Source organism: Castor canadensis, chromosome 11 (assembly GCF_047511655.1).
Source record: "Castor canadensis chromosome 11, mCasCan1.hap1v2, whole genome shotgun sequence".
Classification (NCBI taxonomy): domain Eukaryota; kingdom Metazoa; phylum Chordata; class Mammalia; order Rodentia; family Castoridae; genus Castor; species Castor canadensis.
This window is the reverse complement of record NC_133396.1, coordinates 127,875,451-128,404,970: the sequence shown is the minus strand read 5'-3', so window position 1 is coordinate 128,404,970 and position 529,520 is coordinate 127,875,451. Positions and strand designations below refer to the sequence as shown.

The window sequence follows — 529,520 nt, the reverse complement described above, 5'->3', positions numbered from 1 at the left end:
ATAGATACACACACAACAGAGATAGTTTTGTAACTCATTTATCTCAAGATTATTATCTACAAAGTTCTGACCTTAATACTAACACATTCTCATTTTGACCAGTCTTCGGAACTACCATTAAGATTAATGTTGCAGAGTGCAGTGGCTCACCCTGTAGACCACCTACTCTAGAGGCAGAGAACAGAAGGGAAGTTGGAAATCTGAGGCCGACCCCAGGCTGAGGGCATGGCTCAAGTGGTAGAACACCTGCCTAGCAAGCTTGAGCCCTGAGTTCAAGCCCAGTACAAACAAGCAAGGTAGGATTAATGTTAATTTAACACAAAGCTTGATTTATATTGATCAAGGTTCTATGGTTCTTTTAAAATTGTGGCTGCTTTTGCCAGAATAATTCTGCAGTTCTTTTGAAGTGTTTGATTGAATGTGGCAGTTTAGCAACAGGAAATACATGATCTCTATGTAACTACTTAATAGGTGATACTTTTAAACTAATGTTTGCTGAGCATTTAATTCACAGATCTATTTTGGCACTAAATCCTACACTCCGTGGAAAGATCACTGCTTTATCACCACTGTAGTTTCAAGGTCTGTGTTCAGATTTAACTGTAAGAAAGTAAATATTCCTAAGTGCCATTGCCTTTAAGTAGTTGAGGTTTTTTTGTTTGTTTGTTGAGGGTTTTTTTTTTTTTTTTCTGAACTGGGGTTTGAACTTGTCTTCACACTTGCTAGGCCCTTGAGACACTCTGCAAGCCTTTTTTTGTTTTGTTTTGTTTTGGGGTATTTTTGAGCTAGGGTTTCACTTTTTGCCTAAGGCTGGCTCAAACTGTGATCCTCCTGATCTCTGCCTCTCCAGTAGTAGCTAGGATTACAGGCATGAGCCACTGGTGACCCAGGGTTAGCTGAGTTTTTAGAGGCTTTTTTTTCTCAATCTGGTTTTGGGAAGCTGCTCATGTCTTTGAAAAGTTCCTACAACCCAGACATCCAAATGCATTAATAACTCTCCAAACTGCAATTTATTTTTAATTTGCAAACTAATATTAATAGGCATGAGCGGAAAGGAGAAATGCTTGATGTCGATCATTTTCTTAAAATGGGCAAAAAATAAGTGATGACTCAAGAACAGCAATCTAGGATTTTTCATTTTGTAAAACTTTAGAATTCAGATTTACTGAATGGACCTAATAGCCATTTAGATGTGGTTGGATTTAACAGCTAAAATGTTGAACAGGGACGCTGTAGCAATATGCAAAGAGCAGTGAACTAAAACTGGATATTGTCCTGTCCCTGATCTTCTGATCTTGGACTCTGACTGATTTGTCTTCAAAAAGGAGCAAAGCAATGACCTTTTGATCTAACAGCACTAAGAGCATTGGTAAGCAGAACTAGGGTATGATTCAAGAGAATACATAATGCTCAAAAACCAAAAAGACTTCTGTGAGAGATAGGGAAGTGGATGGATTAAGAACATTCAAAAGGAACAACCACCAAAAAAAAAAACAAAACATTTTTTTTGAGAAGGAAGCAAGATGGAAAGAACTCTTACCTGATAATGTAGATGTGATTGACGAGGTCACTCTTGGATCAGTCACATTTAGGAACACTCCCAAGAGAAAGTGTTTAAATTTGTTGGCATTAGCTGCCAAAGAGCATTTTGGATTCCCACGCTTAAAAGCAGCCCGGATTACAAAACTGGCCGTTAGGGACAGATGGATATAAGCCAAATTCCTGCTCTTGTGAAGTACTTGATTCTAAAAGTAACAGGAGTGAAATAGGTCTTAAGTATTAAGTGAACAATACTATAGACAAAATGAGTTTGAGATTGGTGAGGGTAGAGCTGGTTGGAGTTTTTTCATTTTTTGTTTTTGTTTTTTGCTGTACTAGGCTTTGAACTCAGGGCCTCCACCTTGAGCCACCCCACCAGCCTTTTTTGTGATGGGTTTTTTGAGATAGGGTCTTGCAAGCTATTTGCCCAGGATGGCTTTGAACCATGATCCTCCTGATCTCTGCCTCCTGAGTAGCTAGGATTACAGGCGTGAGTCACTGGCACCTGACAAATGACCTTTTCTGTTTTATTTATTTTTTGGTGGTACTGGGGTTTGAACTTAGGGCCTCATGTTTTTACCACTTGAGCCACTCCTCCAGCCTCTGGATAGAGTTTTGAGGAGCTATGAAGAGATGATTTGAGCAATAACCAATTAAGTAGGTTATTTAAATACAAGTTTATTATTTAAATACAAGTTTTTCTGCTTCATAAAATCTTTTAATATCTTCTGTTTCCCTCCAAAATTACAATTAAATCCAAGTTCCTTGTTAGCATAGCATGTCAGTCCTTTTCCTCCCAGCTTCCTGTCCCGCCATTCACCATGTTCTCTACTGGCGGTCAGTTTTCCCCACAGTCCTGTCTTTCTCCTCCCTAAAACTCTTCCTCTTTTTTGAATAAGTTCTGCGTACCCTGTGACCTCCAGGCTGCCTCTTCCAACACCCTCCTCTTCCCAAACAGGTTCAAGTATGTGCCACCAGACATATACTCTGTTTACCCCTTGTTTAAAATTACCTATAGTGCTCGGCTCCTTTGCATAACCAACACCATTGTCTCCCCTTTTAATGGCATCCTAATACATCTTTGCTTTCTCCTAAAAAAAAAAAACAAAAACTTTACATCTTCTCTAGCAGAGTATACACTTTTACCTTTATATTCTCAGGATCTAACACAGACTCGACAGGCAGCATGGACTGCTATAACAAAATACCACAGACTGAGTGACTAATAACTTCTTAATGGTTGTGGAAGCTTTAAGCCCCAGCTCCAGGTGCTGGTAGTTGGGTTTCCAGTGAAGCCCTCTTCCTGCCTTTCTACCAGGCACAGTGGCTCATTCCCCTCATGTGACCTTAATTACCTCTTGAAAAGCTCTGTCTACAAATACTGTCAGTTCTGAAGTACTGAGGGGCCTAGAGGCTCGGCAGATGAATTTTGGGGAATACCATTCAGCCCATAACAGGAGGCATTTAATAAATATTTGCTGAATGAATGAAAAGTTTCTTGACCTGTTTCAAGAGAGGCTGATCTTTGCTAGGTTGCCCCTGACACACTCCTCCCGGCCCCGTTCTTGTCATGCTTACAGCCATCCAGCCAGCTGTGAGGCTTCTGGTTGAGATGGAAGGAACTTTGAGCTGAGCAGAGAAGGTTCTTAAATATTTGGGAAGTCTGAAGTGGACTCTTTCCTCAGGAATATTTCTCTTCTAGCCAGTGCTTCTCAAGTCTATTCCATACAGACTGTGGGAAGCATGAAAATCTCAAGTTTTATGTGAACACCATGATTAGGTGCAATAAAAACAAAGGAAGCAAATGTTTCATTGTAGTTTCCACTGTTGAACAAATTCATTGAATTGGTGATATATTCATTCATATATCAAGAAATACACTGTCACACTTCCAAACAGTATTATGTGTAAAACACATAACAAGCTCGTTGGGTATGGCACTGTACATCTGTAATCCCAGCACATGGGAGCCAGTAGGATCACAAACCACAAACTCGAGGGCAGCCTGGGCTACAAAGTGAGATCCTGTCTTTAAAAAAAAAAAAAAACCATATGGCCTATCCCTTCCTCTTGTTGTATTTACAAGAGGAGAATATTGTAATAAATCCCATGTAGTTACCCAGCTTCAACAATTAGAAATTCAAGACCAATCTTGTTTCCTCTGTATGCATCCAACTGTTTGCCCCTGGGTTGTGGCTGGGGGTGCTGTGTGTGTGTGTATGTGTGTGTGTGTGTGTGTGTGTGTTACTAGGATCGAATCCAGGGCTAGGCAAGCACTCTTACTACTGAGCTACATCCTCAGCCAACAGCATTCTTTTTAAGAAGTTCTTTACAAGCCGGTCCCTGTGGTTCAAGCCTATAATCCTAGCTACTTGGGAGGCAGAGATCAGCAAACTCGTTCAACTCCAGCCCAGACCCTAGGTTCAAGAGACCCTATCTTGAAAATACCCAACACAAAAAAAGGGCTGGTGGAATGGCTCAAGTGGTAGTGTGCCTGCCTAGCAAGTGAGAAGCCCTGAGTTCAAAGCAAAAAAAAGTTCTTTATATATTAGTAAATGAGTCATTTGTATGATATGGTACAATTTTTTTCAAATCTTGACTTTATTACAGTCTTTTTTTTTTTTTTTTTGGTAGGACTGAGGTTTGAACTCATGGCTTCATGCTTGCAAAGCAGGCGCTCTACTGCTTGAGCCACACCTCCAGTCATTTTGTTCTGATTATTTTGGAGATGGGGGGGTCTCACTTAGGGTCACTTTTTAGTCATGCAAAATTTTATCATTTTTATGTAGTTGAATTTATTATTCCTTTTCTTCTAAAAACCAGCAAGAACATAAAATTGAGGAAAAGACACAATTTTTAAGAACGACAGATTTCTAGGCTTAAACTTAAAATTTCTAGGGTTAAATTTTTTTTTTCAGTACTCAATTTTGAACTCAGGGCCTTCATCTTGAGCCACTCCACCAGCACTTTTTTGTGATGGGTATTTTTAAGATAGGGTCTTGTAAACTATTTTGGGCGGGCTTTGAACTTTAGTCCTCCTGATCTCTGCCTCCTGAGTAGCTAGGATTATAAGCTTGAGCCACCAGCACCCAGTTTAGGCTTAAATTTATATAGGGTGTGTATAAAGAAAAACACATTTCTGAGAGATTAAAAACATTTTTTCAGTGCTGGGGATCAAACCTAGGGTCACATGCATAGTAGATAAAAACTCTACTGCCACTGAGCTAAACTCCAAATCCACATAACTTGATTAAAAATTTATACAAGAGGCTATGGTGGTGCACACTTGTAATCTCAGATACACAGAATGCATAGGTAGGAAGATACCCATTTGAGGCTCCATCCAAAAAAAAAAAATAAAAAGCAAAAAATGCTGGGGACATGGCTCAAGTGGTAGAGCACCTGCCTAGCAAGCAGGAGGCCCAGAATTCAACCCCACTACCACCAAAAACCAAACAAACATATAATCACAGTAAAAATTCCAAAAGGATTTTTAAAAATTAGATCGTATTATTCTAAAGTTTGTATGAAAAATAAAAATAGGAAAATTCTACCTACCTCTACTCCTGTCAGATAAAAAATCATAAAGCTAGACTATAACCGTGATACAGATGTAGTAATTAAACAAGGAGTTAGTTATGAAACCTGATGGCTGAGAATGGTGGCTTGGATGTTGATTTAAAAAAAAGTCATGTCCTGGCCTGCTGATGTTAATAGAAGAACTTGTGACAAATAGTTCATTTATCTATTTCTCCAGGACTGACCACCCCCATGTCTGTGAACCCCAATAAAAGATTGAGGTCTTGGGACCTCCAGTGCAGTGCTCCTTTGTGTGTGTGTGTGTGTGTGTGTGTGTGTGTGTGGTTCTGGGGTTTGAACTTAGGGCTTCACATTTGCTAGGCAGGCGGTCTACCACTTGAGCCACTTCACCATTTACAAGGGTCTTGTGAACTATTTACCTGGGCTGGCTTCAAATTTCGATCCTTGTGATCTCTGCCTCCTGAGTAGCTAGGGATCACAGACATGCGTTACCAGCACTAGGCAGCAGGACTCCTTCTTAAGCCTGCCCACTCTCCCATCTGGAGAGTTCACTTTCATTTTTCTTGCACTTTGCTTTACATTAATAAACTTACTCCTTCTTAAATCTCTTCTGTGTCCATCCCTGAATCCTTTCAATGATGAGATCAAGGACCTATGGCCCCCAGACCAGGTGACCTGAATCTGGTGACCATGCCAGTCCATAAATAGACACAAAAGTCAACTGGACAAAATATAAATGATACATTCAGGTGCACACACATATACATGTACACTTGGTATATTATAGATGTGGCATTCCAGAGTAAACAGAGAGCAATGGAGTTTTGTTTTGTTAGGAGTTCTGATAATAAACTAGGTAGCCACCTGGAAATTATAAGGGCTGGAGGTAGCCACCTAGAAATAATCAAGTGTTAGAGTACCTACCTGCCTAGCAAGTGCAAGTCCCTGACTTAAGATCCCAGTATTGCAAAAAACAAAACAAAAAAACCCAATGATTACATAGATATTATAAAGATGTAATCAGCCCCAGTATACATGAGGATTAATGTTAAAAAGCAAAATTATTTTTTTTGGCAGTACTGGGTTTGAATTCAGGGCCTCATGCTTGCTAAGCAGGTGCTCTACCACTTGAGCCACTCTGAGCAAAGCAAAATAATTTTTTTTAAAAAAGAAGGAAACCACATAGCACTTCTGATGAGCGAAAGGATCAGTTACAGGAATCAACTCATAAGTTCAGAAATCATGACTAAACAACAGGAAAATGCAGAAGCAAACAGCTAAGCAGTTATGCATCTGAGATGAAATGGGCACACCAATGTGTCTATTCCTGCCATCTTCTGAGTTAGCAAATCCATCTCCGTGCACTGAAGCTATTGGATTTGGAGTGGGGAACATTTTCTTTTGGTGGGACTGGGGTTTGAACTCAGGGCTTCCCACTTGCAAAGAAGGTGCTCTACCACCTGAGCCACACTCTAGTCCATTTGCTCTGCTTATTTTGGAGACAGGGTCTCATGAACTATTTGCCCCAGCTGACCTCAAACCACGATCCTCCCGATCTCAGCCTCCCAACTAGCTAGGATTACAGGGCACCTGGCTCTGGGGAAAAAAAATTTAAAGAAATACTTATTTCACGCATTTTAAAAAGCTTTTTGTAGTTTAAAAATAACTTTCATCTCAATGCCTTTTGTTGTTGTTGTTGTACTTTGTTTTTTCTGGTACTAGGAATTCAACCCAGGGCCTCTCTCATGCTGTGAAAGTGCTTTACCACTGAGCTATGCCCCCAATCCTCAATACCTTTAAAAAGTTGGCATTGATGTTATTCCCGTTCAAAAGAAGACTTTAGTTAAACAAATTTTGATTCTACTATTTGCCCTAAGTGGTGTCAATCTTAGGTAAGACCCTTCAATTCTGGGCTTCAGTGTTCTCATCCATAAAGGCTCCTCGGCGCCTCCTCACACCTCCCTACAGGTGGCGCTGTAGGATCGACGCTGGTTCCCAAATTGCCTTGGTTTGGCCGCCCCCGGATGCTAAGAAGCACAGAGAAAAGCGACTCTGTTCGCTAGAGAGGCATTTCCTTAGGCACCACCTAGGTCGCCGCAAGAGCGCACACACTTCCGCTTCCGGTTCGTAATTCCGGAAGTTGCCTTCTGAGGTGGCGTGCAAGTCCGGCGTGGTCTTTGTGAGATTCCACTATGGCGTACCGAGGCCAGGGCCAAAAGGTGCAGAAAGTGATGGTGCAGCCCATCGTATCCTATGCGACATGTTGGGACTGGGAGGTTTGGACCAGAAAACAGGTGGAAACGCAGGCGGACAGCAGGCCAAAGGGAGCGGAGTGCGGGCCCACATCCCATGAGCCCTCGGGGCGGCAGAGCCCGGGGGAAAGCGCGGGTAGTTGAAGAACGGGTGATAACGCAGGGATGGCGGGGTGAGCGGAGGGAAGCCAACTTGAAGAAGCTAAGTGGACGCGGGAGTTAGTGGCCTAGGGGAGAAGGAGAAGCGGCAGCAGGGAGGTTCCGGGGGAGTAAGACAGCGGGAAGAGGGTGCGTCTGGGTCTCTAGGGCGCCCCCAGTGAGCGCCCACGGGAGCGTTTTCCTTGCATGCCCCGCAGATCTCGCCCTCGGAGATAAATAAAGTTTGGTGAGGGTTGGGTGGATCCTCAGGTTATCGAGCAGAGTCTGTGCTGTTTGTGTATTTTTTTCCCTTAACCACAATGGTGCAGAACCTCATCTTCAGATACTTGCAAAATGTGCGTAAGTTTGTTGTTAATCGTTTCCTTACTTCTACCTAAGCAAAATTTTTGTTTATTTGGCTCTTTGCCAACTTCCCTGGCGGTTGATGAGACTTAGGAGGTTGGAGGGGAAGGGTTGCAGGGAAAAGCTCACGTGACAATGGTGTGCACCTGTGCAGACTTCAAACGTGCAAAAAAAAATTGTGCCGTCATGATTACTTTGTGACGTCAGAGTTCCTAATTTCGCAGTGTGTGTGTTGGCAGACGTGACAGTGGTGTTTGGGCATTTGGTACTTTTGTTGTTGGACTTCCCAGTTCCATCCTCTAGAATGAAACACAGAGAGAAACCCTCAAACTAGGACATAAGGTACTGTGTTTAGTACCTTTAGAAAACTTAAATGAAGAAAAGACACTTACAAAAAAAAAAAAGTGAGCAGTAGATTCCCAGGAGTTAGTGGCCACTGCTCTTCTTTGGAGGGATTTTTAGCAACTTAAATTTTAGAGTGTGACAAACAATACAATTGAAAAGTAGATCAATTTTAAGCTATCAGCTTTTTAATTACCAGAGTTGAGCGTCCTTCCCCTGTTACATGGAAAACTGAGAACCTAAGAACACCTGTTTTGGACCTGGATTTTGCTACAGCAGATAAGAATGAAACCCCTGCTCAATAGAAATTACCGTTTTGTGCTATGCTGTTCCCAGTTTTCACTCTGATGTACTGAGAATAAATGAGAAATACGATTTAAGTCCCGAGATCTCAGAAAAAATAGTAGTTTGGATATTACAATATAACATTATCAAATGAAAATGTTTCTTAAAGTAACCAGCTTTGGTTACCAATTCTTAGATGTGGGTTAATTATATGTTTCTTGGCGTATAAATTCCTTAAGCTTTTAAAGTTTTTTCAAATTAGCACACATACCCGTCTAGGGGGTTTCATTGTGATATTTCCATAGATAGACGGTGTAGTTCGAACAAGCTTACCCCTGCATATTTCCTTAACCTCCCTCCCTTCTCCGTTTTTTAAACAGTGTTTGGTGTGTTGTCCTGTCTTTTCTATCTCTGCCTGTCTAACGAACTTTGATGACCCTCTCATTAAGTTTTTTTAAGGAGTCATTTCTCTATTGTTTGATCAAAGTAATTAGGGTTTGTTTACTTTTTGAAAACATTTCTATTTTTGTGATTATTTCAGAGATCTCGGATTCAGGTGTGGCTCTATGAGCAAGTGAATATGCGGATAGAAGGCTGTATTATTGTGAGTACCCAGGCTATCTTTCATAGAGCAGTTTGTTATTAGAAAAAGAGTTCACAGAAAATGATGAGCCAGAGTGATAATCAAGAAGCCAAAGACCTAACCAGTCCAAGGAAAGCTTTCTCAGAGTTCACTTTTTAGCCTTTTCTCCTTGTTCTGGTTGATATGGGTTAGATAATAATAGGGCTGGTGGAGTGGCTCAAGTGGTAGAATGCCTGCCTAGCAAGCACGAGGCCCCGAGTTCAAGCCCCAGTTCCACCAAAAATAAAAAAATAAATAAAAATAATTTAAACTGGCTGCCGGAATGACTCAAATGGTAGAGTGGGTGCCTGGCAAGCATGAGGCCCTGAGTTCAAACCCTAATACTGCCAAATAAAAAGTAATTTAAACAACCATATTAGTGTTTGAGCGAGGGAACAAAACCGGAATTGGGAGGATGAGGGGACTAGTGGAGTGTTTTCATTCTGGGTTAGTTGATACTTTAATAGAACTGGTGGGGTTAAATAAGACTTACAGGATAACAGGATACCTTAAGCAGTGTTTTTGTTTGTTTGTTTGTTGTTGGTTTTGGGGATCAAACCCAGGGCCTCTTACATGCTGAGCACTTGTTCTACTACTGAACTATATCCCCTAGCCCCACCCTAATAATTTTTGTTGTTGTTTAAAAAAATGATTTTTTGGTTTTGGTTCTTTTTTTTGGTGGAATTGAGGTTTGAACTCGGGGCTTTGCACTTGCAAACCAGGTGCTCTACCATTTGAGCCACACTCCAGTCCATTTTGCTCTGGTTATTTTTGGAGATGAGGTCTCAAGAACTATTTGGCAAGACTGGCCTTGAACTGAAATCCTCCCATTCTTAGCCTCCCAAGTAGGTGAGATTATAGGTGTGAGCCATTGGTGGCCAGCTTGTTTTTGGTTTTTGAGACAGGGTCTTGCTGTGTAGACCAGGCTGGCCTTGAAGTTGTAATTGATCTCCTTTCTAAGCCTCCTGAGTGCTAGGATAACAGGCATGCACCACCATGCCCTGCCCCAGTAATGTTTTGAAGAAAAATAAAATACAGCTAGAAGTATTAGGTTAGAACATTTTGGTATTCTGTGTAAGAATCAGAGATTCCATAATAATTCCCCCTTGTTTAGCAGTTGGAAAACAAGCATAGTAATTTGTGGTAATAGTGTTTATAGGAAACAAGGGTAGGGCAGTAGTAGTGGAAAGCAATTAATACGTTTGCACACATACTCTGTTTTGGACACTTTATAAATAGAATTTCATTAGATATGCCATTATCCCTAAGTCCAAAAGGTTGAAGTCATTTGGACCACATTCTGGCTTTCTTTGTTACTGAAAAAAGAGGCTTTAGGTGTTCAGCTGAAAACACCTAAATCAGTAGAAAGATGAATTTCTAAAGTTGGTTGGCATTTCTCTTACCTAGTTAGATAATCTTTTAGAATGGTTTGGATTTGGTTTTACTTGAAAATGACTGTAGCTAATTTACTTTTCTAGGGTTTTGATGAGTACATGAACCTTGTGTTAGATGATGCAGAAGAAATTCATTCAAAAACAAAGTCAAGAAAACAACTGGGTAAGAATGTAGTTGGCCTTACAGAATTCTAGAAGTGTTTATTTTACTGGAAGAACTCATTGACCTGCAGCTCAACTCATGTTTAAATTTAGTCTGCATTTGAGAAGTTAACTTTTGGAGGGTCCACTTGGTTTTGTTTGTTTGTTTGTTTGTTGTGACTAGGGTTTGAACTCAAGACTTCACACTTGCAAAGCAGACATTCTGCCGCTTGAGCCACACCTCCAGTTCATTTTGCTCTAGTTTTTTTGGAGATGTAGTCTCATGAACTATTTGCCCCAGCTGGCTTCAAACCTTGATTCTCCTGATCTCCACCTCCCAAGTAGCTAGGATTACAGGTGGAGCCAGTGGTGCCCAGCTGAGAATTACACTTTTGAAGTATTCTTTTCTGCTTAGTCCTTACCCATACTCCTTTTCTGCTTCTCACTTTCTACCCAGATAACTCTTCAAAATCACCAAAGACTTATGGTGTTAAGTCTAATGGTCAGTGTTCATTTTACTTAATTCAACAGAATTTGACACTATTTCCCATTTCCTCCTTAAAAGCTCTTGATCCGTTGGCTCTGTGACACCATTTGCAGATTTTTTTTTCACTTTTCATTCTTTTTCAGGCTTTTGTATGGTCATTCTTTGAGACCCAGCCATTAAATATTTTGAGTTGCTCAAGGCTTGGTTTCAGTCCTGCTTTCACTCAGTATTTGCCTAGGCATTCCACACCACACCTTCAGTTACAATCTATATACTGATTCCCTTATTTACTTCTGCAGCCCCGACCTCTCTGTTGGGCCTACTCAGCATTTCTCTGTGAAGACTTCATAAGGCTCATCCAAGTCAAACGTTAGAAGTCAATTTCACTTTCTACTTATAAACTGTTTAGAGCTATTTTTGTGTTCATTGCTTACAGAATGGCACCAGTAAACATTTGATGTACTTACTGATTTCTTTGTAGTTCCTTCATTCCCCTCCAGGTGCTCTCCAGGCTTCAGTCTTTTTAAAAATACCTGTCTGACCTGTCATCCCTTTGCTTGAAATTCTTACTGTCTGTCTGTTGTTCTTATGATAAAACAAAAAGCCTTCATGTATTCTGCAAGGTCCTTCGTGATCTGGCCTTTTCTCCCTCTGTTCATCTTGTCTCACACTGTATTATTTTCTGAACTTTAGCCACACCTGTCTTTTGATTCTTTGAACCCGCACATTTGCCCCACCATATTTTTGGAATTTTTAAGAAACCTGGAGTTTAATTTGGTTTTGCTTGAGGTGGAAGACAAGGTATGATGTGTTGAGTTTGTATTCATTACTGGGTTTATTTTATTAATGCTTTGCCACACAGGAGAAAAGCATTTTCAAAAGACAGTTATGTCTTAATAAATAGCTTTTTTTTGTTGTTGCAGGTCGGATCATGCTAAAAGGAGATAATATCACTCTGCTACAAAGTGTCTCCAACTAGAATTGATGAGTGAAGTGACAGTGACAACTTGTTAAGAATACTATACAGTTTTTTTTTAATGATTTTTGTTGGACATACAGCCCTAAAACATGTTCTTACTGTTTTTTGTTGAGACCTCACTGTGTATACAGTTTTCTTCACCCTTATGTTATTATCAAATGACAATAAATACATTGTTTCTTTGTATACAGTGGTAAAGATCTTTTACACAATGGCATTTGCAGCTGATGGTATTTATTTTAAAAGTTTCTGAAGGGTTGGCAGTTGCCCTGGCAGGGCATTTGCTTTTCTCAGAGCATGAACCTATATATTTTAAGGCAAAGAGTTAAGAATTCTACCTGACAGGTAAGCTTCCAGTATTGGTGGCAGAAAAAAATGCTCACAAAAATAAAGAAGGGTTTTACCCTAATGTTTTCGTCAGTTGTAATTCTTGGAACTGGGGGTGTCATTTATTGTAAGTACTTGCGTAGCACATACAAGATCCTGGGGAAGGTCCCCAACACATCAGGGGAAAAAAAAAATCTGGGTGCTAGAACCTCAGATTTTCTAACTAAAATAATAGATTGAGGTCATTTTATTTTAATAGTTTCATTATTTGCTTAGCACTCACTGCTACACCATGAGATCTTGAGAATTTTATCACTAAGATCAGAATGTGAGGTGCTGAGTGATTTAGCTCAGTTGTAGCACTTGCCTACGTCCAAGACATGGGGTTCAGTCCCCAGCACCTAAAAAAACAATGTGAAAAGTCAAACCTGGTATGACATACCTATAATGCCAGCACTTAAGCTGAGGCAGGAGGATCTCAAGTCCAGGGCCACTCTGGGACACATAGGCAAGAGTGCCTTGAAAGTACACTCAAGAGCTCTGTTAGAACAGGAAGGTGACTGAGGTCGGAGAAACACCGTCTCATTTCTAAGGGTTTGGTCTGTCACCATTGTCTTTTCCCATCCCCCCTTCTCTCGTCTGTGATTGTGTATTAACTTACAGGCACGGGCAGAGTTCTGTAAGTTTTTGACAATCTGCTGTGATAGGCACAAAGTAGAGTAAATACTGTGAATAAATGGATAGCTTTTGGATTTTTGGTTGGTTGGTTTTCTTTTTCTTTGAGACATGGTGTCACTGTAACCCAAGCTGTACTGGAACTTTCAGTTCTCAATCCTCCTGCCTCAACCTCCTGAGCACTGGGATTATAGGGATGCTCTACCATGCCCAACCTAACACTGGTTTGGTTTTTTCTTTGGTGGGTGGTACTGGGGGGGGGGTTGAACTGTTGAGCTCAGGGCATTGGGATTGCTAGACATCATGTGCTCTACACTTGAGCCATTCCACCGGCCCTTTTTGTGTTATCCTTTAGGGTCTTGCTTTATGCCCCATACTGGCCTGAGCTGTGATCCTCCTAATTTGTGCTTCCTCATGTGGCTGAGGATGACAGGCATATACTGTTGCACCAAGCCATTGGTTGAGATGGGGTCTCATAAACTTTTGTCCAAGCTAGCCTCCAACTGCAATCCTGATCACCTCCCAAGTAGCTACTAGTTCAGGCTTGTGCCACTGTGCCTAGCCTAACAGTTCTAATACTTGTAGTACTATTTTAATTGTATATTGAAAGATGAATAAGGCCTGTCTTGTTTTTCTGGAGATCAAACCCAGGTCCTTGAGCATGCTAAGCAAGTGTTCTACCACTGAGCTGCAGCCCCAGCCTCAAAGTCTATTGTAAATTCTGCTAAAGGCAGTGTCAAAGGGGCTGGGAAATGTAAAGCACTTTGCTCAAATGCTCGAGGCCCTGAGTTTTGCTTCACCACAAAACAAAAACAGTGGATGGGGACAACTGAGACGTCCAGCTCCTGCTTTTCTAAATGCCTGTAAGAGAGATAAGAAACCTTTCATTAACCTCAATGGAAGAAACCCTTTCTGAGATAGAGATTTGTAGGTGAATGTAGAAATCAATCCATCTTAGAACTCTGCATTCTTGGTACAGTCGTGCCTTCATTTTGTATTTAAAGGACTGCTTTAGCTCTTAACATATTTGAAATTTCCTAGACTGTCTACAGCTCGCAAAGAAAATACTGGGCAGTAGAGGGAGTTGCAGCCCTGAGACTGCTTCAGGCCTGTGGTGAAAAGACTGAAGTTTTTTCAGAGCAGAGCAAAGACCTCCCTGTAGCTTTCTTGGCACCAGAATAGCTTGGAAGAAGGATAAAAGCTGAAGCAGTATAATCCCTAAGAAAACCTGCTGGCTGCTTTTTCCATTTCCCTGTGTGGCCTTTCTGACCTGGTTGTCTGTGTAAGCAAAGCTGTGCCTGCTGTGGCTTATTCTGAATGGATCAAGACATGGAAGATTCTATTTTTGACAGCAAGCAATGATAGTGAGAAATAAGGTACAGTGAACTCTTAAAATTGAGCTCTGTATTTAGAAATCTCTGCTTGCTTTCCTGCTCTCCTGGAGCCTGTAGTGTTTGCTTTTTAAGTTGTACTTTTCCACAATCTGTAAATCCTTTCTTCCAACCAGAATTTGTATTGCAGAGGGCGTTGCTCTCTGCTTCATTAAGGTTACTAAAACATGCTACTGGGAAGCTGCTCTTGGCAGTCCTTGGTATGTGAGCAGTTATTTTTGTGTAATGGCCATTGGTTTCTGAGGGGGTCTTGCTAACCACCCACTAACTCATAACATTCTTGAAGAGTGGGCGGGAGGAGTTAGAGAATCACTGTGGAAGGAAAAGTGCTGATATGGGTCTTATATTCCATTAATAGTAGATAGGGAGAAGTTTGAAAAAAATCCTTGTTTGTGTGAGTTCTTGTCATCAGTTTTAGGATTAAGGAGAGGATTTCTGTCTAATTTGGACTAAGATATTATGGGCCAAGAAGTGTCAAGGGCAATTCCTGGGGCAACCCTGATGCATCTTGTGTTAACTAGATGACATAGGAGCTTTCTTTCACTAATCAGTACTTATATAACCATAGTCACCTACTCATGCATATTTTTGTAAGGAGAGGCTTGGTAAAACTTTTTTTCATACTTTGTGTGTGTGTGTGGTACTGGGGTTTGAACTCGGGGTCTCACACTTGCTAGGCAGGCACTCTACCAGTTGAGCCACTCCACCAGTCAGTCCTAGGTAAAGCATTTTAAGGCAGCATGAAAGCTGAAGTCTATTAGTACTTAGAATTTAATTTTAACTTGAAAAAGTTGAATCTGGTTGGCTGTTGTTGATATTTATGGCTATGTTCTTCAAGGATTTTGGTCTGTGACTTTCTTGTAATGTCCTTGTCTGAATCTGGTTATCAGTAATGCTAGCACTGTATGTATTCTCTTCGTCTTGATTTTTTGGAAGAGTTTGAGAACACTTGGTATTGGTTACTTAAATATTTGGTTCTTCAGCAGTGGAACCATTAGGTTCTGAACTTTTCCTTGATAGGAGACCTGTGTGTGTGTTTCTAGCACTGAATCCAGGGTCTCACACATGCTAAGCAAGCGCTCTACCACTGAGCTATAATCCCAATCTGATAGGAGACTTTATTCTTAATTGAATAAAGAATAATGAATATACTTACTCATTATTGGTCTGTTCATATTTTCTGTATCTTTTTGGCAGTGCTAGGGATCTATTGCAGGACCTTGAAAGCAAGGTGAGCACTCTACAGTGGAACCACACCCCAGCCCTGGATTTTTCTTTCATAATTCAGTCTTGCTGGGTTGTGCCTAAGAATAACTCATTTCACTCAGACTATCCAATTTGTGTATATTTGTTTATTGTAGTCTTTTTTTTTTTTTTCTTTCAAGACAGGGTCTTGGTGTATAGCCCAGACTGAGCTTGAATTCAGAATGCTCCTGCCTCAGCCTCCCAAATGCTGGGCTTGCAGGTGTGTATCATCATGCTTGGCTTTCAAAAAGTAACTCTTAATTTTGTTGATCTTTTGTATTTTTCTAATCTCTATTTCAGCTATTTTTGCTCTCATTTTATTATTTCCTTTTCCTAACTTTGGACATAGTCTCTTTCTAGTTCCTTGAAGAATAATGTGTAGTTGTTTGAGAACCATTGATTTTTTTTTTTTTTATGTAAGCATTTGTTGTTTTGAACTTCCCTAATAGAACTGCTCTTGCTGTATCCCATAAGTTTTGGTAAGATGTTCCCATTTTTGTCTGTCACAATATTCTTTAATTTCTTGTTTGACCCCTTAGTTGTTCAGGAGCACATTGTTTAATTTCCATGTTATTTTAAAACATTCCAAAATTCCTTCTGTAATGGCAGGGGGTGTAGCTCAGTGGTACATTGTGTGCTTAGTAGATGGTAATGTCCTTGATTCAATCCCCAGCACTGGAAAAAAAAAAAAAAGAGAGAGAAAAAAATCCTCCTGTTATTGATTTCTACTTTTATACCACTGTCATTGTAAAAAGATACTTGATATGATTTCAGTATTCTTAAATTTGCTAAGGCTTATTTTGTGCCCTAACATGTGGTCATCTTGGAGACTGTTCTGTGTATACTCAGACAATGTTTATTCTGTTGCTGTTGGATGGAATGTTCTGTATATGCCTGTTAGGTCCACTAGGTCTAAAGTGTTCAAGTCCAACATGTCCTTATTCATTTCCTGTCTGAATGATCTATCCATTGTTGACAGTTGGATATTGAAACCTCTCCTATTACTATAGTGAAGTCTGTCTCTTCAGATCCTTTAATACTTGCTTTACATGTTTAGGTGCTCTGAATTGAAGAATTGACCCTTTATATATAATCTTCCTTGTTTTTTTAATAGTCTTTAATTTACAAAATCTGTTTTGTTTGATTTAAATATAGCTAATCCTGCTCTGTTGATTTCCATTTGTATGGAATACCTTTATGTCCCTTCACTTTCAGTCTATAAGTGTCCTTAAAATAAGATGACTCTCTTATAGGAAACATATAGTTGTGTTTTCTTTGTTTAATCTAGTCACTTTTTTTTTCTTGGAGAATTTAACCCATTTATGTTCAAGATAATTATTGATAAGTGAGGACTTACTACTCCTTGTTTTATAGATACTTTGTTTCTTTCCTCTCCTCTTTGTGGTTTTATGGTTTTCTATGGTGGCATACCTTGAATCCTTTCTGTTTTGTTTTTTCCCACTGAATGGTGGTCACTATCAACATTGTGTCTTTTCTTTCTTTGTACCTGATTCTGGACAGTCTAATTGTGCCCTTACTCTTATTGTTCCATGTGAGATGAGACAGGATTGGGCTCACTCCTCGGAATGCTTGGGAAGCTCTATGACTGCTACCAGTTCTCTTTCTCCCATGTAAAAACCAGAGACCCACATAAATGCTCTCCATCTGGTAAGGGCTACCATGGTCAAAGTGAGACTGTTCGGCTCTGCAGATCACATATGTGTCTCAGATTGTTTCCAAGTAATAAATTGTCAAAAAGATGGCCTGGTCTGTGAATAGTGGCCAATTGAATTTTCTGTGAGTGGTAGTAGAGACTAAGACTTCCATTCTTCCCAGTATAACAATAATCAAAAGAAAAGAAGAAGAAAAAAAAAAGACTTCCATTCTGCCATCTTGCTGACATTACTCCACTCTACTTTTACATATTCTGTAGGTTGCATCTTACCAATAAACTTGGACACATTCCATCTAAACCTCTATTGTATGATCTCTCAATTTAAGTAATCACCCTCCCCTCATTGGTGAATTTGTTTTTAATTTGCTACTTTTAAAAACGAGTTTTGTAAATGGGCATGGTGGCATACATCTATAGCCCCAGCTACTCAGGAGACAGGCAGAAGGATGGTTTGAACCTAGGAGTTCAAGACCATCCTAGGCAACGTAGCAAAATTCCATCTCTGGAAAAAAAAAAAAGTATTGTAATGCAAATCTTTACATCTGTTTTTGTCTACTCACATGTTTCTGTGATACGATTTTTTTGTGATATGAATTCTTAAAAGTAGAATTGTTAGCTCAAAGACTATGCACATTTTTAAGAATTCTATAGGTAACTTCTAAATTGCCTTCTAAAAGATATATGAAAAATTATCTTTCTTGAATCAACCAATATCAGGCAGAAGTTTCAATGAAACAGGCTCATTGTGAAGCTAGTACGAAATAACAATTGCCACATCCTAAGGATACAGGGGAAGGGATGGAAACCACCTGCTCTTTAATGACTTTGTTGAGCCAATGAATTAATTAACTCTGCCCTACAACTGAACTTATTTAGGTGAGATAATACATTTCCATATTGCTTAAACCAGTTTTGGTTACATTTCTTGTCATTTAGACTTAAAGTTGTAACTCATGCAATGTCAGGTCAGAAGCCACTACCATCAACTTCTTAATCCTAGAAGGAGATCAGATGTTCAGTGACGAATTGTTAAGTATTAAATATTTGAAAAAGTTGACAATTGAAGTGATAATCTTGGGCTTTATTGGGGGATACAAATGAAGAAGTGCTGTGACTCATTTTACTCAGTAAAACAGGAACCATTGTTCCCTTCCCTAGTTAAGAAAGTAACTCCTGGAAAAGATGATGTTTGCTTTTCATTCCCTGTCCATAGACACTTCTGTCTCTGGAGTAGTGACAGATTTCTCTTGTCCCTAGGGCCATTCTGCAGCAGAGATGTTTTTCTGGGCAAGAGAAATTGTAGAGGGGAGCTGGGGAGAATAAACAAATGAATGCTCTTTCTTGATGGACAGTTGGAGTGGGACAGGAGAGGTAGTATTTTCTCCAGAAAAGCAGTCCTCTTTAGATCTTACCCTTGATAAGGTCCTCAGGTTGGGAAGCCCTTTCTGTTTTTCCCCAGTATTGATTTTTATGGGATATTGCTACATAGGCACAGTGAAGAATGTAATACTTAGTCTCTGCCTTTGGAGGTTCACGGATGCAGTACAGAGTAAGAGGAGAGACACCATACATGGGTTTAAATCTCCATTTATAATCACCCAAACCTCACCTTCCGTTCCACAGCACTTAACTAGGCCTCAGAAAGTCAAGAAGTTACAAAGGATAATTGTAGTGTTTTGAAGATTTGCTAGGTATGTGTATGGGGCAAAGGTAAACTAGCTTCTTTCCACATAGGGCAAGACAGATATAAGGATCAATTTTGGGTTTTTTTCAGTTATGTTTATTCACAGGTGGTAAAAACTCATGCTTTTTATATGTATGCTTTGATAATACTTTGCAAATGTATGCAGTCAAATAATGACCACCACAGTCAAAATATTTTTATGATCTAACACGTTGCTTGCAGACCCCTTTGTAGTCAGTCTACTTCATTTCTACCTTCGGTCAGGATTTCTGACCCTGTAGTTTTACACTTTCCACAACGTGATACAGCTGAAATCTATGTAGTCTTTTGTGTCTGACTTCTTCAGTATAATTTTAAGATTCATTCATGTTGCACTTAACCAATAGTTTGATCCGTTTTGTTGCAGAATACTATTTGATTTTATGAATATATCACCACTTGCTTATTAAATTAATTGACATTTGGGTTTTCAGTTTAAGACAATTATGCATAAACTGTAAAATTTATGTGCAGGCCTTCGTGTGGCCATCTTTCAAACTTCTTAAGTAAATATCTAGGAGTGCAAAGGGTAGCTTAAAGGACTAGAGTGTACTTTATAAAATGCTACCAGACAGTTTTAAAAGTGGCTGTGTAGGTGTGATTGTGCACACATGTAATCCCAGTGCTCAGGAGGCTGAGGAAAGAAGGATCATTTGTTAGAGGCCAGCCTGGGCTACATCGTAAGACCCTGTTTCAAAAGAAGAAAAGAAAAGAAAGTGGCCATATCATTTTACATTTCCATTAACAATATACAAGAGAATTCTCGCTGCCCTGTATCTCATTAGCATTTGGTATTGTCACATTTTTTTAGTTTTTGTTTTCTTCGTTCAGTAGCAGTATAACAATGTCATTCTTCTAATTTGCATTTTCCTGATGACAAATGATTTTTTGTATCTTTTCATATGCTTATTTGACATCTTTTTTTCCTTTTCCTTCACTGCCAGGGATTAAACCCAGGGATTAAATTGCATATATGCAAGGCAAGTGCTCTACCAGTGAGCTACGCCCCAGCCCTGCCCATTTTTAAATTGGCTTGTTTTCCTTTTTGTTTCGGGAGCAGTCTTTATATATTCTGAATGAAAAGATCCTTATCAGTAGATGTTTTACACATATTTTCTCCTGGTTTGTGGCTTGTCTTTTCATGTCACTAAAAAGTCTTTAAAGAACACAAGTTTTCATTTTTTGAATTTCAAGGTTTTATCAGGTTTTTGTGGACCTGGGTTTGAACTCAGGGCCTCACACTTGCTGAGCAGGCACTCTCCACTTGAGCCACTTCACCAACCCAGGTTTCTGTTTTTTAATGCTTTTTTTTTTTTTCTCTTTTTTTTAATGTGTTTGGTTGAAGTAGGCTGGTATCAGGGAAAGAAAAAAAAACTACCATGGGACTCAACTCTCCTCAGTAAAAGGTCACTCCATGCCAAATTCCTCCTTGTCCCCACTCAGTACCTGCCTAGGACATCCCTTCAGTTACAAATTCCTTTCCAATTGTAAATTCCTCTGCAGTTGTGAGTTCCCCAAAAGACAAGGGAGTCTCTTGACCAGGTCAGACAGAAAAATGGCACATGTCAGGTAAAGGGAAATCTCCTCAATCTGACCTCTCACGTAAAGGCCTCTACTTAAGACCTTATGAAACTGGTCACAACTATGTATATTTACAATTAAAGGCCTGAGAATCAGCAGAAGAGCATGTGCAGAACACATCATATTATAAATAAGACCTTGTCAATCGAACCTGTCCTTCACCCTAGCCCCCCTGCAAAGACCATCCAGATCCCCCTCTCCCCCCACCTCGCCCTTGGCCCTTTACAACCTATAAATTGCTCTTTGAACAAACACAGGGGCTTCTGTGCCATCTGGCCAGAGCCTACCATTCATTCTTTTGTGCAGTGTATACTTTCCCTTCCAATAAAACTTTACTGTTGCTTTCAAATTTGTTCCTTTGTCCAGTTCTTTGTTCTTGATAGGGTCTCACTTTTGTTGCCCGGCTGGCAACTGTGACCCTCTTGATCTCTGCCTCTGGAGTAGCTAGGATTACAAGCGTGAACCACCAGCGCCCAGCTCTCATGGCTTGTTTTTATGGTAGAACATTTAAACTACAAATTCAAGTACTTTAATAAGTCTAGGGACTATTCAGATTATATACTTCTATTTGAGTGAGCTTTAGGAGGTCTTAAAGTTATTGACGTAAAGTAGTTCATATCCCCTCACCTTTTTTGTTTATTTTATTTTATTTTATTTTGGAGACAGACCCCTATTAATTTGCCCAGGATGCCCCTTGAACTTGCTGTCTTCCTGCCTTACCTTCCCAAGCAGTTGGGATGGGGAATGGATCATTACTCCTGACTTCCCTTGTCTTTGTAATGCCAGTGATCTGCAGAGATAGCTTCTTTTTCATTCCTAATAGTTTAATTTGTATCTTTGCCTTTTTTTCTTGAGCAATCTCACCAGAATTTTATCACTTTTTATTGATCTTCTCAAAGAACCATCTTTACATTTTGTGTGATTTTTCTCTAATATTTTATAATTTTCAAACTTCATTTATTTCTGCTCTTTATTATTTCCTCTATCTCTTTGGGCTTACTTTTATCTTTTTCTAGTTTCTTAAAGTAGAAGTTTTGAATATTCAAAACATTTCCCTGCCCCCCTTCCTTCCATCTTCTTCCTTCCCTCCATCTCCTTTTCCCTCCCTCTCTCCCTTTTACTTCATAGTTCTTGGCTGTCCTATTTTTTGCTTTTGCTTTTTTTTTTTGCATTTTTTTTATTATATTATTGTACACTAGGGGTACACTGTGACATTTACAAAAGTTCTTGCAGTATGTCATAGTTGAATTCACCCCCTCCATCATTCTTCTTTATCCTCTTTCCCCCATTCCTGGAATAGTTTCAACAGGTCTCATTTTTCCATTTTCATACATGAGTACCTAGTATTTCTACCACATTCACCATCCTACACCCTTTCCTTAATCCTCCCCCGCCCCCTCCCACTGGTACCAACCTCCACACAGGACATGTTTTACCTATTTCCATTAAAAAAAAAAAAGACATTTTTGTTTAAGATAGCAATATAAGGTGTTCATTGTCTTTTCCTTTTTTTGAAACAGGGTCTCACGATGTAGGGCAAGCTAGTCTTGAACTTGTGGTCCTCTTGCCTTAGCTTCCAAGTACTGGAATTACAGGTGTGCACCACCTTATTTTTTTGTTATTTTTTAAATTTGTCCCATTTCTTCATTTTTTTCTGCCTTCTTTTGAATTATTATTATTATTATTTTGAGACAGGGTCTTGCTATGTAGCCCAGACTAGCCTCAAACTCAATCCTGTCTCCGCTGAGTGCTGGGATTACAAACATGAGTCACCATGCCTACCTGGATTATTTTTATGATCCCATTTTATTTCAACTATTGGCTTTTTTTAAAAAAAAGGAAGTGATTCCCTAGGGATTACAATATGCATCTTTATTGTAGTATAGTATTATGGTATCCCTCTAACTCTCCCTCCTGTCTTTCGTGCTTTTTTGTCATACCTTTAGCTAGCAAGTCCCACAGTGCCTCATTGCTCTTTGCTTTACACATTTATCAGGAGTCACATCGGCTTGGAAAGTGTCCCATTTAAGAATTTTTAAAAATTAACAAACTTTTGGATTAGGTATTTTTTAGGTCATTCTTTTTGAAGAGGTGTGAAGTTATTTTTTGCCAAATGGGTCTTTTCTTGGCTTCTAGTTGAGATCTTTCCATACATATTCTTCCCACCCTTTCTTAGCGGAAACCCAGGGCTGATTCCACTTATGTATAGGCTGCTTCTAAACTCTTGGCCAGAGTTCAGTGTCAAGGAATTAACAGCAGGAAAGGCTGGAGGGAAGGTCACGGAGGGCATTTCCTTTTCTCCTCTTATTGTTAATTTCCTTCAGGCAGCAAAAGAAAAGAAAAAGTACTTTGTGCTCCAGTTTTTATACCCTGTTTCCACTTGAGGGTGTTCCTTTTTTTCCAGATTCCATTGTTAAAACAGTTTATTATGACACAGAGATTTTTAAAATATCATCAATAATCACGCGTCCTATAACAACCACTTCCTGCTGTCCTCTAGGCTTTGTGCATAGCATTCCATCAAGTTGATAATTTATGAAACGTGTATTTCAGATTTTACCATTATAAATTATGCTACAGTGAACATCTTTGTGCATCTCTTTTGTACTTCATCAAGTGCACTTCTATGAGGAGTTTCTGTATTCTAAACTATCAATATTTTGTAGTTCTTATCTTCTGAGAAGGAAATTTGGAGCATGCATACCCGGGGAGAATAACTTTGCCCAAAGAAAATAAGGCAAGTTGAATTGATTACAGACCTGTTAGAGACAGGTTATTGCAATGAAAAACATCAAAATTTGGTTGTAGATCTGGTTTTTTTGTTGATGTTTTCCCAAAAATTAGTATTTGAGGTTTGAATATCTCGGGTTTTGTTTTGTTGTTTTTGTTTTGCAGTACGAGAGATGGAACCCAGGGCTTTGTCCAATCTCAGCAAGTGCTCTACCACTGAGCCCCATCCCAGCACTGTTTTATTTTATTTTTGAGACAGGGTCTCACTCACTTGCCCAGCTGGCCTTGAACTTTCAAAGCTGCTGCCTCAGCCTCCCAGAATAGGGGAGATTACAGATGTTTGTCACCATGCCCAGCTAACTACCTCTTCAGTGTTCTTTAAAAGCAAATATTGATTCTGTTCCTGTGCTGAGTTTTGAGACCTGCTCCTTGTTGTGAAGTCTGTTTTACCAAGGTTTGGCAACATTTTAATTTTTTTGTGTGTGTGTAGAGATAGAAAGCACAAACACTGTGGAAAGACAGTAATAAGCAGCTCTTCATAAATGGCCTACGCTTGTGCTGTCCAACACAGTTGCCATAGACAGTAGGTGGCTTGAAATATGGCTACTGTGACTCCAAAGCCTGCTTTTTTAGTTTATAAAGCTTTTTAAGTATGTTTGGAACAATTTGGGTGGCAAATCTACTTTTTTAGCTGTACATTTAATGAAAATTTATAATCCCAGTTGAATGTACTAAGGAGTGTAAAATACACAATTTCAAAGTACAAAAATAGGAACTAAAGTATTTCATTTTTTTGTATTTATAAATTTGAAATCAACCTTTGGTATAATAGGTTAAATGAAAATATTACTTTAAATGATTTTTACCTATTATTCCTTTTCATGGTTGCTAGGAAATTTAAAATTATATATGTGCCTTGCATTATATTTCTGTTAGACGACACTGTCCTAGATTGTATGAACTCCAAGATGTTGCAAACAGAAATAGCTCGCTGTCTAAAGTGAGGTTCCTGGAGGTAATGAGATTAGAGAATTCACAGTTGGGCTGTTGGACGGGAACTCAGGAAGGTCAGTGCAGGACAGTTAGTTGGTTGTAGGCAAAGAGCAGGCATTGGCAGGGTTTATTGCCTTCAGTTTATAACATCAGAGTACTGATATTTTTATCAGGTGTGGTGGTGCATCCCTAAAGTTGCAGCACTCATAAGGTGGCAGCAGGAGGGTTGCAAGTTCAAGGCCTACCTGAGGTGTCTCAAAAAAAAGATACTGATTTTTAAAGAGGTAGATATGATGGTTATGGTAGCAATAGATAAAATCAGCTGGGTGGTGATGACTCACGACTGTAATCCTAGCTACTCAGGAGGCTGAGATCAGGAAGACTGCAGTTCTAAGCCAGTCTGGGCAAATAGTTTGTGAAACCCTATCTCAAAAATACCCAACATAAAAAATGGCTGGTGGAGTGGCTCAAGAGGTAGAGTGCCTGCCTAGTAAGCATGAGGCCCTGAATTCAAATCACAGTACCACCACCAAAATAAATAAGTGAATAAATAAATTCAGGACTGGAGGCATAGTTGAAGTGGTAGAATGCCTATCTAGCAAGAGCAAGGCCCTGAGTTCAAACCACAGTACTACCAACAAAAAAAGATAAAATCAGTGAAATGATTAAATAAAAAAAATAAGAATAAAGAGAAGGAGAGAAAAGACAGAAAAGCAACTCACAAATATTGAAAAGGAAAAATACAGCCAGGTGCCAGTGGCTCATGCCTGTAATCCTACTTACTCAGGAGGCAGAGATCAGGAGGATCTTGGTTTGAAGCCAGCCCAGGCAAATAGTTCCTCGAGACCCTATCTCGAAAAACTCTTCACAAAAATAGGACTGGTAGAATGGCTCAAGGTGAAGGCCCTGAGTTCAAGCCCCAGTACTGCAAAGAAAACAAAAGTAAAGCAAAAATAAACCAAGAAGTCTGAATATGATAATGGGACCCTCCATAATAGATACAGGAGCTAGTAGTGAACCAATCTGAAATTAAAGATTTGAGCTGAGTATGGTGTTGCACAGCTGTAATCCTGGCACTCTGGAGGCAGAGGCAAGAGGATCGTTGAGTTTGAGGCCACAATCTGGCTAGGCTACCTAGCAAGACCTTGTTTCAAAAAATGGAAAGAAAGAAAAAAAAAAAAAGATTTGGAGGAGCATTTTATTTTGGTGGTACTGGAGCTTGAACTCAGGGCTTCATACTTGGAAAGAAGACATTGTACTGCTTGACCACTCCTCCAGCCCATTTTGCTCTGGTCATTTTGGAGATGGGAATCTCATGAGTTATTTGCCCAAGCTGGCCTCAAACTACAATCCTCCCAATCTCAGTCTCCCAAGTACCTAAGATTACAGGTGTGAGCCACCAGCACCTGACCAGAAGCATTCAGTTTTTTAAGATAATGAGTCAAAAGTTTTCATTAGATTCACAGAAGGTTTAGGCTTACTCTCGAGTGGCTCATAATCATAATATAAAAGTCAGTAGTCTTCTAGTGAAGACGGAATAAGAGGATCTAGATTTAGCCTCTTGCCAGAAATAAATTCTGGATGAGATACGAAACAGTAGATCTCAGACACAGGACAACAGACATTCAGGATAGTGATCTCCACGAGCCCAATCCTAAGAGGCAAGCTATACAATTGACTCAACTTACTGCCTGGAGAGATCTTTTTTTCTCATGCCTTAGTGCAGGGGGGAGGAGCCCAAGGGTGAGAATCCGTGAAGGCCAAGACAAAGTTTTTAGGGCAGAGCACTGAGGAGCGAGAGCTGGTGATAAGCACTTTTCCCACAAGTCTGAATACCAATCAGCACACCTATGCAAAGAAACACAGGCGGCGGAAATACACACCGCAATGAACACTCCTTCCGATTCCTCACCAAGTGCTGGGGCCACGTGTAGTCCCACAGCCACAGAGAAAGGCCCCACCCGTTACATTGCTTCACACATGATACTTGAAGACCACTGCATTAGGGCTGAACAAAATTAGCCCCAGATTAAGATTGGTTTGCTCTCGCCTAACAAAGCTAAGTGCAAGATTTAAAGGGAACGAGCTATTTGCAAATGACTTAACTGGGTCCCAGGACCAAAGCCCAAGAATATAAGAATGCAATTATATCTAATACTGGACAAAGTGACATTCAGTGACACATACAGTTCAAAATGATTAGACACACAAAGAACCAGAACGTGTAACCACAAATGAGAAAATAAGTAGAAATACACCTGGAAAAACACATGATACAATTTCTTTAATATCCTTGTCAATTAATTCTAAGTATATTCTATATATTCAAGGAAGTGAAGGAATATGAAGGATTGGAGGATCAAAACAAACACACACAAAAACAACTGGGACTCAGGGTATGGCTCGGTGGTAGAATGCTTGCTTGGTATGTAAGAGGTCTTGGGTTTGATCCTCACCAGTGGAATTTTTTTAATTAAAAAAAGTAAAGACAGAAGAGATTAATTTTCTAGGGCTACAAACTCCAGTGCCAGTGACAAACATGCTGGATAGAACTAAGAGCAGATTAGTCATTGTGGAAGAAAAGGTTAATCCATCTGGAGACATATCTGAAGCTATCCAAAACGAAACACAAAAAGAACAGAAAAATGAATGTAGCCTCAGTAAACTGTGGGACAGCTTCAGGTAGTCCCCAATATGTATGTAGGAAGTCCCCAAATGAGCATAGAGTATAGAAAAAGTATTTGAAGAAATAATGACTGAATTTTGTAAAGAAAAATCTTAATGGTTTCCGTTTCTACCTTAAGAACCAGAAAACGAATAAAATAAAATCCAAAATAAGCAGAAGAAAAGAAGTAAAGGATGAGAATGAAAATCAATGAGGTAGAAAACAGAAAAATAATAGAGAAATTCAATGGAGACAATACCTAGGATTCTGGTTTTTAGAAGATCAATGAAGTTGATAGGCTTCTAGCTAGACTGGTCAAGAAAAAGAACTGATATGAATTACCAAAACCAGGAATAGAGATGTGATAAAATGTTGCATATGTTACAAAGACATGTGAGTCCTTGAGTTTGAGCCTCAGAAAGGCAAAATAAAAAAGGACAAGGAAATATCAGAACAAGTTAATACCAATAACATAGATAATTTAAAAGAAATGGATGAATACTCTGAAATACAAAGAAAAACATGTGACCACTTACACAAAATCATTAAGAAAATCCAACACCCATTCCTAATAAACCCAGCATATTAGGAATAGTCATTTATGAAAAACCAACATCCACTATCATGTTCAATATGTAATGATTGAATATTGGATACCTGGACTGGCAGAATGGCGCAAGTGGTGGAGTGCCTGCTTTGCAAGTGCAAGGCCCTGAGTTCAAACCCCCAGTGCCACCAAAAAAATAAATAAAAATAAATGAGATTAGGCTTGTGATGGATCTTTGTAGTGTCTACATGAATATTAAATGCCTGTATAGTCAGGAAGAAAGCAATATTTGCTCTCATATCCTCTGTTAATGTTGTACTGAATCTAACCAATGAAATGAGGCAAGAAAAATAAATCAAGTTAAAGTGAGTAGTAGGAAATGGATTTACCCTCCTAACTGAAACAGCCTAACCATTAGGCGAAATATTCAAAGCAATTATTTTCAAAATATTCAACACCAGACCACTAAATGCACTGATTCCTGACCTATGGGTCCCTACAGAGCTCCTCAGTCCTGGATCAAGGGTAGAGCACCTGCCTAGCAAGCACAAAGTCATGAATTCAAACCACAGGACTGCAAAAAAACAAAATAAGCAAACAAATAAAAGCCTACATTTGGCACAGCTTACTGCCTAAAAACAGTTGCTAGGATGCTGGGAGGGGGAACCCGATACAATTCACACACGACACTACTAGGAGTAGCTAGAGTTCTCACGGCCAAGTACCAAATAGGAGAGATGCATAGACAGTACGCAAGATCTGCAGTCTTTAGAATTTTCAGATGTCACAGGCATCTAAAGAGCAAGAACAAAAGCTAATGCCTGTCATGCTAGCTATTTGGAAGGCTCAGATTGGGAGGATTGCAGTTTGAGCCTAGCCTGGGCAAATAGTTTGAGAGATCCCATCTCAAAATAACCAGAGCAAAATGGACTGGAGCTGTGCCTCGAGCAGTAGAGCACCTGCTTTGTAAGGATGAAGCCCTGAGTTCAAACCCCAAACCAAAAAAAAAAAAAAAACCTCCTACCAAAAAAAAAAAAAAAAAGAGAAAGAAAAAACTTAGAAATAAACAAAATAATTATAGCTTAGGTTTTCCATATCTTTTTTGTATGGTTTTGGGGTTTGAACTCAGGGCCAAGCAGGCGCTATCATCTGAGCCATACTCCCACTGTGTCTTCCTGGAGCGTTGTTTAGCAAGAGTTGTTGACCTCTGTAGAATATACCTATGTACAACTTCCCTAATTATCATCTGTAGAGCCCAAATTTGTGAACTTATAGACTAATTTGTAGATTTCTCAGCCTCCAACGTTCTGGGATTACAGGCATGTACCATCAGGACCAGCCTCAACATTCTTTAAAATAATATATCTGTAAAATACAGTTCCTCCAATACTGTATTGTCCATGATTCTGTCATAATAAGTTGACACATTTTTGATATAGGGTTGTTGTATTATTTGTATAAAAAAGAGTATTTCTGACTTTTTGAATAGCATACTTTATTATGGACTGATGCCCAAGTGGACCTTTCCACCAGAACCAGTTTGAGAGTATCGCCTTTGAAGCACTCCTGATGAAATATTTAAGTTTAAGCATACTTTATTTTTGGACCCTGGCGTGAGTCCCAAGTGGAAATATAACCTTAGTCTCCATCTCCCTTTTTATTTGTACCCTGTGTTTTTATTTTTAAGGTTTTTGGCCAAATTTGGCTCTGGTTTTGTTTGGCACAGTTGAGAAGCTATTCCCAACTGGTGGTAACAGTAACGAGGCACTTGATTTTATGGTCTGAGTATTTTCTGTTAACATCAGCATGCTGGATGTTTATGCTTTGTCAGCTAAGAGATGACAGAACATGGTCTGTTACTTTTCTTTTATTTGAAAGTTTGCCTATTTGTAATTTCAAATCAATTAAGAAAACTTTTTTTGCTCACTGTAAAGGAAAATATCCCTTTGAGATCAGAGCAAGTGAGATGTTGTATTCTGTGTGTTCTTTGACCCATGACTGAAGTAGAATTGAAGCTAAGTTCTCTGTGGGTCTGTGAAACTGGGAAAATTCTTTGCCTGTCATCGTGTGAGTTTGTAATATTGTCATAATTCTGAGTATATTAATTAATTACCTTCTTCTTTGATACAGTACATTCACCATACTTAATGATTCCTTTTATCTTGTCACCTCTTTGATCCCATACATGTATGGGATATATGTGATCATGTATGTATACATTTGTATTTGTGGATATATGTGTATTTTTAGTTGTTTTTTGGTGGATGGGGGTTAAAGTTGCCAGATAAAATACAGGACACCAATTAAATCTGAATATCAGATAACCAATGAATACTTTTTTAGTGTCAGCATGTCTGAAATTCAAATTTAACTAAACCATCCTGTATTTTTGTCCAATTTTTTATTGTAATAACATACATGAAACATAAAATTTGACATACTGACCATTTTTAAATGTAGAGTTCAGCAGCAATACTAAACATTCATAAAGTAAGTGCTCAGGTCAGAGGTCACTGCCGTGGGCTTTGAGTCAGAGCAGCCATGCACCCAGTGACTAGCATTGTAGCTTCTGAGCTCCAGGTGTTGGGACTTCTGGCTCTCAATAGCAACTAGTATTTCAGCTTTGTGACATGAGTGTCAGTGACCATTGCCTCTTAAGTCTGGCAGGCTCTCTGGAATTCTTCCAGTGACCAGGTGTCCACTCTTCCTCCTTCCACAGCCTCAGCTCTCCATCATCTCTGCAGTCCTTCATCATCTCATACTTCCTGAAGTTTCTGCCCCTGATTGTGCCTGGAACTCTTCTGCTGCCTTCCTGCTACTGCCACCACTGTTGCCACCCTCAGGGCTGGAGGCCCCAGGATCTGTCTCCTCTTCCTATTACCAACTCAGCTCCCTCTACCTATGATTTTATTTGGCTTGATGTTACAAATCTGAGAGAGGGGGAAGTACACAGGAGAAGCCTCCAAGACTAACTAACAAGACTGAGAAGTAGCAAGCTTCTCAGGGAGCATGGCACCCTTGCAATTCTACCATGCATGTGCACAGTTTCCAGTGCCACCAGTCATAGCCTTACACACCAGTCACTGGCCTTACACATGCACCAATCACAAACTTCAAGTGAGTATACCTCCTTTCTGTCAATCTATACTTACCTCCTGTCCTGAGAGAATAGCTGCAGGGCAGCGTCTAGACTTCACCCAGGCTTGTCTTGCCTGAAGTGAAGTCTTCCAAAGCTGGTGCAAGGTGCCTGGAGTGGTTGTGAATGGAGTCAGAGTCCTGGCTTAGGGTGATGGAGAAGTGTTCAAAACAGCCAGACTGCCCTGGGGTTGCCTAAGAAGGCACTGCTTGGCTGACAGCTCCCCACTCACAGCAGACAAGGATAAGGCATTTGTCCAGCTGTCATCCAAGTTGCCAAACATTCCACCTCAGACAGTTTTGCTCATTTGTAGGAAAAAAAAAACCTAAAGGGTCCTTATAACAAAGACCTAGGAAATAATATTCTTAACAGCTTTTAGCAATGCTGAGCCCCTAACCATCTGCCCTTGGCAAGGGCTGAGCCCCGGATCTGTCTCATTGGGAGTTTGTGGAGGCTGTTCCTTCACTGCAAGGGCTGGCAATATTTATGCACAGAAGTGACTGTAAACTTCATAAAATATCCCACCTTACCAAAACGAAATGTATCCCCAATTGAACTTCCCCTTAGCCAGATCCCAAAACTGCCTGAGGCCACTCTTAACACCACCTCACACAAAGGGAGGTGGGATGGAGGGAAGTCAAAGTGGAAAGAGACAGTTATGTGAACTTACTGCAGGTAAAATATCTTACTTTTGCAAATTAAAAAAAAAAAAAAGAACATATATGATGCTGTGACGACTGAGGTCCTTCATAAGGTCTGGGAAATAACTGAGAAGTCCCAAAGAATTAATTTTACATCCGTGTCTATGCTTCTCAAACTTCACCAAGAAAGCCTCCGGAGTGGAGAACTTGGGCATTCAACCTCAAAAGTTTGTTGGCATAATTCTGAACTATACACTCAAAGGGAGAGGGTTTTGTTTTCTGTAAGTTTTAGGTTTTATCTGAAAAAATTCATGTAAATTTTGCTTACATTTCACTTATTTTTTTCCCATTAATGTTTAACACACAAAGTATGTTAATAAACAAAAAAGTGACTCACCTTTCCTGCTTCCTCTTTGAAGGGAAAAAAAAAAAAACAGAGTAAAGCCAATACTTCAATTAATGCTAACGCTTCACCTTCTTTTTTGAGGGGGGGTGGGGGGAGGGGACAGTACTGGGGTTTGAACTCAGGGCCTCACAATTGCTATGCAGGAGCTCTACCACTGGCTCTTTTGATTTGGGTGTTTCCAAGATAGGGTCTCCACACTATTTCCAGGGTTAGTTTCCAACCAAGATCTTTTTTATCTCTGCTTCCTGAGTAGCTAGGATTATAGGCATGAGCCACCAGTGCCTGGCAAGCAGTCTTTAACAAATGTAAACTTAGTTCACATAGTAGGAAAGCTGAGATAGCGAGTCCCGCTATCTGCCACCTATTGTTCTATAGCCCATCCAGGGCTAGTATGATAGTCCACTGATATCACCAGCTACCCACACTTTCCATCTTTCCTTGCTGTTGCCTCTCAACACACAGGATATTATTCTTAGGCCTGTCCCCTCATGATGGGTGCTGCTCCTGGAGGACAAGGAATGAGCTAGAAGGAGCTTGCTGAGTCTGTCCTTTGTAAAAGCTTTCTCAAAGTTCCCACCCAAAGACTTCCAGTTCCCATATCACTGGCCATCATAACCAATCCTCTTTACTGTTCACCCAGCTACAAAACACTCTGAGAAAGTGAGTCTAGTAGTCTGCTCAGCCTACTGGACTGTGTGGTTCAAACAACAGAAATTTATCTCTCACGGCTCCCAGGCTACAGGTACTGGCAGATTCAATTTCTGATTCAGCTCTCTACCTGGTTTGCAGATTGCAAACCTCCTTAGAAGGACACCAGTTCTACTGCATTTGGATTTTTTTTACCCTTATGACATCATTCAACAATAATTACCTCCTTAAAAGCCCTATCTCCAAATATAATCACAGTGGAGATTAAGACCTCAACATATAAATTTAAGGGGAATGTGACTCAGTGATTCAGTCCGTATCAGAAAGCTTTTTCTTTTTTTTTTTTGAGACAGGGTCTCACTATGTAGCCCATGCTAGCCTTGAACTTGCAATCCTCCTGCCTCTGCCCCCTGAGTGTTGGGATTACAGGTGTACAATCCTACTCCCAATCCTAATAAGCATTTTAAATTCAACACATTTCCACAATAAACAAATCATGGTCTGTTTCTGTAGCCAACTGTGTCGCTGTCCAACCCAGAACCACTTGGTCCTTCCAAGAGCATTTGCAAGTCAGTTGCTATACACAACAGTTACTTCTTGTATCTCTACCTGAGGGCATTCTCTAGCACTGAAGTGTACTCCATACAAATATTTCCCAGGATTTCATGCTTTTGGAACCATCTTCACTTAGTAAGGGACTGGAGGAGGGGAAAAATTGATAGTTTAATTTTAAGACATATTTTATGCAGGCCCTCAGAGGCTCCCCAGCAGAATTGAGCCCCATTTGCTCCAAATGGTTGATCAGCTTATGAAAGCAAACTTTAGTAGCTTCTTTGCAGTCTGTTTACTTCCTCACTCTCTTATCATGCTGCAGGGATCATCTCCCAAATAAACTACCTGTATCTAAATTGTGACCTCAGAGTCAACTTTTAGAGGAACACAAACTATAGTAATAGGTAGAAAGAGAGATTGGGGTGTCTGTCACATTGAGAGAAATGTCTTTTGTGATGTTATGCTTACATGTAATTCTAAATTCTATCTTATGACAATACACAGTGCAATAGATGGGTGCTGGAGTCTGTCCTCTTCTACTTCTCACTTTGGTAATCTTGGGCAACTTAAATTTGTATCTTAGTTTCCTTATCTTTAATATGGTAGTATTGAATTCCTTCACAGGGTTGTTACGAGAATGAAAGGAGTTAATTAACATGAAGAATTTAGAGTCACGGACTGGTGGAGTGGCTCAAGTGGTAGGAGTGCTTGCCTAGCAAGTGTGAGGCCCTGAGTTCAAACCCCAGTACCCCCAAAACAAAGAACATAGAATAGCATCTGGCATGGAGTATTTCATGTTTCATTTACTACTGTTATCTTGCCTTTTTGCTTTGGCGGTACTGGGGTTTGAATTCAGGGCCTCATGCTTGCAAAGCAGATTCTCCACCACTGGAGCCACACCCTGCCCCACCTTTTCTTAAAGACAGAGTCTTGCCATGTAGCCCAGGCTGGCCTTAAACTCAGAATCTTCCTACCTCAGCCTCCCAAGTACTGGGATTATAAATGTATGCCACCATCCCTGGCTCTCATCTTCCTTTTGAATATGTATATGTGTTATTTTTACCAAGACTATATATGCTTAATAAGTTGAATTATGTAGCGTTCCATTTTTTTCATGATAAAATTATATAAAATGTGAAAATTAAATTTATTCAAAGTTTTAAACAATTTACCTCAGAATCCAATTAGCCTAAGTGATTTCTTTTTAATGAAATTTTAATTTTGGAATAATTTTAGACTTGCAGAAAAGTTGCAAAGATAATCTAGGAAGTTCTTATGCATGTACAGTCAGCCTCCCCTATGTCAACAAGATTCATAATTATGGTGTATTTATCAAAACTGGGACATTGACATCGGAACATTACTATTAACTAAACTGCAGAGTCTATTCATATTTGTGTTAGTCAGTTTTTCATTGCTGTGGCAAAATATCTGATGAAAACAAAGAGGAAAGTTTTATTTTGCCTCACAGTTTCAGTCCATAATCACTTGACTCCAGTGTTTTAAGCCTGAAATGAGGCCGAACATCATGGCTGCAACAAAGCTACCCTCTGAATGGTGGCCAGAAAGGAGAGAGAAAGAGAAGAGAGGTCTGAGGACATGATATAATTTCAAAGGCAACCCCGAGTGACATGCTCCCATCAACTAGGCCCCACCTCCTAATACTCCACTCAGCTACGACTTCATCAGTGGGTTAACTGATGAGGTTAACACCCCCATGGTCTAATCGCCCTCACGTAGTTCCACCAGCTGAGAACCAAGCCTTCTACAGATGAGCCTTTTTTGGGGGACAATGTCATATCCACCCAGAACAATTTTTCACCTGTTTTCCCACTACTGTCCTTTTCCTGTTCCAGGATCCAAAAGAGGAGATTGTATCACATGGGATTGGCTTGTCTCCCTATTCCTCTCTGGTCTGTAATAATTTCTTACTCTTTCCTTATTTTCTATGACCATCACAATTTTGAATAATGGCAGTTAAGTATTTTATAGTGTTTCTCAATTTTGATTTTCTCATGAGTAGGTGGAGTCTGTAGACGTTTTGCAGAGAATGCCACAGAAGTGAATCACCCTTCTCATTGCATCATATCAGAGGACATGTTATATTGACATGACTTGCTGCTGGTCAATTAACCTTGATCATCTGATAAGAAGAGTGTCTGTCAAATCCCTCAATTGCAAAGTTACTGTTTTTTTTCCTTTTATACTCTAATCTGTGGAACCAAGTTACTCAAAGTAAGATTTGGCTTCACTTCTTGGAGGAGGAAATACCTGTCTATCTTATTTGGAATTCTTCCATTTATTTATTCAATCATTTGATTCATTGATATATGATGATTTGGGTTATAATTCAATACTGCATTATTTACTTTATTGCTTAGATTGTTGCAGCTTCATCAGTTGGTTTTTGAGTCCCTTTGACATAGCCCCATAATTTTGTCTTCTGAGCATTCCCTGCTTTTTGACACTAAGTGATGTTCCAGGACCACTGGCATTTTCCCATTCTTACAGTCATTCATATTTTTTTACTTGAGTTTTGGTTCCTTTTATTGGGGTGTGGTATTTAGGGACCAAGATCTAATACAAGTGTGCTCTTTACTATTGGAATGGCACTGCTTCTAGACTTAACAGATAGAACTAGGAAACTGAAGCGTATCGAGAAGCCCATGTGTATACCTTTATCTATATCTGTATGTATGTGTTAGACTAAACAGGAGCTTATACTGATTTGTCTAACTTCAGTCCCAATACCATGGAGGTCATACTAGCCACCTCTCAATTCCTTGGTTTTAGCTTTGTTTCTAAGTGGAATAGCCATTTGCTACTTTGCTTTGTTGGTTTTCTTTCTCAGTTTTAAATTTTTAAGATTTGTGATTGGATCAACATAAGAAATTTACATTTTTTTGGTAATTATTATTTTCATTGTGGTAGACTGATTTTTAACCTAACACTTATTCTGTTTATAATCTCCATAGAGATTAGTAAAGCTATACATTCATTTTTCTCAATCTCCTTTGCAGGTGTATGTAGATAAATAACTCAGTTATAGAAAGTGAAAGAGAAATAGATATCTGTTGAGATTCTGCAAAAAGATTTCATTTTTTAAAAAATTTTATCTTTTTTTTGCATTCTTGATAATAAAAAAAGAGATTCCACTTTCATTGCCCTTTCCTCTGTGATGGTTATCTCTTTTTTAGCATTATTTTTATATTAATGCTTTTCTTTTTAAAAATATTTTTCCTATTTTTTATTAGGATATATTTGCTGTGGGGGGGGATTCATTGTGACAATTCTGAATAGCCTTACATTGTACATTGGTTAAATCGCCCCCCCTTAATGGCTATCTTGATTATAAACTTGATTGGATTTAGAAATGCCTAGGAGATTAGTAAAGCATACCTCTGGACTTGCTTGTGAGAGTGTTTCCAGAGTTGATTTACTAAGACTCTGTCTGAATGTGGGTAACTGTGGAGAGAAGATTATGAAAAGCCTATGAGAACTGGACCTAAGCAAGGCAAGATGCAGCTTAATTGCTTTTATCTATAGGCTGAGATTGGCACAGCCCTGGCCAAGAAACAGGGAAAAGCAGAACAGCTATGTCTCCTAAATTGTTTGTGTTCAGAGAAGCAGGAATGCAGGTTTCTCCTGCTACAATGTCATGCCCCTCCCCAAGAGCCTCTGCTCCACCCTGTTTACCACTGGGTATAAGAGGCCTGCTGAAGGAGGACATCAAGCCTTTGCTTGAAGCTTTTGCCTTTTGCTTTGGGCTTTTGGCTTTGGCGTTTTTGTGTGGGAGGCTTTTGGAAGGGAAAAGATTGCTGAAGGGAAAAGATTGCTGAAGGGAAAAGATTGCTGAAGGGAAAAGATTGCTGAAGGGAAAAGAATTGCTAAAGGGGAATGCTAAAGAGGGGTTGATAGAAAGTCTGCACCGAGAACTTTAACATAGGCCTTAGAAAAGCTAAGCTGAAGAAAAGCCAAAGGAACATGGGACAGTGCGAGTCTAAGGACTGAGACTCTAAGAGCTATGCTAATGCAGTTTTTAGATGAGGCTGCTGTTTGAAGTCTGAGCACTGAGACTTTAAGAAAGCTAAAGAGAGATGGGACAGTGCAAGCCTTGGGGCAAAGACTTTAAGAGAGATTAACAGCTAAGAGAAAACATGGGAAAGAGCAAGTCTAAGGAAAGAGGTTTTGAGCAAGGTTTTAAAGAAGACTTTAGAAGCAAGGTTTTAAAGAACTGCAGAGAGTAAGAATAAAGATAGAGAAAAGAAACAATGAGGGTTGGGTGTCTCCATCTGAGTGCCCAACACACCTGATCCCACTTTCTGTCTGTCTGTCTATCCTGTGCCTTTTCTGAATCTCCAGTCGCTCCCAGTTAAGCCCAGTTAGGTTCAGTAATAACCAGGAGCAAGAGAAAGCTCACTCCAACAAAGGAGCAAGAGACAATAGCTTGCTCAGGCAGCACCAATGCCATAGTCTGAGGGCCTGGATGGAATAAAGGAGGAAAAGGAGATGGCCTGCTAGCCCTGGCATACTCCTGTTTCCTAGATGCCATGATCTGAGTTGCTCTGCTCTGCCACACTCTCCTGCCACAATGGACTGAAGCCTCTAAAACTATGAGCCAAAATACATCTTTCTTCCCTTAAGTTATTTTGCTCAGGTATTTTGTCACAGCAATGACAAAGCTAACACAAAAAAAATTGGTACCAGAGATGTGAGTTATTGTCACTACCTAACAATGTGATTGGGAAGCCTTTGGAACTAGCTAATGGGAGGAATTTGGAAGCTTGGAATATGGGCTAGAGAAACCCAAGAATGAGATAAGCAAAGCTTACTGGGCTATTCTGGTGGGAGCTCAGATGACTGAAACGATGAAAGGAATGAGGACTGTAGAGGCTGTGCTCAGGAAGCTTCAGAGGCCATGCATGTCACACTGGGCAAGGAACTTGTTTACATTTTGTCTGTGCCCCGAGATTGTATATAAGGCTAAGCTTAAAGGTGACAGACTAGTTATTCTGGTGGGGAAATGTCAAGGCAGCCTGCATTCACACTGTGGCATGGTATATTGCTGACTGCTTTTAGCCAGGTTTACTGTGAGAATTTCGAGCAAAAGACAGAGCAGAAAGATTTGAAAGCTTATAGTTTGCAGGAATAAAGCCAATGGAGGTTGACTGCTAACGAGGATAGGGGCATTAAAAAGACGTCATTAGGACAAAAGAAGGCATCTCAGAAGTCATCCAGATCCCCTCTATTGTAGGAAAATCTTTACACATTTTTAACACATTTAAAAGACTTTTTTGTTGTTGTGGGACTGGGGTTTGAACTCAGGGCTTCACACTTGTAAAACAGATACTCTGCCAGTTGAGCCAAACCTCCAGCCCATTTTGTTTTGGTTGTTTTGGAGATGGGGGTTTCACAAACTACTTGCCTGGGCAGGCCTCAAATTGCTATCCTCCCAATCTCAGCCTCCCAAGTAGCTAGAATTCTAGGTGGGAGCCACTGGAATCCGGCTGGGAAGACTCTGCTTTGAGAAGAGCAGGGCATTCTGCTCACATAGAGTGGCCTGGAGTATTTCCCTGCACTTAACCATTTAGCACGCAGAGCCTCTGCAGCCACAATCCATGGGGCCTGGCCATTGCTGAAGCTGGCAACAGATTTTGGCATCATCCACACGATACTGATCGTGCAGGCATACAGAATGTAAGAGTTACACCTTATGGAGGCTTCCACCCAGACTTCAAAAGAAAGCATGAGAGGCCAGACAACATGCGGCACAGTTACGACCCCTACAAGTTGCCCCTGAGAGGGCAATGCATAAAACAGTAAGTGAAGTCAAAGTGGCAGTGGAGACCCCAGAAGTTAGAGATGCCAGGAACAGCTGAATATCTCCCAAGAAAAACTACAGGTAGTGACAGAAACAGCCTAAGAGAGAGCCCATGCAGGCTACAACTTGCAAGGCAGTAGTGTAGACCTTTCCAGGCCCTTTAGAAGTCACCTCATGTCAAAGCATGCCCAGATGTTCAACACGAAGCTACAGAATTTAACGTTTGCCCTGCTGGGTTTCAGTCTTGGTTTAGGCTGATCCTTCCATGGTATTCCCCCATTCTCTACCAAAATCAAAATGTTTACTCTGTGCCATTGCATCTTAGAAGTATAAAACTTATTTTTGATTTTTTACAGAGGTTCATAGATAGCAGTTTGTGTTGAATCTCAGAAGACACTTTGGACTTTTGAACAATGCTGAAACTGTTAAGACCATGGGGACTCTTAGAGATGGACTGAATATATTTTGCATTATGAATTAGAAAGGAGCCTTCTGGGGGCCAAGGATGAGAATGTGACGGCTTCAGGAGATGTGTTTAAATGTCAAATTGACAAGGGATGAGCTTATGATGGTTAATCTTGGTTGTCAACTTGATTTGATTGAGAAGCACCTCGGAGATCAGTAAAGTACAGCTCTGGCTGTGTTCCCGAGGGTGTTTACAGATGTAATTAACGAAGAGGCAAGACCCTCTCTGAATGTGGGTGGCACCGTCTCATAGCTGAGGGCCCTGGATGGACTAAAAGGGGGAAAGGAGAGAGCCTGTTAGTGCAGACACACTCCGTCTCTGCTTCCTGCTGCTGTGATATAATAAGTTCTACTCCTTCCCCACTATGATGGACTGAAACCTCTAAAGCCATGAGCCAAAATAACTTTCTTTCCTCAAGCTAGTTTGCTTGGGTATTTTGGCGCAGTGGTGAAAAGGTTAACATACGCCCTGTTCCTTCCTGTAACTGGAGTAAAACTACAAAAGCAGCAGCAGCCACCTTTGAGCCACGAGCCAACACACCACAACAGGGAGGGTAAGACAGAAAGGCCTAGATCCCTGATCAACTGATTCAGCAGCAAATAGCCACATACACATTTCCAGTGTAAATTAAAAAGAAGGTTTTTAAATTTAACTTGTCGATTATTCTTCTACTGATAGACAAATGCATTCTTTACTTCTATAAATTTGTGATGATACTCTCGTCATCTGAGCACTTTTTTATACTCTGTTCTGTAATTGTACTGAACACCAGATATTGTCCTGGGAGATGCTGTTCCAAAATTGAGAAAAGTAGAAATTTTATCCTTGAGGAACTCACAATGGAAATGTGGAGACAGACCTCTTTTTCCACAATATGCAACTTATTAATTTCTCCCCCGGTTATTTAAGTCAGACTGTCTTGGTAATACAGTGATGAATTAACTCATTGCTAAAGAAAATATGAGAAAACTTTTCAAACTGATTTTTTTATGTGTAAACACAACTCTGGCTCTGTCACTGTAACTTGAGCATGTTACTTAAATGCCCTGTGCCCTTGTTTTCTTATCAGCATGAGTTAAAAAAGATAAAACACTTAGAAGAGTATCTGACACATAGTCAGTAATACACCTAGTAGTCATCATCCTTAAAGAACAAGCAGGATTTCCTCAGCACAGTTAGAACTATGGGAAGGGGTAGACACACTAATGGCAAAAGCATGGAATGAGAGGGAGAAGGCTAAGGCTGAGGTTCTGTACGAATCAGGTGGAAGAACCTGCAAGAGAAACTGAAAAGGATGTAGAAGAACAAGTAGAGGTTTTGTCCACAGGAAACGAGCAAAGGTTAGTTGTGATGGTATAAATAATTAGTATGTTTAAATTATATATTTATATTTCTTCTGTGAAATGCCTGTTGGTGTTCTTTGCTATTCTATGGAACTCAATTTTCTCTCTGATTCATAGAAGTTTTATCCAAACTAAGTAATAAACTCTTTGGTTTAAAAGATGATTGGTCATCTTTTAATTTTATGAATGGTATCTTTTACTATACAGAATTCAAGATATTTTTTCTTTTTTCTTTTTTTTTTCATTTTTCTTTTATTTTTTATTTTTTATTTATTTTTTTCATTTTTCTTTTATTATTCATATGTGCATACAAGGCTTGGGTCATTTCTCCCCCCTGCCCCCACCCCCTCCCTTACCACCCACTCCGCCCCCTCCCTCTCCCCCCCTCAATACCCAGCAGAAACTATTTTGCCCTTATCTCTAATTTTGTTGTAGAGAGAGTATAAGCAATAATAGTAAGGAACAAGGGGTTTTGCTGGTTGAGATAAGGATAGCTATACAGGGCATTGACTCACATTGATTTCCTGTGCATGGGTGTTACCTTCTAGGTTAATTCTTTTTGATCTAACCTTTTCTCTAGTACCTGTTCCCCTTTTCCTATTGGCCTCAGTTGCTTTAAGGTATCTGCTTTAGTTTCTCTGCAAGATATTTTTTCTGACACAGTTAAATCTAACAATCTTTTTTCTTAGATTCTGGGTCATGCTTAAGGGTAAAAAAATATTTATTTTTATGTTTTTTCTTCTAGTACTCTTATGGTTTTGTTTTATAATTGCAATCTTTAATCTACCTGCTTTAATTTGAGATATTTCATCTCTGTTCATGAGATCAAATTATAATTTTCCTTTCTTGTACTTCTGCCATGTTCTAGTATAACACAGATGTCACTATGCATGAATAAGTATCAAAGTGCAACATCAAAAATTACAGAATGACTGTCAGAAAATTTTGAGGCTAATAGTGGAACATTCTTTTAATACCCAGGAATCAAATATTGGGTGAAAGGGGATGTCCTCACAGACTTACTCAGCCACTTTCCTAAATAACGAGTCAAAATAGATTAGTACTACATAATCACCAAGTCGGGCTCCAGGGCCCAGCATCAATGCTTTTTGTTCCTTTACAGATGGTTTAATGAACAGTTAATTCATCATTAATGTTTTCGATGGCACAAAGATTGTGTGGAGGAGTCAGATTCAATAGGAGAAAGTTCCAGACATATGTTCAATGTCTGCCTTTCACTAACTTTTACTTATGTGTATGTGTGCCCCAGAATGTGTGACAAAAGTAGATGACTGGTCTAAAAGATTTTCTTCAATAAAACAAAAGACAAGTTATGGGCTGGTGTAGCTCAGTAGTAGTGTGTTTGCCTAGCTTATATGAGGCCCTAGTTTCACTTTATTTTTATTTATTTATTGTTTATTTATTTTGGCAGTACTGGGTTTGAACTCAGGGCCTTGTATCATAGACTTTTATAGCCTACAAAGCACGCTGTTTTTATATTGTCTCTTTTTTTCTTTTCTTTCCCTCTCCCCTTTCTTTCTGTTCAAATTCCTATTTGTGAGGAACTTGTTTATTTTAGAGGCTATTGAGGAATAAGGAAATACGCCATCCATGCTTAATTGTGGACAGAACATATGGGCTGTGAAATGTTTTCCTTTATGACGTTTAATGACATTTTTCTGTATAACCTGGCTTTCTTAATTATCATATATGCGAACGTGTAGCCATTACTTGTAGAAAATAAAACCTGGAATAACATTCTGTGCTACAAATTATACTGTATCAATATTCCACACCGTTATATATTGTTGGCTTAATCTGTCATTGGTAATAAAAATTAAAATCTCAAATTATAGTTGTATTTTTATCATTTCTCATTATAAACCTATCAATCGATATTATATATTTGGCTAGTATGTTGGTTCATATCACTTCGTTATTATATTTTCACCATTTTATGATCTTTTCTTCATCGTATTCTTTCATCATATGCAATAAAAATAACTCCACCTGCAGAGTGCTTTTTTCTGCCTTAAGTTCTACCTTGCCTAGCATTAATATTGCTACCGCTGCTTTTCTTTGCAATAGGCTTAGTTTATCTTTGCCTACTCTCTTACTCTTAGCCTTTCTAGACCTTGTATTTTTATTTTGAGTCTTTTATTAAAACTTTATTGAGGTGTAACTGATACATAAATAATTTCATATGTGCAGTTTGTGCATTTTGATGAGTTCAGATGAAGCCATACACCTACGTGACGCCATCACCACAGTGAAGGTATTAAGAATATCTGTCACTTCCAATATTCCCTCGTGTTCTGTGTAATTCTTTGTTATTCGTTTGCTTGTGTATGAACACTTAGCATAAACTTTATTCTTTTACCATGGTTTGTAACGTATACTGTCATAATGTTAGTTATAGGAAAGTGTTATAGTAGCTTTAATATGGCTTGTTCCCCTCTGAAACTCACTGTGAAATTTAATCCCAGTTGTGAGGTGTTAGAAGGGTGGGACTTTGGTAGATAATGAGTAGTAGGTAAGGTCAGCAGGGCTGGGGGCTCCACGATTGAATACTGGTGACTTTATAAGAAGAGGGAGAGCGTTGAGGACCTACCCCTCACTACGTGACGCTCCGGGCTGTTTTTGGTAGACCTTTGATTTTTAAATATCTATATTAGCAGCATATTATGTAACTGATTAGAAATAATTTATGTTCTTTTGCCTTCTAGCGGCAATCAGTTTAATTTTTATACTCTGTTCATCAGTTTCTATTTTATGCTTCCTAATTTTTATCCTTATTTCTCTAATTCTGCCTTTTCTATGGGTTTTGCTTTGTTTCCTCTATCTTTTAAATCAATTTTGAAGGGACATGGTACTAGCTTAAATTACAGACATTTATTATCTCATTCAATTTCTGGCAGTCAGAAATCTCAATGGAAGTGGGTTAATGGCCAGGCGAGCCAGCAGCTCATCCCTGTAATCCCAGCTACTCAGGAGGCAGAGGATTGAGGTCTGAAGCCAGCCTGGGCAAAATAGTTTGAGAGACCCTATCTTGAAAAACTCAAAATAAAGGGTAGCAGAGTGGCTCAAGTGGTAGAGTGCCTGGTGCCCTAAGTTCGAATCCCAGTACTGCCAAAACAAAGAAATTAATTAAATTTAAAAGTAAAAAGTGTGTTAACGTGTTAGTTCTGGCAAGTTTCCAGTGAAGTTGCAGTCAAGATGTTGCTGGGTGCTTTAGTCTTCTGAAGATCTCACAGGGACTGAAAAGTTTGCTTCCAAGCTCACTCACATAGCTGTTGTCAAAAGGCCTCTGGTGGCCGATGGCCAGCTGCCCCATTACTTCACACACAGACTCTCCACGGGCAGCTACTGGCTTACCCCAGAGTGAATAATACAGGAGAGTGGGGGAGGGGAGCCGCAATACCAGTTTGTTTTTGTTTTTATTTGGTAGAACTGGGATTTGAACCTAGGGCTTCATGCTTATAAAACATGAAGCAGTTTTGCATACTTGAGGCATTTGTTTGTTTGTTTTGAAACGGGTTTTGCTATATTACCCAGGGTGGTCTTAAACTCATGGACTCAAATGATCCTCCTTGCCTCTTCCTCAGCTTCCTGAGTGCTGGGTCTACAAGTATGTATCACCGTACTTGGTCTATTTTGGTTTCTTTATCATATTTTGGCATTCATTTACTTAGAGGTTTTATAATTTCTAAAAAGTCAGTATTTCTTCTATATATTTTTTCTAATATCAATTTAGAAGACTAGCCAGTAACTACACCTAATATTACCACCTTGATCAGGATTCTAGCAGACGAAAAGAACCAGTAGGAAATGCATACTAAGATTTATTTTGAGGAAAAAAGCTATGTGATTATAAGGGCAGGCTAAAAGAAATCCAAAATCCTCAGGGCAGGCTCGAACTCCCTGGTGAGCTAGACTTCAGCCCACAGGTGGAGTTTCTCCTCAGTTCTGTTCTTAGGCTTTATAACTAATTAAAGCAAGCCACAGGGTTACCTAGGACAGTCTCCTTTCCTTAAAGCCAATGATTGTGACCTTATCACATCTTCAGAATAACCTTCATATCAGTGCTTAGAATAGAATTTGAATAAATGGGACTTACAGCTCAGCCAACAGGATACGTTAAACTAACCACCCTCACTTTTCCTCAGACAGCAATAGCTGCCATTGTCCCTGGCACCTGTGAACAAGACACAAAATACAGAATACATGCTTCTTCAAGATTTAGAGGTTGGACTCTTGGGGATATACCCAAAAGACTGTGACACAGGTTACTCCAGAGGCACCTGCACACCCATGTTTATTGCGGCACTATTCACAATAGCCAAGTTATGGAAACAGCCAAGATGCCCCACCACTGACGAATGGATTAAGAAAATGTGGTATCTATACACAATGGAATTTTATGCAGCCATGAAGAAGAACGAAATGTTATCATTCGCTGGTAAATGGATGGAATTGGAGAACATCATTCTGAGTGAGGTTAGGCTGGCCCAAAAGACCAAAAATCGTATGTTCTCGCTCATATGTGGACATTAGATCAAGGGCAAACACAACAAGGGGATTGGACTATGAGCACATGATAAAAGCGAGAGCACACAAGGGAGGGGTGAGGATAGGTAAGACACCTAAAAAACTAGCTAGCATTTGTTGCCCTTAACGCAGAGAAACTAAAGCAGATACCTTAAAAGCAACTGAGGCCAATAGGAGAAGGGGACCAGGAACTAGAGAAAAGGTGAGATCAAAAAGAATTAACCTAGAAGGTAACACACAGGCTCAGGAAATTAATGTGAGTGAACTCCCTGTATAGCTATCCTTATCTCAACCAGCAAAAACAGTTGTTCCTTCCTATTATTGCTTATACTCTCTCTTCAACAAAATTAGAAATAAGGGCAAAATAGTTTCTGCTGGGTATTGGGGGGGGGAAGAGGGAAGGGGCGGAGTGGGTGGTAAGGGAGGGGGTGGGAGCAGGGGGGAGAAATGACCCAAGCCTTGTATGCACAAATGAATAATAAAAGAAAAAGGAAAAAAAAAAGATTTAGAGGTTGGGTAAAGTGACTCACTCTTGTAATCCCAGCTACTTGGGAGGCAGAGATTGGGGAGGATTGCGATTCCAGGCCAGCCCTGGAGAAAGTTATCAAGAATCCATCTCAACCAATAAAGTTGTGCATAGTAGCGCTCAGCTGTTATCCCAGCAACAGAGGAGCATAAATAAGAGGATTGTGGTCCACACCACCCTAAAACTGGAAAAAAAAACCCTCAGATGTTATTAAAAACAATAACTAAACAACAGGGCTAGGAGCATGGCTGAAGTGGTTACAAGCACTTGCCTAGCAAAAGCAAAGACCTGAGTTCAAAATCCTGCCAAAAAGATTTTATTCACACTTAGCCAAACTAATATTGCTTTCGGGATCCATTTCTTTGCAAATGAAATGTATACTTGTAATAAATGTCTTTTTTCCCCTCCAACACTTTAGCTTTGTTTTAATAACAAGATATAGAGCTGCTGTAAATAACATATTCCCCGCTTTTTTTTTTTTTTTGCAGGTTGGAAGGCTTACAAAGATTTCATTTTTACTAGTCATTTCTTTTTCCAAAGTTTTGGAATTCTACAAGTTATTTTGATTCCATCCTTGTGTCTAATCTCAGTTGTTTCTTTTTTTCAGACAAAAAATACTTCTATATTTTTATTGATCACATCTGGGCCCATTTAAAAAACTGTCTGAGCCTTACGTTATTCAGAACTTGGTTGTCTTCCTCTTTCACATTATTCTAAAATCTAGGGGCTGAGCACGGCATGGTACATGTAATCCCAGCATTTAGGAGGCAGAGGCAGGAGGATTGTGAGTTCGAGGCCAGCCTGGGCTACATCGGAAGACTGTTTGAAAAAACAAAAGCAAAACCATCTTCCTGGCAAGTGTGAGGCCCTGAGTTTGATTCCCAACACAGGGGGAAAAAAAAGCGACATGTAATTTTTATTTCCTGTATTTATTTTTCTCAATTATTTTTCATCTCACTGATTCTATTTTTTCTTACCAGGTCTATTTTGCTTTTCATTGTTCTACACAATTATCTAACTTGGCAATATGAAGTCTTGGTTAGGCATTATTTCATATAAGAATTCTCTAAGGGTTCCCTAGCATCTTCAGGAATTAGATTTCAACAATTTTAACGTTTTGGGTTTCTGACTGTTAGGCCATTTGAATGGCTGGATCATCTGTGAGCTAATATTGTGTTAATTTTCTGGGCTGTGTGCTACTTTTTTATGTCCACTCACACTGCTTTACGTTCACTTCTTTGAGTCTTGGTGATAGTGAAATGGCAATTACTTGTTTTGGTGGACATTGGAGGGTGTGGAAAGTTTAGAATCTGGGACATGGTTTCTCCCTGCTGTCTGTCAAGAAGTCCCGAGGCAGATTCTTTCAGGTGATTTTTTAAGCCTGCTTGCTTTTGGTAATTTTTGTTTCTTGGTTTCTCTGAAGATATTAGCCAGAGTGTTTGGAATAGCAGGCCAAGAATCCGAACTAGCTACTCTCCTAAATACCACGTGTAAGTTAGATAGTTTCTTCATTTTTATGACCTTAAATTTCCCTATCTACAGAATTGAGGAGGGCGGATGTCCTTTGCCTTTTAAGAATGTCTGGGAATATAGAAATGTTTGTGAGAAAGCCAAGAAAATCAATCTTTCAGCAAAATGTAGACTTGAGAAGCAGGAGATTGGGAGTGGGAAAGGAGAGGCAGGAAGCTGGAAATGAGGGAAGGAAATGGCTTGCCTGTCCTGCATTTGTCACTTAATAGTGACTGTATGGCTGGCTCTGTGGAGTTACTTTAGACCAGCTGTCGTAGGTAAGTCTCACAACCTCTCTAGGAGCTGGGTTTCCTATTTTCCTGTTTTATAGAGAAGAAACCAACCCAATATGAATCAAATAATCCAGCTTTGTACCTTTTAAATTATGTCATTTGAGTCAGATCATTTGAATCAGATACTGGTTTTCCATTACTCAAAAGGGATGAAGTTAGGATCAGAAGTTGAATCTTTGGAAAACAGGATATGCTGTTTTTCTTTTGTAGCTTGTTGTTGCTTCTATTCTGAGTTGGGGTCTCTTTATGTTCCTCAGGATGCCAGCGGCTCACGCCTGTAATCCTAGCTACTCTTGGTTCAAAGGCAGCCTAGGCAAATAGTTCTGGAGACCCTATCTTGAAAAAACCCATCACAAAACAGGGCTGGTGGAGTGGCTCAAGTGGTAGAGCGCCTGTCTAGCAAGTGTGAAACTCTTGAGTTCAAACCCTAGTGTGGCCAAAAGAAAACAAAATGCTCACCTGCCTCAGTCTCCCAAGAAACTGGAACTACAGGTGTACACCGCCACACCTGGCTTAAAAGAGACATTTTCTCCTCCACTCTACCATGTTCCTGTACTGTGAAGAGGGGGCCAGCACGAAATCATAGCATTGAGCAGGAAATGAGTTGTAGAGTTTGAAATTTTTTTCTCTCTCTCTTTTCCTCCCTTTTCTTCCTTCCACTTACGAATGGTCTCAGGAAAACAAAGTATAGTGACTAATTTCAAAGCAATGTGTCTACCATCCAGTTTGTCAAGTCTCCAGCTGCTTTGTCTGTGTGTGTGTGTGTGTGTGTGTGTAAGAAATTTAACCTCACACGTATAGTTGAATCCCCTCTTGTGATAAAACCCCTTTCTCTTTCTCCCTAGCAGGGTCCGTTATCTTAGTCTGTCATGCTCTTGCATGTTTTGTGCATTTCACGTATTCTATAATGTGTGTTCATGTTCCACCTGTCTCTAAGCTTTAATAGTGTCATACTGTAAATATGATTCTGCAAATTGCTTTTTTCATTTCAAGATAAATTTTTATACTCACTCTGGTTAACTGTTGCATTTTTTTCATTGAATGGTTACACTTCAGATTGTACTTACCCACTCACCTACTGATGGGCACGCATATCAGTGCTGCAGTGAATATTCTTGTGCACTTCTCAACAGACACGCAAGAGTTCTGGAAGTGTCTGTACGTTACCTGCGTCCTCAGCTCTGTTAGTTGTTTTGTCAGTCACTGCCTCCCACAGTTATGCCGATCAGTTTACTTTCCACTAGCAAAATATAAATTCTCCATTCTTCCTATCCTTACTAGTAATTGGTTTTGTAGACTTTAAAATGATTTTGAGGACTGGAGGTGTGGCTCAAGTAGTAGAGTGCCGTGAGGCCCTGAGTTCAAATCCCAGTATCACCAAAAAAAAGATTTTTAAATCTGATGAATATTAATAGAATCTAATTATTGTTTTAATATCAATTTCTCTTGCTAGTAGTAGAGTTGACCCTCTTTTTTTGTGTTAATAAATACTTGAGTATTTTCTTTTGTGAATTGCTTGTTCCTCTTGGCCTCTTTTGCTATTGAGTAGTTTTTCATTTTCTTATTGATTTGTAAGGGTTCTTTATATATTATAAATATTAACTCCTAGGCTGGTGCTGTGGCTCATGCCTGCAATCCCAGCTACTCAGGAGGCAGAGATCAGGAGGATCGAAGTTCAAAGCCAGCCCAGGCAAATAGTTTGTGAGACCCTATGTTGAAAAAAATCCACAAAAAAGAGCTGGTGGAGTGGCTCAGGGTATAGGCCCTGAATTCAAACCCCAGTACTGCAAAATTAATAATAACAACTTCTTGTCAGTTATGTTTATTGCAGTTATAGTCTCTTAGCCTGTGGCTTGTTTTTCACTTTATGGTGTCTTATTTTTACAGAAGTTTTAAGTTTAAATAATGTCAAAATTATTGGTCCTTACAGGAAAGAGTAGGAAATACTCTGGAGTTAGTAGGTACAGGTAAGAACTTTCTCAATGAAACCCCAGCAGCACAGCAACTAAGAGATAGCATGGATAAATGGGACCTCATAAAACTAAAAAGCTTCTGTTCATTAAAAGAAATGGTCTCTAAACTGAAGAGAACACCCACAGAGTGGGAGAAAATATTTGCCAGCTACACATCAGACAAAGGACTGATAACCAGAATATATAGGGAACTTAAAAAACTAAATTCTACCAAAATTAATGAACCAATAAAGAAGTGGGCAAGTGAACTAAACAGAACTTTCTCAAAAGAAGAAATTCAAATGGCCAAAAAACACATGAAAAAATGCTCACCATCTCTAGCAATAAAGGAAATGCAAATTAAAACCACACTAAGATTCCACCTCACCCCTGTTAGAATAGCCATCATCAGCAACACCACCAACAACAGGTGTTGGCGAGGATGCGGGGAAAAAGGAACCCTCTTACACTGTTGGTGGGAATGTAAACTAGTACAACCACTCTGGAAAAAAATCTGGAGGCTACTTAAAGAGCTAAACATTGATCTACCATATGATCCAGCAATACCACTCTTGGGGATATACCCAAAAGACTGTGACACAGGTGACTCCAGAGGCGCCTGCACACCCATGTTTATTGCGGCACTATTCACAATAGCCAAGTTATGGAAACAGCCAAGATGCCCCCCAACTACGAATGGATCAAGAAAATGTGGTATCTATACACAATGGAATTTTATGCAGCCATGAAGAAGAATGAAATGTTATCATTCGCTGGTAAATGGATGGAATTGGAGAACATCATTCTGAGTGAGGTTAGCCTGGCCCAAAAGACCAAAAATCATATGTTCTCCCTCATATGTGGACATTAGATCAAGGGCAAACACAACAAGGGGATTGGACTTTGAGCACATGATAAAAGCGAGAGCACACAAGGGAGGGGTGAGGATAGGTAAGACACCTAAAAAATTAGCTAGCATTTGTTGCCCTCAACGCAGAGAAACTAAAGCAGATACCTTAAAAGCAACTGAGGCCAATAGGAGAAGGGGACCAGGAACTAGAGAAAAGGTGAGATCAAAAAGAATTAACCTAGAAGGTAACACACATGCACAGGAAATCAATGTGAGTCAACTCCCTGTATAGCTATCCTTATCTCAACCAGCAAAAACCCTTGTTCCTTCCTATTATTGCTTATACTCTCTCTTCAACAAAACTAGAGATAAGGGCAAAATAGTTTCTGCTGGGTATTGGGGGGGGGAGAGGGAAGGGGCGGAGTGGGTGGTAAGGGAGGGGGTGAGGGCAGGGGGGAGAAATGACCCAAGCCTTGTATGCACATATGAATAATAAAATTTTAAAAATTATTGGTCTCTTAAAATTTGGGCCAAATGTCATAAAAAATATTCTCCAATATTCTCTAATGGAAATGTTATCATTTTGGCGGCATGGTGTGCGCACCTGTAGTTCCAACTACTAGGTAGGCTAAAGCAACCCTCTTGCTTCAGCCTAGGAAATCGAGAACAGCCTGGGCAAAATAGTGAGATCTCAGTTTAAGAAAATTTTTTGTTTGCTTTTAATATTTAAGGTTTTTATCCATCTGGGTTATTTTTAGATGTGGTACAACACGGATCTATTCTGTTTTTTCAACTAGGGATTATTGATTATTCTAATATAATTTTAATAGTATCTTTTTTCACTACAAACTTTGTAGTGTTCCCTTGAACACATTTGTATGGGTCTGTGTCTAGCTCCCTATTCGCCTGCAGATTTGCAGTCCCTAGCTAGCACCATGATTTTAAATATTATGTCTTCCTGAGAGGTTCGATCTCGTGGAATAACTTACCCTACCTTGCTCTTTAAAACTATCCTGGCTATTCTGGCTCTTTAATCTTTCATGTGCAGTACAGGTTTTACAAAGTATGTCTATTGGGATATTGTCTGGAATTTTTTTTTTGAGGCAGGGAATCACCAGGTAGCCCAGGCTGGCCTTGAACTCACAATCCTCCTGTCTCAGCCTCCTGAGTGCTGGGATTGCAAGCATGTACCACCACGCCTGGCTTTCATTGGATTTTTTTTTAGTGATACTGGGATTTGAACTCAGGACCTCATGCTTGCTAAGCAGATACTACTACCACTTGAGCCACTCTGCCAGTCCTGGATTCTTTAATTTTCAATATTGAGTGTTCCCATCTATGAGCATAATATAGTTTCTCATTTATTTAGTCTTATTTTATGCCTTTTTTCCCCCATCATCTTTTTTTTTTTTTTTTAAGCAGTTCTGAGGTTTTAACTCAGGGCTCCATACTTGCTAGGCAGATGCTATGGTTATTTTGGAGATAGTCTTGCCTTTTGCCTGAGCCATCCTAAACCACAATTCTCTTATTTTATGCTCCCTGCCACAGCTGGGGTGACAGGTGTACACCAACACAGCCAGCTACTTTACATTGAGATGGGGCCTCAATGAACGTTTTCAGCCCAGCCTGGCCTGGAGCTGCTATCCTCCTGACCTTGGCCTGCTGCTAACCTGGGATGACAGGTGTGTCCCCCATGCCCAGAGATCAGTCTTGCTTGCTTTTTGCCTGAGCTACCCTCAAACCACAATCCTCCAGATCTCAGCCTCTCAAGTAGCTAGGACTTTTCTTTTTTCACTTTTTGAGACTGAATCTCACTATTAGCTCAGGCTGGTCTTGAACCCGTTATTCTCTTGCCTCAACCTCCAACTCTGGGGTTACAGGCAATGTTTTATGTGTAAAAGTGAGTTTCAAGACCTTCTCTAAAGAATGTTTGAGGATGTATGTTTCTATAACTCTCCCCTGGGCCAAGCTGATCTCGAACTTGAGGTTCCCCACATTCTGGAGTTACAAGTGTCAGTGCTGCGATTCTCATGATGGTTTTGTTCTGTGTCCACGAAAGCAAGCTGGAACTATGCATCCCATAATCTCCTTTCCTGTATGTTTCCTGGTGACAGTTGTCTAGAAATTTGCATGAAATTGTGAAAGCAGAGGTGAGGTAGCAGCCAGTCTTATGCTTTGATCAGTTACATAGTAGGCAGGTTGTCACTTAGCTACTGGCTCATTTTGTTGATTGGGGGCAGGACCATGTCCCATGGAATTCCTCCTCATCTTCTCCAAATCCTAGACCAAGTGCAGTGATGCTCTATGTTGAGGAATATGAACTTAATCCTAGAGATCAACCACATTGCATGGAGAAGGGAGAGATTGTTCCAGTGTGTCCTCATGGATCTCTCTCTCTCCCAATCTCTCTCTCTTTCTCCTCAGTGCTGGGGATCACAACCAGCACTAAGGAAGAACTTTGCCACTGAACGCCATCCCCAGCCCTGCCCACTTTGCCCTTTGTCCCTCAACATCACATCTGTCTTCATTTGTCAACAGCTGGCTTTGCTGACTTCAGAGCCGGCAGCAGCAGACACAGAAGCAGCAGATGGCTTAGTCGCCTCCCATGATTGCAGAAGACTCAGTCCCTGTGATAATACCCTTACTCTACATCAGTCACCGTGGTCAGCTTCCCTGACCACATCCTAACTGATAGAATTCCCATTTCTCTAACAGTCTCAGGTCATCTGAGTAACAGAATGAAAACCATGATTAGCTGCTCTGGCCTTTGAGAAAATGAATCTCAGAGAATTTAGGGATAAAATATAATTCTTTCAATAAAATGCACAAAGATTGATACTGTTCAGACTGCAAAGGCCAGTGTCAATGGAAAGAGACTGAGAGATACTTTCTGAATCTCAGAGATCCAAAATCAAAGATCAAGAAGCAAACTTTTGGATGCAAGATTTATTTGGGAATAACTGTTTCTTATTGTTGGCGATTTGTTTTAGAAGCCCCTTACTATAGTGTCTGAGCCAGTATGCACTCAACAAATGTTTGTGGAATGAGTTAGAGTGCTTGTCTTAAGAATATTATGAGACTCACCTTTGCTAAAATGCCATCAATTAGGCCCAAGAGATATTATTTCTGTCTTTGAAAAAGACAGCAGTTAAGGAGATAGTGCTATGTTGTCTTTTTTGATGGGGAAATAAGTACAGGATGATAAAATCTGAGTTTTGGAAGAGGAAAGAAAATTTTGTACAACCTTTCCGTTTTCTAAATGAGTTCAAGAGAAGCAAATTGATTTGTCCAAGGTCAGTGGCAAAGTGTAAGAACCATGTTCACAGGAACATGTTCTCAGTCCCCTTCTCTATTCACTAAGCCATAATCTCTTCCCTGAGAAACAGCTGGGTGAATTTATTGTTGATTGAAAAGTTAAACCCAAGTACTGATAAGATTGATCTTAAGTTGGGGAGAAAGTTCTCAAGGCCAGGCTTTGCCTCATTCAGCATTTTCTTTAGCCACTTGGAAAAAGACCTCAGAGAAATTCCTATGACATTTTCAGGTCACGTTCCTTGTAGTAACTATAACCTGTTACTGACCTAGAGTGTTCGGATTCCAAATTCTAAATAGGCTGTGATATAGGTGCTATGGTTTGGATATGGCTTGAGTGTGTCTCTCGAGGGTTTGTGTGTTGGAAACTTGTTGACTATTTTGGTAGTGTTGGGGAGGTGGACCCTTTAAGAGATGGAATCTAGAATAAGGTAATTAGGTCATTAGAGGTGCTGCCCTCAGAAAGAACTGGTACAGGTCTCATAGAGTAAGTTAGTTGTTCCCACGAGAGTAAGTTGTTACAAAAGAGCTAGCCTGACTCCTCCCTGCTCTCTGGCTTTCTATCTCACCATTTGATCTCTCTCTACCATACCAGTTCCCACTATTGTGATTCCATGCACTGTGAGATCCAGTAGAGTCTAAATCAATGGGGTCACCTGATCTTTCAGCCTCCAAAACTGTGAGCTAAATAATCCTCTGTCCTTTATACATTACCAGTCTCAGGCATTTTGTTATACAATGGAAAACAGACTAATATAGCAGGTTAAAAAAAAAAAGAAGAACAGCAGCATGAGGCCCTGAGTTTAATCCCTAGCACCAGGGAAGAAAAAAAAAAAAAAAGAAAAGAAAAAAGCATACCACAGAACCAGTCTGACGCCTGTCTTACTGTCAACACTGGATAGTGGATACCATCCTGTCACAAAAACCGAGTATTGCTTTTAGAATAAACATTCAGTTTCTCAGCTTCTTCCTTTGCAAGACAATTTCCTGAGGCAGCATCCCAGGGTGGACATGTGCAACTGACCAAACCCAGGTCACATGCCTGCCCCTTTGCTGCAAGGGCAGCTGGGGCAGTGAGTACCTGGTCCCTCTGCTTCTATAGGGGGACACAAGCCCTGCCTGAATTGTGAGGAATTCCCCAAGTGTAGGAAGGAGGTTCCAATGACCAACCAGCAGTCACAAAAACAAGGAATACATACCGCACCATGTCACAGCAGTCACCATGAGAAATGTATTAGACAGCTGATGCACAAAAAGACTCTTTCTAGCATTTTAATTTTATTACTGTTGTACTGGGGGCACATGGTGACATTTACCAAGGTTCTTACACTATATCATATTTGAGTTCACCCCCTTCATCATTCTCCTTTATCCCCCCTTCCCTCATTCCTAAAATAGTTTAACAGATCTCATTTTTTTCATTTCACACATGAGTACGTATTTCCACCATATTCACCCTCCTTTGCCCAATCCTTGTCCACTCCCCTTCCACTGGTGCCAACCCCCAGACAGGACAAAGGGACTCTTAATAGCCAGAAGTTTTAAATGTTTTAATAATCCAATCTGAGGGAATTTCACTCCTAACTGAAAGCATGTCAGACTCCTCAACAGGAAGATGGACGGTTGCATTATCACTCGACAGTGCTGAGTATCAGTAACAGACTTCCTTTTCCTTTGCCACGTCTCTCACCACAGAGTCTTATAAAAGTGGGGTTTTCTTTCAAGACACCAGGGCCCCCTCTCTGTATTATTTCTCCTCCTTGATCATTGCCGCTTCAGGGCAAACTGAGTCTAACAACCCCTGAGGATTGACGAAGGAGTGAAGTACACTTGAAATCAAAGAGCTGCCCCCCAGTCAGGCATTACCTTACTGCTCCAAGAACCTCCACAAAACTCCATGAGTGCCTTATGGATTTCTTTTTTTTTTTGGCCATACTAGGGTTTGAACTCATGCTTGCTAGGCAGGCTCTCTACTACTTTAGACACACCCTCAGCTATGGAATTGTTCAAGGACTTGAAAAAGAAATCTTGAAGTCAGGTGTGATGGTACACACCTATAATCCCAGCACTTGGGAGGCTGAGGCTGAAGGATCATGAATTTGAGGTCAGCCTGGGCTGCATAGTGAGACTCTGCATCAGAAAAGAAAAGAGTTTAAAAGCCACTGGGCAGTTCAAAGGACACCAGACAGGCATCTAGAGACCTGAGTTCTAAGTGCCACTGGGGGTTACATCACTGCATCTACAAATCCTTAGTTTCTTCTATAAAATGGAAAAATACTGCCACCTATCATAAAGATCAACTAAGAGGATTTGTGACATCTGGATGAATGTAAAGTTAGATGTGCCGTTTTGTCACAGGCACACAGGGCCAAGAATTTAAGCCTAGTGCATCTTAGGTTCTGCACGAGTATTGGCTGGGAAGGTTCTACCATCATAGAAGATACGTAAGCCAGAGATTCATTGTACCTTGGCTCAAGAATGTTACAACAGCAGTCAGGCCAGCACCAGCTTGCACCCTTCCCTGTCCCTATCACTTCAGACTTGTCATCCACCTTACGTCTTGATTTGTTATACTACCCCAAAGTTCGGTTTCTAATTTGCACATCCCACTGTTGAAGGAGTGCCTCTCTCAACTCAGCTCAGGAATGGCTTGCTTGTTTTCTTCGCATCTGAGTAACTCAAGTGCTGTGCCCATTTTCCCCTACTTGGTCACAAAGTCTCCGCAGAGATTTTTTAGCCCCAAAACCTTGGGGCTAGCTGATTGGCTAGGAAGTTCTCCCTTCTTGCTTTGGTCTTTCCTGGCATAGGAGCTTGACTGGGTTCTACTGGGAGACATTCCTCTGGGTGGCTGTCTTTCTTTAGGGTGCATGAACTGAGAGCCCTTGAAACGCCTCTGTAGGCTTCCCCTAACTTTTCCTGGGTTACATACAAAACTTCATAGTATGTCCTATTTTTGGGAAATAATCTCCCAGGTCTGCCCACATCTAGATGGATGAAACTGACAGGGCCTCTGAGCCTTAGTGGGATGACTGTGACAAGGGACAATAACCCATAGGCAGGAGGCCTTACGTATTGCCAGTTCAGGAGGAAACTAGGACAGAAGGAGTCTGGCTTGCAAGTGCAGGGGACGTGGATAGAGTTGCAGTGTCTGTATTTTGCATTGAATGTTAGAAATATTTTAATATCTATAATAGACACTTGTGAGGTAACTTCTTACTTATGAATTGTTTGTTCAGGACCCTGGGGGAAAAAAGGATAAAAGTGGGTCTTTTATTTTACTACATTTAAAAAGTGGCTACTTTGAATGTCCCCTTTCAAACTCATGCGGAAATTTCGTTGTCATCGTAAGAGTCTTAAGAGGTAGGACGTTTAAGAAGCCCTGTGAATGGACTGAGGTCATGGGTAGGTCAGTAGGACAGTGGAATTGTTATAAAAAGGGAGGCTGGGCCCATCCTTCCTCTGTGTATCTCAAGTTTGCTCACCTGTCCTTCCATCTTGTTACCATGCAGCAAGAGATTCTCACCAGAAGTGGCCTGCACTGTCTTGGACTTCCCAGCCTCCAGAACCATGGGCCAAATAAACTTCTATTATTTAGAATTTTCCCAGACTTTGGTGTTCTCGTACAGCAACAGAAAACAGATGAAGACAAAAACATATCTCCGAGAAACAGTTTAGAAGGGCATGGGGGAATATTCAGTTTTCCAACCTCTTGGTGGCTCTTAGAATCAGTCTTTTTCCTTATATGTAAGAAGGGACTTTGGGGGGGGGGGATATTTGTGACTGAATATTTTCCCTTTTATGCAATTTATTGTTTTTAAAACCATGTACTGCTAGGCTCCATCTATAAGATCAAGCAGTACTTGTTTTCTGTGACACTCAACTTTAGAACCGTATACTTGAGGATCTAACTTGCTACAACAGAACAGCAGCAGAGGGCCTAGATGTGCAGCTCAGTGGTAAGGTGTACTTAACATGTACAAGGCCCTGGGTTTGATCCCTAGCACCAAACAACAGAAATAGTGAAACAAGGGTAAGGTGTTTTGTGAAAAACAAATTTCAGACTTCATAATGAAGGAAAACTTGAAAAAAGAAATTTAGTTTAGCGCCCAGGGGAGTGGGAGTGTTCAGCTAGATTTCCTATGGGAAGGAACTTTTTTTTTTTTTTTTTTTTGCTTTTTGGAGACAGGGTCTCAGTTTGTGGCCCAGGTTGGCTGCAAACTTGAGATTCTCCTGCTTCAGCCCCCCACATGCTAGGATTACAGGCGTGTACTATCACGCCTTGTCAACAACTCTATATTTCTTTTTCTTTCTTTTTGTGTGCCTTTCTTTCTTTTCCCTTCTTTTTCAGGGCTCACACTAGGGTAGATAGATACTCTGCCACTGAGTTGCAACTCCCCAGCCCTTCCAAAGAGAGCCTTCTTTGGAGGTACTAGGGTTTGAACTAAGGACCTCATGCTTGCTAGGAAGACACACTGCCACTTGAGCCACACCCCTGGCTCTTTTTTGCTTTATTATTTTTTAGGTAGCATCTCATATTTTTGCCCAGGGCTGACCTGGATCTTGCTTGTCCTATTTATGCTTCCTACTTGGCTGGGATCACAGCAGCTCACCAACATGCCGGGTTTGATTGATATGAGGTCTCACTAACATTTTGCCTCTACTGGTCTCAAACCTTGATCCTTCCAATCTCTGCCTCAAGAGTAGCTAGGATTACAGGCATGAGCCACCACATCCAGCAAAAGAGAACTTTTGGAAAATTTTTTTGTCATTACTGTACTGGAGTTTAATCTCAGGGTCACACACTTGCAAGGCAGGAGCTCTACCACTTGAGCCATGCCCCCAGCCCAAAAGAGAACTTTTTTTTCAGTACTGGAGTTTGAACTCAGGGTGTACACCTGGAGCCACTCCACCGGCCCTTTTTTTGTGTTTTTTTTTTTTTTCCACCAGCCCTTTTTTGTGATGAGTACTGTGGAGATAGGGTCTCATGGAACTGTTTGCCCAGACTGGCTTTGAACTATGATCCTCCTGATCTCTGCCTCCTGAGTAGCTAGGATTATAGGCACGAGCCATCAGTGCCTGCCAAATAAGAACTTTTTGATGGGGAGAAGTCAAGGCATTTTAGGGCCCTGGAGGGGTGGATAAAGACGTCAATTAAACAGTTTTATTCTACTGAGGAAATCACAGCATCATCGGATTTGTGGGGTGCAGGTGGGCTAGCGAGATGCTGACTACCGGAGGTGGTTGCTGCTGTGTACCCCATACCTGGGACCAGGCACCTTTGAAGATTAATTGTCACATTAGCAATCTGCAGCTGTGAGGCCCTTGCAGATTTGGAAACAAGATACCACCAATGCTGGTTTCTGCAGAACACTTAAGCCCAGCAGTCAGGAAGGACAAGCAGACAAGCAGAAGGGGGGCTGTCACAGGAAGTGTGCCCACCGGGGACTTGTGGGAGCTGGTGTTCCTGTTCCCAGCAGAAGCTACATCTAATAGAACAGGGAGCACAAGATTGCTGAAATGCTGGCTCAAGACATTAAAAGGTAGCCAATCCCAGACAAGGCCAATGAAGTCAGGGCGTCATGCTTGCTAGGCAGGCGCTCTACCACTTGAGCCACTCCACCAGTCCTTTGAGTTTTGAGAGTTGTTGTTTACATATTCTGGATACAAGTCCTGTGTCTTTTTTTTTTTTTTTTTGGTTATTTTTTTTTTCAGCAAGCACACAAACAAATTTAAAAAAACCCTCCAACTGTCTTAAATGATAAAGACTGATTGGCCGAGTGAAGTGGCTCACACCTGCAATCCTTTCAATCCCCAATTACTCAGGAGGTAGAGATCAGGAGGATCATGGTTCCAGGCCAGCAGGGGCAAAATGTGAGATCCCATTTCAACAACAACAACAAAAACCGGGCATGTTGGTGCACACCTGTCATCCCAGCTGCGTCGGGAGGCTGTAGGTAGGAGGACTGCAGTCCAGGCAGCTTTGAGGTTTCAGGTCCCTTTCTTCTGAGATCACTTTAGCTGATTTACCAACTCTTTCTAATTGCATCCTCTCTGCCTGTAGAACTCTCCACAATTCACAGTAACTGCAACTCTCTTGGGCGCCCAGACACATGAGGGGCCTTAGAGCGTCTGCTTTTGTGATAAGGTGAAAAACTCTATTACCCCATAAGAAGGAGAGAGTAGGTATATTAAGAACAGTCTCTCCCACTATCTCATTATGCCCAAAGGCTATTATTAGGATTTGTAGGCAAGGATTTCAGAAGCAATATGTCTGCTTAGCATTGAGAGAAATTGTTAATGTGGTCAAAGATAAAATATACCACATTGAAATGTGTTGAATTCTTTGTCCTGGAGGTACCTGGACCGATAACCATTGGTGGGGCTGTCTGAAGGAGCATCTGAGCAACAGAAGGAGCTGAGCTCATATAGATTAGATAAATTTTGAGGTAGTGGAGTGGGATATAAAAGGCAGGGACCTCAGAGCAAAAAAGATCTGGGCTCGAGTCGCCTTCTGCAGCTAGCTGTCAGGACAGCTCTCAACTTTGACTCCTGGTCCATGAAAAGGGGATAACAAGACTTAATTTTGGTATCTCTAAGGATTAAATGTGAATGAATTTAAATATCCAGATAAGTAGGTAACAATAAACTGAACGCAAATTGTTTCTCTTTCCTGCTTCTTTCCAGTTCTGAGGTTCTATGTGGAACCTGAGCTTTATCTTAAAATAACTAGGATTTAGATGAACAGAGAGGGATGACATTAAACACAGGAAGTCGTCTGTCCAATGTCCTTTCTACTTTTTGAAGAACTCCTTTTCCAACCACAGAACAAGTAATTTGGAGACAATTTATAAATCACAAAACAATAAGCTTATTACCCAATTTCTCCATTCTTGTGGTCATAAGTATTCACATCTTGAATAGAAAATAAGTCTTCAAATAATTTAAGAATGGCAGGTAGGTATTCTGTTTACAGAGAGCCCTTGCATGTCTGAGAATACTTCTCTGATCTCCTCTCCAGGAGCGTTTATTTGGTAGAGTGTAAAGTACTGTTTTGCAGACACAGTTGATGTCTGGCTTCATGGAAGACAGCTGAATTCCAGTATCTGTGGTAGTGTGTGGTTGTGGCTGGGTTATATGAAGAAACTGACCTCACACTGATCAGAATTGAGAAAGGGAGAAACATTTTAATGATATTTTCAGGTAATTCTGGATTGCTTCTTTGATACCATGCCAAAATTCAACAAGTAGTCATTTGAAGTTTGGTTGTGAGTGGAATCTAGACCCACATTGACAAACCTTTCAGCTCTTCACATTAAGTTGGGATTCATTGGTCTGTCTTTCACATTGAGTGGATCTTTTACCCATGCACAATTTCATGACATAGTGCAATTGGTCATTTGGAAAATACTAGTTCCTTGAGTTATGCATATCTTGTAAATGTTGACACGTTTCATTAAGCAACATCAAAAGAGGTCATGTTCACTTACCATTAATCCCATCAGAAAAGCCTTTAACTTTTAGGGAGCTGAGCTCAGAGTGACAGACAAAACTTTCCTAATATGTTAACTTCCCTTGAAATCCCTCTTTCTTTCGTTGTTCTTGCAGTGCTGGGAATTGAAAACACTCTACCACTGAGTTACATCTCCAACCCTGGAATCTCAATTGTTTTTTCCATGGCAAAAACAGTCAATTGCTTTCTTTGAAATAATAGGATCACTTTGTTCATTTTCAAGTAAAAATTGTGCTACATGAAAACAGCTCGTAGGTTAGCTTGCAACTCAAACCACACAAATGAAATTTCCTTGAGTCAACCTGGTACTTCAGTAGACAGCAGGAAGTGTTTTATGTAAAATTCCTATTTGTTCCACAGAATGTTACAAAGGCGTTCATTTAAGATGCAAGATCTAACAAAGTAAATTTTTTTTATAGTTCCATCAAGGACAGTCTTTTTTTTTCTGATGAAGAATATAGTAACGACTAGTGAAGATGGTACCATGACATTCACTTATTCTAAGCTGCCAACAATTGTACCTACTACCGCTTTTGTATCAACAGTGCGAATACAACACAGTGGAAAAGACCAATAGCATCCTGGTATTATTATAAGAATAGCTTTGACCTTGCAGAACCCACGAAAAGATTTCAAGACTGTACTTTGAGAAATCTGTTTTAAGACATGTATTTTGCTGAATATGGGGGGGGGTCATGTAATTTTTTGCTAAAAAAAAAAATCTGTAGTGTTCCATTGCTTCTTCTATTTAGTATGACAAGAAAAATTAAAATCAAACTGAATTTTTTCTTTTATAACTACTCTGCATAGGTACTTACAGCACTTTGTTTTTATAATTTAAATTTTTTGCCAGAGTAGATCTACACAAGTCTATTTAACTTTTTTTCAGTATAATGATCCCGTTTGGTCTTGACACTTACCTTTCTTTCCCACCTCCAGAAACTTTCAGTGTGGCTTCTTTTCCACTCCTCCCTCTACTTAGGAACACCAGTAATTCTTGAGTTAAATCTGTCCTCTGTCCTCTATTGTTGTCGTCTTTTTCCCGTTACATCATTCTTCTTTTCCTCCACATTTTAGACTTCCCATATTGGCCCTGTACACCATTACATTTTCCATAAAGTCATTCCACGATTTATGGTCTTTGCATCTTTTTCTTATATATTGCTGTTTGAGTCCTTGCAGTACTCCCATATTTTACCTAAATCCTCCTCCTCTTCCTCTTCTCTTCCTTCTTCCCCTCCCATTTCTCCTCCCACTCTCCCTCACCTTTGCTCTCTCCCCCAGGCTGGCCTCAAACTCATGATCCTGAGTGCTGGGAACACAAGTGCACACCGTATCTCTCTTTCCATCTCGCTTATGCTCTTGGCATTTTATTCTGCTGTCCTTTCAGCTCCTTGTTTCCTCCTTATGACTTCTTGCTCCCTTTGGTAGAAGACATGACCTCTCTCAGCCGGATAAAGACTAGTTGTTATCAAGCAGTGGAGGAGGTATGGCTTTTGCTTGGCTACATTATTGTTAATTTTTGGACTAGCTGAGACCCCTCTCCGAGGTCTAGCTGCTTGACAGGTTGCACGCATATTTCCTAGCCCTGTTCCTTGGGCCTGTTACACATTGTCTTAGAGCAGTTTTGGTACAATAAGAGAACTTCCCCTAACCTCCAATGCCTGGTTTTAGGACACTTTGAACCAGTGGGCTTGGGAAGAGTACATCTGCCCCCACTCAACCCTGACCTCTACCTATGGCTCTGTCATCCCACTCCACACACCGGTGCACTTCACAGAAACTTCAGCAGACACTGGGGGATCTAGAGGATGTGGGAAGCAAGCATGGTCGAAGCAAGAATTGAATTTCAACTCAAGGGGAAAACAATTTCAGTTCTTTAGGAACTGGCAAGCAGAAACGTTTGCTGCTTTTAAAACCGAAGCCAGCTGAATCCACATGAACTACAAAGCACTTGTGAGATTAATTTTAAGTTCTTATTGTCACAAGCTGACATGACCTTGTGCCATCTCACCAGGAGATGCTTTCTTCCACACAAGGAGGCAGCTTAGGACCCTCACTAGATGCTGAGCACATGGACTTCCCAGCCTCCAGAACTGGGAGCTAAATCAACCTTTACTCCTTAGGAATTGCCCAGACTGTGGAAACTAAAGCAACAGAAAATGGATTCTGTTAATTAATTAATGTAGTTCATTAATACATTTTAAAAGATTTTTTAAAAAATTTACTTGGAATTTTGTCTCAATCAGTAGATTTTTTCAAATAAATTAAACACCATATAGACAAAAATAGAATTCAGTGCTGGGCACTGGTGGCTCACACCTGGTAATCCTAGCTACCCAGGAGGCAGAGATCAGGAGGCTTGTGACTCAAAGTCAGCCTGGGCAAATAGTTTGTGAGACCCTATCTCGAAAAAAAAAAAAAAAAAAAATCACAAAAAAGAGCTGGTAGAGTGGCTCAAGGTGCAGTCCCCAAGTTCAAGCCCCAGTACCACAAAAAAAAAAAAAATTTCAATTAAAATGTTTTCCTTGAATTTGCACCTCATTAGATTTCTAACTTTTCAAGGGCAATTCTTTTCACTAACTCCAACCTGTCTTCTGCCCTACTATAAACATTTGAGAATATTAACGTTCCTTTGGCTCTGTCTCAGTCCCTCATAAATTTTGAAATGTAAGAACTTTATTATCATTCAGTTCTAAATATATTCTGATTCCCCATTATGGTTCCTTCTTTGTCTCTTGAACTGTTGAATAGTATGTTTTATAAATAATTTTGAGCACTTAATTTTTGATTAAGTTCTTGCTATACACTTATAGCACGTAAGTGAAAAGTTTTGAAACCGGAGTTGGATCCAAGGCCCAAAATCCTAAGATTCCATATGCCAGGTCCGGCCACCCACCCCTAAACGCCAAAGAAAAGAGGCGTGATAAAAGCAGAGAAAGGAGGTTTATTATACACCCCAGGACATGCCATGGCAAAAGGCAGAGTGAGCACTCAGCTCATCTTCAGCCATCTTTGGGGTACAGACATGAGTTACAGGTTTAAATAGACAAAGAACTGGGGATAGGGGACAAAAGCTATGCATATCGTAACAGTTCAGACACAGGTGAGGTCTGGTTGGTTATTATCTCAGTCCTTGTTCTGGGAGTTGTTATCTGGATTCATTGTCAACTAGCATGGGGGTAGTTTCTGCCCCTTGCCAGGAAGATGTTTTCGATCATTCCCGTCCTTCCTTGATTCCAAGATAGTTGCAAGATGACTGCAGAGAGAATGGCTCAGAGCAAGGACAGATACAAAATGGAGGACAGGTGCCATGCTTTTCTCCTGCTTTTAGTTAATTTGTGGGCCCAAGGAGTCAGTACTTTTCAGCAAAAGCAGTTTAAGCACCTCTTACAGTTTCTCTGCTCTTATTAATCCCATCTATATTATGAGATGGGTTTCAATGTGTCCACTATTAATTTTGTGTTTATTTCCAAATAATTTTTGAATATGTATGGGAATAAATATATTTCCCCCTTGTACAATGATATCATAAACAACATTCAGTGCCTTATGCCCTATAACTGTGTATCTTGAAGTTTTTTTTCCATATAAGTCTATGGAGGGAGGTGTATTTTAAGCCTCGGGGTGTGGTTCAGTGGTAGAGAGATTGCCTAGAATGCATGAGACCCTGGGCTTGATCCCCACACCACAATAAAATAAAATAAAAACAAGAAGGAGAGAATTGCTAGAACATCCCCATTTAACTCATTTGTTAATTTATGAACGTTTAAGAATATTTGTGGGTTAGAAAATTAATTAGTGACTCCAGTTTTACTTATTCTTCCAGATGTGGCATATTTTCTGGGAAAAATGAAAATAGCTATTATGGACTGGCAGAGTGGATCAAGTGGTAGAGCATCTGTCTAGGAAGTATGAGGCTCTGAGTTCAGACCCCCATACCAGTACCACAAAAAAAAAAAAAAAAAGTTATGTACCTATTAGTATTTCAAAGGATTTTTTTTTCCTTTTTTCTGCTTTTATCTTATTTTTTATTTTATCTTTTTTATTATTGTTTTACCAGGGGTACATTGTGACATTTATCAGAATTCTTACAGTATATCATAGTTGATTTCACCTCCCCCCCAATCATTCTTTTATCCCCCCCTTCCAGGACTTTTTTCTGATCTGTATTATCGTAGAAGGATAAACTCATAGTTCTGGAGGTTGGAAGTCTAAAATCAAGTGCCAGCACGGTTTGCTTCTGGTGAGGTCTCTCCTTGCTGTGGTCTCACATGGTCATTGCACGGTAACTCACACACACACACGGGGGGTGGGGTGGGTATCTGTTCCTCTTAATATAAGACCACCAGTCCTATTGGATTAGAACCTTACCCTCATGACCTCATTTAACCTTATGACCTCTTTAAGGTCCTATCTCCAAATTCAATCTCATTAAGGGTTAGAGCTTGAACATATAAATTTTGAGGGCCACAATTCAGTCATGACAGGATTAAGAGTAGATACATAAAAATGATGGGATCCATATGTTAGCTTGCTCCTTCTTGCTTGTAGACAGTGCTAGGGAAGCATCACTAAAGTCTTTCTTCCCACTGCTGACATGTCTAAGTCAGAGTCTCCTAAACAGCCTAAACAGCTACTGAAGCATTTCATGAAAGGGTTGAGCTTTGAAACAACTGATAAAAGTCTGGACAGCCATTCTGAACAATGGGGACACTCACAATGAGAGATCCACACACCAAGAACTTCAGGGGTCTGGGATTTTTTCACGTATGTTACTGTGGAGGAGGTGCATGTAGCCATAGACACAGGACCACACAATGTGGACGGAAGAGGGCTGCCTCAGAGACCACTGAACTGTATGAAATCTCTTTGCTCGTGGTGTTTGGTGACATTAATAGTTACTGAAGAACACCACCTAAGAAGTTATTTTGAACACTATGGAAGACTTAACATGACTGAAATCACAATTGATTGAGGCAGTAGCAAGAAAAGGGGGTTTTGCTTTTGTAGCTGTTAATGACCATGAATTTGTGGGTAAGATTGTTATTCTGAAACACCATACTGTGAGTGGTCACAAGTTGAGCACGGTGGTGGCAGGGTCTAGCTGCCATGAAGATGACAGGTTCTAGACAATACCATGTGTATGACACAGAAGCCTGAGGACGGTACTTGTGGCTGTTTTATCACAGGGTCTTTTATTTCTGTTCCGTGGAAAGCAGCAGTACTCATTCAGTCGATTACAAGATGTAATCAACAGCTTCTGATCATGATGCTGAGTAAGTGTGTCTTTTAAAAAAATGACTCGAGGACATGAAGACATGAGAACAACATGAAATGAAACAGGGAGGGAAACAGAACACTGGAAAAGTAAATGGAAATGGGGGGCTTCCCAGAGCCTACAAGACATATTGGGGTACAAGAGTGAAGAAGAAATATTTGAAAGCCTAATGGATAAAAATTTTCCAAACTGATGAAAATGACAAATCCACAGATCCAAGAGGCTCAATGACACTCAAGCCCAAGAAACATGAACAAAAGCAGTATACCATGCTCAAATTGCTTAGGACTAATGATAGACCTTAAATTTAAGAAGCCAGAGAAAAACAGCCTGTGTTCAGAATATAAAGATAAGAATGGCAGTAGCAAACAACGCAAGTCAGAAGAGAGAGCGCAATATCTTGAAAGTAGTAAAAGAAAATTGTCAACCTGGATGTTTATACCTAACGACAAAATTCCAAAAACAAAAGCAAAAGTCTTTCAGCATACAAAGTTGAAAGAATTTATACTAGTACACTTGAACTATAAGAATATTAAAGGAAGCCTCCTGGTAGAAGGAATCTATTCTCAGATGGAAATACGAATCTACACCAAAAATGAAAGACACAGAAAATGGTTAACATGTGAATGAATGCAAATGCACTTTTACAATTTCTCCAAAATTGTTTGACTATTACAACAGAAATAATGAAATGTTATATGGCATTTATAACTTATAGAAAGAAATTACATCACAGCTATAGTATGAAGGCTAGGAGAAGAGAAATGGCAGTGTCACCAGAGAAAGGAAAGGGACAAGGAGGATTCCCCAATAAGAGAGAAGGGGAATTCTCTTCCTTCTTCCTCCTTCTCCTTCCTAGTGTGAACTCTGCTCCACCACATTCCCTTGTCATGGTAGACTAACGCCTCTGAGACCATGGGACAAAAGAAATCTTTCCTTTCTTGTCGGAAAAGAGAGAGAGAGAAGGGGAAAATCCTCAATTCAGCTTCTCAATTTCAGTGCAACTTACTGGAACCTGAAATTCATTTCAAGGGGTGCTGGACTGGGTGCCAATGGCTCATACCTATAATCCTAGCTACTCAGGAGGTAGAGATCAGAGGGATTGTGGTTTGAACCCAGCCCAGGCAAATAGTTCGTGAGACTATCATGAAAAATACTCAACCAAAAAAAGGGCTAGTGGAGTGGCTCAAGTGGTAGAGTACCCGCCTACCAAGTGTGAGGCCAAGTTCAAACCCCAGTACCGGGGGATGTAGCTCAGTTGTAGAGTGCTTGCCTAGCATGCACGAGGCCTGGGTTTGATCCTCAGTACCAAAAAAGACAAGCCAAAAAAAAAAAAAAAAGTATTTCAAAGGTTCAAAAAAGAAAAGGTTCAACAAGGATTTATCTATCAAAGGAGGACAAAGTAAGAAGAAATGGAAAAGGGAAAGAGGAGAGCCACCTGCATGACACACAGGAGATGGGAGCACAGAGACTCAAAATGGCAGCCCTTGTCCCTGTGTTTTTGTACCTTCTGAATGGAGGAGGAGGGAAATCCAGCCGGAATCATTACCTAGACACATGGTAATGATAAGCAACCCCCATTAATTTTGCTAAGCTCCCAAGTATGGAAACAATGGGTTAATGGTGAGTGTATTACTGAAAATCATAGAGATAACCAGCCTAGGATGGGTCTTATTATTACTCAAAACATGGAGACAGGGGCCTGGGAGTGAGCCTGTTATTAACCAAAACAGAGACAATAGGTCTCAATATTAAAGGCATTCCTTTCTGGTCCAAGAATTAATTCATTCACCCTCCCTGGTGAAGAGTGAGTCCCATCACCCGAGTGTCACAGTGGAAATAGAGCACTGAGCCTATAGCTGGAGAGGTACTCAGCTTCCAGGACCTACCTACTGTTTACATGTGTTTGCAGCCAAGCATGTTTGAGACCCCTGAGGCCATACCCTCTAAATTATGTGATTTCAGACCATCCTCCCCCTGCAAGGAGAGGAGCTGGGCATTGTCTGAAAGCACTGAGACTTATCTGTGGGAACTGCATCTGGGCAAGCGTTTACTGCCAGACAGTACTGAAAACTTGGAGCCCAGACCCTATGAACCCCATGATTCCAAAGGAAGGTGAACTTCAGGGCAAATTCTGAAAGCACTGAGACCAACAGGCAGAGTGCCTCAGGCCTATAGCACTCTCATTGCCAGAGTACAACTCAGTGCTCTGTTTGCCCACCCTCAACTCTCTGATGCATTGGGGAGACCCCAAGGCTAATTGCTTACTGCCTTTGGGGAAACCAACTGGGAGACTTGTGGAGCAAGTAGGAACCTGCCAGGCCCATAGGCCGTAAGGATCCCTATGCCCAAAAGCAGCTCCCTATACATGAAGAAGGGAAGTGTCTATAGTGAAGGCAGCACACAGACAGACAACTAATCTTTCCACAAGAGAATCAAGCTCAGTTTTCACAATCTGAGCAGCACTGGGATCAGGCCCAGTGCCATGAGCATGTGGGCAAATGGTTGGCTACTCAGCCATAGCTCCAGTCCAGTGGTGAGAAATATCACCTGCTATGAAACAGTCCTTCCTGAATATTGAGAATACTTCAATTGAATGACTATAGGTGATTAAAACTTCCAGAGACTTGGCCTCAAATGTACAAATCCCAATGCAGAAACACAAGAAATATGAAAAAACAAGGCAAACAAACTCTCGAAAGTCAACAACTCCCTGAGGACAATGAAGTTAATGAAGCCCCAAAGAACTCAAAAGAATGATTACAAGAATTATCAGATTGAGTGGAAAGCTCATCTGACTGCAGGTATGACTGAGACTGATCCAAATCAGAAGGCTTACCCCCTTGCAAATGCCCATTTCACCAAGACACTATTGGGCCTTGTTCAACAGTCATGTAACTATAAGCAGCTTCAGAAAGGAACCAATGAAGCCACCAAAAGCCCTCAACAGGGGCATCTCTGAATTCATCGTGATGGTGGCAGATGCTGAGCACCTGGAGATCATCCTGCACCTCCTGCTGCTATGTGAAGACAGCGGGAAACACATAGAAGATGTCCTATGTGTTTGTGCATTCTAAGAAGACCTGGAGAGGACCTGTGGGCTCTCCAGGCCTGTCATTGCCTGTTCTGTCACCATGAGAGAAAGCTCTCAGCTGAAACAGCAGATTCAGTCCATTCAGCAATCTGTTGAAAGGCTCTTAGGACTGCCAGAGTGGCCCAAGTGGTAGAGTGCCAGCCTAGCAAGCATGACGTCCTAAGTTCAAAACCCTAGTACAAAACAAATCAAAAAACCCAGAAAGGCTTTTAGTTTAAGCCTGTGGCCTTTGCCCTGTTCCTCCCACCAATGACTTCTGAGGTTGTGTATCATGTTGTCTGTGTTAACATGTAGTTTTTTTCAGGGGTTTTCTATATTGTACTAAATCTGGGAAAAAAATTTAAAAAAAAGTATTAGCAGGAGACACCTGCTTTGCAAGCACAAAGCTCTGAGTTCAAACCCCAATCCCACCAAAAAAACAAAAACAAAAAAGAATCAGCAAAATTAAAGACAAATAAATACCTGAATGAATTCCAAGAGAATAAACAGCTGCATGAAATAAGGAAGACAATGCATGAGATGAAAGAGCAAAACAATCAAATTGAAATCCCAGAAATGAGATAGTTCAATAATTTTAAAAAGTAACTTGAAAGTCTCTCCAGCAGACTATGTGAAGCTGAAGGCAGATTATCAGGGTTTATTAGAACATTCAAATGAAGATAAAGAAAAGAAAAGAAGAAGAATGGGACACGCAAGACCTCTGGGATACCATTAAGAGACCAAGTGTATGAACCACGGTAATAGAAGGAAAGAGGGGTAAGCTAACAGCATAGAAAACATATTCGATTTAGTAATAGCAGAGAAGTTTCCCAGTCTTCAGAAAGAGATGGTCATCCGGGTACATGAGGCTTTTAGACAACCAAACAGACAAGAGCAGAAAAGAAACTCACTACAACACTTACAGTTAAAAGATTAGGTGTCCAGAACAAGGGGAGAACACTGAAAGCTGTAATAGAGAAGTGCCAAGTCACATAAAAGGAAAAACCCGTGAGAACAACAGATTTCTCACCAGAAACTTTCAAAGCAAGGATGGCATGGAATGATGTATTGTATGCCCTAAAAGAAAATGACTGCCAACCAAAATTACTGAATCCAGCAAAGCTATCCTTCACAACAGAAGGAGAAATAGGAACGTTCATAATGAACAAAAACTAAAATAATTCATGATCAATAAACCAGCACTGCAGAAGATAATTACCCACAGGAGAGGAAGATAAACACAGCCATGAAAATATGGGAGAGAATAAATTTCACTGGAGAAGTAGATAGGCAAATGAGTAGGGAAGAATCGAACACTACTAAAACAAAAATATGGCTGTTACCTAAAAAGGCTTTCACGTAAAAGTAGAAAACTAATCCATACATTATGACAGATGTGCAAATCTCAACATACAAATATAAGAAATGTGAGCTGGGCACTGGTAGCTCACACCTGTAATCCTAGCTACTTGGGAGGCTGAGATCAGGAGGACTGTGGTTTGAGGCCAGTGTGGATAAATAGTTTGTGAGACCCTCATCTCCAAAATAACCAGAGAAAATGGGCTAGGAGTGTGGCTCAAGTAGCAGAGTACCTGCTTTGCCAGTGTGAAGCCCTGAGTTCAAACCCCAGTCCCACAAAAAAAAAAAAGTTCCTCCAAAAGTTCATAATTCTCAGGCCACTGACTCCAAAGATACTGAAGTAGATGAAATGCCAGATAAAGAATTCAAAAGAGCTGTGCACCGGTGGCTCACACCTATAATCCTAGCTACACAGTAGGTAGAGATCAAGTGGACTGCTGTTCAAAGCCAGCCCACGTAAATAGTTCCACGAAAAACCCATCACAAAAAAGAAAAAAAAACAAAAAAACACTACTAGACAGGCCCCACTACAGTAATAGTGGCGACTTTAATACCCCATGTATTTTTGTCATCTAGACACACACAAAATGACAAAGAAACTTCAGAGTTAAATATACTACACCTAGATCAAATGGAATTAACAGATATCGAAAGAATGCTCCATCCAACAACTGCAGATTGCACGTTCTTTACAGCAGCTCATGGAACTTTCTCTAAAATAGATATTTTAAGGTTATAAAACAAGCCTTAACACAAAAAAAACCTGAAATAATTTCTTGCATCGTCTCAGGTCATAATGGAATGAAACTAGAACAGCTAGAGAAACTTCAGAAACTCTACAAATAGAGGGAGATTGATGGATATGCTTTTGAGAGCTTGTTTGGGAGTTCTAGCAGGGAAGAGCAACTACCAAAGAGCAGTCCTCCTCTGTCAGGGAAGGTCATCCTCTTCAACTGAGTACACAGCTTTGGGAGGGACACACATGGAGTGGTGAGGGAGGACGGGGACACAGGCCAGATCGACTGGCTCAACCCTGACCATCAATGGGGTGACAGGTATTGCAGTCATATCAATCTCATATCCTGAACAACACTTTTGAACAATTGCAGGTCACTGAAAAAGTCAGGGGGGGCATGGCTTAAGTGGCAGGGGGCTTGTTTCAGCCCCCAATACCACATATGCATTAAAAAAATTTCTAGAATGAGATGAAAATGGAAGCAGAACATAGACTCTGTGAGACACAGCAAAGGCAATTCTAAGAGGGAAGTCTATAGCTGTGATTGCCTACACTAAAAATAAGAAAGATCTTAAATAAGATCCTAATGACACATCTCAAGGTCTTAGAAAAATAAGACTAAGCCGAACTCCGAACAAGCAGAAGGAAAGAAGTAAAAAGGTCAGAGCTGAAATTAATGGAAAAGTCTAAAAGAACAACATACAGGGCCAATGAAACAAAGAGGTGGTTCTTTGAAAAGATTAACAAGATGCACAAACCCTTACCCAAACTAACCAAAAGAAAGAAGTCTCAAATTAATAGAATTAGCTATCACAAAGAGGATATTACAACAGAAAAAAAGGGGGCGAGAGGGAGGGCAGGGGAGGGATAAGAGTAGGTACTGGGGATGGATATGGTCATTACATTCTATGCATGTATGACAATGTCACAATGAAACCCGTTATTTTGTACAATTGCTAATACAAATATTTTTTAAAACCAGCAAGATCTAGCGGCATCCTACCCACAAGAAACTCTCTTTAAAATAAAGACACAGGGCTGGTGGTGTAGTTTAGTGGTGCAACACTTTCCAGGCACACGTGAGGTCTTGGGCTTCATCCATAGCACTGGGAAAAAAAAAAAAAAAATGGACACAGTCAAGTGTGAAAGATCACTTGAGCCCAGGAGATCAAGGTCAGACTGGAAAACAGAGAGATTCTGTCTCTAAAATAATTTTTTTTAATATAATACTTTGGGCTGGTAGAGTGGCAGGTAGAGCATCTGCCTAGCAAGTATGAGGCCCCGAGTCCAAACCCTAGTGTGGCATATATATAATATTTTGATCCTTGGCACTGCTAAAAATATAAATACACAAATAGAATAAAAATCAAAATGATGTACCATTTTTAAAATTTAAAATACAGGGGGGATTTATTGTGACAGTTCCAGTTAGGCTTATATTTTACATTGGTTAGATCACCCCCCATCTCCCCCCCACCCCCTCCCTACCCCATTTAATGTAATTGCAAAAGGTTTCATTGTTCTATTTCATATATGTATATGAAATCTATTCCCTCACCTTCATCTCCTTCATTTACCCTCCCTCCCAAAGTACCCCCCTACACATACACTGTATTTTATGGTCCTGTTTTTCATTATTAATTCCTAAGTCAATGTTCAAGGGGGTTTCTTGATGTACCCCTGCCGTAAGTATACTTTGGTCAGTTTAACCCTTCTCTCCCTTACCCCTTCCCTCCAACCCACCATTATTCAACAGTTTTCAATATGTATTGTTGTATCCTCACCTGCGCAAATGTTATATATTTCAGTATTGTTGATGTTCTATCATTCTCTTTTCCTTTCCCTCTTCCCTCAAGTTCCATGGAATGATGTACCAGTCTTAACACAAAAGGCAACTGAAGATCTTTCCAACTTCAAGAATGGTGACAAAGGACCTCCAAACTTTTGCTTCTCCATAAGGGCAATCAGAACTCTGGCAATAAATAAGTACTATCAAAATTTAAAATTTCAGACTCTAGAAAATAAACACAGCAATCTGAACAGGGTTGAGTCAAAAAAAGTGACATGATCTCAGTAAGAGCTGTGTTTAAGAGCTGTTTTTAACTTTCCCTGATCCTATACCCTTCTTCCCAGCTTCAAAGCAGGTTTAAGGATCAATAACTTTCTAAACTATAATTGCTGTGAAAAGCAGCAGAGTAACATCAGGACGGTGAAGAATGAGTTTGAAGTTACCCAAAAGCTTCAATCTCAGGGAATTGTTACTGTTTGACTGGTTTGGAAGGTCAGTGAAAAATTCCATTCTCAGAGCTTGCCTTTATTTGACCTGTCTTAGAACTGAATCTCTATAACTAGCACTACAAAGGTGACATTTGTTGAAAACAATCAGTGGTTTGTTTAATATCAAAATTAAAAGTTAGGGCTAACAAGATGCTGATATAAAAGATTGGAATAAAGACAGTAAAGAATAAGATGGGCATAAGGAGATTTGAAAGCTCAGATACAGTCTTGGGAATCTATAAGGTCACAGGTATGCTCTGTGCCCAGGTGAGACCTGAGGAGTCCCTGGTGTCTTACCACTGGTGAAACCATACCCCACTCTACACACAGGGCCTTTCAACAAAAATTGTTTCAAGGTATTTGAGGAATTCTTTGCTCAATCATCAGCTCACCACTAAAGCTAACTGGACAGAGACTTTTTTTTTGCCTTGAACATGCTAGGCAAGCACTCCACCACTTAGGTTATGTCCCCAGCTCACTTGTTTGTTTGACCAAGGTCTTGGCTCTACCTACACTTAGGCTGGTCTTGAACTTATGATCCTCCTGCCTCTGCCTCCTGAGAACCTGGATTACTTACAGTGATGTACCACCATGCCCAGCTGGACAGAGAGTCTATGTTAAAGAACACACACTCTTCAGAATTAGTCCAGGCAAGTCAGTACACATACACACAAACAGCAGCAACAACAAAATCCGGAGATGAGAGGCTAATTACAGCACTAACATAGGTTATTTAAAATATCTAGTTTTCAATATAAAATTTTGAGACATGCAAAGAAACAAAGTATGTCCTATACATAGGAAAAAAAAGCAGTCAATAAAAACAGGGCTGGGGATATAGCTCAGAATTAGAGCACTTTCCTAGCATGTGCAAGACTTGGGTTCAATTCCCACATATTTAGAAAAAAAAAGAAAAGAGGAGGGAAGAGAAGAAAATGGAAGAAAAGGAAGGAAGAGAAAGAGAAAGAAAAGGAAAAAAGAAAGAAAGAAGAAGGAGGAAGAAAAAGAGAAAAGTATTCTGAAGAAGCTCAGGTGTCAGACATACTAGACAAAGACTTCAAATGAGCTATTATAAATATGTCAAAATACCAGTGCAGGGCTGGTGGAGTGGCTCAAGCAGTAGAATGCCTGCTTAGCAAGTGTCAAACCCCAATATCGAAAAAAAAAGAAAAAACCCACAAACTATGTCTAATGAGTTAAATGAAAGTATGAGAATGTATTGCCAGAGAGAGAACATCCGTAAACAGAAATTATATGAAAACGAAACAAACCAGGAATAGAGGAACATGACTGTAGTCCCAACTATTCAGGGGACTAAGGCAAGAGGATCATATAGGGCCATGAGTTTGAGACCAGTCTGGGAACACAGTTAAAACCCCTCTCAAAGTCGTGGATGTAGAGCTGAAGGATACAGCTCATTGGTAGAGCATTTATATAGCACGGATGAAGCTCAGCACACGAAGAAGTGGGGGATTGGGTCTGATCTGTAGCACAGTAAAAAAAAAAAAAAAAAAAAAAAAATTTGGGACCAAAAAAAGAAAGGAAAAAAACAGACTGGCGATTATCTAGAAACATAGGTTAAAGGACACAAATTTTTAGTTTGGTAGGACATGCTCAAGAAAGACATCTATTTTGCAACATTGTGACTGCAGTTAATAACAATGTACTGTATTTTTTGTGCTAGGTAAGAGATCTACTGGGCTGCAGGAGTGGCTCAAGCGGTAGAGCACCTGCCTAACAAGCATGAGGCTCTGAGTTCAAACCCCAGTACTGCCACAAAAAAAAAAAAAAAAAAGATCTACCACTGAGCTACATACCCTGCCTTTTATTGAACTTTTTGTTTCTTTTGTCTTATTTTAAAGCTCACTGTAGAGCCATGACTAGTCTTGAACTCACAATCATCCTAGCTCAGCTTCCCTAGTGCTGGAATGAGAGGCCTGTGTCACCATACTCAACTAACTCGTATTCTTGAAAAATTCTAAGAGAATATATTTTAAGCATTCTCACCACAAAAAATAAAAATGTGAAGTAATGCGTTTGTTAATGAGTTCAATTTAGTCATTCTGCTGGCCAAAAAACACATGAAAAAATGCTCACCATCTCTAGCAATAAAGGAAATGCAAATTAAAACCACACTAAGATTCCACCTCACCCCTGTTAGAATAGCCATCATTAGCAACACCACCACCAACAGGTGTTGGCAAGGATGTGGGGAAAAAGGAACCCTCTCACACTGTTGGTGGGAATGTAGACTAGTACAACCACTCTGGAAAAAAATTTGGAGGCTACTTAAAAAGCTAGACATCGATCTACCATTTGATCCAGCAATACCACTCTTGGGGATATACCCAAAAGACTGTGACACAGGTTACTCCAGAGGCACCTGCACACCCATGTTTATTGCGGCACTATTCACAACAGCCAAGTTATGGAAACAGCCAAGATGCCCCCCAACTGACGAATGGATCAAGAAAATGTGGTATCTATACACAATGGAATTTTATGCAGCCATGAAGAAGAATGAAATGTTATCATTCGCTGGTAAATGGATGGAATTGGAGAACATCATTCTGAGTGAGGTTAGCCTGGCCCAAAAGACCAAAAATCGTATGTTCTCCCTCATATGTGGACATTAGATCAAGGGCAAACACAACAAGGGGATTGGACTTTGAGCACATGATAAAAGCAAGAGCACACAAGGGAGGGGTGAGGATAGGTAAGACACCTAAAAAGTTAGCTAGCATTTGTTGCCCTTAACACAGAGAAACTAAAGCAGATACCTTAAAAGCAACTGAGGCCAATAGGAAAAGGGGAACAGGTACTAGAGAAAAGGTTAGATTAAAAAGAATTAACCTAGAAGGTAACACACACGCACAGGAAATCAATGTGAGTCAATGCCCTGTATAGCTATCCTTATCTCAACCAACAAAAACCCTTGTTCCTTCCTATTATTTCTTATACTCTCTCTTCAACAAAATTAGAAATAAGGGCAAAATAGTTTCTGCTGGGTATTGAGGGGGTGGGGGGAAGAGGGAGGGGGCAGAGTGGGTGGTAAGGGAGGGGGTGGGGGCAGGGGGGAGAAATGACCCAAGCCTTGTATGCACATATGAATAATAAAAAAAATTTAGTCATTCTGCAAGGTATTCGGATTTCAAAACATTACACATTGTATACAGTAAATAAATACATTGTCAAATTAAATTTTAAAAGAGACAAATATCCCAGCACTCAGAAGGATGAGGTAGGAGAATCATGAGTTTGAGGCCAGCCTGGGCTACATAACAATAAACAAACAAAAAATTCACCAGATGACCTCAACAAATTTTAGAAAGCATAAGAAATAATCTAACTTTTGTAAATGCGAAATATAGTCCTATTCAGTACAATAATAATAAAATAATCCAATAATGAAGACATCAATTGATCTATTTGGAGGAACAGAAATTTAAAAGAATAAAGAAAAATAGAGTCTTAGAAGACAAAAATAGAGCAAAAATAATTAATGAATAAAAGCCAAAAATTCCCCAAATTTAAACAAAACAAAGCAATGTACAAAAGTCTGCATCCAAGAAACTCTGTGAACTCCCAATAGGATAAATTCAAAGGGATCCACACCTGAACATAGAAAACCTTTCAAAAGACAAAAAGAGAATCTTGAAGACAGCAAGAGAAAAGCACCTCATCATATAAAAATTATCTTCAGATGAACAGCTGACTTATCAAAAAAATATAGAGGCCAGGAAACAGTAGGATGCCATGTTCAAAGTTCTAAAAGAAAAACCATCTTCCAGGAATTCTATATCTAGCACAATTGTCCTTCAACAGTTGAAGGAGAAGCTTGGGATGCAAGGACCTGAATTTGATCCCCAGCACTGAAAGAAAGAAGAAAATAAGACAGTCCCCTATAAACAAAAATAGGAAATCACTAGATACCTGCCCTGTAAGAAATACTACAAAGATTCCTTCTGGTAAAATGGCAGACATAACTCCTAACTCATCAGTAAATACACTGAATATAAATAGACAAGCTGGGCACCAGCAGCTCACACCTATAATCCTAGCTACTTGAGAATCTGAGATTGGGAGGATCATGGTTCAAGGCCAGCCCAGGAAAATAGTTCACAAGACCCCCATCTCCAAAATAACCAGAGTAAAATGGACTGGAGGTGTGGCTTAAGTGGTAGAGCACCTGCTTTGCAAGAATAAAGCCCTGAGTTCAAACCCCAGTCCACCAAAAAAAAAAAAGAAAATATTCAAACAAAAATGCAGATATTAGCCAGGTGCTAGTGACTCATGCCTGTAATCCTAGCTACTCAGGAGGCATAAATAAATCAGGAGGATAGCAATTTGAAGCCAGCCCTGGGCAAATGGCTCCCAAGACCCTATCTCAAAAAAACAAACAAACAAAAAAACAGGGCTGGTGGAGTGTCTCAAGCAGTAAGAGTGCCTGCCTAGTAAGCATGAAGCCCTGAGTTCAAACTCCAGTGCTGCCAAAGAAAAAGAGTAGAGGTGAGTGGGAGGTCTTCAGGTCACTGGGACCTGAAGGTAGACAGTTCAAGTTCATTCTTCTTCCTTTCTCTTTGGTTTCTTGGCCATGAGCTTTTTTTTTTTTTTTTTTTTTTTTTTGGTGCAGTACTGGGGCTTGAACTCCGACTCAGGGCCTTCACCCTGAGCCATTCCACCAGCCCTATTTTTGTGAAGGGCTTTTTGAGATAGGGGCTCTTAAAACCGTTTCCCCGGGCTGGCTTTGAACCATGATCCTCCTGATCTCTGCCTCCTGAGTAGGTGGCATGAGCCACCAGCACCCAGCTAGCTTAGCAGCTTTGTGTTACCATGTGTTCCATCGGTGATATGCTGCCTCACCACGATCCTCAAAGCAAAGGAACCAATTGATCATGGACTGAAACCTCCCAAACCATGAGTCAAGGTAAGCTTTTACTCTTTATGAAGTGGTTAGTTCAGGTATTTGTTACAGAAATGGAAAGGTGAGTGACACACATAGTAACAAAAAATAAGCAGACAAATAAATGGAAAGACTTTCCCTGTCAATACACTGGAAGATTTAATATTGTTAAAAAGGCAATATTGGCGTAGGCGTGGCTCAAGCAGTGCCTAGCAAGTGTGAAGCCCCGAGTTCAAACCCCCAGTGAAGCAAAAAAAAAAAAAAAAAAAAGACAAAACTAAAAAAACACAGTGGGTTTCCCTCCATACCTACTATGATACCTATGTTAAAAAGAAAGATAGTAACAAGTGGGGAAACTGGAATCTTCATACGTGGCTATTGGGGATGTTAAATGATGCAGTTGCTTTGGAAAACAGCTGGGCAGTTCTTCAGAAAGTTAAATAGAGCTACCCTAGGAGTTCCTCGTCCAGATAAATACCCTAGGCATGTACCAAGCAAACTGAAAGCATATTTCACACATATATATAAATGTTCATAGCCACCAAAATGTGGAAATAACCCAATGTCTGTCAACTGATAAAAGGTATCTCCAAATGTCAGGCTCGGTGGCTCATGCCTGTAATCCTAGCTGCTCAGGAGGCAGAGATTTGGAGGATTGTGGTTCAAAGCCAGTCCCTGACAAATAGTTCATGAGACCCTATCTGGAAAAAACCCATCACAAAAATAGGGCTGGCAAAGTGGTTCAAGTGGCAAGAGCATCTATCTGCTTTAGCAAGTGTGAGGCCCTGAGTTCAACCCCCAGTGAAGCCAAAGAAAAAAGGGCTGGGAGTGTAGCTCAGGGGCCATAGCTTAGTATAATTCTACCCCAGAGCCAAAAAAAGGAAAGCTGGACTTTCTATATTAACATGAAACAAAATATATTTCGACCCTTGGTATCCTTGGGTATCTGGCTTCAAACAGATGGCTATTGTGGAAAAGCCAGGCGTACTCAGGATGCACTTGAGCACTATGACATTACTCAGCTTGATGTCCACTGTATGGACAGTAGTTATGTGCATCTGTAACTTGGCACTGTTTGGAGTCGGTGGTTAGATTACTGTCACACATTACTACTGCAACTACATTTCCTGTAGACAAAAACGAGATCATATTTCATGCTCCTTATCTCAAATACCGTGGGTGCCGGTTTCATTTTCCCATAAGCCACTCAACTTCTGCTAAAGTTATGCTGCCTTTCAACAAATCTAAAATTTTTACTTTCTTATATTGCAAGCCCTTTTAGGCTTAGGAAGATTACCATACCTTCACCTTGCATTTTGGTTACCATTTGCTTTGGGGGAGGCAGATTTTCACAAAATTACAGGCAGGGAAACATCACAGATCACACAACGGTTTAAACCCAACTGATGACACGAGGGACTGACTGAGCTGCTCCAGTCCACTGCACTGCACAATGTGCGTGAGAATTTAAATTTTTGTTTTGGAAATCTCTTTTGATTTTTTTTCACCATGCTTGATCAAAACCGCATGTAACATTTACGAGACTTAGCCCCATGCTATTAACCAACTTGACCTAAGTGATGTTTTTAAGAACACTCTACACAATAAGAGAATTGTGTAGAAAAGAATTTGGCCTTGCTCAAACAGAGGTCTGGCCTTCGCACTCAGCTTCTGGGAGGTCATCTGTGTCACACCTGATAGGAATGTCTTTGTTTAGGGCAGAGACTGGCCACATCAGGCCTTAGAGTGGGGCTAGTCATACCTAATAATATTAGGGTGGGGATTTTAGGTTATTCAGTCAACCTGAAATGGAATTCATCGAAGTCTGTGCAATGGAGTCCCAACAAAAATCCTGACACACACACACCTCCCCCCATCCCACAAGTGAGCTTTTTGGATGGCATTAATTTCCGTGTATTGTCACATATCAACGTGAGAAAATAATGAGTGCTGACTCCACAGGAGGGGATAATGGGAGCTCGGTGTTGGGTTCTTCTCCTGGATCTGACAATATGCTCGGTACCTGACTTGATTTGTATTATTTCCCAATAATAAACCACAGCTGTGAGTGTAATGTTTTTAGTGAGTTCTGTTAGTAAATTATCAACACTGACAGTGGTTTTGGGAATATTGTGAACTTGCAATTGGTGTCAGAGGTATTCTCGGGAACTGTGACTAATAACCTTTATGGTTGATCCAAATTCTTATAAGAATATTCTCTTTTTCATGCACATGGAACTGTATTCTGTATGCCATGTTCTGGGCCATGAGCAAGACTCAATAAATTTAAAAGTAAAATTAAATAGGGGGATCTACCCCAGTGGTAAAGCCCTTGTCTAGCATGTGTGAGGCTCTGGGTTTGATCCCCAACACCATCAAAAAAAAAAAAAAAGGGGGGGGGAAGAACGAAAGAGAAAATCATATAAGCATGACCTCTTTTCTCAATGGAATGAAATCAGAAAGTAAGATCCAAGGGAGCAAAGAATTCTCCCACATTAGGGCACAGCAGTTAAGAGGTCCTCACTCCTCTGGGAGGGAAGAAAGGGCATGGGGTTTGGAGTACGTATATTTGGGGACAGGGTTTCCACAGGTCAGCAGAGAAGCAGAAAACATGTTGAATATTTTCAGTCCAGAGTGAGGTGTGAATAGCCCAAGGGACCATGACTTTAAGTGGAAATCTAAGACTAGATCATCGAAGGTTTCAGTTAACTTCACAGCTGCTTCCCTCCCGCCAACCAACAAGGGCAGGCTTTTGCAGGGTAAATAGAGGTCGAAATAAGCCATCAGACTAAGATGTCCAATGAGCTTTTGACTTAGAGCTCCCCCTCCAAGACTTAGGCTGATCTTTCACTTAGAGAAAACTTGCTGGACACTGGTGGCTCACACCTATAATCGTGGCTACTTGGGAGGCCGAGATCGAGAGGATCGAGGTTCTAGGCCAACCCAGGCAAATGGTTCAAGAGACTCCATCTCCAAAATATCCAGACCAAAATGGACTAGAGGTGTGGCTCAAGCCATAGAGCACCTGCTTTGCAAGCACAAAGCCTTGAGTTCAAACTCCAGTCCCACCAATAAAATGCAAGAAGACAAAATTTTATAGTAATTGGGGAGTTCAAGGATAGGGACTTTTAGCTAGGTGTGGTGGTACACAGCACACAGCACTGTGAGGAAGGAGGATTGGGAGTTCGCCACCAGCCTGGGCTACATATCAAGACTGTATAAAAGCAAAATAAAAGGATAGGAATGTTTTGAACAGAGTCTTTGAAGTTACAGAAAATAGCCTCCAGTGAGTTTGCCTAGGGCAAAAGGGCTTTGTTATTTCTCTACTCTTATCAGAACATATAAAGGAACAACTAATTCTGAAAATGAGGAATTGACTATCTATAGCTTTCTGCAAGACTGAGAAATCCTTCATGCCATCTTTTGGTGACTGGTACATGTCCCAAAGAGTTTCTGTCTATGAGGATAAAAAGGGACTGTCCATTTCGAGGGGTGCCATGGCCTACATAACAGACTTGGACCATCTAAAATGGGAATATGGCCCGAGAGACACTGTGTTCCTCGTACATTAACACTGCAAAGGAGGGAATCAATTTTACAAGGCACTCCGTCTGGAGAACATAACAGAAGGCCCTCAGATACGAGAACAGAGTTCCGGGGGAACCAGATGTCTCTGGAGCTGTGGTTGAACTTTTGGGGGAAATAGGGGGTGCATCTGCAAACCCTGTGGGTACAAGTTGTCCACGTGATGGCCTTTCCAAGTGAATCCCAATAAATACTGTGAAGATGATTACTAGAGTATTCTGGGGAAGGTGAGAAACAGACGTACCACTGCAAAGTAAGCGACCGTCCCAGGAATGAAGGAGAGGATGGAATTGGGATTGTGGATTACAAGGAATTGAGAAAACACAATCTCGTTCACTACTGGCCATTGCTGAGCACCCCCCACTTATTTTTTTTCTTTTTTGACAATACTGGGGTTAGAGCTCAGGACTTTTTGCTTGCTAGACAGGCACTCTACCACTTGAGCCACACCTCCAGCCCTCCACAGGTGTTTTTGATGGGCAGAATGGGGTTGGCACAAGGCCAGTGCAACCGTGTCTTTTCCCGCAGTGTACAGGTATGATGGGCTAGAGACCTTTAAGAACCTCCTTGTAGGTTTTGGTCCAATTTTGGAAGAGATCACTTGAGATCTTTAAGAGTTCAGCCTCCACATCTGGACTGTTTTGGGCCCAGAGGCTGTCAGGGCTGAGTTCAAGGTCTGAGGTGTTAACAGGGAGGCATCAGATAGTTGGTTATCTCTGTATTATCCTTTTTTTTTTTTGGTGGCACTAGGATTTGAACTCAGGGCCTCACACTTGCTAGGCAAACACTGTTACCGCTTGAGCCACTCCACTAAGTTATTTATCTCTGCCAAATTATGGGAGTCCATTTGTAACAAATTGACTGAAGTGAAATTACTACGCAGAAAAAATCTATTATTGACTAGGGAGAGGGCCCAAAGAGACAGAAGTGGCTGAGACAAAGGCAGAGTCTGAGGGATATTTGAAATTCCTACCACTGAAATCCTTTTGTTACTCTGAGGAAGAGAATGGTAGAAAGATGGTAGGGTGTCTGGTGCAAATAAAACGTTCTGTTTTTGCAATTGCTGGGAAACATCTCCTTTTTGTGCTAAGGGCAAATTGTAGGCAGATCAGAGAGGCTAGTTCTGCAGAACAGAGTCTTTGGGCAACCAGGCTTTGCCCTTTGTCTTTTTAAATTCTATCTTTGAACTAAAGTAGAATTGTTCTTCCAGCGTCCTCTTCCTTGCGGTATGAACAGGTATCTTTGTCTAGACAGATGTAGAAGTGGCCTTGTTCTAGTTAAATCTACCTACTGAAAGAGCTACTAATATGGCCTATTTTCTCCTGTGTCAAAAATATCGTTACAGTAGTTCACAAAAATCTTGTAATTTAGAAAAGGGGACATGATATCTTCTGTCCTCAAACTAAATCTGCCTCCTTAGTTGAACACCATCAACAAGAAACCACATATGACTGCGTGACCTTATCAAAACTAGAGTGTTGCTGGAGAATCGTATTAAGTGGTCTCTGAATTTAGGATGGGTTTATTCTCTCAGCGTATACAAATTTGATTTTTTTTCTTTTTTGCTGTGCTAGGAATCGGCCTTGTGTATACTAGGCAAGCTCTCTACCATGTACAAATTTGACTTTTTTTTTTTTTTTTTTTTTGGTGCTGGGGACCAAACTCAGGGCCTTGCACTTGCCAGGCAAGCGCTCTTCCACTGAGCTAAATCCCCAACCCCAATTTGACTTTTTGATGTTTTTGTTTTTAAGCAGGAAAGACTTCATTGAAAGCTGCTAAGAAGCTTCTGTTTGTTTTGTGGTGCTGGAGATTTAAGCCAGGAACTTGTGCATGGCAGGCACATGCTCTACCACTGAGCTACAGTCCCAGCCCAGATGTTCTCCTAGTTTATATTTTAAATATTTATCTTTTCTTTTTTTTAAGACAAGTTCTTGCTATATAGCTTAGGCTGGCTGGGAAGTAGTGATCCCCCTACCTCAACCTCAGCCGTTGGCTGGCATACATCACAACTCCCAGCTTGTGCTAGAATTTTGATGCCTTTTTATGTTTTTAAAAATAAGTTTATTTATTGTATTTTTGCAGTGCTAGAGATCAAACCCATGGCCTTGCACTCACTAGGCAGGTGCTCTACAACTGAACCACATCCTCAGCTCTCTAACAAATTTTATAGCTTGGGTCCCAAAAGATATGGATTAACCAGATAAACAATTTTTAAAACAATCCTAAGTTCTTTGGTGAGTTTCTCTCTCCTTTGGAAAGTTAAGAAAATCTTTAACTATTAAAAAGAAAAGCTTTAACTAGACTATACAAATTTGATTTTGGCCAAGTTTTAAAATTGTAAGTTCATCGGTGAGTGGGACAATCTTTATTCCAGTCCATTTTATGAGCCATTGTGAGGGAATATCGTCCTGGGAGAGAAGTGTGTTCGGGAAGGTACAATGAAGGAAAGTGAGGAGGGCTGGGTGGGTTCAGAAGGAGTGAAGGGAGTGCTGTTTCTTGCGCTCCCTCCCTTGCTGGCATGGTTTTCTCTCTCGCTCCTTGGTTATTACTGGACCTAACTGGGCTTAACTGGGGGTGACTAGAGATTTTAGAAAAGACGCAGGATAGACAGACAGGGGTCAGGTGTGTTGTACGCTCGGCTGGAGACGCACAACCCTCTTTGCTTCTTTTCTCTATCTTGATTCTTTAAAACCTCTTTCCTTAGGCTCTGTCTGTCCCATGTTTGCTCTCAGTTTATCTTTAGCTTAATCGCTCTTAAAGTCTTTTGCCCCCAGGCTTGCACTGTCCCATCTCTCTTTAGCTCTCTCAAAGCCTCAGTGCTCAAACTTGCAAACCAACAGTGGCCTAAGAACTGCATGTGCATATCTCCTAAGGTCTCCGTCCTTAGACTTGCATTGTGCACTGCCCCGTGTCCTCTTTGGCTCTTCTTTAGCTTTAGCTTTCCTAAGGCCTATATATGAAGTTCTTTCTCAGCTTTACTTTCTGAAGTTTATGTTAAAGTTCTAGGTGCAGACTTTCTATCAACCCCCCTTTTGCATTTTCCCTTCAGCAATTTTTCCCCTTCGGTAATTCTTTTCCCTTCCAAAAGCTTCCCACACCAAAAAAAGCCCAAGGTAAAGCCCCAAAAAGCAAAAGCCCTTCTTCCTCCTTCAGGGGTCTTTTATAGCAGCAAAGAGGGTGGCGCCCTGGGGAGGAGAGTGACATTGTAACAGGAGAAACCTGCGTTCCTGCTTCTCTGAACAAAATTTAGGAGACACAGATGTTCTGCCTTTCCCTGTTTGGTGGCCGAGGGCTGTGCCTATTTCGGCCTACAGGTAAAAGCAATTAACTGCATCTCGCCTTGTTTGTGTCCAGTTCTCACAGGCTTTAATTCACTCCCTGCAAAGGAGGAGCAGGAAAACAGAGGAAGGATGAGGAAGAGGTCAAGGTCTGGTGAGAAGAACAAAAGAGATACCCATGTGGAGCTTGGTCAGGAAAGGGAGAGAACATTCAAGTTTGGATTTTTAGAGTCTCCAGATTTTTATTTGCCTTCTGTGAAAGTCCTTAAGGAAATCAATTTTATAACTTTTTCTGCTTTTTGGAAATTTTTTTTCTTAATAAAAAATGTTGCCTATCAAATCATTTTGAGTCTTTGAATCCTTGGATTCAGTATACTAGGAATGGGAATAACTTTGTGTTCTTTGGAGTGGTCAGAAATTTTAAATTGTCCTTGACAATCTAAAATGTGCTATTGACACGGTAATATATGTACACGTGAATGTGCATTCTTCTGGGTCAATGATGCGAAAATTCATTGCCAGTCAGTACCATATTCCAATGACAGAACAAGCAAAAGACAGTAACGGGCTCAGAGACTCTCAGAACCAAACACCCTATCCACAGAGTCCTGAATGGTGTGAAACAATTCAAAGCAACAGGTTCACACTGAGGCAACGAATAGAAAGAAGAAAGGCTTGGGAGATGCTCCAGAGAAGGAGGAGTGGCACGTTTATCAAGAGCAGGACTTGCTCATCCGTGGAGTCACTGGGACTCCCAGGAGGGGCGTTAGCAGTTTCCTAAGTATTTAGCCAGATTGAGCAGCAGAGGAGCCAGGTTTTGGTCACCATTCCAGGAACTGATGGAGAAATTCCACCAGAGCACCTTGAAGTCTAAGCCTTGCTCAGAATGCTGTAGCATGAGAACCATGCTGATGAGGCGTTTTGCCTAGAGGAAAAAATGGCGAGGAGTTTATAGAGCTTTAGCTTAAGAGAGCAGCTTCAAGTTAAAACAGTTTTAAACACATTTGGTCAAAAATGGTTCTTAGAAGAACAAAGGGTTGCTCTTGCAGTTTTGCAGCTCTTAATTGGGCATTCCCAGTCAAAGGATACTAATCTTTACAGGTAGCAGAACAAAGGGAACGGAACAAGGTATATAGAGGGCAGAAGTTGTGCCAAGGGATCTTTGACAGAGAAACTCAAGTTCAATCTCTGTAGTCTATTTTTTTTTGGCGGAACTGGGGTTTGAACTTAGGGCCTCACACTTGCTAGGCAGGCACTCTACCACTGATACACTCTGTTAGCTCTTCAAATTCAATCTCTGATCAAAAAATAAATTCTTGACCTACATGAAATTGAAGATGTCCAAAGAAGCTACATTTGTATTAAAGATCTCAGCTGAGTAGAACATCATGGAAAGATGGAAGGTTGCATGCTTAAAGCCAAAATTATCTTGGTCTATCTTAGACCCTGTAGAAAAATAGCCATTTGCTTTCAATCTTTGTATCAGACCTAACTCATGACTCTTAGGTAAACCTCTCAGAATGTATTGTTAGCCTAGTTAATGTTTGCTATACAGTCTGATGAAAAGCAGACCACTAGCTTCCACCAACTCCAAAGCTGAGCTGCTATGAGATAACATCTGAAACCTATAGAAAAGATTTCCCACTTTGCTGTGCCTGCCTACCTAATGCCCCTCCAGTGTGCTTGTGAATGTGTTGGTTTATGAATTGCTTTGTTCTTTGACTATAAAAGTTCATGCAATAACCTCCACTGCAGAACCTGCCATTCGGGGTAATCTGAACCTGTGTTCCCTGGTCTTAGTCACTCATATTTAACTTAGAATAAACTATATCTTATTTCCTTTAAAGAGAGTTGTTAATTTGTGTTAACACCAAATACCACTGAGATTTGTAGGTGTTATCTTTTACTGCAGGATCCCTCTCCAGAGGGCCTGGCAAGCACTAACTGTCATCAGTGCCTCCATCTGTACTGGAAGCTTCCTTGATTCACTTTTCCTAAGTGAATACCTTTATTATAGCGTGGCTGGTTTTCTCCATGATTATAGAGTAGGGCTCTTGCAAGCAGCCAACCTGATCACTTTGTCCGTGTGAAACCAGATTGCCTGCTCTCTAGCTGTTTGACCCATTTCATGGTTCTGCTTGATCCATGGTTGAATGGAACCTCTGAGCTTCCTCTCCTGTGTGTAAGTTTAATGACTGTAACTCAGGGGGGCCTTTAGCTCTTGTGTAGTGCTTTCCTACCTCCAGATTCACAGATACCAAATTAGATCGTAAAGTCTCTTGGGAGAGTTCTATTTCGACTGACTTAGAGATAAATAAGCAGTATATAAGTTGAATATTTTGGAAAGTTGAAGCTTTCCAAAAATTAAGGAAGTTGATCCTCTAATGCTTTTTTAATGTGAAAAATGGATATTCCTATAGAAATGTAGAAACATTTTAAGGATTCAAGTTAACATAGTTGAAGACAATCTCTACCAAACTAAACTAGTTTAAAATTTTTGGTTTAGTAAAAATAACTACGATGGACTAGCTCATTGGTAAAGTTATGTTTTCTTCTGTGTTATAAATATTAAATTAAACTTACATTAAATTAAATATACATGTACTTAAATTAATGTACATTCAAGTACACATTTTTATTCTCCTTACTTTTTGTCCATTTGTTTTGTTTTTTAGTGCTGGAGTTTGAACCCAAAGTTTCACATGTTAGGCAAGCCCTCTATGTCTGGATTACATTCCTAGCCCACTCAGGCGTATTCTTTTTTTTTGGAGTGATATGGGATTTGAACTCAGGGCCTCACATTTGGTAGGCAAGAGCTTTACTGCTTGAACCATTCCACCAGCCCTTTCTTGTGTCAGGTATTTTCAAGATAGAGTCTCAAGAACTACTTGCCCAGGCTGGCTTCAAACTAGGATCCTCTTATTCTGTGCCTCCTCAGTAGCTAGTATTACAGACGTGAGTCACTGGCACCTGGTCTCTTCTGTTTTTAGTGGGTCTGGGGTTTGAACTCAGGGTCTTACCCTTGCGAGGCAGGTGCTCTACCACTTGAGCCACTCGACCAGCCCTTTTTGGTGCTGAGTATTTCTAAGATATGGTCTCACTTTTTGCCCAGGCTGGCCTCAAACCATGATCTGTGCCTCTTAAGTAGCTAGGATTACAGGCATGAGCTGCAGGTGCCAAGCAGGTGTATTCTTTAACTTATACTGATTGAAGAAGCTAGCAGTATTTCTACTTAATGGTTAAGGTTATAAAAGTAATCTGGGTGCCCGTGGCTCATGCCCATAATCCTAGCTACTCAGAAAGCAGCAATCAGGAGGATTATGGTTCGAAGCCAGTCGGGACAATTAGTTTGTGAGACCTTATCTCAAAAAACCCATCGTAAAAAAGGGCTGGTAGAGTGGCTCAAGTTGTAGGCCTTGAATTCGAACCCCAGTACCAAAAAAAAAAAATTGTTTTTAACCAAACAGAGCATTTAGTCTGACAAACTTCAGTGACAATCATCTTGTAGTTTCCAAGATCTTAAATAACAAAACTTTGGACTGGGCTGGCAGTGTAGTTCAAGTGGTAGAGTGCCTGCCTAGTAAGTATGAGGCCTGGAGTTCAAACCCCAGTGCTGCCAAAAACAAAAACAAAAACTTTGGACTAATAATAAATTCAGCTAATTAATGAGTGTTCTTTAGATATCTAGATCATTTCCAAGATAGAACAGTGAAACACTGATTACAAAGCATGATTTTAAGTCTACATGCTTCTTATTTTTATGTGCTCAAAAAGACTGTATCTTTGGGTCTCCAAGAAATGTGTATATAAATACTTATATACACTATTATAATGCTATTTTGTGACAGTGCGTGATTACCTACTGCAGGGGAAGAAAATTCTTAAAAATTTAATTTAATTTAAAAATAAACACTTTTCCTCTTCCTCCTACTTTCTATGGCTGTGTACCTGAAAATTAAACTCACAATAGGACAAACTAACAAGGAAAAATAAACAGTTTACTAACATATGCAACAAGCACACACATAGAGAAACTCAGTGATGAGTAACTGAAAGATGTGGTTAGAACTTGGGGTCTCTCTAGCCTATCAGCAAAGAACAGCAAATTTGTAGCGAAGGGACAAGATAGAGACTTTTAGGGGTTCGCAAATTATCTATGGGGGAAAACTAATGGACAATAAAGTTATGTTAGTGAGACTTGTATGCAGATTTCTCTACACCACTTCTATGCTAGTCTCGAGCTGTCTCTGGTGATTGAAGGTCTAATAGGTACAGTGGAGGGGTAGCTCACTGGTAGAGCACTCATGTAGCATGTGTGAAGCCCTGGGGTCCATCCCAGTACTGGGGAAAAAAAATCTAATAGGTGTTCACGTCTTCCTGGTACAGGAAGATGCCTTTACAAATGGAAATTCATATCCTGCTTTTAGACAAGTAACAGAGAAAGCAGAGAGCTTTTTTGGGTGTTTCCTGCTTCTCAATTGTCTTCAATTCAAAATAACCCTATGCTGGACTGGGGGGATAGCTCAAGTAGTAAAGCACTTACAACATGTGCCAAGGCCCTGGGTTCAATCCCAGGACTGCAAATTTATCATCATCATAATCACCGCCACTGCTGTCATCATTGTCATCATCACCATCATCACCATTATCATCACCATCATCATTGCCATCCTCATGCCCTCATGGCAAATATTAGGATGTCATATTCTGACCCCCTAAACCCTCTCTTGGTTTTCATTGTTAAATGATACTTTGGCTAAATGTCTGCTTCATTATTTTACTCTAAATTGTCTAAAGTGTCTTGAATCTATTCATGTCTTTTTAGTTCCAACATGACCACTGTCTGCCTTGCCTAATCTTTGATTATCTTTCACCTAGACTACTGAACTAGCTTTATAAGTTGTCCTTACACTTTAGACTAACGTTTATAAAGTTACAATCAGACTATGATAGTTGATTCTTTGCAACTGCCTGGCCTCACCCTGTCACTCCAGTGCCGTCTTCTGTCCCTTTTCTATTCCTCCTGCCTCTCTTCTCCCAAGCCATGTCAGCTACCTCTGGCCTCCACAAGCCTCCTTTCCAGCCCAGGGCTTTGGTGCTTGTCATTCTTTCTACCTGAACATTCTTTGCACGACTGGATCCTTTTCATCACCCAGTCTATGATACAATATGAAATAGCCCATGTTTGTTTCTGTCCCTGAGTTCCTGTCACAGAACTCCTAAAACCCTTGCAATTTCCTGAGTCTGGAGTGACTTGTTGTTTGTAATGAGCACCTTTGATCACATCTAGCTTTATCTAATGATGTGACTTAGGGTGGGGCCTCCAGATAGCTCAGGATGAGACCCAATCAACAGATAAAGTGATTAGAGAATGAGAGGATTGGAAGGAGGTAAAGACATTAAGTTCTATAAACACTTGAACAACACGATTTGATGAGCTTCCAGCTTTTTAAACAGGTGAAGTTGTCACAAACCAGCTGGCTGGGGTCCTACTGCTCCAGCACAGTAGAAATCATGACTAGGTGAGGAGACATTCCTCCAGTTATTCTGGGCCCTGTGTGGGTTTTTGTAATCTTAGCAAGCAGTGACAGCAGATGACAGCAGACAGCAACAGGTGGCACCCTCTAGAGTCCCAGCTCCCAAACCTCAGGGGTCAGGTCTAAGGCCTTTGACAGCTTTGGGCAGCTGCACAGTGTTGGGCTTTGCAACAGGAAGTGTTACAGCTCTTTTGCACTTTGGACCAGGACCCTCAATGGAGGTGTTTCTCTGTCGTTGACTCTGATTAGCTGATGTGAGTTTCACTCTCTACTACCCAGTAGCTGCTTTCACTTCTGCAACCATGGCTACAATCAGTCATGAGGCAAGTCCTGCTCCTGTCTCTGTGGGTGCTCCTGATCTGCCACTGAGTTGTCTCTGCCTCAGGAAGCCCTGTTCTGCTACTCTCGAGCCTAATGCCACTCCTGCTATCTCAGCCCTTATGTGACTCCTGCCTGTTGGCTCCCACAACTGCTGCAACCACTTGTCAACCTACTGATGCTCTTGCTGCCCCTCCCCAACACACACACACACTGCTGCCACCACTTCTCTTTTCTTCATTTTGCCAGCTCAGCCACTCTGAATGAGAAGCAAAAGTAGGCAAGGAGCCAGCCACGGGTGGCTCACCTCTGTAATCCTAGCTACTTGGGAGGCTGAGATCAGGAAGACTGAGGTTCGAGGAGCCAGCCACTGGTGGCTCACCTCTGTAATCCTAGCTACTTGGGAGGCTGAGATCAGGAAGACTGAGGTTCGAGGTCAGCCTGGGCAAATAGTTTGCAAGATCCTATCTCCAAAACAAACAGAGCAAAATGGACTGGATGTGTAGCTCAAGTGGTAGAATGCCTGCTTTGTAAGTGTTACGCCCTGAGTACAAACTCCACTCCCACCAACACAAAAAAGTGAGCAAGGAAGACCACTTAAGGGAAGTCTTCAATTGGCCCTGCTATTATGACACAAAGTGACACAGGCAGGTCTCTCTGACTGCTCACCAAATGAGCCAGCAGCCTGCTTATATAGCCAGAAAGGAGGTGCAACAAGAGTGTCTACACCAATCATGGCAGACTCCTTAAGCAAATGAAGAATGTTTACACCAATCTTGGCACAGTTCCTGTCTCCAATCATGGTAGCCCCTTATGCAAATAAAGGACTGTGTTTACACCAATCACAGATCTTCTGCTGGACCTACAGAGGCAAAAATCCAGTGAAAGCTGCTAGCTGGAGCAGTAGCTTTTGGAGCAGGGCTTCGGCTTCAAGCAGCTAGGGCTGGCTGGAAAACACCAGCAGGGTCTAATACCTGTCAATTAGGGAGTTAAATCCCTCCACCCTCAACATTTTAGCACATTTAAAGGAAAAAGAAACTCTCAAAAAGGTGCTTAAAACAACATTTAACAGTGCTCTAATCCTTCTTAACTACTGCCCCAGTGCCCCAGGGAGTGGTTGGTCCCTACCACCTATTTCAGAGGTGCCTGGAGGGTGGGCCTGGATGTTCTGCGGGCTTCCCCAGACCTTTTCTTATGCATCTCTTCACTTGCTCCCGCCCCATATCTTTTGTAATATCTTTTGAAATAAACTGATAAATATTAAGTTCTTAGCAAATTATTAAATCCAAGGAAGGGGGGATGTGGGAATCTTCATTTATAGCCAGTCAGAAACAGATTCCAACCTGTAATCCGTAATATGTCATTAGCACCTAGAGTGGGACTGAGTTCTAACCTGTGGGGCCCGACTGATAGTGTCAGAATGAACTCGAATATAAGACACCCAGCTGTTCCCTCAGAAAATTCCCTCAGAGAATTGCTAGTTGATTGGGAGAAACCCCTACACTTTCTGATGAGTACAGGTGAAGTATTGTGTACAAGTGTTAGCCAGTCAGCAAGCAGGCACTTTTAGAAGGAGGCAACTGTTCTTTGTGTGTTGGGGGGGTGCCTCTTTAAAAGACTGTTAATGTGCCTTTGAAGTTTTTTTTTTCTTTTGGATTCACCTAAAGATTTTTGAAGAAACCTACAAGGATAAATTCTGTGCTCAGGAATGCCATTCCTGTATCAATACATATACGTTTCCCCAAAAATACTCCTAGCCTTTTTGTTCAGAGGGAAAAGTTAGCTTCAGTGCTCTCTTGCTGCAAGTAATAAGCCTCTCTCCAGACTTGTGGCATGGTTCAAGTGGTAGAGCACCTGCCCTGAGTTCAAGTCCCAATAGCGCCAAAAATAAACCAAAACTCTGTCTCCACTCTCCTCTCCTGGTTGTGGGAACCAGCTTTATATTCATCAAAAGGGCAGCCCATTGCATTCTATCACACACAGCAAGCAAAATAGCGATGTGGCTTGGTTTTTTTTTTATCTGATAGACAGACCTCAGAGGCCTTCCCTAACCTCCTTCCCTATCACATTCCCATTCTAATTTTTTGGTTTGTTTCGGGTGGGACTGGGGCTTGAACTCAGGGCCTCATGCTTGCTAAGCAGGCATTCCTATGGCTTGAGCCACTCCACCAGTCCTTTCTTGTGTTGGGTACTTTCGAGATAGGGTCTCGGGAACTATTTGCCTAAGCAGGCTTTGAACCGTGATCTTTCTGATCTCTGCCTCCTGAGTACCTAGGATTAAAGGCATGAACCACCGGCGGCACCTGGCTTAATTTTCTGCTTCATGCCTACTAAGTACCATGACCTGAAATTGCCTTAGTCACACTTTGATTTTTTTTTTTTTTTTTTGCACAATTGTAGAACATAAACTCCATGAAAGCAGGGATTGTATATTAGTTATCTTTGTTTCCTCAAAGCTAGGAATGTGACTGACCATAATAGAAGTTCAATAAATACTTGGTTAATGGTGAAGAAATGCCAGCCACATGGCTGGGTCCTGCCCTGTGTGCTCCCTTCTTACTGAGCGAAAAGGCCAGACCCAGGCCAGGACTGCCAGTCTTCCTTTTCTCAGAGTCTCCAGTTGTTTACTACTTAATGGCCTTAGCCTCCAGCCACAGGCCCAGAACAAAGGGATAGAAAGCAGATGCACTGAACCTATCTGTTCTAATCTCCCTGGGAATGCTACTCCTACCCCAAGCTGCATTTCAGCCCCTGCCTTGGAAGGGGAGATTCCCTCTTCCTGCACAGGGAACAGGATCTGAGGCTGTTTAGAGATGCCAAAGTCGGGCACCTCTAAAACAAATTCTCAGTGCTTTCCCCATATTCCTAGTAAGATTTTCAGGATTCTAATCAGGTGTATCAACCATTCTCGCCTAAAGCAGAAGCAAATCAGCATTTCGAGTGTAGACTCCATTGGGGCTTGGCATTGATTTATTGATCCAGATTTCAGAATCTAGTTTGTGGTCTGCTTTCATTTTCTGCTTCCAGCTTGATAATCTTGCATTAGAAATGGTCTTATTGAAGAATAACCAAACGCCTCTGGTTAGCCTAATGCTAACCAGTAGATACAGCGGATGAGTGAACAGTGTCTCCTTCATGCCCGGATGCTGTCGTAAGTACTTGGAATGCAGCAGGAAGCAGAAGAGATGCAGGAGTTTTGCCCTGGGGGAGCATCTGTCCTAGTGGAATGGGGAGGTTTGGGATAGCAACACACACACAAGATTAGTGAACTGCATAGGATGTTGGAAGGTGATCAGTAAGTACTTTGGAGAAAAGGAAAATAGATGGAGATAAAGAGACAGGAGTTGGGGCAGAGGGTACAGTTTTAAACACAAGGATCCTAGTTGAGTGTGACATATGAACAAGACTTGAAGGAGGTAAGGTGAATCAGTGATGTGACTATGACAGCAGAGCATTCCTGGCAGAGGGAGTAACTGCATGCAGTCTCAAGGCAGGAGCATGCCTGGCAAGGAAGGAATAGCAGCTCTGGAATGCTGAGTGGTGGATGAGGCAGAGCAAAGGGGTCAGGTCACATGTGGCCCTGCAGCCATTGTAAGGCCCTGGGTATTTCTGAGGAACATTGGGAATCATGGCAGGATTTTGAACTGCCGTAGAGTGACAGGACTCTATTTTACCTTAAGTTTTTGGTGGGACTAGGGTTTGAACTCAGGGCTTCATGCTTGCAAAGCAGGCTCTCTATCACTTGAGCCACACCTCTGGTCCATTTTGCTCTAGTTATTTTGGAGGTGGGGTCTTGAGAACTATTTGCTCTGTCTGGCCACGAACCTCAAGCCTCTTGATCTCAGTCTCTCAAGTAGCTAGGATTACAGGCGTGAGCCATGGGCACCTGGTTATAGAAGACTCTTTTAAAAGGGTCACTCAGGCAGCTGTGCTGAGAACATGAGAAGAGACTTGGGGTAAAATGGTAGGAGCTGGGAGAACCAGTTCCGATTTCTGCTACTGTGCTGGAAATTCAGGTTAAAAAAAAATGGTGGTCACAGGAAATACCGAGAACAATGGTTAGGTTCTGGATGTACTTTAAAGAGAAGCCCACAATAGGTATGGCGCTCCAGCACAAGGTTTCAAAGATGGCTCCGAGGGTCTCTTCCAAACTGGACGGATGAAGTATCTGTTAACTGAGACAGGGAAGGGAGTCCTGCCTGAGACTTCCCAGTGGAGAAGCTGAACAGGCAGCTGATACCTAAGTCAGAGCTGAGGAAGGGTTAGAAGTACAGCCTGCCCTCTACAGCCACGCCTGGCTCTGCAGGCGTGGATTCAACCAACGGCAAATGCAAAGTATTCAGACAGCATGTCTGTCCAGTGTACTTACATGGCATTAGGGATCTCCTAAGGAGCCCAGAGATGATTAAGCTTATGAGGAAGCCTGTGCATGAGTTTTATACAAATAATATGTCATTTCACAACAGGAACTTGAGTATCTGTAGATTGTGCTATCTGTTGGTGTCCTGGAACAAATCCATCATGGATACAGAAGTGAGATAGTTGTAGGTCTGGGAGTTGTTAGTATACCTTAAGTACTGAAAGCCATAAAAGTGAATGAAAGCTGGGTGTGGCAGGGAACGCCTGTAGTCTCAGCTGCTCCCAGAGGCTGAGGTGGGAGGATCACTTGAGAACATGAGTGTGAGACCAGTTTAGGCAACACAGTGAGACTCTGTTTCAAAGAAATGAAAAGAAAGGAGAGGAAGAAGGAAGGAAAGAAGGAAGGAGGGAGGGAAGGAAGGAAGGAAGGAAGGAAGGAAGGAAGGAAGGAAGGAAGGAAGGAAATGAGGAATGGGAGGAGAGAACTAATAGAGGACCACAGACTGAGCTCTGGGGCACTTCAGCATTTAGAGCAGTACTAAACAATGAAAATATAAGTTTTCTAGCAGTCATCTTTTAAAAAGTAAAAAGAAGCCAGGATGTGGTATCAATGGCCTGTAATCCTAGCAGTAGGGAGGCTGAGGCAGGAGGATCCCAAGTTCCAGGTCAGTCTAGGCTACATAGTGAGACCCTGTCTCAAACAAAACTATAGTAAAAAGACACAGGTGAAATTAATTTAAACCACATTTTATTTCATCCAAGATATCTAGAATGTTACCATTTCATCTTGTGAGCAAGATAAAATTTTTTAATGCACTATTTTACTTTCTTTTTCTCCTAGGAATCCTTTGAAATCTGGTTTGCATGGAACCCTTCCAGCAGTCTCAGTTCAGGCCAGCCCATTTCTAGCATTCTGTAGGCTCGAGAAGCCAGAGACTAACATGTCAGGTAGCTTACAAGTAGGGATTTAGATGAGAAGGTAGTGAAGGAGCCGGAGAAGGCAGAATCTGAGGTAGAAAGATGGAGATGTGGTGTTCCACAAGCCAGCAGGTAGAGGGGATGCTAATCTGTAGTTCTTTTATGATAGTTCAAGTTTTCTCTGGGAAAAAGCAAGCAAGGCTTACTGTGCCCAGTGAGGATGTGGGAGGAGGTATTGGGGGTATGAGTAGGGGCGGGGTGTGAAATAGGAGAGTAAGGTGGTAGGTAGGTAGACTGGGAAGGGCAGGCTGCTCAACTTCAGTGCTCCTGAGAGTGATAACTGTAATATATATATACATATATACATATATATACATATATATATACATATATACATATATATACATATATATACATATATATATACATATATATACACATATATACATATATATACATATATACATATATATACATATATATACACATATATACATATATATATACATATATATAATTTTTTGTGTGTGTGGTGCTAGGATCGAACCCAGGCAAGCACTCTACAACTGAGCTATATAGCCCCACTCTAGTTCAATTATCATGAATTTAAAGTGACAACAAATCTGTCAGGTTGGTGTTTTTCTGCAGCTACACGGATCTATGGTGGATGAGACTTGGATTTCAACAGGGTGATGTTTTCCTGCCTCAGGGCCTGGCTCTTACTGGGCAGGAACTCTACCACTTAACCCATGCCCAAGTCCTTTCTTGCTTTAGTTATTTTTCAGATAGGACTGGAACCCCAAACCGTGATCCTCCAAACTTCATTCCCAAGTAGCTGGGATTCCAGGCTAGGAATCCCTAGGAGATAGGATTCATTTTCCTGTGTATAAAACAGAAAAATTTGCCTCTCAGTTATTTACACCTTGTGGAATTATAAAATTGCTTAAACAAAATAGAAGACAGAATCCCTCAGAATTGGACAACTAGCAACTGTTCTAGATAACGCAATGATATACCACTGACTATTTGCCCAAACTGGCCTTGAACCTCAGTCCTCCCAATCTCTGCCTCCCAAGTAGATGGGATTACAGGAGTGAGCCACTGGCACCCGGCGTCCAGATCATTCTTTGGTCCATTTCACAATCTTCCACAATTTTTCCTGACAACTGAAAATACTTGCATCATTGGTAAGCACCAGCTCCTCATGATTCTCTCACTGTACACTATTTTTATATGTTCGATATTATTTGACAGCTTTTCATTTGAAATACAAAGCTTTCTATTTATTTAAATGTGTATGGCACTCAGTCATCACACACACTAAGCCACTAGAGATCCAACTTCATTGATAAATGTGCACAGTGTTATTCCCTGTAGCCTGCCATCTTATATCATCTCTTCCATTTTGGTCTTCCTAATAAGATCTTTGCCTCTTGGTTTAAAAAAGTAAATTCTATGGCCGGGTACAGTGGCTTCTGCCTGTAATCCCAGCTACTTGGGAGAGTAGAGATTGGGAGGATTGTGGTTCAAGGCCAGCACATGGAAAGTTTATGAAACCCACCATCTCAACCAATAAAAAGCTAGGTGTGTTGGCATCACCTGTCATGCCAGCCATAAGGGAAGCATAAATAGGATTATAGTCTAGACCTGCCCAGACTCTATTCAAAAAATACCTAAAGCAAAAAGGAGTGGGAGTTTGGCTCAAGTGACAGAGTGCCTGCCTAGCAAATGTGAAGCCCTGAGATCAAGCCTCAGTATTGCTGAAAGAAAAAAAAAATGTTCACAAAGAAAAAAATACTCACAAAATTAATATTAAACTTTAAAACAGGCCAGGCGCCAGTGGCTCACACCTGTAATCCTAGCTACTCAGGAGGCAGAGATCAGGATTGAAGTTCAAAGCCAGCCTATGCAAATAGTTCTTGAGACCCTACCTTAAAACACCCATCAAAAAAAAAAAGCTGGTGTAAAATTGTTCTTTCTGTTGGATCTGTCTTTTTTCCTTTTGAGAATTTTGAAAATACAGAGCACAATTACATGTATTTGTCCTCCCCAGAATGAACAGCTGTCAAGTCATATTTTTCTCGTCTCTTTGCTTGTCATGGAAGATTGTATAACTGGTTCAAAATTATTCATGTCCCTTCCTGAGAGAATTACAAACCCTACTCCCCACTGCCATGTGACATTGGGGACACAGCCCCATTCATAGTGGGCTTGGGCACCTGACTTGTGAGGATAAAAGTCTGGGTGCTGCTTCCTGCTTGATTTTTCTGCTTTTCATGGAAAGAGCTACTTCTCAATAAAAATGGAATGAAGACGTGTAGAGCCAGCCTGGGCGACCTGCAGCTGGGCTGACAGGGCACCAACCGTGCTCTGTGACTGCAGACCTGTGGACTTGAAAATGCTGTTTGTTACTGTAGCACTTCCTTTTTATTTTGTATCATCTTAGTTTTCTTTCTTCTTCTTCTTTTTTTTTTTGATGGGACCAAGGTTTGCACTCAGGGCTTCACTCTTGCGAACCAGGAGCTCTATAGTTTGAGCCACACCTCCTGTCCATTGTGCTCTGGTTATTTTGGAGATGGGGGTCTCTAGAACTATTTGCCCTGGCTGACCTCGAACTATGATCCTCCCAATCTCAGCCTTCCAAGCAGCTAGGATTACAGGCCACCAACTTCCTTTTCTTCTTGTTCAAATAGTTCTGTCAGTGACAATGTGTGATTTATAAAACTTCTAGGATCTTGCAAGCCCAAAGAGGTCTTTATTTCTCACACACTCTAGAATAATGGCCTTACTGGGCACAGCTTTTTACATTTCACATTATTTTATTTCAACATTGAGAAGAGGTGATCCATTGTCTTTTGACCTCTGCATCTTACCTGAGAAGGCTGGCACCGATCTGACTCTTGTTTCTCCGGGGATAATCTGTTTCTATGGCTTTGAATACTCCTCTCTTGTTTTCAAGAGTGGCTGTGAGTTTTCAGATCTGTTTTCTGTTTTACTTTCTGTGTTTGGAGAGGGAGGAGGCTTCAGCAACAAGTCCACAAGTGGAGTGGACTTGTTTTGATGATAGTATTCACCATGTTGAATCATCCATTTTTGTGTAGTGTTGCAGGAGTATTTGGACTAAGTGTCATCAACCAGTTTTAGTGTTTGGGTCTTTTATTAGAGTCCCTCCCGCCCCTTCTCATCTACCAGCTACCCCTCTACATTGATCTGCCTGTCTCCAGGCCTCTTCCCTGCTCTGCATCTCCTCAGAGTGATGCCCACTGCTGCACAGCATGGAGTAATTCTGTCCTCTCCAGTACCTGCCTCCAAACTGTGCTTGTGACTTCACTCTCACAACCTGCAGTGTGCGCTAGTAACGGGCAGCTCTTGTCACTCCTTTTCTTTTTCCTGTGTGCTCAGTCATCAGAAAGAAATGGTGTTTGCCTGGCATGCATGAGGCTCTGGGTTTGATCCCCAGTACTGCAAAAAAAAAAAAACAAACCAAAAAGAATTGTGTCTGACTCCCAATGAAAGCCCAAATTAAAGGGTTTAATCTAATAGGGTTTTCTTACCTCACAGTAAAGAAAAAGAAACTGCAGAGGCAGAGACTAATATTGTGGTTTGTCAGTCACCAGGCACTCATACACTATTTTTCTCCTTTCCTTTTTTTTTTTCCCAGTGCTGGGGATTGAACCCAGGGCCTCGCCTGTGACTCTAGGCAAGCACTCTACCATTCAGTCACATTCCCAGTTGTGTGGCTTTCCTTAACACAAGCTCTGGTGGCTCACGCCTATAATCCTAGCTACTCAGGAGGCAGCGATCAGGAGGATCATGGTTCAAAGCCAGCCTGGGCAAATAGTTTGTGAGACCCTATCTCAACAAAACCCATCACAAAAAAGGTGGAGGGGGGAGGGGGAGGCAATGATGTGGCCCAAGGAGCAGGTCCTGGGTTCAAAACCTAGTACCACACACACAAAACCTTTAAAATTGCATGTCCCTTTGGAGTCACAAGATGGCTGCTGGAGCTTCAGCCATCACAGTCACTTGCTTCAAGGGACAAAGAGAAAAATGAGGACAAAAAAGGTATACTTCCCCTCTGAGTCTGCCCCCTTTGGGAAAAATTCCCAGATACCCCACCTCTTTGACTTATATCTCGTTGGCCATCCGTAGCTACAAGGGAAATATTTATTCTCTCAATATATTGAATATGTTGTCTTTAAAATACCACTTCTGGTTGCTGTGAAGCCTACACTGGTTTACTTCCCAGTTCTCAACATTATTCTAGTTAGATGGGATGTGACTCAATTTTTCAAATAAATGTAGAGGCTTTGATTTTCATAGCCTTCGGCTATTTTCAAAGATCAAACCAATACCTGTAAAATGGATAAAACATTAAACATCAGAATCGTTGACAGAACCACACTTGAAATGCCATCCAGAAAGCACTGTAGAATTGCCACAATTGACACCCACAATTGTCAGTTAAATTCAATTCCATGTGTCCTGGGAGGTGGCGGCCAGGCACTGGTCACCTGTGGTGAACCTGGAATGTCAGTGCCTCACAGGTGGCTAGGGAAGAGGGAAGGTGCTGATGGCTTCACACATAAGCAAGATGCTCTCACACCTGTACCTCTGAGGATAGCTGAGGCTGAAGGCACCAAGGCTGTCCACATCTATCTTGCTTTCCCCACTCTGTGGGCCCCAACATCCTCACCTTCAGTTTTCTCACCTCAAACTTTTAGTTGAATGTTGACCCTCCTTGAAGTCCTGGGCTGCTCAAAGTGACTTCCAGGCTAAGGGTGGGTCAGATGCAGTCCTAGACTTCAAGGCAGGCATGGATTAGCTTGCTTTTCTTTCTGCTGAAAGAATTAAGAAATTAGAGCCGATTTTGACTAGAGAAGGGCAGGACAAAACCAGAGCAAAAAATGGGCCATGGGGACCAAGCAGTGCAGTTATAGCCAGTGTTTGTCCTCTGGGCCTCCTAGTGGTTCCCCTAACTCCAGACTGTCCCTCCCCTTCCTCTTCCCCTTCCTCTTCCTCTTCCTCCTTCTCTCGGCTTTCTCCTCACTGCCAAGCTGGCTTCCATTCAAACTCACCGGAAATCCCCTACCCCATTTCCAGCTTTTGAAACAATGACTCTCTGGAGACTATTCCTATTGTCCTTGGAGTGGAACAGTAAGGGTGCGAGCCTCCTCTGGCTTCAGGCTCTGTCCCTGCTCCTGGCCTGCCCCCAGGGTAAGGGCTTTCCAGTCCTGGCTGCCATCACAGGAAGGTGGGAAGCTGGGGTTGTGGGGGGTGTAGGAGAAAAGGAACTTTCTAGAAGGCAGCCCCAGGCCCTTGGGTAACATCTGGGCCCTTTCTTTTCTTAACTATAACCAAGGAGTCTCTGCAAGACTGGCATTGGTCACCTGTCTGTGCCATGGAGGGCAAGCAGCCTGGGGTGGGATTTCTGGATTCTCTAAATCCCTTTTGGTGCCTCAGTGCATCAGTTTCCTCATGGTAGAGGTAGAATTCCAGGGGACATCCTGAAGGAATGGACAGTCTCCTTTTTGCACTGCCCACTTCTGTTGCACAGCAACTCTGACCCTAGGAGACCCCATCCTCTTCCCTGTGGGTTCAGCCCCCAGGGCTGCCAGCTGGGGAGGGTGCAGGCCTGCCTTTGCCCCACCCTGGCGCCTGATGGGATCCAGTTACTGGAGGCTGTCTGGATTTGAATGTGCAAATAAACAGAAGTTGCTTTGATCCAGGAGGCTGAAAAGGAGGGGGGGGGGGGTAGAAAACCGAGCGCCCTGGTCTGAGACTTGAAAAAGGGCAGGGGGACAGGCAGAGGCGAGTGTCCTTATTCCTTTGACTGCAGCAAAAACCTATTTTGTTTTTTAAAAAAGGAGGTGCAGAGAGAAGGCCCATCAGGCATAGCTGACTTTCTCTGGGAAAGCCACTACTCCACAGGCGGCTTTTCCTCTCCCCAGGAGAGGGTGGGTTGCTTGGACCCCACCCTCCCCCAAGGCCTCCCACCTTTGGGACTTCTTGAGAGCCACTGAGGCCGACTGGAACTCCAGGGTGTGTGCAGCCCAGGGTGGGGCTCAGGTTAGGAGGAGGCAGGGCCTGTTGTCCCCTGGGCACCAATCCACAGCCACAGGCAGGCTTAGTGAGGGCGAGACAAAGAAGGGGTGGGAGAAGCACAAAGGGGGCTTGGAATGAAACGGTAAGTAAAGGCAAACAAAAGTGAGCCGGGGGAGACAAAAGCTGGGAACAATATTCCCCAGGCAATAGGCCCGGGAACAATAGGGACACTGACAGCCCCACAAAGACACCAGTGTCTCCAAGTAGACGTTATCTCAGGCAGTGGTTGGCAGCCCCGCTCGGGCTGCAGCTATTTTCAGTGCTGCTTTTGTGCCAGGCTGAACAATATTCCTTGCATGGCTGCTGATAGAAAGATGAGAAGGTTTCTGTTTGAGTCTCCTCTTCCTTCCCTCCCCCTCCCCGCGTCCCAGCCCCCTTCAGCTCCAGGCATTCTGAGCCCTAGGCACTGGCCTGGTTAGGGGTGTGTGTGGGTGTGCGGTGTTGAGAGGAGACCAAGGGACCAGGGCTTCCACTTCCGCTCCACCTTAGGGCAGGGCCTCCATGAAAGACTGATCGCAAGAGTGAAGATTAGGGCGGAACAAGTAGGGACTGGAAACAGGTGTATGAAGACCTTTGTTGGGGAGGCAGATTTTGCTCTCACCCCAAATCACAAGGCCAGCCTGAGCAGTTGACTGAAAAGGCCGACTCAGCTAGTGTTTTGCTACCTCTTCCTTTGATGGTAAAGGCCATAAGAGGTCCTACCCTGCCATTCTGCCCCCTTCCTCCTTTCCTCCATGCCACCAGGTGTTCCCATCCTGCCCCCCAGAAGGACTGCTTCCTCCACTCCTTCCCACAGCTTTCCCAGTCTGGATGAGCCCCCAGCACCAAGCGCCTGACTTCACTTGCCATCTCTCAGTGCAAGCTGACACTAAGGGGTCAAGGAAAGCCAGCTGGGGGAAAGCCCTCTTGGCATGACTGGCCCTTGCGCTGCTCTCGCTAGGCCTGGTGGCTACACCCACACGGGTGCCCATGACCTCCAGCCACAATGTCAGAACTTCCCCACTCAGGGTCTCCCGTGTCTCTCACTAGAGGAAACCTGACCCTGGAATACTGGCCCAAGGTGTCCTTTTTAGGGCTACTTTGTGCATAAGGCTGGGGTACTTGGAGTTTCTCAGAACTGTAGCCCACAAGGGCTCCCATCATGGGCTTGGAGAGAACCCCACACTTTCATCTAAGTGATCTTACTATCATTTTTCTATCATTACTATTATTATTATTATTGTCACTTTATCTTCAGGTTCTTTTTCTAGGGAGCTAAACTACTTTCAGCTCTCTTGCTTCCTCAGAAACAGTAAGATCAAACTTGGAAGAAGACATTGATTTAAAAATCTCAGGGAGGGGCTGGTGGAGTGGCTCAAGCAGTAGAGTACCTGCCTAGCAAGCATGAAGCCCTGAGTTCAAATCCCATACTACTCCCCTCCCCGCCCCCCAAAAAAAACCTCAGGGAAGGGAGAGTGTCCTCCTAAGGGTCTAAATTCCCCAGCAGGTTGAATCTTATGTGATTTAAGGGAATGTGGCTATTTGTCCAACTTTCCATGGGTAAGTTAGCTCCTTGAAGGCAGGAAGCACAGTCTGTACCTCTTCCGGCCAACCCATGGTCCCATGGCACACAATAAATCCTCAATGAAGGCTTGCTGAATTGACCTGAATTTAGAGGATCAGAAGGGGCCCTAAAGCTCAGACAGTACCTTGCTGCTTCAATGTAGTCTGTGTACTGGTGGCATTAATATCTCCTGGGAACTCATCAGAAATACACAATTTCAGGCTTTCTCTGAGAGCTACTGAGCCTGACCTGATTTTAACAAGCTTCCCCACAATTCCCACACTCTTGGAGAAGCACCAGTCTAGTACAGAACCTCCCTCATTGCCTCCCCATAACTCCTGCCCCATTCCTGTCCACGTGACCATCCACCACCTAGTGTCCTAGACAGCATGGCCTAGACCATCCAGTCAGAGTCTCCAGGTAGACCTCCGCAGAGATGGACTCTCCATCTGCAGTCACAGCTTATTGCACAGTTGGCATCAGATCAGATTGAACAGAATTCAATTGGCATTCACGTAATCTTACCAGTGGGACTTTGCTCTTAGCGTGCCCTCGACCAAGGTTCCTTGGGGGAAAGGTTTAAATTATCTGTATGATCCCGTGATGACTAATTTCATGTGTCAACTTGACTGGAACATGGGGTGCCCAAACATTTGGTCAAACATTGTGCTGGGTGTGTCTGCAGAGGCACTTCTGGATGAGATTAACATTTGAATCAGAAGTCTGGGGGAAGAGGTAGGGATGTAGCTCAGTGATAGAGCACTTGCCCAGCATGCATAAGACCCTGGTCCCATCCCTAGCATCACAAAAACAGAAAGATTGAAGCAGTCTGCTCTCCCTCCCTGGTGTGAGCGGACCTCATTAGATCAGTTGAAGTCCTGAATAGAAAAAAAAAGATGAGGAAAAGAGAACTCTGCCTGCTTGACTGCTTCAGCAAGTCTTCCCCTGCCTTTGAACTCTAACTGAAACCTTGGCTTTCCATGGATCTCAAGCCTTCTGGCTTTTGGACTTGAATTTACACCACTGGCTCTCCCGTTCTCAGCCCTTGAGCAAGAGGCTAGCCTAGACCACTGCATTCCTGGGTCTCTAGATTGCTGACTACAGCTTGGAACTTCTCATGCTCTGATCACAATCCTTATACCAAGACCCCTCCTCTCCTCCCCTCTCTTCCCCCCTCCCCTCCCTTCTCTTTCCCTACCCTCCCCTCTTGTCTCCTCTCTTCTCTCTTTCTCTCCCCCCCACCCCCACACATCCTGTTGATTCTGGCTAGATAATACAATTTTTGGTACCACAATGTCGGGTGCTACTGTAGTTAAATTCCTAAATCATATATAAAAGCAGCTTTGGAAGTGAGTAATTGGAAAAAATTGGGGGTACATACTAGAAATATGAGTGCTTAGGATGATTCGGATGAAATCTCATACAGAAATGAACACATTGTTGGAAACTGGAGGAAAGGCTAGCTAAAGTCACAAAGAATTGGCTAAACTGTGCTCCTGTTTCATGGAAAGTAGAATTTGTAAACAATAAAATTGGATTTTTTGGACTGGGGTTTAAACTCAGGGCCTCATGGTTGCAAAGTAGCTGCTCTATCACTTGAGCACACCTCCAGTCTATTTTGCTCTGGTTATTTTGGAGATGGGGGTCTCATGAACTACTTGCTTGCTGGTCTTGAACCAAGATCCTCCCAATCTCAATCTCCCAAGTAGCTAGGATTACCAGCATGAGCCACAACGCTGCAGCTGTTTTTGTTTATTGTCTTTGTTTCTGTTTTGAGACAGCATCTTGCCATACAATGCAGGTTGGCCTGGAACTTGTGACTCTCCCACATTTACCTCCCAAGAGTTGAGATTAGGTGTGCCACACAATATCCAACTAAAATTGGATATTTAGCTGAGGAGATTTCCAAGTAAAGTATTGAAGGAGAAACTTAGGACATGGAAAAGAAGAATTGAAGGAAAAAAATGGACTTTGACTTCTGGCTCACAGGAAGCCAAGTTTCATGGTTGTCCCAAATCTAAATTCATTCAACAACAGAATTAAATTCATCTCTACTATGCCACTTAAATTCAGTCCCACAAGATCGAAGTCATGCACCTGAGGTACACCAATGGCAAGTCATGCATCTTGAGGTACACATTGGTGAGGTACACCAATGGCCATGTCTTCCCTGTCCCCCAAGGTCAGTCCCCTGGGTTTGTCTGCCAAAGAGGTTGGTGAAGACATGGCCCAAGGCAACCAGTGACTGGTAGGGCCTGAGGACTGCAGCGAAGCTGACCACTTAGAATGGACAGGACCAGATTGTGTGGCACCTCTGCACTGGCCCTGATCATCAAAGCCCTCAAGGAACTGCCAAGAGGCAGAAAGAAACAGAAAAACCCTAAACACAATGGAAATATCACTTCTGACCAAACTGTGAGTATTGCCTTACAGATGAGGCGTAAATCTGTAGCCAGTGAACTTTCTAGAACCATTAAAGACATCCTGAGGCTTGCACCGTCTGTGGCTGCGATGCTGATGGCCTCATGACATTCACAGTGAGGCAAGGAAATGTCCTGCTGGCTAAGAACAACAAAGGAAAAGATTTCAATAAAGGATCATGTGAGAGCCAAGAGTAATGCTACATTCCTATAATCCCAGTTCTCAGGATGCTGAGGCAGAAGGATCAAGAGTTTAAGGTGAGCTTGGGCTACATAGGGAGACCCTGTATCAGAACAATCAAAAGGAAGAAAAAGAAGGAGGAGGAAGAGGGGAAGACAAACTGTTAAACAAAAAGGAAACAGTCTTGAAGATCTGGAAAATTCTGAACTTACCCATATTGCAAAAAATGGAAAGCTTGTTCTGCTGAGAGCACCAAGGAACACCAAGAGTGTCACTGAATCATTAGATAAAGCAGTTACGGGGTGGCTCATGGGCTTAATCATCTCTGCAGAACAGGAATGGAGATGAGATTATACCAGCAAAGACAGTGCCAGTTTAAACTCAAGGAAGGGGCAAAGAAAACAGGGCAAAATGAAGAAAGGCTGTGAGACGTCTCAGATCCTGCAGAATCAGGCCTTAGAGCTAGTCAGCTGTGAACACCCACTGTACTTCAAGTAAAGGAAAAATTACCTTAGAGGTGCTTCAGAAAGCCAGGTGTGGCAGTGCACACCTGCAATCCCAGTTTGAGGCCAGCCTGAACAGAGAGTGAGACCCTGTCTCAAAATGTGTGTGTGTGGTGGTTGGGGGACGGGGTGGGGGGGATGACTGGCAGATTGTGCCCACCTTCTTTTTAAAGGATGGGGCTATTGCCTCAGGTTCAAGGGATCTGATGGCCTCTAACTGAAGGGCTTCCCAGCATGGCCTTGGGGCATGATCCCTGCCTGGCAGAGCTGTGAAAGGGAGGCTTCTGCTCCAGGGGTTCCTGAAGGTGGGACACTTTCCCACTGGGTCTGAAAGACAGAGCAGCAAGACAAAGAGGTTTTTTGTTTGTTCGTTTGAGGCAGGGTCTCACTATGTAGCACAGGCCGACTTCAAACTTACTGTGTAGCCCAGGCAGGCATTGAGTTTGTAATCCTCCTGCCTCAGCTTCCTAGGTGTTGGGATTACAGATATGTGATGCCATGCCTGGCAAGAGAATTCTTTTTTGGGGAGGGGAGGGGAGGGGAGGCAATACTGGTGTTTGAACTCAGGACCTGTGCTTTCCAGGCAGGAGCTCTACCACTTGAGCCATGCACCCCCCAGTCCAAGAAAATTATTCTTGAGCCTTAAAATCTAACAGAATTGCCTGATGTGATTTTGAACTTGCTTTAGGAAACATCTTTCCGTTTCTCTAGGAATGAAATGGAACATCTTTCCATTTCTCTGCAACTGTCCACTATTACATTTTGGAAGCAAATAACTTCCCTGGTTTAATACATTCACATCTGGACGCAATGTTGCCTCAGGATGTGTTCTAGTTTGGATCTGAAATTGGTCCCCAGCCCGTGGTGCTTTGGGAGGTGGTGGAACCTTGAGGAGGTGTAGCCTCATGGAAGACATTGCAAGTGTGGCCTTGAAGGGGATTATGGGATACTGCTCTCTCTCTCTCTCTCCCCCCGTCATTTTTATTGGCATATATTCATTTTACAGTGGGAATCATTGTGACAATTCCTAATAGCCTTACATTGCACATTGGTTAGATTGCCCCCTCCATTTTTCCCCCCTCAGATCCCCCTCGTCACTTAAGCAATTGCAAAAGGTTTCATCATTCTATTTCATATAAGTATATGATACCCTCAGCCGTATTCCCGTGGTCACCCTCATCTACTCTATGCACACTTCTACCCCCCACGTATCCTCCCCCACGGTACTTATTTTACAGTCCTGTCTTTCATTTTTAATTCAAAATCAATGTTTGAAGAGGTTTCTCAATGTATTCCCACCTGCAAATATACTGTTCAACCCCCTCTGTTATTTTCCTTTACCCCTTCCTTTCCATCCTTCATTATTCAGCAGCTTTCAGTACATTTCCTTATGTCGTCTAGCCGCACAGATGAATTTTGATAGCATTGACTATCATTCTCTTCTCTGTTTCCTGGCTGTCACACAGCAGGTTCCCTCAGTCTCATGTTCCCACCACGAGGCACAGCCTCTCCACAGGCCCAAAAAACCACCAACGGGTCAACGACCATGGGCTGAAGTCTCTGAAACTGAACTCAAATCAACCTTTCCTCTTAAAAGGTACTTGCTACAGTGCAGGCGAACTAAAACAGGATGAAAACACCTTGAGTCTCACCTGTGTCTGATTTAGATGAGCCTTTGGACTTTGGAGTTGGTGGAATGGGTTCTGACTTTGGGGGTTGTTGGATGGAGTAAGGAAGTACTTTAGATTAAATAAGGCCATGAGGGTGGAGCCCTGATAGGAAACGTGTCCTGATAAGAAGACATATCAGAGTTCTCTCTCTCTCTCTCTCTCTCTTTCTCTTTCTTTCTCTCCCTCCCCCACCTCTTGGGCACAGTGAGAAGGTGGCTGTCTATAAGCCAAGAGAGTAGTCCTTGCCAGAAACCAGTGCTACTAGACATTGGTCTGGGACTTTTAATCTCAAGAACTGTGAGAAAACAAATTTCTGTTTCTAAGCTCTCCAGTCTATGCTGTTTTGTTATGGCAGCCTTAGCAGATTAATATAATCCATAAAGATGGTGAGGAGGAGGGCCAGAATCAGGCCTGCACAGGGTGAGCTGAAGGGCTCTGAGGGACCTCACCACAAAGGACACATGGAATCTCATTATTCTTTCAAAGTAGAGATGATAACAAGTCTTCCTGTCCTCTGATGTCCTTGGCACAAACAGGACAAGTGCAGAATGAGCCTGTGGAGCTGCCCCACCCCCCGCAGTGGGGAGAGGTACCCAAGACCATTATGACCGTCCCAGTACAATCTCTTCCCGGCTAGGAGTTTGAGTGTACCGTTAGGCAACGGTGCTACTGTCTCAACTTGAAGTCGAGGAAGGTTGCTAATGAAGAGAACCAAAGTTTTCCAACTAAAAATTAGGCTTTTTTCTCCTATTGACTAGAAATAAACTAAACACCTTTGTTGGTATCTACTTATCAGGTATATCTACTTATTCATGTGGGCTGACTTTTGTTGTTGGGTTTTTTGTTTGTTTGCTTTTTTTGCTTTGTTTAGTTTTGTTTTGAAACAGGGTCCAGCTCTATAGCCCAAGCTGCAACTGAGTTCATGATCTCCTGCTTCAGTCTCCCAAGTGTTAAGATCACAGGGATACTTCACCATACAACTTAGGAACCATTGCAGAGTTTTTGGGGTTTTTGTTTTTGTTTTGTTTTTTGTTTTTTTTTACTGTCTTCCTCTACCAAACCAGTCACAGCAGGAGTTATTTCTGATTTGTGGACAGTCACATTTTGGAAGGAGGAGGAGTGGTCGGGACTGGCAAGCTCCTAGCCAAACTGGAAAATCAGCTTTTCAAAATTTCCTCCTGACTCTTCCCACCCTGGCTTCCCATTTAAAGGGAAGGCAGAGAAGGGAAAAGATATTTAGGTTGGGATGGACCACTGAACAATCTTATAATTAATCATGAAAAAAGAGGGGACAGCAGAGGACAGCAATATAGGCAATTATCTTTTTGTTTGTTTTTGATACTCAGTAAACAGCAGCTGTCACGGCAACAGTTGTGCTCTCAGCTTTCTAAACCATGGAGCACAGCCACTGGGCAGGACAGGAACAAGAGCCCGATGTGCACCATCACCAGTCAGCATGTCCACATGTGTTTTCTGACATGCCCTAAACATCTCAGGCCATGTGCCTCTGGCACCTGAGAAGAGCCAGGCAGGGTATGGGCACAGAGGTCAACCTCATCTTCAGAGCCTGAGAACAATCTTTTTTTCTTTTTGTGTAGTACTGGGTTTGAACTCAGTGTCTCATGCTTTCTAGGTAGGCACTCTACCACTTGAACCACTCCATTAGCCCTGCTTTGTGTTGTTTTTTTCCAAGATAGGGTCTCGTGAACTATTTGTCTGGACTGGCTTCAAACCACAATCCTCGTGATCTCTGCCTCCTGAGTAGCTAGGACTACAGGCAAGAGCCACCGGCTGCTTCTTTATTCCACTCACCAGGGCTCCACTCTCATGGCCTAATCACCTCCCAAAGGTCCCCCCCTCCTAATTCATCACCCACCTTGGGGATTAGGGTTCAATGCATGATTTTTTTAGGGGGAACAAACTTTCATATCGTAGAAGGAGATGAGGGGAGAGTGAGCCAAAAAGAAAGAGCCTTCTGACTTGTAGAAGATGAAGGGATTTCAGTGTCTGCTGATGAATGTGCAAAGCATACGTAAAATAACCATGAGTTTGAGCTCTTCTTTCCCACCTGTGGTGTTGGAGATAGAACCCAGGGCCTTGTGCATGCTAGGCAAGTGCCCTGCCACTGAACTACAGCCCCGGCTCTTATTTTAGAATTAGTAATGCAGTGTTTTTTCCTATCATGAGCCCCAGTTAGACCTCCAGAGACGGTGGTAGCATTTTGCACTAGCCTCTCCACACGTCTTTCTATCAGAGCACCTAGAAGAGGTGGTTTGTCAGTCTCTGCTTTCAAGATCCACTTCCAAGCTGGTGTACGGGTGTTCATCATCTGAAAGATGCCTTGCAATGAAGGGGTCTAGTCCATTTTTGTTTCTTAAAGCAATGCCCATCAGTGAGGCACCAGTCATCCCCACTCTTTCACCTTCCCCGGCCTTCACTGGCTAAGTGGTTCATCTTCTGAGCTGTGGCCTTGCCTGCTGTCTTTAGGAAGAAATGTCTCAACACACCATTGCTTTTCAGGAGGGATTAAATGGCCTAGCGTCCACTGCCAAGGGCTAGGTAAGAAGCTTTAAATTCTGAATTGAAACTGTTCTTCAAAATTATGTTTTAACTCAGGCATTTCTATCTGGGCATCGTAGTCTCACACCTGTAATCCTAGCTACCTGGGAGGCAGAGATCAGGAGGATTGTGGTTCGAAGCCAGCCCAGGCAAATAGTTCACAGACCCTATCTCGAAAAAAACCAGCACAAAAAAGTACTGGTGGAGTGGTTCAAGGTGAAGGCCCCGAGTTCAAGCCTCAGTATTCAGAAAAAAACAAAACAAAAAACTCAGGTATTTCTGAAGATTACATCCCTGACTGACCTGGCCAAGGCAAGATCAGTAATCACCGCCTCTCACCTGGGTCCCTTGTCTGCCTGGTGCCATGTCTGTCTTTACTATCAGGGTTTTGTTTTGCATGCTCATTCCTGGTCTGAGTTGTCTCCATTTATGATCCTGTTGCTCTCATTAGGCCTCACCCAGTCCCGCCTCGGGAGCAAAATCAAATTAGCAAATATCTTTCAACAGCTCTTGTATGCCAAATGCAGTCCTAAAATAAGCACTGGAAAATAAGCCAAGTGATACAATGAACTGGAGTCCACTCTGCTCTCAAGTCAGTGAGAACTATGGAGACATAGCCATCGTCATGTGTTAACTTAATTCATATTATGAGATTTCAATTCAGTCACTTAAGGTGACAATAAAATGTAAGTGACAATACTCCTATGCATCTATTAAATGAGTTACAATCCACAACGCTGACAGCATCAAATGATGGTGAGGAGCCACAAGAACTTCCACCCCACCCACCGCATTCATTGCAGCCACTTTGAAGACAGTAGGATGTTTCTTTCAAAACTAAACATACAGAGCCAGGCACCCACCGGTGGTTCACACCTATTACCCTACCTACTCAGGAGGAAGACGTCAGGAGCATGGTTTGAAACCAGCTCCAGCAGATAGTTTGTGAGACCCTATCTCAAAAAAACCCTTCACAAAAAAAAAAAAAGGGCTTGTGGAGTGGCTCAAGGTGTAGGCCCTGAATTCAAACCCCAGTACTGCAAAAAAAAAAAAAAACCCTAAAAAAAACATACCTTTACCCTATGATTCAGCCATTGTATTCCCTGTATTTTCTCAAGAGGTGACCCTAAAAAACCTGTATGGAGGGGGTGCTGTTTTCTCGCTCCCTCCCTTGTTAGAGCGAGTTTGTCTCACTCCTGGGTATTACTCAACCTAACTGGGCTTAACTGGGGGGCGACTGGAGATTCAGGAAAGACACAGGATAGACAGACAGACAGAAAGTGGGGTCAGGTGTGTTGGGCACTTGGGTGGAGATGCCCAACCTTCATTGCTTCTTTTCTCTATCTTTATTCTTTAAAGCCTTATTCCTTGCAGTTCTTTAAAACCTTGCTTAAAACCTCTTTCCTGAGACTTGCACTGTCCCATGTTTTCTCTTAGCTTATCTTTAGCTTAATCGCTTTTAAAGTCTTTTGCCCCCAGTCTTGAAGCTTTTCTTTAGCACTCTCTCTTCAGTTTTCTTAAAGCCTCGGTGCTCAGACTTGCAGTCTTGGTCCTCTGTCTTGCACTGTAAATTCTTTCTTTGGTCTTTCTTTAGCCTAGCTTTTCTAAGGCCTATGTTAAAATTCTTTCTTTGGCTTTCTTTTCCTCAGGCCTATGTTCAAGTTCTCAGTACAGACTATCAACCCCTCTTTAGCAATTCTTTTTCCTTCAGCAGTTTTCCTTTAGTAATTCTTTTTCCTTCCTAAAGCTTCCCACACCAGAAAGCCCAAAGCAAAAGCCAAAAGCCAAAGCCCAAAGTAAAAGCCTAAGGCAAAAAGTGCAAAAGACCCCCAGCCCTCCTTCAGGTGCCTTTTATAAACAGCAGCAAACAGGGTGGAGCAGCGGCTCTCAGGGAGGGGTGTGACATTGTAACAGTAGAAAGCTGCGTTTCTGCTTCTCTGAACGCAGCCTGTTTGTGGCTGGGGCTGTGCTATCTCGGCCTACAGATGAAAGCAATTTAGCCGCATCTCGCCCTGCTTACATCCAGTTCTCATAGGCTTTCCATAACCCACTCTGTACATGCTGGGTGCCAGTGGCTCACACCTGTAATCCTAGCTACTCAGGAAGCAGAGATCAGGAGGATCAAGATTCAAAGTCAGCCTGGGGAAACAGTTTGCAAGACCCTATCTCAAAAATACCCAGCACAAAAAAGGGTTGGTGGAGTAGCTCAAGAGGTAGAATGACTGCCTAGCAAGTGTAAGTCCTAAGTTCAAACCCAGTACCACCAGAACCCAAAAAAACCCTGCACATGGATGCTTATAGTGCTTACTCATAATTTACAAAACTTGGAAGCAACCAAGATGTGATTCAGTAGGTGAAGGATAAATAACTGGTACATCCAGACAATGGAATATTATTCAGTCCTAAAAAGGAATGAGCTATGAAGCCATGAAAAGATAGGAAGGAAACTTAGATGCTAACTGAAATAAGCTCATCTAAAAAGGCTACATACTGTATGACTCTGGCTATATGACATTCTGGAAAAGGCAAACACACGGAGACACATAGAGTGCTTGGGCAATATATTAAATATGAACCCCAATGTAGAATATGGTCTTTGGGTGACAACTAGGTGTTGATATAGGCTCACAATTGTAACAATGTGACACTCTGATGGGGGAGGTTGTAGAAAGGGAAGAAAGCATGCACAGGGATGGGGTACATGAGAACTCTCTATGCTTTCTACTCAGTTTTGCTGTATCTATTTTCTATAGATTTTATAGAAAATAAAATCTATCTTAAAAAAGTGAGTAGAAAGCAAAGAATGTTGAAAGAAGATAAAGTCTTTGTAGGTGATGAAGGAAAAGAGAGAAGACTCCGACTGCCTTGAGAGATGATATAGACAAAGACAGTTCTGCTGTAAGTCTTGCTTTGAATTCTTAGATTAGAGAGTAACTTGAGTGTAATACAAATTTTGCAATGGCTTGTGCTTGATTCTGTCCTGAGAAACACTAGTTGAAGGGAGAAAACTGTACCCAGTGGAACCAAGCAGAGTAGGATGGTACAAAATGTATACAGCACACCCTTCAAATGTCCACCACCTTACTAAGTTCACAGGGTGACCCAACCATAACTGTTATTTTAATGCTCTTTCCAGGTTCATAACCCTATGTTATGGTTTGGTTATGAATATTCCCCAAAAACTTATGTATTGAAGGGTTGGTCCCAACGATGCAATGTTCAGGGGTGGGGCTTTTGGGGAATAATTGGATCATGAGGTTCCTGACCATGAACTCGAAGTTCATGACTGTTTCAAGGTATTTGCCTTACTTACGCATTCATGCATTTCTTAATCATTTAACATGTGTGAACTAATCTGCCATCTTGTGTTCCCATTTCCCTTTTGTTGTTGTTACTGACAGTTTTTGAGTGTTGTGCCCTATAACTCCATTTTCCCTGCAAACCCTGTAGTTTTCTTGTTTTTTGTTTCTGTTTTTTTGTTTGTTTTGTTTTTTTTGGTGTTACTGGGGTTTGAACTCAGGGCCTCACGCTTGCTAGGCAGGTGCTCTACCACTTGAGCCACTCCACCAGCCCTTTTTGTGTTGGGTATATTCAAGATAGCGTCTTATGGACTATTTTGCCTGGGCTGGCTTTAAATGAGATCCTCCTGATCTCTGCCTCCTGAATAGCTAGGATTACAGGTATGACCCACCTGCGCCTGGCCAAAGTTGTAATTTTTATTGCATGCTTTGTTTTTCATAACAAGGTGATTTTTTAAGAGTACATGTATTATGTTATAGAAAAACTGACAGTACAGGTTTTTGAGTAAAACTCATACTTAGAGAACTGTGTGTACATAATTGGGATTATAATTGATCAAGACCACCACCAACAACAAATGTTGGTGAGGATGCGGGGGAAAGAGAAACCCTCATACACTGCTGGTAGGAATGTAAGCTGGTACAACCACTACAGAAAACAATATGGAGGCTTCTTTAAAAACTAAACATAGATCTGCCATTTGATCCAGCAATCCCACTCCTGGGGATATACCCAAAGGAATGCAACTCAGGTTACTCCAGAGGCACCTGCACACCCATGGTTATTGCAGTGCTATTCACAATAGCCAAGCTATGGAAATAGCCAAGATGCCCCACTACCAATGAATGGAGTAAGAAAATGTGGTATATATACACATGGAATTTTACTCAGCCCCAAAGAAGAATGAAATTTTGTCATTCACAAGTAAATGGATAGAACTGGAGAACATTATCTTAAGTGATATTAGCCAGACTCAGAAGGCCAAAAATCACAAGTTCTCCCTCATATGCTGACTTTAGACCTAAAACAAATGTAGTAATATTGTTGGACCTGGGTCACACACTAAGGGGAGACCACACGTGGGAGGAATAGGGAAAGGCAAGGAAACCTAAAACTTGAATGTGGTTGATGTGCTCACGGTGTAAAAGCAAATACAGTAACCTTAAACTGGCAGAGGCCACTATGGGAAGAGGACCAGTAAGTAGTGAAGAGGTCTGGTAGAAATGAACCAATGTGGGTTGTAATACACAAGTACATTGAAACAATGCTAGGAATCTCTCTGTATAGCTACCTTTACCTCAAACTAGTAAAAATGCTGCCTTTCTTATTATCTCTTATATTTTCTCTTCAACAAAATCAGCAGAACAGGTTCTGCCTAGAAGTGAAGGGGGGTGGGGGAGGTAGCCCACACAATGTATACACATGTAAGTAAATGTAAAAACAATAAAAAAAAAAAAATCCCTGCTCTCTAGAAGCTTGCATCCTAGTTGGGGATACAGACAAAACCAAGATAAATGATAAAATATTGTGTTAGATAGTAATCAATGGTAAGAAGAACAAAATAAAGCAGAAAAGCTGCTATGACATGTCAGAAGATAGGTTTGGATTTGGTGTGTCTATTAGTTACTGTGGCATAACCAGTAACAGCTGACATCAATAAGCATCTCCTATCCCACAGAGTTGCTGAGTGTTGGAAAGACAGGAGTGGCTGAACTGGAGTGGTGTGGCTCAGGATTATTCATAAGATCAGTCAAGTTGTTGGCTGTGAGCGTCCATGCTCACACAGCAGGCTGCTAGTGAGGGGCCTCAGTTTCAGGCCTTTCCATAGGATTGCTCATGGCCTGGCACTGTGCTCTCCCCGGAGAGAATGATTCAAGAGGGGATGATCCCCTGCCCAAGGTGCAAGTTTCAGTCTTTTATAACTTGAAATTAGGAGTAGCATATCATTTCTGCCATATTCCATAGGTTACAAGACCAACCCTGGCCCAATATGGGAAGGGAACAGAAGGACAATGCAAGGGTATGAATATCTGGAAGTGGAGACTTTGGGAGCCATTCTGGAAACTGACTACCACAGTGACCAAGGATGGCCTTATCTGGCAAATGAGGAACGTGAGAGAGCAAGACATGATGTTATGTGGGGTGTGCTGTGTTTGAAGAACAGCCAGCTGCAGTGTGTCTGGGGCAGAGTGAGTGAGAGGGAGAGGAAGAAAAGATGTCAAAAAGGTGATGGGGAGAGGGATGCTTTCATTTTTAACCCTCATGAAATACAAGTTAGGAGCAGAGGAGTAGTATGAACTAGAATAGGATTTAACAGAATTTATGTAATTATTATGTTGACAATAGGCAAAAAGGAAATAAGACCAGAAGCAGGAAGACAAGTTAGGAGGTGAGAGATGGTGGTGGTTAGAAGCAGTCTAATTCTGGAAAGTTTTGTTTTGTTGAGACAAGGTCTCACTATGCAGCCCAGGCTGGCCTCAAACTCATGATCTTCCTGCCTCAGCCTCCTGAGTGCTGGGATTACAAGCATGTACCACCACACCTGGCTCTGGAAACATTTTGAAGGTAGAAGAGACAGAATTTGCTGATAGATTGGGTAAGAAGTGTAAGAGAAAGAGGAATCAAAGATAACACCAAGATTTTTTGTCTACATAACTGGAAGAATAGCCATTATCTAGGTTTGGTAAGACTGGAGAAGGAATGATGTTAAAGTAAACAGCAGGTGCTTAATTGTGAATGTGTTAAGTTTGAAATGTCTATTAGATATTCAAATGGAAGTATTGAGTAAACAATTGTGTATGAGTGTGTGGGTACATGGGGATTGAACCCAGGCCTCATGCAGGCTAAGAAAGTGCCCTCCCATGGTGCTACACTCCCAGCCCTGAGTAACTAACTGGATAATCAAGACTGGGATCTGGGAAGAGGTTCAGGTTAGAGATACAAATTTGAGGCTCATCAGATGTAGGAGGTATTTAAAACTGAGATTGGTTGTATAATATCATCTAATGAGTGGGTAGAGATTTAAAAAGAAGTAAGATTCTAGAATGTCTGGAGGTGGGGCAAAATGATGGATTAGAAGCATCGCCATTTTGATGAGTGAGAAGAGTCAGGTAACACAAGAGAGGAAAAGTTCTGAAGAGAGAAAGAGATGAAGAGCATTGGGAATCACAATCACAAAAGAGGTTGCAGGACAGCAGAAAAGCACTGAGAAACCAAAGCAACAGAGAAAAGCAGAAAAAGTTCCATGTGGGTCCCCAGCTTCTTGGGAATGGGAGGGGAAACTGAAGATGCCATCACAAGGTAAGATACACAGCCCTGGTGACAGACTGGCAATTCTAGATGCAAGATAAGTCCACACTTCCTGCAAGCCTTAAACCCAGTGCAGGGGTTGGTGAGTCAGTGACTGGTCGGGTGTAGAAGACTAGCCTTTGTGAAGAAAGACATTCTGTTACTCCCCTTATCTCAGAGGGTGATAGCAAGGTACTATCTTGAGAGAGGGCCTATTGTTTGAGACTGAGATACTCTGGGGGCCTAAAAACAAGAAACACTCAAGGCTTAGGGAGTCTTGAAACACCCTGCCAGAGAGTCTGGGTGTGAGATGGCCACAAGGAGAAGATGGTTTAACATGGTCCTTTGGAGAAGTTCAAGCATCAGGGAGCTCTGGTGGTAGCAAAGGGTTCCAGGGTGGTTGGAGGCCCCACCCTTCCTGGCCAGGAATGAGTCCCATTGCCTGAGGCTCAGGTGGAAACAAAGCACTGAGTCTGTGTTTGGTTTAGTATTTGGGCTCCAGGGTCTCCCTCCTAGCTGTATGTGTTGACTTCTACCTGGGTCCAGAGCCTTGTGTCCAGAGTCTCCAAATCACTTGATACCCACAGCCTCCTCCTCCCCACCACAGGAAGGTAAATTCTTGGGCAGGGCCTGAAAACACTGAGTCCCCTGGGAACTGCATTCTGACATGTGTTTTCTGACAGTCAGGACCGAAGGCCCAGAGCCCAGACCCTCTGAATCATGAAACTTCTCAGCCTCCTCCTCACTACAGGAAGGTGAGCTGCTGGAAGAGTCTGTAAGCATTAAGACCAGTGAGCAGAACAACTAGAGCCCTCAGCTCTCCCCCAGCCAGTACAGAATTCAGTGCTCTGTTTGCTTCCCCCCCTTCCTGCATTTGGGGGTCACCCTGAAGCTTGGATTCTTGCTACCCCTGGGGACAAAAATCAGGGTTTGTGGGAACCTGCTTTGTCCACAGACTATAGAGCTCCCTGCCACCAACAGCATTCCCAGAACACAAAGAAGGGAAGCTTCTAATCTGATTTTTTTTTTTTTTGGTGGTACTGGGGCTTGAACTCAGGGCCTCATGCTTGCTAGGCAGTCACTCTACTACTTGAGAAAAGAAAGCTTCTATAGTGAAAGAGCCCAGAAGAGAGCAACCAACTCTTCTACAAGAGAGTGCAGCGAATCTACCCCAATCTGAGCAGTGCTGGGAATCAGGTCTGGTACCCTGAGCAAGTGGGTAAATTCTTGGCTACTGAGTCATACACCTCCAAATCCAGTAATGAGAAATGGCACATCAACCCAGCCACTAACTACACAGTCCTTCCATTGAGACTATTTCAACTGAAAGGCTATAGGCAACTAAAATTTCCAACCAATGATTTGGCCTCAGATGCATAAATCTCAACACAGAAACACAAGTAACATGAAAAAACAAGACAACATGGCTCTTCTGAAAGTCAACAATTCCAAAATAAAATACTTGAATGATAGTGAAGCAGATGAAATTTCAAACAATGAACTTAAAAGAAAAATGATAAGAATGATCAATGAAATTAAAGAGGACTTGTAGAAACACATGAATGAATTAAAATAGAATACAAACAGCCAAGTGAACTGAAAGACAATTCAAATAAAAAGATAACCAGATTAAGGAAGACAATGCAGGATATGAAAGAGGAATTCAGTAAGGATATAGAAATTCTGAAAAAAATCTAATTGAAATCCTGGAAATGAAAGCTTAATAACCAAAATTAAAACAAAAAAACACACCTCAATTAAGCTGGGCAAGGTGGCTCATGCTTGTAATCCTAGCTACTTGGAAGGCAGCAATCAGGAGGATTGTAGTTTGAGATGGGGGAGGGACAATCTAGTGAGGCTCCACCAAAAAGTTGGACACAGTGGTATCCACTGTCATCCCAGCTACATGGGAAATATAAATAAGAGGGTCATGATCCAGCCCAGCCCAGGCATAAACATGATTGAAAAGTAACTAAAGAAAAAAGGATGGGAGTGTGGCTCAAGTGGTACAATGATTTCCTAACAAGTGTAAAGCCCTGTAACAATGATTTCCTAACAAGTGTAAAACCTCAGTATTGCCAAACATACAAAAACAAAAAATTCAGTTAAAAGTCTTGCTAATAAAATGGAGCAAATTGAAAACAGAGTATCAGGGGTAAAGGTAAAGTAGAGGAATTAGATCAATCAAACAAAGACTAAGAAAATATGAACTGAGCATGCAAGACTTCCCCAATCTTGAGAAAGGGAGACTCAAGTAGGTACAGAGCTTCAGCACCAAACAGGCCAGAGCAGAAAAGAAACACCCTTTGGACACCAGGGGCTCACACCAGCAATCCTAGCTACTCAGAAGGCAGAGATCAGGAAGGTAGTGATTCGAAGCCAGATCAGGGAAATAGTTGCCAAGACCCTATTTCAAAAATAACAAACATGAAAAAGGGCTGATGGAGTGGCTTAAGGCTTAGAGTGCCTGCCTAGCAAGCGTGAGGCCTTGAGTTCAAACCTCAGTACCACCAAAAAAACAAAAAACAAAACCAGAAACACCCCTAGGCATGTTATTGCTAAAACACTAAATACACAGAACAAAGAAAGGATATTAAAAACTGTAAGAGAGAAGCAACAGTCACATACAAAGGCAAACCCATCATAATAACATCAGATTTTTCAACAGAAATTCTAAAAGCAAGGAGGGCATGGAATGATATATTCTAAATCCTGGAAGAAAATAACTGACAATCTAGATTAATGTATCCAGCAACGCTACCCTCATAATTGAAGGAGAAAAAAACATCCATGATAAACCAAAACTAAAGGAATTCATGGCCATAAACCAGCACTGCAGAAGATTTTTTAAAGGAATCCTACATACAGAAGAGGAAGATAAATGCAGCACAGAAAAGAACAAATCCCAGTAGAGTAACCCACTAGAGAGTAGATGGACAAATGCGGATTAGGAAAGAAGCAAACATCACACACACACAAAAAAAGACAGGAAATACTACATACCTTTCAATATTAACACTGGATGTTAATGGTCTTGATCCTCTGATCAAAATACATAGACTGACAGGTTGGTTTAAAAAAATAAGACCTGGGCCAGACGAGGTGGCTAATGCCTGTAATCCTAGGTACCTGGGAGGCAGAGATTGGGAGGATCTCGGTTCAAAGCCAGCCTGGGACAAAAAGTTTTCAAGACCCATTTCAACAATGACTGGGTGCAATGGCATATGCCTGTCATCCCAGCTATGCAAGGAAGCACAAATAGGAGGACTGTGACCCAGGCTGGCCAAGGCATAACCAGTACAAAAGAGCTAGCAGAGTGACTCAGTAATGGTACCACACCTGCCTAGCAAGTGTAAGGCCCTGAGTTCAATCCCCAGTATTACAAAAAAAAAAAAAACAAAAAAAAACACCCAATCATTTGTTGCCTACAAGAAGAACACGTCACTGACCAAAACAAACATCGGCTTGGGATAAAAGGATAGCAAAAGATTTTCTAAGCAAATGGACCCCAAAGCAGGCAGGAATCACTGTACTTGTATCTGATAAAGAACAGATTTTAAACCAAAATTAGAAGAGAAAAAGAAAATTACTTCATATTAATTTGTGGACTCTAAGCCTAAAATAATAATAATAGTAATAATAATGGAACATGAGTGTAAAAGGGGACTGCTCTCTGGGGGAGATTAACAGGAGGGGTAGGGGAAAGGGGAAAGAAGTGGGTGGGGTGAAGAGGATCAAAGTATATATATATATATATACATATATATATATATATATACATATATATATATATATTACTATAGATAGATAGCATGATAAAACTCACAAAATACTGTTTGAAAAAGGAGGGATGTAGGGAGAGGGATTAAGGGAATATAATAAGGGGAGTGAACTTGTTCAAAGCACAGTTCTATGCGTCTATCCAATTATCACAATGAAACCCCTTGTACAATTAAAGTATGCTAATTAAAGAGAAAAAAAGGTGAGATTCAAGGACTGAGCCCTGGGATGCTCCAACATGCCATAACTGAAGAGGAAAACGGAATCAAGAGAAGTGAGGGGTTTTGTTTTCTTGTTTTTGCTGTGTAGCCCATACTGACCTCCATCTCTCAACTACTAGGGATTACAGACCTGCACCACCATGCCTGGCCCAAGACAAGTTTGCTTGTTGGTTTATTTGTTTGTTTTTGCTTTTGTTTTTAAAGCTGAGAGAGACAATTGCACATTTGCATGCTTGGGAAATGATGAGAGGAAAAATTAATAAAGGAAGAGAGAGAGAAGAGAATTGCTGGGGAGAAAACTAGGTGGATGGGAGTGGGTAGGATCTGGTGTACAGGTGAAGGGTGCCCTCATCAAAGTAGTAGAGTGCATGGACAGCCAGGTGGGTAGACGTAGTCAAGTCTTCAATTCAGGGTGAGGAGAAAGGAGGGGTGTTGAAGTTTTGAGGAGAGGTAGGAGGAGTGGGGGGGTGGGAGAATGAATGCACATGAGAGAAACAGCCAGGCACAGAAAGCAGGGCAGTTTGTGTGGCTGTGTTTTTGGGCATGCTCAGAGGCGGGAGTCGGTGCAGGCAGGAGCAAAGCCCTGGTGTGGCCGGCTGAGTACAGCAGTGAGGTGGAGGAGTTAGGGCTCTGCTTCCGGATGTGCTCACAGCGGTGAGGACCACTGTGCTGGTCGGCCCAGGGTGTCGTAGTTTACATGTTTCCCACAGAGATTGTTAATGCCCCTTTCACTATCAAAACTATGACTAAGCGGTAGAGCACTTGCCTCGCAAGTGCAAGGCCCGAGTTCAAAGCCCAGTACCACCAAAAAATAAATAAAATTAAAAATTATTTTCATTTGGATAATACACGAAAAAATGAAATGAGTTGGGCATGTTGACTCACATCTGTAATCATAGCTACTAAGGAGGCAAAGATCAGGAGGATTATGGTTTGAGGTCAGCCCAGGCAAAAAGTTCAAGAGACCCCATCTCAACCACAGCCAGGTGTGGTTATGTGCCCCTGTTATTCCTGGCTATTGGAGGAAGCATAAATAGGGGGATGGCCATCCATACCAGCCAGGCATAAAACAAGACCAACAAAAAAAGAGCTGGTGGCATGGCTCAAATGATAGAATACTCCTAGCAAGCAGGACGCCCTGAGTTTAACATTCAGTACTGTCAAAAAAAAAAAAAAATCATTTGACTGAGAACCAGCATGGTGTCATTGAAGTTTTTATCATCAATATTTGACTCGGTTTTGGTTTTGGTTTTGGTGATGCTGGGGTTTGAACTCAGGGCCTCTCAGTTGCTAGGTAGGCCCTCTACCACTCAAGCCATGAGTGTTGTTTTTTAACACTAAGTAGATTATAAGCTCCTTGATCAGTGGTCGCAGTTCTTGCCTCTTTGCCTGCAGTGTCTAGCATTACCTTCACATGTGGTTTTGTCTCTCTGTTAACAAAAATGTAGGAGACTCGGGACCAGAAGAGCAGTTTAGTATTGTCCCAACCTTACCCAAAGTCTCCTTGCTCCCAAAATGGAAGAAGGGGATTGAGGTAATTTACACACTAGGGGGAGTAGCCAGGTGGTGGACCTGGTTGGTGCTGGCGATTACCTCAGGGCTGTGCCTGCTAAACATACACCCCACCACTGAGCTAGGGCCTAACGCCTTAACAGGATCTTCTGTATTTTTATTATTTATTATTATTATTTTTGGTACTGGGCTTAAACCAAGGTCTCTACCACTTGAGCCCCACCCCCAGCCCTTTTTGCTTTAGTTATTTTTCAGATAGGGTCTTGCACTTTTACCTGGGACCAGCCATGTAGGACCACAGTCTTCTTACCTCTGCCTCTTGCAGAGCTGGGATTACAGGCACCAGCCACCGAGCCCGGCTTAAGAGGGCCTTTGATAATCCCACTCAGAAGGTTTATGGGAGTAAAATCTTTTTATTTTTTCCCCTACAGAACTGTACCATGGGGCCTTCAGCCCCAAGCACTAAAGTCTTAAGTAGGTATTAAGGATGGAGACATACCTGGGGCAAGGCGGGCCTAGGGAAGGACTAAGGCTCAAACTTTGTGGTCATCTGTTGCCATGTAAAAAATCAACCTGAAATTTAATGACAGAACAACAGCCACCATTCCTCTCTCTCTCTATTCCTGTGGGGTCAGGAATTTGAGGAGGGATTGGCTGAGTTGTTCTGGCCTTCAGTATCTCATGTGGTTGTCATCTGCTGGCTGGAGCTAAATAAGGAGGGGCCTGAACAGTTTGGGACTGGCCAGGTGTCACACTCTCTTCATGTATGTCACATGGAGAGGTCACAGGGACTTCTCCATGTGGTCTCTGGGCTCCCAGCATAGTGGTCCCAGGGCAATCAGAATGCCCACATAGAGCTGAAAGCTTCAAGAGTGAGCGGGTGACATACCCTGGGAAGTCACATAGTGACTGCCTGGCTGAGGAGCATGTGGAAGTCATTTCTCAGAGGGAGGAGGGCCCAAACTACTTTATAAGAAGACCATACCAGATTGGTATTGTTTTGCTTGTCTTGGGAAAATGTAATCTTGATACCAAATTTGGATTCTCTACCTTCCTTTCTTCCAAAGAGTCTTACTGGAGACCACACGCTGTACCCTTGTTAACTTCACCTGTGTTTATGTGTGATCCTTTCCCAAAGGGAACTTCGTACCCAGCTCCTGTCCTGACATGGGGATGTGAATAGAGTTTGGCCACAGTTCAAGGGGGTTAGAGGATGGAGATTGCAGGCTACGTGTCCTCAGGGAGAAGATGCAGTATGATAAGAGCAAATAGCTCCATTTCAGCAGTTATCAGTATGGCATATCATATATCAGTTTTTTATTACTGAGTAACAAAATACTGCAAGCTTAGTGACTTAATGCAACACAGAGTTGTTATTTACAGTTTCTGTGGTCAGAGGTCTGGTCTGTTTGAGCTGGGTCCTCTGCTCCTGGTTCCACCAGACTGAAATCAAAGTGGGTTTGTCCAGCTGGGTTTGTCCTCCTTGGGAAGCCTAACTAGAGAAAAGTCCCTGGCGGGGGCCCTCAGGCTTTTGGTTGAGTTCATTTCCTTGCAGTTGTGGAACTAAGGTCACTATTTTCTTGCTCACTGTCAGTCAGGAACTGCTCTCAAGGTTTTTTGTTGTTGTTGTCATTTTGGCAGTACCAGAGTTTGAACTCAGGACCTCATGCTTGCTAGGCAGGCACTTTTGCCACTTGAGTTACTCCACCAGCCCTAGGAACTGCTCTCAACGACTAGAGGCTGGTCTCAGGTCCTTGCCTAGCATGTGTAAGGCCCTGGGTTCAATTCCCAGCACCACAAAAACAAATAAAATTGATGCTTTAAAATTTAAAAATAAATAAAATTGATGCTTTTCTACAAAAAGTTTAAGTGCTATAAAACGAAGAGTTATAAAATGGTAAGAAAAGACAGAGCACACTAAGAAACTCTGCCAAACCAGTTCAAGTTGATAAAAAGGGCCAAATGACTTTTACACTTGGTCTAGCCAAAAGACTGGCTTTTAAAAAGCTACAATAATGACAGTAAATAAAATGTAAGAAACTAGGGAATAAGGAATCCTAGTGAATGTTTAAATCTGGAGCCACACCGCATTCAAATGCGTGAAAATGCAAGCTAGCTAAGTCAACTAGAGTTAGTCAAGCTAAAGCAACCGTGAATTTCAGCAGAGCTACATGAGTGTCTTTTTTCAACCAGCGTTCTCTTGAACCATAGAATACAGAAAATTATTTGAGTGACTCCTTTCTCGATTCCCCAGAATGGTACATAACTAGGTACCATTTAAATGTAAAGGGAAGGAGTCAATTCATTGCACGAGTGGATGCCTCCAGCTTTAGGGCTTACTTCTCTCCACAAACTGGCTGACCTATGTTAAAAAGCACGCACCTGGAGGAGAATCGGTCTACCTGGCATGGGGTCTGTGATGTCTTTGACAGACAAGTTTTAGGAGAGGGACAGAAACAGAAGTCAGATCTGGACAGTCTTCCCCTCAAGAGCTGCTCTGTCAGCTGACTACAACGCAGGTCACTTTGGATCATTTACTGAAAATCCCAAAGCCACCAATGGACATCTTGACTTCACCCAGAGGAACTGAGAGAGGCAACAGGGAACACTCGTTTATTTGATCTATTCCCTACAGCCTCCTGGCTGAAAGCTCAGGGAACATTTGTAAGTTGGTGGTCTTTTTTTTTTTTTTTTTTTCTTTTTCAAACAATGTTCTTCCAAATTCCCACTCCAGTGGCCAAAGCTGTCCTATGAGTGAGGACTGACTGATGTTGGAACTGTCCCCAGACACTCCTTTTATTCCTTCCCCTCCAGCATTATGTAACTGAAAAGCAAATGACTACTAGTTTCAGACAACCACACTCAGTCTGGCTGAGGGACTCCTACAACGGTGGAACTAAACTTCCTCAACTCTAGAACAATCCAACATGACATGGGACCCCCTTGCCAAAACGTAACGATGGGTAAAACTGAATCCTGTGTGAACACAGCTCACCACTCTTCCCCTGAAAAATTTACTTCCTTATTGTATCTCTTACCATGTAACAAATTACTCCAAAATTTAGTGGCTTGAAACAACAGATATTCATGATCTCACAGATTTCTGTGGGTCAGGAATTCCAGAACGACTTACAGGGCGGTTCTGGTTTCAGAATCTCTCAAGTTGTGACAGTTAAGATGCTGCTGGGGACTGCATTCTGTGGAAGGCCTGGCGAGGGAGGACTGTCCTGACTGAGTGCTGGCTGAGTGCTGCAGTTCCTCTCTGGCAGACGTCTCCACAACTGCTTGTGGGTCCTCATGACATGGCAACAAGTTCCTCAGAAGGAAACAGGAGTAATTTGTAGTGCAATTGATGACCTCGTCTCCAAATTCACGGTGTCACTTCCACTTTATGCAGTTCCTTAGAAAGTGAGTCACTAAGTCTAGCCCACACTTCAGAAGAAAAGAATTAGACACCAGCTTTGAAAGGGAGGACTATCAAAGGATCTGTAGACATATTTGAAAACTGCCATACTTGTCTCCTGCTGCAAGACAGCTCTTCTGGTTGTCTTCTGCCTCTGGCTGCTTCTCTCAGCATCCTTTTATTAGCCCCGCTCCTTGAAAATTGGGTTTCTGGGGCTTCTCTTCTTTTCACTACACATGATTTCTCTGGGCTACCCTACACCCCTATATACCACTTACTTTTGTGTGTATGGGATATTGGGATTCAAACCCAGGACCTTAAGCATTCTAGGCATGTCCTTCATCACTGAGCTACATTCTCAGCCAAGGTAGAAACTCTTTCTGAAAGGTCCATGGCTTTGTGGGCCATACCATCTCTGTGGCAAATAACAAGGCTCTGCTGCTGTCCTGCAAAAGCTCCAAAGACAATACGGAAATGAATGGCTTGATTGTGGTCCAAAAATACTACTTTTGCAGAATGGCTGCCAGCCTTCTGGCCATAGTTGGCTGACCCCTGTGCTAACTTAAACCAGCCTTTCAGAGTCCTGTCCTGGACTCCAGACACACATCCAACTGCACTCTGGGCATTTCTCCTGGGATTCTCGTAAGTAGCTCAGACTCGTCTTCACCTGTATTCTACTGCCCACACTTGGCTTTTCTCTTGTGAATCTTGTAAGTGGTATCCCCATCTTGTCACTTTCTGGAGCCAGAAATCTAGATGTGATCCTGGTTCATCCCTCTTCCCACATTCAAGTAGTCACCAATTACTGTCACACCGTCTCATATCTCTCCCCTTGGCTCCATCTCCACCGCTACCACCCAGTTTAAGGTTCTGCTTCCTCCTGTCTGAAGTACCACAGTGGTCTCTGGCAGTAGACAAAACAATGGCTTGCCAAAGATTTCTGCAGATGATCACCAGAATCTGCGAATGTGTGGCCTTCCATGCCAAAGGGACTTTGCAGGTGTCTAGTTAAGGATCTAGAGATGGGCAGATTATCCTGGATTATCCACTTTAACCAATGTAATCTCAAAGCCTTAGGCAGAAGTCTCAGCTGTAGAGAGGGAATGTGACAGGGGCAGAGATCGGAGTGATGCCCTTTGAAGATGGAGGAAGGGGCCATGACCCAAGGAAAGCAGATGGCCTCTGGAAGCCAGACAGACAAGGAAACGGATTTCCACTTGAACTTCCACAAAGAACCAGCTTTGCCTACTTCTTAACTTTAGCTCAGTGAGTCTGACTTCCAACCTCCAGAACTGTAAGGTAATATATCTGTGTCATGTTAAGCCACTATACCTGTGGTAACTGGTTACAGCAGCAACAGGAAACAAACACATCCCCTAACCCTTCCTCTAGTCTTGCTCCACTCTAGCCTATTTAATCTCCACACCACCCTCTGTCAAGAACACTTCAGTGATTTCCATGTTTAGGAGAAAGTCCAAGCTCCTTACAAGACTGCATCATGCCCTGATTGTGATGAATTCTGTGTCCCCCCCCCTGTTAGACTGAAGGCTCCGTTTAAGATTGTTTTCCTCTCCTCCCTCAGACTGACTTCTCTAAGTCTCATTTAGTTCTCAGTTTAGGCATTACTCCCAGGGACTAGGGAACTGGTCCCTGACCTCCCACTCTGAGATCAGTACCTCTGTGGAAGATGTCACCATAATTCCCCAGTTACATTCCCTTCCCCATTTCACTGTCAGGATTCGTGAAGTCAGTGGCTACACACCTGTTTGGGTGACCACCGTGCACTCAGCTCTCAGTATTCTGGTTGGCACACTGGTACAGGAGGCATACCTAAGTGGTTGAGTGGAAGGTCCAGGGAGACTCAGTGGGGTGGCATGAGGGGGCTCCAGGACTGTCTTCTTGCCCCTGAGACAACTGCCCATGGGGAGAGAGATCTGGAGCAGACTCAGGGCGGAGGGAGCTGACTGCCCTCATTTCCCTTCTTGCTCAGCCCTGGTGGGGAAGACGCTGGGAAGGGGAGCTGGGCTTCACTGCCCCTCTGCTACAATTAGCTGAGCCTTTCATTCTCCCTCTACAAAGAAGAGAGAGCAAATCAAAGAGAGATAAAAGTGAGTGTCCCACAAAGGACATCGAGATGAGGGAGAAGGAAGGGAGGGTGGTGGGAGAGAGAGGCAGAGGCAGAGAGAAAGCCCTGCGGCCCAAACAAAAGCCTAAAACCAGCCAATCCCAAGGATCAGACAGTGGAGACACAAGAATAAGAAGAGACCAGGCCGCGTGGGGATTGGGCAGCCCATCAGCCAAGGAGGAGAGGGAATGAAGAAAGATGAAACGCCTGTGTGAATGGCCAGAGAAGAGAGTGGAGAAGGACCCCAAATGGAGTTGGGACAGAAGCATGAAAAGATAAGAGTGCCACCACCTCTGAGCCATTCCACCAGAGCAAACAAAGAGGAGCTGGAGACAAAGGCTGAGACAGGAGGGTGGAAAAGGAGCACAGTGGCCTTATATTGGTGACAGGGCTGTAGCATGGGGGCTGAGCGGCACTATCCAAAGGGATCAGTTGAGGCTCTGGCCGGAAGAGGTATCAGGGGACTGGCCCATGCTTAGTGAAAGAAATCCTCCTAGATGAGGTTTCCTTGTTTTGACTTTTAAATCTATAGAATTTAAGAAATAAATGCACAAAAACAAGGAGGTCTCAAGACTTTTGTGTCTGGCTTCTTTCGCTTAACAAGATATTGCTCAGTGTAGCAAAGTCGTTGTCATTGCTGTGTAGTATTCCATTGTGTAAATATGCCATGGTTTATCTGTCCATTCTTCTATCTAGTGTTTTTAATCCAGATCCACCATCTCTTATCTGAAATCTTGGGTCCAGATGTGTTTCAGAATTGTGTTTTTTGGTTTGACTTGGTTTGAATTGGTCTTTTCTTGGTATTGGAGATTGAACTCAGGATCTCGAGTTTGTTTAGTTTGAGTCACAGCCCAGTCCTGTTTCAGAGTTTTAGAAAGATAAGGTACACATGCCTTGTATCACACAACTTCCCATGCAGAGTCTATAGCGTACCTGTGACTGAGTGCATTAGTGTTTCTACAAGGAAAAGAATGGAAATTTGACCCACAAATAGCTTTACCTTAGTTCAGGTCAGGTTTTGCCTCCACATGAATTCAGGCTAGGATGAGCCACAGTTCAAATCAGAGATGACCATGTTTTTCATTTTCAGGGTCTTCTGCATTTCAGGATTGAGAATAAGGAGCTGCGGATTATACTTTAGTAGCTCTTAGTAACATTTGCTTTGGAAAACCCTGGCAGAAAGATGGAGTAGACACGACCTTATGGATATCAGCAAAAAGATCAGAATTCAGAAATCAAAGTCCAGAGGTGTTTAAACAGCTAGCTGCAGTTGAAAAAGGATTTGGAGCTGGCAGAGCCGGGGTTCTAACCCTGGCTCTGTGGGAGGCAGGGAAGACTCCCCAGAGCTAGCTCTCCCACTGTCTGTCTAGTTGAACATTGTAGGCCTTCTTTGTTTTTAATAACCTCAGCGCCTAACCTTATAAATGGGTGATTGTACTTTTCTACAGTTTTAAAATCTCATTTATTTCTTTTATCCTTTTCGTCTCTTAGCTCTCCAGCTCTGTTTAATTTAACTTAATCATTCCTTATCTCCATTTTGTCCTCTATAATTTTATATAACGTTCTTTGATTTCATCTTATCTTCTTGTTTATATTGTTATTGTGTTGTTTTTTTCCTGTCTGTGAAGAGACTCCTGGGGTTTGGAGGAGAAAGCAGTGGTAATTCATCCTCTGCCCCACCCTCAGAGAGTTTGCTCTATGCCTGGGAAAGTTTCCTTCCCTGGGGAGATTTCTGGGTGGTGGGGATCCCTCAAAACTTAAACTCAAGCCTTGACCATGAATTGGTTTGTGGAGCTTTTGAAGGCTTGGGAAACACTTGGGTTCAAAGCAAGAAGCTGTTATAAGTGGTAGGAATTTAACTGCTGGGCAAATATTTCTTTGTTCTAGGAGACTAGACCCTGGCCCTCGGCAACCCAGCACCAGAACCCTTCCCGTGTCCCACCTACTGTACTTACTGTCTTTTAACCATCTCAAGAGCTCCAAGGTGAAGATGTAGCAGTGTATACTTCATCTTTCCCCTAGATGTCTCATGTCAATAGGGGATGTAGAGACATTGTTCCCATAAATCACAGAGGGAGAATAGAGTGTGGCTATGTTCTAGACATTGCCAGTGGGGTACAGAGAAGAAACTGCTGGAAGCCTGGTAGACATGCCTTTCACAAGCCCCACTGTGATGACCTTAAACCCAGCTGGGAGGAATATTGACGTCTTCTCGTGGGGCTATGCCAGACTGAAGCACCCCAACCTTGAGAAATACACTGACGAGGGGTGAGGGGTAGCCTCTCCCTTTGTCCTCAAAGGAGTGAACTTGTCAGCTACCATCTTTCAGGGCAGATTCCAGGAGGGGAGCAAGACCTGGGAGAAGTGACCCAAGAGTGTCTGGGGACTCAGAAGATCCCCCCCTAAGGAAGCCTGGGACCTGTCTGTCTGTGAGGGGGAAGGAGGACTTGGAAAGCTAGGAAGAAGGCTGGGACAGGGCTGCCGTGACTCAGAACAGACTGTTGTAACTCCCTGTTCCAGTGTCCCTCTGAGGGCCCTGAGGTCTCATTCAGTTTCCACTGAACAATCCCACCAGATTCCTATGAGTAGAGCAGCTGTCCACCCCAGGGACTGAGAGGTAAAGGGCAGCTGTGCCTTTGTGACCCTTCTCCCCAGTCAGCAGGTGAGAGGAGGTGGGTTTCACGAGCCAATGGTTGTGCTCAGCCACTCTGAGAGCTGATCAGCCACTCGTGAGCTGGGGGCTGAGCCAGGGGTCATTTTTAGTTCATTCAATCATTAAGTCACATACTGTTTTTTATACTGTTTTAATAATCCTTTTTATTTCTTCTAATTTACTTCAACTTTTTTTATTGACTGCTCTATTTTTCCCCTCCTCTGCTTGTTTTCTATTTTTTCACCTTAATAAACTGGATGCTGGGAGCCCAGGCCTCAGGGGAGAGCCGGGAGTCAACCCTCGGCAGACAGCAACAGAGGCCTTTGGCTCTGCTCTCCCAAAACTGGCCCCCAGATCCCTTTATCAGGCACCTCATGTCCCCAGTGACCCCCTCCAGACTCTTAGAAAATGTCTGCCTGTGGAATTGGGAGCCTCCAGGCGAGACTTCTTTCTCCCTGAGGGTGCTAATAATGCATTTACCTAAACTAGTAAAGTGTCTGAAGTAAGGAAAGGGCAGTAACACTTTTGCTATTTTTACAATCAGAAAAATAACGCATACTCATCGTCAAAAAATGAAAACACTGGGCTGGGGAGGAAGCTCAGTGGCAGACCACCTTCCTAGAATGTGTGAGGCCCTGGGTTCAAATTTCAGCATCACACATTAAAAAAAAAAAATACAGTGCAAACACAAAAGTGTATGAAATAAAAAAAATTGTAAGTCCCTGGTTTTTCCCCAATCCTAGTCCCATTCTAGAGTAACCTTGCTGGCAGAACATATGTGTAGGAATAGATCTGTAGTGTGGATGAACATATGCCCCACTTAAAATAGCCCCAGTTCCCAGGCCAGTTGGATTCAAGAAATGGGGTCCAAGTTAGTGACCCTTATCCACTAATCACCAGGAGAGGTGATGTCCTGGGTGAGAGAGACTCTTGCTCTGGCTCCACACAGCAGGCTGCTGCTGAACTGGGTAGAGGATCTCTATGGGCTCCGTGCTGCCCTAAGGAAGCAGAAACTCACCTGTTCGAGCAGGAGTCCCCGGCTGTCCTTCACAATGGATGGTGACTGTCTCCATGTTCAAGTGTACAGTTATGCACCAAGTGTCAAGCATAACTCAGGCCTGAAAGTCTGCAGGGATTTTCCCCAAATCCTGATCCTCTCCTAGTGGTAGCCAGCAGAAGTCTTCCTCCCACCACATCTAGCTCTAGGGGATCTTCCAGTACAGTATGAACACCTGGCAGGGGGCTGTAATTAGGAAGGTGGGTCTCCCTGCCAGCCCTCTGCAGTGGGGTGGGGAGTATTGGGGTGGGGAGTATTTGGGTGGGACAGGAGGGAAGCGGTGTCAGTTGTTTAGTCTCAGACATTCTCCACCTGCAGGTGAGGGAGAATGGACAGGATGGCTGTTCAGTGGGACCAGGTGGGAGAGAAGGCAGAGATGAGGGCAGAGGGAAAACGGGGCTAGCTGGACCCAGGGCTTGGGTACTATCGCTGTCTCTCTAAGGCCAGGTCCTTGGTTGAAAGGTGAGATCCGTTTACCATCCTAGATAACTGGTTTGACTTTTCCTATGTGAGTTAACTGAATAGAAACCTTTGGCTTCAAAAAAAAAAAAAAAAAAAGCAGCTCTGAATGTTATTACCTGAAAGAGAAAACAGACTTCATCTTTTCATTTTCTTTTTTTCTAAAATGGCATGGCTCTGTTAGACAGAAATCTCCCAGAGAGAAGGGTTAGTGGGCCACAGCGCCTGGTACCAGGTACCTGGGGAGATCATCTGGGTCTGCCTGGGTGTGACAGGTGAGGGCTCTGACCTGGGGAAGGGACCCCTTATCCCATGGCAGCCAACCAGAGGAACAAAATTTCTCCTTTAAAAGAGTTAACATGCATCTCCTGTGAACTATTGCTGGCATACTCCACAGCCATTCTGAGCCTTCTTTCCCTTGCCAGTCTCCACTCTAGCAGCTGGAATAATAAAAACTTACTTCTTTTTTTTTTTTTTTAATCTTCTGAAGCTGGAGGGGACTCTTGACGGTGTCCTGGCCAATGAGACATAGGCATGAACTTATTTGGGGTTTGGGAAATGTTTGCTTTTCAGTAAATGGGACAGATGTACTTGGCACCATTTTTTTTCATTAATGGTGGTAATTTTTTTTCCTCACCTTGAATGGGGATATGATATCTGGAACTGTGTCATCTGTAGTGTGACTTTTGGAAAAAAGACCAAGAAAAATACAATATATTATTCCTAATACTGTCCTCAATCAATACCAGCTACTTCTTGCTTAAGAAAAATATATCCCAATTTATTTAAACCCCTGTTAGATGCATTTTTCTGTTTCTTATCATTGAAAAGAATCCCTAAGTGAGAAACTTGCTACGGCTGTTTCCATGGGAAAGGAGGCTTTAAGGAGATCCTCAGCCTTTACAGCTGAAGGGGAGATGAGTCACCAAGAGCCTCTGTCTTGGACAGGAAATGTCTGGAAAGAAACCTCCCAGGGGGAACACACTGGACCTCCTAGCTCTGCTCTGGTGTCCCGTGTGAGTCTTTCCCCAGATGAAGGGCTCCGTATTGTTCATTCTACAGGAGAAATCTAGGCTCTGGGCTGAGTGCCAAGGAAGTAAAAAAGACAGTTTCACCCTTATGGTCCCTCTGCCCCTTTATCCCTGAGGTCTAGAAGGTGCCCAGAGGCAGCTGTGAGCCGGGGTTGGGCCTTCCTCCCAGGATGATGATACACCTGCTGCAGAGGCGTGTGTGTGTCTGCCTCCCATTCCTGCTCCTGGGACCTGGGAATGCACAATGCCACTCCAGAGGCTTTCCAGACAAACTCTGGGGATCCAGGCAGCCTGGAAAATAAAGATCAGAGCCCAGGGAATAAGCCTGGAGCCTTTGCTGTGTTTTCACTGTGTCTCCCTTGGTAGGGGATGAAGTAGTTACTCCTCAACAATTGTTCTCTCTCCTTCCAGAGCTCCTCCGCATCCTCCATCTCCTCATTCTCATCCTTAAGACTCGTTTTCATGCTTTCCTTTTTTCCTGAAACTTTCATAGTGTCTGGGTCTCTTTCCTCAGCAAGACCTCCCTCTCCTGGACACTATAAACCTAGTAAGTCCCAAATCGTAAATCTTTCTTGTCCCCAGATTTGCTCCTCTCCCTGCATACCTTAAGGGCACTGTTACTCCTATATTAATTTCCTATTACCACGAGGACAAATTGCCACAAACATAGTGGTTTATCACTTTAATTGATTAATTAGAGACATGGTCTCCCTATGTGGCCCCGGCTGGCCTCAAATTCGTGATTCTCCTGCCTCAGACTCCCAAGTGCTGGGATTACAGGCCAGCACATCCAGCAAACTTAGTATTTTATAACATCACATATTTATTTATTTTTGCAGTACTGGGGTTTGAACTCAGGGCCTTGTACTTGCACAGGCACTCTACTGTTTGAGCCATCCCTCACAAATTTATTATCTTACAGTTCTGGAGGTTAGGAATCCAAAATGTGTTTCACTGGGTGAAAAATCAGGGTGCAGGCAGTGCTGTGCTCCTCCTGGAGGCTCTAGGACGAATCCATTCCCTGTCTTTTTCCAGCCTGCATTCTATGGCTGAGGACCTCCTCCCGTCCTCAGAGCCAGCAAGACTCTAACCTCAGCATCTGTCATCACATGGCCTCTGACTCTTAAGCCGCCCTCCTTCATTTTGGAGGACTCTTGTGGTTGCATTGGGCCCACCTGGATAATCTAATGAAATACCTCATTTCAGTATCCTAATTTAGTCACATCTGCAAAGTCCCTTTTGCTGTGTAGAAAACATACAGACTCCAAGGGATGGGAAATGAATATCCCATTATTCTGCGTACCACAATCCCCAGGGCTTTGCCCTGCAATAATTGCTACCATTACTAAATACTTTCTGTAGTTCAGGCTATGAGCTAAGGATGCATTCATTTCTTTTTAAAATTATCTTTATTTTTATTTATTTATTTTTCGAGGTGGTGGACATCTAACCCATGGCCTTGGGCATGGTAGACAGACCCTCTACCTGAGCTGCACTCCCAACCCCTTGAGTTTTTTTCATCCAGTATAGAGCAGTTAATACCAAATGAAAAGAAGTCTTTGAACTCTCCAAATTCTACTGGCAGGATGCTAACTGACACTTCTCAACTGCGAGCACACACTAGCTTGCATGAAGAAGGAAGGGTCAATTAGTGGCTAGAGAAAAAAAGTCAAGCGTCTTGGGGATTATTCCTGCTGCCAGGCTGGATTTCAAAATTGCTATGGACCCATGCCCCCCCACTCTTTGTATAGCTGCTCAAGAAAAGCCTTTCCTGGGACCTGCACTTAAGCAACCAACATTGGAGCCTCATCTGTACTTGAACTTGACTTAGAAGAAGCAGTACTGCTGATGCTATAATGGGGGGAGAGATGTTGGGGTCCAAACAGGGGGCGTGTATTTTGCAGGAGAGATGTGAATATTAAGGGAGTGTTTTTCATCACTGTGACAAAATACCTGAGCGTAACAACTTAAGGGAGGAAGAATTTATTTGGGCTCAGGTTTTCAGACATTTCAGTCTGTGGTTGGCTGACTCCATTTCTGTGGGCCTGAGACGAGGCTGACCTCAAGGAAGCATGAGGTGGAGCAAAGTAGCTTTCCTCACGGTGGACAGGAAGCACAGAGCAGCACGGCAGAAGAAAGGGACCCGGAGCAAGGTATGTCTTTCCTCAGTGACGTACTTCCAACTAGACCCCACCTCCCAAGTTTCCATCATCTCCCAAAACAGTGTCGCCAGCTAGGGACCAAGCCTTCACACATGAGCCTGTAGGGGACGCTTCCTATCTAAACCATAACCAGAAGGCAGAGGTAGCCAGTATCCAATGGCTACTGCCTCCTGAGAGTCGCACCCTGTGTATCTTCCCACAATATCGTACTGCAGAAGTGTGGGTGTGCTGCTTCTCAGATTAGAAGATGGGTGCACTTTCTCCCCTTCCACATCCTTCTTGCTCTCTTGGATTGCTCATTCTGAGGGGAGCGAGCTGCCATGTTGTAAGTAGTCCTATGGAGATGCTCACATACTGAGGAGACTCCCAGAGTCTGCTCCCAGAATCCTGATCTTCAGAAACTATATGAGACAATATTATTGTTTTACATTACTAGATTTTGGGATAATTTGTTTTGCAGCAAAAACTATTTCAAGGGGCTAGAGAGGTGTGAGGTGCTCAGTGAAAGCAAGCCCCCTATTAAAATGTCCTTAAACAGCTACATTAACAGGTGCCTCTTTCATGACTGTTTTCTCTGCCTGGGATGCCTGGTTTTCACAGGGCCAACCCTTTCTTCTTCAGCTGTCCCAGAAATGTTTATTTCTTTTCAGTGCTGGGGTTTGAACTCAGGGCCTACACCTTGAGCCACTCCACCAATCCTTTCTTGTGATGGGTTTTTTCGAGATAGGATCTCATAAACTTTTTTGTCCAAGCTAGCTTTGAACCATGATCCCCCTGATCTCTGCCTCCTGAGTAGCTAGGATTACAGGTGTGAGTCACTGGTGCCTGGCTAGAAAATTTTTCTAACTGCCAAACCCACAGTGGAGCCCCTGTCACTCACTAGCAGGCCTTTCTGCAATGATTCTCTGCATCACATGTGGTACTACAATTGGTTGTTGGTTTGGTTTTGACTGCCTCTTTCCACTGGAATGGAGGCTCCATGAGAGTAGGGGGTCTGTTCCCCTTGCTCAGCCTCATACTCTCCACACTCAGAGCCATGCATGGCATCAATAAATGAGTCCAGTGACTCTCATTTTCTGCCAGTGTGTCCCTGCTCCCACCTCCTGTCCTACTGAGTGGTTTGAAGTTATTTTCAGTCCTGTTGTACACATTGTTCCTTCTCCTAGGATGCCTTTCCCCTTCTTCCTCAGCCGACTGGGACCTATCCATTTTTGAAGTTTAGCCTCTTCTGAGGGCCACATGGCATCCCGAGCGTTCTCGCCCACCACAGCACTTCTCGTCCATTGGTGCAGTCCATTGTCTGTTGAAGGATCTGGGCCCTACCAGGTGTGCAATCTTGAGGGCCTGGGCTGCGTTTCCTTTGTCACTGCATCCAGGGAGCAGGCAGAGCACATTGCCATGGCAGCACTCAGTGAGTGTTTGCTGCACACAAGTAGGGAGAAAGGGGGACGCCCAGTGAGGGACCAGCCGTGGGTCCTCGCCTCTCCTTAATCTAAGTAAAACTCACTTCTGCTATGAAGTGATCTTTGAGGACTTATGGGTACTAGAACTACAATGGCCCCTGGTACCCTCAGGGGATTGGTTCCAGGGCCTGTGCTACCAAAATCCACTGATGCCCAAGTCTTTTCTATCAATGGTATAGGATTTGCATATAACCTATGCACTTCAGATCATCTGTGGATGCCTAATATAGGATAAATGCTATATAAATAGTTATTATACTGTATTGTTTAGGGAATGATGACAAGAGAAAAAAATCTGTACATGTTCAGTACAGATGCAAATTTTTTAAAAAAAAATTTCAATCTTTGGTTGGCTGAGTCCATGGGATGTAATCTGTGGCGTATAAAACTGAATACAACCTGTGGGGAGGGAGGGGATAGAGGTAAAAGGGTCACCTCAGCTGCTGGATGCTGGAATCCAGAGCAGCTACCTATTCATCAAAGTGGGGCGTTGCTGCTCTCCTACCCCTCAGGCTAAATCAGTGGTTCCACCGACCTCTTCTGTTCCTTCCTGCACCAATGTGCATTGTTGGAGTTGGAGCAGACAATGTTGTCTGTCCTGCTTTCCTACTACGGAATTAGGGAAGGTGAAGTGACAGATAGTGTCATGGGTGATCGGAGTGAGAGTATGAATTGGGGGCAGAAAGGTGGGGGAGAAGAAGAAAGAGAGAGAAGGGAGGAAAATGAGAAGAGAGAGGTGCAGGACTGGAGATTCTCCCACTTTGAAACTCTCAACTCAGCCCCATGGATTCAGAGCACCCCCCTCCCGATACAAAAAGCCCTTTCTAGAACAAAAGGCCTGTCACCAAAAGCACTTATTTAACAACAATAACAGCAAAACATACAAGGTACAAAAACATTTTTCTCAAAAAATTTTTCCAATTCAATTCAACAAATATTTATTTTCCTGCAAAAGCAGAGATATATAAAGAAATAGAAACGTAGATTTTTTTTTTCTTGTTTTTGATTGAAAAGCCTATCGGTACAACCAGGAGAACAGCATTGCCCCAGTGAGCCAAAGCACAATGGGAAAGCATTTTTAAAATAGAAAAGAACACTAATATATAAATATACCAAGGTAATTTTTAAAATACAGTGGAGCCTCAGTGCTTGAGTGGGGGATGGGTCTTACTCTCAAAGGTAACTTGTGTTCTGTCTTCCCTGTGGGCTGCTAGGGAATACAGCTTAATCCAGGGTGAGTGTCTGACATTATGTTTTAAAAAAAAAAATGTGATAAGGGGACAGATGTAAAACTACCATCAATAAAGACAAAAGGTGGCAAAAAACAGTGTGAAGTTTAGAAAGCAAATGGAGATCCAGAGAGCCAGCTTTGGGTAAGGGAAGAATTGCCTGAGAAGAGGACACTGTCAGCCTCCTCATCTGTAAAATGGATTTACTTACCTCTACTGTTCCTTCAGCCTCTTGTAAACAGTGATTCGAAGGGGTTGCTTAGGATTAGGAATCTAGAGTTGAACACAGTGAAAGAGGTATGGAAATCCCATTAGAGATTTTGGGTCCTTCCATTGGAAAAGGACCAGGGGACACACCCATGGCCAGATGCATTGCAGTCACCAAACTCTAAGGACACCAGTGAACTCAGCCTACCCCTGGCAAGCCGTGAAGTCTTTGTAGGTATCTATCACTGGGTGAAATTGATTTGGGCCACAGCTGAGGCCACACACATATTCAGTGGTGTCTGTTGTGGGGAATGTGGACCTGAACAAGCTGAGTGAGGTGGCCCACTGCCGGGCAGAGGCACCACTGAAAAAACCCTGCCAAGGAAGCTGTCAGAGAGGAACAGCCCCCATCATCAGTGACCCATCTGCTCGAGTGGGGACAGCTGCCAATGCTGCCATGGACTCTGTGTAGACTGTAGCAGCTGGGCAATAGTTCTGCTGACCTCACTGTTGTCTTGTGCTCTTTTCATCCCTTCAAGGGTACTGCCAACAATTGTGGCATTTGCAAATGTGCCATGAGCCCCATTGAGCTCTGGATGTCAAGGGATTGCAGTGGCTCCCTGCCATACTGGCCAGGGACTGTATTTTCTTCCTGGCCCCAAAGAACTTACCCGATGTCTCACTGCCTTGCCTTGTCTGCTCTTGTTCTCTGTCCCCTTGCCATACAAGATGCTCCAAGGGGAGATTTCCCATATGCGCCCCATCACGCCTATGACACTTCTGTCCTAAAGGCCATTCCCTGGCTTAATTATTTGCAGATCTTCTTTCTCTTTTGGGTCTCTCAAAGTCCAGAGACTCTTCAATAATTAAACCTGGAGGGAGAGGAACAGTCCTTTGGTTGGGCGATTAGGTCATAATTGATCTCTATTGTTGCACTGAAGACTATTTATCCCTCTCCCAGAAGAGAGTGTGTCACCCAGCTGCCCCACCCACACCCAGTTTTCTGGAGCTGCACTGTCTGCAGCCCAGAGTGCTGTGCCCCAGCCTGCATCCAAGTGGTACAGGGACAGTGCTGGGCTGTTTACTCATTTTCTGTTTCGAGGCCTCGGGAGGCCTCCCCCAGCTGACTCCACATGTATTTTCTCACTCTCCTGTCACTGCCACAGGCCCAGGGCCCTGCTCAGCCCTGTAGAAAGCTGGCCTGAGGACCAAAGCTGGAGGTCAGAGAGCGCCCCTAGGGCAGCCTCTATTCCTGAGTTCCTAGCGCTTTCCCAGGCCTGCTCTGGAAAGAAAACGGAGGGGGGTGGGGAGCAATGAGATTCCCTAAAAATACATCGCGATTTCCCAAGACTGATGGGTGGGAGGGTAGAAGACAGGACCGTGAGCTAACTGGACACTCAACTGCATTCTGTCCCAGAGGTGAAGAGAGCATGCTGGGGAAAGAAAAAAAAAAAAAAACCTCCTTGGAAAAGAATGGGAAGGAGAAGAAATTCTTCTACCCACAAAATTTGAATTTCTACCAGGGCTGCCTTGGGCCACAGAGATTAATTATATTATTATTTGTGATAATAATACATTTTGTTCTTATAGAGCCCCTTAAAATATTCTTACTGATTTTATTTTGCTCATGAACATGACCTCATTTGTCCTGGGATCTGAGGCAAGACAGCGATGAGTTCTACTTCATAGAGAGCTAGGAACTAGAGCAGCTAAGAGACGTGCCCAAGTTAAAGCCAGAGCCACAGGCCCCTGATTTTCTGCCTCAAAACAATTATGCAGACCCAAACATTGTATGCACATATAAATTAAAAAAAAATTATGCAGCTTCACTGGGAAATTTTGGGTCTCAGGAGGCGTTGAGACTTCCACTTGCTCTGTTGAACTCCTCTGCCGAGACAGCCTCGAGACGCAGAACCTCCCCTGACAAGGGGACCCAAGTTTCCCACCTCTCCTAGGCAACAGATCCTTCCTGTCAGCCATGCCAGCTTACTTGAGAGCAGAACAGTGCCCTCCTTGGGGTAAAGGACTGGCCACAGCCACCATCCCTGTTCAGGGTCTGTACCATGAGTTTACATGAATTATCTCACTTTTCCTGGGTAGTGGACACTCTGATTACTCTTATTTTTCAGTTGGGGCAGTAGAAGAAGGACAGGTACAAGCCCACAATCACAGGTGGTGAGAGCCAAGAGTCAACACTGGAGACTAGGATGCCTGAATCGGAGCAAATACCTTTAACTGCTGAAGATGTGCCTTGCTACAGGGCAGATATCCTCCTGAGAGGGGAGAACCCTGACTAAGTTTGGGCTTCAGTAACAGATCTTTGGACAGACAATTTTTTTCTTAGTTTTGCAGACTGAGAAGTCTAAGATCAAGGTGCTGGCTGACTTGGTTCCTGGTGAGGGTCTGCTTCCTGGCTTGATGATGGCTGTCTCCTTGCTGTTATCCTCACGTGGTGGGGGGAAGGGGAGAGAGAGACAGCTATCACTGGTCATTTCCTCTTCTTACAAGAACACTAATCCCATTGTAGGCTCTCCTTCTTGTGACCTCATCTAAACTTAATTATCTCTCAAAGGTCTCATCACATTTGGAGGTTAGGGTTTCAACTTATAAATTTTAGGGGGACACACTTCATAATCTCAAACTCTTATGTTCCATCATGTAAGAGTAGAGGCTTTGATGAGACAAACTAAAGATAGACCAGGTGTCAGAGACCACAGATGCTGCAGGGCCTTAGGGATCATCTAAGGAGATTGCAGAGTACAGCTGAGAAATGGAGGCTCCCCCAAGAGAGAGCCATTTGCCCTGGATCAAATCCCTAGCCAGAACTAGAGCCTGGGGATTTGGCTTCCAGGCCCAGAGCTGTTCCCTTGCCCCATCCAGGGTCATTGGCTGCTTTCTCTTTCATCCTCACCATTTACTCCCACTGCCTACCCTGTCACAGGCCTTTGGCAGAATCTAGGATCACCTATTTCTAGCCTGAAAAGAAAGTTCTTGGATTAAAAACAAACCCCCAAAACCCAAGCAAGTCCTTAAATACCTAATGAGACCTCTGAGTTATGCTTCTAGCCAGGTATGCTGATATACTTCTGTAATCCCAGCACTCAGGAAGCTCCAGCAGGATGATGAGTTCCAGGCCAGGAACATAGCAAGAATACGTCTAAAAAAAAAAGAAAGAAAGAAAAGAAGAAAAGAAAAAGAAAAAAGGAAGGAAAGGAGGAAGGAAGAAAAGGAAAAAAGTGAGCAGCACAGTTGCCTAATACGATCATCTCAGATGCCTCCCACCCCATTCCCTCCTCTCACTGTTGTGTTTGAACCAGGCAAAGAAACAGCCAGAGCCATAGGGGTCTCAGCACTGACTGTGGCTTTGCTTCAGCTTTTTGGTCTCCACTCAGCAAGAATGGAAGAGACCAATTCTCCTATCCAATCCTAGGTCTGGATTCCAGCCCCCTTCTTTTTGAGGCCACTCTTGTCTGACTCTGGCCTGGGCTGGGGCCATTTTCACTGCTCAGGCCTCCAGTCTCCTGGGGTCTGTGTCCAGAGGCAAGTGTGAGTCACCCTGGGGTTGGGACTGTTCAGTGAGACCCAGATGGGGAGTCACAGCAGCCCCAAATGAGTCTTCCACAAATCCTATCCTAGTGTTATGCTGGGAAAACACCTCAAAAAACAAACATTTGTAGAGTTTGCTGCTAACTATGGAATAAAAATGTCTACAATAGCCAACTACATGCACTTGGCTCTCGTGAGCAGGCAAGTGCTGGCTCCAGCAAACCAGTGCCCCTTGCCCTGTGCCCACCCATGGCTCCAAGGTATTCTTGATGGAGGGCTATTTTTAATTTTGTCTCAGTCCCTGGCAGGTGTCTGATGAACAGTTTAGGAAAACCAAGCCCTAGACAGTACACCTCTCCAAGCTCCCTGGTTTCAGCCACAGGGGAAAGAAGCAGTGTAAAGCCTTGGTGTTTTTTTCTTCCAAGGAGTTCAAAGCAGTTGCTGTGTCTGATCTTCTCTTAGTCTCCCGCCACCCTGGGGAAATGGGGAGACAGCAGAAATGATTTTGGTATACCCTCCTGAAAGATGGGGACAGTGAGGTCTCATCCATAGCTGGTTCAAGGCCACCAGCAGCTGGAAGAGAGGCTGGAATGGACAGCCCAACAGCCCTGCCTCCCATTCTCTACCTCATACCCTTCCCCCACTCCACCTGATTCTGACCCCACAGTGGGAGGCGGGCAGGGAAGGAGAAGCATGAGATCTCCCTGTGGTTTTCCCAGACAGAGCCCAGGTCTCCCAGCTCTCCCAGTCTCAGACCACACACCCTAGCACCTCCAGGGGAGCTGGCCCGACAGGCTTCCCTTGGGGCTGAGCCAGCTCTGTCTCCTGCTCATTAGCAGGTCTGTTTCCAGGTGGATCTACCATGGGTCATTAAAGCAATAAACAAACTCCTGATTGCTGGTGGGCCAGACCTGGCACCCAGTGCTCCCTGCACTGTGCTGAGTTCCAGCAGGGCCCACACAGGCCCTGAAACAATGCCTCGCTTCCTCCCAGGAAGCTGCAGACCCAAGCCAGCCTCCTGGGCTGGCCCACTGCTCTGGCCAAGCCATTGTCTCCAAGTCGTGTGGTCCTGCCATTCCCATGACCAGGGTAGTTGCATCCTCTCTGCCTTCCAAAAGGAGGAGGTCAAGAGGCCAGGGGCAAAGAGCCATAGCTCTCCTAAGAAGGCCATTGCCCAAATCCCCAACAACCACTGGCCAGGAGTCCTGTGGTTCTCTCTCTGGAAAGGGAATACAAAGAAGAATCTAGAAACAAATGCAAGAAAGGAGTCCTGACCAAGCCTTGTAGTCTTCCTAACAGTCCATTTTTAATCTGTGTCTGGCCAGGCTTGCTCCCAGGCTCCAGAACACTTGTGCATCTGTCCCCCCCGGAGGTGTGAGTGGTAGCAGGGAATGGGCTTGTCAGTAACATGAGCAACAAGGCTATCCAGGTGTGCACAGTCACAAACCCTGGCAAGTTAGAGGGTTTCAGTCTCAGGGAATTCTGAAGCACATTCAGCCAGGTCCCTCTCAAAGTTGGTGTGTGTGTTGGGGGGGTGCTATGCCGGAATCACCGCCAACCTGGAGTTCTTTCTTTCCAAAGTCTCTTTTTGGGATCCCTTAGACAGAATAATTCCTTAAGGGAGGAGAGGACTTGGGACAAGTGGGCTAGGTTTTGAAAAGGGATGAGAGTCAGGGTGGTGAAGAGATCAAGAAGCCCCAGCCAAGTCTGTAGAACCTCAGGAGAAGGCCAGGAAGGCTGGCTGTCAACAGATGAGAGGTGTTGAGGGCTAAGGCAAAGGTGCTGGAGACTGTGAAGTCTCACGCCCTTGCCAAGACCCGGCCAGAGCTGGGGACACTGGTGTGTTCAGTGGAGGGCTGGGTCTGCACCAGAGCAACACAATTTTCTGTGTGGTTATGCTTGGCTTTGGTCCTGAGCCAACTGTAGGGGCTCCTGGAGACTCTGCGTGTGGAGGTAGGTAAAGAAAGGTCCTGGCTGGGGATGGAGGAGGAGGACAAGCTACATAAAGAGAACTTCACAGAGCATGGCTTTGGGACAAAAGATGTTAGAAATGTGCTGAAGGGGATGAAAAGACAGAGACAAAGACAAGCCAGTGTAGGACACACTGAATTAACTTTATTGAGCCATAATTTACTTAAAATGCATCATGTTCAGTGTATAATTCAATGAGTTTTGATGAATGTGTAAATCCACGGAACAACCACCATAGTCAAGTTTTTTGGACATTTCCAACATACCCAACAATTGCCTCCTGACCCTTCCCAGACATTCTCTTCCCAGACACTGGCCCCAGGCAACCACTGGTCTGATATCTGTCACTATAGAATAGTTATCGAATTTCAGATTTTCATATTAACAGAGCCAGAGAGTACAGACCCTATTGTGTCTGGCTCCACCCAGCTGTTGCCTGAATGAGTAGTTTGTCTCTTTTTATTGCTGAGTGGCTGAACCATGATTTGTTTATTCATTTACCTGGGGATGGGCATTTGGATTGTTTTCTAGTTTGGGCTGTTGTGAACAAAAATATCCTTCAACATTTGTGTACAAGTTCTTTGTGACTATTTTCATTTTTCTTGGATACATATCTAGTAGAGTTGCTGGGACTTACAGTAAGTGTATATTCACTTTTTAAGGAATTTCTGAAGTGGTTGTAGCTTTTTACATACCTACCAGCAATGTAGTACAGTTCCATTTGTTCTGCTTCATTGTCCACACTTGGTGTCATTGGTCTTTTCTCTTTGAAACTTCTGTTAGGAGCGTAGTCAAAGCTGGTTCTTACTTTGCCTTTCCTTGCTAGCTATTGACGATGAATGTGCCTTTGGCGATTCAAATGTTTTCATATATTTTCTTTGGTGAAATGATTGTTCAGACCTTTTATATGTTAAAAAATGAGTCATTTGTCTTCTTATTGAATTGTAAGTGCTCTGTGTGTATTCTGAATTCAAGTCTTTTGTCAGATATATGAATTGTAAAGAGTTTCTCCCACGCTATGATCCCTGATTTCCCTTTTCATTTTCTAAAAATGTCCTTTGAAAAGTAGAAGTTTCCAAACTGTGCATGGTGAAGCATGCCTGTAATCCCAACACTTAGGAGGCTCAGGTAGGAGTGTTGCTGGTGGTAAGAGACCAGGGAGATCTTAGAGATAGAGAGAGAAGATAGAGACCTCTACTAGTGTTTCCAGGTTCATGTCATCTTCAGGGAAAGAATTCAGAGATTAGACAAAGTGAGGAATTAGAAGTTTTATTACAAAGAATGTAGTCAAATTTAATTTTTGTTTTTTTGTCTTTGGTGGCACTGGAGTTTGAACTCAGGGCCTCATGCTTGCTAAGCAGGTGCTCTTACTGCTTGAGCCACTCCACCAGTCCTTTTCTGTGATGAGATTTTTTTGAGATAGGGTCTCACAAGCTATTTGCCCGGCCTGGCTTCGAACCATGATCCTCCTGATCTCTGCCTCCTAAGTAGCTAGGATTACAGGCGTGAGTCACTGGTGCCCGGCTAGTTGTTTCTTTATGAAAGCTTTTGGTGTCCTAAGAAACCTTTGCCAACCCTAAGGTCAGAATGATTTTCTCCTCTTTTCTTTTAGAATTTTATCTTTTGTGTTTAGGCCTATCATTCATTTCTATTTATTTTTTGTATATATTATGAGGTCAGGGACAAGGTATATTTTATTCCCATACATTTATTCTAGCATCATTTGTTCAAAAGATCCTTTCTACTTTTAAACTACCCTGGCATCAGTGGAAAATCTGTGTGGGTCTATTTTTGGACTGTATTCTGTTTCATTGATCTGTAGGTCCATCCTCATACTGATCACACTGACTTGATTACTATAACTCTATAGCAGGTCTTGAAGTCAGGTGAGATGGATTCTACTTTGCTCTTTTTTTCTTTAAGGATAGCTTTGGATTTTCTATGTCCTTTGAATTTTCACATAAATTTTAGAATTTACTTGTTAATTTCTGATAAATATTGAATGATTATGATTTGGGTTGCATAGAATCTCTAGGTCAATTTTGGGAGAATTAACATTTTAACAATATCAAATCTCCTTGTCTATGAGCATGGCATATTTCTTCATTTATACCTTTCTTTTCTCTCAGAAATGTTTTTTAGTTTGCAGGATAAATGTCTTAAATTCTTTCATTAAATTTATCTCTAAATATTTTTTGTTTGTTGATACTACTGTAAATGGTACTTTGTTTTCTAATTGTCACTAGTATATGAAAACACAACCGATCTCCTCCTCCTCCTCCTCTTTCTCCTCCTCCTCCTCCTCTTTCTCCTCCTCCTTTTTCCTCTTCCCTCCTCCTGTCCTCCTCTCCTTCCTCCTCTTTCCTCCTCCTCCTTCTCTGATTAACCCTAGGCCTGTCTGCATGCTGGGCATGCTCTATCACTTGGTTACATTTCCAGCCTCTTCATGATTGGTTTTTGCACATTGACCTTGTATTCTGCAACTTCACTCAATTTACTTATTTATAGTTTTTGTTGTTGCTGGTGTTCTTGTTTTTCTTTATTTATTTTTATAAATTCTTAGGCTTTTCTATACCATATCACATTAGCTGTGAATAGAGTCAGTTTTATTTTTATTCCTGTTTTTGAGCTGGGCATATAGATCAGTGGTAGAATGCTTGTCCAGCATGTGAGAGGTCCTGGGTTCAAACCCCAGCACCAAAACAAACAAACAAGCAAAAAGCAAAACCCAACTACTTGTATGCCCTGCTCTCCTGGATGACTACGCATGGTCCTGATATCATTATTCTGTTTGTATTTTCCTGAGTTTGATTTGTGAAAATGTTAAGGCTTTGTGTCTATGTCCATGAGAGATGTTTGTCTATAACATATTTTCCTTATATTGTCATTGGTTGTGGCATCAGGGTATTGTTTCAGTTATAAAATGAGTTAGGAAATGTTTCTTCCTCCTGTTTTCTGAAATAGTTAGTGTATGATTGGGATTATTTCATCCTTAACTATTTGGTAGAATATAGCTGGATTTTTTTTTTTAATTTATAAGTCTTTATAGACAGAGGGCTATTCAGATTTTCTATTTCTTCTTGGGCCAGTTTCCTTTTTCTTTTTCTTTCTTTTTTTTTTTTTTTTGCGATATTGGGGCTTAAACTCAGGGCCCTCACCTTGAGCCACTCCACCAGCCCTATTTTTGTGAAGGGTTTTTCAAGATAGGGTCTCACAGAAGTATTTGCCCAGGCTGGCTCTGAACCTAGATCCTCCTGATCTCTGCCTCCTGAGTAGCTAGGATTATAGGCGTGAGCCACCTGCGCCCGGCTTTGGGCCAGTTTTGGTGAAACATGCCTTTCAAGTAATTTGTCCATTTCATCCAGGTTGCCAGATTTATTCCATAAAGTTGCTTGGTTCACCCTGCTCATGCCTGTAGGATCTGGAGTGATGCTGCCCCTCTTTTCACTCCTGACCCTGATAATCTGTGTCTTTCCTCTTTTGTTGTTGATCAATCTGGCTGGAGTGCTATCAATTTTATTGATCTTTTCAAGGAGCCAACCTTTGCTTTTATTGATTTCCTTTATTTTTGGTCTATTTCTCATTTCACTGATTGCCACTGTTATCTTTATGATTTTTTTTCCTAGCATTGCTTTTTGAAGGTCATGGAAGGGTATAGGTTTCCACTCCCTTTGCTGATCATAAACTACCCAAGGTCTGAGACATAAATTTGTCCAACTTCTGCATTTTATAGGTGAGCAAAATCCAGAGGGGGAAGCGGTTTGCTCTCTAGACCACTAAGCTTTCTTCCAAGGCTATCTCATTCACTTATTCCTTCCTCCTTTTGTTAATAGACTCTTACTCGAGAACATATAAAATATATTGACTGAGCCTACCCTATGAACCAGAGGCTGTGTTCTGTCATAAGAACAAAGATGAATAAATCACAGTCTTTGCTTTCAAGAATCTTCCAGCTTGATGAGGGAGACAGCAAGTTCTCAGCTAATCCAGGGACAAGTGCCAAAACAGAGGTCTTCTTACAGTATCACAAGAGTGCCAAGAAAAGCTCAGGAAATTTGATGGCTCGTGTGAAGGTGAGGATGGGGACATTTAAAGTAGAGTCACAATGCAACATGACTCTTCACACCAGAAAAGCTTTGTGAATCTAATAAAAGGTTGTTTAAACAAGGCAAATGGGAAGCAATGCCACTGATTAGTCAATTAGCTAACTTTGTGTTCTCCCTCGTGCTGTGAGGTTTGGGAGAGCACAAGGAATCACACTTCCCAGAAGTGGTCCTCTTGCAGGTGGTAGATCTCATCCATAGAAGCCAAATATGTTTAGGAACTGTTGAGTGGTCTTACTGCTTATCTATTACCTCCTTATCTCCTACTGCAAATCATTTCTTGTCCTGAGGGTCAGGGAGCCAGGGGTGGATTAGCTGAATGCTTCTGGCCCAGGGTCTCTCAGGAGGTCGCTCATGAAGGGACGAGTTGGAGCTGCAGTCTCTGAAGCCTCACCTGGGAGAGAGGACTGGTTCCAAGTTCACTTACATGGCTGTGGGTAGGTGGCTTCAGTTCCTTGTCATATGGGGGCTTTTCCACAGGGCCATCTGCTATGGCAGAGTGACCGGCCTAAATGACACCATACATTGTAACTTCCACCTTGCTCTATTCATTAGAAATGAGTCACTAAATCCAGTCCACACTCGGAGGGAAGGGATTACACAAGGGATTGCACGGGCATGAAAACCAAGATATCGCTGGGGGTCATCTTGGATACTTTACTACCACCATCCTCTCACAGACCGACTGCAATTTTAAGAATCTGGAAGTCTGGTGACATTGAGAAGAAAGTGCCACATCGTCTTTACCATACCATCTTTATTTTCCACATAATTGTGAGGAGAAGGGCCTAAATTCTTAGGAATTATTCTCCAGAATAAAAATTCTTTGTAGCTATCATACTCTTACATCTAAAATAAAAAGTAATGGAAATTTTTGCTGAAAACCCAATTCATCCCTTGTTGAGAGAAATACCTTAGATATTGGGATGCAACTTCCAGGAATCTTCTGGTAGGATGTACCCTTTGGTGGTTTGGAATCCTGTAGGATTATGACTCTTAGTGTACTTATTCAAGGGTCTGGGAATGCTGCAGTCGATAAGACAGAGGTGAGAGGACATAAGGAGTTAGTGTCATCTTGTTGAGAAGGAGGAAGACTGAATTCGCAATGGTAGGGTTCCACAGAGTTTTCCGCAGTGGAAGCCTCTGTCTGCAAAGGGACAGGGATGATGAACGTTCCCTCAACAACTGAAGAAGTCCTGAACGAGGAAATGAACATTTTACGGGCTACCTGGGATTTCTAAGCCAATAGTTGAAGATTTGGAGAAGAATATTGGTATTGGTGGTAGTGGTGGTGGTGTGGGAGGAGGTCAGCATGGTCTTTGGTGTGGGGAAGAGAGGTCAAAGTGGCTGTTGCAGATCGCCTCCCATGATGCACCTGGTGACAAGGAAGGGTTCTTCTTCTTGACTATAGGAGTAACTCAGTGGGAACATACCTAATTATTTTCTAAAATTTCTCAGGAAGATCTGATTCCAGGCTGGCTATGTAGTCCTTGGCTTTCAAAATAAGGGAAGATTTGGGGGGCAGAACTACATGCTAAAGAGGATTGATTCAACTGTTGTAACAAAGGCCAATGTCACAGCGGCTTGTACAAGACAGCAGTTTATTCGTCTCTCATGTAGTTGTCCAGGAACTATCACTGCAGGGCTCTATGAGGGTTCTTTGGTGTCTGGAACTCAGATGCCCCACTTATTTTCAATGCCCTTCTTTCTCTCGTGGCCTGGGAAAACTGCTACAGCTCCTGCCACCATGCCCACATTCCAGCCAGCAGCAAGATGAAGACAATGGAAGAATACACCCTTTCTTTTGTAGGATGGGAACAGGAAGTTGCATGTATCACTCTGGGTAGGTCCTACAGGACAGAACCAGGAAGTATGCATCACTCTGCTTTATGGGGCAGAACCAGGAAGTTGTACATATCACTGTGCTTAGGGCAGAACCTCTGCACATGGTCATGCTGAGCAGCAGGGGGGCTGGGAAGCACAATCTTTTGGTTGGTAGTCAATTTCTCAGCTAACTTGTATTGTTCTAGAAGGGAAAAACAGTATCTGGGAGACAACTAACAGTATTTGACATAAGAACCTCCTGCAATTTTGCCTAGAAGGAAGGCAAATCATTGGTAATAGGTAAATAACCTTTTATAATACTGTAATACTTGTTTTGTTTGTGGTGCTGGAGAATGGAACTGGTATGCTAGGTAGGTGTTCTACCACTGAGCTACACCCTCAGGCCCTCACCTGGAGCAATTTGATGGCCTGTCATATAAGATGGCTGGGCTGGTCCAGCAGTTCCAATGTGTCCTCACTATAAGCAAACCTAGTATCTTCCCGAGGGAATTTTATCCCAAAGTTTTCCTGTCATGCAGACTGATTCTTACAGGCAGGAATGATTCTTACAGTTTGGGAGAATGCATCATTCATTAAGGATTTCTGAAGAGCCAAATGGAGGAGGTGAGCATGCAGCCTCCTCAAGGTGGGCTCAGGCTAGGCTCAAAGTTCACCTCTGAAGGCTGCACTTCCACCTTCCACATTTAATAAGCCGAGAGAACTGAAAACAGTAAAAAGTGGAAGATAATACAGCAGCCAATAAAAAGATAAAGTAAACTAAGAAGAAATAAAGGGATGGTTAAAAACAGTAAAAAAAAAAAAATGGGGAGGATGCAGGCAATGAAGTAATAATATGAACTAAAAATAAACCAAATAAGCTAAAAAGAAATTAAAAGATAGAACAAAGACACGATGAGGCAAGGGTTAGAAATAAAAGACGGAGAATAAAGAGATAATAAAATAACAATAAATCTAGAAGATAAGATGAGATAAAAGGAAATAATATAAAATAGCTAGAAGAAAGACAAAACAGAGAATAAAAATGACTGAGATAAGTAAAATCATTAAAACCAGGAAAATAAAAGACTAAATGGATTAAAACACAATAAAATGTGTTAAACTGATAAAAAAAAAAAATCCCAAGACTGGGCTATGGGGGAGAACAGTGATAGATCAATTTTGTTTCAGGTTAAAATAGTGCAGCTGTGCAAGTGCAAAGCCTACCCTGATGCAGACCTCAAGGCTATGCAGACCCCAGCCTCGGAGCACTTATATGAATTTGCTAGGGCTCCCCAAACAATTCCATGGAATGGGTGGCTTAAGCAATAGCAGTTGTCACAACTCTGGGAACTAAAAGTCCGTGATCAAGGTGTTGGCAGGGTTGGTTCCTTCGGGAGAATCTATTCCAGGCCTCTCTCCATCACTTGCAGATGGCCCCATGATCCTGACCACCATCCTCCTCTGTATATTTCTGTGTCCAAATTCCCTGGTCTTATAAGGACACCAGTCATACTGGTGTAGGGTTTACTCTAATGACTGCATTTTAACTTAATTACCTCTGTAAAGATTCTATCTCCAAATATGGTCACATTCTGAGGTGCTGGGGGTTATGACATATGAACTTCAGGGAGCAGAGACAATTCAGCCCATAACAGCATTTCTCCAAGGAGTCCCTGGGAGGATGCCTTTCAGGCAGAGGTATGAGAACGGAGAGCAGGAATTTGACTTCGTGCCTGATCTGGAAAGAGGCACCCGACTTCTCCTCCTTGGTTCTAGTTTCTGATGAATATTCTTCATTTTACTTAAGCCCACCAGCAAGGAAGGCAGAGCGCTAAAAGGATGTCTCTGCAGTCTTTAGCCTATTTTCCTCATGATGTACCGGCAGTGGAGAGGAAGAAGGTCTCCTACGGCTAATGGAGAAACCCACCATGAGGCCAGGGCCGGGGCTCATGCCCACAAACTTCTGTTCTGGGTAGAAACACCTCAGGAGATCAAAGTTGCCCTATAAGTCCTCCAAAACAGGCAACAATTCTTCTGCAGAAGAATTTTGGAGCTCAGAGCTCTGTCTTTTGCCTTTTCTGAGCAGGAATCATGAGAGAACTCACCAGAACGCACCATTCTTGAGAATGAGTTTTCTCTCTTGCTCCAAAGTGGATGTCTTAGACCATTCAGGCCTCTATAACAAAATACCTTAGACTAGGTAACTTATAAACAACAGAAATGTAATGCTTATAGTTCTGGAGGCTAGGATGCCCAAGGTCAAGGCAGCAGCAGACTTGATGTCAGGTGAGGGCCTGTTCCACATAGATGGCACCTTCTGTGTGTCCTTAGTATTTCTGAAAGCAGGGAATCTACATTTTATTTTGCACTGGACCCCTGCAAGTTAGGAAGACAGTCCTGATGGGTGCTGGTGGCTCACACCTGTAACCCTAGCTACTCAGGAGGCAGAAATCAGGAGGATCGTAGTTTGAAGCCAGCCTGGGCAAATAGTTTGCGAGACCCCATCTTGAAAAAACCCATCACAAAAAGGGCTGAAGGAATGACTCAAGGTGTAGGCCCTGAGTTCAAGTCCCAGTACCTCAAAGAAAAAAAAAAAAAAGAAAAAGACAAGCCTACCTTCTGCCCCCTTTTCTCACCACATCTTTTGAGAAGGAAAGCCAGGGCCACCAAGCTCTCTTTGATAACAGTAAATGGAGCAAACTGGCTCCCACTAGTCCCATTCAAGGAGGTTCTACCCCCATGACCTAGTCAATCCACTCCCAAAGGCACCACCTCTAAATACAATGACCTTGTAAATTTCAACATGAACATTTGGGGTGCGCACAAACATTCAGATTAGAAGAATGTGAGGTGGAGAGGCCGGAAAATCCTCCTCTCACCCTGGAGAAGAGCAAGTAGAGCCATAGTGAGCCAAAGATCACTCAGTTCAACCTCCTTATAAATAGTTAAGGAAATAGAAGTACAGGGAGGAAGATTTGCTCTGAAGTAGTGTCTTGTCTCCCTGACCGTCTGTGTCACTCACACACACTCACACTGAGTAGGAGACAGAGCTCAGGTCCCAAGCTGCTTGCTGTCAGGGTTGGCCTTAGGGTCACACAACCTGAAGTGGACTCAGAAGAACCCTGAAACTTGATTTAAAGTTCAGCTGTCACCATCTTAAAACTCTTAATTCTGGAACTAGAGGCTCTATGTTTCCTTTTGCACTGGGTCTCCCAGTCCTGCCTGCTTCCCTTCTTCCTACCACATCCTGATGAAAAGGGAAGCCAAGGCCACCGAGCTCCTTTTGACCATGAGCTGTTCATCCAGGGCAGAGACTTGAGACTTGGGTACAGTTCTATGCACAAGGCCAGCCCTTCTAAGGAGGAGGAGGAAGGGATCAAATGCCTTTCTTTTAGTCCTCAGGTTTCCTCCTAGTCTTGATTGTTCAGTGGGCTCTTAGCAAGGGCACAAACCTTGGTGTCACCCACCTCAAATCCCTGGTCTTGAGACTTGGCCTGTTCCAGCTGCAGTCCCTTCAGGATCCCCCTGGGTCTCCCTGGCAGAAACCCAAAGGGGTGGGAGAGGGGAGGGATGAAAGCAAAGTGAAAGGATCAGCCTCTCTGGATGGCCCCTTCTCTTCCTCCTCCCCCCCCCCGTTGCCATGGAGACCAGAACAAAGCCTCTCTTTCCCCTCTTTTCTGGATTGTTAATTGTCTCTACTCCATGGTGCCTTTGTTAATTGTTGCCAACCCCTCCCAGAATGGGGATCTAGGTTTCCTCCAGACAAGAAAGAGAGGTTAAAAAAAACAAAAAAAAGTTAGGTGGTGGGGGTGGGGCACACTCTTAGCCAGGTTAGTGGGGGATGGGGGTGAAGAGAGCAGAGGAAGAGGACTGCCTTAGTCACCTGCTTTCCTGGCTTCTCAGTCAGCTGCCTTTTCAGGTGGGGCCCAATGGGCCCCCTCTGTGGGAAGAGATGGGGAGGATGAGAAGAGAAAAGGAAAACCCAGCATTGTGTGGATTCATGTGCTTATATGTGGGTGTGGGCGACCTTTCAGAGGGATTTGCCCTATCTTTGTGAAGCACCCATTCCAAGGGGCACTGATATGTAGCCTGATTTTTACCCCCAGCATGTAGGATACCAGATAATTAAATTTGCAGAGAGAGAGAGAGAGAGAGTGAGAGCCCAGGGAGTGAGAATGACTTTTCCAGTCCTTTTCCTATACTGAGTTCCCCATGGTAGTGGAACTTGTGAGTGACGGAGTGAAGGCCTTATGCAAGTGTGTGTGTGTGCACATGTGTAGGATACAACTCTCCAGCATTAGCAGAGTCCATAGCCCATGCACTGAGTGGGGTCTCCCTATGTGTGTGTAAAACTGTGTCAGGCAGGTGGTATGGACTAGGTCCTCTATTGGAGGAAGACCTCCAGTTAGGAAACAGGAGGCAGACTGGACTTTTTGCTTAGGAGGCAGAGAGCTCTTTGGTAGGGAGTAGACTATAGGGTATTGAGTAACAGTCAAGTCCTAGTTTATATGGTTCAGATCATAAGTGTTACCCAAAGAGGCTTCATTTTGCCTACCACACACTGTGCCAATCACTGAAGTGCTAAGTTTTGCAAAAGAGTTTATCCATGAGGCAGCCAAAAATGAGGTGGGAGCCCCCAACATCTCAAATCCGCCTCCCCAAGAATAGGGTTTAGGGTCACTTATGGGATAAAGAAGCGGGGTGGTCTGAGGCATGGGAAAAAATGATTGGAGGGGAAGTAAGTAGTCAGTAGTCTGCATGCTTAGTCTAAACTCATGGCTCTTAACAGGTTGCATGTCCAGAAAATGGCAGCCGTAGTGTGCTCTGAGGTTAGTGTTTTCAGCCTTCTGGGTCAAAAGGCCACCCATCAGACACCTGTGCAGGCCTAAGTGAAGGGTCAGAGGTTTCAACAGGTTGGAGTTAGACAAAAATTGTCGCCAGGTTCTTGAAAAACAATGTAAGCAACTGTTACCATCTGAGCTGTGCAGCAGCCCTTATCTATAGTGAACCAAATGGGGTGTTGTGCTGAGCTAAATGACCTCTAAAATTGGTGATAAAAGTGACTAAAAGCAAGTGAAGCTAGTGGATTTATTCAGGTTTTCCCTCAGTTTCATAAGGACTTTAAAACTCCACATGGAGCATGGGATACTGCAGGAAGCATGGATTGAAACCAGAAAACCTGGGTTAAATGTCAGCCTTTGCCCCTTCACTATATGGTCTCTGAAAATTTCCTTCACTTCTCTGTCATTTCCCTCATCTGTACAACATAACTGTCCCCATCTTTACAACGGAACTGTCCTCATCTTCACAGAGCTGTTGGCAACTTAAGGAGCTAGGAGACCATGTGTGTAGAGTGTCAGCCTTGGGCTGGAGATCCCTCCTTTCTGTGCCTCAGTCTCCTCTACTGCACAAAGAAGGAGTTGAACAGATGCTACTGGAAGGATGGTTCTTTTCAGATTTTACATTCTCAGATTCTGATTAACAAATGAAATATTCTCTGAATCTATCTGTTTCCTCCTCCTCCTTCTTTGTCTCAGTGCAGGGAACTGAACCCGTGGCCTTGTACATGCTAGACAAGTCCTCTACCACTGAGCAATCTCCCAGCTTCTTGATTAGCTCTCTACCTGAGTGTGACTCTCTGGAAGGACCTGAGTAGAACAGGGGAGAAGCTACCTAAGGTCAGCCTGAAGGCAATGCGGCTCTTGTGGGATAAGCCATGGTGCCTGCCTCAGGGTGTTGAGCATCTGTGACTCACATCTCTGGCTTATCTGTATGTAGAAAAGCATTTACTCAGCCAGCAGGATACAGGGCTGGTACCAGACAAGCCCCGCTAGGCTGGGCCCTATCCTGATGGAATATAACCAAGCCTCAGAGAGAGCATGATCTTTGAGGGCCTGCAGGTACTGGGATTGAAGGGGCAAACCAGGTAGACAGGAGGCAGAGCCTGGGAGTTCAGTGCTCCTCTCCTTTCCCAGTCTCCCCACTCCTAGGCTCACTTTCTGTCTGAAGCTTTCTCTCCTGGCCCTTAGGAAAGTAATTTTCACCATCCTCTGAAGCGAATCATTTTATGACCTCTCACAGGACATTTGCTTGCAACACCTCATCTCTAACCCTGGAAGTTAAAGGGAACATCAGGAACCCATCCCATCTGGGCACCTCTGCCCCATCAGCATCTCAGGAGTCAGCTTCATGGCCATATGTACAACACACTGGAAACCATACTCCCTGGAGCCATTCCTCCTCTCTGTGCCTCAGTCTCCTCTACTGCACAAAGAAGGAGTTGAAGAGATGCTCCTGGAAGGATGGTTCCTTTCAGATGTCATTCCTTTAGCAACTATTTTTTGAGCATCTACTATGGGCTCTGGAAATTAAATAGAGAACTGGGCAACCAAGTTTCCTCCCTCACAGAGTTAACAGTAAAAATCCCAGAAAAAGTACAAAAACAAACAGATAGAAAGCAGATAACATAAATACCAGTTGTAGTAAGAGTTACAAGGGAAGTAAAGAGGTGGCTGAGAAAGAAAGGTGAGGTGGCTGAGAAAGAAAGGTGGGGTGGGAGCAGAGGTTGATTTAAAGAAGATTAGATGAAATCAGGAACATTTTTGTTAAGACCAGAGGACAAAAAGGAAAAGCAGGGTTTGGAAAAATACTTTCCAAGTGTTTGACATCTGGCTTAAGGCAGACCTTTCCACATAGGGATCTGATTGGGATTATAACTTGTGATATAACTATTTAGGATTGGAAGACACAGCAAAGGGTGAGTCTTGAAAAATAAACAATTGTTTGATAATTTAGTGGTTCACCCAGTTTAAGCAAACTATTGTCCATAGAAGGCGGCTGTTTGAGCAATCTATTATTCAGATAAATTGATTTTCAGAAAAGTTCTTTAAGCAAATAACGAAGTAATTTACTGGTTTCCAGTGTTATCTTCCTGGGCAAGAACTTTCTGGAACAAGTATTAAAGTAATGGGGAGGAAAGTCCCTTAGTTAAGTGGTATGGTTGTGGTGGGCTGAGCTCTCAGAAGCAGTGAGGCTGTGAGAGTCTGTGAGAGACATGGTGGGAAGGGCGAAGACAGTGAAGTGGACAGACTAGGTTTTTGCAATGCCACTCACTAAATTGATTAGATGGGAAAGGTGGAATCAAGGATGACAGCTAGGTTTTTGCCTTGAGCTACTGAATAGGCAAAACTTATTGAGATGGGAAAGAAGATGGTAGAGGGGATAAATGGGTTCGGGGCTGCTGGTGGTGAAAGGTGCAATTTTAAACATGTGAACTTTAGGATGTCTGTCAGGTCCTTCAGTAGAAACACCAAGTGTCTGGTTGGATCCATGAGTCTTAAACACGGTGATTAGTCTTGCAGATTTAAGTAAGAAATTGAAAGAATCATCAGCACATGATATGGAAATAGCATTTCACTTCAAGAGAGAAGGTTAAGATAGGAGGAAAATTCGGTGCAGGAGAGGGTCCTCAGGAAATACTCACCTGTAGACAAGGATGGAGACAGCAACATAAACAAGGAAGCTGAGAAAGAGCAACCTGTGAGGCCAGAGGAAATGCAGGAGAGTATGAAGGCATCAAGTGAGTTTCAAGGACTGGGCTAAATGGGTGTCTTGGCAACTGGTATGGTAGTATACAAAGATCTAGAATCTTCAGCCAGGTTCTTCTTCCAGTTGCTATGATTTGAGCTTCATTTTTTCCTCACCTCTACAATGGGTAAATTGAGGTAAAGGGCAAATAGATACTGTATAAGAAGACAGTACTGAGTATAAGACATAGTAGGCAGACACTCAGTATCTTAATTTGATGACAGTGATTGGGGAGGGCTGATATCTCTGAAGTGGATTGGGGAAAAATAGAAAGAGGGGAGTCCACCTCCCACCTCTCTGTTCTTCCTACACCTTTATCTGCTGTGGTTGAGGACAGGTAGAGGGAGAGATCCACAATGGAGTTACCCCACTGAAGCTGATCAGAGGCCAAAGGAAAACAACCAGATGTGTAGAAAACATAGGTATGTTGTGTGGGAGGAGGAAAGGAACTTGGGTAACTCTTCTGAAAAGGCTTCATTCAATCATCCAAAATCCAGACCCTCAAGAGTTAATGTTGGTTTCTCTTACCTCCTTCCCATTCCAGACCTCCAGCTTAGCTCAGGCCTGCAGTGACACTGGTCACTGGCCTCCCTTACTATCTCCAGCTGGCCTAACTTAGAATCCCCATTTTCTTTAATCAGCCAACTGATCAACAAGAATTTATTACAGGTCTGCTCTTTGCCAAGCCCTGGCAAGGCACAAGGGATCTAGCAGTAAACCAGAGACTATCTCTGCCCAGGGGTGCTTACAATTGGGTGGGGGAGACAGACAAGTGAATGGTTACCATATTATCTACAATTGCAGGGGTTCCAGAGCCCATAGGTGTGATACCTGGCCCAGATTCGGCCATCAAGGAAGGCTCCTGAAAGAGTTGAGATCCAGGCTGAGACCCAAAAGATGAAACAGGAGTCAGCCAGGCAAGGAAGGTGGTGGGGAATGATGAAATCCGCAGTCTTTAGAAGGCTTTATGAGCCTGGCTGACCATCACCTGCTGACACAACGGCCACCCACACTGTGGGCATGGGTGAGTTTTAGTTCTACAATTGCCATTCCTTCATCCAGAATAGATGGCACGTCTCCAAGAAGACTGATTCCAGCCTAGTGCCTAGGAAGGTCCTGGTCACCTGTGCTTGGATTCTTCCATTCACTGGAATTGGAGCTCATCTGTTCCTTCACAAAATGGGAATCCAGGAAGGGCAGCCACTGTCTCATTCATCCTGGTGTCCCTAGCACCTGGTCGGGCCAGGCACACTGTAGACATTTAATAAATATGTTGAGAGAAAGGAATCCATTCTTCACCCTCCCCAACCCCACCCCCAAAATGGCAGGAGGAAATAAAAGACTTGTTTGGGAGATTGCAAAGGACAGGACTAGGGAGTGGTCAGAGACATTAGGAAGCTGTCTAGCTGCAGGTCGGATCGGGTTATTTGGGGAGGTTCTCAAATGGGATTTAAAAAAATAATAATAAGCACCCAATCCAGACTCTCTGCTAGGAAGAGAAGGGAGGCTAACGCTGGACAGAGAACTTCTTAGTTCTGGCTCAAAGGAGTGAACATTCTTTGTAGCGATCCCCATACCTGGGCAGAAGGAGTGGGCAGAATCCGCCTTCTTTTCTTCTATTTTCTCCACTCCGTCACTCCATCTCCGCCCGCCCCCGCAGCCCGGGAACCTTAGCTCGCCCCTTTCCAGCCCAGGTTTCCAGCTGTTGATGCCTGGATGGACCCGGCTGCTGGGAGGAGGAGGAAACTCTCTGTCCCTCCCTCCTACATCTCCCCACCCTCTCTCCCTCCTCCTCCCCCTGCCCACTCCCGGTCTCCCTCCCTCTTTCTCCTCGGAGGCTGTTGAGTCGCCTCGCAGCAGCGAGCAGCGAGCGCCCGGCTCCAGTCCCGGGCTTGGAACTGAACTGTGTGCGCGCGGGTCCTGGAACCCGGGCCCAGGAGCGTCCAGCCGGGGTCGGAGGCCCGGGGCGTAGCGTTCGGCCTCGGAGGCCCTAACTCCAGACCGATCCGAGGCGCGGGGCCGCCGAGCCGGCCAGGCGGGCGGGCGAGTCCGGGAGCAGGACCGCGGAAGGCAGGGAGACGGCCGCAAGCCCAGGGCAGAGGGCAGAGTGCAGAGCGGCCTGGCTCGGCGGAGGGCGCCGCCCGACCGGAACCCAGCTCATCGCCCGGGACGGCGGCCCCTCGCGGGGCGCGGACCCCGGGTGGCCGCGGGGCCGGAGCGCCTCCCGGCCGACGGCGGGGGGCGTGCCCCCTCCCAGCCCCGCCGCCCCAGCGCGGCCGGCCGGCCGCGTCGCCCGGGTATGTGAGCGGGAAGCCCGGGCTGCCGGCCGCAGGACCGCACGGAGGAGGAGCAGGAGCGCGGAGCCGCGAGCCCCGAGCCCAGCGCCTGGCTGAGTAGTAAGTGCGCCCTCGGCGCCCCTGTCCCCAACCCTGCGAAGTTTGACACTCGCGCCCCCACGTTTCTGGGGACCAGCCGGCTCTCTTCAATCCGACTTTCCATCTGATGCAAAGTTTCGCAAGGAGGAACCGACCCTCACCGACCCCTAGCAACGCCGGCCAGTGGCGTGGGGCTGACCCGGGTCCTTTAGGACAGGGTTGGCCGTGGGTGGCTGCGATGATGGGGTGCATGTGTGCGCGCCTTTCTAGCCGAGCTTCGGGTGTCTCCTTTCCCCCCACGCTCGCTTCTTACCCACCGGCCGGGCGCTGGGTCTTTCACCAGCCTGACCATGCGCCCAGTTTAAGGATTTCCCAGCGGGAAGCCTAGGCGACCTGTGTGCGCTCCACGCAGGGATCCGGTCCCGGCGACGGGACGCAGAGCCCCCCCGCCCTGGGTGTGTGGGGTGCCGGGGGGTCTGGTGGCCCTCCCCTTCCCACCGTTCCAGGTTGGTTCCCCACGGACTAGCCGGGCGCCGCCTCCTGTTTGTTTTCTGTTCGCGCTGCTCCTGTTCCCCCACCCCCACCGCAGCCTGCTTCTTACCACCCCCCCACCTCCCACCCTGGGATGTCAGAGGGGAACCTTTTCACCCCAATTTCACTGCAGAAGCAAAATGCGCCTAAGACTAGGGAGGTGCGGAGGGGGGTGGTCGCTCAGTCCCCAGCGGCTCGCCATTGTTTTCCCACCCCGCGCGTTCCGCACGTAAACACACACACACACACACACACACACACACAACACACACACACACACACACACACACAGATAGCACACGTGTGTGTGTGTGTGTGTGTGTGTGCGCGCGCGCGCGCGCGCCGATCGGGGCTGCTCTGGGTCCCCTTGCTGCAGGCTTGGATGTTCGGCTAGAGGTGCCCCATTACTTAACAAGGACTGGGGTAGGAGGAGAGTGAGGGTTTCCCGAGAGTCCCGGGCGGGTCGGCCTGGGCGGGAAGTAAATTTTGAACTTCAGCCCTGGACCTTTCCGGGAGGACCCCGAGCGCTGAAGCTGCGGCGCCCGCCCTGGAGGGCCTACAGCAGCTGCAAGGACTCCGCTGGCGCTCTTGGCAGCCGCCTCCGTGACAGGGGCTTGGAGGAAGCCGAGGAGTTTTCCTGGGAAGTTTTGCTTTAGCTCTGTGGGAATTTCCGGGCAGGGCGCCTTGGCGCTGGGGCTGGTGAAGGGTTTTGGCCAAAGACAGCCAGAGAAGATGCTGCTGCTGTTCTGGGCGGGGTTTCCACAGACCCTATTTCCTTAGGAAGTGCCTCGCTAGGTGCTGGGATTCAGTACGTTTGGGTCCTAGTTCTCCATCCAGGGAGACAGCGAGGGTTCCTTACGTTTTCTGGACTTTCTTCTGTGGAAATGGGGCAGAATTAGGAACCCATCTTTGAACCTAGTATAGAATGATGGTTTGAAGGATGCTGGCTTGGAAGGCATGAACTCCAGCACGGTTGGCGGTTGGGACCGCCTACTTGGACCACTGAGGGCCAAATATAGCCTATGGTTAAGAGTCAGGGAGCTGGAGTTAGATTCCCGATGCTGCCACTGGTGTTGTGACCTTGGACAGTTTAACCCAACCTCATGCCTCAGTTTCCTCATCTGTAAAATAGGTAATAGTAACAGTACCCACATCATGGGGGTGATCTTGAGGATGAAAAGGTTAATAAGGTGAAGCTGGGACAGTGCCTGGCACATAGTAAGTGCTGGGTAAACGTTAACTGCTAGAGGCCAGGTGTAGCTTAGTGGTAAAGTTTGCCTAGCATGCAAGAAGTCCTGTGTTCCATTCCCACCACCACCAAAAGAAAGTTAGCTCTTCCTACCATTGTTATTATTATTTACAGGGCTGGGGTGGAACCCAGGGCCCAGTACATGCTAGACAAGTGCCCTCTACCACTGAGCTATAGTACAACCTGTCCCATTATTATCATAATGATAATAATGACTTTGTGTAGGGCCCCAAAGAGCCCTTTAGGATTGAACCCACTTAATCAATTTTGACAATTGTTCAGTGCTGGGGAGGAGGACGCCTCCCACTCTTTTCCACCTTCTCTTGATTCTGACTTCTCAGATCAAACTTATTCTTCCTCCCCCATCTAGATCCATCTTCTTGAGTCTTTTTTCTTCTCCTCACATCTCTCCTTTGTTCCTTCACGATTTTTCTTCCAAGGCATTTCATCCCTTCTTTTCCCTATTCTTCAGAATTAATCTTGGCCCCATGCAGTGTTCACTCTGTGGAAATTGGGCCCCAGGAAGGAAGTGTCTCCAAAAGGGCATCCCCTGGGCATCCTTGGGCCTGGGCTGCCTGCTCAGGATTGGATGTGCACTTGTGTCTCTGGGGCTGGGTGAATTTCCAGAGAGAGGAGCCCAGGTGTCTGGGGCTCAGGGGGATGGGATGGGCTGCCCTATAGGAGCTCTGCTCCCTGGGGGAGGTGTCTATGTTTCCTGCTGCTGGGACTCACTTGGGAAACTGGACTAGCTCAATGCCAGAGTATACTGTATATGGGACTTAAATAAGTGAGGGGCAGAAGTGTCACCTTCAACTTCCCACTAGCAGTTGGAGGACTTTGCAGGACTTTGTGTTAGGCACAATTGTCTGCTTCTGCATATCTGCATAGCCTGAGTAAAAGGTGAGCGGAGCCATGGGGAAGAAGAGCAGATGGCTGCTGTCCAGCCCCCTGCCTTGGACCACTGACTCTTTTCTGACCCTCTAACACCCTCCAGGCAGGAGGATGGCCATAGTGTTGATGCTTGGTGCGGGGAGATCCCACAAGTGGGCAATTTTCAGCACTGAGAACCAGCTTCGAGGATTTAACTTCAGTCCTTTAACAGAAAATTGTTAAATTTAACAGAAATTTGTGCTAGACAGTGGGATGACAGGGGAGAACATGATAGGTAGCTTGCCTGCCTTCAGTGAGGCTTCTTTCTAATGGGGGGAAGAGGGAACTAGACAACACCAGATCCTAACATATGATGGGAAAGAAGTACATAGACAGTGGATGTGGGAAAGTGGAGGCCGCCTGGGGAGAGGAGAGCTTAGTCTAAGCCTGAAGACAGAAGGAGCCAGCTGTACACAGACACCTAGGGAAGAAGAGGATTCTAGGCTGAGGGACCAGTGAATGGAAACCCCCAGGCCAAATAGAGCAAACAGCTCTTTGGCTGGAGGAAAGAGATGCCTGGTAGGATTGGTTAGGAGCTTGGATTATATTGTCAGGTCCATGGGAAGCCAATGGAGAGTAGAGGAATGACATAGTCTGATTGGTGGTTTTAAAAGGTTATTTAGGGAAAAAAAAAAAAAAAGATTATTTGATAGTACAAGAAATGGTAATCATAGTTGGCCCAGGGGAGGGAAAGATTGTGTTTTCTCCATAGGCTCTTTTGTCCTTTCTGAATTTAGTGCTATGTGTATGGACCAAGTTAAACCTTAAAAACCTTAACAAAGAGCAGCTTATAACCTGGAAAATGTTTATAAAAAGAAATGAAAAAAGCAGATCATAAAAAGTATGTAGTACAAGCATCAATTTTGTAAAGATAGTTATATGAATACACGTGACTGTCACGTACACATACATAGAAAACAAGAGGATGCAGCAAAGTGTTTACACAGGTTCACCCAGGATACTGGACATATGGATGACTTTTCTTTACTTTAAAAAAATCTTCCGTTGGGTTTTCCAGTCTTCCACGATGGCTATGTATTACTTTTATTAATTAAAAAAAAAATGTTGTGATTCAAGTGGTAACATGCCTGCCAAGCAAGAGTAAAGCCCTGAGTTCAATCCTCAGATCTGCAAAAAATAAAATAAAAAAATAAAAAGTAAAAAGAGAGACAGCTTCAGTTGCTAGCTAAGTAGATACCAGCTTGAAGGTGTGGTGTAGTGGGTGGGGAGCACAAATGGAATTGCAGGGGCCAGGTAGGCTGAGAATTAAGAAAAGAGAGTGACTTGGACTAGGGTAGGCCAGTAGGAGACTGTTTTGGGGGTAGAATTCACAGATCTTCTTGATAGTGTGCCAACAGAGGGCTTGTCACCCACCTCAGACCTATGATCAGGAGTGTCTGAATCAGTAAGGTGAACTCTTTCCAGTCTCAGGTTTGTGAAGTGGAGCAATAGCAGCCAGAACACCTACCTTCTTCAGAGAGCTCAGGTCTGCAGCCTGGCTCTGGGTGGTGAGGGCTCTGAGGTATGCTGCTGCCAGAAGGCGTTGGCCTGAGCCAGTCCTATCCCTCCAGGGGAATCTGGGTGTTCTTGCCCTTGAGGGGCTGCCCTCACATGTACTAAGGTTTTCTCTTCTTTTGGGGGTGGTTTGAGATGGCCCTTATTGGGCTGCTCCCTGGGTAAGTCTCCAGGAAGCTGACAGCACCAGAAGAACTGGACTCAGATGTGGCTGTACTCTGCGCTTCCTCTCCCAGCACTTTCAGGGTGAAACTGAGTGTTTGGAAAGGACTCTGCTGGGAGGGCCAACCCAGCACACAGCAAATCATGCTTTGAATGGGAGCTATTTTTATGCTCAGTGTTTGCTTAAGAGGGCTTGCTCCTGCCTGAACTCGTTGTGCTCCTCGCCCTTTGCTAGTCCCCTTCCTGGAGCCCGGATATGTCAGCCAGGGTGGCTGTCACAATGCCTGTCACCAGACTGGGAACCAAAACCAAGTCAAGAAGGCACTGTCTGGATGTTGTTCCTTGCCTGGGGATTCCCTTTGTTGGCTGTCCCTTCCTTAATCGTTTGGGAAGACTTGGTTAGGAGATCTGTTACCAGCTGGGCCAGTGCAGTAAGGCCACCTTCACCTTCTGCATCTCTGATCTGGGTTTACCATGTTTCTATGGTTTTTGTTTTGTTTTTTTGGTGGCAGTGGGGTTTGAACTCAGTCTGAGCCAGACTGCCAGTGCTGTGCTTTTCTTTTCTGCATAGTGGTGATAAGATCATTCCTCCTAACTAAGAGTACCTGTTATTTGCCATGGACCTAGCCAAAGGAGACAGTGAGATCACCCCTGCTCCAAGGCCTCAATGCTGAGGCCTTTTCAGTCTAGAGAGAAAGGTCTCTGTCCTTTTGCCTCATCCCCAGATTAGAGCCTCACAGCCACCTCCCAGGATGGACAGAAGGCCCTCCTCCTTCAGGAAGAGCATCTCAGCTTTTATGCCCTGCCTCTTTGTGAGGTCTTCTCCTCACTCCTAGAAAGGGCAGACTGCAGTGCAATCAGGGAGGACTGCACATCTCAGAGGTGGGCCAGGGACAGTGACCCAATGGAGAGGCTGCAAGGGGAAGAAGGGTATGTTTCTTTGCCTCCTCCTGCCTATCACCAGGGCCCACAATGTGCTGTATGTGGCCTGTCATCTCCGAGCACCAAGAGTGTGCAAAGGGACAAGCTGGGAGAAAAGCTGAGGTTTGCCCCGGATGTTGAGGATTCCAGCCTGGGGTGTTTTAGCACAGGGATTTGGATGGGATGGTAGAGAAGAGGAAGAAGTGGTCAGTATCCCCAGTTGCTACCTTTTTCCCCGCCCCCCTAAATAGCATTCCCTAGCTCAGACCCTTTTGGTCTCTGGGTAGCCACAAAATCTGAAATTCAGTTCTCTTGATAGGAGCTGCATTCAGACTCCTCCCCCACTCCAAGCTTCCCTAGCAGTGGCCTTAGCATTTAAATGGCCTTGGCAGGAAGCCTCTTAAACTGTCCTTGGGATTGGGGCAGGGGTGGGGGTGGGGTATTAGTGTTACCCTCCACGTTGTCCCCCTGCGTCTTCTGGAGATGTGTCCGAGGTAGAGTTTCAGTGTTTTGGCTTGAGGGAGAGAGGGCAAGGGCCACCTCTGGACATCAGCTCTCCTGGCGCCCTTCCCTGGTTTTTTGGTCTGTAATCCCCGCCAGGCTGTAGCTCCCTGGGGGATCTGCCCAGAGAAGGCCAGACTCCCGCCCCCCACACTGTGCTTCCCTGCCCCCCTGCCCCCCTCCTTACCTCCCTCCCCCAGTCCCCGCCTCCTGGTTGATGCAGAAAGGAATGTGCAGCCTGTGGAACTGGAACGGGTGAGACCTGGTTCTAGTGGGCCCTGCCCCCAACCCCACCAAGGGTTAAGAAGACCCCCACACACACCCCACACCCCTACACTAGCCTGGGGCACAAGCAGGTGCCTTTGGACCTGGTGTGGCCATTGGAAGAAATAACCAGGGGCACGGCACCACAGCCACATTACCAGCTCCAGTGGCTGCAGAGGTCCCTGGTGGCCAAGGTTCTTTGCTAACTTTTTAAAAATTGTGGCTTATTTATTTTCCTATTTCCACCATTCCCAATACATTGGTGTGCATTACTTTTGTTATCAGAGGAAAAAGGACAGGGAAACGAAAAGGAATCTGTTTTCCATTGAAGACCAAGGGGGTTAGGACTTGACCTCTACTAGGATGGCAGAAGAGGGTCTTCGGCTTTGGGACTGTGGTAGTGCCAGAGGAGACCTAGAAGCTTCATGGAGGCCCCAGGAGGCCCTGTGGGTCCTGGCTGGAAGGGTAATCAGGGACTCCTAAGGCCTCTAGCTTCAGCCCTGCCACCTGAGAGGCTAAATAAAGAGGGAGGGCCAGACTTCACCGAGGACAGGAGGGTTTGCCAGCTGCCCTGCCTGCCCAGAATCCTCCTCACCTCCAGTCCTGTTTCAGAGTCTGGAGTCAATCAAGCATCTCTGGGTCGTGAGCTTGTGCTTTGAGGGGTAGGGCAGGTGGAGGGGGGACGGAGGAACAAGGGCTCTCTGCAAGTGAGACAAGGGTAGACCGTAAATTGGGAGTGTGGAAAGCAGAGTGAGGGGCCCCTGCAGAGGGTGTGTGCACATGGTCAGCCTCCTCCGGCCCCCAGGGAACCAGGCAGGGCCTCTGAGAGACCACAAGGATGTTAGAGCAACCTTAGGAAGGAAAGGGAAAAGTGGCCGATCTGAGGGCAGTAGAGGGGGGGGCTACCCACTATAAGCTTCAGGACCCCAGAGCTCCTGGTGGTCCAAGCAGATTGGGGTTTCATTTCCATCTATGGGGGGCAGTCACCCTCCTTACTCCCACCCCCCGACTCAGTTTCCACCATCATGGAACCTTTGCCTCCACCTCTCACCCAGAAGTAGATGATGACACTGGGGGTGGGGCGCAGTGTGGCCACCATGGGGGACTGGAGTGGATAGGGAAAGAGCAATGGTAGGACCAAGTGGAGTTTCCTAGCTGGTGCTGCGGGAGGGGGAGGCCTCTCTCTTCCTTGAGGTGAGGGGGTCAGTCTCTACTAACAGGGGTCTTTGACCGTATACCTGCCCCCGCACAGAAAAACAGGGTCAGAGAACAGGGGGCCTTGTTAAATTTTGCCTTGGGTAGAGGTATGTACGGGAGGGCTTTGTAAGTCTCTCTTTTCTTCTACCAGATCTGCCTGGCCTCAGGTCCAAACTCTTCAATGGAGAGTGATTTTGGTTACTTGTGTTCCCCTTTTCTGGCCATCGACTGATCACAAGTGAGGAGAGGAGGGCTTGTGTCTGGCAGTTTTGAGAGGATCGGGCTAATTGGCCGCAGGTGTGGCTTCTGATTCAAGTCAAGGCTGATTGGTCTAGGAGCTCTCAGATGGGCTGGCCAGACCTGAAAGGGGGCTAATGGGAAGAGGAAAGGGTCCTGCCTCACCCAATAGCAACACTCCCTGGCCCTCCTGCTGTCCCTTTGTATCTATGCCTTCCTTTCTCTCCAGGTACTAGAACTTGCCTATCCCTTGACCTTCAGGGGTCCCTGCCCTTTGGTCTAACTGGCTAGCCTGATGTAAACTTGGTGCATGGGCTGGGCAAAATAGTGGGTAATTCCAGAAGCACATTAGCCTTTTAATCAGCCAGGAGGTCTTATTAATCCCAAGATGATTGTAAAAGGGAAACTCAGGGTGGAGGAAGAATGGTGCTTGGGCTATGGGGACCTGCTCCATTCGTCTGTCCACTCAATAGATATGTGGGGAGCATCTGGGCATCTGTGTTTGCTATCCTGCTTGAGCAGCCCAGACCTTACCCAGCTTTGAGGAAGCTAAAGATGAGCAGAATATAATACAGGAGAGTGAGAGACAGGAGTGCAGGGTACTTGGGGCGCATCTAGGGGGCACAATCCAATTTGGGCAGTCAGACCAAGTTGGATGGAGGAGAAACCAGTAGGGCAGACCCCTGCCGCATCTCCCAGGGGCCCCAGCTGGGGAGATGGGTCACATGATCCCATCCCTCACTAAAGGTCTGGGTACATCATGACTTCAGAGTGAGTGGTGGGCAATTAAAGACACCCAAGGGACTCACCCAGCTAGCAGCTGTGGGCCAGCACAGGGCCTGGGTTCTGCTGTACACTGTAATGCACAGGGGAAACTTTGGGGCGGGAAGCTTGAGTACGGTGTGGTGTGTGACCCAAGCTGCCAGGGGACAGGAACCCCAGACTCTTCCAGACAGGGGTGAGGATTGCTGGGGGCAACTGCAAATTAACCAGGCTGGTGGGAAATGCCTGCCCTGCTTCTCTCCTCCCATCCCTCCCTACCCTCCTAAAACCCAACAACTGTGTCAACAGCAGGGTGATTGTATTTGGCCGCAGCCTCTGGGGCTGCCAGGACTGAGCAGGTGCTGGCAGGGGCTGCGGAGCCCCACGCTGGGTGCAGGCAGCCTGGCTGCCAGAGTGGCAGGATAAACAAGGCCGCAGTCAGGCTGGGGAGGGAGGCCAGGAGGGCGGCCATGGGCAAGCAGGCAGGAGGGGAGAACAGGTGTCTCAGGAGCTGTACAGATACAAAGAGCCTCTTGTCCCTGCCTCTGTGGTCCCCCCAGGGGGCAGTCCCCCTCCACCCTCCACAGGCCCTGCCCAGGGTCCAGTGGCCAGGTTTGGGGGCTGGGGTTGCTGTCTTGCAGAACCCCTGCCTGGGTATGTTTGTTCTTGCAGAGGTAAAAACTGGTCCAGGTGGGGTTGGTGTGTACCAGAGGAGACCTGCCTGTGCACAAATCTTCACACTTCCTGCCCACCTCCAGGCCTTCATTGGTCTCCCCACTGGGAAGATGGCAAGATCACCTATCCCTGCTAAGGCATCAAAGGTGGAAATGGAGAGGAGGCGGGAAGAGCCCCTAGAGCTCTGGAGTAGGAGAAGGCGCGGTACCGAAGGTCAGGAGTGATGGAAGCAGGGGTGAGACAAAGGCAGATCTGGGGGTCTTGGGGCTGGAGGTGACCTTATTTATAAAACAAATCTTTACTGGGCACCTCCATGTGCCAGGCACTGCACTAAGAACTGGGGAGGCGATGGGTAAGATTGCAGTACCAGCACAGACAGGTAGCCTCTGCAGCCAGACTGCCTGTGTATTTCTGGGTAATTTACTTAACCTCTCTGCTCTGCTCATCTGTATAGTGGGGGTGATAACATAGTACCTGCCTCATGCTTATGGAGCTGTTATGATGGTTGAATCTATGGACAGATATAAAATAATACCTGGCATGTAGTAAGGGCTATATAAAAGATGCCCATTGCTGTCCCTGTTCTGGAGAGAGTACTAGGGACTCAAATCTCTAAAACTGAGAGGTAGACAAAGAAACAGATAATTGCAATCTAATGAAGTATTAGAGACTTGTGATGCTCAAGTTCTGTCTGTAGGATGCCTCAGATGAGTAAGGACCCTTCTGGGATGGTTAGAGAAAAGTTTATGAAGGAAGGGGGACATTTGAAGTGGGTTTTGAGTGAGGTGTAAGAGTTTGCTGCTGAGGAATGTAGGAAGGGCCTATATTCTAGACAGGAATGCAGTATTATGAGGGTGACAGCTGGAGGGGTGGCCCCACATGTGAGTGAGTTTGGACTCATTGCCAGCCTGATGTCAGCTCCTCCAGGTTGGCTGCTGGCTTAGGTCCTCAGTACCTTTCTCCCTTCTCCTCCATCCCCTACTTAGTGAATAAATTCAGCCTCATTCACTCTGGAACATTCTTCAACTTATAGAGAGACAGGATAGTTTAGTGAAAATACCATAGTATGTTAGAGTCAGAAAGTTCTAGATTTGAAGCTTCTAGATTTTGAAGCTCTGTACCAGGCTATTTACCTAATATTTTTGAGCTGTATTTTCCTTATTTTATTTACAAAGTGGGGCAGTGGTATCTTCCCCCACGCCAGGATATTTGTAGAGAAAAATTCATGGCAGGTGCCTGTGAGTGGCATGAGGATTGCTGTCCATGTGACCTGTCTGGGCCCCAACTAGTCTCTTTGTCTGTTGCAAGGAGACTGAGTTCTTCCTTCTGTGGTTTTCCAGAAGTGATGGCTAGGCTGCCTGTGGACTAGGTTGATGAGTCAGGCTGGTAAACTTAGGATCCTGGGCTTTGTAGAGGGCCTGCTTGCCTTCCAATGGCCTCCGCCAGTCCTGCTGGAATGAGCAGAGGGAGCCTCACCCTGTGGTGGGCTTGCAGGGCCCTCCTTCAGCTGCTGAGGCAGAGAGCACTGTCCTTCTGGAGAGGAGCCCCTCTGAGCCCTCTGGCATCGTCTCCTGATGGCTGCTCTGGTACTTAAAGGAGCTACTGGGTCTATGGGTGCCCCAGGAGCCCCAGGAGCTCCAGGCCCTGGACTGTCCGTGGTGTGGGTGCTCTCAGGTCCATCGCTCAGCATCTTGGGTCTCAATTCCCCCTCTGCAACCTGGGGAGGACTATTCTGACTTCTCCTGAGATAGAAGGAGAACGCTGGGCTGTGTGGAATAACTGAGTGAGAACCACGACAATCACTCTACAGTCTTTGGGTCCCTGCATCTGTGCTGTGCATGTTCCCCACTGTGTGTCCCTGAATCTTATCTCAGGCAGCCTTACAAATCCTTCTGAGCTAGGAAACTGAGGCAGAGAGCATCCAGTCCCCTCATTCAGAGAGGTGGACATGCCTAGAAGGTGGGATGTCTGGAGTCCTGCTGGCTATGGATCTACAGGGGTGAGGCTGGACCATGTGGTGCCGTCTGACCCCCTGTGCAGATAACTGACAACGTACTCTGACATCTTGCGGTAGAGTCCCCTGGCCTCCTGCCCTGGCATCTTGCCATTAGTTTTGAAAGATTGGTGGTAGGAGGAGCTAGGAGCATCCACAACCATCTGCGGCCTGTTGTGTCTCCTGACAGCTGCAGGGAGCCCAGCCCCAGAACAGATCTGGAAGGATGTTTGCCTGGCTGTGTCAGGTGTGGACACAACCCTGTTTTCCCTTCCTCTTCTACTGTCATGCTTCTCAGGTGGCCACAAGATGACCTGAATAAGGCCAAGGGCAATGCTGTGAGGTAGGGCTGGGGACACCACTCTGGTTTCACCTGGCCAGGAGGTAAGACAGCTTTGTAGATACCCTGGAAAAACTGCATAAGTAAGAGAAGAGAGAAGAGCAGTGGGGACACTTGGCATTTTCTAGGGGCCTTTGTCCCTATTTACATGCAATTTGCATATAACCAATACACTGAGCACAATTTTATAATTTATCCCCAGGCATATTCAGATAGGTCTTTTTCTGTTCTTTCCAAGATGGCTGCTTCTTGACTGTGCCATCCATCAACCCCTTCCCCACCATGACCATCCCGCATGACCACTTACAGAGGGCAGATGACTGGGAACAGAAAGTCAGCTTGCGGTTGTCTGTATCATCTATCCTACCTCCCTTGGGTTAGCATACAGGACAGGAACAGCCTGTGACACTCCGTAGCAGGAACACCACAGGCTCAACATCCCCCCTCAGTCCAGCAGCTGTCTCTTCACCTGTATTGGGGTCAGAGCATCTTTACTTGTTTGGACTCAGCAGAAACAAGAAGAATCAGAAATAGAAGGAGCAGTCGAAGACAGTGACAACACCACACAGGTTCCTTGCTTCCTGGCTTGTACCCATGAAGGGAGGCTGGGAAGGTCTTGAGGGTGGGAGGAATTGACCCGAGGAGGCCTTGCTTTCTCTCCTTGGCCATCCTTGCAGGAGCTAGTATTGAAGGAAAGAGGAGCAGAATGGGAGAGGTCTGTTACTTTGTTTTGCAGATTGAGCCTGTTATTAGCAATTTATTGCATCCGGGTCTCCAGCCAAGCACATTCTGTTCTTCAGTGTTGGGGGACGACCCTTGGGGGTCATGGCAAGAGGTTGGACGGGAAGGAGGAACGGATCAACAGTCGTGTGATTGACGATAGTGTTTTGGCCTGGGTAGGGGATAGTTTTAACGTGGAGCCAGATTGAGTTTAGGCTGTGGAGGGAGGAGCCTTCTGGAGGGGCAGCACCCCCATGGGAACCCATGGGGCCAAGAGGGTAGGTGGCTCCTCTCCCGCCAGTTCCTGGGCTTCAACATTCTGTCTGTGAAGCAGGATCTGGGTAGTGACACTGAACAGAACCACAGAGTTTCTTGAGCCCTCAGAGAAGACTCCTATTAAGGAAAAGGAGAGCAGGTATGTGAGAGAGCCCCGGAAGAGGAGGAGCAGGCAAGATGGCCATCCTGTGGAGAGAATGGTGCACGAGCAAAATAACCCCTTTTTGCAAATGTGCTGAGCTGGTGGAATTTCGCTTAGTGGCTGTGAGATTGGGCGGAAGATAGAGCTCTGTGGGTGCCTTGGCTGTGTGTGCGCAGGTTGTCATGTGGGGGTCCCGGAAGAGAATGGAGAAGGCAGGACCTGGTGTGCCTCTTTCTTTGATCCGGTCTGCATGCTTCCCAGGGCACATCACTGGTCCCCACTCCTGGAGGCAAGTTCTCTACCTCCATCCATCCCTCATGTAAGTTGGCCTCATTTTTTCTTTCTTCCCCCCACCCCGCCCCCCAACTGTTTGGCTTTGACTACAAGTACCTACATAAGTCTCTCTTCAAGGGGTTGACATTCCTCAGAAGGCCATGGTGCCAACAGCAGGGAACTCTGGTGGAAGGACCCTCTCAGGATCAGGGATGGTTGTGCCTGACCTGCAGGCCTCTGCCTCATGGCTGGGCCTCTGGACGGAGCGCAGGCTGCTTTGGATAGAGTGAACCATCTAATGATGGATTCTTGCAGCCTGACACATCTCAAGCTTGGTGATAGTGGATTTGTGTCAAAGGGTAGGTTCACTGTCAAATGAGGAGCTGCTGGGACTGTGAAGGGCAGTGTGCCTTGTGTGATGGGGAGAGGGGGTGTTAGGCAGTGAGAACTTGGGCCGGTTTCCAGCTGTGGATTATCTTACTGTCCCCACACAAAGCCGATGGCCACTTCACCCTGAGGATGGTTCCCTGCCCTCTGGGTTGACACCCACTCCTTGGCTAGCTCAAGGCTCTTGCCAGGGGCCTCCCAAAGGAATGAACTCAGGTTTGCTCCAGTAAGGGTGTATTGATCAGGGACCGGCTCCTTTAGCACCCACTTGTCTTCTGCTGAAGTGAGCATTTTAGGACACCTTTGGGCCAGGGGCTATGAAGAACAATGCGAACTGAGCTCCCAGCCTGGCCGCCTAGGAGGGACTTCTGCTGGACCGGAAGGGACCGAGTTAGCTGAGACTGCAGTTAGGTGGAGCCCACCCAACTCAACAGGAACCTTGGACACAGGCCACAAAGCCAGGACTATGTTGACAATGGAGAACCAGCGGATATTTCAGAGAACTTTCAGAATGGGTGGCTCATTCATTCAGGCCAAAGCGTTGCTCATTGTCCTGTGAAAAATTCCAACAGCACCCAGTTCTTTTTCTTTCCACTCAAAGTCGTTTTTGCTGCCTTCAAGTGACTCTGAGCGTCCTGGTAACTGAGAAGACTTTGCCTTTCCTGCCAGGGCTAGCATGGGGCTGAGACTGGCAGCCCTGGGAGACATTGCTTTTCCCTGCCTTTCCTAACCCACACTGTCCACTGCTTTGGTCCTGCTGGGCTCAAAGAGTGAATGTGGCCACCTTCCCTGGGAGTCAGGCCTCTGCATTTCCTGGTGTATGGGCAAATGGATTGTTCAAGGTCTGAGTTCTAGATGTCCTTTTAAAAAAAAGGCAGTGGTTTGGTAAATAAAATCCCTCTAAGCTTCCCCAAGCCTTACTTATATGTAAGGACTGGGGAGAGGGACCAGATCCTGTCCTCTGTGAAACCCTGGTGCCCCTGGGGGTGAAACGATGTGGGGTGGGAACAAGACCCCTTTTGGGTTGCAGTGGCCTTGGGTGGGGAGGCTGGGCATGAGGCCAAGTCTGACCTGGGTTTGAGTTGTGTGATTTCTGGCAAATCTAGAACAATCTTAAAACCTAGTTTTATCTCCTCAAAGTGGGAAAGAATATCTGCCTCCTGAGGGTAAAATGGTTCAGTGAAGCGGGGTGTGTATTATAGAGCTTAGGCCAGGGTCACTGGAAGTGGTTGGTCATGGAGGCTGGTCTTGGGTGGGGATGGTCCCACTCTCCTGGGCCCTGCTGGGATATGTGTGGGAGGGTCAGGGGCAGTCACCCTGGGGTCCTGAGCATGGCTTAGGTAGGACCTGGAAAAGGAGACGTAACCTTTCCACGATGTAGTGGGTGGGGACAGACATTGTCATCTGAGACCCTCCCTTGTCCTCCTGCTATATTCTTGCTTTGGTTGGAACAAGCAGATGCCCTGTTACTTAGCTTCTCTGATTCAGTTTCCTCTCTGTCAAATGTCACTGGTAAGAGTACCTGCGTGCTTACAGGAAGTGTCTAGGACGGTGTCCGACATGTGGGGAATGGAACTCATCCTGGGGTTTGCTGCAGTAACTAGTTGCTGTGGTGTTATTGGAATGACACAAAGAAACCAGGGTGAGAGCTGTAGTCTCAAGCATCCAGCAAGCTTGGAACAGGGGAGGGGGACCTTGTAGAGCTGGCCTGGGGTGTGGACCCTGCCCTGCTGGCCCCAAGGAACAGCCGAGAAAAGGGAAGAAACTTATGTACCAGCTGCAGGCAGGGCATTGTCAGGCAGGGCCTTGCCAGGTGTGACAGAAATGATAGCCTGTCTCTGAGCACACTGCACTACCTTTTCTTCTGTTCATTCTAAACTGAGGGGGACAGTTTACACCAAATAGAACCGATTTGTATAAAGTCCCTGCAATTCACAGAGTTGTTTACCTGGAGGCAGGAAACCTCCTCAGGCATAAAAGTTCATTGCTGGACTATGAATTTTAATAAATCATAGTAAACAGCCTTTAAACTAACCTTTGGACCCCAGAGGCTGGACACTGTCTGCAAGAGGCTAGCAGGAAGTAAAGGCAACAAGGATGTATGGAGCTGCCTCTCCCTCTGAGACAGGTGACCAGGAGGCAGGGAGAGGCCTTGCCTGCTGACTCCAAGCCCTACAGGAGAAGAGAGTTCACTGAGACTCAGAGTGCCTATGGAAAGTAGCTTCCTCTCAGAGATAATGGCGCTGTGGTTTTGAACTTGGAGTCAGGCAGACCTGAAGCTGGATTCTATCTCCACCCCTGGCTCAGTTTCCTCGTCTGTTAAGTGGGTTTTGCCTGAAGATTGTCCTTAGCACTTAGCTTGTGATCACTCAGTAGATATCTGGTGGCTGAGGGGCTTCTTCCACAGGTAGCTTGCCCCAGGCTACACCCTGAAGGCAGGAGTCAGGGGTTTAATAACACTTTTATTTCCTCAGCATCAAAGACCTGGATCCCTGTCACCTATAATTTTATCGCTGGGAGAAGAAGAAATAATTTCCTCCCTGTGTAGATGGAAAAACTGTGGCCTGGGAGGCTGGGTGGTGTGTCCCAGGCTCCTTAGTGACAGGAACACTTTCAAATTCCTTAAACGTGTACAGGACTTCAAAGAGAAAATAACTGTGCCAGGGTCCCCACTGATCTCTCAGGATATATTTTGGCTCCGATTTTACGGACAGGAAAGATGAGGATCTTCAGAGACTTGCCCAAGATCACACCTGGAGCTTATGACAGGCCTGGGACTCACACTCAGGCCTTCTACTGCTGCCACCACACTGAAAATGCTCACCAGGTCCTTCTAGACCTTCCACAATTATTTTTCCCCTCCACACAGGCCAGTTTCTTAGGGTAGATAGTCATGAACTGGGAGAGAGAGAGTTAAATTCTTCCTAAGCACAGAGCTGGGAACCTCCAGTGACCCCATCATTGACCCCCTTCCCCTGGGTCAGGTCTGCAGGCTGCGGGGGGTGGGGGGGTGGGTGGGGGGGAAGGTGGTGGGGGAGAGAAGGGAAGCTACTCTGGGAGCTTCAGTGACCTGATGGAGGCAGGGTGGGGGCTGGGAAGGGAAAGACCCCAGAGGGGTCACTCATCCCTCTCTTTTCATCAGACAGAGATGAACAAAGACGCTGGTGGCTTTTTCAGTCTCTGCAGGAAGTCCCTAGGGTCCCTTGGGGTGGGCTGCCATCAGCAGGGTCAGCACTCTTAATCTATGCATGAAGTGCAGGCCGCTCTGTGGACATAGGAAACCCTGTGATGTGTTCTTGGTCAACTGGGAACGAAGATGATTTTTTCACCTGTAAAGTACCAAATGGAAAATCAGAAAATGCAAACATCAAATGAACTTTAGGACTAGTGGGACGTTGGGGGTCACTCTGTCATTCATTGAGGAGGAAAAAAATGCTTCCCACAGAAGCCAGTGTCTGTGACCTCAAGTGGATTATTCCCTGCAAACTGGGAAGGTTGCCCAGTCCTCCTCCTCTCCCCATCGGCCCCCTCGACTATCACAGGCCTGCTGGTGTAGAGCTGCAGCCTGGATATTGTCCTTGTGTCGTCTGCAGGCAGGGAAGGCACCCAGAGCAAACCTTATTCCACAGTCTGGGGTGTGCAGCAAGTGTGGGGTGTGGTACAGTTGCCACTTTGAGAGGAAGGGATTTCCAGGAGAGCCAAGGATTGACTTAAGGGAAGGCTAACTCTCTTCCTCTGTTTCCAGCTCCCTGCCCCCCAGGTCCCATGACTTCCTACTGAGGAATCCTAAATATACCTTGTCTCTGGGTTGCAGGTGGGAGCCTTTAATTGTTCCTAGAGGCAGCGAGGGAAGACCTAGCTGGCGGGGCAGGTCTGGCACTGTCTGGCTCTGGCCGCTTCTAGACATTTCAATTAGTGACGTTAATTACGGCCTTGTGAGCAGGGGTTCTCCCAAGACAGCTGGTCCCCAGCCCTGCTGCCCTCCTCGCCCTATTCGAGGGTAGTCACCAGTCTGTGGGGCTGTGTTTACACTCTTTGCCTCAGCCTATATGCAAATTAAAGGTACCATAAAGTGCATATTATTAACAGTTTCTTGTTTTTCATTTTAAAAAAATCTGTCAAAATATACATAGCATTTAAAAGGAACAGTTCAAGGGCATTAGGTGCTCCCACCTTGTTATGCAACCATCATTACCATCTTTCTATGCAATTTACTTGTTAACCCAAACTGAAACTCTCCATTCTTTCCTCCTCCCAGCTCCTGGGAGCCTGTTCTCTTTCCAAGTGCGTCATGTAAGGGGATCATATGATAGTTGTCCTCAGTGTCTGACTTACTTCACTTAGCATGTTTTCATGCATGGTTCATCCATGTATAACATTTGCCCACCTGTCCTTCCTTGTGAAGGCTGAGAATCACTGTATGTATGGACCACATTTTACTGATGCATTCAGCTGTTGATGGACGTTTGGGTTGTTTCTTTTGGCTCTCACGAATAATGTTGCAGTGAGCATGGATGTACAACTACCTCTTCAAGACCCTGTTTCATTTCTTTGAGGTCCATATCCAGATTGCTGGGTCATATGGTAATTCCATGTTTAATAGGGTTTTTTTAAGAGAAATTCAAGGCCTTCAAAACAAACATGCTTCCCTGTTCTGGAAGCAGTCATGCCTTGGGGCCAAGCTTCCTGGCCCTGGTTATGGCTTCAGTCCTCAGTCTTGCTCTCCATCCTCCCCTTTGCTGAATCCCCTTTGCTGGCTTGGCCCTAGACCATCAGGAGGAGGCAAATGAAGTGACTATCAGGGTCCCTGCTTTCCCACCTATCATGGCAGCAGAATGGCTAAGATCAGCAGAGGGTGAATGACCTTGGGGGGATGGAGGATGTGTCAATAATGTGATATTTAGAGACTTGAATCATTTCAGCCATAGGGCATGAGGTAAATTATGGTAGAAAATATGCAGTCATTGAAAATGGCTTTCAGAGTTTTTTGTTAGTTTGTTTTGTAGCGCTGGGGACTGAACCCAGGACCTTGTGCATGCTAGGAAGTGCTCTGCCACTGAGCCACTGAGCTACACTCCCCAGCCCTTGTTTTTTTTTTTTTTTTTTGTGACAGGATCTTGCTGTGTAGCCTAGGTTGGCCTTGAATTCTCAATCCTGCTTCTTCAGCCTCCTGAGTCCTGGGATTTGGGATTACAGGTGTTCACCACCAAGCCCAGCTCAAAGATTTTTTAATAATGTCTAATTTGTAGTAACATGAAAACGCACCCTGACATACATTTAAGTGTTGGAAGGAAATAGGATGAAAACTTACTTAGGAGTCTAATGATGGCAATGAAAACTATGCTTAGAAAAAAAATTGATGGAACTAAGACAGATAATCAGTGGCCACCTTCACACTGATGGAAGATGGGTGACTTTTTTATTTCTCTGTCTTCTATGTTACTCTTAAGTTTTGCATATTTTCCAAGTGGGCACACACTCCTTTATAGTCAGAAAAAAATCAACCATTAAGAAGCTCAGAGTGACTGTACTCATTTAGGCACATGGGTTGCAAGCTCTCAGCTCTGCCCCATGCAACTGAGCGTGTAGGTGTGAACTTGAAGCTAAGGGAGAGGAACAGAGGAGTGGCCAGAAGACAAAGGGGAAGTGATAAGTGTAAGGGAAGTCAGGGAGGGGCAGGCCGTGTCCTCTGGAGTGCTGCCCTTCATTTGAGGGAGAGGTACTGTGGCTAGGACCCTCCTGGCTTTGAGCCCCTTGTTCCTGCAAGTGGTGTGGATAGACCATGTTGAGCTCCCCACCTGCGTTTACCTGGTCTCCTGGTATGACCTGTAGGAATAAGTGACACTGTGGCCTTTAAAACTAGGCTCTTTCCTGCCCAGACTGGCCTGTGACTTCCCTTCCACTGAGCCAGAACCAAGTGCCCAGTTCTCTTGATGCCTGTCCTAGGCCCAGCACTGGCCAAGCAGAGGTGGGGGCAGTGGGCAGGTGACTCAGGCTCCAGATGACTTTCTGTGACCCTTGGGACCTCTGATCATGAGAGAGAAGCCACTATAATCCAGTGTTTAAAAGAAGGGCCTCAGCAGCTAGTCTCTGGGTTTAGTTTCTTGGTTGTCACTTCCTGCCTATGACCTTGAGTGATGGCCTGGCCTCCTTAAGTCTGTGTCCTCATCAGTAGAGCAGAGATAATTAATAGTAACTTTCACAGGGCTGATGAAAGAATTAATAGAACTGAAACCCTGTGTAGTCAGTTGCTGCTGTCTGGTTGAGAGATAAGTTCTGATGCTAGGCTGCCTGGATTTAAATCACCTCAGTTTCTCCATCTGTAAAATGGAGATAGTAATACTGCCTGTGCTGGTCATGCCTGTAATCCCAACTACTTGAGAGGCAGAGATGAGGAAGATTGTGGTTTAAGGCCAGCCGAGGCAAAAAGTTAGTGAGACCCCATCTCAGCCAATAGGTGAGCACGATGGATTGCACCTGTTGTGCCAGCTGCAAGGGAAGCATAAATAGGGGCACTGTGCTTCAAAAATGCTAGACCCTATCCTCAAAGTAACTAAAGTAAAAAGGACTGGAGGCTTAGCTCAAGTGGTAGAGCGCCTGCCTAGCCAGCATGAAGCTCTGAGTTCAAACCTGCCTCAGATGAGACAATTGTGGAGATTAAATGAATTAATATAAGTAAAAGTTATCAAACAGTATTTAATACTTGGCAAATATTCAGAAAGTTAACTATGATGAAGGGGTCATTAGCCAGGCACATCAGTGTGACTGCTAGTAATTTGTGGCTGGCATCGCCAACTCATCTGGTTGTCCCAAGAGTCTTGTCTAATTGGTTAATGCCCAACACTCAAGAAATGATTCGAATGTCAGTTTAAATCTTATCAGTGTCATGGTTTCCAAAAGTCAAGATCTCTCCTTGTCACACCTGATCACATCCCTTTGCCAAGTCTTGGTTAAGGTGGACCTGCCTCAGTTTCTAAAGCATGTTGGTAATGGGAAATGGAAGTCCCCTGGCAAATGGAGTGTTTTGGGGATTGTTGAGCATTTTAGATGAAGTCTCCATGAGAGGCTATGATATTGCTCTCCTCTGCTTGCTTCTCTGCCCTTTTGAAGAGGAGCCACAGCCAAGAGAAACACAACACCCATAAATAAAGGGGACCAGGAAAATAACAGAAAGAAAGAAGAAAGCTTGCTTTGCGGCCACCGATGGGGTAGATAATAGGAGAGGAAATGCGGCCTTTGCGGAGAAAAAGAACGGAACACTTAGTTCGCTGGAAGAACAAATGCTATGTGAGCAAGGGCTTCTAAATTGGGGTGAGTGAGCTTGGTTTGGGGGAGATGGTAGCGATTAGGTCTACCCAAAGCATGGATGGTGTCCCACTCGGAACCAGGGTACGGGAGGAGGCTATGGGGGAAACAGCAGAGCTGAGCAGCTGCTTTGCACAGGGCCAGTGCATCCAGGTCCCTCCTGTGGGGCTGGCCACCTTGTTTCTCCTTGACATCAGCTCAGACCGGGAGCCCCCAGACCTTGTCTTCAAGGCATGTTTTCTGTGGAGTCTTAGAGAGGTAAATCTCAGGGAGATGAGAATGAGGTTTAAGTGTGTTGCTGATTATTTGTTTGGAAGGTTACCAGGCTGTGCTCCTGCCAACACTGCCTGGTGGCCTTCTTGGTGGCTGACTTCTTTCCTTTTTGTATCGCTTACCTATTTCCATTGCCCTCCATCTCCTTGCCCCTGCAGTGGGTTGGGTAAGAGAACCTAGGGAAAGAATTGTACCTTTCCTGAGCCCTCGGGGACCCCAATATGCTGTTTGGAGGTGCCCACTTTGGGAATGGGCTGTGGAAGTAGTGGGGGTGTGTAGAAGGCCAGTATTTCCTCTACCTGTAAGAAGGGCTTTCGGGAGTCAAGCACGGTGGTGCACATCTGTAATCCCAGCACTTGGGAGGCAGAGACAAGAGGTTGTGAGTTTGAGGCCAGCCTGGGCTGTGTAGCAAGACCCTGTTTCAAACATCAACAACAAATGTGAGATCAGGCGCTTCAGAACATACCCTGCTTTGGGGCTGATGCTCTGGCAGGCAAAGAAGCAGGCTTTATTCCTTCATTCATTCAATTGATCAATCACTATCACAATACTAAGTACCAATCCGCCATGGGTCAGACATTGTGTTATGCATTTTACATAGAGTAACTTGCTAGTTCTCCAGCAGCCTGCACAGGTGGAGATTCTGAGAGCCGGCCTCAAGTATTCACCACCCTGCAGCAATGAGGAGAGCAGCTCCCCACTTTTCTGCCTTTCAACCTCCTAACCTCAATTGTAGTGATAATGGCCATCACAGATGTTCAGCTGTGTGCCAGGCACAGGCTTTGCCTGTGTTATCTCACGGACTGCTCAGAACCACACTGGGGCTACATATTACTTGTCACGTTTGTAGATAAAGGAAGTAGCAGGCTTAGAGAGTTAGAGTTGGCTAGTCAGAAGGGCTCTGGGCTTTCAACCTCTGCTCTGCCTGTTTGCAGAGTCTCCATTTCAGTTTGTACCCTGGGAGCTTAGTTTATGGGGCTTAGACTTGTCACCAAGCAGAAGCCACATGCTATCCAGTCTAGCACAGCACCAGTAGGAAGGGATGTCTAGCAAAGATGAGGTTCCATCCTGCCTGGAGGGTAAACACAGCTGTTTGCAGACTGCTCTTGCTTATACTTTTCTCTGACTGAGGTTACCTCTCCCACTGTCCCCTCCACTCCCAGGGTTGGCAGAGAGCTGCAGGGGTTACTAGAACAGCACCTCACCCTGGTGGGCTCCAGATGAAATGAGGGAGCGGTGAGGGTTAGTGTGCTCTGCAGCCTTTGTGTGTCAGCCAGAAAAGGGATTGCACAGTGGCTCAGCAGATAAGCAATGGTGCTGAGTGTGTGGGGGTGTCCTTGGCATGTTGTATCCTTTCAGCCTATCCGTGTCAGCACTGTAGGGGCCTGGGTGCCCACAATGCAGGGTAAGCACTTGCCATGGGAGAGTTCCCTGTAGCTGGGGATACTGAAAGGATATTTGGTCCGCCAGGTGTGGTATCACACACCTGTAATCCTAGTACTCAGGGACTTGAGGCAAGAGGATCGAGAGTGTGAGGGTAGCTTGGGCTACACTCTGTCTCAAAAAAAAAAAAAAAAAACAAGGGCTGGGGATGTAGCTCAGTGATAGAGCACTTGCCTAGCAGATACAAAGCCCTGAGTTCAATCCGCAGCACCACAAAAATAAATACAAATATTTTTAAAAATAAAAAGACATTCAGACAACAGACATCCTGACTAGGGATGTATGAGACGAAGCCAAAGAGAAGGAAACCTGCATGGAGCAGGTGGGGAAAACCATGAGGTGCCCAGTTGTCCTTTAGGTGTGGGTCTTTTTATTTTATTTTATTTTATTTATTTTTTATTCATATGTGCAGTCTGGGTCTTCTTGGTTGTCTGACTATGCGAGGAGGGGACAGGCCCAGGGAGCAAACACTTTCTGCCATCACATTTAATCTTCTCCATAATTCTACGAGGTAGAATTTTCTTATTTTACTTTTTGCAGTAGAATGGAACCCAGAGCCCTTTGCTTGTGCTGTTCAAGTGCTCTACCCACTGAGCTACACTCTCAGGCCCTATTTGCTTCATTTTAGAGATGAAGAAACTAACCGTCATATAGCTAGAAGTGTATGGTATAGAGCTACAAGTCCATGTCATAAGTCCATGTGACAGCAAAATCTGTTTTCTTTTAGTCATGTCCAGAAGAGCCTGGGATGTGCCAGTAGGACGGGCATGTTGCTGAGGGCAGTAGGGTCCTGCTCCTGTGCTCTGGGGGTGGGGAGGTCTCAGGATACAGCACCAGTCATTTTCTCGGCCTGAACCTTTACAGCATGCTTTCACTGCATCAGCAAGCAAGCAGTCAGTTCTACAGTGGCGACTGGCTGGGCGGCCTCTAATTCCACTTGAAAGATTATCAGTGCCCAATGGTTGAGGGCTCAGTCCCGCAAGATGCCCCCTACTTCCCACGCCATTGCCAGCCCCAGGTGGTTTTTCCTTTGCTTCTGGGCAACCCACGGTACACTAGGGTTCTCACGACCCCCTCCTTGGTTTGATGAGTTTACTGGAGCACCTCACAGAACTCAAGAGAAAAGGATGTGACGGGATACAGATGAAGAGACGCGCACGGAGACGATGGGTGGGTGGGACAGAGTGAAGTGCTTCCATGCTCTCTCTGGGTGCACCACCCTCCACGAACCCCTGTATGTTGCACTATTAGAAGCTGTCTAGAAGCTGTCCAGCCTGTCCTTTTCACTTTTTATTGGAGGCTTCATTACAGAGGCATCCTTGGCAGTTGTCTGATCAACTTAATCTTCAGCCCTGTCCCATCCCCAGAGGTTGGGGGATGGGCTGAAAGGCCTCAACCTTAATCCTGTTTTGGTTTTTCCGGTAACCAGCCCCCCAAACCATAGCTACCTAGGGGCTGCCAGCCCTCAGTCAGTCATTAGCATACAAAAAAGACTTTGTCATTTTGGAGATTCCAAGGATTCTAGATGTAGTGTGCCAGGAAACGATGAAGACCAAGTATGTATCTCAGAACCCCACAGGTGAGAGGGAGAAAGAGAGAGAGAGAGAGAGAGGTCCCCCTCTGCTTTGGGTCTCTCTCTCCCTTCTCTCCTCCCCCTTGCATCCATTCCCCACCAAGTTCTTTAATTGCATATTATCTTCTAATCAAATGGAAGTCTCCATTTTATATAGGAAGAAAATAAGTTTTGAGAGGCAGAGTCTTTCCAGCAAGTTCCCAAAACTGCCTTGGATTCTTTTGACCCATTTTTCCTTGCTCACAACTCAGTCAGAAACTCCGGGCATCCTGTAAGCAATGAAGACAGTGGCCAGTCTGCCTTTGCTGGACCAAAGCCCATTGTTTGGAGTAGAGGGAGAGTGATCAGGACATCAGTCAACAGATGAAAGATGTGGATTTGGGCATCAGTGAGCCACCACTGCTGGGCTCTGCATGGTCCAGCCCCGCAAGCCTTAGTCTTCATAGGCTTCTTGGGATTAAGAACCTAAGAAATGTATGCCCTGGTTTTGGGCTGGGCTCTGGTCCCTGAAATATAAGGATGACTGTTGGGGTGCAGGAGGGTTGCAACCTCAACACCTTCAAGTTGTCCCCTCTGTCTTTCTTTGACTTTTCCCCCTGAGTTGAGACAAGATTCAAGTACCCCAGAGGTGAGAGGAGCAGGTGTGTGTGGGGGGGGGGGTTCTTTCCCTGGCCCCTTCTTTCCTTCATGCCCTTGGGTCTCCAAGTGCCAGCAACGGTGGAAGCTCAGGGCAGAGCTGGAATCTGGGCCAGGGACACCTGTGGGAGGCCACCTGCTCTCCTAGACTGGTGGACAGGAGCTGGGGACTTCACTGAGCCACCATCTGGCCAGGTGAATACCACCTTGGCCAGCCCCAAAGCAGCCCAGGGACTAGGAATGCTGGCTGCCCGCTGAGCTGAGTAGACCAGACCAGGCCATACCTGGGTCCCCCATACCCTACAGGTCCACAGAAGCTAGAAGGGGTGAGGGGACTGCCCGGAAAACTTTGTCCCAAGCCTGCAGCCAACCCAGCTCCTAGCTCTGAGTAAACATAGAGATAGGATCGGGCGTAGCCAGGAAGGGTGGCAGGGTGCGGCCTGTGAGAAGAATGGCAGGATGTGGCACGGGGCACTGTTCTGGGCACCCACGCCTCGGACTATTGTTTAGGGCAGCCTGAGGCTCTCAACTCTCTGGAGCTTGCTTTCAGAGGAAGTGACATTCCCCTGGGACCGGGGCCCTGCCCCACCCCAGTCGTGTGGATCTCATTCCCTGCTGATGCCCGATGCCCCTTGGCACCACCCATTCAGGGTGAGCTGAGAAGTGGGAGCCAGCAGTAAGGGGCTTGCTGTGTGCCTGGCAGCCCTCCTAGGAGGGTCTGCTATCTGTTCATTCTGTCTTCCTGAAGCCCCAGGTGTGAGTCACAGTCATGCTACCATGACTGGAATTTATCTCTCTCTGCATCTAGATAGTTTGAGGGGAGAGGAGGCAGTGGTTATGGAGGGAGGAAGGGCTGAGAGTGAAGACTCCTTTGATTCTAATCCAGCAGGGTCTGTCATCGACTGATTAGAGGAGGAAGTGGCTGATGATTTGTTTTGGGTAGAAAGGGGCTCGGTGTGTGCACCTGCAAGTGGGTGGGTGGAGGTCTGACGGGAGAGGATTGTTTGTGGGGAGGATAGGCACCTGGACTCTGCTCTGTACATAGAGGCTGCACTCTGAGCCATTGGCCCTCCTTGGAGGCGCCTCTCTATGCTTTGACCCAGCCACTGGATTTGGGGGCCTCAGACTCAAGGCTCTGAAATCCAGGGAGAACGTGGTCGGAACCCCTTCTTAGGTGACTGCACCTTTTAAGGACTTGGGTGTAGTAAGACCAAGGAGAAAGGAGGACAGAAGAAGGCCTATGAGGTGGGTTCCCAAGAAGGGAAGTGGGGAGAGAGCAGGAATGCTGTTCAGTCCCTGACTGGATGGTCTGGAAGCAGTGCTAGCTCCATAAGCCACATGTACTTGACATATCTGGACCCCAGTTTCCATTTACAAAATGGGTGTGATGTTGGGTGAGAGGGAGATAAGGCACACTGGAGCCTGTGGGATTATGGCCTCGACTAGGGTGAGAACTCAAGGCTGTTGTGGGCCAAGGGTCCTTGGCTTCTGGGCATTTGGGGTGGGAGATGGTTGTGGTTAACTGATTTTGAGGCCTGCTTAGAAACCCTGTGGATAGCTGCAACATGGAGCGTGCCTTGGAAGGAAGGGGTAAAGGAAATTGAGAGATTTTTAGTCCCCGGAAAAGAAGATATTAAAGTAGAACTCTATCCAAAAGGGTCTTTAAATCCAAAAAAATGTAGAAAATATTTCTTACAATTCAAGGTAAAACCAAAATGAAATGGTCTTGCTTTGCTGTGGAGGGAGATTTAGGTCACTCAGATAGAACCAAGGTCCAAAGAAGAGGCAGCAGAGGAAAACTGGGTGTGGGAGCGCAGAGAGGCCCATCTTTCGGATAATGATAATAATAGTATTTATCTCCTATTACTTATCCAAGTCTGCTTTTTTTTTTTTTTTTCTTGTGGTCCTGGTGCTGGGAGGCAAACCCAGGGCTTTGTTCTACCACTGTGTGTGCAATATACATGCATGTTTTTATACAAAAAAGAAAATCCCTTCCAGGTCTGCTTTGTGCTGTGCTGCTGTGCTCTTATCATTGTAGTGTATTTTTTGAGCATCTGCTGTGCTCCAGGCATAGTGCTAGACTCCGGGGCTTCAGTGATGAGCAGAAACAGGTAGCTTTCCTGTGAGGTAGAGTGGGTTCTCAGGGTACTGGGTGAAGGTATCATTACTGATTAGTACTTTGAAGACCAAATTCAAGGGACATTGAGAATGTAAAACATGCACATCTGATAGCGTAGGGTTAGTGGAAGGCTTGCCACTTTGTATTGGGTTTTCTTATTCAGTAAAATGTTACTGAGGAGAAAACAGCTCGGGGAAATCAAGTTACTTGCTCAAGATAGCACAGCAATTAATAGTGGGAGTTGGGATTCAGATATACCCAGTCTGTCTAACCAGAGGCATTTCTTTCTCTCCAGTGCATGACTCAGAGCCTATAGGTTCTGCACAACTTCAAGGATGCTCACCTTGCATGATTTAACTCTCTGAACTCTTGTGAGATACTGGTTAGTGTGTCCAGTTGATGGGTGAGGCTCAGAGAGGTTAATTAACTTGCTGAGGTCCTCACAAGTCAGCTGGTGTCAGACAGGATCTTTTACCTATGTGAGTGCACGCAAAAGCCCGTGAGTTTTCCAAACTGCTCTGTGAATGTCCCCAGTATCCTTGTTCTGCAGGCAAAGCCTGCAGAGGTGAAGCGACCCAGATAGAGTTGAGAGAGAGTGGCTGCAGAGTGCTCTGTTCCTTCCTCCTTGTCCTCTTCTTTTCATGGACTTACCACTGATGGCCTTCCCTCCCTTGGTAAAGGTTAGAGCCTAGTGCTAATGCTTTTCCTAGAGAGACTTCATCCTTTTTGGCTCTGACAGGCTGGGGCCTTTGGTCCCTCAATCAAGGCTGTGACAGGGCAGGGAAAGGCACTGTTCTTCTTGAAGCAAGCTTATGCTCTAGGACAGCAAAGGAGAGGCACAAGGTGCCTGAAGACTCTGCTCCCTAAAGGTGAGACTCAGGGAGGTGCTGTCTAGGTGGGGCCCCAGTCCTGGGCTGTGCCACTCTCTCTGCACAAATGGGTCCAGGGGAGACCAACTAAGGGATTCGCCCAAGGCCTGCAAGTCAGCCAGATGCCAGTAGGCATGGTCAGGCCTTAGACTGGTGGGGTTACCTGGTAGGCACCAAGAGGGGTAAATAGACCCCTCCGAGCCACCAGGACTATTTTCTTTGCTACCAGGGCTGTGCTGGAGGCCAGGCTGAGGCATTGGGGGCCCCAGGAACTGCTCCCTAATACAGAGATAACCCAAACCCATAGTGTCAGCTGCAGGTACTGTTGGGTGTGCGGGGTGGGTGGAAAAGGCCGTGGAAGCTCAAGGGCAGGAGATGTCCTAGTGCCATGCTGTCCAACAGAAATGTGTGGGTGCCCGCCTGTGTAATTTAAGCTCTTCAGCAGCTACATTAAAAAGTGTGAAAAGAGAGCTGTGGGTGTAGTTCAGTGGTAGACTGTTTGTCTAGCTTGTGTTAGGTCCTGGGTTCAATCCCTTGAAGTGCCAAAAGAAAGAAAGTATGAAAAGACTGGTGAAATTAATTTTTAAAATTTGTTTTAGCCACTTGAATGCTATTTTCTGCACTGCTGTTTTTTCAATTATTTAAAATATTTTATTAATTTTTATTAATGTTACTTGTTTGGTCAGTGATTTTGTGATGAATCAATTAAAATTGCAACATCTGTTCTCTTAAAAAATAAAAAAAACCACAAAAAAAAATTAAAATGTGTTTTAGCTAACCCAACCCATCCAAAATCTAATTTCAATTTGTAATTGACACCAATTATGAATGGCTGGTTTATGTTCTGCCCTGTGTACTGAGCCCTCGGAACCTTGGGTGTGTTTGACATGCAGAGCACATTTCCGCCAGGACTGGCCGCATTCCAGGTGCTCGGTAGCCACATGTGGACAGTGGCGCTGGTCTTCAGCAGTGTGGTCCTAGGGTTAATCAGGACAGATGCTCCCCTCTGCCACCTCTCTCTGCACGCAGCAGGGGGATGGATGGCGGTCACCATCTCCAGCCGGGTGGCCTTCAGCCTTCGTGCCCATTCACCTGACCATTCACCTGGTATCCCACTGCTGCTGGGGTCTCTGGGTGCAGTGGGGAGAAAGGCTTTGAAGCAAGAGCTGGAAGGCCGGGAGGTTAGGCAGAATGAAGGAGAAAAGCCCTTAGGACCCAAGTCTGGATAGAGGAGGTGACCTGGTGGCCGCCGTGGGTGTGGGATGAGGTGGCTCGGAGCCGGCAGGGATCAGAAGCCCACAGGCCCTCATTGTGCGCCTGTCACACTTCCTTTGGCTTTATTGCTTTTGTCCAACACCCTATTGTCTGGTTTCCTTTGTCCCCCTTTCAGCACTGCTGCCTTTTATTTTCCAGCCAGCCTGGTTGTTTTCATTTCTTTTGTCTGAAGTTCCTGAGAGGAAGGTTTTATTTTCAGCGGTTTGATTAATTCACAGCTTGAGCCGGGGTTTGTTTGTTATGTAATTGCTGCCCTCAGCTCCAGAATAATACCTCCTCCCTCCCTGCCCCCACTGCTGCCCCCCTGCAGGCCCTGGCTCCCACCCCTCCCTCCCGGTGCCGGATGGGCTGAGCTGCCTGCTTCCTGGACTGTCTCCAGGTGCCCCCCACCATGGGACCCCGCCCAGTGCAAGCTGGGCTGGGGTCTCTTCTGCTGAGATCTGATATTCTTAGGTTCAAGCAGACCCTCTCTCCTACCTCGTAGTTCCCATCCTAGTCCAGCACCAGTCCCCAGGGCCCCTTGAATTTAGGAGTGTCTGCAGTGGTCTGATCTCCAGGGTGAAATCAAATATATCACAGCCAATTATAATGCTCTTTTACTTATTTCCTTAGAAATACGGTACATGCACTCTGTATGTGGCACTGTACCACTGCATGCTTCAGTACAGATTACAGTCTATACAGGTGCATCTGTACAGAACTGATACAATGTGTAAATACAGTAGCTTTCCCTTTATCCACAGTTTCACTTGCCATGGTTTCAGTGACCCACCATCAACTGTGATCCAAAAGTATTACAAGGAAAATTCTAGAAGTAAACACTTCATAGATTTTTAAATTGTGTGCTGTGCTGATGAAATCTCAAGCTGTCTGGGATGTGAATCATCCTTTTGTCCAATGGATCCACGCCGTATGCGCTACCTGCTCATTAGTCACCGGGTCACTAATCAGATTGACTGTCTTAGTATCCCAGTGCTTGTGTTCAACTAACCCCTATTTTACTTAATAATACCCCAAAGTGCAAGGGCAGTGATGCTGGAATTCAGATATCAGGAAGCTGAGAGGTGCTTCCTTCAATTGAAAAGATGAAAGAAAATTTGTATGCTAAAGTTGGGTAGATCTATACAGTAGGAATGAATTTTTCTGTCTGAAATTACGAAGAAAAAGAAATTTGTGCCAATTTTGGTATTACAGCTGAAACTGCAAAAGTTATGGCCACAGTGCAGAATAAGTGCTAAGGTAAGGTGGGAAAGCCATTAAGATTGTGTATGAAGCAGAGAAAACAATGACAGAGGCTTCAGGCATCCACTGGGAAGGTCTTGGAATGTACACCCTGCCCCAGGATAAGGGGAGATATCTGATTTTTCCCTCCTACATTTCCCCTATGTATGTAATCCTCATGTGTCTTGATCTATTTGTGCTGCTATAACAGAATACTATAAACTGGGTAATTTATAATGAACAAAGTTTACCCCTTACAGTTCCAGAGGCTGGGAAGCCCAAGGGGCTGGCATCTGGTGTGGGCCTTCTTGCTGTGTCATGCCATGACAAGGCAGAAGGGCAAAAGAGTGCAAAAGCCACAAAGCAAAAGTCTTTTAAGTTTTTTTATAACAAACCTGCTTCCCCAGTGACTGTCCCAGCTCCCTTGTTTAATGAAGTCCTCATGAGCTAGCCACTTCTAGTTAGGCCCCGCCTTCCGATACTGTGGAAGGGGGGGGGGCGGGATTAAGTTTCCAAATTTTGGGAGACATATTCAAATTACAGTGCTATGTAAAAGCAGTCTTGAAAGTTTTTATTTAGCAGTGCTTCTCCAACTGTGTGTGAGAATCACCTGGTGGGTTGCAAGATCCTCCCGGTGCCAGTTGCTTCACACCTGTAATCCTAGCTACTCAGGAGACATAGATCAGGAGGTTCAAAGCCAGCCTAGGTAAATAGTTCCAGAGACCCTATCTCAAAAAACTGAACACAAGAAAAGGGCTGGTGGAGTGGTTCAAGTGGTAGAGTGCCTGCCTAACAAGCATGAGGCCCTGAGTTTAAACACCAATACCACCAGAGGGGAAAAAAAAAAAAGAAGACATTCCATCCCATCCCCCAGAGACTGGTTTGTGAGTTTGTGTGTGAGACCCATGATCTGCCTCTCCTTAGTGGTACCTCTGCAACTGTGGGTTGCACATCCATGGATTCAACCAACTGTGGATCAAAAATACAAAAAGTTTGGCATCGGTGCTGAAGATGTATAGATGTTTTTCTTGTCATTATTCCCTAAGTGCAACTATTTACAAAGCATTTACGTCATAGTAGTTACTGAGTAATCTAGACATGATTTAAGGAATATGATTTCCATAGGTTATGTACAATACTATAGCATTTTGGAGGCGAGACGTGAGCATCTGTGAGTTCAGTATAGAAGTAATCTGCAGATTCCAAGGGACAGCTGTAAGCAGTTCTGTGAGCAGTGGTTTAACAAACCACAGACCAGTACTTATTAACTAGTGCCTAGGCACCGTGTAAATAGCAACACATCGCCCTCACGACTGCGAATAAAATGGGGACTCTCGTCACACCCGTTTTATAGATGAGGGAACTGAGGTGCAGTTTGTCCAGAGTCACACACCTGTAGCCAAGGCAGGACCCATGGGTAGTGGGAACCTGCTGTGTGTGCACCACTGGCACCCAGAGCACACTATCCCTGGATATGTGCCCCGTGTCTTGGGAGTGGGGCACCTGCTGCTTTGGTCCCAGGCTGACATGATCCTGGAAACTGCTCCCCAAGGTCCTGAGACTTCTCAGTTCCTCTCAGCATCGCAGGCAGGGGTGTGGCAGGAGGGCCCAGGCCAGCGCCCAACAGAGGCAGTGTCACGGGATATTGCAAGGGGAATCAGCTGCTTACACCAGGCAGTTAGTGTTACAAATGCTGCTGGTGCCTGGCAGGGGCCACACTCAGCCAGAGACCCTAGCTAGGTATCAGGAAATATTTTTCTTAAAGCCAGTCATCTCTTGGGCTATAATTTATTTTTTTTTACTTTTGATAGACACATGAATATAAGAGGTATTTCACTTTTACCTTGTCTCTACTGTAAGAAAGGCAGGAAGGGGCTAGAGGTGGAGTTCAGTGGCAGAGCAAATGCTAAGCATTTGTGAGGCCCTGGGTTTGATCCTCAGCGCTGGAAAAAGAATAAATGTCTTATATAGGGTAGTTGACATTCGGTTTCCTTTTGGCAAAGTTGTCGGGAATGGTGGGGACTAGGGCAAACTAGCCTGTGCCTGAGGAGTTCCTGCTACTCAATTCTAGCCAGTTTGTCATTGAGATGCAAATTCAAATCCAGACTATTATTTTATGTGCTATCTCTTGATTCTTAAAGTTTCAGTAATAACTACATATGTATACAGACAAACACACATAAAATCTTCAGCTCTGTTGGGCTCAGAAACAGCTCATTAGCCACTTCTGGCCTCCTCAGGGGAGCCCATCAGCCCCAATACTTCTAGAAGCAGGGATTTGGGGTGCAGCTCAGTAGTAGAGTCCTTACCTAGCATGTATAAGGCCTTAGGTTCCAATCCCAGCACTGGAAAAAAAATGAAAAGAGGCATGGAGTGCCAGAGTGGGCCCAATCATCTTTAGACATTTCTGTTTAAAAATAAGACTGGGTGTGTTGGTACGGTGCTGTAATCCCAGTACTCAGGAGGCTGAGGCTGGAGGATTGAAAGGTCAAGGCCAACCTGGGCTACATAGGGAGACCCTGTCTCAGCAAACACACAACACAAAAAAGCAGAAGGGATAGAAGAACTTTATCCTAACTTTTCTCTGGGTTCCAAAGGTAGGCTTGCGTTTTGTAATGTGTTTGTTTGAAGGATGCCAGGAGGCTCTGGGTGTGGGGGAGCAAGGGATACCTTGGCTCCAAGGGCCTCCCCTTATTCCCTCTGCTCTTCCTCTGCAGGATGTCCATGCGGAGCCCAGTCTCTGCGCAGCTGGCCCTGGATGGCGCTGGCACCATGGTGAACTGTACCATCAAGTCTGAGGAGAGGAAGGAGCTTTGCCACGAGGCTCCTCAGGGTGCAGCCACTGCAGCTGAGCCCCAACCTGGAGACCCAGCCCGGGCACCCCAGAATGCTACTGATCCCCAAGCTCCAGCTCAGGTGCCCAGCACTTTCCTAGGGGCTCCTGGGTCAGTGTGTCCACCCTGCCCCTGGGCAGGCAGTACCCTCCCCTAGCCAGGCAGCAGGTGTGGCAGAAAGGTCACCCCTGGGGCAAGGCTGAGCTCAGGTAAGCAGGAGGGGAAGGAAAGGGCAGCCTCCATCAGGCTCATCACCCACCTGTCAGAGCAGGATGTGGACTCAATCACATCTGACAGTGACCGCTCCTCCAGGGGTGCCCCAGGCCTTGCTCCTGAGGACTAGTTGGAGAGATGGGGTACGTGCTGAAAATTGGGCTTAAAAATAATCTACTGCCTTTTTCACTTAAGTTGAGAAAAATCAGCCCTATTTCCTAAGTTAGAGTGAGATCATGGTTAAAAGACATGTAATTCCTCGCCCTTAAAATGAGGGAACTGAGCTATACTATTAGTGAGGCTTTTTGAAGCTCTCACAACGCCTGTGATTCCATGCAGGCGATATACAGGGAAATATATCATTAGCCAAACCGGGTGCCAGTGGCTCACACCTGTAATCCTAGCCACTGAGGAGGCAGAGATCAGGAGGATCATGGTTCAAAGCCAGCCCAGGCAAATAGTCAGCGAGACCCTATCTCAAAAATATCCAACACAAGGGCTGACAGTGGCTCAAGGGGTAGAGTGTCTGTCTAGCAAGTATGAGGCCCTCAAAAAAAAAACCCAACAAACAAGCCAAGGCCAAATGAGTGAAAATGAAAGTGTTGGGACTTTAAAGAGAAATCCAGCCTGGAGGAGTGTATATGTATGTGTGTGGGAGGGTGATCAGGGAGGATTTCCTAGAGGAGTCAGGCCTCAGAGGAAGGGGAGGACATAGGTAGAATAGAATGAGGGGACAGCTCTTAGGAGGCTGAGGTGGGACCTGCAAGTCACTGGCAGGTATGAGAAGGCAGGAATAACAGCAGGCTCCCCGACTGGTGGCAAACCTCAATCCTGTACGTTGATGCTTGATCCAGCGACAACCCTGTTATACAGGAGGTAGTAGTATTCCATATTTAGAAGGGAAGAAGTTGTGTTCAGAGAAGTTTGGGACTGGGACAGATCAGACCCTGGACTTCAGTCTCTAAGCCTCTTGTTCTTTCACTACATCAAGTAGAGTATGAGCCAGGACTGGGAAGGTGGAGCAGTAGGAGTCCTGTGGAGTCTGGGGTTTTCTCAGGAAAGACCTGGGTGTGGGGGGGATTCAGACCTCCTTACATTCTGTGCCCCCTTTCTTGGGGATGGCAGTGACAATTCAGCATGTCTTACAGGACTGTGGTTCTCCAGAGAGCAATGGGTCCCCAGAGCCCAGGAGACCAGCGGCCTCTGAGGCTGCTTCTGGAAGCCAGGAGAAGCTGGACTTTAACCGTAATCTACAAGAAGGTGAGATGTCTGTCCCAGTCAGAGGGGGACATGGTGGGGGTGTTAGGATGACGCCTCTCACCCCATTGTGTCTTCCAGTTGTGCCGGCCATCGAGAAGCTATTATGCAGTGACTGGAAGGAGCGGTTTCTGGGAAGGAGCTCTGTGGAAACCAAAGATGTCAAAGGTGAGTCCCCTTGGAATGCGGGCAGGGGGGATGTCTGAGCCCCTTTTCCCTGCAGACCTGGCTGTGCAGCCTGAATATCTAGGGCAGTTCTTGGGATTTTTGGTGCCCTCATATCTGTCCTATGTCCATTGGCTCCTGCCTGGCTCTAGGTATTATCACCATCCATCACGTGGGGGCCCCCTAAGCAAGAGTCTGGCTGATCCACCCCTCCTCAAAAGCTTGGCTTCAAGCCAGGGGGTAACTACTGTGGGTGTAGATTTAGGTTATCAGTGACTCTTGTGACTTCAGGATTGTTATGCCATTGTCTGGGTCTCACTTGGAAATGAGCAGCAAATCCCACTCACTATAGATGATTGATTGTAGGCCACCAGGACCTCACAGAGTGAACAAGAAGTGGTTACTCAGGGTCACTGCCTCGCTTCCTCTGTTACCATTTTTCCAGTTTAAATTCCCACAGAAAGAACTTAAACCTGTGCCCATGGCCAGGGTGCACTCCCACCTACTGAATGAGAATCCCAGGGAACAGGCGCCTAGGCGCCCTGAGTGATTCTGATACAAATGACCTGCAGCCTGGCACTTAGAAATAAGCTGCCACACCAGACAGCTAATAATAATTAATAATAGTAATAATTAATAATAATTCCTGGGCAGAGAAGCAAGTTAATACTTATTGGTTGAGGACCATCATCAGAGCCTAGATGATCTTTCCAGGCGTTTATCTTCAACCTCATAGTAATACAGTGATGTGACGATTATCATGCCTGTTTATAGATTAAAAACCCAATGTCAAGTGCAGAGAAGTTGGGAAGTTCCCTGACAGGATCCCTAGGATGTAGCAATTGCTTGGCAAATGTCAGATGGGTGGGTGGGTGGCTGGGTGGACCGATGAACTCACAAAACCTCCATGGTGGCAATTTCACTGCGGAGCAGGGACTCAAGAGAGCCTGGCAGAGAAGGAACTCCAGCTTTTGGTCATGATCCACCAACTGTCTACCCTACGGGACCAGCTCCTGACAGCCCATTCAGAGCAGAAGAACATGGCTGCCATGCTTTTCGAGAAACAGCAACAGCAGATGGAGCTGGCCCGGCAGCAGCAGGAGCAGGTGCCAGCTGAGGCCTGGGCCGGGGATCTAGGGTCCCCAGCTCTGGTGATTTGTAGCCCTTGGTGCTGAAGGGACTCTGGGAAGCTCACTGCTCCTGTCCAGTCTCCATCACTGGTCCTATGAGGGAAGGGTGGGTACCCACAAAGGGAGAATATGTTCTGGGACTGATGTCCTGCCACTTCCTCCCAGCTCTCCATGGTTGGTCTCCATGGTGTGGAGGTCGGGGTTAGGGTGGGCAGGCTCTGGGGAGGAGGGGCCCGGGCTCACGTCCATGGCCACCTTGCTGATACTGTCCCTCACCAGATCGCCAAGCAGCAGCAGCAGCTGATTCAGCAGCAGCATAAGATCAACCTCCTCCAGCAGCAGATCCAGGTGATGATGGGATGGCAGGTGGAGGGGGCTAATGCCAGCTGGCACGGGTGCTGGGGACTGGGTGCAAATCGACCTGAGGTTGCCCAGAGCAGGATCACTCCAGCCACACCCAGAAGAAGAGGCCTTATTTCTGCTCCAGTCCCTCCCTGTCTACATTTTCTGTTGTTAAGGAGGGACACCCAGAATGTTCTCTTTCCCAGCTGAGATTCAAGGACAGGGAGACAAAGGTGGTCTGGGGTCAGGTGGGTCCTTTTGAAGATTGCCCCTACCCTGTGTCCTGGGCTGACCACAGCTGGGGAGCTCTTTGAGCCCCCGAGGGAGTCACACAGGGTTTTTTGCCTTCAGCAGGTCAACATGCCTTATGTCATGATCCCAGCCTTCCCCCCAAGCCACCAGCCTCTGCCTGTCACCCCTGACTCCCAGCTGGCTTTGCCTATTCAGCCCATCCCCTGCAAACCAGGTGAGTGGAGGGGAGGTGGTGTTGCACTGAGGCAGGGTTGATCCTAAGGTCAGGGAGGGAGCCCTGGATCTGCTCTCATCCATTAATTTGCTATGTGGCCTTTCAGGACCTCCATTTTATTTTATTTTATTTTATTTTATTTTTTCATTTTTCTTTTATTATTCATATGTGCATACAAGGCTTGGTTCATTTCTCCCCCCTGCCCCCACCCCCTCCCTTACCACCCACTCCACCCCCTCCCGCTCCCCCCCCTCAATACCCAGCAGAAACTATTTTGCCCTTATTTCTAATTTTGTTGTAGAGAGAGTATAAGCAATAATAGGAAGGAACAAGGGGTTTTGCTGGTTGAGATAAGGATAGCTATACAGGGCATTGACTCACATTGATTTCCTGTGCGTGGGTGTTACCTTCTAGGTTAATTCTTTTTGATCTAACCTTTTCTCTAGTTCCTGGTCCCCTTCTCCTATTGGCCTCAGTTGCTTTAAGGTATCTGCTTTAGTTTCTCTGCATTAAGGGCAACAAATGCTAGCTAGTTTTTTAGGTGTCTTACCTATCCTCACCCCTTCCTTGTGTGCTCTCGCTTTTATCATGTGCTCATAGTCCAATCCCCTTGTTGTGTTTGCCCTAATGTCCATATATGAGGGAGAACATACGATTTTTGGTCTTTTGGGCCAGGCTAATCTCACTCAGAATGATGTTCTCCAATTCCATCCATTTACCAGCGAATGATAACATTTCGTTCTTCTTCATGGCTGCATAAAATTCCATTGTGTATAGATACCACATTTTCTTAATCCATTCGTCAGTGCTGGGGCATCTTGGCTGTTTCCATAACTTGGCTATTGTGAATAGTGCCGCAATAAACATGGGTGTGCAGGTGCCTCTCGAGTAACAGTCTTTTGGGTATATCCCCAAGAGTGGTATTGCTGGATCAAATGGTAGATCGATGTCCAGCTTTTTAAGTAGCCTCCAAATTTTTTTCCAGAGTGGTTGTACTAGTCTACATTCCCACCAACAGTGTAAGAGGGTTCCTTTTTCCCCGCATCCTCGCCAACACCTGTTGTTGTTGGTGTTGCTGATGATGGCTATTCTAACAGGGGTGAGGTGGAATCTTAGCGTGGTTTTAATTTGCATTTCCTTTATTGCTAGAGATGGTGAGCATTTTTTCATGTGTTTTCTGGCCATTTGAATTTCTTCTTTTGAGAAAGTTCTGTTTAGTTCACGTGCAGGGCCTCCATTTTAGATCTCGACCATTTCTTCATGTATTTATTGGCTATTTGGATTTCTTCTTTTGAGAATTGTCTGTTCAATTCATTTGCCCTTTTATTAATTGGATTATTGGTTTTTTTTTTTTTTTTTTTTTTTAGTTGCACCAGGGTCTGAACTCAGGACCTCACTCTTGATAGGCAGGTACTTTTTACTGCTTGAACCACTCTGCCAGCCCAGATTATTGGTTGTTTTGGTGTTTAATTCTTTGAGCTCTTTGTATAGTCTGGATATTAATCCTTTCTCCATTGAATAGCTGGCAAAGATTTTCCCCCATTCTGTGGATTGTCTCTTGATTCTGTTAACTGTTTCCTTTGGTGTGCTGAAGCTGTTTTGTTTCTTTGGTGGTACTGGGGGGTTGAACCCAGGGCCTCATGTTTACTAGGCAGGTGCTCTACCATTTAAGCCACTCCACCAGCCCTTTTCATTTTGTATTAAGTATTTTTGAGATAGGGGCTCACTTTTTTTTTTTTTTGCCCAGGCTGGCTTCGAACTGTGATCCTCCTGATCTCTGTCTCTTGAGCAGCTAAGATTACAGGTGTGAGCCACTGGCACCTGACTACAGAAGCTTTTAAATTTGATGCAATCCCATTTGTCAATTCTTATTCTTATTTCCTGAGCTCTTGGAGTCCTAGTCAGAAAGTCATTACCTATGCCTAGTCTCGAAGTGATTTCCTATAGTGGTTTCAAAGTTTCAGGTACATTAAGGTCTTTGATCAATTTTGAATTGATTTTGGTACAGAAATCAATTTTAAATTAATTTTGGTGTGATAGGGATCTCATTCTAGTCTTCTACGTGTGAATATTCAGTTTTTCCAATACCATTTGTTGAAGAGGTGATTTTTCTCTGGTAAAAGTTTTGGGCACTTTTGTTGAAAGCTTGTAGCTGTGTGGGCTTTTGGGGGGGTCCTCTATTCTATTCCTTTTGTCTATGTGTCTGTCAGTACCATGCTGTTTTTGTTGCTGTGGCTCTGTAGTATAATTTGAAGCCAGGTACTATGATACCTCCAGCATTGCTCTTTCTGCTCAGGATCGCTTTGGGGTTGGGGGGCTTTTTTGCTTCCATATGGATTTTAGGCAGCACTCTGTTTTTTGTTTGTTTGTTTTAACGTAGGCACTCATAGCTATAAACTTTCCTCTTAGCACTGCCATGTCCCAAAGTTTCTGGTAAGTTGTGTTTTCATTTTCATTTGATTCTAGGCATTTTCTGATTTCCCCTCTTACTTCTTTAATGATTCACTGATCACTCAAAAATGTATTGATTAGTCTCCATGTGTTTGTGTATTTTTGTAGTTTCTCTTAAGGTTGATTTCTGGTTTTATTCCATCGTGGTCTAAATAAATACTGAAAGTTATTTCAGTTTTCTTGTATTTATTAAGATTTGCTTTATGTCCTTTTTTAAAAAAATTTTATTTTATTCAAATGTGCATACAATGTTTGGGTCATTGCTCCCCTCTTCCCCCACCCACTCCCTTACCCTCCTGCCCCCTCCCTCTACCCCCTTACCCCCTCGCTACCCAGCAGAAACTATTTTGCCCTTATCTCTAATTTTGTTGAAGAGAGAATATAAGCAATAATAGGAAGGAACAAGTGTTTTTGCTGGTTGAGCTAAGGATAGCTATACAGGGAATTGACTCACATTGATTTCCTGTGCGTGTGTGTTACCTTCTAGGTTAATTCTTTTTGATCTAACCTTTTCTCTAGTTCCTGGTCCCCTTCTATTGGCCTCAGTTGCTTTAAAGTATCTGCTTTAGTTTCTCTGCGTTGAGGGCAACAAATGCCATCTAGTTTCTTAGGTGTCTTACCTATCCTCACCCCTCCCTTGTGTGCTCTCGCTTTTATCATGTGCTCAAAGTCCAATCCCCTTGTTGTGTTTGCCCTTGATCTAATGTCCACATATGAGGGAGAACATACGATTTTTGGTCTTTTGGGCCAGGCTAATCTCACTCAGAATGATGTTCTCCAATTCCATCCATTTACCAGCGAATGGTAACATTTCATTCTTCTTCATGGCTGCATAAAATTCCATTGTGTATAGATACCACATTTTCTTAATCCATTCGTCAGTGGTGGGGCATCTTGGCTGTTTCCATAACTTGGCTATTGTGAATAGTGCCGCAATAAACATGGGTGTGCAGGTGCCTCTCGAGTAACCTGTGTCACAGTCTTTTGGGTATATCCCCAAGAGTGGTATTGCTGGATCAAATGGTAGATCAATGTTCAGCTTTTTAAGTAGCCTCCAAATTTTTTTCCAGAGTGGTTGTACTAGTCTACATTCCCACCAACAGTGTAAGAGGGTTCCTTTTTCCCCGCATCCTCGCCAACACCTGTTGTTGTTGGTGTTGCTGATGATGGCTATTCTAACAGGGGTGAGGTGGAATCTTAGTGTGGTTTTAATTTGCATTTCCTTTATTGCTAGAGATGGTGAGCATTTTTTCATGTGTATTTTGGCCATTTGAATTTCTTCTTTTGAGAAAGTTCTGTTTAGTTCACTTGCCCACTTCTTTATTGGTTCATTAATTTTGGTAGAATTTAGTTTTATAAGTTCCCTATATATTCTGGTTATCAGTCCTTTGATGTGTAAGACTTGCTTTATGTCCTTAAATATGATCTATTTTGGAGAAAGTTCCCTGGACTGCTGAGAAGAATGTGTATTCTGTAGCTGTTGGGCGGGATATTGTATGGATGACTGTTAAGTTCATTTGATCTATGGTGTCATTTAATTCTGAAGTTTCTTTGTTGATTTTTTTAAAAAAAATTTCTTGTGAGAAATAGTTGCTGGTATTCATTTTATTTATCTGTTTTGGTGGCACTGGGGTTTGAACTCAAAGCCTCACTCTTGCAAGGCAGGCACTCTACCTCTGAGACACTCTGCTAGTGTTTGTTGATTTTTTTATCTATCCATTAGTGAGAGTGGGGTGGTAAAGTCACCCACGATGATTACCTTGGGATCTATTTGTGCTTTAATGTCCAGCACTGTTTGCTTTATGCAGTTGGGTGTGCCGATGATCTGTGTGTGTTTACAATTCTTATATCCTCCTGATGGATTGCTCCCTTTATCAATATGAAGTGACCTTCTTTGTCTCTTCTGAATAACTTTGGTTTGAAGTCATCTTTGTCAGATATGAGTACAGGTACTCCTGTCTGCTTTTAAGTTCTGTTTGCTTGGAAAATCTTTTTCTATCCTTTCACTTTAAGCCTGTGTTTGTCTTTACCAGTGAAGTGCATTTCTTGTTGGCAACAAATGGTTGGGTCTAGTTTTTTTGTTTTTTTTTTTAATCCAGTTCATCAGTCTGTCTTTTGATTGAAGAATTTGCGATCATTAACATTCAGAGTTACTATTGCCAGGTATGTAGTAATTCTTGTCATTTAGTTGTTTTGTAATGTTTGATTCTTTCCTAGTCTTCTTATTTACTCATCTAGTCAGATTAATTCTTGCCCATATTTTCATGATTCTTCTCCATGTAGGATTTCTTTAAATATCTTCTACAGTTCTGGTTTAGTGGTCATTAATTCCTTTACTTTTTATTTATCATAGAAAGTTTTTATTTCTTCTTCAATTATAAAGGATAGCTTTGCTGAATACAGTAATCTAGTAATCTAGTCATTTTCTTTCAGGGCTTGAAATACATTATTCCATGCCCTCCTTGCTTTTAGAGTTTCTCTTGAGAAATCTTCTGTTATTCTGATGGGTTTGCTATTAATTGTGACTTGGTACTTCTCTTGCAGTTTTCTTGCTCTGTATACTTAAAACTATAATATGACATAGTTTCTTTTCTGATTTTGTTTGTTTGGTGTCCTAAAAGCCCTCCTGTATTTGGATGACCCTTTTTCTCAAGACTTGGAAAATATTCTGCTATTATTTTATTGAATATATTTTCCATGCCTCTTCTTTTCTATGCCCATGATTTGTAGGTTGTGGTCTCTTAATTGTATCCTAGAAGTCTTACATATTTCTTTTTTTTACCTTTGTCTTTATCTCCATGTTCTAATTCATTTACCTTGTTTGTCTTCAAACTCTGAGACTGTCTTCAACTTGATCCAGTCTATTGGTGAGGCTTTCAACTGAGTTTTTATCTGACTTACCATTTTCAGAGTTTTTTAGGCTTTCTATATCTTCATTGAATTCCTCTTTCATATCCTGCATTGTCTTCCTTATTTCATTCAGCAGTTTATTTGTATTCTCTTTGAATTCATTCAGGTGTTTATACGTGTCCTCTTCTATTTCATTGATAATTCTTATAATCATTTTTTTGAGTTCTTTGCAATTTCAGTGCTTCATTTTTTTTTTTTTTAGAGTCTATTACTATGGAATTGTTGATTTTGGAGGAGACATCACCTTGTTTTTTCATATTTCTTGTGTTTCTGCATGGGGATTTGTGCATCTGAGTCCAAGTCATTTTTTTTTTTTTTTGAAAGTTTTGATCACCTGTAGTTTTCTCAGTTGAAGTATTCTTAATGTTCAGGCAGCATTATGTGGTAACCAGATAGAGGTGGAGATTCCTACCACTGGACTGGGGCTCAGTAGCCAAACATTCACCCACATGCTCAGGGAATTTACAGTCAGAGAGAAAGAAGGATACCAGTCATCAGAGAGTCTGTGAAGGCATCCTGAGGAGATAGCATTTGACTGAGTCCTGGGAGAATAGGTAGGATGTATGAGGTGAAGTTGGGAGCTTGGGTAGAGGGCTTGGAAAAGGATGATCCAGGCAGAGATCCTGTATTCTGAGGCAGATGCTGTAAAGGGATTGAGAGGAGTTCATGACAGGGGTTTGAGATATGTTTGGGGAGGGGAATGCAGCATGGGGACTAGGATTTATTTTGTAGGGTGTGAGGTACATTTGAACATCTGAGTAGCAGATGAGTCATCTCTGTCTGTGAGTGGTAGGGACTGGAGGGGGACTGACTGGATTCACAAGGGGGTTCTTGAAATAATCATTGCCATAGGGGATGGCACCTAAAATTGGGCAGTGATGGTGGGTACAGAGACAGATGGAATTGCTAGTATGGGATCAGGGCCCATAACTGTCCCAGGAGCAGAATCAACTGTAAAACCAACCCCTCTGGTCTAACTCTTCCTGTTCCACAAGCCTTATATGGTACCCTGTAGCCTGCAGCTTGGAGTCCAAACTCCCAGATCTCTACTTGTGTGAATCCTACCCATCCTGCAGGCACTAGTTCACATCTCACCTCTACCAGGAAGCCTATTCGAGACACCTTAGCTAGAACAAAGTTCCCTAACATATCACCTGTGGGTCCTTATCACGACCTGCCATGTGGTTAGTGATTTCGTACACAGCGCTTATCTTTTTGCCTGAACTGTCACACCTCCTTGATACCATGCCTACTTGGGAGAGTGAAATAGAGTACGTTGAGGGAAAGGATGATCTGTGGAGTCTAGAGGACCTGGGTTCAAATCCCTGTGTTGCCATTTAATAGCTCTGTGCCCACTGAACTGCTACAGTGTCAGTTTCTTTATCCATAAAATGAGACATTGACATATTGAGCACTTATTATATGCTACACACTGTATTATAGGGATAATGTACATGAGACATGCCTCCAACAGGTAGCTCCGTGTTGCTCCTACACATAGTAGGTATAAGTGTCTGTTGAATGAATAGATGATGTACCTGCCCTCACTGCACCATGGAAAACTCTTTAGAGTGGATTGGGAAGGACAATACAGGGTAAAAAAGCTGATCTTCATGGAGGACAGTGGGGAAGGAGGGGACAGGAGGTCTCTCAAGTGGTGCCTTGGGGCTGGGGAGGGAAGCAGTGGTTGGAACCAAGCTGGTCCAGCTCCAAGTCTTTGCCCACCTGTGGTGCTAGGACCCCATCAAGCAGGTGTCTGCTGTTCTGTGCTCATCCAGGACTTTTCCCCTTGCCGCTTTTCCACAGTGGAGTACCAGCTGCAGCTGCTGCATAGCCCTCCTGCCCCTGTGGTGAAGAGGCCTGGGGCCCTGGCCACCCACCACCCTCTGCAGGTACTGTCCCTGCTGCCGACCTTGGGCTCCCTCCCTAGCACTGGCCAGCTGGCTGCCCTTCTTTATTCTTCCCTTTTTCTTTCTCTCCTGGCTGCTCTGGGGATGCTTGGCTCATCTTCCCCTGTGTCTTCTCTGTCCCTTGGTGGGGTGTCCTTTGATGTCTCTCACCCTCTTGACCTTTTGGATCTCCCTCAGGAGCCCTCCCAGCCCCTAAACCTCACAGCCAAGCCCAAGGCTCCTGAGCTGCCCACCACCTCCAGCTCCCCGAATCTGAAGATGAGCAACTGTGGGCCCCGCCCCCCCAGCCATGGAGCCCCCACGCGGGACCTCCAGTCCAGCCCTCCCAGCCTGCCTCTAGGTAAGCTTTTCTATCTGCCCTCCTAGGGGACAGCCAAGGTGCAGGATGTGACTTTGGGTATGTCCCTTCCCTCTCTGGGTTTGTTTTTTAAATCAAGGGTATAGACTTGCTCTTAGAAAGCCCTTTCCTCCTCTCCCCTGTCTGATTTGTCTGGGCATTCCAGCATTGGATTCAGGCTGCTGAGCTGCACAGTTCCCAGTCTATTGACACTGCACAGCAGCCACTGTACGTGGCGTCCCTGTGGGGATGTGTGTGCGGGGCGGGGAGCACTAATCCAGTAATTTAGGAGAAGCATGGTGTGAAACTAAATGACTGTGGGCTCACCTCACACTCTCAGCTCTCCCACCCTTGTCTTCCTCCTCTTCTCTTGCAGGCTTCCTTGGTGAAGGGGATGCTGTCACCAAAGCCATCCAGGATGCTCGACAGCTGCTACACAGCCACAGTGGAGCCTTGGAAAGCTCCCCCAACCCACCCTTCCGCAAGGTATGGACCCCACTGTCTTGCTCCTGAGGGCAGGAGCAGGTGGTAGAAGATGCAGAGACAGAAACCACAGAAGGGACAGGCAACTGGGAGGAGAGGGTGACACAGGGGAATTCTGAGGCTCAAGTCACTTCTGTCGACCATAGGACCTCATCAGTCTGGACTCGTCCCCAGCCAAGGAGCGGCTGGAGGAGAGCTGTGTGCACCCACTGGAAGAAGCCATGCTGAGCTGCGACATGGACGGTGAGCGCTCTGGCACTGGGCTGGTGGGTAGAGGGCTACCCCTGAATCCCCTGCTAAGGTTCATGCCTGTCCCTGGTTCCTTCCTTCCCTCTTCCATCTCTGAGGTCCTTCCTAGTGATTGTGCTCCCACTGTCTTTGGGTGTTTCTTTTGGGCTCTGTTTCTGGGTCTGCTTTCCTGCATCTTGTGACTGTCTCTCTCTCTGCACCTCTGCTGGGCCCTAAATCTCTGCAGTCCTCTTCCCCTCTCTCTGGCTGTGTCGGGCCTCTCTGGCCTTCAGTTTCTTCCACTCCCTCTGCTCAGAGCCTCCTCACCGCCTCCTGGTGGTTACATAGGGGATATAGCTCTGCCTGTTTCAGACCAGCTATCTGGCTGACTCTGACCTTGTCCCCTAGGCTCTCGCCACTTCCCTGAGTCCCGGAACAGCAGCCACATCAAGAGACCCATGAATGCCTTCATGGTGTGGGCCAAGGATGAGCGGAGGAAGATCCTCCAAGCCTTCCCGGACATGCACAACTCCAGCATTAGCAAGATCCTTGGTGAGGGCCAGTGGGTGGCCCTCTGAGGCTCGGTGTGTCTGGGGCCATAGTCCAGTAGGACCTGATTGTAGGAGCCTGCTGGGTCTGCCTGGGGCTTGCTTGGTGATATTCCACGCTATGTTGAATTCCAGCAGAATCATGGGAATGCTGGGGGTGTAGCAGTCAGCTGGGCCCAGGAATCTTGTACCATCGTAGGGTTCTTCTGATAACACCTCCCCTTAGAACTCAAGTTGTATGCGCACATGCACGCTTATTCTTTAACCCCCTAATCTCTCCCTAATCTGTTCTACTGTTTGCTCAGACCTCTGGAGCTGGCTATGGCAGAAAACAGGAAAGACTGGTGTCCTATTTGGGGCTGAGGAAGGATATAGGCAGGACCATCTAAAAGAAGGTGGTGGTTTTCAAGGCTGGGACCCCCTCCAATGTCAGTGCAAGTCTCTTGTCTGGGACACTAGGATTTTTGTTTTGTCTTTGTGATGCTGGAATGGACTCAAGACCTCACACATGTTAAGCAAGCTCCCTTACTACTGAGCTACACCCCTAGCCTGGCACCAGTTATTTTGTCCTGAGCAGGGAGCCTGTCTGGATTGTTGGTAGCCTGGGTGGCTACATTTTTGTTAGTGTGTCCTGGAAGTTACTGGGTTGTTTGGGATGTGAGCAGGTGCTGAGTGTGAAACTGGCAGGTGTATATGCCAATGCTTGCCAGCTTTGTTCATTTGGTCAACACCCAGGAGCACCTATCCTGGCCCAGGTCCTTGCTAAGTGCTTACACAGATATCGTTGACCCCTCCTGAAGATCGGAGTCTTCCTCAGGGCTTCCAGGGTTGGCAGGGGGTTGGGGGTAATCAGCAGAGTCCAGTCCTGACTGCCCACCCTCTGCCAGGCTCTCGCTGGAAGTCCATGACCAACCAGGAGAAGCAGCCCTACTACGAGGAGCAGGCACGGCTGAGCCGGCAGCACCTGGAGAAGTATCCAGACTACAAATACAAGCCACGGCCCAAGCGTACCTGCATCGTGGAGGGCAAGCGACTGCGTGTGGGGGAGTACAAGGCCCTGATGAGGACAAGGCGTCAGGATGCCCGCCAGAGCTACGTGATCCCGTGAGCAGGCCCTCCCCAGGCGGCCAGTGACGGTGTGTGTGGCTGTGGTGAGAGACTGGATGTCAGTGTGTGGCTGGCCTGTGTGTGTGACGGGTGCTGTGTGTGCCTGTGGACTGTGAGCCTATATATGCACATACATAGGTGGCTGGGCCTGTGAGAGTGATTCCAGGGACGATGGAGAAAGACTCTATGTAAGACTATGGCGAGCACTCTGTGGCTGAGAACATAGGTGTATGATTGTGAGGACTGACCACTTAGATACCTGGAGAGAGGTACCTGTAAATCTCATCCTGATGAGCTCAGTACAAATTCAGAGGTACCAGTCTTCCTACAGGAAGATTCCTGAACTGACTAAGGCAAGCACCCTTGTGGATCCTGTAAACTGGGCTATTTAAACGGGGGAATTTCAAACGTACAGTTTCGCAAAATGGGAATCACATGTGATCCCCTGAGAATATGCCTGTGGCCCTGGATCTGTGGGGCAGTAGCTGGCAGTGAATTTTGCCATCAGGAAGCACATCAAGGGTCAGGGCGTGTGAGTCACCGAGCCAAGACAGGTGGGGTAGGAGTGTACGCCCCGCAAATGCCTGGAGGGTAGCCGGGCTGGTGGCCAGTGCAGGGCACAGACGTCTGTAACATTCCTTTTTCTGCCCCTCAGCCCACAGGCTGGCCAGGTGCAGATGAGCGCCTCCGATGTCCTGTTCCCTCGGGTGGCAGGCATGCCCCTGGCCCAGCCACTGGTGGAGCACTCTGTTCCCCACAGCCTGGATCCCAACATGCCCGTCATTGTCAATACCTGCAGCCTCAGGGAGGAGGGTGAGGGTACAGATGACAGGCACTCAGTGGCTGATGGCGAGATGTACCGGTACAGCGAGGACGAGGACTCAGAGGGTGAAGAGAAGAGTGACGGGGAGTTGGTGGTGCTCACAGACTGATATCCAGCTGCTGGCCTGGCCCCTTCTCCACTGTGGAAGACTTTGTCCTCACCCTGATGGGCGCAGCCAGCCGGCCTGGACTATGTTGGTACTTGGATTTGAGCATGCCCAGGTGATGGGCAAAGCTGTGCACTTGTAGATACATTCACAAGGGGAAAGTCCTCCCCACCACACCTGCGGTCACACCTGAGGAGCTACCAGCCTAGACAGGCGGCTTTGCATGGTGGTGATGGGCGGAGCTGGCTGAGCTCCTTGGCCCTGGGGCTAATAGCCAGGGACACTGGATGACCCTTCTCTCTTGCAGATCTACCTACCTAGGGGTATGGCAGCTACACACCTGTCTCCCTGGGGTCACATGCTTTGTTTCCATTCTTGTCCTGGCTGGACAAGCCAGCCACTGTGGGACCAGCACCCCTTCCTACACACCCCCAGATCACTCCTCTTGTCACCAGGATCACTTTGTACTTCGTGCAAAATGGCCTGCTGTCCCTAGCCATCTCTCTCTGCCTAGCCCATGGTGCCTCTGGCTTGTGTGCACATGCACGCATTTTCATCCATTCATCGCACAAGATACTTATTGAGGGCCCACTGTGTGCAGGCACTGTTGCTGAGTTCCTGTGGATGTGTTTCTCCATGCCGCTCTTGCTTCTCTGGGGGCCTCGTCTGTGCTTCTTTGTCCCCAAATTGCTACCTCTTTGTCAGTCTGGGTGTCTCAGGTTCTGTGTGTCCTTGTGTGCATTTCTCTGTGTCCTTGTCTCTCTGCAAGGCCCTCTTTGTTTCTCTCTTTCTCTATGTCTGTCCCTTCCCCCTCCCCATGGTGCCCTCTGGATTCACTGGGTCTCTGCAGGCTGGGGCCTGCCAGTGGCCCGGCAGCCTTCCTGACCCCCTGCCTGCCCCTTCACTCCCTCCCTGGCTCTGCCAGTCAGTTCCCACGGAGCCATTTTTAGCTCTGAGCAGCATGAGAATGTGCCTCAGCCTCCAAGGGGCTTTGTCCTGGTGCCCCGGGCCCTGGTCCCAGCCTGTATCCCAGGAGTGGGGGCAGGAGGATTGATGGTGCCCCTCTTTGTCAGTGACAGAGGCCCTTCAGAGGGGCCCCCATGGCAGCTGGTCTCCATCCCTCCCTCATGTGCATGGGGTGGGTGGCTCCCTGTTCCTGTTTTCATACTCCCAGGCCGGCCTGCCCTTCCTTTCCCTGCTCCATACTAGGGAACCCAGTCTCCTTCCTGATCAGCTTCACAAGTTTCCCTAAGAAAATCAAAGCCAATTGGCGCCTAGCTCCAAAGATCTGGAACAGCTCTTGGATCAGGGTGGGAACCCCAAAGCCCATAGGGCCAGATGTGGAGTCTGTGTGGCCCTCCATCTTCTCACCTCCCCATAGCTCCCACTTCTCTCCAGGCTGTTTCTTTTTTATGACTGTAAACATAGACAGTGCTTTATTTTGTTAATAATAAGATAATGATGAGTAATTTAACCAGCACATTTGTTTTCTGATGGCATAATAAAGAGACCATTTCAGAATCTGGCACTTGCGCTGGGGGGAGGGAGGCTGGCCTAAGGCTAGAGTTCCTGAGTGCCTCCAAGCTGGGGCAGTGCTGCTCCCTGGTGGCAGTTTGTAGGAGTGTCAGACACCAGGCCTGGAAGAGCCCAGCTGGGGTCCTATAAGAGCATTGCAAAAGGAGCCAAGAAGCAGGTCAGCTCTCTTTGGGCTTCATTATCCTCAACTGAGAACAAGGGGTCCTTCTCCAGGGTCCTTGTCCTTTTTGGGAGGAACCCTTTGAGAATCTAATAAAAGCTGTGGACTCAGAAAAGCATTCATATACCAACACCCTGAAGCCCCTGCACTGATCAAAGAAACAGGATTTCTAATGCTGTACGTCAAGGCTTACTCTCTTACCTTATGCTTTGAATAAGAATTTCAAAGGCCTAGCCATCACAGAAGAAATAAGAGGCCTGAAGGAGCTGAATGAAAGATTGAAAATCTTCAAAATGTGTATTAATGAGGATCTATAAAAAACAAGTCTTGTGGTTAAAAAGTTAATCCCATCAGTATAGAATGTAGGCAGCAAAGCTAAATAACAATTCCTGTGAAAGAGACTTGGGTTGGATTAACAGAGGCTTATGTTCACAACAAAAACGGGCCAGTGTATATCACACAGGCCTTCAGTCCTAGCCCCTCAATGGAAGAGGCCATTGTCACCTGGCAGGAGGGAGGGAAGCAGACATCCTGTCTGGAGGAGAACTGAAGGAATCCTGGGGGTATATTCTTAGAGGAACAGTCAAAGGGACTAGGGAGGTCTAGTTCAGAAAAGAAGAGACTAAGGTAGGGAAGGAAGGAAAAGATCACTTTCTTCAAAGTTGCCAAAATACGTAGTTTGTGAGATTAAACTTGGTCTCAGATGACAGCCTCTAGGGTCACTACTATTATGACTCAACAAAGAACTTTTCAACAAAGATGTCCAGAAGTAGAATGAGCTCCTGAACACCAGAAGTATTTAATCAGAGGCCCAAATACTGGGGGAGGGATTTCTAAATTGGAGAGTGGCTGTGAGAGAAGGTAGGTAAGGGTGGGTTCCAGGACCACAAACCAGCAACTCCCTAAGATTAGGGTCCCGGCCATTTGATCTGGGGATCATCCCAACTGCTGGTTTTCCTAGCCTGGTCCCTCAGAATTCTGGCCTCCTTCTCTGTCCTCCCTACACTGTGTCTTCCTACCAGCAGGGACAAACAACAGGGCTCAGCCTCTTGGTCTGTGTGGCTGGTGCCAGTGAGAGGAGCAGCCAGGCTACTTCGTCCTTTTAGTCACCCCCTAGTGGCCACCAGGGAGAGCTGCCTAGCTCAATTCTGAGGTCCATCTCCTCCGTCCCCAATCAGACCACTCTCCCTCCTTCCAAACCAAATCCTAGCATGTTCCTGGGGATTCCCTAACAGTCCCGAATTCTGCTACCAGAACCTCTGGCCTTGGGGGCAGAGGGAGCACTGCCAAAGGTCTTTGTCCTGCCCTCCTCACTCCGGCTGCTGAGCTAGTCACTGTGTCCTCTTAGGCTGGCTGGAGCTCCACCTATTGTCCCATGAGAGGATGGACAGGGTCAGGTGGGTTGCAGAGGCCAGGAACAGTATGTCCTGGTCATTACCAGGAATGCAGAGCCCCAAACTGTTCTCTGCTCCTACCTGGCTCTCCTGCAGGCCAAGGGTCAGTGCTGGGAAGGTGAACCTTAGCCTGGAGTTCCTGCTGAGGGGCTCAGAAAGGGCCTGAGACCTAGTGCTCAGCTGGAGGGCAGGTGCCAGTCAGGGGTGGCAGTGATTGGAGGTGCCCATCACAGTGATAGGACACAGGCTCTGTGGGGGAGGGGTGCTGTTGCTGTGTCCCCTGCTCCACTCCCCAGAGGGTTAGAGGAACAGGGTGTTTCCTCTAAGAAGGCAGTGGGAGGGGTTTGTGGGATGGTGATCAGGGCCTTAGAGGTACAGGACAAAACCCCAGGAGGCCCTGTCCCAGCCACTCCCTGTTCACCACTGCAATACTTGTTTCCATGAGGTGACAGGATAGGCCCCAGGTGGCAAGAAATGAAGCAGACTCCACAGTGGTTAATCCTGCCCTCCGCTGCAGAGATGGCTGTGAGGGGAACAAGGAGGGTGGACACTACTGTGTAGACCACAGGCAGGTTGTATCCATGCCACTGGACCCCAGTGACTCTGTGGGCCCCTCCTCACCAGCCCTGGCACCATCCTGAGGCCTGGGCATGTCTTTCCCCTCACTCCATGGCCAGTCTGACTACACTAGATCCCATGCTCTCCAAGGCCCCAGCTGCCAGTGCCTGCTCCAGTGGTTGCCATGGCACAAGCCAAACAACCAGAGTCTACCTGACAGGTGGCTGCCCTGTTGTCACTGCTGCATTTAAGGACACTGGCAATATTCTCACCTTTTCAGTTTCTGTTCTTCCCTCTCTCAGGCCTTCTGAGAAAGTGACATTGATTCCAGAAATTGACTCTTGGCCTGCAGTCAGCCAGAGCAGCCCCTTTTCCCTTCCCAATAGCTGGGAGCAAGAGAGGATCACAGAGGGAGGTCTGAGCACTTCTCCTCAGGGTTTCACTGGCTTTTGCTTGGTTGGCCAAAACTCTTGTAATCCACAGCCTAAGCAACGCTCTTCCAAGGTCAGCTGATTCTAGCAAGATGGTCAAAGGTACAGAAGCTGAAATACCTGCTCCCTCCAGATCCAAGAAGCCTGGGTTTCTGAAAGGTGGAGGGAAGCAGGGGGTACAGTGTGGGAAGCCTTCAGGCTACTGCTACACGGACTTCAGCGTGGACTGAAGCCCAAGGAGAAAGCAGGGAGGAGCACGCCTTGGTCCCTTTCCCAAAGGAGTACCAGCCACCCAAGCCAAGCCTCACTATTGTTCCTCAGACACAGAAAAGTCCAGAAATGAGCATTTTAATGCAGAAAACCATGATAATTTACAAATGAATTACTTTATGAGCCAGAGCCAGGAGGCTCTGAGGAGCTAGCTGTGAGGACAGAAGGGAGGTGTACTCTGTTGAGTGTAAAGGGCAGGGAGCTCAGTCAGCACCTTCAATATCCAGTCCTGCCCAGGCTCCCCCGAGCCGAGCCCTGGAGGTCCCTGGCCTCCAGCACCTTGACTCCCACTGGTCATTCCCAAGTGGGAAGCCTTGGGTCTTCAGGACAGAAGGTGAAGATGGAGTGATAGACCCTTGGGAGGGCCTGGAAGCCACGGGAGGGAACGAGGCAGGAGGATGCTGGCTCTGGTTGTGGCCACGCCACCCTTGGACATCCTCTCCAGAGAAGCCAGAGCAGGGTCAGGTTTGCAGACCCAGGGCTTGGCATTCCCTCTTCCCTAGCAGGTTGCAAAGGGAAGGAGCAGGTGCAGCAAGGGCCCTGGAGAGGGGCAAGTCTCCTGGGTGAGGCTTGGGAAGGGGGATCTGGTGGGATCTGGCTTGGAAAATGTCAGGGGTCTCAGATGAGGCAGCTGCTGGCCAAGTGTCCTGCTCAGTGTAGACCCCTTCCCTCAGGATAATTTATGCACATCTGGCTGTCAGAGTTAACATCCTGCTGGTTCAGGGCTCAGCACCTCCCACATGGGACATGCAGGGGAGATGGGCTGAAGGCTGGTACACTGGAGGTAGAAAGGAGCCCTCCCCCTCCCCCCACCAGGAAGGGCCAAAGACACATCTAAGGCAGCCCAAGTTCCAGCAGCCCTGGGCTGGGAAGGCAGTGCTTCCCACGGGGTGATGGGCCAGGCCCTGGCTGTCAGCAGGCACTTCCTCCCCAGCCTTGCCAGGTGAAGGGGACCCTGTCAGCTCCTCCAAACAGAAGAAGGAGGTCTTCAGTGGCATCCACTGGTGGCCTTCTCTGAGGACACCCACCTGTCCCCTCTCCCACCTTGTCCAAGGGCGTAGTCCCCAGAGCAGAAGTGAGCCCTGGAGAACCAATCTGGCCAGAGAAGAGCAGGAAGGCCAGTCACTTTGGCATCTCCAAGGCCGACACTTGAGGCTTTACCTTGAAGTACTGGTTGAATCGGATCACAGCGTACCTGCCAGAAGACAGGGAAGGAAGCTGGGAGCGACGAGGGAAGCCAGGTGGGTCCAGGAGACTGGCTTCCTCAACAGCTGTAAGCTCATCTAGGTCTGAGCAGATCAACTCTACCCTGGACTGATTGGGTTTTTTGTTTCTCTCTCTTTTTTTTTTTTGCAGTATCAAGGTTTAAATTCAGGACTTCCAGCTTACTAGGCAGGTGCTCTACCACTTGAGCCACACCCCCAACCTTATATCTTGATCCTCCTACCTGTGCTTCCCAAGTAGTAGCTTGAATTACAAATGTGTGTCACCTTGCCAGAACCCCTGCCCCTTGTTTGTTTTTGTGGTACTGGGATTTGAACTCAGGGCTTCAAGCTTGCTAGGCAGACACATCACCACTTGAGCCACACCTCCAGTCCTTTTTGTTATGGTTATTTTGCCAATAGGGTCTAGCTTAGGCCACGATCTTCCTATTTTAAGCTTCTCCCTATAGCTGGAACGACAGGCAATGAACGCTATGACCAACTTTTTCTGTTGAGATGGGGTCCTGAGAACTTTTTTTCTTTTCTGCCTGGTCTGGCCTGGAACCACAATCTTCCTGATCTCAGCCTCCCAAGTTGCTAAGATTACATACAGGCTTGAGTCAGCAGTGCCTGGCTTTTTTGTTGTTGTTTTTAAATTTCAAGTATAATTTGCTTTTCTTAAATCAGACTGGAACAACCCTCCTGCAAACGTTTGGAGTTTTATTTTGCAGTTGTGGAGTGTTGATATTCATACTGTTGCATCACGAGTCTCCAGAACTTTTTCATCTTGCAAAACTGAAACTCTACACCCAATTAAAAAACACTCCCCATGCTGGCAGAGTGGCTCAAGAGGTATGTGCCTGCCTAGCAAGCGTGAGGCCCTGAGTTCAAACCCCAGTCCTACCAAAATTTAAAAAAAAATCAAAAAACACTTCCTGGCTGGGTGCAGTGGCTTATGCCTGTAATCTTATCTACTCGGGAGGTGGAAATTGGAAGGATTGCAATTCAAGGCCAGCTTGGGCAAAAGTAAGCAAGATCCTATTTCAATCAATAATCTAGATGTGGCCGTGCCTGCCTGTGATCGTAGGTACTCAGAAGGCCATAGGTAGGACTCCTGACTAATGCCTGCCCTGGGCAAATAAATACAAAATCCTACCTGAAAAAGCTAACCGAGGGCCTAAGTGGTAGAATGCCTACCTAGCAAGTATGAGGTCCTGAGTTCAAACCCTAATACTGCAAAAAAAAAAGAAAAAGAAAAAAATACTACTTCCCATTTCTCCCTCTCTCCAACCCCTGATGACATCGCTCTACTTTCTGGCCTATGAATTGGACTAGTTACCGCTTACAAATGGAATTGTACCATAGTGTTTGTTTGTTTGTGACTGGCTTATTTCACTTAGCATAATGTCCTCAAGGCTCATCCATATGGCATGTGGCAGGACCCCCTTCCTTTTTAAGATTGAATACTCTTCTGAATGTTACCCATGACTTGATGGACACTTAGTTTCTTCCACCTCTTGGCTACTGTGAATAATGCTGCCATGAATACGGCTTACAAATATTTCTTTGAAACCTGGCTTTCAATCCTTTTGGATATATCCAAAGGAGAACTGCTGGAGCATATAGAAATTCTGTGTGTGTGTGTGTGTGTGTTTGAGAAGGCCATGGGGAGGACTCCTGACTAATGTTTTCCATAGTGGCTGCACCATTTTACATTCCCACCAAAGTGCACGAGTGTTCCAATTTTTTTTCCAACACTTGTTATTTTCTGGGCTGATTTGCTTCTATAGCAGATATCCTGATTAGAACAGGGCAATATCTCATCATGATTTCTCTTTCTTTTTTTTTTGGCAGTACTGGGATTGGAACGCAGGGCCTACACCTTGAGCCACTCCACCAGCCCTTTTTTGTTTTGGGTTTTTTCAAGATAGGGTCTTGCAAACTATTTGTCCAGGCTGGCTTTGAACCACAGTCCTCATGATCTCTGTCTCTTCAGTAGCCAGGATTACAGGTGTGAGCCACCAGTGCCCAGCTTCATTGTGTTTTTGATCTGCATTTCTCTAATGCCTGTGAATGCCTGGAAGATGGGAGTGATTCCCTTTCAGCTGAGGATGCATAAGCACAGGCAAGGGGACTGGACCAGAAGGGAGGAGGAAATGATTTCCAGCCAATAGGGACAGATGTGCTTCACAGGAAGGGTCCCTCAAGTTGTCAAGTACCATCTAGGTACTGTACTAGGTCCCTGTACATCAGAAGGAGTCTCTGAAGGAGGAGGTGGTCTGAGTCATCGTAAGGGGGCAGCATGGTTGGCTAAACCACACAAGTCCCTTCTACTCTGCATCTCCATCCTCTTTCAGACTGGTTTTAAATCATTCAGTTCATCCTAGGCTCTGGCCAGGTGAGCACACAGCAGGTCTAGCAATGGCACTGGGTAGAAGTTAGCAGGGAAGGTGGGGGGTAGAAGCCAGTACTTCTGACTATGTTCAGGGTGGGACTTTCCCCAGAAACCCCTGGAGCAGGGACCTCACTAGACACAGGCTGAGGTGGGGACAGGTCCACACAGCAGAGGAATGAACTCTGGGCATTCTGTTTAGGCTGACCTTTGACCCCCACCTTCCCAAAGGTCTCCCTGAACTCACCTGAGGAAATCGAAGTTGATAGTGGAGTACTGGTTCTGGATGAGGGCCCAGAGAGCCCAGAAGAAGTGAGATGCCTGCAAACAGACCAAAGAAGGTCAGCCTAGTGATGGCCCATGCCTGTTATGGCTCCTGCAGAGCTGGAGGGACGCAGCCACTCTGGAAGACAGTCAGGACACTGGCAGACATAGGGGGCCCAGCACAGGCTGGGGAGGTTTCTGAGGCTAGGTTAGTAGACAAATACTTCACTGTCTGACTAGAAAGATGCCAAGCAGAGTCATTTCTGCCCAGGTCCTAGGGTTTGCCACCACAAGGGCAGGTCAGCAGAAGGGTACTTCCAGGGCCTCTGGGGGCATCCTGTCCCCAGCCCCACTGAGCACTGCATGTTCCATCAGGGTTCTCTTCTACATTGGGGTATCCGGGACTCTTCAAGGCCATAGTATCCAGGCCAGGCTGAGCTGAACCCTAAGTAACAGCATAGGCCTGGGGGCAGTGGAGGGGCTGGCATCCTCAGTAGGAATGTGGGCAGCAGTGGCCTGGCCATGGGGACACTAGGCTCTGGGCTGATGGAAGACCCCTGAAACTAATCTCCTCCCCACTCTGCTAAGGGAAATGGTAGGGTTGCGAAAAAATCCAGAGGTGGGAACCAGAAGCCCCAAGTCTTGGCATTTACTGAGCCTTAAACACTGCCTTTCCCTGTAGCCAGAGGTGCCCCCTAGACCCAGGTCCCTTCAGACTCAAGAAAGCAGACAGCTGTAGTTCCTAGCTGCCCTTGAACAAACAACAGCTACACCACCACTCTCCCAGGCAAGGTACCCTACTCTCATGGCTCTCCTCCCCCATCCCAAGTCCTGCTCACACAAGGATTGGCTACAATCCTGTGTAACCAAGTAGATTGGCCTCCCTCCATCTACTTTCTTTTTCATGACTTGAAAGGGGCATAAGTGAAAGTGCAAAGGTGTTTTTGCTAAAAAACAAACCAAAAAGACTTATCAAGAGGAAGGCTTGTGCTTAAGTTAGTGCATCAGAGAAGGAAGAACCTAAGACGCAGCTCTGTGCAGGTGAGGAGAGAACAGACAAGCTGAAATCACAGAACGGGTAGGTTTTATGCAGCTGTGTTATGCATCGTGACTTGTCTTGCTGACATATGCCTGACATTAATGAGACAAGTTAGCAGTCTCCCAGGCCCACACCGGTGTTCTGTGCTCTTCAGATAAGTGCCACTTGAAACCTAGAACTCACAGTCCAGAGATGGGAGCAGGAGAAGCCTGGTGGGGAAGGTTGAGACGGAGTTCTGAGTCAGTGGAGGTGGTTACAAGGAAGAGTAGAGCTAACATTCTCTACTTCCTCCAAAGGCTAAAGAAAAGGAAAGGACAGGTTTATCTGCATGAAAGACTCAGGTTAGACAGTGGGAAGAAGTACTCATGTAAACAAGAGAACTGCTAAAATAGAAAGCAGAGATCTTTTTTGGAAGGATTTCTGCAGAAAGGAGAAAATCTAGACTTCACGGGGAAGAGGGAGCAAGGAACAGTGCACCTTGGTATTCAGGAGACATCCCAGATGGCTCTTTCAGGCCACCTCTGGGGTGGAGTTCAGCCCTCATCCTAACACTGGGCTGTGGGTGGGAAGTTGGAAAGGCCTCTTTTCCCTGCCCCTGTTGCAAGCACTCACCAGTGCAAATTTGTTGACTTGCACATAGAGCCTCTCCACCTCCCTGGGGGTCACGGCCATCCCCTTTTGTGCCTGCAGGTAGTAACGCAGCCACTGCAGCTGGGTCTCCCGCACTGGGTACCGGCAGTAATCGACCTCATTCACACCTGACGGGGAAGCAGGACAAATGGATGTTGCTGGAGATTTCCTCCCATCTCCTCAGACCTGAAGGGCTGGCTGGACCAGAGAACACAGCTCCTCTGATCCCCCATGCTCAGCTAGCGTAGGGGCCCCCCATCCCAGCTGGGGCTGAGGAAAGCAGAGCAAGGTAGAATGGATGAAGGCATGGCACTGTCCTGGGAGTGGCAGGAACCCCAAGACAGCACCACTATCTCCGGTGCTCTGAACAAAACAATGACACACAGAAGGCACTGGGCTACTGCGCTAAAGCAGCAAAACAGCCTTGCTGGTCTAGAGTCTCAGGTGAGCTCCACTTAACTCTGGACAAGCCCCCTCCTCTAACTGGCATAAATCTCTTCATTTATCAGACAAAGAGCTGGGCTTGGCTATGAACGTCCAACACTACTTCTTGGACGGGCATCGAGTTGGCTACTTAAAGTTATCTTTCGGTTGATGCCCTCTCTCCAGTCCATTCCTCTGGATGGTTCTGACACCCAGCCAGGGTCAGCACCTGAGGACCAGGGAGGGGGATCTGATTCCTTCCAGCCCCACCTTCAAACTGCCATCCAGCACCACCAGCCATAAGCTTTGCATGGTGGCCAAGAACCTAGCTTCAGAGGTACTACAGAAAGTGGTTCATTTAAGATAGATCCTGAACTGGACCACATTCTCCAAGGTCTCTCCTTTCTCCTTGTCCTTCCCAAGCATACTTTGTAACCCTAGAGAAACATACACAGTCTCCTGAGCTCTAGGAGTACAGGCGGTAAAGAATCTCCCATGTAGAACTGGAGGTATGGCTTAAGTTGTAGAGCACTGTTTTGCAAGCACTAAGTCCTGAGTTCAAACCTCAGTAACAAATTAAAAAACAAGGGCTGGGATGTAGCTCGGTGGTACAGCGCTTGCCTAGCATGTGCGAGGCCCTGGGTTCTATTCCAGCACCAAAAAAAAAAAAAAGAAAAGACTTTGCCAAATTAAAAAACAAAAGAATTTTCTAAATAGATACTAAGGCTCAGAGAAAAGAAATCTGCCCAGGTCACACAGCCATTTAGAGGCAGGATCAGGGTTGGACTTTTGCCTTCCACTGCCCAGAACCTGTCTCCTTGCTCCAGGACCCAGGGGGTCAAGTTCCTCATCTCTCTGGCCTCCACCCTCCTCCTGCTCCATTCTTCCTCGTCCATTCCCAACCTGGGAACAGGATGCAATCTTTCCCTTTGCAGAAATTCCAGCTAGACTTTGCTCTGTGCAGTGGGTAAGGACTTAAAATGCTTAGGAATTATCCCTCTGGAAAGGTCAGTGGGCCTGACAGCCAGCATTCCCAGGCCCAGTGACCTGCTGGTGCTGGGCTCTGTGAGTGCCACATGCAGCAGTTCAGGTGCTCTGCCTAGCTGAGGCCCCATCCCCTTTTCCATTCATAGGTACAGCTGGTGGCTGCTCTGGGGAGTTGTACTCTTGGGCACAAGCAGCGCTTGATGGGCCTGGTCACCTGGGAATTCAGAAGGGACATGATTGGCCTGGTTTGGGCTGAGGAGTAACTGGGGTTGGGCCAGGGGATGGCTACAGTTGGCCGGGGCATACCTCACCTATCCTAAGCTATAAGGACTGGTCACTTAATGCTGAGCACCCTACATCACCTGCCAGGGGACATCCCTCCAGCCCATGCCTAGCTTCATCTATGAGTTGCTTCCTTCATTCTATTTGTTTTTAACAAGCCCTCAATATAGAAAACTCTGGTTCCTTTCCATAGAAAAGAAGGTTCTAGGTGCATATCATGCCTTTATACAACAACTGCCTACCCCTAGGAACTGCTCCCCACATCTGGTCTCTCCCACTCCTGCTCTGGCATCCCTAACTGCTGCAAGAATATACCTCCCTACCCTGCAAGCAGCAGCAAACCCCAATCCGATGCCTGGCATATGCCATCCATGTGCGTGACTCATCTCAATACTGTGAAGTAAGTTCTATCATCATCTCCATTTTACATGGGCTAACACAGACGTTCACACAGCTAGAAAGGAGCAAGACCAGGATTTGAACTTGGGGGGACTGTCAAGTTGCACAGAATGCACATTTAACTAGTTCCACCTAGGTTATTCTCTTCAGGACACCAGGCAACAGTTACTAGTGCTTATTCCTCCCTGTCTGCAAGCAATTGTGCAGGCTGTACGGAGCATAAAGGAGCTTGGGCAAGGGGCACTGGAGGCTGAAGTTAACTGTGCTATGCTGGCCAAGCAGGGCTTGGCTGTGTCTGCCCAGAGGAAGGGCCCTTTTCTAATTCTCATGTATGCCAAGTATCCCCTGGGACCCTATAGGAATGAGTTTTCCTGATCTGTACCAAACTGCCATGCAGGCTAGCAGAGGTCAATTCTGGGGGAAAAGGTCCTGCCTTGCCCCTCCCCCCGCCGTGAGACTTGTGGTTCTCTAAAAGCAAGCTGTGCCTTCCCTCATCAAGCTGAGGTATTTTGAGGATCCAGAACCACTTGTGGTCCTCCCCATAGACCTGGCCCCCCATCATAAGGAAGGTGCCTGGACACAGGTGAAAGAGTAATGCCCCTCTCACCTGCAAACTCATTGAAGTGGTTGCCAATGTCAAAAGCTTGGTAGTTGTACCCAGCATATTCATAGTCGATGAACCGCACGTGACCTAGAAGGCAGAGGAGAGGCAATGAGTGTTGAGCCCAGTCAGGCCTTAGCAGACCTCCGGAATGCACCCCTGGCTCTTGGTCTCAGCAGCAATCTTCTAGACTGCTCCTACCTGTCCATTTATCCATCTCTTCCCCACCTGCCCCAGCTGCTGCATCCCTTTTGCACAGCTGTGTACTTAGGCTCTCCCCATCTAAAGACATCTGTACTCAGCATGGCCAAGGTTAAGTATACCCAAGCCTCTGTATTCATGGGTTCCACATCGACAAACTCAAACAACTGCAGATGAAAATATTCCAAAAAAACTGCATCTGTACTAAACATGTACAGAATTTTTTCCTACACAGTATGGTATAACAGCTATTTATATAATATTTATACTGCATTAGGTATTATAAGTAACCTAGAGAAGACTTAAAGTATGCAGGAGGATGTACATAGGTTACATGCAAAGACTATGCTGGTCTATTTTTAATTTTATTTTTGCAGTGCTGGAGATGGAACCCATGGCCTCACACAACAGGAGTGCTCTCCCACTGAGCTACACCCCCAACCCTACACCATTTTATATAACAGCCTTGAGCGTCCTTGGAATGTGGTATACTGAAGAGGTCCTGAACCAATCCCCATAGATACCAAGGGATACCTGTACTCCCTGGGGGGCTACACTCTCAGGAACATCAAGAGGCATGTTCTCTCTTGTGCTCACGCTCTCTCTCCCTCCCTCCCTTTCCCTCTCTCTCTCTCTCTTGTTCTCTCTCACTCTTTCCCTCCTCCCCACCACCACCTGGAAGCTTGGGGCAGCCACATGTCTTCAGAAGCCCAGTCATCAGGAGGAATGACTTGAGGGTCCAACTGTTGAGCACCTCCCCCAACCATGATTTTAAGTTTTTTCCTGTGATAGATTTTTCTAAATGGGAATTTCTGGTTTTCTTTTCTCCTACTCTTAAACAAATTGAGACCAAAACCCGTATCACCTTTTGCTCATCCAAATGCCAGCCTGAAGAACAGGCCATTGAAGCCAGCTGACCAACCAAGTTGTGGCCTGCTGCTTGCCAGCTGTAGTAGAGGAGCTGTACCTTTGGTGCTATCATAGATGATGTTCTTGCAGAGCAGGTCATTGTGACAGAACACCACAGGGGACTCCAGCTGGGACAGGTGCTCCTTTAGCCAGGCCAGCTCCCGTTCCAACACCTCCACTTTAGGAACATCTGCAGAAAGGCTGGACGGTAGCAAAAAGATAGCTGGTGGGGGGGAGGGCTGACATAGACAGGCAAGTGCTGTCAGGGCCCCAAAATCCCTGAGCTCTACCCCTGTTACTACTCTTACTGAAGAGACCTTGGACAAGTGGCCAGCCCATGAGACCCTCACTTGTGTAAGATGGCACTGGGGCTACCTGCCCTTCTGATTGCCGTGGTTACATACTGAAAAGAGGATAAAACCTACTCACATTGGGCGCTGGTGGGTCACACCTGCAATCCTAGCTTCTTGGTAGGCTGAGATTGAGAGGATCAAAGTTCAAGGCTAGCTCCAGGGCAAATAGTTGGTGAGACCCCATCTCCAAAATAATCAGCTCAAAATGGACTGGAGGTGTGGCTCAAGTGGTAACCACATACTTGCAAGTACAAAGCTCTGAGTTCAAACCCCAATCCCACCAAAATAAATAAATAAATAAAACAACAACAAAAAAGAAACCCTGGACACAAAAGCAATTGGCAGAGCACAAAAGTCAAACTACTTTGTGAAAGGGACAAGAAGGTGAGGAGTCAAGAGGAGGGTCCAGATGCAATGATTTAAGAGCGAGAGAGAACAAAGGCCACAGGAACAAGAGGAAAGAGATGTGACACAGACCTGGGCTTGGGATGCCAGGAACACTCCTTGGGACAGACTGTAGCTCTCTGAGACTAGACGCTCCCAGGGCTCCTCCAGGGCAGGATCACAGTGCCCTGGAGGGGCTGGAGCAAGGGGATTTTCTACAGGATGCAGAGATTTGTGCTAGTATGGCCTCTCACTCCCCAGCAGCTAAAAATGTTACAGGGTGAAGGCAATAAGAGACCATCGGCCTACTTCATCTCCCAGACCACACAAACCTAGTAAAGTAGTAAACCAAGGGCTGTGGAGATCCACCCTGTGATACTAAGGTATAGGAAAGGCCTAGTGCACAAGTGTGCTCTGCCACTCCCAAAAACCTGTCCCTTCCACCTTGGACGATGCGTATTTCCTTGTCCCAGACCCCTGCCAGACCATGCCCAGGCAAGAGAGCTAGAAACAAAGATGCATGGAGGCCACTTCTGCCCACCCATCCCCCACACAGCAGCCGTTTCTCCAGATGGAAATCAGTAGAGGGATGAACAAATCAGTCAATCAATGAAGTTACCAGAGGCCACGCAGAAGCTGGGCAAGGGCACACTGCACTCAGGTGCTCTGAACTTTGACCCCTCTGATGCACACAGGTCTGTGTATACTGAAAAAGCCAAATAGTTAGCACAGTCTTTCAAAAAGCCAGAACCATCCATGGGTGGAGGGGAGAGACTGGGTTTTATTTCTACTCCTGCAGAAAGGCAGGTGGAGGAAGATGAGAACTAGATAAGCACTGTCTCACTGCCCCCTAATTCCCAACAGAATGGGGGTATTCAGTGACTAAGCCATCTTTGTATCCCCTCTGGTAAAGGAAGAGCTGACAGGTTCCCACCTGGGCTTTGAAAATGAAAGCTATAGCGGCTCTTAGGTCCTCCAGTCCAACCCCATGGGGAAACTGAGGCTCCAGGAAGAAGACAGTCTTTGTCTCTCCCTCCATGCAGCTTGGATACAGCTGGATCCCACACTTCCTCATCTAAGGAGGTGGTCCTCAGCTTGTCCAGGATCCCGAATCAGCCAGGCTGTATATTCCCCGCCTCACCACCACCACGACACACAGACAAGGCACCCTCAGGCTCTGCGAAGGCGTCTCTGAGCCAGGCAGCCCGTGGAAGGATGGGGGAGGCCCCCTCATCCGCACTGAACTTGATCTCCATCCACAGGTCTATATGCAGTGTGATTCGATCTTCCTTAAGAAGCTACGTTCTCTTAAGATTCCTTTTCTCTTGGACTGAGGCTATCACAAGAGTGAGGAGGCTTCCTTTGGTTTGCCCAGGTCTCAGCCTGAAAAACAGGCCTGTGACATCCAGATGCCTGCTTCCCAGTCCCTGACCTTAGTCTGACCCCACCCTGCCCACCCAAGGCCACAATGATGGTTACTGTGGGAACAATCCAGTCCTATCTCCCATCAGCCTCCCTTGGCTGCCTGGTGTCCTCCCCTGAGCTCTTGGACCTCCTCCAGCTTTGCTGCTTTCAGTCCTGACACTACCAGTCTCTTCCAAGGCTGTGGGGCTGGCGGCAGAGGAGCCACTGTTGCCACCTAGAAACATTCTCACCCCACAGGTCTGCTCCTCAGCCCCCAGAGACAGCAGGAGGGGCAAAGGGACTGCTGCCTGGCTAGTCTCCACTTGGCTCTCATCTGGCAGGCCAAAGTACTTTCACCTCTTGGGAGACTGAGCATTCTAGCTTCTTGGCTTTTCACCTTTGCCCTTCTACCAACCCACCCTTGGTATCTTCTTACTCCCTACCCATCCTGGACACCACCAAGTCCACTAGATCTCTTTCTACAGATCTGTGACACATCCTATTCTCTACCCCCATCTTCCCACACACAGTCCTAACGTAATGTCCCTCACAATGTGGTTCCTGCCTCAGCATCGCCTAATTGTAGAGTCCTGGGGGCCCGTATGAGGCCATTCAACCAACCTCCAGGTTGGGCTGGTAACCTACAGTTAGCAGGCACTTCAGGGGGACCTTGCTCTCCAAATCTAGGACCCCCAGCCCTAGATCATGATGAGTTAATGACAATACTCCCCCAACTTATATCCCTAACTTAAGTCTACACCTGGCCCAACCCTCACCCAAATCTATCCCTTACAACACTCCTTCCTAAACCATAGTTTTGGCAACAACACAATGATTTTTCTGCTCCCTTCAATCCTGGCTTCTTAGCCTAGCAGCCAAGTCTCCCACCCTCTAGCTCCAGCCTCTTCTCCCAGGCAGTTCTGAAGATCTGCCAGTCAACCTCACCTACTCTACTTCCTTGAGTAAACCCTAGGCTGTCTTTCCAGCTGGAGTGGCCCTTCTCATCTTGGCCCTGTCACCTCTGCCAAGATGACCTTTCTGGTCCTCACTCTCACCCCCTCCATACATTATACACACGTTACACACCCTGACTTCTTTTGTACCAAGTATGGGCATGTCTGTTTATCCAGATGGCTCCTAAGCTTCTTGAGGGCAGAGCCAATGTTATCATCATTTTCATTTTTCTATTCTTTTAAATCCCAGTCACTCAGTGTTTGTGAAATAAAGGATTGAATAAATCAGGGTTATGAGGTAATGCAGGAGCCCAAGGTACTCTGTCTAGTTTAAATGATTGTTCAGCATTGCCCTGCTTTGGGGCAGGTGAGGCAGTTCTTGGCAAGTATCATCCCTTAAAGTTGTTAAACCTTGATTTTCCTAAGGTCAAAGGCACAGCAAGAGCAAAGGAAGTTGGCCATTCTTCTTCACTGACCAGTAATGACCTTGGGCAAGTCCCATCCCCTCTCTGAGACTCAGGTGGGTTTTTTTTTTTTGGTTTTTTTTTATTGTTTTTTTTTTAATCTCTCAAATGATGGTGGTAGCTGATGGATTTGAGGGTCCTGTTCTCCTTCTGCCATTCTGGTCTTCAGGGAGAAGGCAGTCATTGTCCCAGAGATAATACATGACATAGGTCTGAACACGGTCAAATAGAGGGCAGGCTGGACAGTTCCAAAGCAGTCCTTGATGGCCATTAAGAAGGTCTAGATAAAGTCACATGTGTGAGTAAAAGACACACAATCAAGATGCCAGTTAATGATTGTCATCTTAGAGAAGGGAAGAAGGTACCTTTCTCCGAGACCTCCTCTGCACCCTACTTTCCACGAATACTTGAAACAAAGACAATGTTCAAACTAATCATGTATTTCAAAACAGGTAATAGAAGGGGCTATGTTCCTAGCACAAAAAAAAATGATAAATGTCTGAGGTGACAAATATTCCAAATACCCTCATCTGATTATTATACAAACTGTATACATGTATTAAATTATACTGTACCCACAAATGTGTACAAATATCGTGTCAATTAAAACTCAAAAAAATACTTTTTAAAAGGCTGATGTTTGATCTCAGTAGGGTACATGGAAGCAGAGACTCACTACTGACCTTTTTTATTTTTGAAAGGGAAGAGGAGACCCCACTGTTTCTTCCATATCTGTCATTGTATCAGCACTCTGGAGTGTGCTGGGAACCAGGCATTCAGAGGCTAGCAGGATTCTCAGCTTGCTAGCCAGAGAGCCTAAGGGAAAGTTCAGGTAACCCTGCCTTGTCTGTGGAAAGCAAGTCAAGATGGACGGGGTACTTCCATCCCTGGCAAGAGCAGTGCAGGAACCAGCAAGTGTCACTCTGAAGGAGGTGGGAGCCAGGAACCTCAGAGGCACATGAGTAGAAGAGGAGTCCAGGCAGGTAGCAGGAACCTTGCCATCTGCAGGGCTTGCTGGCCCCTGAGTTATTCTTCTGATTGGCTGAACTCAGCCCCTCCCCTCCTACTGCTGGGGCATCCAGGGCCATAGGAAGAGCCTTAGACTGGGAAGCAGAAGCCCCGCCTCTGACAGCCCCGCAGTGGGCAAAACTCTGTCTCTGAGCCTCAGTTTCCTCTAAGTAAACTGGGGAGACATTCCTGACCCTAGTCCTTGCCTCAATCAGAAGACTCAAAAAGAAATAAATGTGAGTACATAAAACAGCTGATTTACATTCTTGAGACGCAGCCAATCAGCCCAACTTTGCTTATAGCTTAGGAATGAAGGGGCTGAAACTCCTCAGTCCCCATCCAGGACCTGTGTCCCTACACCTCCTGGAAGGGTGGGCTGGAGCCAAAAGAATGGGAGGGTGGTAGAGACAGTGGCAGTCTCAGGCCCTCCCTGATCTTTGTACCTGGGGTTGATCTCGTTCTTGACCAGCATGAAATAATTGTGCATCTTGTGCCAGAGAGTGGGCCTGGGCAGGCTGCCATTGGCGTGGATGGTATGAATCTTTGCCATTTCTAAGGCGATTAACCTACAACAGAAAACAGGAGTACAGAGTGTCAGTGTGGGGCATACCCTCCCTGCTCAGTCCCTCCTGACCAGAAAGGGGCTGGACGGTCCATTAGGGCACTAGTCAGAGTGCCAAGCATGGGATCTTTACTCTTTTGGGATCCAGGGTTCCAAAGAAGGAGGGTCTCAGCAGAAGGCACGAAAATGCAATAAATCCTTCAGCTCACAGCTAACTTTTCAGTCCCAGAAGCTGGGGCTGCTTCAGGGAGCAGAGGGCTGTTGGTCCCCGGTCAATGGCTTGCCCCACCCCAGTGTTCCCACAATAGCCCCCAAGTACAGAGGGGAACTTGGGCCTGGGGGTGGTGCCCTTCCTCCCCCCCAGACTTTGCCCCATCCTCTCAGGGGAGGTGACAGCAGGTCCCTTTCTACCAAGACATCAGTGGGTGATGATGCCAGCAGGAAAGAAATGCCCGCCTCTTATCAGCCTGGCCAAGGTGGGGAGGGAACTAGGCTGGCCAGGGGCAGCCCCTTCCTCGGCCTCAGGGAGTTGATGCTGGCGGCCAGGTGCCAAGGACGCAAAAACAATCTAGCATTCTATTTTCAAGTTCTCCTGTGGACATTATCCAAGGTCCTGTGAGAGGAGAAGTGGGAGGCTGACAGGGCTGCTAGAAGGTGGGAGAGGGTAGGAGTGGATGGAGGACTGATGGGTCAGGGAGGAAGGACCTTGATAAAGACCCCATCGCGGGGGCCAGGGTCCCAACTGGGCTCTGCTAGTCCTCCCTTCTGCAGCCCCACCCCCCAACCATCTGCCAGGCCTCCACTATAAAAGCTTTGAGGCTTCCTTTGCCTCTGCCTGTTGCTCGAGTAATAATCACTGAGAAAGGCAACAAGGCACTGGCTGTTTGAAACTTTGTTACCGAGCCATCCTAGGGACACTTGTCCAGCCCTGGGAAGGGGTAGGCCATAGTCACCAGGAAAACGGGAAAGTTTCAGGGCTCCTCCTGAAGCCTCTAAACCTCCCATCTCCTAAACGGTGGAGGAGTAGGGTGGGTAGCAGCAGCCCAGAGGATGAGAAAGGCAGGCTGTACATGGAGGCCAAGGCCCCTGGGGCAGGAGGGCACCCACTGGGGGGTCTGAGCACAGTAGGGACCCAGACCTACCCAGACCTGAGATCCAGGCTTGGTCTTCACTTTCCCTAGGAAGATTCAGAACAGAGGCTGAACAGGGCTGTTTCTTAAATATCAATAGGGCTGTTGTGTGAATAGCAATGAAAGTAACCTCAACACTCAGCATTTTCATGCTGAAGAGCCTCATCAGGCAAGGCTAGGGTGGGCTCAGGGGACATGGCAGGGTGAGGCCTTCCTCACAGACCATCATCCAGAGGGAAAACAGTGTATCCTGGGAAAGTCACCAAGGAGGGCCTACCTCCTACACCCATCCCAATTTCTGGCTCTCCCCCAAATGCCAGCTTCTTATTATGGAGCCTAAATCCCCCTTCAATCTTCCTGACAGTGGTAATTGTTTCTGCCGAGAGGATGAGTGACAGCATGAGGCTCACAGAGGCGGAGGGAGAACTGGGAGTGGTGGGGACCTGCCAATATTTGAGCTTATTTGCACAAGTCTGAGGGAGAGCTGGGAGGAGCCGTGGAGAAGCAGGGCAGGGTCCCTTGCGCCCTGCTCTGACTACACCATTCCAAGTTGGACACATTTACAGCTGCTTAGCTGGAGACTGAGAAGACCCCTGTACAGGTGTGTAACACCCCCTAGACACATGCAGCTATGGCACACAATCCAAAGTGGACATTCCAAGACCCCAGCAGCTCCAAGCAGCACTGGGGAACATGGAGGTGAAGGAGCTCTCAGGTTCCTATGTCCTGGAGGGCCAGCCATGTGTGCAAAGAAGGCTAGCTACAATTACTTGGGACTACTGTCCCAAGCAGAGTGTCTGTTAGCTCTCAAGTACACAGAAGTCTCCCTTCTCTTGGATTGGACAGGGCAGATGCCAAGACCCCTAGGCAGACCCTTAACCAGCTGTCCTCAGCCTGCCTTGGCCTCACTATGGTCTGATACCCTCCACACAGCTCATGGTACTGGGAGAAGGAGGGTGGTTACTGCCTGACACCCTAGCCCTGGCACAGTCAGCAAGAGAGAGAGAGAGAACACTAGAAGCTCTTGGGATCTTCCCCTACCAGGCCTCACAGCAGTATCCACAGGGCTTGAAGGTTAAGTGTAGTTTCTGGGCCCTACATCCAGGGACCCAGGGTTCTTGTGAGCCTCGTGCAAGGAGGCCTCCACAGCACCTCAAACTTGGTCTCCACATTGTCAGGGAGCAGGAAGGAGGGCGTTTCTCTGAGCTGGTAAAGCCATGCTTGCCCTGGGTAGGGCTCGTTTGCCTTGCACACCTGAGCTCTCTGCAAAAGGGGAGGAGAGGGAGGAAACTCTGAGCGCCCTGGGGATTTGGCTCAGATTTCATTTCCAAGGCGCTAAGATGTTTCCAGATCAGAGGATGGGTGGGCAGAGGCTTGAGGCATTGGGTCAAGAAACAGATCTCTGCTTCATTTAGGGAATCAGGTGCTTTGGTCCCATGTTCATCAAAATTCTCACTTTCCTCCCTCAGAACTCATCCTTCTAGCAGACCCCACTAAAGTCTTATAGACAGCAGAGAGTAATGCATGGCAACACACACCCATTTTTCAATGCAATTTCCAATGGTATCTCTCTCCTGCATGGACCCCACCCTACACCAAGGAAGCCGGAACGATTTGAAAGTCTCAGGCCTGAGGAATAGAAGGTGGATGGTACCTTAGTCCTACTCACCTGAAGAGCCGGGGCTCTCGGATGTGCTCGGGTCCCAGGGCCACACCCCGCATGTATTCGTAGCACAGCCCATTCTGAAAGGTGCAGTAGAGTTTGGGAGCACAGCCATGTGCTCGTAGCAGCTGGAAGTTCCTGACCTCATTTTCCCGGTCCACCAGCAGCTCTGTCCGCTCCCCATACACCCGGACCAGCACACAGTCCCGCATGTCCTCTTCCACATAGCAGGCCACCAACTTGTTGGTGATGCCATCTGTGAAACGCTAGTATGGGGAGAGGACAGGCATGGGTGGGTGGGGCAAGTTCTCAGCAGGACATGTTTGTTTGGATGCTGGGCACACCACACACAAGCCAGCACTATTCCCAACCTTGGAGTAGACTAAAGAGTTCAAGAAAAAAAAAAAAAATGGCAGCCAAGGCACACTCACTTCTGTGCTTGCCTCAAGTGGATGGGATTTGGTAAGGGAGGAATGTCCATGCTATGTGGTGGGTGGAAGCCCCCTCCCCTCGTTCCTCCTTCATCTTGGCCCTAAAAGAAACTGCCCATGGACCAAAATGTGGCAGAGGAGGTCTGGGAGCTCAGAACATCCTGACCAGCTGCCTCTCACCACTGCCAGGCAGAGGGATCTCTACTGTACCTCTTGCTCCATCCAGTGGCAGAGGTACGAGAAAGGTATCAAGGTTGGCACCCATCCCAGGACTTTGGTGGCCAGGGGGACCTTGAGCCCTGAGTTCCATACCAGAAAAAACAGGAAGACAAGGGGTGCAAACTCTCTGGACAGTGATAAGGAGGAGGAACCACAGACTTCATGGGACATAATATTACAGAGCTGGATGGGAACTTAGAGGGCATCTGAACCAATTCTTGGTGAGGAAAGTGGCTCCTAGAGAGGAGAGTGATTAGCAGCTGGCACTTGAGGTCAGCTGGAATTATCCTCAGGTCTGCTTGATGCCTTAACTGTCTTCCGCCAACCTGGGCCTTTTGAAAATGCTACTCCCTCCCCTGGAGGGATTCATTAGCCTCTTCACTCCATCCAGGACCTCTCTAGAACTTTGCTTTTCCCTACCTAGAAGGCCATTTAGCAGGGAGTCCTGCCACTAAGCACCTTCCTACACAGGCAGCCCCCACAGAGGGCAGGTGGGTTTGGAGGGTGGGTGAAAGCCTTTTGTGGGAGAATACAGGCCAGCTGGGGAGTCAGACTAGGGCCCCTCAGTAGGTGGATCTGTCCACAGGTGTGTGTGGGAGACTAAGTCCAGCTCTGGTAGAAGGCACCCTCTGTGTACAAGGGGTGGGGGGTAACTGAGCCCCAGCTTGCAGCGATGGTGAGGGGAGGCCTGGAGCTAGCTGGAATTCCCCAGAGTCTGCTCAGAACCTGGAGGCTTTGCTCCCACCATAGGGTGGAAAGGGGGCAGCAATGTGTGTGTGTGTGGCGGGGTGGGGGGATGGGGGGTCCCTTAAAAGTTCTTGCCTCCTCTGGTTTCAGAGTGGCTGGGTACGCACTTCTGGACAACTAGGGGCCACCAGCACGCATCGACGGGGGGTGGGGCCCGTACTGCAACATGCTGACAGTGGGCAGGTGGACCTCCGGGGACATCCATGCCAGAGATCCCCAGGAGAACGTATGCTGGGAGGGTCCAGGGAGGTTTGAGCCTAGCTTAGCTTAGGCACCAAAATAGATGGAGTGATAAACACGCATATAAACCACGTCCCAAACCTTTCTTGCGCAGCACCCCTGGGACCGGCACCCGGAAGGATGCATGGTCAGGCGTCCACGCAGCCCAGCTGCAGCCCCGGCAGGGCCCAGACCCTGGCCCCGCGCCCACTGGACTACCTTAGTACGAACTTGCTCGGGCTTCCAGTGCGGCCGTAGCTCCTGGATGAGGCGCAGGGCGCCAGGGAGGATGTCGTCTTGGTCCACCGATACGCCAAAGCAGGGGACGGCGGCGGCCCTCGGGCAGCCGGCGCTGGCCGCCGCCTTCTCCTCCATGCCCCATGAGCACTGCGGGCAGGGCGCCTGCCTCCGCAGGTAAAAGGGCGAGCACGAGAGAGGAGCCGAAGGGGGCACAGCCATTCCCAGCAGCCCCACCCCCTCGGAGCCGCCGCGCCAGCGCTAGCCCCTGCGGGGGGGCCCGGCGAGGGAGTGGGAGTGGTAGAGGAGGGGCCAGGGGAAGTCCATGACTCAGGAGCGAGCTGCCCGCTTCGATCGCCGGCTCGCCTCCCGGCGCCCGCAACCGACCCGGGAACGCCGGGGTCCGCCGCGATTGTGACATCACGGGCGGCGGGCTGCGGGAACGCCCCCTGCCCGCCCCGGGCCCGGCCCGCCGGCCGCGGGAGAGCGCCGCCGGACACCGCTGGCAGCTGCAGCCACCGCTACCTGGAGCGCGGGGCCGGAGCGGGGGGGGGGGGGGGGGGGAGGGGGGATGACGCCCCCGGGGGAGGGCCGTGACGCAAGGGGCCGGGCCTCCGCAGGCTCCGCCCCCGGGTCCCAGCAGAAGCAGCCCAGGGTTTGCTCCCCCGCTGCTTCCCCTGCAGCTGGGCGGAGCAGCTCTTTACCCGTAGCCAGGGACAGGGGTGGGGGAGGGCTCATCCTGGAATATGGAGATCAGGCTGGTCCTAAGGGGTCAGCTTGGGTACGACCCCATGCTCCCTGCCCTCAGTCCCTGGACCCCTGGAAAAGGCTCTGCAAGAGCGCACCCCACTACCTCTCAAAGGGTCTACCCCTGCAACGCGTCCCCGGCAACCCCACCACTACATATAATCACTGGATAGAGGACGTTGGGTGATGGTGTTGGGGGTGAGTGTGCCAGGCTGGCAGACTGGACTGTCCGAGTCATTGAATGTTCCAGAACCCTGGAGTATTTGGGCACATACTAGGCCTGCACTTTGAGCAAGACTGAGTTTTGATCACTAAATAATCCTTAAAGCCTCCCTCCCATCCTGAGAGTCTGACTGGGGGCAGGTAGCAGGTCAGCGGGTGTCCCTGAGCCCAGCACTTTGTTGGGCAAAGAGGTGAGGAGGGCAGACCTTGGGCTCACCTTCCAACCCCCCACCCTCTGTGGAACGTTAAAGGCCTAGCACAGCTATAGAGCCAAAGCAGGCTGTTAACAGCTAGCCTGGAGGAAGGGGCAACAAGATGTCCCTGGTCAGAGTTTCTGTGGGGAGGAGGAGACATGGAAAGAGGCCAGGCCAACTTAGTGGAAAGGGCCTCCGTTAGCCATATGCCCTACTGGTCATTCTGTCACTTCCTGAGCAGGACCTTTGCCATGGAGAAGCCTGGGTCACTCCCTGTCCTGCCTCACTAGTCACTATCTTGCGCTGCCCAGTGTGAAAAGTGCCTACAGAAGGGGCCATTTTTATGTCCCCAAGTTACCGTTTTCGGCCTACTCAGGAACATCTCAACCACAAAGTCGTATGATTATTGTCGTCTAGAATCTAGTTCTGCCTGGCAGAACTTCTACAGTGATGCGATATCTGTGCTCCTAATGCAGGCGCCACCCGCCACTCGGGGCTACAAAGCATTTAAAATGTGGCTACAGCGGCATTTTATTTAACTTTCATTTAAATTCAAGTGTAAATAGTCATATGTGCCCGCTGCATTGGAAGATGATGGGTAGTGGTGCCTACTTAAGGTCATGAAGCCTCAGAATGCTGGGGCTGGAAAGGACACTGTTCCCAGTTCTTCCTTTTGCAATGAGGAAATAAAACCCCACCAGGCTAGGGAAATAAAGCAGGAAGGGCAAAGGAACACAGAGACTCAGCGGGAGACCAGGGCCTGAAGCCCAGGCTCTTGCTCTTGACTTTGCACAAAGATGCTGTATGCAGATGACGCCTGCTGTTGGAATCCTCCCCTTCTGCCCCCCCACCCCGAATCCCAGGAGGCTGCAACCCTAGGGGTACTGAGGGTTTGGTTGGACCACTCAGTGCCTCATGTTTTTTCATCAAAATTGGGGTGAGCGGCTATAGTGAAGGGACAGTTAGTGGCTTCAGGTGGATCTCATTCCTCAAGCTATACTTGCTCCGCAGACAGCATGGGGATGACAGTGGGAGAACAGACTTCAGCCTACGGAGTCCCCAGTCCGTGAGATGGAGGACAGCAGTGTATGTATTTGTGTGCCTATGCATGTAGCCTCATACCAGGATGTAGGAAGCTCTGTCTCTGTGACAGCACCAGCCCCACGTGACCAGGTGAAAAAGCCCCAGAACCTGAGTTGGATGGGCTGGGTTCTAGGCTTGCTTCTTCACCACCTTTCAGGATCCCTCCCTACTTGATTCTTCAGAGTGACCTTGGGCAAATACCTCCCATTGTTTGGGCCTGTTTTCCCACGTGTGAAGTTGGGTATTGGTGGGATCTCTGTAAAGTTCTACATTTTCAGATGGTGGTGCTGTAAGCTGTCTGTGTAAACTGCCTGCCATGTGGGGCAGGGGTGAGGTCTACAGAGGATGAGGGACAGGCTGAGGGGAGTTTTGCAGGGCACACAAGGCAGGACTGGCTACCTCAGCAGTGCAGAAGTTGGAATCAGAGCTGGCTTCTGTGAGCTAGGACCATTTTTCTGACCCACGGCCTACTGTTATAGCATTAGCCTTGGTCCCTGAAGGGCTAGAGGGGCACAGGAGTGGCTCTCTGCAAACTTTCCAACAAAGGTTGTGTAAATGAACTCCACCAGAGTCCTGCTGACAGCAGAAAGATGGCATCAACCTGGTATGGAGGAACCTGTACGTGGGGGTGAATGTGTAACTTGTTGGTCTTTGTCACCTTCCTATCCATGCATGACACATAGCTGTCCCTACCTCTGTTTCAAACTTGAATGGACCCAGGTATAACGTTTGTGAACATGAAATCTTTATTCAGCTTTATTCAAAGCGGGGAAGGGCTGGTGCAGGGGGCAGGGCAAGTGTCCAACCGGAGTTCCAGGTCCAGTGTTCCCACAAGAGGGCACAAGCCCAGGCAGAGGAGGTTCCTAGAGAGTGCTTCAGCTCTAGGTTTGGGCTTGAACTGAAGGCAGGGTCACCCAGGTAGCAGAGGGCCTTCAGCGAGCCAAGGCAAAACCAATGCGATTATTGTGCCGATCAAACTCGGTGTAGAACTTGCGGATGAAGCTGGCTCCCAGGACCCAGACTGGCCCAGTGGGTGGGGGGATGTCCAGACCATGAAGGGCCAATGTGCATAGGTCATCATTTCTGAAGGAGTCCTGACAAGAAGCAGGAGGGTTGCTCCACTGCCCAGCTCATGATCACCCTCTGTCACCTTGCCTGGTCCCTACAACTGTCTTCAGCAGTATGCCATTCTTGCCCCCATACTCCCTGGGTCTGGATCCCGTCTTGGCCATCTTAACTCAGCCTGATTGTAGCCCTCGTAGATGCAGGTGCTGTGCTAGACACTAGGCAAGCAGTGTGTTAGGCCCTGTGTTGCCTTCAAGAGCTGCCTTCCAGGGCTGGGCATGGTGGTACATGCCTGTAGTCCCCACTACACAGGAGGCGTAAGTAGGAGGACTGTGGCCTGAGGTTGGCTCTGGGCAAAAATGTAAGACCCTATCTGAGAAATAACTACACTTATTACAGTCTGGCTCAGCTTTTGACTAGTTCTTTAACTTCTCTAAGCCTGTGAACATGAAAAGCATAGAATTTCTGGAACTCTTTGATGAGAAAATGGAGACAGAGGGAAGGAAGGTGACAGTATTTTGTCAGCACTGCTGCACATCAGAATCCCCTGGGGAGTTTTGAAACCTGTAGTTTCTGGGTGCCACTCCTAGCAGTTCTGATTTAACAGATGTGGGTTGTGGCCTGACTGCTGGGATTGTTGAAGGTTCTCCAGCTGACACAAACAGCCAAGTTTGAGAGTCACTGGACTTGCATGTAATCTTTGCATTATGACTGTCCCTCTTCAATGGCCCCTGCCCACCCTTTCTCTCTGCATCTCACCTGTAGCACGTAGTCCGCACTGGTAAGTATGTAGGCTCTGCCTCCCAGGTGGAAGGAGATGTCAGGAAGTGTGGGCACCTTGTTACAGTTCACGACATACTGGGGGTGGGGATAAAGGGGTCCCTTTTCAGTGTGGATGCTCTCAGCACACAGAGCCGTGTACTTGCGGCCTGGCTCCTCTGCTGGAGTTGGCTGAAGTGCCCACCCTCCATATGAGACATATGACACATGAGAAGGAGAAGGCCTGAAATGGCCTTGTTTGCAACCTAATGCTGCCTGGGATGATTTCAGGGCTCACAGGTGGTGCTCCCCACCCCTGGTACCCAACCCTTTTAGCATCTTACTTCATCTGTGCTCTGCTCCTCGGCCCCCAGGGCCTCCATGACCAGCCTCAGGGAGCTGGTGGGACCCGAGATATAGGATGCACCGGTGTCCACCACTGCCATGCAGCCCTCCTCACACAGCAAGGTTGTAGATCCCACAGACACCCTGGGGGGGGGCACAGTCAGACAGACAGAAGCTGGCGAGCACCCCAGGTTCCATCTTTCCTGAGTGGGGGTGGTGACAGGATGCCATGCAGGTGATCAGTGATGCATTGGAGGAAGAGTGAGGCAGTGAACAGACAAGGAAAGGTGCTGTCTCCTGCTTTTGGCATGTGACCTAGGCACCTCCTCCCCGCTCCTCAAAATCTCTCCATTCACCATCTTGGCCAGACAGGCAGAAAGCAGATGTGGCTGTGATTATGGAGTGGCTGCATGCAGAGAGAGAACAGGATGGGTGATCCTGCCCCGTCCCCTCCCCACCCAACCCTTGTGGCCAAGCAATTTAAGGAACGAAGGAGGTTGAGTATTCCTGACCCCTTCATTGTGATCTGCCAGGAGCCGATCTTGCTGACGCTCACATAGTGGAAATTCCCCTCGTAATGCTGGGGGTCACTGCCCCCCAGCAATAGCTCTCCCCCCAGCAGGTGGAAATCCCTAAAGGAAAGATCAGCAACTCTTGGAGACCCTCAGCCTCCAACACTTTGAGACTCCAGCAACAAGGGAAACTTGGGTGTAGGGCAGAGAGCTTTGGAGTAAAGGAAGGGCTCTGGGGACAGATGGCAGGGCAGGAAGCTGTCATTTGGAAGCACACAGAACACACAGCATCTCCTCTTGCTAGTCCTCCCAAGCCTAACAGAGGCTTTTCCAGGGTATTCCAGCTACACCCAAAACCCACCCCCAGAAAGGTCACAGAAAAGGAGTAGGTACAAGGACAGTGAGTAGCTGCAAATAAGATGCAAATGGTGCCCCTGTCATTTGGGTCCAGCAGGTGTTTGGAGGGACTCTGGGGAGGCTGCTGTGGGAGGGGCAGGGGGGCTACAGAGAGCAGGACAGGGGTAGAGAATGGGCATCCAGAGGAGCTTCTAAGGAGAGTTTGGGGTGGGTGGCATGCGTGAGTATGGGTCAGGTGCCCAGGGAATACTAGAGGGTCAGGACTACAAGGGAGGTTTGACTTGGGATATCTGCCGAGAGAGGACAGCTTGTTTCAGTCCAGCCTCACAGGCCCTGATGTTGGGCAGGAAGATTAGACAGTCTCTTTTCATCTTTCAGGCAATGGAGTCACCAAGAGGTGAAGTCTTTTGCCTGAAGTCACGCACAGGCCTTGAGTGGGGGCCTGGCCTGAGGCCTGTTCCCCTTGCCTTCTCTGCACTGCACAGTGCCTATGCCCCCAGGGCAGCTTTCCAGGGTGTGTTTGTGTGTGATGTGATTTTCTAGAATTTTGACAAGAGGCACACGGTCCTGTGCACGTGTTCAAAGGTGTGTAGTGCGCATGTGCTCTTCTGTGCAAGTTGTCAATTACTTGTACCTCTACACAGTAAGTGTACAGGAGCCTGTGGTAGCACGACTTCCCTCCTGCTACAGCAGGATCTTCCGGATGCCGCTTCTTCCCAGCCCAAGGTAAAGGAAGACGCCCTCTGCTCACACAGCCTCCTGCTTCCTGTTTGCTGGATCCTCATCCTTTCCGCAGCCCCAGCTCCTGTGTCCCTATTTATCTCCTCTTCACATTTTCAATCTCTGCTTCCCATTGACCTCTTCCTCCACCCACAACCATTGCTCAAGCATCCTCTGGCGTTTAAAACACCCCCCTCCCTTTCCCTGCTTCTCTCTGGATCCCACTCTACCCCTACCCTACCTCCCCTTCCTGGTTGAATTTCCCAGGGCAGTTTATATTTAGTGACCTTCACTTCCTGTTACCCACCTCCACTCTTAATTGCTTTCATCTGGCCTTGCCTCCCCCCTTCCTCTAAAGAGGCTCTTCCCCCAAGGCCACTCCTGATTGCAGAGACTCTAATTGGTGACCTTTTCTCAATGCCTCCTTCTGGTCACCAACCAGAGACTCCTTTTACTTCAGACTGTGCTGGACTCCACCCCTTTCCTCTACTCTCTGAGTCTTATGTTCCTACCCTAACGACCTTGTCTCCAGACCATCTTTCTGAACTCTTGTAATGGATCATAGCCCTGTTTGAGGAGCTGACCACAGCTTCCCCAGGGCTGAATTGAAAAGCAGCTGCTGCTTTCAGTACTGGGTGCCCTGTAGGCTTACAGCACCCATCATGTAGTATTTTCTGTCTCCCTGTTAAAGTGTGAGCTCTGCGAGGATTGAGGAGGGGATTGTCTCACTTGTCATGTTCACCGCTGTACCCCTGGAGCCCATCACAGTTGTGGGGCACAGAGCACTGATTTACAAACGAGTGAGTAAGTAAACAAACAAACAAACAAACAGGAGGAGCGATGGCCCTCCCAGGGTGTCCAGGTTGCAGCAGTGCTTATTCCCACCCCACACTCTCCTCTCCAGTGCAGCACCTCCATTAGGACGTTCTGCCATGATGGAGCTATTCTAGACCTGCAGGATCCAATATGGGAGTCACTGTCACTGTGATAGCTGGGCATGGGAAATGCAACTAAGGAACTGAATGTTAATTTCATTTCATTTTAATTAGTTTAGACCTCAATAGTGGCATCCACATTGGCTCGTGCAGCTCCAGATATTGACTGATTACCACCGAATAAGGAACACAAAAACCCTGACTCTCCCAGCTCTTCTGTTCCACCCCCCCCACACACACACCCCTTTACCCCCTACTCTGGCCCTAGGGTTGCAGGCCCACCTGCTGTAGTAGACAGAGAAGACATCCTCCTTAAGCACCCTCTGGGAGATGATGTGGTCAAAGACAGGAGTGACCCCACCGACTGCCTGTGCAGGGAAGCCCATGCCGAGAACACCGTCAAACTTGGCCATCATGAAGGGTATTAGAGGCAGCTCTGTGACCTCTCCAAATGTCTGCATCACTGTGATTCCGCCCACCTATGAGAAAAAGAATCAGAGGAGACCGAGCCCACTGCCCACCCCCAACTGGAGTTCGGTCTGGGCTGCCACACCAGGGACCTCAGGGAAATCCTGCTCCAGGTTACCGCAATTTGGGGTAAGACAATTCCATCACCATCACCTGCCACTCAATACACATCTGTTCTTGGTATCCAGAGAGAACTGGGATTGACGGGTGCTGTAAGGGTGTGGGGCTGAGAAGGTGGCTCTGCCAGACAGTGACAGAAAAGATGCCAAATGCTCTGCACCCACTCCCCAGTGGACCACTTTCACATTAGCAAGACTGGGTCTCAGCCCCCACCCCATCACAGGCTAAGGATTTCTCTAGCGCAGCCAGGCTGGCTCTTCCTGCTCCCTCCCCCGATTCCAGACAAGGGGAGAAGGGCAACTGATTTCCCCTGGGGTTCCATGTGTACACTTCCCCTGATTCCTCCACAGCAAGGGAAAACTCCTGAATGAGAAGGGGTTAGTCACTGGCCAGATGAAAAGGAAACCAGGCCCTGCCACTAACCCCAAACTCGACCCTCAGCTGTGCCTGCCCGTAAGACACTAAGCCTGACTACAATGCCAACAAAACCCTAACCCTGACTTTCAGACCAGGAGCTGGTTAAAAGCCCAGTTAGAGATGGTGACCTCAGGCAGGTCACTTGGCTGGAGGCTGTGGAGGCTCCACAGTCCCACGGCTTAGATGCAAAAGCCTCCATCAATCCCCCAGCGGTAACCAGGAGCTCTGATTTTCTTCCCCATGGCTCTGCTTCTTTGCAGTCCCAGCAGAGTGTTCCTCAACTCCTCAGGCTCCAAGGTGGGCTGGAATGTATCTGTCTCTAGTGCCAACCCTAGAGAGGTAGCAGAGGCCTGAGGCAAGAAGGGCAGGGGCCAGATGACCAGGGGCAGCCTCACTTACGGTCACTAAGTCCTGGCTTAAGAAGCCTTTGACCTTCCCCGATCCGTAGTGGATGGCGAATTCCGTCCCATTCTCCATGTAGCTAGAGGATTCCGAGGAATCGTAGAGGCTGTGGATCTCTGGCAGAGGGACACAGGCTCAAGTCTGTATCAGAGCAACCCAGGCTTAGAGGCAGGGCAAGTTGTAGGCATGACTGGTGTGGCTGAGGACTGGTGTGGGCAGATATAGGGACAGGGTGGCCCTGAGGTCAGTCAGGGCTTGGAAGACTATGTTTCATCAATCAAGGACTGTTTCTCTCTGGCCTCGTTTATTTGCTCCCACTTGTGAGATTTTTGTCTCAAACGAAGCATTTTTTAAATTCATTTGCGGTACTGGGGCTTGAACTCAGGGACTTCACCTTGAGCCACTCCACCAGCTCAATTTTTTGTGTTAGGGTTTTTTGAGATAGGTCTCACGAACTATTTGCCTGGGCTGGCTTCGAACTGTGATTCTCCTGATCTCCTGACTAGCTAGGATTACGGCCATGAGTCACTGGAGCCTGGCTCAAATGAAGCATTTTAAAGTAACTGCTAGCACTGATAACACCAGAGAAGATTCTGAGCAGAGTAGGCTCTCAGTAAGAGGTTATTGACTAAGGCTGGGATGGAAGAGTATAAAGTCCTAGAATGGGTTTGAGAATTTGGTCCTATCCCAGTCTCAAGGATGCTGGGAAATGGCCTTCTAGGTAGCCAGGTAGATCCTAGAGCTGGCTCTTTTACCTTGGTGGTCATATCAGGAAATCAGGAGACATCTTCCTCTCTCCTCCCAGGGCAGGTGGGCACAGAGGCAGAGAACTCACTAGTGGCAGGAGGGATTTAGCTGGCACGGGGCCGAACTGTACAAGCATAACAGGGCAGAGGCATAGGGAGAGGCCACAGGGCCTGGGTCTCACCACAGGCAGTGTAGAGAGGGCTGCACTTGGTGGAGGGCACCCAGAGGTTGGCAGAACCCGTGTCAAAGATGACTTTGAAGGTCTGGGGTGGGGTACCGATGTCGATCTCCCCATAGTACTGGGTCTGTTGGGGGGGCATAAAAAAGAAAGAGGAGGTTGGTGGGAGCTCCAGGATGGGACTTGGGTGATGGAGTCTTGCCTGGTTCCATCTGTGGCTCTTGGGATGAGGCTAGGCAGATCCTATAGTCTCTCTGGGTTTCCATTTTCCTTCAGGGACTGGGTAGGGACATAGCCCTGTCCCCTGGATTCCAGGATATAGGAGACTCAGTGAGACACAAAAGCAAAATAAAAACAGTGAAAATGGAACAGAAAACTGCTGATTTTGAGGCATCACTGGAGCAGGAGATGCCAGGCTGTGCAAAGCTTGGTCACAGAAACCCTACCTGAGGTCACACACCCCTCCTTCCCTAGGGATGCCTGGCTTGAGGCCTAGGCCCAGGTTCCAACCTAATTCTGCCTTTGACTGGTCTCTGGGCTCCTTCCTGGGTCCTCCCACACCCCACCGCCCAATGCCTCAGGCTTTCTAGCTATAAGGTGGGAGTTTTGCAGGGTACTCAGGGGCTGTGGTTCTCAAACAGTATGGCAGAGTGGGCCTTGCAAGTAAAGAAGGCTTAGGTCCCAGTAAGAAAGGACACAGGGAGGGGGCAAGTAGTGGAACCAGGTACTCACGTCCAGATAGTTGGTAAGAACTACAGGGGAGGTGGTGTTACCGAAGAAGAGCCTCTTGGTGACCTGGCTCCACTCAGCATCAAGCCTGGCCATGTCCACTCCCCTCTCCTTGAGGCTGTCCCGGACTGAGGGCGTTTTCTTGAGGAAAATCCTGGCCCAAGGTGGAGGAAGAATAAACAGCAGCATCCTGTACTCCCCCCAGTATTGGCACAGTTCAGAGTTCCCTGCTTTTAGCATATCTACTGCTAACATTAGTCTAAGCACCTAAGAACCACTTGTGCCCTAGGACTTGTAAGGAACAAGGACAATCCTTCTCTGGTGCTAAATAATTGTCACCTAACTTCTTGCCATTGTCCCATTTTGATCAGACAGGTTACTTGTTCCTTTATTTATCCATCTATACATCCCCGATCTTGTATCGAATACCTCCTCTGTCCCTCACTGAGCTGGATACAGAAATAAAATTCATTGCTGCCTTGGTGATACAGGATTTGAACTCAAGACCTCATGCTTGCTAGGCAGGCGCTCTATCACTTGAGCCATGCCCCTAGCTCTTTTTGCTTTAGTTTGTTTTTCAGATAGGGTCTCATACTTTTGCCCAGGCAAACCTCAGACCATGATCCTCCTACCTCTGCCTCCTGAGTAGCTGGGATTTTACAGGCATGTAACACCACACCTGGCCCTATCACTGCCTTTTAGTAACTCCAGCAGGCAGGGAGACAAACAGGAAACAAAGTGAGTGATATCTCTAGGGAGATGAAGATTGGCAGTGCCTCCTCCTAGCTGAAAGGGGAAGGCAGTGCCATGTGGGACCTGTAGGTGGCAGTAGATTCCCACAGCAGCCTGCAGGGGCTCCAGGACCCTTGGGGGCAAACACTGAGCTAGGGTTGTGTGGAGTGGACCAACTGAACTGGGCTGGACAGAGGTCAGCATCTCCAGAGTACTCATGCACCTCGCCATTGGAAAGATGTGTCTTGGTCCTAAGTCTCTCAGCCTCTGATCCTGACACCTTCCCATCACCTTTGCCAGGCAGAACTGAAGAGACTAGAAACTCGTGTATAATGAGCTTTGTGTGTGATGGTTAGCACCCAACTAGGCAAAATGCACAAAAACTTTGTAAACTAGCTGTCCTGTGTTACAGATGACAAAATGAAGGCTCTCAGCGGGTGAAAGTGACTCAGACATAATAAAGGCGTGATTTAAGGCTTGCTTCTGGTCCCCTTTCCCATACACTCTCCTGGGCTTCCCACATAAAAACCATTTGCAACAGCCTGGAGGAAGTCTCCCCAGCTGTTGGTCAGGGATCCCAAGGATCAAGCTTGACTTCACTCTGCAGTGGACTTTCCCAGACCCACAGAGATGCCCTCTGTCTTCTCAGCAGCTAGTTCTCCTGACCTTGCACAATCCTTTCCTTCCCACACTTCATGTGACCCACACATCCTCCTTTCATTTGCCCAGGAACCTAAAGTAACTTTCTGCACCTAGCTGCGTAATATTGTAGCAGAAATGAATTAAGAGTCCTATCCTAGCTAACTGTTCACAAAATAGTTGCACAATTATATTTTTATTTTTATCTTCAATCATCCCACAAAATGGGTGCTTTTCTTATCCTCATTTTACAGATAGGGAAACAGAAGGTCAGGGAAGGTTTAACCCCAAAGAAGGTCAAAGGTGCCTTTTCCACTGCAAATGGTTTTTGCTTTGGATCTCGTTGCCATTTCCCCTTTAGAAAATCCCTTCCTTCTCCCCTTCCTTCTGCCCTCTAGTTCTGTAATCCTTAAAGTCTTGGCATGTACCCCACATGGAAGCTTGCCCCAAGGACTCCAGCCCACACTGGCCTCCCTCTTCCTGGACTTCCTGGGATTCCTGGGCTCCTGCTCCATTTCCTCTGGGTATTCACAGCCAGCACTGTACAGTCTATGGGGGTGGTGTCACATGCTGATTGTGGCGAACGTGGTTGGGTCTCCTTGCTGCTGTGTGATTCTGAACATTACCTAACCTCTCTGGGCGTCTTCTGAGTCCTCCCCAAGACTCAGTGTTCTCATTTGTAAAATGGTGAAGTTGAATTGTTGGGGCATAATTTGGGATGGACACGCAGAAAGACTGTGAAATCCTAAGCATTTTATAGGCTGAGCAAATTTTCCTGCTATTGAAACCTGCCCTCCCTCTTACCTTTAGGAGTTTTGCAGGTCTCCAAATTTCCTGCAGTCCCTAAACTAAGCACCCTTTTGCACCCTTTCTCTGGGAGGCCCTCTTCTAGACCTGCCTCCTCCTTTTCTCCAATCTTACAGAAATGCTTGTTTGCACAGGCCTGGCACCCCATGGAGGTCAGGGCTTTCTCCTCCCTGCTTGGGGCTGCTGTAAGCCTTTTGTTTAACATGGATGATAATCCACTTTGTGGTTGGAACAGCAGCTGGGATCTTATAACACACTGGTGTGATGCTCACAGCTTTACACACATTATCTCACTAAATCTTCAAAGCAGCCTAGGAAGTAGGTTCTGTTATTATCCCTGCTTTAAAATTGGTGCACTGAAACTTGGAGAGGTTAGCTTAGCAATGGTTCCAGAGCTAGCTCCTTCTGCTAGGGGAACAGAATTTAAACCAATATGACTCCAGAAGATACATTTAACTGCTATATCTTGCTGCTTACCTGGCGGTTCACGGCACCCATGCCTTTCTTAGTAATTAGACTGCTATCTCCTTGGGGAGACAGGGCATGTTTTAATTGTCTCTGAGTTTTCCACAATACCTAGAATCATGCTGTGGGTAGTGATCAAAAGAGATGGTTTCCAGACCAGCCTAAGGCCATTTATTTATTGGCTGTGTGACACTTGACCTCTCTGAACAGGACCATACCTCCCTGACTGGATGATCATTAGGACTATTTGATCCCACATATCTGAAAACTGGGGGTGTCAAGAATTGGGAAACCCCTGTATCCCTGCTACCCTTCTCTCCCTTCTCTACCCAAGTTACCTTCGGAAAGCGGCCGTGTCTGTGGGAAGAGCGAAGGTGCAGGAGCCCCAGAGTACCAGCAAGAGTCCCCAGCAAGGCATTCTGTCCCACCTGTCCATGCTGCTGCTTGGTCTCGGCTCTGTGGGGTCCAGTGAAGCCTAGTGGCTCCCTGAGCCCTTCATTTATATATTGCACACTTGGATGGCTGTGATTCTGCTCTGCCCTGATTTATTATTCTGGGGCAGATGGCAGGGCAGCCAACAATAAATCCCACTGTGGGACCCAATGCTTAGGTGGTTGAAGGGTAACCGGATCTCACATGTGGAACAGAGTGGCTGGAGGAGGGGGCTGTGGGAAGCCCCACTGTACCCAATGATGTCAGACTCCCCTGGCCTGGCCCTGCAATCCCCAGAGTGGACAGTGACTGATGATGACTAGCACTGATCAGGGAAGAAGGTTCCAACCCTCAGTCCAAACCCTATGCCCTGAATCTGCGTCCATTGTATTGACCTTGCCTTTGCCCTTCCTGGCTCCACCCAGACCTATCTCATTTCTCATCTGAAACAAGAGTAAATCTTCCTGGCTTGTGCTTTAGAGGGAGAAGCAGCTCCAGGTCTAACTCTTTGGTGCAGAGAACTGGGTGGGGTTGGCAGTTCATCCTCCATGGAGTTATTGATGGAGAGAGAGAAGGGAGTTTCTCAAGATCTGGGGAGGCTTATGCAGAAGGGATTAGGGTAGCTGGTCTTTCAGCTCATCTTCCTCCTGCTGGCCCTCTCTTTTGGCTGGTCTCTCTGCAGCTCTCCAAACACATGCCTGACCCCTAAATCCCAAGTGGGTGCTGTTTATTTACCCTAAAATGCCCTCTCTGGGCTTCTTCCTGATCATTTTCAGAGCCCACTTCAAGTCTCCCCACCTCTTCTGTGAAACAAACTCTGTTTCCACCTGAAACAGACTGCTTTCTGCTGTGGGCTCTCACTGCATGGCCCTCAGGCCTTCTCCAGGAGCAAGACCTCCACTGCCCTTGCAGCTGTGTTATGTACATATGAGGTATCTGCCTCTTGCCCATGATGAGGCTTAATGTTCTGCAATGGGCAAAAAAGAGCCCTGAGCTAGTTGTCAGGGTCCCGGGTTCTAATCTTTCTTCTACCATGAACTTGCTCTGTAACATTGAAGTTGGACACCTCTCATCCCTTTTCTGGGCCTCTGTGTCCACATTTGTACCATGAATCAGATGGCTGGACGGGCCTGAGGTCAGATCTGGCTAGTCCAGCATTCTGTGTTCTGTTCCTTCTGGTGCTGCTTTTGCGTTTGGTGGGCAGTAAAGACAATGACAGGAGCTAATTTCTGTTGCTGGTCTCATGCTAAGGAAGGTGTTTTGACCTCAGTGGTAACACCCTTTCAAACGATAGGCCTTCTTGGTGAATTTTCAAACACCATGATAGGCAATGGCAGAATTATTTGGGGACAGGGAAGCACTTTCTAGAACTTCCCAAAGGAGTACCTCATCAGATTGAATGAAATTGATTAAGCATCACTGGCAGCTCTAGGGCACTTTCAATCCTTTTACATTCTTTAGCAAATATTCACTGAGCCGTTATTATGCCAGGAGCATCGCTAGATGCTGGAGTTACAAAGGTGACAGAAGTAAACACAGTTTCTACACTTGTGGGGCTTACTACCATCTTGCGGGAGAGATTATCACGACCACCCCAACACCAAAATAAAGAAATGAATAAAAATAAGTAAATAAATATACAATAGTGGCAATGGCTATCACCTGTAAGGGACCTCCACAGGGTTTTCCCAAGGAAGTCACACTTAAGTTGTGACCTGACAAATACACAGGCAGTGAACAGCTGAAGAGGGAAAGCAATGGAGTCTCAAGAGGAATATGTACAAAGGAGAGAGAGGGTGTGGTGAGAAAAAGGACCCAAAGAAAGCCAGCACTTTCTACAACTAAGAAATGAATGGGAGAGAGAAGTGAGGCTAACAAGAGCTAGCATTTATTGAATGCTTGTCATGCACCAGGCACTATTTTTATTCTCACAATAACCACATGAAGCAGTACCATTGTTACTCCATTTCACAGATGAGGACACTCAAATACAAGAGTGTTCAGAAGATAACTTGTCCAAAGTCACCTGGACAATAAATGACAGAGTCAGACGGTAAATTAGACCGGATGACTCAGAACCCATTACACAGCTGAGTGGAGTATCAAGCCATCTAGGTTCTCAAGCCCTTGTTAGGAAGCTGTGTTTACCCTAAGACCAGTGGGAAGCCATTGACAAATTTGAGGGAGAATGGTGTAATTGATGCATTTTGCAAAGATGCCCTGGCTGTGTAGACTGGCAAGGACTTGGGATGGGTCCAGAATAGTGTGCCATGTGTCACGGAGGAGACAATCACACTAGAGCTAGCTTGGACTGGGGAAAGTGGGCATGGTGATAATGGAGAAGATTGGGGGATTTGAGAGAAACTCAAGACCTGGTAATACGTGGGATATGGAGAGTGAGGGAGAGAGGATCGGGAGGCTCTCTAGGTAATAGTATGGTGGAAGAAGAAGAGGGTTGGAGAGGTCATGAGTTTGAGGGCCTGTGAATGTGGGGCTTCTTTGACATCCCAGGCGTGCTGTCAAGTGGCAGGTACATATGTAGACCTGGATGAAAGTTTATGTATTATTTGCAATTGGTATTTAATGCAATGGGTATGAACAAAATGAGCCAGGGAGAAGGTAGACAGCAAGAAGTCTCAAGACCCCAAGCTCCAATGGACAGTGTAGAAGAAGAATCTGCAAAGGAGGCCACAAAGAAATGGCCAGAGAGGCAGGAGAAAAGCAGCAGGTGTCCCCAAAGCCACAGAAGGGTGGTTAAGGAGAGGTGGTGACGATGGTAACCTGCTGCAAGATTAGGAGAGAATCCAATTAAAATGTCACTAATCAGGCTATTTGTGCTCTTGGTGGTGACTCAGAGGGATGCAAATCCAGACAGGAATGGGTTGAAAATGGATGGAAAGCACAGTGGTGTCCACCGCAGATTCATATGTTGAAATCCTAACTCCTTAAAATGGTAATATTAGAAGGTCAAATCTTTTGGGAGGTGATTAGGTCATGAGGGCAGAGCTTCCTGAATGGAATTAGTGCCCTCATAAAAGAGGCCCAAGGGAGTTCTTTTGCCCTTCAATCGTATGAAGACACAATGGAAGAAGGTGCCCTCTATGAACCAGGAAGAGGACCCTCACCAGGTATCTCTTCTGGCCCCAGAACTGTGAGAAACAAGTTTCTATTGTTTATAAGCTGCACCTCCAGTTTAAGGTGGTTTCTTACAGCAGCCCAGAATGACCAAGAAAAGTAAAGAGATGAAAGAAATGGAGTCACAGGCAGCAATTTTGAGAAGTTGAAAGGGAGGGGCAGTAGGGTGATAGCTGGAGGTACATGAGGAGTTTTCTCTTTCTGCCTTCCTCCATCCATCCCTCCATCCCTCCCTTCTCCCCCATCTCCTCCTCCTCCACCTTCTCTCTCTCTCTCTCCCCCTCTCTCTCCCCCCCTCTCCCTCTCTTTCTCAATATATTTTCTCTCTCTCCCCCTCTCTCTCTCTCTCTCTCTCCCTCTCTTTCTCAATATATTTAAAGACACAGAAAGGACTCAGTTGAGAGGAAGGGCTAATTGGCCAACACAGGAAGATTCCTGAGAGGAGGGGCTCACAGGGTGCGTGAAACTTGGCCCCCAAAGGCAGCCCCTCCCGTGGCACAGGAGAAAGGAAAGCAAGGCTTGTGGGGGAGTTTATTTTCTTGGTACTGGAGGCTGAGGGACTTCCTGCCTGGTGGTTGTTATCTTCTCTGGCAGGCAGGAAGCAAAGACCTCTCCTGAGGTCTGGGGATGGGAGGGGATTTAGAGGTGAAGGTTGGAAATCATTATGGAAAGTGGGAAGAAGTTGACATTGGAAACCAGAGGATTTTGTGGGGGCTGAAGACACTTAGTGGCTGGAGATAAGGATTTTTTTAAGAATCTAGTCTTCCCTGCTCTGACTTTTCAACTGCCACCATGGCTGTTTGGACATGAATGCAGAAAAAGCATGTGCCCAGCTTCCTCAGGGCTGAGGTGATCGGAGCCAAGGAGCCAAGGAATTTGGGGTATGAGTGAAAAACAAAAAAAAATTTTTGAGACAGGGTCTCACTATGTAGCCCAGGCTGGCCTCAAACTCAAAATCCTCCTGCCTTAGCCTCCCAAGTAGTGGGATTACAGGAGTGAACCACACTCCTGGCACAAAAATGTTATTGAATGGTAGACTGTGGATCTAGGGAGGGTATAGAAGACAAGTGAAGACAAAACAGGATGACTGAACTGGAAGGTAGCAAAGGACATGGGCGGATGAGAAGAGTAAGCAGGGATTGTGGGAACAACTGAACCACAAAGCTGGAGGTGAGGAGCTGGGGACACCAGGAGTTTGCTAGTTTGGAAGAGAAGCAGTTCCAAGTGATGACAAGGGCAGAGTAAGACAAGGGGTGGGGTGGCTGTTGAAAGCAGGGCACCCAAGGAACTGGGAGGTCAGGGTACAGCTGGGTCACTGTCTGTGTGGTTGGTGATGTCATTTGGAAGGATCGCAGAGGGCATGAGGTGGAGGAAGTCTGTAAGTCAGGAGCCAAAGTCCAATAAATGACAGGGCAGGACCTGTAAGTCCAGCAACGACACAGTGAGTGGGTAGAGAAGGTCCAGGCAAATAGGCATGGCTGGAAGGAGGAGGGTTATCTCCCAGTGTCTACGTCAACCCCTGGGAAGTGAACAGACCAGTACTACGAGAACACAGAGGTAAGCAGCATGTCCTCATTCACAGTCAGGGGCAGAGTGGGGACTTGCATCTTCCCTGCATCATACCCTGTGTTACTTGTGGTGGCTCTGCCCCCCAATCTCCTATTTCCCCATCTTGAGGCCTCTGCTAGTAAAGAGTCTGTCATGAATCTCAGGCTTAACACTGATGCTATCTTTTTTCCCATCATGGTTGTGACCTATTATGACCAGTAAAGATGGCTACTACTCACCCTTTCTCTCCCTCCCTGATCCCCAAATCCTAGAGGAGAGGGAGCAGGAAGCAAGGAGAAAATAAGTGTGTGTGTGTGTGTATGTGTGTGTGTGTGTGTGTGTGGTGGGGACTATGGAGAGCTGTGTGGGAACATGAGTCTCTCCAGTCACCTTTATCAAGCACATGTAGTGTGTTGTGACATACTTTGAATACTCATGTCCTCTGGTCTCTTTGCAGCCCTGTGAAGTGGGCAGGGCTCATCCCCACTGCTCTAGTGAGGATGCTAAAGCTACAGAGAGCCTAGGTAAGGACAGAACTGAGGGCACCACTTTTGACTCCCTGTCTATGACTGTGGGTATCAGGATGGTTGAAAGAGCCGATGGAATTCAAAAGAGAGGGGTGCTGAGCTGGGTCTGGCTGGAGGGAGTGATGTCAACTCTACAGAGCTGTAGTGGGGGGTATAAGGAACTTCTTAAAGCCTCCACTAGCACAGATTAGACCCCAGCACAGGGAGGCAGGACCTTCAGATATATTTTAGGTCGAGATGCAGGATTTTTCTAAGGCAAAGGAGGGTCAGGGACAGGCAGTAGACCCAGGCCCCTCTCCAACCCAACACAGCCGCTCTCCTCACATCTATCCCTGCCTCCTGCCAGTGTGTGCAGCACACTTACCACCTCAGCACACTGCTGAGACCAGCAGTAATACAAGTGTGAATGAGAAGTGACATCAAACAGTACCACTCACTCAGCTGCAGAGTTGCAGGGAGCAGCAGAGACCAGGAAGCAACTGCTAAGTGGGCAAGAGTGTCTGGGTGATAGCATGGCCTTTGCTTCTCTTGCCTGAACCTCAGCACAGCACCTGGGAGAGGAACACTGGACAGAAGGGCCTGGACCAGACACTGGGTACCATCGCCAAGTAGACCGTCCATAGTCTGGAGGCAGAATGAGCCAGGATCCTGACGCCAAGTTCTATCAGCCAAGGACCCAGGAGAAACTTAGCAGGAAGCTTAGCTTCAGGGCGACCTGAAGCCCTTAAAGGATGTTGGAAGGGCAGGCAGGCAAAGCATGTGACATTAGCTCCCCTCCAAGGAAGTGCTGTCTAGCTGCCCAGCAGTTGTGTGAGGGCTTTGGGACCCTGGAGGCTGGTGCTGTACTGTCAAAGAGCTTCTGAGGTGGGAGAGGGAGCACTGACTGCCTGGGACCCTCCAGCTCTGGGCTTTGAGGAGTCCCTGCGTCCTGACTCAGCTGGGTGGCCTTCCCTGAACTGCTACCATTTCCACTGTGGGGGAGGGGCTACTCCAAGAGGCCTCCTTCCCTCTGAACTTGGGCCTTCCAGCATCTTGGTCCATGGGACAGGAAGGAGGGTGTACCAGACTGTTATCAGGTCATCTCCCAGGCCCTCAGCCCAGGGCTCCAGTTTTTCTCACAGAAGTTCCCCAGGCCACATCTAGGCCCAGTTTGCGTCACCTTGAGGTCAAGGCATGGAAGTAGGATAGGTGGGGGCAGAGGAGAGGGTTTTATTGCCCCTGCCCTCTGCCTGTAGGGCAGAGTGGATGTAAGAACCAGTCAAGGGAAGCATAAATCCAGGCTGAGCTGGCCTTCCCCTCCTGCTGCAGATCCCATGGCTGGTACGTCACAGAGGGATTGGGTGAGGGAGATTTCTCAGGAGACAAATGGTGCTGAGGGTTGATCTAAATGTGGCCCCAAATCCTACCCTCCTCATGATAATAAGCCCAAGGAGATTTTGGGGCTGGGGATAGTCTGGGTGAAGGAAGATGGAAAATCTGATTGGTGCTTCTTTGAAATAGGCATGTATTTACTCCTGGCATGTACAGGTCCAGGAGAAGATAGCAAGAGGTACAAAATGAACTCATTAAGCTTCGTGTTTGGGAGCCAAACATCTCTGGGCTGGTCCTGTTTCTGTTCATGAAAACCAAATGGGGAAATGGGAGAAGGATGAAAAATGGACACAGCTTTCTTTCACCTGTCCTCCTTCCCACCTCATCCTTTGCTCCCCATCCCTGGAGGAGCCCACATGGCTTCTCAGTGGAATTTTTCAATCAAAGAGGGCACTGAGCTCAGTAGAGATGAGCAGCTGAGACCTTGAGGGGAAAGAAAGACCCAGAGTGGATTTTAATAACCTCCAGGGCTGCCCTGTGTGGGTAGAAGAACAGATGGAATGAAAGTGGGATTACTCAGAGCTCCTGGGCAGGGGTTGGGGCTGGGGCAGAACCTTGGAGCTAGGTGGGAGTAGGGGAGGAGAGAACTGAGTAGCCTTAACTGTTTGTTGTGGGGATCTTCAGGGAATGGGAATTCAGCCATAGGTATACGGTGATCTCAACCTAGACCTGTTGAAGCCATCACTCAGGGAAACTAAAGGCAGGCCATACAGGCCTTAAGAGCTGCAGGGGCCTGGGGGAAGGAGAGGATCAGCAAGGGGACTGAGGAGACTTGGTTAGTAGAGCCTGGTGGAAGGTTCCTAAAAGGAGATGCCCTCACCGTAGAGGGGCATACAGTGCACCTGGAGACATGAGAACTGATAACCTAAGAAACTGCTTTTTCCAGCTAGCACCAGGGTAGTATTGCGTATCGAACAAGCTGAAAGTTCCCTTTTCCAAAGGAGAGTGTGGGAGGAAGGTGGGGTGGTGCAGGGCTGGCTCTGCTGGAAGGGTGCTATTGGGTAGGAGCTGTGTGTCACCAGCAGGAGCACAGCTGGGGAAAGGGGATGACTGCAAAGTGTGTACCCCAAGAACACACTGTCCAGATAATGGGTCTCTTCCTCCCTTCCTATCACTTTTTACTAGAAAAAAAAATCCATGCTGTAGTTTTAAAAACCAATAAAGCAAAGTTTATGATGAGAAGAAGCAGTCTCAATCCTGCTCGTCCACCCTGCTCCCCAGAGACAACCATTCTCAACTCTCTAGGCTGTTCTGCCAGAGTGGGTCATCTGTACTCCTAAAGGTTAGGTGTATCCTGCCATTTCTTAGTTTTACATTTCGTGCTTTTTAAATGGATCTCCTTTTATGGGAGAGGAGGATTTCTCTCATACTCCACCCCTCCAGGTTTTAACAAAAACAAAGAGCAATTCACATTATTATGATTACATTCTGGTCACTGTGTATGATTACACTTCCTCTCTTGTGCAATTTCTGCCCTTCATTGAGTTCATCACCAACAACCCACGTTTTCTGGGTCTTTTCATGAGTCTGTGATGTGCCAAAGCCCTTTGTACCTGGTCCCACACCCAGGTGAGGAACCAGCAGAATTTTCTCCTGGAAGCCCACAGCTGCTGCAGTTACTCCGGGCTTTTCTCTGCAGCTGTCCAATGTGGCTTGGGGACTTTTTCTTCCTCAGTTTACACCATTGCTTAAGCAGAGCATATGCTCCCACAGCGTCTTGGGAAAGGCATAGGAGAAGTAAACATTTCTAGTCTGGCAGGACCACAGATGTCTCCATTTCACCCTTACTCTAGGTAGTTTCATAGCCTCTGAATTCCAGGTTGAAGGCATTTCCCTCTGAAGTTGGCAGTTGTTTTTCTGACTTGAAGAAGTTTGATGCAGTTCTGACTCCAGACTCTTCTGTGATAAGTTTCATCTCTGGGGATTTTCTCTGCCTTTTCTTCTGCCTGCCCTGGGTGTTTTCCCATTCATGACCTGGGCGCTCTGCCCCATGACCCCCTCCATCTGAAAATTCATGGCCTTCGTTTTGGCTAATTGTCCTGCATTAGTTCTTTGATCATGTCTTGCCTTTCTCTTTTCTCTCTTCTAGGAACTCAAGACATCCTATTAGTAGGATGTTGCAATTTTTAGTTTTTTTTTTAAATATTTTATCTCCCGATTTCTTTTTGTTTTGAGTTCTAGATTTCCTTAACTATGTGTTCCAACTCTTTTATTTCTTTTTAAAATTTTTGCTCTCATGCTTTGAACTTCCAAAGGTCCTTCCTGATCTGTTTATTCCTATTTTTATTGCATCCTCTACGTTTTTATGGATGCAAAATATTCTCTTATCTCTCTCCAGAGGATATTAATTACAGATTGATTGTTTTTAAATGCTGTCTCTGAGATGAAAACTTTCATTGCACAACAATGTGAATATACTTAACACTACTGAGCTGTGTTACAAACAGTTAGGGTTCTGAGTTTTATGACTTTTTAACCACACAAAATGTTCTCTCTGCTTTCTGCATGGTCTCTGTTTTCTGTTTGTTTGCCTTGGTCTCCTCTTCCAATCTACAGGTTTTCTTCAGTCCCTTTGAAGCCTTGACTCTTTTTTTGGCAGTACTGGGTTTTGAGCTCAGGGTCTTGAGCTTGCTAGGCAGGTGCTCTATCACTTGAGCCATGCCACCAGAGGCCTTGACTCTTGACTCTTCATTCATGGTTAAAAGAGGGGCAGGAGGAGAGGCCTGGAAACTCAGTGTGCACCAGTAGGGCTCTTGATGGGAGCCCCCACCACAGATGTGGCTCTGCATTTGCTTTCTCCTGGGGCACTCTCCAATATCTGAAGAGTTTTCCCCTGCCATCTCCTGTTGAGGGACATGTACCTTGCTGCCGGCATTCCTGGGGCAGAGTGAAGGAAGGGGCTCAGGGCTTACCTGTGCAAGTGTCCACACGGTCCCCTCTTTTCAACTATCCTATCCCTGTCTTAAAAGCTTGCTGTCCCTGGACAAGGGCATCAAGAGAAGTGGCCTCTAGCCTCTTCCCAGTAGAGTAGCTTGCCAGGGAGTGGCTGGCAGTGTTGACTGGGGGAGGGGAACTCAAGAAGTCCAAGTTCCACATACAGATTTTCAGTCCAGGCTTCATCCCCAGCAGACACCTTCACATCCATAGATGAGGTCTTGGGGCAATGGGAGCCCCTTTCTGGCTTTGTGGTAGCAGCCTCCCTTTGCTCTGCCAAGCCCTCCATGAAATTCCCATCTTTAAAATCTTGTTGTCTTTTTCTTTCTTCTCTTCTCTGTGCCCTTAAGGGTTTATACCACCTTGCTCCTTTGCTGTCTTTTAAGGGACTTAGGGATGGGACAGGCACCAATGTGCTGTGGTACTTTTTGCCATTTCGTGATGTAGCTGTTTGAAGGGGTAGTTGTAAAGATTATATGAGTCAGATATTAAGGAAATCGCAGGAAAGCAAGGTTATGATTATGGGGGGCCATTTGTCATGTCCTGCACACCCAGCAATCAGAAGCATGCCTTGCCCCAGGCTCCCCACTCTGAGTTAAACCATCTTATGTTCTGGTGTCTGAAAACAGAAAATGGAAGCAGGTCCGGAAGATGAGGAAGTGTTCTGTAGCTTTCTTTGGACTGATGTTCTTCACCTCCCCGTGACCATGACTGGGCCTGGATAAGCTACTGACAGGGAGAAGAGGAAGGCAAGGCAGATAGATGTCTGGCCCTTGGCCTGAGGCTTGACAGTTGAAGGCCTGTTCTGGGGAACAGTGACTTTGTCTGTGTTGTCACTAAAGGAGTCCAGAGAGGGATTGGGGTACAGTTACATTGGCTGCCAAACCTGCTTCCAAGACAAAACCTGGGTAGGAGGGGTCTTCACCCAGCTTAAAGAGAGACTGCAGCGTGCAGGAAGTTCATAGTGTTTGTAGTTAGAACATGGAAATGTGTCTGTCTGTCTGTTGTGTCTATGCCTCTCCTATTATGTGATCTTGGGCACACGGTTTAACCTCTCTGAGCCTCAGTTTTCTCTTTTTTGCAGGGGGGGTGGTCCTACTGCCCACCTCGTGCACTGTTGTGAGAATGAGATGAGGCACATCAGCCTCATCTCAGTGTTTGGCACACTTTAGTCATGCTAACATTGTTAAGAGTGAATCTAGAGGCTGGTATATCTCCCTACATCCCTCACACCCCTGGCCTCAGTATTCCTTTCCACAGGGACAGGAGACCAGCCCACAACTACTATAGAAGATTTACCAGACCAGTGAAGCCTGATAGACACTTTCGCCTCCCCCAACAACAGATCCCCTCACCTTCCTGATTTTTCACTCCTTGGGTACTGTCCAGAGGAAGTAGGTACTCAAGAAGAAGCAGGTTTGAGTACCCTTTGTAGCTCTGCCTCCAAGTCTTTGGGCACTGTGGCCCCAGCTCTCTGATCCCACCCAAAAGTCTGGAGAGGGGCCTTAGGTAAACCTGGGACAAGTAATATTATAGCCTTTCAGAGGCTCCAGTCATCCTCTCACCTCCCCTCCAGCCCTCCATTTCGGAGAGCAGGTTGGTTTAGAGTTAGACCAAAGATTCCTTTTGTCACCTGGAGACACCATCTTTTTTTTTTTTTTTTTTTTTTTCATTACTGGGATTTGAACTTGGCCTTGTGCTTGCTAGACAGGCCCACCCATCCTTTCCCAACACAAGGAGTCAAGAACTAGAAATCTGAGAGTCTCGAAGGTAGCAGTTGTGGGGCCAGCTGTTTACGGAAGCAGGGTCCCTGGATCAGCTAGAACAGAGATCTTGGGGGCAGGGGCACTTGGTTGCACTGGGAGCTGGAAAGGCCTGAAATGTGTTTGGAGGGGCCCACCGCCCACACAAGGTCATCAGGCACATGCATGTGAATATGCATGCAGTTTTTCATATTTACCTCCTTACACACTCTCACACAGTCGAACCTGCTTCTTCTATCAGAGAACACATTTCACTGTCCTGCCTCTAAAGCCACAGCCCCTCCCCTCTGCCACACTACACACACACCCAGGCTGTTTGGGGATCAAATGCCCTTCTGAATATCAACAGCATCACGCCCTCATGACATGCTATGACATGAGCTCACCACAGCATCAGTAATTTGAGAGATTCTGGAGGGCTCTTTCAAGGGTAAGGATGGGGGTGGGGGCAGGTTGTCAGTTCCCATGGCAGCCTAGTGTGTTGCCATAGCAACACAGCTCTGCCTACATCCTGAGGAGTCCTGGTTTCTGTAATGGATAAAACTCTATGGTGCCTCACTGGATGGGGGTGGGCTCTACAACCCCTCTGGGAAAGAACATTTCCATCCTAGACCAAGCAGGATAGGGAAACCCTGAAGCTATCAAATAGGCCTGAGTTGTGGGAGGAAGGTGGTGGATTTCCTGGGGTTTTCCTAATGACAAATACTATTCTTTTTTTTTATTTTATTTTTTTAGACAGATTCTTTTTTTTTTTTTGGTAGGACTGGGGTTTGAACTCAGGGCTTTGCACATGCAAAGCAGGCACTCTACCATGTGAGCCACACCTCCAGTCCAACAAATACTATTCTTTTCTACCAAAATTTCTCCTCCTCAGCTATTGGGCCCCCAGGAATATCCTCATGATATTCCTGAAGGCTGTCTGTCCTTCCTTGATCTGCACCTCAGCTGACTCAGATGGCAAACTGGCCACCTCAGAGAGGTGCAACTATGCAACTGTGATTGTCATCAGAAGAGCTATTAGGCAGTGTACCTCTAGTGAGTGACTTCTCTTTCTGGACTTGAGGGTTCTACCTATAAAGATGGTGATCACATGCCCATAATCCTGAGTGATTACGAAGGTGAAGAGAAATGTTTGTGGGATGTACCAGACCATTTTGGCTTCCCAGAAGAGGTGAATGAGCTAGTCCACCTCAGTGGCTGAGGGTCAACCACCCCAGCAGAGGCCTGGCTGTTGGCTCCAGCCCTGACAAACAGGGCAGTGGCTCTCATCTTCCAAGTCAGGCTGCCCAACTGACCGACAACTGATAAAGGAAAGGTACTTAAAGGTGTCCCCTGCCCCACCTGCGACTCAAAGTTGTAGGTCCTGGCTAGGCCCCTCTGCAAAATGGCACCCATCCACAAGGAGGTAAATCTAGGAACTAAGAGGACAGATTCAGAACGTTTTACAGAAATTTTATATATATTGCTGAAACATACAAACAGTATCCGATTTGGACTTCTCTTTAGTTGCTTTTAATTTTTTTCAGGTTTTCACTGATTTTTCTTTTCTTTTTTTTTTTGGCAGTGTGGGCTTTGTACTTGGGAGGCAGGCTCTAAAAAGCTTGAGCCACACCTCCAGCCCCAGTTTTATTTATATACTCTTTATCTATAATCTATCTATCTACCTACCTACCTACTTACCTATCTATCATCTATTAATTTATTTAGTATTTAGCTGCAACAGATTGAGGCACAAACAGCCTGGGTCCTCATAGCATCTAGTTTGAGACGCACTGACCTTGATCTCAGAGAACTCTAAACCCAGCTGCGGATGCAGTTGAGAAGGGGAACAGCCGAATGAGCGCTGCTTGCAAAAATTAGGCGCAAATCACACGCCAGTGAGTAAGCAGCATTTCCTTTATTGCCTTAAACCAACATCGTGGCCGCGCGTCCCCACCCCAGTCCGAGGTTGAAGTTCTTGGCTGGCACCTGGGCGCTCAGCGCTGCGCAGCGCCGCCCTCGCGGCCTCCCGGCGCTGCCTGCCGTTTGCCGTAACGCAGGCCGAAGGAGTTCCAGTTGTAGGTGGACAGGTCCTTTTCCCGCTGCACCAGCACGGCGCCCCGGGGCGCGGGGATCAGGCGACTGCGCGGGACGCACAGGCTCGACCGCTGGGGCCCCGCGGAGCTCTCGCTGGGCGGGCACAGCGAGGCCTCTCGACGGCTCGGCCCCTTCCTCTCTGCGCACCGCAGACCCTGCTCCCAGGGGACCATGAGAGCCAGGGGTCCGAGTCGCTGGCCTAGGACAAGGAGCACAGGGAGGTGAGGCCGGGGTGGGTGGGCAGGAAGGATAGATCTTCCTGATTGCTTGCCCTCAGTGCAGAATCAGCCCCTGCCCCAAATCTTATGGATGCTTAGGCCATTTGCTTGTCCCTTCTTCAACAAAGCTTTGATTTCGAATGCTTGACAAAATTATCTGAAGTAACTTTTATATTAAACTGCTTCCTTTTAGGAAGCAAACAGGGTAGGGTTTGGAAATAAAGAAAACCAAAGATTTAGGAGTTAATCTCTGCCTCTTTTCTGGGCTCCCTGCCTGGCCCCTTTGTTGAAGCTGGGGAGGGGGAAGAAGAGGAGGGCGGTGTCACTGGACTCCAGCTCCTTGAGACAGATGGTCCCCATGCTCCTCCATCTTTCAATCTCTCAGAATGCTTGAAACAGTGTCTTACACATAGTAGGGTTTCAATAAATGCTTGCTAAATACATAAAAGCTGATGAAAAACCTGCAGTAACACACTCCTGTGATCCAACCTGGTCTCTGATAATAATAATGACAGCCTCCTAATAAACGGTATCAGGGCTCAATGAAGACTGGAAATTATCTAGGTCATTTAACTGGCTCACCTTCCCCACCCAGGTGTAATTTCTCCCCTTGGTACTGAGGGCTGACAAAGGTAATTTGGAAGACACTTCACATACAAGGCTCATTAAGTTCACTGTACTTTTTGGCAGTAAAATAGGGTAACTAGCTCTGAGTAGACAGTAAGTCCAGCCAATTGTGGCAAGAGATTAATGGAAATGAGGCCTGTGGGTGGGTGAGGGGTTGACGATGGCCTTGAGCCTGGCTCTTCCATACCCTGGCACAATTTGGAGAAAAGTGTGGCCATGGTCCAGAATTAATAATAGTCTGTCTGAGAGGCCCTCCCACCTTGCCCACTTGGCTGAGATGGGAGGGAGTCTCCCCTTTACATCCACTCAACCCCCAAAGTAGGACCACTGCTCAGGATACTGTGTGACCTCCCCTGAAGCCTTTTGCCAGAAACAGCCAACAGCCAGCATCCCTAGGCAGTGGGAGAGGTTATTCTCCGGAGCAGCCTAGCTCACCCGGAAAGAGAGGGAAAAGGCGATAGGCCTGTCTGCTTTGGGGTATCTATGGACATGTACAATAATAGCAAGCGTGTAGCGTATGCCCTGAGCTCCATGCCTAGCAACTGAGGTCAAGGGAGGCTAAAGATGGGTTCTAGTTTGTCCAGAAGGAGGGTAACCAAGTAATATTCGAACTCATGCTCCTGACTTATGGAGTAGCCCTGTTGTACTTGGACTGCTCAGCAGATATGCTCTTGGGGCACTCTGACACCCACTGGGATTCTGCAGTATTTGACTGAGTGACTTTGTACCTCTTTGGGCCTTAGTTTCACCATTCATCAGTTCCCCCAGTGAATTGACAAGGTGTTAAGCTCTGTCCTTGTGTTTAAGGTCTTTTTAAAATTCCCTGTAAAGAATCTGAGCTAGCAGATAAAGTAACTTGCATATTAAGTTCCTTTCCAACATCTGCACAGAGGAGTGGTTGGTGTAGAGCAGTGTGAGAAAACCACAAAGAAGCACAGTGGTTAACAAGCACTTGAGCCTGGATGAGGCTCCCAATGCCCACACCTCTCCATGAGATGTACAGACACATGTGCCAGTCTTAGGTGTCCATCAAAGGCAGTGTTAGACTAGCTGTGCGATCTGAGAAATATGGCAAATCTGATTCTGCAATGACTCACTCCCCTACCTCCCCACTTCCCAGACAATGCATACCTACAGGTCTAGGATTCTCCACAGGTGCCACCTTTGCCAATGGCTCCCCGAAAGAGGTGGCATAGAGGAAAAGCAGGATCTGCCAAGAAACCAGTGAGTTCATTCTGATGAGAAGAGGCAGGTCCTAGAAGTGCTCTGAGGCCAAGACAGAGAGAGGGAAAAAGGACTAGGTCAGACACAGTCTGGGCTAGTGCTAAGGCCAGAAGCCAGGGTAAAAGGGAAGAAAGGAGAAAATTTCTACTTTTGGAGGCTCCCAGGGAGGGATGAGCCTAAAACAATACAAGACGGAAACAGGGTTGAGATTACTGGTACAATGTAGTCAGTGCTAAATTCATGCCAGGTGAGGCTCAGTCAGTTGGGCTTCCTGGAGGCAGTAAGGACAGTAAGGTTAGGGAAGGAGGACAAAGGAAGGAAGGAAGGACCCAGTTTGGTGGAAAAGGCAGGATGCTCAGGTTGGAGAATGGCCAGGATTCTGAGTTGCAGGTTTGCTTGAGAGCAATGCTGGGGAAAGGAAGGGTGAGATGTGGTGTGTAGGAATGAGCAGGGAGGGGGAAGTGAATCAAGGACTTCCGGGCACCAAGTGGACTCTGAAGTTCAAACATCTTCTCTGGAGCCTGGATACAGGCACTTCTTTCCTTCATGCTGGGTTCTGCACAAATAGATGGCTTTCTGTGTTCTGTTCTCCCCCTTAGAATGTGCCTTCTGGAATCTGGCCCTGTTCCCTCCTGCTATAAGAGAAACTTAATTCCTTATCTTCTCTAGGAAAAAAGGAAGAAAGAGGCTATCATTTTGTTCTCTCTCAGAGCTCTTCACAGCCTTGAAGATCATCATTAAATTGTCTTATTGCCTATAATTCAAGGAGGAGCAAAACCTCTCCCTGATTTAACAGGTCAGTTGTCTCCACAGTCAATTCTCTGTGAACTCTGGGAGGATATGAGTTGAATTGGTCTCATTGTTTTTGGCTGTTGAGATGGGAGCTGGGTGCCCTGACCCACCTCTACCCTCATGCTCCCCCCACCACCCTCACCCCACTTCTCCAGCTCCCAAGTCCAATTTCTCTTTGAAAAAGTCATCAGGCACTTTGAGATTGTCCAATAAACATGATTAAAGACAAACTCCTGGGAAGGCAGGGGGCACTGCAGGCTGAGCAAAAGGACGGTGCTGGCCAGATCTAAGGCATAAAGCCTCTGTCGCAGGAAGGGGGGAGGGGAGGGGAGTATCATTTGTGACTATCAGCTCCTAATGGTTGCTCAGCCCCGTGCATCCTTCTGCTCTGTTTCCCTTCTTATCGCCTCCCCCATTGCAGGGCTCAGGCATGGTATACAGTAAGAATCTTAACAAGGATAAGTGCTCAAATCTGGCCCCAGCAATGTCCCCGTTCCATTAGACACGAGCAAGCCATCCCCACCTTCTCATCTCCAGGCCTCAATCTGTAAAATAAAAGCACTAGCCACCAACTGCCCACTCAGATGGTTATTTGTCCTTGCAGACTTTGATTCTGTGACACCCTGAGCCCCAGATCCTGGGGTGGGGCATGGAGTACAGGCAGGATTTAATCACTAGAGAGAACAAGGTAAGGGCATTTCAGGCCTTGAGTGCCCAGAGGTTTTGGAAGTCATCCCTGGAGCACAGCCTGGGTGCTGTGCTAGGTGCTGACCCAGGTCTACTGCCCCCCCTGAGAACTCAAGTCTAGCACAAGAAATTGGCTCATACACAGATCATTTCAAAATAAAGCTGTAAACAGTAGGCTGGATGTGTGCAAGTACAGAGGTGATGGGAGCTGGGAATCCATGCTGGGGCAGCGAGGGTGGGAAGAGGGGTCCAGGCAGGTTTGGGCTGCAGGTGGTGCCTGAGTCTGCAGAAGGAAGGGCACTGCCTGGGCTGTAATGCCAGGGCACTGCGGAGGCAGACAAGGGCTGGGTGTGGAGGAGCCATGGGTCTTCTGCAGGACAAGAGGGTAGAGCTTCCTATGGAAAGGAAGAGTGTGCTGGCTTTCATCCTGGAGGGGTCTGGGCGGGGCAAGACTCTGCCTGCAGGTGGAGCATTCTGGCTGCTCTGGGCACATGCACTCCATCATGGATAGTACTTCCTGAGAGAAGTCTGCCTGCCCCCTACCTCCCTGGCCCTGTTCTATATACACCCCACACACTCCCCACACCGCATACAACACCCCCTCAAATACTACACACTGTATGCGCCTACCCGCAACACACATACATGTATACACATACCACACACAGACACCACACACCCCACGTCCACACCACACACAGACACCACACACCCCACGTCCACACCACACACATCACACATCCCCATACACAATACATACACCACATGCCCCCATAAACACACTTGCACCACACACATAAACACTCAGATTCCCCCAACTCTGGTTCACTGCCTGGCCCACAGGGCACATAACACATGTGGTAGAATTGAATTGTCAGGAAAAACCCATCAGCTTCTGAGTCCATGAGTGACTGACCTACTCTGCACAATTGTTATGCCCCACTCCCCAAACCCAGGCAGTTTTATATCTAGTGAATAACAGAGAGATTCCAGGCATGGTCAGAAGGCTTTTGAAATGGGGTGGCTTCCTTCCTGGGGTGGCCCTGGTTCTTAGCAAGTGGCTGACAGGGTTTGTACGTGGTTAGGTTTGTTAGGGAACTATTTGGAGGAGCCCTGTTGAGACCATAAACCTGGCTCCCTCCCAAAGCTTCTGTGGCCTCAAATTCCAGCCACAGAGAATCTCTTCGCTGCATTGATTCCTTCTGCAACAAGAGAGAGCCCTTGGAAGCTGCAGGGTCCTGGCTTCACAAACAAAATGCAAGCCAGTGTCCTCATCTGGCACCTCAGATTAATCTGGCCAACCCAGCAATTAGGAAAATCTTCTCCCCCTACACATACTTTTGCCTTTCTGGATGTATGGGTCAGTCTTGGGATGAATCCCTTGCTTCCCCCCAGAGGCATTCTGGGTAAGGGCAGACCCCACCCCAACTGTGGATGCACAGCACACCTACCTTAGCTCAGGCCTGGCCCCGTGGGAGCTCTGCAGGGAATCTGAGGAGACGCCTGGGTGGGCGCTGGCTCCTGGGCTTGCTCTCTTCTGCTCTCTGATCACAGCCCTTTTTATAAAGCTGGGTGACGTCTCTAGGCAAAAGCCCACCTCTGCCCCGCCAGACCCTCAGAGCATGCTACGCCCTGAATGTGCCACCTCCTAGCTCTTGTGCCTGGAGCCAGCCTGTTCCCCTCCACCCTTCCAGAAGCCCTCCAAGGCTGGCTCTCTCATTCTCACTAATTCTTTCCATCCTCCTCCACCGTCTCCCACCCTGACCCACTCAGCTGAAGACCCATTCTGCCCCAAACAATGAGGAGACAGCCACCTCATGAGTGTGCGTGTGATATGTTCCCTCTCCATCAAGAGCCCCAGACACACCCTGTCTGAAGTGAACAGGATGTAGGGCCAGAGAAGAGAGGGAAGGGCACAGTCTGACCTAGGGGCCCCTTGATGCCCACAGAATGCCAGCTCAGAAAAAAACCAGGTCAGCCTGGGCCTCCGAGCAGAAGGCAGCTCCAAGGCTGTGACCTGAGACTGAGGGGGTAGGGGGAGGATCTGACTTTTTCTTACCTCAAGTACTGAGCACTTGCTCAGCACAGGACTTGGAGATGAATAGATGACATGATTGGGCAGGCAACAGTTATGTAAGCAGCTGGTTGTGATAATGAAGAATAAAATGCAGAGCCTGGATGGACCTGGGAAGCACTAGGGAAGGCAAACAAGTGACTTCCAGGTGGACGTGCATCCAGAGAGGCTCCACTGCTGGGACCCCCATTCTCTCCCCTCTATTTCACTGTTTTGTGCTGGCTTGGGCACAGCACCTTGAGGACAGGGACAGGCCTACCCTCCCCATAGCCTTGGCACCCACTCCTTTGCTTCGTACATACAGAGAAAGCCATTAATAAATAGTCACATGCAAGTGACCAGTCTCTATGTTGAGCCTGTAAGAACTCTTTTTACCCTTGGACAAGGGGTTCCTGGGGGCCGGGATTGTTTTGTCTGGCTCTCTGAAGGCAGGGCTGCGTCAGACAGGAAGGTGTGTGAGCACAGCTCCACCTGGTGGGGGCGCTGTGCAGAACAATGGCCTCTTGACTGAGGTGCACTTCCTGATGCTATGGAAGGCTTAGTTCCCATCACGTGCCTGATGCTTATTACCAACAACCTTACAAACGTGCCCTCTCACTCACAAAATTATTAAACACCAGCAGTGAGGAAAGTAGGCCTGACCCGCAGAGGCTGTAATTCTGCTATGTGGAATGACGTGGGGGCCTCAGGCTTTCTCTGAGGCTGGGGATGGACTTCCTGGGCTGGAGATGCTGACTGCGAGTCTCAGACACACTCATAGCTTGAGGATTTAATTGTCACTTTCCCTCATAAATCCAGGTCAAGGATGTCATGCCAGCCCCACGGGGCCAGGATCTCTCTTCAATAGGCCCAGGAGGCTCTTGAGATGACTCTGGGGTTTGAGGTTAGTCTCTCAGCTCCATCTTTCCTTTTGGACTTGGTGAGGACTGAGTATGACTGGAAGTGAGTCAGTGCTGGGTTGGGGGGAGGTCTGTGGAGGTGGCCCCCATTTCCTTTCCAGCCCCATCCCCTTCCATCAAAGATTCAAGTTCAAGGAGCTCATCTCTGCAATTCAGACCATTGAGCTGGTACCTTGAAGACTCCGGAACAGCTGTGGGAGCAAAGAATCATTACTCCAGACAAAGAGTGGGGAGCAAATTCAATATCCAGGCTATTAAGGAGCTGGCCTTGAGAGCTGGGAGCAATGCCATAAACAGCTGTGGAGAGGGGCTCTGGGGCTGTGCCCAGCTGGCAGGCGTGGCAAGGTGCTGGTTCAGGGGCTTCCCTAGGCATCTCACCGAGCTCATGTTCTGTCAGGTACTTCAGAGATGGAGGTGGGGGTGCAGGGGCTGGAGACCAGGATGGGTTCTGCTACCTGCTTTTCCTGCTGTACTGGCTGTCACACATCCTCCCCATTCCTGGGACCCAGACTTAACCAGCTCCCCAGAAATCTCAGGTACTTTCTGGCTGGGTCACCTGGAGTCTTTGAGCCTCCATTTCTTTGATTCTAAGAGGCTGCTGTTGACAGCTCCCTTCTTCTATATCCATATCTTTGGTGCACCTGCTTCTAGCCCTCACCTCCTCCTCTCTTGTCAAATGAAGAAGGAGCAGGGAAGAGAAGAGGGGTGGAGGCTGGTGATCTTGGGGTGGGGTCTGAGGGAAGATGAGGAAGGTCTGTTCATCTGAGACAACAGTTTCACCAGCTCCCTGCACCCCACACTCACCATGGCCAAGCCCCACGCAGGATCTACTTACTGCACTCAGGAAGGGGATGTTGGAGGCGTTGCCCAGGAAACCAAAAGCCAAAGGGAAAAAGCTCCTAAGAACAGAGGGAAGGAGAGAGGTCAGTGATGGCCCTGGAGGAGAGGAGGGGGATGACAAGGCTGAGGTCCACCCACTCAAAGGCTTAAACTCTGGCTCTCAAGACTCCTGGGTACGGGGGGCAAGCTTGATTCTGTACCCTCTGTTTAGAGAGGTGACAGAGTGAAGTGTGAACAGAGTGAAACCCTGGGGCCAGACACCTTGCTCTTGACCCTTCCACTTATATACCCAGGCAAATTCCTTCACTTCTCTGAAGCTCAGCTTCCAGCATAAACCATGGTTAATACTGTTAGTAACTACATCATAGGACCTCATACAAAGCCATGCTCGGGAGGCATTTATTTTTATGGCAGTTACTCTCATTGTTATTCTGGCCTGATGCCTTCTTCTGCCCTGGGTGTGAAGCACTGGCTCTAGGTTGGCTGGGACCTGGGCATGGATAGTTGTTGGAGGCCATGCTCACATCGGCAGTGCCTCACGTCTAAACATCTCCCTGCATGAGCCACCTTTGCCCTTGACATCCCACCTTTATCAAACCTGACTGGGGATGTATGTGTGATCCTTCATAGGGAGAGGAGGTAGCAAGGCTGGTATGGGAAGGGATCCCTGAGTGTCCCAGGTGGGTGAGATTACAGATTGACTTCTGGCAGAGACTTCTCCCTGGGCTTCAGTTTGTGTGACAGATATGAGGATCTGCACTTACTTAAAGAGGCTGAAGAATCCGTAGGCTTCCAGGACCATGCCCAGGAGAGGCCAGTGCAGGAGCGCAATGACCACGCCCCCCAAGAAGAAGCTGGTGCCCTTGAGCTTGTGCCGCTGGAAGAAGAAGGAAAACGTCCTCCTCAGGCCAATGATGAGGGAGAGGCCGGTCAGGAACAGCAGCTGCAGAGTAGGGAGAAGGGATGAGTGTGAGGGCAGTCACCCCCTCCTCCTGAGGAGGCAGGGGCTCAGGCCTGGAGCTGTCTGGCAGGGCAGGACCTTCTAACTCTTCAGGACCACATTGGAGGGGTGATCTACCAGTGTGGCAGAATCCCAGAGCCTGGAGTAACTCCAACTGGTTAGGAGCAGAACCACTCAGAGGCAAGAGGAGTGGACAAGGAGAAATTTGAAGGTCTTTAGCTTCCCACACATTTCCTTGGATTCCAAGCACCTCCTCACATAGACTTCATTCCTCATCACATCTCCTGGGGAAATGGGATGCGTTGTGGGATCCTCTCCATTTACAAAGGTTAGGGAGCCTTACCCAAAGCCACATGGAACCTTCAGGGGCTCTACAGAGTCACACTCCAGGCTCTCCACTGTGTGGTTTCTACCACTGCCTTCAGCATGCTTTCTAACAGTCCCTTTTGGGGACCCAGGTCACAGGAAATTTAATTCTCTGGCTTTCTTCCAATATGTTCCATGCGTTCTCTCCCTTCCCGGTGTCTTTTCTCTTGCTGCTCCCACCTCTACACCCATTTCCTTTACGAAAGCTTTTCATTATCCTCTTTCCTCTAAACCCTTGTTCCAAATGTGCTTATCTTACTCTGATTTTACTGTGACCCCTGCCATCCTCCCCAGCCATGTAGGTACATGTTACATCCCTATCTGTAGATGCTTGGATTCAGAGGATAGGGACAGGATCTTATCTATCATGGAACCCCAAGGGCCTCACCCAGAGTTTGACAAAAGAATCCAAGTCTTCAGAGTCTCTGTGCCCACAGGCTCTGCTGTCCACCCCATGACATCACCTACCCAGGCTTGATGATGTCTGGCCCTTGGCTTGGGTATGGTCTGAATGAACTTGGGGTTGACCTTTCTGGTAATAGAGACTTCAGGAAGGTTGGGGCAGGGGAGGCACACAGGGTGGGAGGACTCACATTTCCAAAAGCCAGGAGCACCGAGTCAAAGTACAGGAGAATACCGAAGAGGATGAAGAAGATACCAAATCCGGTGATGCCCACACCAATCTCTGCAACAGGCAAGGATGTTGGGGGCGGGGATGGGTGTGGGAAGTAGGTTGAGACTCTGAAACTTGCCCCATCACCACAGTGCTGGTGTGGCTGGAGGGGGGTCCATTTCTACCCAACAGCTCAGGCAAGAGGAGGATGGGCATGAACTACGTTTAGCTCATGGGAACTGTGAGGGTCCCTTCTATACCCTGTGGCATCTGTCCTCACAACAGCCTGTGAGGACCCAGTGTCTTATCACCACTGTATACAGACAGCTTCCGCTTGTGTGCAAATGCTGCCTTACCCAGATCATTTTCAGGCCGGGTCGCTGGATGAATATAACCATCTGCCTACTGAGCTTGTATAACTGAGAGCTGCCAAAGCCATCCACAGCGGTGTGCTGCTCAAAAACTGCCTGGCTGGCCCACTGGGTTTCTCAGAAAGCTGACCCTCCTAAGCAACTCTTCATGTTCACTAATACGAAGTTAAGTCAGTCACAAAAGGACGAGTTTGTCTCAAGTCCTCCCCATCACTCAGAATTGTGACTTGGACACATTTTCACCACTGTCATAGTCAACAAACGACCATTTGTTTTCAAGTTAAATTAAAATATAAATTCTAAATTATGGGAAAATGCACATAAGATAAGACTTAACACATTTTAAAATGTGCACTTCATGGTATGAAGAGCACTGACACTTATGCCACCATCACCAGCATTCATTTCCGGGACTCTCCATCTCACAAAAATTGAATCTCTGTATCCATTAAACCTACTAACTTTTGCCAGGTACCAGTGGCTCATGCCTATAATCCTAGCTACTCAGGAGGCAGAGATCAGGAGGCTTGTGGTTCGAAGCCAGGCGGGGCAAATAGTTCATGAGAACCTATCCAAAAAAAACCCTTCACAAAAAAGGACTGGTGGAGTGGCTAAGGTGTAGGCCCTGAGTTCAAACCCCAGTACCATACACACAAAAAAACCTACTAACTTTCCATTTTTCTTACCCCAATCTCCTGCAACCTGCATTTTACTTTTTTTTTTTTTGTCTCTGTGAATTTGACAACTCTAGGAACCTCGTAGAAGTAGAATCATATAACACCTGTTCTTTTATGATTGGCTTATTTCACTTTGTAACATTCTCAAGGCTGCTCCACACTGGAGCATGTTATCAGGATTTGTTTCCTTTTTTAAGGATGAATACTACTCCATTGTATGGACACCACACGTTCTGTGGATCCACTCATGTGTCGATAGGTGCATGGTTGCGTCCACATTTTGGCCATCATGAACAATGCTGCGATGCATATGAGTGGGAAAATTACCTCCTCAAGATCTGCTTTCAAGTCTTCTGGGTTGATACCCCGAAGTGGAATTGCTGGATCATAAGGTAATTGCACCTTTAATTATCTGGAAATGGCTATACCATTTTCCAAAGTGGCTTCATATCTCACATTTCCATCATCAGTGCACAGGGTTACAATTTCTCCACCTCCTTGCCAACCTTTGATTTTCTGTTTTGTTTTTGTTAGTCATGCTAATGAGCAGGCAATGTGTCACACTGTGGTTTGGATTTGTGCCCCCTGAGGATTAGTGATGTCTCGGAGACATCTTCTTAGGAGAAATGTCTGTTCAACTCCCTTGTCCGTTAAAAAACAATCAGGTTGTTCTTTCTCTTGTAGTCGTTCTTTGTATGTTCTGGATATTAGCCCCTCATTAAAGATATGATTTGCAAATACTTTCTTCCATTCCCTCATTTTCACTCTGCTCATTTTGTCCTTTGATGCGCAGAAGTTTTTAATTTCGAGGTGGTTTGATCTTTTTTCTTAGTCCATGCTTTTGGTGAAATCACTGGCAGCTCCAGTGTCACGAAGCTTCCCCAGTGTTTCCTTCTAAGAATTTCATAGTTTTTAGCTCTTATGTTTAGGTGTTTGATACATTTTGAGTTAATTTTTGCATATGGTGTAAGGCAAGGGTCAAACTTCTTTCTCCTACATGTGGATATCCACTTTTCCCAGCACCATTTGTCGTCTCTTGAATGTCTTGCCATCCGTGTGAAAAATATTACAGGACTTGTTAACTAACATTTTAGAATGATCCTCATAATGTCTATGAAATTGATACTATTGCCATGTTTTCACGGGTAGTTGATAAAAGTAGGGGGAGAATGTAAAAACAGAAGCGTAAAAACAAAACCAAAATTATTACGACTAGACTTACTGGCTAAATTATATTTACAACTGAAAGAAAACAACACAATTCATTAATCCTAGAAAATGTGTTATCATACAGATTTTTAAAGGGTTAAGATTAATTTTACTGTGGAAATAAAGTCAAACTGCTTCTTTAAAAGAATCATTCTTAAGCGAATCATTCAAAATGTAGAGCCGAAGCAGAGTGGTGGCAAGCACGCCTGTTGTCCTGGCACTGAGCAGTTGAGAGGTGGAGAAAGGAGGATGGAGAGTTCAAGGCCAGCCTGGACTACTTACCATGTTTGAGGCTTGTCTGAGTCTCTCACTGAGATAGTGGGACCCTATCTCAAAACAAAAGAGCAACAACAACAAAAAAATGTAGAGTTGAGATTGAGTTGAGGCTGAAACCCCACTCAATTCATAGCCCTATAAAATGTCACCTTTATCGGGTCTGACTTATGGCAGAAGCTGGCTTTTGTTAAGACCCTATGCAACGTCATTTCTTTCATCATGTCACCTGTCACCCAGAATCTGGTTTTTAGATGGCTGATTCCTCCTGCTTTTGACAAACCTTCACGATCTATTTGGGCTTGTTTCCTGCTTCTGCCTCTGGGTGATGCCTGCCTGAATTAAATCTCTTGACACCAAGACACCAAGCTGGATGGAATGCAATCCCCCCGGGGCATTGTGGAGGTTGTGTTCTGTCTTTCCATTTTGCATGATACTTCTAGCAGCGGAGAGAATAAACTTAGGATCCAGAAGTACATCTACTTGTTCTGACAACTTTGTGTAAACCAGGGCATTGTGGAAGAAGACCACAGCCACATTCCCTTCATCTGAATGATAAAAGTGTTTTAGGTTTTTTCCCCCAGTACTGAACTTGAACCCAGGGCCTCATGAGTGCTAGACAAACACCCTACCATTGAGCTTCACCTCTAGACCACCCTACCTCCCCACTCTTTTTCAGACAGTATCTTGTTCTGTAGCCCAGGCTGGCTTGAACTTGCAATCCTCCTGCCTCTGTTTCCCTAGTAGCTGAGATTACAGGCCTGGGTCGCCAGGACCAGCTTGCTTCAAGTTTTTATGCCTGTTCTATATATATCAGCCAGGCATGGTTACGCACCTCTACGATTCCGTGAAGGGTATAATCCCACTTTTGGAAGACTGAGGCAGGAGGATGGTAAGCTCAAGGTCAGCCTGGGCTATATGGTGAGACCATCTTGGAAAAAAGATTTTGCTATCAGTTTACATCTGTCATAGAAATATTCATCATGATTCCAGTTCTAACTGTGCACCTTTCCCTCTACCTCCCTTAGGAGATATTTTCACTTGGAAAGGCAATATGAACATTTTATTGGGTTTGCATTTTGTTTTGTTAAAATATCCTTATAGGCTGGTAGAGTGGCTAAAGTGGTAGCGCACCTGCTTAGTAAGCATGAGGCCCTGAGTTCAAACCCCAGTACCAAAAAATATATATATATCCTTGTGTCCATCTTGTGCACACTTAAGAGCAGCCTTACTCATTTTGTAGAAACAGCCTAAGTTTCTCAAATTCACATTTGGTGCTGTTTTTTGAGGAAGACATGGCAGATGTTTCGGATCTCTGGTATATCCACTTCTGCTCCAGGCGCACTGCTGCTTGGTCTCACAGAAGACAAGTTGGTTAGGAAGCCAGGCTGCAGCCATGGTTTTTAAAGATACTGGAAAGATGCAGGTGGGAGCAGAAGTGACAACTCACCGATTTAGAATGACCCTAAACAGCCACAACAGACCCTCCCGGTGAAGATGTGTGCTGACTTGATCAGAGGTGCACAGGAAGAGAATCTCAAAGTGCAAGGACCAGTTCAGAGCCCAGTGATACTCTGAGGATCACCATGAGAAAAAGTCCCGTGGTGAATGAAGGTCCTAAGACCCAGCAGAATCCAAGATGGACCATGTGAGAATCCACAAGAGGCTGCTGACTCGCCCAGGATTTGCTGGCTTGTGTAACGATCCCGGTTCCAATTTGTCCCCCACTCTTCTTCAAGGGCTGGTGTAATTCCAGAACTTTCCTGTGTTGGGGCAGCCTTGTTTATAGATCATGTTTATTGCTCCCAGTTGTTCAGTGGGCCACAAAACCTTACAGAAACGAGTCAGAAAGTGGATTTTTCACACCCAAGCTTTAGAACTTCCTCTGGTTTCTACAGTAGCTTAACGATTTCAGTCAAATCGTTAAACCACAGGTTGCTCCTGAAGTTTCTCTGAGGACAGCAACCATGGCAGAGAAGACAGAGTGGGCATGTCCTATAGATGGCATGAGAGTGGCAGACTGTGGTCTGCTGTCCCCCGATCCGGTCAGAGGGGGAAGCGCGCCCCCTGCTGGAGGCGGCGGGGCTATCACACGCTACACAGCAGGGATGCTAAGGTAAACTGCAGGACAGGCCTGTCCCTCCGGGGCGCCACCTAGTGAAAGGTGGAGACCTCTTCAGGCCTCAGGTTGCTGTCAAGGAATACTTGCATCGCTATTGCCTTATAACCCCCCCCATCTCCCCACCCCAGCCGGCCCTGAAGCACGCAAGCCACTACCAGGAAGAGCCCACAACCTGCAGCCTCTGCAAAAGGGCACACGTTAGCAGAATCCAGGTTAATATCTCCTGGAGCAGGTGGATGGATCCCTTTGGCTCCACTTCTCTCCCCCCCCCCTTTCCCTCTCCCTCTCTCTCTCCCACTCTCTCTTCCTCCTCCTCTCCCCTCCCTGCATCCTAGCAGGTGGATGCATGCTTCCAACTTGACCTGGTACCAATGATGTCTCTTTACTCTCCAGGTGGCACCTGCAAACCTCTCCACCCCTTCCCCAGCCCTGCAGGGACACCCTCCTTGCACAGGCACCCATAAAATATTCTGTCCACCAGCTGGGGCTCTGACACCACGCTCTGGGCACCCCTCGCTGTATTTCACTGAATGGCTTTTACACTAGGTTATTCTGGAAGCAAAGGAGGAAATGAAAGAGGAGGCGGCTTCATCCCCTTCTCGCAGTTCTCAGTAGCGGTTGGTAAGTCAGTCCGCACACTGCACGGGCAGTCTTAGCACTGCTGGCATCTCAACTGGTTTAGTTTTCATAATCACCTATGAGGTAAGGACTGCTGTTAGCCCAGCGTCACAGACAAAACTGAAACATTGAGAGGCTAAGCCAACCTCAGTCAAAGTAGGGCTACATACACAGCCAGTGGCTGGCAATGCCAGGGTTTGAACTCACTTGTCTGGCTCTGAGAAGTGCCTTTAGCCAGTTGAGTCCATGTGGCAATGGCCATGTTATCAAGTGCACAGAGAGGTCAGCCATTCCCTGGTAGAAAAATCTGAGTTTTCTTCCTGCTGTCTTCACCAGCCTTTCCCTCACCAGTTCCTATTTTTCTCTCTTCCTCGTGCTCAGGGCTTGGACCCAGCTCCCCAACCCCTCTCTCATCCTATTTTTACACATCCTCCGGTGCCTTTTCTCCCCACGTCTTTAAATATCACTTGTGTGCTGACAATGTCGAGGCCCAAGCCTCTCCAGAGCTCCGAGACACACCAGATCCACAGCTTGCTTGGTTTTGTTGGCTTAGTTTTCTCTCAAGCAGGTCGAGGGAGCAAAAGTGTCTCCACTGCCCATCCAGCCACTGGAGGCACAGACCCCCCTCTTCCATCCAATCCACAGCTAAGTCACATTGCTGCTGCTTCCAAATGCATCCTGACAGCTGTCCATTTCACTCTTAGCAACTTAACCCCCAGCCAGCTTCTTTTTCCTGAACTCTTGCAGCCACTCCCATTTGGTCTCCTGCTTCATTCCTGCCACCCTCGAAGCTCTCCTCCCCACAGCCCTCAAGGGGCCTTGCAAAGCATACCATCCCATCATATCAGCGAACTGCTCAGAATCTCTCATGGCTGGGCCCGGTGTGGTGGCTCACGCCTGTAATCCCAGCTACTTGGGAAGAGATCAGGAGGACCGCAGTTTGAGATCAGCGCAGGCAAAAAGTTAGTGAGACCCCATTTCATAGACTAAGTTGGGTGGCATGTGCCTGTGGTTCTAGCTATGTGAGAGGCCTAAATAGGAGGACTGAGGTCCAGGCAAGCCAGGTAAAAAACAAAAAAAACCTGTCACCCTATCTGAAAAATAACTAAAGCAAAAAGGACTGAGGGTGTGGCTCAAGTGTTAGAGTGGCTGCTTAGCAAGCAGGTAGCTCTGAGTTCCAACCCCATAAACCCCATACTGGCCGGTGGCTCTTGCCTATAAATCCTAACTACTCCTAATATCAGGAGGATCAAGGTTCAAGGCCAGCCTGGGCAAATAGCTGGTGAGACCGCTCCTCCCCCCATCTCCAAAAAATAAGTATAGCAAAATGGACCGGAGGTGTGGCTCAGGCAGTAGAGCACCTGCTTTGCAAGCATGAAGCCCTGAGTTCAAATCCACACACAAAAAGAATCCCGAATGGCTTCCCAGTCCCTTAGAATGAAACAGAGAACTTTCATTCACAGCATGGCTTGCTGGCCAGGCATGACAGGACCCCCAATTTTATCTCATTCTACTTTCCTTTCAGTCCACCATAGCCCCCACATGATTTCCTCAATGAGCCTTCCTGCCTCAGGGCCTTTGTATGTGAGGTTTCCTTCCCTGCAGCACCCCTCCTCACCCTTCAGGTCTCAACTCAAATGTCAGTTCCTCTCTGCTCCCTCATTGCTCCCTCTCGTAGGACTTCTTATAGCACATTCTTCGTAGGACTTGTCACATTTGGTAAGAGTACATTGTTATACTCGTGGGTCAGGGCACAGCCTCTTCTCTCTATATTTTGATTCTCAGCTGGGTTAGAGGGAGGCAATTTTGATCCCCAGGGGACATTTGACAATGTTGGAGACATGTTGGCTGTCACAAACTGGCAATGGGGGGGTGGTGGTTGCTGCTGGTATGTAGTGAGTAGAGACCAGGGATACTACTAAAATCCTACAATGCACAGCACAGCCCCCACAACAAAATGCCAGCAGCGGGGTGACTGAGAAGCTGTGAGCCCACGATCTCACACACACTCACAGTTTTAGGCTCCCTCCAAATGTGGCCTCCTGCATTTCCCTCTCCAGCCAGGTCTCTCTCTTGAGCCCCAGATTCATACACCCAGCCCCCTACCTGACATCTCAGTTGGATGGCTAAGAGCGCAAACCTGCTCAGTGTGACAAAACCCAACTCCTGCTCCCCTCCCCCCGAGTCCTGCCCACTGCCCAGGCTACAAACTGGAGAGACTTTTTGTTTTTTTTTTTTGGTGGGACTGGGGTTTGAATTCAGGACTTTCCCCTTACAAAACAGGTGCTCTACTGTTGGAGCCATGCCTTCAGTCCATTTCGCTCCAGTTATTTTGGAGATGTGGTCTCAAGAACTATTCGCCTCCTAAGTAGCTAGGATTATAGGCATGAGCCACTGGCCCAGCTAGGGGAGGCATTCTGGTCCATCAGCAAATTCCCCAAAACAGATCTAGCATGGACCGTGTCCCACCACCGCTCTGCTAACACCCTGGTCTACTCCACCTTCTCTCACCACAAAATCCGTCTCTCCTTTGCTGCCATAACCCTCCTAGCACCCAGAGCTCCCCTGCTCAACACCCTCCAAAGGTTTCTCATCTTACGTTAATAAAGTCAAGGTCCTTACCATGGTCAAAGGTCAGCCCCTCAGTGACCTCCCTGACCTGAGCTCTCCCCTTTACTCATGCTGCTCCAGCCACACCAACCTCCTTCTTGGTCTTTAAACACACCAAGTATGCTACCTCAGGGCCTTTGCACTGACTGTTTCATGTTCCTGGAACATTTCCCCTCCATATAGCCCTGCTTTCTCACCCCTATAGGTCTCTGTATAAAAGCCTTCCCTGACTTCTCCATATAAAGCAGCAGCTTTTCTTGCTTCAAACTCTCCGGCCCCCTTACTCTGTTTTGCTTTGGTCTAGAGGACTGATGGCCACCTGACATGCTACCTTGTCTCTTCTTCCTCAGTTGATGATCTGTCTTCCTTCTCTAGAAGGTAAGCAGGGAATATTCTATCTTGTTCTCAGTTGTCCTATGCCTGACATGGTGCTTGGTACCCAGCAGAGACCAAACATGATTATTCCTTTGTGGATAAGGAAATGGGGCTCAGAGGCTTTAAATGACTCACCCCGGTGAAGTCTCCCTTCCCTGTGGCCTCCCCTGTCCCCACTGTGAACCACCTCCCTACCATCGCCCCTAAGGACAGGGAGGGATGTTTAGCTGGGAGGCTATGGTGCTGTGGGTAGGGAAGTGGAGTTTAGTTTCTGATAAGAAGAGACCCAGAGCCACAGGGGACCTTCAGGATTTGTGGGGGAAAGAGCTCTGAATGGGCAAAGGCCTCCTGGGTCTGCTTTGGTGACATCCCAGTTCTCAGAACTCTGGATGGGAAGGGGTCAGCCTGCCTGGTGGGTGAATGGTCAGTTTCCCTAGGCCCTGGTGTCTGGTTGCATGGGTCCCTGAGCAGCCCCCACCCCCAGCAAGGCAGGGGCCACACCCGCCCTGGCCCTGCCAACACAGCAGCTCCGAGCCAGCCGCTGGCTCCAGAGGTCACATTTGTAGGTCCCCAGGAGAGGACCAGGCTGGGGGTTACTTCCCCACCCGTCCCAGCCTGGCCCTCCCACTCCAGCCCAGCTCCCTTCACTGACTCTGCACTCACTCTGCCACTCAGTGATGGAGATCATGCTGCAGAGCCTGGGGGGGTCCTCTGGGTCAGCTGCTGGTGGTGAGCGCCAAGAGGACTGAGCCTTGCATGCTCACAGGGAAGCTGACCCTTGGCAATTGTGAAAGGAGCTTCAGGGAAATCATTAACTTCCCCCCCTCCCTTCCCATACACAACTGGCTGCTTAAAGACGCAGGCTCCTTTCTCCTGTTCTGCCAGAGCAACGCCCACCAGCCCCCCCAGTCCTGAGCCTGGATTGTACGTGGAAGAAATGGAGTCCAGGTGTCCCCGGGGTTGCTCTCTTGGTTTGATGGAGGGTATGGGAAGAGTTGGAACTCAGGTGTCTCTTTGGAAAATACTACATTCATTTTAAAAGTCATTTTTGTTTTGTGCTGGGGCACATGCTGGATGCTATGGGCCTATAAGCATCTGAGTAAAAGCTGTTGCAGACCTCACAAGAGAGCCAGATTTGGGTAAACCAAGGGCAAATGTGGCATGGGGAGGGAGATGTGAGGGACTTCAACTTCCTTTCCTCCAGCAGTTCCCAGCTTTGGACTGTGGGGTTTTGCTGCATTTGGACTGGTGGCTTGGGTGGCGGGGGGTAGCCAGTTCAGGAGGCCTGGTTCTATCCACCTACCAGCTGAGTAGCCATAAGGCACGGCCTTGGCTCCTCTGTATGCTTGAAGAAAGGGGCAGACAGTTCCAATGTAGAGTGAGAGTCCTCAACACATGACAGCCATTATCCCCTTCGTAACGTGCCCTCTGCCCAGAAATGAAGTCACAGATGCTACGACATCTCCTAACATATGTTAAAACTCGAATCAAGCTAACTCTGCTAAGGAGACAGGCTTGAAATGGGCAGACTGCTTGCACACACGTATAATAAACAAGCTTAAAGTCAAAGGAAACCAAAGTCTAGAGCTATGCTATGCAAAACCAAAAGTCACTTCTTCGTTTTGGAAATCTGTCCTGTGCATTGCAGTCACTCAATGCCACCAAGAGTTTTGTGGCCTTCCTTCTCCTTGAGACAAGCCCAAGGCTCTCTTGCAAATTGCCAAATTGCCCTCTAGGGGGCGGTATGCCCCATAGGAAAACCGTTGGTAGGTTGGGAACTTGGGCTGTCACTTAGCTGGGGGGTGAGACCCTTTTGTGTCTCAGTTTCTTGGCTAACAATAGTACCTACATGGTCACGCCATGAGCATTTGGGCAGCTACATGAGCGGTGCACAGGACACCTGGCACAAGGTCAGTACTTAACGAGCCACTGTTAGAGTGTAGTTATTAATTATGAATGCTTGTAACATTAACAGTATTCAATTAATACGTAACATGAAACACTTCTGCTCACAGCACAAATTGTGTTCTAAACTGCTCCCCCAGGTGTATAAAGCATCAGCCAGACGCTCCCACCCTCACTCCCACCCTCGGAACCCACCTGTGAGCTTGGGAGAGCTAGACAACCTGAGTCAGCCCTCCCAACCTGATCGGCTGAGCACGAGAGCTGAGCAGAGGGGCCTGTCCGCAGCCCACCCTGCTGGAGAGGGTCTTTCGCAGGAATGACTCCAGGAAGGATTATGTAGCCCTGGAAGGCTGGAGTTGGTCTCAGCCCATGACCAGCTCCCTGGGGCTGCAGGCATAAGACTGGGCAGGAGAAGAATACTTCAGAGGGCTCAATGGCTGCTCCCCGTGTTGGCTTTTTTTTTTTTTAAAGCATGTTATTGTTGTACGGGGGCACATTGTGACATTTATAGAACTGCCTACAGTGTATCTCAACCTCCTCTATCATTCTGCTTTATCCTCCTTTCCCCCTTCTTACAGTAGTTCCAAGAGGTCTCTCTGTTCCATTTTCATAAAAGAGCACGTAGTATTTCCACCATATTTGCCTTCTTCCACCCTTATGTCCCCCCCCACACACTGGTGCCAACCCCCAGACCTGATGACGTCTCCCAGCGAAACCATGGGACTAGTGAAGGAGAGATCTTGGAAAACCCCTCCTCCTTAGGCCCTGCAGCTGGCCCAGGGGCCTCATAATGTCAGCACCACCACCACAACCGAATGTTCAATGTGTTTTTTTGGCCATTTCTCATTTGACTTTACTAGGGGCTTGAACTCAGGGCCTCGTGCTTGCTAGGCAGGCACTCTACCACTTGAGCCACTCCACCAGCCCTTTTTGTACTGTGTATTTTTGAGATAGGGTCTTAGGAACTATTTGCCCAGGCTGGCAACCATGGCAGCATGAGCCACCAGTACCCAACTTGACTTTCTTGAGAGCTCCTTAAGGGTGCTTAATATCTTCGTTTTACGGACGAGGAACGTGAGACTGAAGAATCTGAACGACTGGTCCAGATCTTCATGCAGCCATAGGAGCTGGGTGTGGCACACGGCGTTCCCACAATTACCTCAGCACTAGTGCCCAGCTCTACACCAGAGGCTGCAAAGGGGACACAAGGATGTGTGGTGTGGCCCAGGAGGCCTGGCTGCCTGCCTGACCTCATCACTCCCCTCCCCTCCAAAGATAAGTGGTCAAACAGTTCCCAAGCATGGCTCCTCAGAGGGGAGCAGACGCCTTGCTCCCCACCGCCTTCAGGATTACCTCTTACAGACTCAGCCCAGAACGGTCAGAGGGTTGATCTGGGCATGGAGGTGGAGCAAAGCTTGCGTCATCATTCTGTGAGAGGAGACAGTGACACCAGGTGGTGCTCTGCAATCTCACAGTCCACCTCCTCTGCAAGCCCCTGCCACTGCTCTGGCCTGAAGGGAACTGCAGATGGAGGCTGGGGACAACAAAAAGGGACAAACTCTCCTTGCACCTTCCCCAGCCTGAAATGTGTCTTTTTTGTTTGGAGACAGGGTCTCACCATGTAACCCAGGCTGGCCTCTCACTCGCAGTCCTGCCTCATTTTCCCAAGTGCTCAGATTACAGGACTGTGCCATACAGCTGGTAGAAGGTAACTTTCTTTCTCTTCTCCCTGATTCCCAAAGAAACCAGACTTTACAACTCTCCTGGGGATGTTACCAAGTCCATATTAAAAAAGAACACCCACTCCACCAGCTCTGTAGGGACAAATGAGAACAGGTGTCCAGAATTTAGCATGAAAGTCAAAACAACACAAAACCAGGAATTAGAAGGTTGCCGTCCCATCTCTCCTCACTTTTTTTTTTTTCTTGAACCATCTCTCCCTCAGACATTCTACAGAAGCTCCCTGAGGTGTGCTACTATCCTGGGCTCACATTTTATCCTCACTATCCACCTCATAGAATTTACGGGTTCCATTTGGTCAGACATGGCCTCACTGTGTAGCCCAGTCTAGCCTCAAATTCCAGACTTGCTGGGAATACAGATTTGCACCACCATGCCCAGATTTCCTGGCCTTGTTGAATTACTTCTCAGAGTGAGATCTTAAATTGAGAAGCTCTAGTTCTTTATACTCAGGTTCAATAACTGATAGCCACTAAGCAACTGTCAGGAGAAATAAACCAGAGGGACCGAGGCTGGATAAAAACTGGAATGATCTTTCTGGTACCCCCTGCACACCAAACCATATACCTTCTCATATGGTCGGCCCTATCGTCCATCTCAGAGGCAAACCAAGGAAGGTGCCAGGGCCCAAGGCATCTGATATCCCATTATATAGGACCTTGGGACAAGCCCCAATGTGGGGTCACCTGGACTGAAGCAATGAGTCTGGTGTTGGTAGCATGCATTATGCACCAGCTCAAGGGCAGGCAGCACTTTTCTGTGAACTGTGGGATTTCTGCCTGGGAGGGAGGCTAAGAAGTAAGGCTGAGGATAGGGGAGAAGGGGTACATAGGCTTGGGGTCCATCCAAGCCCCTCAGACCTGCTCCCCTTTCCTACCAAGCCCCTAAGCTGCACGAGCCCAGAGGACAGCCAGAGGCTGACACGGACGTAGACTGGGAGACACACACTGTAGGTACAAACCATTTGTTTTATTTCCTGTATTGGGTTTATACAAACTTGAAATATACAAATGCAGAACTCATTGGGGTTCTTCAGTACCTAAATCTAATAAGAATGCTGCTGAAAGGATGCAAATGTTCACCTATTCAGCCAGGGTGCCCCCGTGGGGATGCTACAGCTATTTGGTCCTCTGCATATCTAACCTTAACTTTGTCTAAGGTCACTTTTATACCAAAGAAAGACACTGAGATCATAAATGTCCTTTTATGGTTTATTGTCTATTACTAGCAAAACCAAATTGACCCCAATATGTGCATAAATAGATATGTATATATATATATAATATTTTCCCTTAGTTTTAAGAGCTGCCAGGTGGAGGGTGCCTACACAGGGGAAGGAAGGGTTTCCATCTTGCAGGAGTCAGCCGTGGCCCATGAACATGCCTCTTGCAAAGGCAGGAGAGCACACTGCAGCTTGCAAAGCTTGCAACCTCAGAAAAACTTTAAAGTGACAGTAGCAGTTTTTGATTGCAGCCTCTCGGTTTATTGATCAGGGAGGTAATGTGCTAATTGGGAAGACCCTGGGTGATCACCAGGGCTTTCCCTAGGAGGGTTGCTTAGCCCTGGGCCTCCATTTGGGGCCTGTTCATTCATAGCAGGGTACTTTAGGCTGGGAACCGTGGGGTGGGTGGGGCGCAAATGCCAAAGGTGGAGGTCAGACTTCAAAAGCTGGCCAGGAGCACTGTGCAAAATTCCAAAAGCCTTGATCTCAGTATGGACCAAGGCTTCCGTCCTGGCCAGTTCCTTGCAAGAGGGCTCTCTCCTTGATCACTTTGACAGTCAGTAAGCAGTTTGGAAGGCTGAGCTGGCACAGTTTGGTGCCCCAGCAGCAGCCTGCCAAAGCTCTCAGGATCTCTTCTTGGACAAGGCTGATACGTTACGTTGTCTGTGGAACCCTCCCCAGCCAAGGTAGCAGCTTCAGGTCTGGATACCAGACCGAGGTACCACCACCTTCAGAATAGCCCCCAGAGAGAAGGTCCCAGGGGGAGACAGAGAGGGATCAAGAGGAAGTGTGAGCTATCCCTGTGCTATCTGGGATAGCACAGAGGACCCCAAGCCACTTCCCGGGGGCTCTGCTCCATACCATGGGTCCGCCCAGGAGCAGACCGACATCCTTCAAGCTGATTAGCACAGGCTGCCACTAAGCTGCTTTCCCTTTCCAGGATGAGGGGACACAGTCCAGGAGCCCATCTGAGGAGTGTGTGCGCCCACATGGGTGTCCTCTTGTGTATACAACTGTAAACATTTCCGTCCAGAGCACTCACACACGACATCCTTCAGGTGTCATCTGGAGCTGACAGTGAAATCAATCCTTAGACCAGGACCTCCAAGGGAGTGCCCTGCCCTGGCAATGATGCTCTCTGGGTGGGCTCTGGGGACTAGCCCTTTGCCAACTGGTGAGTGGGGAAGGAAGGAAGTCATCCGAGAAGAGGGAAGGGCACCGGACTGGGACCTGGGGGGGTAGCCACCCCAGTCTCCTCACACCACTGACCAATCCCATTCAGACATTGCACATTTTGAAAATAGATTTGCTTTGTAAACAAAAGCATAAAATAGATCTGCCTTAAAATAAGTCTTTCCTCTCTCCTTCTTTGGATCAAAAAGGCAAGGGGTGTGGCCTTGACATGCTAGGAATGGGTGGAGAGAAAATGGGCCTAGGCTAGAGCTGAGGAAAGAATCGACATCCAGACAAACACTTATATTCCATACGTCTCTGTAACAGGTGTCATCCCCGTAAAACACAGATTAAGGCATGAAAAGCAACATAAAGAGCCAGCTTTATGAAATAAGGGATGAGAGAGGTGGAAGAGGCACAGACGTTATTTCTTGGTATTTTATATGTATTTCTAAAAATACCACTTAAAAAAAAAGAGTTAGGCAAACAAATGGGAAGGCCCTGAAAAATGCTTCTTATGGAAGAAAAGGGTTGTGGGGAGTGGGGTGACCTGGGAGCTAGTTCCACCTACCAATCTGTAGGGGAGAAAGGACAGGTTTGGGGTGCTTGAGCTGTGAAGATGGGACATGTAGCCAAGGGTCATGTTCCAGAAGCCTGTTAGAAGTGCAGATAGGTGAAGTCTTCCCAGTCCGTAGTCCCTCAGAAGCACGAGAATATCCTAAGCACCTACAACAGTGCCTGGTACATAAAAGGGGCTTGGTAGTTGTTGAATGAATTGCCATCTTTCTTGCATTTGAACCAGTAACTGGTCCAGCCATGAAGGAGAGTGGAGAGGAATTGGTGAGGGATGAAGTAGGTATTCTTGGGGATACTGCAGGTTAGGCTGAATCTCCAGGCAGCAAGTCTGGCAGGGAAGGCCTGGGGGCCACAGGCCTTCAGCTTCCCCTCTCTCTCTCCTCACTGGCTACATTCACTCAAGGTGGGTGAAGCAGAAGAAGAACGCACTTTGCTCCTGTCTCTTCCCACCAGCCTCCCTGGGTATTTGGATTGTAAGAGCACAGCCTCTGCTGGTCCCGCTTTGGATGAAGGGAAGGAACCTGGAACCTGGTTTCCCAAGTTAAGGTCTCATTCCCTCTCCCCAGGGCCATAGAACTTCCCAGGGGAAATGGGGCAAGAAGCTAGCTACATAAGACCCAAGGCTGACCAACCCTAGATAAGAAAGGGTCTTCTCTCTGCCCCTGACACCAAGAGGGAGAGGCAGATACCAGGCCCTGACCCAGAAAGAGCCACCTCCCAGGCTGTCACTCCTGACTCCCCTTCACCCTACAACTTGGTCCTCATACTGACCTCAGCTGAGGCCACAGTGTGTTCTGCTGGTGGCTTCTCCTGGGCCCTGCTGCTTCTGGGGATGAGGTGGAGGTGCAGAGGTGACCATCTGGCCCTGCACCTGGCATTAAACTAAGGCTTCACTATGGGGAAACCAGTTCTATCCTCCCTTCCCACTTCCTTCCATCCTCATTACTTGTGAAAGTATCCCTCACTTCCCTGTCCCCTGCTCTCTGGGGATCTCTCCCTTTTCCTCTGCTACCCCTTCCCAACCTGCTCTCAGACGCTGCTCAGACCTGCTGTTCTCTCTCCACAATCAGTACCATCCCCTCTGGGATCCCAGGAGCCTCTGTCTCTCATTTTCTCTTTTGTGCAGGTATGGTGGCTGGTCTCCACCAAACCCCAGAAAGCCCCACCAGCAGAGTGTGCCAAAGCCTTGGGCATAGCTGGGCAGCTGGGACTGATGGGGAGGGAGGTGATGGCAGGTGTCCTCAGTGTTGAGTGAGGCTCCAGGAGGCAGAGCGTCAGTCTCTTCTTCACTTCTAGTCCTCCCCTAAGCTAGCCGAGGGTGTGCTCCCCACCAGGACGTGCTCTCCACTGGATGACGTTCCAGGTGGGCCACCACAAAGCCAGCCAGAGCCAGACTCCAGCTCCCTGTGACTAGGGCGTCAGTGAGGATGGCAGCCCCAGCCCTATCATCCCAGCCCCCTGCTTAGGATCACAGCATGGTAACGAGGGCTTCAGGATGAGGATGGTGGGTGTGGATACCAAGGCATCCACATGTCCCGTGGCAGCAGCTCTGGCCTCCAGCCTGGCTCCCTGCAGCATCGCCATGGATAACAGCAGGGGCAGGGGGCCAGGGTGGGGAGCCAGGACCTCAGGTGGGCAGAGGATGCGTCAGAACGTGGCTCTGTGGAACTTCACAGCATTGGCCTCGGCCAGGGCTTGCACTGGAGAGAGAGAACAGGGTGAGAGGAGAAAGGCAGAAAGGCAATGGCTCCCATCAGGGAGAAAGAAGCCCACCCTGCTCCCTCAACCCTGAGAGGGGGAATGAAGGGTCAGAAGTCAGTGTCCTTTCCCACTTCCTGATATGATCGGCTCTATGCTGGGGATAAAAGAAGTGAAAGCAATGCAGGAGCCATTGGCTGTGGCTGTCTGATAGCGTTGGAAGTCACAGTAAGATCTGGGAGTGGAGACCCCTTCTGGGGGCTTCTGTGGTGGGACTGCCGTGTATCTCAACAGATGGAAAGCTAGCTGGCTGGCTGGCAGAAGGTGTAGGGGTGGGAGGTACAGGGATGGGGTGTCCGGGAAGCACCTTCCCCGACAACGGGCAGTGTGCCTCAGTGCCATTTCCATCTGCTTCTGGAGAAGCAGAGTCTACTGGCATTGCCACATCCAAGCAGCAGCATCACCATTGGGTGCAGGCAGCACTGCAAGGGGATGCTGGTGGCTCAAGCGGATGAATGGAGGGAGAGCGCACGGCCAGGGCACTGGGATGGGGAGAAGCAATGAGAGGGCGTAGATGGCTCCATGGGGTGAGGGAAAGGGGACCCCTACCTGGGGTGGATGAAATACAGTAGAAAAATGCTTACGTCAGAGCTCAGACCCGCCTGGTATGGCTGCTGTCGGCGCCCCGTGGGCATTCAGACGATAGGGGGTTGGCTGGTGGAGTCGGGGAGGCAGGGGAGGTGGGAGGGCTTGGGGTGGCACATTGCACTGGAAACAAAAATGAACAGGGCAGTGAATAGAGGCAGAGGGTGTGGGTGGGGCAAGGAAGGCTGGGCACCCAGAGCAAGCGAGGGTCCTCCTTGGGCAGGGGGCAAGGCAGGGAGGCAAGCAGAGAGGAGAGCTGGGTTTGAGAGCTTGCTGAAGCTGAGGCAAAGCCACTTGTGCTCCCGAGGCATTAGGGAGGAGAGTGAGGTCTCACAAGGGACCTGGCTGAATCCAGGCTCTGCTAAGCAGCAGTGTGACGGTAGGTAGGGCTGGGCCCACTCCGGGCCAAAGGCTCCCTTCCCATCCACACCGTGGGAGACTCAGGTACCTCTCCACTATTGTGCAGACAGAACGAGGGAGTGGCACTTTATATTATACATGGTGACATCACTGATGATAATGATTAATAGTGCAATAAAATTACATCAGTCCAAGTCACCAGACCTCCCACTTAATGACCAGAAGTCACCACATATTAATTAACTTCATGAGTATAGCACTTTCTGACAGACTGAAGCAAGTTCTGTTAATTTAGACATGGTCAAGGGCTCAGAGACATATTTCTGTAATTGTTTGAGAGCCTCTCTTCATCAGTTCAATAAAGGCAAACCTCAGTCACTATTGAACAAATCACGACAAACCTTAAAATGGTGACATTTGGATTAATGCAATTTTACTCTATCATCATTATTATTCCATGTTGAGAACAGCAAAACAGAAGGACAATGAGGAGAGTCCTATCATTGGGGACAAGCTCTGTGTTGTCACTAGACCCTCATGCTTCCTCAGTGTAGCCCTGAGGTAGGAGGATGGCACAGACAATGTCCGCGCTTGGGCTCAGAGAACCAGATCTCAGCCAGGCTCATACCGCATTGCTGCTGAGAGGAATGTGATGGTGAATGTTCCAGCCCCTTGCTGCCCACCCTAGACTGGACCTCAGTACCTTCCCTGCCCTCTGTGCAAAAGAAAAAGCCAGTGGGGTTCTTGCCATCCAATATCGACACAAGCCCACACGTGTACATAACACAGCTCTTGCATGACTGTGAAGTTAGGTCTGCCTGCACACAATACATGGCTTGTGCCTGGGGCCTGGTGATACTATATGGTCACCTTCACTGCACACACCTCAGATGTGAGTGTATGCGCTCAAGCCTGTGTCTTCCACGTGACCCAACACACTTGTAATGTCACGTACAAATACATTCACAAATGCTTTCAAACACACATTCGTGTGCATGTCCACATCACTGACCCAGTGGTTACTGGTCTGGCAACCTCAACTTCTAAAGCAGTCAAAAACCAGTCAGTAAGCAAAAAATAACTCTAGGAAGCTAAAACAGAAGTTCTGCTGTACATGCAGCGGGGCTCCTGATTTACTCATAGGTCAGCCCCACAGAGTCCAGTTACTCTTGTCTGTATACAATTCTAATGGGGGAGGGGTTGACCTGCTGGAGTTCTGGTCCACAGGAGATTAAAAACAGGAAAATTAGGGTGGGGGTGAGAGAGAGAGGGAGAGAGAGGAGAGAGAGAGAGAGAGAGAGAGAGAGAGAGAGAGAGAGAGAGAGAGAGAGAGAGAGAGGAGTTGAGAGGTCACTGAATCTCCAAGAAGGCTCAATAATGACTTTAAAAATGTAAACGTGAGGAACACTTAGCATAGCTACAAAGACACCTACACATATTACAGCCTCTCAGGGCATTTCTTTAACAGAGGTCAGGAGCATAAGGAAATTCACGATGATACTAAATTAGAAAGGGAAATATATTATGTATTTACAAGCTCTTTAACAAGGCAGAAAAATGCTAAATATGTATTAGGAATATATTGACTGAGATTGTTAAAATTGTTACAGGTAGCAGATGCACACTGTACAGATGTGATATTATAATGTGTGTGTCACAGGAACTGCCACATCTGCGTGCATAAGTGACCAGTCACACAGATGAGCACACTATCATCTTACATACATGCACATATGTTCACAAATATTCCAATATACACACTGTCCACAACACAAATAGGCTTAATCATTCTCCAGTGAACAAAAGAGCTAATCACACATAATAAACACATACATTCATAAAACCACCTCTACCCATATATTATATACTCACATACATGTATATCTATGCACTGACAGCTTACCAAACACAACCTGGGCTCATTAAAAAAAAAAAAGAAATGGGTCTGCATGAGCCAGACACAACGGCTCACACCTATAATCCCAGCTACCCAGGAGCTGGGGAGAAGTGCAGTTGCAGGCCAACCCAGGCAAAAAGTTAGCAAGATCACATATTAACAAAAAAGTTGTGTACTGACTGACTTAAGCACAATGCATGTGCAGGTATGATACCAAGGCAAAAATTCCATTGAACAAGAATAGACACCTAGACAATGAAGGACAAGAATGATGAGCAGGTCACGCTAAGGAGCGGGCACTAACTGGAGGGAGACGGTAACAGAAGGAAGTAAAAAGTGTCAACAGGTGCTGGGAAACAAGTGAAGTGGAAGCAGACAAATTAACCAATTAACTACTTTCCAAAAAATAAAGATTTTTTTTTTTTTTGCTAAAGAAAAGGTGAATATGGTTGATGTACTTTCTACAAAAGAAAGAATATAGAATATTTAAACCTGCTGAAATAACCATAAGGAGGGAACTAAGGTAGAAAGGAGAAAAATGGAGGGGATGAACTAATTCAGGATGTAATACATATATACACGGAAATGTCATCATGAAATTCCCTGTATAGATACCTTAAACAAATAAAAATGTCTTTTTTTCAAAAATGAAGGACAAGAAGGTAAAATATGCCCTGTCCAGGGGTTGGTACCAGTGGGAGGCAGGGAGGACAGAAGGGAAGAATGAAGGAGACTGAATATGGTGGAAATTTTATATACTCACTTACGAACATGGAAAAATGAGACATGTTGAAACTATTCTAAGGAGGGGCAGGGGAGTTAAAGGAGAGTGATGGAGGGGGTGAGTTTAAGCTACATTGTAAGCACTACTGTAAATGTCACAATGTACCTCCAGTACAACAACAGTATAATAAAAATCAAAATAAAAAAATAAAAGCTGGATTTGGTGGTGCATGCCTGTCATCCAACTACTTAGGAGGGTAAAGTAGGAGGACAGTAGCTCAGGCAAGCCTGAGCAAAAACCACGAGACCCTACCTAAAAAATAACTAAAGTACAAAAGGACTGGGGAGTGGCTCAAGTGGTAGAGTGCCTGCCTAGCAAGCAAAAGGCCCTGAATTCAAACCTCAGTACTGCCAAAAAAAAAGAAAGAAAAAAGGGTCTCCACACAAGATTCAGATTCGTACACAAATACATGTGCACATATGTGTTTCTGTATTTGCCCTCAAACATTGCCTCTACTTGCACGCTGCACATCTGAGTACACACAAATACATGTGCCCATCAGCATTACCAAACAATGTATGTGACATTCGTGCCACATTCATGTTACACATATAAACTAAGAAATGCACATAGAACACACCGAGTCTGCACATACCAACCGGGTAGACTTGCAACCCGTACAACACTCCTCACCAATTATGATTTCCACACCACACACGCACGCTCAGGTACTCGACTCTACACCCCGTGCTTGCTGCACACATCCCCTGCCCTCCAGTGGGGCATGAACTATGCTCGTACTGAATGTGCCCAGGGACCAGCTTTGCTCTGGGGAATTTGGGCCAGAGGCCAGGACGGTGGGAACTGTGGGCTAGGTCTGAGGTCTGGCTCTACTACAGCTAGTTTTTAAATGCTTGGGGTTTGGCAAAAGCAAGGTGACCATTTGCTTTTGGTGGGCACACAGACCTGCACTGTAAGCTCATAGGGCCGGTGGTTTGATTTCATGGAACATTTGGCTGGGGAGCTGAAGTAGAAAGAGCCAAGGCTGGGGCAAGGCTGGGGCAAGGCAGGGTGGAGGGGTTTTACAAACAGCATTGTAGGCTCTCCCCACTTGATACAGGAAGTTGCCTTTTGCCCAGAGCATACAGAATTTGATCTTTGGAAAGTTCGAGAATTTGATCTTTGCAACTGAACTACAGAGGCTCCCTGCTTGCAGCCAAACTGGTTTTGCTGGCCATCTGACTGCAGGAAGGGCCCTTCCAGAACCATCCTTCCCACTTGAGCTTTCTCTGAAGTGCCTCCAGGACTTTCCCTGTCCACCCATCCTAATGCCCATTATTCTTGAGCTGCTAGCAGATTCTTCCTCAATGCTTGCATAAATGCCTCTGCTGTGAACTACAACCCTCCGGTTTCTGAAAATACTCATATTTTAGAAAACTGACAAGTGGCTCCCATATCCACCTCAGCTATTGCTAGTCCAACTGCTCCTACCAGCATCACAACACCACTGTCACTGCTACTACATTTGATGGCATTTATTGAGCACCAACTAAGTGGCAGGCACTATGCCAGGAGCCTGGCAGGTGTTGCTTCTTGATCCTTGTGCCACCTGAACTGAAGGTAGGTATTTTGATTTGAATTTTTAACCAATGACAAAATGGAGCCTTGAAGCACCAGAATTTGATAGCCTCTTAATCACCAACATTAAGTGCCATCCTTCTACCATGCCACAGTCCCTGTTTGTTTCTTGCCTCCTGCCCAGGCTGTTATAACTGTGGCCTGCACCCCTGGTCCCCTGGTCCCTCTCTCCTCTACCAGAGTCACCCCAAGCCATGCTCTCTTTGAGTTATTCCTCCCAACTGTGACCTCCAAAGTCTTCACTTTGGATGAGGACAGTCTCCAGGCTTCTTGAGTTAACCTAACCCCTGTCTTAGCCTCCCATCCATACTGAATCTCTTTCCTGCCCAGACAGAAAATTCCAGAATGCTACCTCCAGTCACACAGCAGTTACTGCTGCTGATTTCAACCCTATCAGGTCTACCTGGGGCCTTTGTTGTTTGTGCGAAGTTACTTTTTTCACCTACATCTCTTCTAAGCAGGGAAGTAAAGGGGTGACTCTATGACTCTCAACTCCTTGGCTGCCTTCTTTTTTCGGTCTTCCTATTTGCGTGTAGCAAGAATGGGAAGTGAAAGGGTGCCTGCAATACCTGGTCCTCTCATCCTTCCCATTCAGTCTCGGTTACCACCTTTTTCTCCATGTCTCTCCCTGACCTGCCTAGGCAGGATGGCTTCCTGTGCTCTCTGCCGGTCTCTGGACCAGTCCTCCACACAGCAGCTGTGAGCATCATCGAGGCTTTGTCCTCCTGGATGCCAGACATTCTAGCTCCTTTGTGCTCCCCTGAGCCTAGCACAGTTCGTAGTGCTCAATGGATGCTCACCGTGACCTTAAGGAACACATTCCTGACCTTGCATCTCTCTGTCCCTGCCCCCCTGGCAACACTGCACTTCCTCCCCTACACCTGGACAGCTGGTGTCCCTGGCAGAGCGAGGCCCAGCCCCTCTCACCAGACAGCATGCGGCCCCTGCGGGAGGCCTCGGTCGCCAGGGCACAGGAGATTTCAATCCGCTTCTCCTGCTCCTGCAGCTGGCTCTCTGAGTCCTGGGGCATGTCCACAGAGTCCCCCTCGCCGATGGGCACCACGTTCTGCATACTGAAGAGGCACAGACACACAGACATGGAGGGAGGGACAGCATGGTCCAAGTGGTTTGGGGTGGCCTGCAGCTGAGGTTGGCGGGGAGGGCCAGGGGCCCGTGCGTATGCAACCTCTGGTGCCCAGCAAGGCTGTCCTTAGGAGTGAGGGAGACCCTGGCAAAAGAGTTGGGACCCTTACCCTCAATGTTTTCAAATGAATTCAAAGGTTCATGGGAACATTTAGGGCAGCCTTGACGGGGAAAAGAAGCCAGCAGAGGCAGCCGTTCAGCTTGTCTTCATGACACTATGTAGAAGAGCCCAGCAGGCCTTTCTAGGGCCCAACAGCAGCATGCTTGGCTCTGACAGATGCCCGGGCTCAGTCTGCCGCCTCAGACCACTGCTTCCATTTTTTTTTTTTTCTGCCCTAGGGAGGCAAGGTGCCCCCAAGACATCTAGTGTCCCAGGTGTCCTAGGTGCAGGGAGGGCCGAAAAAAGTGGAGGTTCCCCAAACCTGTTACCTGGATTTGGCAATGAGGGTCTTGATTCTCTCCACCTTCTTCTGCTTCTCCTTCAACTCCTCAGGGCTCAGGGGAGTGTCAGGTTCCAGGTCAATGTACCGTTCAGGGATGAGGACTTTGTCTGGGGTGGACAGCTGTGGAGGGACTGAGGTCACTCCCGGCGTGCCCACCCAGGGTCTCGCCCCCTGCAGCTCTCTTCTGGACTAATGCACTTACCTCCTTATTGATGTCTACATCATAGTGCTGGGGCTCCAATTCCATTTTGCGAAGCCGGGCAATTTCCTCCCGCGGTGTCTCATAGGCCTGGCCACCAGGCTCCTCTGCCCGCAGGGCTGCCTCCAGGTTGGAGATGTCTACCTCATGGATGCTGCGGTGACGACGTACCTGGGGACCAGCACTGTCGTGACCACGCCACTCCTACCCACGCTCCCAGTAACTCCACCCAGCCTGTGTCCTCATTGTCCCTGAGGGGCACATGTGAGATGGCTGCCATCTCTGGCTCCTGCTTCCCTTCCACATTCCCAACACCTGCCCACTTGCACGGCCCAGAGGTAAAACCTCATCAATAACGCCTGTCAATACTTGTCACCCCTCATCCTGCTGTACCCTGTATGCCTATGGGCATGTGAATCAGTATATCTTGCACTGATTACTAACAGAACTTCCCGTCCATCAGTTAGAGTGGAATCTGCCTGAGGGCAGGCCTTAGGACCCCTAATTTTCTGAAATTTAGTAGAAAGAAAAGTTAAGCAGATGTTTTGGGCACTTAATAGCTGCGTGACTCGGAAATACCTTAATTTCTCTTGACTTGGTTCTCTTATCTGTAAAACAGAGTTGGTTTCTAACCCAAGGTGGTTGCAAGAATTAAGTGAAGTGAGGTGGAAGGGGCCTGTGAACCATATTGCATGGTGAGCTACCATGACTGTCTTCAGGATGCCCGGCCCGATGCTGGGCAGGTAAAACACGCACTTGTACTGTTCTTAGCAGTTGAACTTTCTATAATTCATTTCAGCAAAAATAAGCTAATCATTCCTTTTTTGTGTGCTATTTTTTTCTTTTTTCTTTTGGCAGTCCTGAAGTTTGAACCCAAGGCTTTGTGATTGCTAGACAGGCGTTCTGCCACTCTTTTTGCTTTATTTTTGGAACAGGGTTTTGCATTTGCGCCCAGGCCAGTCTGGACTGTGATCCATTAATGCTTCTCACATAGCTGGGATATAGGCACAGTCAGCTTTCATTCATTGAGATGCCGATATCTCATGAGTTTTATGCCTGGGTTGGCCTCAAACCACAATCCTTACGATCTTTGCCTCCTGAGTAGCAGGGATTATAGGCATGAGCCACTGTGCTTGTTTTATTTACTTTTGTGGTACTTAGGATTGAACCCAGGGCCTCAAGCTTTCTAGATAAGTGCTCTACCTCTTGACTTACATTCCCAGCCCTTTTATTTACATTTTATGTTTGAGACAGGGTCTCTAACTTTACTTCAGCTGGCCTCAAACTTGTGATCCTCCTACCTCTACCTCTCGTGTCGCTGGGATTATAGGTGTGTACCACCATGCCTGACTCAGTCTTTTTCTTTAAACACCCATTGAAGGACCTCTTCTGCCTCGTGGGGAGCCTCTTCCATGTATTCCGTGACCCCAGCTAGGGTTCTCCAATCTCCTCTCCCTCCAACCTCCTTGGCACAGGTTGGCCATGGCCCAGAGTGGCAGTGTGGGTAGATGCCAGGCTCAGGCCTGTGGGCAACTAGGAGGACTTTACCACTTTGTAGGTGGGTCGGGTGCTGGGGTCGGGGGCTGGACTGGCTGGGAGCTGCAGACTCCTCCGCTTCTCTTTCATGGAGCCGCTCTGGTGCCGCCGCATCCGATCGATCTGCTCCTCCACGCTCATCTTGACCTTGCCCTCGCCAGGGAACACAGCACTCTTGGGGCGTTCCTGCTGCAGTGGGGAAACAAGGTTCTGCCAGGTGCTTCATCCCTCACCCAGGTTTCTCACTCACTCTGAGTTCTCAAGATTTCCCTTCTATGGGAAGCCTGCCATAAGGGATTGAACAATGGTCCCCAAAGTTACGTGGACGTCCTAGCCTCTGGCACCTGTAAATGCGACTCTATCTGAGACTGTCCCGAATAAGAGTGGGCCCCAAATCCAACAGTGAGTGTCTATAAGAAACAGAAGAGGCAACGGCACAGAACAGAAGGTGATGGGAACATGGAGGCAGAGACACTCATCAATCAAGTATCACTAACAATGACCTCATGTTAGGAGAGGCCTGGGAAGATTCTCCCTTGGAGCTTCCAGAAGAACCAACCCTGTCAGCACCTTGGTTCCCGTACTCTACATAGATGAGAAAGTACATTTTTGGTTTTTTGCTTTGTTTGTTCTTTGTCTTTTGAGACAGGATCTTGATATATAGTCCAGACTGGCCTCAAGCTCAAGATTCTTCATCTCAGCCTCCTGAATGCTGGAACTACAACTGTGCACCACCACGCCCAGTTAATTTCTATCATAAGTCACGCAATACGTAGTTATATGTTACAGGAGTCCTAGGAAACTAGTACAGATTTTGGTACTGGGAAGCAGGGTACTATTGTAAAAAATACCTAAAAATGTGGAAGAGACTTTGCAATTTGGTAACAGGTAGAGGCTGGAAGATAAAACATTCTTAAAAGCACATGTAGGTAGAATTTCAAGGGGATTCACGACATTAGAGGGTTCTCTGGAGATCCTTCCTGGATGGCCCTATCTCTATTTTGAGGTGAATGATGGGGAAAAAAAGAGGATTGGTAGAAATAGGGACTTGAAAGATGATTCTGGTGAGGGTGCAGAGGAAGTAAAGAGAAGCTTCTACTGCCTTAGAGAATGTGCGTTTTTATCATCATGAGCAGAATGTCGGCAGAAAGGTGAATGTTGCAGGTGCCTCTGGTGAAGTCTCAGAAGGAAATGAGGAGCCATTTTAGAAAGTGGATCATCTTTGTTATAAAGACCATTGGCTGAATTGTGTTTTGTGGCCGAGTGTAAAGCAGAACCTGTAAATGACCAACTTGGATATTTAGCTGAGGAGATTTCCACGTAAAGTGGTGAAGGTATGCCCTGTTTCTCCTTGTACTTCTTGTAAAATGGAAGAGGAAAAAATAAATCGAAGAAGGAGATGTTGAGCCAAAAGAAACCTGCACTTTATTATTTTGGAGGTTCTCACTTAAATTAGGAAATTCACTGTTGGAAAAGTATACCCTCTAAAGAGTCATGGGTTTGGCTAGACATCATTTTGCTGAAGAAATTAGATGTGTGACTCATGGATCCAATCAACCATCTCAGAAGAAGCCAGAAATAGAGGTAGGGCTGTCCAGGAAAGATCCACAGAGAACTCTCTAATGGCCTGAAGTCCCTTGAAATACATGGAAAACCTACATGTGTTTTTGAGAATGTCAACTAGTACTAGAAAAGAAAGAGATAAGATGAATTTAAAAAAAAAAAACTGTCAGATTTCTGGGATTTGGCAGAAAACAGGTTAATAGAGTTATTTGGCTGTAACATGCTACCCTTCAAGAAAAAGGGAGGACTCTGAGAGCAAAGCCACGGGCACAGGGGATGAGGCCAGAGAGGTAGGCCTGGCAGCCAGGGCTGGTGGATCCTTGCTAACCCACAGAGGATAGTGAGCTGCAGACTATTTTCAGGCCTTAAAACCTAATGCAGCCTGGAACAGATTCTCTCTCAGTCCCCGAAGGAACTGACCCTGCTGACACCTTGATTTTGGACTCTTGTCCTCCAAGCTGAGAGCATAACCTGATGTTGTCTTAAGCCACCCCGTGCGGCGATGCATGCATTCCCGTCAGGAAACGAGTTATGTCACTGTGAGTCAGTCCACTTCACTCTGACGGCTGGTTTTTGCTATATTCCTTCCATTGTATTTCACCAGTGGCACTGATGATGATTTTGTTAAGCATTTTTATATTTATTGCGCTCATCTCCCTTGTCCTTTGACATGTCTCTCTGAAGGAATGCTCTTCCTTCCCCTTGCTGTACCTTTCTCCCCTAGTCCTGAGTCTTGAGCAGTGATGGCTGCTGCACACACGCACACACACTCAAAGCCCTCGGGCTCCCAGCCCTGCTCAGCCTGCACAAGCTCTCAGAGCCTGCAGGGCAGCACTTACCCGGGAGGAGAGTCCATTGGTGAGTCCGTTGGCAGTCCTTCTCACCACTGCTGATGGGGCCAACTCTTCATCGGTGGGTGACTTTGTCCGAGGGGGTACAATACCAACTGCAGGGAGACAGAGCAACCAGCGGGCCTCATGGAAAGCGGTAAGGCAGAGAGCCTGCTTCTTAGGGAGTGAACAGGTCCCACTTCCCACTGAGGCTAGTGGCCCAGGGAGGGTAAGCTCTCTCCTTGGGTGTGAGTGAGCACCCAGGATTCCTCTTCTGGTCTTATCCTTACTTCTAAGGGAAGAGGAGGGGCCGGGACATACCTTTGTTAAGAGCTGCCTGCTTCTCTGCCTCCACCTCTTGTCTGGTGGGTACAAGGCTGATGTCTCTGGGCGTGTCCAGGGGTGATTTCTGGTGAGGGTCTTTCTTACTTTGCTCATAGCTTGCCTTAGGCTGAGAGAGAGGACGAAAAGATGGCAGATGTTACGGTGCTAAAGGATCCAGCCTCACTTCCTCCTTTGTCATACCCTTAAAGACACAGGGAACAGGGAAATTCTAGGTGTACCAGTTGGGAACTAGGCAGGGATGCCTTGGAGCCTCCTACCCATGTGGTCAGTGCTGGGCCCTCTTGGGGAATGGGAGTTTAGGGCTTCCAAGAGGGCTGGCCATCGGGAAGCCCCTTAACCCAACCAGTTGTCATAGCAAGCTCAGAGAATCAGACTTGTTGTGAACCAGAATCAAGGAGTAACTGGAAGAGGAGACTACAAAGTGTAGGGTCTCTGAGGATTCTGCCCACATCCCACCAGACTTGAGCAAACAAAACCAGGGGGGCCTTGGTACCAGGATTCTGGGGAAATGAAAAGGCATTTGCTTGTGGGCTCACAGAATCATGAAGTTAGAAAGGACCTCAGGCATCATCTGAGCCACCTCCTCCCATTGTACAGGTGACGAATCTAAGTCTCAGTGGGGAACATACAGAAAGACCAGGCTGGAGGTCAGAGACCTGAGCTGTAGCACAACTAGCAAGGCTGGGTAAGTCCCTATTCCCTTTGTTCATCTGTCAAATACAAGCAATTTACCTGTTCTGCCCACCTAACCAGCCAGTCCTCAGGGGTGACAAACCACACAGAGCTAGCGGAGCTCAGATGAGCATATAGGTTTCTCAGTTTTAGGCACAGGACTCTCTCTACTCACCACACATCCTAACAGCACATCACCTGGATCTTGGCTAAGGACCCAGGTGAGAGACGGAGCCAGACAGGGGAAGAGAGGGATTGTGTTTTTGCACTCCAGGAGCTCAGGAAACCCAAAGAGGACAAGCCAAGCCAGAGGAGAGTGAGAATGTGAGAGGGCTGGGGTCTGAGGTGGACAGGGCACAGGAAGGGACTGAAATGTTACTTGATTCCTTTGGCTGGTCACATTGGTAGGGAGGGGGCATGACACCGGCCCCCGTGACCATCAGCCATCCCTGAGCCTGGGTGGATAGGGAAGCAACTCATGTCCCCATTATCCACAGAGAACAGGTAGGAGAAAGATAGCCTATGAGATTGTCTCAGCCATCCCTTTCTTTACTCCAGCTAGGCATGGCCGGTAGAAGCTGGGAAAACAACTCCAGTGTCCTGCTCTGCCCCTCACCTGGCCCTTTGCCCATTCTGCGCCACCCCCACCCTCCAGAACCCAAGTGTGTTGGGTACCTGACCCATGGCTGTCTCGCCACTGCGGTGCCAGGAAGGGGAGTTGGGGTATGGCCAGAAGTGGCTCTCACTAGGGAGTGGAGGGACGGTAGGAGGAGACTCCAGGGGGACGTAGGCTTTGGGGAGGGGCGGCCGAGGTGGGCCAGGTTCCTGAGGCAAAGAGAGGCCAGAGAATTAGGAGCAGCCACTGTGGGAGCAGAAGAGAGAGTTAGTAGGAGCCAGACATGTCACCTCGGGAAGCGTGGGCGGGGTCCTGAATACCACATTCCTCCAGGCCTGGAGAAAGCTCTAACTTCACAGGTAATGCTCTGCTTGCCCTAAAGGTCCCCCTCAACTGAGCCCCTCCTGCCTCCTCCTCTCCATGGCTCCCACTTTCTCCATAACTCCCTCCACATTGCCTCACCATCCTGCTGGGCGCATCCCCACCACTGTACCATACCTCTGCCATCTCTCCTACCTGCAGTGCTGTCCCCTGCTCCTCTACCTATCCTATCCATGGCCTATTTAAGTTCCACCATCTTTCGGAGCACCAGCCTTTAGGGTCTGAAACACATGACTCAGTATTGAGGCTGGTGGCTTCCTATGAATCGGTGTCCATCCCATTGCATGCTGGGCTCCCTGAACAAAGGCTCTCTTTCTGAGAGGACCTCACTCCATCCCTCGTCGGCAGACGGGCCCCACAAACACTTGTTGATGAACTGACTAGGAAATTGCTCCCCATATCAACCCTTAACCCTCTTACCCTCAGAACACTCCTGCTTTAAGTTCCTGTCAAGTGTAGGGTACCCCTGCTACCCATCCTGGTGCTCAGGAAGAGACTTCCCTAAAATGGAGCTAAAGATGACATATGGAGTAGCAGCAGGTGGAAGGAAAATCCCCAGGGAAAGTCACAAAACTAGGTGTGAGAATGATTCCCTGAGACAGAGAGCCAAAGCACCAGGATGGGGGCCTATGGGGCAGAGACAGACACTGTAGTTTCAAGCAAATAAAGATCTGGTCACCCCCACCCTGCCCAAATCCACTTTGTACTCCATTTCCCCAGCTTACCTCATTGGACCCTGGCTTGGTGGGGGACCCCTGAGAGCCAGACACCAGTGAAAAGGGGCTCAGGGGACTGGTGAGGCTGGCAGAGCTGAGAGGACTGGCTGGGCTGTTGGAGCTGTAGGTGGCAGAGGGACCGAGTCCTCCTTGGGGAAAACAGAGAAGAGAGAGGTTAAGAGATGTGGTGTGTATCAGCACCACAGGTGGAGGAGATACGGGAGGAACCTCCCCAGGGATACGGGAGGAACCTCCCCAGGGATGTGGGAGAGAGAATTTAGTGCCTTAGGGGCTACTGAGCCCTGCTAAAGGGACTTAATATAGATGCTAAGGTCACAGGCTGGCTGCTAAGAAGTGCTCTGGGTAGGGAAGATGGTGGATAGAGATGACATTGTGGTCTCTGAGGTGTCGAAAAAAGCCAATCTGAGGCCCAGGGCTCAAGGAAGGCTCTCAGATAGAGGTCACATGTCACCAGTAGGCCCATGTCCTTGGAGGCCAGGGAGAAATCTAGAATATCTAGATCAACAGTGTCTCTAATGGTCTATTTGAACTACTCTGTGGGGGATAAAGGAGCCCTGCCTACCACCTAGGATCCAGAGGAGATTCTGGAGCCTGAAAAGGCCCTGCCTGGCTCTGAGTATAGTATGATTTGGCAGGTACCGGATGGAAGCCATAAATGCTGAAGGCTCCTGCCCACCTCTGTGCTTGGCCGTGTCTGTGCCCCGGGACGGATTGTTCTTCCTCAGCCCTTCCATCACATCCTGGATCCTCCAGATTTCCTTCTGGATTTGCCGGTTGAGCACTTCATTCTGAAACAGCCACAGAGAGTGTCAAGGGAAACTGCTCTGAGGAATGTTCCAGTTCTGTCCCTTAGCCTAGACCCCTCGGGACCTACCCTCTAGATCTGCAAGAGGAAGGAGCCCTGCAGCCAGGCACACGCCCCTCCACCACAAGTACCTTTCTCACGTGCAGTCTCTCTACTCTTCAGCTTATATAAAATTGCATCCCCAGACTTGACAGAGCCTCAGAGACAAGAGTGAGGACCTGCCCTTCTGAGTTTCTCCTGGGAATCAGGGGGGTCTGAGAGAAATGCCCTGAAGCATCCCATTTTCCATGGGGCAAGACTTTCTAGCTTAGAGTTTTTCATCACATCCGAACAGCCCTTTTATCTGAAATTTTACAGCTACCACTTACTCCGCACCCCTCAGTAGCAGTCACTGCACGGGGTATGTATATTTACTAACTCATCTTGGCTTGTCTATCAGGAAAGGGCAACAGCAGCTGTTCCCTCCTCAAAGCAAGGACATGTGCCCAGGGCCATCTGTCCAGTAAGTGGCATGGCTACCATGTGAATATTGATCTATTTGACTTGGAGGCTGGTGCACTCGACCACAGTCCTATTTTCTCTCCTAAAATGTGCATGTTTAAAGCACAGCTGTCCCCTGGGATGTGGTGATACTTCAGTTCTCTGGTCAAGGTTTTCCCCTCACCCTGCCCACCCAGGTCCAAGGTGGGGGAGGTGGGTTTTGTTACCAGGAGGGAAAGAGGAGGAAAATGGGAGAAGCCAGGCTATTAACTCCATCCAAGGACTAGGGCTTGCTAATCTAGCTAGAGAAGAGACAGGGCCTAAGGAGAGAAGAGATGAGGAAGAAAGGAACAAGAACTCCGCACAATCACTAGAACATCTTCCTGCCTCCAAGCTGACCATTTCCAGCTCCACCCAGGGAGGAAAGGCACCTTCCTATCTAAAACTCCTATGCAGGTCGCTCCTGCATTGCCAGCTCTTCTGATGTCATGAGAAATATTTATATTCTGTTTTTAAAAGTCCTTCCCATATCCAACCTAAGTCTCTCATGCACCCGCTTTGTTCCTTCCCCTGTGAGCTGGAGGGAATAAACAGAATCCCATATTGCCTTCATTCTGCCTGTCATCGGTGGCCTGAGCCTTTTCTTTTGTGTCAGGACAACCTCCCTGTCTTAAATCTGAGATTATTAAAGTGAGAAAGGTAGCTGCTTTGGTCTCCTTTGCCCAAAAGGACCAGGGAAGACACAGAGCACATCCCATCTCCACCTGCTTGGGGGCCCTTCTTCACCTGGATGTCCAAATTGAGCTGCTCCCAGAGGTCATCATGCAGGGCAGAGACCTCAGACTCGAGGTTCTCATACTCCATGGTACTGTTGGTCAGCGCCTGTAGGGGAAAGCCACTGTCACCAAGGCCTGTCTCCCTGTCCTGAGACAGGGCCTGGGTCCAGGGCACCTGAGGTCTGGGGAGGAGGGCAGAGGGACAGAGGAGAGAGACACACAGCTGAAACATTCTGATGGCAGCCAAATGCTACCATCACGAGAGTGGTGACAGGGCATCAAAATGCAGACTGAAATACAGAGAAAGCTGGATTCTTTCAGGTACATGGACAGGCCAAAAGGGGATAGTATCACTTCTGTACCTTCCTGCTCTGCCCAGGCTGGGGAACAAGTAGTGGAGGGCACAGAGAAAAGGGTCTGGAAGAGATTGCTTCTCCTCTGGAGCTTTGAGTCTTTCCTCTTTCCTAGGCCACATTTTCCAAGAAACTTTGCTGCTACTACTTAGGCCATCACTAACCAGTGTGTGCTGGAGGATCAGCCCCTGACTCATTGGGAAGTGACCAGGGCAGCCAAGGAAATCAGTAATCCAAAACTTTTTATGTTGTCCTGAAGGCACTCCCAGGTATGGGTTGTGCTGTGCAATGAGCAGGCTGGTCTACCTTCTGTCTATTTGCAAGACCATGTTAAACTCTTTGCTAATGACCCTCCCAGGCTGGTGCATTCTGCTTTTGCCCTCCGAAGAGAATTCCCATCAGGGGAGCACACCTAATGACCCTGCTCCCAGGTTACCGTGGTCGCCTGTGACAGCTCCACCCGGATGTTGATGAGCTGGTTCTGCAGTGATTCCTTCTTATGCAGCAGCTTCTCTGGATAGGCGGGCTGGCTTCCAAACATTTCCATCTCCTGGTGGGTCCCCATCAGGGCACTTTCCAGGCTCTCCTGGAGAAAGGAATGGGGCTGGCATGAGCCGTCCTGACCTGATCACTCCTCTCTTGGGTTTCTAACAGCAGATGCCTGGGTCCCTACTGATTCAACCATACAACTCAATGGAGGTTGTTTTCACACGTGATAGTTCCTGGGACCAAGTCTAAGGAAGGACAAAGCTTCATCAGCTCAGTAAAGATGGAGAATGGAACCCACACCTTCTCCAAGCCAGCCCTGCCTCAAGGCCACCCCCAGGCTCTCACCTTCTCTGCTCGGAGCTGCTGCACCAGCCGGTCCTGCTCTCTCACCACCTTATTCTGTTCACACAACTTGCCCAGCAGCTTCTGGAGACCCAGAGGGGTAGGGTGAGGAGGGAGAAAGAGGGGTATCATGGATACAGTTTGATGGAGACTTGGGAATTGGGTTTACAGGACCTGGCCTCTGGATTTCACCTCTTTCCCCTGCTGAGGAAACTTGGGCCTTTGCCTTGACCTTGGAGGCTCCCAAGAGGAGGAAGATGGGCCTCCATCTTAAGAGGGGAGATAGATTTATTCTCTGAGTGAGTGGGTCAGGTTACAAGGGGAGGGGACTGAGAGCAAAGTGTTGGCTCCTACATCCCCATCTTGCTACAAGGTTCGACTCCAAGAGGGATAAGAAGACAAAGTAGCATCTCCTCTTTGGCTGGAAGTAATGCACAATGTGAACCGACCCCGTGGCTCCACAGGACCTTCCATCTTTCTCATCCTAAGACCCTGAACTCCCCTCCTCCTCCAAGGTCTTAGGATGGCTGAACCTGGAATCCCTCTTTGCTCTGGTCCTTGCCTGGATGGACCATCTCCTGGGCCTACTCTGCAGGTTCACTGCTTGAACAGGACCAGTGGTGATGGGGGAGGAGGCAGGCCATACCAACCTTCTCTTCTGGAAAGACTCGTGCTTTCCATGCTGACAACTCCGTTCACCCTATCCCTCTGACCCCTTCTGCTGAGCCAAATCTTGTCCTTTAGGACCTTTAACTTCAAGGCACAGCTCACAAGCTATCTGTTTTGTCCTTCACCCACCTCCCTGCATGCCTGCAAGAACAGTTCTTGGTCCCATTCAGTTAATGAGTTCTATAGGGTCACCTACTGCTACCTGGGGTCTCCCATGAAAAGCTCCCCAAGGGGAGGAACAGTCCATATTCCTCTTTCTAGTTACCTGCAGAGACTAACACCATACTGGGCGCAGGAGCAGACTGACTTTTTTCCCTCCCAACAGAGCCTGTGTTCCTGCCATAAACAGATCCCACTGTTGTAGACAAGTGGGCCTGGAGCTTGGTGGAGAAACAGAGCCAGAGTGGGAGGTAAGGATGAGACAGTGGTAAGGCTGAAAAAAGAAGGGAGATGAGGAAGAAGTAGGTGGAATGCTGTTTGTGGTGAGAGAGGACATGAGTCAAATGTATGTAGCACCATCACAAGGAGAGAGAGACGGATGGAGATAAAGCCCCGAGAGAAGAGAGCAACGATGAGGATGAAAGTGGCAGGGGGCTGCCATGGACAGGGAGAGCTGCCCTTACATCCGTGTCTTGCTCGTTTAACTTGTAGGTGTGGAGGCCATCCCGGAACACTTCTGGGTATGGAGGGACCTGCAGGAACATGAGTTTGGTTACTGCAGCAGGGACAGGGTGAGGGTGTGCAGGATGGGAAAGCTGGCATCACAATCCTGCTCCATTTCTGCCAGAGACTGCAGTCCATCACCTCTTGTGGCTTCTGTTCTTGAGACCTAGGCTAATTCTGTTCCCTGGCTGGGAATCCTGTGATGGAGCAGTCTAGACTCCATCCCAGTTGTCCCTGGCTGATTCTGGGGAGGTCAGAACTCTGCTGGCCTCATGTTCTGTATCTCCTTTCCCCCAATATTGAGAATTTGCTGCTGGGAGGGGATGCAGGGGTGTGGAGTTCCCAATGGCTCATAGGTAACAACCTGTGTGAATTCCCTGGCACAGGAGCATGGCAGGAATGCACACTGAAAACCCTTGAGAATTGCTGCTGTAAGTAGATTACACACTGATCACAAGGCTTGGACCTGAACCAGGGCTGGCAGGCAACTAGAAGCATCTCTGGTCCAGCTACAGCTGCCTGGTCTTGATGACACAGCAGGTGATCACAGCACATTCTATACGCCTTTGAGTTTAAGTAACTTTTATTTTTTGGAGGGGGGTTGAATTCAGTGCCTCACACTTTCTAGGCAGGCGCTCTTACCACTTGAGCCACTCCACCTCTCTCTACGCCTTTGGCATTGGATGGTTCCACGCTACCCCTCATCCCCTTAACCCCAACCATGTCTGTTAAGAAAACAGCAACTATGAATTGGAACTCCTGGACTTTCAAAAGCAGGTTTGCAATCCCCAGCATGGCATGAGATGTCAGTGCCGGCTATTTTGATGGTTCAGGAAACGGGCTGTGGATTTACCCATGATTGTGAAGAATGGAGGTGACAAGGCGAAGTTGGGGAAGGAGACCAGGCAAAGCCTGACTTAGGGGGGATGAAGCCTGGCAGATGAGCAGGTTGGGCGGAGTAGGACTCATCCCAGATGGGGCGACCCGACCATGCACAAGCAGCTGAGATGCCATTGACAAGGGGCCATGCTGGCAGGCAGAGGCCTTACTTGCATGAAGAGTTGGGCCCTGGGGGAGGAGTTCTCCACCATTCGGTTCACCATACTGATGAGAGTCTCACTCTCACTCATCTGCAGCAGAGGAGGGAATGGATGATTCGCACTCAGTCCCACATACGGGTCTCTCCCCCACACCCTCCTATGCTTGTTTGCAGGAAACAGGGAAAGGCAGTTGCTCTTGGGGCCTCCAGGACCCTGTACTTGACCTCACCATCCCTCGCCCTTGTGAACTCTGTTTCAGGACCAGCATTGACACTGCCCTAGTTGAAAGTAACAGCAGGGAGCCAGGAGGCCACTGGGCCCTCACTCACAGTGTGGAAGAGGTCCCAGAAGAGGTCCTGGCCCAGGGACCATTCCCCAGGACACGAATATTATGGTCTCGTCCACATTGGCTAAGGCTACCATCTCCTTCGCATTTCTCACATAGTTGGAAAGGCTGATCTCTCCAAAGCTACACTACACCAAACAATTAAGACAGCAAAGCTTGGGCCTGCTCTCTGCCATGGTTTCACAAATGAATAAGCACAGGTCCCTCTGCCGCCCCAGCCCTCCTCTGGCTCTCATGTGGAACGATTGCTAAACACAGTTTCCAGAGCTGGGCTGGCAGCATCCATGAGGATCTCAGATGGCACTGGGGAGCAAATAAGGAGGCCAAGATAAGTGAGCCATGTTAAAGGGACACCAGACATCAGAACAATGCTCTCCACCACGTCATCTTTGCATTTCAAGGATCATTAGGAACATGAAGGGGAAAAAGAGAGAGGGAGAGCAGAAGAGGAGGAGAGAGAGAGAGACAGGGGGTGGGGGGGAAGGGAGGGAAAGAAAGAGGGGAGGAAGAGGGAGTGGGCCAGCCAAATCAACCAGAAATGTCCTCATTTCCCACACGGTTCCACTGTGAGAGGATCAAAAGTGAACCTGTCAGGGAATGGTCTTGGCTGTGTCCCTTTAACTCACCGGTCCACAGCAGACAGTGGGAGAAGACAGAGGGGGATGTGCAGGGAAAGCTTTTGAGGAGGGAAAGTGATGAGGCAAGGGAGACAGAGCCACAGTAGGGAAGATCCTCTGGAGTCACAGATTTTTTCTATGGTCTCTCCAATCTTGGTCGGACCTGCTGTCTTTTCCTCCTCTTACCCCTTTTGGGCAACAGCTCAAATGCAGCCTTGCTGCATTTAGCCTGGTACCTTCATCTGCAGGCTGTGCAACATTTTTTAAAGCCTTTTTTAGTATCTGATTTTTCTACCTCTTTGGCCCAGTTGGCAATTTTTTCTATGGTACAAAATGTGATTTAGAGGGCTTTCAAAAGAGCACTTACGAGGTTGAGATTTTGTAAGAGTTAAAAGTCAACAGGATGGCAACCATATTTTCTCTAAAGACCCAAACTCAAGCCTGTCCGGATCTTTGTAGAGTATGTGTGTCTACATGTGCACGAGGGAGGGCACAAAGATCAAGGCAGATCTACCATCAGGCTTTGAGTGGACAAGGGAGGACTGCGCTCTTCCTGGGTACCACTGACTTCACTCTTTCCCCACCCTGTTGCATCTATAACAACAGAGGCAGGAAGTAGAATGCCCTCACACTGGCCTGCTCACACCTGCATTGTGCTGTGGGGATCTTTTAGCCCATGTGGGATTCTCCTCTAGGAGGATCCTGTGTGCTTCCTGTCTCTCCACAACGTTAGGGAGGCTGTGTGAGAGTGCCTGATCAGTGCCGCATGCACAGTAAGTGGTGCTCAATGGATATTTTGTATTCAGTTTGGGAAGAACAGTAAAATGACAGACAGCAGGGATCACCAGTCCTAGCCAGTGCAGCCTGTGCTTTCTCATGCCATTCTCCCAATAACTGTGTGAGGAAGAAAAGGCAGGCTCTGCAACCCTCTGTTTTATGATTGCAAAAACAAAGACTCAGAGACTAAGTAACATGTCCGAGATTTCAAAAAAAAAAAAACTTGTAAATGGCAGCGCTGGAGCTCGTGTGGCACTGTGTGGCTGTGCCTGGACTCTCAGCATACAATTCTGCCTTTAGCAAGGAGGAGGCCTCTACTCCTTGTTCTGAAGCATGCCCTCCCCCCGCCCCAGTCTAATAGTTCAGTCCCTCTGTGAAGGCAGAAGACCCTCTGCAGTGAATGCTTGGGCTACCAGGCATTGTGGACAGAGCACAGCCTGTTCAGGAACCTGGAAGGACCCTGCTCCTCCCCACTACAAGGTACGACATGCCTTGCTTTCCGCTGATCCGGAACTTCCCAGTCCTGCTCTGAGTGGGCATCCTGGGACTCATGATGCAGAAACAATGTGCTGCTTTTGGAACAAAATGCAAGGACCTTGAGCCCCAGGAGCCAGCCCTGCTGACTAAACTGCAGGTAATTGGTGCTTCCCAGTGCCCAAGGTCTTCTACAAAAAGAATGATCTCATCTCAACAGGGAGGCCCTGTGAGATAACAGGTCACAGGGCTGTGACTGAGAGAACATCTAGTCTCAGCTGTATCCTCTAATGTCAAGTTCATTGTTCCGTCTGCAACTTTAAAAGCATGGAATCATCCTGATGATTCAACCCCAGCATTGTCCCCTAATGGATGTGTCCCCAGCTGTAAACTGTGTCAAAATCTCAAGCGACACATTCCATGCTCTGTTCACTGGCTGGGTCTTTGGCACATTAATCTCTCTGTGCTTTATTTCTTTATCTGTAGAATGGGTACAAGAACAGCATCCACCTTGTAGGATTAATATAAGGATTGAATGAGTTAAGGTATATTCTGATTAGAATAGCATGGGGCATGAAGGAAGCATCCGATTATGGAAGTTGCTACCATTACAACCACTATTATCATTTCCAACATCCTTGGTTGCCTTCACAGGACACGGGTTCCCTGAAGTCTGTAGCACACATTTGAACCCAAGATATGTGCTCACAGAAACGCCCAGCATACCTATCTTCCGCCTGTCTAAACCGAGTGTGTATCACAGCTCCCTTGGCCCCCAAAAGCAAGGTAGCCAAGGGTTAGGGCCCTGGAGCCAGGAGCCAGGCAGCCAATAGCTCCATTCTCATGGGACTACTCATTGCCTGTTCAGCTTGCTCACTTGTCGAACTAGATGATATTCTGCCTCCGTCTACCACACTGAATTCTCAGGACCATGAGCTGTGTATGCAAAAGAACTTTGTGGAAGAATTAGCATAGTGAAATAATGCAATTTTCTAAATCTGGGCAGGTCTATAGGTCTCAGTTCATAAATTATAGTCTAACATCAACTTGTGGAATATGATAGGATTTCCCAGATTCAGGCTGAATTAAATCCCTATTATCTTGAGGCACCAAATAGGAGCTCCCTCTTCTATTTCTCCCTCCTCTCTCCAGCAAAAATGCAAATTTCCCACCTGCCCCCTGGGGGCAGTTCCATCTGGGAGAAATATGGGATGCCATTAATCATTCATGTGCCCATTTATATGCTTCTTTCCCTGGGAAACCCCCAGCTGCCCTAAAAGGCTTTGGAGAGGAGGCGTGTGAAGGAGCAAACCAAAATACAAGCCACTTTGTTGTGTCCCAGTGGCACCAACAAAGGTTGTCAGATGGCTGGAGGACGAGAAGGCAGGGAGGAGTAGGGAGATGAGACAGGAGGGCATTGGGATGGTAAGGGGCACCAGCTCTGCCTACCTGCTGATCCAAATATTCTAGGTTTCTTTGCAACTGAAGATCTAAAAGTTCATCCTACCCGGAGCCCGAGGCCAAGGGGCCAACCAGCAACACAAACAAACAGGAACACACAAAAGAAAACGATAAAAAAAAAAAAAAAAAAAAAAGAAGAAGCAAAGCAGTTAAGAGTTAGCTGGGCAAGGACGAGAAGTCTCTCTCTTGGCCCTTGAGACTCTGGGGAAGGGAGGGGATGAGGACACAGGCAGGTAGAGGAGGGGTGCACTCTAATCCCAAGTACACTATCTCTCTGCGCTGCCTCACCTGCCTGGGAGTATTAAACCCCACTGGGGCTTCTCAGAAGCTGTTTCTGAGTTTTCTGGAAAAACCAGTTGTTTCTGGAGAGCTACATTTGCTGAAGGTCAAGGCTACAGAGTTTGGACAATGGCAGAGCTATAATCAGGGCAGAGAGGCCTGTCCAGCCTCTTCTACCCTGGCCTCCTTGTGCTATGTGAGGGACACAGAGTCTGCCCATCGGTCCCTGTGGTTCTCCCCGACCCAACCAAGTGGAGCATCTGCATGTAGTTCTCCATGGAGGTGGAGGCAAAAATTCTCAGGGGAACACATTCCAGAAAGAGATATAAGCAGAAAAAGGAGGAAAGGGAGCAAGCACAATCTGGAAATATCTTTTCCTCTTTACTTGTCCCTTTCCTCAAAGGTGGCATTCTAGGTAAAGGACAAACTTGAAGCAAATACACTTGGGGAGAGGGGACATCTAGAAGCTCTTGCCTTTGCTGGGAGTCCTAGCCTGACTTTTCATCCCAGCTCATAATCCCTGGCCCCTTTTGCAGGCTGGAGAGGAGAGCTGTGCTAAAGTGGAGAGGATCAGGATCTTAAATGTCCCATGTGACAGCAAAGAAGGGGGAACTGGCACCAGACTCTGCTGTCAGGGCTAGAGCCCTGGCCAGAGTGGAGGACATATTATTCAGAGGCTGCTAAAAACACATGGGCCAGGCACTGGGCCCTGTGCATCCCTGATGCCTGCCCCAGTTCTGCTCCACCTTTAGTGGATGCAGGGAGGAGAGGTCTGTCTTTAGGTGGAATCGAGGGGAGGAGAGGAGAGGACGTACCATCTTATCGTGGACCGTGGGGGATGGTGGGTAGTTGTAGGGGAACAGTCCTGCAGGGACTGGCCGCCTGTCTCCCAGGTAATCATACTGGAAGAGAAAGGGGATTGCAGAAGTGAGAGGGTCTGGCTGGGACACAGACGTCCCTAACAACTGAAGTTCAAAGTTAGAGATATCTGTATTCTATCCAGAGCAGATTTCAAGTTCAAATGGACAGCAGCCCCCCTCTCTCAATAATCTGTCCAAGTCCTCAGGATTGGAAAAGACAGATCCCCTCTGTGCCCTCATAGATGGCATGATTTCTGGCATAACCTGGAGATAGGCAACAGCAAGGTTCCTAGTCATAGGGGCAAACAATTGCCTGAGTCAGCTCTCCTGGAGATGGTACTGCAGGATAGGTACTACTGTCCTATGACAGCTCAGTGGCTCATATCCCAGATGCCCCAGGATCTTGACCTCTCAGCAGATGGTCTTAGGAGATAAGGAAGGAGGGACAGACTGGTGGCTCACCTTGGGGGAGCTGATGGATCGCCTCATCACATAGGCAGTAGGGTCGGCATAGATGTCCTCATTGCGAGGTGGCAGCCGCTCAAAACGGGCACTGGGTGAGCGGACGGGGGAGTAAATCCGGGCACGGCTATAGGAGCCCTGGCTGGGCGAGCGGGGCACAGAGTGAGATCGGGGCTGCAAGGACAGACGGCGCAGGGAACTGGAGGCAGCATCCAGCTCGTCATAATAGACTGGCTGCCGGGAGGGGCTGGGGATCCAGACGGTGCCATCCTGCCGCCCGTAGCCGGTAGGCTCCTTCCACTCACGCAGCTGGTAGGCAGGGCCGCCCCCATTGCGGAAGGAGTGGCGCTTGTCCTCCAGGGCCCAGGGGGGGCTGATCCGATCGTAGGCTGGCATGGAGCAGATGCTGTCCGGCCGCACCCCAGGTGGATAGTACTGATAATCGTCAGGGTACTGGGAGGAGTAGGGACCATAATATTCAGGGGCCCGGCGGGATACAGGGTAGAGCCTAGAGGGACTGAGAGAGGAGAGAGGACACTGTAAGGTACATTTCTACCACCTGCCTGCGCCCCAGCCCATCTCCAGCACAGAGCAGGTATTTGAACAGGTAAGCAGTGCCCTAAGCCAATCTTATGAACACATAAAGGAGGCCACTCAATTAGTAAATGCATACATTTTCTTTGCACTTCAATAGAATAAATTAGCTAGAAGAGCTGAGCCACTTGTATCTAGTGGAACAATCTGATCCTAGACATTCCAAGTCCACAATCGATCTGTAGTCTCATGGATCAATGGAAAGAATACTGAAATAATCAGAAGACCTGGCTTGATGGAACTAGTCCTGTGCAACTATGTGAGTGATTGAGGCTCTCTGGACTTTAATTTTTCCACCAGTAAAAATGAAAGAACTGGGTTAGGTTATACTGTAGGTCCCTTTCAGCTCTGACATTTTATGCTTCTACCCTGGTGATTCAACCACTAAAATTGCTTCACTGTCATGCGACCATTAATCTCTAACATTAACCTCTTGACCTTGTAAGCATTTATGCATCAGAGAATGGATTTCATTGAAATGTATCAAAATTTAACTATAATTAAATGAACACTGGAGTAAAAAGTTTTGGGTTATGTCTGATCTCACTCATATGGAAATCTAAAAAGGTTAAACTGATAGACATACGAGTAGGAGAGTGATTACTAGAGCAGGGGGGGAGTGTGGCTGGAGAAAGAGGAGACATTGGCCAGCAGGTGTAAGTTATGGTAAGATAGGAGGAATCGGCTCTTAATGTTCAAATACACAGAAAAATGATTCTAGTTAATAATGATGAATTCAAAATAGCTCCAAGAGAGGATTTTGAATGTTTTCTCCATAAATGATAGATATTTGATAAATGATAAATATTTGAGGTGATGGATATGCTAATTAGCGCAATTTGCTCATTCCACAATGCAGACATGTATTGAAACATAACATTGTTTTCTTTAAATATATAGTTACTATTTGTCTATCAAAAATAAAATAAAGCTTAAAAACTAAAAAAATAAAAATAAAAAAAAATAAAGGAGGCCACTGCTCAGGCAGGAGCTGATGCATATTCCGAGGTGAGGGGAAGTCCCTCCCTCAACCAGTTTTCCTGGAGCTGGAGATCACATCATTCAGAGCTTCAATCTTTGTCTTTTTAAAATAAAATGTCCCTGAAGGAACCTTCAAGCCTTATTAGCCATCTCCATCTGAGTATGAACCAATTTATCAGATCTTTTCCAAGACAGGCAATAGAAGAAAGAACCAGAGGGTACCAGGCACCCAAAGGAGGGCAGCAGAGGAAGGACAAGAGCAGCTGTCATCAGGACAGAACCAGTAGGTTCCTGGGACTGGTCTCTCCAGATAGGCTAATGCTCCCCCTCCACCAACCGTGAGCCACAGCTCTGCCGCTAGAGTGCAGGCTTCTCCCAGGCCTAAGGGAGAGGCTATTCCTGTAGTCCAGGAGCTGACCACAGTCCCAGGGAAGAAGCCCTGACCAACGCTATTGGGCCCAGTAAATGTCCCCAAATATCTGAAAGCCAGTCATTTGATAAAGGAGTAAATTGGTCATAAAGGGCAGAAGTAGAGCCCTTTTTTAAATAGGGCTGCCTATTAAAAAATAGCTTTCAAACAGAAGAGCTATTTGAAAATGGAGTGAGTTGGTTTGGTGGCTTGTGAGGCCTGTGTTGGTAGAAACACCGAGGCAGGGGATGTTGTAGGAGATTCCACAACATGGACGGGTGTCTAACCAGAACAACTTGACCTGCCTGACTCCTGGGTTACCCAATGCATTGTGGGGAGACCCCCCAGGCTCTCTGTCCCTTCTGAAGGAAACAGATAGATAAGCAATAATCAGGGGGCAGTGGTCACACCCTAAGGATGGAGCCAGTGCAAGAAAGGATTGGGGCAAGCTAGAAATCAAGGGACTGTCCTGGCTTAGCCAGGTCTCCAGAAGGTTCCCAGTAGGGGATGTCTCATGGGTTACTACCCCATCCTAAACCCTAGTCATCACACCACCTCAGCACCAGCCCTGGCACCCACCAGGCCTCACCTCCGAAGGTCTTCGGGTGGGGGCAGCCCTCGGCGTAGGTTCACCCACTGCTGAAGCTGGTTCATGGAGCTCTTGCGCTGAGCAATTTTGTCGGGATCGGTCCGTGGTGGAAAGCTCCGCCGGTGTCCCCCACTCTCCCCGTCCTGAGGTGGGAAAGCTGTGCTTCCTGGCCGGCTTGGGGAGTTGTACTGCCATCCGTTGGGCTGGGTAGGCTGCTCCCCACCCCCTGGAATCCTCGGGCCCTCGGGATAAGGACTGCCGGGCTCTGAGGCTGGCTCAGGTCCAGCGGGGTTGCCATTGGCTTTCACCAGAGGCTCTTTCTTGACTTCAGGCCTCTCAGGCCTTCGCTCTGCCTTCTCGCAGCCGCGGCCATCCCCCTCCCCTCGTGTCTTGGCCTCTGGCTCTGGCTTGGGGAGGCTGTTGGGAGGTGGCTGGTGATGGTGTTTGCTGGGTGGGATGTTCTCTGAGTCTGGCTTCTCATGGCTGCAGGATGCCAAGGAAGATGCTGTAAGTGACTCTGGCCCAGCATGGAGTTGGGGGTGGGGTGGGGTGGGTGGTAGATTGGGAAGGAGAAAAAAGAAGTGGAGAGGAGTAGGCAGGAAGTGGCAATGGAACCAGGGGGCAGCAACACCCATTCTGCTTCCTACACCTGAAGTTTTATCTTCCCTCAAGTTGGGCAATGATTACACAACGTAAAACAATTCTTGCCAAGGCAGACCATCCTTATCCTGCCCTCCAGGTCTTCTTCCCAGGTCACTTTCCACTCCCTTCTGCTGCCTGTGTTAAGCCCAGCCTTCAGTTATAGCTAAGACTAACCTCACCTAGTCTTGGTCATCTCTGTCCCCAAACTAGCCCTTCCGACTTGGCTGGCACTATATTGAGGTTGCATAGCAGTAACTGTCCTCCACAACAGAGGCTTGTCACAGGTCTGCTCTCTCCCCCTGGAAAGCTACTTAGTCCCCATGAGGCTTGGGCTCCTCACTGGCAGAATGGGTGTACATCCCACTTATCCTCGGAGGGCTGCTGTGAGATAAAACACGGCAGGAGAAGGGGTGAAAGTTGCTGTGTCCAAACTCCCAGGCGTGTAAATGTGCCAGTTTTCCTTCTCCAAAACACGATCCTTGCAGGACTTTCTATTAGAATATGGGCTCCACAAGGGCAGAAACATGGCAGACAATCCTAGCACCTGGTATACAATCTAACACATTTATATTTACAGTATATATTTGTGAAATGAATAAACGAGTTTCTGGAAGTATAAGAAGATGGGACCTTGCAACAATTTTCTCCCTATAGCTTCCCGAGTTTGACATAGTCTGGTGATCTTGTTAAAACACTACTGGATAAACATTTCTAAGATGTGTGACTAGACCTCAAGTCTGCACTATAAAGCTCCTGCTCTGGATCCCCATGAACACCTAACTCAAGGCTCCATGCCCAGTTAAAGGAGAGACAGGCGCTGAGACAGTGGGTGACGGTGGGTGCTGAGAGCGGCCATATGTTAAGTGTCTGCTTCATGTCAAGCGTTTTCCATACACTCTGTAGCCCTACAACAACCTTGTGTGGTAGAATTATAATTGCCAGTTTTGAGGAGAGGAAATTCAGGTTCTGAGAAGTTAAGGCACTTAAACTTAGGTCACATTGTAGTCAAGTAACCAAGCTGTCATTGAAACCTAAGTCCATCTTCCTCCAAAGATTGTACCTACATGTGCGGAGAACAACAGACAAATGACCCTCAATTTGACTTCTAGCCAGGCCCCAATGGAACATGATTTTTTTTTTTTTTTTTGCCTCCTCCAGCTCAGAGAGAAGTGGAACTGCTGGTTAGGGAAAGAGAGATTCCAGCTCTGCAGTCCCTTTGCCAGACCCCTGCTCGAATGCAAGGAGACAGTTCCCACACTATCCAGAGGCTCAAGCTAGCATGCTGGGCTCAGAAGTAGCATAGAGCTGGGCACTTCTAGAATGTTCCTCCTCCTCCTCTCCTTGCTCCCAATACGAGGTATCCTGCTGCTCACCTGTGACGCACAGGTTGGGGTACTGACTTCTGGGCTGGAGGGATCTGTACTCGGGCAGCCTCCCCCATGGCCTGGATCCAAGCCTCCTGCTCCTCGGGGCTCTCGGCACTGAAGAAGTACGTGCGGACACCAGCATGCTCGGCCTGTGGGGAGATGCAGTGCGTGGAACTGGCCCCAGCCTCATCTACCCAGCACACAGTCACCTGTAGGGAGAGGACACCAACACCCATAGGAGGGGCTGTCAGTCAGGCCATTCCTGGGCCTGCAGCTCCTCCCCAGATGAGCTCAGGAGCAAAGTGAGGGGGGTGACCCATGGCTACTCCATCGGCTCCAGGTGGGTCTCTGAATGGGTCTCTGAATGGCACCAGGCAAGCCCAGTAGCCAGGTAAACCTACCTGCCCCACCTGGAGTACGCAGGAGAGACAATTACCATACCCACCCCCCTACTTCCACATTCGGAGGTAATTGAAAGGAAATTACCCAAGGTCTGGGGGAGATGGCCCCTAAATACATGCTTGCTTCATCACTGAGAAGCCAGCCTTGTCCCTTTCTCACTGGAGACAGCCAAGCCCCTTTCCACAGGCATGCAAGGGAACGCACTGGCAGACAGACGGAGCACACTACCTAGTTGGCGGCCATGAGCAGGCAGGCGGGAACCCAGAAGAGAGCTCCTGTCCAGAAGAGGGGTCCTCACGCGGTCAGAAGGAGGAAAAGCAGAGAACAGGTCAACAGACACCAGAGGGAGAGACAGGGACAACAAGGCAGGAAACGGTAAGGAACAAGGGAGGGTGGAGTTCAGACTGTCCCCTTCCTTCTCTTCTGTGTCACCAGCACCCAGGGAAGGACAGCACCTACAGTGGTTGGCTCAGCCCACCAAGGGGTGGGGCATGGATAGTGTTCACTGTGGGAGTCTGGGCTGTGGTGGGCAGTGAATCAGGGACCCCTACACTAACCCTGCTCTATTCCTGGTCACTCCGCCACTTCAAACAAGTTTTGCTCTGGTCTTAATTGATATATCGGCTTATAGGGAGGGGCCTGCCTGGTGAAACTCAAGGATTTTTGGCCATAAAGAAAAGAGGCCACAGGACTAGGTTCTCTCTGAAAGCCCAGAATACTTTCCAGGTGAGAATGACAATCTCCCAAGAAAGCAGGTAGTCTGGTTTCCAGAGGGGATTAAGAGGCTCAGAGGTGAGCTTTATTCCAGCCTCTGGCCCCTCAGGTGCTAAACCTTGGCTTTCTGGCTGGGAAGGAGAGAGGAAATCTACACCCTTCCAAGGTTCCCTTGATTGCAGCTGGTTCTGCTCCACCCCTACGTTTTCCCAGCCCCACTTTCATCTGGGAGCCCTTCCTCTGGGTCCTGCTGCATGGTCCCAACCCTCCAGCAGAGGGCCCAGCCCATGGACAGAGCTAAGGATGGCGTGGGAGAGGGCTGGGGAGGGGCTGATGGACAGCAGCAGAGCTGTAAAGAGCCCACTGAGACTTGAAACTGCACAGAAGCAGAGAGCCTGGGGCTGGGGTGAGCCCTCTGGATGAAGAACACAGGGCTTCTGTAGAGGAGCGGCAGACACCAACAGGGCTGGTGGTGCATCTCGGGGAGTGTGGGAGTAAGCAGCAAATGAATTCGTCAATTCAGTGAGCATCCAGTGAGTGGCCTGTGTACACCGCTCGCTCAGGGCACCAGTCACAAGGAAGGCAAAGACATGCTTTTGCACTTGAGCTCACAGTCACGCTGGGGACAAAACATGCCATAGGGAACAAGGAGCAAACATAAGCCCAGGAACAAGTGCTCATGACAGGGGAAGGCAGGGGTCCTGGGAAAAGACAGGGCTATTGATGGGGAGCAGGGAAGGGCACTGGCCTGGAACTATAAATGGGGTGAGAGAATTGTGGGAGGTGTCCTGCAGGCGAAGGCCTCTGAGGAAGGGCCAGGGTGGGAAGAGGTTAAGGCATTCAGCCATAGCCTGGGCAGGAACAGTTCTTGGCTCCTCATTATTTGCCATCCCACTTGGTGGCCACAGCAGGATAAGCCTCCTGTCTGTCTCAGCTCTTCTCCCTTCCCTAGGGAAGGGCCACTGAATAGCCACAGTTAGAACCCTTTGTGGGCCACTGAGCACAGCCCTCAAGCCAGGCCTTAAAGAGGCAGTGCACGCCTTGAGGGTAAAAAGGAAAGGGAGGGAGGGAGGGATTGGTGGGCACTGGAGTGATCTCTGGGCTTTGCAGCTGGGTGTGTGTCACTCATCTCTGGGACATTTATCTGATGTCTGTTGCTGGCACAGCTCCAAGCTGGAATGTGTGTCTCTGACAGGTCTGGTGGGGAGGGCGAGACAGGCTGTTGATTGTGTGTGGGTGTGAATGTGTCTGTGTAGCAGGACTATTTATTGTTGGTTAAACAGCCTGTTCCTATTTCCCCAGCTAGAACCTGGCTGCCTAGAGTCAGAGTTTTATTAATTGTTGATTCTGTTCACACCTCTGGCAAATGAGACCCTGGGAGGCTAGAAACTAATTATGTGCCAAATAGGTCCCTCCTTGTTCCCAATGGCAGGACCAGTGTGTGCTGCCCACCTCTTTTCTGTCACCAGGTGACCTGAGTCTGCAGGACAAAACGGGCCCTAGGAGCTCAGATACTGACCTGGTGTGACCCACATACAGGACCTACCTCCTAACGCTATAACTTTGGGTTTTAAGGGTCTTGGACAGCAATTGTCAGCTGTCGAGAGAAAAACAGAATATGTATTATACTTCCACATTTGAAAAATGAAAAGGAGCCTATGGTTTTTGCATCACAAAACACAAAGAGGGCATGAGATTTTTATAGTTTTTAATGGGTCATGAATTTTTAAATGTGGAAAAACACTGACAGCAGGCGTGTCTTTGCTGCGTGGATCCCCCAGGGGTTCTGCAGGAGTGATACTGAGCAGAGCAGCAAGTCCCATTTTCCTGGACTCTTGTTCTCTCAATTGTTGTCTACAGGGCTGGGGGTGTAGCTCAGTGGTAGAGGCTGGTCTAGCATGCACAAGGTCCTGGGTTCCATCCCCAGTACCATACAAACAAACAAAAAAAAATTATTGTCTACAAGGTTTGCAGCTTGGGATTAGAACAAAATTCAACTCCTAATTTTCTCTAAAGACTGAAACTTAAGTTTGACTGAATTCAGGGGATTTGGTTCCCTGAGCCAAGGTAGGGAGGAAGGCTTTCCAGAAGAGATCCCAGAACCCCGCTGGCCACAGCTCTACTCTGCCAAGAGGGAGTTCCCAGGGGCGGGTTGTTAGAAAGAAGGTCCAAGGGCTCAGGGCATAATTTTCCTCCCCTTAAAAACTGTGCTACCATGGAGGCCCACCTCTCCTGGCCCACTGGGGCGATTACCCACTGGACCCGCAGGAGGAAGGGGTCCCAGCACAACCTCACTGAGCCTCCCAGTAACTCATATGAGTCCAGGGGCCATTGCCGTCCCTCCCCGCCCCCCAATCATCACTTGGGCTTCCTTAAGGAGATGCTTTCATCCTCTCCACACCCACATGCTCTAGAAGAGCAGGCTCACTGCCCACCTGGCCTTGGAGGGGAAGGCAACTGACCTTAAACGTGTGTTTCCGGCTGATATTGTCTGAAGGTTGCACAGCTGCAACCCGGAAGCTTAGGAGGGGAACACTGCCCAGGATGCTCTCCTCCTTCTCATCTGGCAGGGAAACAGAGGCACAAAGTACGGGACAATTTCAATGGAGACACATGCAGTAGGGGACAAGATGGAACACAGTGGGGTGTACTGGCCCTTCCACTCTCTGTCTCCTCTGGGAACTTTTTTTCCCTTTTATTTTCTTTGAGACAGGGTTTTTCTGTGTAGTCCAGGCTGGCCCCAAACTCACAATCTCCTGCCTCAGCCTCCCAAGTGCTGAGAAAACAGCCATGAACCATCGCAGCCAGCTTCAGAGCAACTCTTTCTAAGGTCCTCCCAGGCTCCCAGCAGCTTGCTTTGCCCTTTCCTGCTGCAGACTCCATTAAGGCCCCTGCTCTCCACAGGACAGCATGCTCCTGCATGGAGCCCTGGCCTCCCTTCCCAGGATCAGCCTAACAATTGGGCTATTACATAATTCATCATGGATCTGCAAAGGAGCCTGATGGATTAGCTAGTCGGAACTCCAGCTGTCAGCAGAAAGGGCGGGAACACTCTGTGGGGCAGGTGTGACAAGTATGAGACCATAGCAAGACCCTCCTCCTTTTCCCCAGGACTGCTTATTCATTTCCCCCCAGGGGTCAGATGAAAAATCCTCAGGGCTCAGATGAAATCTCTGTAGGGTTATAAACTCCCTCAGTGCTGCTTCTTGGGCTGACGGAGTGGCTCAAGTGGCAGAGCACCTGCCTAGGAAGTGTGAGGCTCTAAGTTCAAACCCCAGTACCATCAAAAAAAAAAAAAAAAAAAAAGTGCTGCTTCTCCTCTTAGCACACCTACAGGACACTTGGTCTGTGGTTGGGCTTCTCTGTCCAGCCCTCAGCATAGTGTGGGAGGACAAGGGTAAGCTGGAGGAGTAGAAAGGACTCAGGGCTGGACCGTCTTTGGGAAGACCAAGGCTGCCTGCCATCCTCCAGGGCAGCTGGGCCTTGCCTGGAACAGTGCAGGACAGTGTTTAGGTTTGTCCCATGTTGAAATTTGCTTCCCTTGTAATGGTGCTGTGGGGTGGTAATGTCTTTAAGAGGGATGAATGCCCTTCTAAGTGGGTTCCAGCCCTAGAGCAGGTCTTTTTTTTTTTGGCAGTACTGGGATTTGAACTCAGGGCCTCATTCTTGTTAGGCAGGCACTCTAACACTTGAGCTTTGGGTAGTTTTAAGATAGGGTCTCACAAACTATTTCCCTAGGCTGGTTTCAAATCTCAAGCCTCCAGATCTCTGCCTCCCCAGTGGCTAGGATTACAGGTATGAGTCACTTGGTGCCCAGCTAGAGCAAGTCGTATAAAACAAGGCTGCCCTCCTGTTTTGTTTCGTTTTGTTTCCATATGCATCTGCTTCTCCTTCTTTTCATCATGAGTTGAAACAGTAGGAGGCCCTCCCCAGAGGCTTAGCAGGTGGTTCTTGGACCTCCCAGCCTCCAGAATATTGAGCCAAAATAAACCTCTCTCCTTCAAGGCACACTGTACGCATGTATGGAATTATCACAAGGAAATCCTCTCATATCATATGTATGCTAAGTCAAAAATAAAAGTTTTCTTTTAAAAACTCCTTTATCAATTCCCCAGTCACAGAAAACTGACTAAGGTAGGGTTGGGGAGTGTACTGAGACTGCTCTGTGGATTGTGGGTCCTTCTTATCCCTCCTCTAGAGAGACCCTGGTTTTTCCCCCAGTCTGGTCCCACTCTGGCTCCAGGGCACCCCTACTTCCAGAGCTCAGCAACTGGGTCCTGGGCCTAGACAGATTCTTCTCCATCTTGGACTTTCCCCTGTGCCTGCCCCAGGAGCTGCAGTTCCTTCCGCTCAGGGACAGTGGAGTTCCAGGGCCAGAGGGTCAACAGGTAAATGTTTGCCTAAGTTAATAATTCACCAAGCTGCTTCAGAGGCCTGAAGAAATGGGCTTCACCACTCAGGCAAGAAGCGAAGCAAAAAGCCTCTCCCGCTTCTAGATCATTTTGCCTTCTCTCTCCTTACTCTCCACCCCCCACCAGCTTCCTTTCTCTGCAGCAGCCTGACATGACAGTGTCATGACAGTCATAGGTCCTTGCTTGTGCCCACTGTGCCCACAAGGCTTTCTCAAAGTTACTAGATCTTTGCCCTCTGTTTGGGAGGCAGGGGAGGCAAAGGGTGTGGGGGTTTGCAGAGAGAGTAGAAGCTAGGGAGAAGCATCCATTCAGTATTGACTGAACACCTACTGTGAGCTACAAGTTTTTGGTGCTATGGACTCAGGAGTGAACAAAACTGACAAAAAAAATCCTGGATTATGGACCAGACCACACCTTCCCGCCAGGCAGGAGGGAGAACAGTGCAGGTCTCCATTAACAAGTGACCTAACAGTAACCAGTTACCTCCTCTTCCTCATCCTTTTTCTCCCGCCACCCCAGGGCTTCACCATCCAAATGACTCCCTTGTTCTCCCACTATGTAACCCATAAGGACCCAGAACTCTGTCCCACACCTAGTAGGCACTCAATAAATACTGATGACTCAGAATTGAATGAGTGAATGAATGTGTGACTGAGAACCCCACTGGTGCCAGCAACTACAGTGGATAGACCTGCTCTCCCAATGGCCATCCAGAGAAGAGCCCAGTGACAAGGCAGGATGAGACAAAATGGCATCCTGGCTCCCGGGCCATGCCAACCCCCGGGGCAAGCTTACCTTTGTAGTAGAAGAGGCAGCGGTCCACAAGGACAAACCAGCGCTTGTTCCACTGCTTCACCCCGGAGCTGGCCTGCACGACATGTGGAGAGACAGATGTGGGAGGCTGTGAGCTGAGAGTGGGAGAGGAGGCAGACGCCACACTGGTTCCAAGGACATCCTGGCTCTAGTCGCAGCGCTGCCACTAATGTGTGGCAGCCACTCCCCCTTGAGATCTCAGATGCTGGGAACTGACATTAAATTTTTGCCTGTGACTTTCCAGTTCTGTCACTCAGAGGCTCTGTGCCTCCCCCAGGGAAGATAAGAGGGGCTAAAGATGAGCCAGAATAAGAGAGCTGAAGGGCAGACAAGGAAATGTCAAGGTCAGTCTGAGGACAGTTGGTGGATCCCTGGTCTTAAAGGAGACACCTACCCAACCTAGCAAGAGGACCTGCAGGGGAACCAGTGCCATGCTCTGAGAGGGCTGGTGAGCCAGAATATTTCAACATTACTGCATCTGCCCATCAGGAACCCTGCCTGGATTCCCAAATTTGACACTAATTATTCTGTGTGACTTTGGGCAGATATTCAACTTCTCTGAGCTTTATACCATTAGAACACTCATAAATAGAGTGCGTGGATTGCCATAAATACAGAGGACTCACATGCTACAAAGACAGTGGTGGTTACAGGGGCAGAATGGCAGGGCTGCCTCACCTGTTTGAAGAGCCAGCCTGCTTTGGTGACAGGTGCATTGGGATTCCGCTTCATGGAGTGTGAGCGCTTGCCAAAGGCGATGGCTTTGCGGGGTGTTCGAGTTGCCTAGGGAGGCAGAGACAGAAGCAAGCCTCACTTTCTTCTCCTTCTTTACGCTCTAGCTACAAGGGAGCTGGCCCTGATAGGAGCTGTGTGTCTCCAGTTGATCCCTGGAAACCCTCATACTAAGAGGGCATGAATCTTGGTTCGGGCATGGTCTTTCAATTCTTTGGCTCTTTTCTTCATCTCTAAAATGGGTCTCAAAATAATACTCCTATCTTATAGGTTCCCTTCCCTTCCCCTTTCCCTCTCCTCCCTCCCTCCCTGAGAAAGTACTCCCTTTCTCTCCTTACTCCCCGACCTCTTTCACAATGCTTTCTGGAATCCATTCAACTGTGAGTTAACTCCCCATTTCATGTGCTTTCTACATCCTGCTTACTGTCTCGTGCACAACACACCATAGAGCTCAGAGGGTGGACAGGTGCTCTTTGGTGCCATTTTGGATGCTGTCGTTCTTCCCCATTCTCGCAACAATCTACTTTCCTTGCAGCACTACTGCCTGATCTCCCATGGCGTAGTAACCCTTCTCATCACTTACCAGCTTTCTAACTCACTCCTTCAGAGTCTGAGGATTTTGGTATCAGTCATCCTCTTATTCTAAGTCTTACAGTCACTGAGAGGGATCTCTTTGCTCTTGAGGAGAACCCACCGGTGCCCTACCTTGATATCCCTGACGCTAAACCCTCACCTCTACTCCCGTGTGTCACTCCCCTAGCTGCACCTTGAGCCCCATCAGTACCCCAAGCCACCCTGCCACCCACATCTTCAATTATACTAGTCGCATTTTACAATCACAGCAGTCACCCTTTGGGCTTCCCCCTCCACTACTCAGCCACACCAGCTTTTCTACTTCAGTAAGGTCCCCAGCTCCTCAAACCTCTCCTATCCCACCAGCTTTTTCCCCTGGATCCATCAGCTACTCCCTGGTTTTAGTTATTTCTCTCCAAAGCCAGACTCAAAACCCCATCCACTGTCTTTTGGCTTCATCTTCTCTGAAAGTCAATATTCCAAATTAATCAAATTATCCACCCTCCCAGGGCTCATCGCCAGATTACAGTGCTGCTTGAGGAAAAAACAAAATCACACCGCACACAGATAAGGTCACAGCAGATCCACCCTCTCCAACTGAGCCCCAGACAGCAACTCCACTCCTCACCCCTACCATTCTCCCAAGTCGTCCATCCTGCTGTGCTCCGCCCTCCGTAGAGTGGACAAGGTTTCTCCGCAGAGGAAAATGAAGTTATTGGGTATGCACTTCCTCAATTTCACACCCTTTTACACAGAAGATTACTGCACTCGCCACTATCTTTGCCTCTTTCCTTCCAATGTCAAAAGAAGCAGCATCACCCTCTTCCCAAGGATGACACATCTGACCTTCTGTGACCTCTGAGACTTCGGCCTATTACCATCTCCTCTCAAATCTGTCTTCAGTGTGTCCTCCTCCCACCAGCTGCTTCTCCTCAGCCAGCACACGCCAGTCTTTAGGTGGAAAAGCATCTGTCTACCCTTCCCTCTTCCCCTTCTCCTCCCTCTCTCTCTTTCTCCCCCCACAAACACCCTGAAGTCCCCCTTCAGCCCTCATCCCCTGTCCACTGTAAGGCAAAACCCTCTCTCTTTTTCTCTTTAGGGTTAGCCCTGGAAAGAGCCAAGCCCACCTCCTTCTCTCAGGACTCTGAAACCGCCTCTGTTTCCTTTCTGAAATGGCTTTTGCAGTGCTATTGAATTAAAGCCACAGACAAGATTAGCTTCATCCTTCCTGAGGCTCTTCTTCCTACTGTTCCTTTGCAAACCCCCCCCCATCTCTGAGCATCCCTCTCAGTCTCCCCTTCTTCTACCCTAAGGGTTGGTGAACCTCAACCCAACTTTTTGAGATTTTGTTGCATACCACACCTGTGCAAGCTCAGCTACATCCATTTCTTTGGCTACATGGTGAAGATTCCTCAATCTAAGACCTCTCTCCTAGCTCCAGTCCGTTGTTGTAAATTGGTTGTCTGACCAGGATTAAATAAGGGAAAAGCCCAACTCACTCCTCTTACCCAAACCTATTATTCTATATACTCTTCATCTAGGCAAATGGTACTAAGACCCACCCAGCTCCCCACACCCCACATCAGAACTCTTCAGAACGCTTGTCATCTCATACTTCCTCTGCTGTTTTAGACAAGCATTGACACAGGGCTGATTAGTCTATCTTATATGTTTTTTGCTCCCCTAAGTTTCTCTTCTGATCATTCCCCTCATGCCTCCAAGCACTCAACAAACAAACCTCCTCTGTTTCAGCATCGTCTGGTGCCCAGCCCCCAACCTCATTTTCCGTCAGTCTGACTCTCATTCACAATAACCTCTTGTAGATTTTACGAAGAGCTAGAAGAGAATAGCTTGAAGGCTACCAACATAAAAAAAAAAAAAAAAAAGTGGTGCACACTCTGATCTCAGCATTTGGGAGGCTGAGGCAGGAGCATTGAGAATTCAAGGCCAGCCTGGGCTACCCAGAGGGACTCTCTCAAACAAAGAAAAAGATTAGGAGAAGGAAATGCTAATCACCCTGATTTGATCAGTGCACACTCTATGTAAGCATCGAAATATCACACTAAACCCCATTTGCACATACAAGTAATACATGATAATCGAAAATAAGAAACTCTTTTAAAAATACCTTTCTGGAACATTTCTAAAAGTTCACAAGTAGGGAAGAATATGGAAATCACCCCTTTATGTTGTTTTTCTCTAATAAGGTAAGGCACTGGAACTAAAATGCCCTCTGAGGCCCTCCCCAATCCCATTTCCTTTCTCTTCCCTAGAGGTAACCATGGACCCAACATTAGTCTTCCTGTTGGTGGTTATGAACTTGAACTACAGATACTTCTATACAGAGGCAGTGCCATGTTTCATGTCTGTATGTTTTATACCCGTGATATATTTCTCATACTATGCAACTTGCAGAATGGTGTTTTAGAGATGCACCATTATTAATACATACAGAGCTAGTTCATTTTCATTTTTGGAGAGTTTCCATTTTATGAAAATATCACCATCTATGCTATTTTCCTAGAATTGTAGTTTCTACTGTTGAGTGTTTCCACATGTTCTCTCCCATCCCCTCTTTAAACTTCTCGGGCTCGTCTTCTGACCTCATCACATCTCACACTCAGACTGCTCTTGTCAGAGTCTCCGAGTACACATGGTCTCTAAACCCAAAGGTCCAGCTGTGATCTTACTGGACCTCTTTGCCATAACTTTTCTGAATTACTTCTTCTGGCTGGGGCTCTCTTCCTTCTGCCTCCCTCTCTGATTTCCAGTCACTGTGTCCTTCATGAAAAGTTCTTCTGTTGTCCCCTCTACATCAGTGGTTCTCAATGAGAACAGGGCGATTTTGTCCCCAGGGGACATTTGACAATATCTGGAGACATTTTTAGTTGTCACAAATGGAGGGAAGGTCCTCTTGGCATCTAGTGGGGGCAGAAGCCAGGGATGCTGCTTGACATCCTGCAATACACAGGACAGTCCCATACCACCAAGAATGATCCATCCCCAAATGCTAACAAAGGCTAAGGTCAAGAACCCCAGATCTAGATATTGGTCTTCTGACAATGCTGGTCTCAGCCCTCTTCTTTTCCCAGTCTGCACTGTCTTCTTAGGCTACCTTACCTCAGGATGAGCTGGGCAGGCAAAGATTTCCTAGGAGTCCCTGAGATCCCACTAAGCATGCTCTGAAGACATTTCTTGCCCAATGGCTTATCTTGAGGGCTAGACTTACCCGGATGTTGGGCCGCTCTGGAGGGACCTCAGACACCATGTTGTGGTTGGATATGTCACTGTTGGTGGTAGCAGGGCGTTTCCCACCTGTTTTATTGGACATGTCCAAGGCCAATCTGATTTCAAGTTGACCAGAAGAAACAGACTAGTCAGAGCCAAGAAGCAATGGGAAGCACCATCCCTTTTCTCCACCCTGCCACCCTTTCATTGGGTGAGTCAGGATCCACCATGGTGAGAGTGGTAAACATTTAGCTCTCCTGATTTTGTCAGATTTTGCAGGATGGTGGTGGTCAAGGGTAAAAAGGCCAAACAGCAAGCAGAGGGCAAACTTACGTTTTCAAGTCAAATTTTTTGTTCTCCTCTGGAACCTGGCCAGTCACTGGGTGTTGAAATGTGTTCCGTCTTTCATTGTGGCTGCAGAGGAAAAAGAGGGCGGAGCTGTGGCACAGGTGCAGAAGACAGAGAGGTAAACCACAAGGACTGGTGACCACAGAAGGAACTGTGTCTGTCCCCTAGTGGGGTCAGTGGGGGCAAGAGGGTAGACTGGGCTGCAGAAGGAGAAGCTGCAGCCAGATGGAGTTGTGGCGGAGGCAAAGAAATGAAACCTGGCTCCCTTTCACTTGTCAGTTTTAACTACTTACAAGGGATCTCCAGGCTAGACAAACAACGTTTAGCTCATTCAGTGGTCAGCCTAGGAGTGGGTGGGAGGGTGGGGTGGAGTGTTTACACCACCAACTGAACCATCAAGTCAAGGTTTCCTGCATGGCAGGATCTTTCCCAGGGACAGCGTCTGCCAGTGCTCCACATGAGAAAAAACAAACAAACAAACAAACAAACAAACCACTTCGTTATTTGCTGAAAGAACTCTCTTGTGACCTTGGGCTCTTTCTCTCCTGCTTTGTGTTCCATCTCTTTCTTGAAATGAAATGGAAGATCCAGAAATGCCATTCTTGAACTTGGGCTGGCACTCAGGGTCTTCTGTCTAAGGGCTACTGGATGTCGCAAAGACCTCAGTTGCTGTCAAGCATCAAGGTCAGTGCTGGCTGAACAGTTGGATCTACTTAAGGGCTGTTGTGAATGGGGAGTCAGGGGAGGGGGGCAGGTGAGGACAGCCTGCCAGGAAGCAGGACCCAGGGACGGAATGTATGCGGGGCAGGTGGGGTGGGGGGGCCAGGCCTGTTGTGGCTCTCTGGAATGTCAGGCTAGTTCCCCAGTGGGTTCTCCAGGGACACGCAAGAGGAAGGCAGCAAAGAGTGTTGAGGGGGGGACAAGAGCAGGAGGTTTAAGCCACAAATTACAGCCATCAGCAGTGGCTCTGTAAGTGGGGACCACCTGGTAAGAGTGGACAGTCAAGTGTCCAGCCCGTGGTGGGCTAGATGAGTTTCAAGGTCCTTTTATCCCACCCCTGGAAAGCCCAGCACTAGCTTTGGTCAATGGTAAAATCAAGTAGGGGTACAGAGACTGCCAGGGTTGGGTCCTGGAGCATCCCCACTGAGAGCCAGTTCTCTTCCTGACCCACCACAGGCTGGCCAGGGCCAGAGGAAAGGGCACTTAGTTGGATGCATGAAAGAAGTAAAATAACCTTTGGGACACCCTCTTTCAATAAATAGCTCAGGACACATTCCAATACTTGGGCTGTCTGCTGAAGCTAAAGATAATATCAAAGGGTGCTATTCCTGCTTGCAAACCAGTGCTGTTCAGACCTAAATCAAAGACATGCAGGGGACACAGGCGAAGCAAGCAGTGGCCACAGCCTCCCACGAAAACCTGGGCTTTGCAGCTGGGTTTGCCAGCCAAGACCCAAAACCTGACCAACACACATCCACCAAGCCTGGGTTCTAACTCTAGCACCTCAGTGATCTAATCCCCACTTCCCAAACCATAGGCCCTCCTCCCTTCCAGGTCCCAAAGGATGCTCCTTTCAACTTAATCACAGGGCATCTTTGTAAGGAAGGGTACCTTGCCTCCAGTTACCCTTGTCCCTGGCTCTGCCCTCCTATAGGTCTGGTGACAACAGTCTGAAACAAAGAAGGTCCTTGAGGTACCAAGAAGTTCTCTATTCTTGCCAGGTATTGTGGGACACCCTCTCCCCACCCCTCTGAACTGAATGTTTCTGTTGGTAACTATTGGGAGCTTCCAGTGGGCAGGGGTACAGACAGACATGCACAAAGAAGCACCTAGTCTGCCGTCAGCTGCCAGCTGGAGTCTTCCAGGGCATGGCACATTTCTCCCTGCCCTAGAGCCTCCTACCCAGCAACCCCTACAAATGACGTCCTCTCTTCATCCCAGCACTACCAATTTCAAAATAGCTTCCCCTTTCCAGGCACTGCAATGCAGCAGCCACTGACCTAACTATGCTCTCCTTCCAGGTCATCTCCAGCAGACCCCTCACCACAAAGCCCCCAGATCCAAACAGGATGAGCGCCAACTCAGCCTGCTCTGACTTCACTGGGCTCACGGTCCGTGCAGGAAATCCCTACCTGACCCGTCGATCAGCCCGAAACTTCAACATCGTTTTGGCAGCTTGGTCCCCAGTTCGGCAGCCTCAGAGGACCCACCAGCCACCCTGCTGCTACCATCCCTCTGACAGAAGTAAGTCCTCCGGTCCACAACCCGTAATGCTGTGGCAAAGATGCAGGGCAAGTAGTGGCAGAGACTCTGGTGGCTGTCCCCTCTTCCTGATCCTGGCACTGGAGAATAGGGAGGGGACTGTCCCTGGGTGATGGGAGGGGTCGCCCAGGTGTCCTAGTGGCCTAGGAGGCTCCCTAGCATTCAGCCAGAATGCTACTGGCCAGAGGCCTGGAGGCAGAATAAGCAAGAGGGGACGACATCCTCCCAGTTCAGGTTCCCAAGGAGAAAATGCAGAAACGGGGAGACAGGCATGCACGGAGCAGGTGTACCGCTTCCAGGTAGTCCGACCTCACTGAGCTAAGGACACAGAGTAGCTGGGCGGGTGGAGGAGCGCAGGCTGCATTTCCATCTGCACGGCAGAAACTCATGCCAGCCCGACCTGCAGGGAGACACTGCTCCTGCCTCTCCAGCTCTCAACCCAGACACAGGCTCCTGAGCTGAAAACAAACTTGCTTCTCAGAAACCCTTCACAGCCTGTGGAAACAAGGGTTAAAGGAAGTTCCGGGCTCGTTCACGGTCATTGCTGCGGAGGCTGAGATGCTGAAATGCTGAAATGAATTGAAGTCTCCTTTCTCTTCCCTCAGTCTGCCAGCTTTCTTCCACACGGACAGGAGTATAAACTGTCTCTGCAATCAGCCTGGCACGTCCCCTCCGACCCAGCACCAGCCTGCTTGCCCTCTGTGTGTGCTGGTCCAGCTGGATGTGGTGGAACCCGAGCAGGGATGGACGGGGTGCTGGAGCCCCAGCTGGTGGCAAATATCAGGCTCTTTGCTCAGTTGAAATAGAAGGAACCCCCCCCCCAGGCTTGTGAGAAAGGAGGCAGCAAATAGGACTCAAGGGGGGTGGTCACTATGTTTATTGCTGCAAATCTTCCCAGATGCAAGATGGTAAACTCCAGCTGGTGACTGTCAGATCTGCTCAGGAGCAGAGCTCCATGTCTTAGGATCTTTGGACTGCAAGGCCTTCTGAAGGTCACCTCCTTCATTCCCCTGCCTTGCAGGCAAGCCTGCCCTGGTCTTCAGTAAGTGCCCTGGGGCTTTGTAAAGGGCTCCAGCAAAGGAGGCCCCAGGACCACTGTCATCTTACACTGCCAAGATGTTCTTTTCCACGTCAGATTTTAGCTCTTCTGGCTTTTCTTTTTATTCCACCTTGTCTTCACATCACAGATTCCTCTCTGACCAACCCGATTTTTTTTTTTTTTTTTTAGCAGCACCGGGCATTCTGTTGACATCATAGTCTGTTGCTATGGCAATTCTGTGATATCACAACAGACATGGAAAGGGAGGGGCTAATCTAATTATTGGATGGAAGACAGAACTTGGTCAGGGAACAATGCAATCAGTGAGCGGAAAAGCAAATGGACAACACTATTGTTTAACCCATGAAGAAACAAGCTGGCTGCGGCTACCTGGGGTCAACAGCTGCTGATATTTAAACAGCTAATCCTAAACCCAAAGGTTAATACATTTATCCATTTAGTGGGCCTTCTGCAAATGATTTATCCTGGTGACAGGAGGCCTCAATTTTCAGCTTGCATCTGTCCCTAATCTCATTACTGTAGATCATGGAGCAAGCCCTGCTGTGGTTATGGAGAGATGAGTCCTATCCTGATGGCTGCTTGAGGTCCTGCCTGTGCATAGTAGGTGCTCAAAAAATATTTGTTGACTGCATGAGTGACTGAATTAAAGAAATTCTCCATGCTCTGATTTAATTTTAGCCACCTGCATTTGAAGTTTGACATTCTATTACCAAGGGATTCCCTATCTTAGTTCTCTTTTAAAATTAATTACTTCCTCTCCATGAGACAGCTCTGTTTCACCCCCTCACCCAGTTCCCCGACTGGCTCCCCCCTGAATATATGGCTTGGCTTTGATCCATCTTCATTAGGAGGGGAAGAAAATTAAGCTCATCTGCACAAGAGGAGGAGGGAGTGGGAGCGCATCGGGAAAATGAGTTTTCTTCCTCTAGGAGGCAAAAATATCCTCTTTCTCTTCAAGCTGAGCTCAGGGGCCTCCCACAGCCTCTACTTATGTAGCAAGTTAAATTACTTCTCTCATGCCAGTGAAGACAGTACTAGCGAGTAGAGTGAAGATATGAAAGCCCCAGAGGTAAGTCAGTGCTCAGAATGCCTGGCTGGCCTTCTTTTCCTTCATCACTAAACTGCAGAGAATGATGGATTTTCATTTTAGGTTAGACATCAAGAAGGACTTTCCAGGTGTAAAAGTTAAAAAAGGAAACAAGGAAAGGTATTCAGTTTTCTTGCTCCTATTTCTTTTCTTTTCTTTTTTTTTAAAGGATGTCAAAAGCTTTCATTTCTCAAGGGCAAAGAGTTTTGAATACAGACCCAAGTGGACCTCTTAAATTCAACCCAAGAAAAGGGAGAATCTCAGGCAGCAAAGATTTTGAGGTGAAAGTAGGAGCATCAGTAAACTCTGGGGTCACCCAGTAAGTGGTCACTTATCCACTAAACCTAGGAGGGACCTCAATGGCACTGCCATCAGTGGAAAGTGAGCTGGGCAGGATTGGGTCTTCACTGTGAGATCCAGAACAAATCAGCAGTGTGACTTCACTTGACTGACACGTCGTTTTCATGTGCAGATGAGCCACCTTCTCATTCTATGAAATGATAGCTGCAAACTTTCAAAATGTGAAATGCTTTATGCATAACACATGATGGCTACGATCATTCTGCCTAAAAACAAACCAAGAACTATGCCAGGTGCAGGAGCTAGAAAACAAATGCAGCCTAAAGAAGGTTATAATGGGGTAAGGGCTGTGGGGGGCTGGGAGGATGGACAGACAGATGTTTCACAAGTACCAAGACCCATAAATTCCAGAGACAAGATAGATCTTCTCCACTTTCCAGACCTTTGTCTGTCTACGTCATTGGGGCATTTCTCTGGTTCAAGACATCCTCAGTGCCCATGAGGAGTGTTCCTGGCACTACATAGTTAACAACCACAAATGCAACCCAAGTCCTAACGACTCTTTGCAGGCATGCATATTTGCACACCACACGTGCACACATATGCACCCCTAGCTCCCAGGACAGACACCCGGGGCTCCCACTGTGATAAATATTGAAGAAGGAGAGAATTCACTTCACTCCGCTCCTTCTACCCTGTGGGGCCCCACTTGGTTATCTGCCCTGTACCAAGCTGCTTCATTTCCATAGCTCCGGAGAATCTGCTGACAGAGAATTAGCCCTGGCCCAGTGTCCCGTGCTGAGGACGCCCTGGCTTCAGGCATTGCAGCTCATTAGGTGGAGAGGACAGGGGTGAGGGAAGGGGAGCTGCTGGTGGCCCAGCCCTCCCCCACTTCTTTCTTTCTCCCAGCCAGCAGATTCCAGCCAAGACAGGCTGTCCACACTTGTGGAGTGTTCTGCAGCCCAGGAGGGGAAGCCGGGCGAGCTTGGCTCTAGCCCTCTGCCTTCCACTCTGGATCTCATCAATATTGTCAAGTTGTCTTATCCGTCCCAGTATTCTATCCCAATTAAAACCTAGCTCGGTTTACATTTCTGACCATCTCCATGTGCTGGATTCCTGAAGCTTCCTCAGCCATTCCTGGAGCAGTTTCCGAGCCAACAGCACCCCACCAAAGCCTCTCTGGCTTCCTACCTATGCTGTCACATAAGGAAGAGATGGCAGCACCTCTGGGTGTTTGCAGGTGGGAAGGAGGCCCTCTCTAAAACCCTGCCTCTTCTCCTTGTGCAACCTGCAGGTCAAAAATACCTGCTACACAGGTGTGAGGACCAGCTGCCAGAGACTCTCACCAAGTCCAGTATGTGTTCTTTCTCCTTGGCCCCTGCCCCACCCCGCCTTTGATGCTACAGCTCGGGAGAGGGTGTCCTCTCCCAAGCAAGTCTGGAGCATCCCAAAATGCTCAGTCTGGGTTGAGTGTCCAGGAGACAGGATCTGAGCTGCTCCTGTTCCTGCTTAGCTCTCCCCCTCCTCACAGCCCCCACCTCCAATTTGAAAGTGTCACATATATCTTCCTTGCCTTCTATGGTCGTTAAGGAAGGCCAGGGGAATTTCACCTGAGTTCATTCCTACCTCAGATAGAAAAGAGAGCTGGCAGGCTGGCACAGTGGCTCACATCCATAATCCTAGTTACTCAGAGGCAGAGATCTGGAGGATTATTGGTTTGAAGCCAGCCCATCAAAAAGTTTGCAAGAACTCATCACAAAGCAATAAAAGCTGAGTGTTGTGGCACACGCCCGTCACCCCAGCCAGTAGGGAAGTATAAGTAGGAGGACCACAGCCTATATAGAAAGATTGTCACTGAGGCTGGGTGGGTATAAAAATGAGTCCCTATTAGAAAAACAACTAAACTACTAAGGGCTTGGGGTACAGCTCAAATGGTAGAGCACCTGCCTAGCAAGAGTGAGGCTCTGAGAAGATAAATATTCTGCAGCTTGAATTATCTTATCTTTAAACTGATTGTTTTACTTTATGGAATTCCATTTGTCTTTTGAAAAACAGCGATAACCAAGGCAGACAGTCAGCATAGCCACACCAGTTACTCCACACTGAAACTCTTCCCTGTTGCCTGGTGGAAAGTGGCCCTGTCACATCTTTCCAGCGCTCCCACATGTCCTCTCTGGCCAGTGCCCTGGGTCTTGCCACCTCTTTAGGACCCAGAGATCAAGGGGTTAAGCCTGGATCCTGAGGCCTGCCAGAACTCCAGGCCAGTGTCCCTTCTGGCTGATAAATTATTGAACACCATTCCCGGGGACATCCTGATGGTAAACACCCAAACCCTGGCCTCCTGTTCAGTTGGTTAAGAACTGTGATACTAAGACGCAGAAGTTGTAGCAAGCAAAATCGGAATCATGGTCCCCCTATCCTGGGCTACCCTGCTGCTTGTACTGTGTACTCGTTTTCATCCTGCTTAGGGGACAAGGACAGAGAAGGAGCTGCCTACAGCCGCAGCTCTACACCTTCCTTCCCTTGATCTTCCCGAGGGGCTCAGCCAAAGAAAGGCCGAGAAAGCCAGGCTCCTGCCCAGTCCCCTCCCCTTGCAGGCTTCCAAGGTGCCTTCTCCACAATAGTCAGCACCAGGGAAAGGACCTGAGGGCAGGACAATAATTAATTATGCCTCCACTCCCAGCTCTGGGTTGAATCCTGAACCCCTGCCCTTCAGAAGCTGAGGTGGCCCAGCTGTCCGCTTCCTGGTCTATGAAGGTCACTGAAACCATCTCTTCATTCCTAACTCAGCAGATTTAGTTCTGGTGTCCCACAGCGACCCCACCCACCCCACCCCATGGGAAGGAATTTTACAAAGTGAGTGTTTGGAGAGTGATGAATGCAGGCTGCTATTTCTCCTTCCACATCCTCAAGAGCCTCCCATGACTTCTTCCTGATCCAGCAACTTGAGGGTCAAGCTGTATTACACAGTCGAGTCTCCTCACTTTAACAATAAAACAACGGTACCAAGTGATGCCTTGTTGAGTAGACGACACAAACTTCCTGCCAGACCACACAGCAGAAGAAAAGCAGTGCTGTTCTGAAGGGGTGTGGAACAAAGGGAAATAAAACTCATGAGGTCTCTGGGCCTCACACTGGAAGGGAGGGATAGGGAGGAAAGACCCATTAGGGAGGCTGAGGCTTAGGCCCTAGCCACGGTGACAGGAGAGATATGGCAAAGCTCCCATTTCCTTGGGGCTCCCTAGACCCACTGTTCACCTCATTTAAGTTCCTCATCTCCAAGAAAGGGGGACAATTTCATGGTTCAGCAGGAGACTCCAGTAAGGACACAGTAATGCTCCAAGAACACAGTAAGGAAAGCCATAGGTCTGGGGAGTGTCTATGATGCGGGGTGCAGGTCCCCATAAACAGTGCGGTAACAGGTAGCCTTCTTTATGGCTGTGCTGACCCCACCCTCCAAATAGTTGTTTGACAGAGTAGTCACAGAAGCTGGGCCATGCTGTCTAGTGACTGATGGACACAGGAGAGCTCAGCTCCATCCCCTCTTACCAGGCTTCCATCTGCATCGGGCCTCCCTCCACTAACCAGCTGGACTATAAAGCAGAGTCTATAAAGCAGAGGCTTTGTCTGGGGAAAAGGACAGCCATAAGTCACCTGGAACAAGCGAGCAGGAGCCTGGACAGCTGCTCCTAGAGGGAGGAGCCTCCCACCTGGGAGGGCTGCAATGTGGAGGGGCCCAAGGCAGGGGGGATGATGGTAGAGCCAGAGTTTAGTGTTGCCCTCACCTGCCCAGTCTGCATGGCCCCAGGAGGGCTCAGATAGTCTTGTGTCTGAGACTAGAGTGATGGGGCAAGCTGGGACACAGACAAATGGTGGGAAATTCTGAGCACCTCTTTCTGCCAGGAGTGAGGAGTCTGGGACTTCCCATGTCTTGGGGAGATTGCCAAGGGCTCGAGGGCAGAGGAATCTCCCCTCTTGCTATCTGCTGTATGGAGGCTCCAAAGAGAGTTAAGGAACAGTGGCCTCTCATGGAACCAGCCAGAAATGACTGTCAGGGACCACCTTGCTGTGCCCCAGCTGCAGGATTGGAGATAATCCTTTATGAGCTCCCCAGAGAGGAAAAGCAAGATCTAGAAAGTTGTGGAGGAAACTGTCACATGATGCCAAAGAATAATGTGTGGATTCTCCTGAAGGAAATGGGTGGGACCAGCGGTCTCTAAGTCAGGAGTCTTGGTGACCAGTACTGAGGCCTTTTGCCTCTCTGGGTTTCAGTTTTCTCGTCTGCAACATGGAGTTATACCAGGGTTGCTGGGAGGATTAAATAAGATGACATATTTAAAGTGCCTGGTTGAATGCTTGGCACATTAGCTTCCCAGGAAGAGGCTGATGTTCTAATCATGAAGAAAACAAGTAGCACTACTCCAAACCTCCACCATCCAACTTCATACCCACGAATCATATATGGCTATTAAAAAAAAATTTTTTTTGGCGGTCCAGGGGTTTGAACTCAGGGCCTTATGCTTGCTAGGCAGTCGCTTTACCACTTGAGCCACACCCCCCAGCCCTCAAATTTCAATTAAAATTAAATAACACTAAATTTTCAGTGCCTCAGACACACTAGTCACATCTCTTTTGAGGTTCAGAAACCACACCATGTAGGACAGACTGTCACAGAACATTCTAACATTGTAGAACTTTCTATTGGACAGTGCTGAGCTAGATGTTGTTCTGGAAGCCACTTTCTGGTTATATTTTTTGATTCTATGAAACATTTATTTCCCCACCAGTTTATCTTTCTAGCAGCTTATATGTGCTCAGTGTCCTCAGGAAATATGAGGTCCCTTATACACCAATAAGAGTGGAAAACTTTGCCACCAACAGAGAGTTAAAAATCAAAAAGTAAATGATACACTCCAAAGTCCAATTAAATAAACTTGTAAAATCCATTCTTTTTTCAGTTCTATATGTTAAGACTCCTGGTGGTTTAAAAGTATTGTCATTAATAACCCTATTGGGTGCAGGCCAAGTGGGAGAAGCTTGGAAGAGGTTATAACACCACAAGAGATGGGGAAGGGGTGGAGCTGGGTCAGGGGTAGACTCTCGAGACAGAGGGGACCTGTTCCTCCCTCCAACTTCCCTTTTCCTGCTGGCACAGGCCAACCTTTGGCTGATGCTAGAGGGAAGAAGGCAGGAGGCCTCCTTAGGGCCTTTGGTCCAGAGAGGGAAGAACTAGTCTGTAGGGAATGAGACAAGAGGAGCTGTCACCAAGATCATCGAGCTTAGGATTCTAGAATTCTCTCTTCCCTGTGCCTCCCCAGCCCCACCTGTGCATCCAAGAAAGCAGGGGAGGAAAGGTGGTCTCAGAGGAATGGAAGAGGCGTTCCTGGGCCCAGCCCTGGTGTAGAACACCCACTGGCCACATCCTAGGTGAGAGAAACAGGGCCTGGTAAGGAGGGAGGAGGGACTCTGACATGGAACTGCTGCCTGCTCCCTGCCTCCGTCTCCCTGTCATGCAGTATCCTTGAAGATAGGCAGGAACTACGAAGAGGAGGAGGAGGAGCAAGAAGTCTTAGAGGAAACAGAGAAAAGGAAAAGCAATGGATGCTGCTCAGGTAACAGCCAGGACAGCAGCCCAACCTTGGGAAGTGACACTGGGGTAACAGGTGAGTTTGCCTTCACCTGCTGGAGCAACTTTCCTGTTGCCACAACTTCTGGCTGGGCCTGGGAACCGGACCAGGTACAAAAGCTTCCAGGGTCAGTGCAAAATAAAAACACAGGGCCCCTAGTCCATAGCTTAAAGATTTCATAACAGCAGAACATTAAATGGAGTGAGAAGTCCTTCTGAGAATGGGGTGGGGGCAGTTGCACAGGTGGGCCCCTATTTAGCCCCCTGCCTGGGGATGGCAACTCTTCGAAACTTCTTCTCCTGGTGTGTAGGACTGAGGCTGGCTAGCCACATTGGTGGCCGTTAATCTTAATACAAGGCACACAGAACAGGTGTGTCCATTCCTCTCCCATACTCTACTTCCCCCTCTTTCATGGCCTCAAATGCCCAGAAACTTGGCTCCTTCTGCTCTTGCCCTGCAGGGTCTGGTGGCTGGCACTCCCCCTTATCGTGCCTGGTCTCTGTTTGCCCACAGAAGCCTTGATGAACAACCTCAGCAAAAGCTACCAGAGAATGGGTTTATCCTATCTCCCTAATCTAACCTTAAGACTGACACAGAGTGCCCTGTTCCTACCAAAAGGCCCTGCAGGGCCACCGCCCTTGTCCAGGTCCAACTTATGTCAGCCAACGTTTTCCTCCCAAGAGAGACCAGGAAACAAAAGGGCGACCAGCTAAAGGGGGAGGTAGGGGTAGGAGGTAACATTTCTCCCTTGGTGACCAATAGACTCTCGTTTTTTAAACCACATTAGCATGCATGAGTACACACATACACAAATGTACATGTGCACACACACATATCCAATCAGCTGAGATGTCAGTGTACCACCTACTCTCACAAAGCCAAGGAACTCCAGGTGCATTCCCTACACAAGCCAGGCCCGTCATGAGAAGGTGCCTGGATCAAAGAGGACAAGTGCTATGGATGGTAAGGGACAAGGGACCTGAGGGGAAGTTAAGGGATAGGACAACAAAAATCTAAAAGCAAGATTTTCTTCACAGATTTCAGTTTTGTATCAAATGACAACTTTGTCTTCTTAATGAGTGAAGAGTCCCCCCCCCAACCCTGCGCACTCACCCATCTGTCCCATGCTACTCTTCTTCACAGCTGACTGTGGCCTTTGCAAGGCCACACTACCCATCTGGCTGTGTCTCAGGAAATGAGCCCATAAGAAAGAAGGCTGAGGCTGCTCTGCCCAGGGCTTGGAGCCCCTCTGGAGACAATGGCTCAGAGAGAGCAAAGAGCCAGGCTCCAGCTTTGTGTGCACGGTGACCATTGTCTTCACCACAGGGCATACAATACCGGCCTGACTCTCCAGCTTCAGGGCTAAGAAGAGTGCTCCCTTGGACTGTAACAGTTCTGAAGCTTTCTTTCTGATAAATACAGATGATCCTGAAATCTGGCCCCAGTTGAGAATCTGTATCTGGTTGTGACAAAAGCCCCTCTTGCTAATGGAATGGTTGCATCCATGCTTCCTCACAGACAAACAGATATACCAGATGGATAAGCACTTACTCACCGGCTCTTCTTTGGAGTCCCAGTCCCCTCCGCTGTCTCTAACCCTGCCTCCTTTCACACTCAGGAATAGGGAAAGGGTTCCCTTTAATACTGGCCAGGTCCCTGGGGGGAGCAATCATTAACAGCCGCACATGATGACTGGACTTAACCCCTTCAGTGCTGAGTTGCTTCAAGCTGGCTGATGGACCATCTGTTCTGTACCTTTTACACTGTCCCAAGAAAGTGGCAACTCTCCCCTTGATGCCATCCACCTGAGTAACGCCGCCCTGGCTCCCATGTGGAGAGAGAGAGCCCTTTAGTCCCTCCCAGGCTGCCCCGCCTGATTGGAGGACACACAACCTGAGGCACTTAGCTCTGGCATCATGCCCAATTGGATGAGTCCTCATTATGAAATATTTGCCAGGCGGGCCAATGGAGAAGCCAGGATCTGGGGGAGGGATGATATTTTTATTTATTCCTGGAGGAGGGAGAACAGACAAAGGTAGTCACAGCATCCCTAGCCCTGGAACCGGAAGCAGTGGGAAGACCATTTTCAGATCCATGAACCACCTCTCATTTCTCTGTCCAAGTACAGAATCCAGGGAGACTTCTAAGCAATTTGAGCCCCTAGCTATTTAACTAGAGGAGTTCTTCACCTTGATATCTCCCTGTTCCACTCAGGAGTTTGGAGAGCAGAACTGGGAATTGTAACAGAAAACTAAGAGGGAAGGAAGGAATATATCAACAGGCAAAGAACAGCTCGCATCTGCGTGAACTGTGCAACCACGGCTGTTCTTTACCTTTTAAAGTTGTAGAAATCATTTTTGTATCTTTGGAGGATGCAGAGGAAGGCTGGACAGGGGTGAGTAGAAACAAACCCACCCTCTATCCTTTAAAAATAGGCAATTGATTTGGGGAAATCTAAATCTACATACAAGTATCTACATGTAAGACACATGCAAATCTATGCAGATATGTGCAAATGAGCAGCTCCAGGCTTGTCACAGGAAGCCCTTGCCAAGCTTTTCCTAGTTTGAGAAAGGAACCAGGTAGTCTCCTTCCCCGTATCTGAGCAACTCAGCATAAAGAATGCAGTCAGTATGTATTTATTGAATGTTTACCACATGTAAAGCAGAGTACCTTTGGTTTCTTTTAACCACGATCATAACTACAACAGGATGTACAGAAGAATGCAAATGCCCATCTCTCCACACCCACAATTAATACCCCTTCCTCCTTACAGGCCCCAGATCTGTGATTTGACTGTTTTACCTCTTGCCAGCCTGGCTTTAGTAGCTGGCACCATTCCCTTATCATCCTGGTTCCTGTTTGCCTATCAGTAGGCCAGCCACTGTGGCTCAGGACCCTGGTTCAAACCAGCCAGGGGGCCTTATCTTATCTCCTGGGCTGCCTTCCCAGTGGCCTGGTGGCTGGCTGGCCCTGGTTTCTTAAAGGGGCTGCACTGCATTCCCACCTATTCCATTTGCCCTCAAGAATGTGCCTGAGATTGGGGTATTCTACAGCACAGAACCACCCCTCCTCCCCACCCTTTGCTGCCAAGGCTGCTACTGAAATGACATACTGACTTAACCCAGGGAAGACGCTCAAGTCTTCACATGCCAGTTTAAATGCTTATCACATCGTGCAAACTCCCTGCACCTCAGTGTCCCCAGGTTCCTGCTTGGTTAAACTGAATTTCAAAGAGGGGGAGGGAAAGGCTCAGGATACAAAGTCAACAAAGAAAAATCAATTGTATTTTTTTTTTTCTTTCTCTCTCTCTCTTTTTTTTTTTCTTTCTTTTTTTGGTGGGACTGAGGTCTGAACTCAGGGCTTCACACTTGCAAAGCAGGCGGATTCTCTTGAAATATTTCCCTGGGCTGGCCTCAAAACATGATCCTCCTGATCTCAGCCTCCTGAGGATTACAGGCATGAGCCACCTGCACCCAGCATGCATTTTCACATAGAACAGCAAACAGTGGGGAAAAAGAATTTTTTAAATACCTAAGTAAACACTTGTGGAAAAAATTGACAAAAGATGTGCAAAGTCTATATGCTGAAAACTACAAAACATTGCTCAGAGAAATTAAATAAAAGGAGAGAGATACTGTTCTCATGGGTCAGAAAATTCATTATTAAGATGTTTATTTTCCCATTTTTCTATAGATTCAATAAAATCTCAACCAAAATCCCAGGAAGTTTTTTATAAGGAAAAAGATAAGCAGATTCTAAAATTCATTTGGAAACTCAAGGGACCTAAAATGCTATAATGAAAAAACTTTTAAGAAGAATAAAGTTGAACGACTTAAACTACCTAACTTCAAGGCTCATTATAAAACCTCAGTAATTAAGACTGTGATAGTAACATAAAGATATACATATAGAAAAGGCCAGGCACAGCGGCTATAATCTCAGCTACCTGGGGGTGGAGACTGGGAGGATTGAGGTTTGAGGCTCCCTGGACAAAACATCAGTGAGATCCCTATCTCAAACAATAGGCCTGGGGTGGTGGCATACACCTGTCATCCCAGCTACACAGGAGTCATAAATAGGAAAATCGTAGTCCAGGTGGCCCCAGCAAAAATGTGAGACCTTATTAAAAAAAATAATAACTAAAGCAAAAAGGGGTAGGTGTGTGATGCAAATGGTAGAGTGTAAGGCCCTAAGTTCAAATCCCAGTGCCACCAAAATATATTTAAAAAGGCACTGCTGCAAAAATATAAAGACATTAAAATTCCCAAAACATCTGGGCTCAGTGGTTTATGCCTGTAATACTAGCTACTTGGGAGGTGGAGATCAAGAGAATTACAGTTCAAGGTCAACCCCAGGCAAAAGTTCATGAGACCCCATCTCAACCAATGACTGGGCGTGGTGACTTGCACCTGCCATCCCAGCTACATAGGGAAGCACAAATAGGAGAAATGTGGACTAGGCTGGCCCAGGCATAAAGCAAGACCCTATCTCAACCAATGCAAAAAGGGCTGAGGGCACTGCTCAAGTCATACAGTCCCTACGTAGCAAGCACCAGGCCCTGAGTTCAACCCCCCCAGGACCACCAAACAAATTAAAAAAAAAAACAAAAAAACATGTAACTGACATAGGACTTTTATCTAGACATATAGAGAACTCTCACAACTTCATATTAAGACAGCAAACACGAAAAGATATAGAATGTCAAAAAAGATGCTTGATGTCTTTAGGGAAATGTAAACTGAAAGTGCTGTGAGATACTGCACACACCCTGCTCCCATCCAGACTGACCATCCTAAGCGTTGTCAAGAATGGCACTGGAAATGAAAAAAAAAAAAAAGAATGGCACTGGAACTTTCACATACCGTTGGTGAGACTATAAATGGAGCATCCACTTTGGGAAAAGGAGGCAGTTTCCTAAAAAGTTCAACACATATCCACCATACATGCCATTGATTCCACTGCTACGTTTACCCAAAAGCAATTCCAGCGTGTGTCTGCACAAAGACCTAGACACCGATGTTCACAGCAGCTTCATTTATAATAGCCCCAAACCACAAAAACTCAAACGTCTATGGGGCCTAGGAATAGTGTATGTGGTACATCCACACAACAGAACAAGCCATCAGTCAGTGATAGACACAACACAACAGCATTGGGTGAATCACAAAATAATTATGCTGAAAGTCAGACCCCCCTCCCTCCTCAAAAAAGTGCATGCTGGAGGAGTCTGTGATATAATACTTTAAAAAAAAATGCAAACTCGTCTCTAGTAACAGAAAGCAAATCAGTGGTTGCCTGGGGACAGATTGGAGGGATTACAAAGAGGCAGGAATAAACTTTGGGGAGTTATGAAGATACATTCATTATCTTTTCTGTTTGTTTTTTGCTGTGCTAGAATTTGAACTCAGGGCTTTGTGCTCACAAGGCAGGCGTTCTACCTTTTGACCACACCTCCAGTCCCTACATGTATTAACTTAATTGCAGTTACAGATTCACAAAGCACATCGAGTTTTACCCTTTAAATATACACCATTTGTCATGTATCAATTATACCTCGATAAAGATATGAGAAAGAAAAGCCTCCAGTTGGGACATTAAAAAACAACAACGACAACAAAAAAAGACACCAACTACTCCTCCTGGAGTACCCACTGTGTTTTAGGGGGTGTTGGAAGGCAGTGGGTGGGAGGGGACAGGTAGGGGACTCCAGTCTTTCCCAGTAACTTCCCTCAGACAGAAACACCACAGAGGTGAACAGAGGACCTCACTGCCTGTGCCTCTTGTGGGTTTGTATCAAATAGGCAGCAGACCTGAACATGGTCTTTATAAAAATAAAGGATTATTTATTTGTGACAGAAGAGGAATGTCAAATAAAACCTTTACCATTCACAAAACACTGTCATCATCCCACTGCCTTCATCTATGTTCTCACAGGCTGGCAGGAGTACTACTACTCTCATATTACAAAACAAAAACAGCAACAACTTGGAAGGTCAAAGAAGTTAAGGCTGCATTATTTTAACACACCTCAGGGGCTTTCAGCTGCAGTCTGGAGCTCCTTCCTCGTTGCTACAGGACCTGTCCCCAGCAAGGCTGATAGGCCAGCTGGGTCCCTCTGCCCTGGCTTGGTTCCCAGAGCTGTGGGGAACATGGACCCACAGGGTGGATGCTCAAGGGGCTTCCAGGGACAGCACCCCACGGGCTCCAGGGATGGATGCAAACAGCAGCAGACCTAGGGTGGGAATAGGATCAACTAAGGGGAGCGCTATGTCAAGACTGGAGGACTAGTGGATATGGGGATCCAGAGGTCTAATTAGATCACACATTTCATTCGGAGAGGGGAAAAGGCCAACCACCACTTCCAGGCGGAAGTCTGATGGGTGTGGAAGCAGCTGGAAGCTGTTAAGAGGCTCCCAGCCAAAGGCCGCTGTACCCGTCCTCTCCCTGTTCTCTCTCCCTCCACCCTCTGTCTTGGGCTCTGGCCAGGCATGGGAACAGCTGCTGGCTGAGAGCACAACCTCTCTCCCTTGTTCTGAGGATGGGATGAGGAGGAGAGGGAGAAACCCACCCTATAGGACACAGGGGCATAAAATATAAGGAGCACCCCAAAACTCAGCAATCAAGACTTACACTATTTTAAAGCAGTTTTGTTGTTCTGCATTTTCTGTTGTTTTTATGGAGCTGGTGATCAAACCCCAGACCTCATGCATGCTGGGCAAGTGCTTTACACTGAACTACCTCACCAAGCCCTAGTGCAGTATTTTTTTAAATAAAAATCAATGCAAAAAAAGAAAAAGAAAAAGAAAAAACCCACAATGAATGAAACATTGACTTTTTTTTTTAGTTTAATAGACATTTATTCCTTTAGTTAAACAACCTCTACACACAATCAATATGTATGGTTTCTTTTGAGCAGAAAGAATTTAGGTCTCAATGTTTTATAAGCCTGCTATGCATGTTTTCTGGAAATAAGCAGGCACCTTTTAAAACCCCTAGAGAAAATAAGAGAAAAATCAGTTCAGGGAATCATCAGATTTTAAAACCAAGCCATCTATTATGAAGATTGTAAACTCAGCATTTGTATTAAGGGAAATTCCTTCTTTATTTCTTCCACACTCAAATCTATTCTGGGAAACTATAGCCCAGTCTACTAGAAGACAACATAAATAGAACAACAACAACAACAAAAAACCAATATGGTGGTAAGCTTAATTGATGGTTTTTGATTGCTACGAAATTTTGGGGGCAATTTAACCACGGATGAAGAAAGTTAACTGCAGACAACATGAACTTGTATTGACAGCTTTCCTAATAGCTTTATGGGAGCAGATAAACTGAGTTATCCCAGCATGTGTTGACAGGACTGAGCAAAGATGTACTTTCCAACAGCCAAGCATAAGAACTGGGGATGTGGCTCAGGTGACAGAGCATCTTACCTCCAGGTGGCTACAGATTTCCTAATGCTCAGCAGCTATAGTTATGGATATTTTAAAATCTTGACTCAAGCTGAACTTTTTAAACTCACACTTGAAACACACTAACTGAAGAGCCACTGGTATACCAGCTTCGCTTCTTAGCTTGCACCACTTTCTTACAAACCTTAAGGTAGGTAATTCTTATCTGCTTAATGTGCAACGATGTTACCATTGACTGCTGTGTATCAAATTCAAGATCTTGATCCCATGAAGTAATATAACCCTTGTTAACTTCCATGGTACCGTAGAGACTCAAGACTTTATACAGGCTAACCTAGATTTTAGAAACCTCCTGCAACAGGTTTGATTCTTCTGAAAACCGTGGCATTTTGGATACTTCACTTTCAGAAGTAGCAATTACTTTTCTACATAGAACCATGTTATCTGGTTCATTGTTATTGGTCCTACCTTTATTTAAAATGGTGAGACTTTGTTCTTTGTGAAATATTTGCATTATTTTAATATTTAAGTGTTGCATTAAAATATTATTTATCTCGATTGCTGGGTTGTTGGTGTCCTACTCTCCTTAAAGTTTGTGCGTATGGTGGGTACCACAATCACCTTATCCTAGTCAGCCCTGATTCAGGGATGGGGCTGGAGATGGGATGAGAGGGAGATAGAAAGACTGGCCAAGACCAGAAAGAACCAGAGAGGGCCTGTACTCTTCCAAAAGAGAAATAGTCAGTGCATGAACAACCAGGAAAGCTGAGGAGTTCTTTCAGATCAAACGAGAACAGAGAGCAGAAAGACATGGCCTCAATTGGATGCTAACGACATTATTAGAACTGACCAAATGTAAATTCAGACTTGTATACCGGATAACAGAATTGTATCAATACTAACTTTCCAGAATTTGCTAACTGTACTCTGGTTATGCAAGAGGATGTTCTTGTTTTTAAGAATTAAAAGAAAAAAAAAATGAAGAAAGAACAGTCAGAGGGTGACAGCTGCCTAACAGCTGTATTAACCAAACATCTCTCTCCAGTCTGCAATACCAGGAGGGGACAGTAGGAAACGGTGAAGACAGGACTCTTGTCCAGAAAGCAGGGAACTGAAGGTCTAGCTGGACATTTTCTTTCCGAAACAAGAATTCACCTTGAATTCCCAAATCACTCCTCGCCCTCCCCAGGAAAACCTGACAACTGGCACAGAAAGGAGAAGGAAATTAACACCTCCCCAAGCTGTGATGCTAGCAAATTCTCTGCCAGGGCTCCAGAGACAGGTACTGCTGTGTGTTCCTACAGAGGGGGAGCCTGGAGGTCAGGGAATAGCCTCAGCTACAGTTGGGAAGTAAGAGGACTTGGACAGGAGCCCAGGACCCAGTCCAAAGCTGGCTGTCATCCCACTTGTGTCCGTCGTGCAATGTGAAATTCCCTTCCCGTGCATCATCCTACAGGCCAATCCTCCTGTTGGTTCTGAGTTGAACGTGGGCGAGTCTTAAGATTTGGACTCTGCAGTGGGACTGCTCCAGTTCCAAGTCACTACCTCAGAGGTCCTGGGGTATATGACGTTCTATGCTGTCATTCCCTCAGCTGTAAAGAGGTACCTCCTGGGTTTGGGGTCTGTCATAGGATTCAATGAGATTATACCAGTGGAGAATTTTAGAGTTGTCTGCACCTAACAAGTGTTCAAAAAATGCCACTGATCATTACTACCTGCTTTGATCTGTTTACCCCTAGGACAAACAGCCCAGTTTTGACTATAAAAGCCCTCAGACTATAAAACCCTTCCGCACTCTGTTGTGTAAAGACGCTTGATAACTGCTCCTAAAGAAGTCATCCGTCAAGACGACACCTGAGAGTATGGGGATGTGGCTCGAGTGGTAGAGTGCCCACCTAGCAAGCACAAGGCCCTGAGTTCGATTCCAGTACCACCCCAAAACCAAGAGGCACCCAGAGATTCCTAAATCCAGCTTGTAATGCTTTCAAGTCCCCGCCTCAAATCAGAGAATCATGTGAGGTAGCCCCTCTCCCCAGAGTCAGAATAATCAACACCTGAGACTCTCAAACGGGAGAGAACTCTACCCCTAGGGCTCTCAGAGCTGGCGAGTGGACTTTTCTTTTTTCTGTGTCATATCTTTCTTGGATGTTGAAAAACAAGTCCATTCCAGGACCAATAGCACTGGGCAAAAAGAGCTGACCACAAAGCCTCAAGTTCTAGTGCTTAACTGAACCCATCTAGCTGCATAGTGTGGGCAAGTTCTTGTTCCCTTACGGCCCACTGGACATAAGAGAGAACCATGATGCGCACTGAATAAATGGGAGGGGGGGGACAACAGGTCCCTCGAGTCCAAACTGCTTTGGATTCTTCTGCAACATTCTCTCTCCTGTTGCTAATTTTTCATCTGAAACCTGTTTTTCCCATCCTAGAGGCTTAGGTTCAGCAGGGAGAACCCACCTCATAAGAGGAAAGGGAACCCATGGATCACGTGTCTAGAAGGCAGGCCAAGGGCAGGCTGGCCAAAGGTCAAGCAACAGTCAGATCTAGCCAAGATGGTCCTTCTGTGACAGAAGCAGAGCTGGAACAGGCTATTTTCTAACCATAAACAACTACCCAAGAAGCCCAAAACCACATGCATGCATGTGTGAAGATGAGGGTGAAGTATGGCCACTCCAGGGAGAGTGTGAGTGGAAGACAGGAAGAAGGGAAGGGGTGGGGCATGTATGTTTTGGCAAACATACACAGATCCAGGTTTTGTGTGGCCTGAAGCTCATACAATTTGGGGTCATCATTAAGAAAAAGGCTTTCAAATGTGTGTGTTAAATGGGGCCTTGGAAGGGTAGTGCAAGTGAGAGAGACTGTCACTCAGCCCCATTAGCCCCATCACTGTGCACTGGTTCCATGTGTGCTTTTCTGAAACATATTTGTGTTTCTGTGACTCTTCTTGTCCCTGCCTCAGCACTATTTCTCTTTCCTCACATTTTTCATATGAAAAATTATTCATTTCTCTTTTCTCACACAGTGCTTTGCCTGCCCTGATTTTTCTTCGTGGAACAGAGCACAAATTGGAATTCCCTACACCTTGGATTAAATTCCTCTCCTCCTCCTTGTGATTGGCATTTGGATTCTGAGTGCCTTCGCCTCCCCTCTCTAGTGCCCTTCATCATCACTACCACCAACAGGGCGGAGTCCCTCCCTACTCCCCGCTTCCCACTCCTGGCTGCTTGCAGGGGGCCTCGCCTTCCCCAAAGGGCACTGTAGGACCCTCCCAGCTGCCAGAAAGGGCAAAACCACAGCTCCCACACACACACCCCACCTCCGCCCTGCTGCCTGGCGCCTTGCATTCCAGTCCTGCGTCCAGAGTTTGACCTTCTCTGTGGCTGGCTGCGGATGTGTCCTGTGTTACAGAAATAGCCCAGCTTCTGGGCCCCTCCAAGCCCTCCTGTGCTCACTCAGACCTCCCCACCTCACTGGCTTCAGGGAAGTCAGGCAAGATTGGAGAGAAGGGCTTGGTTCTGCAGCACCCTCCCACACAGCCTGCACTTGCAGAGCCAAGTGTGCCTGCCTCTTCCCGCCTGCTCTCTCTGGCCTCAGGACTTCTGCTCCAGTCTGCACTCCGGGTACACAGAGATGAGAGGTTCAGGGAGTAAGGCATGGAGGACAGCGGGCAGCAAAGGGAGCCCAATGCTGTGGAAGCTTCTCCAATATAACCCCAGGAGAGCGCAGGTCTCAGGAGTACCACCCGTGAGATGCTCCCAGATTTCTCTCCCTCAATTGAGGGAGAGAAAGTAAAAGAGCTTAGACTAGAGATAAAGACAGATTCAGATGCAGAAAATCACTAACTGGCTAACACATGCCTCTTCCTAAAAAAAGTCTCCTAGCTCTAACAATACTTGTCTGTGATATGCCGTTTAACCCTTAAGCACTGAATTCTGGTAGAAAAAAAACGAAGCTCGTCTACAGGTAAATTGCTTTTCTCTCATTGGAAAGAAAATCTCAGAACAAAGACTGACCCCTTCAATTTCCCTCTCTCTTTTTTTTTTTTTTTTTTTTAAGTACTGGGGATTGAATTCAGGGCCTCGCCCTTGCTAGGTAGGTGCTCTACCACTTGAGCCATTCTGCCAGTCCCAATTTCCCACTTTTCCATAAGAACTTCCACCATGGCTAAGTTTAGAGCTCAGCATATAGCTAGGAAGGTTCAAGGTCTCTGCCCTAGAGGAGCTGACATCCATGGATGGGGCTCTCTCTTGGCTCAGCATGAAGAGGAGGGATGGCCAAGAACCAGATCTCCTGAACTGTGTAACCCTGCTCTGCTCTTACTAACTAGCAGTGGGACTAGAGACAAGTTAGTCAATCTCTTTATGCCTCAGTTTCCACATCTGTAGCACATGGGTAATAGATTCAGTGACTTAATACATATAAAGGGGTTTAAACAACGCTGGTCACATAGATAATGGCCACAAGCATCTCAGCCTCCCAGGTTATGGGACCACTAGAGACACAGAAAGTGAAATTCAGCCCTCTCCATTACTAATTGAGTTGTTTATTGTCAAAGATCAAAAAGAACTAGGGATTCTTTCTAGCACCACCTCCCAAGGTCCATTAGCATAGAAGAGAGAAAAGAGCACGTTGGCCAGGGACCCTTCACTGCCCTCCTCCTACACCTCAAATCCCCTGCCCTTGACTTGCCTGAACCTCCCTCCATGTTTTTCTTGTGGCCCAAAACTGGCTCTGGTTTCATGGTGCTTGCAGTTGGGAGAGAAAAGTCTAGAAGAGTGTTTTCTGCCATTTCTGCATGTAGTCAAATGCTTGTCTCTTCTCTTCCCTGGTGTTTCTTCAGATGAAGGGCTGTAGCCAGCCAGAAACAGTTCCGACCTCCATATACCCTGGTCCAAATCCCTGTCTTCTCATGCAGAAATAATTCCATATTGATGGATTCAATCCTAACCTAAACAAGATGAGCAGGGTGGGGACGGATAGCGTTCCAACCTCCTCATGAGCCCAAGATGGAATGAGGAACAATGGATGGATTCAATTACATTATGAAAGACTGAATTTAGAAACAGTGATGAGTTTTCCAACTGTGAGGCTTTTAGATGTTGACTCCCTGGTGTCTGGTGGAACAATACAATCTGTTACAAAGTACTGTACTAAAAGGATACAGTTTTACCAGTGGGTACACAGGGGACTGAATGGCCTTCGAAATCCAGGTTCTATGCTCTTCTACCCGTGGGATAGAAGACACAGTCATGCCTGGGGCTCCTTTAGTCATACTCATACTGCCATGTTACCTATCAGTTCTTGTGATCAGGTCATAAAAATGCTGAGTAAAAGAGCTCAGGGGTGTGTAAACTATCCAAGCCAAACCCCTTTAGGCTTGGAGTCTAAACCCTTTCTAGAATCTATCCCCACCCAGACATCCAGTTACCATGGTAATAGCCATGTTCCTAAAACCTCATGCCACTATCTTGATTACCTGGGACAGCCACCTGATGTCAGCTCATACAAAATCCCCAGGTGAGAGAACCGGGATTGGCAATGTGTACACACTGGGGACACTCTTCTATTTTTTTCACCCTGGAGGCTGGCCATGAGTCCAAGAGGCCTCTCTGTGGTCAGGGAAAGGAGTGAGCCACACACAAAGTCAACAACGGCCATGCCTGTGGCACTTAGCTTCTTGATGGTAGTTCATTCCTTGGGTCTGGTCATTTCTCTGACCTTGAGCTCTAAGAAATACTCCAAGCCCCCTATAAAATTATATCTTCTTTGGGACTTAATCTGTAGTTTCAGTAACTTGTACCCAGAAGTCCGAACTAATAGCAGGGAAGGAACCAGAGGACTTCTGGGGACTCAGCATCTCATTTAGACTTGGCACATGTGGGTGGTATGAGGAAGGCGATCAGGAGGAAGAAGGAAAAGGCAGACCTCAGCCATCTGAGAGGATGAGGATGAGGTGGGGATCAGAGAGGTGAATTACAACTACAGTGTAGACAAGCTCTAGGTCAGGAGAAGTGGATATGGCTATAAAGGTAAGATTCCTAAGGAAGGTGGCGCGTAGGTACTCCTTTCCAAAGGATTCAGCGAACTCTGAGCTGGTGACTGACAAGTGAATATAGCTTAGAGACACAGTCCCAGAGGACAGCCATTATTGAGAAGAGAAAGGTCTGGCATCCTTTCTCCTGTACTTTCCATGTGGGTCCTCTACTGTCTTACGATCTCCAATTTGCCCTTCCAGTCATCTTTAGGAAGTCCACTTCCCTGGTACCAATTCCATGAGCTAATATCCCTTTAAGATTCCCCCCATCTGTTCTCTAGTTGGCTAGAGCAGATGTTCCTTGTTCCTATAGCAACCAATCTACCACTCATCCTAATGGGTGTCTCCCTAGCTAAGGACACAGGCCAGGCCACACTCCCTCCAGATCAGCTGGCCCTTACATACTGCTTAGAGCTCACTGATGGCAGGCTCCTTGCCACCGAGGAGCACCATGGACACATGTGCCCGCATACTCAGAGTCTAAATTTTGCCTGACCTAGAAATGATCCAGAGATGGCAGTTGCCATGTGACAGCACTGAGAAGGTAGGAGAGGGAGGTTACCTATTCCACTGCCCAGACACAGACCACTGTCCATCTTTCCAATGAAGTGTTAAAAGCATGGTGTGTCTTCAGCAGATTGAATTAGCACTTCCTTTGACCATTTTTCCACATCACTAATGAAGACCAGTGAAACCCCCTAATCAAATTCCCCCTGTTTCAAGCTGCGTATCGCTCTCATGCTTATCTGGGGGATCGTGTTCCTTCTCTCCAGATGGTCCCTACTCCAGGCAAAATTTCCCCAGCCAGGGCATGGGTGGGGAAGCAGGAAGCACTGTGCATTCCATGAGCTCTGCTTCTAGTGCGGATGATGCTTCTCTTACTCAACCCAACCTGACCCCATTTGTCCTTGATTCTCACAACCCCCACAAAGCCAGCTGGAGTCTTCTTGAAAGCCATGAAATGAACTGAACTTTAGCTTCCTCTCTTCTGAGCTTTTAGCCTATTGGAATCTCAGAAGGCAATGTATAAGTGAGAACCAGTCAATCAATGATCCTTATTAAATGGGCAGAAGGTGCCTCCCCAATTAGGGGAGATGCCAAAGTCAGAGTTGCCTCCTACCCCCTCAACTCTGCTTCACCATTCCTAAAGAGGCCAAGTTCCGTACCTCCAAGGAAAATACCTGGTTCTGTGAGCAGACAAACCTGGACTGGAACACAACTCAGTCACTGACCAGCCAAATGACATTAGGCAAGTTCCTGATCCCTTGCTTCCTCATTTATAAAGTGGGAAGATTCATTCCACCCTAAGAGCACTATAGGAGGTCATAGAGCCACAGTGCTTTCATAGCATCCCAAAATCCACAAACACATGAAAACAGTTTTTTGCTAACTCCACTGGTAGCAAAACCCAACAAGACTTAAATCTATTTAGCAGGAAAACATGACCCGGCCTGGCATGAGATTCTTATAGCCTTTAATTGTTCCACTTGTGTGACTCTTCAGGTAAGTCTTACTGTAGCGATATTAAAATGTTTGCTTATGGAGCTGCTCCAGACCCTGCTGGAGGTTTTCTGTAATACACAGTACGTACCATGTTACTGCTCGAAAATCCACAGGCCCCACAAGTTTCGGAACAAAGGGTGGAGCTACATAACTACTCTTTTAGCCCCCCTACCCACCCAAGGTGGAGATTTCAGGATAGATATCAGACTTAAACTAAAGATGTTGACAGTCATTCACAACCCTTGCCTCATCACCAACCTGGAGAGGGTCTCTGGGTTCCTACAGCCTGGAGCGGTTCCCTGGAATTCAAGCTGGCATTGGGTAGAGGACTCTAAAACCAGCCCAGCTTGCTCCTTTTCTAGCCTAAGCAGAGCTGGCAGTGGCAAGGTGATGTTGGTATTTGGTTGGACTTCAGGTATAGACATGCCTGAAGATTCCAGACATGCCTTGCAACTCCCCAGCTCATTGGGCTTCCAGCCCTCTCTCCACTTTATCATCACCACCCCATAACTTCATTTGCATGGCCTACTCCCTAGAGGCATTCATTCCCAGGGGAATAAATGATCCAGCCATGGGGAACATAGAGAAGGCCGGATTGGAGTTTGTGGGGACTTGGATTGAAGGAAGGAAAAACATCTGAGTGTGAGGGGGTGATGAAGACAGGATCCTCTGGGGGTGGTGGGGAGAATGAACACATCCAACATACAGTGGGACAGGTTTAGCATGCTCCTCTTGATGCCATCTCACGGCTCCAGGAGGCTTTTAAAATGGGAAACCAGCCCTGGTAAGTAACAGTGAGCAGTGTTAGGCAATTCCTCTTCTCAGATCTCTTGGCTCTCTAGTCACATGTTTTAGGAACTTACTAATGATCATTACAGACTCAGCCTTCTAAGAGGCACAGTCATCCAAGTGGGCTTCTCAATTCTGACCTCGGATCAGCCACTACCTAGCTCCATCCCGTCACCTCAAGCCACTTTTCCAAGAGACATATGGCTGCCAGACACTGAGTCCCACAATTCTAACAGAAGTAGTAGATGCCCCTTTCTTGGAAAGAGGCCTCAAAGGGAGAACTGAAGCACATACAGTTGAACAATTGGATGGTGGCAATCAAACTCAGTTTCCTTATCATACAGATAATGCATCTGAGATCAGTAGAGAGGAAATAAGTTGCCCACGACCACAAAGCAAGTTAGAGACAAAGCTGACCCTGGAGTCCAGACACTGATTTCCGTAACCTACCCCTGACAGAGATGTGATATCTTTTAAAGTCTCAGTCTCATCCTCCTTGACCTTCAAATTCAGAGAAGTCATGCTAAATGCTTAACACTTCTGCTTTCCTGGCTTGAACATCTCAGAAGAGATCCTAATCTCCAGGAATGTGGCTGGATTCCTTGAGTCCATATCCCAGACTCATCCAAACTTGGGACAAAATTGTCATCAAACCATTCTTAGACAAAACCACCAAAGGAAGGGATCAGAGATGGGGTAAAAGAACCACTGTCCATCACCATCATTTATCTGCCCCAAACCTAGGTGAAAACCATCAGGCGTGCCATGGCAGAGTCTACCATACAGAAACATCTCAAGTGGCAGAGATCACTCTGTACACTTCTTTGATCCTTTTACATTTTGTTTTCCCCCAGGCTAATTTGAACAGATCCGTGGTATCTGTCATCAGTTACAGGTTTAAGCTTTGCCACATCACTGTTCCCAAGATCCACACTATACAGAAACCTGTGGAGAGGGGGATCTCAGGCACCTGGGCTTGCTCTCCCAGAGTACAACTTCATGTTTCTGATACTAGCTTGTCCTATTTCTCTCTTCCCAATTTAACAACCTTCCTAATTTAGGAACCTCAACTGCTTTCCTGGACTACTAGGACTCTTGTTTCAGAATATGAAAATGAGTGGAAAAATCAGAAAATTCTCTCATACAAAGATGATCCTGTGTTCAAGAAGAAGGGTCCTAGGATGTTTTTTTTTAAAAAGAGCACATAGGTTCATTTCTAGGGTGGTTCCAAAATAATTTTTCCCTCAAAGCTTTGCTCACACAAGTCTGCATACATATGCACACCAACTACGTCACAGGTTCTGGTGGCTGGGACTCTGCTTGGGGAATCCCATATATTTGTTACAATTCTAGTCCAAAATCCTCAGAAGGCAGATGACTCAGATACTCTAATGCCTCCTGGAGCCTCCCAATTTAGACAAGCTCCAGTCTACAGCCTCGAGAGCTCAAGGACATGCAACACTTCAACACCTGATATTGAGATTTTTTTTAATGCCCTTGTCTCTTAATTACTTAGTAAAAGAGGTGTTTTGGAATGATTATCACCAGTTACCAAGACCCCAAATGTAAAATACAATCCAGAAATCACCTCTGTCTTTTCCAAGGATAGAAGATGACTTCCCTAGTTTCTAAAAGATGCCTGTGAGCATAGGAACTGGAGGGCCTAATTCCATAAGCCCCCAGAAAAAGGAAAATCTCCGGTTCCTGCAATTCAGGACACAGGGGAAGAGGACATAAGAACATGTTCATTTGCCAGTAGGAGCAAATGAAAAGTAGGAGCATCTCAGAACTTAGGAATGGGGAAGTCAAGACTCAATGTGAGTTCATCATATTCTGAGAACCCATAGGGAAAGAGGAAGGGTAACAGGATCAGAATTCAAGTTTTCAGGAATCTGCCCAAAAGAGGCCTTATCAGAAGGTCTGCTTGGAGAAGATCCTGGAGGCAAAATTTTTGGATTTCATGGGCCAATAAAACTTCAAAAGCCGAAATTTGAGGAACCAATATAAAGTTGCCAACATTTTATTTTGCCAAATAAGGACATTTTAAAAGCCCAGCTACCATCTATTCTCACCATCAACTCATGAAAAGAAACAAAAAACCGTAACCTCAGACTACTTCAGCACATCTCCTAACCCAGAAGTCCTATAAATCCAACACATTTTGCTTTCTGAAAAAAATTAGTACATTTTCCCTACTTTTCACTTTTCCCCTCAGACTGGTGAAAACTGTCACAGACCAAAATTTGAGAATCGCTGGGACAGATGACTTCTCTATGTTCATTTTAACCTGAGCCTAAAAAGTAAGGGAATGACCCACCCTGACCTTTGGGGAGTTAGACCTTCCCCCTATACTGGGCACATATGGGGAGTGTGTGGGGGGAATCAACAAACACACAAGCTCTGCTCAAGTAAAGGCACTGGGCCAATTACAAAGCTCAGAACAAATGCTGATCTATAAATCAATTGTTTCTTCAGTGAGCATCTTCCTCCATACTGGACCTCTTGAGTTCCCTAAAGTCCCTGGATTTTCCTGTCCCTATGCCCATTCAAATAATTCAGGGAGAAGAGCGAGGAAGACAATTTGCCCCAAATAAAGAGTTATAAGAGATAAAGCAGGCTTGAGGGAGTGGTGGCAAACATGAAGGTAGCAATGTTGCATTGACATGATCCCATGATGCCATTCAACTGCACAGTTAGGAGCCCAGAGAGGACCAGCTTCATTCCAAGGGACAGTCTTTCCACTCTGCCTTTCACACATTACTGCTTCTTCTCATTATTTGATGGAGGAAGTGGTTGGAGGTGAATAGGTAGAGGGATGTATATACAGTACTGAGTTATGTAGTCTACTGGGTTAGGAGCTGGATCTTGGTTTTAAACCTTGCACTTCTGCTGAGTAACAGTGGCAGTATATTTCGGCCCCAGTTTCCTCATCTGTCTTGTAGAAACAACATTCACCCTATCTTCCTTTTAGAACTGCAGTTAGACAGTGAGACCCTCACTGGCTCCTTTTCCTCCTCCAAATGCTCCATGTCTAGTGTAGTGTCTAGAAGAGAACAGGGGTGGCAAGGCATCTGCTGCCCTGAGCTGGCAAAGGATCATGGATCCAAGAGCATCCTGGGGCTGCGTGGAAAGGCATGGCACAAGGGAACAAAAGAAGATGGTTATTACTACCTGTTGGCCAAAAATATGCACAGCACCATCTATTCAATAGACAATCCATCAGGTACTAGTGGTACACACCTGTAATCCTAGCTACTTGGGAGGCTGAAATCAGGAGGATCTCAGCTCAAGGCCAGCCCTGGGAAATAGTTCTTCAGACCCTATCTTCAAAATAACCAGAGCAAAATGGACTGGAACCATGACTCAAGAAGTAGAGTTCCTGCTTTGCAAGTTCAAAGCCCTGAGTTCAAAACCCAGTCTCTCCAATAATTAAAAAAAAAAAAAAAAGACAACTGGCTGGTGGAGTGGCTCAAGTGGTAGAGCACCTGCCCAGCAAATGTGAGGCCCTGAGTTCAAACCCCAGCACCACCCAAAAAAAAAAAAAAAAAAAAAGACAATCATGATGATGAAAATTCTATTAGAAATAGTTGATGAAATAAAATTATTTTTAAATGTTCATAGTTTAAAAAAAACATACTATGTGATCTACTAATTACATTATTTCCTCTAACAAATAGCTGTGTGACTGCCTCTCAAGTTCAATGGCACTGTCTGATTTCTTACGCTCAAAATGTGTTCTTACTGCGCTTTGCCTCTCACACATCTACCTCCTACCTACAGAAGTCAGCAGGCAAAACCTGGTTTGCTTACCTGCTCCGGATTACATCTCTATGAGATCCCTTGACTGACTGCAAATTTGGAATGCATTAGAGTTTAGGGTTCCCCAGCTCCTTCTCCTTATTCCTTTCCAGCCACCCTGTAGCTCTCTCCAGGACACTCCTCTTCCAATGCATGTCCTACCACCCCAAATCTGCTTTTCAAAAACCACCTCCAGCCTCTTGCTGAGTCCCATTCATCTTGGCCCACCCACCATTCCTGCTAGATCCTGTCTCCCAGTGTGTGCTGCCCACAGGGCCAGTCACTGCTCAAATGAGTCTTGGCAAGGAGGCCAGGCTGCCCGCCCACCAGCCCTAGAACCAAGTAGTTCTCTGATCTCTCTGCTCCTTGCAACTGATAACACACAAACCACAGGAAAACAGAGTGGCATTCAGCCAACTTTACCCACCACCACCACCACCACCACTCACCTCTCCACCCAAATTTCTGCTTTCAGGAAGAATGCCAGCCCCACCCACCCAAAGTATTGGCCTCCTGCCTGCCCCATTCTGAGGTTCAGAGAAGAAAGTGCGCCTGGCGCTTGTCTCTTATAGCTTTGATTCCTTAGGATGGCTAACTGTACATGGAGACCATGCTGGAAGCCATAACAGTACAGTTAGCAGGGCTCCTCCAAGGACATGAACCCTCTGGACACACAGCTCCAGTGCAGACCTGTGTCTCTAAGCTCCTTCTGCACCCCTCTCCCACCAAGTGAGGAAATATTCACATTCCATTCCAGAAATTAGAAATCTCCTCTTTTTCATTGGGAACCCCAGGAAGGGCATTCATGGGATTTTCTTTTTTTTTTTTTTTTTTAGGAGAGAAAGGGAATAAATGAAGGGAAGAGGAGGAAAAGGCAATTTACATGCTAACTATGAATGGAAGTGTTCCCACCCATCCATTTCTCCCTCTCCTGCCCTCCTTTCCTCTTATTGTGACATAATCATTTCTGCCCAACACAAGCGCCTTTCTCCCTGGTCCTCTCCACCAAAGGCTTGGGTAGTCCCAGTCCATCCTAGCCAAGATCCCCAGGAGCCCTGGTTTTACCTTTCGTGCTGACAGTCAGACCCCCAACTGGGAGATGCAGACCACTGACTGGGAAGGATTTGAGAAAATTGCCAAGGGTGGTGGATGCAGCTCCCAGGAGAAGGAAGGAGACAGGGCCAGAGCCCTGAGTTAAGAATTTCCCCAGCCTGCCAGCAAGCCTCCAGCGTCAGCTCTCTCCCTGTTCCGGCACTGACTGAAAACCGAGGGAAAGTCTCCCAATAAAGCTGGGTCTGAAATCTGAACCGGCAGGTTGGCCGGGTCCTACACAAACACTCACACCCCAGCTCCTCGGGCCTGATGGCTCACCGCCCTCGCCTTCCCCTGGCTCCCACCCACCCGCTCCTAGCTAACATCAGAAGGCCCCCTAGCTGCAGCAGCAATGACAGCCAGCCTTGCAGAGAGCACGCAGGCACTGGGAGAGAGACCTGCTGGGCGCTGTCCACTGCTCTCCCAGTCCCACCACCCCATCAAGTCCTGGGGCTCGACTGTCACTCAAAGTTATGGTGATGGACACATGCCTAGCTTAAAAGTAGAGATTTTTTAGACTCTCCATCTTAAGAAATAATATTCTTTTAAGGATCTGATTCCAGATAACAGGGTCTGATAGCTTCAAATTCTAAACTCACTTCTTCTCCTCTTTTCCTATCCTTGATGTTTACAACCATAATAGAATCCCACCACCAGGTGAGAGGAGAAAAGGCTGAGGCAGTCATGGTGACAAAAGCTGAGGCCAGGAAGATGAAATGGCTTGGCAAAGCCAGGTTGAGACTCCCACCTGATGTGGCATCCTGGCTGGTAGATGCAACCAAAAAAGGTTCCCTTAACCTCTTGGAGCCTCATTTTCCTGGTTTGTAACATAAGGTTGATGATGCTACCTTTAACAGTAATAGTTAAGTAAGGGCACACAGAGAGACTCAGTAGACACCCACTGCCTGCCTTCTCTGTTCATCACCTCATCATATTGCCTTTTATTAGCTTACTTCTGTTTCAAGAAGAAGACTGTAAATTGCCTTTAGTATTGCCTGTTCCTGCCAGGATGATTTAATGCTTCTCCTTCCTTGTATTTCTACTAATCTGTTAACTTCCACAGTTTACTTTGTACAGTGCTTAGAATGCAATGCTTCATTTCTGTAAGAGAACTCTTTGATCTGCAGGTCAAAGTCACAGACAGATTCACACTACCAGTCTCCCAGCTGGTGTCCCTTACATCTTCATCTCCAGGCTCCAATCTTCGATTCCATGAGCTCAACCACCTATTGAGCATTTCCTGGAGGGCACCAGCCTTCACCTTAAACTCAGCATGTCTAAAATTAAATTAAGTTTGACTGTCCTCTGACTGATGATGTTACAGCGTTCATAGGGAGCACTGTCTCCACAATATAAGTGACTGAAGGTAGAATTAATTTACTAAGCTAACATTTGAGTTTAAAATAATTTACAACTACCAATATGGTTCTATTTGCCTAGATCTGGAGTCAACAACCTTTTTAGGTAAAGGGTTAGAGAGCAGGTATTTTCAGCTCTGGGGCCATAAAGTGTTGTAACTGCTCAGTCCCGCCTTGCTTGAGGCAAAATCATCCAGACACAACAAGCAAACGGACAACCAACCATAAATGAACCGGTGCTGGGTTTCAACAAAACTCCTCTGGTAAACACATTAAAAATTAAATGAAATTCAAACTTTGGCATCATAAAACAATATTATTCTTTTGATTTTTTTCACCTATTTAAAATATGACCACTATTCTTAGTTTGAGCATCAAACAAAATTACATGGTAGGCTGAATTTGACCCACAAGCCATAGTTGAGTTTCTCAGGAAGGACACAGTGGTGACAGTGATCCCAGAAGAGGATCAGTGCAAATCAGAGCCAGGCAGGAGGAAGACTTTAGAGAACACTTTTCTGAATCATTTGAACACTGTAACTTACACATGTTAAAAGCAATTATTGGGTTAGGGAGACGGCTCGCATGGTAGAGCACTTGCCTAGCAAGGCCCTGAGTTCAAACTCCAGTACTGCCAAAAAAAAAAAAAAGGAAAATAAAAGCAATTATGAGTGAGCTTCCCGTCTCTGTTCTCTCACTCCCAGTCAAATGGGCTTGCAACTTTCTGCTCAGCTCTAACTATTTCCTTTCCAGTGACCAGGTCCAAAACCTCTGATCACCAAAGCATCCCAGCCTATTACCAGTCATACATCCCTCCCCCTACACTCCTTGTCTTTACCTCTCAGCCATCACTCACCACATACAGTACAGCCACCTACCCTCAGTACACCATGTACCTGTGTAAAGCTAATTTCCAAAAGAGAAACTGAAGATCTTACAGGACTGGACCTTGCTGCAACTCCCTGCCTACCCCTCGGCCCCTAATGCAATACACATTGCTTGATGCAATCTCTTATCCTGCTAGAGAGGGTTAGGAACACAGGGTGAGGATCTACCTAGAAGAGAAACTGGTTCTGAGACTTGCAGCAGAGCAAGAGTATACAAAAGCTCAAAGCTTTTGGAAAAGGTCATAGCAGAGAACATTTAAGGAAAGTTGTCAGTCAAAACTGGATCCAACAACAAGGGGATCTACCTTGGAGAGGAAAGTCAGGAAACCCATAGGAAATTTTGCCTAATTCCATTCGCTGGTGCTTTAGCCTACAAGGAGAGGGAACCCGTGCTCCTCAGAGGTAAAGAGAGGAGGATTATGGTGATCCCAGAATGAGAGCCTCCCACTCTTGGGAGGGACCTCAGCACTGAGCAGTCAGCTATCCAACCCAACACAGGAAAATCCCTCCACCTCCAACTACAAAAGAAGACCGGCCTCATGTCACTTGGGCTCCTGCAAGGACAGCCCTCTCACTACTTTGGAAGGTGGCCTAACCCATTATTAGAGAATGCTGTAAGAACCCTTTTCTGCCTCCACCCATTGTTTCCAGTTTTAGAACTAAACAGATCAAGACTTCCTGAGTACATAACAAAAACTAATGAAAACTGCCAAATACAATAGAATTTTCAAATATCTCTTCCTTCCAAGTTGGTCAAAGGGGTTTTAAAGACAAAATCATTAGCTTTAGGGAACGGAAAATGCCTTTGCTCAAAAGTGGTTATTGAATGAAATTGAATTTGTGCTTCCCAACATGAAATCATTCAAGTTACACTGTAAAGGGACTCTTTTTCTTTCTTCACAGGAGGAAACATCACAATCACCCATGGCTATGTGGGTCCTAAAATCCTTACATCCAGAAAATGCATCCTGAAATCTAAACCGAACGAACCCCTTGTGATAAAGTGCTCCCTCTGATCTCAGCCATTCCTCATCCTCACTTCTTACAATAGGTGTTAAGATGATGCCATGTGGATAAATTCTTGCTTCCCTCCCTCTCCCTCCTTTCTTTCTTGACTGCAGTGCTGGGGATGGAATCCAGGATCGTGCTCATGCTAGGCAAGTGCTCTCCCACTGAGCCACACCCCCAGTCCTAGTTAGGCAGTTTTTAATGCATTGTCTCACTTAATGCTCATTGAACCTCTGCAGTAGGTGGGAGTGGTTACAGCACAGGGAACTCATGCCTTGTGGAATTAGCTAACTTGCCCAAACACACACAAGCTAATGAGTGGCAAAGTCCAAATTTAAAGCTAGGTCTATCCAGCTTCAAAATTCAGTCTCCACCAGTTCAGCACTTCCATGACAGCTGATCATCCCCACCAAGATCACACTGTCCCCAACATGGGCAAAATTGACTATTTCCATCAAAAGCATGGAAAAGAGGAACAGTTTCCAGTAGTCCTACCCTCACCAGATTCTGCCCTCTGGAAGCATTCACATCTTCTTGGAATGGAGGAAACAAGGCCAAAGACCACTAAAACCCAGGATATCAGGGTCCCGGAGACAGACCAGGGGCAGCATGGGCTCTCCCTGGCTCATCCATGGCACCCAGCCCTATGTCTCCCATGGTCTGCCTTTGCAGGGGCCTGGCTCTGGGGCTCACAATGGAGCTGTGGCATTCAGGAGCCCATGAAACATGGCATTGTTTGGGTTGCACAAACACAACCTTTACCTGGGTCCTGGCATCTTTTCTGGGCAGTCCTGATTTTGGTAAGTATCTGGCTGGCTCATCCAGAAGGACCAGGAGGCAGAATGGAAAGGACCCTTTGCCTCACATCCCAACAACCCCAGGCCCAGGGAGGTGGACTGCAGAGGGATAAGGGTAGGTACAGTAGAATCACAAACTTAAGTGCAGCCACTCATCAGCAGAAAATTACCAGAGTGAGTTTGCCTCTAACATGCCCTCTGAGAAGCTCTGCAACATTTTCAGGGCCCTTAGCCTATTTGCAAAGCTCAGCCTCAAATCCCAGGACAGTTCCTGACTGTCAGTCCAACTCCAATTCTCCATCTCAGACATGCTCTTCTTACCTGGCTCTCCTTCCAAGCTAACTCACTGGGTGCTGGACAGCACTTGGTTGCCCTTCCCCAGGGCACTACCCCCTCCAGAAACATGCATATTTCTAAATTCACCTGGCTGGGTGACCCTCCATTTCTCAAAAGAGCAAACCACAATCAGGGTTTGGAGCTCACCTAGGAAATAAACACTGGAGGCACGAATAGGCTCTGAGGAATAGGAATCCTGATTTTCCTCTTGGTCCTCAGAGAGAAAATACCCACCTCCTTGATATAGTCTGTACCGGCCCACAGAAATCCCTGGATGCTCTGCCTCCACACCCCTCATTCTCAGGTGCCGTCCTAGAGACCTTCACCTGGCACTACCCACCCCTTTATCTGTATCTCCCTGGGAGATGTGGTCATTAGCAAAGAGCACCACGTAGGTGTCTAAATAAGTAATCAACCACAAATGTAGAAACCTGTTCGAGCCATCCCACTGAGCATCCACCTGGGATCCTCTTACAGGTACCTCCCTCCCCAGAGCTTCCTGGAAAGGTCCCTATTGTTTGCCTAGAACACAGAGAAGTGTCCAAAGCCGCCCTCCTACTCATCTGTTGGCACAGACTTCCCAGCCTCTGCACACCCCCAGGGGGTGCTATTCCCATAGAGCACACCGGGGGATGGGCAGAACTGTGGAACACAGCAGCCCTGGTGGGTGGGCAAGCGAGGGTCCCCAGGATAGGAGGGATCCAGTCTTCTCAGAGGATGTGCTCTTACCTGGCCTCTCTAGGTGTCCTAGAGCCCTGTCTTGCCACCCTAGCATGTTGGGGGTCAGGTACAGGAAGTGAGGTGCCCTGAAGCAGATGGTAAGAAGGTGGCTCTCCACACTCCCCCACCTGTGCCTCCAAGGCCTCTTACTGGCACTGCAGCTCACCTGTTCCTGTTTCACCCTCTAAATGGAATGTTCCACCGCCCTGGCAGCCTGGGGGACAGAATGTGCCTGTTCAAGAGCAGCTTTCTTTTTGAGAAAGCCAGATCTTCAGAATTCCATCCAACACTCCTACAAAGAACAAGGGAGGGAAATGGGCCACGGGCAACCATAGTGGAGGACCCTGGACAGACAAGACAGACTCTGTTGGGGCACCATCCCCCTCACCTGGGGGACAGTCTGAGCCACCAGACTGGAGGGGAACAGACACCTGCTGCCCTGTAAGCTCTGGGAAGATCTCATTTTCTGGACTCAGGTGGGCACCTGACCAAGTTGGGGTGAACACAGTGACCGCCCCCCACCCCACCAAATAACCTCTTGCCTGTGCCCTCCCTGAGTTTCGCCTCATCTTTCTTCCCCTGGCTCTTACCTCCCCTCCTAGTCCATTACCCTCACAATGGAGCGAGAGAGGTAGACCTGCCTGTGTTGGTACCTGGGAGCTTTTCAAAGAGACAACACACGTGCCAGAACTGATGGTGAAGTGCAGGGTGCAGGGACAAGCACAGGGTCTCCAATTCCACGAGGCCTCCAGTTCCCCCAAACCCATGCCCCTGGAGTATCAGTGTAGGCCTCTGTGCCTTCACATGCCCCAGAGCGCTGCCAGCCTGGCCCAGAACCCTGGCACACGCTCTCTCCACCGTGATGTGTGGGTTCTTTCCGGCAGAAATGGGAGAATGACGTTCCTCTCCAATCATGTGACCCTGTCCAGCTGTTCCTCAGCTCCCAAGAGACAAGGTGGACCTTAATGACAGTAGGAAAGATTGAGGTTAGACACCAAGAAGTACTTGATATGGGTAAGTGGAAGTTTAGCGCAATATCCTGGAGCTTTTAAAATAAAATTTCCTTTTGTGGTGTGTGGTTTTATGCCCGTTTTCTCTTGCTCAGAAATTCTCAGCAGTCGCCTACCTCCCCACCATTGCCACATAAGCACCTAACTACTTGGCGTGGCATTTCAGGCCCAGTGTCTTCCTACTCATCTTTTTTGTTTGTATTTGTTCTTTTTTTGAGACAGGGTCTTCCTACCGCCCAGGTTGGCTTCAAACTCACTAGCCTGGCCTCAAACGCTCATTCCTGCCTGCCTCAGCCTCCCTCGTGCTGGGACTACAGGCATGTACCACCATGGCAGCTCCCCGCTCATCTTCCAAATGTCATACTCCACTGCTCTGTGTTCATTTTCTAAACCAGATGAACTGAACAGCTTAACATTTCCCTGCCTCTGGCTGTGCCAGTATCCCCTTTCCTTTCCTTATCCTTTAAAGGACAAGTTGTTCTTTAAGGTGGATGCCAGCCACGTTGATTATTTTACAATCTGAGGAATGTCTCCAAAAAACAGTTCCCCTGACTCCATCCCAGATGCCAGGTGGATCCAAATCTCCCAAGGGGAGGCCAGTGGATACCTCCTCAAAGCTCAGCTCAAAGGCCACTTCTCCCAGGAAGCCTCTCTTAACCTCAGCCACCAGAAAAGCCCTGCCCTGGTGAAGTGACGACAGGTGTTGGCCATTACCTCCATGACATGTCTTGAGCAGCCCTAATGAGGAAGCCCCAACCCAGAGGTGGATACGATGAAAGGAACCAAGAAAAGCACCCTCCACCCCATCACAAGCAGCCGGAGGAGCCAGGGAGAATGGGGGCTCCAAAGGGGCCCCAGGAAGGTCACAGCACGGGCACAACAGCATGAGAAGAGGAGGACATTCCAGAAAGAGAGCACAGTAAAGAGCTGGGCGAGAACCGTGGTGTTCTCCCACGAGTACTACTGATAACGGAAGCTGACACTTGCTGCTCGGTTATGACGCTCGTTACTGGGAATGCTCAGTGTTCGGGACTTCCTTTATCTCTCATTGTTAAAGAGGGTGGAAGGGCAGTGGGGGGAAGGGGGGCAGTCTGTGGGGTCTCACGACATACATAACACTACGCACAAACGTCCCCTTCTTGGTAAACGTTTTTTCATGGATCAGGAGATAAAATGGTATTTGAGGGCCGGCTCCCTGTAGGAGGAAGCTGTGATACTTCGGGAGCAGCTACACCTCTGATTTTCCTAACTTTTTAAACCTTGAAAAGAAACATCGAGACTGACAAGCAGAGAGCAGAGGCCCGGGTTGGATAAGAGCCTGGCTTTCCTGACACAGGATGCAGAGGAGGGTGTCAGAGCACTTCCTGAACCCACAAAAAAACCCAAGCTGAGCGGGGGAGACAGCTGTGTGAAAGACAGCTGTAGGTTGCTCAGAACGGGGACATGGGGATAAATGCTCTCCCCATGGCCAGCCTTGTGGTGCTCAACCTCACCAGCAGCCCGTTTCTTCTGCTAGAGGCAGATATGTGGGATAGGGTTCCCTTAGTGGGACTGAGCTGGCGGAGCCTCCTGCTCCCATCCCGTCCTTCCTCCTTGTTCCAGAGAGATGGGGGACCCTTCTAAAAGGTCACACTTTCCTTTGATTTCCATCTTTTCTGGTAGCCAGTCATTGGTTTAACCTTTACAAGGATGGCTGGAATTTAAACCCATTTCTCACCCGAGAAATTAATACAGATATCCACCTTACCAATTTCAACCCATTCCTCACTAGGGAGGTCAATGTGGTGTCAGATGCACCAGGATGAGGTGTGGGGAAACCCTGCTCACTACTCCTTCCTTTGGCCCATGCATTATGATATCCTAGAGAAGAAATTATTGTGTTTCACCAGTGGGCATCTTGGGTTGAAGAAGAGAGGTGCCAAACGATGACCCTGGATAGGGAACATAACCATCTCCCCGCTGACATGGAATCCCGCCATCAGCAGTGGGACCTGCAGTTGCTAGATCCTGCAAATTCCCAAGGTTTGGGTTTCATAGGTGTCTGTCCACCTGGCTTTAGGGAAAGTGACAGAGGTGACTGAGGAACAGTGACCAGGCAAAGCGGGTAGAGAACAGTGCTAAATACTTTTCAAATTCACTCATTTAATGTACAGAGGAGCCAATGGCACAGGAATTATCCCAGTTTTTACAAGTGAGAAAACAGAAGCACAGAGAGGTTAAGTTGCTGTGCAGCTAAGCAACAGCAAGGCCAGAATTTGAACTCTTCCTCCCACATCTGGGCTTGCAACCACTGTAGTGAAGCATGTGTGCTTGGCTTGCAGTGAAGCAAACCTGAGGGGAGATAGCCTTGTCTGTGAGACGAGTGGCTTCATATTCCCTCACCTTAAAGCCAAGCAATATAATTTTCTACTGGCTGAATTCATGAAACAACACCTCCAGGGTCTCATAAAGCCCAGGGTTCTACTGCAATAGTGGGAGACAATGAAGCTGGTTAACAGAGCTGAAAACACAGACTGCATTAGTGCTCCATTAATCTGGGCAGGATAAACTTAACTAGAAGATGCACATTCCTCCTACACCGTTTAGATTCTGGAAGATAGAGGCTTTTTTCTGATCGTGTCTGTCTGTCTTCTTCATGGTCCAGAGATGCTAGGAGAGCTGGATTCTCCCAGCCGGGGAGGCCCCGGATGTGCAGAAGCCACTCTGAGAGTGAACCACATGCAAGAGGAGAGGGGAGGGTTCTGGTAGATGGGAAAATGAGAAGTCAGGTCATCTTTGTCTTACTGTTCCTGGTGGTCCCTGGCTCTCCTGGTCCTCCCTTGCTTCCTACCCACCTTGACACTGATGCTAAATCTCCCAGCTCGAGCGCTCATCTCATCCCTGGAACAGACTCTGGTCCTTCTGACAGGAAGCGGGGACAGGAGGAGAAAGGCAGCAGCATCCTGTTAGGGTGCATTCGCTCTCCTCCGCCCCAGGGGCATCCAGTCTTATTTTATCCTGCTTCATCGCCCGAGGGACAAGGAGCAGGTGTTCCATCCTGTAAGCTTTATGGACTGTATCCTTGAAACCCCCAGGGTCCTTGTTTACCCCTCTGAAAAGAGAGCACCCGGGCTGCCTTGTACTGGGCAACCCCATGACTGTTGTTTGTATCTTGTTACTGTCAACATTTTGGACAAATGGGGAAACTGAGACCAGGAGATGTTTGCTCACTGTCACAAACTGTGTGAGATAAGTGGGGATGGGGGTTCCAACTTTCTATTTCCTTACAACCCCCACCCCCCACCCCAGGAATGTTGTCCTTTCCTCCTCTGTACTTTGTCACTCTTGCCCAGGTATTTCTGTGTCACTCCCAACATTCTGTATTGTGACTGTTTGTTTACAGATCATCCCCCCAGAGTGCCCGAGCGCCTCCAGGGCAGTGGCCATGTCTCACTCATCTCTGCATTCCTGGCAGGGAGGAGAGAAGGAAGGGACACGGAGCTAAGGGAGAGAGAAGAGGAAGGGGTAGGAGCAAGAAGGCTGGAGGGCTGGGTGCCGGTGGCTCACACCTGTAATCCTAACCACTTGGGAGGCTGTGAGGATGGAGGTTCGAGGCCAGCCTGGGCAAATACTTCACAAGACCCCTGACTTCAAAAATAACCAGAGCAAAATGAGCTGGAGGTGTGGCTCAAGCGGTAGACTGCCTGTTTTGCAAGAGTGAAGACCTGAGTTCAAACTTGAGTGCTGCCAAAAAAAGAAAGAAAGTCAGGAGGGAGTAGGGTAGGTGAGCAGGTGTCAGCAGATAATGATCATCTTCAACCAATGGCACTAGACATGGCACATGCTGGTCTAACTGGGATGAGTGGAAACAGACTGTCCCCCAGCCCTGGCGATGAACAGCACGCGGTGTTCCTTCCGGCTCCCAGGACTCCAGACACTGCTTCCTAACCCACCATCCCACCTCCCCTCCGGGACCTCCTGTGCACCGAGGGCCTTGGTACTCCCACCTGGTAAACAGACGCTCATCCAGCCTTGGATGATGGGATGGATTCAGGAGAATGGTGGCCTGGGGAGCCCTCTCCTCAGTGGGAGGGGTGAGCTTTGGAGTGCTTCTTGGGTGAGAAATGGCTGCCAGCAGGACTAGAAGGAGGAGCCATGCTTGCCACCTGACCCACCACAAATCCAAGCTTGGCTGGGAGCAGGAGGGAGAAGTAGCTTCTATCAGAAGGTGCTCCAGGGAGCTGGGTGCCCGCAGGACTCAGGGAAGCAACGAGCAACTCGAACCAAAACTTCACAACTTGGCTTTCCTCTGCAGGGTCCCAGGGGCGAGGACACAGGCAGACATCCTGACAGCCCAGTGGCACAGAACCCCCGAGGTGCCCCCTTGGCTTCGCCCCCCCCCCCTTTTCTGGAAAGTATCAGATCCCACCTCTCCCCCACATGGTTGTCTGTGGAAACTGAGTCACTGATCACACATTGCTGGAGACCTACTGTATACACGCACAGCATACACGGCTGGCCCTGGGCACACATTGGGAGCTAGACGTATGGGAAGGATGGAGAGGGGGCCCAGGGGATTCTCGGCCTTCTCAAAAAAAAAAAAAAAAAAAAGATTAATGTCATTATCCTCCGCCAATCCTGCCTGACCTCTTTGGACAAACAAGTCCTCAAGCCAAATGTGGCACATGCCAGGCAGACAGGCACCTGGAAACGAAGAAGAAAACTATTCCAGGGGAACCTGTGGCTTCTTCTTTGTGCCAAAGAATGGGGGAGGCGGACTCATTAACACTGGGCACACTGGGCTCCCTAAACGAGGAAGGCTACTGTTGCCAGGATGTGGAATGACGTTAGCCAGAGGCCATGACCACCACCACCACCACCACCAGGACAGTAGGAGTCAAGCAAGTGACCGAGAGAGTCCACTACACAAAGCACTGCTTAGTGGAAACCAAGGGCTCTAAGCTCTCATTCTGACAGTAAGTGTGCTGTGTGTCTTTAGGCAGGCCACAAGCCTCCCTGATCCTTAAGTAACTACACATGGCCACTAGGCTGGGGGCAAGATGAGGAGAGGAAACCAGGTGACTATGCCTCACGCCTGCTTAGAATCTTTAAAGGATTAAATATAATCTCCTCGGCGGGCAGGCAAGGCTTTTGACAAGCTGTCCTGCCTTCTGGCCTCCTTCCCCAGCCTCTGAAGCGTGCCCTGCACTCCAGCCCCTGCTGAACTGGTTCCCTCCCGGGCTGCCCTGACGTCTTGGCACACTGTGCCTTCTGCCTGAACTGCACAGCTTCCTCCCACCCCAGTCTGAACCTGCCCCACAGCCACTCCTGCACTCACCTGCAGACCGCTCTTACTTCTCCCAGCTCTGTTTACAAGCCGGTCTCCGTGGCTAGACTGTGAGCATTAAAGGACAAGGACCTGTCAAATCCATCTTTCATCTGCTCTGTGTCGGCCGGATACAGAGGAAAAAGGGCAGCCATAGGTCTGTGTCCCCCTCCTAGGGACATTGTGGGTCCAACCTGCTGCAGCAGGAGGAACTGGCATTGATGCTGCGTTAGGGCTCTGCCCCTCTCCTTTAGCAGAAGGCTAAAGAATATTGGGAAGGAGAAACTAAAACCATAAGCCACCCCCTTCTCCTGGGCACTTTGCCACATACTGTGTAGGTACTTAGTCAATCCTCAAATTAACTCCTTGGCAAAAGTCTTTGTTACTCTGACTTCATAGAGGAAAAATGTAGTGCCCAGAGAGGTCAGGAAAGTTGCTCCAAGTCACACAGCAGGCAGCAGAGCTTCCAGAGGACCTCAGGTCTGTCTGGTCACCTCTCCCTCTTAGCTAAATACACTGTCAGTGCCCACCTATGTGTGCCCAGACTTCTTGCTTAAAAGAAGGTAATAATGACCCAGTAACCCCAAGATTCTAAACCCCCACGCTCTCCTGGAAATTCTCCCTTCTATTCCTGTCTCATCGCAAAAGAGTTCCCAGCTCTCTGAGGAGGAGAGCTCAGGGGGCCAGTGGGACGGCACATCAGACTTTCAGCTTTTGTCACCTCACAGTACCATCAGTGCATGACAGAGGACAGAGGCCAGCTGCCTGGCAGGTGGTTCCACCATGGCACTGTGATGCAGAGCTATCACCAGTTTCTTCCCTAGGAGGGACACAGCAGATCACAATGGCCTGGGGCCTCCTCCCACCAACCACAATCACACTCCTCAAACATGCTCCTCCATGTCCCCCCAACAGCATTTTTCTCTCTCAGAACCCAGGCATGACTGTGCCCATGTGACTCCTGTCTTTATTCGTTTAGTCCTTCCTTCTGGAACCCCACCCCCCCCACACACACAACTGAGCTAACCAGCACTAGGGACTCCATGCCTATCCATCCTGTGCAGTGTGACTTCACCGACGCAAGTTCTCCTTCCCATTCCAAATCAAAGTCATCTCTTCCAGGAAGCCCTCCTTGACTGACTGTACCCAAACCAGATCTTGTCTTTGCTTTGCATTTCCTTGGAACTTAATACCTTTCTCACATTTACATTGCCTGAAGCCAGCCGTTTATGACACATTCATTCATTAGACAAACATTTACCTAGGGCTTATATCTGTGTGCCAGGCGTTCATTGTGCATTTACTCCGTTCCAAGCACTGAACTAGGCATTTTCCCAAGGCCCGTCTCCTCTCTGCTCCACCCTAGCACCTGTCATTCACATAGGATTTTTACTTCTGCAAGGTGCTTTGGCATTTTTCCCTATTTTATCTGCACAGCATCCTCAACAAAGTAGGACAGACAGAGGTTATTCCATTAGAAAGACGAGAACACTGAGGCTCAGAAACACGAAGAAACTTGTCCACTGGCTGCCAGCTGGTTATCAGCCAGGTCATCCACAGAACTCAGGTCCTCTGGCTTCCATGGCCAGTGACCTGCGTGCCCCACACCACGCAGTCTTAAGACCACAGACAGCTGCAAGGAACCAAGTGATGGCCCACTCCTCATCTGTGGTCTCTGCTGAATGTGGAGGAAGGGGGCTGGCCAAGTGGCTCAAGTGGTAGAACGCCTGCATAGTAAGCGTGAGGCCCCAAGTTCAAACCCCAGCACTGCAAACAAAAAAAAAAAAAGGAGGAGGAAAGCAACTGACAGGAAAATAAAGGGTGTTACAAAACGCCTGAAATGTCAACATGATTATCCATGCGTTCCTACCTCATATTCATCAAATGAATGAAGAATTTTCCAGAGAGACAAATGGCAGAGGATATAAGCTACTTATTGAGTACACATTTGTGTCAGGCATCATTCCAGAAGCAGTTCATTTCATCTTCACGAGAACCTTTTAAGACGGCAGTTGTTGCCACCTGCCTCTGAAGAGGAGGACGCTGAGACAAAATGAGGTTAGACATCCTGCTCGCAGACAGACTGGCAGGACACGGACAGAGCTGGGCAGATGGCTCCTGGGCTGTGCTCTGACCTCGGCAGCCAAGTGCAGTTCATCAGCCGCTGCCACCCAGGACATCTCTGGACTCCAATTACAAGTCCTCTGACAACATCCTGCCTCCTGCCCTGGCCCCAAGGGCAGGGGTGACATGAGTCACCCTGCTGGGATGAGTGGAAGGAGTAGAAATCTAGCCTCTGAGGCTGTGCTTTCATGAGTCCTCCTCTGGCTCACATCCCAGAGGCCTCTGCCACCCGCGGGCCTGTCTCGCACAGGACGATTGTCACTACTGTGACTGTCAGGCACACCAGGGAAGAATCAGGGTTGTGGATTTTGAAGGGCAGAAGGTAGAAGGAAATCTTCAGTACCTCAAGGACTAAAATAGAGGGCAAGATTAGAAAGTATAGAATAGGGCTGGCAGAGTGGCTCAAGCAGTAAGAGCACCTGCCTAGCAAGCGTGAGGCCCGAGTTCAAACCCTGGTACTGCCAAAAAAAAAAAGAGGAAAAAGAAGTGTAACCTAGTGTTTACCACTAGAGACAAAGACATGTTGACAAGATCTATAAATAGGATGAAGAAAGGGGCCTCAGTGAATAACTGCTTTCTGGGATGCACGGGACGGGAAAGGTGGGGCTGAGCAATAGGAAGCTTCAGTTCTGGTGATGTTTTTGACCCCCATCAGAGAAGTAGCTGATGCTGAGCAAGAAAATCTCATCGTTAATAAGACAAAGAAAGGAACCAAAGGAAAAGAGCTTAGAGGGGAAGGGGAAGAGAGAGAATAATGGAGGAGGATGAACCTACAAGGGGGGAGCACATAGTATATATGGAAATTTCACAATAAAATCCCCTGCACAACTAACATATAGTAATAAAAGTGTTCAAAAAAGAACTTGGAAATAGAAAGGAATAACCGGCTGAGTTTTTCTAACGTCTTAACGGGAGAGGTAAGATTCCGGAGAAGTGATTTGGAGTGGCAAGACGATCCCAGAAATCACAAAAGCTGGACATTTTGTGTCTATCACTGCTGAACTGCTGAATTGAAAGTCAATTTTTTTTTTTCTGAGACAGGATCTCACTGTGCAGCCCAAGCTGTCCTGGAACTCAAGATCTTCCTTCTTCCTGCCTCTACCTCCTAAGTGCTGGGATCACAGGTGTGTGCCACCATGCTTTGCTGGAAGTTGATTCTGAGCCTAGCATTTTACATGACCTGAGGCCAACAGTTGGCTAAACTTTCCTGAGACTTCAGTTTCTCCATTTACTAAAGTGTGTTGTGTCACCTATTCATCCCTTCATCTTTTGGCATAGCAACCATATTAAGGGGAAGAAGACTGGAAACCAGAGGCCAAATGACACTTGGAGTTATTTAAAAGAGATTGATTCATACAATATGTGATCAAAGCACTCAGCAACAGCCAGGCCAGAAAACCTCTCCCCCCTCCGCTGCAACTACCCTAACTGCAGGTACAGAGATGCAGCTACATGGACTGTCTTGGGGCTCCTAAGAGATACGAAAGATCTGCTTGGTGCACCATGAGTAGGTGACATCCCTGCCCAGCTATGTGTACGTTCAAATCTCTGAAGTCAACCTGCAGAAGACGAATGTAAGCAGCACAGAAATGCAAACTGGGCTTTACAGGCTGGCAGGTGAGGATCCTTAGGGACTCTCCACTTTCCTGGGACTTGAGGGGGGGATCCTAGAATGCAGGACTTTCAGTCAGGAAAAGTCCTGGAAATCAGGAAAGTCCTGGGCAAACTAGGACAGATTACTCTATTACAGAACTTACAAATAAATAACATCTCTAGTTTGACAAAGAAACAATGACCACCACATGAAATTTTCATGATGAGAAATATCAAGAACTCCATCCCAGGGCTGGGAAGCCAATCGTCCAGCCATCTGTCCCGAGGAGCCTCTGGCACACACAGTGTGCAAGTCCCTGCCTGGCTGGCTGGCTGGGTTTGCTTGTATCTACAGGACAAAAACCTTTAGAAACTATTGCAGGTGCTCAGTACCTGAGCCCTGAGAAAGTTCTTTTTCATGATTGTTGAAGTAGCTTGGGGGCAAACCCGAGAGGAAGTCATACAGCAGGAGTCTGCTCTGGCTGTGCCCTGGGTCACTAAATTCTGCAAAGATCTCGGTGGCTGGGGTGTATGCAGGTTGGAGAACAGGAGCAAGGAGAAGCAGTGACATCTGCTTCTGGGCTGTAAATGCCGAGCACGGATGGGCTGTTGTATGGGGATGGACCCTTTGCCCGTAGGGAGCCCAGTCCCTTGCCTGGCTCCTCACCCTGCCCAGCCCCCCTCTGAGGACTCCAGAACAGTGAGTTGTACCTCCCCTGGCTGAGTCCACTTAATTTTCTCCTAAGCTGCTTTGTGAGGCAGGCTCTGAGCATTCGACGTGTCCAGTCCTGCTGTGGCTGACTTTCTCTGTGACCAAAGGCAGCTCGAGTTCCCTGTCCCCTTCTGCCAGCTCCATCTGTGCCCTTGAGTTTTTGTAGACCAGAGGGCATGAGTGGATAGCCAGCTTTTCTGTGCCTTAGAGGAGGGCTGGTGGGCTTGGGCCTGAAAAGTCAGGAAGGGTAAAGCTTCTCCCTCCTGTTCTGCCAACTCAGTCACTTCTTCACTCACCAATGTTCTATTGGTGCCCATGATATGCAAAGCACAGGGAAAGAAACAGGTGACTTGAGGCCCAGCCCCAGAATCCATGGAGGGCAGGAGAGCACAGAGCACAGAACTCTATAAGTGCTTCCGCCTCTCGTTCTCACGATTCTATGCATGATCTCGCCACTCTGTTCCCACCCGCCCCACCAGTGACCACCACGGGGACGTGGAATCAGAGGGACAGAAGAGAAAGCAATCAACAATCACTTCAACTTATAACACCTGTTATAAGCTGAAATGGAAATCCTGCCACCATCTGCTCACATGCCTGGGTCACAAGGCCGAGCTCCTAGCAAAAGAAGTAGCTAAAGGTGTTCCAGGCAGGAACCCAGAGAACCAATACATCTTGTATTTTGCTCAGTGTGTATATTCCTCCTCCTGGGATGCCCAAGAGAGTAGTGCCCATGCTTCCTGCTTGCCCAGCTCCCCACCTCCTCTCCTGCCCCCAGAGTTGGACTTCCTTGCTATTAATCCCCAGCTCCACTTCTCACAGTCTCCCTCTGAGGCCCACAGAGGGTGTCTTGTGTCTCTATGGCCAACACATGGAGAGGCACAGGGACTGGACAGTGAGAGGAGCTGGTTCAGAGCCAATGAGCTTCAGGGCCTTGGCACCTTCTCAAAAGCCTCCTGGGCCTGGAATCTCTGGCTCACTTAGGTCCAGCAGGGCACTGGGAGCCTGTGGCTGATTGCCCCCCTCATAAATAGCCTTCCTTCTTTGCCCAGGCAGGCTGTGTCTCACTGCAGATTTCCAACTCTGATAGGCATAGCCAGATGGACAAGGCCCCAGGGGACTGCAAGCTTCCAGGGAGGAGCCATGTCCACCAGGTTGTCTATGCCCAAGGCCTCAGGGGGCCTTCTCTCAAGGGCAAGAGATAGCCCAAGCTCTAAAAGGGAAAAGTACAAGAGCAGGTTTGAGCCAAACTCCAGGTCCTCTCCACACCCTCCCTGCTTGCTTCCATTCCCAAAGAAGGGATGGAGCAGCCAAGTGGCTGGATTTCCTTTTAGGCATAGCTTCTAACTCAACACACTTTTGAGAGCAAGTTCTCTGACTTCTCTCTCATCTGCTTTTTTTTTTTTTTCTTTTTGGTGGTACTGGGGTTTGAACTCAGGGCTTCACACTTGCTAAGCAGGTGCTCTACCACTTGAGCCACTTGCCAGCCCTCTCTGACTTCTCTAGGCACAACTTCATCATCCTTAAAATTAAAGCAACTTTCTGATGACCCTGGCCAGAGTGAAAAGGAAAACTGTGAAATGCTGCTTAAATCCCTGTAGTGATGGACTCACTGGAATGAGTAACATACAATCCTCTGTGCATTCCATTCAACCAACTTTCAATTGTCTGCCACTCTGTGCCTTGTGTGGGTCTACAGACTCAAAGCTAGACACTGGATGGCTGTGAGAAGATTCAAAATAACAATAGCCAATGTGTATCAAACTCCCACTACATCCCATGCTCAATTCTTCATTTATATTTTATCACATAATGTTCATAACAACCCTATAAGGGAGGTAGAGAAGCTGAGGCAGTTGCCAAACAACCAGCAAGTGGTAGAGCCACAGTCCACACCCAGGCAAGCTGACCTCGAAGCTTTGCTGGGCTATTTCTTGTGTGTGTGGTTTGTAAACCATACACTGTTGTAAGGATACAGAGAGTTATTATTAGGTCAGTGATAGCAGAAAGAGCTGGGGGATGGGGTTGGGGACAGTCAGGGAAGCTGTGTGTCAGAGTGTTAATCTGATTAAGTATGGCTGAACTGTATTTCAGAGCTAGTTGGAAAAGTTATTTGAAATGCCTCAGGCTTTGACTCCATCAGCACAAAGACTTGAAATCTGACTGAAGAACAGAGGACTCTTTCTAGGACTCCCAAGCTGGCATGATGGGACCCCTGACTCACCAGATGAAAGAGCAGCCAGAATAGATGGGAGTGGGCCCTGTTGCCATGTGGTCTCAGCCTCCACAGCAACACCTCCTAGAGAAGGCCCCTTTCCAAAGCAAGAGATCACTTACTGTGAAATCAAAGAAGCAACGTCTAATTAGAGCATAATTAATAGTCAATTAGCCTGTAATGAATTAATGGATGTGGGCAGTGATCATCAAAGCTGCTGACATCCCAAAAAGAGAGACAACCAAACATCGTGTGCCTCCTGATAGGTTTTTCCCGCCCCCCCACCGCCAGTAAATAAATCAAAGGAACCTAAATTTGATCAAGCCTTAAGTCTAACCACACTTGCAGGAAATTCAGGGACAGTGGAGCAAGTTAAATGACATGATGAAGATAAAATCAGCTAAACTCAGAATGTGAAAAACTATGGGAAAAATAACCCAGTTTCTTCGGCAAAACATTGCAAGAAAGGAAGAAAAACAATGCTACAGATTATGAATGACTTGAGAGCTGCAACAACCAATCCCAATGTATGGTTCTTATTAGGGTCTAAATTTAAAAGAAAACATGGAAATTTTTTCATGAAATACAATAACCAGGGAAATACAAACACTAACAGGATTTGATGACGTTAAGGAGTTGTTAGTTTGGTTTAGGTGTGATAGTGATATTTTAGTGTTTTTCTTAAGAGTCCTTATCTTTAGAGATGAAATAATAAGCTGTCTAGAATTTTCTTCAAAATAATCAGAGAGTAGAAACAACAAGAAACATACCTAAAATTAGACTGGCCATGAGACTACTTCAAGATGGTTAAAACTTGGACATCTGAAGGTTATCACATTAATCTCTTTAGTTTTATGTATGCTTGACATCAGACCCTCTGTGATCTTTTCTGTGGCCACTGTGCAATAAACTGGTCCTGGGACTCCTCTCTGGATAACACATGGTAAGAAGCCCCAGGCTGCTTTTCCCTTTCCAGGAGAACCACAGGCACAAGTCACATCTTGCTTTCTATAGCTCCTTCCACTTTGACCTCTGACAGAGGTCCAGCTAGTGCTCCATAAGAGAAAGCAAATGCCCCAAGGTTCCACCATGATGTGAAGACACGTCATCTTCAGAAGTAAAATCCAACACTCCTCCTCCCCAGGACCATGCTGGCTCTGAAGGCATGGCCAGCCCCAGGTGGTGTTTAGCTCTCTGTACCTGGGGTCTGGAAAAGAACTAGCATCTCAGCAAAGCAAGACCATCAGAGGATGGAGCAGCTGCTTTGACGCCTCTCTGTCTCCATCAGGGACCAGAAGTGGGGCATGGGAGGAGGGGAGAAGGCAGAAGGTGTGGGAGGGACAAAGCAACACAAGAGCCAAACACCCAAGCCCACGCTCCACCCTGGCCCAGCCTAGCCTGTCAGACCACAGCCCAACCCCACCTTAGGCAAACAGTTGGCACTTCCCAGACTGTTCCTGCCCTCAGCACTTCCTGGTGCTACTGATCACAGAGCTTATGGGAGAGGAGGAGAGAGTGTTCTGAAGCAAAGAGGACCTGGGAGGGAGGGCAGAGAAATCTATGGGGAGGAGGGCATGGGGGTCTGGAAGACTCCTCTGGAAGGAAGGAAATGGCATATTCCAGAGCTCCAATTTGCTGAGTAAATAATTGACTAAAAGAGACAGAAAAGAACAAGAGAGAGAAAGGGAGAACGAAATCAATAGTACAGAGTGAGGAAAGAGCTGGAGAGGCACCTGAAACATAAACTGAGTCAACAGTCAGGATGGCCAACTGCCCATCCTGTCCCCGCAGCTCACCATGCCTCCATCCCCAGCCCACTTTGCTCAGAGGGAGCCTATCCTTACCAGCCCAGGAAGGGTGTGCAGGAGTCGAGATCCTTGTGCCCCAAACGGTCCTTTCCACACCTCTTAGCAGCGTGTTCTGGGAAGAGTGACAAGAGTCCTAATCCACCTGCTTCCTGGCGGGGCAGAGCCAGGAGAAGCTCCACCCACAACCAAGTGGCCAATCAAAGAAGCCTGCCTGGAGCCCGCCCTTTTGAGACACTTGCTGTAGGGGACAGAGGGTTAACTTAGTATTCAACTAAGATGCTTGTTCCATATTCATGTTCACGCCAGGTAGTCACGAGATGGCCGAGGTACAGCTGCCTCTGGACCACATCCACCTCCCACCTTCTCACTCCCACTGATCTTCAGGGACACACAGGGCCCGAGGTCCCCCTGAATCAACCTCCCCCAAAGGCAGGGCATGCAGGCACAGTCCTCACTCTTAGGCACTGAGAAAATGGGCCAGCAAGTCAAGAGGCCTCTCAATTAATCCCAGCAGCAGTCCTGAATCTGAAACTCAAATCCTGGCCCTGCCACTGGCTGTGAGGCCTCAGGCAAGCCACTGAATGCTTCAGAGCCTCAGTCACAAGGTCACTGTGACCCTTTCCTTCAGTCTGCGCCTCCAGAATGATGGGATCATGTACAGAGGAAAAGCATCCTGGCTCTCGGCAGCTAAGACGCTCTATAAATACAGGTATCACCATCATAAACGAGAGTTCCTGCCCTGCCTGGGAAGGAGGAGACAGGTTTCTGTCAGGCTTTGCAACATCTCCACAAACAAGGTAAGCAAATGGCAAACCAAGCATCAAACACCCAGCCTCCACCACCCTGCCCAAGAGAGCCAGAACCCCCCAGCTCCATCAGGAGGGAAATGAAAAATGACCTGGGGAGCAGAATGAGGAAGAAGAAGGGAAGGGGGCAGAGGAGGAATAGACTGGCCCTGGGATTTGTATTCTGGTTGACCAGGTTTCTCTAATTCTCCAAGACTTGGCCCAAAAAATCCAGGTGGCATGGAGAAGCAGGCAGGTGACATCCCAATGGCTCCTTCTTCACTCCCCTAGGAAGGAAGCTGTGGGCTACCGGAACTTCCCTATGGAGTTAGAGCTCAAACCCAGGGCTCCAGAAGTTCTCTGTTGCCCCAGAACAATAACCATAGTAAGAATAATCTAACATTTGCATAGCTTTTTATACACATTGAATATTTGTCATTGCAGCTTCACATAACCCAAGGGAGGAAGTCTTAGATTGTTGGTACTATTTCCTGGGTGATATAAACAAGTGGGGTCCAGAGGGGATAGTGAGTTACCTGCAGTTACACATCCTTAAGGGAGAGCCAAATCCATAGAGGGACACAGGTTTTTCCTTCCTCGAAGCCAGGCTCTCACACCCCTCAGCAGCCTAGGGCTCAGCCCACAAGGGATGTGGTGAGCCTGCAGCCCTGAGCTGCTGTCCAGAAGGAGCCTCCAGGTCCTGCTCTCCAGCTGTTCTGGTGATGGCTTCTTCTCCTGGGGCTATACAGAGTTAATTGTATACTTCTAGACTGGGCATGGTTAGGGGCCCCAGCCCAGGGTTTTACTGGCAATCAACTCCCTTAAAAATAAGAAACATCAATCATTTTGTTTCTGAACATTGACAAGTCTTTCTACACAACCTATTTAAAGTGTAAGGTCCCTCTGAGGTTGTGAATTCTAAAGAGATCCAGCCATGGGTCACTTCTCCCCAGATCCTGACCACAAATAGCCAAAAGTAATACAATGGCAGGGATGGTAAGGAAGAGAGTCCTGCCTCTAGACTCTGCCCAGGCTGCAGATACTGGCTGGGGTAGAGCAGGCATGCAGAATAGACTAGTCATGCTTGGGCCAGGTGCCTAGGCAAGTTTTCCTGAGGGCAAGAGAAGCAGAAAGATGGCATAGCTAACCCTCCATCTCAGAGGGGAGCACAAGAGAGCCCCCTGCCTGTGTCCTGCCCAGTCAAATCTCAAATCTTTGTGCTGAGATATTTCTGATCCCCTGAACAACTTTTCCTCATAACCTGTGATGTACACTTGAGCTCCCCGTAAGATCACCATGGAGGTGGGTTCTGAGCCCAGCATTCTAAACTTGTTTTCTTTTCTTTAGCTGACAAATACAAACTGTATATATTTATGAGAAGTGGTAAGGTGGTGGAATGAGCAAAATCAAGCTAATTATATACACCACCTCACATTCTTATAATTTCTTCAAGATGAGAACATGGAAATTCACTCTGCTGGCAATTCTGAACTATCGAGTACATTGTTATTAGTGCTAGTCACCATGCTGTGTAAGATCACCAGAACTGATTCTTCTTGTCTAGCTGAAATTAACCGACATCTCCCCTTTCTTCTTCCACTGCAACCACAGACTTGGTCTTGAGGAGTCCCGTATCCAGGAAACAGACAGAGGCACTTTCCCACTGGCCTCCTAAGGGCTAGCCAGCAGATGATCACCCCAGGACACCCCTGCCTCCATCCAAGCTGGGCCAGGAAAGCAGGATGGGTGGGGGCTGGGCAGGCAGGTGTTTAGCTTGACCTCAATCTTGCACCACAGACAACTCTATTCATTGTATAGACACTCAGGTGGGGTCCCTTAGTCCAAGCCCCTGCCTTCCTTCCCCAGCAGATAAAGGCTTTAGAAGACACCTCTGAGGCCAGGAGGTGGTGCAGGCCTGTAATCCCAGTACTGGGGAGGCAGAGGCAGCAGGATTTTTGAGTTGGAAGACATCCTACGCTGCATAACAAGACCTGTGTCACTGGTGGAGTGGCTCAGGTGGTAGAGTGCCTGCTTAGCAAGCGTGAGGCCCTGAGTTCAAACCCCGATGCTGAAAATAAATTCAAATTCAAGACCCTGTCTCAAAATAACAAAGGCCCTTCTGAAGGTGGGGCAGAAAGGAGGATGTACTTTAGGATTGAAGTCTGCAGGAGGATCTCCACCTTTAAGCTGCAGTAAGCAGTTAACACTCTGCTTTTTGCCAGAGAAACTGGGTAAAGTCAAGAGGACACTTGAGAAACACCACACAGCCCCAGCTCTAGGGCTGGCAGTGCCAGGGAGATGCCACTGTATCTCAGCTTTGACAAGCAGAGCTAAAAAGTGACTTTGGAAGAAAGAAGCAGACAAGAGTCATCTTCCCCTTTCCTTTTCTGTCTGGCAGTATTGCTGAGCCCCAGGAGATTGGAGGGGCTAACTGTGCTGATCTGGGCACTGGGAATAGTGGGGCTCAGGAGACATGGACAGGGCACATCTGTACCTCCTTTTCATGCCCCACAGCCTCTGCCCTGACAGTTCCTTGTCACCTCCCCTCTGCTACTTTAATGGCTAGAAGACACTTCTTTTGGGTCAGCTTCAAGAGGTGTCTCTACAATATTGCAGGGCAAAGCTCCTGCATGTGGGATGACCCAATGGAAACTTCTCTCATGTCAAGAGGTCCTTCTAAGGGATCCTACACAGCACCCTCTGCCCTAACTGTCACCTCCCTATCTGCAGTCACCACCTCAATCTACCCTGAGGCTTCGATTCCTAACTCCACCTCTTGGTGTTAGGAAATGGCTCTTGGTGTGTCATCACAATCCCCAGTGCCAGCCCATCTCCCCTTGTCCACAATGCTGCCTTTACACAACAAATTAAACAGCCCAGCACCCTGCCTGGAACATGTCCTCCCTGATCCCATTGTCCTGTAGACAATGTGTGTGCTTGGGAGACCTTCAGAATCTCGTACTGGGCTGGCTTGCATATAGTTCTGCCCTCCTACAAACTTTACCCTCCCATGGGCTCAGGAGCAAATCCCCATTTCTGTACTCAAGATTTGTCAAACTCCAGATCCAGGTCAATGACTAGAACAGAATCACAAAAGCTAGCGACAGCCTGAAACAAGACTTCTGCTAGGGCTGGACCAGAGTGGTCTGAAGCAGCCCCACCATGACTCCTGCAGCAAGGATGCACATCTGGCTCAAAAGAACATGACTGAATCCTTGCCTTCAGAAGTTTACAACCTGAGACCTGCTGCTCAGCTCAAGGACCAGCAGTGGGAAGAGGCAGCACCCAAAGGTGACAAGGAAGAAATCGTCCTCTCTTAGGACTCAAGGACTTTTCAGTTTGGACCTTTAGAGGGAAGGGTATGAGAAGAGCTAGGAAAAAAACTCCAACATCCTCTTCCTTCAGTGATGCTGGCCCTATGATGCTATGCATCAGTGGCCAGGCTGGGGTGTCAGAGAGGGACTGAAGGGACAGAAGACCAGGCCAGACTAGCAGGTGCCTAAACTAGCCAGCTCCTCCCTTCTCAGGTAGTGTCTCGAGCCAGACAATGATGAAGCCAGAGCCAAAGGAATGAGAGGGAAGGGCATCAGGAAGCAAAAGACATAAATTTTGGCTCTTCCTAGCCCCACCAAAGAAGCCCTTGCAAGGCAGCCCTGACCTTGCCAGTCTGTATTGTGACTCAGCCAGTGAGATACCATATTGCACAATCACTCTGGATGGGGTCTCTGAGTGCATCAATACAGAGAGAGATGGAAAGGCAGAAACAGAACTGAGAGGGAGAGAGAGCACTGGAACCTGTGGATGAGATTAAGAAAAAGAGAGAGAGAGAGAACAAGTTGGAATTCATTTTTAAAAGGGCAAACAAAAGCAATTAATGTGGGCGGATAGAATCCCTTGCTTCAGAGGACTTTGCCGAGTGACTGGAGACCTGGCTGCTGTTCTGTGATTACAGAGACGATGGGAGGTCTGTCACTGGGGAATTCCAGAAGAAATGAATCTCCTGCCCCACCTGGGGGCTCCAGGATGAGGGAAGATCCAAGGTGAGGGGAGGAATCCTTGGGAAGCATGTGCAGAGCAGTTATGCGTGCATCTGAACAACACACACAGCGAGGATGTTAAGAAGTCAAGGCCATCCACTGCATCCTTGCTCCAAAGGCTGCCAGGGGGTCAGAGCATATGTCAGATCCTTGAGATCAAGACATCAAGGCTGTGCTCAAGCCTGTAATCCTAGCTAGTAGGGAAGTAGAGATCGTGAGGATCATGGTTCAAGACCAGCTCAGGCAAAGTGTTCATGAGACCACCTCATGAGTTCATGAGCCATCTCAGCCAATGGCTGGGCATAGTGGTGTAGGCCTAACATCCCAGCTACACAGGGAATAGGAAGACTGCCATCCAGGCTGGCCTGGGCATCAATCGAGACCCTATCTCAAAAATAACCAAAGCAAGAAGGGCTGTGGGCATGACTCAAGTGATTGAGTACCTTCCTTAGGAAGCCCAGGCCCTGAGTTCAACCTCCAGTGCCACTAAAAAAAAAAAAAAAAGAGAGAGAGAGACATCATGGCTGGATAAAGTGGGGGGAACCCTACTTGATACCAAGCACTACCCTGGAAGGTTTGCATGTCTTCCTTCCTTTCATCCAAACAACTTTATGAGGTAAGGATTATCTCTCCATTTTACAGATGAGGAAACCAAGGTTCCACGTTCCCAAACACCTAGGTTTGAATCATGGCTCCATGACTGTCAAACTATGTAACCCAACAATGTCACCCTGAACATGTGATTTAACCTGAGTCTCAGCTTCATCATCTTCAAAATAGGGACACTGCTACTAATGTCCCAGGTTGAAGTGAAAAGTCAGATAAAACTCCCAGCCAGTGTTCAGTAAATATTCATTCTCTTCCCTCCCACCCCTCTTCATTCAGGAAACTTACTTGTTAATTAGTTTAAGAGACAGTGGCGTGTCAAATGTTTAAAAAGGAGGGGAGGAAATAAAATTTACCAAGCCCTTTTACAGGGGCAGGTACTTTGTAAGGTCTTCAGGGTGGGGCATGGAGACCAACAAGAACGTGACAGAGTCCCTGCCTTCAGGAGTTTACAACATAACCAAGCCAAGCCCAAGATCAACTGAGTGCTGGTGATGTGTGGTAAGAGCTGTGGAAGGCAAGGGAAAGACACAGAGCCTTGGGGATCTAGAACAGGAGGGAGGAGGGATGCAGGAGGAGAGGGAAGGGGCTGAGAGATCACGTGGCTTCTGAACACAGGCAGGAGTCAGAAGCAGAGGTAGGACGGGTGGGGCCTCTCGTAAGGCAGACTCTGGAAGGAGTCATAGGATACCAATCAATACAGGCTTTCAGTCTCCAAGAGCGGGAGATCAAAGATGGCTGCATATTCTTTCTGCTCCTCCCTCTGAGAGGCAGAGTCTATTTCCTGCTCTTTGCATCTGGGGGTGGTCAGCCCAACAGAATAAACAGGTATGACTGTGTGATTCAGAAGCACAAAAGCATATGAAGCCTTGAAGTTTCCACTTGAGTGTCTTGGAATGCTTTTTGGTTTGGTTTTGGTGTATGTTTTGCACTGCTGGGAATGGAACCCAGAGTCTCATACATGCTAGGCAAGCACTCTCCTACTGAGCTATATCCCCAGCCCAAAGTGAATTCCCTTCAGACACTCTCTCTCAGAACCAGCAGCCTTTCTAAGGAAAGCCCAAACCATGTAGCAAGGTCACAATGAAGGTGTTCAGGGTGACAAGCCCAGACTCCCTGATGACAGCCAGCATCCCCTGCCAGCCATGTAGGAAACCGTCTTGGCTGTGAGGCCAGGGGAGCCTTCAAATGATGGCAAGGGCAAGAGACGGCCTGAGCAAGAAGCACCCACCTCGCTCACTGCTCCAGAGAGCCCTGGGCGGTAATATGCAGTGCTGCTCTGAGACTGGAAAGTAGACTCAGGAGCCATGCTAAAAATGGGGGAGGGTGGGGTAGAATGGAGGGGAAAGTGGAAGCAGCTGTGTGTTGAGAGAGTGAGGGAGGGACTCGGCAAATCTCCCGGTATTGCCAGCTCTCCACTCTCCCCAACTCTTCCCGACAGGATACCAGATCAATACAACTCATGATTCAATTTATCCCCAGGGAAATAACTGGAGGAAAAATCAGTATATACAAAGATGTTTAGAACAGAGCTATTCATAACAGCAACAAATTGGAAACATCCCAAATTCTTGGTAATAAGAAAAAAGCACTCCAGCAATGCAGTAACATGACAGAATTATTTACAGCTATTTAAGAGGACAGATTTATAGACCATTGTCATACCTGGCAGTATTGGTATAAAATAACATCAAACAAAAGAAACACATGACAGGGCAATAGCCACATACCAATTACAAGTATGTAAAAACATTAACAAAGATCCAAAGGAAACACAATAGGCATATGCTTTAATAGCTACTTTTTTTCTTTTTTAGGCAAAGTTGATTAAGTACCATTTTTAAAAGGTACAAGTTTAGGGGATGTAGCTTTGTGACTGATGGAGAACTTGCCTGACACGTGTAAGCCCTGGATTTCAATCCCAGAACACACAAAATGGTGTGTGCCTATAGTATCAGCTGCTCAGGAGGCTGAGGCAGGAGGGTCACTTGAACCCAGGAGTTTGAGAACAGCCTGGGCAACATAGCAAGACTGTCTCAAAAAAACAATGATAACAACAATGACAAATACCTCACAAATCCTAAAACGAGGGTCATGATTGCACGGGAATTAGTAGAAGGCAATGTTTTGGAAGATTGGAACATGCTCTCTGTCATCCAGGGAATTTGGGTAAAATCTCAGGCTTGAGGCAGGAGGAAGGGAAGGCATGAGCAGGATGACAGGGATGGAGTGAGTGGGGAGGGGGCTGCAGCATCTTTTTCTCAGCAGGGGAGCTGAATGTTAGAAAACAAACCCACCATGTTTGCTGACACACTGTAAAGAGAAGAACTCATACAAAAGCCACCCATTATCCCATAATTATTGTCTCTCTCGTGCCTGCAATTAAGGGCTGTCTGAGAGGCGGCTGCTGGGGTAAATAGATGTTCACCCGCATTAGAGTCAATCAGCCAGCTGAAGGCCAATTAACAAGCCCACTGCAGAGACACTGTATCCAGCAGCAACTGAGAGAGGAAGCAGATGACAGGAGATAACACACATCCTGGGCACAGTCATGTCCCAGAGGCAGGAAAGGACACTCAAGGCCACAGCCTGAGCTCCACAGTAGAAGAGAGTCTAGGCTCAAATGAGTGAAGCTGAGCAAGTCCTCCAGGTGCCAAGTCACGTTCCTGGGAGCAGGCCTCGGCCTATGGGAGGCTATGGAGGGCAAGAGAGGCAAGAGAAAGCGTCACAGGGGCTGCCACCTGAATTACAGGAGACAGAAGGCAAAGACAGGAATCAGAAGCCATCTTGACTGACTCCCTGACAGGACTTATGCTGGCCTGTGGCTCTTTTTCTTAAGCAGCAAGCTCAGAAACACAGAGGAATTGATGTCAGAGAAGTCAAAGCTGACATTTATGCAGAGAAGAGCAGGAGAGTAAGCAGCTGATAGGAGCATCCCCATTCTTCTCCCAGGGATTTGGGGAAAATTGGGGTGTCTCACAGTTCTGCCCCATATACACTGTGCCTGGTCATGCTGCTGCACCAGACAGTCAGGCCCTGTTTCCTGCCCCAGACCATAGCCACCAGGGCTCAGGTCAGGGGACAAGAGACCCCAGAAGATGTGTCTAGGCTGCCAGGACGCCTCTGAGGTCAGAAAGGCAGGTCATGTTTGTCAGGGAGCATTTGGTCCAGGACTTTGCCAAAAACTTTTTTAATGTTCTGGAAACAGTTTTATGTTTGTCCCTAGGAACCTGGTCAGTAGGAGTTAGAAGAGGACTGAGGATGTCACTTGCCTAACTTGGACTTTAACCTCACCACACACACACAAACTTTGGAAGATAAGACAGGATCCCACCTCTCCTATCCCTCCCCGGTGAATGATTAAGATCGTACTTCTCAAATTCATTGTGCACATGACTCACCCAAGGGGGGGGGGCTCATTAAAACTGAGATTCTGATTCAGTAGAGGCCAATGAGGCCTGAGATTCCACATTTCTTACAAGCTCCCTAGTAATGCAGATTCTGCTAAGCTGTGAAGAACCAGGATTTAGAGACCTTCAAAGGAGTGGTGGCTCATATCTATAACTCAGCTACTTGTGAGGCAGAGATAGGAGAATCAAAGTTAGGGTTATGGTTTAAATGAGTGAAACCCAATCTCAAAGAATAAGTCAGGCATGGTGGTTTACACTTTAATCCCAACTACCTGGGAGGCATAGGAAGTAGGAGGATCAATGTCTGTGGCCAGCCCAGGCAAAAAGTGCAAGACCCTATCTAAGAAATAATGAAAGGAAAGAAGGGTTGGGGCATGGCTCAAGTGGTAGAGCAATGCCTTGCAAGTACAAGGCCCTGAGTTCAAACTAAAAAAGAAAGGGAGGGGGGGGTTAGCTATGAAACCTGGCACTCTGAATATGTTTGAGGTCCCTATGTTCCTTCCCCTTTATCCTGAAAACTTTGAGAAGTAGAGGAACTAGAATTGGAGGTAAGGAAGGTCCCAACAACACACACTCAGCTCACTTGAGAAGCAAATGCATTGAGTGAACAAAGAAGAAGAGAAAAGTCTTCTGAGTTCAGCTCAGTGTGCATCAGGGATTTTCCAGTGGAACACCAGATGGCAGAAAGGCATTACACAAAGGACTCAACACTCTCATCAAGAGTTTATGTGTGTCTGGGACCAGTGTGAAGGTTTTGGGTTGCCCTTGACACTGACCTCCCCTCTAACTCACATGTCTTTTATGTAGGCTAGGTGACATCTAAGCCTAACAGCTCTCCATGAGACAATCACCTGGGGATTTCAGTACAATGAGCTCAATTTAAACACCAGTGATTTTCGAACTTAGTCTCATATAACAGAGACACATTGTCAAGTTGGAAAGAATCAGAATTCCATGGAGCAGACCACATCTAGGGTACTGTGTTCAATTCTAGAGTGCTTATTTTAAGAGAAGATTAAAGCCACTATGTACAAGTTGCCCACAGTTGCCAAGCTTTTGACATGGATTAATTCATGTAACTCTCAACAACCCTGTGAGAGATACTATTATCACTTACATTTTACAGATGGGTAAACTGAAGCTTAAGGAGTTTAAGGATTGTAGCTAGGTAGGCACAGCAGGTAGACAGATGCCAGAGCCTGTATTTTTCCCACTGTGTCATATGGTCTTTTGGCATTTGTCTGACTCTTGATGACAAACAAGATAGCCCAGAAAAGGACAGCTAGGATGTTGAACTAAAACCAAAGTGTGAAGCTAGAAGAGGAAAAGTCAAAGTCAAAAGTCAGCATTAGGGAAAAACAGAAGTTGAAGTTGTCCAACGATGGGAATGCTGTTGCAGAGCATATCTTAGTCAGTGATGCCTGGCCAATTGCATGCCTGGGACACTGGAAAGGAGTCAGCCACTTGCGAGGAAAGCTGAGTCAAATAAGAATTCAAATCTCTCTCCTGTTGTGGTCTCTCTTTTGGAAAAAACACATTCTGATACTTGGATCACAGTGCTTATAACAAGCTACATGTAGCCCAAACTTACCCACTGATTCTGGGGTGAATGATGGAGAGAAAAGAACTTAGACTAGGCTAGGATGCCTGTAAATTGAGCCCAAGGGAGGATTGTGGGAAATATGCAAATGAGCTGCTGCTGACACCTCCTTATTCTCCTAACCTGTTATCTCAGGAGATTCTTGTAGGAGTGACACACTCCTCTAATCTAGCTGAAAATAGCTTGCTCCTTCTCAAGGAAATATTAAAGATATAGAGAGCCAAGTATAAGAATTATGGGAGAGGAATAGCACTTCCTAACCCAGGTTATCCTGTGAACCAGTAATTTACCCACATTATCCAAGCAGACCTGGGGTGAGAGACAAAGCAGTCTTCCAAGAAGGGGGAGAAGGATGAACATGCTATGATCCAACTCCATCTGTAAACCCTTCAGCCAGTGATGGGGTCACAGCAATCCTGGCTCTAGGCCAGAAGGCAGAGAATTACCTCCCAGCCCAGGAAAAGATGTGACTGTGGTCAGGGTTAGATCTAGAGTCCTCTTAACCCATCCAGAAGCCTAGGGAAGATAGAGGAAGGTACTTATCAAGAACAACTCATTGGGGTTGAGCATAGTGGTTCACATCTGTAACCTCAGCTACTCTGGGCACAGAGATAGAAAGGACAGAGGTTCCAGAACAGACTGGGAAAAAGTTAGTGAGACCTCATCCTAACCAACAAGCCAGGATGGTGGTGCACACCTGTCATACTAGCTATATTAGGGAGGCATAGGTAGGAGGATTAAAGTCCAAGGTTGGCCCTGGGAAAAACCAAAGTCTCTAGTCAAAATATAACTAAATAAAAAAGGGCTGAAGGCATGACTCAAGTGGTAGAGTGCCTCTGTAGCAAGCACAAGGCCTTGAGTTCAAATCTCAGTACTGCCAAAAAAAACCACACACTTATTTTGAGGCATTATGCTAATTGCTATGTGGAAGAGATGCAAGCTTAACAGACAGAAAAACATATATGTAGAATATATATTGCAGACAATTTCTACTTCCAACAAGCCGATTTAGCTAATAAAAATCACTTTTAAAAATATAGCTTAATAAGTGTTGATGACTTTGACCTTGGTTCTGACATCATATTTGGAGAATGCTGGGTCCAATCGAGATGCCTCCCCTCTAGATTCAAGAAAGTCCTTTCTGGGGACTAGACAGCCTCTCTATCTCACACTCACCACCCACCTACTTTCAGCCAGACTTTCCTAATAAGGAAGCCAGAGGAGCTGGACCAGATGTGTCCATCAAAAGTGTCTGAGCTTGGCCCTGTTGCTGCCTACAGCTTTCCTTTCTCAGTCACTGGGTCCCACTCCCTTAGAGATCTCTCCACCTCTGCTGTGCCGCCTCCAGAGGTCTCTGTCTCCCTCTTCTTCCCACTTTCTTCAGATCTGGGATCTGGCACCATGAGCCAAATCTCGAAGGATCTCCATCTTGCCCCCTCAGAACCCACATGCCTGGTGACTTGGGTTCAGCCTCACCCATAGCACAAGTCCTTAAGAGCTGATGAAAAAGTATCCCCATGAACAGAGCAGCAGGGTCAACCATGATTCCTCCTGTTCTCTTTTCTCCCATACTGTGTTCTAATCCCCACCACCACCCCCAGGATTGGTCTTCCAAAGAGCCACTGGAACAAACCCTCCTTTCTCTGCTGTGTCACCTGAGCTCAATGGTGAGGGGACAGCTTGCCCAACATCCCAGGAACTATCCACACCTGCATTTAAACTCACACAGGAAGAGTGACCAGGGTCAAGGGGATAACAAGGCAGAGCAGAAAGGGACAGGAGTAGCTACAGGGTAGAGAAGAGATGGAGTTAAGACCATCCTGCCAGCTGCTGAGATGACAAAGTTCATCTAAACGAAGATCCTGGGCTCTAGATCAGAGAATCTTTTGCAGACCCTTGCTGCAACAGGAGGGTCTGGCTGCAAGAGCAGCTGCTGCCCAGTAGATGACCCACTCCCCAGGAGCAAATGGGCAGGAAGTAGCTGAACACTGGCACGAGGGCACAGTCTCTGGTTCTCCCACCACCCAATCCTACCTCTGAGCCTTGCCTCGGATTCCTTGTGACTTTTTTCTTGTGAGGTCTAAGGGCCCCCTCCCCATATGCATATGAACACATTCTGGCCTTCCAGAGCAGGCAACATCTGCCACCTGCCTCCTCCAGGACGGGAAGCCTGGACTCCTGGGGAAAAGAGGCCAGCTGGACACCCTGAGCAGCCACAAATAAGCCATGACTGCCAGGACATGATTATCTTACTGGGTCGCATACCTGCTTTCACACTTGGTCAAAAGGGGCAATAAGCCAGGCAGCAGTGGCTCACGCCTATAATCCAGCTACTCAGGAGGCAGAGATTAGGAGATCATGGTTCAAAGCCAGTCCCAGGCAAATAGTAGTACATGAGACCCTATCTCAGAAAAAACCCATCACAAAAAAGGGCTGGTGGAATGGCTCAAGTGGTAGAGTGCCCGCTTTGCAAGTGAAAAGCCCTGAGTTCAAATCCAGACATACCACACACAAAAAAAAAATGCAAAACAGGGCTGTTGGAGTGGTTCAAGTGGTAGAGTGCCTGCCTAGCAAGCATGAGGCCCTGAGTTCAAGCTCTGCCACAAAATAAATAAATAAGTGGAGCAATGAGAGATCTCAGGGAGAAATCATAGAAATATCAGTAAGTTCTAATTCTGACTCCTCCCCACCTCCCAATGTGACCTTGGGTTAGAGGCTCATCATCAGAAATAGTTTCTTCATAGGTTAAAAAAGATAATAAGAAGCCCCTTGGGCAAGCTGTCACAGTGCCACTCCATTCATCACTGGGCACTGAGCAATCGCCTTGCTCTCTGGTATCGTCAAGTACCTCTTCTCCTTATTGGAAGCCCTCCATTTCCCCACCTTCTATTCACCAGTCAGAGACAGAAATGAACACCCCACTGGAATTACCTGCCACACCAGCCTGACAAATTACAAAGGGACCAAGAGCCAGAAATATCAAATCAAGAGCCTAGACCACAAAGATCTCTCTGACTGCTCTCATTTTTACAGTTGGAAGGGTTGCCACTTGTGATGATTAATCTTGATCATCACCTTGACTGGATTAAGAATTCCCTAAAAGATAAGTAAAGCCCGACTCTGAGGGTGTCTGTGAAGCTGTTTCCAGAGACGATTAACTAAGCAGGGTCGGGGGAAGACTTGCTTGGAATGTGGATGGGACCATCCCATAGGACGGAAGCCTGAATGGAAAAAAAGGGAAGAAGAGAGCACATCAGCAAGCACAGGTGTTTTCTCTCTTTCTGATCTCCGACTGCCATGATGTGAGTGGCTCTCCTCTTCCATACCCCCCCACCTTGATAGACTGAAACCTCTGAAACGCTAAGCTAAAATGCATCCTTCCTCCTGTAAACTGGTCACGTTATAACAATACAAAGTCGAACACACCATCCAGATCGGTGGGTGCTAAGTACATTAACAAGAAGCCTAGAAGGACAAGGACACAGCTAGGGTCCAAGCTTCCTGCCCCTCCTCTACCTCCTCCCTGGGCACCAGCCACCCACATGCTTGGCAGTTGGAGCTATAAATGGAATACACCCAAAAGGAAAGGAAATGCCTCTCAACTGTTAACACCTGTCCCATTCTTCTGTTTGCAAAGGGCAAAGTCCCTGTGGGAAGGGAGGGACCATCTGAGTGTCCCCTACAAATGCAAAAGCTGGGTCCTGAGAATGGAAAACAAGTTAAACTCACAAGCACAGTTGAAAATAGAGCCCAGTGGTATGAATTCCTCTACAGGCTTCTGGTTCTTACTCCAGGCCTTACCTTTATCATGAAAAATATTTATAGGGCCAGCATTCTACCTAGCTAATACAGAGCCACTGTCCCTCCAGGGCCTGCTGGAGGGCCTCTGGCCACTGAGCTTCCCCAGAGAACCTAGTGCGTGGTGGAGCCCAGACCTGGCAGCCATCCTGCTGACCAGCATCTCCTCTGTCATACTAGAGACAATGACAAACTGGCTTCTCTGGGGACTGGTTTAAGGCTTCCCTGCAGAAATGTCTCCCAGAAGCCTGAGACCTGCAGACACAGCTCCAGGACTCTGAGGAAGAACCTGCCCTCAGTTGCATCCAGCCCAGTTTAGCAATCAGAAAAACCTTGTCAGAAGGGGTTCTTCACAGGAGCCAGCCCCCACCTTTCCAGCCCTGACTCACACTGAGGAAACCCAGATTGCTCAGATCAGCCTCCTTTTTCCACAAGGCTCCTCAACGCAGCCTTCTTAGTCCCTGAGACAACAGACAAGAGACCCAGCAGCTCTGGGTATGGTTCCAGGTCCTCGATTTTCAGGAGATGGGACAAATTCTTTGGAGTGTTTCGATCTGTTTCTCTCTATACAAGAAGAATCCTTCAGTTCTTACAGCAAGAATAAAACTTTGCTACAGACTCAGCATAAGGAAGAGCAGACCATAAACCTGAGCAACAGAGACCCCTGTTCAGGCGTTAGCTCTAGGGCTTGCTGCCTCTGTGACCCTGGGCAAGTGGTGTGACCTCTCAGGCTCACAGGTGGGAGTTGTGAGGACCCAACAGGTGACATGTGGGAAAACTGAGAAGAGCCTGAGGCTTTTTTTTCATGCTCTCACTGTTTCTCAAACTCAATGTTAGTGACTCACCAGTGGGTGTGAAAGCAAGTTGAAGGGTCAAGACTATATTTAGGGAAAAAAAAAAGAAAAGGCAGCTTCCTGGAATACACCAGGAAGCTAGTTTAAGTGTAACACACGTGTTGCTGGATCCCAATGAAAAATGCATTTTCTACTGGGTGCAGTCAAGCATTCAATTAGGTCTTACTTCTGAAATTTCCTTGAAGACATGCTCACCTGTGTAACTTGCTTTCTGCCCTCAGCACATGGGATGATAAACTCCTTAGGGTAAGAGCTGGGTCTCCGGGTTCTCAATTCTACCCCTCACCCCACTCCATCTCCTCCCTCAGACAAGGTTGCACTCTCGACATAGCTGGTTCTGGGCTGAATGCAACTACATTGCACTCCAGCAATGGAATGCAGGAGATGACTTTCATATTGAGAGAAAGAAAGAGAAAGTCAATACAGAAGGAGAAGAAGGGGACTCACTGTGGACAGTGCTGGCCCTAGAGATCCAGGGCAACCCCTGCATTTTACAGGTGAGGAAACTGAAGCTCAAATAGGTTTCGTTGACCATGAGAAGGGAGGGACCAGGACTGAGATCTGGGTTTGGAAGGCCCAGGGCTTTCCTACTGGACTCAGCTACCTTACTCACCACCAGGGAGAGCTCCGGCAGAGCCCCATCAAATCTACCAACCCTCCTGTACTGGGTAAGACATCTCCCACCCGGACACACACACATACACACCCACAAGGGTGGAGATAACACAGCATCCTGTCCTACCTGCCTTTCTTTGGCTTTCCCAGTCTCACGAGGGACAGAGAAGAAGGCTGTGCTGGGGGCATCTGGGATTTTCTTCCTCCTTGTCCCACCCTTGTCTTTCTGTGTCTCTTTTTGAGGCTGATTCCCCCAGCTTACCACCCTCTTCCCCCCAAATACCAGCTAACTGGTTACCCAGGCAACCCAGCTGGGAGGCTGCCAGTTACTATGGCAACCCAGCATGGCCGCTGGGCTGCCTAGCATAGGAAGGTCAGGGGACCAGCTAGGCTACCGAGCAGCTGGGATGTAGCTGGCAGAAGCAGCCCCGGCCAGGAGGCCTACATGACTGAGGGATTTAGCTCCTGCTGTCATGCAACAGCTTATACAGCTTATGATTCCCAGGAAGCAGGCACCCCAACTTGGAGCATGAACCACAAGCTGACCTCCCTGGTTGTGTCGTCTAAGCCTGATTCCTCCAACCTTCTCAACAGAGTTCTAGTCATCTCTCCTCGGGGACAGTTTTTTAGACTGAGCAGTCGCTGGCTGTCACTCATTCTGACCTTCACTCTCTGTTCTGAGCGCGTTCAACAGACAGCATGCATGCAACATGCATGAGACTCCTCATGCATGCGCAGACTCAGCATGAAGTATACTGGCAATAATAATAAGGAAGAGCTGGGCTGGGGGTGTAGCTCAGTGGTTGAGTGTTGGCCTAGCATGCACAAAGCCCTGGGTTCGATCCCCAGTACTGCAAAAATAAAAAAATAATAAAGAAGAGTTAATATTTTCTAGTACTTACTATGCTGAGAATAATCTAAGTGTCTCCCGTGAAGTTTCTCCATTGATCCAAACAAGCGTATGATTCCACTTTGCAGAAACAGCAAAGGAGACTTAGAGAAATTAAGGGACTTGTTCAAGGTCACAGAGCTGAGATGAAGGGTATGGACCAGCTTCCTGAAATTCCTGGAGCTACTGGCTTCTGCTCTTCCCCCACCAAGCTACCACGTGGCCTGGCTTTAAGGAGACGTTTTGAATATTTGTTAAATGATTATTCAGAGCCAGCTATTTTATTCATTCTACCTTGTTTCACCTCATCCTCACTTCTGTGAAGGTATCCTCTCAGATAGCTCTAGTATTCACGTGACAGCTTAGGAGACTGAGACCTGGAGAAATTTTTTGTTGTTTTGTTTTGTTTTTGAGACAGGGTCTCACTATGCAGCCCAGGCTAAGCCGCAGATCAGCATCCCAAATGCTGGTATTACAGGTGTGCACCGCCACACCCAGCTCTGAGACGCAGAGAATTTAAGTAACTTTCCCAAGCTAATGAAACCTGGTTTAAAGACCTTAAGCCTAGATGAGTCCCTTCCTCAGGAGAAAGGTCAAGGAGGCTGAGCGCTCTTTCTTGGCCACCAGCATAGGTAGCATGTGTTTCTATCAGATTCAGGAAATCATTTGCTCACTTGTCTGCTCCCTTCTGAGACTGTGAATTTAAAAATTTATTTTTGCAACCTACGACATCTCGGTACAAAAATGGAGTTATGGAGTTATTACTCCCATTTTCGAGACAAACAAGCAGATCAAAAGGGGGAGGACATTGGAGTAGGAGGGATCCTGGGTTCTACACCTCAGTTGTGATTCTAACACGTCTCTGAGCACAGCATCCCAATCACTACACCCCACCCACCACCCCACCAAAGCAGGTTTTCCTTCCCCACTCGAATCCTCCTTGGTTCCCTACAAGGCAGCCTCAGTTTTGGGTGAGGCAAGCAGGCTACCTACATCCTCCGGAAAGCCACTGAGAAAGCTCATGAGGATCCAGGAACCAACAAAACAGAAAAATGACCTCCCACCCAAGGCCAGGTTGAATTTAACGGACACATTCCAAGCATTTGGCTAATTAAAAAGCCAGCAGGGTAGATGCAATTTTAGACACGTGATCTTCTCACCCAACTGCTTGGACTCAGTGAGGTCACAGCTAAGGAGGGACCTCACCTCCTCCCAGGGCTCTGGGCCACCTCCCTAAGGAGCAGAGCTCCAGACCAATCCCAGAAGACAGGTGTTCCTGCTCTAATTCCTAAATCTACACAATTAGGGCTAACCCTCCATGGAGGCTAAGTGGAGGAACTGGAGGACTCGATAAATGCCTTCAACACGTTTTCCACCAGTCCGTGGCCTCAGCACCTGTCTGGCCTCTGAGTGAAAGAAAGCACTGCCTTCTGTTATACATTGTTCAATAATAACCAACACTTGTGGGGTTGTTTGCAGTTTACAAAGCACTTCCACATGTATTGCTCATCTATGGATCAACAAGGTAGGTGGGTAGTGATACAAACATCAGTTGTCATATACAAAGGCTCAGAGAGATGAAGTGACATGCTACAAGTTATACAGCTAATAATTTGGACCAGAATTAGAATCCACAACTTCAATTTCAAGATAAGCCTTTTTTTCCCACCAACTCTCTTATTAACACACAAAACAGAATTGGTTTATCGGGTCAGCTTGTGCCACTTTGGAAAGGTATAAAGAGAGCACCTCTTTGCAAGGGAGGATCAGGAAAGGAGGTGCACTTGTGATAAGGGGTGGGCAGAGGCCTGGCTGCTGGAAGCAGACTGTGATAGTATCGCACAAGACAGATGACACTAAAGGAGCCAAATTCTCTTCCACCTGCACCTGCCACAGGAAGCCAAAGCAAGTGTGACACCCCAGGATATCGTCCTGAGGAATGGGTATGGCCACTTCACCACACTTTGCTGGTGAGATTTCACCTGGTGTGAGACACCAGGGAAGCTAGGGAGAGAACATGAGGATCACTGGAGGAACAGGGGTATTTAACCTCAAACAAGGAGATTGGGGGGTTGGGGGGAGAGGAGATCATGACCCCAATCTTCAGATAACTGTTTTCATGCAACTCGGTAAGCTCATATAAATACAAATATCGCTTACTCTCCTCAGCATGATTCTACATGTTTTACATATGTGACCTCATCTGTCTTTACAAGAAACCTATGATAGGCAATATTATCTCCATTTTCCAGATGGAGAAGCTGAGGTACAGAGAAAGTCATTATCAAGGCCATCTCACAGAAGTAGCAGAGCCTAGCTTCAACCCAATTTGACCCCACGACTGTGCTCTTGACAACTGCACCAAACTGCCTTTTAAGAAAAGCCACTTGAATGCTGGGCACCAGTGGCTCACGCCTGTAATCATAGCTACTCAGGAGGCAGAGATCAGGAGGATCGAGGTTTAAAGCCAGCTCAGGCAAATAGTTCCAGGAGATCCTATCTCGAAAAAAACACATCACAAAAAAGGGCTGGTGGAGTGGCTCAAGGTGAAAGCCCTGAGTTCAAACCCCAGTACCACAAAAAAAAGAAGCCATTTGAAAAATATGCTTGTTAAATGAACACATTGCATTACGTATTATTGCAAATATGAACTTTCCACACTTCAGATAGCTTTTTAAAATTTTAAATCTTAGCTAGGTATGGTGCAGCATGCCTGTGATACTAGTACTTGGGAAAGACAGAAGGATCAAGAGTTCAAGGCCAGTCTGGGCTACGTATGTATTGGGACCGTCTCAAAAAAAAATAAGCGGGGTGCCGGTGGCTCACACCTGTAATCCTAGCTATTCAGGAGGCAGAGATCAGGAGGATAATGGTTCGAAGCCAGCCCGGGCAAACAGTTCCGAGAGACCCTGTCTCAAGTAACCCTTCATAAAAATAGGGCTGGTGGAATAGCTCAAGGTGAAGGCCCTGAGTTCAAGCTCCAGTACCGCAAATAAAATAAAATAAATGAATAAATAGATGGATCTAGTCATACACCTGTACATAAATTCATGAAACTACATATACCAAAATGTTATAGGTATATACCAGATCTCTGAGAAAAGAGAGAAATAAGAGTGGTTTTAAACTTTTCTTAACAAGCTTTCTCACTACTTTTATACTCACAGAATAGTAATTAAAAAAAAAATTACTCTCCCATAACATTAATTGTGTCTTGGGATTTATCCTAAGGAAATAATCCAAAATATAGAAAAAAGATTTGTTAAAATGTTCATATTGTGTTCATTTGTAAAAGAAAATAAAACTAAATGTGCAGCACAGAAATGGCATGTCCACATGCAGACACCATTTTAATAAGAAAATCAATTCTCTCCCCATGTGAAAGAGAGGGCGGGCATGTTCTGTGAGACTTCAGAACTCAGATTTTGACCCAATATAGAAGAATATCCCCACCATGCAGGAGGATGCTTGTGAGGCAAGGTACTCGTCACTGGGGCGCTGCCAGGAAAGGCTGCCTTAGGGCTCGCCAGGGCTTGGAGGAAAGCTGGACCAGACATTTTTGGAGCAGCATCTGAAGGTCTTGTGCTGAGAGGTTCCACCTGAGACACCCCCCCGACTGAACAACTCCAGGAAAGCCTTGTGTGGAATCAACTTCCTTTTGCTTCCCACTTAACCTCTAAGTGTTTTCCCACACAAACTTTGTTCTTTTAGGGTGTGTGAACTGGATGGAGGCCTGCCGGCTTGCAGAGTGCCTCAGTCTTATGCCCACCCAGCCATGTGGCCCTGCCAAGCAAGTCATGCTCCCCCTAGCCCAGCACCGACCTTCCTCCTACCCTGCCCGTGGGGACCATGTGGACCTGCCAGGATCATGCCAGTGACCTCACTGACTGTCGCAACAGGAAGGCGGTAAGGAAACTGATCTGGAGAATGACAGCTTGGCCAGCATCAGCTGGGCACCCCTAGCTGGGGCACAGTCCAGACCACCCCAAGGGCTGAGCCTGAGGCCACCACTGGGCCTGGGCGAGGGAGATACTGCGCTGGCAGCCTAGAGCCAGGGCAGACCGCCTGGCTCCCTGACTTCCTCAATAATTACTTCATTTACACTGAGCAGGAAGAAACTAGCTCAATCATCCAGGCAGACACGCGAAAAGTAATTATCTATGTAATATGTCCTGCACCATCGCCTTCCTGGGAAAAGGGGAAAGAAGCTGAACCCCTGGGGGTCCGCTTTGTCTCCAGCCTGTGCAGCAGCCCACCAGGATTAATTACACACCCACACTAACATGTGTCACCTCGCCACTGATTGGGAAGCCAAGGTCTTTTAACAATTCATATCTGTAGCCCAGCACTCCGCGTGCTTGTGCAGACACACAGAAACCCTCTTGTTTCCACAAGGAAAGCCCCAGGGCCATGCCAGGCGGGGTGCCCTGGGCCCCTCCTGCCACCGCCTCCGGGAGCCAGATCTGAGCTGGCTGAGCCTCCTGCAAGGGCTTCTTCTACCTGCCCCTCTCCACCAACCGGCTCTGCTCAGCCCAGCCCAGGCTAAAATGCAGCTATTTGGAGGTAGATTCTGCAGCCTGGAGTCCCAGCCTGCAGAAACCTCCCAGGTGTCCCCAGAGCCTGGAGACCAGGCCTTGGGAGATTTGCAGGACTGGCCCTCCAGTGCCTACACAGCCATCTGGACAGGGGGCTCAGGCAGAAATGCCAACCAGGGCCCCACCCCCACGTGTAGGAGACTTGCAGGTCTCCTGCGCCACCCAAGATGCCAGATGGAGGGCAGGCTGTCTAGGGGGTCTTGGGAAGAACTGCCCAGCCCTGAAGGCCAGAGCCTCCCAGACACTGACTCTGGGTCCTGTCCTCCGACCACTCCTGCCCTCCCCACCTTGCCCTAGGCAGGCTCTCCTGTCTCAAAGGGCATCTCCCCTAGCCTCTCCTCCCTCCTTCTCCTTCCCCTTTCCTTGCCCCTCCACCACAGCTCTCCTTAGGCCTCTCTGGACAGCTTCCCAGCTTCCCTCCCTCCCCAGACTCCTCACACAATAAACCCTGGGCTCTCAGCAGCCTGGCCTATCATTATAAATGCTGTCCCCTCATTCCCACCACCCCTTGCCCACGTGCCAGGCTCCAGTACCCCTAGAAAGCTCCCCACTGAATCTGAGACCCCAGCATTCTGATGCCCCCTAGGAATCCAGAGCCTCTGACACCCTGTCCCATAAGAGACCCTCTGCCCCTCTCAACTGAGGAAGGTGAGCCCTCTGGTGCTGACCTGAACCTGACCCCTGAGTCCTCTCCACCTCTCCTTTCTGCTTGTCACCACTCATTCCTTCTAGCAGATTGGAGGCAGGGTGGCACTGGCTTGGTGCCTCAGCCAGGCTAATGCTTCTCCCGCCCCGCCCCCCGCCCCTCAGGAGGCTGGCAGCCCCAAGGCTACCCTCACCCAGGGATGCCATTCAAATGTAATCAATTCACACAGCATCGGCCCTTACTGGGGATTCTGGAGGGGGTGGGGGCACAGAGAGGGCTATAATTAGCATTCTTAGCATCCATGATCCCCAAGTAACACTGCCAAGGCTGAGGATGGAAGGCAGTGCACCACAGTGCACACGGCCCAGGCTCACACAGCAGGCAGGAAGGCAGGCGGCTGCCAGCCCTGACCCGAGCCCAACCTTCTCCTCCCACCTCACAGATCTGATGCATCAAAACAGACTCACCGGCTTGGTTTCCCAGGTGTGATCTCGCTGAGAGCGCTAACTCTGCGGTCCCTCCCCCGGGCTCAGGCCAACTGGGGTCGTCCGCCCCCGCCCCTGGGGGGCCCCTTCTGAAGATCGGGGCACTGGATCTAATCTGATCTAATCAGTCATCTCTCTGGCTAGCAGGTCCCTGGCGCAGGGAGAGGATGCTGTTGTGGTTACTGCAGGATCCAGAATCTTTCCCAGGCAGAAGCAGCTGGGCATGCTCCATCAGCTCCCGTGGGGATTTCAGGGCCACGTGACTCTCCCTCCCCAAGCTGTCACTTAGGATCAGGAGTAAATAGTCCCCGGAAAGGTTTAACTCCATCCACACCAGTGACAAGCTGTTAACCACCCTTGCAGCCTGCCCCCTGGAGAGGATGGGGGCTGTTAGGTACAGCCTCCCTGGCCTCCCACAGCCAGAACAAGGCTGCCCCCCAAAGGGGATGTGGACCAGCATTGGGGTGACTGCATTTTTAGAACCCTCCCACAAGAGACTGCAGGAAACCAGAAACTGCCCAGGAGCCTGGCACCATGCAGGGACCTCACACGCCCCGCTTGTCTGTGGTCACCTTCCAATTCTGTAGGTGTACACCCTGAGAGGAGAATGTCTATGGGTGTCAGGAGGGCTTGGCTGGGGCCCTAATGCCTCTGCAACACCCCCTCCCCCCAATACAATGAATTTAGAGAAACAGCATCCAGAGAGGGCTAGAGCCCATTACGAAATGCTTGGATCTCCTAGTCCTCAGCTCAAATTTCCAATGACCTTGGACGAGGATGCTAACCAAGCAGGGGGCACGGGTGTTCTGAATTATTGATGGTGAGAGGAAGAAGGGGTTCAAACATTGGGGCTGTAGACAAAGAGGCTCTCTCTCCTTCTCTCTCTCTTTCACTTCCTCTCACTCAACAGAAACCCTAATTCTTCATAACCAGAATCAGAAAGATGGGGATTTGCACCTGAACCTCCAGGCAAGTTCCCTGGTCTCAGTTCCATCTGCCCCTTAGACTCAGAGTTGGAGACAGAACCCGGAGAGCCCCTGGAATCACATCTGAACATAGAAATACTCCAAGCAGAGTTAGACGAAAGGTATCTGGTAGGCCCCACCTACATGGTAATTTTATCTTTTTTAATTTGTTCGTAGAATGACTTAAGCCTCTCTTCACTCAAATCCAAATGAATTTCTTCCTCTAAGATGGTCCATTTTTACCACCAGAAGCCAGTTTCTTTACAAAGAATTTGCTTTCCCCCTTCCCTTCCAGAGTCCAGGAGGAGTGGAGTGGGGACAAGGAGGAGGTCTAAGCCACACCCACTCCACACCCCACAGACTGGGGTAAAGTGGGGGTTGGGGAGGTTCTGAAGGGACCACTCTTCCCAGTCCAGGCCAGAGCTGGGAATCTCAAGTTAGGGGGGCACACAGAAGCATAAAGGCCCTCGGGAAGAGTCCCTTGCCACCCTTTTCCTTTCCCCAGCCAGTTGAGATGCCAAGCTGGCCCTCATTGGCTCTGAGAAAGCCACTCAGCTGAAAGGGCAGGGAAGTTGTAGGCAAGGGCCCAGTGCCAGGCAGGACTTATTAGGCTCACCTGCCCCAGCTCTCCAGGACTTGGCAAGGATGCCTGGTACAGGCAAGGCAGTCTGCTCCCAGGGAGCCAGAGATGAAGGGCTACTGGGGGGAGGGGAGGTCCTCTGGCCTTGAGGAGCTGATGGAGCAAAGTAGGGTTGGGACAAGAGATTACAGCACCTGAGAGGGGGACAGGAAGAGGCCAAGGACCCCAGCCCACATCCCACACTATTCTCAGGCAGCTGGAAAAGGCAGCCGACAGACGGGCCTGCTGGGCGGGTTTCCTCTCTGGCAGGCAGAGGGTAAGGGCTGCAGACGAGTCCCTGGATCCTCCCAGAAGCCTGAGGCAGACATGTTGATGCTTCTGGGGGATGTGGGAGCTTAGGGGGCATAAGGTTGCTTAGGGGGCAACCTTAGGGTTGGCAAGGGCATGGTGCCTTTGTGCTGAGGAGCAAGGTGCGAGATGCAGCATGAGAGTCTCAGGGAACCAGCAAGAACAGGTAAGATAGAACAGAAAAAGCAAATGCCCTTTGCCAAATCTGAACTCCTCCTGTTAGCCCAGAGATCGGCATGACCCATCTGGGGAAGGGAGAACAGAAGGCAAGAGGGAAAAATGATTGCTCAGGAGACCTTCTGTGGTCCTGCCTCTCTGCTCCAGATTCAAGGCCCTGTGGCTCAAAGGGTCAAGTCCAACTTCTCAGTCACTATTCACAATCCCTGAACACCCTCAAGTGTCATCACTGCCCCCATCACACAATCCTGGTGGCCTGATGGACTCACCAACCCTCAGTGTTCATACTTTACCCTGGAACCTTAGCCACATGGTCATCCCTCTCTCCAGAATGTTCTCCCTCCCTCCAGAATGTACCACCTGGTGAAGTTCTCTCATGGCTGACTAACACATAGCCTTTGGACCAGCTACTTGATTACTGAGCCTCAGTTTTCCTCATCTGCAAATGGGGTATGCCTGTAGTTCACACCAGTCACTGCCTACGCTGTCTCATTCTTTACAGTCCTGGGTGTTACTTGCCTTACTTTTTTTTTTCTTTTGTTATTCATATGTGCATACAAGGCTTGGTTCATTTCTCCCCCCTGCCCCCAATCTAAGGACAGAACTAGTCTGGCCATTATACCAGAATTGCTGTCCTATGTCTTCTCTCCTCCATGTTGTCCGAAAAGTTCCTAGAGAGCTTTGTCTGAGGATCCACAGGTTGGGTTCTGTGTAGACTCTGAGTGGCCTGGCACAACCTCAGAGGAGTCACCTACCAGGGTCTTACTTCCCAACCCTTGAGCATCTGGGAGCAGAGCCCTGGCTTCTACATCCCTGCCTCCCAGCAGCTCCTGGCCTGGCTCTGAGTAGCTTATGGGTGTGCCAGAGGCCCTGGTGGATGCCCAACAGTCTGTCTGGCACCTTCCCAGAGGAATTGTTCAGATCAGAACAAGGAAGAAGTGACAGGGTTGAGTGGGGCTCCCTGGGTGGAGGAGCAGCTGGGATTATCAGGATGCAGCTCTGCAGGCCATGTCCTCGCCACATCTCCCTCCCTGTCAACCATGGAGAAAGAGGCCTCTTGGAGACCTAATCAGCAGGTTACACAGTGCTGCTTGAGCAGGAAGCTGGGGAAAGACAGACAAGGGCTGGAGAAGATCAGAAGGCCTGTGGTCAGGGGTGAGTGTTACGTAGCTGGATCTGAAGCCTCAGAACAAAGACCACCCTATCACAGTGGTTGAGATGTGCCAGGGGATGACCAAGATGGCCCTGGCAGCTCCTAGACAGGACCATCACTCTAGGGACTGAATTCATGAATTACCAATGAGCAAACCCCTGTAAGACATGGCGGGTACAGTCGTGTGTGCTCTGGCACTCTCTTGTGGACTTACTTAGTAAGTGCACACAGGCCTGCAATGGGCTCTACTCACCTCTACACCTTTGTTTCTTTTCTTCTCCCCACACCTCCTTCCCTGGGAAATGAAACCTTGAGAACTTCAGCACACTGGAGCAGTACCATGATAACCATCCCTCTCCCTCAAACACCATGAAGTAAAGACTTATGACCCACAATTAGTATACTGAGTAAATGTCAGTACTTACTCATTGAAATTTGACTTATTCACACGAAGAAAAAAAGCTCCCCAAGTTCTCTGTATATCTGACTTTTGTTATTACTTGCTGAGGTAATAACTCTGGGGTCCTCAGAGTTTCTAATTCACCCACTAATCAAATGTCATAAACTGTAGTGTGCCTGGGAGTCATTCCTTCCCTCCCTTGTTCAGTAAGGATCTACTGAGCCAGGTGCCAAGGATGCTGGAGGAGGCTAGGCATTATGCTAAGAGCACAGCTGTGACATCATGCAGACACCAGGCCTGACAGCTGGGCATCATGGTTCGCATCTGTCATCATAGGTAAGAGGATTGAGAGCCAAGGCCAGCCCAGGGCAACAATGTGACACCCTACCTGAAAAACAACTAAAGCAAAAAGGGCTGTATGTATGGCCCAAGTGGTAGAGAGCCTGCTTAGCAAGTATGAGGTCCTGAGTTCAAACCCCAGTACTTCCAAATAAAGAAGAGAAAAGAAATGGCTACTGTCATTTCATTACAATACACAATAAAAAACAATTATTATCTGTTGTCAGACTTTCTAGCCACCCTGTGTCACCCGAAACTAATGACTCTCAAGAGTTCAGTCCTCCATCCCTCCATCACTTGGAAGTAGGTGATGTTGGCAAGAAACATGAAGTCTAGTCGCCCTGAAGGCCCAGCAGTCTGTTCCTGTAAACCCTCTATGCTCAGGTTAGAGAGTTACTGACACGTGTACCAACCAACAACTACACACAAGCGGCATCCTTGAAGGAGGGACACCACAAACAGGGTCTCGAAGGAAGAGCAGTGCTCGCCGGGGGACACAGTCCACACTGGTGGAGCACCTGTGGGAGCTTGGACATGCGGGAGGCATGTGGCTTGGTGTGGCTAGAGGAGAGGGCAAAGAAGCAATGGGGAGCATGGGAAGTACGCTGGGAGGAAGGGAAGGAGCCAGGCTATTGCAGCCCTTCAAGCACCTGGAGGAGGAATTTGGATTTTACCCTGTGCATGATGGGAAATATGGAAGGGTTTTAATGGAAAATGAGACCAACAACATTTCATTCTAAAAAAAAAAGCCCTCTTGCAGTGTGGTGGCCCAGAGGCAGGAAGATAAATGGGAAGAATGGTGCAAGTGAGCATCCCCACGGGCAGGGACTCAGGCATTGAGAAGTGGGTGAACTGAGAGCTATGTAGCCAGAGAGTGTGACCCTGGATAGGTGAGAGAGAGAAAGGTGAGGACCTCTGAGGGGTCTGCTGTGGGGGCGCCTTGGACAGAGGGGGAGCGGGTGCAGAGGTGAAGAGTTCACCTTTGTACACACTGAATGGGGTGGAGGCTCATGAAAATGCTTAGGACTGGGAGCTGAAGCAGAGATTAGCTATGCTTCTGTGGTTTCTATCCCAGTGGTATTCGTTCATTCATTCAATCATTCATTTCAGCAAACACTGGGTTCCTACCATGTACCAGAAGAAGTTCTAGGACAGTGGAAACAAAGCCAGAATCTTCTCTCAAGGATTAGACAGCAGTCGAGGAACAATGGCAAGAAATGAATAAACATATGGTTTAATGTTTCAGGTAGTGGCCAGTATGGTGAACTCCCCCCTCAAAAAAAAAAAACCAAACAAATAAGCAAGAGTGACCAAGGAGAGGTAGGGATATTCAGATGGAGGATCAGGAAAGGCCTCCCTGACAAGAGGACACTGGAGCCATCTGACAAGGAGGACCAGATGTGAGGAAACAGGAGGAAGTAACCACAGAGAGAAGGAACCGCATGTGCAGAGGTCCTTAGGTAGGAATGGGTTTGACATGATGGCAGGAAGGAAAGAAAAAAAGTCAGCATAGCTGGTCAGTTGTGGGAGAGGAGGTCATGGAGGTGTGCAGAACCAGGCCATCTCTGGTAAGTTTTTAAGGATGGGTAAGAGAAAGCAACACTGTGAAAGTGCTTAGTGACCAATGTCAAGAACCAAATGTACCTCTAGGATATTAAGGTGATGCCTATAAGAATGAGCAAAGAAGAACCAGTTCTTCATTGAAGTAGGAAGGAGTTGGGCTCAATTTTAGGGAAGGCTCAGGTTGTAGGAGCCACGTGACAGCAAAACAATGGCCCAAACAGATCCTTGTAAAAAGGTTTTCATTTGTGCCTTAAGAATAGCCAAACTGATGTGTGCCCGTTGGTACCTCGCCTGGTACTAAGGAGTGAAGATGAAGAAGAGAGGCATGAGACAAGCGTCCTGCCTCCCTGGGAAGCTGAAGTTCCTTATGGCAGTGCCAGTGCCCCAGCCACTGGGCAGCAGTGCTCTGCCACTCCTGCAGAATCAGGAGCCAGACCAGGCAGGGAACCCACAGGCCTGGGCATGTCAAGCCTCACCCCTGGGAAGGAAGCCAGGACCCAACCTGGCAGGGAGGTAGAGAGAGGCCAGGCAGAGGGAAATGAGTCCAGTGGGTGGCTATGGACCCTGCCCCCAGCCCAAAGGGCTGTGTCCTGTGTCCCTGATCCCATTAAGAGTGACTTCTCAAGGCACACCTTCAATAGCAAAGAGTCAGGACTCACAGGCTCATAGAGGGGCCTGAGTGACCCCTTAGAGGGAAACAAGCACCCCTCCCAACACACATCTCCAACCCCAGAATCTCAGGTGTCTCCATCTGGAAGAGGAAGAGTGGTCAGACCTGGCTTTGCCACTGCCAGCCTCTTTCCTCCCATGAACACCCACGCCTGCCCTGCCCACAGCTCCACACCCCACCCGTCACACCCCGCCACTCCAGTTCCTTCTTCTCAACCCTTGCTCAGTATGTCTACAGCAATCTCTCCTCCACCCCAGCCAAGCGCTCCATCGCCCAACCCACCTCACCCCAGAATGCTTTCTGAGATTGACACCAGCCACCACCCAGGCCAGACTCACACCCTCCCTTCCGTCTCTATCTACAGCACTCCCAAGCCTCGGCGCCTCTAGGCCAATGATGATGCGTTTGGTGACAAACGAGACCCTTTAACCATCAGGAACAAGGATGAAAGCAGGACCAACAGCAAGATCAGAAAGGAGGCCATCTTACTCACTTAATGAAGAACACAGCTCCTTCCTGGGTAGAATCCATTTCCCAGCCCTTGGGCAAACCTGCAAAATCACAAGAAGACCGAGAATGGACTTCTATTCTGGCTCAACCGCACACTCCCGACCCGCACTCAGAAGGGATGGGGGCCCAGAGTCAGGAAAACGCATCAATAAGCCACAGTGTGTGAATCCTTTTTTAAAACCAGTTATTTCTAGCACCTAAGTATTCAGAAAATAATGCAAGAGATGGTATTGAATGGGATGTCCTCTGATAATGAGCAAAGTGACGAAATGAACCATTGCCTGATGGGATTCCTCATTCATTCAACAAACCGTTCCTGAGCATTTGTGTTAGACCAAGCCTGAGACACAGAGATGGTTGTCCAGAAGGATCCTCAGGATCAACCGGTCAGCCTCTTCCTGTCACAGAAATGGAGGCTAGAGCCACAAGCAGGTCACTCACTGGGGACTCAGACTGTTAGCACCAAAGGAAGTCTCTGAATTCCAGGCTGGTGTTTTGACCTCTGCTGCTTCTGGACAAGACACAGAGGACCTGGGAGATTGGTCCCAGAAAACAGAGAGACTTGTTTTTTGTTTTTCAATAGAATCTCTGTAAAAAGTTCTCCACAGAAATGCTCAGACAGGAGAAAAACAAAGCGGACAGGGGCTGACACAAAGGAAGTTGACCTTGGCCATGAGGTGCTGTGGGTGTAGCACCTCCAAGTCCAGAGAGCCCCCTGTTAGGAGTTAGCACTCATCTTGCCTTGTCTCTCAAAATGGTCACCCTGGCCTCATCCCAGCCTCCCTGAACATTGGGTTCCTCCATCTCATGGTGAAGAGGAGGCTTTTTTCTTTTTTCTGTCTTTTCTTTTTTGGTGCTGGGATTGAACCCAGGGCCTCATGCATGCTAAGCAAGCACTGTACCACCAAGCTACATCCCAGCCCAGGAGGAGGCTTTTGAGGGCCCGGAAAGGACTCATTGTCAGAGGTGGGGATGGCCAGGGTGAGATCATTCTTTCTGGGGGTGCGAGAGCCCCCTGGATGACATATGGGACAGCAGGTGAAGATTCTCTTGACTACCACTGCTGTAGGCAGGAGGTTTTATAAGTCATAGCTGTCCTTTGTTGGTCTGTACATCTTCCAAAATCTCACTGACCACCATCTTGCACTCTCAGCAGAGAGCAGAGACTGGGTTTTCTCGTGGCTGGCCCAGGTTTCATTCATCCCTTTTATTCACTTATATTCATCAAGAGTCATATTTCGTGGTTGCTGCTGATGGCACTGCTCCTGCTACTTCAGCAAAGCAGGGCAGCTCATGAGCCCAGCTCCTGCCCAGGTCTTGGTCCAGAGAAATGCAAACATCAGCTACCATCCTATGAAGTGCTCCCTTCCTCAAAGACATGCATGTTCCCTCTGCTGGCACATCTGATATTGTACAATGGGTAGCAGCCCAAACATGTTTACAGACAAGGAAACTGAGGCTCAGGCAGGTTCACCAACTTGCTTAAGGTCACACAGGAAATGTCTGGGCCAGGGTGTGAATGCTGGTTTGCTGCTTCCACAGCCCACACTCTCTCCTCTGTGTGGCTCCATAAATGCTACTTGTTCCCCTCTGTCCCATTCAGAGGGGTGTGGGTTGGCAGCCTCCCCAAGTAGAGGGATCCCCACTGGGTCAGAATCATAAATAATTCTGCCACTGTGATGCTCCTGGGAGAGAGGCCAGCGTGGATTATGTCCCCTGCCTTTTTCTAGCAACTTCCCTCCACACTGCCCTCTCTGCCTGGGCAACACCAAGAGCGCTTATATTCCTGTCCAGGCGGAGTGCCCGGTGAGGCAGCTGCCCTCTCAACGGGCTTCAGGGGTATCTTAACCCCTTCCCAGCTTAGACAACCATTTGGCCACAGCCAAAAAGGAAAGAATTGGCTCCCAGACTCCTACGCATCTTCCAAGCCCTACCCGGAGAAATGATGAAGGTAGACTTGGCTGTAGACAGCTGGGACCCTGGAGACATCAACAGCACCAGTCACCAGGAGAAAACTGCCATGTCCTTAAAAGCAGGAGGCCTCGCCTCCAGTTGGAACTGCAGTATCAGTGTTAGTGCAGTCTCTCTTGTGTGATCCTTGCTCCACAATGTGAGGTTTTACAGCCCTCTCCCATTATGCAGTTGTAGAAGCTAAGTGCTGGAAGAGTCAAACTCCTACCCAAGAGGACACTGATGGCAAGGACTGCCATGACTGGAGCTGGGTCTCTGTGCCTCCAGAATTTGTGTATTCAAAAATTTGTATTCAGAATTTGCTTGTTACCCAAGTGGCCTTGGGCCAGGTACTTTCAGCTCTTCAGTTTTCCTTCCTTAAAATGGAGGTGTTGGACTCCATGGTCCATGAAGTCTCTTCCAGCTTCTAGAAGTCAATTCCAGCTTCTAGAAGTCAATTCCAGCCCAGAATCTAAAAGAAATAGGCTGTGAGCAAGTCAAGTGACCATGGCTGCTGGGACCAGATGCCTGGTGTCTAGTCAGGTAAAGGTTTCTGGGGCAGGAGATTTTCCCATCATGCCGTTCATATCCTTTATCCTATTGGCCACCAGTGGCATCAAAAGGGGACCAGCCTTTTGTTCACTTGCAGTACCCCAGGTCTTCTGATTCCAGGTGTCTTCACCCCGGCAATTCAGACAGAAAACATTTCTCTGGCTGTTTCTTGGGTTTGTTGGTCTGTCCATGTCCAACCTTTCTGACTAGCCTGGGAGGTCCCCTGAGCAATCTATGTTAGCTTTAGCCTCGTTTTTCCCTTTTTCTCCCCAGCTAAAGGAGTTTCAACCAGCCATCAGAGCTATTTGCATTTAAAACGACTAAAACTAAAATTCAGTGCTCGGTAGGTGCTAACATTCTCATTGCTCTGGAGTGGCTAAGGCAGCTGTACTTGGTATCACGTGCAACCTGGCACACGCACTGAAGGCTGGGCTCTGCCCCGGTCAGAAGCCTCAAGGAGACTTTCTGAGTGGGCAGAGGGATGAGAGAGAAGTAAGATTTTTGTCCTCCAAGGACTATCCAAGACACTAATGGTGGAGGTGGAAGCTTGGAGAGACCCAGAGATGTCCTGAAATATTCCCTAGATGGCTGTTCAAGACTAAGCTGAGTCTGCCCATAGAGAAAAGGAAATCAAAACAGCAGGGGCCACAAGTTTCTGCTGCCTTCTCAAGCTACTGCTTCCTCCTCAACTGCAAACATAGCAGTAGGCAACTCCCTACCTGGGCTGGAACAGTGTCCGCTCTGGATCGGGGAGTTGGTACCAGGGTGCACCCAGCTGGTTGACTTCTCCTCATCACTGTGGAAGGACAAATAAGAAAAGGTCAGGTTCACAACCCCTTCCCTGAGCAGGACTCCCATCTCCAAATTCACAGTGAAGCAACTGTCTGATCCAGGTGCCTGTGAGGGGCACGCCACACTGCCAGTCATTCATTCACATAGCATCTTCAGAGCAAACAGAGGATTCACGGGTGGACAGTGTCTGATCCCTGGTCTCAAGAAATTTATAACCCACTTGGGAAAGAGATGCATGAAAAGACAGGGGCAGTCACTACGGAGGAGGGAGCACTACCTGTGAGGGAGTTGGAAAGGGGATGGAGAAGGTGTGACTGCAGAAGCAGGTGGGAGGAGCAGAGAGGGTCTTCATCTGGGAACTTCTTAGATGGATTTGAAGAGCAGCTGTGTGAATAGTCCTGGGTGTCAGCAATGCTGTTTGTTTGTGGTCCGAGAGATTGAACTCAGGGCCTTGGAGCTCCACTACTTGAGCCATGCCCCCAACCCTTTTGCTTTTAGTTTGTTTTTCAGATAGGGTCTGGGGCTAACTCTGCCCAGGCTGGCTTCAAATCATGAACCTCCTACCTCTGCCTCCTCAGTAGCTGGGATTATAGGAATGCTACAATGCTGTAAGTTTTCACTCACAGCATTTCCTCCCATTAGGAATTTGACAGGTTATGAATCTGAGCTTCAGAGGGAAGGTTAAGTGATTTGCCCAAGGTCACATGAGTAAGTGATAAAGCCAGGATTCAGATGTAGACCTGTCTCCCACAAATTCCAAGCTCTTTCTAGCATCTCACACTCAGTGAGGTGGGCTTCCCAGTGGTGTAAACCCTCCCCTCTGGGCTCTGTACCTGAAGACTCTGACCCCTACAATCCAAGTGACAGATTCTTCCAGAGCCAAATGGAACCCAGCATGAGGCACTTGGTGGTCCTGGTCAGTTCAGGTGTCTGAAGGAGAGGACGCCCTGATCAACTGCACCATCCAGGCTTTAGGGCAGGGCTTGGAGCCCAGGACAGACTTCACTCAGTGTCTTCAAAGTATAATTGACATATAATAAACTCTACTAAGAAAGACTTCCCTAAATTTTTATTGAAGTAAGGTGTAGAATAAGTTCCACATAAAGGGTACAATTTAATAAGTTTCGACATAGGAATACACCTATAAAAATTAATCCACCAAAACCAAGATAATGAACCCCAAAACTTTCTTTGTGCCCCTTTGTAATTTCTCCCTGTTAAGACACCCTCCCCCTCCCCAGCCACACTGACCTGCTTTCTGTTGCTATAGATAAGGTCACATTTTCTAGAGTTTTATACAAATGGAATCATACAAGTTAGACTCTGTCTGGCCTTCGTTCCTTCCTCCCCGCCTTCCTTCACATTCTTTCTTCTACACCATAGCATGTGTTAGTAGTTCGTCAGTTGTAGTTAGTGGTACTGCACTACAGGATATACCAGTGTGTTCCTCCACTTACCTGTGGATGGACATATGGGTTGTTTTCAGTTTGGGGACATTATAAATAAAGCTGCTATGAACATTTGTGTACACTGTGTGGACATGTGCCCTTTTTTTTCTCTTGACTCCATTAGCTTTTCTCTGAACTTGGACACCTGCTGTAGGAAGAGATTTCCCAGCTGACCCAACTCTCTGATGAGCAGAGAATTAACAAAGTCAAGGTTCCAGTGACCCTGAGTCACTGGAGTTGTAAGGGAAGGCCTCTACCACACGGGACCTCTAGCCTGGACTTTGGTCCCGGTTGACAGTGGAAGACGAAGCCAAGGAAAAGGAAGGGTTTAGGGAAATTCAGTGAGTCCATCTCCTCAGCCCCTGAGGCTGAGACTGACTTTCTGGCCCCCGACCCTCCCCTCCTTACACATTATTAGTCCCTCAGACTTCCCATAGCTGTCCCTTGCCTGGATGTCGTGGACAACCCCATTACACCGTTTCCCATCACTGAACAATGCAGCCTCAGGCTGTCACCACGCCAGCACTGGGAAAAACTGGACCTGAGAAGGCTGATTCAGTCTCCAAGCTTAGCTGGGCCCTGAGAGCCACCTAGACTCTGCTTCAGGGTCCCTGATCAGTTGCCATTTGCTGACGTTCTAGGGCCTTCCCACCAGCCTTGACCCCAGGCCTTCCTCTTCTACCCACCTTCACCCCAACCCCACCCTCCAGGAATGATCTTATCCCTTAATTAAATCAAAAATATTCATCACTAACCCCAACCACTCTACCCCTAAACTTACCTGTGTTCTCACCCATTCTTTGATCCTGGTCTCTACACTGGAGAAGTGGCCTTCTACAAATGGCTAATTGCTCCACCTGCGCTCTTGTTCCCATCCTGCCCCATCCTTCATAGAACCTCACTCTACTGAGCACCCCAGACTTTCATCATAACTCCTTTTCCCTCGTGGGCACATCACTTTCCCTCCACTCCTGTTGGTGTCTTCCACAGCCCCAGCAGCCTGCCTCCCTCTCAACACCAACTGCTCCTCAACTTCCTGTTTCACACTCATTTTGTTCCCCATTCAATATCCCTTCTGAACTAGGCCCTCTCAGCTTTTCTTACTTCTTGGCCCTCCCCTCCCACCCCAGTCACTAATCTAGCACAATCTCATTTCTGTTCCCAGCTCTTCCTGGAAACTATTGGGAAGACACTCACCCCAATAGTCCTAAATCCAGCAGACGCTTCAGTCTTTGACCCAGCTGGCTTTTCTGCTGCACACCCACTGCTGACCATTCCCTCTTCATTCTTACCCTCCCTCTTTCTTGCCTTCTGAGTGGTCTCCACCGGAGTCCTGGCATTGACCTATGTGATCCCTTGGTCTCATTCCCACACTGGCCTCTCTTCCTCTATCCTTTCCTCTCCAGCTATCTTTCTGTCCCCTCACTCAAACACTGTGGGCAGTCTGCATAGTGACTCCTCAGACTCTATTTCCAGCCCCTAGCCTGTCCATCTACCTATCTCTTAGCTATCTCCCCTGAATGTCCCATGGGGACCCCAAACTCAGTATTTCCCCACTAAATATTTCACCCCAAACCCAGTATTTCACCCTAAATCAAGCTCTTCTTCCCATAGTCCTGGGCTCTGTCAAACTCAAGATAGACATCTGAGATTTATCTTTTTGCCTTTCCAACATTTAGGCAGTAGATAGACACTCTTAATCCTATATCTAAAGACTTCCCTCTTCTCCTGTTCCTTCACCTCAGTTTAATTCACCTCAGCTTTAATTCAGGCCCCATCAGCTGTCTCCAGACTTTCAACTTTCACAATGGCTTCCTAACCACTTTCCATACCTCAAGGTTCTCTTCTGCCCCCTGCCTGGCCCTCAAATCATCATCCCTGCAGCTGCCAGAGGAACTCTTCTATTCTGAACACAGATCATCTATGTCAAGCCAGGCACTGAGTAAAGTCTCCTTGGCCTTCCCATCTCCTGTAGGACTAAATCCAAATCCCTTAGCCTAACATGCAAGGAAGGCCTCTCTCAAGCCACCCTTCTGCCTCCCCAGCAGCCTTCATCCATCTATACCATGCCTGTCAGAGGGTTGTCAGTACCCCACGCCCTGCATCCACCAGGGCCTTCCTTCCAAGGCCTCTGCTACTAAGGCCCTTGACTCCCGCCCCACCTCCAGCCTCAGCCCAATGCTTCCTCCACGAAGGCTCCCTGAACTCCCTGCAGGGCCTTCGTTCTTTCTTCCTCCTGTCCTGTAGCGTCATTCAAGTAAATGCCTCAAGGATGTATCATATCATTTCGTAAGAATCTATTTATGTTTTCTCCCTACTACCTTAAAGGAAAAACCTATAGCTTATTGTTATATTTATCTCCAGGGTCTAGTGCTGCAGTGAAGAGGGAATGTTCAATATGTTTGTGGATAAAAGATAAAAAGCTGGCAGCCGGAAGGCACGAGGGAGACAGGGAAGAAAGAGTCAACCGCTTCATGGAAACACGTGAGGAGCTGGTGGAAGCTCAGACTCAGGCCCTGCCCCAGTTCTGAACAGGACTCTGGAAAGGAACACTTCGAGAATCAGCCTGTTAGGAAGTTCCCTGGAGAGGAGCCACCCTCCCTCCCTTCCTTCCTTCCTCCTCTCTTTCTTCCTTCCTTTCTTTTTCTCTCTTTCTCTCCTTCCTTCCTCCCATCCCCTTTCTTCCTTCCTTTCCATCATTCTCTTCTTTCTTTCCTTTTTCTTTCTTTCTCTTCTTTCTTTCTTCCTTTCTTTTTTCTCTCTCCTTCCTTCCTCCCCATCCCCTTTCTTCCTTCCTTTCTTTCCTTTCTCTTCTGCCATTCTCTTTCTTTCTTTTCTCTTTCTCTTCTTTCTTTCCTTTTTCTTTCTCATCTTTTTCCTTCTCTTCTTTCTTTTCTCTCTCTTGTCTTTTTCTTCTCTCTCTCTCTCTCTCTTTCTTTCTTAGGACTTCTCATGTCACCCAGGCTGCTCTTAAAGTCTGGGCTCAAGTGAACCTCCAAACTCACCCTCCTGAGTAGCTGGGACTACAGGCATTGCCACTGTGCCTGGCGTGGATGATTCTTGTGGACTCCAACATCTCAGGCTATGTGGACTCCAGTTTTAATCCTGGAGAAGTTCCTTTATTTAGGAACCTGACCCCAGGTCAAGAATTTTAGTGGCGCTAATTTCTAAGATAATCTAATTATAGCATCAATTATGATAATGGTGGTGATAATTACAAGTGTAGAAACTGAGAAATACCAAAAAGAAACCATTGTCTGTCCCAGTTCCTGCAACAGCAGCCTGGTAACTGGGAAAGATGAGCACTAGAGTAGAAGATGCCAGTCTTCACTCTGATTGGTAAGTGGTGTTATTTTAAATAAGTGCTTTTTACCCCTCTGGACCTCAGTTCTTCGTTGAAATGAGGTAGGGGCAATTTCTAGGCCCTCAGTACTAATGTCCTCTGAGTGGCTACCTTGAGGAAGGGAAACTTGTCAAGTGTGTCACAGTCCTGAACGCTGTGCTTCTAGACTTGTATCATTGGGAGATTTCTTTCCTGGCAAAGGATGACTGACTATGAGAGTGGGCCAAAAGAGCCATGCGGGCCTCTCTGTTATAATGAGATTGTGCCACCGCCATTTTGGTTTATGAAATTAATATAACAGTGCTAATATATTACTGAGCAGTAAAGGCTCTCAGTAATATAGTGGCTAAAAAATGCTGCACACACATTGGGCTTCTAGCCTCTGCCTCTTGATCACAGCCCCAGAAAAGCAGCAGGAGGGCACAATAGCAACTGTCCTGGGGTCACTGAGTCCTGGGGTGAGGAAATACCAGGAACTGGGAGGTAGAGACAAGGACTCCTGGTAGGTTATCACTTAGCCCAAGGCTTCTGGTAGGAAGTGTGGGGAAAAAGAGATCCATCTCTCTGGTCCTTACAGCACAAGGAGCTGAAAAAACTCCAGGCTGTGCACGGGGCTGACCAGGGGGCACACAGAGGGGTAAGGCCTCAACTCCCCTGCCCTGCCCAGCCTTTCCAGGCCAGGGAATGCCGAACCTTGCTGGACTTTGACCCATTGAGGAAAAGGCGGGAGACACATTCAAACAGGCATCTGATAAACTTATTAGTCATGTTCACTGTTCCAGCCACCCCTTCCCTCCACTGCTCCAGTCTGCCCCCGGACTCTGCCACCTTTCAAGTTGTACAACTTTAATGGGGGAAAAAAAAAAAAGGAGAAAGATCTTACGTACTTGATGAAGAAGATTCTCCCACCGCGGTCCACTCCATAGGTCCACCGGCCGGGCAGGTCCAGCCAGTCAATCTCATCGGCCATCTCGGCGTCCTCGCAGCCCCTGTCCTCTCTGCCCACCCCCACCCGCCCCCCGGCGCCAGGCTGGCGCCCCCCACTTGCTGCCGCCTCCTGCAGGCGGCGATGGGGGAGGGCTCCGGTGTGGTCCTCCCTGGCTGGCGCGGTGTATCTCCCGGGTCCCTGGCAGTGACTTTGGCCTCTCGCGGAAGGCGAGCTGGCGGCAAGCCGGGCGGCAGGGAACCGGCGAGCACTTAACCCTGGCCGGGCCGGGAGCCCCAGCCCCAGACACCACCTGCCTCCGCCTCTCCTCTTCGGACGGTCTCCTGAAGTTTAATGACGGGCAATTAGCGCGCTGAGTAATTACGAGGCTCCTCCTGCCCGCACCGTTAACGGGCAGCGCCAGCTCTCCGTGGCCCCCTCGCCCAGCTGCCCGCCGGCCTGGCGGAGCGGGGACGCTGCCTCCCGGAGGAAGCAGGTCGCCGTGCTGGAGCAAGGCTGTCGCCTCCCGCGGGGCGCGCGGCTGCGATCGCACACCCGAGCCACCGGCCGGCCCGGAGGCGGGGTCTCGCCGCGCCGCCCAAGGTAACGCACAGCCCGCAGCCCAGGCGCGGCCAGGGAACCAGGCGCACACAGCTTTGAGTCACGGACCCGGGGGACGTGTCCAGCCACACAACGGAAAGGGGGAAGTCATCTACCTGGATCTTCTCATGGACTACAAGAACAAAGGTCAAATGTAGAAAAGGGTGGCTTGGCCCGGAGCAGCCAGGAGTTGGGGGGTGGAGGTGAGGGGGACCCTAGGGGTGTTTTCTATCTAAGTTGCCAATCTAACTAGTGCAACTAGTCCTTCACCTGTCTTTTTTGAGCACCTCCTCCAAGAAGCCTGCCCTGAAGAATCACGGGGAGATACTTAGAAGTACTCAGACACCAGGAGCGGTTAAATTCCTCCATACCATTCCTCCTAACTCGCACCAGAAATGGAAAAGGAAAAAGGAAAGGAGAGAGGGTCGGGGAGGAGGGGACGTGTTCCGTTCTGTGTACAGAATGCACACTGAGAACATTCCATATTGGTATATATTCCATATTGGTATATTGGCACTGCTGAGCCCACAGTTCTGCTTCTCAGGGTCAATAGCAAAGCTGGGGTCCACCTAGCTTATCCAGCTTACTCATTACCTGCTCCTAGGGCTCCAATTAGATGCCCATATTCAAATCCATGTGCCAGACCTCAGGGGATAATTAATTAGAGAACGGGAGAATTACCTGTCTTTAAAGGAAGCAGTGCATCTCACGTCAGCTGGCAATCATCTGTTGACTGAACATCCTTATGACCATCTTCTGTGTGTACTGGTGTCTCATGAATGACCCTAGAGTAGTCTTCATCATGCTGGAATGCAATGATGGATTTACTTACCTGTCTCCTTCACTAGGCTGTGTGCTTCTCCAGGCAGGGGCTCCATCTTATTAATTTTTATAACCCAGCACTTGCCTGGGGTAACCAACCAATTAACGTTTGCTAGCTTCCTGATACAGTCATAACTGGGAGACTGGGAGCCACTCTTAACTCCAACCATCACCTTGTACTTTTGGGTCTTATTCAGGGGTATGCTGAGCAACAGCGAGGGGTGTGTGTGTGTGTGTGTGTGTGTGTGTGTGTGTGTGTGTGTGTGTTGGGGGTGGATCTTTCTGGAAAAAGAAACAGCCAGGGAGTCTTCCCAGCATTCCAAATGCTTAATGTAATGTATATAGGTCTGATCAATGGTGAACCTAGAAGATGCTTCTGAAGCCACCTAGTCCAATCCTGTTGTTTTACATATGGGAGACTGAGGCACAGAGATGGGGAGGGACTGGGCGAGGTCACTGGGCAAGGTGGTGGCTGAGAAGGATCTGTGCACTGGCGTCTCAGGCCAGAGCTCTTTCCATTACATCATTTGCCTCCAACACTGGAAATGAACTCTGCCAGTATATGCAAGTTGATGCCTGGCTGCCAAGTCCAAGTTGAGTCCATTCTCCAGATGCAGAAGAGAAGCAGAAACCCATGACACCCAATTCTTTTCTCCCTTCGTAGATCCTACAAATTTCCAGTAGAGAAAGCTAAATTTAGCAGCAAATTGAGCCACATCCGAGAAACACAGATGAGGGTGCAGGTGCCCCTTAGCTCCTGAAGGATGAGGGGAAGGTTGGAGGGCCAAGGGAGCAGACCAGGCTCCAGTCCTCAGCGTTGTGAAACACCTGTAAGACTCATCCTGTTGATAAGGCATAGCCATCTGCCCGGCTCTGTGATATCCACAGATCTAAGCTGCCAGGATTGTTGCCGAGATGCCTCAAGGTAAAATACCAGCAACCAGTGCACTCCCAGTCGTCCAACCTGAGCAACCAGTAAGAGCAGCTGCTTGGGCTGCATGTGGGTGGGAATAGAGGACAAAATGAGATAAATTTGAAAATGTGTAGAAACCCACTGTCTTCTCTGAGGAGAGGGTTCCTGTTGCTCTCTTCACAAGACTGTTGTCTTGATTAATCTTTAATCTAGCCTGGAATTCCTAGGAACATTCACTTAGACAATAAAAGGCCAGTAGTTGACATTTTGAATGCTTTTTTTTTTCTCATTTGAAATAAGAAATCAGATTTGAAAATCTTTTTTCTAACTGTGCCATATTCTCACTAGTAACTTTCCTTATCTACCAATCACAATATCAATCTAGCTAGTAAAAACATTTTAGCCAAAGAACTACAGATATGCAGGAAATGAGTAGAAATAGCTCTTGGTTCAACAGCTACCTTGAAGAGGGAGGAGGGTTGATATGTTAAAAATGAAAACCTCACATATTTTGGCGGTGGAGTCAGAAATGTAATTGTATGTCCTGTCCTAACTCCCCCCCTCATAGCCCCTCCCCAGCAAATTTTGTTTTACCTCTTTAAAAGACAACAAATCAGGCTGGAGGTGTGGCTCAAGTGTTTGAGTGCATGCCTAGCAAGCATAGGGGCCTGAGTTTATATCCCAGTACCACTCTTTAAAAAAAGCAACAAATCGTGTGTAAAATGTACTAGTAATATTTCGAAGTTATTCTGAGTCTTATACATTTTCTTTTTTTTTTTTGGCAGCACTAGGCCTTGAACTCAGGACCTCATGCTTGGTGGCTCTTACTTCTTGAGCCACTCCACCAGCCCCTTTTTGTAATTTTTTTTTTTTATTGGGGTCTTGAGGACTATTTGCCTGGAGCTGGCTTCAAACTGTGATCCTCCTGATCTCTACTGCTGACTAGTTAGGATTACAGGCGTGAACCACTAACACCTAACTCTTACACATTTTGAAGTCAAAGATTCTCACCTAAATATCATTATGCTGTCCATGTAAACCCCTGGAGCCTGTGAGTGTTACCCAACAAGAAGATCTTGTTGGAAGATCTTTACAAATATAATTAAGAAAAGGACTTTTTTTTCTATGCTGGGGAACAAATTCAGGACCTTGCACATGCTTAGTCAAGTGTTCTACCACTGAACTACACCCCCAACTCAAATAAAGGATCTCAAGATAAGGAGGTCATCCCAGATTATTGGGATGGACCCTAAATTGAATGACAAGTGTTCTGAAAAAGAAACAAGGTGAGAATGAACAGATAGAAGAGGAGAAAGTAATGTGACTATGGAAGCAGAGATTGGAATGGTGTGACCACAAGCCAAGGAATCCTGGTAACCACCAAAAGGTGGAAGAGGCAAACTATGTATACTCCTCGAAAACGCACAGCAAGGGGAGCTAGCAGAGAGAGCGCAGCCCTGACACCACCTGGACTTCAGATTTCTGGCCTGCAGAACTATGAGAGTGTCTTTTCTGTTGTTTTAAATCACCTAGCCTGTGCTAATTTGTTACAGTAGCCATGGGGGATTAATATAGTACTTCTAAGAAAATCATAATGAGGACTGGAATAAATGTCTATAATTTTTCTTATCCAACATCCATTCTCCCTTCTGCTAAAAGCCCCTTGAGTTTCCTTTTGACACCTACTTTTCTGCCATGCTCCTCCTATGAGTTAAGAGGATCTGTTCATCCATCCCAGCTCTGTGGGAGGGGGCTAAGCATAAACGTGGAGATCACCCTCTCATTCCCCTGGCCATAGAGATTGGGTCAGGAAAGGACACATGAGTCAGACCAGACCAGTGAGAAGAAGTCTTTTCTCTCTTGGATTTGAAGCTGGCAGGTGTTGTGTTGGTGCTGCCGGGACTTTCAAGTGGGGAGAGCCAGCCTGAAAGTGAAACCAGCACAAGAGAAATGGGGTCAGAAGATGAAGAGAGACTGGGTCTGCCTGCTGTGCCATAGGCCCTGGACCCAGCCTACCAGAAGAGGTTCTTCCCTGGCATTCCTGCTTACTGCTGCCAATAAACATCTTTGTTTTAGCCAGTCTGAGTTGAGTTTCTGCCCCTAACAACTGAAAAAGCCCTGACCATGACAAAGGTCACAAAATAAACCACACCTGTTTCTTTTGTATACTGGGAAAGCAGATGTATTTCCAATGACTCACAAATGGGATCCCTTCTCTTTCAAGAAGACCACAATTTTAGATCTAGAAGGAGTCTGAGAGATCACCTAGTTCAAAGCCCACATTGTGCACTTGGAGGACACTGGAGAGCTCAGGGGAAGCCTCCAGAATTAGTGGCAATTCCACAGAGGAGTCAGGACCAAACTCATCCTGAAAACCTAATCAGTAGGAAGCTGTATTTTCAGACCTTTGCTCTGTCATTGAAACACATTTGTCCAAGAGAGTCACATAGTTACAAGATTATAACACATTCCACTGCTCTATAAAAGAATAACCACATCAGTGGCTTTTATTGAGTGCTGTGTTTAATAGTGGTGCTCACCTGCAGGCTAGGTCACCCGCACCCGGATGATTTTCTTACAGGAAGTGGAAAGCAAGGAAAAGAAGGCAACGGCCATCTCTGTGGGCCTTAGAGATGGAGTTGCATAATTGGCAGGGGCCCAGGCAGACTGGTTGCTTAATTAAAGTTGTGCTTCCTTAAAGGATTGAAAGAGGAGGGTTTGTTTAAAAAAAAAAAAAAGAAAAAGAAACTGGTCTGTGCCAGCATCCAGAGGGTAAAGGATGGATTCTGGGGTTTCCCTACAGCCAGCTGAATTAATTGTATTTGTTCCATAGATGTTTACTGAGCTGTTCTGCAGGTCAGGTACTGTTGTAAATACAGGAGACTCAGAAGTGAATAAAGCAGAACGTTCCTGCTGTCATGAGTTCACCTTCAATAGTCATATGCTCTCAGAGGACACAGGTCTATGGAGAAAAAAGGAGAGAGTAAGGGAAATAGATGGACAGCAATTGCCACTACTGTCTTGTGCTGTATGGATTTTACATAGGGTGAAAGGCCTCACTGAGGAAAAGGACATTTGAACATCAGTTGGAAGGAAGGGAGAGAGCAAACCCTGGGGACACAGGGGAGACAGGGTTGATGCAGAGGAACTAGTAAATGCAAAAGCAGGAGCATCCTAGGAGTGTGGCTGGAGAAGGGTGAACAAGGGAGGGGAGTAGGACATTAGGACAGAGGGCTGAAGGGAGACCAGCTCATGCTTTGCTTTTTTTCTTCATGACTTTTTACGGGTTCATTCTGGCTGCTGTTTTTTTTGGGGGGGGGGGGCGATATTCGTTATGGGGGGGGGATTCACAGTGACAGTTCCAATTAGGCTTCTGTTGTACATAACTTACATTGCCCCCCTCGTCTCTCCCCCTCAACCCCTTCCCTGCCCCACTTAAAGCAATTGCAAGAGGTTTCCTGGGTTTATTTCATCTAGGGATCTGAAGTCCATCAACCATGTGCCATCACCTTAATCTCTTTCCTTTACCCTCCCTCCTCCCCTGGCTGCTGTTTGGAATAGGATAGAAGCAGATTCCAGGGAAGAGGCTATAGGGATAATTCAAGCATGACATGAGGATGGCTAGGTTCAAGGTGATGGGGGCAGAAGCAATGAGAAATGGTCTGATCCTGGCTATCATTTGAAGGTAGAACTGACAGGATTGGCAGATAGACTGTAACTGGGCTTGAGCAGATTGGAAGAGTCAGGTCGACACCAAGATATTTGGTCTGAGCAACTGGAAGTCTGCAAGAAGAGTGGAGAGGGAGGAGAATGTCAGTTTTGAGCGTGTGAAGATAACACCTGTAAGATATCCAAGTAGAGATGCCATGGAGGGGACTGGATACATGAGGCTAGAGTCTGTCTCAGGAGCAGAGATAATGCATTTGGTGTTTGTCAGTGATTAAACAGTATGACAGCCGCAAGGCCGGTTGACATTACAAAGGAAATGAGTGTGGGTAAGGAGGCGGTGATGATCAAGGGCTGAGAACTGGGGCACTCCAACTTTTAGAGGTCAAGTTAATGAGAAGGAACCTGCAAAGGAGCGTGAATACCAAGTGGCTCGTGAAGTCGGAAGAGAACAAGAGAGAACAGTGTCCGGGAAGCACGCCTTGTGCCTATTCACATCACTCAAGAGAAGCAGTGTGGGATGGATGGTGCTTACATTCTAGAAGCGCTGAGGTTAAGGGTGGGTTCTGTCTGAGCAGGAAGCAACTTGTACTCCTGTGTGCAAGGGTGGAGAGGCAGCTCGGGTTATTTTTAAGTGGGTCTGAGAATGAGCCCAGGAAGATGATGGTTTTGGTTTAATGAGCCCTTGCTCACCGTAAGCTGCGCGTCCGAAATGTGCTTCCTTCAGCTCCCTCTCTCAAAGCCTCTGCTCTGGCTCCTCCTGGGAATGATGCCAACCCAAAGATGGCTGGCTGGCTTTTCCTGCCAGGACTGTGTCCTGGAGCAGAGAACTGGCAGGGGGAGACCCTCCAGAGGGGGAGGGGAGGATTGACATGGTCAGTAAGACATGTCGGTTGTGGGGAGCCCAGAGGAAGGGTCCAGTAGTCACCCTGCTGATATTTCTTCTCGAAGTCTCTCCTTGACCATGGCTTAGGTGGGTGATGCTGTTTTCTGCGCTCATTTTAATGTCTGTCCTAGAGTTTTTCTAGAAAATGGCAGCTGGTTGCTGACTGTGGCATTTCCTGGAACTAACACAGCACTTGGGTTCAGTTTAGTTCAGTAGATTAACAAGATAGCACTACGACTCCCTGGCTAAGAAAGAACTGTTGCTGCCTTCGGCCAACCAGCTTGTCCTCTTGTCTCTCCTACCACTGCCTTGCTGGTCAGTTGGCTACACTTATCAAAGACCTGAGTTCCCAACTCGGCTTCTTCTCTCCTTCCCCTATCTCCCTCTTGATCTGGGCAATTTCAGTGCTGGTGTGAATGAGCTGTCCTCTGCCCACCCTCACACATCTTGACATCCTCAGTGCTAGGATCATTCACCTCTGCTTCCACAAGCTACTCCCTCCCAAAGCCATACATAACCTTGCACTTTCTACCACTCAGATTTGCTCCAACATTCCACTTACTGATCATAGTTTGGGTCTCCTGACACCCTTGCTTCTTTCTTCCTGTTTCTTGCCTCCCTGCAAATCTGTCAACCAAAGTCTTGTTTCACGGTCTGTATCATTCAGCTCAAATGCAAACCTATCACTTCATCTCCAAACTAGTCAATATCTTGCCCTCAGCTGTACCACACTGCAACGCTCCACTCTGGATTACTGTGCCCACTCTTTGCTCCTGTGCCCAGAAAAATATCATGCCAAGCCATTGGAGGAATTAAACAAATTGATGCCCCAATAAATTTGTCCTCTTGAGCTTTCCATATGCCTCTTGCTGTGTCTACAGTCATTCTCTGCAGTAGACCTCATTGTTATTCAAAGAGAAAATGAAGGCAATCAGAAGGAACAGCCTTAACCAACAATACCTTCACTCCCCACCCCCACAATCTTATCTCTTTTGCCCATCTGTGTCTTCTCTCTGACCCACAGCTATGCTTAGTAGGTGTTCCCATCCCACAAGGGCCCTTTCCTGACCAGCCCCTTAGAAATGTATCTCCGTCAATTATCTCCTCTCCCCTGTGTTTTCAAGCTCTCCCTCACTTAGTTCTTCCTCCAGCCTATAACTAAGCCCAAGATTTCTACCATTTAAAAAAAAATACAGCAAAATCCAACTTCATCCTACCCTCCCCCTGGCTATCATTTTTTGAGGGGGAGGTGGGTTGGTAGTGAGGCTAGGGTTTGAACTCAGGGCTTTGTGCTTGCAAAGCAGGCACTCTACTGCTTGAGCCACACCTCCAGCCCATTTTGCTTTGGTTATTTTAGAGATGGGGTCTTGTGAACTATTTGCCCAGGCTGGCCTCAAACAGAGACCCTCTGGATCTCAGTCTCTCAAGTAGCTAGGATTACAGGTGTGAGCCACTGGCACCCCAGCCCTGGCTGCCATTTTACCCTCTCTCCCTTCTTTCACTTTCAGTTTCTTAGAGGAGTGGCTTTTTACACTTAGGGTGTCTTGTGCCTTGGCCCAAGTTACTCAAAATCTGGTTTTTGTCCCCACAACTCCTTGAAAATAACTAAAACTATTTAGCAAAGATAAGCATTAACTTCCTGGTTGCTGAGTCCAGTGCTTCCCAGTTCTCATCTTTGGTGACATCTCTGATGTGTGTGATAGCCCTGACCTCTTCTCCTTCCTGCATTTCACTCCATTGCCACATTGGCCATCCTGGATGACTGCAATTCCTCGACTGAGCCTCAGTGCAGTGGCTTCCTCAGCCTGGTGAGTCCTTCTCTGTCCATCTCCCGTGTCCATTTTCCTTCTGGACACAGCCCAGGAAGGAGGCCTCTGTCTTTGCCTGGTGTCCTTTGCTTATCCTGCCACAGCCTTCATCACTGCCTGCTTTTAGTTTATTTTTCAGATAGGGTCTTATACTTTTGCTTGGACTGGCCTCTGTCTGAGATCCTTCTACCTCTGCCTCCTGAGTAGCTGGGATTACAGAAGTGTGCCACTGCACCCAACTTGTTTTTCAGACAGGATCTCACTAACTTTTGCTCTAGTTGGCCTTAAATCCCAATCCCCCTATCTCCAGCTCCAAGATGCTGGGATTATAGGTATGTGCTACCTGGCATAGCCCACTGCATTTTTTTTACACAAAAGCCCAAGGAGCTTTTCAGAGAAAATATAATTGTGGTACCCCACAATTCCACAGTGAAAGACCTTCAATTGCACTTAGAATAAATCAATCTCCTTCCTGTAGGCCCCACATGATGGGGCCCACTTGCCTGACCACTGTCATCTCACTGTTCTCACTCTTTGCTTACTTCAGGTTCAGCACAGCCTTCTTCCTGACCCTGTCTCCCCTGTGATCATCCTGTGACCCACTCCCTCCTATCATTCAGGAGCCTTCCCCACACACATTGTAGCAAAAGTCACCCCCCATTTCTCCCTATAACATTGCTGTCTTCTATGGTCTTCATGGCATATGTCACCATCTGAAGCTTCCCTATTATGTTTTTTTGACTACCCCCCATTTAAGATATAAGGTCCTTGAGAACAGAGAACATGCCAGTCTTGTTCAGATCTGTGTTCCCAGCTCTTGACCCTGAACCTGACACACAGTAAGTGCTCAGTAAATATTCACTGAGTAAATGAATATTCAGCACATGTAGCAGGGTCTGTCACTGTACTCATAAATGATATGAATGAACAAATTAGTGAGAGTCAGCCAAGCTCTCTGCTAGGCATTGGGTCCACCTTAGTAACTGACGTGTGGCTCTTTTACAGTTTATGGTCTACTGAGAAACAAGCTTAAATCAAAATGAAATATTCATAACAGTTAAATGAAATGTGATCTGCTCAGGGTCCCCTTCCACTGGGTGGAAAGAGTTTCAATGTCCATGATTAACAAGCTTCTAGAGTCATCAGGTGGTCCAAGAAGGGCCCTTTAGTCTTCAGTCCCATGTGTGCCTGGCTCTAGCCTTCATAAGCCCTTGGAGGGTTGACTGCCTCTCAGCCAAGCGTGGACTTGAGGAGAAAGGACAAGTAAGAGAGGTTGGTGGGGGGATTTTGTCAGTCCATGCTCCTCATAGGACCTCCCCAAGCCCCCATGTCATTTTCATCTCTTGGAAATGGCTCCAAATTTGCCTTTGACCTATGAATTCCACCTCTCTTCCTTTCAGCCCTTCCCTTTTGTCCCCCTCCCTTGAGACTGTCTTACAGAATCTCCCTTAGGTGGTCTACCTCACTGCTTCCTTCTAACAATAAAGGGGAATAAATTCTAAAAATAGTCACCCACCTCCACCAACCTACTCTTCTTTTGGAGCTCCTTATCTCAATTAATAACACCATGTCCCTCCTTGTCACCAAGCACAGTAAGTCATTTGTGACTTTTCCTTTCTTTAATAAGCCACTGGATCCAGCCAATAATGGCATCTCTGTGCCTCCTGCTTTCCAACCCCAGCACTGCATTGACCGAGCTCATGACCTTATACCTCTATTTGTGCAAGAACATTCCACTTGACCTTCTTATTCTAGTTGCCCCTAAGTTCAGTCCACCTATCAAATGACTCAAGAACTACTCCAGAATAATCTAACCATGCCACTGTCCTGATGGCTTGTCACCTTATGTGGACTGAAACAGGCCAAATTTGTTAGCCTGGCACTTAAAACATTCTATCATGTAGACTCTACTTAACAGGTCTTACCCTCTACTACCTTCTGTCCTTCCTACTTAAAATGTCCTTTGCCTCCCTACCCTTAACTGCCCAATTACCCCTAATGCTCACCTGATCAACAGTACTCATTTTTCAAAGTCCAACTCTAATTCCATCTAGTCCAAGGAGAAGCAATTAATTGACTGCTAAAAGAAGTGAAGCATTATAGCCAAAGGCATGGGCTCTAGAGCCAGACTGGGATTGACTCTCAGCTCTCTGGGTTTAACTCCTAATTCTCCAATTATGTAACTTGGGTCAGTTACCATGTTTCAGACTCCTCGTCTATAACTGGGAGATACAGACGTATGTCACTTAATATACACTGAGCCAGTGTTCAACACTATGTGCTAAAATGGTACTGGAAACTTTTCATATATTGTCTAACTTAATCCTCCCAACTATTCTGAGGGATATTATTCAAATTTTACAGATGGCCCTCTAAGACTGAAGTAATCTACTCAGAACACAGCTGGTAGCTGTGAAAAGCTGGAATTCAAGCCCAGGTTTGTCTGGATCAATGCCTAGGTTCTCTTCACAGCACTAGAGAGAGCATGGAAGGGAGACCAGAGAGGATGATCTCTCAGTTTGACTCTTACATGGAGCAGGCAATGGAAAATGGGGGCTCTGGTAAAGACTACAAAACTAAAATTGCGAAGAAGTAATGGCAGGCCGGTGGGTAGCTCCACAAGGAAACAAATGATAGGAAACATTACATATCCATGCAATCCCAATAATTGGAATTTGTCATTGGAAAAAGGCAAGGTGTTCCTCAAACAGTGAATTTTTTTTTCATTTTTATTAGGATATATTCGTTGTATGGGGGGATTCATTATGCCAATTCCCAACAGACTTACATTGTATATTGATTAGATCGCCCGCACCATCTCCGCCCCCTCAACCCCTTCCCTGCCCCACCTAAAGCAATTGTAAGTTTTCAGCATTCTATGTCATGTATGTATATGACGCCCATCAACCATATTCCTTCACCTTCATCTCCTCCATGAACCCTTCCCCTCAAACAGTTAACATGAGACAGGTGCTACATCTGGCATTTTCACTCCACAGGACCTATCACAAAATTAGGGACTCAGAGAATTTAAAAACTAAATGAGGCAAGGGAATGACATCTTTAAAATACTGAAAGAAAAAATCCCGATCAATATAGAATTCTATACCAAGTGAAAATATCACTCAAGTAAAGACTTTTCCAGACAAACAATCAGACAGAAATCAACAATAGTGAACTTGTGCAATAAGATTGCTAAAAGTTCTTCAGGACTGGGAATGTAGCTCAGTAGAACACCTGTGTAGTATGAGTGAGGCCCCAGCACCAAAAAAGTCTTCAGGCACAAGGAAAACTATATGTAATAGAAATTTCAGTATGTACAAAGCACTGGAAATAGTAAATAAAGATTTTTCCCATTTTTAATCTCTTTAAAAAAATAAGTAACTTTTGAAAACAAAAAAATAGCAATGTATTGTATGTATGTGTGAATTTTATAACTTTTGTATGTACACATATATGAAACTAAGAAGTGGCATCATATTACATAGTGGTATATGGTTATGTAGTAAGTCAAAATAACTAGGTATAGGTAACAAGCCAATAGTGAAGATTGAATGGAGTCATGAAACATAACAATAACAAAAAAAAAAGAAAGCAGGACAGATGGAAGTGTGGCTTAAGTGGCAGAGTATGAGGCCCTGAGTTCAATGTCCAGTACCATGAAAGAAAGAATGAAAGAAAGAAAGAAAGAAAGAAAGAAAGAAAGAAAGAAAGAAAGAAAGAAAGAGAGAGGAAAGGAAGGAAGGAAGGAAAGCAAAGATTGGTGACATACATCCAACACTGGAAAATCCAGCATTGAGGTTGCCAGTTTGAGATCAGCCTGAAGCGTGTATGTACACACACACACACACACACACACACACACACACACCCCACAAGAAAAAAGGAGAAAAAGAAATGAAGTCAGATGGGACATATAGAAAACAAAAAGAAGATAGTAAATTTAAACTCAATTTTACCAACACTTGGATTAAATGTAAATGGTCTAAATATTTTCAATTAAAAGGCAGGCACTGTCATATTAGATATTAAAAAGGCCCAACCATTAGTCTAAATACAAGAAATCTGCTTTAAATATGGAGACACAGATAAGGGGAAGGCAAAGAATGGACAGATGACAGACTTCTGCCATGGTGACATGAAGAGGTCAGCAAATGCTCAAAAGCAAATATAAAAGTGCCAGAAAATTTTCAGGGCATTTGAAATGAAACAAAGGGGAGGAGGGAGACAGACAGAGAGATTTCTTACTCAGGGCCTCCCTCTTATATTCTACCACTTGAGCCACACCCCCACCCTTTTTGCTTTACATTTTTCAGACAGGGTCTCACACTTTTGCCTGGAGCCAGCCTTGAACCGAGGTCCTGCTCCCTCCCCCTCCCATGTACAGGTGTATATCACCACTCCTAGCTTATTCTTTGAGATAGACTCTCATTAATTTTTTTGCCTGAGTTGGCCTCAAACCTCTATCCTCCTATTTCTATCTCCCAAGCAGTTGAGATTATAGATGTGAACCACCACACCCAGCCCAAGAAGTGTTAATTCTTGAAAATTTGCTAGATCTTTAGTATGAAGTATATTTTTAAAAATAGGGCTTCTCAACCTCAGCCCTTAACATTCTGAGTTTCAGAATTTTTTTTTTTTTTTGGTGGGACTGAGGTTTGAACTCAGGGCTTCATGCTTACAAAGTAGGTGCTTTACCACTTGAGCCATACCTCTAATCCTCCAGTTATTTTGAAGATGAGGTCTCATGAACCATTTTCCTGAGCTGGCCTCAAACCTCGATTCTCCTGATCTCAGCCTCCCAAGTAGCAAGGATTACAGGAGTGAGCCATCAGCACCTGGCTCGAGTTGCATAATTGTTTACTGTCAGGAGAGTATAAAATGCTTAGTAGCATCACTGGCTTCTACCCACTAGATGTCAGCAGCAATTTGTCCAGTTGCAACAACCAAAAATGTCTCCAGATTTCTCCATATGTCCCCTGGGAGCAAATAAGGAAGATAAATAATTATAAATTAGTATGTATCTAGCCAAAAGCCCCAAATACCAATTATTTTCATTATTCTGTTTTCATACAGGCATACAAAGTACAACCCTATTCTCCCTCCTTCACCCTCTTCATTTACCACCCCCCCACCCCGTTCTTCTCCTCCCCTCCCCCCGGACAGGACTGTTTTGCCTTCCTGACCCTCATTATTTTAAGTGTACATTGATTGTTCAAGGGGGTTTGGCCTTGGTATTTCACACATGTATATCTTGTACTATAGTCAGATTAAGCGCCTCTATTACTCTTTCTCTATCACCCTGATCCCATGTTATCCAACAACTTACAGTGAATTTCTCATACCACTTCATATACAGATGCAATGCACTTCAGTATCACTCTCTGTTATTCTCTTTTCCTCTCCAACCCTCCCCTTAGTACCCTCAGGTAGCCCATGTTACAATCATGTTCTCTCTCTCTCTAAATATGTGCGTGTGTGCGCGCGCGCGCGCGCGCACCTGTGTGTATAAGCATATGTGTATTTATATATTCATTTATCTTATAGGTCTAGCTTCCACATATGAGGGAAAACATGCAACCTTGACTTCTACTCTGGTTACCTGAATTCGATTGTTGTACAAACGTGGAGGTAATGTTGGTGCGGAGGTAGAATTAGGTGTCTCCTGAGAGGGTTTGGGAGCTAGAGGGAACTCAAGGCACCTTAAAGGGTCTGTTCCAGAGACATCTGCCCCCAACCCATATTTACACAATATGGATGGTTCTTTTTTCATACTCCAAGAGCTTTCTATGACCAATCTAAGTGGTTCACACTGTTATCTTTGCAAGAACCATCCAGCTGTAATTCAACTGTAGTCTGTTCAAAGACTGTCGATTGTTCTGGATGGTAGAAATTGAAGGCTTACCAGTGCCTTGGGGTCTGATCCAACCTTAGGATGTTATAAAAGGGAAAAGTGTATCCTTGGAGCTGGAGTTGGGATGTAAGGTCTCTACAAGGAAGGACCTGGCATGCATCGAATTCAACAGCTAAGGGAAAAGTACTCTGAGTTACATTAATAATAAACATAGTATTTCCCAAATGAAGGAGAAAGAATAATTTCACTGCAGTCTTTTTAAGGTTACTGTGGTGTTGCCTGGATGTGAGAGCATGGTCCATTGTTCCTTCTGGTCAGGTGGGGGTGCCTTCTTTACCCATGTGTGATGAGTCCACCCCCTCTCCGGGGTCTGGATAGCTGTTTCTGTGGTCAGCAACACCAGGAAGTGTCCTTCCTTAGCTGGCTCAAGCTTATTTTCTTTTCAGGTCTTGATCAGCGCATAATCACCAGGATGGTGTGGGCAAATGGGAAAGTCAAGTGGAGGAGCCTATGCTAACAACCCCTTTTTTCCTAAGAGAAAGTAAGGTAGAGGACAATCCAAGTATATAATTTTTGAGGAAAAGTCTTTGGTTCCAAAGATAGGCACATCAGTGACAGAGCAAAGATAAGGAAGCCCATAAAGCATTTCATAAGGGGAGAGGCAAATGTCCTTCCGTCCTAATCCTGAGTAGTGCTATGGGAAGGCATTTAATCCAAGGTAATCTGGTCTCTAAAACTAATTTAGTGAGCTGATTTTTAAGAGTCGGATTCATTCTTGCTTCTTGAGGAAGGTGGATGCGGGTATTCCCGTTTGACTTCTAAAGCCTTCATAAATCCCTTAAAGACGTTGGTGGTGAAGTGACTCCCATTGTCTGAGTCTAGATTTTCTACAATTCCAAATCTTGGGCTGATGTGTTCTAGTAATGCCCTAATTACATTCACAGCAGTGGCCCCTGTGAGAAGCATGACCTCAACCCAGTGAGTGAGATGGTCTACAATAACCAGGAGGTATTTAAGGTGACCTATTTTGGGTATCTTAGTGTAATCTACTTGAATGCTTTGGAAGGGTCACAACCCGGGGTTTCTGCCTCCAGCTGGTTTTTGTCTCAGGGCTTGCTTGTTTGCTTTCTGACAAGTGAGACACCCTTTTGATACTTGTTTGACTAGGTATAGGCATGTGAACTATGGCTATTTCTTCAGGTAGTTTTAGGCTCTCTATTTGTTGAATTGATTCCCCATGCACCAAGTCTTGGCCCTGCTGTTGATTAAATCCCTGTTCCATCCAGATTTTTCCAAAGGTGTGGACCACACCAAATGAGTATTTTGAATCAGTGTATATGGTCACTTCTTTGTCCTTAAAGTGTTTTAAGGCCTGATTTAGAGCAAACAATTCGCAAGTCTGTGCCCACCCATTGTTAGGAAGTCAGCTTGATTCTGTTATAGTCATGGCCTCCTTGTCTACGATAGAATATCCATTATACTTTTCTCCCTCAATTACCTGAGAGGATTCATCTACAAAGAAATGGAACCCAGTCTGGAAAGGAGATTCCTCAAGGACTGGCCTTACTTTCATTTGGTATTCAATAATATCTAAACATTTATGTTCAGGGGTTCTCCCTCCTGCTTCCCTGCCAGAAAGTGGCTGGATTTAGGACCTCATCGGTAGTTAGTCAGGTCATCCTTTTCTAGCAAGATAGCCTCATACATTAGGATCCTGGAATCTGTCAGCCATCTACCCACCTTCTGGTTTAAGATTGTCCTAACTTGATGGGGAGTGCTAATTACTAGACTTCCCCCAAAGGTGATTTTTCTACTTTCTTCTGTTAGAAGGGCTGTAGACTCTACTGCCTGAATGCACTCAGGCCGATCTCAGGTGAGAGGATCTAAGAATTTAGATAAGAAGGCCACAGGTTGATGTTGAACCCCATGTTTCTGGGTTAGCACCCGAAGGGCAACTCCCTTGTTTACATTTACAAATTGATGAAAAGGCTGTTCAAGAGAAGGCAAGGCTAGCACCGGGGCTGTGATAAGGGCTTGTTTTAGGTCATCTACTTATTCTATCTCCTCAGGGATCCAAAGGAGGGGGTCTGGTGTCTCTTGGGTCAATTTGAGATAAAAAGATTTAGTTTTAAGGGCATACCAGTCTACCCACAACGAAAGTATCCCACTAAGCCAAGGAACTTTCTTAATTCTTGTTTTGTTCCTGGGAGTGGGAGACCAGTGATTCCTTCTATTCTTCTGGACCAATCCTTCATTGGCCCTTATTGATCAAATGTCCCAGATTATTTTACTTCAGCCTCAGCAAACTTTAATTTATTCTTTGAAATACGCAGTCCCTGGCTTCCCAGGAAATTTATAAAGCTAAGTTACGTTAACCACCTCCCCCTGGTTATGCCCTGATAGGAGTAAATCATCCAAATATTGGAGGAGGCACATGTGGGGGTCTAACTTGAACTTTTCTAACTGGAAGGGGAAGATGGGGAAGCAGGAGCCTGGGGGGCAGGGGGCAGCAGCAGGCTCTGGCACTGAGCCAGAGGAGCAGCAGGGTTATAATGGGGGAAGGGAGGAGAGTAAATCCCAGTTAGGTGGGTTTTTTCCAAAAAAAAAAAAAAGCCAGGAAACGGGACTCTGGGACTCTGTCTCCAACAGAGGGCATATTCCACATATTCCATCTTCTCTTGAGTGATTGGGCTCTTACCCTTTACATGTTGAATTAATAATTGGCAGACCCAGTCCTTGTTAGACCCAAATTTGGCCAAAAACCCAAAGGTTTTAAGATCGGTTCTTGGGTCCAGATAAAACAACAGTATTTGACCATTCTTTGTTTCTTTTTCTCTTTAGTATGGGAGCTATCATCCCAATATTTTAACATCTTTCCTAGGGGCTGTCAGAGGGCATTTTATCTTGGACCTTTGTTTGTTGGCCTCCCTCTTTGCTGCCTTTATTTCCCATTTCCCCCTTCTGGTCAATTGTGCTCTATCTATGGAGCTCATCCTCCCTTTTGCCTTGGAGGTTTCTTGCACTCTGATTCTCTTTCGCTTTGTCTGTCTCTAGCCACATCCCTTGTGCAAGCTTGAGGCACCTCTTGGTCGCCTGCGGGTGAGTATAAGCTCCTGACCTGGATTAGATAAATTCAAGACTCTGCCTTAAACCGTATGAGGTTGCCTCAGAACTACGGATCAGGACCCTACTACTCCACTTTTCTTTCATGTCACCTGATCCGTCTTATTCACACATCACAAAGCCTTCAATATCCCGACCATCAAGACATTACTTGGCCACCCCCATGATGTTGCTTGTCTTGGTTTGTGCACAAAACTTACATGGTCACCATGGTCCCTGTCTTCAGAGCTCTTTTATCCACATTGTCAAGAAATTCTGGAGTCTGAGTTCATTGGCAGATCCAGAAAGTTTTTGCCATTGGGTGAACACCAGGACTGCCACAACCAGGCAGCAGGACACATCTCCCCAGGGAAGGGCCAGGATCCCCTTCCCGGATGGAATGTAAAATCCCAGACAATCCCCCAATTTGTTGGAATTAAAGACCCTCTGGTGCTGAGAATAGACCACGAGACACAGAGAAAATTTTGACAAGGCAATTTCTTTTGATCAAAAGGGTGCAAGCACGAATTCACTCCAGCTGAGCAGACACTCAAGCACAAAGTGGTCAACAGAGGCTCCTCCTTATATCCCTGACGCAGTTGTACCTGCCCCTTATCTGGGATTTGTCCAGGTCAAAGGTTCAGTCTTTCTCAATTGGCTAAAAGGCCTGGGGGATGGGATAGGGCACACAATTTGGCAGGCAATGAGGCTGTACAAAAATACATGATAAAAGCGAGAGCACACAAGGGAGGGGTGAGGATAGGTAAGACACCTAAAAAACTAGCTAGCATTTGTTGCCCTTAATGCAGAGAAACTAAAGCAGATACCTTAAAGCAACTGAGGCCAATAGGAAAAGGAGACCAGGAACTAGAGAAAAGGTTAGATTAAAAAGAATTAACCTAGAAGGTAACACCCACGCACAGGAAATCAATGTGAGTCAATGCCCTGTATAGCTATCCTTATCTCAACCAGCAAAACCCCTTGTTCCTTCCTATTATTGCTTATACTCTCTCTACAACAAAATTAGAGATAAGGGCAAAATAGTTTCTGCTGGGTATTGAGGGGGGGAGCGGAAGGGGGTGGAGTGGGTGGTAAGGGAGGGGGTGGGGGCAGGGGGGAGAAATAAACCAAGCCTTGTATGCACATATGAATAATAAAAGAAAAATGAAAAAAAAAAAAAAAAAAAAAAAAAAGAATCCAGAAGAAACAAGAACCCTTTAAACTGCAAATCACCTAAGATGGCGACCTGAAGAATTTTAAGTAATCTCAGAGGGTGACATACACTTTGATAGAAAAGATTGTTTTTCTTACACTTCCGAGCCTGGTTTACTTTGCTTAAATGATCATCTCCAGTTCCATCTATTTACCTGCAAACAACATAATTTCATTCTTTATGGCTGAATACTACTCCATTGTATGTGTGTGTGCATGTGTGCGCATATATATCTCATATTTTCTTGATCCATTCATCAGTTGTAGAGCACCTGGGCTTTTTTCATAGCTTGGCTATTGTGAATAGTACTGCTCATATAAATATGGGTGTGCAAGTGTCTCTATTGTATCCTGGCTTATATTCCTTCAGATATATGCCCAGGAGTGGTGTTGATGGATAGTATGGCAGGTCCATTTTTAGTTTTTTGAGGAACCTCAATACTGCTTTCCATAGTGGTTGCACTAATTTAATTCCCACCAACAGTGGGAATTTTTTCCTCACACTCGCACCAGCCTTAGTTATTACTGACAGCCATTCTGGCTGGCGTGAGGTGAAATCTCAATGCCATTTTGATTTGCATTTCCTTTATGGTTGATGTTGAACATTCCTTCTTATGTTTATTGGCCATTTGTATTCTTCTTCTGAGAACTGTCTGTTGTTTGCTCATTTACTCAATGAGTTGTTAATTTTTTGCAGGGTTAGTTTTTTTTTTAGCTCTGTGTAAATTATGATTATTAATCTAATCCCTTGTCAGACGTATAGCTGGCAAAGATTTTTCTCGCATTCTGTGAGCTGTCTCTTTAGTCTAGTGACTATTTCCTTTGTCGTGCAGAATCTTTTTAGTTTGAGGGAGTCCCATTTGTCATTCCTTTCTCTTAATTACTGAGCTATTAGAGTTCTAGTCAAAAAAGTTATTATCTACAGGCAAGAAGAAATTTATAACACTGCCAACTACAGGAGGTTTAACAGTTGATCTGCTTCAATCTGCTTTTTAAGATGTCAGGCTGGCAGAGTGGCTCAAGCAGTAGAAGTACCTGCCTAGTTCAAACGCCAAGGCTACCAAAAAAAAAAAAAAAAAAGAGAAGATTCTACATTGTTTCTTTAGAATGAGAGTTTGTGTACAAAGATATTTGTATTCACTTTCTCTAAAAATCCCAGTGAAAGTGTCAAAACTAAAAAAAAATGTATCATAAGGGAGTTATATCTATAATATATATTTAAAACTACATATACACAAGCTCATATATATATATGCACACACACACACACACACACAATTTGGCTTAAAAGGACAAAGGATAATGAACAGATGCTTTACAAAAGGTATTTACAACATACAGAAAGCTGTTCCACACCTTTAAACTTCAAAGAAATACAAACAGACACCAAACGAGATAGCAGCACAAATTCACCAGAACACCAAACATGAAAAGGTGGATGGCACGGAGGGTTAGCAAGAACGCAGAGCACCTGGGTCTCCCACACTTGGAGCCACTTTGGAAAACAGGGAGCCACTGTAAGAGCTAATCATATCCTGGACAGGGGGTGCAGCTCAGTGCCAGCTGCTTATTTAGCATGCCCATGACCCCAGCACTGCAAAAAAAACTGTTAGTCATAAACTTACCATGTGATCCCATAATCTCACTCTTAGATTTATCAAAAAGGAATGAAAATATATGTCCATACTTGTACGCACTGTTAATAACAACTTTATTCACAACAGCCACAAATTGTAGACAACTGTCTATCATCTAGTGGATGAACAAATAAAATTGTGGCATAATTGGACAATGAACTACTACTCAGCAATAAAAAGGACTACTGACAATTCAACAGCATAGATGAAACTCGTAAGCATCACACTAAAGGGTCTTGTGATATGTGTGATACCATTTTAATGAAATTCTGGAAAAGGTAAGTTAAAAAGTAGATCAATGACTGATAAAAGCTGGAATTTGGGGAGAGGTCGAATACAAAAGAACATGAGAGAAACTTGGGGGGTGATGGAAATTTTGATTGTGGTAGTATTAATAAAATTACATTACAGCTCCATGTGACATGAACAGTGGTGAAAGGGTGCACTGGTGCTGTAGTAATGGAAAGATGACAACTCTTCAGATACAGTGATGGAGACCTCAGTGAAGCCTTTAGGGGGACGATGAAACCCTACCAAGGGAGGTAAATTCCCAAAGGACCCTGGGGCAGGGAGGCTATGCTGACTGGGAGGGATAAGAAGGGACATTTTTTGGTTTATATAACCTGCCACCCTGTTGGAAACAACCTGGGAAATGAGTTGCAAGGACACACACCTGATTTCCCAGCAGGACTTTTCTGCTGTAATTCAATACTGTAATTTCTCAAAAACACAAAACCAAAAAAAAAAAAAAAAAAAGTGCCTTCCTTCAGGCACTTCAGGATGTGCAAAAAACATGGCATCAGAAGTACAAAAATCTCCCGTGTAAATTCCTAGAGGTAGAAAAAAAAAACCTCTACCCTCTTGCCTACTCAGTCAAATCAAGCAGAAACAAAAGAAAGGAAAAGCAGCACAGTAAGACCATTGAAAGTCACCTGTCACTACAGGCACAAGAAAATCATATACAAACACACAGTGACCTTCCATTCTGCACATCTGGAAGTGGCTCAGGGTCCCTCAGTTGGTTTTGATTTCAGTTCATTGAGCAGTGGTAGACATCTGCTGGCTTTAGCTGACAGCTCCCAGAAGGAAAACCCAGCCCATTGGTTCTCTAGGCCTTTTCCTCCTTCCAGGCCTGTCACATGTGTAATTATGTCATTAGACACACTGATTTTCCATGTGGGGAGCAATTTCGGCACCCTCTTCCATTGAAATGACTGCCCAGGGGCACAGGAATGCAATAAACAGAATGCTGAACGTATAGTGAGACCAGGCACTAGCTGGGAAAACTTTTTTTTTTTTTTTGTGGTACTGGGGCTTGAACTCAGGGCCTTCACCTTGAGCCACTCCACCAGTCCTATTTTTGTGAAGGGTTTTTATCCAGATAAGGTTTCGCAATCTGTTTATCTGGGCTGGCTTCGAATTGAGATCCTCCTGATCTCTGCCTCCTGAGTAGCTAGGATTACAGGCGTGAGCCGCTGGTGCCCAGGTAGCTGGGAAAACTCTTAATGCACATAATTCAGCAAACAGCTTTCCACCCACTTTTAGATCTCACCTCCAGTCTCCTCAATCACCTTACTCTCTCTCTGCCTGCATCGGGAAGAACAGGATCTCTTGCTTGTGTTCATATACAAATTTCTATAAGGAACAGCCCACCACTTCTGGGTAGTTACCGCAAAAAGGTGGAGTCACAATGGGCCAGGAAGGGCTGCTTTCCAGTTTGCTCACACACAGGGAAGGACCTCCCAGGGAAAAATGTGAGTAACAGGTCATCCATCAAGCACTCTGACGTGGTAAGTAACGCCATCTGGTGGAATCAGCAGAGCATTGCTGAGTCCAAAGTCAATCAAGCTTAATAAAAAAAAAAAATAGAAATTTAACTCCTGGAGTAGTGGGAAAAATACTCTGGTACTATAATACATTATATTAATTCTGGAAAAGAAAGGCCTCAGCTGATTTGCTCACATATTAAATTTATAAATTAATATGCACCTTATTAATGACATTCTAATTAATTGATGTGGTATCCCCAGCCACCTTAATATGTCTAATTACATTCTACAAATTTAGTAGAGCTTACTGTAGCTTTTCTCTAAGGACGTTTAAGTTCTGTGAGTTTATATCATCTATGATTGTGGCACATTTGTTTCTGATCAGACATGGCTATAGATGGCCAACTTTAATAAAGGTGACTTTAAGAAAGTTATTCATAGCCAGCACTGGTGGCTCACGCCTGTAATCCTAGCTAATCAGGACGCAGAGGATCAAGGTTGGAAGACAGCCCCCGGCAAGTACTTCGAGAGACCCTATCTCAAAAAACTTATCATGAAAAAGGGATGGTGGAGTGGCTCAAGGCGTAGGTCCTGAGTTCAAACCCCAATACTGCAAAATAAATAAATAAATATATAAATAAAAAGTTATTAGTTCAACAAATAGGTCTTTTTGTTTTGTTTTATATGTTTGTTTCCTGTGGTACTGTACTTGAGTCTTGCACTTCTAGGTGGCCTCTTGAGCCATTCCCACAGCACATTTTGCTCTAGGTATTTTTCCAATATGGTTTCGCTTTTACTGGACCTCAGTTGTACTATTCATGCTTCCATGTAGCTAGGATGACGGGCGTGCACCAACATGCCCATTTACTAGTTGAAATGGGGGGGGTCTCACAGACTTTGTCCCCGGGCTGGTCTGGAACCACACGATCCTCCTGAGTAGCTAGGATCATAGGCATAAGCCACTGGCACCCAGATAACAATTATTAAATATAATGTTCCATGTACAGTTCTAAGCTCTGGCTTATCACAAGATCCCTACTCATGGGGTTTAGAGACTAGCAAGGGTGGGAGTGGCCAAGAAACAACTAAAAATGTTAATAGGATAAGGTCAGAGTGAAGGGAATTTTAACCAGTAATGTGAGAAGGAGGGAGTGGGAAATAGGGTCCTCAGATGACTCTTGGAGGTGATATTTGAGATCCAAAAAGGAGCCAGTTTTCTCATGATGAAATTTGTTTTTAAAAACAACCATTTCAGAACATATCCCCCCATGAATCTTTTTTAAAACTCTTTTGGGACTCTTCTTTGGTTTCTGCCTTTGGAGACAATATATGAACCCCATTAGTTAATGAAAACAGTCTTATTACTTCTTCCTTTGACATCTTTAGGATGCTTCTGAAAGTTAATCAGGTCTCAAGGTATAAATATTTACCTAACATTTTGGCGGATGAAGTTCTGAAGAGTCCGGCACTCTGTGGGATCCTTTGTTCTTGTTCAATAGTGTCTGCAATTGAGCTGTTCCTTTGCTGTGAAGGTCCTAGGTTCCTCCTTCTGGATAATGATCTAGAAAACAGGAGTGAAAATAACATTCAGCTAATAAAGGCAGGAGACACTGGAAGGATAGTACATGCATTTTATGTGGAAAAATGGGTATGTCCTTTTCACTTTTAAAAGATATATAGAAGAGTTCAAAGGAGGTCTCCAGAGGAGGCTGTGCCAGAGAGCACCAAATTCCCAAGTCTATGTGCAATGTCAAAATGTGTGAGATTAATTAAATATTTGCTTTAAACTTTCTACTCTGTAGAAAAGAGGGCAGGGGGTGTAGCTCAGTGGTAGAGAGCTTGCTTCGTATGCACAAGTTCTCCTGGATCCAATTCCCAGCCCCACCACCACCAAAAAAAGGTAATTTCTGTACATTAGGCATGGCAATAAATCTGGCTTGACATGAATGCGGCTGTTCTCACGTCTTCCTGGAGACTACCAAAAATGTTTAAACTGACCCCAGAATGGAAATAAAATTACAACTTAGGGATGTCAAATTCAATGCATACTAAACACTTATTTCCAACTAAATGTGTTATTTATTTATTTTTAGTGGGCTGATACTGGGATTTAAACTTGGGGCCATGCACTTACTAGGCAAGTGCTCTACCACTTGAGCCACTCCCAGCCCTTTTTTACTTTGTTTTTTAGTTCTGATCTGGTGTTTCTGCCTGGTCTAGCCTTGGACTGTGGTCCTTCTACCTATGCCTCTCATGTTGCTGAGATCACAGGCCACCACAGAGCTTTAAATGTTCATTTCTTTCCATCTAGCTTAGAAATACATTTTAAATAACTTTTCTTCATTAGCTGGGAAATCCAAATGCCCAACTTAATAGGCTTGCTCTAAACTAAATTTTGTCTTGTTTTTCAGGGTAAGTTTAGTTTTTTTCTGATGTTACCATCACATTTATTCAGTGTCATAAATGGGAAAACGATTTACAATACCATACTATCACGAATCATGAACAGATTCCATTACTTAGGAGGAATACAATGCTGTGCCCATTGAACTCACTACTTCTGTGACTATTCCATTTATTTTACTGTGTTCTTTGCAGCAGAACTAGAGCTGGTACTAATTTTAGAATTAAATCTTGCCACTTAAAAGGAACTTTCACACTCTTAAGAACCAAATTCTCCTTTCTAGTACACTTGTGGTTTGCAATTATGATACTTACCTTCTTACCTCCAATTAGCTGAGGTGCAATTTACAAGTCACAGAAATCTGTTCAGCCCTCTTAAGCCTACAGCATGATTTAACCCTGAAAATCCTGCTCAGTAATCCCAAAACCAGCGTAAAACATTGTAAAGCATACAAAAAGTTAAACCAAAATATCATGTAACCTTTTTAATAATTGCAAATATATTTATTACAACTTACAGATTAGTCAAGTTATATACACAAATAGAATCTTAGCTATAAAATTCCAACACAGTTACATTTAAATCAATGGGTCCAAAGAAGCCAATTAGAAGTCTTCTAGTCCCCTAACTTCACTTTTCTTAAATTATAAAAAAATAAAATCTGATAGTTTTGATTTCAAGTTACAGATGAATACACATTTTATCCCTCAGAAATGGAAATTTTTGCCTGCCTGTACAAAGTCTTTCTTTCACATGCTACATTGACACTTAAAGCACCATTACAAGACTTTAAGGTATAAAATGTTCAGTTAAAACCTCCATGGATTTTCTTTCTAAGATTGGAAGCACGGTTTATTTTAACATCTAGGATTGGAGCCAGGTGCTGGTGGCTCACTTCTGTAATCCTAGATACTCAGAAGACAGAAATCAGAAGCAGCAAAGTTTGAAGCCAGCCTGGGCAAATAGTTCCAAGAGGCCCTGTCTCGAAAAACCCTTCACAAAAATAGGGCTGGTGGAATGGCTCAAGGTGAAGGCCTTGAGTTCAAGCCCCAGTACTGCAAAAAAAAAAAGAAAAAAAACCATCTAGGATTGGGATGAATTGACAAGTATTTTTTTTCTCCATCAGACCAATTTTGTTGTTGAGATAAGGTCTTACCACATAGCTCAGGCTGGCTTGAAGATGCTCCTGACTCAGCCTCCTAAGTACTGAGTTTATAGACATGTGCCACCACGCTCAGTTTCAGTCCCATTTTAAAATGGTCCCTTTCGTCCTTCTCATCTTTATCTGATCACTTTTAAAGAGGGTAGTATATAGGAGAATTCTTAACCAAGCTTTTATTCACTTGGTAGCTAGTCTCCAGGGAGCAATTTTCAAAAGTCTAGTGACTGTAAAGATGTCCTGTTATTTTCAACTTTGCAGATATGCCAGATTTCACAAACACAGCCTCAGTCTCTGAAATAAAATTGCATGCTTCAATCTTGTTTTAAAACAACTATGCACTGTCACAGGCTTCTTCCTAAGCAAATGATGCTGCTTTCCAACTGACCAAGGTTGAAAACTAGCCTGTTTTTATGGTATTACATAAGATAATGCAAAGGTACTATCTGGGATTACCTAAAGTGGAGGGGCACAGAATATAGAAAAAGGGTTCTGCAAAAATTTGACCAACTTTTATAGTGTTGCACTCTCATTGTGAGTATAAACAAATATATATATATATATATACACATATATATATAAAAAACACTGGAGATAGACTTTAGAGCAAACCAGATGGAAATAAAGTAACCAGGTAGATAATAAACTGAGGTAGTAACCCTGCAAGCACTTCTGAAAAACTTCATCCTACACTGAAATAAGCTCAAAATTAAGTGGTCACCTACTCCATGTATGCTTTCCATTACCTGTAACAGGCAGTACATGGAGTAAACTGACCATTACAAGAGTTGGTGAACACTACCCCAACCTCACAGATGCACACCATGTAAAGCCAAGTAAACAAACCAAGCATAACCAATCAATACAAAGACTTCGATTCAACAGTAAACTTTGGGCTAAGGATATTAAAACTGCTAGTTGTTAAATGTATAGTTTCTCCTTTCCCGAAAGTAGAGGCCTGGCCATTGCTTTTCTCATTATCAGAACAGAACACAGTAAACCTGGACATTGACTGAAGATTCTATTTTACATTTTACACTTGAAATTCAGATTTCAAGTTCAGTGTCACCCTGACAGACTTAAGAAGTGACAATGCTGAGGCATGATACTAGTAACACTGGTTTCCTGTTGAGCACATATATACCACAAAACCAGATTTCTGAGGTGTCTTCTATCTTCCTCCTAAGGTAATTCTAGGCATTTAAATTTAAAAAATAAACACCTATGATGCAACAATTACTTTCTAATCTTTTACAATGATTTCTTTCGACCCGCTGAAAAATATAAAGAACCACATTCAACTGGGAACTACAATAACATACAGAAACCTCTCTGAAGAGCAGTTTGCACGGAAATCAAATGTATTAGACGTTACAGTTTGGCAGACAGATGTAGCTTTCCCAAAGTTGCAGAGTGTACTGCATGCGAAGGTTTTGTGGCAGTCCTTGGAAAATCTTAAGAACTTGTAGAAAAAACCCACCACACCTTTTCAACTAAAGTCATTTTCAAAAGAAAAATAAAAAGTGGCACAATATAATGTATTTTAAGTTGATAACATATACAAGATTATTTTTTAGCCTTAACGTAGACAGGCCAAATCAAGGAAATAAAAAAATACAAAAAAGCATAAAAGCCCATTAATTTCAGAATATTGAAAAAAAAAAAAAAGCCCCAAAATGCTGGACAAATATATATATAATTTAAACTGTAGGTGAAAATGGGCTATAAGTCCTGTAAATACTGTTCCCAAGAAAAGAAGTTTTGAAAGTGCAAAATTAGAACTAAAAGTGTCCCCCTTTCACCTGAAGCAAGTAAAGGACATCCAACTAAATCAAAAAAGGGAAGGTTAAAAATCACAGATCCTATTAAAAAACAAAACAAAACAAAACAGATCCTTCATTATCAGGGCTGACTTCCTGCCTGGATGTTTCTAATGGGATATACTGCCACCCCCACCCCCCAAAAAAATTTAAACTAGATCACAGAATACAAATTGTATCTCCTCTTTAAAGAAAAAAAATAGTCAAAGGACAGCTGCCAATATTTGCTCTTCTTTAGGAAAAAACCTCTTAAGTAGGAGGTAATATATGCTAGGGCTACAGTCTGACAGCTCATCTTAGCATTGTTTGAAAACAGTAAGTCCTTTGAAGTAGTCCTGGAGTCTATTAAACATTCTCTCTCTGTGCTCAAATGTCAAGCAATATCCAATGGCATCTTCTGTTTCTTGAATTCGTTTCTGGAATCTGCATCCATCCCTTGCAAATTCTTCCCACGGTCCTTTGCGATCCTCATCGCCACTTATATAATACTCAGTAACTTCTTCAAGAAAGGTTACCTGTAAAGACAAAGTCTAGTTTTAACAACTTTTTAGGATCTTATAATTAATATTGAGGTCAACAGCTCTTTGTATTATTAATTCTTTCTTAACACCAACTATCTTACAATAATCTTTGTTCACAAGTGTATCTGAAATTTAAAAAAATTCTAAATAGATGGTATTTGGATAAAACAATGAATAAAGGCCACCTAAAACTTTCATCTATTTACCTGTATCTATCTGTCTACATATATTTGGACATGCAGTCTCCCCCACCCCAGCTTATGGTGCTAATAAAATGAATCCAGATGGAGAATTTTCCTGCTATTACTAATCCCTGTTATTCTTTAATCTTTTGGGAAATACAGTTCTGTGATATAGTTTCCCTGAAATGACAAAGTATTTCAGGAAAAATCCACTATATTCTTGGAAGTCAATGTTTTTTATCACAGCAAGGCCTTTAACAATACATTCATTTATTTATGCTCTTCCTGTTTCCCTTAAGATTTTCACTTGTGGTGGGTTCCAATTTTTTATTTAGACTTTTGCATTGTTCCTTATAAAAGGACTATAGAAGGAATATAGAAGGTACTTGGTAAACAAAGTTTAGCAATATTAGTATCTTTCAGCTGTTACAAGAGACTGAAGATTAACGAAACCCTCTTTGTATTCAATATGCTAACATTATATATACAAATTGGATAATCCCTTATCTCAAAATCTTGGAACCACAGGCTTTCAAATTTAAGAGTTTTTTGGATTCTAGAATATGTGCATAGACTTTACTGGTTGAACATCCTTAATCTGAATGTGAACTACCAAAGAGGTACAAAATCTAAGTTTCTGAGCATTTATGTTGGGGTTGGAGATGTAGCTCAGTGGAAAAGCACTGAAGTGTGAGGTGTGAGGGCCAGTACTGAAGAAAGCAAACAAAAACAGATTCTGTAGCAGGCATGGTGATGCATGCCTGTAATCCTAGCACTGGAAGGCTGAGGCCGGATCTCAAGTCTGAAGCCAGCTTGGGCTACATAGGTAATTCAAGTCCAACCTGGGCTACATAGTGAGACCTTGTCTCAAAAAAAAAAAAAAAAAAATTCAGATTTTGGATTTTCAGATTGGGGAGGCTAAACCCGTATGTGAAGGTGTGACTGTAATATACATGATGATATGGAATGAGTAACAATCTCTACCCTTTACTGGCAACTTCCACTTAATTCTTAATTTTTAATAAGGCAGTTTCAAACTCCAAAAGCAAATAGTTGCTCTAAAGTGTGCTGAACAGTTACATCAGCTAATCCCAGCGAGGCCTACTTCTTTCCTTCCCTTTACATCAGGCCAAGGAATGCCCCCAAGGACAATTAGTAGGTATGTAACACCTTACTAGATATTGCAGCCTAGTCTTCCGCATTCATTGTGTCACTGAGATAAAGCACTTAGTGTTTACCAAATACCAGGCTCTTCTCATAGAGCTTCACTGTTTTTACAGCATTTAATCCTCACATCAACCCTATGAGGTAGGAACTATTATTATCAACCCATTACACAGATAAGAAACCAGAGGTTACCTGACAAGCCCAAATTACACAGCATCTAAGTGGTGTAATCAGGATTCAAACACCCAGTCGGTCTGGCTCCTCAGTGCACTATGTTTTGCAGGGCCACAAAGCATTTTAAACTCCTAGATCTGAAGGCCTCTTTCTAAGAATTAGGCCCACGTACCTGAAGAACGGCAGGTAGTCAAAGGCTGTCAAGTAAGTTTAGCTTATTTAGCCATAATCTTTTGTAAATTTACCTCTAGCTCACAGTCCAATCTCTTAGCCACTTCACTCCTCCTTTTACTTAATGAGCCAGTCAAAGCAATGAGTTACGAGTTTTATATACTCATTTAAATCTTGTAGTAGCTTGGGCTGGGTGATATATCTCTGGTAGTAGAGTGCATGCTGAGCAGGAAAAGCCGTGGATGCAATCCCCAACACCACGAAAAAACAAAAACCAATAAGCCTTGCAATATGCGTACAACAGATGTTATTATTCCCATCAGATAAATGAGGGGAACCAACGCCATGAAAACCAAATAGCTCCCAACTCTGGCTGCCTCTCCCAATCTCTTGGCCCTAACCACTCAGGAGAATACAGGTCTCCAGATGCCAGGTGCTCACTGCCCACTTTGTTTCTTGACTCTTCACTCAAAATACATCATTTTGTCATGGACCCCTTAACAGGATAAAGAGGTGCTCTTGTACCATGTCATTAGAAAGTGTGAACTAAATTTAACTTTTAACACGACTTACTCTGCTTCTACAGACAAGAAATAAGACCATGTTTAGAGGTATTTTCTACCCCCGTACCAGTTTCGAAGCATTAAGTTGGCTATTGGAACCAGTACATTATGGTGCTGTCCACTGGAAACTCCCTGATGCTGCAGAATCTGAGGTCAATAATACTCCCCCACTACCTTCTCTTTCCAAATGAAGTTATAAGAAAACTAAAACTCTCTCTCAGCCAGGCATATTCCCCAGAACTTGAGAGAAAGAAAGAAAGAAAACCACAAGAAAGAAAGAAAACAAACAAAACAACCCTCTCCCTTCAAAATAAAAGATATCCTTGTGTCTGAGAAAATTTCTTTTCAGTTAATAACTTCAGCTGAATAAACCGTAAAGAGATATAAAGCAATTCAACAGTTTCCCAAATAAAGTTAACCTGACAACACAGCAAAGTTTTAAGACTAGCCAGGGGACAGGAAGCAACTATTCAAAACAAAGTGACCACTACTGTTTACTTAGATTAACCTTGGTCATTGAAAACTAGCAATTCATTCTTTTTAAAAGGCAGTAGCATTTCCTGCAGTTTTTAACTGTCAATCAAAACCATTAATACCAACCAGGTCTTAATGGCTCACGCCAGTAATTCTAGCTATTTGGGAGGCTGAGATCTGGAGAACTGAAGTTTGAGGCCGGCCCAAGGAAATAGTTTGTGAGACCCCATTTCCAAAATAACCAGAGCAAAAGGGACTGGTGATGTGGCACAAGCTGCAGAGTGCCTGCTTTGTTAAGAGCAGTGCCGAGTTTGAACCCCCCTCCCAAAAAAATATTAATGTCAAAAAGCTTGATAATGAAATTAGTGTTAGTATTTTCTTTCACACAAACAACCAGATAAACCTGACTTACTATTTGACATATGGGATACAAATGATGCCATTGTCGTTATGCAAATAAAATACTGAATATTCACAAACAAAATCCCATATATAAAACCATTTAAAGGCTGTATTAGATCCTCTCAACCTATAGAAAAGTTAAACCACGCACACACAAGGTTTAGTATTTGTTCCATAAGATGAGAGAAGTTGAAGCTTGTAGGCAAATAGCCCAGAGCCACCAACTCAAATGAAAATGCCACTTCCTGCTAACGTGTACACTGGCATCTTCCTTTTGGATAGGAACAGTTCTCTACATGGTTGGGGGAAGGGGAGAGAAGAGTCACCTGCACATTTCTCCATCAAGTGTATGGGCTTAGAGGGTTTCCTCAAAAATATGAAGTATGCCTCCAAAAGAAAAGTCATCCTGCAATATTTAACCGTATCAAAAACAGAACAGATGATCAGGCATGTTACCTTTTTTCTCTTCATGTGTGCGCATCTTCCTCCGGAAAGTACCTTATGCTGTATCAAGTCTGGACGTTTGTTTTCTTGGCTCTCTAACAGCTGTACCTTACAAGAAAGTAAGGTGTGACACTCAGAAATGGCCTCCAAGGACTCATGCGGTCTCTTTGAGTCACAACAGCCTTTCCAGTTCTTCCCTGATGTTTGAAAAGGAGCCTTAAAATTTAAAAGGTTGTAGGGGTCATCGGAATTACAGAAAGAGTTCCACAGCTTGAGACTCTCTGCTTCATCTGCACTAGACTCCCAGTCATCTTCCTCCCCAGAACTATGGTCAGGGGTCTCAGGAAGGATTTCAGTCTGGAAAGAACCTCCTAGATCAGACCTCCCTGAGTCAGAAGGGCCTCCAGGAACAATTCTGCTAGCAGACTGGATGGTTGCTGTAAAGTTTTGGGGATTATAAGGATCTACACTGTAGAAAGAGTTCCAAAGATGAAGCCCTTCAGAGTCTTGTTCAAGGTCTGATTCTGACAGTGAGCCATCACTATCAAAACCATCGTCCTCAGCTTCCTCACCCCAATCCTCACCTTCGGAATCAGAACTTGTTTCCAGGTCACTGGATACACCTCCCAAAATGTAATCTATCAATTTGTTCCTACAAGCTGGCCTGGCAGAAACGGGAAGGTCATCCTCTATGTCTGAGGAGTCAACCACACTGACTTGGTCCTCTCCTGGCTCTTTTTCCACAGGTGTCTCGCAAGATGGCCAGCTTCCCGAAGGGTCTGGTTTTTGCAGAGCAAATGGAAGCTCTTTAATCAACAACTCTATTTTTTCCTCAGTGGGCTCCTGGGTGGTTTCAGGAATGGCTACAGCAGGGGCAACAGGCTGTGTTGGGTTACCTGTGCAGGGTTTCAGATCCATCCGCAGAAGGCTGTGCTCCTCCTCCAGGCTGTGGTAGCCATTGTCTTGGTCAGGAGTGGGTAATTCTTGGCCCTTCCTAGCCTGAAGGAATTCCAGCCGTTTCATACGAAGATGGTGGATTTCGGGCAGGCCTTCTCTGGAAAGAGGTGGACACCCCTGCCACGAGGCTGCAGAGCTCTCAGCTCGCAATGGCTGAGGATGACAACGCTCCTCAGAGGGACAGCTACTCTCTGGGGTTAGTGTCCGGAAATCAACTAGCTCGCCAGTTGCAAGGCTGCTCTGACAGTTGACCTCTAGCCGGGGCAGGCAGTCCAGGTAGGAGGGGTTCAGCACATAGGAGACTACGTTCAATTGCTGAATGTTTAAAGGCCCCGAGGGCGAAGAGCCAAGTTCTCGGTCAGAGAACAGACGGGCTTGAAGGCCACTGGGCAACAGTTCCACCCCCCACAGCTGCTGCTCCAGAAAAGTATGTGCCGCCGGGTCCAAAGGCCTCCCCTTGGCTTTAAGTTCCAATTCTAGGACTGAGGATGGGCACTGCCAGGGGATCCCCTCCTCCAGCCAATCCCGGGGGCTGGCATCCGAGTCGTCAGAGGAGCCGAGCCGCAGCGAACTCAAACATTTTTGTTTTGTGGGGGCGGCTGTTTCCTCTCCTCCCCTCAAGGCTCTCAGGTCACTGTAGCCTCCGGCGAAACCTAGCCATCTGGTCGGAATCATGCCACCGAAAAGCTGGCTCCAGATAAGCAGCTTCTGGAGCAAGTTAGGGAGCGGTGCAAGGAGCTGGGCAAGCAATTTCGCCCAATAGCTGGTCTGAGCCTCGGGCCGGGCAGAGGAGAGCAGGGTAGTGTCCCCGGAGTGTTCCGGGGCAGGACGCATCGGGAACTTGGAGGAGCTGGCTGGCGATCGCCGAGGGAAGAAGGGCAGCCGGAACCAGGAGCTCGCCCAAGGGGCGGGCCGTTTCCGCGGCCGGTGAGTCTCGGGCGCCATGGCCTTTTTTCCTGGCAGTCGGTCGGGGAGGTCCGCGGAGCTCGACGGCTGGAGATTGGACGCGAGCCGAAGGAAGCCTACACAGTCTCGGCCTTGCCCAGTGGCGGATCCCCGAGCCCGCGGAAAAGCCACAGAGGGCAGCGGCTTCGGCTGCGGAAGGCAGAGCACAGAGCAGAGCGGCCCGCGCAGGAGGCGGCGGCGGAAGCGACTTCCATCCTGGCGGCCAAGAAGACGTTCTAGTAGGCGCGCGGCCTCTCCACCATAGATAAGGACTTTCCCGGAGACACGGGGACAGTCACAAAGTCCCGGAGCAAAGCTGGGTTGGAAGGGCTTGAGTAGGCAGGCTGGAGCGAGTGGAGGCGAAGCCCAAAATGGCCGCAGGGCCGGCGCGGAGGAGGATACTCGGAAACCAGCGCTTGAGAAGTACGGCGGGCGTTTACGCCAACGAGCCCGTGCCGCCCAGCGTCATTTGCGGAGTCCCGGGGGGCGGGTCTTTCCTCATACTTCCGCGCGGCCGCTGATTGGTTGCGCTCGATGTCCCTGTCGGCTTCCTTACTCTCGGTGGAGCAGCTTGCAGGCTGGAGGTTGCATCAGCCGGGTTCTAGCTGTGCACATGCGCAGTCGGTCACTGTGGGCTCCTACGGGGACCGCGCCCTCTGCCCTCTGGGTTAAAGGCAAGGGCTTGGGGTGGTGAGAGGGTTTCAAGATAACCCGAGAATTCACCTTATATAGGCCTGACACACACCTATACTTATCTTAGACATATACAAGCCGAGATTCCAGTGAATACTGGAATGGAATATAAAGCTAAATCAACCCCAGATCTTTTTTTCCCTTCATTTTATCGTTTTTACGTTTACTTATCTGTGTATGCAGTTTGTGCCACCTCCTCCCTCTTCCCTCTGCCCCCCAACCTCAGATCTTAAACATAGGTTGGGCAGTGATGTGTAATACATGTCTGGTGTGGATGAATAATGAGGGAAAAACTCAAGTGAAAAATGAATCATTCTTAGGCATTCCTGTCCCCTCCGCCTTGGGGTTTCCTAAGTCAATAGTTGGCGTTGCCTGGGATCTAGGTTTGAAGTCTTTCAGCGTCCAGCTGACATATCCACCCAACATTAAGGAAGACTCAGTGGCGTCCCCCTATCGGAGTATTATCATGGGGCACACTGAAGTCGGGGTGAGCCCCCAAACTGTTTACTTTCTTTTATGTTTCCCACCAAGCAATACATTTAACTCATATGTACTTCCTGAACAACCAGGCCACAGGGTACAACACCCAATGAAGGAAGCACAGTTGACCATTGTCCTTTGGGGGGAAAATGGCTGCTGATTTTAATTGATTTGATTTTCTCTTGTGACTTAGTTCTCAGTTCTTTTCTTTATTTCTGCTAAAACATTTTAATCCATGCCCCTGGAGTCAAGTGACTATTGCAGAGGAAGGGAGGGTAAATAGTTATGAGAACTAGAAAAGTTACCATAACTGGGAAGGTGGGGTGGTCAAGAGGTCAGCTGCTCCTCCGTCTTTGTTCAAGGAACAGCTACTTCACTGTAGAAAACCAGGAGGTTCTCAGTTTCTGTTGTTTACCCCATTATATTACCTAAATCTAGAAATACCTAATTTATCAATCCTAAGAACTTTAGAAAAATGTATTACTAATGCGTTTTCATAATAGAAAAAGAGATCCAAATATGCAAAATAATTACTGGAAGCCTCAGTTCCCTCAGTTGAAAAGCAAAGCTAATTTTATTAGTTTCTCTTTAAATGTGCTGGTGAGAGAACTATGCTCTATCAATACAGTGCCTTGCCCAGAGTAGAGACACAAGCATTAGCTAATATTCTCGTCCTGTTCTACTTTACAATCTTCAATTGTTTCCCATTGCCTACAGAATAAAGGGTCTATTCAGCCTGTCCTCCCACAATACTATTCAAGCCTCCTCTTCCTCCACCTCTCTCCATGCGTGTTATACTCTAGAACATTGGGCTTATTAGTGCTTCTGGTTTCATGCATTTCCTTGCAGTTTCTTGGCCAGGAAAGCCTTCATCTTTCCTGGTTATATAAATACTTATGTGTCAAGGTCCAACTCAGAGGTCAAAGTCTACTTGAAGCCTTTGCTGACCTTCCCTATCAGAATAAATTGATCCCCTGAACACTTATATAATTGTATATTGTTAGAGAATTTAATCCACTGCACTCTGTAAATGCGCCCTGCTGTTGGTCCTGGTACTCCTTCAGAGCTATAGCCTAGTAACTCGCACAGCGGTTCCCAAAGTGTGGGCTAGGCACCCTCGAGGATACTGTTTTGAAACTCTTTCAGAGGATTCTTTAAGATCAAAATATTTTCATAATAATTCTAAGCTTTTATTTTCCCTTTTCATTCTCATTTTCTCATGTGTATAATGAAGTCCTGTACAGGATACATAATGTGTGATCTGGTAGCAGATTGAATGCAAAAACAGCCAGATATTAGATTCATAACTATTTTATCTTAAGCCACATATTAAAAACATCTTTTAAAATGTACAGTGCCGTTCTTCTCAATAGGCTTTTTCTCTTTTGAAAATGATTTTTCATTAAAAAGTTATTTACGTTAACATGTAATGGGTTTACTATCGGTCTGGAAACTTTGAAAACATTTAAGAATACCTGACCTAGGTTGTTGACTGGCACAAAATAGATTCCCAATTGCTGAATGAGTGGAAGAGTAATCCTTTAAAATAATAGCATTCTCCTGTGATCAAGCCTTTTATATTCCACATCAACTTTTCCACTGAGTGACACCACATGCCCCTAAAAATATTTCTTAAAACTTCCTCGAATCTAGTCCTTGGATAGAATTTTATTCTTTCTTACTTTGGAAGTTGTTCTAAAGGGGAAAAAATGCAGTCCTAAAGCATTTGAGAGGAAAGGAACGAAGGGAGGGAGGGAGAAAATTAAGTATTTGAAACCCATGAGAATTGGAGACTTTGCCTTATAGTCTCAACTGGAAGAGGGAGAGGGTGAACCAGCCTTTCCCAGTCTGCTGTTAGCCAGAGGGAAGAGGGGCAGTCTGCACACAAAGATGACAATGAGTGGCCATAGCTACGTGCAAGCTGGTGAAGACATGAAGGCCTTGCACTGGCAAGCTGATTGGCACTTTAGCAGAAAATTAAAACTGCAGTTCATGTTTATTTGAGGTACAAGGTACATAACTTTTGCCTATTTTCCCAAGTATCCCACACTTTTGTCTACCCCCTCCTGTCTGTCTAACTCACTTGCCCGGATGTCCCTATTCAGCTACCTAAACCATGAGAAACCAAAAACCATTGACATCACTTTTTTTGTGTGTGTGACCTATCACTTTCTTCACTTCCTTCCCTATCTGGAATTAAAACTGCCCCCCTCTTTCTCTTGCCTCTTCCCTATTCCAATATTCTTCTCTGACAAAATTCCAACCCTACATAAACCTAACTATGTGTTCATTCCTTGTCTACACTCGTGCAGTGAATCCTGCTGAGAAAATCACTCAAGTATACTGACTTCCGTCACACTGTCATCAGTATGGAATACAGTCCCCTAGCAGCTCTGCTCCTCCCATGCTCCAGGATTGTGTCCCAATGCTTCCTCCTTCAAATTTCTAGCATTCTCCATAAATAAACATTTTCAACCTAGGATACATCCTGTCATAGTTCACTGAGAAAAATCCATGCAAACATAAACCACCTTATCTTATCACCACCAAATCCATCTGTATCTGGACCCACCTGCTACGCCTTCAGTCTCACTAGAAGTCAAGAAGTCTTCTGGATGACTCTCCATTCCTACTGGAGCAATCCTGGCCTCTGTTATCCCTTCTCCTCTGTAACACACAAGTTTCTCTCTCACAAATAATTTACATCTAGCATAGTTTAATATCACCTACCTTAAAAAACCCATAACTCCCAAGTTTCTGTACCACCTAAGCAAAATATCTCAAGAATTGTCTGTGTACAGTCTCTCTCTCTATCCCCCCTCCCTTCCTCGAGGGTCTTTGTAGTTCAGGCTGGCTTCCAATTTTTTTTTTTTTTTTTGCAGTACGGTGGTTTGAACTCATGGCCTACATCTTGGGCCATTCTACCAGCCCTTTTTTGTGATGAGTTTTTTGAGATAGGGTCTTGCAAACTATTTGTCCGGACTAGCTTTGAACCAAGATCCTCTTGATCTCTGCCTCCTGAGTAGCTAGAATTACAGGCATGAGCCACTGGTCCCTGGCTTTTATTTTCTTATTCAAATATTTTCTATCCTTCTTTTGGTTGGAGCCATGGGCATGGAACCCACAGATAAGGAACCCACCAACAGATGACTGTCTGTGTTTCCATGGGTGCCTCCCTTACTACATTGAGTTCCTTGAGGACAGGATCCATGTTTGTTGCCTGAGTGGCCACAGGGCTGACACCTCACCTGACCCAACTAAGCTCACAGTATTGTTTGTTGTACAGACGAAACACTGAAGACAAGTCCCAGAATTAAGTTGCAGAATTACCCTGCAACTTAAAATGCTGTCTTTCAAATTCAATCTAACCTTTGCCCTCCCAAATACCCACAAGTTGGGTACCTTCATTTTTGCCACCTCTTTGAACTTGGAAAACCTGGTCACCTGGGCTTCTTTTGTTTCTCTTCTCCCTGGGTGATCCCTCTTCCCCACTCCCCAGCTCTCTCATTCCCACTCCCTTGGGGGGGGGGTTCAGATTTCTACCCCTTTTGGCCAAGAAATATCCTTAACTAAGGATTCAAGGGTTCAGTTTCTAACTCTTAACAGGTCCAGAGGGACTTATTCACACTGGCTGTAACACCTCAACCACTTAGAACTGAGAACTTTAAGTGTTACAGTAAGTAACACTTTCTACTGCTTACTATTAAAAACTCCCTTGGAAACTCCACAAAATCACCCAGCATGAAATATGACTCCCCACTGGAGAATTTTTTAAACTTCTGAGTAAAATGCTTGAACAAGGGTCACATCACCTCCACCTTGTACCTGGGGGCTCAGTTCTGGGTTATGATTCTGCTTTGACAGCTTGATAGTTGCCAGGTACCTCAAGAGATTCAGCTTCTTTCATAAAATGAGGCTGGTTAAACATCACTAGGCAGTAAGCTTCTTAACCACAAAGAAACGTCAATCTATTTTCCTAACCCCCAGCTGGGTACCTTGTACAGGACCCAGTGCACAATTGCAGAAACATTCATTAGAAACAGTAAATGTGTGTTGACAGAATTAATGAGATATATCTACATCCCAAGGAGGCTGTGATGAAAAAAATTGATCATGTCTGTTAAAACACTCTGAAAATGAACAACTCTTAGAACAACCTGGAAGACTGTATGACACGTTGCCTAGAGAGTTTGCACAAGATTTGGAGTCAAACAAACCTACGTTCAAATTGCAAGAATGACTGGCTGAGCTTCAATTTCTTCATCGGAAAACTGAGCATTATCACGTATTACACAGGCTTGATGGAGTTGTTGTGAGGCTAGACTTGGCTGAGAAACATAACAATGCCTGTTGCAGTGCACTGGGCATATAAACGTTACCATTTGTAAAACTAAACCATTATTTTTTATCTTGTACATCAGATGCTTTAATCTAAACATCTGCACATCATCTAATCTTAAAAATGGGTATTTCTGTTTTTCTCAAATGTCATTTATTAGAAAATACAATTCCGGAGAAAGTAGAATATACAAAGGGTCTGGGAAGTGGGTACAGTACACACACCTCTAAATCAGGGCATAGAGGGTCAAAATAAAATATGCTACAGGCAAAAGCTGGTAACATATCTATGGTCCAAACATCTGGGAAGGTTTCACCCCTTTCTTCCCCACTCCCCCCAAGCCCTCTCCTCAGCAACCTGCTTTATCCTTGGCAGTTTTATTTATTTTGTAATACTAGGGATTGAACTCAGGGCCTCACACATGCCAGGCAAGCGCTCTACCACTTGAGCTATGCCCCCAGCCCTTTTGTTCTTGTTTTGTTTTTGAGATAGGATCTTGCTAACTTCCCCCTGGCTGGCCTAGAACTTTTTATTCTGTTCCCTTTATCTCCAGCTTCCAGAGTAGTTGGAGCAGGGATTATAGACATGTACCACCACATCTGACTGCATTTTTAATTTAAGAGAAAAATTTAAATTTCCTGGCTGCCCCATGGCTTTAATAAATTGGAGCTTCTTTTTCTAGTAAAGGAAAAAGTCTGCAAAAAGGGGATTTCTGAACCCTGGAGTTGGGGAGGAAGCTGGTGAGGGACAGTTTACAGAACATCCCCTCCTCTCCTTAACTCCTTTCCCAGTTAGGGGACACATCCAAGCAATTCAGGTTTAAAAGGTTATTGTTAAATTCAAAGTCTTCTTTTCTTGAAGGAAAACAACCCTTTGGAGAAAAGGTGAGAGTGAACTTTAAATCCATCTGGTAGGGAATAAAGAGACCCAGTCTCTCCCCTTCAGCTCCTGAGCTCAGCTCCAGGGGGGCAATCATGGCTCCAGTCCAGCCTCCTCCAAACCAGGGAAGAGCACTGGAAAAGGCAGCATTGCTGGAATCCCCAGCCCCACTCCCGTCTGCTGTGGAGTGGGCATCCCTTTGGCTCCAGACTAAATAGGTTTATGGCCCCACAGAATGAGGGAAATCCTTAGGAAAAAAAAAATGTGACAGAAAGGCAGTTTGGGAGAGAAGAAACACACAACAGAAAAAGTGGAGAGGAGAAGGTACTTTCTAGAAACTACACTGTCCAGAAACTATGCAGGAGGCAGTCATACTGGCATCTGTTGCCTATAGGCCTAGGTCCAGGGCAATGATGCTCTTGGGTGAAACTAAATCTAAGGGTTGGGTCAGTATTTTGTCCCACCAGGAAAAAAGAGACCTATGGGGGGAGCACCCCCAGCGTAGTCACAGGGACCAGATGGCCCACCTGAGGCCCAGAATGAAGGGGCAGGGGGAGAAGACAGTATGCAGGTCAAGTCCTAACAGAGCAGAAGAGAAGAGGAAAAACTCCTCCCTAAAGAGCATGGGTCCCTCGATACAGGTCCTTGGTGGAACCCCACACGGAAGGCCCTTCCTTACACACGTAGGTATCTTGTTGCTCTCCTTTGGAGGCAAAATTGTAAGGGCCCAGGAGCAGGGGCCTCAGTCCAGTACAGGCAACCCTCCCTCCTTGTCTCTCCCCAGCTTACCCTAGAGAGGGAGGGCTTGACCGAGGACCCACTGGGCCCCTCCTCAATAGTTCCTATAGCTAGAAAACAAAACCCAAAATATCCTAGGGAAAAGTCCAATAAGAACCTTCATCATACAAAAAGTCCAAATAATCTTCCTCTCTTGCCTTCTGAGGCATATGAATGTCCCTTCTTGCAAAGCTTCCTGTCCCACTTAGGACAACATTACTATTTCATTTTTTAAAAATAAAAATAGAGATATCCACCCACCCTCCCCACAAATGCTACTTCATACAGCCCACCCCCCACACACCCCAAACCAGGCATTGCTCCCTTGACACAAGGTAAACTTAAAACTTTGCTGCAACCTCTCAGCTTCCAAGGGGCTGATCAGCACAGGAAGGGGTGGCAGAAACCAGCCTCCTCTCATGGAGCCAGGTCCACTTGGACCCAGGAGGACCACTGAGGGCCCTGCCCCACCCCGAGGAAATGAAGAGTCCAGCACGGGAAGAATCCTTTCCCTTAGCTCTGGCTGCCAGTCAGGGTCCTGGGTTGTGATTCTGCTGGGCTCACAAGGTCCCATGACTTCGAGACCCCAGTGCAAACCATCCTGTCTTCTCCTGGGCCAGGTCCAGCTCGCGCAGGCGGATGTGCACCTCCCCAAGGAGCACATTTTCCCAGAATCCTTGCTCGCTCAGCACACTCAGCTGGAGCTCACGCTGCTGAAGGTCTCCCTTGGGGATCCCATCATATACCAACTGCAGGACATAGACATTGGGAAGAAAGGGAAGTAGTGAGAGAGAGCGTTAATAGTTCGCAGTAAGTTGGACGCAGGTGGCTCACACCTGTAACCCTAGCTACGCAGGAGGCAGAGATCAGGAGGATCGCTGTTTGAAGCCAGCCCAGGCAACTAGTTCTCAAGACCCTATCTCGAAAAAAACCCATCACAAAAAAGGGTTGGTCCACTCTGGAAAAAAATTTGGAGGCTACTTAAAAAGCTGGACATCAATCTACCATTTGATCCAGCAATACCACTCTTGGGGATATACCCAAAAGACTGTTACTCCAGAGGCACCTGCACATCCATGTTTATTGCAGCACTATTCACAATAGCCAAGTTATGGAAACAGCCAAGATGCCCCAGCACTGACGAATGGATTAAGAAAATGTGGTATCTATACACAATGGAATTTTATGCAGCCATGAAGAAGAACGAAATGTTATCATTCGCTGGTAAATGGATGGAATTGGAGAACATCATTCTGAGTGAGGTTAGCCTGGCTCAAAAAACCAAAAATCGTATGTTCTCCCTCATATGTGGACATTAGATCAAGGGCAAACACAACAAGGGGATTGGACTATGAGCACATGATAAAAGCGAGAGCACACAAGGGAGGGGTGAGGATAGGTAAGACACCTAAAAAATTAGCTAGCATTTGTTGCCCTTAACGCAGAGAAACTAAAGCAGATACCTTAAAGCAACTGAGGCCAATAGGAAAAGGGGAACAGGTACTAGAGAAAAGGTTAGATCAAAAAGAATTAACCTAGAAGGTAACACCCACGCACAGGAAATCAATGTGAGTCAATGCCCTGTATAGCTATCCTTATCTCAACCAGCAAAAACCCTTGTTCCTTCCTATTATTGCTTATACTCTCTCTACAACAAAATTAGAAATAAGGGCAAAATAGTTTCTGCTGGGTATTGAGGGGGGGGAGCGGGAGGGGGTGCAGTGGGTGCTAAGGGAGGGGGTGGGGGCAGGGGGGAGAAATGAACCAAGCCTTGTATGCACATATGAATAATAAAAGAAAAATGAAAAAAAAAAAAAAACCAAAAAAGGGTTGGTGGGGTGGCTCAAGGTGTGGGCCCTGAGTTCAAACCCCAGTACCGCAAAAAAAAAAAAAGAGTTCCCCAGGAACAACAAAGAGATAGTTGCTCAAGCTCCTGGTGGTTAGATCTGGCCGAGGCCAAGACCACTTTCTCTCTCTAGTGCAGAATCCAAGGAAGCATTTGAGAACTTTGTTCTCTGCCGAGTTCAAGTTGGTGAGGCTTTCTGTTCGGGTCTCTGTCAGGACCAGCAGGCTCCTCCTTCACACTGATTAGGGACCAGGCCCCAGCTTGGAAATCCCAATCGTAAGGATCAGAATGCTTTTTACATAAAGACGGATAGTAAATATCGTACAGTGTATGTCACAACTTCTCAAGCCTGCCATTGCAACATGAAAGCAGTCACAGACGACCTAAATCAGCAGGTGTGGCCTTTCCAATACAACTTGATTTATCAGGCAGCTTGCCAACCCCAGCCCTACCCTACCATTTTCCCTACACACCATCTCATTGTAGGTGGGGTTGCAGGTCTTCCGGGCCACTTTGGTTTTCCTCTTAGTGGTTTTCTGAGGGTCAGGAAGGAGGTAAATCTTCACATAAGGGTCTGGGTCATTCCCATCCTGTAGCAGTTGCTATAACAGAATGAGAACAGAGCAGATAATGATTCCTGGCTGTTCGCCACCACTCTTGTGATCAGACCCCATTCAGACGCTCCTCGCCCACATCAGGCTTCTTGCAAATGCACACCTAATTTATTTACCTGCTTCCCAGCTCACTGGTAAAAATATCTACCGTGATCATGTTTGTTAAGTGTCCTACTAAAAAAAAAAAAAATCGATCAGCTCTCCTATTAAATTAAGTTTACACTTTTTATCTAAATGTTCAGGGAATCCCATTATGTGGTCTGTTCTGAGTGAACCGTCATACTCCCACCCCACCCTGGCCCATCTGCTTCTTCTTTTGTCATCTGATCTATTAACTTCTAAGAGGTGGAGACATAAATCAGAGAGATTAGGTTGCTTGCTCAAGGTCAGTCATCTACTGATTCACCCAACTGATTCTTTTTCTTTTTTGTAAGCCTTGGGCCCAACCCAGGGCCTTGAGTGTGCTAAGCGGCTAAGCCACACTCTCAGCTTCCCAGGTTGATCCTTTTAAAACTTAAGTCAGATCTACCCATAGCCCTCTGATGATTTCCATCTTATTCAGGGTAGAAGCTGGAGTCCTTACTGTGGTTGTGTTCTGCCATGCCCTCTCCATCCTCACCATCTGCTTCAGCCTCTGGACCCTTGCAGCTCCTCACATACCCCAGGCAGTCTCACAACTCAGAGCTTTTGGGTCTAACTGCTCCCTCTGTCTGGAGCAGTCATCTTTCAGGCATATACATGTGGCTCCCTCCCTCACCTCCTTCCATCTTTGCTGATCCAGCTCCTCATCAATGGCCTGACCACTCTATGCAAATGAGACTCCCCTCATTCCACCCTGGGTTCCTTCTTTGCTTTATTTCTTGCCTTGCTCCCACCACATCTTACATGCCATGTATTTTACTTCTCAGTTTGTCTTTTGTCTGTCTGCCTTTTTCAACTAGAATGGGAGCTCTCTTTGAGTGTGGGATTTTGTTTTATTTTCCCCTGTATCCAGAGCTAATGTGTTGATACCAGATGAACATTTGTTGAACAATGGTGTAAAAGTGAAATCGACCTGACTCCATAGCTCACGCTACTCCGCCATGTGCCACTGCTCCAATTTACACAACATGCCCAATCCAGGGTACAGCACATGGCAAGAATTCAATGAAAGTTCCCTTCCCCTTCCATTTAGCATCTGTACCAAAAATTTAGTAATTATATGCTGTCTTGATTATGCTTGAAGGATGTCAAGTGGCTGCCTTATCACTATAATCAGGTAATAAGCTTCTTGGGTCTCTCCTTTATGATCATCATAACAACAATAATCTGAAAGGTAAGCGCTCTCCATGCATTAGCTCATTTAATCCCCATAGCAACCATAGTACTAACATTATCCTCCTAACAATGAGACTCAGAGTACTTCCAATATTGCCAAAGGCCACAGGAAGCCAGCAGCTGTGTCTGGAATTGCCTGGCATGGGTGGAGCCATGATGGATGCTCAGTAAAGCTTTGTGGTTGCTCTCGGGACAGAGGGGACAGAAAAGTCTGAGCAGTGGGAACAGTACCAGACAAAGAACCAAATGTACTTACCAAGCCCCGAATATGCATAACCATGATGAAGAGTTTATCGTTTTTGTAGGAGATGGACAGCTTCACCTCCCCTCCCACCTTCCCAACTGGCCTGGCCCACGTGCTGTCTGTAGGAACAAAAGAAGCCAAAAAAAAGTCAGCAGGCCAGCCATGCCCCCGACTAGAGCCCAGCAGGTATCCTGCTTTCTTTCTGATCCCCTACCCCAGCCCTTCCACGTTAGGTTTCTGATCCTCACAGGGTATCTAGACACGTGGGCTCTGGAATGTGATAGAGTTGGGTTGGACTAGGTCTACCCAATCTGTAGGTATAATCACTAACTGAATATCCATTCTCTGGGAAACTCAAGTCACAGAGCTGTGACTTGAGCTGTGACAGCCTGAGTGGGAAACCAGATTCCCCAGCAAGCGAGAAAAGAAACAGGAGATGAATCCAGGAAAGAGAAATGGGAAGAAGTAGGGGTAGGAGAGGTGAGCCTTGGGTGGTTTGGTAGGTTAGTAGGACTGTGTTCAGGAAGGTACTGTACCTGAGGACTTAGGAACTGGACTGGTGCCTGTGGCCTTCTCATCCCGAGGCAAGGGGTGGAAGAAAGTGTACACCAAATCACACTGGAATGAAATCAGAAAACAGGGGTCATTCTTCAGTAAGTTACAGCTCAATTAAAAAAATAAAAAAGAAGAAAGGATCAGCTGGGTATGGTGACACACACCTGTGATCCCTGCACTAGGGAGGAGGAGGCAGGAAGATCACGAGTTCAAAGGGCAGCCTGGACTGTGCAAGAAGACCCTGTCTTATTCAAAAACAAAACCAAATGTAAGTCCTATTTGGGTGATGGCTCAAGCAAAAGAATTTGGGGGAAGCTGGAGATGTAGCTCAGTGGTAGAGCACTTGTCTAGTGTGTATGATCTCCAGTACCACAAATTTAAAAAAAATTAGGGGAGTGATGGAAAATTTTGAATATGGGGCTATGTGTTACATGACGTTATAGTTATGTAAGAGCATGTTATTATATTTTAGGATGCATAGGGAGGTTTTTTTTTATTGTTTTATTATTCATATGTGCATACAAGGCTTGGGTCATTTCTCCACATAAGGAGTATTTAGGGTTCCAAGATGCAATCATTTGCTTTAAAATATTTCATAAAGATAGATGAAACAAATATGGCAAAATATTAACTGTTTATAGGATGACTATATAGACACTAATCTGTTGTTTCTCTACTTCTCTGTATGTTTGAAAGTTTTCAAACTAAAATGTAGGTCACTTCAGGTCAAAAGCTATTGCTCTTGTTCTTTTCCACACTGCCTCCCCTAGCAACACCCACCCTGCTCAAGCACAGCAATGCTGGTGCCAGCCTGGGACAAAGAGCAGGAATCCTACTCTGAAGAACATTTCCTAAGTAATTAGGGGGGAACAGAAACAAAACAAAAACCCTAAATATGTGAAAGTACCCACTTGAGCATTATTCGTGGAAAAAAATGGAAACACTCTAATTTTTCAAAAAAAACCCAATAGTAAGGAGATCATGGTACTGCAAGTCAGTAGTCTGATTCGGTACAGATATTTAAAGTCACAGCACTTGTTTACTACCAATGCTCAGGAAAAAAGGTCTCAGAATGCAGAATTAAGTTTAAGCTACGACCAGCATAAGATGGTAAAAATCATGATTATATGGACAAATAGGCAGGAAACATAGAAAATGAACTTAGATGATTGGCTGGAGTAATGAGATTCCTGATGACTATATTAGGTAGGTATACACACCATCAACCTGCTCAAAAATCTTCTTCCTCAAGAGGAAAACCAACAATCCATCCATTCATCCATCCTTCCTTCCTCTCTTCCTCCCTTTCTCCCTCCCTCCCTCTGGTTCTAATAACTCCAGTCACCCTGGGGTCCCATCTGCCTGTAAATGTCTCTCTGGGCCCCAGGTTGTGGTAATTTTTGTATTTCACTGTGTTATGTGTAGACCACATGAGGCTGGGCCCATCATGGACGTGTCCTCTGTAGAGCCAGGCATTGGTCATTCAGCAGGTGGACATAGAAGAGCCAAGTCCTCTACTGCCCCCCCCCCCACCTGCAACTGGGAACAGAGATAGCATGACCCACCTGGGCCACCTCCGGGGCTGCATGGATCAGGGGCCGGATATAGCCATTTAGCTCCTCCCTCCGCCGCTCAGCCACCACCTCTCCCCTGGAACGGCTGATCACAAAGCGACTGGGGAAGCTGGAGAGTCAGGCCCACCACAGATGGAGGGGAAGATGGGGAAAAAAAGTGAGGCTTTGTCCACATTTCATAGGCATTTCTAGCCACCTGGCTTTTGCCAACAGCTTTTCTTTCCAGGGCCCTTCACCCCCTCTTTCTCCCTGGCTTCCCTGCCCAGGTCTGACACCTGCTTACACTGCCCACTTCCAGGGACCTCAGATAAGAAAACTAAATATTTGGGCAGAGTTCTGTGGCTCCTCAGAAGTGCCTGAAGGGTTTTGGAGTCCCCAGGTTAAAATTACATTTGAAAACTTTTTAATTGTGGAAAAATACATGACATAAAATTGACCATTTTCAGTATTTTTAAGTTCGCAGTTCTGCAGCATTGAGTGCATTCCCAGTGTTGTACAAGCCACTACCATTCCCCTTCAGAACTCTTTTCATCTCCCCAAACTGAAATCACTAACCCCTCAACCACCATTCTAGGTTCTGTCTCTAAGAATCTGACTTCTCTAGGTAACTTGGACAAGTAGACTCGTTACAGCTTTTATCTTTTGGTGACTAGCTTATTTCGGTTAGCCTCATGTCCCAAGGTTCATTCACATTGTAACGTCACAATGTCCTTTCCTTTCAGTGCTGAATAATATTCCACGCCACACTTTTCTATCCATTAGAAAAGTGGCTTAACTCTTTGATAAGTTGGAAACTTTGAAACATCTTCAGGTTCAACCCACTCATGTTTCCTGACAAGTGGGACCAAGTTTATTTCCAAGGCTAGAGCAAGACTTCTGGAGTGTCAGGCAGTCTTGGCCAGCAGGGGGCGCACTTGTTACCATAGTCCACCCCAGACCAAGTAAATCTCTAGTCTAAAAGGATCCTTTCTGCCAGCTGCAGTCCTGCCAGCCCCTTCTTTTTCCCTCTCCAGTACCCCTCTGTGAAAAGAGAGGCAAGGGGGAAGCTACCTGGGCAAGAGGGAAGAAGGGAAGAGCAGCCGCAGCTTATTGTGCAACTCCTGGAACTCTTCAAATGTCCTCTGGATGTAAGAGGCCTCGTGTGCATTTTCTCTCATCACTTTTACCACATATATCTGCAAAGGTCCAAATCTCAGAGTACACCTGCCAGACCCCCTCTGCACCCATCAGAGGGGGTAGGTAGGGAAAAAGAAGTATGTGTGCATTGGGGGAGGCACTTTACAGAAAGAGGGCAAGAAAGTCTTCAGTGGAGAAGATAGCATATATGCAGGAATCTGAAAGCAAAGATTTCCTGCCTATATCTTGTAGGACCCTTGACTCGGGATGGGGGCGCGGTTTACTACCCAGTTCAGTTCCCCAATTTTCCATAGGTCTCTTGAGCAAGGGAGGAAGAAGTAGTCTGGAATTGCTCCCAGCATAAGAGATTCAGTAAACTCTAGTGTCCACTGTGCATGTGTGAACAGAGTCAGGACCCCGAAAAGCAGGGGTGAGTAGGAGCAAGAGCAAGTCAGAGAGGAGAAAATACCTACATAGCCCTTGCTGGGGTGGAAGACCTTCTCATGACGGCAGAGAAACACATCACTGATGCGGCCAGAGCTCTTAAGTGTATGTGTTCGGGGAGCAAAGGAGAGAGTCAGCCGGTCATCTGAACCTGTGAACTTCATCTGAGCCAGGTTATGGATGAAAAAGTTGAGCTTGGTGGCTACGCTGCCCAGGCTGGACTCAATCAACCTAATGGTGCAAGAGGACAGGAAGCAAGGGATATAACCATGGATCCAAATCCCCTCTGCCTCAACAAGCTATCTCAAAAGATATTCCCTGACTCCTGAGATGAACAACCAGATCAGATCACTTTCCCTATGTAACACCCTCTTGGAGCACATGATTGGCACACAAGTACCTCCTGAAGTTTCTTTGTGTGAATTCTAGGGTCTTATCTCCCCCTCCCTGCCCACCTGAACCAAAGACAGTCAAACCAAGTTAGGAAAGAATTAGGGATCTCACTGTAGGGTTTCCATGTAAATAAATATTATCAGACAATTCAAAGTTCAGTACAATGGGATCATTGCTCACACCAAGCAATGATCAGTCCAGAGACTTCACCTTAAAAATGACGTGTCATGAAAGGGGAAGGGTCTGGCAGAGTGAGCTAAACACTGTTACAAAATTTGTTATTACACACTGCCCCAGAGACAAAGTCTTTGGCTGGGACCTGGTGAGAATGCAGATAAGAGTGACAAAAATACCCCTATTTACAAAGGTTAGCCACAAAATGTGGACAGAAAACAGAGGCTGAGTGAGTACCTAAGTCAGGGGCAAAGTTGGGGCAGTGAGTATAACTAGGATCTCAGCTCTGCTACCTAGGCTAAGCCCCTCCATTTGGGTGAGCAGTGCGTATTACCTAGTGAAGTAGGTAGTGGCATTGGCCTCTGTGTCCTGAGGTCTCAGGGCGTCATACACATACTTGAGGTCCTCCAGGTCTGAGAGCTCGGGGATCCCACAGGACAACATCTAGATAGAGAGGAAAGAAGGACAAGGTTTCTATAACAGGGAAGTCTGGCTTCTTCCCCTCCCTAAGGCAAGATTTTTCTATAGCTAGGCTCCCTGATCCTTCTTGAAGATGGTAGGCAGATGCTGTAGTCAGGGCTGGTGACCACAGGAATTGAGGGGGTGACACAGGGGGTCTGATACCTTTGTCCCCAGGTAGTCTGGGTTCCTGCCTTTATCTAGGGCAGTCAGGTACTTGGTTGGGGCTTAGAGAAGTAGATCTCCAGGAATCCTTTGGAACCAGCCAGGGTAGTCTTAAAAATGGCACCAGATATATTGAGAAGGAGGAATTCAGAGAGGGATGAAGCTCCTCACCAGGCCCAGAAGGTTGAGGAAGAGGTGGGTATGCTTGCGAATGAGGTTGTAGGCTTGGCAGCAAAGGTCAACAAAATCATGGAAGCGGCTGGAAGGCTTGTCACCCCCGTTGATGACATACGCCATGTCCGAGGTGAAGACAAAGGGGGCACGGTCCCTGGGCCAAGGGGAACATACAGGTAGAAGGTCAGTGTGGAAGAGGAAGCCCACCTTGTGGGCTGACTCAAGGGATGGCTCCTTTCACCCCTCATCATGTGTTCAAATCTGAATTAGGTGGAGCTCGCTTCCCCCGCCCCACCTTAATTTTATAAGATCCCCAGAGACAGATATTCTACAACCTTCACTGGTCCCTTATTTGTGAGATAGCAATGTTTTCTCCTGGATAGCTAATCAGATTCCCGTTTGCTGCAGTATGGGTCATTTCCCTTTGCTCAGTCCTCAGTAAGGAGGGAGAACAGCTGGTTCCCACCTTCTGCAAGGCTTTGTAAGGATCTGACCTCTCTGTCAGTCTTCTCCTCTCCAGATCTACCCAGCCCAGGGACAATGCTCTGAGGCCCAGCTCCTTCCATCACAGGCTTGGGTCCCAGCTCAGAACCATTTTTTTTTTTGTTTGTTTGTTTTGTTTGTTTTTGGTGGTACTGGGGTTCGAACTCAGGGCCTCAGGCCTACTAGGCAGCTGCTCTACCATTTGAGCCACTCCACCAGCCCATTCAGAACCATTTTTGCTGACCTCCCTGGCCACCCCCCAGGACCCATACATCTGGCTTCAGGAGACCACTTACCGCTTGATGTTGCCGAACATCTGGGCATGACCCAGGAAGCGGCCAAAATCTATGTGGAACATGTGGCCTGTAGTCTTCAGCATGATGTTGTCATTATGACGGTCACAGATGCCCAAGACGTACGTGGCCACGCAGCAACCCGCACAAGAGTAGATGAAGTTCTCCACGGCCTGAGAGAGTGGAGGGCAGGCGGGAGGACCACAGGACTACAGCCAGGCTGAATTCAGACAGCCCTAGCCTTGCTCTCTCTTGTGAACCCCAACGGCACCTCATCCCCACTGTTCATCCTTATCCCTTATGCACACAGAAACATCTCCCGTGCATTCTGGAATAGAAAGTGTAGGTGTCTAGCTCCTCCCTTCCTCTGACTTTGTCTTCTCCTGTGACACTGGATGCAATGACAGTGATCCAAAAGCCCCGATGTCAGCAGTCCAGACTGGGGAGACCTCAGTGGACAATGAGACTGACATGACTTTTCGATCATGTCATGATGAGCCTAACTCAGGCATGGCTTGAGCAGTGGGCTGGAGGGGGCTTTCGCTACCTGCTCAGAGTCTGTCCATTCTTCTTCCTGCCCCAAATAAAACTCTATGCCCAGAGCCCTTGGTAACAGCTAAATATCCAATTAAAGTCACTATACTTCAAAGAAGAGCTGAGGCAGCTTCACACTTCTAGGAGTGTTCTACACTTAAAAATTAGACATCTCTAGTTGGTAAAATGTGTTAGAGATATTTTTTGAGTTAGAGATATTTTGAGACAGAGGGGGTCCGGGCACTGGTGGCTCACTCCTAGCTACTCAGGAGGCGGAGATCAGGAGAATCGCAGTTGGAAGCCAGCCTGGGCAAATAGTTTTCGAGACCCTATCTCGGAAAAAAACCCTTCACAAAAAAGGGCTGGTGGAGTGGCTCAAGGTGTAGGCCCTGGGTTCAAGCCCCAGTACCACAAAAAAAAAAAAAAAAAAAAAAAGGGGGGGTGGAGCTAGGCATGGTGGCACACCTGTAATCACAAAACTCAGGAGGCACAGGCAGGAAGGTTGTGAGCTTGAGGCCAGTCAAGCTATGTAGTGAGTTCAAGGCCAGCCTGAGCTAAATGGTGTCTTTAAAAGCAGGGAAGGAGGGTGGGGGGCTAGTAAGGGGTGATGTCTATTTTTTTTTTTATTTTAAACTTTTTTGGCAGTACTCAGGACCTCATGCTTGCCTAACATTCTACCACCTGAGTCACCTCCCAGCCTGGGTCCACTTCTTCTATCTCTTGAGGAAGTAAAAAAAATACAGAGAATCAGCAGATGGACCCCTTTCACCTTCTAAATCATCTTGTGAGGTCTCAAGAATTCACAAAAACTCAAGAAAGACTTAGAACAGAGGGCAAGAGTCAATTAGGAATATACAAAACTGGGAATGAGAGAAAAAAGGGGTCAGAGCCACCAGGAATGTAGGAATCGGGAATAAGAGGAAGTTGGTCCTCCCCACCTCCCTCCACAAATCCCACCCTTCCTTCAGGACCCTCCTTTAGTTCTACATCTTTCCAGACCTTCTCAGCTCACATAGGCTCTTCCTCTTTGTATTCCTCCAGGCTCACTGTCACCATCACTCACTCAGTGCCTACCTGGCCTTTTCAGGCCCCCTTCCCCACCTACTCCTTGCCAGGTTTAGGGATTTCATCTCTCAATAGCTTCCCAGCTTTTGCAAAATTAACTACACAGACTCTCCCCTCCCCAGCTACTTGTCCAATTACAACCAGATGACTAATTCCCTGGAAACCTGGAACAGAAAGCCTGTAAAGACATCACAGAATTCATCTAGAAGAAAAAAACCATTTCTAAGAAAGCGAGATCTATGAATGAAAGAAAGAACTCAGTAAGAGGAATAACCCATCCACTCCCAGTCTTGACCTTCCTCTCCATCAATCCTGCCCTTGTTTCAAGTATCCTTTGTACCTTAAGTGAGTCTGGTGCTAGCTCACAAAATAGCTGTGTGCCCATGGGTAAGGACTAAATTCTTACCACCTCCTGAGATAGGCAGGGTGTTAGTGGTGAACTGGCAACAAGTCTCACTCTAGAATGGGGGGTACCTTTCTGACTTAAAGGTCTCACTTATAGGATATGGGGTGCTCTTGTCTGGTGGTCAAGAGAAAACTATCTCTAGTTCTATTCTTCTGGAAGTCACCATAAGAAAGTACCAGCATTGTTCTAACAGAAAGTCTACAAAAGGCAAGAAGCTAGCTTTGAAAGACTTTTTAACATTAACACACAACGCTAGTTGCCGTGTGCATGTGCACTTGCTGTACATACTTCCACCACATTTATTATGACTCTTTAGTACACTGGCAGGGAGTAATGTAATCCCAGCACCTGGCACAGGTGCCTCTTTTTGGTAGGTGTTCCAACCTGAAAAGCACACATTATTATAAATATCATATGGGGTTGGAGGAGGAAGGAAAGAATCAATAGTAGTCCTCTCCAAGGAAGAGGTGTGAAATGTACAGGGCTTGGGTTTTTTTTTAAACCTACATGTTGATTTTCTTTTCTCCCTGCCCCTGCACCCCCCATACTGGGGTTTGAACTCAAGGCCTACACCTTGAGCTATTCCGCCAGCTCTTTGTCGTGATGAGTTTTTTCAAGATAGGGTCTCTCAAAATGCGATCCTCCTGATCTCTGACTCCTGAATAGCTAGGATTATAGGCGTGAGCCACTGGCATATGGCTCTTTTCTTTTTTTTTTTTTTTTTGGTGGTATTGGGATTTGAACTCAGGTCCTCATGTTTGCTAGGCAGGTGCTCTACCACTTGAGCCACTCCACCAGCCCAAAGGGGTGGGTTTTGAAGGATGGGTAAGGGAAGAAATGGTTCTTAGAACCAGAAGCCAGGCAGATGGAAGCATAAGGAAGCCTAGGTAATTCAGGTGACTTCAGAAGTTCTCTCATTTATTAGTAAGAAACACAAAAAGCCAGCTTCAGGAAGCAAAGGAGATCGGAAGCCTATACTGAGTTTGAAGTATGGGTAACACACAGTGGACAAGTCCAGCAAGCCAGTAGCTACAGAGGCTGAAGCTGAGGGAAGGGAGACAGCTGGAGGAAGGGCTTTGGAAGTCATCAGTAAAAGGATAAGGGGCAGAAGAATTATGAAAGGATGAGCTGGCAGAAGAGTGCAAAGAGCACATAAGCCAGGAATTAAACCCTGGGGAAGGCAAACACTTAGGGTGATTTAAGTTCATCTCATTACACATTCACTAAAACAATATTCTGATTGTGATTTGGCTGTCTGTGTGTGTGCTTTCCCTCAGGCGTAAAACACATCGATCAATAGAAATTAGTATTTAGCTTCTCTTAAAGTGAAACTTACATGCATTCTGGCATTACTGTGACTTGTCCCCTCCCACTCCTACCCCCAACCTCATTAAACTCAGAGACTAGAGTCGTGAAGCTGTGGACCACGGTATGCCACCAAGACCCCACCACTCAGGACAGCTCCACTTCTAATCTAATCTCCCCTCATTTAATCAGGAACCAGTCAGGCTTCTTTTCTCTCATCCCCATCTCAAAACTAACCTCAAACCTGGCTTCAAGTTACAGCAGCTCCACAGCTAGGAATGAGTGATGAGCATGAACTCACATCCATGAAAAGAAGGGGTTGGGTTAAAACTCTTTCTAAGTTCTCTTGCAACCATCTCACATTCTACACAGTGGCACCAAAGCCCTCTGAGAGAGCAGAGGGCTCGACCAGGATCCATGATTAGGAGGTTCTCAAAAGATGGCCTCCTCCAAGACTCACTCTGCCAGATTTAAAACCTCAGTGAAAGTTTCCAAGGCTGATACTGTCTGACACTCCTAGATACACAGAGGTATTGGTCCATCAAAAGACAGGATGTCCTTCCCTCAACAAAGATGAGCCACCTTCTTTATGCATGTGCCGGGCTAGTGATAAGAGAGCCATATGCCAGAGTGAGGCTCAGCCACCCTAGTTTTGGTCCCCCTGAGTCCACCAATCATACCTTCTCATATTCGTCTTCCCCAGGGTTGTGTTTCTGCAGCCAGTCAGCCAGGGGCCGGTCCTTGAAGGAACCTGTCACCCCATGTTCCACCTGAATCTTGCGCAGGGTCTCAGCGTGGGGGATCACCTCCACCATACCTGTGAGAAAGGGATTGGGGTCACAGAGCCTGCAAGAGCTGTGCCGGATGCTTCCCTACAAGCTAAATCCTAGGGTCTTCGGACAAAGTCTCCTATAGGAGGAAAGCATGATGGTGGAAAGGAAGGTCATTCCCATGTCTCATATTCTAGATCGCCCCAGTTCATGCTGCTCCCTTTTTAACTTTTACTACAGGAATCTTCAAATATATGTAGAAATAAAAAGAATGATTTTATCAATTCACATGTAACCATTGCCCAATTTCAAAAATCATCAACGTTTTGCTAATTTCTTAACATCAATTTCACTACACAACTAGTGCCCCACTTCTGGCCACCCTGGCTGGAGCACTATAAAGTCCCAGACTCATCATTTCATTCACAATGTCTCAAATGTAGTTAACAAGGACATAATCACCAAGCCCTTGTCACATTTAGAAAATTAGCAATCACAGTCTATATTCAGATTTTCTCCACTTTTGAGTAGTTTTCTCGTCTCAAAAACTACTTTACAGTTGTGGTTTGTGTGGATCAGGATCCAGTCTATCCAACAGGTTAGGCTGTTGTGTCTCAAAGTCTGTTTTGTTTTCTACAGACTTTCTCTCTCCTTCCTTCTTTTTTTTCAGGCCACTCCGCAACTTCTAACAGAATAATCTCGTTCTTTTCATTTTCCCCACTGCTCATGCTGGGTAATGAACAGAGGGCAGCAAGCAAAGGGGTGCCTCCCACCCCCACCCCCAACTGACCTCTCCCACGGCCGGTAGAGAAGCAGCGGAAGATGACCATACGCATGTCCAGCCCCTCCTGGACCCAGATCTTGTTCATGATGCGGATCATCTGCAGGGTGAGCATGTCCTGGCGAAGGTCATCCCCGCACTGGATGGAGGAAGAAGGTGACCAAGACCCATCTCCATTGCTTTCCCCAGTTCCCACACCTCCCAGTGGCTCACACGACAGAGACAGGAGAAACCGTGCGTTTTTCCAGCCTTGCACGTCCAACCTGCGCCCCCGGCACACCCATGTCAAAGAACCAGAGAGGCACTGGTGACCCTCATGGTTTATCCTTGCACCGCGCTGCTCTTCCCCAGTCCCATGTCCCCAGGTGAACCTGATCCAGGCTCCTCTTCTCCATGAAGCCTCCTGATCATCACGTCTGTTTGTTTTGTTTCATTTTTGAGACAGGTTCTCCCTATGGAGCCCAGGCTAGCCTCAAGCTCGAGAGCCTCCTGCCTCAGCCTCCTGAGTGCTGGAATTGCAGGTGTGTACCACCACACCCAGTTCATCGGGCCCTTTTAAAACTTAAATATTTATACCAGACTTAGAAGTCGCACACAGAGAATGTATACTATAAGGTTCTAAGTCCGAAAGTGCATTTGTTTGTTTTTGGTTTTTTTTTTTTTTTGGTGTTGGGATTAAACCCAGAACCCTGTGAATGGTAAGCACATCTTCTACCATTGAGCTATACCTGAACCCTGTGTAGGTGCGTTTTGTTTCCTCTGCTAGATTATATGCCCCGAGACTATCATTTACTTCTCAGAATCATGGAGGTATCAGTTAGAAGGGAACATAGGGTTCACCTCGTTCAACCTGTACCTGATATGTTAATTTCCTTTTCAACATTCTGCCATGTGGTTATTCAGTGTTCACTAGAATGCCCCAGGGACAGCAGACCGCCATCTTACCCATGCCATCGCTGGGATAGTTTTGCCTCCCAGAAAGTGCTCCTGTCTACTGAGCTCTCAGTTGCCTGTATAGCTCCTAACACTCTGTTCTTAATCCTCTGGGGCCATGCAGAGTTTCTCTAAATCCTTTTATACCTAATAGTCTTTCCTATATTAAAAAGGGCAGGATGAAGGCTGATAGGGGTGGCGCAGTGATAGAGCACTTGCCTAGCATACAAGTCCTGGATTTGATCCCAGTGCCATGAAAAAAGGAAAAAAAGGAAGAGAGAGAGAGAGAAAAAAAGGAAGGAAAGAAGGAAGGAAGGAAGGAAGAAAGGAAGACAAAGGGGAAAAAAAAAGGTAGCGTGGAATAGTGGGCAGAAAACCATCCTGTAGCTACACCTGTCACCTGTGGACCCCCTTCTGCTCTCCACCACCTTCACCCCACCAGGCCCAAGTAAAGTATTCTCACCTTGAAGATGACTCGGATGTGCTCACCCAGCGGATCCACATTTTGGAAGGCAAGCTTGAGGGGGACCGCATTGGAGTTAAAGTAGGAACAGTCCTGTGCAGTAGAGTGGGCGGTGACCCGGCTCAGGATGGTCCATGCCCAGGGAGGAAAACGACTTCTCCATGTTGGATCAAGATGCTACCTACTGTCCTGCTGCTGGACCACCCAAGACCTACCCGCTCATCATTTCTTCCAGATTTCTCAGGACACCAAATCCCCCCCACCCCCATCTCCTTACTGCTCTCATCCCCATTCAGTTTGCTACCAGCTCAGCACCAGCCCTTCATTCTGCACACAACTTGAGAGTTTTGGTAAGTTTCATGTCCCATCTACAACTTCAGTTTACTCCTCTGAAAAATGGAGCTCAGAACAGAACCAACTTCAAAAGAGTTGTGAGGATGAGAGGCCATAGCCAGAGCAAAGCACACAGAGCAACGCTAGGCAGAGTCCTAGTAAGTATGGCTGATAGCCGTCATCGCTGCCACTTTTCTTAACTTCATCCCTAGCACCAACAGGGAGAAACACACAGCCTCTGACCCAATTCTACAACACTGCACCGCTGTCAGGCAAAAGTCTACACACATGAGGGTTAGGGAGAGGCTACCAGTTCATTTTCCTTTCTCTTCTCCTCAATAGCCAGGGCAGTAAGGCACTGGCTTTCCATGAGCCCTTCCCACTCTGCAAGTCCCAAACCCAGTAGTCACTCACCCTGGGCACAATGCCCTTCACCAGCAGACTAGGGCTGAGTGGCAGGCGGCAGGAGCCATTTAGGACAAAGAACTGTTTCACCTCCTCCAGGCCCGTGCGGAGGATGCCCTGCCAGGGAAAGGGGAGAAGGGGATAGGGAGGTGAGACACCCCCCGGGCTCCTCTCAGAGCCAAGGCTGCTCCCAGAGGTGGTGCTTAGTGATGCACCTGAGAAGCATAACAACCTCTGGGAGACCCTTAGGAAGAGAACCATCTTCCTGTGTCCCAGCCTGACTCTGCATGAGCAGCAAGCCTGAATACCTAGATGAAAGGCAGACATGGAACAGCAGGAAGCAGGCACAGAACAGAGAGGGCAGGTGACATCTTGAGATTCATGAAGGCCTGCCCAGGCTCTGCCAAGAAAAGCTAAAGATAAATCGATCTATCGATCTATCGATCTATCTATCTATCTATCTATATACTTTTTTTTGAGATAAGGTCTCACCATGTAGCCCAAGCTGGCCTCAAATGTTATGTAGCTCCAGTTGGCCTTGAACCCACTATGTAGCCCTGGTTGGCCTCAAACTCTCAATCCTCCTGCCTCAGTCTCCTGAGTGCTAGGATTATAGGCGTGTACCAACATGCCTGGCTATGATCAAGACTTTTTACTATTTTATTTCATTTTGTGGTACTGGGCTTTGAACTCAGGGCCTACACCTTGAGCTACTCCACCAACCCTTTTTTGTAAAGGATTTTTTCAAGATAGGGTCTCACAAACTGTTTCCCCAGGCTGGCTTCAAACCATGATCCTCCTAATCTCTGCCTCTTGAGTAGCTAGGATTATAAGCATGCTCTAAACTTTAGTATAAAAATCTCCCAATTTCTCAATGTCAGTTACCAGGAACAATATTGGTCTAATACAGTGCCTTGGTGCCAACAGACAAACATGCCCCCGCTACCTTTTTCAGACCTGAGCCATGATTCACCATAGATCAAACAAAATATGGCTGGATTTCAGTCCTTAAGTATCCCCTGATGGCTGGACAACCTGAACAACTGTACTTAACTTTTAAGGCAAACAGCTAAATGAAAATTTTAATATTTTGCAGGTCAAACAAAACACATTCTTGAGATGTATCCAGCTTTGTGGACTATCTGCTTGTGGTCTGCAGGTTACAGACTCACCTCCTTCTAGCTTCTAAATCAGAGATGGTCACATGCATTCTGCTGCTCGGGATGACTAAGAAGTAGACTACTAGCTGGAGAAGCACCGCACCAGAAATACAGACAGTCTCGCCAGGTGTCCCTGCTCACCTGGCGAGCAGAAGGGGTGGACTCCCGGACCTGCTGGGCTAGTTTTGCCAGGGTGTTGACAAGCCAGCACTGGCGGTTAAACTCCTCCCTCAGTCCCTTGCCACAGCAGCACAGAAGGGCAGCCAGCAGATACTGGTAGCGGATGCTGAATTGGGAGTCCTTGATACCATCTTTCAGTAACCTGCAAAGCAGGAGGAGGGTAGAATCAGACCATTCTAGGGTCACAGGCAGGAGGTTTAGGGAGAGAAGGGGCTGGACCCTACTCCAGCTCACCTGAAAACCCACCCCACCACATCTGTGAGAGGTGCTCACCTGTGCCCACCCTGACCTTGAACTTCCAGCTCAAAGCCTCTCTGCAACTCATCTCTCCTTTATATATCTGCCATGGGTGGTTGGACAAGAGGGATGAGATGATAATCATGGGGGTGACCCCCCCACCCCCAAGAAAAGATGCTAGTCTAAGGCTACAATGATAGATGGCACCATACTGGAGCCCAGACCACTAAGCTCTTCACCCTTGTATGCCTAGAGGAACTACTCCTACCCAAAGGCCACATTTCTGCCACTTACCAGAAGAAGTAGTGGGTCACTCTCAGGTCAGAGACAGCTCGTTTCAGGAGGAAGCGTACCAAGGGACTGTCCAGGTAGCACTCATACTTTAGGGCCTGTTAAGAGGAAGCAAATAAGAGACTCTATTAACTGCCTGAAATATACACCTACTACTAGGACCCCAGGTTCTAAAGGGCAGGTGCAGACTGACTCAGCAGCTCAGGGATGGGACAATCAGAACTGAAGGGAAGGTCAGGTCACCCACCTGCACCAGCTGGGGCAAGTAGTCGAGCAGCTCAGCATCCGAGAGTGAGCCAATCCACTGGACAGCCATCCGCCGGACCTCCTGGTCTGGGAAGCTGCAAAACACAGTCCAAACCCTTGACAACCCAGCTGTGGGCTCTGAGGCAGGAGTGTGAGCCAGGCATCTTCACACCTGGGTGTCAGAAGCATGGAGGGGGAAAAGGAATGTCCCCCAGGACTTGCCAAAATTGTTAGGAGAATCAACACCTTCACCTTCCCTCTAAGGATAGCAACCTTGGAAAATGATCCAGGGTTGAGCCATGAAAACAGTGTACTGTTGGGCTAGGGAGGAGCAAGAGGGGGAGTCACTCTTATTCCTTGGACAATTTAAAGAAAATGGGACAAAGTCCTCCACACAACTCCCAAAGATTTCTTCCTCGACTCCCACTCTGCCAGAAATTCCCATGATCAAAGAGCCCTCAATGTGGCTTAAAGCATTATTTTGTTTTCGTAACATCCTCTACTGCAAAGCTTGCCAGGCAAACAATGAGAGAATAACAGAATTTTTTATCAGCCGACTCATCTGGCAGAATTAGTTTTACAGAGACTAGCAAAGATGTTGCCTCAAAAAGTCCAAAAGACAAGTTAGATAGATAGATGCATTTTAATTACTGAGATGGTAAGAAATAACCCTCTAGGAAAAGCAGCCTAAGGGTCTGAGAGTGGGAGCCTTATATACCCAAAGAACCCTTCAGGGGAAGGAGGAAAGTGAGGACTGTTAAGACAGAACACCTTGATAAGGACCTGGGCTACACAGGTATATGTGTTTGTCGTTATAACTGCCAACATATAGGTGAAGTTTGGATATTTCCTTGTATGTAAATTTTACCTCAAAAGAAAAAAAAATGGAACACTGAGCTCTGTTAAGGAGATGCATATCAGAGTATTTAGAAGGGGGTTCAGTGATGTTCCCAATTTTTGCATTAAAATGTGGTCTGAGGGGAAAGAGCAACACAAGTGGTGAATTTGGTTAGAATACATTATATACATATATGACAGTATCACAATGAAACCCCTTTGTACAATTAAAATATGCTAATAAAAAAGAGGAAAAAATGATGATTGGATGGATGGATAGAGTAATAAACAGACATACAATTATGGAGCATAATGGTAGAATCTAGATGGTAGGCATATGGGGGTGTTCACTGTACAATTTTATTGTACATTTGGAAAATATTTATAACACTAGGAGAGCTCATGCTGTAATCCTAGCTACTCAGGAGGCAGAGATCAGGAGGATCGGGGTTCAAAGCCAGCCTGGCCAAATAGTTTGTGAGACCCTATCTCAAAAAAAAAAAAGCCTTCACAAAAAAGGGCTGGTGGAGTGGCTCAAGAGGCAGGCCCTGAGTTCAAGTCTCAATATGAAAAAAAAAAAAAAAAAGGAAAGCCCTGAATAGCCATGCCCACTTCATATCTTACCCAGGGCTACCTGGGTCACTGATGGGCAGTGCTGAGGTGGGGACAAGTGGGTGCTACAACTCACGTGGCATGCAGGAGCCCCAGGGCATCCTGGTGGTTCATGTGGGTCCACTGCTTCAGGAGGGCATAGATGTCTGGCAGGCAAGCCCACTCCCAGCTGGGGGCGCTGGCGAGCACCAGGGGGAGTGAGCTCACCTGTGAGTGGCAGTAATACCGCTTCTCCCACAGGCGCTTCTTGTCAGCATCAGTGAGCCTGGGGGGCAGGGGACAGGGCAGAGTCAGCCAGAGGGTGGAGAGCTTGGGCTCCGCAGGAATGCTGCACACACTATCGTGCATGGTTCCCCACCTCTGCTGCATATTATAGCCACCAAGGGACTTAGTGATGTCCCTGTGCTCAGATCACACTCAATGCCAACTGAGTTAAGAGTGTCTGTGGAAGCCAAGCGCTGGGTATTTTTAAAATAAATGTTAACGTGAAGCAAAGTTTGAGAAGCAGGGTTTGCTTCTGACTCAGGGACATCTCAAAGGTAGACTCCATGGGCCAAAGGCACCAAATCTGCTACCCCTTGGGGATACCCTGAGAGCACCACACACAAATACAGCCACCAGAGGGCATCTGAGAGGCCTCCTGAGGCATCCTGGGGCCAGCTGTTGATTGTATAGGGCCTGTGGCTAATTAGCCTTGACTGAGATCAGGTGTCTAATGGGCGAAGGGAGCTGAGGGGCTAATGAAGTGAGGGGTCAGCAGAGGGGTGAGGACAGAGAAGGTCTGCACCCTGAGTAACATGGATGAGCCATGTCCCCATGGTTCTCTTGGTCCCCATGTGCACAGGGTTATGCAGAGTCAGAGAGGTGCATGAGGAGGGCAGGCAGGGGAGGAGCTCTGACCCTATCAGTTCCCCAGCTCTCCCTTCTCACCCCTCCTTCTCCAATCCTGGTGAACACAGCAGCCTCAAGGATGAGATCAGCCTGGACTCATTTACCCCTGAGAGCTGACAGCTTGCCCTGACACCTGATCCTTTTTGGAAAGTGACAAGGCCAGAAAACTGCAAAGGCTGTTGGTATGGAAGGGGCAGGAGGTGGGAACAGGGAGATGAGGACAACAGCCAGCTGCCCCAATAGGCAGCAAGTAGGGGGCAGTATATCTGCTCTGGTCCTTCTGGTAGTCAAGTCTGGGCATGCTCAGATATCATTTCCTGCTCTGCCCTCTCCACTTATCCCCATGGAGAAAGGTCTAGGGGCTCCATTACTTACTTCCTGCCTAGGTGGCAATGCCTGCCCTGTGCCACCTCCCCTCCCCAAGCAGAAGGGCAGGGACTGGGTGCTTGGGGGGGTGATAAGAGACAGTCAGAAGGAACATAATAGACTAGTGGGGGAACTGAGCCACATATGGGGATTCCCTGGGCCTTACCAGTACAGGGACTCCTTCTGCATGATGTCTTTAAGCTTGTGTTGGTCTTCTTCCAGAAGGCTGCCAAACTCATAGCGGGGGCTGAACTTGTCTCTGGAGGGGCTGGTGAACTTGACATCAAAGGCTGAGGTGGGGAAGTCAATCTTGGGATGGAATCAGAGAAGTGAAGAGAGAGGAGAGAGCATAAGTGGGAGCTTCTCTCTCACACCCAAGCCCTCCTACTTTTCTCCCTCCTTCCCTTTCCCTCAGGTCCTTTGTAAAATAACTAGGCTGAACCTGGTGATCCTCAAAGTCCCTCCCAGCTGTAATTTTCAGCAAAATTTAAAGGAAACAGAAAGGGAAAAAAAATGGGCAAGGGAGGAAGAGGCAGGGTTGAGATGTTCCTAGGAGAGGGGATGAGTTCCAGCTCAGAACTGTTAGCAGGTGTCACCAGGCTGAGCCACCGGGAACATCCAGCTGCTGGCTGGGGAGCCCTCAGTGTGGTCCTGGAGGCACTGCAGTCTGCTGGAAACCTGAGTAAAGGACCTACTAACTCAAGGGCCTGTGACACTAGGTCTCCTTGCTCTATGCCGTCAGGTGTCCACCCTCCTAAAGTGAATGTCAGAGCTGAGTAAGCCAGTCCTCCAAAGAAATTCTATTTTCCTTCATTCCACAAGTGTTTACTGAACACTAATAGATACCAGACATTATTCTAGGCCCTGGGCATAGAGTAATGAAAGAGAAACAAAAACACCTGCCCTGTGGAGTACTCATTCTGGATTATTCTGTTTCATTCTCTATGGGCTTTGATACTGCCTACTCCATACCAAAGCATTTTGTGATCATGAGAATCGGGAGCTTGGAGCTAGTAACTAGACCTAGGACCTTACCAGCTCCTGTCCTGCCCCAGGTAGAACAGGTCCTCCCTGTTCAAACACTGAGTGGCTGATGGGGAGGGCTGTTCCTTAGGGCCCATGAAGGGCAACTCAAGTTCAATCAGATTTGGAAGTATGAGGGTTCAAAACAAGGGCTCCAAGAGCTACACAGGGAAGGAAACAGATTTTACCTTCAATCTCCTTGAAATCAAAGTTAACCTTTAGGAAATAGGAGATGGACACAGCAGAGCTCATCCTCCCACTCTGGTTCAAACCACATTCTCTCAGTCACATCACCATCCCAATGCCCACTGTTCCACTTTCTCCTACTGTTCCAGCCCAAAGCTCAGGGAGGAAAACTTGGAGCTGACTCTAGGGTTGCTTGATGGGTGGGTGGGAAGGAAGGGCTGGTGGGGAGGGGCGGAGGTTCTCACCTGCAGGATGACACTATCTGGCTGGTGGAAATTAGGTGCACTCCAGCGGGCACTGGGGTTTTCCTGTGTTGCTGGCCACAAGCCCAGAAGTTTCCGGCCACAGGTCAGGACTCTAAAGCAGAAGAAGGGTAAGATGAGACAACAAACCCACTGCTCCCCCAACTCAAAAGTCTGCCTCTTCTGTTCGAAGCCACCACCCAGCTCCCCTCCTTTTCATTCTCTCAAGGGACCATGGCCTCTTCCTTCTATCAAGCCTAGAAAAATCTCCCCACTACAGAAGGTCTCTCTGCATTAACCATTCACTGGCCAGTACAACTTGGTGGCTGAGATGACTTTGTGAGGTAGAGGCCAAGCTAAACGACCTCTAAGGTCATTCCGGTGACAAGACCAGATGACATGTTTCCCAAGCATAGCTTTTCCATGCCCTCCCCCACCACCAGTACTGTGCTGCTAGTTTTGCCCAGTGGCTCTTAGTTATACCAACAGGTCCTGTCACTAGTTCTGTGCTTTGGACTCTCTACCAGGGTTCAGGTCTCTATACTTCACCAGTGAGCCCATGTGGTCAACCCTCTGGAGGGACACTGGCCAGTGCAACAACCAGGCCCCTTTCTTGATTCCCCCTTCTTCCCGTTCAAGTCAAGAGTCTTCCCCTGGGCGTCACATACTGCCTGAAGTTGAAGAGTGGGGTAGTGACCCAGCCCAGGGCTTCGGGCACCCTCCGTTGTTTATTGGCCTCTGAGGAGCTTCCAGGTGGGGGGATGGGCAGAGCATAGAGAGTGACACACAGCAGGGTCTCCCGAGGCAGTCGGTTCACCTGCACGGGGAAGCAGATCCTAGGGAGGAAAGAAGACAAATCAGGAACTTCAAGGGACAGGGAGCCCAAGAAGTCAAGTGGAGGCAGAGAATTCAGTGACCCTCTCTGGGTGTCAGATATGTTTCCTGGGAACACCTTCCTGTAGAACCACGGTAGGTCCCAAACTAGGCAAGACCTCCACTGCATGCTCCCAGCATCACTGTAGTGTCCTTGAGGACCCTCAGAAGACTGAGACCAACATCCCAATCTCCAGGCTATCTGTAGGGCCTAGGCAGAACTCACCCAGCCAGAGCCATCTCAGCGTCCAGGTGACAGACCACCTGTCCCATACTGTGAGCTGTGATTGATCTTCCTTTCCTTTGATAGTTCCCATGCCTCCCCCAGGACTCTCCCTACTGAGAGCCACCAAGAAGAAGCACAAAGTTTTCTGCTCTCCACTTATAGAGCTTCCCTCCCCGACAGCCCTCCCACTTGTCCCTTTTCCTAGCCCCAGAGGCACACAATGGTTTGTTCTCTCCCCAAACAAGCTCAAAGCCAAAAGGAAAAACAGAAGGGGCTCTCAAAGTTCCCAAGCGGTAAGAAAGCCACCTGGCAAGGCCAGGAGAACTGATACGCCCAGCGACCACTCCCCAAGCCCAGATGTTCTCCCTAGGCTGCCCTGCCCTGCCCTGTACAGCCAACCACTCCCTCCAAGTTCAGCATGAGGAACTGTGGGGTGGAAAAGCTATGCAAAGAGAGGGAGGGCCCACATTACCTTTCTGGGAAGCTGTCCCTGGGCCAAAGTCCACACTGCCACACCCTCCTGGCTGGCCCATGGCCCAGCAGCTTCTATGCCCTCAGGGCACAGGAGCACAGACACAGGGCAGCCACCCCCAAGGTCAGCAGTTTTAGATAAAGCAGCCTCCCTTTACCAGTTGCCCCTCACTCCTAGGGGGAATCTCCACCTAAGGGAGGCACTCGGCCAGCCAGTCACAGACTAGCACAGCCCTGCTCTGTCCCAGCTGCCCCTACCCTGGGAGGACCATGGCTATAATTAGGGCCCCTCCAGCAGCCAGCGGACATACCAGGTCAGGCTTGGCTAGAGGTGACAAAGCACGGCTGATGGGCCTATTTTGAGAGCGAGATGAGCCCTATCCTGCTGCAGTAGGAGAGAATCAGGTGACCCTACAGCCAGGGGGACAGGGACCCCCTTCCTCCCAGCATCATGGCTGAAAGGTAAAAGGGAGTGGGAAGACATTTTTTTTTTTTGGTGGTACTGAGGTTTGAACTCAGGACTTTGTATTTGCTAAACAGGTACTCTACTGCTTGAGCCACACCTCCAGCCCAGAGTGAGGAGACTTTCTAACTGAGACTATAAGATTGAGAAACCTCTGCCATGGACTTTGGTCAGGAGAACCACTGTCAGCTGCAGACCTGATTTTCCACCCTTCCTACCACCCATTCTTCAACATCACACCACAGGATTCCCAGAATGTGCTAGGGTCCAGCACTGGCTGTCACTCATAACCTTAGACAAGTGAACTCACACCCTTGCACCTCAGAGTCCTCATGAGGGAAGAGGAAGTACAGCTTCTCTCACGTGGTGTGTGTATACACTGTCTGTATTTTGCTATCTGACACTGTGGTTACTGCACTGAAACTGGGCAGCATAGAATATTTTCACGCACAAACATCCTCATGCATCAGTCACTTTGTCAACCATCTAGAACGGAGAAACTGGAACTGAGAGGGCCCTCCAGCTAAGAAGACAAAGATAATGAAAAAGAAAGCATTTAACATGCACTAGGGCCTGTGCCAAATACTTTACTTATAGTTTCCTAACTGCTCCTCCAACAATACTGTAGAGTAGCCCTATCTGTATCTCCATTCAGGTTGAATGACCACCCAACGGGGCATGTACAGTAAGAAGAAAAGGAGAGCTGCCCCAAAGTCTGTGTCCTGAACCCCACAGTACAGTGTCTTCTCCCATGTGCCATGGCCTTGACTAAGAAGGGCCAAGCGTTCTCACTTGGGACATTGGGTGGGTAGTGCTGAGACCATGCCGTCCAAGAGGCTCTACAATGCAGGATTCAAAGATTCAAGGAGAGATTTCAGACCCATGGGCAGCCTGAGTTGATTCGGTTTTTCTGATTCTATCTGGGAAAAGGATCTAAGGCCAATTTCCTGGGGTACTCCTAGACCAGAACACTATATATCACCCCTTCCCTGGACAGTAGCAATAGTTGAGGCCAAAGAATCCCAGGGAGACAGTGAAACTCCGGGCCATCTAATGAAACTGTCTCTGTCTCCAAAGAGTTTCTCTGCCCCAGCAGCAGTTTGCATTACTGGCAGTGGTTCACTGTTACTGCTCTAAGAATTACCTAAATCTGAAGGACAGGAGAAAGGGTCTCTCGCCCCAGTTGTCCATCTGTAGGATGATCCACCCTTCCCAGCATTCACAGACTCTGTCTACCTATTTGGGCATCCTTGGCCTCTCCAAGGACCCTTCTCATTCTCTTTAATCTGTACTCCAAACACTTAAATTGGATTTGCTGCTCTGCAAATGAGGACCCAGATACAGTGGGTCTGGGGAAGTGAAGGGGTTTTCTGACTGAAGGGCAGAGGGAGAGCAGCACAGAGAAAACACAGGGCAGGCAAACACCTGCCATGCCACCATTCAAGTCCTCCTCACTTCTGTTCCCTTTAGGCTTGGCTGGGCTGACGCTTACCTTCCTGATATATTATTGTTCATAAATGGTGATTGATATTATCTTGTGTTTGTGATTTCATATTTATAACCTGCCTATCTCACTTCAGTGCTACAACTGCCTCCAAGTTAAACAAATGTCCCCATTTCTCCATTTGAGAAACTAAGACACAGAGAGGCTAGAGAGAACAGAGGATTAGAGACAGAACGAGAAAAAGAACCTTACTGCTTGGTTCCACATCCAGTCCACTGTTCCTTTCTCTAGCTAGCCCTCCCTGCTCTTTTGGTAAGGGACGTCTACTGAAACTATCCTGTCCTAAGGGAACTTTGGAAAGAAGGGAGAAGATGGAATTTCCCCAGACTAGTTAAACTCTTTAAGACAGACAAGATCAAAAGAATGAGGTATTTAAAATTAACAAGTAACACTTACATGGTCTTTTACAGATTACAGAGACTTTATGGATACTTTTCATTGGATCCTCCTACCAACTTGAGAGGTAGAAATTATGCTTGTCCCCATTTAAGAGTCATAGAAGAGGAGACTCAAGAAGGTGAGTCTGGTTAGGGTTACCGATGGAGCCTGGTTTAACCCAAGCTTGTGCTCCTAGGTCAGGTCTGGTTATCTGCCCTGGCGGCATTCCCATGGATGACAGGTACATCCCTGGGGAAGGGCTTACTGCTGGTCCCAGATGATGAGGTGGAATAGGTACTTGGAGAACTGAGCCTTTCGCGTCTGCAGGGGGCTGCACAACTCCTTGCCGCCGTGGCTAAGGGAGCAGGAGAGGTAGAAATCTTCATAGCTACAAAACAAAGGGAGCAGGTCATGGCATTCAGCCCCTATAACCAATTTCAGTCACCTGGATCTTTGCCTCCTCCTATTGACAAACTCCATTTCCCCCTGGTGGAATTGCTCTGGATCTCTGGAGATTGTAACATGGGGTTGGGAGCAGCACAACCAAGTTGGATTTAAGGAAGTGTGCTCAGGGAGCAGCAACTCAGTCTAGATCCCTTGTCCTGCAGGGTTTTAGGCTCCATGCTGAGCTAGGAGGTTTTCATCCTTTTACAGGAATGGCCATCCAACCTCCTCTTCAGTCAGCTATAGCCCTTGACAGCCCATGCACATGCACACACACGAACACTCGCACACACGCGCATGCACCAGACAAGGAGAGTGGGGGAGAAAAACGACATATGCCACCATGAATGCCAACACATGGGGGTCCCTGTGGCTCATGACAGGTGCCTGACAGAAGAGGTCAGAGAAGGCCCTGGTTTCCCAGGCTGCCTGCTTTGTTCTCTGCCAATAGCCCAGAGGAATACATTAAGTAAGGAACAAAGAAAGAAGGGGAAAGGAGAAGAGGAGGAGGGGGTTGGGAAGGTGGGGTGGGGCCAAGTGTCTATTCCCCGGGGCCCTAGATCTGGGGACCCAGCAGAGGAGCTGAGGATTACCAAATGAACATCCTCCTCCACCCACCACCACAAGCCTAGGGAACCCCAGACAAAGAAAGAGTCACCCCCACCTCCCCACCCCTCCCATTGTGCCTCTGCAGGGGAGTGCAGTCATTGGCCGTGGGGCACACTCTATCTGGGAACTAGCCATCTGTCGCATGTCTCTTTCAGCTGGCCTTGGATCTGGAGGGGGCAGGGATGCTGAGGCAGCCAGCACAGAGGGGGTGGCAGCTGCTTCCCCATTTCCAATGGGACCTTCTCTCTCAGAGATGTCCCAGCCTGGGCTCTCTTCAAGCAACTGGCTCATACCCTCAACCTTGTAACACAAATCCACACCAGAGACAGTGAGGTCACGTGCCAAAGGGGAAGAAGTCAGATTCAGCTAGCTCTCTAGAGGCAACTCAGCCCTACCTCACCTGGTAACCCAGATGATGGGGATGCGGTGAGTGGCATAGACAGTGAAGGCTAGTGCCCCTGAGAAATGGCAGGCCTCCTGGACCAGATCATGCTTGCGGCTCCCGGGCACTGATGTCTGGAAGTCTGCATTGAACGTGTTGCAGTAGAGTTCCACCAGGTCCAAGATGGCTGCTGTCAGGGCTTCCACGATCTTCTCTGCGAAAGGATGAGGCCTCATGTTGCCATGGTACTGGTCAGGATGGGATGCCTAGGACAGTGGTCCCTAAATGGCAGCTAGTTTCTAATGGCCATTTCAGTGGATGAAATAGGAAAAAAGCAGGGTGTGTCTTGAACTTTTCATGTGATACTCGGTTTTACATGTGGCTACTTATTTAGTGTTAAAATGTTCTTTCTTTTAGGTAATTATAGTTATTGCCAGTTATTTAAAAAAAAAAAAACAACAAAGTAATTTCTTGCCAAGCTGGCAGGGCTGCTGGTGGTAGACTACCTTCCTAGCATGTACAAGGTACTAGGTTTCATACCCAGCACCAGCAGAGGCAGGAGGGGGGTGAGGGGATGGGGGAGGTGGCAATTCTGTACTTTCAGAGACATTTTATTGGTCCATGAAATCCAAAAGACTAGGAGTCACTGTAAGAATCCCCGCGATACAGGCTTTTAGGGCAAAGTTGTACTTAAAGGTCTCAATAGGGGACTCTCAGAGAAATCTTGGTGCGAAGTCGTTTCTTGCCATCTCCCAAGGTCCATTCTAAATAAGGGATAGGGATTGTGAGCTGCGCAGAGAAGAATCACAACCTCCAAGTGTGTGTTTTCTCATCTGGATAGGAAGGCCAACTCTGCTTCACTTTCCACTCCCCCACTCCCACCACCTCGTCACTCTCTCCCAGTGACACCACCTGACTCGCAAGAATAAGGAGAAAACAATCTGTGGAAAGAAATGTGGGCTCCAGGTGTGTTCACACCTCATAGGGAAACATACATACACACACGCACACATACGCATGCATGCACACAGCAAACTCAGACACATAAATCGAGGGGACGGAGGAGGAAAAGGAATCTGCGCCACATTGGCAGTTGTTAGGGCTGCCCCTCCCAGACAGACAGCACAGTTCCCTTACCTCGGTTTTCCCTCACAGCCAAGACGCTAGGATCCTGTTGGGGAAAAAGAAGAGGCGCGAGCTATAGAGGCATAGCCTTTTCCATCACAGCTGGAGGAAGGGTTTTTCACAGCTGTGCTCATCTGGCTGAACTGGGCTGAAATATGAGGAGCAGAGATTCCCCGGGGAGGTGGAGTAATGGTTTGTACCAGAGCCCCTGTGATGGACAGAGTAAGCTGGTGGCCTAAGAATCATCATCACATCCATTCTAATGATAGAGCCCAGCCCCCACCCCTCAGTCGGGGATCACAGGGCCTGTGGTGCTGGCCCCATCTGCAGAGCCCACAGTCCCTACTGTGGTATCACCAAGTCCCTGGCTCTGGGAGATTTTTCTCCTGGTTTGGTTTTGCACCCTGATAGAGAAGCAAAGTGTCAGGCAATGCCTTGGTGACTGTGAATAAAGTTTTTCTGGCCCAGGCTCACACAGTCAGTCCAGGAGGCAGGCCCTAGCCCACACTGGCCTCTCATTCTCCAGGAACTCTTGGGTTTGAGCTACCTTAACATAAAAGATGGAAGCGGAGAGAAGACTTTAGTAAGTGCACACCTAATCACCCAGTAACCAGCAGCATTACCTGTGAATGCTCTGCTTCCCCACCTAATGCTTGAGCCCTTTACCTTCTGGATTTTTGGCTGCATGCGCGAGGGGCAGGGGGGCAGCTGGTTGAGAGCGCTGGTGATCTCTGGGGTTTCCACTGCAGCAAGGGCATTGCAGATGGCCTTGACAGACTGGACTACCCTGTCGGCCTTCAGCAGGAAGTCCACCTGTAGGAGGCTGCACAGTGAGGCTGGCTGGCTCTGCTCTGTGTTCTTGGCCTCCAATTCTTTCGCCCTCCCTCCACTCCCAGTCTTTAAAGGAATGAGTTGGGAAGTATAAGGGTTAATGACCCTAAGGAAGAATTCATAAAATCCATGTTTATTTTCAAAACCCAGCATCTGCATACAATGTCTGACTCTAAGTTAAATGGGCCGTGGCCCATTCCCAATTCTTTCAGCCATTCTCCCCTCAAACTGTTTCTTATTCCCAGCCTCCATCTGTCCATAACAGTCCACTTCTGCTACACAAACACACCAAGGTTTTTCCCCAGAGGCCTTCAATGTAAGAAAATCAACCTAATAGGGAAGAGTTAGGAGGCCAGAGAAACCCTGCCAGGGCTTCCCTACCTCATCTTACTTCCATAGACACTCTACCCGCCCCTTTGCACTCTGGTTCCCATAGTTTTCTTATTTCTTCTCCTGTCTGGTCCTGATTACCTGGGTGAATTAAATCAAAGACCAGGTAAAATCCTACCTCCTTCACAAAGCTTTCCCTGACTGTGCCCCTTGCCAGCTCCCTCCAGGAGCCCTTCCTTAGCTTATTACCCTCCTCTTCTATCTAATAGCTTTAGGTTACTATTCCACTTCTCTAACTACACAAGCTCCCCAGAGGCTAAAACAATTCTTAAATTTCTCCACTCCAGCAGTATAGGGCCAGACTATCACAGAATGGATGGTCAGAGAATTCTCTCCTTGTCACAGCACATGTTCAAGCATAGGCCTCTAAAGAAGGGATTCTGGCAGTGGATAAAGGATGAGCTATACACAATGCCCAATTCCCCAGAAGGGAAGAAACCATGATTACTAACTGAATCAAGACACAGGGGTTGCTGGGTGCCAGTGGCTCACACTTGTAATCCAGGCTACTCAGAAGGCAGAGATCAGGGGGACAGAGGTTTAAAGCCAGCCCAGGCAAATAGTTTGCAAGACCCTATCTCAAAAAATCCCATCACAAAAAAGGGGCTTGAGGTATACGTCCCAGCACAGAAAAAAAAAAAAAAAAAAAAAGACAGGGACTGTTATTGAAGATTACTTCAAAAGAGATTTGTTCTGGCTTTATAACATTTGAGCAATTTATAACATTTGGTTTCAAGATTTGAGGTTCCATGCGAGTACAAGTGGAAAGGGAGTCAGCCACCCCATAGATTTGGGACCTTCTAACTCCTTAGAGCCTTTTTTAACCTAGGATACCAGTTCAATAGAAGCTCTCAGGTCAGAAGTTCCTGGGCATTGCTCACAGGACACACTTGCAGTTGCACATTCAAATGCAAGAGCTGGAGAGACGCTCTACTTCAAAGACAGAGATCAGCTTCCTGACCTACTTCTTCTACAGAGGAGCAGAACCTCTTCTGCACACTTGGCATCTGCTCCACAGCCAATAGTGGCCTTGCCTGCCTCCAAGCTAAGAGGATGAAAAGAAGTTCTTTGCTTTTGGGCTGTCAGCTCTACCCAGATCCCTCATGGTGCTGGTGAATCCCAGGAAGTCTGTGGAAGAGGAAGGGAGCTCCCTGGCCAGCCCCAGGTTGTGTACTCACGTCAGCCAGCTGGAAGGCATCCACCTCATTGTGGTAAGTGTCAAACAGAAGACTCAGGGCCTGCCTGGGAGTGGGGGAAAGAGACAAATCACAGGAGAGGTCACAAAAGACCCAGGACCCTAACCTAACACATTCTTTCCCTCCCTCTCCTCTGCTCAGGGATCAGACTTTCATTTCAAGGGGTTTCCACTCTGTCCATGCCCTGTGAAGACAGAAGTCATCCTTTCTGCCTCACCACCTCCTTCCTAAAGAATGATAGCAAAGTAAAAGAGGGAAGAGGAGAAGCATGCCCTGTTAAGACTCTTGGGCTTCAACCCCAGACACCTGAAGGAATCTCTCACCCTAGCAGGAAATCAGGCAAGAGTGTCTGTTGCATCCCCTCACAGTGCCTGTTTGAACCACACTAAGATGGTACCCACTCTCACCTGCTGATGGTCTGCTTGACTGGCCTCTCTTGTAGATGGATGAGGTAGTTTAAGGTGGAGGGGCTCTGATCATCATTCACCTGTGTGAACAGTGCCCTATTCAGGGAGGGTTGGTGCCCTTTTCTCAGCCCAGCACTCCTACCCCACTCCCACCTAACATGTGTCATGTCACCCACTCCACCCCCAGCTCTGTGCAACTGTCAACTACCCCCAACACGAACCGTCCGGGCCAGGTCACTGCGTACAGCACTCTGCTCCATCAGCTGTAGTCGGATGTCGATGTCAAACTTTCGGCAGTATTGGATATACTCATGGCTGCCCAAGGCATGCTTGCTGGGGAAGTAGGGGGGACAAGACTATTAGCATTCTGGGGGCTCAGTGGGAAAAGAGATGCATCCCTTAGTCTTGGGGAGAGAGAACCTGGAAGAAGATGGGGGGAGGTAGGACCTGTGTTGCAGCCCCTACCCTGAGTTCCTGCGAAATGTCATGGTAGAACTTGGGGGAAGGTACAAGGATCTATTTAAACAAAAGCTACCTATAACACTTAACTCTTGGGCTGTACAAATATTGACTCTTCCAGGTATTTATTACCTATGTGGTTATCACCGGTTGATTCCCAGGGTGGGGAACAACTTTTCATGGGAAAGTTGTTTAAATACTACTCTCTTGGCTTTGACATAGGGGACATCCAAGAGGAGACATTTGGGGAGTCAGCCTACATCCAGGCACTGGTCTTCCCACCTTCTTTCCACGTTACCAGCTAGGATGCTGAGGACCAACCAAGCAAAACCACCGAGATCCCAGATCTGTTATCCTCATCCAAGGTCTGTTTCTCCCTTCCCTCTGCGGGTCCTGCCTAATTGTGAATTACGCACAAATCTCTACAGATTTCCTAAAAGGCATGTGCCATTCCCATTGCTCAGAACCTGCAGGAGAGACCCCCAGCGCAGAGAAGGAGGCCTAGGCAGAGTCCTTTTGCCATGGCAGCCTTTTCCTCTCCCCCAAATCACACCTTAATCAGAAAGGAAACCCAAGAAAAGGGGCAGAGTGAGTCCCACCTCCAGGCCAGCACTAAGGGCCTGGGCCAAGTCCCAGCTGGGTAACAGAAGCCGGAAACGGACTTCCTTCCTCAGCAGAGCTGGGAATCTAGGCCAGAAATGGAGGGGAGGGGAGGAAAACAAACAGAAGGGGGATGTGCAGAAGCTGGTGGAGGTGCAGGGCCCTAGGCCAGTCCAGATCCAGCTAGAACTTGGGGCGTTCTCTACATCTTGAGGGAACCAGGCCACCAATCTGGGCCCTGAACTGGTAAGATTAAAGTGTAGACAAAGTCTGAGGGTGGAGAGGCTAGGCTGTGGGGCAGACCCTGGCGGGAGAGTCTGGGAGGAAGGAAGAGTGTGGTGTGGGTGGGGGAGGTAGCAGGAAACCCAGCCCTACCCCAAGAGTGTCTCAAGGTTCTTATCGGAGAGCAGCCTGCATCCTGAACAAACATGCCCCTTCAGTATCAGTCCCTCTGGCCAGGCGGGGTTAGGAATCCTGAGGGCTCCCTCAGGAATTAGCAGTTCCCACCCAGGAAACAGCACTACACTTTTAGGTGGGATGGGAGGGCCTCCTGGCCACAGGTTCCCAAGGGGCTTGCTTGACCTTCTCTGTGGAAGACTGTGTACAGGTCAGAAGTTGGGAAGGGGGCATGACCCAAGGACCACTGACCCTGTCCCACCTCACTGGGAACTCTCCATCTGGGCCTTGCCAAGAAGGCAGAACCTAACAGCTCCACTTCCTCTGGTCTTGAGGGCTCCCAGACTATGAGTACTGCAGGGGAAATGTGCCATCTTTCCAATCCAGAGCCCATGAGTCTTCTGTCTTAGCTGGTCCTCCCCTGCAGGTATACACTGACTGCTCATTGGGTCCTTTTCATACTCGACCCTCCTCTTTATTTTTTTGGCCTCACTTGAGATGGAACCCAGGGCCTCATCCATGCTAGACCTCAATTAAATGCCTCACCTCTACCACTGGGCTATACCCCCAATGTAAATCCTCACCATTCTTTACAGAGGAGACTGAGGATCAGGCTAGTAAGTGGCAGTGTAATGGTGTTACTAGGAGTCTAATTTGTCTACTGTGTCCCTCATCCCTTTTAACTGTCAGAAGGGTTGGCTGTCCAGGGCTCTTGCTGCCAGGAGACCTTGCATCTAGGACCACCCCGTTCCTCTAGGGAAAGCAAAAACATAACACCTGGGGCACATTTGAAGTTGCCTGGGTTTGTACCCTATAGAGTCTGCTCTTTTCTTTCCCTCAGTTTCCAGACTGAGACCCGGGTCCATTATCCCTAACACTGAATAAATCAGCCAAGATATAAATCTTCAGTTCTGCCTGCCAATTCTGTGCTCTAGCCATAGGCAACCCTCCTTGCATCTAGACCTGCATGCAAGTGTGGTAGAATTTATTGGGCATTGCTAAGAAGGTTAGGTGCAGGCCTTGCCTTTCTCCTTTCCTAAGGCCTACTTCCTCCAGGTGGCCAGAGGTAGAGGGCAGAAGTCAACTGGAAGCTTTAGGGAGGAAGGTTGATCACAGATCTGTCTGCTGTCACACATACCCCCTGAGGGGTGGGAACCTCACCCTACCTCTCTTCCACCCCAGCCCTCCAGAGCCTCAGGGCAGCAGAAAGAAGGCTGCCTCAGCAGGTCCACATCACACTTTCCAGGGAGGCTGCCTTCTGCAGAGGGCACTAGCTGGAGAGGAGCTGGAAGCCAGACTCTGGGAGGAGGATAACCAGCTGCACAAGCCAGCAAGGGAAAAGCCATGTTGGCCAGGGAAGGAAGGAAAAAGAGGAATTGTAATTTCTCCTCTAGGTTCCACATGGACACTTCTGCTCTGTTCTGCTGCCCCCAGCCACAAAGACACCATACATCTGCTAGAGCAGGAAAAACAGCCCATCACAGTCCCCCTAGCTCTCCCAAGTGCACACATCTCTCGGCAAGCAGAAGTCTGCACACAGATATGACCTCGTCTTTGCCTAATCCCAGCTCCAAGCTCTTTCCACAGCAGCTTTGGCTCAGAAGCCAGCCAACCCTGCTGGAAGACAAAGCTCCTGGAGAAAGTGAGACGTGGCCATGGCTGGGAACACGCCCAGAAAGCAGGAGTCCTGACTGTGTGGTGGGGGTGGAGCTGCCAGCCCTAAGCCTGAGACCTCTCAAAACCCTCCCACCCAGAAGGCAGGTGCTGCCTTCACCCCACCTACACACACCCCATTCACTCACTTCTGTAAGAACTCCTCCAGTCCACAGGGCTTGAGCACAAAGTCCCCCACATCTACTTCTCTCAGTTCATCGTGAGTGTAGCACAGGGTCTGGTAGATGAGCAAGTCAACAGTGGAGGAGCCTGCAGGGTGGGGGGAGGGGAACAAAAATGATGGGCATAGGGTAGGCAGGGCTCAGCCTCCCCACCTGATCCTCTATCCCCAGTTCCCTCATCAACTTGACAGAGTAGGCAAACCCCTAACAGCTTGGGGTTGAGGAAAATCACTGTGGACCTAAAAAGTTAGCCCTAGAGTCAGTTCCCCTAAAGGAGCTCCCCACTGCTCCTCATTCAGGCTACAAGGTGAGGTGGGCCCTGAGGCCAAAGGATCCTATAGTCCAAACTCTAGTCTTCCTTGCCCCACCTCAAAAGACACTCATGTGCCCTCCCCAACTAACTTACAATTGCAGGTAAAAGTGAGAGGCTCCTGAAGGCTGTCACATAACACAGTCACCTTCAAGTTGACCTCATCCCCAAGATGCTCTGGGCTTGGGGTGACAGCACTCCAGACATATCCGGTGAGAGAGTAGTCTTGGATGTCAGAGCCCGATCGAAGGCTATGCAGGAAGAGAGAAGGACCCTCACTGTAGCAGTGACAAGAGGTCTGCGTGCCCTCTGTCCCCACTCAGCCCAGTCCTCTGAGTCTGCAGGCCAAGCCGGGGGCAGTGGGGAGGCAGCTTTGGGACATAACTGTTCTTGCCATCTCTGCAAGAGTTGCAAAACTTTCCCACAGTGGAAGAGTAGAGAGTTCCAAAAATGACAAAGCTTTCCATGCTAAGTTTAATAGAAAATTTTTATGAATCCATTTTGTTTCTCTTTTAGTTCAAGAGAACTTGAACTTATCTTCCACCTGGGGTGCATTTGCTCCTAAGGGCAACTGAGGGCCAGAACCTAAAGTGATGAGGCTAATTGAACTATTCGATCAAGGTGTCATGAATTTTATTAAGAATGTGAAACTTCTAAGATTTCAAAAGCCCTGCAGAGGGCTGTTGGAATGGCTCAAGTGGTAGAAGGCCTGAGTTCAACTCCCAGTACTACCAAAAAAAAAAAAAAAGCCCTGAAGACATCTGACATGAGGGAAGCTCCTTCCCACTCCCACAATCCTCCCAAACCCCTGTCCCGTTTTTTAACTCTTACATATCCAGCATGTGGCAAAACGCAGCAACTTCCTCATCTCTTTCCTCTGAGACCTCAAACAACTCGTGGCCGTTGGCGACAGTATGGGGTCGGGAGCCCACCTTTAAGGGAAGAGCAGCTGACTCATTACCTTTTCCCTCATGGCATCCCTCTCTAAAGGGATCTAAACCCAAACTCTAGGTATAAAGACTTTCTAGCAACTCAGTTCAGTGAAAGGAACACAAGGAATTATGGGAAATCCAGAAATACATTTATCTGTCATCCTAGGAAATCGAAAACTCAGTCAGAAAAGAGGTGTTGAAACTTGGGCAGAGTATGGTAGCTGGGGTGCAATGGACAAGAGTGGCCAAAATCACTCTGTGAGGGGAATTGTCTGACCAGCCCAGTGCATCCAGTCAGGCAGTATTGTGGGTCACAGCAGAGACAGGACATTCTGGGGGAGGCTCCCAGAGGCACAGCAGTGAGCTAAGCAGGCAGCTGTTTATCCCAGCCCCTCGTTAGACCAGGCAGATGGTCAGCCTAAATTCTCCCCAGGGAGGCTTGGCCCTGGGCAAAAGCCTAAACATCCACAAACCCCAGGGTGATGGAGCACCCTGCGACAGGGGAGATGACTCAGAAACATGTGTCTTCTCAGTAAGTGCTATTTGAGGAAGAAAGCATCAAAGCAGCACTCTGGGCAGGAGAGAATCTGGTAGAAGGAAGGCTCGGCTCCTCCTGGCTCTAGAGCCTGCTAGTTCTGAGCAGCTGGAATGTCAGGCAGCCTGCCCTGTTTGGCCCCACTTCCTTTCCCTGAACAGGCATGGTGTGCTGAGAGTCTCAGACAAGGCCCCAAGCTGTGTCCAATCCCAGAGCTGCTCTTAAGTCACCCAGGAGGGACCCCAAAGAAACCCTTAAATGAGCCCTAGGAAGGAGCAAGTTAGGGGAGCTAGGACTGACAGGCTGTAGCCTCACAGGCCTGCCCAGGGCAGCCACACAGGAAATGAGGCTTCCACTCCATGGAGTGTATCCGGTAAAGGCAGCAGGTGCTAACAGCTGCTTCCGGGGGCGGGGAACCTGGTGCTCTGGTCTGTGCACACCACCTCAACCTCTCATCCTCCCCAGTGGCTGTTTTCAGGGCAGAAGTCAGCAACTGAGCTCCCCATTTGAATATCCCCACTGTTTCCTCTGGGTGACTCTTTCTCTCATCAGCCTTGCTCTCCCGGGTATGTGTGGGATAGGGGTACATGGAGGGGACATAGCAGTGGGGACAGTTGGCAAGTGAGGCCCTGACCCTGCCAAGTGCGTGCCTGTGTCCCAGTCAAAACAATAGTACCACTGTCAGCAATTAACCCACAAAAGAGAGAGAAAAACAGAGAGAGAGCAGGGGGGAGGAGAAGGCAAGAGAGGGAGAGGGAGAGAATAGAATGGCTACTGAAGGCTATTTCATGCCCTTTCCGTACCACTCACTGGCACTGTAAGAAAACAAAAGCCACTTACGTTTGCCCAGCTGGCAGGCCCTGGTGGCATCGCTCGATGCTGGCTGGGGGAGTCTGCCAGGCAGTGGCTGGCAGCGGGGGTACCAGGCTGGCATTTGGAGCCAGCCATTTCCAGAGATGGCTCAGCAGGCCTGGGATTAGGAAGGTCACTCCGGCTGGAAGCCCGGCGAAATCGGGGTGGGGGTATAGGCCGAGGGCCCAAGGGGTCCCCTCTCCCAGCAGGCTGAGCCCCTGAACCAAGGTGAGGTGGGGAGGAAGACCAAGGTCGCATTTCCCCCCAGAACCGACAAGAGCCTTTTGCTTTGCCCTCACTTCTTCAAGGAGACTCAAGATGGAGCACCCTTTGGGAACTCTGATGACACACAAGGTGGGGGTGGGGGAAGATAGGGGAGGTGAGGGAAAGAGGAAGAACAGAGGGGACCACCTACCAGGGTGGCCTGAACAGGCCCAGGTCTGAGCGAGGAACTCTGAGCTAGGATCAGGACTCTCTCTGTCCCTATAAATAGCGGGAGCAGCCCCACCTCTCAAAGCAGGCCCTTTAAAAAGCCCTGAGCTCTGGAGCTGTGGCTTTATCCCAGAAGCTGATCTGCTTTTGGGGAGACTCCCTCAGCAGAACAGAGGAAGGAAGGACTGTGTAGCTCTTCAGAGTTGGGATGGATCCCAAAAGCTGAACATGAAGTGGGAAAGCCCCAATTGTCCCTTAGGTAATGGATATGGAGGAAACAGGGATGGAATGAGGTAGACTGATAAGCTGCTACAGAAGTCATCAGCCATGGAGGCGCTTCTTGACTCCCTGAGTCAAGGGCAAGGGCAAAACACAAAGTAGTCTTCAGGTTCCACTCATGGAGGTGCTGCAGGTGACATGCTGCCATGGAACCCATCTGGGGTGAAATGTAGATACTAGGCTACTTTACACTGTGTACTGATATGAGTCAAATTATTATTGCCATACTGCCAATTCTCTTTAAGTATTTTCGTTGGGAAAAGAGTGGGTAGGGATGGGGTGCAGTGAAGGCACTACAACAATGTGACTATACTAAATGCCTCTGAACAGTACACTTAAAAATGGCTAAGATGGAAAAGCTTTATGTTATGTATATTTATCACAGGAAGAAGTGAGGAGGGAGGGAGAGGGGGGGGAGAGGGAAAGAGAGGGGACTTTAGAACAATGAGACCAGGGTTGAGTGCCAGCTCTGCTATTCCTTGCTGTGTGGCTTTGTACTATCAGGCAGTGTTGTTGTGGAGATCTGGACCTGGGTCTGGTATTCAGTGAGCACTGAGCAAGTGACCAATACTAGGAATGATTTCATGGCCGTGCAGCACTTTGGCAGAGCAGGGCCTCAGGAACCGGAAGCAACTCACTCAAGTCCCCAGGGCCATTCAGTCACAGAGTCGATGCTGAGTCCCTACTTCCCAATCACGAAGAGGATATGTTAGTAACTAGGATTCCAAAACATCTCCCCCAAAAGTGCTGTTTTGACCAAGAAACTTGACCCTGAGAAAAAGCTACACCATCCCTGGTGTGCCTCCCCATTCCCTATAATCAAGCCTTCCTTGGGCCTCTGCCCCACAAGAGCCCAGGGTCTGGATGGCAGAAGTAGAGAGGTGGAAAGGACTAAAAGGGGTGATACTTGGCAGATTTGGATTTAGAACAGCAAAGAGGAACTAGTTCTTGTTTCTGAATGACATGGGGACAGACAGGGGGACAGAAGAAACACAACAAGGTCCTCACCGGAGCAGCAGAAATCCGGCGGTTCTTGCCAGCCATTGCGTTCTTTCGGTTGGCACAGCGGGAGGCGTAGGTACGAGGGGGCACCTGAGGGGGCATGGTCTTGCTCCGAGCCACAGGCTTCCCAGGAGTATCCTTGCCAAGGTCTAGGGGCCCCCGGCCTTCCTTCCAGCCCCTAGTGGCATCACGCAACATCTCTGCATCATAGGTTGACTTTAAGTTCAGCCTTGTAATTGCATCATTGATGCCATCATAGTCCACAGACCCTAGCAGGCGTCCCTGGCCCCCATCTCCTGATGACTCTTCCTCTTCTAGAATTTGGTGCCCCAGGAGTTTGCCTGGAGGTTGTTCAACCAGAGAAAAATTGTTGATGTCATTGGGCTGAGAGATCTTGGAGGATGAGGGGGATCCCTTTCTGGGAGGCAGGGGAGGTGTATCCCAGATAGAGACTCGGGGTGGTAGAGGAGGTGGGGACAGTTTCTTACAAGACCCATCTATATCCCCTGGTCCTGGGGACAAAGAGAGCCCCCCATCTGAACCATCAAAAATGTAGAGATAGTCTCCAGACAGGGAGCCTTTGGGCCAGGGATCTGGGCCAGGCTGGAGACCCTGGGAGGTACAGTGGTTGGGAGGCTCTTCCCGTGGTGAGATGGAGTTGTAATTGAGGGTAGGATCTGACCCAGAGAGACCACGCAAGAGTTTGAGGTCATTTCGCCTTCCTGCTGGCTTGCTGTAGAAATCCAAGGCAGGCTCATCCCAACTGATGAGAGAGGGTTCTGTGTTCTGCTTGGCCCTGCTCTCTTTCTTGTCATGCCTGAGCCGGGACAAAGCATCATACTCCATCTGCAGGGCTTCAGCCATGGCCAGCTCTTTGCGGCTGATGCCCACTGACTCCAGGGACTTCCAGTGTTCCCCATTGCCCTGAGTCGAAGACATGGTGAGAGTGGGGGCACAGAAGACAAAGAAGCCTTCTACTTCCTGCCAGTGTCAGGTCTGGTGGACTGGCACATGATGACTGGACACCTGCAGGCAAAGGGTAAAATGTCATTCAGTCACAAAGAGATTTATCAATTATCTAATGTAGGTGACATAAAATCAAGGACAGTGCCTATTTCTTCAGTGCCCACCACAGAAGAACAAACAAACAGAAGGATGGAGGGAGAAAAAAAGAGAGATACCAAGACAACTTTATCTACCATCCACTCACGTACTCATCTCCATCTTTGATCTTAACTCCTAATATAGCTCTGTCTTATGTGCTCCCATGGAAAGAAAACGATTACCTTTCATTAGCGAAGAGGAAAAGGTAGAAGTAAAACCTATTTAGTCAAAGCTGTCTAGGGCTGGGGGGTAGAGCTCACTAGCAGAGTCCATCCCTACCATGTATGAAGCCCTGATTTCATCACCAGCATTGCAAAAAAAAATTTAGTAGTAGGAATATATAACAACCTTGGAAAACAGACAGCTCTTGCAAAGGTAAACATAAACCTACATATGACTCAACTATCTTACTCCTACTTCTCCAAGAAAAATGAGAGCACACACCCGCCCAGACATGTATCCAAACATTCACAGAAGCCTGATTTGTGTAACATCCCCAAATGACTCAAATGTCCAACAAGATAAATGGATTTTTAAAGTGCGGTATGTCTACCATTGAATACTACTCAGCTAAAACATGGATGAATCTCCAATTAACTATGCTGAAGAAAGGAAGCCCAGATGAAATAATAACAAAATAAGCCAGATGCATATTCCACTTACATGAAATTCTGGAAAATGCAAAATGATCTACAGTGACAAAAAGCCATGGTTATCTGGGGAAGGAGTAGAATGAGGGAAAGATTTCCAAGGGCTTAAGGGAGCTTTTGACAGTGATGAATATGTTCATTCTCTTTTTTGGTTTTTCCAGTGCTGGGAATCAAACCCAGGGTCTCCATGCATGGTAGACAAGCATTCTACCACTGAGCTACATCATCACCCAACCTGTTTATTGTCTTGATGGTGATGAAGGTTTCACCAGTATGCTCATATGTCAAATTTACCAAACCACATACCTTAAATATATGCAGTTTAGTACAGGCTACCTGAACCTTAATAAAGCTATAAATGAAAATACAACAGAGCCCTAATAAACAAATCTGATAATTATTCAAAGTTCACTAACAGGTGAGATGTGGTGTCTGTTAGAGTACTGATGTACACACATGTTGATCCTTGGCCTTTAGGATGCCAGACAGGACCCTTGGGAAGCTGTCTTTAGCTGCAAGCAGCCCTCTCCTTCAAAAGTCTTGACATGAAAAGTCGAGAGCCACTGAGCAAAACCTTGTAGTGACAAGGTTAGTCTGCCCAGTGGTTCCCAATCCAGCTGCACATCAGAAATACAAGGAGACTTTTAAAAAAGTACTAAAACCCACACACTCTCAAGCGACTCTAATTTAATTGACCTGTGATAAAGTAATGGTATTTTATTTTACCTTTTTTTACTTCCTAGATTCTACTCCTAGCACAGCTGAGAACCAGGGATCTCTGTGTCTGTGATTAGGTTGGGGAGGGGAGTGTAAAGCAGTCACTTCTAACCCTTGACACCAGCAGCTGAGAAGTTCACTACTTCACAAAATCAGCAGAAATCGTTCCTTCTATTGTATGGTTTCACCCAAGGGCTACCAAGCATATGAAACATGTTATTTGTCATAATTACAAAGTTGAAAATAACAACAGAAAAAGGGTCCAGATAGATTTTTTTGGCGGGGAGAGGGCTGGGGTTTAACTTAGGACTTTGCACTTGCAAAGCAAGTGGTTTATCATCAGATCTTTTTTTTTTTTTTTCTTTTTACAGTCCTGGGATTTGAATTCAGGGACTTGCACTTGCTAGGAAAGTTCTCTACCATTTGAGCCATGCCCCTAGCCCTCAGATAGATCATTTTACTTTCTATTTTGTTTTTGAATTAGCATACATTAGTAATATAAGGGGGTTGCATTTCAGGTAGATTCTTTTTTGTTTGCTTGCTTGGTTTTTTTTTTTTTTTTTTTGCAGTACTGGGGTTTGAACTCAGGGCCTCAAGCTTGCTAGGCAGGCATTCTACCACTTGAGCCACCCCAACAGTTCTGTTTTGTGTTTTCCAGATAGGGTCTTGCAACCTGTTTGCCCAGACTGGCCTTGAACCACAATCTTCCTGTTCTCTACCTCCCAAGTAGCTAGGATTACTGGCGTGAGCCACAGACACCTGGCTCCAGGTATATTCTTGAATGGTAAGTTCCATTTGATTCGAAATAGGATGAAAGGCTCCCTTCAGCTGAGGAGCCCTCAGAGGACCCCAGTGCATCTGCCAGGCACAGGCTCAGAACCCAGACCTGAGTCATGGCTGGCTTGGTGGATCTGTCAACTACTATACTCAGGAAGCAGGTCCCCAAAGACAGACTAGATGGAGCTCAGTCTCAGGGTATCCATAGGAGCCCTCTGCTCATTTCCTTGCCTGCTAAGTTTCTTCACTCTTCCTCATTTCCTTACAAATTCTTCTGAATCCACATAGGGTCTGAGGGAGTCTTGCTATTTGAAATCCAAAGGAATTTGATGAGCAGATGGAGATGCCCGAAAAATGGGTATCCAGAGCTGGGAAACTGGTCCCAGAAAAACATGTCCTCCAGTTTTACAGATGAGAGACACTAAGAAAATGCTCGAAGTTCAACTGACTGAGATGTCACAAATACTGAGATCAACTGACTGAGATGCTAGGCAAATACTCTACCACTGAGCTATACCCTAACCTGGCTTAAGCCTTTTAATCTAGAGAATGACCATGTATTCTCATCCCTGAGGTGGGATGAGCAGATTGTTGAGATTTGCCTTAGCTGTGCACCATTGTAAGGTAAACTAAGGCCAGAACCACATTCATCCTCACTTTCTTCCATTTAGTCTCAGGGGAGAGCAGGTTGCTGCCTCCTGTAAGGCACAATTCTCTCATGTTTGTGCCCTGTCCACTTTTGACCTCCGGGATCATGTTCTGTAGATTTCCTTCCCTCTTCTGAATCTTCAACCTCTTCTCCTCAACTTGGTTCTGCTCTAACTCACAAAGACATGCCTCTTCCAGTCTTAAAAACAAAACAAAACCTACACCCTAAATGCCTTGCCTTGGCGTTTTGCCCTCTGTTCTTCCTCCCCTTCTCAGTCAAATTTCATGAGAGAGTAGATACCACCTAATGTTCCAAATTCTCCTTTCCACATACCTTTTAACTCACTGTAATTTTGCATCTGCCCCAACATCCCACGAAAACTTCTCCAGCAACATCACCCAGGCTGCCCAACTTAGGAGGATTTCCACACGCCCAGGTGTTACTGTGGCACTTGGCTCTCCACACCACTCATTCCCTTCCTCCCTACACCCTCAGCCCCCTGGCTTACATGATGCCATTTCCTTTCTTGTCCTCCACCTCCCTCTTTGTCCTCTTCCTCTGTCCACCCCTGTAATGTTGGTATCGGCTCAGGCTTCCATTCTCAGCCCCTTGATAACTCTCTAACCCTCTGCTTGACAGTCTCATCTGTTCTTGTTTCCTATTAGTACCACTCCTATGTTGACGATTACAAATATGTATCCTTCCTTCTAGTTCATGTACCCACCCATATAGAAAAATCCAAATGGCCCAAACGGAAACACCACCTTTCCTGCTCCTCCCTCCTGACTCCCCAGGAACCCTTGAGCACCACCAGGTCACCCAAGTTAGAAACCCTAAGCCCCACAACCAATCACCAGGGCCTGCAGATTTTTCCTCTTCAATGCTTCCCAGAGATAGTATGTCCTTCTATCCTAACTGCCCGTCCTAATTCAAGCCCTATCTTCTATCACTTTCACCTGGGCCATACAATAGTATCATCTCTCACTTTCACTTGGGCAGTAAAAGAGCCTCCTAACAGTCCTTCCTCCTACCGATCTTTACCAGCAGCCTGAGGCTCTAAAGTGTGAATCTGATCAGAAACCTTCAATGGCTCTCTCTTCATTGCTACTCTACAAAGTCTTTATCACTGGCCCCCATCTCCCTCTCATCTCCAACCATTCATTACAGTGTATCTGACACCTCTGTTGCTTGGTTCAAATACTTCCTTTTCCTGAGCATGCTCTTCCCGGTCCTATTAAACTTGTGACTCTCATTCCCCCTTCTGGGACTTTGCTCAGAGATCATCTTCAGGAAGTCTTCTCTGACTCCCAGATTGGACCTCCTCTCTTTGCTCCCAACATCCGCCTGTATTTATCTCAAACATGCCCTTAAAATATGTACTTAAAATTACATGTTTATGCATCTTTCACACCCTCTAAGTTCCTCAAATTCCAAATTTACCTCATTTCCACTGAGAAGAATGTTCTGACCAGAACATAAGGGCAAAGGCTTCTAGCAATGAGAACTTTTAGATAAGGAAGATAGGTGACCAGGACACAGGTGGTGTCCTTCTGTAGAGTACATCATATATAGGACTTGGTTTCAAAACTAACTGGGTTGGGTGTAGCATCTTAAGGCAGCTCACAGGTAGACAAGAAAACCATACAAAATTCTTGAGGGTCTTTGATTCCCTAAAATGAAAATGATTCTCAGAAGACTGCAAAGTCATAGGAAACAGAAGTAAAAGCCAAGGGTGATCCAAGCAGGCTCAGGGAAGATGAGCTGCCCCCTATAAACACCATCCCACTGGCTCTGGGCCAGAACACCACTAGACTGTCTGAGTCATTCAGGGAAGGAAACCCAGCCCACTGACCAATCTCACACCTAGGATCACTCCAGTAGCTGCTCCTTCCAAAAGGCTGAACACTCAGCTCAACCTGATGCCGAGAGACTGGGATGCAGTGAGGAGATAGGACAAACAGCATCCCCTACAGGAATAAGAGAGCCACCTCCAAGACGAAGAGAGGGTTCAGAGAGCAGTAGCCAGACACAGAGGAAACCTGGAGGAGTAAAGGAGGTAGCGACCAGTCCCAAAGACCTTGAGGCAGAGTGAGCTGGTTTCCTCTCAGAACTCAACACCACATTTCATCTTCCAGGCGGGAGGGACTAAGTGTTTTAATAACCCAGGTCTTATGTTTCCAGCCTCTCCTTTCCCCAATTCAGTTCCCTCTCAGCCAGTTCTGCTGGGTTGATAAATAAGATGTAGCTCAATGGTAGAGCACTTGCCCAGCCTACGAAAGGCCCTAGGTTTTATCCTAGCACCAAAAAAAGAAAAGAAGATAGGTAGGTCTCAGAAGAGGGAGAAGGAGGGTGTCTTTGCTACTTTGCCAACCATCCAGAGAGAGGTAGCAAAGAAACAAAGTGGACGGTGCCCCTGGAGTTGTACGCCTTGGTGGCCTGTCTGTGTTCTCTCTTGGTGTTCATCTCTCAGAGAACAGATGGAAATAGTCTGAAAGGTCAGTTACAGTCAGTTTCCTGCCCCCACCTGCTAATTTGTACTTTTTTCTGCTTAATCATTTGACAGTAAGATGCAAACACTTTGCCTCTAAATATTTCAGTCTGAATTCCCCCAAGAGCCAGGACATTATCCTATATAAACACAATGTCCTCAGCACACCTATAAAATTTAGTGTTGACACAATATCATGACCTAGTACATAGTTCACACTTGAATGCCTGCAATTGTCATAGGGGAAGTTTTTCAAACACAGAAATTTCTAGTCCCTCCCCTGGAGGCTCTGATTCAGAGCCTGGACTCCATATGATTCAAAAGCCCCTCAGGTGATTTGATGTGCAGTCAGGTTTGACCCCAAAGATGAGAGTGTCAGAACCCTCAGGAAGACAAGAACTGAATAAAGGGACCCGAAGTAGCACCAGGCAGTCAGCTGGTGAAGGAAGAGAACATGCTTATGGACAAGCAGGTTGGGTCCAAGCAGCAGCAGGCACCAAACGCACTCCTCACAGCTGCCCACAGATGACTGGGGACTGGCAGGGAGGCAGTGGGGTCAGAGTCAAAGGGTGGAAAGAAGAGGCCCTCCCTCCTGTGAACCCATGAACCCAGGCCCGAGGGCAGGGCTCTAGGCACTCCTGTGGCCAGTAGGTAGAGAAGCTTCCTGGCTCGCTGGAAGGCGACACATATCAAAGGTGTTCTGCTCAGGACTTGAAGAGCCTAAGGGTCTGAATCATCTCCTTCACACATGCTGAGCCACAGAACTGGATCCTTTGGCTGCTGAGTACCCGGATGATTTTGGCACAATTCCAGGGGGTGTACCAGGTGATAGACATATGCATGAATAATTTGATCGCCCCTAGGACATAAAGCAGGGAGGCCCTGTATAGCCTGGCCATCCACTGGGTGCAGAAGATGGAAAGCCCTCAAGCAAGATGGTGAAAATTTGAAGGTCTGAAGCTCACCTCCAACCTGGGGGGGCCTTGGGTATCCCAACTTTTAGTAGTTTTTACTCAGGGAAGAGAACTCAGTTCTAGCACTGCCTTGGGAAGGGACTCTTAGCACCTCCCCTCAGGATAGTCAAGGGTCTTTTGGCTGGAGGATGGAAGAATTTAATCCTTTTAGCATCCAGATTTTTCTTTCCAGAGAGGACCTCTGCCTCTATCCATCCCCCCACACCCACACTTATGCACACCCAAAATCCCACTGGTTTTGCAGTCAGAAACCCATGCCTCACACTTCACACCACATACCTGCTCTCTGCTCCACCTGTTGCTCCTTAATCCCAGCTGAACAGGGAACATCACCACACCTGCTGCCAGGCATCTAACTCCTCTCACAGGAAGTACATCAAAGAAGGTCAAGGCCAGCTCCCTGCCTCCAACAGATGTGCACCTCATCTCTGCTTCCTTATTTAAACACAAAGGGTTCATACAGCTCTATAATCCTTTGAGGCTGGCCCATTATTGAACACATGCACCAACAAGGTCTTTCTCTTATCTAGCCTATATTCTTCTGTTCAGTGATCACTGAGCTCTAAATGTGAGGATATTATCCATTTCCCTCTCTAGTGTTCTCTTAGCCAAATTAAAGCATCTCCACACAGCGCACGGTTTCCTACCAGGACTTACATTCTATTCCTCTATTCACTACATGTGCCCTGGACTCACCACTAATTTGAAACCAAAGGTCCTAGACAAGCAGAGAGAAAGGTGCTAGGCAGCCATGAGACATGGTTAGAGACTGATTTGTACACGCTACTGGCTTCGATTCAGAACCCCCAGCGTCCCTGATGCCAACTCAGAAACTATCTGTGCATTTTGTTCTATTTACACAGACACACACAGAACACAGCTTCCACCATATGCCCTGCAGAATCTGGCCTCTGAGTAGGAGAGACAGGGATGGAAGAGATAAGGCAGCTCGTGGCTCCTTCCAAAACGTTCCTTTCTCTAGAGCCAGCAACTTAGATGGCAAGGCCAGGGACCCGGAGATAGAAACCAGCTGAATGGAATGTTTGGCAAAGTGGAGAGAAAAGTCTTGGCAGCATGTGGATTTCTAACCCATGAATTATCCCAGAAGCCAGCACAGCCACATCTCCTCTCTCTGGTCCACACCTCCTGCTTTTTCCCTCTAGTCTTCCCTCACTCACTGCAGCTCCCCAAACCAGCCCTTCTTCAGTTCAGCCCTGGGTTTCCTCTGAGGAGCAAACAGACTCCTCCAGCTTCTTCTGCCTCCAGAGAAGGGTGGTAGGACAGGATGGTAGGGACAAGGAAAGTCACACAATGACTTCCCCTTACCAACAATGGCCCCCAGCAGAGGGGACGCCTGTGTATTATCACATGCAGTTTTCCACCACTCCATCCCTAATACAAACACCACCGATACACTTCCAAACAGTGACTCCTGGAACTCTCCTCTCTATGAAGGTGCTATGCAAGACAGAAGTTGAGGTGCTCCCTCTCTGGAGAGAGACACAGAAAATGGGTTTCATGGAGGACAGGACCCAGTAACTCTCTTCATCCCTTGCCTTTCTATCTGCTATCCTCCTTTTCAGCTGGCTTCAACACACAGCTTGCTTCCTGCAAACAGGCCTCCTGCAGGATCTAGATTGTCACCTATCACCTCCAGTCTAGGTCCAGCTTTCCCAGCTCATGCCCTGTGGAATCCAGTTCTCCAGGATTCCTGAGGGGGTGGGGAAAACTCGCTGGAGGAAGCCAATTCATGAAACAGAGTCCAGAAAGCAGGTCAAAGCTGCTCCCCCACAGCCGCTCCCCCACAGCCAGGCCATCCAAGTGAGGACAGACAGACTGACAAGGCCTGTTCTGCCTGGAGGCTTTGCCAGAGGGAACAGTGAGGGGCAAAGCAGGATCCACCTCACTGTGCCACTGGGGGCTGGAGGACTCGCCATGTCCCCATGATGGTTCACCATGTCCACCAGTGTTAGCATGGAGCAAGGAGGCAGTACTGAAGGGTGTGCCTAATTAAGGCCCAACCCCAGGCAAGGCGGTAAAGATGGACATCAGGGTAACTGTAGAGACATGGGATTGGCAAGAAGACAACCAACAATGCCAGAAGACCATCCTCTGGAAGGAGGAGGGCATCTTTGCTGGGGGCCGACCCTTTTTTCTTTAGCGAGTGTCTCCATCCATTCAATGGTAATTCCCTGAGTGTTTTCTAATAGCAACTTCTCTCAGATATCTGACAAGTTATCTTCCTTCTGAATGCCAGGTGAGGAGACTGAGGCCCCTTAAGTGAAAGTGACTGCCCTGGGTCCCACAACAAGCCACTGATGAGCTAGGAAGGACTCAGAGATCTGAGGAGGCTACTATGGTGGTGATTCTCAGAACCCATTGGTCCCAATCCTGGGCTTTCCCACCATAAGCACACACTCAGATGTGCTAGAGCCCTGGGGCTGGGAGGAAGGAGGGATGGTACACAGGATGATCCCACATACAGAGTAGAGAAGGCAGCCAGTAGTCCCCAATGGTGGGGCTGTCTGTGGGAAGGTTAGGGGTGACTGCCTGGAAGCCTACTGTGGGAGGCAGGAGCAGGAGCAGGCTCTGTGGGCAGTGGGCTGCCAGCAGCTGACTGCCACCTGCTTGGCTCTGAGGAGGGCCAAAGGAAGTCAAGCAGAAAAGGGCTGAGGGCCGAGTCAGCCATCCATGGGAACAGGCAGAGGTGCCAACCAGTTCCTAAACCATGTCAGGGCAAGCTCATTTCCCCACTCTGGATAGGAGGCTCTGTACCACATGTCCCTGAGACTTCCCTACTGTCCTTCTGGCACCATGGCTTCCTAAATCAGCAATGTAGACATGTGGTCTGATCATAGAATTGAGTATTTCACTTAATGCTAACTCCCCAGATCAAAATAATCCTGATGGACTATAGTCATTCTCAGGAACCCAAAGCCATGAGAATCCCAAACTCAGCACAACACCCCACCTCTTTCCCCTACACTACTACACACCACACCTTTCCCCACACCCTATACACATGCTTCATCCCTCCCCTACTGCATACTTACCCCTCATCCCTTTCTCCATACACACCCTATACCCTCACACCACCCCACAATCCCTATACTTCTCCACCTTCCCAACCCTATGCCCCTCACACACATACCTGCCCACACACCCTATACCCTCTTACATCTTTCCCCCCACTCCCAACATACACCTTCTACATAGTCCCATATATTCTACACCCCTACCTTCCCACACCCCAGGACTGCCCCTCCATACGTACCCTCCAGCTAACTCATTTCCTTATCAGCTCTCTGGAAGAAGAAAGGGAGCCGCCTAGACCCATGAGACCACATCCTTATAGTGTCCTTGGCAAAGAAATCTGAGAAAAGTAGATAAAAGGTTGAACCTGGAAGAAAAGGGAAAACAGGTCATCCCAACCCCAAGGGCAGCTCAGGCCCTTCCCAAGCAGACACTTCCTTCTCTCTGGTTCAGCATGCCATGCTCTGGCAGGCCCACAGCCAGGAAAGCACCCAAGGTAAGAGAATGCTAGCCAAGAGACTTGGGCAGACCCAAGAGGACCTTCACCCAAAGACCTCCAGGCCCTCTGGCAGGCCCAGGGGCAGCCAGCTACAGGGTCCTCACAGACCAAGGTGGGAAAAGAAAAGGAAACCAGCTCACAAGTAGCCCCCATTTTCAGTCCAGAAAAAAAACCCAAAACAGAACACCACCAAATCTCTGGTGCTAATTTACAAAGGGGTGTTAGAGGCCTGAGGTGTGAGTCCCTCCAGGGCCACTTGCATTTAAAGAGCAGAGTGTGAGGGGAGTGGTGCCCACCCCACCAGGTCCTAGACACCTGGCTGGGAGGAATGATTCATTAAGAGGCAGGCGGGGCGGATCTCTGGTATAGACCTCCGGGTTTCAGCTCCTGAGCTGGAATCTCTGCCCCTCTAGAATGGACCCCCCTAGCACTACCCACCAGGCAGCCTGTCCCTTTGAGTCACTGATTCCTCCAGCTATTCTCAGTTCAGCCAAAACCAGGTGGCCACCAGACCTTCCCCAGTGACCATGCCATTTCCCAGCTGGAAATGGTATCAGCCCCAAAGGATATCCTGCTCTGGGTTAGGCAAGGACACTGAACCAGAGGGCTGACCAAGGATTCTACTTTACCCAGGTCCATGGAGAAATTAAAACCCACTGGGGATGCACGGCCCTACGAGAGACTCAGAAGTGAGATACTCTCCTGGGAGCCTCTGAATGCCCCCAGAATCTCCAAACAACAAGGGGACACTTAGAGGAGGGAGTGGGAGGGGATGGTAGGCGGGGTACTGATGGTGCCTGATCATGCAGGACTCCCCAGGTCAGCCAGCATAATCCTGGTCATGTTGCAGTTTCTCCTCAGCCCCACTCATCTGCATGTACAGCCTGCCAGGCCTTGTTTCCCATTCACACCTAACTCTCAAAGCCTCAAAGCCTGGCTGCCACTAAGTGTCTGGTCCCTCTCCTTTTCTTTCCATACCACTCCAAATCCTCAGAACTTCCCCAAGCCTTTCTCCCCTCTCCTCTCCCCCAATTTCCCTAAGTCAGAATCCAAGTCTATACTTGGCAAAAAAGGACGCTTAGAAGAAGGGTGTGGAACCACCTAGCTCAGTAATCATTGTCACAAGCTCCTCCTTCATGGGGCCCTTGCCCATGTGCCCCTCCCCAGGGCTTCCCAGGTGAGCAACAGTCAGAGGCCTTTCTCAGCAGGGATCAGCTGACAGGGCTAGATGAGTGTACCCAGGGTATGAGTTTATGGGCTGGCATACTGGAGCCAAGAATCCATAGGAGCTGGGCTAAAATACCTTTACAATGCATATTAATGCCAGCTGCAAAGTCTGTATTTGGTACATTGCAGTCCAGCCTGTGGGGCCTGGACTGAGGGCATTGCATTCTGTTTTGGTGAAAGGGAGGTGGGAGAAGGGAGGGAGGCTGGATGAATACAGCCTTACAGAAATAGAAGGACAGAAATAGGACTTTTAATTTCTTTGGTATCTTGTGCCAGGTATTGTTTTATTTAATCCTCACAGCAGACCTTAAGTGTAGATATTATTATCCACATTATTTCTAGAAAACAGGAAAGGGATTGTGTGATTTGCCCATGGTCACACAACCTGGAAATGATAGGATCAAGAGTTAAACTGAAACTTGTGTAAATTCAAAATTCATCTTTTTCCCATCCTGACACAGAAACCCAGGCTCACCACCACAATGTTCACACTGATGGTGGCAATTATTCCAGAACACAGCAGCAACAATCTCCCTCCACACTTCAGAAATTCACTCTCCCAGGCAACTCAAAGAAAAGACCCTAAGCACCCTGGGTTCAATATCCAACATACACACACATACACACAAGCATAAACAAGCAAACGAAACAAAGTTTTATAGATAAGAGAACCAATGACCAGAAGGGAGATGACTTTCCTGAATCCACACAGCTGGTCAGTGGGAGAGGTGGGACCATGGGTGGAGTCCAGGCGTGTGGACTCCTCCTCCAGTGCTTGTCTAAGCCTGAGTCATCTCGGGTCTCTCTCTCTCTCTCTCAATCTCTCCCCCATTTTTAAAATCCTCTGGGGAAGGAAGACTTGGCCTTCCTGTTCCAGCCTCTCTTAAATTGGTCTGTTTCTTTTCAAGCTTCTGATGGCTTTTATTAAATGAAATGGTTTACAAAAAGCACAAAAAATTATTTTCCATCTCTCTTATCCAAATAATTATTCTCTTACCTGAAAAATTATTTTCTTGGGTATCACAAAAATTACCATTCCTTTCTCATTCCTGAATGTCTGAGCTAGCCCCCTAATTAGTCGGACTTCATTGTTGGCCCCCTAATATCTGCTCTTTGTTGCCAGGACAGTCTTCCTATTGGGCAGCTGTGCTCATGTCATTCTTCTAAGGAAAACAGTTCTCCCCTCCCTTATCAGATCTCAGAACCTCCACATGGAGTTCAGTCCAATTGCCTGCACTCCCTAGAATCTGATGGGTAATAGTCTCCATCAGAGGGCCTCAAATTTTCCTACAAACCTGCACTCATGCTGGTTCCTCCACTGGTTCCCACTCTGCTCTCTACAAATGCCTGCCTTATACTACAGCCTGCATTCAGGTCTTCTGACCAACAGTGAATTTTGGAAAATGTTTAATGTAGGGCTGGTGGAGTGGGTCATCTGGTAGCGTGTTTGCCTAAGAAGCATGAGGCTCTGAGTTCAAACCCCAGTACTCCCCCCCCCCAAAAAAAAAGTTTAATGTGTCCTACTGCATTTGTGTGTTGTTTTGTGTTATCCCTACTAGTGTTAGAATAATAACAACAAGAAAAAAACCCTTTTTATTTGTGTAGATATTTATAGTTACAAAGCATTTTTATAAACATTGGCCCACTAATCTTAAGGATAATTACCTCTTATTATCATGTCTCCCACATTATACTTAGCACAATGTTGTTTTTTTGTTGCTTATTTGTCTGTTTTTGCAGTGCTGGGGATGGAACCCTGGCTTCAGCACAATGTTTTTATTTTTTTGGCACTGGGGCTTGAACTCAAGGCCTCACACTTGCTAGGCAGGCACTCTTCCCACTTGAGCCACTCCACTAGCCCTTTTTTGTGATGGGTTTTTTCAAGATAGGGTCTCCCAAACTATTTACTTGGGGCTGGCTTCCAACCTTGATCCTCCTGATCTCTGCCTCCTGAGTAGCTGGGATTACAGGTGTGCCAGGCCAACAGTGTTTCACACAAGGTACATGTTCATCACAGAACTTCTAAACACTGTGCTCTGGAGTCTCTCTTTTTCCCATTTCCCTCCACTTTTATCCTATTATACTAAATTTCTTTCCTAATAAACTTTACTACTATTATTTTTACTACAAAAAAAAAAAATACTGTGCTCTGAGGGTGATCTGACCAACACCTCTGACATAGGAGCAGAAGTTCTGAAAGCAAAATTGTAATGTATTTTTCCAGGTAGACACCCCATAGTATTTACCAGAGTCTCAGAGTTTAGAGACTTCCAAATTTCTATATTTTTGTGAAATGCTGCCTAGATTAAACTAACTCTCAGAGCACCAAATCATAATCCACTCATCACCTACCTCCATGAAGAAATTTACCCACTCACCTGCATTTGGTAGGAGTGGGGTACAATGAGGTTCTCTCAAGTCAGAGAGCACACTGGATTCACGATTGTATCCCTAGATTTAGCACAAACATGCCTTTGAGGGATGAGAAAATAACTGTAACAACCATCAGCTGCTGAACCACCATTTGTACAAATCAGCCATTACTCTATATACTTCATTAATTACCTCAGGTACTATTCTCTCTCCCTATTTTACCTATCTTCACAGGTCATGAAGCATGATCATTCATTTATTTATTTTTTGTTGGTGCTGGGGATGGAACCCAGGGTCTCCCCCATGCTGGGCAAGCACTCTACGACTGAGCCAATCCCCAGTCCTAAAACACAGATAAATTAAGTGACCTTCCCAGGGTCATACAGCTTATAAGTGATGGAGCCAGGCTTTGAACCCAAGGGATCCACAACCATATTCTTACCACCATCTGAACTGTCACTAGCCTTCGTTTGAGGAACGAATAGATGTAAGAATGAATGTGCACAGGCACCGAGGATGCTTCTGTTGAATGAAAAATTAACCGAGCGTCTCTACTCCACCTCACCCATAGGAAGATCATGAGAGTCCTTCTCACACTTTCCTTGAGTTCAGCCAAAGTACATCTCCGAGTAATTCCCTCATTTACCAGGGTAGAATGCAGTCAGTAAAATAAAGCTTGGTTTAACGTATTCTTAGTGAACAGTTATCTCAGAACATGAACTCCATGATCACGGGGACTGCATGTCTCCTTCACTCTGCACACTTAGAAGAGAGTCAGTGCGTACCTCAATACCTAGTGGTAAGAGTCCAACTCCACTGATGGCTCTGGGCGGATTCAGCTACTTTCAGCTCACACCACACACTTCGTTCCCCATCCTGCCTCAATTCCTACTCCCTGTTCAGATCTCAGCTAACAACTTCCTTCAAGAGATCTGACCACCAAAACGCCCCACTTATGAGTTCACAAAGCATGCCATATTTCCCCCACCATAGCTTATTTACTTGCCTGTCTTCTCCACTCAATGACAATTTCTGGGAGGCTGTCTGCCCCAGTCATTGGAAGTACCTAAAGTCTAGGGGGGCTGTATTTTAGTGACAGAGTGTTTTCTTAGCATGCACAATGCCCTGGGTTCAATCTTCAGCACAAAAGAGAAAAAAGAAGAAGAAAAAGGAAAAAAAGAAGTACCTAAAGTCACTGGCAAGCACTCAAAACAACATTTGTTGAATGAATGAATAAATGAACGAGTTCCTTTTTTTCATTATCTGACAGACTTAACACTTTGTGAGTATATCCTTTCCCAGAAATGACTTCGACAGCCCTTTGTGTGGTCACCTGGCTCTTGGGAAAGGTCCACCTCATGCAGGACCTTGGTCCCCTTGACATTTTTTTTTTTTTAATAGGTCCCTTCAACACAGCACAGAAGGAACACAGGTTCTGGAGGTATACTAACCTAGATTCAAATGGGCCTAGATCTGTGGGTGTAACAGATCCATGGTAGGAGGTTTGCCTACCATGCACGAGGCCTGGGGTTCAAATCCCAGCATTGCAAATAAAAAAAAAAACCCAATTTAGGTTCTTCTCCAATTAGCTGTACAATCTTGGGCATGTTTCTTAATCTTGCTAAATCTCAGTTTCTCATCTGTAAAAGGGGAAGACACAATTTTATCAGAATCCATATCATCCATTTCCTCTGTGATTGGGGAGTGGGGAGACAAAATTAACACACCGCTAACATTACAGCCAGGTGCTGGTGATTCACACCTGTAATCCTAGCTACTTGGGAGATCAGGAGGATCACAGTTCAAAGCCAGTCAGGGCAAATAGTTTGAGAAATCCTATCTCCAAAACACCAACACAAAAAAGGGCTGGCTGAGTGGCTCAAATGGTAGAGTGCCTGTCTACCAAGTGTGAGACCATGAGTTCAAACCCCAGTACTGAGAAAATAAATAAATAACATTACAGATGGGCAAACCCTCTGACTGTTTATCATGTGCTCTTCTACACATTTAAACTTTTGCCCTCTTTGTTGGGATCATCTGCTACAGGATACTCAAAAATGTATCTCTCAGGGTGGGGTGGCTCAAGTGATAGAGTGCCTGCCTAACAAGCATGAGGCCCTGAGTTCAAACCATAGTACCACAAGGAAAACAAAACAAGACAAAAAAAACCTCTGCTCTTCAAATACATATCTCTGCTGGAGATGAGGGTAACCACCTGTAATCCCAGCACTAAGGAAGCTAAGGCAGGAGTACCAAGAGTTTTAGGCCAGTCAGGTGCTTATGGCTCATGCCTATAATCTTAGCTACTCAGGAGGCAGAGATCAGGAGGATTGCAGTTGGAAGTCAGCCAGAGCAAATAGTTCTTGAGACCCTATCTCGAAAACCCCTATCACAAAAAAATTGGGCCGGTGGAGTGGCTCAAGGTGAAGGCCCTGAGTTAAAAAAAAAAAAAAAAGTTTGAGGCCAGCTTAGCGACATAGTGAGGCTCTGTCCCCATCCCCTTAAAAAAAAAGAAAAGAAAAAAAAGCACACTTCTGAAAAGGTGCAAACTTTCTGAAACCATTCTGTAGTTCAAACTCTCCTGTCAAGGACCTATGTATTTCTCTCCTCTTTTTTATTTTTCTTTTCTCTATCTCTCTAATTTAATTTTTGATTTTTATTACTTATTATTTTTAATAGCTAAATCATAATAGTATACATTTATTGGGGATCTATTTTTATTTTTTTTTTTTTGATGGTACTGGAGTTTAAACTCAGGGCCTCATGCTTGCTAGGCAGGTGCTCTACCACTTGAGCCACTCCACAAACCCTTTTCACAAACTATTTTCCCAGGGGCTGCCTTCAAACCTCAATGCTCCTGATCTTTACATCCTGAGTAGCTAAGATTAAGGCATGAACCAACAGCACCTAGCCCTATTTTTCTCTTAATTAAAAAAAAATCTGAGTTAGGTGCCAGTGGCTCACTCATGTAATACTAGCTATTCAGGAGGCAAAGATCAGGAGGATCACGGTTCAAAGCCAGCCCTGGGGAAAACAGTAAAAGAGACCCTATCTTGAAAAAACGAATCACAAAAAAGGGCTGGTGGAGTGCCTGGAGCAATAAGAACACCTGCTTAGCAAGCATGAGACCTTGAGTTCAAACCCTACTGCCATTAAAAAAAAAAAAAAATCACTGGACCTCAGTGTGGAAATCTGACACCCTGGCTACAAAGCCCTTTGGGAACATATAATTGCTTCCTCCCACTTCAACTTCCTTTCCACTATGGAGGACCTAACAGCGATTCAGATCAGAAATGTATCGATTCAGATCAGAAATGTATCGGGTGCTGTCTGTGATGGAAATGTCAACCACTGCAGGGCTTCCTCATTACCATTATCTGGGCTCTAGGATAATTTGTGACCCAGAAAAGAAGAACTCTTACCTATTTCTTCTACCCAGCAAGGCAAACTGTAATACTTCAAAATGGAATCTCCTTTGTCCTCTACTCATTTTCTCCCTCACCCTTATGCCTTCTGGTTTGCTGCAAAGGATACAACTAGCCTAAAAGAGAAAGACTCAGTTGGTGAGAATGCTTCCACTTAATTCTCGGTGAGCATGGGGGTTGGGAAAGAACTATGTGTATGGAGCAGCATTCAAGCCCGGCACCTACCTCCACAATAAGGAGAAGAGAAGATGAAATAGAATCTAACCTCTAGGACAGGCCCTGTGGGGCAGTGACATATCCTAAGTGCAAAGCATAGTAGGATGAACTGCTGAAAAGGAGAGAAATCTATTGAGATGCCAATGCTTAGTCTCGAAATGACTAGGGTTTGAAGAAGGCCCAGGATGAAGGGAGTTAAGCATGTTTTGAAAAAGGTATAGAGTGCAGGAGTGACACAGACAAAGGGAAAGAATAATGATCTTTGCCTCTTAGAAATATGATGCTAGGTGAGGTTTCCTATAAGGTGCTCAGGAAGATGAAGTAATGCATTGCTGAAGAATCCTCAGTCCCTTAACCGGGGTGATGAGGTAAGTGAATTTCACCAATGTTCTGAGTGAAGAGAATTCCTGAGGAAGGAAGTCAGTTATAGGGTTAGCACAAGACTCCAAAGGACAGAAGGGCAGGTCCTTTCATTGGTTCCACTGTGATCGGTGGAGTGAGCATCAGTTTCCAGTGTTGCTAGTAACCCTGTGACCTTGGAAGATCCACTTCTCAAGAAAGTCATCTTCAAGGTCCTCTCTGGTTCTAACACTTTGTACAATCATAAGAAATGCAAGAATCATCCCTCAAGACTGGGGGTATGGCTCAAGTATGGTGCTTGCCTAGCAAGAGTGAGGCCCTGAGTTCAAACCCTAGGACTACTAAAAAAAAAAAAAAGAGTCATCCCTAAAGTTTCACTTTATAGAACAGATGGAAAGTAAAGCCAATAAAAAGTACTATAACAAGAAATCTGCCTTCATTTTCCCAGGGCTCCCCAAGACTCAAATCTACTACCAGAGTTGCCCAGAAGGTAGCAAAATGACTCGATCTGATTATCCAAGTCTTTCCCTCCCACAAAAGGAAGGGATAGAATAAAAAAGTAGGGAAAAGCAAGTAAAACAGGAGCCTCAAGGAATACATGTATGTGCTCCCCCCCCCAAACACCTGGGAATTAAGGAGGTACTTGGGTGCACTGAGGCTGGGCAGAAGAAATAGCCTCCTAGGCCCCACCCTTGTTTATTATTTAAGGCAGGTCCCAATCTGGTGGCATTTCATGGCCATACAAGGAATGCAAATGATTTCTACAATTCTGCTGCTTCTTTCTGTTCTTCTGAGACCCAATACCTTTGACACTGAGATATGAGCACAGGATATACAGTGAGGGTGCCTGCTTCAAATCTCACCTCTGTCATTTCTCAGCTGGGTAGCCTCAGAAAGTGTTAGTTATTATACCATTTGCCAGCTCAGCATTACCCTGTAGATAGGTAGTAGCCTGTGGAAGGTGTCTGTCCTTCCCCAGTTTCCTACAGAGATTAAGCAGCCTTTCCCAGTTCCCGTTCTGTCAACTATGTTTAAAGAGAAATGCCCCAGGAATAGTTACCTTCATATTGTCACAAGGAAAGGTTCTGGAACATTTCCTACTCCATATGCCCCTCCTTAATGATGGATGCTACCGTCCAAGATGAATAACCAACATTTGAAGAGTACGCTGCAGTTTTCCAAGTTCTTTGCATGCATCAGGTCATTCCCTTCATGGTAAGGAGTGTATTTCATCCTTACACACTTGTATGAGCCACAGATACCTTTCCCCTCATTTTACAAATATGCAAACTAAAACTTAGGTTCACAAATTGTCACGCATCTAGGAAGGAAGTTACACCAGGACTCAATACTGGGCCTCTGGCTGGTGGAGTAGCTCAAGTGGTAGGGAGCATGCCTAGCATGTGGCTGAGTTCAAACACTAGTACCATCCAAAAACAACCCCCCCACACACACACCTGGGCCTCATGACACTGCTTTCTCTACCATCCCATATCGTGTTGTCCAAGTTCACATCCTAGGAGCACAGGAGCTTGAATTTTATGGCCCTTTACAAACCCCAAAGGAAACAGAAACTTCCTCATTTTTCTCCCTGGGGGCCCAGACAAGACTATTAGGCTGAAGGACCACAGATCTGAGACAACTGCAAAGTACTGGGTCCAGGTTGTGGGGGGAGGGCACCCCAGAAGAGACCAAAGGCCCACAAGGGTGTGGAGTATTTGTTAGAACACAAGTAGGTCATGACAAAGACACAGGCATTCCAGATCACTAGGCAAGTCCAAAGGAGCATCCCAGAAAAATGCCCCAGGACCTAGATAAACCGACTCTCCCTCATCTCACACACGTCCTTGACTCTCCCTCATCCACACTTCTAGTGGAGAGGAAAATGGACAAGCTGCCGTCTGGCCAGACCTGAGAGCCTGATCAGAGTCAGACATACACACCCATGCACACTCAGCAAAGCAAGCTCAGAGCCATGGAAATCAAACCTTGGGCTCACCCACCAGCCAAAAGAGAAGCAGCTACAGCCTGGGTCTAGGGAGCCGGCTCAGAGCCACTGTCTCCTTCAGAAGCTGGCTGCCAGGCAGAGCTATAAAATGTGCCTTGACTTAATTTTTCCATGGATGCAACCCCAGAAGGGACTGCCAGGCTCTGGAGGAGCTCAGATTCCAAAGGCTCACGGCCTCTGTGCTCAGGGAGACCTTCCTACAGTTGGCGAGAGGGAGAGAACTTGGGGGTCAAGGTGGCCACCTCTGGGCCATTTCTTTTCCTAGTATCTTTCCAAAACCTAGAACAGCAATAGAATAAGTTTTCATTCAGGATTCAGGGCTGGAATTCAGTGCAAATTGCTTACATCTGCTTGGCCATATCCCAGACAATCAGGTAGTTTAGAAAAGGAGGGGCAGCACTGGCTCAATTCTGAGAGCCTGGGTAGCTGTGTGCTAAAGAATCTCTGGTGCCTGCTGAGAGTAGCCACCCCAGGACACAGAACTCCCCAACAGAGTTGAGGAAAAAAAACATCATCGGGGCAGCAAGAGACAATAGAGATTCCACCTCAGGCATGACTGGTGGGACTGGGCCAAGGAGGCCACAAAGACTCCCAAAGAAAGTGGAGATGGAGGGAGAGAAGGTTGGCTTGAAGGAGCAAAATGATGGCAGATTCCAAGCACACACATTTTTACCTCCGACAACTAGGGTGTGTACACTAACCTCATGCATTTGGTAACCTCTTTCCACAATCCAGGAGCCTGCCAAGCCCCTGGGCTCCCCACCCCAACTTGGCAGCCTTGTCTGAGCTTCCTGCTGTGATTGCACCCCCCCAACATCAAAGCCATGGCTGTTGGGAGCCGAAAATGGGAGACAAGTACAGGCTAGGAGAGCAGCGCCTTCCCTGAATGCCGAGGAACTCCAGGCCTGAGGGTCCCTCTCCCTCTTCCAAGCTTACTGTCTCCCTTTGCTGCAGTAGCCTTATAAGGGAGAAACCAATTCTATCCTCTGCCTGCCTAAAAAAAAATGTATATAGTCCCTAGACTGGAAGCTGACTCTTCGTCCACTGCACGAGAAGGCACCATCCCATCACCCCCACTCTAGGACACATTTTGCTTTTTATTTCTCGTCTTAAACAAACAAATAAACAAACCCTAAAGCCGTTGGTTGGCTCCGATCGCCCTGCAGCTGAGAAGCCAGGAAGTGTGTTGGGAGAGAAGGAGGTGGCTGGAGGTGCCCGGCCCGCGAGGCCCCGCGTTGTGGGCGCGCAGTGGGGCTGGGGGTGAGCAACCTGCTGGGCGCCGGGGCTGGAGCTCGGCTTGCACGGCGATCACCGCTCAGCCCGCCGCGGGGCAGCCTCGGCGCTTCCATTGTTGCCCCTCGCTGTTGCCATGTTGGAGAGGGAGCCCCTTGACCTCTGCTGCCGCGGCTCGCGGGTACTCTGCAGACCCCCAGGCTGGTGCTCCGGGATGCGTGCGTGTCCTACCTGCGCTGGTTGCGGGCTGTGCTGCAACACCCGACGGGTGGTGAGCTCGGCGACGTGGGCTGCTCGCTGTGCTGCTCCAGGCGTCCCTTGCACCAGCGCGATGTGGGGTGGCCGGCGGGCCGCGCTCCGCCTGCTCCCCGGCCGCTTCCCTCTCCCGCCTCCCGCCGGCCCTGGGTCCCCGGAGCAGGGGGCAAGCAGCGAAAGAGGCAAGGACCAGCCCAGGATGGGGGTGCTCTCCGCCGAGAGCAAGCACGAGCTCGCAATCAGGCAACCCCGGGTGAGACAATAGCGGGAGCAGCGAGCGAGAGCGGAGAAGCCATCTCCCGGACAGCCGGCGCACTGCACGCCGACGCGAGGCTCGGCCAGACCCGGCCTGGACAGACTGCCGCCCCGCCGCCTGCTCCAGCCGCAACGCTGAATCGCCGCGAGCCGAGGGCGGGGCGGCGGCGGCGGGAACCCCGGCCGCGATCTCCCCTCCCTCGCTCCCTCCCCACCTCCCTCGCTCGCTTGCTCGCTCGCTCGCTGGCCCTCTCTTCTCCCGCCCTCCGCACCGTGCGTGGGGGAAGAGAAACGCGCTGGCATCAAATGCTGCTCTGCAAACCCCCGAGCCAGGATTCCCGCATCCCACTTGCGTGAGGGTTTTTGCAGATGGTCTACTTTTCCCTGCTGGAACCCCTTGGTTTTGGATCAGATGAAAGCAAGGCAAATCATTCTGCTAGAAGTGACACAGGGCGGAGGTTCAGTTATATATTCAGGAATATCCCCATAATTATGCTAGTGATGCCGGAAAAAACCCTTCCTTGAGGAGGGAGGTGTAGGTGGGGGAGGCTGTCTTGGCACTTCACACTCTTTCCCACCTAAGGGGGGAGGGGAAGCAGAGGATCCTGTAACCCAACTCAGGTAGGAAAAAAACCAAAAACATGTTCATACAATATGTTACATTCCAAAATTTGACACTGGGTACCTTTTTACGAGTACTGGTCTCCAGAAGCAGTTTTCCTAGAGGCTCCGCCCAAAACTTGGCCAGCTCCTCATTTGCATAATAGCTATGATCTCTGATCTCCAAGTACCTTTTCCTCAAACGTGGACCTAGTGCTCTTCTGCTGCCGTCCTTCCTTTCTTTTTTTCTAGCCTGTCACACTGTGAAGATCAACACCTGGTCCTCTGCCTCTTGGTCTCAAGCCACACTGTCTTGCTCAAATGGCCACAGCTCCCCAGCCAAGGCTCCCATGGAAACAGCTGCCAAGCTTCCCCTTGCCTGGCCTCAAGGAAACATTTAAGATGCTACCACTCCAGTCTGTCGTGGGTTCACTAGAGTTTAAAAAAAAAAAAAAATCAGAATTAAAAAAGATGTGGGATCTTTAAATTTTTTCTCATTAATATGAAACTGCAACAATCCTGAGCAGAATTCTCCAGGAGACAATACTAGAGTTGTAGAATTATGTACTTGAAAGAGAGTCTAGAACCCAATAAGAAGATAAATAACTATCTCTTGGGAAGAGAATTTGAGTAACTTGAGGAAGTACTACATAGGGGAGGCAAAGATCAGGAGGATCACAGTTCAAAGCCACCTCAGGCAAATAGTTCACAAGACCCTATCTTGAAAAAAACCCAACACACAGAAAAAAAGGGCTGGTGGAGTGGCTCAAGGTGTACTGAGTTCAAGCCCCAGTGCCGCAAAAGAAAAAAAAGAAGTGAGTTCAGGGGCTGGATTCAAGTGGTAGAATTCTTGCTTAGGATGTGTGAGGCCCTGGGTTCAGTCCCTAGTACTGCGAAAGGATTTCTTGGGATATTGTTTTGTTGTCATATAAAGTAAAATCTGGATAAATGCAATTTAATTATAAGCAGCCCTGGGTGAGGAGAAACCTGAGAGAGGAAAGACCTAGTTTGTGTGTCTCTACTCACTGCCATGCGACCCTATGTAATCCATTTCCCTCTCTGAGCAACAATAGCATCAAGGGGCTGGGTGCTCAGTGGTAGAGCACATGTACCCCAGCACTAATTAATAAATAAAATGACATTGCCCTCATCTGCCACTCTAGGCTGGCATGAAGCCTATGGGAGAGACACTAACAGACATGTTTTGACAACGGTAAGCAGCCTGCCCTCAGTATGGGATGCTATTCCTGATCCTCACGAGGCACACAGGTTACACAGATCTGTTTGTTCACTTGCTCTTTCCGAGTTGCTCACAGTATGAATATCCATGACAGCTTACTCTGATCAGGCCGAGCTCAGCAGTCCAGACAACAGAGTAGAATGGCGGCCATTGGTGGTTCCATGCTGGAGAATGGACTAAAGTGGAAAACTAACAGGAGATAATCCTGGGGAGCTGGCTGGAAGACCAGCTCGACGCCTTTATAATGCATTTTGGTAAGGAGAAAAAATAGGTAAAAAGAAACCAGTGCATGTCCAAAAGTTTAGATTTTGTAGGTGACAGGGAACCTGAGTGTGGACAAATGGAACTGGGGAGTTTCTGGCATATCATAGAAGAGGATTTGGAAGATGTGCTGCATGCCTTTCCCTTTCCCCTGCAAATCCTTCCTGTCCTCTGGCTTCTTATTGGGGGTTAGCCAATGGGGGGGGAGGAAGGGGCTGGTCACCAAGGGGCTGGCTGCCACCCTCAACCAAAGTTCTTATCTTCCTTTCCCTTCCCTCTGTCTCCCTTGTTTCAGATAATCACTCCCTTTGGAGATGGAAGTATCCATGTATATTGATGTATATTGCAATGCTGGGGAGTGAACCTGGGGCCTCCAATATGCTAGACAAGGGCTCTACCATGGAGCTACACCCCAGCCTTTGTTTTTGTATTATTGTTTTTCTTTTTTTGAACTCTTCTCAAATTACCTCTCAAATTGGAGTGTGCCATTTGCTCCCCACTAGGACCTGGCTGATACAGGTCAGGAATGCAGGCTGGGAGTGAAACAGCCATGGAAGGCCATGGCTACATTCTGGCCACAAGATTAGGGAATCTCAAGACTAGCAGAGATGAAAAGGAACAGGAGATAGCACATCAAATAAACAGTATTCGACAGTGTATTTAGAGTAAGGAGCATGTGTGTGTTTGTTGGTGGGGAGGGGAATTCTGAATCACTCTCCTCTTGATAACTTAGGAATTGGTAGCAGGGGGTGCATTCCCTAAGTTAGGGACTATTAGTAAGACAGGACCCAGGTGTTGGGGGAGCAATCATGAGTGTTGGACTTGAGGTGCTTCTGTAATATCTAGGTGGGGATGTCTAGTAGGCAGATGACATGAAATTAAACTCAAAGTAGAGCTGTGAACAAGTGGTATCAATGTTGGACTATAGTTTACAGATGCTTAGTGACATTATAGCATAGGGTCACCCAGGTGGTCATACAGAGGAAGAAAGAGGGCTACAAAAGAAATCAAGAAAAACCAGAGAGATAGGAGAAAACCTGGAGACCAGAATGTGAGAAAGTACAATGGAGGTTGTCAGGAAAGAATGATAGCACAAATGCGGTGAGGACATCAGGAGGGAAAGGCTAGAAAATGTCCTTTGTTACCTGAGACATGAGAGCAGTCACAGTGAAACCAGGTTCCAGTGGCTTAAATATAAAAGACATATTCCAGAAGCCTGACACCTAAAGAGAAGACTTTAAGGCGGGAGCTTGAAGGAAATGCAGGATCAATAGGGAGATTTTTTTTTTTTCTTTTTAAGATAGGACAGAATTAAACATGTTCATAGATTGAGAGAGATGTGACCAAGGAAAGAGAGAGAGAGAGGATGAATGAAAAACATCCCAGGGAAGGAGAGGGGACCCAGGAATATGGGAGTGTAGTTGCTTGGGACGTCTTTGAGAGGAGAGATGCACAAGCAGATGACTTGTCATTGGTAAACTTGAGGCTAGACTTTGAGAGAACTGGTCGCTCCCTGATAATCTCTAAGCAATCTGCTAAGAGAAAGAAGGTTAAGGTGGGTTGAAGACTTAAGGAAAGGGGTTAAGGTTAAAATGGCAGCAGGAAAGAATGAGAGGGGTATAAAGTGGTCGAGGACCTAAGGGCCCTAGTTCAGTCCTCAACACTTAAAAAAAGAAAGTCACAGGAAGGACTGAGAGCAGCAGCTTCTCACAGAACATAGCATTAGCAGAGTTGAGGGTACAGCTGGGATTCGCTATTCTAACGACATGGCTTTAATCTGAACGTTTTCCTCCTCTTCCTCTGTAGCCTTTGGAAGCCCAGGTGTAAAATGTTAGGTCATGGTCGGGGGGTTTGCAAGATAGGGACAGTGGAAGGATAAAGAAGAAAGAGGGCTCTTGACAAAAGAGGAGGTGTCCGCAGGGGCACCTGGGAGTGAAGCTGAGAAAAGGCTGTGAATCTTGAGGAAGGAGGAGTAAAAAACTTGACTATCTGTAGTCTTATTCCTCCTTTGGTCTTTTCTCCAGCACAAATACCCGTTTCCCCTACTGAAAATAAACTAGTATATAGGGCATTGGATTTTTTTTTTTTTTTTGCGGTACTGGGTCTTGAACTCAGGACCAACACCTTGAGCCATTCCACCAGCCCTTTTTTGTTCTTATTTACCACAATTTGTTCTTACTGAGTTCCTGGCAGTTCCTGGAATGCACAGCTTTCTCACCTGGGACCTTTCAACAAGTTTTAATCACTGCCTGGAAAGGTTCTCCTACCCTCTATCCCTGCCTCTATCCTTTTCCCTTCCATGGTTGGCTCTCTTCATGGTATGCAGAAAAGAATGACCTTCCAAAGGAGGAAATGGCCACTTCCAAATCTCTGGAACATGAGTGTGTTCTATTACAAGGCAAAAGGATTTTTACAGATATGGTTAAACTAACGAGCTGGGGATTAGCCTGGATTATCCAGGTGGGCCCATTCTAATCATACCAGCCCCTGAAGTTGAGAATCTTTCCCAGCTGAAGTCAGAGAGACATGATGATAGAGGAATAGCCAAAAAAATGCAATGCTGCTGGCTTCTTTTTTTTTTCAGTACTGTGATTTAAACACAAGGGTCTACACCTTGAGCCACCCCACCAGCCCTTTTTTGTGATAGGGTATCATGAACTATTTTCCCTGGGCTGTCTTCGAACATTGATCCTCCTGATCTCTGCCTCCTGAGTTAGCTAGGATTACAGGCGTGTGCCGGCTTTTGCTGGCTTTTGAGTGGAAGTCTTGAAACCAAGAACCTGAACATTCTGTAGAGACTGGAAAAGGCAGGCCATCGATGGTCCCCTGTAGCTTACAGAAGGAATAGCTGACACCTGGATTTTAGCCTACTGAGACCATGGTGAATGTCTGACCTGCGATCTGTAAGGTAATACCAATCCACTAAACCTGGGGTGATTGGTTACAGCAGCCATAACAAACACTCCCCAAACTTCAGGAAACTTCCCTACAGGGCTTCCTAAGAGCTCTACATAAACCCAGTAGCTGCCTGGACTGTAACACTAATTATGGGATGTTGTAATTGTCTACTTTTTTCTCAGTTGAGGCAGGGACAGATAAGGGCAGATGGACAAGAAGCTTTTTAAGGGCAAGAAAATCTCTACTGTGTTCACCTTTGAATTTCCAGGTTTAATTCATTGTCTGATTCAAAGCTGCTGCTCAATAAATACCTTGTGAACAAGTGCATGAATGCAGACCTGAATCTAATTTACAGGAAGAAACAGAGTGACTGAGCTGGGTGATGGGAAACTCAAAAGCTTAAGATTTCCATGGTAACAAGAACAGCTAGGCTCCTGGTCAGGAGCAGTGACTGAAATCAACAACTAGGGAAGGTGATGGAATTTGTTGACCTGTTCTGAATCCTCTCCAGTCTCTGCTGTAGGATTGATCTAGTCTGTTAAATGAATTTGAGTTAAAAGTGAAAAAGGTAGTATTTGGAACACTTTTAAAATCCTTTAGTAAACTTTGTTTAAAAGATTTGAGTGTCTTTGAGGTGACTGGATATTGAAAATGGGGTAGGGACACTCTGCAAATTGTGTGTGTGTGTGTGATGACAGAGATTGAAACCAGGGCCTATGCTCGTACTAGACAAGCCTTTGCCCCGGAAGCACGCCTTCAGACCCTCTGTAAATACATTCCATTTAGGACTTAGGCAGGGAGTTTGGAAACCTGATGGTGTGGATGTTGATATGGAATCACATCCTGGCTGTAGATATTAAGGGATGACTTGTGACATACAGAAGGGTCTTGCTGACCCATAGCCTCCACAGCCTGTGAAAAATGACAGCCCCAGTCTGGTTACCCAAGGTCAAGAACACCCCTGCTAGGCATGTGGATGATAAATAACCCAGTGTCCCAAGGTTAATGACTCATTTACCCAGTTCCCCAGGACTGACCACCCCATGTCTGCAGACCCTAATAAAAGCTTGAGGTCTTGGAACCTCCAGTGCAGCACTCCTTCTTGAGCCTGCCCACACTCCCATCTGGAGAGTGCACTTTTTCTCTGCTTTGTTTTGCATTAATTAACCTGCTCCTGCTTGTCTCCTCTGACTCCAATCCTCAAATTCTTTCTCTGATGAGACCAAGAATTTTCTGGCTCCTAGACCCAGGACCCAAATCCAAAGACACATTGACTTCTTTGTGTGTGTGTGCATGTGTGGTACTGGGGCTTGAACTCAGGGTCTTCACCTTGAGCCACTCCACCAGTCCTATTTTTGTGAAGGGTTTTTCGAGATAGGGTCTCAAGAACTATTTGCCTGGGCTGGTTTAGAACTTTGATCCTCCTGATCTCTGCCTCTGAGTAGCTAGGATTACAGGCGTGAGCCACCAGTGCCTGGCCACATTGACTTTTTAATCCCTTGATGCTGATTGGCTCTGCAGTCAATCCCACTTCTTAATACCTTTTGATATGACATTTGAGGGCTGCATTGTTCAGAGAGTATTTCTCCCAGTGTCTGAGTTCTTAATGCTGTGCAAGATTCTTGGCTGCTGGCCTCCCACTGTTCAGAGAGGAGGAGGGTAGAGGACCCACTAGAAACCCAGGCTGCTCTCAGATTAGAGTCATTAGGCTAAAAACACTGTCAGAGCCTTCAGAGCCTTTTTTTGCTCTTTCCTTTTTTTTTTTGTTTTTTGTTTTTTGTTGTGGTACTAAGGTAGTAACTCAGGACCTACATCTTGAATCACTCCACCAGCCCTTTTTTGTGAAGAGTTTTTTTTGAGATAGGGTCTCATGAACTATTTGGCTTCAAACCGTAATCCTCCTGATCTCTGCCTCCTGAGTAGCTAGGATTACAGGCATGAACCATGGGTGCCCTGCCATCAGAGACTTCTTGGCATGAGTTCTCTGTACCATGCAGCTTTTAGTATCTTGTAAAAAGTCTCAGCTCCAAAGATTTTATCCAGTGATGATAGAAGTCTGGGTCTCTGAGTAGGCAGCTATACTTGGTGTTGGTTTGGGGAGCTTTTTAAATATGTCCCCCATTGGCCTAAAATTCCACCATTAGAGATGTGCCTTCTGGCTCTTGAATACTATGATATTTAACTCACAACTATCTCCATGCTGCATACGAGCCATGAATCACTATGGAAAATCTAGGATGAGCAAGACAACATCTTACCATTGGCCTAGACCTGCTCAAGTCCCCATGGAAACAGCCTCTGTGCCCAGTGCCACCACTTAATCCACCACTTGCCTACCAGAAGAAGGAGGACACTGTGTAAAGGTCCAGGCAACAAATGAAGCCACTGATGGGGCAAGAAAGTGAGAACTACCAATATAAATCTCTCTTACCCCAGAAGTCCCCCCACCACCACGAAGAGTTGATGGTGAGGTTTTTTCAAAGCAGAGAAGCCTAATGAATTAGAGAATAAAGATCATTCTCCTTTAAAACAAGCATGTATCAGCAAAATGAAAAGGCAGCCTACAGAATGGGAGGGAAATATTTGCAAACCCTATAAAGAGGCTAATAGTCAAATACATAAGGAACTCATGTAACTCAGTACAAAACAAAAAGTAACTTGATTAAGAAGTAGGCAAAAAGACCTGGGTAGACATTTTCTTTTTCTTCCCCCCACCTCCTTTGGCAGTGGTAGGGTTTGATCAGAGTCTTGCATTTGATAGCAGAGACTACCACATAAGCTGTACCTCTGGCCCCATGAGTAGAAATTTTTGAGTAGACAGTTCCCCCCCCCCCCCCGCCGCAAAAAAAGATATTCAAATGGCCAACAGGTCTATAAAAAGGTGCTTGTCATCACTAATCATCAGAGAAATGCAAATCAAAACCACAATGAGCTACCTGTTGGGATGCTATTATTGGAAAAACAAGAGATAACAAGTGCTGGTGAGGATGTGGAGAAATGGTACTCTTTCACACTACTGGTGGGATGTAAATTAGAAAAGCCACTATGGAGAATGATATGGAGATTTTGTTTAACAAACAAAAACTACCATAGAGACCAGCAACCTCACTTCTGGAACTTATCCAAAGAAAATGGAATTAGTATGTCAGAGAGACATCTGTGCACCTATGTTTATTGCAACACTATTCTTAATAGCCAAGAAATGGAAACGACAAGTGTCCATCAGTAGGTGATGGATATAGAAAATGTGGCACATATATATCATGGAATACCATTTGGCCTTAAGATGAAAGAAACCAGCTAGGCACCAGTGGCTCACGCCTGCAATCCTAGCTACTCAGGAGGCAGAGATCAGGAGGATCAAGGTTCTAAGCCAGCCCGGGCAAATAGTTTGTAAGACACTAGTTTGAAATAACTCATCACAAAAAAGGGCAGGTGGAGTGGTTCAAGGTGTAGTCCCTGAGTTCAAACCCCAGTACCATAAATAAATAAATAAAATGAAGAAAGAAAGAATAATAAAAAAAGAAAGCAATCGTATCATTTGCAACCACCTGGGTGAACTTGGAGGATTTTATACTACGTGATGTAAGCCAGATGCAGAAAGACAAATTCTAAGTGATCTCACTTATGTGGAATTCAAAAGAGTTAACCTCACAGAAACAGCAAAATGGCCATTACCAGGGGGAGGCGGGGAGGGAAATGGGGAGATGTTACTCAAAAGGTGCAAACTTTCAGTTATTAATTTTGGGGATCAAATGTACAGCATGGTGACTATAGTTAATAGTGCTACACTGTAGTTCCTCAGAGTGTAGATCTTAAGCACTCAACACACACACACTACAGTTTAAAAAAATTGGTGGATAAAATGAAGCTTAGGCACTAGAGTCCTCAAATACAAAATCTGTGAGTCTAGCCTGCCCTCTAGTGGCCTGATGAAGTTCAATAGCCCATGTCAAATTAGAAGCTTCAAGAAGCACTCCAGGAAGGTTTTATGCACCTGTGATGGTGTTGGCACGATGACACAGGTGACACAGATTCACGTCACGCTACCTCAGTGGACCTTGCAGTGTTAACAAATCAAACATTCAAAACCCCGCCATTGCCTGTAAAAATTATTCTTCTTAGCCTAACCCAAGCCTGGTTAAGCCTCCTATTGGCTCTACCTCTCTCTACATCCCTGCACTCCAGCCAGGGATACTGGAGTGTTGTTCCCGAGTTCGTGTCCTGGCGCAGCCATTCCACCAGGTTAAGTGATTCACCATTCTCTAAATGTACCTTGCGCTCCCCACGATCCTTTCTGCTGTGCCTAGCTTACTGCTTGCAGAAATAGAAGGTACTCAATAAGCAATGTATTTTCGTTATTTTGTTTTGTTGTTGTTGTTTTGAGACAGAGTCTCCCTATGTAGCCCAGGCTGGAACTGAAAATCCTCCTGCCTCAGCCTCCTAAATGCTGGGATTATAGAAGTGCTCCACCATGCCTGGCTCTAAGCAATGTACTGGTTGGAAAGTCCCATTTAATCTATTTAACTTTAAATAGCGGGCCTTATCATCCTGAAGGAAAAGGAATGTGATGTGACAAGGTAGGGAAAAAAAAGTATTGAAGTCCCCTTTATCTAGTCTTGTCCTTTTAAGGGGACATGAACACACTATTTCTCTTCCTTAAAAATTCTGAGATATAATTCATTCCCACATTTCATTCACAGAAACAGAACAAGACGTTTTTCCTCATCTTCATACAATGGGTGCTCAAGAAATATGACTAGATAAAAAAAATACATTTTTTTTGGCTCATTACAATTTTTTCCAAGGCATTTTGACACTGCTTGTTTCAACTCAACTCTGATATGTAGTTCTTTGCTGAAAACAGCCACCCTGGCAAACATCATGGAGGTCTCTCACAAACACTCTTTCATAAGCCCTACCTTCTGTCTGTCCTCATGTCCTGCCACTCCCAGCCTTGAATTTGTATTGCATTTATTAATTCATGCTGAAGTTGTTCGCTTTGGTGTCTGCCTTCTTGCTAGACTGTCGGTAGGATCCATGCTCAGAGCTTGTGCCTAAGGTACAACAAATGATGGATAAATGTTTGTTGCATTAAATTACTACTTGTGCATTTTGAGTAGTAAGTTTGAGCTTTTTACCATTAACAGAATGGTAAAAAGTTTAGATTTGGGGCTGGGGTGTGGCTCAAGTGGTAGGGCTCCAGTGAGGGTGAGGCCCTGAGTTCAAACCCCATACGGCCAAGAAAAAAAAAAATAGATTTAGAACTTATCTGAGAGTTCATTTATCCAATTTCCCTCATTTTATACACGTAGAAACCCAGGCCCTTTCAGGCTCACACAGTCTGTTGGTCATTGTTCTAAGAGAACCAGACAATTCTAGGAAAGGAAAATCCCTCCAACTGAGGCTGTGCTATGTTCATTGTGTTCAGAAGCCTCAAGTTCCCAGAAATAAAAATAAATTCCCTATCAGTCCTTGAAATTTCCTAATTCTCTGTTCCACACCCTATGCGTCACTGTTGATGACAGGAAAAAGTTGAACTGGAGACATACTCCACGTTGTGTACAAATACTGCATTGGAAGGATTCATCTTGCTAGCTGGTCTTCAACACTGCAACTTGCCTGAAAGGAGAGGAAAAGAGAAGTCAGAATTTGAATTCCAAGTCTAAAGTCCCGGCTCTGTAATGGAAATTCAGACCCACCTCTCCACGGTCACTTCTGTTCTCGTACAGAAGGGCACTTCTGCTCATCAATCAAATGACGCTCTTTCTTTTGTGCTTTATCTAACAGCTCCATCACCTGGTGAATGGAAGTGTTTTTTTTTATTAATGAGGAAAAAATGTACTCTGTTTGAATAGAATAAAATGAAGAGGTCCTCTTAGGGAAGTGATAGAAGAGAGAAAAAGTTATAAACCCTAAATCTGAAGTCTGAATGTTTATCTTGTTTGCCTGTTTTTCTGAAATTTATACCATTTATTTCGTCTTACAGAGTTTATTAGATATTGGCAACTTATCAAACCTGAAATACACAAAGACCTTGAAAAGTGCACGTATTAAGTCAATGAAATAAAAAAGGAAATACGTGTTTGTTTTATTTATCTTATTAAGGAAGCACTTTGAAGCTGACTAAGATCGAAATTTAACTTGTTAAAGAGGAAGCAAGCTATTTACCATTATATGAAGTAGAGAAAAGCGAACGCTTTATCCAGGGCGCCCGGATAGCTCAGTCGGTAGAGCATCAGACTTTTAATCTGAGGGTCCAGGGTTCAAGTCCCTGTTCGGGCGGTCGTAGTTTTTGCAGTTAATTCCACATATACGACGCCAGGAGGGAACAGTTAGTAAAGTTTGCTTCTTTACTTTTCATTGGTTTCAGAATACTGGTAAACGTGTTCTCAGGGAGGAAAATGTGATTGTGCAAAGTCATTTAACTTCTTGGCGAGTGTCGAGGTTTTGTACGGTGACGGGGAGGAATTTGCTAATTGAGAAAAGGGAAAACAAACCAAAAACCGGAACTGCCGTGTGTTCTCACCACAAAAACACCGTGAAGTATAGGAAGTCGTGAATACGCTAATCAGTTTAATGTCGCCAGAAATATGTACATGTAAGGTAATGCATACGTTAGTTAAATTGATTTAGCCGTAAATATGTGCAAGTTTTACTTGACCGTTGAAGAGTGAATGGGGAAAAAAAGGAAGGCGCCCGAACAGGGACTTGAACCCTGGACCCTCAGATTAAAAGTCTGATGCTCTACCGACTGAGCTATCCGGGCTCTTGCTGAGACGCTTGCGTCCTTCACTCCTTTACATAAGAACGAGGAACCTCGCGATAGGCTCCTGCGCGGCGCGAGATTCCTGCGCAGCAGAGCGCTCCGCTGGGCTCTGCGCTCTCCCTACGTCACCAGCTAACTCAGAGCTGCGAGACGGCACGTGCCTGGTAACCGTGTCTAGTGGCTTTCTTTGATCTGTAGCTAAACAGGTCCAACATCAAGAGAACCGGGAGGTAGCGCTTTGGCAGCGCTGAGGAGACATAGGGCCTATTTTATCCTTGGTAACAGAGTGAACATGAGGCTAAAAACTATGGGAAAAAAAAAGTCTGTCTAAAAGAGCCTTCTGTGCTGAGGCTATGATAGAGAAGGTGTCCTGTAGGTCACCTGAAGGCGTTCAAGTAGTTTTCTGTGGCCCAAGCCCAGGAGGAGGTCCGCAGAAGTGGCTTTGGGGCAGAGGCGCTGCTAAGCCCAGGAGACAGGAGAGCTGAACCTCGCCGTCCCGCAAAGGGATCGCACTGATCTTGGCCTTAAAGATTCTCCTTCGGCATCCGTCAGTAGAGCACAGCCCTCTGCTGTGGAGCTGGGTTGAGAATTACTCGTGGCGGGGCTTTGAGAGCGGGACCCTAAAAGGTCTTCATCAGCCGATGTGGTTTTCCCTTAATTCCATCCTTAACTCTTCTGAGTGATGACTTTGGTCCAGTAATACCAGTTTTAAGAACTTGTCCTAAAGAAATGGGTTTGTACAGAAGATCTGACTAGAGAACAGATCACAGCATTTTAATTGAAACTAAAATGTGACCATATAAATTACGGTACAGCCGTAATATGGAAGGTTATGCCATGTTATAGAAGAATATGATGAGAAAAACTGCAAAATATTGTTAGGAAATATTTTACAGCAGTGGTTTGGGTTTTTTTTGTTTTGCATATATGAGCATTGAAAAACTGAACGGGTAATTGCTTTATACTCAAGGCCTGGGTTCTGAAGGTAGGTGCCTCTGTTTGAGCCCAGACTGTGTGAGTTTGATCAAGCTACTCCTCTGCCTCTTCTGCAATGGGATGATTGTGAGAATTAAATAAGACACTATATGTAAATTGTTTAGAACAGTGCCTGCCACAAAATAGGTGTATAGGAAGTCATATAAAGACTTCCACAGACGCTTAACATATTTGATTGGAGTGGACGGAGCTGTAGAGATTCTTGAAAGCTGACAAAATTAATTTCAGGCAAAAGGAAGAACTTTATCCCATCAGCAAAAGTCTGGCACATTAATAGTCCAAGTTCCCACTCAAAGGAGCACACATTAGGCTTGTTCCAATCAGGTTACATGAAAAACAATAGTAGGCTGGTAGTGTTCAAGTGGTAAGAAGTGCGTTTTTAGCAAATAACAAGTATGAGGCCCTGAGTGCAAACCCCAGTGCCACAAACAAAACAAAACAAA

The 529,520-nt window shown here is 46.7% G+C and overlaps 9 protein-coding genes, 1 long non-coding RNA gene, 3 other non-coding genes and 1 pseudogene across 37 annotated transcripts; 6 read left to right on the top strand and 8 right to left on the bottom strand.

Moving 5' to 3' along the window:
* Window positions 1–7,188: 7,188 nt before the first annotated feature.
* Snrpe (small nuclear ribonucleoprotein polypeptide E) lies at window positions 7,189–12,268 on the top strand. The gene is made up of 5 exons (XM_020176110.2): window positions 7,189–7,325; window positions 7,799–7,825; window positions 9,001–9,063; window positions 10,560–10,638; window positions 12,027–12,268. The coding sequence occupies exons 1-5, from the start codon at window positions 7,272–7,274 to the stop codon at window positions 12,080–12,082; spliced, it is 279 nt and encodes a 92-aa protein (XP_020031699.1). The 5' UTR covers window positions 7,189–7,271; the 3' UTR covers window positions 12,083–12,268.
* A 56,966-nt stretch (window positions 12,269–69,234) lies between these two features.
* LOC109694273 (NHP2-like protein 1 pseudogene) lies at window positions 69,235–69,796 on the top strand (annotated as a pseudogene).
* A 19,389-nt stretch (window positions 69,797–89,185) lies between these two features.
* Trnat-agu (transfer RNA threonine (anticodon AGU)) lies at window positions 89,186–89,258 on the top strand. Its single transcript has one exon. It is a non-coding gene; the product is annotated as a tRNA-Thr (tRNA).
* Window positions 89,259–160,924: 71,666 nt separating this feature from the next.
* Window positions 160,925–208,406, top strand: Sox13 (SRY-box transcription factor 13). 3 transcript variants are annotated; one of them, XM_074048576.1, is made up of 14 exons: window positions 160,925–161,069; window positions 193,555–193,753; window positions 195,033–195,144; window positions 195,223–195,309; window positions 196,240–196,412; window positions 196,716–196,784; window positions 197,133–197,244; window positions 204,412–204,497; window positions 204,693–204,855; window positions 205,229–205,338; window positions 205,482–205,578; window positions 205,972–206,115; window positions 206,999–207,215; window positions 207,874–208,406. In XM_074048576.1, the coding sequence occupies exons 2-14, from the start codon at window positions 193,556–193,558 to the stop codon at window positions 208,148–208,150; spliced, it is 1,845 nt and encodes a 614-aa protein (XP_073904677.1). In that variant the 5' UTR covers window positions 160,925–161,069; window position 193,555; the 3' UTR covers window positions 208,151–208,406. The 3 variants fall into 3 exon arrangements, with proteins under 3 accessions (XP_073904677.1, XP_073904676.1, XP_073904678.1); XM_074048575.1 differs by having other exon boundaries at window positions 197,130–197,244; XM_074048577.1 differs by having other exon boundaries at window positions 197,130–197,244; window positions 206,999–207,247; window positions 207,874–208,012.
* Window positions 208,407–212,558: 4,152 nt separating this feature from the next.
* Window positions 212,559–232,034, bottom strand: Etnk2 (ethanolamine kinase 2). 2 transcript variants are annotated; one of them, XM_074048578.1, is made up of 9 exons: window positions 231,582–232,034; window positions 229,753–230,012; window positions 229,125–229,346; window positions 226,835–226,957; window positions 221,884–222,026; window positions 220,722–220,805; window positions 218,006–218,151; window positions 216,338–216,411; window positions 212,559–213,691 (listed from the first exon to the last, which is right to left on the bottom strand). In XM_074048578.1, the coding sequence occupies exons 1-9, from the start codon at window positions 231,819–231,821 to the stop codon at window positions 213,619–213,621; spliced, it is 1,365 nt and encodes a 454-aa protein (XP_073904679.1). In that variant the 5' UTR covers window positions 231,822–232,034; the 3' UTR covers window positions 212,559–213,618. The 2 variants fall into 2 exon arrangements, with proteins under 2 accessions (XP_073904679.1, XP_020038765.1); XM_020183176.2 differs by lacking the exon at window positions 229,125–229,346 and having other exon boundaries at window positions 231,582–232,023.
* A 2,547-nt stretch (window positions 232,035–234,581) lies between these two features.
* On the bottom strand, window positions 234,582–244,703 carry Ren (renin). Its single transcript, XM_020183184.2, has 9 exons — window positions 244,581–244,703; window positions 241,603–241,753; window positions 240,874–240,997; window positions 239,943–240,061; window positions 238,821–239,017; window positions 236,527–236,646; window positions 236,014–236,158; window positions 235,670–235,768; window positions 234,582–234,939 (listed from the first exon to the last, which is right to left on the bottom strand). Exons 1-9 carry the CDS (start codon window positions 244,676–244,678, stop codon window positions 234,778–234,780), a joined length of 1,215 nt encoding a protein of 404 aa, XP_020038773.1. The 5' UTR covers window positions 244,679–244,703; the 3' UTR covers window positions 234,582–234,777.
* Window positions 244,704–257,830: 13,127 nt separating this feature from the next.
* Kiss1 (KiSS-1 metastasis suppressor) lies at window positions 257,831–260,980 on the bottom strand. Its single transcript, XM_020183185.2, has 2 exons — window positions 260,005–260,980; window positions 257,831–258,227 (listed from the first exon to the last, which is right to left on the bottom strand). The coding sequence occupies exons 1-2, from the start codon at window positions 260,105–260,107 to the stop codon at window positions 257,929–257,931; spliced, it is 402 nt and encodes a 133-aa protein (XP_020038774.1). The 5' UTR covers window positions 260,108–260,980; the 3' UTR covers window positions 257,831–257,928.
* Window positions 260,981–264,404: 3,424 nt separating this feature from the next.
* Golt1a (golgi transport 1A) lies at window positions 264,405–276,372 on the bottom strand. Of its 2 annotated transcripts, none has more exons than XM_020152919.2 (5): window positions 276,248–276,372; window positions 267,310–267,401; window positions 266,154–266,332; window positions 265,385–265,448; window positions 264,405–264,740 (listed from the first exon to the last, which is right to left on the bottom strand). In XM_020152919.2, exons 1-5 carry the CDS (start codon window positions 276,270–276,272, stop codon window positions 264,702–264,704), a joined length of 399 nt encoding a protein of 132 aa, XP_020008508.1. In that variant the 5' UTR covers window positions 276,273–276,372; the 3' UTR covers window positions 264,405–264,701. The 2 variants fall into 2 exon arrangements, with proteins under 2 accessions (XP_020008508.1, XP_073904675.1); XM_074048574.1 differs by having other exon boundaries at window positions 266,154–266,266.
* A 3,805-nt stretch (window positions 276,373–280,177) lies between these two features.
* On the bottom strand, window positions 280,178–413,301 carry Plekha6 (pleckstrin homology domain containing A6). 12 transcript variants are annotated; one of them, XM_074048561.1, is made up of 29 exons: window positions 413,165–413,301; window positions 407,414–407,490; window positions 404,176–404,233; window positions 324,310–324,390; window positions 323,978–324,092; window positions 320,122–320,226; window positions 319,426–319,498; window positions 316,681–316,781; window positions 313,109–313,311; window positions 311,094–311,576; window positions 308,521–309,037; window positions 308,014–308,100; window positions 306,908–306,961; window positions 303,254–303,334; window positions 302,165–302,233; window positions 300,876–300,956; window positions 300,478–300,627; window positions 299,699–299,794; window positions 298,304–298,415; window positions 297,616–297,755; window positions 296,569–296,718; window positions 295,198–295,327; window positions 294,886–294,992; window positions 292,496–292,672; window positions 290,951–291,118; window positions 290,735–290,868; window positions 290,090–290,235; window positions 284,543–284,666; window positions 280,178–283,900 (listed from the first exon to the last, which is right to left on the bottom strand). In XM_074048561.1, the coding sequence occupies exons 1-28, from the start codon at window positions 413,245–413,247 to the stop codon at window positions 284,551–284,553; spliced, it is 3,894 nt and encodes a 1,297-aa protein (XP_073904662.1). In that variant the 5' UTR covers window positions 413,248–413,301; the 3' UTR covers window positions 280,178–283,900; window positions 284,543–284,550. The 12 variants fall into 12 exon arrangements, with proteins under 12 accessions (XP_073904662.1, XP_073904664.1, XP_073904671.1 ...); XM_074048563.1 differs by lacking the exons at window positions 407,414–407,490; window positions 413,165–413,301 and adding an exon at window positions 406,474–406,577; XM_074048570.1 differs by lacking the exons at window positions 404,176–404,233; window positions 407,414–407,490; window positions 413,165–413,301 and adding an exon at window positions 397,470–397,726.
* A 61-nt stretch (window positions 413,302–413,362) lies between these two features.
* LOC141413967 (uncharacterized) lies at window positions 413,363–417,760 on the top strand. The gene is made up of 3 exons (XR_012439034.1): window positions 413,363–413,949; window positions 415,289–415,549; window positions 416,323–417,760. It is a non-coding gene; the product is annotated as an uncharacterized lncRNA (long non-coding RNA).
* Window positions 417,761–426,725: 8,965 nt separating this feature from the next.
* Ppp1r15b (protein phosphatase 1 regulatory subunit 15B) lies at window positions 426,726–447,351 on the bottom strand. 6 transcript variants are annotated; one of them, XM_074048559.1, is made up of 3 exons: window positions 445,849–447,351; window positions 435,373–437,032; window positions 426,726–426,876 (listed from the first exon to the last, which is right to left on the bottom strand). In XM_074048559.1, the coding sequence occupies exons 1-2, from the start codon at window positions 446,852–446,854 to the stop codon at window positions 437,007–437,009; spliced, it is 1,032 nt and encodes a 343-aa protein (XP_073904660.1). In that variant the 5' UTR covers window positions 446,855–447,351; the 3' UTR covers window positions 426,726–426,876; window positions 435,373–437,006. The 6 variants fall into 6 exon arrangements, with proteins under 6 accessions (XP_073904660.1, XP_073904659.1, XP_020040220.1 ...); XM_074048558.1 differs by lacking the exon at window positions 426,726–426,876 and having other exon boundaries at window positions 434,494–435,550; window positions 436,902–437,032; XM_074048556.1 differs by lacking the exons at window positions 426,726–426,876; window positions 435,373–437,032 and adding exons at window positions 441,232–441,369; window positions 444,965–445,060 and having other exon boundaries at window positions 445,849–447,350.
* A 1,971-nt stretch (window positions 447,352–449,322) lies between these two features.
* Pik3c2b (phosphatidylinositol-4-phosphate 3-kinase catalytic subunit type 2 beta) lies at window positions 449,323–516,475 on the bottom strand. Of its 5 annotated transcripts, none has more exons than XM_074048553.1 (34): window positions 516,035–516,474; window positions 504,704–504,829; window positions 494,077–495,096; window positions 490,870–490,970; window positions 490,135–490,289; window positions 489,696–489,816; window positions 486,660–486,771; window positions 486,439–486,518; window positions 486,014–486,077; window positions 484,281–484,427; window positions 483,627–483,660; window positions 482,508–482,703; window positions 481,320–481,442; window positions 477,808–477,975; window positions 477,143–477,254; window positions 475,855–475,997; window positions 474,508–474,696; window positions 472,984–473,077; window positions 472,740–472,834; window positions 472,170–472,350; window positions 470,878–470,985; window positions 470,131–470,223; window positions 468,744–468,873; window positions 467,864–468,000; window positions 463,877–464,046; window positions 463,095–463,251; window positions 462,634–462,743; window positions 461,762–461,963; window positions 461,223–461,347; window positions 460,164–460,281; window positions 458,580–458,661; window positions 458,056–458,162; window positions 456,342–456,470; window positions 449,323–454,771 (listed from the first exon to the last, which is right to left on the bottom strand). In XM_074048553.1, the coding sequence occupies exons 3-34, from the start codon at window positions 495,007–495,009 to the stop codon at window positions 454,583–454,585; spliced, it is 4,905 nt and encodes a 1,634-aa protein (XP_073904654.1). In that variant the 5' UTR covers window positions 495,010–495,096; window positions 504,704–504,829; window positions 516,035–516,474; the 3' UTR covers window positions 449,323–454,582. The 5 variants fall into 5 exon arrangements, 4 of the variants coding, with proteins under 4 accessions (XP_073904654.1, XP_073904655.1, XP_073904653.1 ...); XM_074048554.1 differs by having other exon boundaries at window positions 504,704–504,802; XM_074048552.1 differs by lacking the exon at window positions 504,704–504,829.
* Window positions 516,476–527,524: 11,049 nt separating this feature from the next.
* Window positions 527,525–527,597, top strand: Trnak-uuu (transfer RNA lysine (anticodon UUU)). Its single transcript has one exon. It is a non-coding gene; the product is annotated as a tRNA-Lys (tRNA).
* A 411-nt stretch (window positions 527,598–528,008) lies between these two features.
* Trnak-uuu (transfer RNA lysine (anticodon UUU)) lies at window positions 528,009–528,081 on the bottom strand. The gene has a single exon. It is a non-coding gene; the product is annotated as a tRNA-Lys (tRNA).
* Between the last annotated feature and the right edge of the window lie 1,439 nt (window positions 528,082–529,520).

Coding starts and splice junctions, on each gene's coding strand:
- Pik3c2b (XM_074048553.1), bottom strand. CDS start 495,009: ATGTCTTCGACTCAGGGCAATGGGGAACACTGGAAGTCCCTGGAGTCA. Junction 474,697..475,854: donor CAGAAGGAGTCCCTGTACTG/GTAAGGCCCAGG, acceptor CCTGCCCCCCAG/GCTCACTGATGCTGACAAGA. Junction 462,744..463,094: donor TCCTCAACCTTCTGGGCCTG/GTGAGGAGCTTC, acceptor CTCTCTATCTAG/ATGTTGTCCTGTGGGATCCC.
- Etnk2 (XM_074048578.1), bottom strand. CDS start 231,821: ATGGCTGTGCCCCCTTCGGCTCCTCTCTCGTGCTCGCCCTTTTACCTG. Junction 226,958..229,124: donor GGATACTGCTGTGAGGCCTG/GTAGGGGAAGAT, acceptor TTTCTGTTGTAG/GTTAATCGCCTTAGAAATGG. Junction 220,806..221,883: donor CATCTATGATAGCACCAAAG/GTACAGCTCCTC, acceptor TCTGCCTTCTAG/GTCACGTGCGGTTCATCGAC.
- Golt1a (XM_020152919.2), bottom strand. CDS start 276,272: ATGATCTCCATCACTGAGTGGCAGA. Junction 267,402..276,247: donor CTCCATCACTGAGTGGCAGA/GTGAGTGCAGAG, acceptor TGCCTGTTGCAG/AGATTGGTGTGGGCATCACC. Junction 266,333..267,309: donor TGCTCCTGGCTTTTGGAAAT/GTGAGTCCTCCC, acceptor CCTACTCTGCAG/CTGCTGTTCCTGACCGGCCT.
- Ppp1r15b (XM_020184631.2), bottom strand. CDS start 446,854: ATGGCGCCCGAGACTCACCGGCCGCGGAAACGGCCCGCCCCTTGGGCG. Junction 441,370..444,964: donor CACACATGAAGAGAAAAAAG/GTAACATGCCTG, acceptor TTGTCTTTACAG/GTAACCTTTCTTGAAGAAGT.
- Kiss1 (XM_020183185.2), bottom strand. CDS start 260,107: ATGAACTCACTGGTTTCTTGGCAGATCCTGCTTTTCCTCTATGCCACC. Junction 258,228..260,004: donor GGAGAATCCTAGACCTGTAG/GTATGCATTGTC, acceptor TCCTTGTCCTAG/GCCAGCGACTCGGACCCCTG.
- Ren (XM_020183184.2), bottom strand. CDS start 244,678: ATGGACAGGTGGGACAGAATGCCTTGCTGGGGACTCTTGCTGGTACTC. Junction 240,062..240,873: donor CCCTCTCTACACTGCCTGTG/GTGAGACCCAGG, acceptor TCCCTCTGCCAG/AGATCCACAGCCTCTACGAT. Junction 236,159..236,526: donor TGGCAGATCACAATGAAGGG/GTCAGGAATACT, acceptor GCCCCCCCCCAG/GGTGTCTGTGGGATCTACAA.
- Snrpe (XM_020176110.2), top strand. CDS start 7,272: ATGGCGTACCGAGGCCAGGGCCAAAAGGTGCAGAAAGTGATGGTGCAG. Junction 7,326..7,798: donor AAGTGATGGTGCAGCCCATC/GTATCCTATGCG, acceptor ACAATGGTGCAG/AACCTCATCTTCAGATACTT. Junction 7,826..9,000: donor TCTTCAGATACTTGCAAAAT/GTGCGTAAGTTT, acceptor TGATTATTTCAG/AGATCTCGGATTCAGGTGTG.
- Plekha6 (XM_074048561.1), bottom strand. CDS start 413,247: ATGGCCGATGAGATTGACTGGCTGGACCTGCCCGGCCGGTGGACCTAT. Junction 319,499..320,121: donor CAGGCTGGCTCTTCAAACAG/GTGAGGCAGCCC, acceptor CATGTCGTGCAG/GCCAGCTCCGGGGTGAAGCA. Junction 294,993..295,197: donor GCAGGCAGCTCTTAACAAAG/GTATGTCCCGGC, acceptor GTCTCCCTGCAG/TTGGTATTGTACCCCCTCGG.
- Sox13 (XM_074048575.1), top strand. CDS start 193,556: ATGTCCATGCGGAGCCCAGTCTCTGCGCAGCTGGCCCTGGATGGCGCT. Junction 205,339..205,481: donor CCAACCCACCCTTCCGCAAG/GTATGGACCCCA, acceptor TGTCGACCATAG/GACCTCATCAGTCTGGACTC. Junction 207,216..207,873: donor CGCCAGAGCTACGTGATCCC/GTGAGCAGGCCC, acceptor TCTGCCCCTCAG/CCCACAGGCTGGCCAGGTGC.